This window comes from Lissotriton helveticus, chromosome 10 (genome assembly GCF_964261635.1).
Source record: "Lissotriton helveticus chromosome 10, aLisHel1.1, whole genome shotgun sequence".
Taxonomy (NCBI): Eukaryota; Metazoa; Chordata; class Amphibia; order Caudata; family Salamandridae; genus Lissotriton; species Lissotriton helveticus.
In genome coordinates this window covers 680,649,812-681,226,527 of record NC_136071.1, presented here as the reverse complement: position 1 = coordinate 681,226,527, position 576,716 = coordinate 680,649,812, and the positions used below count along the sequence as shown (strand labels likewise).

At 45.7% G+C, this 576,716-nt stretch overlaps 1 protein-coding gene across 1 annotated transcript; it reads left to right on the top strand.

Annotated features, from left to right (window-relative positions):
• The first annotated feature begins 278,288 nt into the window (after positions 1–278,288).
• Positions 278,289–570,424, top strand: WDR86 (WD repeat domain 86). Its single transcript, XM_078664348.1, has 7 exons — positions 278,289–278,696; positions 314,751–315,100; positions 315,976–316,117; positions 331,456–331,876; positions 475,860–475,995; positions 505,658–505,761; positions 568,742–570,424. Exons 2-7 carry the CDS (start codon positions 314,845–314,847, stop codon positions 568,901–568,903), a joined length of 1,221 nt encoding a protein of 406 aa, XP_078520474.1. The 5' UTR covers positions 278,289–278,696; positions 314,751–314,844; the 3' UTR covers positions 568,904–570,424.
• The last annotated feature ends 6,292 nt before the right edge of the window (positions 570,425–576,716 follow it).

Genomic DNA, 576,716 nt, shown 5'->3' with positions numbered 1-576,716 from the left:
GTTTCATTGTAATCACCAGCTTTGTTTGAAAGCACAAAGCAGGGAAGCGATAATGTGATAATGTGTCAAGTGGCAGAGCATAAGAACTGAATTATAAAATGTTAGTGATACCCTAGGGTTACCACTTACATGCGTTTTATTCTTGATACAATTTTTAGATTTCGGGTCAATCTCATATAATTTGGTCCAAAAGCAGAATCTCTAAATCTGTATTTTTTTGCATGTGAACATACCCAGATTCTATTGTGTGGGTCTTATATTGGGGAAACAAAGAACGCTGAGCTCCATGTAACTACGAAGGGCACAGTTTTTGGTTCTGCCAAGAGGAGAATTGTCAGCACCATGATGAGGCTCCAGCATGAATATAGATTAAGGGGGGTTTACATCCACAGCGATCCAACAGTGTGACAAGCTCTTTTCTTGAAATGAACACAGTTATACCATGAACAGTTGAACATTCCATTTGTTCCGACTTGGGGAAGTTAGAGGTATCCAGAAGAACTCTTTTTTTCCCAACGTTTCTTGCAGTAGGCTAAATTCTCCCACCATTTTTTTTATATAGCATTTGATAGCTTAAAGTTGCAGATGAGCACTGAGTAGAGATCATTTCTGTAAAAGCAGAAGCATTTCAGGCATGATGGGCTGTTTATAGGACAGTAGGGTGGATAAAAGACGATTCACACAAATCAAATTTTTGGACCAGTGCCACCTCTCGGGATTTGAATTTCAACAATTTAGTCACGAAGTGCATTATCCACAAAGGTACATATACAAATGTATAATCACTCTCATGTATATTTACTGCTACACCTAGATATAGCTCTACAATCTTTTACAATTCACCTTTTCGGAGTGTAGATTTATATGTAGATGTAGACTTACATGTCTCTACCCCTTCCAGTTAGGGAGCGGAGCCTCCTACACTAGGATTTACAAGTGTAAAGTTACTACTAGTTTCTTTGCACAACTACACCACTGTGGTGTAGTTGTCAGATGGAAAAGTATAGAGAAAATTACTAACATTTATTAGTCTTTAAAAAATGCAAAAAATACTTTACTGTATAATATAAATGTAAATTAATGTCAAATATGTATTATTAACCTAGATGTAATAAAATGTAACAGCTGATTAATTTATCAAATTAAATTGGTATTAGATAGTTAATTAATGTGAATATGTTAATAGAGATTATAGATCATATTTTTAAACAATAACTTTTAAAGAAATCAACCCCTTGGTAAAAAAAAAATGTATTTATTGATTATATAGTAACATTTCTCATATGTCTTGAGTTATTAATCTTTTTTTAATATGTTTAAAACTTTCTTTTTTAAGTTAAGATTCTTATCAAATGTTAAAGTAATAAAATACCTAATTTTCAATCTATAAATATATATAATATATACATAATAAAAATCTATAATTAAATGTATTTAATATTATTTCCTATGACATAGTATTATTTTATTTATATGCCTTCCTTATTGTCTATGGGGGTGTGCTGCAGTACCGGTGAGTAGCCATGTGTGGTGCTATACTTGCTCCAAGGCTGGGCAGGAGTACTTTTGAGCCTGGTTTGACACCTTTAGAGCCGTAATAAATCCGTAGTGTAGTTTATCAATTTTAATTGTCTTACTATTTCGTAGGTTTGTGTTTGTATTAGCATATCCCTTCCTAAACTCCTCCTTAAATCTCCCTATACCCTTCCTATTTAGTACTAAGTATTCCACGCACTTTTGTGGTCCCTCCCATATGTACTACAAAAAAAGTATGCCTATATGTGCAGAGGAGGAGATCTCTGTACAGAAAAGAGAAGAGATCTGGACACAGAGGTCTTCGATTGTGGGTTAGTGAATAGCATTTTGCGGTAAATCGGTAATACTACTGGAGCACTAATGTTCATACTACCAAATGCAGTTTGTGAATCAGGTCCAAGGTTTGGATATGAAGACCTTCTTACAAGTAGCTAGGTAATCTCATTGGGGCAGAAACAGTCAAAGTGAGAACACAAGGGAAGCTATGTTAGTTCATCTGGTGTCCCCAGATGCAGCATTAATGCAAGAAATTTTTCTGCAAATTGGTCTAGTAACACCAATTTTGGCATGTTATTTCTCATTCCATTTGGTCTTACGGGAGATCAACTTGGGATCCCACAGTAAAATCTGGACCCAGAATTACTGGCACATGGATATGGATGGCAGGAGTAACCAAAATGTTGTAAAGGAATGCACAAATATATCAAGTATAGGCCACGATTATGTGAGGAATGGACTAATTGCTACAATATGCCACGGCCACAACTTGCCAGGATCACCTTTACCCCCAGCCCCTTTGCAAGATTATTCATTAGAATTGGCCAGTGCCTTTGAGTACTCCAAGATTTTGAGAGGAGACCTAATGGAGCATATGGGGTTATTGTATAGAGGGATGTGAGGTGCTTGATGGCAATGACGCCTCTGACTCTTGTTCTCCAGAATTTGAACATTGTGAAGGTGAGACACTTTCGAGATGTGTACCCTGGGTGTGCATCTCTGGTGTGGTAGTGCTGTTTGCGACCAATTTGAAAGCATGTCAGTGAGCCAGAACTGTTAGGGTGGAGTTGGGTTGTGTGGCTATAATATTCCAAGTGTAGTTCATATGGTCCACGTGTAAAACCTGTGAAGGGTTAGGACAAGGTAAAGAGTGTGTTTAAGACTGCACTTGCTGAGAAAATTGGCTAGGTGTACCGCGGAAAAGCAGAACTGTAACGAGGGTCAAAATTCAATTTATGGGAAGGACTGTGGTATCTAACAGTGGCAAGGTATGGCCGAAGTAACTAAGAGCAGTAGTATGTCTGTCTTAACTTTTGCACTCATCGTGTTTTTTGGATGAGTAGCATCCACTGAACCTGCTCGCAGGCAGGTCGCTCCCCACGCTGCTGCACGGCTCTGCCTACATTGTTTTTGCCTAATCTTGTATTTTTCCCCTGTGCCTAACTTGCTTTCTTGCCCAGACTTGTTTTTATTCCCCTGTGCCTATACTTGCTTTCTTGCCCAGACTTGTTCTTATTCCCCTGTGCCTGTACTTGCTTTCTTGCCCAGACTTGTTTTTATTCCCCTGTGCCTGTACTTGCTTTCTTGCCCAGACTTGTTTTTATTCCCCTGCCCCGCCCACCTGCAATCCCATTCGCCGCCCCGCCTCCCAGCTGCTCCTCCCTCCCACATCCCCTCATATGGAAGCCGCACTCAGCAATCGCGCCGCTGGCGCTCCGCTGGCGCACCTAAGGCTAGCCTGTCTGTGCCGGTCCGTGCCCGGACGGCGCCCAGCGCCAGGACCCCTGGACACCACAAACGCCACGATGCCCGACACCGCTACGATGCCAGAACCCTCCACGCACTCAGCACCGGACGATCGCACACCTGCTTCCTGGCCGCCCCGAAGCGCACCCACGGAGCACTCACCTGCCGGAACTGCAGCTTCACAAGCATCCGCCCCACCTTGCTGCCGACCAGGAAAGAACCCAACCACCTCAGGTGCATCCTTCTCAACACCCGCTCTGCCCGAAAACATGCTGTTGAACTCTGGGACCTACTCGACTCAACCTCCCCAGATGTCGCTTTCCTGACGGAGACCTGGCTGAACCACGGCTCGGAACCAGACATAGCCATAGCCGTCGCGGAAGGCTACAAGATCACCCACAAGGACCGCACCAACAGAGCGGGAGGAGGAATCGCCATCGTCTACAGGAACACTCTCAGAGTCTTGACCAACATCGACGACACCCTCAGCACCGCCAAGCACCTGCACTTCCAGATCCACACCGACCCCAACACCACCGTCAGAGGAAACCTCATCTACAGACCGCCCGGACCCCGACCACAGTTCAGCGACTCCATCGCCGACTTCGTCAGCACACACGCCCTCGCCTCCATGGACTACATCCTCCTGGGGGACCTGAACTTCCACCTCGAGAACAATGATGACACCAACTCCACCACCCTGATCGACAACCTAGCCAACCTCGGACTCAGACAACTCGTCACAACACCCACCCACTCTGCTGGTCACACGCTTGACCCCATCGTCTCCGCAAGCCCCCACGTCTCCTTCAATCATACCACCGAACTCCACTGGACCGACCACCGCTGCATCTACTTCACCTTCAAGAAACCCACCACGCACCACCGCACCCAACAGATGCCTCACCGCTGCTGGAGCAAAGTCACCGAAGACCAGCTAACCACCACCCTTGCCCAGAGCCCACCCGCTGACCATACCGACCCCGACACCGCCACCCTCAAACTCAGACAGTGGATCAACGACTGCACCAACACCCTCGCCCCGATCAAGAAACACTCCAACAATCATACCAACAAGAAAGCCAGCTCGTTCACTGAAGACCTCCGGGCCTCCAAGCAAACCTGCCGAAAGCTGGAGAAGATCTAGCTCCATGTACGAACACCAGACAGCCAAGCCGCACACAAGAATGCCACCCGCAGACACCATCACCTCATCAGATCTGCCAAAAGGGCCTCCTTTAAAGACCGCCTAGACAACAACATGCACAACAGCAAAGAGCTCTTCAACATCGTGAAGGAACTCTCCAACCCCAGCTCCAACACCAACGACGTCCCACCCTCACAAGACCTGTGCGACTCGGTGGCCATCTTCTTCCACCGCAAGATCACAGACATCTACGACAGTTTCAACTCCACGACCTCCCTGACAACCACTGAGACCTCCGCCCCCACCACCACCATCCGCACCAACCGCCTGCTCTACTGGACCAACATCAATGACGATGACACCATCAAGATCATGAACACCATCCACTCTGGATCTCCGTCAGATCCATGCCCACACCACATCTTCAACAAAGCCAGCACATCTATCGCACCCTATCTCCGGAAAGTCATCAACACCTCCTTCGAGACAGCAACCTTCCCTGAGAGCTGGAAGCACGCCGAGATCAACGCCTTACTCAAGAAACCCAAGGCGGACCCCAAGGACCTCAAGAACTTCCGGCCCATCTCCCTGCTCCCGTTCCCGGCAAAGGTCATCGAGAAGACCGTCAACAAACAACTGACCCGCTACCTCGAGGAGAACAACATCCTGGACCCTTCCCAGTCCGGGTTCCGCAGCAACCAAAGCACCGAGACTGCCCTCATCGCCGCCATCGATGATATCAAGTCCCTGCTGGACAACGGAGAAACGGCGGCCCTCATCCTCCTGGACCTGTCAGCCGCCTTCGACACGGTCTGTCACCACACACTACGAACATGCCTCCACAACGCTGGGATCCAACAGAAGGCCCTGGACTGGACCACCTCCTTCCTCTCCGGCAGAACACAGAGCGTCCGCCTTCCCCCCTTCCACTCCGAAGCCACCGAGATCATCTGCGGCGTACCCCAGGGCTCATCCCTCAGCCCAACCCTGTCTAACATCTACATGGCACCGCTCGCCCACGTCGCCGTTCGGCACGACCTCAACATCCTCTCCTACGCCGATGACACCCAGCTGATGCTCTCCCTCACCAAGGACCCCCACACCGCCAAAACCAACCTTCACGAAGGTATGAAGGCTGTTGCTGAATGGATGAGGAACAGCCGACTGAAGCTGAACTCGGACAAGACGGAGGTCCTCATCCTCGGATCCAACCCTTCGGCCTGGGATGACTCCTGGTAGCCGACCGCACTGGGAACCTCTCCTACACCCACTGACCATGCAAGCAACCTAGGGGTCATCCTCGACTCCACCCTCTCCATGACTAAACAGGTCAACGCCGTCTCCTCCTCCTGTTTCAACACCCTCCGCATGCTCCGTAGGATCTACAAGTGGATCCCCACTGAAACGAGAAGAACAGTCACCCAGGACCTTGTCAGCAGCAGGTTGGACTATGGAAACGCCCTCTATGCAGGAACCTCGGGCAAACTCCTGAGACGACTCCAACTAATCCAGAACGCCTCTGCACGCCTGATCCTCAACATCCCTCGCAACAGCCACATCACACCCCACCTGAGAGACCTGCACTGGCTCCCGGTCAACAAGAGGATAACCTTCAAGCTCCTCACCCACGTACACAAGGCACTCCACAACACCGAACCAACGTACCTCGACAGACGACTCAGCTTCTACACCCCCACCCACCAGCTCGCTCCGCCGACCTCGCCCTCGCTACAGTCCCCCGCTTCCGAAGAGCGACCTCAGGCGGCAGATCGTTCTCCCACCTTGCCGCCAAGACCTGGAACACCCTCCCCATCCACCTACGGCAGACCCAAGCCCTGCTGACCTTCAGAAAACTCCTCAAGACCTGGCTTTTCGAGCAGTAGCAGCATTCCCCACCCCAGCGCCTTGAGACCCTCACGGGTGAGTAGTGCGCTTAACAAATGATATGATTGATTGATTGATTGAAAAGTGCATGTATCAAAAGTACCCAAACTGGATGGTGCTGACTGCAAATTGAAATGTGAAGCCTCTGTTGTTGCCATGCCTTGCCTTGCCGAGTGGAGCCGAGCCGGATTGCCGGAGGAGGAGACGTGCACAGTCCAGCTGGTCGAGCGCAGAGGAGCGCCGAGCGCCGAACGCCGAACGCCGTGAACTGTGTGTGCCGTAGAGTAGGATCGGCACGAAAGAGCTGCGGGGGAGCGGACCGAACCCCTATTTACACCCCCGCGCTTTACATCAAGCCAAGCCAGCGCAGAGAAGTAAGCCCCACGGGAGCTCCTGCCCTAAGCCGGGTGACCCGGCTGGGTGTGGCGCAACAGCCTGGCGGACGGAGAGGAGGACGCTAAGGAGCAGGAACCTGAGTGCCCCTGTAGTTGGGGCGGAAGTTGGGGAGGCAAGCCTGTGGAAGCTGAATAGAGCCTAAATCCCCAGCTCCAAACCCAATGACGAAAATGAGTAAATAAGTGGCTAAATCCCAGCCCAACCCAGCTCAGCCCATCAATAAAATAACAGGACACCCCAGCCTAGGAGCAGAAGACGGAAAAGGGAGACAACACCTGAGTGATAACATCAACCAGGGAAATAGAGGAGGAAGGAGTATCCCTTTCAACTTTCGGCAAGGCAGGCCGGCGGATAGTGGCACAACAGAGGTAAGTGAGCAGAAGTGCATGTATAAAAGTTGGAGCATATTAGCAGTATCTTTACACCATATTTTGATTTTACTGGAAACTCCAAGAATAAATAGGGGAGTGTTGCAGAAATAAGCCAGAAACTTCCCCAGCTAATAACAAAGAAAGGATATGGGCCCGAAACGCAAGCAAAAAACACGGAAGGAAGCTCAAGAATATAGCCCGGAGACGAGCGAGTTATTGGCAGGACCAAGGCCATGGGAAGAGAGCCAGGAAAGCCTGGTCTCCCATGAGGATATTACCAAAGGGCGACGTAAGAAAGGGAAATGTAAAAAAGGGACAAAACAGGCCCCGCAAGCAAAAAAGAGGTGTACTTCAATACCTACCAAAAAAAAGATTATTGCATCCTCTAATCCCGTAAAGGACTTTGTAGGCAAACATTACAAAGTCCAAAATGTTTCTGCAATAAACTTGGAATCTGAAGAAGAGCCCCGCCCCGAGAACACAATAAATATAGAAACAGAAGATGTGCCCCGGGTAGAGAAAAGCAGGAGGGGAGCTCCAGAAAAAGATTTGGAGGATGAGATAGAGGACCCCTTGCTAATAAATCTATCCCTCCAGAGCCAAAACTCAAAAAAGATGGCACCGCGGCTCTCTTCATCCCCAAAACCTTTCTCCCTGCAAACGTCGGGGAATGAAGGTCAACTGGGAAGGGAAAGCCTTGAGCCTAGTTTTATTTGGGGGGCACCCTCAAATCAAGTGTTACTTAGCCACGAGGGGAAAAACAATTCAAAACAGCAGGACCCAGGAAGGACCGGAAGCCAAGTAATCCTAGAGAGAAATAGCCCACAGGACTCGGATTTGTCAGCAGCACCTACTTCGTCAATCATGGACCTATTACTAATGTTACAGAAAACTCTTTAGGGAATCTTAGAAGTATCATTGCTGAACAATGGTGTATTAAATGCCCAAAAGTTATTCCTAAAAAAGATAGAAGATGAGTTGACAGGAATCAAAGGACAAATGCCTCCCATGTTAAGACCAGTAGGGTCTCCACAAACTATAGACCAAAGTATAGGAAGTGAACTGGAAGAGCCATTAGATAATGTGTATATATCCAGGCGTCCAATGCTGGTAAAAAGGAGGTGTGATCATGTAAGGGTCCGCACAAAAGGCAAGGGAGGCAAAAAGCAGGTCCCACAGGTAACGACGAAGGAAAATAGGAAGAAAAAGGAAGAGGGGGGTACTCTAAATGTCTCGGCCCGGCCCTTTGTACCTATCGGACCCCCGGTAACGGAGGCCATAAGAAATATGCAAAATACACAAAAGAAGAGGCAGAGTAGTAAGGACCCAAAAGAGAAAACATTAAAAACCAAACCTATAAAGCACAAAATAACGCCATCGTTGAAAAGCCAAATGCAGACCCCCAGGAGTGATTGCAACCCGGAGGTAACATCACAGCCACAGGAGCTAGAAGCAGGGCCCACAGGGAGGGAAGAGTTTAGACAGTTAAACTCAGCTTCCCCAGAGAAAGGATGTGAGTGGGGAAACAATAAATGGGTCTATTTGGAACCAGCAGAAGTAGGCCTAAGGGGTAAGAAATCAAGGAAAATAAAACCCTTAAATAGGACACAAGTTCTGTCAGTCTTCTCCAAATGTATTAGCCTGAGTGGGATTGGTACAAAAGATTTGAGACAGGTGGGCTTTATAGAAAGCACAACAGGAAGGGAAGTAACAAAAGTACTACTATACTCAGACCTGGTAAAAATGGCTATTACGAAAGCAGCCAGTGAGATACTCCAAGGGGGAGTAAGGGTGATCACAGAAAACGATATAAGGGGCGAATTACAACCAGGAAGGAATTTTCTAAAGTGCCATGCAGGTCTGGGGAGGAGACAGGTAAGGCTACAAAAGGTTAACGAAGAAGATGATAGCCGCCTGAAGGTAGTGATAAACAACACTGTAAAAGAGGACTTGTGGGGTAACTGGAGTCGAGGTAGCTATCTAGGAGACCCCTCGGAGAGATACTTGGATGGAATGGGGGAAGCTGGTGGCTTAAGTGAGATAGAATAGGAGAGAGGGGTGCCGCATAGCCTAAGTCTCTTATCATGAAATGTAAATGGGTTAGGCAATGAGACAAAACAAGATCATATAAAGAAACAAGTAAACAAAGTAGCAATTGCCTGCCTAATAGAGACCTGGGCATGCGGCGAAACCCCAAACTTCGAGGGCTATCACCAACTAAATCGTCTGGCCAAGAAGCAAAGATTCGGCCGCCCATCGGGGGGAATTATAGCAGTCATCTCGACAAAAATACTAAGAAATGCAGTACTATTAAAAGTAAAGTGTAAATGGCTATTGGCTTGCAGGTTAAATCTTCTGACCCTGGATAAGACATGCAAAATGATAATTGTCATAAATGTTTATATGCAGTGGGACAATGTGGGTGAATATGCAAATGAGATGAAGAATTTTAAACAGGATATAGATGTTATTTTAGAAATGTATGCTTCAGACGTATTGTTAATTTTGGGGGATTTTAACCACAAGTTGCATCCAATGAAGGCAGATCCCTGGTATACAGAGCTACTGGATACCTATGGAATTAACTATGCCAGATTTCCAGCAGGTGTACCCTCGAAACAGGATTGGGATTTGGTCAACTATTTAGGGGAAAAGGGCCTTTTTTGCTTAAATGGCAGATTTAAAACAGACTGCCCGGCAAAGAAGACCTTTAAAAAAGGATCACAAAACTCCCCAATTGACTATGTCTTCATGCTAGCCTGGAATTTCCCCTTAGTGCGGGAATTTAAGGTACTTCAAAGCGAGAGTAGTGACCATAACCCGCTCCAAATGATGTTAAAAGGGGGAAGGTTGGAACCAAGAGAAACGGCGATCCCACAAGAGGTGGATTACCCAAAACGGGCGACAACAAGATTAACAGACGAGTACCAGGAAAAGCTAAAATCATTTCAACTAAAGGTAGAATTAGTAAACCACGAGAGGGAAAACTTGGAATGGTATGAGGAGAAAATAGCCCAAGTAGTCCAGTGCCTTAGAATAGAATTAAAAAAGGATAAAAGAAAAGGCACAATAAACCGGGTCAGTAGTCTGAAATGGTTCTCAATGGACTGCCAAAGTAAAAAAAGGGAGATAAGGGCAGAAGCTAGAAAGCAAAGCAAAGAGTTCAACCAAGAGAGAAAAGACCATATTATTAATTTGAAAGCTGAGTTTAAAAAGATGGTCTCCGAAGCAAAAAGGGCCCATAAAGAGAAATGCTGGGGTGAGCTGCTAGAATCAATCGAGGCTAAGAACCTGAGACAATTCTGGAAATTGGTAAAATCAGCATCATCCCCCCGAGCTGGAGAAATGTTATGCGTCGTAAGTGAGTCAGCCTGGGATAAATACCTAAGGGAACTGTATGGAGCCCGAATATCTTCAGGAGATACAGTACCCCAAGGTTGGCAGGAAATCTCAGAAGAATTCAAATCAAATTTTACTGAAGAGTGTGTGGAAGAAACAATTAAAAAGTTGAACCTAACCCAGGCCGCCCAGCGATAATATTAACATCTCAAACAAAGTGGTGGGCAAGATTCTTTTCCCAGCTATTCCATGTAATTTTAACAGAATGTAAAATGCCATTAAATTGGAAGGGCGAAATAATTAGACCTATCCACAAAAAGGGCAGTATGGGGGAACCTCAAAACTATAGACTGATAAATCTCTTAGATATAGGGGAAAAAGTATTCTCAAAATTAGTCTTAAATAGACTGAATGACTGGGTTGAGGAGTATTCAATAGTACCCATTGAACAGGGAGGTTTCAGCTAGGGACATTCTACAATAGACCACTGCTTCTCTCTATGGGCAATGGCAAGGAAATCAACGCAGCAGAACGGAAAGCTCTGTTGCTGCTTCGTGGACTTCAGAGCCGCATTCGACTCAGTGGATAGGGACTGTCTCTGGGAAACACTAATTAATAAAAACATCTCAAGAGACTTGTTGACTATACTAAAAGAATTGCACAGTGGCAACTGGGCCCAAGTGATTAGGGACACCGAGGGGTCATTGACGCCAAAAATACCTATCGAAAACGGTCTGAGACAAGGCTGTGTCCTGGCCCCCCAGCTATTTTCCATATTTTTATCAGAACTACCGGATTGGCTAGAAGTGAAGGGTAGTGCCAGCCCAAGAATGAATGGCAAAAAGGTGCTGAGCCTATTATATGCGGACGACCTCGTAATAGTGGATCAAACAGAAATAGGCCTTCAAAGGAAGCTGAACTCTTTTAATGAATATTGTACAAAGAAATTTTTAACGGTAAACCTAGACAAGACAAAAATCCTATGCTTTGGTAAAAAAGCGACTAAGTTTAATTGGTTTTTAGGGGATCTTAAACTAGAATCTGTTAATGAATACCGCTACCTAGGTGTGTGGTTCGACAAAAGATTAAATTGGCAAACACACCTAGAAGCCCAAAAAGCGAAGGCCCAAACATCAATCGCTGGTTTAAAAATGTTTAACCGTAACTATGGGGTTACGTCACACCGACCATTATTAAAAGCTTTCAGTGCAATGATTCCACCGCAAGTACTCTATGGAGCAGAAATCCTTTATTTGAGCGGAAAGGGAGCCTGGGACCTAGAGGAAGGAAAATGCCTGAAAAATCTTTTATCCCCACCCCCATCAGCAATGGTGCAAGCAATAAGAACAGAACTAGGAACAACAGCTTGGGGGGTACAATCACAAGTAGCAGTGATTAGATTTTGGAAACGCTTCGAAAAAGAAAAAGGACAAAAAGTTGCACAATGGTGTCGAAAAGAGATACAACTAAGTAACTTAAATTGGGCAAAAATGTGCAGGAAGAGAATGGTAAAGGCCTGCGAGACCCTGAAAGTGGACATATGCCGAGACTCCCTAACAGTAGAGTGTACTAAAAATGAGCTAAAGTTCAATGGACAAGTAGCTACTAGAAGTACGGACAGGGAATACCTTGGTAAGAAAATATCGGTAGCATTCATGATGAACGCATGGGCAAAGGAAAACTGGTTCCCCTACCTGGACACCCTACCAAACCCGTGGTTTAGGCAAGAGATCCTAAGGTTGCGCATTGGGATTAACCCATGGCTAATAAATAAAGAAATTAAAACCAAAATGTTGGACCTTAATGGGTGTTGTAAATGTAGACTGGGCACAAAAGGGGACCCCGTGCACATTTTGCTGGACTGTATAAACATCTTAGATCAGCGTAAACTTTGGCTGCGCCCTATAATTGAAAAATATGGTATAAGAACTAGGGTGCAAGCAATTGAGCTGATCACAGAATGACCTAGTATCGACATTGCAATTGCCCTAGGGAAATTTATAAAGGTTGTACAGAGTTTTATAATAAGTCAGAAATAATGTTTTAGAATTTTATAAAGAGGAATTTGAATCCTGTCTAGAGTTAGTCGGTTTTATTAATTTTAATAGGATAGGAATTAAATGAAGGAATCATTTGTATGTGCATCCATCATTAAATGCATGTATCTAGGGGGAGAAGATTTTAACTTTTAACCTGCATGAGAGATTGTTGAGGAATATTTTAAAACAATAATTAATTGCTATGTATTTGTTTAAAGATTTACTGTTGAATAGATGGTGGTGCAAAGACACTAACAATGACACATATAATGCCAGTACCTGTCAGTGCTAGTTCTACATTGATTTTCGAGAGACGTGTCTCTCACACGTCGCTGAGGTAGCCCACCACTTCTTGTATGTGCTTTCACACATGTATGTTATGTATCATAGTTAATTTAACAGATTAGGGGATTACATATGATGCTCACGTTCCTGCAAACATTATGTACACATAAAGTGATGTTTGTGTGCATGGGTAGTGGCTTAAAAAACAGGCAAAGATGTGCCTTTGAGTGGTACTTCCATGTGTAGTTAAAGGAGTTACATATGTGGGTGTCTAAGGTTAAGCTTATAAATGCCATGCGTGTGTGACCAATATATTTTCTACATTTGGTGAAAAATATAGTAATCTATGGTGACTGACCAACCAGGTTGCGATGTTGACAATTCTGATAAATGAACATTCATATGTTATACAGGTATGAAAAGTGGGTCATACATCATTCTCACTACTCTAGGTTGGGCTCCTTATCAGTTTGCAAACTTTCCTTTACTACGATGCCGAATAGCTTTCCTGAAATTGAATCCATCTGCAATGTGTTGCTGATGTATGCTTGTTCTATGCATGCATAGTTATCAGCATGTGTATCTTTTTACATGCATGAAGCAATTCCTTAGGTTATTTACTGCTGATTTCACAAGCCTAATCAATGCATCATTCACTAATACGGGCGAGGTTCCTGGCCTACAGAAATATGCGGTCCTCTCACTACTACTGATTAAACGAATAGGCCATGTATCAACGCATGCAATACATCGCTTGCCAATACAACACGGTCATTACAACGACCAAGTTATTACATAGCATACCATTACAATTCAAGTTGTTACAACAACTTGCTGTAGGGGGGTCCTGGATTTTGGAATAGTATAATTTACTATTCCAACTCCAGTCTGGGCCACAGTAGGAAAGGTGTTGGAATTTAAATCCATACCTTCTGCCCCCTAAAGCAAGTCGTTCTAACGACTTGCGTTATAATGATATGCGATGTAACAACGCGGTCATTGTAATGACTGCGTTGTAATGGCATGTGATATGTTCGAACGCGTTGTAAACAATGTTTCCCACCTTTTGTTTACACTCCGGATCAATACAGAGATCAATGTATCAATATTTCTCTATCAATCCAGCGGAAAAAGTTACTGCTCCTTCAAACTCAACATAGAGTGAGTGAGCTTTAATGAAGGCCCGGATGGATTGGTGCAACATCCAATATTCTGGAGTGCCAAAGAAACTTACATACAGGCTAGCGGGAGTTTAATATGAAGTGGCAGGATTTTGTATTCATCTCAGGAAACAAGACCATGTGAGATGCGCTGAAATCACCCCACTGACTACTGGTTGATCAAGAATTAGATTTAAAATGTTCTGCACCATTCACAAGACCTAGGGCCAGATGTAGGTAGGGAAAATTTACCGATTCTTATTTACTGAATTTTACCGATTCGGTAAATAAGAATCTGTAAATAAGAAGGGGGGAGATGTAGGAACATCCAGATGTTCCTTTTACCGAATCGGTAAAAATCGGTATTTACCGATTCGGTAAATACCGACCGGTAAAGCCCATAGGAATGAATGGGCATTACCGGTCGGTATTTACCGAATCGGTAAATACCGATTTTGACAAGGGTGCAGGGGCTGTCACTTTGACACCCTCTCGCACCCCCAAAAAAGGTTTGGGGGCCATGTGGCAGGCATACCTGCCCTAAGGGCAGGTCTGCCTGTCATATGGCACAGGTGTGCATGCACACCTGAATCGGTATTTTACCATCAAATTGAATTTGATGGTAAAATACCGAATTTGTAGGGCTTGTGGGACTCAGAAGAGTCCCACCTACATCTCAATTTTACCAATTCGGTAAAATTACCAAATTGGCCTGTTTCCTTCCCCCTACATGTCAAAAGCCAAATACCGGTCGGTAACGGCCGAATTCGGCCGTTACCGACCGGTATTTGTCTACCTACATCTGGCCCCTACTGTGGTGTAGTCCCAAACTAGCTCTGAAAATTTTCATTTTCTTAACCCTGGTGAAAGCCCTCTGTCCGGCTTTCTTCAAATTGATCAAGCCAGAATGTTTTAAAAGTTTAAAACATGAAGGAGGGTCCTTGGGCGTACTAGGCGCCAACTTTGGAATTACACACTGCAGAAGCCAATCACCGACGTTACAGGAAACTGCTGAAAGTGGAGCTGGTTAACCTGGCCTTCATCTAAACACATCTGCATAGGTAACAGTGGGAGAGTGCCACATAGGGATTCCCTGCACCTTTCTGGACTTTTATTTTATTTGTTTTACCTTTTTATACAGCGCGCCTATACTAATATCTGGTATCAATACCTTTCGAAAGAAAAACCGAAGAGATCATGGATGTCCTTACATAGAATAATTAAAAATTGGATCAAGAAGAGCAAATCAGAATTCAGCAATAAGATTTTGTGTGGCGAGAGAGAGAGAGAGAGAGAGAGAGAGAGAGAAAGAGAGAGGGGGGAGGGGGGCAAGCGATTTGGAGGAGGCAGGAGCAGCAGCAAATACCCTGTGTTCTAATGACCATGCGGGGTGCATTTAGAAGCGTGGCTTTACGTCACTGCACACGTCACGCCCAGCATCTTTTCCGGCACAACCAAAATGACCACAAAGTGACACTGTAGCGCTTTATTAATATTGAATAAATAAACGCAGGTGCATCATATGTGCGGGCTTTTTGTTTTGTAGCCTTTAAATAGCGCTTCATATATCTGACGGGGTAGCGAGGAGCAGCTGCAATTAACACTACATTCTTAGATGACCTCTCTTACCTCATAAGAAGCGGTCGCTCCCCGCGCTCCCTGCCCGATTGTCATTGCGCCTCGCACTGCTTGAATCGTGATCTTGGTGTCTGGGTATCGTAGCGCTATCGCTTGCCTGCTATTGCTGCATTGTTTGCCTGCTATTGCTGCCGCATTTTAATTTTGCACATTATCTCATCTCCGATCGCATTTACAGCTAGGAACGCTGACCATCTAAGCGCTCAGGTTGTTTTGGGTGTAATTTCAAAATCGTTACCTGTTTGTGCCGGTGCCACTGCCCATAGCGTCTTTCCTCCCTGTGCCCAAATCTCGCCCACTTTCTGTTTTGCTTTCGCCACCATTTTGTTTGTTGTGCCTTGTAACCAGCACCTCCAGCCCGCCCCCGCCTCCCAGCTGCTCCTCCCTCCCACGGACTGATAAGGCTTGCCCCGTCCGCAGCTCAATTGCGACCTCTCTTACCTCGTAAGAAGCGGTCGCTCCCCACGCTCCCTGCCCGATTGTCATTGCGCCTCGCACTGCTTGAATCGTGATCTTGGTGTCTGGGTATCGTAGCGCTATCGCTTGCCTGCTATTGCTGCATTGTTTGCCTGCTTTTGCTGCCGCATTTGAATTTTGCACATTATCTCATCTCCGATCGCATTTACAGCTAGGAACGGTGACCATCTAAGCGCTCAGGTTGTTTTGGGTGTAATTTCAAAATCATTACCTGTTTGTGCCGGTGCCACTGCCCATAGCGTCTTTCCTCCCTGTGCCCAAATCTCGCCCAGTTTCTGTTTTGCTTTCGCCACCATTTTGTTTGTTGTGCCTTGTAACCAGCACCTCCAGCCCGCCCCGCCTCCCAGCTGCTCCTCCCTCCCACGGACTGATAAGGCTTGCCCCGTCCGCAGCTCCATTGTGACCTCTCTTACCTCGTAAGAAGCGGTCGCTCCCCACGCTCCCTGCCCGATTGTCATTGCGCCTCGCACTGCTTGAATCGTGATCTTGGTGTCTGGGTATCGTAGCGCTATCGCTTGCCTGCTATTGCTGCCGCATTTGAATTTTGCACATTATCTCATCTCCGATCGCATTTACAGCTAGGAACGCTGACCATCTAAGTGCTCAGGTTGTTTTGGGTGTAATTTCAAAATCGTTACCTGTTTGTGCCGGTGCCACTGCCCATAGCGTCTTTCCTCCCTGTGCCCAAATCTCGCCCAGTTTCTGTTTTGCTTTCGCCACCATTTTGTTTGTTGTGCCTTGTAACCAGCACCTCCAACCCGCCCCCGCCTCCCAGCTGCTCCTCCCTCCCACGGACTGATAAAGCTTGCCCCGTCCGTAGCTCCATTGTGACCTCTCTTACCTCGTAAGAAGCGGTCGCTCCCCACGCTCCCTGCCCGATTGTCATTGCGCCTCGCACTGCTTGAATCTTGATCTTGGTGTCTGGGTATCGTAGCGCTATCGCGTGCCTGCTATTGCTGCATTGTTTGCCTGCTATTGCTGCCGCATTTGAATTTTGCACATTATCTCATCTCCGATCGCATTTACAGCTAGGAACGCTGACCATCTAAGCGCTCAGGTTGTTTTGGGTGTAATTTCAAAATCGTTACCTGTTTGTGCCGGTACCACTGCCCACAGCGTCTTTCCTCCCTGTGCCCAAATCTCGCCCAGTTTCTGTTTTGCTTTCGCCACCATTTTGTTTGTTGTGCCTTGTAACCAGCACCTCCAGCCCGCCTCCGCCTCCTAGCTGCTCCTCCCTCGCTCCGCCCCCCCCACTGCCCACTTAAGTCTGAACAGCAAACACACAGCGTTCACGCGCTGCGGACGCGCCCCATGCGCGCCGAAGGTGCGCCAAAGGTAAGCCCGTCTGCGCCCGTCCGCGCCTGGACCGCGCCCAGCGCCAGAACCCCTGGTCCCCGCAATATCCCCCCCACCCGCATAACGTACGAAGCCGCCACCCTCTCATCCCTTAACCCCGGCCGACCAACAAACTGTTACCAAGCCGCACCAGGACACACCCATGGACCCTTCACCTGCCAACTATGCAAAATCAACTGCATCAAGACCCACACCAAATCCACAAACTCCAAACAGAGATCCAACTCTAACCATCTGAAGTGCATCTTGCTCAACACCCGCTCAGACCACAGCCATGCCATTGACCTTTGGAACCTACTCGACACAACATCGCCTGACGTCGCCTTCCTTACAGAAACCTGGATGAACGCCTCTTCAGCTCCCGACATCGCCATAGCCATCCCGGATGGCTACAAGATCATCCGAAAGGACCGCACCAACCAAACAGGAGGAGGCATCGCCATCGTCCATAAGAACTCCATCCGCATCACAACCAACTCTGATGACACCCTCACAGCCGCCGAACACCTTCACTTCCAGATCCACATCGACCCCAAGACCACACTCAGAGGCACCCTCATCTACAGGCCACCAAGACCCCGCACACAATTCAGCGAAGACATCACTGACTTCATCAGCCCACACGCCCTCCCCTCCGAGTACTACATTCTACTGGGAGACATCAACTTCCACCTGGAAAAGAACAACGACAACAACACCATCACCCTTCTGGATAACCTGGCCAATCTAGGACTCAAAAAACTTGTTGACACCCCCACCCACCTGGCCGGGCACACACTCGACCCAATCTTCACCTCAAGCAAGCACATCTCCTTCAATCACACCACAACTCTCCACTGGACAGACCACAGCTGCGTTCACTTCAACTACAAAAAAAACACAACCCACAACCACCCACAACCATTACCCCGTAGAAACTGGAACGAAATTACCACCGACCAGCTCCTCACATCGCTTCTCCAAAACCCTCCTGCCAAAGCATCGGACCCAAACCAAGCAGCCACCGATCTCACACAATGGATCACCCACAGCGCCAACGAATTAGCACCCATGAAAACCATTCATATCAAGCAAGACAACAAAAAAGCCCCATGGTTCAACGAAGACCTTAAGAAATCCAAGAAGACCTGTCGCACCCTAGAGAAAGCCTGGCGAAAAAACCCAACCACTGACAACCTGTCCACCTTCAAGAACGCCACCCGCAAACACCACCAACTGATCCGATCCACAAAGAAATCAGCTTTCAAGAATCGACTCGACAACAACGCCCACAACAGCAAGGAACTTTTCAACATCGTCAAAGAGTTTACCAACCCCATTGCCGGCACCAACGACATCACCCCCTCTCAAGACTTCTGCGACTCTCTTGCCTCATTCTTCCACAACAAAATCGCTGACATACACAACAGTTTTGGAAACCAGTCCACACCCCCCCCTTTCGAAATAAAACGCTCTTCCAACAACCTCTCCGCCTGGAACCCAATCACCACTGAAGACACCATCCGCCTCATGAACTCCATCCACTCAGGTTCTCCTACCGACCCATGCCCCCATCACATCTTCAACAAAGCAGACTCCACCATCGCACCCCATCTCAGAGATATCATCAACTGCTCCCTCGACTCCGCTACCTTCCCGGAAAGCTGGAAACTTGCCGAACTCAGCGCCCTTCTGAAGAAACCCACAGCAGACCCCTCTGAACTGAAGAACTACCGCCCCATCTCGCTCCTCCCATTCCCTGCCAAAGTCATTGAGAAAGCAGTCAACACTCAGCTCGCCGCTTTCCTCGAATCCAACAAATCCCTCGACCCTTCACAATCCGGCTTCCGAGCCAAACACAGCACCGAGACCGCCCTCATCGCAGCAACAGACGACATTCGAACTCTACTAGACAATGGAGAAACAGCTGCCCTCATACTACTTGACCTATCTGCAGCCTTCGACACAGTATGTCATAACACCCTTATACAACGCCTCAGCAACATCGGAATACAAGGAAAAGCCTTGGACTGGATCACCTCGTTCCTCACCGGAAGAACCCAGAGAGTCCGCCTCCCCCCTTTTAGATCAGAGTCCACCCCAGTCATCTGCGGCGTACCACAAGGATCATCTCTCAGCCCCACCCTCTTCAACGTATACATGAGTCCCCTCGCATCCATCGCGTGTCAACATAACCTCAACATCATCTCCTACGCAGACGACACCCAACTGATCCTCTCCCTCACCAAAGACCCAAACACCGCCAAAACCAACTTACACGAAGGAATGAAAGAAGTAGCTGAGTGGATGAAGAACAGCCGTCTAAAACTGAATTCAGACAAAACGGAAGTCCTCATCTTAGGTTCATCCCCCTCCGCCTGGGACAACTCATGGTGGCCTCCGGCCTTGGGAACAGCACCCACACCCACGAACTACGCACGGAACCTGGGTTTCATCCTGGACTCCTCCCTCTCGATGACCAGACAAGTCAACGCCGTCACATCATCCTGCTTCAACATCCTACGCATGCTCAAAAAAATCTTCCGCTGGATCCCCACCGATACTAGAAAGACGGTCACCCACGCACTGGTCACTAGCAGATTGGACTATGGAAACACCCTTTACGCAGGAACCACAGCCAAACTACAGAAAAAACTCCAACGCATCCAAAACGCCTCAGCCAGCCTCATACTAGACATCCTCCGCCAAACTCACATTTCCGGTCACCTGAAAGACCTCCACTGGCTCCCCGTCAACAAGAGAATAACGCCAGGGCCGGACTGGCCATGGCGGGCACCGGGCATTTCCCCGGTCGGCCGCTAGGGCGGGGGCCGGTTTTGGGCCCCTGGGGGGCCGTTTTTGTTACCAGGGGTCAGCAATGTCGGCCCCCGGTAACAAAATCGGCCGAAACCGGCCGTTGCAAACTGCTCAGCTGCACTCCCCCTGACCCCAGGGGGGGGCCAGCTGAGCATTTTGCCAGGGCCGGTTTCTGTTCTCAGTCCGGCCCTGCATAAGGACCAGAATGCCTCAACACACGCCTGTCCTTCTACACCCCCCCCCCCCCGCCAACTACGATCGTCCAACCAAGCCCTCGCCACAATCCCACGCATCCATAGATCCACCATGGGAGGAAGATCCTTCTCATATTTAGCGGCCAAAACCTGGAACTCTCTCCCCACCCACCTCCGCCTCACTCAGAACCACCTCTCCTTCAGAAAGCAACTAAAAACCTGGATATTCGATAAGTAAAGTACCCGCCTCCCTCAAGCGCCTTGAGACCCTCTGGGTGAGTAGTGCGCTATACAAATTTTGAACTTGAACTTGAACTTGAACCAGAGTTCAATGAGCTTTTGTCGTAATTTTTTTAATTTACCTAAGTTTTTTGTGAGCCCCCGTTCATGTTGTGGCTATGCATAAACGTACGTTTACACGTTGCATAAAATACCCATTTGATCTTTTCTGTGTCCATGAGGCCCCCGGTACGAGGCTGGTACTCAAGACAGCGCGGCATGGAAATTATTGTTTTTAAGTACACCTCTAATTCAGAAAATATCAGGAGATATTAGTGGGGAAGGGTGACAACTACACACTACTTTCATAAGAGAAAAGTGGCTGCAATTTGGATCTGCTTAAAGTGCTGTGAATATTATTAAAAGGCATAGTTGGTTTGAGAGCGTGTTGGCCATTAGTACAGGGTGACGCAATGCTGAAACATAAACCCCCAGACTAGGGGTCCACGTCATCAAAGAGAGAGTTCAATGATCTCAAATAGACTTGAGAAATCAAAGACACATGCTGCAGCCTGACCTCTGACCTCCGACCCCCAAAAGCCTCTGATGCAAGGTTTGAACATCTCCCTGATTGAATCCTGCTGTAGGTCACGGAGCAGGGACTGCGGGGGAGGGAAATGTTCATCTGGCAAAGTTTTAGTACATTTGTTTATGACACAAATGACAGGGCATGGTAGTACTCACTGGCCCAGATATGCTGTGAGCTAGGCGGAGAACGGGAAAATTAAAACAGTGAAAGTCCGGGTTCCAGCCTCGGTCCAATGTCCATGTCAGACTTGCAATGCGCTAGGCATATCTCACTAAAAGGGAAATCAAGAGCCAGTTGCCCAGTTTATATTATAGTTATAATATTTCGAAAATCAAAATATACAGTCTAAACTTCAAATAGAATGTCCTGTTTGTAATCCTAGTGGAGTTTCCAAATTAGTGAAAACAGGATAGCTGCATGCTTTTAAAGATTTTCTATAATACGTTACTCCCTCTACAGATCACACTTCAGTTAAATCGCAATGTATAAGAAAGCTGTGACGTAGGCACCTTCAAGGACATAATGGACTGGGTAAATAAGCGGCATCCATCGCACTCAAGCCAGAGGACGCTCCGCCTCCAGGGCCAGACTGGCCATAGAGGGCACCGGCCGTTTCCCCAGTGGGCCGCCAGGATGGGGGCCGCTATTGGACACCTGGGGGGGCGGGGGGGGGCTTTTTGTTACCGGGCCCCGGTTTTGCAGCATAGCTGTAATATCAGCCCCCTGTAACAAAACCAGCTGTAGTGTTTTCCATCCACACCTCCTCCCCCCAACCCATCCCACACCGCCAGCCTGACTAAATTGCCAGGGCTGCTTTGCGTTCCCAGTCCGGGCCTGTCCGGCCCCCACCTCGCTGCCAAGGCCTGGAACAACCTCCCCATCCACCTCCGAACCTCTACCGCCCTTGCCAAATTCTGGACGGCCTCAAGACATGGCTGTTCGAGTAGCCCCATGCCAAACAGCGCCTGGATAACCCTCAGGGTGATTACTGCAATCTCCGAATATTGATTTATTGATTGATAAGCACCCAGGTAGATGGTTACTTGGTAGGCACTTCAGAGGCAGGAAAGTGCTAATGGAACATAAGGAATCTGAGGTGAGATGAGCCAACTCCTATCTGAGACCATGAGGTGAGGCATGGGTTACCTGAGGGGTAAATATGTCTCGAAACCCAATTTCCAGCATACTACTGCTGACTGGGGGTTGTCACAGAAAGATGCACAGAGGTACATTCACTAACTTTTTGCGCTGGGTTTCCATCACTAAAATGACACAAATCGGACCAAGAGGTTTATTTGAAATTTACTTTGCTCTGGAAATACGCCTGAAAATATTGCAAAGCATTGCTTTGCATTACCTTGCGTCAAGGGGGTGTCCTATGGGTGATACATGGGCTTTCCTGTGTAACCACCAATGGTTTTTGACACAAAACCCAATCCAATAAAACATTTTAGATAGGGTTTTGCATACAAAATAATGTTGTTTTGACATTGCCATTATTGAGGAGAAATGCTTCTATTTCTCAAACCGTTTCCGGCTTTGCATGTGTGCTGCACTGTAAAGAACACACACAAAGTAGGAAAACTTTAAAACCTAGGGCCTCATTTAATGGATTTTGGTGCCTTTGCTGTGCTGTCCTACGCCAAAGTGAAAGGGCAGGAATGCACCGTATTTATGCAATACGGTGCATTGCAGTCTTTTCTCCCTGCGCTGGTGCTGTTTCAGCAGCCTAGTGTAAAGGTAGACACCCTTGCACCATGCCGTGGTTGCCTGCAGGATTGTTTTTGTGCAGGTAAAGACACTTTCCTGCACAAAAACAATCCTAAGGGATGTTTTCATCTTTCTATGTGTGGTGCATTCTTCAGCACACATAGAAAGAGTTAAAATACGGAAAAATAAGTATATTTTTCCTTGTTACGCCTCACCTTGGGAGGTGTACGGATTTGGCATTTCCACAGGTTTTCATGATTTTGTAAATCTGGGGAAGCGTTAAAATCCATATTTGTTGCATGGGAAAAACCACTGCAACGCCCATGGAACACCTCCTTGATGCAGAGTTAGGCGACACAGTGTTTTGTGCTGCGTTGTTCTCACTCAAGGGTTATGAGGCCACTCAAAGCTATGCAGGGTGGCTTTGTGTGGCTTCATAAACTGGATTGAGAGCCCTGTGTCACATATGTATCACTTTACGTGATGCAAAAGTGATGCAGGGCTCTCATAATAAGCCCCTTAGTCTAGACATAAGGCTAATGACATAATAGTTTGTAATAGAAGGGTACCTTTCCAGTACAAAACTGGGTGCAATGATATGTGCGACAGCTACTTATTCAAGGGCATTTACTACACCACACAATGTGAGCTGTGGGTTCTTACATCTCCTTTGTGTACTTTTATGCCCAGCTGATCTCTGTTCTCAACTTTTGTGAAGCTTCTTGCACCTTTGGGGCCAGAATCAAATCTTGCCCCTTACAAGTTTAAAAGCTGGGATTCCAAGTGATTCACAGAACCATCCTTCTTTATGCCTCACTTCTTATGTTAGGAAGCTAGCAAGGACTCTTCTTAGAGCCACCGTGTTACCAATTCCTCATTTCCTTTGTTTTTCAACATGACACAGAGACTTTTTTCCACATAACTCTACATTGAAGCTACTTCCTGGAAGGGTACATGCCAAGCTAGCAAAGATTTGGGGAAATTTTCTTTCAGTCAGGCCTGACCAGTTCTGCCAAAAGAGTACTATCCGTTCTCTCAAGAACTTCCAGCAATTTCTGGCAGACGCCTTTGGAGACTTCCGCCAGGGACAATACACCTTATTTGAAAACTACAAACACCTAAAATCGGTACATGTCCAAATTCCAAGGGCCTAATTATGAGTTTTGGCAGTGTGGGAGCGGGTGGCATGCCACTGCGATGCTCCCGCACCACCAATGCTCGCCGTCACACACCAGAAGACAAACATTTTTGTGGTCTGGTGGGTGGGAGGCATGGCAGTCCTGCGGCTGTTCTGTGTAAAGGCTCATTGAGAGCCTTAAACTTCAACTCTGCTGGACCGCCAGTACACGTCCCTGCACGGGACGGAATGCACCATGTCGTTCATACCTTCCCGTCCAGGAACTGGGAGAGAAAAACTACAGGGGGGCCACAACATGTCCCCCCTACATGCACTCCCGTGCACAGGGGCAGGATAGGGCCCCCATTCTTTCCTCACCGCCAACAGTTACATAGAGAAGGAACAACCATGACACCGCTCGTGGTGAGGAAAGTCGTAATATACTTGGTTGTGCCTCAAGGCACAACCAAGCATATTTCGGCCTCAGACTGCCACGCCCCACCACCAGGGATCTCAGATCCCTGGCTGTTGCAGCGGTGCAATTGGTGTAATAGGGTAGACGGACAACCGGTGCCCTGGTGGCTGGATGGCCATGCCACGCCACACCACTGGGAGTCTGGCGGTACGTGGACTGCCAGATTCATAATCAGGACCTAATGTCGTGCTTGGATCAGCAAGGATTACAAGGCTGATGAGTGCATTTGCAAAACTATGGGGCATATTATCAAGGATGGGCGATACATTATCGCCGCATTTATCGGCAGGAAACTGCAGATAAAGCGGCGATAATGGGCTTGATAATATGCTATATGAATTCCTATCAAGGCCCATGTTAGATATGAAGACATCTAACATGGGCTTCGATAGGAATTCCATAGAGCATATTATCAAGCCCATTATCGCCGCTTTATCGGCAGTTTCCTGCCGATAAAAGCGGCGATAATGTATCGTCCGTCCTTGATAATATGCCCCTATATCCTTTGTAGCGCATAATGTATTGACTTTTCCGATACCAGAGATGACGTAGGTTCTGGTAAGTTATAATAACTAGGAATCAGGCAGCGAGGTTAACCGGAATTTAATTAAATCTCTCTCTAATATTCCATTACCATGAAAAGTCCGTCACATTCCAACTCACTTCCTTTGTAAGTGTCCTTGATATCTGGCTCTTATAAATCTGATGGTTAGTAGGTACTTGATAGGCCTTGATACTGGTGATCTATTATTAAGACAGCATGTAAACCAAAGGCGTTTCAAGTTGGGGCTGGGTTGCAATTTTATTCTCAACTATCAGGCCAGCAAGCCATATTTGAGGAAACAGGGGAATAGTAATACAAAATAAAGACCTAACTAAAATGCACATGCTTACTAACTTATCTTCCTTTAAAACAGACAAGCGCGTTGTACTAAAGGCCAGTGCTCCACAAAACGAAGCTCTGCTTCACAACTGCAACTTTATTATAGTATTCATACAAAACAAAACAACGAATAGACTACACTGCTGCAGACAAGTTGTTAACAAGCATTTGCAATGCAATAGGTCTCGGGTTAATTAAGTTTGAGCTATTAGCATTGCTAAATATTGCAACACCAACTGTAATATTCCATGCAGCACAAGAGCAGTGATGAATGTGTGAACAGGTGGCCGTGTTTGCCCGTGCATGTGTGTGTGTGACACATTGTGCACGGATCCATGTCTGCGCGTTTGGATGTGTGTGTTGGCTTGAGACCGTGTATGCCTCGTGTGTGCATGGATCCACGTGGCATATCTAAACAAACTTTTACGTGTTTCTGTGTGGCATTGAGTGTGCGTTTTTATGTAGCCGAATGGAACCATGTGCAATTGTGTCGCCTGCGTGAGTGCTTATATATGTGTGTATGCATCTGTGGGCTTATATTTGTGTTTGCTCGTGTACTTGCATGGCAATATAGAAATGTGTTATTGTGTAGGTGCTTGCATGTGCGTGCGGTCTTATATGTGCCCTGGTGTATTTGCATGTCTGTGCTTTTATGTGCGTGTGTTTCGATGTGCGTGCTTATATGTGCCCTGGTGTATTTGTGTGCATGTATGTGCTTGTGCTTCGATGTGTGCGTGCTTATATGTGCCCTGGTGTATTTGCGTGTCTGTGCTTTTATGTGCTTGTGTTTCGATGTGTGCATGTGTCTTCATGCTTATATGTGCCCTGGTGTATTTGCGTCTCTGTGCTTTTATGTGCTTGTGTTTCGATGTGTGCATGTGTGTTAATGCTTATATGTGCCCTGGTGTCTTTGCGTGTCTGTGCTTTTATGTGCTTGTGTTTCGATGTGTGCATGTGTGTTAATGCTTATATGTGCCCTGGTGTATTTGCGTGTCTGTGTCTCTACTGGACAGCCAAAGTGAGAACTCAGAGCACACATGCTTCCTGGGAACTCATTGCTCAACGCACACGGACCCGACCGTCAACCTTCACCGAGACAGTCATGGCCTAGCAGAGCTGCCGGTGCTCTACCCCCACCCACATCTGGGCTTGCATGCAGTTTCATTTTATAATGCTGCTTTGTTTACCTCTCCATCCATGTGTCATCGTTATGTTGCCGTATTTGTAGGTGGCGCGCTGGCCATTCCATCTAAGGGCGGCCCGAGATTTCTCTCATTCCCCCCTGCCAGGGTGAATGAATAGATGGATCATTGGCAGACTTTAGCCCGCAACACATAGTAAGACTTTCTACTTTATGATTTAAACCCCCAACCAGCGTCATCAAAACTCCTGTTGGTGCCTTAACGATGTTAAATACTTCACAGGCAGAATCCTCTTACTAGCACACATCTCCTTTACCGACAAAGTTTAAATATGACAAAAATATCCAGGACGATGGAATGAGTTTAATATATACATATTCGAGCTGGTCTCCCTCCGAGGAAGGTGTCCTGTCTGGAGCCTGCGGAGCGGTGTTTGGCAGGCGCGGCTCGCCGTCCTCCTGCACCTCGGGCTGAAGGCGAGCAGTGAAAGGAGGCCTTACAGAAGCGACCCAGGACCCGCAGACCATGATCCGGCCCGGGGCCAGCCCGGTTTACACTCGGGATGCGAGGTTGGTTAGCAGCAGAGCTTCGCACACAGCACCGCAACCAGGTCACTGCGGTCCCGCCGTATATACACACTTTGTAAACGTGCATCTCCTGTTGAGGTAGGTTTATTTACACCGAGGCGGGATATGAAGTTTTTAAATTTAAAAGTGCTCGCATTTACATTGCGCGAACCGGACCTGATGGCATTAAAGCGTCTTTCAAGCACACTACTTTAAAATGCAGCATATTTTTGTTATTGTACGTACAATACCAGTAACGTGCTCAAACAAGTGATTGCAGCTCAGTGCCTGCCTGTTTATCAGCGCCGCACGCCTCTCTGCAGACTCCCCCTGCATTCCAGAGAGGCGCGCGACGCGATCCGGTCAGCCCTGGAATGCTGTGGAGACAGACCTGGCGGCGCGCACAACTTTATCCTATGGGGAAACGCTGCGCGCGGCCAGGTCTTGTCTCACTTCGGTGTTCTCAGACTGCTGAGACGCCGACAATAGTTCTCTGGCGAGAACGCGCTTTCAGCGCGTTACTAGCCGAGACCTAAAAACAACAAATGGGCCTGTCATTTCCTTACTGTACTCTTGATTGTCCCATAATAATTCGCTCGTCATTTGCATCAAAAACACTATTTTTTTCTCAAAATTATGCAGCATAATTAGCTTTTTTTGCCACATATTTCAGTCAGCCCTGGTGCATAATTTGGTCCTCCCCTCCTGAAACCAGTGGCTCTATCTATTTGGCAGTATAGAGAAGGAATAATCATCAGTAACAAGATTGACACAGGTATATTCCACATCTTCATGGGTGTGTTAAACACTGGTGACCTTCACCTCAATTTGACATTGTATCTTCGCACTACAGTGGAGTGATAAAACACACCATAAACTGATTCCTGGACATTTTTACCGGCCTGTCAGTTTGTGAATGGCCATGCTCTCCATTTATTTAATCCAAATCAGAGCTGAGGGAAAGGAGGCATAGTTTGCCTTGAAGCAATGATTCATTCATAGAGCAGGGAAGCAGTTTGGATGACTTGTGTACACAAACGTACATGCAACAAACATGGGGTAAAAGTTATAAAGCTAAATACACAATGTCCTCACAGATGTTTTCATAATTTGATTGCAAATCCATCGAATCTGTTTTGGAAAGATCAGAGGTTTACAAAGTAATTTCCTCTGTTATTCAGCAAAAATGACTAAACTACTGTATGCCAAGCATTTTTAGATGTAATTCACAATAGGTTTTTGAAACAATCAATCAAGTCTCCTCTGTAATTAACAGATATGTTGACTTGCTTATAGTCAACCTACACAACCAATTAACTACAATGAAACCGCACAATCTACTGCATTTTTAGATTGAGTGTTTTTTTGGCACTTCCATTTAGGGGTATGATGATTGTGCACAACAGTGGCGGCTCCTCGAGGGAGTTCTGCGGTGCGGTGGGCCGGGGGAGGTGCAGGGTGGGGAGTAGTAAACTCCGGCATACGGCCGAAGGGAGTTAAGTAAATAAATAAATACATTTGGCTCTGCAGTGCGCGCAATGTAATTCATTTTTATTTATGCACAATATGGCAAGTTTATTATAATTATCTTTGTTCCATTTCTTAAAATTGACATCCCTGTAGCTCACTTTGTGGGGTTCAAATTCACACCTTCACTAATAATTACCCAATCTGCTTGAAATGAGAGGTTTACGGTCGATCTGGTTGCTTAGTAGCTTGTGCAATCTGTTTGACCTTTCCCACTTAAGGCAAAGTAACTAATCATGTAGAAGATGTTCAGGTTTTAAAAAACAAAAGAGTTAAAATGTCTGTGATGTGTGTAAATTGAGGATTTTTAAAGTGCAACTGTAAAAGAACTTTCATGAGAAGTACTTTGAAGCAAGTTAATGTTGTAAACCAATGATGACCCAATTTGTTGTGGCATAACGTCGCCGTACATGAAGTATTTAGTATTTTATTTCTAGTAATTCAATCTACCACTGTGTCCTCCATATATACAAGAATGAAATAAAGGGGCATATTTACTAAGATTTTGCGTTGCGGTTGCATCATTTTTGTACCACAGCCCTGACTCAAAATCATCTTTTTTTATTTACTAACCCATGCAAAGACACCTTGCCTGGCTTTGTCTGGTTTAGCACTGCCTTGCATTACCTATTGAATTGGGAAGGCATTTAACCTTTTGGATGCTATGAGCGATGGCGCTCCGGTGCTCATGACGAGCTGAGCTCGTCATGACCGCGCCCGTTCCGTGGAACGCTCGCACGCTGGGCTGATTCCCCTGCTGTGCTGAACGTTCCATTGGAACGGGCGCGGTCATGACGAGCTCAGCTCGTCATGAGCACCGGAGCGCCGTGGCTCATGACGAGCTGACCTCGTCATGAGCATGGGTTGCTGTACGCGCCCCCCACCCCCCAGCACAGCGGGGTAATCCCGCCAGATGCGAAGGGGTTAAAGGGTGGAGAATGCATTCCAAGGGCTGAGCATGAGGGTTCTCATGCATCCACCCTTGCAGTTTGGCGGTTCCCCAAATTTACAAAGACGTGTAAACCTGGGAAGGCATCAAAATGCTATGCCTTCCACAGTGAGGTGTAACTAGGAGAAATATCTTAGGTGTGTTTCCTCCCAGCACAGGCACTAGACAGCACACAGTACGCCCGTGCTACGAGGCAGCAGGAATGCACCATATCTTAATTGATGTGGAGTATTTTTGCGGTTTTCCTTTCATGCAACGCAGCACAGCAACTTTGGTTGCTGCCCTGGGTTGCATGACAAATGAGCAAATCTGCCCTACAGCATATTACCAAAGACTGTATCAGAGTAGCATGTCTGTTAAGGCACAGGTTTTAAGTGCCTCTGACTCACCTGATCACCCTAGCTTGTTACCAAAGTATCATGGCTCAGATTTGCTATGATTTAGCATCGGAGTTGTGTCACTTTTGTGGCGCAGCTCAAAGGCAAATCATTTTAGACATTTATTAGACCAAAAAAAAAGCAGCTTTGCTTGGTTTAGTAAATATAAAGTATAGCAAAGGCAACACATAGCGCTGCCTTGTCTGACTTTGCTTTGGGTAGGCGTTACATGGGTGATGCATGGATGTTCCCATGCATCCACCCGTGTATTTTGATGCAAGCCCACATTTACCAAGCCTTGCAAACCTGAGTTTGTGCCCAAATTGTGTGCCTACCTGACAGAGGAGAAATATTTGTATTCATCCTTGTTACTTCCTCTTTCATTGTGTGCTGTATTCTGCTGCACACATAGAAAGATGACATTTTGCCTCTAAGGACTGTTTTTGGGCAGGAAGGTGCAGTCTTGCACAAAAACAATCCTGCCCGTAATTTAGACACCTTGCACTATGGGACAAGGGTGCGTCTGTTGGCACAAGGCAGCACACAGTGAGCCAAAGCAGTGAGAGAGCAGAAATGTTCCATATCTTTGTAAATAGGGAGCAATAATGCTCTTTTTTTTTCAAGCAACGCTGCACAGAAAATTCCCATGCTGCGCTGCATTGGGTGAAATATTAATAAATATGCCCCCGTGTTTCATGTCATGCTGCATGGAGCCCCTATGATCAAAAGGGGTCGAGGGCTTTTTGGGACTGTCCATTCCAAAACAACAGAATCAACCAATACAGAGACCTTTGGCTCAGACATCTAAATCCATTGGCCTGTTAAGCCGTCATTCACACATTGCTTTCAAACACCACAGCATACTGCAAACCCACTTCTGCCACCGGCTCTCTTGCACTGGGAGCAATGGTATTTTCCCTGGTCATGTGCACATGCATCTTAAAAGAAGTGTAGTACCATGTCAAGGCTTATGGGGCAATACATTTATTTGACAGTGTTATTTTCTTTTCATTCTTCACACATCTTTTTCATCATCCTGTGTGTTTAACCAATTTTAATGTTAACCAATGTTGTCAGGCTTTTGTAATTCAAAGCCCCTAGTACCTTTTCTTTGCATCTATAAGAATCATATTTGCCTCTGATTTGCATTACAGCAAAAAAGATCTCTATAGCTGTTCTTAATACCCCTGCCTGTGCTATTAAAATGATAGGTGATGGTCTATTTTTTAATGTGCATATTTTATAGCACACATATTGCCATCATAGCCTTTTTTGGTCCCATCTACAGAAAGTTGTAGCTGTCTGTTGTTGAAGCCCTATCGTTGAAAGCACCAATACTTACAATTTGTTTTGCGTCAGCCCATCACTTACTATTGGTTGACTTTCTTGTCAATCTCATTTGCTTGCATCTTATTCAATGACTTTCCTTCGTCTTGTTGGTTTTGTCCTCCCATGGGGCAAATCTCCTGCCCCCTCTACTTCAGTTGCTCATTAGTATTCACTTTTTCCTCCTCAGCCATTCCACCATTGCTTCCCCACCTCTGCATCATGTTTTTTACAAAATATTTTCAGTTTTTTATATTTTGGTTGGCCTGGCAGCTGAACTATACTTGCAGGCTGCTCCTTTTGAACCAATGCTCTTTGGCACACTTTATTTTAAGTTACCACCCCAAGAAGGGAGGTAAATTAAAACAAAAACAAAATAGTTTATGCATTATCATGCATATGCACACATGCATGTCGACCCATGCACATGTACAGGTCATGAAGCTGGTGCTGTTGTTGATTCATAATGCATGTGCTATGATTCAAGTGCCCCATTCATTGTTGCACTCTTTTTCCTTTTTGTTTGGTCAATGCCATTCAACAACAGGAAATAAGCATTTTTTTTCATTTTGCAAAAGCGGAATAGCACCAGCAAAATTCAGTAGCACAGCAAAACGTACAGGTAATGCAATTGAAAGGCAAGATATATAAGCTTAGCCCTTACTGGGATTTTTGGTGATATATGCTTCTGAAAAATTGGTAAGTGAACAACACAAGCTAGTGGGGCAACCAGAGATTAAGTTACTGTTTAAGAGTCTTAATTTAGGAGATACATGGTAATCCTGAGAGATGCCTTTATATAGATAACCCATGTGGTAACTTGCATTTTAAGAATTCCCAAAGCATCTTTCAGGCTTCTCCTGAAGGAGGTCCCTTAAATCTAAGATCTGTGTCGGTTAACTAACCTACCTTCCTCAGTAGGCATGGCTGCTAATGAGAAGTTTACCCTGGGCTAAATATGTTTTCAGATGAACTACCAGGACTTCACCACTGAGTATCATTGAACTATTGGATTAAATCCCATTTTCCATTCAATAATGTCACAGGATTGCTAAGGTTTGACTGGAAATTTCATTTTGGGTGAGTATGGAGAGGATAAGCGCACTTGATATTTTAGTTCTATAATGCCCCTCACCCAGTTTATCACTACTATAACCAGGATTCACACCCTCCCAAATTGGAATTTACCACATCAGATTGCCCATATTCTGGACTGTATTTCCTTTTCCACTACAATCCTGACTTCAACCCTAAACCATGGCAGGCGCGGAAGGCCCCTGCTTTATCACACCACATTTCTCCTGCACTCAGAGAACTTAAGTAGCTCCCAGTCGAAATGCGGATTAGCTTCGGAACAGCCTGCCTCACTCATAAAGCCCTACATACCGGCAAACCCGAATATTTGGCAGCCAAACTCAAAAATGCCAGTCAGGCCAGGAACCTCAGAAGCTCAAACTCCCTCCTACTCATCCCGCCAAAAACTCGAAAACAAAAAACTGCCGCACGATCCTTCGCTGGAAGCGCGCCTAAAATCTGGAACTCTATTCCCCCTCACATCAGAACCATTCCCTCTTTTGTAAAATTCAAACGCCAAGTCAAAATTCTGTTACTCAACCGCTCCCTAGGGAGTTGATAGGATCAATCGGAGCGGGGAAGCAGACACCTCGCACTGCTCCAACTCCATCTCCTCAAGACTACGAAGCAGATCTCCCAACCAGCGTCCTGAAATTTTAATGTGTCTTTCTTATGTTTTGTTTGTTGTGAATCTCTTCATTGTATCTGCGGTAAAGTGCTTGGGTCAGGCCAGCGCTATATAAAACTTCTTAAATAAAATAAATCACACCCTAATCTGCACAGCAGAACCAGTTCTCCCCCTCTATCCCCACCCATTTCGGACCACAGTAGACAAAGCCAAGTATTTTGCTCCAGGTACGAGTGAATTTATGTTCTCACTGATAAAAGTTAAAGACCTCTCCCATGTCTTTGATAGCCCCGGACAATATATAGATTAATATCCGCTGTTCGGTGTGGAGGTGTGGAATGACCCAGATTCATATTATGTCACATTTCAAATTCATTTCTAGAAAGGCGATGCCTCAATAGATTAGGTAATCTCTAGCAGACCAAACATTTCTATCACCAGGAGAGTGGCCCAATATTCAATGTGATGACTGTTGAGCATCGAGTTCTGCCCTGTCCGTCAATAGCATCCCGAAACATCCTGTCACTTAATGGCTATACCAGACAACTAGCCCAGTCATCCACAAGAGCAAGTGAATATAAGTGTAGGAGCATTAAGGTTGTTGGAGACAGATCTTTGCTGCCACTACTAGAAGGAACGCTCTGATTTGCTCTCCCACCTAGACATATGGTGAATATTAGGGAGAGAGCAAGTGGGAAAAGAGATGGCACTGGGGAAATATCTGTGTTAATCGGAAACTGCAGATGATGTAGAGTGAAGTACACAAAAGAGTCAGACCTAGGATCCTAGAAGGTATCAGACCTAGGACCTCAGTGAAGAGAACCCATGCTTGCTTGGATGGCACACACTACAAAGGCGGCACACAGAGACTTACAAGAAAAGGTGATTGAGTCTGAAAAAGGAAGCCTGAACTGGTTTTGGGTCCCATAGCCCAGCATAAGAAACGGTTGCTGGGGTGAGATGGGGAAGTAAGCCTCAATGGGGTGGCCAAAACCACACAAATGTACACTGTTTAGGATCCAAAGAGAGGAATGAAGGGTTCCACCAGTGAAGGGAATTCAAAGCAGATCCACAAGCCTTGCAGATGAAACCTAGGCAAGCTCCTCTATCAATGGTGACCCTTGGGCTGGCAGATTTGACCTTGTTGCCCCATCAGATTCCCTAAATTGAATTTTCAGTCATATAGAGTTTTTTATGTGTAGCACAACATTGTTTTGTGTCTTGTCTGCATCCAGATCTGATAAGGAGATAGGTATAACAAGAGCTAGAAGAGCTAGATAGGGAAATCGCCCTGGCTCACATTTATCACAGTAGCACCAGGGACTCAGAAAAGTGGCTTAATGGAATGTCAACGGACTAAGGGATAAAATTAGGCAGGGTATAGTCCGACAAAGAAACAAACCTGACTTGGAGTTAATGATAATATGCTTCATTATATGGTGTGGTTGTGCAATTTCACATTGTAATATCAGGTCCATATCAGGTCCAGTTAGGTTCATTTATAAAACCTTAGCTGAGTCCTGAGTAGCGTTGCCACAGAGCAGTCAGGATTTATCTAAGGAACAAGTGCAAAGCATTAAGAAGTACCAAAACAGCAAATAAGAAAAAAACACAACGCAATAAAAAACTGGCACCAATCTATACAAATAGAGTGTATTTTTATCTTTACATAGACACCTGAGCAACAAATATCCACTGGTGGGATCTAGAGATATGATTTTTAAAAGAAAAACGAAATCATTGCTTTTTGCATACAACGCAATAACTCATTGTAAATTACCACAATAGGGGTTTAGGGTTAGCCACAAAAACAAGTTGAAAATGGCTATCTAGGCACACTTGGGTGGGCCAACTCCGATAGGGACCAGTTATAGGGACCAAACAGTTCTAGGGGGACAGTTACCTGCCATTTCTGATTCCTTAAGCAAGACCACTTTTGAAGTCAGTGGAAGTGGTCCTGATGCAAGGGATAGTGGATGCTAAATATTCTGGGGATGATGGGCTGTTGCTGTGGGCCTTCCTATGGCCACCCCTGGCTCACATGGGAAACTTTTCTATGAGTGGGGCACCGCAGGCAAAGTCCTCTCTTTGCCAGCCCTCAGGTGCAGTACGTGTAGTCCAGTCATTGCTGCAAACTCTTTTTGCTTTGTCCAGGAAGCTGCCGGGTAGTCCTTCTCCAGTACCAGGGATGCTTTTTTTATATCTGCTAAGAACTGAGGGGGTGGTGGTGACAAACTTGCCAATGGGCTATTAGGTTACCTCCCGCCTGATGACTACTTCCTGTGAAGTGTGGCATTTAGCTATCCCAAAGTGTACTATTCTCCCTGTTCCCAACATGGTGAGAACCATCTATTGACATGTAGAGCTCAGTAGTTCAACCCATAGGTGTGGCTACCTAGGGGATACACTCCCCTTGAAAAACTAATTTGAGTACAGGTTTCCTCACTCTGCCCGAGATGCAAGTCTATCTGCCTAACAAAAAAAGCAGCCCTTTCTAGTGTGATTACCATTTGCCCTTCAAAGACGGCGTCTCCTTTGAAGCTCTCCATTTGGGCTCACAACCACACTGGCTATCCTGCTAGGAGAAAGTCAAACCTCTTCCCTCGGCAGGTCCTTTGTTCCTCTTTCTGAGAGTTGTACTCACGTGTAGGAAAGTAGGTTCTGGTTACCCCCACTTTTTGCTTGATGTTACACTGTTTTTGACTAGTCTCACTGGGATCCTAAGGACCCCAGTCTATCCGCTTTCTCCTTAAAATGTTATGCATGAACTTAGGTGCACTCCAGATTGGATACTGGGGTACCCTTTTCAGTCCCTAGTATATGGTACACATGTACCCTGGGAATAGGTACCCCAGAGGCCTCCCATGGGCTGAAGCATGTATTATGCCACTCATGAGAGGTCATGCAAAATGGAACTACAGGCCTGCCATTGCAGCCTGTGTAAGCTTGTGCGTGCACCACCTACTTTAGATATAGGTTTACTATATCTATAAGTCACTACACTTAAAACCTATCAGTCACCCCTCTAGCAGGCCTTGACAATCCTGAAGGCAGGGTCCTGGGTTTTATGTTAGAGGGTGCCCCTGCATGAGCAGAGCCCCTCTGCAGCTTCAGAGACCATTCTCCCGGGTTGTCGGTGATGCAGCCAGACATATAGGTAGAGGTGCATTATATACCCGTGTAAAATGCTATCTCGAAAACGGCTGCAACAAAACATGTCGTGTTTGATATCAAACACCTTGGAATCATACCTCCACACCACCTACTTTAGATATAGGTTTACTATATCTATAAGTCACTACACTTAAAACCTATCAGTCACCCTCTAGCAGGCCTTGACAATCCTGAAGGCAGGGTCCTGGGTTTTACGTTATAGGGTGCCCCTGCATGAGCAGAGCCCCTCTGCAGCCTTCAGAGACCATTCTCCCGGGTTGTCGGTGATGTAGCCAGACATATAGGTAGAGGTGCATTATAGACCCGCGTAAAATGCTATCTCGAAAAAATCTGCAACAAAACATGTTGTGTTTGATATCAAACACCTTGGAATCATACCTCCACACCGGTAACCAAGCTTTGTGGGATCACTGACTTTCCGGTACCAGCCTTCTCGACCCGGGCAGCACAAAATGGTTGCCGTCGACCAGAGACACATTTCTGCCCTCCTGCTGCTGAGCCAAGCTCGAGCAGGGGAAGGCAGAAAAATAGGCATCCTGTCACAGGGAGGTGTGACCACCTCCCAGACAGCATTTATTGCATTGGGGCTGGGTGGGTGCACTTCCAAAGTGCCGGCAAGTCTGCATCTGGGGCACACTTGGTGTCCTTGTGCATAGTCCACTTCAAACCGGTCCTGGGAGCCGTTGGATCCTGCTCTGGCGCAAAACTGGACAAAGGACATGGGCGTATTCTCCCCTCTGTCCTGACCCACCCCTGGGAGGGTCCCCTGAATCTGTCCAACCCTCTCCCATGGGTATAAAAGGGCTCACCCAGCTGTAGGACCCTAGATTCGATGTGGAGAAGATTCTGATCAAGAAACCACTGAACTTCGAACGTCTGGACACTCTGGACTTTGACTGGCCCGACTGAGTCTCCCGCTCCGTCCAAAGCATTGTCTTTGCCCATTTATTTATTTTATTTATTTATTTATTTAAGCTTTTACCGCGCACAGCTACCCACAGTGGGTTTCCCGGCGCCAGGGACAGACTGTAGGAGAAAGGACAAAGCAACACCTGACTTGAGGCCACGACCAACTATTAACTGCGCTTGATGAACAGAAGAGTCTTCAAAGCCCTACGGAAGCGGAGTAGGTTGGTCTCTGACTTTAGTGCTAGTGGGAGGGAGTTCCAATACTTCGGGCCCAAAACAGAAAAGGAGCGACCTCCCATTCTTGCCAACTTAAATCTTGGCACTATGAAATTGCCAGTGTCCGATGACCTTAGTGAGCGCGAGGGTATGTAAGGTGTTACCAACCCTTGGATATAAGTTGGAGCGCTACCCTGCATGGCCTTGAACATATAACAAAGTGCCTTGAATTTAACACGTTCGGGAACGCTCAGCCAATGGAGGTCACACAACGCGGCAGCAGCTGAAGTGCGTCTAGGGACGTTCTTTAACAGGCGCGCAGCCGCATTTTGTACAACCTGAAGCACATGTATGGTGGCTTTATCTGCGCCCAGGTAGAGAATGTTGCCATAGTCCAGGCGAGATGTTACAAGTGCCTGGACTACGGTTCTGCGAGAGGAGAGGGGAAGCATCCACAAAATCTTGTGAAGCCACCGCAGCGTTGAGAAGCAGATGGCTGCAACCTTAGTAGCCTGTTGCTTCATAGTTAGCCTGTCATCAATGATGACGCCCAGGTTACGAACTGCAGTGGATGGCGTAGGCGCATTGCCCAGTTCAATGGGCCAATGATGGGGGCCCCAAAGATGTTTGTTCCGACCCAGAATGACCACCTCGGTCTTCTCCCCATTCAGCTTGAGACAATTTCTCCGCATCCAGTCGGCCACAAGAATGAGGCCAGACTTGAGTGCGGAGGTGTTGTTCTCGTCTCTCCCTGATAGGGAGAAGACAATCTGGGTGTCATCTGCATAGGAGAACAGGGTTAGCCCAGCCTGTTCAACTATGGACGCCAAGGGTTTAACATAAATATTAAATAATAAAGGGCTAAGGATTGAACCTTGGGGAACGCCTCGGGTAGATGGACAAATGGTGGAAGCTGCTTTCGGGGAAAACACTTGAAAGGTTCGGTCGCTAAGAAACAACACTACCCAGGCCAGAGCCTGGCCTGCCACACCTAGGGATTTCAGAGAGTCAATAAGGATGGAATGTGACACGGTGTCGAAGGCTGCGCTCAAATCCAACAGGATGAGCGCCATGGTGTTACCCTGATCGACACCGTGCCTAAGACTCTCTGTCACCCCCAGGAGGGCTGTCTCAGTTGAGTGTCGTGGCCAAAAGCCCGACTGCGAAGGATGGAGAAAGGCAGTGTTTTCGACCAGTTTGGAAAGCTGGGAATTAATATGTCTCTCCAATATCTTCGAGAAGATAGGCAACAATGATATAGGGCGGAAATTAGCAGAGTTGGAGGAATCTGCACCCAATTTTTTCAATAAAGGTACAACCATGGCGTGTTTCCAAGGTTGGGGGACATGGGCCTCGCTCAAAGAAGCGTTTAGTAGTCTAATGATAATGGGGTGTGTGAGGGGATCTAATTGTTTTAGTATTTTGGCTGGAAGAGCATCCCGTGGGGAGCCCGATCGCACACTATTTAAACAGGAGACAAAGGAGATGGCATCTAAAGGCTGCCAGGTAGTAATTACTGCATCAATGGCGGTATCTACCGGTTCTCGGACCATATTAGGGGCAATAGAGGTAGTCTCTGGGAGTGAGGTGAAATGGTCATAGATGAGATCAACTTTCTTTGTAAAATAATCTGCCAAGGATTGACACTGAGCGGCATCCAGTGCCGGAGGGGATGGAGTGGAGTTGGCACCGGTCAGTTTTTTAACAACGGAGAAAAGCACCTTAGGGCAATTTCGTGCATCAGTCACAGTTTTTTTAGCATAGTCTGCTTTAGCAGTTTTGCAGCTATTGTGGTACTTTTTCAAGGCTTCTTTATAGATGATTTTACGTGAAGGGGAATAACCTTGTCTCCATTTACGCTCCAATGTCTTACATTGTGAGCGGAGACATTTAAGTTGTTCAGAGTACCACGGAGCCGGGGGATGATGTAAGGAAGCGGACTTCGATGTCATCGGTAGCGCCGAATTAACAGCGTTAGTTAGCCAAAGTTCAGTGGCGCAATTGAGTGCAGCGACTGGTAGTTCAGTGCACGGAAGTGTTTTGATCAGCAGGTTATTGAGTTCTAACATGTCGATCTTACCCCAATTCCGAGCTAGTCTAGCAGTTCCCACCTCAGGTGTTTTTGCTGTTTCAGCCATATCTAAGGAGAAAGGGACGGCTAAATGGTCAGACCAGGCAATTTGTAGGGCTTCTCGAGAACAGTCTAAGGGAAGATTAGACAGAATCGGGTCTAATAGATGGCCGGCGCAATGTGTGGGGCCTGTGTTTAAAAGATGAAGATTAAAAGCTTCCAGGATGGAGAAAAACTGATTTCTATAAGGACACTCGTGGTCTTCCAAATGTATATTTAGGTCCCCTAAGATCGTGAAATTCGATGCTTTGAGTAGTACTGGAGCTAAGAAATCTGGTAATGATGTTATCCATGAGCTCGCTGTCCCAGGGGGACGATATACCAATAGTCCTGACAGCGTAAATTGGGGGGTGATGGTCAATTTAAATAAGGCCGATTCACAATCTTTTTGAGTGGCATCTACCAGTTTACAAGTGTAAGCATTCCTATAGACATTTGCAATTCCACCACCCCTGCCAGAGACCCTATCCTGACGAAGAATGGCATAATTGAAAGGAATTGCATCTGCAATATCCGGACCTGAGCAATCCCGAAGCCACGTCTCAGTCAGAAATATAGCATCAGGTTGGTTTTCTACGAGAAAATCATGGATGTTATATCTGTGTTGTGGCAAGGATCTGCAATTGATACTCCAGAATCTTAAAGGGGGGCGAGTGGCAGCTGTCCTAGAGTATACTAGCCTCTTTCGTCTACCTTGGTGTTGAAGGGTTCTGCATTTAGTGGGAGTTCGTAAGGAGAAACCGCACCGAGTGCAGCTGAACTTATGAGGAAGAAAAGGGTAGATAGAGCAATTATTATTAGGAGCGCCACGTAGCGCATACAACTCTTCATATGAGTAAGTAAAAATCATGCTGAATACATAGATTTACTCACAGAGAAGGAGAGTGTCCAGAGCCCGAAGCCCGTCCTAGCGCGGACGAGCGCAGACGGGCAGGACTCTGGCTGGACTCAGGCGCTGTGAAGGCGCTCCGCTGCGCGTCACCGCTGCGCGTCCAAGGGAAGGCTGAAATAGACTCTGCAGGCCAAAATCTCGCGAGAATGCGCGAGAGTGCCCCGGCCCAATCCAAAATGGCGGTCCGAGTAGTCCCCGGTGCCCCGTGATCCCGGACCCGCCTAAGGCGGTGGTGATGGTCCCAGGGGGGGTTTTATGGTGCAAGAATGAGGCCAAGGAGGGCGCAGCAATTTAAAACCAAGGTAAAAATGAACAGAAGCAAAATTAAATACAAAACAGGAATTTTAAAATCTGCTCCAGTGGACAGGCAGAGAAGCGCGACTAGCGCTAGCGAGGTCGATGTGGTCACCTTGTCCAGGCACCATACAGGCTCCGTGCAGGACCTGTGGAGCATCAAGGACATCTGAAGTATCTCCCTTGGGGTGAAGGAGTCACTCCCCTCCATTCGCAGGCACAGTAACGCAAATGACCCGTCTGCTGCGCCTTAGCTTCTGTGGACTCCGAAGGCTCCAGCAACACAGGAGGTGGGTTCCTATGTTCCTTGAGGTCGAGCTGCCCTTTCACCGAGTTTGAGGCCAGTATCCCTCGTGGGGACCGCATAACCCGAACCCCTGTGCACCGTGTATTTCTGCAAGTGTATGCTTGTTGGCATTCTCCAACTAAGTGCATTGGGTTCTCAATAGCCCCAACCTCTGCGCATAGTTCGTACAAAGGACTTTGGCCTCCTCGCACTCTGTGCCCTGCAAGCTGTTACTTTGTGAAACAGCTAGAGGTCCCCTTGTGACTCCGGCCTGTGGGTCCATTTGAGGGACAACACTGATTTTCTTGGGCTCCCCTGGTTGCTCCAAGCCTGCCATGACTCCCCTTGCTGTGGTGAGTCTCTTGGTCCTAGGGCCTCGTTCTCCACACCTGAATCACCCAACATCAGTGGGCATTCATCTACCGAACCCCTGGTCACTCCTGAGTGACCCAGACTCGGTCCTCTCTGCTTTCAGGTTCCTTCCTTCAAAAATACACCTGTGGATTCCACCTGACATATTTTTTTCTTTCCAGCAGTGCCATTTCTTTGAAGGCTCCAATTGAGAACGACAGCGGCTTCCGACGGACTTCGACCCTATGTATCCGGCTTCCCTGGGATAGGTAACTCTGGTACTTCAGTATCCATGGGTGGGGTTGTTCTCCAACCTTCTATGTCCCTATGGGTATCTTCGTAATAATTCACTGGGAAGGGTCCTAAAACCTAAGGGGTCAATTACGACGTCGGGCGGTGGCACCTCCACGGTGTTGGTGGGGCGAAAAAACAGCTTTTTCCACCCACGAGCAGCGGTACTCACGTCCGCCACATTAGGATAACAAAATATAGGTCAATTCCCATCTGCCGCAGAGCAACGCGCATCGACATCAAAGTGCGCCCGCCACCGCGGCAGCGGGAGCCAATCGAGACTCTTCGCCACGCCGAATGACGTCTGCTCCGCTCGACAAATTAGGATGGCCCAAACAAGCTGACGCACCGCAGCGGAGACACCGCCCAGCCTGAGCAGGCGGAAAGTCGACAGTGGAGCGCGAACGCCGAGACCCGGTCATGAACGCCATAGACCCAGCCCTCCATATGCATCCGGTGATGTACCTGTTACAACACTACCGCCAGATGGGCCGCCGCGGACGGCGCCGCAGGTGCGCAACTACACATATGCAACACACAACACACATGCCGACACTGGGCCCAAGCACCACACAGACACCCTGCTGGGGGACACAACACATCCACACGGGCACCCACACATCACCCACCTGACAACAAGGCACCCCTCTGCATCTGGAACACACATCGTCCGCCAACCAGCAGCAACGTCCCGGTCCCGGTCACGTCACCGCCGCGGTCAACACATGCGCACTATGCAGAAGGCAGGGCCACTCCAAGGCATGGGCAGGGCATAAACACCATAGGGACACACCACCCCTAACCACACATCAACACACCACAACAAGTCACAGGCCAGGTGCCCATCCCGCGCACCACCTAGGCACACCAACAAGCACTGAAACAACAAGCACAATGCACACCCTCTGCACCACACAACACACAACCAGGGACACAGTCACTGCAGGAGTGGCTGACAAAGAACACACAACACCAGTGCCACACACACTGACGGCTCACAATCACTCCCATTACATACACAAACAAACACACACCCTGGGTGTAGCCACAAACACAACACACACACTGGGATGCCTCAACAGATGCCTGCACAAGAACAACATACAAACACTACAGGAACACATACTGAACTCCAACAGAAACAGACATACCCTGTCAGCCAAACTGGGGAAAAGCAATGGGAGCACAGACACAACAGGAGTACACAACAACATCACTCAGGAACAAAACATACACACCATAACACTAATCACACAAGAAGTGCATCTGGACAAACACACACTGTCACATCAAACCAACCACAGATGCACATGAAACCCCAATCAACAAACACCACAAGACATCAGGGGATGCACATCAGGCAATGCCAAGGCCACATACACACAGCACTGCATGCACCACAAGCAGTGTGTGCATAACAAGCACAACAGCCACACACACACATGATTGACACAACCTCATCACACACACCACAAATCAGCACTGCACAAATACAACAGCAAACACAGGAACTGAAGCAATACCACAGCCAACACCCACACATCCAACACAACAACTACACATGCACCACTCTGGGATACAAGAGCCAAGCCATCTCCACCACAGCACTGGGCAGCACACACAGCTGAAGTGCACATGACCACTACAGAATGACTAATAGTACAAGGACAGCACACATAAACCATTGTGGCAATGTCCAGAGTGGAACAACACTAATGGCCCATGAACTGCACCACAAAGCACAAGCTAACAAATGAAATGATGGGGAGGCACAAACACATGGAAACCAAGGGGACATCTGACATCAAAGTGAAATAGCCTGCATGTCAGTATCAGACATGAAAGGGGTGTACCACACACAAATAGAGGGAGGGAAGACCCACAATGTCAAGGCACAAGTGGCACACATAGAGGATGGTGTAACACCACACATACCATGCCATACCGGAGGAAAAAAACCACCATGTGCCTGCAATGCATGACAAACACAAACACAATGCCAGTGTGGAGCAGCACGGCCACACAGTCTACACAAACACATCCAAGACACATTGATGATTAATCAAACACAACACTGATGTGCAACTCACACACTTTGCACACTTCAAACTTACCAACACAACAAGGAGGAGTCACACACAAAACCATGGATACACCAACACACAGCACTGAGCACTACAAACAGCTCACACAAGTGCATACAATCCTCTACACAGGTCAAGACAAAACAAACAACAGGAATACAACAGGAATACAACTCCATGGTGACACATGTGTCCCCCCCACAAAACAGGGGCACGCATACATCCACTACAAACTGACACCCTTCACATTGCACACCTCTGCTACACCCAAGACCACGCATCTCATGTAGGCCATGGTACCAGGACCAAGGGCCAACACAAGATGACCATACACATACAAGGCTGGGCACACAGAAAGGAAATCACACACATACTTCATGACATATCCCAGCCAGCTCCTAAACATTTGCACAGCATCACACCCTGTGCTGGCAGTGTCCCCCAACCAGACATGTGAACAGTGTAGGCAACAGTAGCAAATCACTAACAAGATGGCTGCATGGCAGCTAAAATAGCCATCACACATGACAACATTTGCAGGGTCAGAATGGACTGGAGACCCTGTCAAACCTGTCCGAAAATATGATGCCTGCTAAGAGCCTTGCAAAGTTATACATGGAGCATGGTGCACAGGCAATCAAAAGCGAACAGAAACAGAACTTTAATCAGCAAGGACACTGACAAAACACACAACAGAAGTAACTGTATTTATTCACAGATCGCACAGATGTAGCGGTACAACAATTGTAGAAAACAGCAAGGCTCAAAATGATGTACACATGCTAGATACCATGCACAGCTGAAACACAAACAGAAAGGCCAGTGTCCCAAGCACAGGGGAGAGGCCAACATAGCAGAGCAACAGGGCCAGTGTCCATGGCAGGGGAGAGTACAGCACAGCAGAGCAACAAGGCCAGTGTCCATGGCAGGTGAGAGGCCAACACAGCAGAGCAACAGGGCCAGTGTCCATGGCAGGTGAGAGGCCAACACAGCAGAGCAACAGGGTCAGTGTCCATGGCAGGGGAGAGTACAGCTCAGCAGAGCAACAGGGCCAGTGTCAGTGTCATGGGGGGGGGGCAACACAGCAGAGCAACAGGGCCAGTGTCCATGGCAGGTGAGAGGCCAACACAGCAGAGGAACAGGGCCAGTGTCCATGGCAGGGGAGAGTACAGCACAGCAGAGCAACAGGGCCAGTGTCCATGGCAGGTGAGAGGCCAACACAGCAGAGCAACAGGGCCAGTGTCCATGGCAGGGGAGAGTACAGCACAGCAGAGCAACAGGGCCAGGAGAGGCCAACACAGCAGAGCAACAGGACTCGTGTCCATGGCAGGGGAGAGTACAGCACAGCAGAGCAACAGGGCCAGTGTCCATGGCAGGTGAGAGGCCAACACAGCAGAGCAACAGGGCCAGTGTCCATGGCAGCTGAGAGGCCAACACAGCGGAGCAACAGGGCCAGTGTCCATGGCAGGTGAGAGTACAGCACAGCAGAGCAACAGGGCCAGTGTCCATGGCAGGTGAGAGTACAGCACAGCAGAGCAACAGGGCCAGTGTCCATGGCAGGGGAGAGTACAGCACAGCAGAGCAACAGGGCCAGTGTCCATGGCAGGGGAGAGGCCAACACAGCAGAACAACAGGGCCAGTGTCCATGGCAGGTGAGAGTACAGCACAGCAGAGCAACAGGGCCAGTGTCCATGGCAGGGGAGAGTACAGCACAGCAGAGCAACAGGGCCAGTGTCCATGGCAGGGGAGAGGCCAACACAGCAGAGCAACAGGACCAGTGTCCATGGCAGGTGAGAGTACAGCACAGCAGAGCAACAGGGCCAGTGTCCATGGCAGGGGAGAGTACAGCACAGCAGAGCAATAGGGCCAGTGTCCATGGCAGGGGAGAGTACAGCACAGCAGAGCAACAGGGCCAGTGTCCATGGCAGGTGAGAGGCCAACACAGCAGAGCAACAGGGCCAGCAACACACCCATGTTCCAAACAATGTACAGGACTAGCACACCTGTATGATGCACAGGCGTATGAGGGTGATGTCAACTCACTCCTGGCTGTCATGCAGACTTGTACTTGGCTGTGTGTTGGGGCCAGCAGTCCCACTTGACTGTGATGACAGAGCCCCAGGTGCTGTGGGGCTAACAGTGGCTTGGCAAGCTGGAGGGCTGTGTGGACCAGGTGGCAGAGTGGCACGTGGAGGTGGAGTCATGCAGACCTCTGACACAGTGTGGGTGGGTGAGGTTGGCGGGGTGCCCTTCCACTTTTTGGGAATATGAAATGGCTTCCCTGTCTTGGGGTTGATGGGAAGTGGTGATGATACAACAGGCACATCCCCCAACTGTCCCACATCAGGTGCAGACACTGGCACTACATCTGGAGATGTGCTGGAACCCACAGAACACTTGGTCTGGCTATGTCTCTGGCCCACCTTCCCCTCTTTGCCAGGTGTACCCCCTACAGTGCCCTCCTTTGCCTTCTTGCCAGCGGTGGTCTCTACACTGCCCTCCTTTGCTCTCTTGCCAGGGGTGGTCTCTACACTGTCCTCCTTTGCCTTCTTGCCAGGGGTGGTCTCTACACTGCCCTCCTTTGCCTTCTTGCCAGGCGCACCCCCTACAGTGCCCTCCTTTGCCTTCTTGCCAGGGGTGGTCTCTACACTGCCCTCCTCCAGCTGCATCAATGGACGTGGAATTGGGGTAGATGTTTTTGGTGGATGTGTCCCTGTGCTCTTCCTAGGTGTACCCCTGATATGCAAGACCTCCTCAGTGGCCACAGACACTGCATGTGTAGGTTTGTGTGATGTACTACGGACAGGAGAGTCTTGTGCTGGTGATGCCTCTGCAGCATGTGAGGCTGATGTCTGCCTCATTGCTCTTCTGGCCTTGCCCTTCCCTGACTGGCTCTTGTCTGTGCATTCTGGGGTGGCCATGCTCTTCAGTGGGGATGGTGTCTGTGGGCGGGAGTGTTTGGCTTGTGGCTGTTGTGTGCTCCTGGTGCTGTACCTTTTCGTTGACGCAGGCGAAGCGTGCACACTGTCATCTGATGTGGCCACTGACTGGGACAACAGGAATACAACTCCATGGTGACACATGTGTCCCCCCCACAAAACAGGGGCACGCATACATCCACTACAAACTGACACCCTTCACATTGCACACCTCTGCTACACCCAAGACCACGCATCTCATGTAGGCCATGGTACCAGGACCAAGGGCCAACACAAGATGACCATACACATACAAGGCTGGGCACACAGAAAGGAAATCACACACATACTTCATGACATATCCCAGCCAGCTCCTAAACATTTGCACAGCATCACACCCTGTGCTGGCAGTGTCCCCCAACCAGACATGTGAACAGTGTAGGCAACAGTAGCAAATCACTAACAAGATGGCTGCATGGCAGCTAAAATAGCCATCACACATGACAACATTTGCAGGGTCAGAATGGACTGGAGACCCTGTCAACCCTGTTCGAAAATATGATGCCTGCTAAGAGCCTTGCAAAGTTATACATGGAGCATGGTGCACAGGCAATCAAAAGCGAACAGAAACAGAACTTGTGGACACTGGCCCTGTTGCTCTGCTGTGCTGTACACTCCCCTGCCATGGACACTGGCCCTGTTGCTCTGCTGTGCTGTACTCTCACCTGCCATGGACACTGGTCCTGTTGCTCTGCTGTGTTGGCCTCTCCCCTGCCATGGACACTGGCCCTGTTGCTCTGCTGTGCTGTACTCTCCCCTGCCATGGACACTGGCCCTGTTGCTCTGCTGTGCTGTACTCTCACCTGCCATGGACACTGGCCCTGTTGTTCTGCTGTGTTGGCCTCTCCCCTGCCATGGACACTGGCCCTGTTGCTCTGCTGTGCTGTACTCTCCCCTGCCATGGACACTGGCACATCCCCCAACTGTCCCACATCAGGTGCAGACACTGGCACTACATCTGGAGATGTGCTGGAACCCACAGAACACTTGGTCTGGCTATGTCTCTGGCCCACCTTCCCCTCTTTGCCAGGTGTACCCCCTACAGTGCCCTCCTTTGCCTTCTTGCCAGCGGTGGTCTCTACACTGCCCTCCTTTGCTCTCTTGCCAGGGGTGGTCTCTACACTGTCCTCCTTTGCCTTCTTGCCAGGGGTGGTCTCTACACTGCCCTCCTTTGCCTTCTTGCCAGGCGCACCCCCTACAGTGCCCTCCTTTGCCTTCTTGCCAGGGGTGGTCTCTACACTGCCCTCCTCCAGCTGCATCAATGGACGTGGAATTGGGGTAGATGTTTTTGGTGGATGTGTCCCTGTGCTCTTCCTAGGTGTACCCCTGATATGCAAGACCTCCTCAGTGGCCACAGACACTGCATGTGTAGGTTTGTGTGATGTACTACGGACAGGAGAGTCTTGTGCTGGTGATGCCTCTGCAGCATGTGAGGCTGATGTCTGCCTCATTGCTCTTCTGGCCTTGCCCTTCCCTGACTGGCTCTTGTCTGTGCATTCTGGGGTGGCCATGCTCTTCAGTGGGGATGGTGTCTGTGGGCGGGAGTGTTTGGCTTGTGGCTGTTGTGTGCTCCTGGTGCTGTACCTTTTCGTTGACGCAGGCGAAGCGTGCACACTGTCATCTGATGTGGCCACTGACTGGGGGGTGGACAAAGGCACCTGAGCTGCAATGGGAGAATGTGCCTGTTGAAGGGCTGATGTGACTGTGGATGACAACGCCTGGACTGTACGGTGCAGCCCACCCACGTCTGAGTGTATGCCCTTCATGTATGCAACCACCTGGCCTAATTTCTTTTCATGGTCACTAAAGGCATTGAGCAGGGCGGTCTGGCCCACACAAAGCTGTCGCAGGAGCTCAACACACTCTGCACTGAGGGCAGCAGGGGGAACAGGTGCAGGGGCAGCGGTGCCAGGTGTGAATGTGACTCGTCCCCTCTTAGTGACACGGATACGAGCAGCACCAGAGGAAGTGGATGGAAGGCTGGGCACTGGCCGCTGGGTGGTAGATGATGATGCAGACTCCGAATCCCCTGTGCCGGCCAACATGGATGCATCCCCGCTGGCATCTGATGATGTGGTACTCTGTGTCTCTGGCACAGATTCCTCCTGCATACTTCTGTCCCCCTCAGATGCACTGGTGGGCTCTGTGTCACTGGCCTCCAGTGCAGCTGTAGTGCTACTCTCTCCACCACTGGTTTCTGGCTCATGCTCCTCCGTGGTCTCCTGCGAATCTGCATGAGAGAGAGATACAGGGTTGTGTAAGTGTCATCATCTGGTCACACATATTACAAGCAATGCAGTATAGGAGATGCCCAAATCTACATGGTAACCGCCACACCCTGCAATCACTGTGCAGCAACACACTACATAGACCACAACAGTGCCTGTAACGCACAAATAATGCCATGAATTAGCCATGTTGATGTAAATGTAAATGTAAATGTATTTCGATTTATATAGCGCACAAATCACCCAGGGGTCTCAAGGCGCTTGCTTAGGGAACCCGTCCTGGTATTCCCCTGTGAGATACCCCGACAGGGTATTCACAAGGTGAAAGCCAGGCATCCCGCCGCGAGGGGCCGTAGTGGAGATTAAGCAAGCTATTGCCCAGAGTCGCAGAGTGTGACCCCGTGAGTCGAGTAGGCACCGGAGCGAGAATTGTCGAGTCCGTGGAATTTTTTGAGCCTGAGACCCGCCGAGGCGGGGAATCGAACCCTGGTCCACGGCAGATCTCAGCTGATGCAACACAGCACTACTCCCTACCCGTAGATGGAGTGCCCCACCCCCAACTCTCCCTGCCCTAGGGACATGATGTGGATACAACACTTATTACCAATGTCAGACCTTCAGGGAACAGGAGGGGACAACACACACATCTATTAGGTCATTACAGTCCACAATGCCAAGTAGGCCATAGCAAGCACCATGTGGTAAACTGGGGCACATTGTTGTCTGATGTGTGGGCCTCAACGATCATGCATGCAAAGTAGGCATACATGAAGTCACACTCAGAAAGTTGACACTGCACTTCACCCCAATATGGATTCCCCACACTATCCCAATGAAGAATGACCATGTGGAGCCTAACCCATCTGGCAATGCGAAACTACATCAGGGATTATCAGCTCAGTAAGGCCAGGGTGGGCCAATGCCTGATAGAACGAAACATCACAGCAGCCACTCACATTACACAGAACATCACAGCACCACACGCACATCACATGGGTCTCCGGTGCCACAGGCCCTGTACACATGCATCCACTCCCAGCAAATGTCACCCTCTCCAGATACTCACCACCCCTGCCTTGCTGCCGATGCTCCCTCAGAAGTGCATCCAGGTCTGGATGAGTCACTGCCAAGATTTGGCCCATCAGTGGAGTCATGCTGCGCCGTGCCAAACGCCCTGTGTGTGGTAGCAACCCCAAGGTCATCTCTGCCACTTGATTTGCCAGCCGGCTGATGTCTTCCCACCTCTTGTGACAGTAGGTGCGTCATCTGTTGGAAACCCCCAGGGCTCGCACCTTTTCTGCAATGGCCCTCCACAAGGCCTTACGCTGGTGTACCTTGAGCTGCAAGTATGAGAGAAAAGAAGGGTAAATGTCCAGTTACACAATGTCATATACCAACATCTATCAGAACAGTAGAAAGACACAGACTCATGACTAATTGTAACCTCCCTCCCTCCAAAACTGGGGGACCCCTCACAAGGGCACTATGCATGGCCCAGACATTTGTGATTGCATGCACACATTGGGGCGTATATGCTCCATGATATTCCCACAAATGCATGATGCCTCAACACAATATGCATCGACAGAAGTGTGTAGGTCTGCAGTAAATCAGGGCATAGATGGGGCATATCTACTATTCAGTGTGAAGGAGCTGGAGCAAGGAGCATGTAAGTTTGGTGATGTATAATCGTTTTGGTGGGCAGGCACTGAATCTACTCTCTGGGTCACACTGACTCAGACTACAGGTGCACACAGTAATATTCACACATGCAAATACTGTCCTGGCACCTACATGGCTATCAACCGTTGGCTCTGTATGTCTGACAACGTAACACACACCACACACACATACATGTCCAGGCATATAAAAGAGTGACATTGTGACACACACACTCCCTTGCCCTGGAGACAGCTTGTCTATCAGTGTTTCACACAACACCACACCACCAGGCATATACTGCAGCTGCGCAACTACACGTCTGACACCCCCCTGCCCTGCAGCTACCCTCATGGTGACTTACCACTATATTGGGACCACCAAACAGCCTTGGGTACTGTGCCAGCACCTTGTCCACAAGGACCTCTAGCTCCTCACTTGTAAATGGACTGGCACGGACCTTCTCTGTCCTTGCCATCCCTGTGGACATGTAACACCTGTGGTGGCAGTGAGTGGTGAGGGGTCCCAGGCAGCAGGCTCTTCAGGCAGCAGCAGGAGAGGGTCCCGGGCAGCAGGCTCTTCAGGCAGCAGCAGGAGAGGGTCCCAGGCAGCAGCAGGAGAGTGCCCCAGGCAGCAGGCTCTTCAGGCAGCAGCAGGAGAGTGTCCCAGGCAGCAGGCTCTTCAGGCAGCCACAGGAGAGGGTCCCAGGCAGTAGCAGGAGAGTGTCCCTGGCAGCAGGCTCTTCAGGCAGCAGCAGGAGAGTGTCCCAGGCAGCAGGCTCTTTAGGCAGCAGCAGGAGAGGGTCCCAGGCAGCAGGCTCTGTGAGCAGTGTAAATGTGAGGCTCACCCCCACAGATTTATAGCCCCCTGGGGTCGTTTGGAAGCTGTAAAGCAGCAACAATTGGTTGTCCCGGTCTGCCTCTTTCAAAAGTATCCAATGACCGCCTCCGCGGTGGCAGAGCACACCTTCCGCGACTTTCAAATCTGCATCATGCCACCGCGATCATTGCTCCCATTGGCTGTAGGCAATGCTCCATGGCGGTGATGCACCGCGGGTGCCCGGGGTGCGCTACCGCGATGGTGCATCATTCAAAAGTATCCAATGCCCGCCTCCGTGGTGGCGGAGCACACCTTCCGCGACTTTCAAATGTGCATCATGCCACCGCGATCATCGCTCCCATTGGCTGTAGGCAATGCTCCATGGCGGTGATGCAGCGCGGGTGCCCGGGGTGCGCTACCGCGATGGTATATCATTCAAAAGTATCCAATGCCCGCCTCTGCGGTGGCGGAGCACACCTTCCGCGACTTTCAAATCTGCATCATGCCACCGCGATCATCGCTCCCATTGGCTGTAGGCAATGCTTCATGGCGGTGATGCACCGCGGGTGCCCGGGGTGCGCTACCGCGAAGGTGCATCATTCAAAAGTATCCAATGACTGCCTCCGCGGTAGCGGAGCATGCCGACCGCCATGTACACATGTCCATATGCCAATGGCTACAGCACTTGTGAAGGGGGTGGTGCTGGTGTCACACCGCCGGGGACAGGCGGTAGGTACCGCGATGCATGCAGCGGAGCATGCCCACCGCCATGTACACATGTCCATATGCCAATGGCTACCGCACTTGTGAAGGGGGTGGTGCTGGCGTCACACCGCCGGGGACAGGCGGTAGGTACCGCTATTTTCATAACCATTAATGGCTATGTCAATCCTGAACAGTGTATCAGTACACAGCAGCAACATGGTGAAGGGCACATCATTGTACACACGATGCCATACTTCCATGTCATACACAGGTGGACGCATGTTCAGTGTGACACACTTTGGTCTGTGGTCCCTGCCTTGTTAGTTATGCATTTGATGGCTGAGGATGCTTGACACTCTTGAGCTGGTGTTAATGATGTAGTACAAATCAATTTGTTGTGGGTCAGTGATGACCTTGACAAGGCTTGTGTCAATGCATTGTATCGTATCAGACTGGTGCATTCACAACAGCTCATGCACACAACTGAAAGGTTTCCTGATACTGTGATCATTGTGTGGATGGATGTGTGCAGAGTTTACATGATGCATTGAGGTGTGACAGGTACAGCAGATGGGTATGATACAGACATGGTAATTTCAAAAACATTGGCGGATGTTGCAGCACCTTGCCTGCACATGTAAATTGTGTTCTCCAGAATGTGCGCATTCACATTCCAGATGTGTTTGTGGCACTTGTGTATTGTCAATGGAGAGGTGTGCCCTGTGTGTGCATCAAAAGGCCACTCATGTAACCTGGTGTGCCATGCAACTCTCAGGCAGTCTTTTTTTTTCCGTGACCTCATTAATGGTATGTGATGTGGCCATCTCATGATAGTTGTCACTGACATTTTCAATTTTACATCTCAACTAGGAGGAGGCCAAATCTCCGACGTCACCTGACAGTGCTGGAGGACATGGAGAATGAGGCAATAATACGAATATTCCACCTGGATAGACCAACACTGAAGATCCTGTGTGATCTATTGGAGCCCCACCTGCAGCCTCGCCATCACTATCCAACGGCATTCACAACCACATACAAAGTGATGGCAGCACTCCACTTTTTTGCAACAGGTTCCTTCCAGGAGACCGTGGCTAGCGCTGGAGGGATGTCGCAGCCCATGTTCAGCATGGTGCTGAGGGATGTTCTTGCAACCATGAACTGTATCGGAATCGCTACATCCATTTCCCAAGGGGAGGAGAATTGGCTGCTGTGAAGGGGGACTTCTATCCCCTTGGGCGCATCCCACATGTTGTTCGTGCCATCGATTGCACCCATGTAGGTCTGGTGTCACCACAGGCGACGGAGCACATTTATAGGAACCGCAAACATTATCATTCCATCAATGTGCAGGTGGTGTGCCTTGCGGACATGACCATGTCTCATGTGTGTGCGAAGTATGCAGGCTCGGCGCATGATTCGTACATCATGAGGAACAGCATGGTGCCACGGATAATGGAGAATCTGCATCCCGAGGGTGCTTGGATTGTGGGTGAGTATGCCTACTGATATGGCGTGCTGTGTGTTACCTGATGCACTCTGGCTGTGCAACATTGCAATGGGTGTTTGTCATTCACAGGTGACTCAGCATATCCCAGTAGGCCATGGCTTTTGAGCCCCTTCAGGAATCCCAGGACCCCGGCTGACATCCGCTACAATGAGGCCCATGGCAGGACCCGACGGGTAATCGAACAGACTTTTGGCCTGCTGAAGTCAAGATTCCGCTGCCTTGACAGGACCGGAGGTGCAGTGGCATACTCGCCTGGAAAGGTGTGCGAGATCGTTGTGACATGCTGTATGCTGCACAACCTGGCCATCCACAAGGGGGTCCCCCTGCTCCTGGACGATGGTGAGGAACCAAGGCCACCACCTGCTCAAGGACCTGAGTCCAGTTATGAGGACAGTGGAGAGGAGGAAGGAGTAGACCTGCACCAGCAGCTCATCGACCGCTACTTCACTTGAAGGTGGGTGACGAGGTACAACGTGTACATTGTCTGGTGTGGTTGCTGTTGTTGTGAAGGGCTATGCGCGGATGTAACCGACAGGCACACGTTCAGTCACATGTGTGTGGTAAATATGACATTGACGCTCCATATGGGGACGTATGCTGGACCCTATTTGTTCACACCTGCAGCCCATTGTCTAGTAACCCTGTTGTGTCTTGTGTATGTTTTGTGTAGTGTTCTGCCTGTGATGCCACAATGAGACCAGTGACTGTTGTTCTGTTGTGTCTCCCTAGGTGCTACAGAAGAATACTGCCCTACATACTGTAACTCATTTGGACACGTCATGGACATTGTCAACGCCATAAATATTTCACTAAAAACGATAATGCACAAAATCAGATGCGTCAGGTATTTTATTTTGAAAGTGGACATGTGAATTGTGCGGGAATATTTACATGAAGGTGGGGAATGAGCAGTGAGTTGACAGTCCTGTTCGATGAGATGCAAGAGTAGACACCACATGGATGTGGTGACCCAGTTCAACAGACAGGTGCCATTGCCAAGGAAATGTGGGGAAAGACAGTCCAAACAGTGAATGCAGTGGGGAAGAGGGTTGTTATCACGGCTGGCTCCGTTACTGGCGTGTGGCAGGTGCTTTGCCTATGGAGACTCCCAGGCTCTTCTTCGGACGCCCCCTAGATCTTTTTGGCGGTGGGGGACCTGCTGAATGGCCAGTGGCGTCAGAGGACTCGCCCCTCTCTGTTGGCGCAGGGGAGGATGGTGCACTGTCATCCTGCGGCACAACAGGAGGGGACGGAGATGGTGGTTGGGACACAGGCCTGTCCCTCTGCAATACCACTTGCTGGCCCATGAGGTCCACCATCTGTCCAAGGCAGTTGTCGATGGACGTCATCAGCAGGATGAGCTCCCTTAATAGTTCATCAGTCCGGCCACTTTGTCCCTGGACTACTTGGTATACCTCCACAACTCTGGTGAAGTGGTCATGGGATGGTGTCCACTCTTTCCGAGGTTTGGTGGTGACCCTGGCCCTCCCACCTGCTCTGCTGCCACGGACCTCTTGCCTCACCACTGTGGGTCCACCACTCTCTCCCTGCCCTCCACAGTTGTTGCTGTGGGCTGGTCATCCCCTGGGACAGGGAGGGTGCTGCAGGTTGTACTGGTGGTACTAGTGGTAGTGGCGGTGGCTGCGGTGGAGGCAGAGGCCATGACAGCAGGGGTCTGCTGCGCTGTTGTTGCAGCAGACGTGGTGGTGGGGAGGATGGTGTCTGGGAGCTCTGGGTCTGTGACACACCAGATGGGCCGGGCCGGAGCTCATCGTCCAAACTGGCCTGGGAGTCCACATCTGAGGGTCCATGTGCAGGGGGGGAAGAATGGCTCTGCTGGTCATTGGGGTGGTCCTCAGCAGTGAGTTCTTCATCACCTGTGGAGTAGATGGGGAATGGTCAGTGTTGGGCACTGTGCAAGTATTGTATCATCTGCGTATCATCGACTGTCTGTACACTACATAATTATGAAGTCACCAGTAGTACAATTCATGGCAACACTGTGTGTAATATCATAGTGCAGAGGAACATCATTTACTCATACATGTTGAATGTCAATGCAAAGCATGCAATTGTTGTTGCGTTTAGGGATGCAGGTCTACCACACACACACACACATCAGGAAGAGTTAAGATAGCTACCTACCTGTTAGGTGAGGGTAAAGAGTGCAATGGCTGACACATGCTCCTGGGTGGGGGTGGCCTGTATCCTTCTCAGCTGTGGTCCAGGGGGCATGGTGGGAGTGGAAGTGCAGGGCTCCCTCCAACAGACAGACATCACAAGCAAGATAGCTACCTACCTGTTAGGTGAGGGTGAAGAGTGCAATGGCTGACACATGCTCCTGGGTGGGGGAGGCCTCCATGCTGCTGGAGTGTGGGCCAGGGGGCATGCTGGGAGTAGTGATACAGGCCTCCCAAACCCAAACAGTGCTCCAATACAAGATGGCTACCTACCTGTAAGTCTGTTTGTTGAACTGTGCAATGGCTGACACATGCTCCTAGGTGGGGGAGGCCTCCATGCAGCTGGAGTGTGGGCCAGGGGGCATGGTGGGAGTAGTGATACAGGCCTCCCAACCCCAAACAGTGCTCCAATACAAGATGGCTACCTACCTGTAAGACTGTTTGTTGAACTGTGCAATGGCTGACACTTGCTCCTGGGTGGGGAGGCCTGTATCCTGCTCAGCTGTAGGCCAGGGGGCATGGTGGGCGTAGTGATACAGGCCTCCCAACCCCAAACAGTGCTCCAATACAAGATGGCTACATACCTGTAAGTCTGTTTGTTGAACTGTGCAATGGCTGACACATGCTCCTGGGTGGGGGGAGTCCTCCATGCTGCTGGAGTGTGGGCCAGGGGGCATGGTGGGAGTAGTGCTACAGGTCTCCCAACCCCAAACAGTGCTCCAATACAAGATGGCTACCTACCTGTAAGTCTGTTTGTTGAACTGTGCAATGGCTGACACTTGCTCCTGGGTGGGGAAGGCCTCCATGCTGCTAGAGTGTGGGCCAGGGGGCATGCTGGGAGTAGTGATACAGGCCTCCCAACCCCAAACAGTGCTCCAATACAAGATGGCTACCTACCTGTAAGTCTGTTTGTTGAACTGTGCAATGGCTGACACTTGTTCCTGGGTGGGGAAGGCCTGTATTCTGCTCAGCTGTGGGCCAGGGGGCATGGTGGGAATGGTAGTGCAGGCCTCCCTCCCCCGTACAGGCCTCCTAGGCAAGATGGCTAGCTACCTGTTGGGTGAGGGTGGACAGTGTAATGGTGTTTAGGTATTGCAAGGAAGTACTTCTCAGTGTGTTGTTTGGCATTTGTTTGTACTTACCAGCCTCCGTTCCCCCGGCTACTCCTGTGAGACTCTCAGGAAGCAGTATGGCAAGCACCTTCTCCTCCCATGGTGTGAATGTTTTCCGTGGGATGGGAGGGCCACTGCCAGTCACGTTCGCCAGCGTCCAGTTCTTGCTCCTCCTCTCCTTGACAACCCTCTTGAGATCATGCCACCGCTTCATGATCTCCTTCTTTGATCTTGGGGTGATCCCTACTGCATTCACCCTTTGGACTATCCTTTCCCACATTTGTGTCCTCGTGGCTAATGGTTCTGTTGGACCAGGCTACCAAACAGTTGTGGCTCTACTCTCACAATCTCATTGACCATGACTGTCAACTCACTCTCGGTGAATTTGGGCATTTTTTGTGCTATCATGGTGTGTGGTGGTTGAGGTGTTTGTGGGTGCAGGGGTGTGGGTGCAGGGGTGTGGTGTTGAGGTGTGAGGTGTGTTGTGTGCTGGGGGATTGTTTGTGCTGGTGTAATGGTGGTGGTGCTGGTAGTGGTGGATGTGTGTGTGTGCTGTGCTCTTTTGCCTCTCCTGTTACATGTGGTCTATGGCCTTCCCTTCTGGAGTGTTGTAAAGGATTGTGGTTAGTGAAGGGGGTGGCTTTATACTCAGCTGTGTGGGTGTGTCCAAGTGGAATTTGGGTGTCAGGTGTGTTTTGGGAGTTGTCCTGTGCTGTTTTATTTTTATTTGCATTTATTTGTTTTATTTGTATGTGTGTTATGTATTTGGGGGGCATGGCTACTTTTATTTGTGCAATGTTTGGCATCACTGCGGAGTTTTGGCATCGTCCGCCATGTTTTTCATGTCCCGTCCGCTGTGGTGGCTATGCTGCAGCTCTTACGCTATTTCTCCCATTCACTCCTGTGTACTTCCGCGGCGGTCGGTAACAGCGGTTCCGACCGCGATACCCTCGGGGATATCCTAATTTCCGGTGCGGTGTGTCCGCTGTCCTTGCGGCGGGTTGTTGCTATTCCGCAGCTTTTCCGTCGGTCTTGAGTGGCGGTTGATCCTAATGTGGCCGCAGGTGTATCCGCGCTGCAGGCGGGCGGTTGGTTTCCGCCTCCATGGCGGTTGGGGTGGTTTTCCGCCCGCTATCCTAATGACCCCCTAAGACTGCAGCCGCAACTCTCCCATTGAATTGTACATAGCACGCAGTCGTGTTCTCACACAGCACTCGTCCTGCGTGGGGTCCCTAATTACTCACCTTGGGTGGTTCCTTGGGGTCCCACTGATTCTATAACTGCTAGACATTGTCTTGACTCAAGTCGTGGTTCTTATACCACTATTTTAGAATATGGTTTGGTCTCCCCCTGGAGCCCACTGTGTATCAGTGCTACTTACGTTTGTTTCTGTGTTACAGTATTATGTGCTTTGTGTTTATCTGCGTGTAGCAGATACTGTGAGGTATTTAAGGTGTGTTATAAGAATAAACACATATTTTTATAACTACTGTGTGGTTCTCTTTTCATTTAACCAATACATTAACGTTGCATTCTGGTAAAACAAGCTGCTTAACATTCCTTCAAGACTAAGCCTGAAGGCTGCTCTCCACAGCTACCACTTGGATAGCTTTCTAAGGTTATATTTGACCTCTTAAATCACCATAAGGGTTGTTTGAACTGGTGCAAGGTGCCCACTTTAATTAGTGGACATCATATACCAGGCCAACTTCTCACATCACCACTCCCCAATACGGCAGCAGGCACCCGCGAGGACAGCAGCTGTTTGCAACAAAAACTGGTTAATGGAAAACTTGGACAACAAAATAGCAGCTTTGTGAAGTTGCCACTTGTAAAATAGTTACATTTAATTTGACTTGTGCAAAAGTCGAGTGTAATTTACTGATTGTGTTGATACCTTGAAGTATCAGATTTAGTAGTCTCAATTGCAATTTAGCACTGCTGTATTGTCAACTTGAAACTCCACATTGGTCAATGAGACTACTGGCCCTTTTACAGTAAAAACAACAATGCTGGGTTTTAACTGTCAGGACACGGGAAGCCATCAAAACACATGTGCTTCTTTTTAATACAGTGCACTATGCCTTTAGGGGCATGTTAGGCTTACATTCGGGGTGACGTCTAAATATTATAAAGGAAGGTTTAGGTTTTGGAAATGGTGAAATGACAAAGTTAAGTTAGCAGTTTAAAAAACACCAGTTTGCATTGGCATGCTGGGAGTCATGCTTTGCTTTGTCACCCTTGTAGTGGCACAATCAATGCTTCAATCCATGAGGTACACTAAACTTACAGGTCCTTGGTACACCCGATAACACACACTAGGGACTTATAAGTAAGTTAATGTATGCCAATTGTGAATAAACCAATTAAATATGTACTGTTTAAGATTCAGAACGCTGGGACTGGGTCCTGGGTCCTGGCTGGCAGGTCCCACTGCACTTTCAGAGTTGAAAAACCAGCAGCATCAGTCTGAAAGTTTAAGGGGGATCATGCAAAAAGAGGCATTTCCTTACGAAGTTGATCCATGTCGGGTTTCATAGAGTGCCAGTTTGTGGTATGTTATCACAGCATGCCAGGTAGGGTGATAGCGCAAATATATGGTCAAGGCACACGGCGTTACTCTTGGGGCTCAATGCAAATCACTATTTATATACAGCACTTGCTGAAATGTAGATGTTACAGTAGTGTTTACACCTGAGGCTTCAAAACAGGGTCCTAACAGAAATTGATACACTGCTTTTAGAGAATGAGGTGGCAAACCTGACCTGATAATGGAAGGCAACTTTTACGATGTCACAGATCCTATCAGAGATAATAAGGGGAACACGTACACCAGATAGATGCACCCATATCAATCCAATGTTACTTTTGATACCCTGGGATTGAGGTAACTACAGACCAAGAAGTTTTTTTTACAACCATAACTTCAATAAATGAGGGTGGCTTATTCAAGATGATATTCCTACCAAAATTCCTGCATGTGATTCAGATCACCATATTTTGGACTCCTGAATCATTCATTCAACAGGCAGACAATATTTTGCTAAAGACTTTGGGGCATATTTACAAGGGGATTGCACCACCAGAATTTTTACCAATGTTCCAGTGGAGCAATGCTCTGCATCATACTTACAAAAAGTGGCTTAACACCGCTTTTCAAATATAGTACCCTTTCACACAGGTATCTGCATGAAAGGGGCATACAATGAGTATGTGGGCATTCAAGGGCAACACCCATTGCTTTTTGACGCTACTCCAGATTTACACGGATGCGTATATCTGAGGTAGCGCCAAAAACTAATGCCATGCAGTAGCAGGTGTTAGAATGACGCAACAAGGAGAAATTCTTTTACTTCTCTTTGGTTTTGCTTTTTCTATGTGTGCTGCATTCTGCAGCACACATAGAAAGAGCAAAACATCATAAATGATGGTTTATGTGCAAGAAGGTGTCCCTTCCTACACATAAACAATAATTAAATAATAGCAATTATTTAATTCAATGTGTTCTATGTGTGCTGCAGAATGCAGCACACACAGAAGTAGCAAATCACCATTATTGATTGTTTATGTGCAGGAAGGGACACCTTACTGCACAAATATTCATTCCTTGCAACGGAGACACCCTTGCATTATGGCACAATGGGGTCTGTATTGGCGCTAGACAGCTATTTTTAGCGCCAGCGTTAGGGAAAACACAGGGGTGCACTGTATTGCTGTAAATATGGCGCATCCCTGCATTTTGGAAATGGCGGAGCACAGCGCTGTACAATTTGCCACAGCTTCACTCTCCTCCATTTCATTGTACATATGCCCCGTCCTTTTAGGCCACAGTACATGTTAAATAGCTTTGCCTAAGTTATGACTTATCATATTTGAGGGGAAAAAGTAGTTACCACACCTAAGAGGCTATTACTGGGCATTCCACCTAGTTGCCACGAACGACTGGAGCTACATTTCAACTGGGGAACCCTCACTCTGAGTGGGCAGAATGGAGAGGAGCCCAAACCTCAAGTGCAGTTTACATAACAAAACCAAGGGCACTCCCTGAGGAATGTAACATGATCACCCCAGACTGGAAACTTGAACTAAAAGCAATATAATAGGCAGGGATAATTAATAAAGGAATATTTTAATATTGTGGTTCATCCCCAAAGATGATAGCAATTGCTAAAACCTCAAACCTTGCGACCTTATAGGGATTGCTAAGTTAGGAGACATATGTGATACTATCAGCCTGAAAAACATTTCGGACCTGCGGACAGAATTTGAATTAGCTGCAGCAGAATCCCTCCATAACTCACAGGTGAAATGTACCCTACAAATCAAGGCCTTTGCCCTCTGCTAAGTCACGTTACTGGATCACCAGAGGCAAAGATATTAAAGGATGATCTCTGGAAAGTGGCAGTTTTGGGATACACAAAGTGATCATTCACAATTTGTTGGATACATTTAGAGGACTGGAGACAGGTGAGCAACTGATCTGGTTTGAAGATGAGTACTGGGATGAGGCTGTAAAGTAACCCAGGTCAGTGTTGATTCAGATTCAGATTTTACATAGAAATAACTTAAAAGAGAACATGGCTACAGCAAATGGGTCTAGCGACTGATCCAACATATCTTAGATGCCAAAGCGAGTCAACCAGTTTTTTTCATACACTGCGCAAATGCCCAAAATGCACACTCAATTAGTAAGCGTTGAGGACTTCCAATTTGACTTAAAACTCAAGCTGCCAATAAAGGGTATGGTGGTATATCTGGTACTTAATAGATGCAAAATGTGTCTGTACAGCATAGGCTTCATGACTACTCACATTGACATAGCCAGGCAGTGGGGTAGTGATGCTATTTCTGCAATACTTAAATGGAGAATGGACTGGCATATGGCAATTAAATTCAAACTCTGCTGGTCAGGGCTGTCAAAACAAATTGAATAAAATTTAGTAAGCATGGTAAGAAAGCTAAAACAAAGGGCTGTAGGGTGAGGAAGAAGAACCCGGAGACCTGAACACAAGGAAAAAATTACATAAAGGTGAACCCACAGGATGCTGACATTTATGAAGCATAGTATTCTTTGTACTTGTTGATCATGTGCAGGAAATTCACCTCTATCGAAATAATCATACATTAGTCATTGACTGTTAAATGAGATGGCTGTGACATTTGTATTTACTGTGCATGATAAACGATAAAAACTGAAAAAATATATCATCACTTTCAAAGAACTTCTTTTCACCTGTCTTTATGCTCCGTGGCAATCTTTCATAAAACAAGTTGAGCCAAACTCAAGGGCTAGGTCCAGAAGATAAAACTGGAACTGGTGGTGCTATTCTGAAGAATTTCACTCCCATCTAGCATCCGATACAAGGTTTGGTATCTTGGAGACCAAATTGATTGGGCTCCAGAAGAAATATGAAAAGGCAGTGGTGGCTCCTCTGCTAAGGCGGAGGAGCGTCGCCCCACTGCTCTGCAGCAGTAAAAGAAAGGAAAAAATAAAATTATAATAACATAATGTTATTGTCTATCTATTTTGTCCTCCTGCTGCGGCAGATTTGCGTGAGGGGGCGGGCTGCAGAACAGGGGAGGAGTGGTAGAACCCTCCTAAGTGCACATTGACTGCTTGGCCGGCCCTCTTGGGCCGCCAAAAACAGTCATGCACACTTTCCTTGTTCTCCATGCAGGCTACATTACAGCCTGCATGGAGAGCATGCCTCCCCTTCCAGTCCCGGCTGAGAGCTGTGTCACAGTGCTCAGACCAATCACAACGCTGCATTGAAGTATTGTAATTGGCCAGGGGACCCTTGCCGGTGATTCCTGTTCCTGGAGTCGGATGCAGGAGAGCAGGAGCAAAGACGCGGGACCTGGCGGTAAGATAAGTGTTTATTTTTTTTACTTTGCAACCCGCTCTGCCCCACGCTTGCCCCCAGGGCCCATCCCGCACATGGCTTGCCACCCGCACGCCGTGAAGGACGCCACTGTGAAAAGGACCAAATGGCAGAAACAAATCTAGTTTCTTGCCAATAAACAAAAGAATCCAGTTACATGAACTTGTATCCAGCTCCAGTATTTTTTTGAAAAATGGCATAGATTATCTGGAAGTAGTAGCATAGCTAGGTTGCCATAAGCCTTACTGCTTGTATAGTAACTAGGGCCCCTTACTAGGGTGACATATCAGTCTGTCTGCTGCTCCAGACCCTCCTCGACCTCCTTTGTCTTCCATATCAAAACTCACTACCATTGTCTAACACGGGAGAAAGACATTACAACGCAACTTTTACAACATAATGCCATTACAAAGCAACTTTTACATCGTAAGCTCCATTATAACGCATGCCATTACAACGCAAATTAGGTTAAAAAAAAAAGTACTCGCTTTAAAAGATAATACTTAGTAATTAATTTTAGAACAAGAATACATTAAAATAAACACCTTGCACCATATTAAAATAAATTGTCAAATTACCCCTGGCACGGGATGCAGGGAAAATAGGGGTTTTGGGTGGGGAAGTGTATTAAAATATAGGCAGAAACTATAAACACTGATCAATAAAAATAGTCGATTTAATCAATTAATACTCGGGTATCAAATTTAATACTCGTATAATAAAAGAGAGAACAAATGTAAAGGGTATGAATTTTTCCAAATATATATTTGCGGACAGAAATTGTTGACAATAACGATAACCAAAAAAAGAACTCGCTTTAAAAATGAATACTCAGATATTATTATAGTACTCGAATATATTAAAAAGTACACAATGCACCTTATTTAAATAAATTGGAAAATAACCCCTGGCACGTGATGCAGGGAAAATAGGGGTTTTGGGTGGGGAAGTGTATTAAAATGTAGGCAGAAACTAAACAAAATGATCAATATAAAAACTCGATTTAAAAAAGTAATACTCGGGAATCAATTTAAATAATCGTATAATAAAAGACAGAATGAATTAAAAGTAAATGATTTTTGCGAAAAGGTATGAGATATAAAACTATAGTAAAACTGATTTACAATTTTCACGTTTACATATACACGTGACTAAGTTAAACAGTGGAAATGAGCGCACATGTCAACTGAAAAACGTGACCAAAAAATGGGAGAAGCAGTAAATTGTTTCCATAGTGACTTCACTAACAAAAAAGTATATAAACCACCCCCGTAGGATGATTAGTTTCATTTCAGAGAATCAATTACGGGTGACAAAACTACGAGCAAGGTGATGTTTACTAGCGACGGAATCATCTTCTGTTTATCTTTCATTTCCCCAGAGGGAATATAATGTTAATGTATATATTGTAAAATATAAAACATTATGTTCCTTCCAGAGGAGTTGGATGTATGTCGACGGAAGCTGGAAACAATTTTAAAGAGAGCTAAATTAATGCTTTAAGTTTATGAATAATATATTTTTTAAATGCTAGTAGATTTAAAAGATTTGAAAAGGTAGTATGTTTAAGTATAAATGTACTTTACTAACGACATGACGAAAGATCAGTTAAACAACTATCGTCGCGAAAAGAAAATACTACGAAGACACGGAGAACAGAGGGTTTGAAATATGTACAAATTATTTTACCACTAATACTCTTTTTCTTCTAGAGTGAAAATGGGTTTAAAAGTAATTATATTGTGTAGTGCTTTTACCAATTTTCACTCATGATGAACTGGAGGTTTATCCTCACAAACAGTAAACATGAAAAAAAAATATTATTGTCAATTTAATAGTTTGAAAATAATGCTTTTCATAAGTCATACTGTTTGCAAAATGTTTAATTGAAATGAAACGTTAAAAAAAAAAGATGATGTAGTGAGGGAGTGTTTCTTGTAGCACTTCTATTCTACTTTATCTTAAAGTAAAACCAGACCTATTATATTGAAAAGAAGATGGGTCAACACTTATAAAATGTTTACATTAGAAAATAGTGTTTGCGGTAAAAAAAATGGAGTGTGTGCCAACGCGTAAGACAATTGTTTTGAATACCGATTTTGTATGTCACCCATCTGATGTTTTTTAAAGACTTAATAAAAATATTTTCAAAGCATGTCTATTTTTTCTGCAGCGTAACTAGACTTATACATATAATGCGAGTAAGTAGTACTCCGCGCTAAAGAAGAAAAGTCAGCACAATTATTATAGTTTATAAATAATAATAATATTTTTTTTACCTTCACAGTCCACCAACTCATGAGCACTGTAGAAAGTTTTAGTGTAAAATACCTTCCCTCAACTTTTTTTTTAACGCATTGTAATTTAAAGTGCATCACAAAATAGCTACGTGGATGGTGAGGGAATGGTTAACGTCACATAAAGATAAAAAAAATCAAAGCCAATCAACAGTATGCGAAGGAAGCTCCAGTTCGGAACACAAAAGCCAATAAAATGTATTTGCAACTCCGCGCAGGGGAAGGGAATGGTTGGTAATAGGCCTTCTTAAAATGGTTCACAACCAATTAAAAATAAGCTCAGAAAGATTCTGATTTCTAAATACGAGCCAATCAGATGTCCTTGGAACTCCGTGCAGGGGGAGGGAATGGCTGCTAACAACAAAGACAAAAAAAAGAGATTATTAAACCACGTCTAGGGACAAAACACATGCGTGTTTGTAAAAACGAAGATTGCGAGGTGCAGCAATTCGCACAACGTCATATTAATATGGGTAAGCGTAAGATTCTTGACTCATATGCGAAGGGTTCATGGTTTGGTGCAACTTGATATGTGATTGAATTATAGTGTAACGCATGGTACGTAAATAGAAATAATATTTAATGTTTTAGGAGAATTAACACCTTCCATGCTGATGACGAACCCCAGCCGTCACGCTCCACGGTGCTCGTGTGCTGATGACGGCTGGGGTTCGTCACGGCCCCGCCCTGTTCTTTTGTTTACCGCACAGCGGCGGAATCGGCCCAGCATGGAAGGGGTTAAAATAAATAACAACTTTGTAAAGTTGTGACCTACATCGTAGAAAATGAATTGCTCTTTGCCTCTACGGGCCGGTAAAGGACCACAGAGCAACATTCAAATGTCTTACAAAGGACTCACGAAGCACGAGGGGATATAAATCAAATCGAGCATGGAGAGGATTTTGTTTTATTTGTTAGAACTTTCTGTCCTTTAGCTGTAGATTGTTATAATAGTCATATAGCCCTTCGTAGCTGGGCTAAACCGGCTAATAAAGTCAAGCTAACTTATTAAAGTCCCTTGTCTTCGTATCGGGACTTTAATGCACCCTTCTAACACCTACACTATCCAGCACTTACCCTACTGTTACACCACCCTGAAGTTAGAATACTAATTTTATTCGCTACACTATCCAGCAGTCACCCTACTGTTGCACCACCCTGGAGTAAGAATAGTAATTTTATACCCTACACTATCCAGTACTCACCCTACTGTTGCACCGCCCTGGAGTTAGAATGGTAATTTTATCCCCTACACTATCCACAACTCACGCTACTGTTGGACTAACCAAGGGTTAGAATAGTAATTGTTACTCCTGCTCTATCCAGCACTTACTCTACTGTTGCACCACCCTGGTGTTAGAAAACTAATTTTATTCCCTACACTATCCAGCAGTCACCCTACTGTTGCACCACCCTGGAGTAAGAATATTAATTTAAAACCCTACACTATCCAGTACTCAACCTAGTGTTGCACCGCCCTGGAGTTAGAATAGTAATTGTATCCCCTACACTATCCAGTACTCACCCTACTGTTGCACCACCCCGGAGTTAGAATAGTAATTGTTACTCCTACTCTATCCAGCACTTACCGTACTGTTGCACCACACTGGAGTTAGAATACTCATTTTATTCCCCACTCTATCCAGCAGTCACCCTACTGCTACACCACCCTGGAGTAAGAATATTACTTTTAAACCCTACACTATCCAGTAGTCACTCTAATGTTGCGAATCCCTGGAGTTAGAATAGTAATTTTATCCCCTACACCTGTGGTTCCCAAACTTTTTTGGCCTGCGGCTCCCTTGACCTATTGGCCATTGGCCCCGGCGCCCCATTATGTCACTTATTTTCGGGTTGGGGATGTAAGTTGTTGAGTATGCAACGAGCAGGTTGGGCATCGTAGATGGTGGCTGTTTTGGTGCAAAGAGCTGGTCATCGCTGGTCCTATGCATAGGAGGTGCAGGTTTCTGTGGAGCTTCCCGTCTGCAGTTATTCTAGATGGTCATTGTTCAGAGTAAAGAATCTATATTGCGGGTGCGAGGAGCCCAAACATCTGTATTTTTCACTTGGAGTTAATCAGGAAAACACTCTGATGCCAGGCAAGGGTCCAGCACTTGAGGGGCTAGTGGAGATTAGGACTCACTGCAGCAGAGGTCCAGTTGAGGCTGGTCATCTGGGCAGTTGCAAGGAAGCCTCTGGAATCTTGAAGTGTCCATTTAGCTCAAACAGGAGGACAGCCAATAGACCGTTGGAGTCATATCTGAGGAACCTGGGTTCAAGTCAAGCAGGTCCAATCGTTCTTCTTCAGACAACAGGGCCATCCTTTTCCTGAATCGTCCACTGGTCAAGGTGTGCTCTGATGAGTGGTTCTGTCAGTGCCACTCTTAACCCTAGTGCCAAGCTGTGGGTGGGGGCTGCCCCTATGTCTAACCTTACCCCTTTCCTGGGTTTGGCTTCATACATTCTAGGCTAATAAAGGGAAGGCAGACCTAGATGTGAGTTGCATTTGTCTGTGGCAGGGGAGGGAGCTCTTTGAAGTCAGGAAGGGGGTGCAATACCTGAGTCTACCCTTTGATGCTCCGGAAAGGCAGAGTACAACTCCCAGGACATCCTGCTATGGGAAGAAACACCCTGCACCCCACCCAAAGACCTTTTGTCCCCATGTCTCAAAGGAATACGCAAAACACCACAGGACAGCCATTCACAGTCATGTAACCCTGAACACTGGCAGAAAGGCACAGTTCCTCTAGGCAGAATAAAGCCAACTTTCTAAAAGTGTCATTTTCAGAACAGTACAACTTAAGTACACGTCCTAATTTTTAAATACTGTGCACCCTGCCCTAAAAGCCTGTAGGGCCAAAGGAAGGTTTAGGCCTGGCAAAGGGTTTATTGTGCCAGGTTGAAATGGCAGTTTAAATCTACACTACAGGCTTTAGTGACAGGCCTGTGACATGTTTTACAAGGCGTGGCACAATGAGTGCTCCATCACACTGGTAGCATTTAATTTACAGGCCCTAAGTACAGATAGTACCATTTACAAAGAAATTATAAGTAAATTAAATGTGCCAATTAGCTGGGTCAATTTTACCATGATTTAGGAAGGGAGTACTGTACCATTGATGGGCAGGGAAAATGTGCACAAAGTTCTAAAAGCCAAAATAATCTGGTTTAGCAAAGAAGGCAAAAATCTGGGGTGACCCTGCCGAGATGGTCAGGTTCAACAGTCATCAATGATAAATGTCAAGTATGCTAACAAGATATACATATGTCTATGAAGACGTCTTGGCCTCCAACTGATGTACCTTATGCACAATTCCTGGTCTATGCCTCTAACAGTGTATTCTACGTATATATCTCCATTTATGGAATGCACGCTAAACATATAACATGCACTTAAACTTTTGTACGAAACTCATTCACCATGAAATAGTAGTGTGTTTGTACTGCTGAGTACACACAATAAAATCTGGGCTCTTAAGGAGGGATAACAAGTTGGTTCATGAAAAGTGACCTGCAACAGACACAACCCAGCTAATTTGTTGTGCTTTTATTAATCTAGAATAGAAGCACTAATGATGAAGAGAACACTTGTACCACTGGGACACCTTTTCAGTGGTAAAACGATTTATCAGCCCGTTTTCAAATATATTGCTCCTTGTGTAAACAAAAGATCCTTAGTCCTTCAAGCTTGGGACTAAATCGTAAAATGAAGTCAACATAAACATCGTCATACTACTACATTCGATAAATGTCTATGTTTTTGTTTGGTTACTGCTCAAATACATCATACTTTTTTTGCTACTGTGACTCTATTTGCTGTGAGATTTAAGCTACCATTTCATTGGCTTGATCAGTGCTGTTAATGCGTAGACTCACTGTAGCGAATTGTCAGTAACTCGGCGATCCAGGCATCTGGGGCCCTGGGCAAGCCATTTCAAACAGCAGCTGCTGAGGGGTGCAGGGGAGGGGCTGGTGCCGGTGGGATGTTGTCGGGTGATGTAAGGGACCAGACTCTTCTTTACTGAGACGATTTAAGATCTGTATCTCATTGCCAAGGGCCACCCTGCAGATCCATGCCCCTGAGACCCGAAGGAAATTGTGTTTTTCAAGAAACCCTCCAAAATAGTTTACTTCTCCGGGGCAGAAAGTATCGAGGCATTCAGGAGCACTGTGGCTCACACAGGGAATCTGCGAGGCGGGTCCTGAGGGGCACTAGTCGGAGCTCCTCATGGTAAAGTACTTCAATAGTGAATGTGGGCCCATCCGGGCCCGAGCTCTTGTCCAAGGGCAGCTATGTTATATTATCAGAGGACTGAGGAGGGTGGGTGGTGCAGTGTAAGCCTGCTGGGAGGCAGCCTCTGTAGAGCTGCAGTGATTGTGTGTGAATGGGACAAGGTGCTGTGCTTTTCACACTCATTCATGGCTCATTAGTGCCTGCTGGGAGGCGGACGCACCGGAGCTGTGAGTGAGTGAGATGCTGACAGGGGGGCTTTCTTAACTCCCCCACGACAGTCCCAAATGGGTTATTCGGCGCCACTAAGACAATCTACAAACTTTAACCTGCTTCCTTTTCCACTTTCCCAAGCTGTGCGTGGCGCCCCTGGCTACTTCTAACGGCGCACCAGGGTGCCGCGGCGCACAGTTTGGGAACCACTGCCCTACATTATCCACAACTCACCCTACTGTTGCACCACCCTGGAGTTAGAATAGTAATTTTATCCCTTACAGAATCCTGCACTTACCCTACTGTTCCACCACCCTGGAGTAAGAATAGTCATTTTATTCCCTAAACTATCCACAACACACCCTACTGTTGCATCACCCTGGAGTTAGAATAGTAATGTTATCCCCTACAGAATCCAGCACTTACCCTACTGTTGCACCACCCTGGAGTAAGAATAGTAATTGTAGCCACTACACTATCCACAACTCACCCTACTGTTGCACCACCCTGGAGTTAGAATAGTAATTTTATTCCCTACAGAATTCAGCACTTCCCCCACTGTTGCACCACCCTGGAGTAAGAATAGTAATTTTATCCACTACAATATCCATAACTCACCCTACTGTTGCACCACCCTGGAGTTAGAATAGTAATTTTATCCTTACACTATTCAGCACTTACTTTACTGTTGCAGCACCCTGGAGTAAGAATAGTAATTTTATTCCCTACACTATTCAGCACTCACACTACTGTAGCCCCACCCTGGAGTTTGAATAGTAATGTTATGCCCTACTCTATCCAGCACTCACACAACTGTTGCACTTCCCTAGAGAAAGAATAGAAATGTTATCACCTGCACTATCCAGTACTCACCCTACTGTTGCAACACCCTGGAGTTAGAATAGTAATTCTATCCCCTACAGTATCCACAACTTACCCTACTGTTGTACCACCCTAGAGTTCGAAAAGTTATTTTACACCACAAATCTATACAGCACTCACACTACTGTTGCACCCCCTTGGAGTTAGAATAGTAATTGTATTAATAAAAAATATTACCCTACACTATCCACAAATCACCCTACTGTTGCACCCCACCTTGGAGTTAGAATAGTAATTGTTACTCCTACTCTATCCAGCACTTACCCTACAGTTGCACCACCCTGGAGTAAGAATAGTAATTGTTACTCCTACACTATCCAGCACTTACCCAAAAGGTGCACACCCCTGGAGGTACAATAGTAATTGTTAATCCTACACAAACCAGCACTTACCTTACCGATGCACCCCACTTGAGTTAAAAATAGTAATTGTTACTCCTACACTATTCAGCACATAATTTAAAGATGCACCCCACTGGAGTTAGAATAGTAATTGTTACTCCTACACTATCCAGCACTTACCCTACAGATCCACCACCCTGGAGTTAGAATAGTAATTGTTTCTCCTACACTATACAGCACTTACCCTACAGAAGCACCATTCTGGAGTTAGAATAGTAATTGTTACTCCTACACTATCCAGCACTTACCCTAAAGATGCATCCCCCTGGAGTTAGAATAGTAATTGTTACTCCTACACAATCCAGCACATACCCTACAGATGCCCCACCCTGGAGTCAGAATAGTAATTGTTACTCCTATACTATCCAGCACTTACCCTACAGATGTACGACCCTGAAGTTAGAATAGTAATATTACTCCTACACTATCCAGCACTTACCCTAAAGATGCACCCCCCCTGGAGTTACAATAATAATTGTTATTAATACACAATCCAGCAATTACCCTAAAGATGCAAACCTGGAGTTAGACTAGTAATTGTTAATTCTACACAATCCAGCACTTACCCTTCATATGCACCCCCTGGAGTTAGAATAATATTTGTTACTCCTACATTTTCCAGCACTTACAATAAAGATGCACCCCCCTTGGGTTAGAATAATAATGGTTACTTCTGCACAATCCAGCATTTACCCTACATATGCACCCCCTGGATTTACAATAATAAGTGTTAGTCCTACACTTTCCAGCATTTAGCCTACAGATGCACCCCACTGGAGTCAGAATATGCGACACTGTTTTTTGTATAAAAATAATTTAATAATGATTTTATATCCAAATATATTATAAAAATAATTATCATGTTTGTATACTGAAAAAATATTTTATTTCAAATAAATATAGTTTATTATTTAAAGTAAGTTAAACATAATGTTAAAAAAATTGTCCTATTACTATTTTTGTTGTTCAATATGACGTTTACGCGTAGACGTCACACATGAAGGCAGCCATTTTGAGGAGCGTCGCCGGGTAGAGCAGAAGCAAGGAAGACCTGCGCAAAGGTTATAAACTTTTGAAAAGTTAATTTATATCGTGCATGAGTGCCTTTTATTGCAAGGAGGGAAGAGGGAGGTTTATAGAAGTAAATAATGTGTTTACGATGTTAAATCGTAACGTGTCACAAACCATTTTGTCGGGTCACATGTTTAGAATGTATGACGATACAAAGCATGCTATTGCAACTCATATTTTTATGGATTTGAAAGTTACAGACTTGAAATATAAAAACATCAAAGGAAAGGTGACCCGGCTTATAACTTTAATATACTGTTTTAAAAAAATGCCAATTTAATAGAGTTGAACAATTTAGGGCAAAACAGCAAAGTAAAAGTGTATTGAGTATCAGTAATGTATAATGTGAGCAACATTATCCAGGTAGTCTGAAGCCACACACAACGAAAATTGTTGTAAAGTTGCCAATAGTCTTTCAGACATCTCTTTAGTTTTTTTGCTAATTCGTGGGTTCAGACTACCTCTTAAGACTTGACTCATTCTCATTTCTTGAAAACTTTGCTCCTTCCTCAAAGTTTCCCAAAAATAATAAAAGTTAGGGTGAGCTTTTCCAATTGTGTGGTTGAAGGAGTTGTGCCATCCCTCTATGGCATTGTTTGTCTTTGCTTCTCCTTCTAAACAGCTCATGTAGCAATTCCACCACTACACATGGAAACGTGGCTTCCTCCTGCGACCCGACCTGCTTAGATGCCCAATCCATGTGTCTTCAAAATAATTTAGTAAGGGTGCCAATTTTTCTTCGTTTGCACGAACAAATCAAAGTGCAGTTCGTTTTTTTAGTTCGAAATGCAGTTTGCTATCCGATACGTAATCCAAAACTAAGGATGTTTTTTGCATCTTACGCCAAAATGCCTGGGAAAAGTGGAAAAAACATCCTTGAATTTGGGTATCCACGTACATTTTAATCATTGCAAATTCAAAATCAATAATAATTTTCCGAGGACATTTGTTGGATGTTTTTGATTTTAACACTGTTAAAAGTTCAGTGTAAGTTGAAGATTGCTTATCAGGTAGCAAACTGAATACCAAGGGGACTACATTATTATTAATTTTGGCATTAATAGTTTATAATTAGGTGAAAGGATGGGGCGTGCTTTTAAACGTCCCATCCATCATCACTTAACTGGATTACATGGTGTACTAAAGATGAGAATTTGTTTCTGAGGGTTTTGGTTGTCATGTAGTAAGAAAGGTTAATTAGAAATAGATAAAGAGAGCTCAGGAGGAATAAGAATGTCAGAAAAGGTTTGTGGTGTAACTCTTTCTGGGTTACTTGCCTGTTTTTTACGTTGTATAATTCGTCTCAGATTGGGTATAATGGGCATACTGCTGGCAACATGACTTGGGACATGTTGTGCAACCTCCCTTAAAATAGAACCACAGGAGTCATTGGAGGTGCATGCAATTCCTTCATTTCATTTATAGTTTCTTTCACCTCAATCTCCATTGCAGAGGCAGAGTGGTTATGATATGTAGTTTTTAAAACAGACTTAGCCAGAGTAGCCGCTCTGCCTGTGCAATGGGTTGAGTAGTATTGTACACACCTCCAATGACACCTTGGTTCTGTTAGTCTCGCCTTGCAATAAATGTACCCTGCATGCTTTAGGAGGCGGTTTCCCATGCTCAAAGTTATGTATTGTGCTGTCTTGTCCGTTGACATTATCTGAAATACTAAGAAAAACTAGGATATTTTGTAAGTTTACATCGATTTTTATTCATTAGTTCATTTATTTTGTATTTCTTTATTATTTAATAACTTTTCGAAATGCTTTGATTGAAGTTGGGAAATTAACTGCTTTCCTAGTTTTGTACATTATTTGAAATTCCTCTATTTTATTGAAAATTATACATTTGACAATTTGTTTCAGTTTATTTTACCTTTTGCTTTGGTTGGTTTTGCTTCAAGTTGGTCTTTGTTGATCTTCAATTTGGTCTTTGTAGTGTAGATTATTTTAACCTGGAAGAGGAAAGGATATATGTTTCATTTATTAATATTTAAATATATTTGTATGCTGGTAGTTTAGGAGAAAAAGTAGTCATTTTAATTTTTAAATATACATTTTTATCTAGAACCTACCTTTCCTAATTCTTTAAGAGGTTTTGAAGATGCTCGTAATTTTCTTTGAACGGTGTGGCAAAGCAATTGTTTTATGGATTTCGACTGAGCTCTTTTCTTATGGTTGATGTCTGTGGAAAGTTATGAAACATACCTTTTATTAGATTTGGAATTCAGATTATCTTTTATGTAAAACAAATGCATCATTAAAGTGGAACAAGAAAAAAATGGTTAACAATATTTAAATAATTTTGCAAACAATAATGATCAATATTTACTAAAGTACATTCAAATTGTGATTTTATAAAAATCTTGTAGTAATGTTAATGATTATAATTATTAAAAGTTTCATTATTCTCCTTCTTTGATAAATTGACAACTTTTCTAAAAGAGAGACATGTAAACATTTTTGCATAACATCAGAAATATATAATTTTTTACCTTGCACATGATATTGAAAAAAATGTTTTAAAAAGTGCATATTATTTTGATTTCTGTTTCTAATATGTGGTACGAGTACGATCTTTTTTTAATTGAAAAAATAGCAACCCATTACTTTAAGGAAACATCTTACTCTTGAAAAAAGACATATTATATTCATTAAAAATATTTTGTTAATGTTACTTTTTTTTAACGATGTCTCTTCCTTCTTGTTCGTAGGATGTGTTTCTTTTTTTTAAGATCTGTAGGAGTAATTGAAAAAAAAAATAGAACATTTTCTACGTTTATACTGTGATTTTAATTTGAAGATAATGTATTTTTAAAAATTACAACTCACCTAAAAAAGTTATGTGCTATCTGGTTGATGGATTTTGGCAACTTGTATTCCTTGTGGATTTTTCTTTTCTTTATAGAATTTTTTATATGAATACACTGTAGGAATTAGTATGAATACAAAATGTTAAATTTGGAGAAAAAGGGGGAGGAGCTTCGCGCGCAACCAAGATGGTCGCGTGAGCACAGGGCTCCCGGACCTTCGCCACCTCCGCCGTTTATCCTGTACCCTATCCTGATTTAGAGGACGGGTAATTCATGGCACAGCCCTGCTGATCATTTATTTGTTTTCGTATCTCGATTTGGACTCCGGGTGCCGAAGTTACGAGTCTCTGAACTTTGTTGGCCTGCTCCCTGGTGCCACCCCGGGCTCTGTTTCCCTGCCAGCCGGACAGCAATCGAACAACAACGGATTGCCCGAGTCTTCCCGGCTCGGTTGTCTACTTTCGGTTTCGTTTCTCGCCCTGAGACCTCTCAGACTCTGTCTGGATCGGCCCGTCTGGGTTGCCTCCCACCCAACCATGACTCAACATTTGCCGACCTGGCCTACTGCGGCTCCACTGAATGGTGTGAAGTATTACTCTCCTTTTTTAAATTGTTGCGGGCACATAGAGTGTAGCCATTTTCACCAGGTCTCAGGCTACCCTCCGGGGCACGATTTCTAAGATGGCCACCAAGCCCGAGGGCGAAAAGCGCAAGACCAAGCCGGCTCTCCGTGGGGGTCCTGTACAGTCGAATGTCATGGACAGATACACTCTCGCCAAAGGCTCTCCGGGGGGACCGACCAAATCCCCGACGGGTGAGGACTTGTCGCTAAAAGACGTCATGGGCACCATTGATGGCATGAAGGTCACACTGGGTCAACAATATGAAGCCCTGGCCCATAAGCTGGACACTGTTGCTATCGATGTTACCCTGATCAGGCAGATCTTGCGAAAACAAACGAGAAGGTCAAATCCCTCGATCTAAAGACATCCAGCCTCGTTACTGACGTCTCCGATTTACAGGTGGATGTCGGCAACCTGCGATCCTCCCATGACTATTTCTCTCGCGTTTGGAAGACTTTGAGAGCCGTGCACGACGGAACAACGTCCGTCTGGTTGGTGTCCCGGAGAAATCGAGAGCCTCTTCGGTGGACCTGCTGGTGGAGGATCTTGTTCTAAATCACCTTGCACCCAAGGGCCTCAGCAAGTTCTTTGCCGTAGAACGAGCACATAGGATACCGGGAGGCCCGCCTAAGCAGGGAGCCACCCCACGTCCCATCATTGCCCGAATTTTCCATTTTCGGGACAGAGATGCGATTCTGCAAGCATCGCGTCAGACGGGCCCTATTGCTTTCGAAAACTCTACAGTCAGCTTCTACCCAGACTTCACCCAGCAGGTGCAGAAGCAACGACTCGGATTCCAAGGGGTGAAAAGGAGGCTGAGAGACAGAGATTTGAAATATGCTATGCTTTTCCCGGCCCGGCTGCGTGTGGTGTACAATGATCGAACATTTTTCTTCGAACATCCCGGGGCTGCCAGTGACTGGCTCAACACGCTGCCCTCGGGACAGGAACACTCTGACCACTTTGGACATTCCGGAGGGGCGGAGAGCGGCCCGGTGGAGCAGGAATAGGGAGCGGCACCGGCTCCCGGTTCACCGTATTGACTTTCAGCTGTGGTTTGATGCTACGCAACTATTGCCAGCAACTGTTTTGTCTTTTCGGGGTGTGGGCGGGGGGTGGGTGAGTCTTCCTCCTCTAGGGTTCTTCTCGTAGATTAGTTGTATGTTGGGGCGACAGGCACACTGCAAGTTGGGGTGGCTTTTGAGTCTCACGCAGGGGTGCAGGGTGGGGGGTGTGATGTTTAGGGTCTTTTAGGGGGTCGGGGGGTTGCAGTTTTTGTTTCTTTGTTTTCTTCGAGGCATAGTATTGATGATCTCCTGCTATATGGTGTTACGTCTGGTTTGGGGTGGATATGGGGTCGGATTCTGGGATGGGGGTAGGGGACTTAAATTGTTGTGTTGGAACGTCAACGGGTTGGGGGACAGGATAAAACGGGGGGTGGTGTTGCAAATGCTGCGACGTTTCTCCCCTGATGTAGTGTTGCTCCAGGAGACACACTTGATTGGCAATACGTGCCACGCAATGAATAGGCGTGGATATCGTCTCCTGGCACACTCCGGTTTCACTTCTGGCTCCAGGGGGGTGGGTGTTATGCTCCGGAACTCCCTCCCTCTTGCTGTTGACGACGTCATCCTTGATGATAGGGGGCGTTACGCCGCCATTGTGGGGGGCTTGGAGGGGAGGGTTATCACCCTACTCTCCGTCTACGTTCCGCCTGGGTTGCAGACTACTACCTTTGCCGATCTGGGAAGAGTAATCCTTGGATTCCCTGAGGGTCAGCTTGTGGTGGGCGGGGATTTTAAGTCTGTAGTGTCGGGATGTGCGATCGATACCCTCCCCGGGAGACTGCAAGGTCTCAATCTTGGTTGGGGGACTTCTTAGATACTCTGGGGCTCACTGATTGTTGGCGACTGCTCCATCCTGGGCAGTTGCAATACACCTTTCACTCTGGGGCCCACGGCAGTCTCTCGAGACTGGATTATGTGTTGATGCCCCCCTCGCAGGCCTCCTCTATAAGGGAGATAAAACACCTTGCCAGGGGTGTATCGGATCACTCCCCTTTATGGTTGGTCGTAGACACGAAGCTGGGGACTAGGGGACGAGTGGCTCCGATTAACCCCTGGTATCTCCGTGATCCCAGGGTGAGGACAGAACTGATTAAAGCGCTTGATCATTACTTCGCTGAGAATGTGAACTCCGTATCCTCCTCTGTCACATTGTGGGAAGCGTACAAAACTGTGATTCGGGGCCAAGCACTTTCCTTGATTAGCAATGTTAAGAGGGTTAAACAGGAGGAGGTTTTTCGAATTGAGAACGAAATCACTGCCCTTGAGGGAGAATTGGAATCCGAGGTCACCCCGGATAGACTACACCTCCTGGGTCTTAAACAACTTGATTACAGAGCGCTGGTTACTGATGCGGCGAAAGAAATGGGCAGGGAACAACAGGGACGTCTGTATGATGTGGGTGACAAAGCTGGGAAGTTGCTTGCTTGGCTAGATAAGAGGGTGCGCGCGAGTCGTGTGGTCCCTGTGATTGTGAATGCGAATGAAGTGAGCCTCACAGACCCCGCTGACATCGTGGAGTGTTTTGCGGACTATTTCCGGGATGTGTACTCCCCTGTGTCCGACAGACCCGAGCATGACTCCCTGTTGCTTCTGCGAGACATCTCACTGCCTTGTTTGTCGGACCCCGAAAGGGAGCTCCTTGAGGCGACCCCCACATTGGAGGAAGTGGCGGCTGCCATCCGCTCGGTTCGCTCGGGAAAGGCCACGGGCCACAATGGGCTCCCTATTGAGCTCTACAAGCTCCGTCCGGATACGATTGCTCCATATCTGCGGTCGATGTTCTTGGAATCGTTAGTGACGGGTTCCCTTCCTCCTGACCAAAGATTGGCCTCCATAGTTGTAATTCATAAGGATGGTAAGCCTCGCGACCGCTGCACTTCCTTTAGGCCCATATCTCTGATCAATGCTGAACCGAAGATCCTGGCTAAGTTGCTGGCTAACCGCTTGGTAACTGTCATAGGCGACCTGGTTCACCCGGACCAATCCGGGTTTATACCACACCGCAACACGGCACTGAACCTCCGGCGACTGCATTGTGCCCTTGCGCGGCAGGGACACTGCGAGAACCGGCCATCTTGGCGTCTTTGGACGCCACTATGGCGTTTGACACGCTGGAGTGGCCATACCTTTGGGCGGTCCTCTCTAAATTTGGCTTCGGCCCGACCTTCATTAAATGGGTGAAACTGCTCTACACCGATCCCTTAGCACAAGTAGTCGTAAACGGCCATGTCTCCGCACCATTTGCCCTTGGCAGGGGGACGCGCCAGGGCTGCCCTTTGTCTCCTCTTTTATTTGCCCTTGCTTTGGAGCCTCTGGCGGCCTGGTTGAGGTGGGAGCCATCTTTGAAAGGCATTAGATGGACCTCGGAATTTGAGGACCGGGTATCCTTATATGCGGACGACATCCTGTTGTACCTCACGTCGCCTCGGAAGTCGTTGATCGTCCTCTTTGACGTATTGACCTCTTGTCACAAAAACTCTGGCCTCGTCATCAACTGGTCTAAGTAATGTGTCTAAGTTCTCTCGAACGAGGCTCCTCTCTTGCCCCGTGGCTGTCCTATTTCGATTGTGCGGGAAGGTTTTAAGTATCTGGGGATTTTTATTTCTTTGGACCCCATACTTCGTTATGAGCGTAATCTGCTGCCCCCGCTCCAGCGCCTTCGAGCTGATGTTATCGCGTGGGGTAGGCTCCCTCTTTCCCCCTTGGGGCGAGCGGCGCTGTTCAGGATGATGTCGCTGCCCCGATTCCTTTATGCACTGCAAAACACTCTCGACACGGTGCCTGCTAGCTACTTTCGGGAGATTGAAAGTCTACAGAGACAACTGATATGGGGGGGCTGTTCCCGCATTGCTTTTGCGAAGCTGACGCTCCCATGGTACGATGGTGGCATCGCGCTTCCCGATATTCGCCGTTACTATTGGGCCTCTCAGCTGGGGGCGATTAACCATGGTACTTACGGGCCTTCGCCTAACCCGGCGTTTGAAATGGACAAGTGGCTACTACCCGGCGGTGATTATAACAGGGCTCTGTACACGAGATCTGTCTGCAAGACTCACGGGCCCTACCATGACGACCGTACAGGTGTGGTATCGTGCAACGGCGGCTTTGGGCTGGGCTGACAAGCCGACTTGCGCAACTCCGCTTTACGCTTCTGATAAGCTTGGGTCCCTTTGGAAGTCGAAGGGTTTTGATAAGTGGGATGTCATCGGTATCTGCAGGGTTAATGATATGTGGACCAAGGGTAGGGTCAAGACGTTTGAGGAGCTGAAAGCTGAGTATGACTTGAATGATAGGGAGTTTTTTCGCTATGCACAAATCCGGCATGCAGTGTTATCTGTCTTCCCCTTGGGCACGGATATTCCGGAGGCGTATCCGCTGGAGGATCGGATCCTGGACGGATACGTCCCGGACAGCACGATTTTGCTCATATATAAAAAGCTGATCAACAACAGGGTTGACCTCCTCTGTCACCTCCGTGAGGTTTGGACCAGTGATGGTTTGGAGCTTGACGATGAGGATTGGCAGGCTGCCATCTCTTCCCCGAAGGAAGTGGCGATCCCGGCACGCCTTCGATTTGTACAGCTTAAAATTCTTCATAGGGTATATGTGACTGGTCCCCGTCTGGTGCGCATGGGATTCTCTTTGGATGGTTTATGTAGGCGTGGCTGTGGTCTTGTGGGTACGTTTTTCCATATCATTTCGGAATGTCCAGCGGTGACGCGCTACTGGACTCGGGTGCACGAAGTAATGAGTGAGGTCACGGGTGTGCAGTCAATGCCTGAAGCGAGGAGATGCTTGCTGAATGTCTGGGAGCCGAATGACTATGACGTGGCGCAGCTTCGCTGGGTGACCCTGGGCAATATGATTGCCAAGAGAGACATAGCCCAATTATGGGGTGCTCAGAGGCCACCAACGGTTCTGCTGTGGCAACAAAACATGGATTGGTGCATGTTTCGAGAGAAGACAGTATATGTTGCCCGTGGCACACCCCGTAAGTGGGGTAAGATTTGGAATCAATGGAACACGTACCGTGGCGATATATGTACCCCCCCTCCCACAGACTTGGAGAACGACCTGTCTTCCCCCCACCCTGATGTCTCCTCCACGATTAATTAGACATTTTGCTTGCTCCTGATCTCTCCTCCCCCCCATTCCATGTATGATTATGCCGATTGGATTACATGTGTACTCCCTCCTCAGACACCGAAGTGACACATCTGTAATGTTATGCCTTGTGTTTTGTTTTCTTCTTTCTGTTTTTGTAAGTTTTGAATTTAATAAAAAGATTTAAAAAAAAAAAATTGGAGAAAAAAATGGGTTGTTAAAGTAATTAATTTTAAAACATCGTATAGCTTCATTTTGAATTTGAAATCAAACTCTTAGGTAGACCATATAGGTTTATAAATAAAAATATGAACTGCACATTGCATGTTTTTTGAGAATATTGTACAAGGATGAACGATTATACCTTTTTAGATAATTTAATTATCTCATTCAGTATGTATCTTTTCAATGGAGGCAGACTCATTCAAGTATTTGGCATAACTTATTTTAAAAAAATCAAAATTGTTATATGTTTTTTAATCGATTTAAATTATATATTTAATATTTTCACTTACTTTAGAGTTTAGTAACCCAAAAAACATATGTTTTTCTCGAATCTTTAAATTCAGTGAACAGGTTTGGATTAAACTGCAAATGAATGAACATATTTTAAATTAATATATTGTTTTTTCAAAATAGTTAGCTAGATATTTCTTAGCAAATTATTATACTTACTTGTTTGAGAGTGGGCTTAAAATGCGTCTGCTCTCGCTGGTAGTCAGTTGACCATTGCTTTCAAAATGGTGGACGTCTTCTATTTATACCTTTTATTATATACCACCATTATTTTACCGAAAATATCTATTGTGTTTCTTAATTTTTCCTTGTTAATATCATGTGTAAACTTATATTTTGATTTTCGTTTTAGAAATTGCCCGTTTTAATGGTTTGTGTTTGTTTTGTCCACCATTTTGTGTACTAGATGACGTATTTCATGTCATGGAAACTGTAGGAGGACTTGTTTTTTACCCTAGTTTAAAAAACTGGTGCTCTGCTTGTTTTCGATTCTGAAGGGTACCTTTCGAAATATGTTATTTTACGATAGTTTTAAAAATTAAGAATATAATTGTTTGTATTAAAATTGCACAATCGTGAAAATTGTATCGATATTTTAATACTCTGTCAATACTCGAGTATTAAAATGAATACCCAGGTATTAGTTTTCCAATGGAGTACCGTTTTAATAATTTGTGTGTTCAATTTCTTAACACATTTTAATACACTTACCCACCCAAAACCCCCATTTTCCCTGAATCCTGTGCCAGGAGTTATTGTACAAAATGTTTATTTTTTGCGTTGTAATGGTATGCGTAGTATTGTACTGCGTAGTAATGGCACTTATAATGCTTTTTATATAAATTGCATTGTAATGGTTATCGTTGTAAAATATTGCGTAGTAACAACATATTGTTGTAAAAAATGCGTTGTAAAAGTATGTGTTGTAATACTATGTGTTGTATCGTCATACATCCGTCTAACACACGCTATTGTACTATTGTACTTTTACTCCCTGCACTGCAATTCTGCAAGTCAAAGCCATAACCCTTGAAAGCATTACCTATGCCAGTAGGTTTGGCCCTTGTAAAGTGCATGCACACAAAGACATAATATGTAGGTATCCCACACTCACCTTACTGCCTACACATTGCACATCCCCATGCTGCACTCACACAGGCACAACTTTCAACCTGTAAACCACTTACCCTGCACTCATAAAGACAATGTTTATCCAGCATTCATACAGGCACGCCAATCACACTGCACTCAACATTGTCATACTGCAATCACACAAGCACACCGCTCGCACAAATGTACACCACTAACTAGGAAGGAGCAGATTTGGGATATATGGTGGTGTAGGATGCACATGTTTAGTATCCGGTGCATTGGCCAATTAGTGCAATTCAAAGCTGTTCAGCTACCTACAGTGACAACTTAATGTCCACTGAAGGTATCTAATCTCCTATTAGCTACACTTGGCCCAGCACTGCAGGCTAAGTGAGTCTGATCTTTGTAGACTTTTGCGGGGAAGAGTCTTAGCATCAACAATAGTTTCACTTGCCTTCTAAAAAATGAGGTGGTGGTTTTCTTTGTAGTGGTAGCATATGCTAAAATAAAGAAAGAAAGAAAGAAAGAAAACCAAAAGAAAAAAAATATGCCAACTAGGGGGTCGATTAGGATGGCAGACGGACAAAGTCCGTCCGCCATCCTGTCTGGGGCAGGTACCGTCCGTCACAAGGGCGGAGGAACCGTGCCCCCAATTAGGATGCACCCGCCACAGTGGCGGGTGCATCCCGCATTTTTAACATTGTGGCGGACGGTGCATAAAGCACCGGCCGCCGCAATGTGAAAAATGCATGTTGTGAGTTTCACAGCACAACATGACAGGCACCGTGCGGTGCCTGCCATGTTGTGCTGTGAAACGCAGGGGGGGTACCTACACCCCCCACCCCCCTTCACCCTGGGTGCCCGCAACGGGCCCCCAAAGCAGGAACCGTATGCCTTTTCGTGGCGGCATTGCTGCCACGGAAAGGCATTCCCCTCAGGCCATCCTAATATGGCTGGCGGTGTCTGATAGACACCGCCACCATATTAGAGCTTTTCCGCCACGTTCGCAAGCCGACCGCGGCGGAAAAGCGGCGGACGGTCTTCCCGTCCGCCACGGTCCCCCCCGCCATTGTAATATGGCGGAGGAAAAAGGTGGCGGACGGGCAAGGATGGCGGACGGATCGCCACCGCCTGCATGGCGGTGGCGATCCGTCCGCCATCCTAATGGACCCCTAAATGTGAAAGGCATGTACTTCGGTAAAAAATGAAGATTGAAGATTTGAAGATTGCAGCAGAGATGCCTGGTGTTCTACATAAGAAAGCTGCAGTTCAGTATCAATGGGAGTGGAGCTGCTGGTACTCTAATTACTAAATGAACATTAGTTTGCAGTTGCAGGTGAGGTGCTGGAGTATGAACTAAAGGAAATATCGTCTGAGATTGGACTCCTCTGGATGTAGAGTAACTTAGAGTAAGCAGACAACATACTGTTACTCAGACTTCTTGTCTCTTTAAAGACCAGCAAATGTCTAGTAGGCAGAGCCAGATATTTGGCAAAAAAACAGTGATGGAAGATTGCTAATACTCTGCCCAATTGTATGTAAGCTGTTTTAAAGGGCTGAAGCAATGCATGAATGACACTCAAATTAATAACTGAAGAGATGATACCCAAAGTCCATTTTCTTTAAACAAGATTATGCATTATTTTTGAGAAATCATTAGGCTGGTGAGAAAGCTAAAACAATCTTATGATCAGACCTAAAACAAACAGAAATAAATACTGCACAGGGAGAAGGAGTGCAGGGGGTCCTTGGCTCACACGCAATAGACATACAGCACTGGCCAAGAGCATCGCTCTTTTCCCTGAAAGTCATGGAAGAAGTGTAGTACTGCAGAACCAGAGCAAGTTTCCTTCAAATACATGGAACAAGTGTGCAACTACTGTGCAACACTTGTTCTGTGTCTTTGAATGAAGCTGCACACTTCCTTTCAGTGCAAGCTTTTTTCAAAGACATGGAACAAGTGTGCTCCTGCTGGGCCAGTCAGTGCAAGCCTCCTTCAATCAATCAATCAATCAATCAGGGGTCTGTAGAGTGCGCTACTCACCTGTGAGGCTCTCAAGGCGCTGAGGGGATGGGGGACGCAGTTCCGGATCAGTCAAAGAGCCAAGTCTTGAGCGTCCGATATTAACAGGGAGCTCGTTCTAGGTCTTGGCTGCGATGTAGGAGAAGGCTCTCCCGCCGGTTCTGTTTCTGCGGATGCAGGGGACCTCTGCAAGGGCCAGGTTGGCGGAACGCAGGTTCCTCTTGGGTACGTGGAAGGATACTCTGCCGTTGAGGTATTTGGGTCCGATGTTGTTGAGGGATTTGTAAGTGTGGGTGAGGAGTTTGAAGATGATCCTCTTCTCGACGGGGAGCCAATGGAGGTCTCGTAGGTGTTGGATCATGTGCTCGTGACGCAGTGTACCGAGGACGAGTCTGGCTGCGGCGTTCTGGATGGTTTGGAGTTTGTGTAGAAGGGTTCTGTTGAGTCTGGCATAGAGGGCATTGCCGTAGTCAAGTCTGCTGGTTATGAGTGTGTGGATGATAGTCTTTTTGCAGTCGGGGGGGGGATCCATTTAAACATCTTACAGAGGATGCGGAGGCCGTTAAAGCTGGTGGACACAACAGCGTTGATCTGGCAGTTCATGGAGAGGGAGGAGTCAAAGACATTGAAGAAATGTGACACTGCAGGGCCAATGCAAGCTTCATTCAAAGTCCTGGAACAAGTGTGGCACTGGGCAGCTCCATTTAACGCCGCTCTTATGTACAATGAGTGAGCTGCAATTCATATTTGGGTCAAGTGTAAGGAACAGCACTGGTATGTATGAGTGCAAGTTTGACCCACAAGCATAGCAAGATTTCCACACACAAAACCGGTAGAGCACAGTGCAGGAGTACACGCTTCCCTCACACTCATAGAACACATATGGATCAGGCCAGAAACAATGCAAGCTTCCCTAACATGTACAGCAGCAGTCCAAGTCTGTGTAAGCACACACATATGACGTGCACTATTTGGTACTAGTGTAAGCTCTCCTCGCTCACACCACAGGTACAAGATGGTCAGCAGCAGTGCAAGCTAAGATATCCTCACAAAGAAAATAGGTAGCACACTAGCAGAAGCATCTCTGCTTATTACAGGCACAAAATACCAAGAGTAATGTATAGAGGTGGGTGAGCCGCTGAAAGCTCAACCCAGATGACAGGCTCTGATTCAACTTGAAGTCCCATTGAGCCCTTGAGCCAAAATAAAATGCTGAGCTTTCATGTGGCTGTTACCTACTACCCACACTCTAACCTCATGCACCAATAATGCAAGACAAAGCATTACACTTTGAAATTAAACAGGAGTGAAAAAGGCATACCAATCTAGTGGCTGGCATACATAATGTGAAACCAGAAAACCTGGAATTATTCTTGGCTTGGCCACTTGACCAAGCTGTCTGATCCTGGGCAATTATATTATTTTATCCTGATTCCTATTTTTTCATTATTGCATATGAGAAAAGCGTGAGGATGTGTCCTGTACAAAAACCTCTCTTACGTTTGACTTAATGGACTATAATGTTGCCCCATGCACAAATAAGAATATAGCCCACATATAGACTGACTTGCCTCTGTGTTCACTAATAGTAGTGTCATCAGGGTGGAGGTTGGGCATGAATGTTCATGCTTAAAAACTACGGGGCTTATTTACAAGCCCCTTACGCTGCCAATACAAAGTTTTTTCCCATGTTAAAAGTGACACACCAGTGGAGCAAAAGGTTTGTAAATAAGCCCCCTATCTCTTTTAATGAATGCTTCTCAATACAGTGATGTAATCAGATGTACTAAGGTGAAACACGTGTTAAAGAAATATCCTTTTTTGAATTTTGAAGGCACTTTATCATTACTAATATTTATTGTATGATTTCCACTTCAAATGTTCCCATGGTTCAACGTGTGACTGGCCTCTTTGAACCAAGATTGGCTCTTGGAGACAGACGAGACCCTTGGCTCAGCTCCACCTGTTAATTTGTTAACTTGCTCGGCTCACCTCTACTACAAAACTGTGCATAACAGTTACTTGAGTTCCCCTCTCTCTCGGTATCTCGATCTGGAGAGCAGCATCTTGTTTTCTGAGATTCTGGCCGGTTTCCACAGGTCTCAGAAGTACAACTATTTCTACTTCAGGTTTTAATAAAGAAGAATTGCACATTAGCAGCCCCAAGAAGTTGTCTTAAAGTTACCTGTGCATTTTTGTTTTGCATAAAATGAAAGCATGCTCAAATAATTCTTTTTCCCACTTCCTGCACTCTGTCCTAATAAGTCTATGATATTTCATTAACCACTATCCTCTGCCCTCCACCCATCAGTCAGAAATCCGTGATTACTCAGAAGCCACATAGCAGAATGTGTATAATTTCTTCTTTGACCTCTGTTGGCGACAGGACCGAATGGCACATTCTACATTTACAAATGTGAGCATGCATACTGCTTGGCCATTCGGTGTGTGTATAAAGAGGTGTTTGCAGTGCCCTTGCTGCTGCTTTATTGCATTCTGCCGGTAGAAATCTGACTCCTGCTGCTGAGGGAATCGGACAGAACTAACAGCAAGTTCCCAATGCAGTAAGAGCTCTTGTGGCCCTAGTAGGCAGTGCAGATTGAAGATTTTTCAGAGTGGAGTTGCTACCATCAATGCTACATCACTGAAGTCATAAAAATTCTGGAAAGTTCAAGCATCATATAAAGAACAGGTGTTGAAAATGAGCCACGTCCATTCAGCAGGAGAGTGATAAGGGAGTGAGATGTAGCTAGCATTGTATTTAGGAACACACTATCAGAAATACATTTGGTAGCACCCTGTCATTTGCAGACACCATACTTTCAATTGAAATGACAGCTAAATTTGCACATACTTAGGGGCTCATTAGGATAGCAGGCGGAAAATCACCTCGACCGCCATGGAGGCGGAAAACAACCGCCCGCCTGGACCGCTGATAAACCGGCGGTCAAATTAGGATCAACCGCCCAAAAAGACCGACCGGGGCAGTAGCGGGCTAACAAAAAACGTCCGCCGCGTGCGGTGACGTCTAAAAACCGTCCGCTGCGGTCAGAAAAGCAGCGGAAAAGCAACACCCCGCCGCAAGCATAGCGGAGACACCGCACGGGATATTAGGATTTCCCCGATGGTCCGGTGGTACGAACCGCTGTTTCCGACCGCCGCGGTCGCACACTGCAGCGAATGGGAGAGACAGCGGAAGAGATGCAGCATTGCCACCGCCACGGATGGTACATGAAAAACATGATGGACGAAGCAAAAACACCGCAACGATGCCCAACTGAGCACAAATCATAGCCATGCCACACAAATAAACAAAACACATACCAATGTAAAATAAATGTAAAAAAAATAACAAACTCCCAGGACAACACCCACAATACACCTCACAGCAAAGGCCCAATTGGACACACCCACCCAGCTGAGTATAAATACAGGTCCTTCACTGACCACAATTCTTTGCAACACTCCAGAAGAGAAGGGCATTCACCACATCTGAGAGGAGAGGCAAAATAACACCACATCACCACCACCACCACCACCACCATCACACCAGCACAAAAAACTCCCCAGCATACAACACATCTCACACCTCAACACCACACCCATCATACACACCCCTGCACCCACAAACACTGCAAACACCAACCACCATGGCAGCACAGAAAATGCCAAAATTCACAGAGGGTAAGTTGACAATCATGGTCAATGAGATAGTGAGAGTGGAACCACAACTGTTTGGTAGCCTGGTCCAACAGACACCATTAACCACAAGGACACAAATGTGGGAAAGGATAGTCCAAAGGGTCAATGCAGTAGGGACCACCCCAAGAACCAAGAAGGAGATTATGAAGCGGTGGCATGATCTGAAGAGGGTTGTCAATGAGAAGAGAAGCAAGAATTGGGAGCTGGCGAACGTGACTGGCAGTGGCCCTCCCATCACACAGAAAACATTCACACCATGGGAGGAGAAGGTGCTTGCCATACTGCATCCTGAGAGTCTCACTGGAGTAGCCGGGGGAATGGAGGCTGGTAAGTACAAACAAAAGCCAAACAACACACTGATAAGTACTTCCTTCCACAACCCAAACCCCATTGCACTGTTCAGCCTCACCTAACAGGTAGCCAGCCATCTTCACTGTGAGGCCTGTTTGGGGGAGTGAGGCCTGCACTACCACTCCCAGCATGCCCCCTGTCCCACACTCCAGCAGCACGGAGGCCCCCCAACCCAGGAGCATGTGTCACCCATTGCACTGTTCACCATCACCTACCAGGTAGGTAGCCATATTGTAATGGAGGACTGTTTGGGGGTGGGAGGCCTGTATTACTACTCCCATCATGCCCTCTGTCACACACCCCAGCAGCATGGAGGCCCCCCAACCCAGGAGCATGTGTCAGCCATTGCACTGTTTATCAAACAGACTCACAGGTAGGTAGCCATCTTGTAATGGAGGACTGTTTGGGGGTGGTAGGCCTCTATTACTACTCCCAGCTTGGCCACTATCACACACCCCAGCAGCATGGAGGCCCCCCAACCCAGGAGCATGTGTCAGCCATTGCACTGTTTATCAAACAGACTCACAGGTAGGTAGCCATCTTGTAATGGAGGACTGTTTGGGGGTGGGAGGCCTGTATTACTACTCCCAGCATGCCCCCTGCCACACACCCCAGCAGCATGGAGGCCTCCCCCACCCAGGAGCATGTGTCAGCCATTGCACTGTTTATCAAACAGACTCACAGGTAGGTAGCCATCTTGTATTGGAGGAATGTTTGGGGGTGGGTGGCCTGTATTACTACTCCCAGCATGCCCCCTGTCACACACCCCAGCAGCAATGAGGCCTCCCCCACCCAGGAACATGTGTCAGCCATTGCACTGTTTATCAAACAGACTCACAGGTAGGTAGCCATCTTGTAATGGAGGACTGTTTGGGGTGGTAGGCCTCTATTACTACTCCCAGCGTGCCCTCTGTCACACACCCCAGTAGCATGGAGGTCCCCCAACCCAGGAGCATGTGTCAGCCATTGCGCTGTTTATCAAACAGACTCACAGGTTGTAGTGTAGTTCCTATTATCCCAATAGGCTCTGCGCATTGGAATAATACCTTCAATAGTATAGGCCTAGACCAGACGTTAACTAGGTCTTCTATTGTCGATATTAGACTTAAAGTTTTGGGTTTGCCAGCTAGCTCAGAGTTCACTAGAAACTTTCTCGAATAGGCAAGGAGGAGTTGAACCTCCCTGGATAGACAAGAAGGGATTTAGTTTCTGACAACCATAGAACATGACAACTTTGCTCTTCCCTAATCAAGAGTGTATCTCTAGAGTCGTGTGAAAACAAAAGACGACTTATTTTACTCAGTCAGTACGTGCATTCTTAGTCTCACCAGATTGTAGAGAAAAGGAAGAGACGGGCGTGTTCAATAAAAGATGTTATTTATTGATCAGTCTCTTTTCTCATACATGAGAAATGGATCGATATTATCGCAATACTTATGGTTAAGTAAAGTGCATACATTAAAAGCAGAAGTATAAAATAATACTGTAAAAACATTGATATGGTTTCTAAGCCATATGAAGGTTTAAAATGGATAAAATAGATACATACACATTTACATTTGACTAATCGTACTCAACTGGTGTTTCTAACTACGCCTACCCCAAATGTACCTGACCTAAGCCTAATACGTGGGCGGGAATAGAAAGTAGCAGTTTAAGTTAAGTTTGTTTTGCCAAGTGACTGACTAAAGAATTCTCTGCAAGGGGTTATTCAGTTCTGTACCTGGAATCTAGGATGAATGAGGGATGGTATCTCTCGTCTCTGGTCTCGATATTCCAGGCTGCCTGCGAGGGCTACCCGGAAGCGCCGGAGCTGGATTTCTCGGCAGGAGAAAGGCAGCGTCTCGTTCTCAGCGCGTCAGGAAGGCGGGGCTGCGCCAGCGGGGTCTGCTCTGCTCTGGGCTTCGGCAAGTCTGGCTGCTCCGATCTCGTCACCACCGCGTGTGTTTGCATAGGGCAATATCGGTAATATTTATACCTTTAAGGTGCCGAGATTGACGTAAGGATGGACATAGATACGTCAATAAGGATGTCATACGACCTGGTCGTTAGGACATTCTTTTGCTGAAGTTCTCGGTCAAATCAAAACAATGGCCGCAGGGTTTTTCCCAGGTTGTCATAGGTTTGATTTGTTTTGAGAACTCCGTATGCCTTATCAGGGGCTGGAGGAATATCGCTTGTCTAATTAGATGGCAAGCGTTATGACCTAATCAGATAACACGTTCCTGTGCCGTAGTGTGGCTTAATCAGATAACGGTTCCTGCATCATGGGGGTTTTCTGCATCACGGGATGGCTGCTAGTTAACTTGTTAACCAGAATAGGGTCAGGAATAGGGGGATCGATACAGAACCTATAGGAATACATCACACCCACTCCACGCTAACTATGGACATATTTACGAATCTATGCATAGTAAAACATACTGTAGAGTATCGTGTATACCTTACCACCCCAAAATACATAAATGCATTTTGAAATTATCAAATATACGGAAAAAACAGTCACATGTAAGATATGCACTCAAGCTGTAGAATAATGCTAAAGTAATCACGCATATCTATACATTATCACTAATTTGTATATGAGAATTTACACATGAAATGGCTCTTAATACAGAAAAAATGTTCGAGACCATTCCATCACAGAATAAAATAATTATGAACATACCAGCGGGCAGCTAATGTCTATAAACTATCTAAAATTAGAAATTTTAGTTCTCTAAGAATAGTTCTTACTTTAAGCAGAAGATAGTGTCCCGAAAAATATGCAAAAATATTTTGGGGCTGCTGAAAAAATTGCTGTCCGTGAACTGGAGGGAAAATTGTTCATGGTATTTTGCTTTTCTAGTTGAAGGCCAAATTCAGGGAACGCCGTGTGCGAGCTTGCTCAAAAGTCTCTATTTCTGCTCTGGTGAGAACATCATATCATTTAGACTGTCGAAAAAGCTGTCAACAGCTTCCTGGGAGAGTTCCACTAACTCGGAAAAAGGTGTAACCATGCATTCGTGCGCATGATTGTCTCCATTGACATTTTGATTAGTATTGCTGACAGAAGGTCGTACCTGATCAATGCTGCTTTCATCTTGAACTTCACTACCCCTTAATCGTAGTGGTGAAGCTTCCACGAATGCCGTCATCAGGATTGGTAGCCGTTGAGGGCAGCACAAAGCATGAGCCTTTATTGGACTCAACAATGTTTCTGCATCCATTGGCGCATCTGATTGTAGCGTCAGACAGGTGTCTAACACGCATTCTTCTCCGCATAGCAAGCACCTTAATACAGGTAAAACACATCGTTGCCACATTGGTCGAAATGAAAGAAACCAAGTCATGTTCAGGTCTCTAAGCCGGGATAGTCCCAGGATTTTTGATATCCGGTCCCGGGATCCAATGGCTAGGATTGTTTCTTCCCTTGTCGCAGGTGTTTTGTCTGTGACATGGTTTGCCATAACGAAATAAAAGGACTAGGAATAGGATTCCTGCAATTAGTCCCAAAATGAGGGGAAGTCCGCCAAAAATCGAATGGACGAAATCTGGAAAAATACCCAGTATGGCTTTGAATGGTGTTAATGCCATCGAAAATACTGTCTTAAATACTTTTGAGACTCCACTGGTATCAGAAATATTTAAGATTTCATTCAGGATTTCTGCGAAATGTATGGGGGAATTAGTTGATAACAATGAGTGAATCTCTGCAGTCGTCCTTGCGACTAGGAGATCATACGTTTCTTTTGATGACGTGAGCCTTGTCGGCGTCTGAAGAAGCACTGTTTTCATTCTGCTTAAAGTATCTATTCGAATAGAAGTAATTTTCAAGTTGGGCCATGCCCTTGCCTCCCTGTCTGGAAGGGAGCTGGGGAACAATAAGCGTCCACAGCACTTGACCTTCGCAGTCGTAGTTACGAGATAAGGAGTCCCGGGCATAAGACTACAACATCTGCGGTCCACAATTAGAACGTAACTCCCATTATAGAGTCTTTGAAAGAATGGTTCTATCTCTGTTGCAGGTGCGCCTAGCTGGTGACATGAAAGGTTATTTGAGTTCCCTTCACAGGCTCCATGCAAACTAATTCCATTACACAGAAGTGTACCGCTCAGTGACATCGCACAATTATTGCCACTAAGAAACACTTTCTGTCCTTTATTACTGACACATGCATGTGAATAGGGCAAGTTCCATGTTGTTTTAATGTACCCTTTTCCCAATTTTTCGTACATGCCAGCCTGTATATATTTTTGGCAGTATTGAAACCTGAAGGTCGATATGGGAATATTAATTATCCCATGTATTATCCATTCACTGACAGGTCGTTCTGACATTGTCACTGGTAATCTCTCGAGTTTCTCAATGCTCAGGATTGTATAATCAGCACCCTTTTGTGCCATACTGATTTGTTTATCAGTGAGGTTAAAGATATTGAATAGTGACGTTGTGTTGATTAAACGCCAAGGCACATAGCCTGAACGCAGATTTTGTAACGTCCAGCCAAGCTGTACAATAGAACGCAATTGGGACTGACCGTGTTGTAACAACAGTAAGTCTTGCGATAATATGTCGATTGCTGAAGACACAATGCTGTCCAGAGAAAAAATTCTGGAGGACAGAGTCATTAACCCATTGTCCACTACAGAAAGTGATTTTTCCAAATTAATACGGTCAATTTCCCGTATACTTTCTGCTGTCTCAATTTGAGTCACCTTCCAGGCCTCGTTGTATGCTGCATATACAGAGGCTGCTATGAAACGTTTCTGACGCTGTTTGCGCGGTCCCATAATGAAATCACGCAAGTCAGCACCATCAGTAAGTAAAGTTAGGTGTTGCTTAATTTCTGCCAGTGTGGAAGTTTGTAGCCACTGAAGGCATAATTTGCCCACACTGTAGGTGGTTATTATCCCTGGGTGTTGTCTTTGGGAATATCTAGGGTCTGGCCTGTTCATTTTGAACCCCTGTGTTTTGTTCAGGAATCTGTCTTGACAGTTATTAGTATCTGTGGGCCAGATCAACCACTTTTTCCAATCAGGATGTGTTCTGTTTTGGTTTAATACATAATTTACGTCTATCTCTTCATCTGTAGAGCTATTGCTGTTCATTGTTGGTTTTGGAATAGACGGTTTATTTAAGTCTTTGATTTTGGCTAGGCCAAGACAGGTAGTTTGTTGAACAGTGTCATTTAAAAATATAATTTGTTCTGGGATCATGCAGGCTCTAAACAAAGATTCTATACCCTGTACTTGCCATTCTTTTGTACCCCAAACACTCTTTACTTCAACATTTTTGTCCCAATAATCAAAACCAAAAGTATTCATTTGTTCAAAGAATGAGTCTGAATATATCAATTTCGTGTTTGTTATCATGGTCTTTGTCCCTGTCTTATTTGATAATTTGAAATAAAATGTTTCAGCATTACTTGAGTTGAAACCTGAAAAGTATGAATATTTGTCATAAACGGTTCTTGAGCTTCCTTTTGGAGGGGTTGCACAATGTTCCCATTGATTATAATTTAAAACATTTCTAGGTTGTGCAGATCTATGTAGAAAATGGTTACCATAGTGGTTATAACAGTACATACTATCATAATTTGTCGAACCCTGCAAATAATCATGTTTGGTAAATTTAGCAGACATCACTAAGTCAGACATCATATTATTTATACTTTCAAAGTCCCAATCATCAGCAAATGAGCTTGGTTTTACAAAGTCACTCAACGAGATCTTAATTTGGTGTGGATATTTCAGGATTTCAACCGGACCATACATTTCGTAGTCAGTGTTGTCCCATGCTACCCCACCCGGTATAGGATTGGCTGTGAAGTTGACTGAAGAAAGTTCTCTTTTCTCGACGTGTGAAAATGTGTGTGGTTTGAGGATCAAGTTGATTTTCTGACTTGCTGTGTCCATTTTAGCATATTTTCCCTCAATGAAGCGTCCCAAAGTTAGTACCATGATGAGCCAAAGTATGAGGATAAATGCACCAAAACCCACCCAAAATTCAATCCATGGAGAAATCAGATATGTTTCTTTCAGTTGTTTCAAAAGTACTTTAACTTTATCTTTAAAGGTTTTTGTTGATGGCTGTGTTTTTGATTCAGTGAAGCCTTCTGAGGAATCATCGAAGTTTATGAAGTAGCCGGATGCAGTTCTGTCAATTGTTCCAATTGCTTCAGGATTACTGTTTCTTGCATAGTCGTTTGTTACTTCATTATTGATTGGTGTGTCTCTGCTAAATGTTTTTATTTGGGTTTTCAGAGGTCTAAGTTCCATTGCATTGTTGCATAGTCCTTGTTGTAGTTCTGTAGGCGTTTCGAATGTGATTAGCCTCTTAGATTGAACCTCTGTGTTTGTAGCAAATCTTGGTGTTCTACTACTTATCGGGAGTCCACTTGGCCTACTATTTGTTATCGGCCACATGATTGTGGTTTTACCAGGTCGAAGGATACAACTCGGTTCTCCTTTTTACCAGCAAGCGGCGGTAGTACAACTGATCTTGTCCCGTTGACAGACAAGACAGGAACTGCTTTTCTGTAAGAAGGCCCAAATTCCTTCTTTACCGCGATCTTTTCTCTGACTAGATCCCCGACTTTTGGAATCCAGACAGGTCTTGCTGGGACAGGTGGTGGTTCTTCAGTGGTTGTTGGCTGCTGTTTCAACTTTATGTTGCTCAGGTCTTATCTTGTTTCGTTTAAGTCCTGCAAAATAGCCAAACGATCTTTGATATCAAAGCTTTTTTCCTTCACCACTGAAGTCTGACTGTCGAGGTCTAAGACTAACATCCTAGTTCCAAATAATAATTCGTACGGACTGAATCCCTTCAGAGAATTTCTTGGCAAGTTATTTAGACTACGTTGGACACTTATTAGATGTTTGACCCACCCAGCTCCCGAACCTAATATCCTTTCCGTTATAGATTGCTTTCTGCCTTGGTTTTTTCTTTACACCATCCCGTATCCCTCAGGAAGGAAGTGAGAAGAATCCCGCTATGCTATGCTCATTTGGCCATGTTTCCCCTTAGGCTTAAATGCTAAAGTGAAAACATCGGTCAAACGTAGCATGCTCCTAGCGTATATGCCATTTAGACTCGCAAATCTCTGTATAACAGTCCAGACGTCAGCCGAGTGCTGGTGATCTACATTATAAGTGGAAACTAGCCTGTATATGTTAATCGGACGCTTTGCTTTTTACCGTTGATCTTTTCTGGAGTGACCGTTTCTCTCACCACTGCGATTTCTGTTACAGTTTGGGCAGTTCTTTACAAACATGGTATGATGCAGGCTCATGCCTGGCCACCAGTACCTTGATTGTAATTCTTCCAGAGAATCTTTTAGTTTGAGGTGTCTGAGACCCTCGCCCATATGTGCGTCTGCAATTAACAAGGTTCTCCTGTCCATGTTTGGAATCACTCTATCCCCCACTCCAGGGATTCGAGCAAAAGGGACGGAGTTTGCATCGATTGTGTATGTATAATTGAGTGGATAATTGATCGGTAGCGCTGAGCAGTCGCCTTTTGATGACGTTTTCACCGCCAGCACTGTTTCACCGTCAATGTATTTTAATGTACGCTTTTTTCTAGCGACGGAAGCCGATTTAGTTGCTACCGCTGTGGCTGTCTCAGCCAATGAATTCCCTGCAACGTGAACGCCATCACGCTGATGACTCAGTGCGTGTGTCATGTGAGTCTTTGGTAGTTCTTTCTGTAAAAGAGCTATTTGTTCCCAAAGCAGTTTATGCTTTATTGTTGCACCTGTGTCATCTTTGTAACCGTTTTGAATCCATGTCTGCAAATCGTTGTTATATGATTTGACGCAGTAATATGAATCGGACACTATAAGTGTCGGGAATTCGCGATCCGCATTATCTAGCGCCATTTTCAATGCTATTATTTCAGTCTGTTGTTCTGAATTAGTTTCTACTGAGTGTGTTTTTGTTAATAGAGGTCTTAGATTACCTCCGCGCCACACTTCTTTTGTAATCTCACATGTGGGGTTGTATGCTTGTTCTCCCCAAACGGAGGGTTGAGCATGTCCGTCTGTATAGATTACACAAGCGTATTGTCGTAAGGGCAGAATGTCGATTGGCAGAGGGAATGTTCTTTCATATTCTAGATTTTTCAATTCCTTTAGTTCTGGATCAAAGTAGTAGTATACTTTGTCCGTTGTAATTGAATTCACCCATTGTATCCATTCCGGATTCAATGTTGTTGATGGTAAATTACACGGTGTTGTTAATGCCTCAAAGGCTGATTCTGCTGTTCTGACTGTGATGTGTCTACCGTCCGCTTGATCTTTTTCTCTAGCTATTGCGGTTTGAACTGCATGAACAATGTTTTCTTTAATGCTGAATTTCTTTTCAGCTTCTGTGTGCAAGTGTGATTTGAATGCAATTGGTACCTTTTCTCCCTCATTAGAGGTCAGGTATGTGAATCCGCATCTTCCTGGGATGACTCGAATCACAAGGTTGCGTGTGTTATTACGTGTTTCTAATTTTGTTTTAATTAACATGTCTGTTTGTAAGGATCTCAGAATTTCTGTGTGTATTTGAGTCCAATTGGTTCTTTTAAAATCTGGTTTTATTAGATCATAAAGGGGTTTGACCCTTTCTGCTTAATTTGCAATGTATGTTCTTCTGAAATTTAGGAAGCCTAGAATTGACTGTAGGTTTTTTAGTGTTCTAGGTGCTTGGAGTACGGCACATTTCTCTAGGAAATTGTCAGCCAGGCTTTTGCCTTCACTTGATAATTCATATCCTAAGAACAGGACTGTTAGATGGGCAATTCTGGATTTTTTAAAGTTGAATTTGTAACCCTCTGCTGCGAACCCAAGTATTATGGTGTTCACTCTCTTCAAGTGAGTATCCAAGTCATCATCTGTTAAATATATGTCGTCGACATAAGATAATGCTTCGTCATCATATGTTTGTAGTAATTCTGTTACTCTCGCTGAGAATTCCCCTGGGCTATTCTTGTACCCCTGGGCTAACCGACAGAATTGTTTTTGAGTGCCATTTATTGAGAACGCAGACAAATATCTGCTCTCTGGTGCTATGTTTTGACAAAAGAATCCATTAGAGATGTCTAATGTTGTTTTGTATTTTTTGCGCACTATGTTATTCATTAGTGCAGCACTATGCGAGTTTTGCACTGCAAAAGTTTTGCAACATGAGTTAAGGTGTCGGTAATCCAAAACTAGACGATATGAATTGTCTGGTTTGGAGACCGGAAACAAAGGGTTGTTCATTTGTGAGGTGCAAGTTTCAATCACCCCCTGGTATTCTAATTGATCTAGGATTTCTTTTACCTGTTTTTTAGCTTCTTGCTTAATTGGGTACTGTCTTTGTGCAGTAGGTTGTGATTTTAACTGGATTTTGTGAGGAGGAGAGTCCTCATCCCATCCTACATGATTTTTATATAAAGCAGGAGCTAGAGCTACTGCCCACTTTCTAGCAAGTGTATATTTTTTATGAATTGGGATATGGTTTGAGAAGGCAGGCATAATTATTTCTTCGCCATGAGGGCAGTCCCTGACAAACTCTGGTGGCCAGTCTTTTTCAGCTAGAAGGATGTCATAGCCCTTGGAGAGATTATCCCAAAATAGTCCCCTTATTTTTCTAGTCTTATCCCCTTCTATACGTAAAGTTATTTCATATATTTTGTGAGGTTTGCTAACTCTGGTGTCTGCAGTTTCCACTTGAAGATATTCATTCGTGTCCACTGTCTCCAGATGATTCATAAGGACTTTGCGAGCTATGCTCACTTCTGCTGCGCTGTCTAGCATTGTCTGAGCCCATTCTCCGTTTTTCAGTTGTGTCCTCAGTATTCTCGGCATTGTTAACTACCTTGAAACTGGCTACCTTCTTTTTTGGAAATTGTAGTTTCTTTTTTAGATGAGCAGATTCCTTGTCTTTGGACTTGGCGTGCTCTTCTCTTTGTTCTGATCGTCCTCTTCTTTCCGATTTCTGCGAGGAAGTCTGAAAAGATTGAGAGGGACGTGTATCAATGTCTTGATATCTATCAGGCTTCTTTATATTATCCCTATTTCTAAGGTTATATCTTTTCCCAGAGGGGTCACTTTGGGGTGACCTGTGTCTTTGGTTCGGAGATTTTTCTCTCCGCCGAGGAGACCTTCCTTTGGACTGGAATTTCTTTTCTTTAGGATTGGATTGTTTGTTTCCATCCCAGCTCTTTTTTTGTGATGTTGAATTATTATTAAAAAATATTTTTTCAGGACTTTCAATCAGTTGTGGTTTTACTGGTATTCCACCTAAACTATCTCTACCTAGTTCCTCATAGGATTTTTCTATAATTCTGGCAATTTCAGCTGGTTGGTCTGCTATATCTGTCTCCTTTAACCTCTGGCGGATAGCCACGTTTGCTGCTTCTCCCTTTATGTTGGCTAATAATATAGCCGAGACCTGCTTGAAGTCTTTTAGTAATTTCATACCAAGAGTTAAAGCGGGTTCTGGACCGTATTCGTCTTGAATTTGTTTTAGCACATCTGGTATTACCGAAATGGATGGAACACCGTGCGTTTTTTGTGTAGATGGAGGCAAAGACTGTACCCCAAGTGTCACAGTCCTCCACGTGTGGTGCGATTCCCATTGGAAGACAGATAGTCAGAATCCTGTGTTTTTCTAAAGGGGTGGTGTCTGGAAACACCGCCTCTATTTGGGTGATTTTTTGTGCTAACCAGAATGGTATTTGTTCCCGTTTAGCTGGTACTTTACCTAGGCAGGATTGTATGTTCTGTGGTGTAATTTTATTTGTGTTCCCCTGATGAGGGGTCAGCTGTGGAATTTTAATTGCTGGTTGAATTGTTGAAGTCCGCATCACATATTGGACTAATTGTCTATGTAATTTTATTAATTGTTTTAGCTGTGTTAAAAGCTCTGCTGCAGACATCCCATCGATGTCTGGATGTGGTGTGTATCCGGCTAGAACCGGCCACGTTGCTCCTGGTCTACATAATGGACCGAGCCTGGTGATGTGATTATTATGTTTTAGGGCGCCATTAAATAAGAGCAGATGCTCTTGAAATTTAAGTGGTACTTCCACCTCCTCGAAAGGAGTGTACTCATTAGGAGGTTCCTCTGTTTTGTAATAGTGGAAGACCTTTGTCACAGCATTTGCTGCTGGAAAGTGTATCCATGAATAGAATACCTCTGTCTGCCGATATTCGTGTGCCTCAATTACGAATATGACTGTGCCACCTCTAGGTGTCAGTCCATTTTCTATAAGTTTTAAAGTTATAGATTTTCTTATGTTGACCGCGATGAGTATTATATCCGGGTCAGCGTCTTGCAGTGCATTATCAGCTGCTGCGAGTTCAGTTACTATTCTAACTGCCTCTCTTTCTCCTTCAGTGTCTGACATTGTACTGTCCAGAAGGTTATTTAGTTTGTTTGCAGATCAGGTTCTTATGGAAACAAAGATTAGATGCACAATATTTTGGAACAGTGTATCCTTCAACGTTGACTAAACCAAGAACCATACATAGGAGTTTCCTCCTGCGAGGTCTGGCGGATATTACCTTTCACCCACTCCAGACGTCTTTGGAGTATTATGGGAAAAAGGGGTCTGAGTGAAAAAGCACGACTGAGTTACTCTAAATGTCTTACGTTAGTTTTATCGCCTATCCAAACGCGTTGGGCGCCATGTAGTGTAGTTCCTATTATCCCAATAGGCTCTGCGCATTGGAATAATACCTTCAATAGTATAGGCCTAGACCAGACGTTAACTAGGTCTTCTATTGTCGATATTAGACTTAAAGTTTTGGGTTTGCCAGCTAGCTCAGAGTTCACTAGAAACTTTCTCGAATAGGCAAGGAGGAGTTGAACCTCCCTGGATAGACAAGAAGGGATTTAGTTTCTGACAACCATAGAATATGACAACTTTGCTCTCCCCTAATCAAGAGTGTATCTCTAGAGTCGTGTGAAAACAAAAGACGACTTATTTTACTCAGTCAGTACGTGCATTCTTAGTCTCACCAGATTGTAGAGAAAAGGAAGAGACGGGCGTGTTCAATAAAAGATGTTATTTATTGATCAGTCTCTTTTCTCATACATGAGAAATGGATCGATATTATCGCAATACTTATGGTTAAGTAAAGTGCATACATTAAAAGCAGAAGTATAAAATAATACTGTAAAAACATTGATATGGTTTCTAAGCCATATGAAGGTTTAAAATGGATAAAATAGATACATACACATTTACATTTGACTAATCGTACTCAACTGGTGTTTCTAACTACGCCTACCCCAAATGTACCTGACCTAAGCCTAATACGTGGGCGGGAATAGAAAGTAGCAGTTTAAGTTAAGTTTGTTTTGCCAAGTGACTGACTAAAGAATTCTCTGCAAGGGGTTATTCAGTTCTGTACCTGGAATCTAGGATGAATGAGGGATGGTATCTCTCGTCTCTGGTCTCGATATTCCAGGCTGCCTGCGAGGGCTACCCGGAAGCGCCGGAGCTGGATTTCTCGGCAGGAGAAAGGCAGCGTCTCGTTCTCAGCGCGTCAGGAAGGCGGGGCTGCGCCAGCGGGGTCTGCTCTGCTCTGGGCTTCGGCAAGTCTGGCTGCTCCGATCTCGTCACCACCGCGTGTGTTTGCATAGGGCAATATCGGTAATATTTATACCTTTAAGGTGCCGAGATTGACGTAAGGATGGACATAGATACGTCAATAAGGATGTCATACGACCTGGTCGTTAGCACATTCTTTTGCTGAAGTTCTCGGTCAAATCAAAACAATGGCCGCAGGGTTTTTCCCAGGTTGTCATAGGTTTGATTTGTTTTGAGAACTCCGTATGCCTTATCAGGGGCTGGAGGAATATCGCTTGTCTAATTAGATGGCAAGCGTTATGACCTAATCAGATAACACGTTCCTGTGCCGTAGTGTGGCTTAATCAGATAACGGTTCCTGCATCATGGGGGTTTTCTGCGTCACGGGATGGCTGCTAGTTAACTTGTTAACCAGAATAGGGTCAGGAATAGGGGGATCGATACAGAACCTATAGGAATACATCACAAGGTAGGTAGCCATCTTGTAATGGAGGACTGTTTGGGGGTGGGATGCCTGTATTACTACTCCCAGCATGCCCCCTGTCACACACCCCAGCAGCATGGAGGCCTCCCCCACCCAGGAACATGTGTCAGCCATTGCACTGTTTATCAAACAGACTCACAGGTAGGTAGCCATCTTGTAATGGAGGACTGTTTGGGGGTGGTAGGCCTCTATTACTACTCCCAGCTTGCCCTCTGTCACACACCCCAGCAGCATGGAGGCCCCCCAACCCAGGAGCATGTGTCAGCCATTGCACTGTTTATCAAACAGACTCACAGGTAGGTAGCCATCTTGTATTGGAGGACTGTTTGGGGGTGGGTGGCCTGTATTACTACTCCCAGCATGACCCCTGTCACACACCCCAGCAGCAATGAGGCCTCCCCCACCCAGGAACATGTGTCAGCCATTGCACTGTTTATCAAACAGACTCGCAGGTAGGTAGCCATCTTGTAATGGAGGACTGTTTGGGGGTGGTAGGCCTCTATTACTACTCCCAGCGTGCCCTCTGTCACACACCCCAGCAGCATGGAGGGCCCCCCAACCCAGGAGCATGTGTCAGCCATTGCACTGTTTATCAAACAGAATCACAGGTAGGTAGCCATCTTGTAATGGAGGACTGTTTGGGGGTGGGAGGCCTGTATTACTACTCCCAGCATGCCCCCTGCCACACACCCCAGCAGCATGGAGGCCTCCCCCACCCAGGAGCATGTGTCAGCCATTGCACTGTTTATCAAACAGACTCACAGGTAGGTAGCCATCTTGTATTGGAGGACTGTTTGGTGGTGGGTGGCCTGTATTACTACTCCCAGCATGCCCCCTGTCACACACCCCAGCAGCATGGAGGCCTCCACCCACCCAGGAGCATGTGTCAGCCATTGCACTGTTTATCAAACAGACTCACAGGTAGGTAGCCATCTTGTAATGGAGGACTGTTTTGGGGGTGGGAGGCCTCTATTACTACTCCCAGCATGCCCCCTGTCACACACCCCAGCAGCATGGAGGCCCCCCAACCCAGGAGCATGTGTCAGCCATTGTACTGTTTATCAAACAGACTCACAGATAGGTAGCCATCTTGTAATGGAGGACTGTTTGGGGGTGGGAGGCCTGTATTACTACTCCCAGCATGCCCCCTGCCACACACCCCAGCAGCATGGAGGCCTCCCCCACCTAGGAGCATGTGTCGGCCATTGCACTGTTTATCAAACAGACTCACAGGTAGGTAGCCATCTTGTATTGGAGGACTGTTTGGGGGTGGGTGGCCTGTATTACTACTCCCAGCATACCCTCTGTCCCACACTCCAGCAGCATGGAGGCCCCCCAACCCAGGAGCATGTGTCAGCCATTGCACTGTTTATCAAACAGACTCACAGGTGGGTATCCATCTTGTAATGGAGGACTGTTTGGGGGTGGGAGGCTTGTATTACGACTCTCAGCATACCCCCTATCGCACAGCCCAGCAGCATGGAGGCTTCCCCCACCCAGGAGCATGTGTCAGCCATTGCACTATTTATCAAACAGACTCACAGGTAGGTAGCCATTTTGTATTGGAGGACTGTTTGGGGGTGGGAGGCCTGTATTACTACTCCCAGCATACCCCCTCCCCACACTCCAGCAGCATGGAGGCCCCCCCAACCCAGGAGCATGTGTCAGCCATTGCACTGTTTATCAAACAGACTCCCAGGTAGGTAGCCATCTTCTAATGGAGGACTGTTTGGGAGTGGGAGGCCTGTATTACTACTCCCAGCATGCCCCCTGTCCCACACCCCAGCAGCATGGAGGCCCCCCAACCCAGGAGCATGTGTCAGCCATTGCACTGTCAACCCTCACCTAACAGGTAGGTAGCCATCCTCACAGCTGTAGCTGTTTATGTCTGGGAGACCTGCAACACTACACCGGGCATCAATTGCATGCATTGCATTGACACAGGACATGTATTAGATCATGATGTTGGCATGCACCATGTAAAAACAGCCAGTATTGCCTGTAACAAGAATACAAAAGTTTTCTCAATTGTGTAGTGTACAGACAGCAGATGACATGCAGCTAACACAATCCCTGCACATCGCCCAACACTGACCATTTTCCATATAATCCACAGGTGATGAAGATCTTGCTGCTGCGGACAACATCAACCAGCAGAGCCAGTCTCCACCCCTGGTACATGGACTCTTGGATGTAGACTCCCAGGACAGTTTGGATGATGAGCTCTAGGCCGGCCCATCTGGTGTGCCAAGGCCCAACCGGGCCCAGGACCCCATCCTCCCCACCACCACGTCTGCTGGAACAACATCTGCACAGCAGACCCCTGCAGTCACGGCCTGTGCCTCCACCGCTGCCACCTCGGACACCACCCCCACCAGCACCCTCCCTGTCCCAGGGGACGACCAGGACACACCACCAACTGTGGAGGGCAGGGAGAGTGTGCGAGGACCCACCGTGGTGAGGCAACAGGTCCGTGGCAGCAGGGCAGGTGGGAGGGCCAGGGTCCCCCCCAGACATCAGGAGGTTGGCACACCATCCCTGGACCACTTCACCCGAGTCATCGGTGCATATGAACAGGTCCAGGGACAAAGTGGCTGGTCGGACGAACTATTAAGTGAGCTCATCCTGCTGATGAGGTCCATCGACCGACGTATGGGTCAAATGGTGGACCTCATGGCCCAGCAAGTGGCGTTGCAGAGGGACAGGCCTGTGTCCCAACCAACACCTTTGCCCCCTGCTGTTGTGCCGCAGGATGACAGTGCACCATCCTCCCCTGCGCCAACAGAGAGGGGCAAGTCCCCTGACGCCGCTGGCCAGTCAGCAGACCCCCCCACCGCCAAAAAGATCAAGGGGGCGTCCAAAGAAGAGCCTGGGAGTCTCTGTAGGCAAAGCACCTGCCACACGCCAGTCACGGAGCCAGCCCTGACGGCAACCCTCTTCCCCACTGCATTGACTGTTTGGACTGTCTTTCCCCACATTTCCTTGGCAATGGCACTCATTGCTCATTCCCCACCTTCATGTAAATATTCACGCACAAATCACATGTCCACTTTCCAAATAAAATACCTGATGCACCAGATATTGTGCAGTATTGTCTTTAGTGCAATATTTACAGTGTTGACAATGTCCCTGATGTGTCCAAAATATGTACAGTATGTAGGGCTGGATTATTTTGAAGCACCTAGGGAGACACAACAGAACAACAGTCACTGGTGTCACTGTGGCAGAACAGACAGAACACTACACAAAACATACACAAGAGACTACTGGCATACAAGACAATGGGCTTCAGGTGTGAGCAAATAGAGTCCAGCATATGTCCCCATATGGAACCTCAATGTCACATGTACCAACACAGGTGACTGAACGTGTGCCTGTCTCTACCTTCCGCAGATGGCCCTGCACAACAACTACCAACACAACAGATAATGTACAAGTTGAACATCTGTACACACCTTCAAGTGAAGTAGCGGTTGATGAGCTGTTGACGAATGTCAACTCCTTCCTCCTCTCCACTGTCCTCATCACTGGACTCAGGTCCTTGGGCAGGTGCGGGCCTTGGTTCCTCTCCATCATCCAGGAGCAGGGGAATCCTGTTTTGAATGGCCAAATTGTGCAGCATACAGCATGCCACAATGATCTTGCAGGCTTCCTAGGCGAATATGCCAGTGCTGCTCCAGTCCGGTCAAGGCATAGGAATCTTGACTTGAGTAGCCCAAAAGTCCGCTCAATGACACGTCGGGTCCTGCCATGTGCCTCATTGTACCGGACGTCAGCCGGGGTCCTGGGATTTCGCACTGGACTCAGCAGCCAGGGTCGACTGGGATATTCTGAGTCACCTAGGAAATAAAGAACACACATTGCAATGTTGCACAGGCTGAGTGCAGCAGGTCACAAACACACCTCACGCCATATCACAGGTCATACTTACCCACAATTCAAGCACGATTGGGATGCAGGTTAGCCATCATATGGGGCACCATGCTGTTCCTCATGACGTAGGAATCATGGGCAGAGCCGGGGAATTTGGCATACACCTGTGAAATTGTCATGTCCGCAAGGCACACCACCTGCACATTTATAGAATTATAATATTTCCGATTCCTAAAAAATATGTTCATTGGCCTGTGGCGCCAACAGACCTACATGGGTGCAATCGATGGCACCTACTACATGTGGTATGTGCCCAAGGGCATAGAAGTCACCCTTCACTCCTGGCAATTCAGCTCCTCTGGGGAAATGTATGTATTGATTTTTAAATAACATCATGGCTGCAAGAACATCCCTCAGCACCATGCTGAACATGGGCTGCGACATCCCTGCAGCGGCAGCCACGGTCTCCTGGAAGGAACCAGTAGCAAAAAAGTGGAGGGCTGCCATCACCTTGTATGTGGGTGTGAAGGCAGTTGGATAGTGGCGACGAGGCTGCAGGTGGGGCTCCAACTGGTCACAAAGGGTCTTGAGGCTCGCGCGGTCGAGGCGGAACTTCCGGATTATCGCAACATCCTCCATGTCCCCCAGCACTGTCAGGTGGCGTATGAGATTTGGCCTCCTCCTAGGTGTGATGTACATGGATACATGTCAATGACAACCATCAAGAAGTTGACCCAGAACATACCGTGGATCATGTTACGCAAAACATTATATAAATTCCATGTGAGATGCATGACACACAAGGTTACATGCGTATAAATTGTTGACACACCAATCCATTTACCTAAAACATGTCCCACAGACATAACAGAATATCAATGTAAAAAGCACAGTTCGTGTACTGGACATTCAACATGTGCATGACTCACCCAGTAACATCCACAAAAGTGTGTGAGATGACCATGAATGCCTCACACACATCTGCTTTACCTGTCACACCTCAATGCATCATGTGAAGCTGGCGCACATCAAGAGCACAATGATGACAGTCGATATTAAAATTGTGTTCATGGGCTTATATGGCAGCACAAGTATGGAAGGACAACATACAGTGAGACATGTCTTGATAAGGTCAGCACAGACACACAGCACAGTGCTTGGTTACACATAATTGAGACAAGCTTAACACTGTCAGCCATCAACAACCATCAAATGCATCAGTGAGAAGGCAGGAACACAGAGCAATGCGCGTCACACATACCATGCAACCACCTGTGCCAGATACCAAGTGATGCAATTGTGTGTACAATGATGTGCCATTGAACCTGTAGCTGCTGGGTAATGATGCTGAGTTCACGGTTTAAATTCACATTGCATGTGACCTAATTTGCGGAAACTACCGCCTATCCACGGCTGTGTGAGGCGAGCACCACCCCCGTCCACAAGTGCGGTAGCTATTGGCATGGCTTGCTGGCGGTGGGCAGGCTGCGCCACACATATGGTGGTTGCTACCGCCTGTCCACGGCGGTGTGAGGCCAGCACCAGCCCGTCCACAAGTGCGGTAGCTAATTGCATGGCTTGCTGGCGGTGGGCAGGCTATGCCACACATATGGCGGTAGCATGATGTAGGTTTGAAAATAGCGGAAGGCGTCCTCCGCCACCACAGAGCCGGGCATTGGATGGGTTTGAAAGATGCACCATCGCGGTAGCGCACCCAGGGCCCCTGCGTTGCATCACCGCCATGGGGCATAGCCTACAGCCAATGGGAGCGGCAATTGCGGTGGTATGATGCAGGTTTGAAAATTGCGGAAGGCGTGCTCCGCCACCGCGGGGCTGGTCATTGGATGTGTTTGAATGAGGCAGACCTGGACAATCAATAATTGTAGCTTTGCACCTCACAAACGAGCCCATGGGGCTATACATCTGTGGGAGTGAGCCCAACATGTTCACTGCTCACAGAGCCTGCTGCCTGGGACCCTCTCCTGCTGCTGCCTGAAGTGCCTGCTGCCTGGGACCCTCTCCTGCTGCTGCCTGGGACCCTCTCCTGCCTGAATTGCCTGCTGCCTGGGACTCTCTCCTGCTGCTGCCTGGGACCCTCTCCTGCTGCTGCCTGGGACCCTCTCCTGCTGCTGCCTGGGACCCTCTCCTGCTGCTGCCTGGGACCCTCTCCTGCTGCTGCCTGAAGTGCCTGCCGCCTGGGACTCATCAAGACTCACTTCAAACACAGGTCTCACTTTTCCACAGGGATGGCAAGAACAGAGAAGATCCGTGCCAGCCCATTCACAAGCGAGGAGCTGGAGGTGCTAGTGGACGAGGTGCTGGCACAGTACCCGAGGCTGTGTGGTGGCCCCAATGTCGTGGTAAGAATCATTGAGTGTGCTGTTGGGCAGGGGGGGTCATACATGCATGGTCCTGGTGATGTGTGCGACACACAGAGGGCTTTCATTGCAGTCATCCTGCATGTGTTTGTGTTTGGCATGTAGCCTGTACGCCCTCATGTCTGCATGTTGTGATGACTATTTGGCCCATGCAGAGTGCCCTTGTGTGGTGTCCCCCAGTTTGGGTATTTGTGGGATTCCAATAGGTCCAGACTCTGCATAATGCTACTCTAGTAATAGATGAGTGAACATGACACAGTGCAATGGGTAACTTATCCCTACTTTTCCCCCATACCTGCAGCTCAAGGTACACCAGCGTAAGGCCATGTGGCGGGCCTTTGCTGCCAAGGTACGGGCCCTGGGGGTATCGAACCGACGTCGCACCCACTGCCACAAGAGGTGGGACGACATCACCCGCTGGCAAAAAACGTGGCCGAAATGACCTTGGGGCTGCTACCACGCACTGGGCGTCTGGCACGGCGAAACTTAACACCGCTGATTTACCGCATATTGGCAGTGACTAATCCGGATTTGGATGGACGTCTGAAGGAGCATAGGCAGCAAGGCATGGGTGAGTTTTGGGTGAGGGTGACTTTGCCTGGGAGCCAATGCATGTGTACAGAGCTAGTTGCAGCGGTGAGCCATTTAATGTTGGCGGTCCGGTGCAGTGATGTGTCATGTGAGTGGCTGCAGGGATGTGTGCTAGTGTCAGGCATTGTGCCTAAAAGCTCCTGAAAAGGTTGATCATCCATGCTGTGCTTAATCATAGCCAGGTGTGTTGGGATACACATGGTCATTCTGCATTGTGATGGTGTTGGAAATGTATTAGGGGGTGAACAGAAGGGTCCAGTATCTGAGTGTGAACTAATGTATTCCTACTTTACATGCACCATGATTGATGAGGGTCACACGTCTGACTACAAGGTGCCCCTGAGTAGCACATGTTGATTAGTATGGCCTACTTGGTATTGTGGACTGTCATGTCCTAATAGGTGTGTGTCTCCTCCCATCCTGTTCCATGGAGGCATCTCAATGTCACGGAGTTTTGGTGCATGATACCTGTGGTCATGTGAAGTTGTGTGTGGTACACTTCATCCACCAGCAAGGTGTTGTGTTGTGTGGCCTGAACATGGCTCAGTCATGGCAGGTAGTCAGTGTTGCAGGCACTATTGTAGTGTATGTAGTGTGTTGCTGAAATGTTTATGCAGGGTGTGGTGGTCAGCATGTTGATTTGTGCATCCCTTGTATGCATGGTTTATTTAGCTTGGTCCTGATGATGTCATTTATACAACCCTGCATCTATCTCACATGCAGATTTGCCAGTGTGCACGGAGGAACCAGAGCCGGAAACCAGTGGAGGGGAGAGTAGCACTACTGCTGCACCGGAGGCCAGTGACACAGAGCTCACCAGCGCATCTGAAGGGGACAGGAGTATGCAGGAGGAATCCGTGGCAGAGACACAGAGTACTACATCATCTGATGCGAGTGGTGATGCATCCATGTTGTCAGGCACAGGGGATGGGGGGTCTGCTACATCATCTGCCACTCAACGGCCAGTGCCCAGCCTCCCATCCACTTCCTCTGGTGTTGCCCGTGTCCGTAAGAGGGGACGTTTCACATTCACACCTGGCACCGCTGAGTCTGCACCTGTCCCCCCTGCTGCCCTCAATGCTGAGTGTGTAGAGCTCCTGCGCCAGCTTTGTGTGGGCCAGACCGCCCTGCTCAATGCCTTCAGTGACCATGACAAAAATTGTCAGGTGGTTGCCTACACAGAGGGCATACACTCTGACGTGGGTGGGCTCCACCGTACAGTCCAGAGTTTGTCAGCCACAGTGACGTCTGCCCTTCAACAGGCACATCCTTACATTCCTGTTCAGGTGCCTTTGTCCACCCCCAGTCAGTGGCCACATCAGAGGACAGTGACCACGGTTCACATACATCACAGAGGCGATACAGCACAAGGAGCACAAAGCAGACGCAAGCCAAGCGGTCCCGCCCACAGACACCATCGCCCCAGAAGAGCAGAGCCAGCCCAGAATGCATAGTCAAGAGCCCTTCAGGGAAGAGCAAGGCAGAAAAAGCAATGAGGCAGACAACAGCCTCACAAACCTCAAAGGCATCTCCAGCAAAGGACTCTCCTGTCCATAAAACTTCACGTAGAGCTAGGCATGCAGTGTCTGTGTCCACTGAGGAGGTGTTGCATAGCAAGGGTACACCTAGGAAGGGCACAGGCCCAGTTACCCCCACCACATCAACTCCAATTCAAAGCCCAGTGAAGCAGGTGGAGGAGGGCACTGTAATAGCCAGCCCAGGCAAAGTGGCAAAGGGGGGCACTGTAGGTGCCACACCAGGCAAAGCAGCAAAGGAGGGCACTGTAAGTGGGACACCAGGCAGACAAGCAAAGGAGGGCACTGTAAGTGGGACAACAGGCAGACAAGCAAAGGAGGGCACTGTAAGTGGGACACCAGGCAGACAAGCAAAGGAGGGTACTGTAAGTGGGACACCTGGCAAGCAGGGTAAGGTGGTCCAGAGGCGTAGCCAGACAAAGGGTCCTGCCGGATCCAGCACATCACCAGAGGGAGTGCCAGTGTCTGAACCAGATGCGGGCCAATCAGTGTGTGTACCTGTTGTGTCATCACCTGTTCCCATTAACCCCAAGACAGGGAAGCCATTCCGTATTCCCAAAAAGTGGAAGGTGCCTCCAACCTCTTCCACCCACACTGTGTCCCAGGTCTGCATGACTCCACCTCCACGTGCTACTATACCACCTGGTCCAAACAGCCCTCCAGCTTGCCAGACGACTTTTAGCCCTACATCACATGTTTCTCTGTCTCCCCAGTCAGGTGTTCCTGCTGAGCGCGAAACACAGCCCACTCCAAGTCAACCTGACAGCCAGATGTGAGTGTTAGTCCCCCTCATACACCTGTCTTTCATTGAGGTGTGCTAGTCCTGACCATTGTTTGCCACATGGTTGTGTTGCTGGCCATGAAAGGGTACAGTCATACGCACTCACTGTGCAGCTTCTCATGTCCTGACTCTGCACTTGTCCCTGGCCACTGACCCTGTTGCTCTGCTGTGTTGTACTCTCACCTGTGCCATGGACACTGACCCTGATGCTCTGCTGTGTTGGAGTCTCACCTGTGCCATGGACACTGACCCTGTTGCTCTGCTGTGTTGGAGTCTCACCTGTGCCATGCCCACTGACCCTGTTGCTCTGCTGTGTTGTACTCTCACCTCTGCCATGGACACTGACCCTGTTGCTCTGCTGTGTTGGAGTCTCACCTGTGCCATGGACACTGACTCTGTTGCTCTGCTGTGTTGGAGTCTCACCTGTGCCATGCCCACTGACCCTGTTGCTCTGCTGTGTTGTACTCTCACCTGTGCCATGGACACTGACCCTGTTGCCCTGCTGTGTTGGAGTCTCACCTGTGCCATGGACACTGACCCTGTTGCTCTGCTGTGTTGGAGTCTCACCTGTGCCATGGACGCTGACCCTGTTGCTCTGCTGTGTTGGAGTCTCACCTGTGCCATGGACACTGACCCTGTTGCTCTGCTGTGTTGGAGTCTCATCTGTGCCATGGACACTGACCCTGTTGCTCTGCTGTGTTGGAGTCTCACCTGTAATTTTATCAAGAACAACGGTCCTAAGCTTAACAAATGAATATGTAAATGGCAATCATAGACTTAAATAAGAGCTATGGCTTAGTTTTCTCCAATGTCCAGCCGGACAAGGAAGTATTTATTTTCAAAGTTTTACAAGGATTTGCGAATATGTGAAACACGACATGAATCAAAAAAACTGGGCACAAGCCTGTACCAAGTCAGGGAGAAAAAACAATAAGGGGAAAGAATAAGAAAAGTTTAAGCAGGCAAAAGAGTTGGAGCAAATGGTGGCTTACAATACAATGCAATCTTGTGCAAGCACAAACCAACAGTAACTGCAATAGATATATACAGTTGAGACATGCAGTTCTGTTAAAACAGTCACCGTGACGTTTCGATCACTAGCTCCTATTATTTAACTGGGATCATCTTCAGGACTAATGTTTATGCTATTGCCTGAAATGTTAAAAGCCTAATCGCCGTCAACGAGGAAAGTCCATAAGGGCGTCTTGATAAGAAGCCTTTCCGGTGATATGAGTTATCTTAGCGTGTCCATGCAGAGCCTGGAAGGGCTTCTATGAGTTAGTGGGTGGGACGACCGTAGTTGGGTTCGGTGATCCTCGTCCTGGAACGGATAGCCTGTAAATTATGTCTGGGGCCCAGAGAATTGTTTGAGCCTCGAGGATATGGGAAGGGGGCTGCAGGATTAGGCAGTCCGCTTCGTACTGATCCTTGATAGGATTGCGTGTTGGGCTTGGTCCCGTCCGTCTTGCTCAGTGGCAGTTCCCCTCTAAAATTACTAATTACCCGAGGTCCTCTGCTACCTAAAACGGGTTCCCTTGTTCACTATACTGCTGGAGTCTCACCTGTGCCATGCCCACTGGCCTTCCTGTTTGTACTTTGCCTGTGCAGGATATCTTGCTCTTGCTCTGCTTTTTGTACCTTGATGTTGTGTACAGTTGTTATACTTTCACATCTGTGCAATATGTGAATAAAGACAGTTACTCCTGTAGTGTCTTTTGTTGGTGTCCTTGCTGAATAAAGTTATTTTTGTGTGTGCAATTAGTTGCCTGGGCCACATGTTCTATGTATCACTTCGACATTGCTAAGCTCTTTGTCCGCATCACATTTATAGACAGGGGTGACAGGGGCTTCAGTCCATTCTGACACTGATACTTGTGTTACCTGTGTTGGCTCGTTTAGCTGTCATGCTGTTATGTTTTGAGTGGTTTTCTGTTGTTGGCTACGTGGTTGCCATGTCAGTTTGGGGTATACTGCCAGCACAGGGTGTGATGCTGTGCCCAGGTTAGCATGCTGGCTGCGCACTGTCATGATGTGTATGTGTTATTCCTGTATATATGCCCAGCTGTGTATGTGTATGGACATCCTGTGTTGGCCCGTAGTCCTGGTCCCATGGCATACATGTGATGTGTGCTCTTGGGTGGTGAGGAGGTGTGCAGTGTGAAGGGTGTGATTTTGTATTTGTTGTGTATGTGTGTGTGCCTCTGGATTGTGATAGACACACATGTGTCATCCGGGAGTTGTGTGCCTGTGTTTTTGATTGTCCTGCCCTGTGTAAATGATTTGATGCTTTTGTGTGAGTTAGCTGTTGTGCACTGTGCAGTGTGTTGGTGTGTCCATGCAGTTCTGTGTGACTCCTCCTTGTTGTATTTGTCACTTATGTGTGTGCAAAGGGTGTTACTTGCACATCAGTGTTGTGGTTGTTTGCTCATCAATGTGTGCTGTGTATGTCTGTGTGGACTGTGTGACCCTGCTGGTCATCACTGGCATTGTCTGTGACTGTATCTAGCACTGCAGGCACATGGTGCCTTTTCTCTTCCTGTAAGGTATGGTGTGTGGTGTGATGCCATCCCCTATGTGTGCCACTTGTGCATCGACATTGTGGGTCTGCATTCACTCTATTTGTGTATTGGACACACCTCACATGTCTGATACTGACTTGCAAATCAGTTGATTTTGATGTCATCTGCCCCCTTTCTTTCCATGTCTATGTGCCTCCCCATCTCTTCATTTGTGAGACTGTGCCTTGTGGTGGATTTTTTGGGCCAAGTGTGCTGTTCCACTCTGGACATGGCTCCACTGTTTTATGTGTGATGTTCTTGTGGTATTTATCAGTGTTGCTTGCCCTTGTGCATTTGGGCTGTGTGTGCTGCCCAGTGCTCTGGTATTGCTGGGTGTGCTGTTGTATCCCAGAGTGGTGCATCCTGTTGTTGTTGTGTTGGGTGTCTGTGTGTTGGCTGTGGTGTAGCTTCACTTCCTGGGTGTGCTGTTGTTTTTTTGCTGTGCTGCTTTGTGGTGTGTGTTGTGGTTGTGCCAGTCATGTCTGTGTGTATCTGTTGTGCTTGTTGTGCACACACTGTCTGATGTGCATACAGTGTTGTGTGTCTGTGTGCTTGGCATTGGCTGATGTGCATCCCCTGATGTCCTGTGGTGTTTGTGTATAGTTTTGTGCAGGCATCTGTTCAGGGTACCCTATGTGTGTGTGTTCTGTTTGTGGTTACAACCAGGTTGTGTGTGTGTGCTGGGAAGTATTGTCAGCCTTGAGTGTGTGTGGCACTGGTGTAGTGTGTTCCTTGTCAGCTACTCCTGCAGTGGCAGTCTCCCTGGTTGTCTGTTGTGTGGTGCATGGTGTGTATGTGTGTATTGTGCTTGCTTGTACCTGTGCTTGTTGCTATGCATGGGGGTGCACAGGATGTGCACCTGGCCTGTGACTTGATGGTGTGTGTGGTTAGGGTGGTGTGTCCCTGTGGTTTTAGTGCCCTGCCCATGCCTTGGACTGGCCCTGCCTTCTGCATTGTGCGCATGTGTCGACCGCGTCGGTGACTTGACCGGGAGCGGGACGTTGCTGCTAGTTCGCGGTGAATGTGTGTCCCGGATGCAGAGGTGTGATTTGTTGGCAGGTGCGTAATATAGGGGTGCCCTTGTAGATGTTTTGTGACCCCCAGCAGGGTGTCTGTGGTGGACTTGGACCCGGTTGCGGGCCGTTTGTTAGGTGTTGTATTGGTGTATTTGCGTACCTGCGTCGTCGTCCGCAGCGGCCCTGTTGATGGTAGTGCAGTAGTAGGTACATGACCGGATGCATGTGGAGGGCTGGGTCCATGGCGTTCATGGCCGGGTCTCGTCTATAGTGCTCCGCTATCGACTTTCTGCCGGCTCTGGTTATGCGGTGTCTCCGCTGCGGTGCGTCTGCCTGTTTGGACCATCCTAATTTGTGGAGCGGTGTGGACGTCATTCCGCATGGCGGTGAGTCTCGATTGGCTCACACCGCAGCGGTGGCGGGCGCACTTTGTTGGCGGTGCGCGTCGCTCCGCGGTGGATGGGAAAAGACCTATGTTTGCTATACTAATGTGGCGGACGTGAGTTCCACAGCTCGCCGGCGAAAAAAGGCGTTTTTCCGCCCCGCCAGCACCGCAGTGGTGCCACCGCCTGACATCCTAATGGACCCCATACTGTTTCACTAATAACACTACTGTTAGACATGGCATCCATGGTGTGACTTTCCCCCTTACTTTTTACCTTTAACCTCCTGTTTTGCTGACTTTGGTTTTGCTGGCTTTAGGACTCCGTGCACCATACCACTGCTAACCAGTGCTAAAGTGCTTGAACTGACCCCTTAAAACCATCAGGATTGCCACATATTTCACTTTACAGTCCTCACACTTTGCAGTAAGAGAAAGAAAAGTAAACCTGAGTCTCCGTGTTAAAAGAAAGAGCAGCAATTTGTTAGAAGACATAGCCTAACATTTGACCTCTGTCTTTGGACACACAACATATGTGACAAGATAAAAATAAATTTTTAAGTCATCTTTAATACTCATTCACAATCAGAACTCCAGTATGCTTATTTCAGGGATGCCTCAGAACAACCTCCCTCCCCCTGCACACCTACCTCTAGTGCCTACATCCCCTCACAGGTCTCAAGGGCCTGTTGTAGTTGCCCCCCCCTCCCACCTCTGGACACCCTGACCAATAATTATTTTTTGTGTCATAATCCTTTCACCCATTATGAAGAGCCTGCATCAATTAAGAGATGCTGTGTTTTGTATCAAAGGTGTCTTTTATTGGTATAGTGTTCCACTGCCTTACTGTAAATAGTGATGTCATTGATGACATGGATCTAAACACAAACCCCTTGGAAATACCCGAGGGAGGGAACTAGAGGCTACGGGGTTTTCAGGTTGAGCTGGCCTCCAAACCTATCAAATGCACACACACTAGAAGCTACCCTGAAATAAATGATCACTTACATAATATAACCATATCGTTACAAAGAACTAAATGGGTTGAGTGCTGGGCATCTCAAAAAATGTTAAGGACTGTCCTCACCCACCACCAGGTGTAATGCTCCATCATAGGCAGTCCTCGCTCTCTAAAAACCCGGTTTGATAGAGAGCGGACCTACACCTGGAGACAGGGAGGCACTTCTAATGATATAAGGAGGGGCCTTCGCAATAATGTTTTAAAAGCCAATGTATTACCCCAAATTACATTTAATCGTAGGGTATTACTTGTTGTTAAAAATTAGTATGTGGGAATTAGGGGAACTATTACCCCATCACCACTCTTGTCATCAACGTGTTTCTGCTATTGGCTCAGGTGAGTCCACAGCATTCATCAGGACAGGATTCGGGCTGCTATCTTACCAAATTGGTTCCAGATATTGCCACTATGTTTGGCTGAGCTGTGTCATCCTCTAACTAAAACTGGTGTTCTTGTATACCCCAATATAGGGTCCTAATTGCCCCATGGGAGGAAGGTAAAGGCACTCCTGTAGTCACACTTGACTCAAGGTGCGTCCCTCGCTGTCCACTCCTCTTCCCCTGCACCATCAACAGCAGATATGACAACATTTTAAACATAATTAAAATATAATCTACACTCTAAAAATGTTACGAAACAATAAATGACAAAACACCACAACACATGAATCTCACCAGGTAGGCAACTTCTTTCTTGTTGAATCCTAAACAGGAACATGTTCTACCTTACTGCTAGAGGTGCCACCGGGCAGGAGTACAACCCATTCATGGGTACAAGAAATGATTTGATTTAAAATGTTTATATTTAAGATTTTAGAAAGCGCTTGAATGCCTAGGGGTGTCTTGCCACTGCTTTTGGCACAGAGAGGTTGTAAATATGTAATGACTAGCTGTTAAAAAGCCACGTTTTTAATTGCTTCCTGAAGGAGAGGAGATTAGAACTGGCTCTGAGTTCCATGCCAAGAGTGTTCCAAAGTCTTGCTGTTCCTGCAATGAAACTTTTTATCCTGGGAACTGTAAGAAATGTAGCATTAGATGATCATAAGTGTCTTGATGAAACATAACAAATAAATCGTTTTTTCGAAAAATCCGGTCCAATGTTATGCAATGCTATAAAAAATATGCATAGAATTTAAACTGGATCCTTTTGTGAGTTGGAAGCCAGTGTAATTTAATCAATTCTTGGGAGACCGATTCGTTTTTGGAACGCCTCAGAGCATTCTTTCGGCCTCATTCTGGCGCATCTGTAGTTTAATTAATAGGTTTTTATGTTAAGGAAAAGAGCAGTTGCATAGTCCAGTCTGGACAAAGCCAATGCTGTAATGACTTTCTTCTGAAGTTCTAGGGGAATGAAAGGACTTATCTTCTTGATCATTTTTAAGATAAGGAATACAGATGATGTTAAGGCATTAATGTGGTTCTTGATTGTCAAAGTTATTGTCAAAAGTGACCTCTAACTGCTAGCCCCCCCCACCCCCCCCCTCCCCCCGGTGCTAATTCTTTTTTGGGCTATTTGGGGTAGTTCGCGCCTAGGCCCCTGTAACTTTTAGACCACATAAGGTATCCGGCCCAAATTTCTGTCCTTTTCTTCCAACATCATGGGGATTCTAAAGGTACTCAGGGTTTGTGGGGTGCCCTGGAAGGGAACAAGAAATTAGCCAAAATACAGCTACATTTGTTTTTTTGGGGGAAAAATTAGAAAAAAGTGCTGCAAGTCAAAGCGTCTGTTTTTTCCCTGCAAACAGTATCAACAAAGGGTTTGTAGGGCTGAAATCATCATTTTCCCAGCTTTCAGGGACTGACAGACTTTTGTCAGAAAACTAACATTTTTTACACAGTTTTGGCATTTTTCTGAGATATAGCCTATTTTTGATATTTTTCGTGCTTTCACCCTTCTTCCAGTTAATGGTAGAAAGGGGTATGAAAGCAATAATGTATCCTGGAAAACTATACATTGTAAAAAAGTAGGCAAAATTCTGAATTCCGCAAGGGATCATTTGTGTAGATCTTTCAAGGTTTCTTTATAAAAACTAACAGTTGAATATAGGAACAATTGAAACTTTGTTGAAAAAAACAGCCATTTGTGCTAACGTTTTCACCTGTAACAACTTCTAATTATGACAGCTGTTTAAAAGCAATATAACGTTATATCCGCTGGACTTTTTTGTTTGTGGGGATATATAAGACTTGTAGGTTCACCAAGAACCCGACGAACGCAGAGCCAATAATTGAGTAGAGTCTTGCAATGGTTTTTTATTATTTACCGGGTATATAGCAATTGATTTGGGAAAATATATACATGGAAAAATCGGTATGAAAGACATCTATGTATTTCTAAAATTGGAACAAAATATAGAATTTAGAAACAGTAGATATTTGCATATTTCCAACATTGGGAGTACCCATACTAGCATGAGAATGTTAGGACATTTTTCAAAGTGACTTCTTTTTCACACATTGTCTTTTATTTGAAAGGCAGAAATGCATCAAAAGTCAATAGGTAATAATAGTTACTCTACAATTTTGTATTACCCTAAGTCTCCTGATAAAAATGGTACCTCACTTGTGTGGGTAGGCCTAATGCCTGCGACAGGAGACGGCTCAAAACGCAACATGGACACTCTTTATTTATACAGTGAAAACTGACCCTTTTTTGCAAAGTGCCTAGCTGTAGATTTTGAACCCAAGCTCTGCTGGCACCTAGGGAAACCTAGCAAACCTATACATTTTTTAAAACTAGACACCCAGGGGAATCCAAGTTGGGGGTAACTTGCCTAGCCTTCACCACGTTCTGTTACCCAGAATCCCTTGCAAACCTCAAAATATATAAAAAAACAAATTTTCCTCACATTTCTGTGGTGGAAAGTTCTGGAATCTGCGTGGATCCACAAAATTCCACCCAACCCGCATACCCCAAAGTCTTCTGAGAAAAGTGGTACCTCACTTGTGTGGGTAGGCCTAGTACCCGCAACAGAAAACAGCCCAAAACACAACATGGACATACCACATTTTCACAGTGAAAACTGACCCTTTTTTTGCAAAGTGCCTAGCTGTAGATTTTGAACCCTAGTTCTGCCGGCACCTAGGGAAACCTAGCAAACCTATACATTTTTAAACTAGACACCCAGGGGAATCTAGGATGGGGTGACTTGACTGGCTCCCACCAAGTTCTATTACCCAGAATCCCTTGCAAACCTCAAAATATGTAGAAAAAAAACACAATTTACTCACATTTCTGTTCCACCCACCCCGCATCCCCCAAGTCTTCCGAGAAAAATGGTACTTCACTTGTGTGGGTTGGCCTAGTGCCCGCGACAGGAAATGGCCCAAAATGCAACGTGGACACGCCACATTTTCACAGTGAAAACTGATACTTTTTTTGCAAAGTGTCTAGCTGTAGATTTTGAACCCTAGCTCTGCCGGCATCTAGGGAAACCTAGCAAACCTATACATTTTTAAACTAGACACCCAGGGGAATCTAGGATGGGGTGACTTGACTGGCTCCCACCAAGTTCTATTACCCAGAATCCCTTGCAAACCTCAAAATTTGTCAAAAACTTTTTCCTCACATTTCTGTGGTGGAAAGTTCTGGCATCTGCGTGGATCCACAAAATTCCACCCACCCCACATTCCACAAAGTCTTCCGAGAACAATTGGACTCGCCAGGGTGTCTAGTTTTCAGGAATGTGTGGGTTCGGTAGGTTTACCTAGATGGCCGCCGAGCCCGGTACCATAAATTCACATGACCCCTGTTTGCAAAACCAGGCTGTTTTCTGATTCATAGGGAGCATCTGAGTTTTTGGTTGCAGGGTCGGCAGCCATAGAGGGAAGCCTACCAAACCCACACATTTCTGAAAACTAGACACCCGGGGGGAGTCCAGAAAGGTATAGTTTGCGCGGATACCCCAACGTTTCCCTACCCAGAATCGTCTGCAAACATCAGATTTTTGCTGAAAAAACAAATGTTTCTCAAATTTCTGTGTGGGAATGTTGTATGATCACCGGCTGACATGAATCTCCTACCACCCAGCGCTCCTCCCAGTCTCATGGTACCTCACTTGTGTGGGTAGGCATAGTGGTTGCAACAGGAAATGGCCCAAATCATACTGTGGAGACTTCAAAATTACCTATCACAAGTTATCTGTTTTGCAAAGGGATCCCATGGGACCCAACTTGCAAAACCAGGTTGTTTTGTAATAGGTAATTTTGATGTTGCCTCAATAGGTTTTGGGCCCTTGCCTGTCATGGGTACTTGACCCACCAACAAGAGTGAGGTACCATTTGTATCAGGAGACCTGGGGGAACACTGGGTGGTATGAAATTTGTGGATCCACACAGATACCGGAACTTTCCCACACAGAAATTTGCGAAATAAAGTGATTTCTCAGTTAAATTTGAGGTTTGCAAGGGATTCTGGGTAGGAAAATGTTGGGGGACCCACACAAGCCATACCTCGCTGGATTACCCCGGGTGTTTAATGTTCAGAAATGTGTGGGTTTGGTAGGTTTCCCAAGATGGCCGCCGAGCCCGGGGCCAAAAAGCTAGGTGACCCCCCCTTCAAAACCAGGTTGTTTTGTGATAGACCGTTATGATGTCTCCTCAATACGTTTTGTGGCCTTGCCTGTTGCGGGTACTTGACCCACCCACAATAGCGAGGTACCATTTTTATCAGGAGATCTGGGGGAATGCTGTGTGGAAGGAAATTTGTGGATCCACACAGATTCCAGAACTTTCCCACACAGAAACTTGAGAAAATGAGTTTTTTTCAGCTAAATCTGAGGTTTGTTGGGGATTCTGGGTAGTAAATTATTGGGAGCCCTACGCAAGCCATACCATTCTGGACTCCCCGGGTGTCTAGTTTTCAGAAATGTGTGGGTTTGGTAGGTTTCCCAAGAAGGCTGGCGAGCCCAGGGCCAAAAACCCAGGTGACTCGCCTTGCAAAACAGGTCGTTTTGTGATAGATCATTTTGATTTCTCCTCAATACGTTTTGGACCTTTGCCTATCGCGGGTTCTTGGACCACCCACATGTGTGAGGTACCATTTTTATTGGGAGACCAGGGGGAATGCTGTGTGGAAGGAATGTGTGGATCCATGCAGATTCCAGAACTTCCCCACACAGAAATCTGAGAAAAAAATGATTTTTTCAGCTAAACTTGAGGTTTGAAGGGGATTCTGGGTAGTGACATGTTGAGGGACCCATGCAAGCCATACCTTGCTGGATTCCCCTAGGTGTCTAGTTTTCATAAATGTGTGGGTTTGGTAGGTTTCCCAAGATGGATGCTGATCCCAGGGCCAAAAGCTCAAGTGACTCCCCCCTTGCAAGACCAGTTCTTTTCAAAATTGGTCATTTTGATGTCTCTGCAATACACTTTGGGCTCATCCCTGCCGCGGGTAAAAGGCCCACCCACACAAGTGAGGTACTATTTCTATCAGGAGACTTAGGAAAATGCTGTGTGGTAGGAAATTAGTTTCTTTCTGAAGTGTGAAAAGTTTAGCACAGTAATGCAAGGAAAATGTGACAGCCACATTTTGAGGTTTGCAGGACATTGTGGGTAAGATAAATTGTTGGGATTCACAAGAGAGACATCAACTTGTACTCCCATGGGTGTTTAGTTTACGACAATATCTACAGTTGGTACGTTTTTCTTAGATGGAATGTACACCTTGGCAGGGAGACAAAAAAGACAAATATCACTGCACATCCATCTATTCCTTAAGCACACACACATACTGGTTGGATTTGGCACGAGGGTGAGTGATTGTTCAGTATATACAATTGTATTAACAAGAGATTTCACAAAAATGAAATGCACTGTTAATAACTGAAAGGACGAGAAACTGAACCATTGACTCACAGCTTTTGAGCTGTAAAGCCACAACAAGGCACCAACCTCTTTACAGGCCATTCATACACCTTTCATACGTGTGACACATACAAAACCATTCACACCGCCGGCCACTGGCCCATCACATCACAACCCTCACTTCAGCAGACAGTGCCATTCAAGTGGCCATCACTTTCACACGCCCACATGCCTGACACACCAACCACATCAGCTGAAGGATTGTGTGGACTGGCGTTTGGCTAACAGTGTGTGTAGTGACTAGCAGCAAGTCACTACTCACACACAGCCAGCCAAGCACCAGTTCACGCACACAGCCAGCCAAGCGCCAGTCCATTCACACCACCAGCCAAGCGCCATTCCATGCACAAAGCCAGCCAAGCATCAGCCTACGTACACTGCCAGCCAAGCGCCAGTCTATTCACACCACCAGCCAAGTGCCAGCCCACGCATACCACCAGTCAAGCGCAAGTCCACACACACTGCCAGCCAAGCACCAGTCCACACACACCGCCAGCCAAGCGCCAGTCCATTCACACCAACAGCCAAGCGCCAGCCCACACACACCGCCAGCCAAGCCTCAGCCTCCGCACACTGCCAGCCAAGCACCAGTCCATTCACACCACCAGCCAGGTGCCAGCTCCCGCACACCACCAGTCAAGCGCCAGTCCACGCACACCGCCAGCCAAGCGCCAGTCCACGCACACCACCAGCCAAGCACCAGCCTACACACACAGCCATCACATTTAGGTTTTTTTTATACAAAAAAGAAAACACAAACAAATTGAGAATAGATACAAATACAACACTACTAACACAAAATCTGAAACTAAATACATTGCACAAATGCCAACCTTGAAACTGAAAAAAAATATATAAAACAATACAGGCCAGGCAGTTCACTTTACCACTCATGGATGCTCCCAAATATTATTTTGCGTGTGGTACATTCTAAAACAAGCAGGAACACACACCACAGGTTTAGAAGGACACTCGGGGCAATACATACGAGTCTCCTTCCACGTACTTCTTGGCCAACAGACTCTATATCTCCTACTGGCAAAGTCTTTTGAGGGTGTGCGAGGAATGTGATCAGGAAAGTGGGGATCTTTCAATCTAGCCACATCCTCCACCACTCCAACTGTAGCAACAATTGCCTGTTCCACTACAACAAGGCTGCCTACTACAGACTCCTGAAATGTAGCAAAAGTCATCTTTGTCTCAGTACAACAATCCTTAAATACAACAAAAGCATTAAAGGTTGCCAAGTGCAAAAGATGGATAGCCAACTTCTTATACCAAATGTAAGCCTTATGAAGAGCAGTGTAAGGTTCGAACCTCTGATCTACTCTATCAACACCACCCATGTGCCTATTATAGTCTAAAATGCACACAGGTTTGTGCGCTTTAGCAACCTGACCCCAAACAGTCACATGTGAGGTGGTTTCATCTTGGATGGTAGTCAGCATGCTGACAGCTCTCCTGTCTTAAAACTTCATAGCTAGAAGTTCCTCGCTAAGCAACACACTGCACTGTCCCCGCACAAGCTTGTGACAAAAATGTTCTTTTGGGAAACCTTTACGGTTAGAGTGGATTGTGTCACCAGCAACAGTGTCCACTTTGGCCCATTCCCTGAACAACTGCACACCAGTGTAGAAGTTATCTACATATAAATGGTGACCTTTGTTAAACAGCCTTCTACCAAGTTCCCAAACAATTTTTTCAGTCACTCCAAAAGTGGACGGACAACCAGGGGGGTCAATCCTGGAATCCTTACTGGTGTACACCCTGAAATTAGAGACATGTCCACTCCTACTGTCACACAGCATATACATCTTAATTCCATAGCATGCCCTCTTGCTAGGAATGTATTGCCTAAAAACCAAGCAGCCTTTGAACAAGACCAAAGACTCATCCACTGCTATTTCTTTCCCTGGAGCATAGATCTCAGAAAATTGATCTACAAAATTAGCAACGACTGGCTGAATCTTAAAAAGACAGTCACAATCAAGGTGATCTAATGGCAATCCTAAACCATTATCGACAAAATGCAGCATCTGAAGCAGAAGCAAATACCAATCACGACTCATGACTGTCGGAAATGTAGCTGTTGCCATCAAGGGACTAGTAGACCAATATGAAGACATTCATGGCTTCCTTAGCAAGCCCATCAAAAAAGTTAAACCCAAGAACTTCTTCATCTCTTCCAGATTTGTGGGAGTCCACCGGGTAGCTCTAGAGTGGGGCCTAAAGCTGCCACTGCTGTCCCTCAAAAACTGCTCGGCTTACAAATTAGCCTGCTCAACAATCTCTTCCAAAAATACATCGTCCATTAACAACTGACAAAAAATGTATTGGCAAAAGGTTTTCAGTATTCACTCTACACCCTGGAACACCAGTAAAGTCTGGCAATGCTGGCTGCACCATGCCTGGGGCAACCCAGAGGTAAGCACATCCAACAGGAAGCTTTGCAGCCCCAGGCTGCAGCCCAGATGCCTCTTGCTGCACATCAATGTCCTCCTCTTAAACAAACTACTAATACTGCCCAACACTGCAGTAAACACTGTGCACTATCCATAAATTGCCCAATTGGACCCACCTAGACAATTCAAATATTTAACCAATAATAATATAGGCTCAAACAATTGTACGATACATAATGTATTCTTTTATGTATGCCAAATCTTGTATTAGCACAGGATGTGCAATGTTAAATTAGTGAAACATGTGACATAAATAGCACAAAAACAAAAACATGTCTTTATTGCATCATGAACAACATGCATAGGTATATAACAAAACAATCAATGTGATCTAAATGAATTGAATTGACAATAGATTTCAGACAAAAGTTTTAAAGTGGCCAGATGCATTTCGGGACAATGGTGTCCCTTCGTCAGGGGCAACCTGTAGAGGAAAAAATTAAAATCACAAATGCACAAATGTATAATCGCTTAAATAGCACTTTTAGCAGGCAACAACGGGTAGATACCATAACACAAGAGGTAAAAGTGAGATATTACATGAATGTATATGACAATAGTTAGCACTGTCAATGTTCTTTGCGCCCGTGGGGCAGTGAAAGATCATCACCCATGTGTAGAAAAAGGAATTGTGAGTCGCGGGACAAATCATAGTGCATCATCTGGATATGTGTGACGCTAAAATCAGCAGAAACAAGCGGGAGAGAACCCAAAGGTGTGTACTAGAACCACTACAACGGGGAATCCGAACTAGAGTACCTGGCTGAAAGCGTGTCATTGACTACTGTGTTGACATCGCTAACTACAGGAGGAGTTCATTTACTGTGTCTCCTTGCTGGTGAGTGACACGTTTAGCTGTTATTCTTGCTTCCATACTATTGGTTATATTGTGGCCAATCTTTTAAATACCCTGTGTATTTTCCCCTGCAGCTTGCGACCGGAACTGCTTCCTCCGTGTTTTGATTCAGCATCCCCATTTTTTAAGGTAGGTTCACGTCAAGGGCACATATATGAATGTGACTCCAAGGTCTTTTTCCTGTTTATAATTTCAGTTTTTATATGCCTTACAGAGTCGATGACACGCTTTCCGCCAGGTACTCTAGTTCGGATTCCCCATTGTAGTGGTTCTAGTACACACCTTTGGGTTCTCTCCCGCTTGTTTCTGCTGGTTTTAGCGTCACACATATCCTGATGATGCACTATGATTTGTCCCGCATCTCACAATTCCTTTTTCTACACATGGGTGATGATCTTTCACTGCCCCACGGGCGCAAAGAACATTGACAGAGCTAATTATTGTCATATACATTCATGTAATATCTCACTTTTAGCTCTTGTGTTATTGTATCTACCCGTTGTTGTCTGCTAAAAGTGCTATTTAAGCGATTATGCATTTGTGCATTTGTGCTTTTTATTTTTTCCTCTACAGGTTGCCCCTGACGAAGGGACACCATTGTCCCAAAATGCATCGGGCCACTTTGAAACTTTTGTCTGAAATCCATTGTCAATTCATTTAGATCGCATTGATTGTTTTGTTATATACCTATGCATGTTGTTCATGATGCAATGAAGACATGTTTTTGTTTTTGTGCTATTTATGTCACATGTTTCACTAATGTAACATTGCACATTCTGTGCTAATACAAGATTTGGCATACATAAAAGAATACATTATGTATCGTACAATTGTTTGAGCCTATATTATTATTGGTTAAATATTTGAATTGTCTAGGAGGGTACAATTGGACCATTTTTGGATAGTGCACAGTGTTTACTGCCGTGTTGGGCAGTATTAATAGTTTCTTTGACGCCACACTTGACAGACAGCAAGTGTCACACTGTTGCACCATTGTATTAACATTGTATAAAGTAGGGTTAAGACAACGATCCACGTCAGATAGGTGTGCGCTCCCACCCCCATATATTTCTCCTCTAAAACAGGCACTTCATCCGAACTAGGAGTAGCTTCATCCGCACTGAGAGTAGCTTCATTATCCAATGATTCCTTGTGGACAGAAAACGTACTGCCTGAATCTTCCACTCCCTCCTCTGACTCTGATGCAGAGTAAGTCTCTGAACCAGGGTCAGAGGAAGACTCAAAAAGCATGCCAACAACCTGCTGAGCAGTAATCCTGCGGCTAGCCATTATCCTTACTAAGAAAGGAGACTGCACAAACAAGTCAACAACAACCAACACTGTGCAAAATAAGTAAGTAAAAAAATGTGTGCCTTTATCGCAAAGATCTATATACTCAAAAACTGTACGATTCACTTGCAAGAGACAGCTACACTCACCAGCACCTACTCTGCTCAGACACTGCAAAAACCAATGATATCCCACTAGAAAGAAAAAAACAAAAAATGTTCTCACAAGACACCAAAATACACATTAAGCACAAATGCAAAACGTTTTCCACACGCAATAAAACAAAAGCTAAACATTCAGCTATCATTACACCATTTACAAACTCATTTAGAGTTAATAGTACAAAAACATTTTCTTACCAAACACATGCAACTACACGCACTGCAGAACCACCAATGACTAAACCGCAGCCTGGAACATCAGTCAAAAGCCTCGAACTAGAATAAAAAGGAGAAGTAAAACATTAGAATCGCAATTCACAAGAAATAAAACAATTACCAATCCAACACGCTATGTCACTACTCAAATGGCCAATCTACCACCAAGGGGGACAGAAAAAATGCCAAAAGTAAATAATAACCAATGCCCAATCCCACTGGGGCAACTGTTACCCGATTGGCCATGCCAAAACATAAATATATATACATCCCTGGTAGAGGTGGGTTTTCTACTCCCCCCTCTCCCCAGGCAGATGGGTCTTCAAATTGGGCTGACACGCCTCCGTTCAGGGTGGGGGGGGCAGTAACTGGCCACAAGTATAACAAAAAAATTAGGGGGCAATCCTTCCCTAAGGGATCGCCTCCATGCACTATAAAAACAAATCCCTGGCTTTAGTGGGGTCCTTCCCCCCTGGGGACAGAAAGGCCAAAACACCGGGCTGATCTGTCCCTGGTTTAGAAAATACATAAACAAATTTTAGTCCCTTTGGAAGCGACCCTTGCTCTATGGGTCACTTCCATTCGAAAAAAACCAAAATAAACAATCACTAGATTCAGGGATTGTGGATGTTTTCTGCCCCCCGGGGGCAGAATTGGCCTAAAAAACAGGCCAAACTGTTCCCAGGTGGAGCAGAAAACAGCCACAAGTGCCTCAAAAAAATGGGGGAGCGATCCTTGCCCAAGGGATCGCCCCCATGCCCAAAATAAACCAATCCCTGGCTTTTGTGGGGTTTTCTGCCCCTCCCTGGGGCAGAAAGGCCAAAAATCGGGCTGAGCTGTCCCCAGGGGGGTAGAAAATACATTGGCAAATTGTACCCCCCCTTGAAAGCGACCTTGCCCAAGGGGTCGCTTCCATTACACAAAACAAAAACACAATCAGTGCATTCAGTGATTGTTGCTGTTTCTGCCCCCCTGGGGCCAGATTGGCCTAAAAATGGGCCAAACTGCCCCCAGGGGAAGCAGAAAACAGCCACTACTGCCCCAAAAAAATGGGGAGCAAACCTTGCCCATGGGATCGCCCCAATCCTAATTTAAATAATCCCTGGTTTTAGTGGGTTTTTCTGCCGCCCCCTGGGCAGAAAGGCCAAAAACCCAGCTGATCTGTCCCCAGGGGAGCAGAAAATAGATTGGCAAATGTTACTCCCCCTTAGAAACGACCCTTGCCCAAGGGGTTGCTTCCAATATTCAAAAAAAAAAAAGCAATCACTACATTTCAGGATTTTGCTGTTTTCTGCCTCCCCCGGTGGGCAGATTGACCTAAAAATTGGGCCAAACTGCGCCCAGGGGAAGCAGGAAACAGCCACTACTGCCCCCCCAAAAATGGGGTGCGATCCTTGCCCAAGGGACCGCACCTAATGCTAATAATCCCTGGCTCTATTGGGTATTTCTGCCCACCCAGGGGGCAGAAAGCCCAAAAACCCAGCCGATCTGTCCCCAGGGGGGCATAAAGTCTGAAGAATATTGTGCTCCTTTAGGAAGCGACCCTTGCCCCCAAGGGGTCGCTTCCATTACTTCAAAAAGAAATCCCTGGTGCCTAGTGGGGGCATTCCTGCTGCAAGATCGCAACACCATGAGCGATTGTGCAGCAGGAATGCCCTGCAATGAGACATCAGGGGAGAGGAAAAACTCTTTCCTCTCCCCCGATGTCTCAATGCAACCCCATTTCCGCCCTCCTGCCCCACTGGAGCAAGGAAACTCACCTGTTTCCCGCTGGACGCCTGGAAGCAAATGGTTTCCAGTGCATCCGGCTGCTCCTGATGATGTCGGCCTGTGCTGTACGCGCTGATGTCATGGGATTGCCTAAGGGGGGTCGGAGGTGGCAGCGGAAACCCTTACGCTGGCATCCCCTTTTGTGGGGGCTAGATTGGCTGCCCATAGGGGGAGCGCCAGTGCTACCCCCATGGGTGGGTGCCGTGAAGGAGCGGTTCCGTCATAAGCACACGCTCAACGTGGCTCATGATGGAACCGCTCCGTCATGAGCATAGAAGGGGATTACTTTCTTCACAGGTATGGGGAGAGAGCCCATATTGTTTGCCCACCAGTTAAGGGTCCAGAATGAAAAATCAATCCCCAGGAGAAGAACCTCTGTCTTCTCAGAGTTCAACCTGAGGCAATTCACTCTCATCCATTTATTGACTTGAACCATGCAGTTATTGAAGCATTCTGCTGTTTCGCTTGGATTGATAGAAATTGAAACAATTAACTGGGTGTCATCAGGATAAGATATGACCGAGAAACCACAAGATTTTATTAACGTAGCCAGTGGTATTCCATATCAATTGAAAAGGGTGGGGCTTAGGGACGATCCCTGCGGTACTCCACATGGCAACCTATAAGGGTCCAAGGAGAATGATCCTAATATTACTTGTTGGACTATATCTGCCAGAAAGGATTTAAGAGTTTTTAAGGGCCATATGCATCAACACATTTTCCCATAGACACAGAATGGGCAAAACCCTTTGATGCATCTGGCCCTTTAATACTACCCCTTTTATGCCAGCATCTGAGAGACAGTTGATTAAAGATGTCATGATGAACTGTATCGAAGGTTACCGATAAGTCCAATAAAATCAAGGCAGTCTTCCCTCCCTCATCCAATCAACATTACCATGTTTGGAAAGGATGTTAACACCCAAAAACTTTCCTAAAGCATTCAACCCAGCATTGTCCCTAAGAAAGTTGATGTATGAGACATGTCAATTAGCACAGCTTGCAATACTTGGTCCAAATTCCGGCAGAAAGTGGACAGAGAAATATGTGATGCCATTAAGATGGTCCCCTTAAAGGAGCCAGTTGCACTAAAATATATATAGCACTGCCAGAAACTTAACCAGGGATGGAATTAAAGTCCTTATACTGTTACATGTCTTCAGAATACACCTGTGTGTGGTCAGATATGCCAAAGATGCTTCCATGTTAAGCCAATAACTCTCTAGGTCTTGTTCTGGGATCATATCAAATGAAGGCAGGCATTTACCATAAATGCATTCCTTACTTTTTTTAGGCAACCTTTGTGTTCCTAAACAGAAATGCTGCTCCAAAATGTGCCATTTTTCCATCACTAAATAAAGGGCACGATGTATGTACCCTGTCATTCAATTAATAAACATTTTGTGTTAGAAACATGTTATATGACATTTTGTAAATAGGTTTCCTAATGTTTTATATGACTGCAAATATATACATGTGGCAAAAATTTGAAACAATAGACGTGCCCATTAAAAATAAACAATTTGCAATGTAAAATAGCAGAAGCAGTAAAAAGAATAGAAACATGCAAAAACAGAAATTTCGCAAATGAACACAACACGACCTAAATTGCATACAAAGAAATGGCAATAACCAATTGCGATAAAACAAAATCTAAGGGGCATATTTACAATACCACTGCAACACTTTTACAACGCCGGAACGTCACTTTTGTGACGCTCCGGAGGCACAGTGTGCTGAGCTGGCCCATATTTACAAGGCCATGTAAAACCACCCTGTGTGGCTTTTCATGGCCCTGTAATTATGCCCCCCTTTCACGCATTAATATTTATGAAAGTGGTGTTCCACAGGTGTTGCTGTGTGTGTTCTCACGCAACACCCATGGAATCTGACACATTTCCAGATTTACAAGGTTTTGTAAACCTGGGAATGCGTCAAATTCTAACGCCTCCTCAGAGGAGATGTTAAAGTGGCTCAACGAAGAGAAATCCCTTTGTTTCTCCTTTGTTAGGTCTCGCCTGTCGATGCGCATGCGCATCGAGCAAGGCGAGAGTATTGCGACTTATCTACTCTTTATCCACACTGCAAGGAATCGTGGCGATTCCTTGCAGTGCCCGTGACTTTTAAGCTCAATGCGCATGCGCATTGAGCTTAAAAGCGCGTGCACGTCCGTCTTTGTTTACCCGCTCCGCCCCCTCCCCTTCCCGCCGTGTCGCATTTCTCCTCCCCCCTCCCCTCTCTTCCCTCCGGCTTGTTTGTTTATTTGACCCGCTCCGCCCCCTCCCCTTCCCGCCGTGTCGCATTTCTCCTCCCCCCTCCCCTCTCTTCCCTCCGTTTTGTTAAAGTCCGTCGCTATGCTACTTGCCCTATCCAAATGGCTCTGAAGTGCCAGACAGCGGAACAACTTGAATTAGTCACTGACAAAGTCGATAGGTCGCTACCATGTTCCTTCAAAGAAGTTTTTGCGTGCTTTGCATGTACGTGTGATTCACAAGAGAAATAGGGGCTCGACGGTGCCTAGTTTGCACAAGTCTGCCTCCCGCTGTGGGTCGGCCCGATGAGAAGAGCTGCGCTGATTGGCAAAGTGTCCCCTCTACATTGTTAGTTGAGCCGGAGCTGTTGCGACTCAAGGTAGGAATCTGTGTGCAGCGAACTCTTATGTTTTACTACTTCGGACTGCTGATGCTTATTCTTGGGAATGTCGCACGGTGCATGCAATCTCCATTGGTGCTTTGAAAACTGGTGCCGAATTCCACTTTCATTCTCAGTTGCACTAAAATAGCCTTGCAGATGATGGTCACTTTTCATCTCAAACGTTTTAATGTCCTTCTATGGTTATACATATGTCTGAAAGCTCTGTTGAACTGCCAGTGCCCTTTTGCTTTTATTCTATAATTGCAATGCTTTTTAATTAACACGCCAATAAAGATGTGACACATGAAATTGTTTATGAAAAACAGCCACAGAGCACACGCTAAAAGCTGAGGCAGGCTAGGTTCAAAGTGTTTCCCCAGCAGGGCTTTAAGTGAGATGAAAACACAGGGGTGGTGGTCTCACAGAGGGCCATGGCCAAAGTAATTAAGTGCGTTGCTTAAACACACCTAGGCTAAAAATCTGTGCTTAGCATAGTGTTCCGCCCGACATGTATTTTGCAGCAATTATGGCTTGTTTTTTTTACTTGCCATTGTTTTTTAATGCGGTATTAGATCTCTCAGATTTGGGTTAGGTTGCTTCTTTTACGAGGCATGCGTCCTGCATCCAGTGGTGGTGGCTTCTCTGTTGCACTTCTTGGATGACATCACTGTCTGGCGCCGCTCACTTATTTCCTGGAAATAGAAACGTACTTTCTGCGGAGAGGCAGGACGTGCCCCTGTAAACGGCGATCCAGCATTTCTATCAGATGTGCAACGTAAAACCTGACCAAGGCGAATGGAGGCTCTTTTGGGGGAAATTAGGGCAGAAAGATTTCATTTTTCCAGACTTTTATTTTTCAAGTTCGCCTGACTTCACATTCCTGGATTGCAGTCGCCGAAACAAAGCGGCCAGCTCTTCTTCCCTGAAGCGAATCCTTCTGGCGCTCAACACTGCCGCTGACGTGCTTTCAAAGGGGCGTTTAAGAATGACCCGACAGGGAGCTTGCTCGGATCGTTCCTTTGTTCCCCAATACGGAAGATGGGATGCAGCGACCCTCAACCCCTCACTCACCCTCAACCCCTCACCCTCAACCCCTCATCCTCAACCCCTCATCCTCAACCCCTCACCCTCACTCACCCTCACCCTCACTCACCCTCAACCCCTCACCCTCACTCACCCTCACCCTCACTCACCCTCAACACCTCACCCTCACTCACCCTCAACCCCTCACCCTCAACCCCTCACTCACCCTCAACCCCTCACCCTCACTCACCCTCAACCCCTCACCCTCACTCACCCTCAACCCCTCACCCTCACTCACCCTCAACCCCTCACCCTCAACCCCTCACCCTCACTCACCCTCGACCCCTCCCCCTCGACCCCTCCCCCTCAACCCCTCACCCTCCCTCACTCACCCTCACTCACCCTCACCCCCTCACCCTCACTCACCCTCACTCACCCTCACCCTCACTCACCCTCACCCTCACTCACCCTCACCCTCACTCACCCTCAACCCCTCACCCTCACTCACCCTCACTCACCCTCAACCCCTCACCCTCACTCACCCTCACCCACCCTCAACCCCTCACCCTCACTCACCCTCAACCCCTCACCCTCACTCACCCTCACCCTCACTCACCCTCACTCACCCTCAACCCCTCACCCTCACTCACCCTCACTCACCCTCACTCACCCTCAACCCCTCACCCTCACTCACCCTCAACCCCTCACCCTCACTCACCCTCACCCTCACTCACCCTCACTCACCCTCAACCCCTCACCCTCACTCACCCTCACCCACCCTCAACCCCTCACCCTCACTCACCCTCAACCCCTCACCCTCACTCACCCTCACCCTCACTCACCCTCACTCACCCTCAACCCCTCACCCTCACTCACCCTCACTCACCCTCACTCACCCTCAACCCCTCACCCACCCTCACCCTCACTCACCCTCACCCACCCTCACCCTCACTCACCCTCAACCCCTCACCCTCACTCACCCTCAACCCCTCACCCTCACTCACCCTCAACCCCTCACCCTCACTCACCCTCGACCCCTCCCCCTCGACCCCTCCCCCTCAACCCCTCACCCTCCCTCACTCACCCTCACTCACCCTCACTCACCCTCACCCCCTCACCCTCACTCACCCTCACTCACCCTCACCCTCACTCACCCTCACCCTCACTCACCCTCACCCTCACTCACCCTCAACCCCTCACCCTCACTCACCCTCACTCACCCTCAACCCCTCACCCTCACTCACCCTCACCCACCCTCAACCCCTCACCCTCACTCACCCTCAACCCCTCACCCTCACTCACCCTCACCCTCACTCACCCTCACCCTCACTCACCCTCAACCCCTCACCCTCACTAACACTGAAACCCTCAATCACCCTCACTCTTACTCTCACTCACACTCTACACCTCAGCCTCACCCTCACTCACTCACCCTCAACACCTCACCCTCACCCCCTCAACCCCTCACCCCCTCACCCTCACTCGCCCTCACCCTCAACCCCTCACCCTCAACCCCTCACCCCCTCACCCTCAACTCCTCACCCTCAACACCTCACCCTCACTCACTCTCAACCCCTCAACCTCACTCACTCACCCTCAACACCTCACCCTCACTCACTCACACTCACTCACCCTCAACCCCTCACCCTCAACACCTCACCCTCAACACCTCACCCTCAACACCTCACGCTCAACACCTCACCCTCAACCCCTCACCCTCAACACCTCACCCTCACTCACTCTCACTCACCCTCACTCACCCTCACTCACCCTCACTCACACTCACTCACCCTCACTCACCCTCACTCACCCTCACTCACCCTCACTCACCCTCAACCCCTCACTCACCCTCACTCATCATCACTCACCCTCAACCCCTCACCCTCACCCTCACCCACCCTCAACACCTCACCCTAACTCACAATCACCCTCACTCACCCTCACCCTCACTCACTCTCACTCTCACTCACCCTCAACCCCTCACTCACCCTCAACCCCTCACTCACCCTCACCCTCACTCACCCTCAACACCTCACCCTCACACAGTGCAATAGGTCTCAGAGGATTTTTAGTTAAAGCTTTTACAATTGTTTATGGCTTTTTTGATTTGTAATTCTTTAGCATTGGCTACAAGAAATAAAAATGCTAAAGATTTACAACAAAAAACCCATAAACAATTCTAAAAGCACTAACTCTAATGCTGCGAGACCTATTGCATTTCCAATGCTTGTTTTTGCTTTCTATGTGTGCTGCATTCTGTAGCACACTAGGAGGAAAGCACTATCAATTATTGTTTTTGTACAGGAAGGATTCCCTTCCTGCACAAAAACAATAATGCCTGCAACGCACATGGTGCAAGGGTGCCTGGTTTGGCGCTAGGCAGCCAATTGTGCGCCAGCACAGAGGAAAGCACAGGGATGCGTCATATTTCTGTAAATACAACGCTTCCTTGCACTATCCTAATGATAGCTCAGCGCAGCAAGATGGCTTGCAACACAGCGCTTCAACATTTTCTAGTAAATAGGTCCCTAAGTCTAGCCTCTGTGTTAACCTGCTCTCGAAGAATCTCCATTTTACGCCCCCGCTGTCTTGCAAGACATACATCCTTCCTTCCAGTCCTACTGCAATGCCCTCATTAATAGCCAAAGATATACTGTTGTAAAATAAATTGATTTACTTTATAAGGCAAATAAAAGATGAAAGCGTCTCTTGATCTTAATGATTTTTATGTTTATGTTCAGATACTGAGGAGAAGCACATGTTTCCTCATACAGCAAGGAACGCACTTCCTGACTTACACACTCCCACGCCTTTACCATATATCGTGGGCGCCACACATCACAAACTCTGCACGAAGGATGAAGGAGGTTCCGACTTTGTGCACACACTGCAGTGCTTATCTTCCCTTCTTCAAATACCATTGGCTGCACAGATTTGCGGGATTGTGGAGCTACGGTTAACATATTTATTTTTTTGTTCTAACTGAGCATGAAAGCACACTTCTGATAAAACAGGCATGGTAAGGGACCTATTTAGAAGTCTCTTGCGCCTCCAGAACATCACTTTTTCTGTGATAAAAAGTGACACACGGCGTAAGCCCCTAAGAGTGGTTAGACCCTACCAAGTGGTTGTTCTGTATTTCTGACTTCTTGAACCTGTGCAACTGTACTGAGGCCCTATTCCCTAGAAAATTGCGACTGAGAATACCTGCCCTAGGGCCAGATGTACGACCCGCCAATTAGCGAGTTGCAAATTGCATCGCATTTGCGACTCGCAATTTGCGACTTGCTAATTGGGATGCACAACAGTGTCTGAGACACTGTTTGTGATTCCCAATGGGGTCTCAAATTGCATGCCTCATGCATATTAATGAGGCTGTCGCATTTTTTGACCCCATAGAGGGTGGTTGGCACTCCCAGGGATGGTGGCCAGCTGGAGTCAGCAGACCTCCATGTCCGCGACTGCTTTTAAATAAAATCTTTTTTTTTTATGCAGCCCATTTTTCTTCAAGGAAAACGAGATGCGTTTATAAAAAGAAAATTAAACTTTTCAGTTTCATTTTTTAAGGGCAGCACTTTCAAAATATTTGCGCATTTATTTATTTATTACATAGCGCTTGAATCGACCCCCGAAGGGGTATCTCTGCGCTTAGGATCGGCCGTGAGGGTGTTACAGCTACAGCAAAATCAAGTGCAGAGAAGAGTAGTCTTGAGCAGCTTCCTAAATTATAGGTGATCAATGTATTGTCTCAAAATCATGGGAAGCTCATTCCAGTATCGAGGGCCAAGATGGGAAAGAGCTCTTCCTCCTAATCGAGCCTTTCTCACTCGAGGCACTACAAGAAGATGTTTGGCACTCGAGCGGAGAGATCTAGAAAGTACATATGGCGTGAATTTCTCCGAGAGGTAAGAGGGACCCAGAATAATCAGTGACTTATGAATAGTGCAGCAGATTTTAAATCTGACCCGTTGTGGGATAGGGAGCCAGTGCAGCTTCATAAGAAGAGTACGAGGAGGGGTCCTGGAGGGAACATTGAGGACCAATCGCGCCGCCGTATTCTGGACTACCTGCAGTCTGCTCAGTGAGGCAGCATTGGCGGAGATCAGCAGTTCATTACAGTAGTCCAGAGGGCTTAGTACAAGCGCCTGGACTAAAGTTTTCTGGGTAGAGTCAGGGAGCAAAGGGAAGACTCTACGGAGCAGGCCTATTATATGGGTTGTATGACGTTACAACACATACTTTTACATCGCATACCTTTACAACGCATTTTTTACAATGCAACATCCATTACAACGCATTCCATTATAACGCATGCCATTACAACGCATACTACCTTTACAACGCATACCATTACAACGCATAACATTACATTGCATTTATGGTAAGTATTGGATAGTGTAGGGGTAAAAATTACTATTCTAACTCCAGGGAGGTGCAACAGTAGGGTAAGTGTTGGATAGTGTAGGGGTAAAAATAACTATTCTAACTCCAGGGGGGTGCAACAGTAGGGTAAGTGTTGGATAGTGTAGGGGTAAAATTACTATTCTAACTCCAGGGGGTGCAACAGTAGGGTAAGTGTTGGATAGTGTAAGGGTACTATGCATTGTAATGTTATGCGTTGTAATGTTATGTGTTGTAATGACATGCGTTGTATTGGTATGCGTTGTAATGACATGCGTTGTAGTGGTATGCGTTGTAGTGTCATGCATTGTAATGGTTGCGTTGTAATGGCATGCGATGTAATGGATGTTGCGTTGTATAGTGCGTTGTAAAAGTTGCGTTGTAAAGGTTGTTTCCCATTATATGGAAACAGGAACCTGCTGTCTGGTCAGCATACTCCTTCAGGATGAGGGCTTGATCCAGATGGATACCCAGGTTTTTAACTGTAAGCTTGGGAGCAGGATGGGGGCCTAGATCGATCGGCCACCATTCTGGTGTCCATAGGAAAGGGGCCTCTCCGAAGAGCATAATCTCTGTTTTTCCCACATTACACTGGAGGTAATTACTATTCATCCAGTGGAATATAGCTCTGAAGGCCAACTGCACAGAAGAGGTACATTTGTCGAATGGAAAGAGCAACTGAATGTCGTCGGCATAGGATATAGGAATAAACCCATGCCTCCTCAGAAGATTGGCCAAGGGAGAAATATAGATGCTAAACAATGTAGGGCTCAAACATGAGCCCTGAGGAACTCCCTTGGACAATTCTGTACGAGCCGAATGATACGGGCATAGGTTGGCAATCTGGGAGTGATCTGATAGAAAGCTCGCCATCCACTGTAAGGCTTATTTCCTTAGTCCGATCTCTTTTAGTCTTTTGAGCAAAATGCTGAGTAAGACTGTGTTGAGCGCCGCAGATCGGTCCAACAGCACCAAAATCATAGAGTTGCCCTTGTCTAGGGTCATCCTGATGTTATCTGTGACCACTAGTAGTGCTTATTCACTGCTGTATTTGGGCCTAAAGCCAGACTGGGAGGGATCTAAACAGCCCGTAAGTTCGACATGGCTGGAGAGATGAGTGTTGACATGTTTCTCCATTAATATGCTCAGAAACGGAAGGAGCGAGATAGGGCGAAGGTTGGAAAGATCAGTCCACGGGACTTTAGTGTTCTTGCGGATCGGTCTAACCTGTGCAACTTTCCATTCTAGTGGTACATGGCCTTCTTTTAGGGAGAGATTAATAAGGGATTGCATAGATGGAGACAGATGTTTAGCCAGGGGAGGGATAACTTTAGCTGGAATAAGGCCAGAAGGGTATCCTGATTTTATCTTGTGAATCAATAGTTCGATCTCTGCTAATGCAAGTGTGGGAAAGTGCTCTAACAGCAGGGGATTTATCGGAAACAATTTGGTCAAAAGCCATTGGGATCTGCAGCTGGTTTCCTGCCAAGGTGATTTTTTCATTGATAAGCTCTATTTTTTGCGAAAAATAAAGACCAATATCATTACACAACAATTGGGAAGGGGCCTCCAAACTTTCACATGCCTTGGGGCAGATGAAGGACTGAAGAATTTGATACAGAGCTTGCCTGCCTGGGCTAATTGAGATGCTATATGGGTTTTTCGTGCTAATTTTATGTTCCTTTTATAGCTGGACAGAGTGGTATAAAACCGATCTCTGCCCTTCTCATCATGGGAAGCACGCCAGATTCTCTCATATTTCCTGCAAAGTTGTTTTAGGACTCTCAACTGAGTTGCGAGCCAAACAGCCTGAGGGCGTTTAGGATAACTCGAGAGGGATTTTAAAGGCGCAATGTGATCAATGGCCATTGAGACAGGAGAGTTATATTTATCCAATGCTTCCTCTATATTGTCCAATACAGAATCTTGAGGCCTTAAAAAGGAGGTTTGAAAACTCTCCAAGGAGACTTTCTGTCACTGCCTGCAAGTTTGAAATGTAACTGATTTAGTTTTTTTTGGGTCCTGAATAAAGAATTCGATAACCGAATGATCGGACCAGGTACGTTGTTGGGGGGCATTCACAAAGGGGAAGGGGTACCCTGGGGACCCCTTCCCGTTTGCGGGTGCTACACTACCCTTCTGAGAAGTGTGGTAAACTGCAAGTGTTTTGCGACCGCAATTGTGGTCGCAAAACATTCTTACATAGCTTAAGGATTTGCTATTAGGAAGGATTGCTCTTGGAACGCCCCTTCCTAACAGTGAATCGCTAATCCTATTTTGCGAGGCGCAAATTGATTTGCAACACGCAAATTAGGATTAGTACATGGGCCACTGGTTCTTTGCTGGCGCAAATGGGTCTAAAATCCATTTGCACCCACAAAAAACCTTTGCACATCTGGCCCCAAATGTATTAGGAGTAAACCTGTAGAAATCTCTGCATTTAGAAATAGATCCTCCAAAGTGGTTCCTCTTCATCAGGTTTTGGCAGTGCTCAGCATTGGCATGATCCCCCGCGGCAGAACCACTACGCTTAATATTTGCACACAATCCTTCTGTTCCCTCTTGACAGAAGGATTGAGTGCAAAGGTGGAAATAGATGTAAAAAGCACTTCTTTCCATATGTAATTCTTTATTATCCCTTTACAAACTGGGCATCAGGGGCATTTACCACACTCAGCAAATAGTTTGCTCTGGGAAATAGGTTCATATTTATCAAACTTTCACGAATCTCGATGCAGAAAGACACCTTGCTGTGCTGCATGAAAAAAGGAGAGCAGGAATGCGCCATAGCTATCAAAATATGGCGCATTGCTGTCTTCTGCCTCAAATGGCGCACAATTAGCAGCCTAGCACCAATGCAGGCACCCTTGCGTCATGGTGCAAAGGTGCCTGCGCTGTAGATAAGAATGTTTTTGTGCAGGAAGGGTCACCTTCCTGCACAAAAACAATCCTCAGAGGCATTTTCCTCTTTCTATGTGTGCTGCAGAATGCCGCACAGTTAGAAAGAGGAAAGAATGAGGAGAAATAAAGATATTTCTCCTCGTTACGCCTCACCTGAGGAGGCGTAACATTTTGATGCATTCCCAGGTCTACCACTAATGGTAAATCTATGAATGCAATGTTGGGCAGGTTTCTTGAGTCAATACACAGCAGTCCTCGCAGTATGACGCTTTTAGGAAAAATCTTCAATGAAAGTATATTTCTTTTATCGCTTTTAGGAAAAATATTAAATGAATGTGTATTTCTTTTATCGCGCTATACGTTAGTTTCTCTAAATCGTGTAGTCTAGAACTGACTCGAACCGTGTGACACCTACGTGTTTACATTCTTGCAGCCCACCAGTGATTTTTGGAAGCTATACAAAGTGTGCAAACTGATCCAACTTCTAAAGGCTCTGCTGCATGGTCATTGTGGCTAACGGTCGTTGGTCTATGCAATGGTCGACCTTTCCAGTCGGTGTGTTGCTTAGGGACGATGGTATGTACTAACAATGTTTTCTTGTTGTACGAGAACCCCTCCAAACTTCCCTTATGACAGTCAGGCTCACTCGCGGCACAACACTCACCCCAACTTTTACGACACACTACTTTCAAAAGTCACCAGCCGCCACTGGCGGGGAAGACGTGTTTTGTTCGGCGTTCTATGCACCTTTCTCATTTTATTTTCTGGACAAAAGTGAAAGCCTACTGTGCTTGTTTACAGTAGCCTTGCTCCTCAAATGCTGTTGCTGTCTTGCCATCTCTCTAGGGACACTCAGCTTGAAAACACCCGACTTGCTAGCTGCAATGCTACATCCGCTATGCTTTGCCTCTAGACACGTTGATCCCTCGCAGACTGTGCTGACTCTGCCCCTCCTGCTTCTGAAACTGCCCAATTGGAAAGAATAGCGTGTGCACACCTTCCCTTTAATTGCTTTTTCCGTTTCATCCTTTTAAACTTTTAGATAGTTGCGTGCAAAACAGAACTGTGTTTGTCCCAACACAGTAGTCTGAATATAGAAAAGGAGGGGGTTCGCGTTTTGCGTCCCCGTCTGCTGCACTGCTTCTTAGATAAGGAACCATTCCTCGTGCATGAAGTTTTATTCCTGCTGTAGTCCAACCATATATTCAATAGTATTCCAAAATTTTACCATCGTTCTCATGTTTCAAGTATACTTCAAAAGTGGATCACTCCGGAGACAGCCAGGTGGTACTTAAAATGTTTTATTTAGCATTTTCAAATGTCTGATGTTGCCAAGGCTTTTACACAGACATGTGCTTCCAACATTGTTACGAACAAACCAGTATTATCACCCAATGCATTTCGAACTTTTAGTTCTTCCTCAGGGGTACTGAAAAAAATAAATAAAGGGCCACATCAACCAGTGTCTAAAAATAACAAATTCAATTCATAAAATTAATACAGATAAATTCATCAGCGTTCAAGAAACCTCTCTTGACCCACAGTAACCTTTACCGAGTATGCAGTTTAATCGCACAATGTTCGCAACGGCCCCTTCGATTTAACCTCACCCTCATGTTTACCCATACCTGAATTCAAAGACTTAATCGGAATAATGTACTCTCCCCACACCCCTAGTTAGTCTTAAAGTCAAGCCTCTAAATATGGATGTAAAAAATACCTGGTAATATACAAAAAGCCAGCGGCTTATAGCGAGTCTTTTTCCTTCATATGCCATGAGCTTAGCCACAGTCCCATCAACCTAAAGTTCCCCTCCTGACTTGTTCTTAAAACCTCAACCCGCGTGTTTACCCGCCTCTTCCTTAATTGCCATCACATGATCTGGATCGGTCACCGTGTGTGTTTTTAACTAGAAAAACTACCTGCCCCATCATGCACCAGCGTTTCTTAAACAAAATCCAAAAATAATAAATACATTTTGGAATACTATTGATTATATGGTTGGACTACAGCAGGAATAAAACTTCATGCACGAGGAATGGTTCCTTATCTAAGAAGCAGTGCAGCAGACGGGGACGCAAAACGCGAACCCCCTCCTTTTCTATATTCTGAAACTGACCAACGCAGTCACCATGCTTTCTCTTCTCTCTGTCTTATGATGTCTGCCCTGCCACCATTTACTTCGGACCCTCACCCTCACACCTCCTCACCCTCACACACCCTCACACCCTCTCACCCTTAAACACCCTCACACCCTCTCACCCTTAAACACCCTCACACACCCTCACTCACCCTCACACCCTCACATACCCTCACACACCCTCACTCACCCTCACACCCTCACCCCCCTCACCCTCACTCACCCTCACCCCCTCACACCCCCACACATCTTCACCCTCACACCCCCTCACCCTCACCCTCACCCTCACACCCCCTCACCCTCACCCCCTCATCCTCACACACCTCCTCACCCACACACCCCCTCTCACCCTCACACCCCCTCACCCTCACATCCCCTCACCCTCCCTCACACCCTCACCATCACACACCCTCTCACCCTCACCCTCACACACCCTCTCACCCACCCTCACACCCCCTCACCCTCACACACCCTCACACACCACCTCACCCTCGCACCCCCTCACCCTCACCCTCAACCCCACACCCCCTCACACACACCCTCACACCCCCACTCTCACCCCCCCTCACCCGCACACCCCCTCACTCTCACACCCCCTCACACACCCTCACCCTCACACACCCTCACCCTCACACCCCCTCTCACCCTCACACACCCTCACACAACCTCACTCACCCTCACACCCTCACCCTCACAACCCTCTCACCCTCACTCACCCTTACCCCTCACAACCCCACACCTCCTTACCCTCACACCACCTCATCCTCAAACCCCCTCACCCTCACCCCCTCACCCTCACACACCTCCTCACCCTCACACCCCTTCACTCTCACACCCCATCACTGTCACACCCCATCACCCTCATACCCCCTCATCCTCACCCTCACACCCCCTCACCCTCACACACCCTCACTCACCCTCTCACCCTCACACACCCTCTCACCCTCACACACCCTCTCACCCCCTCTTACCCTCACACACCCTCTCACCCTCACACACCCTCTCACCCTCACACAACCTCTCACCCCCTCACCCTCACACCCCCTCACCCTCATCCTCACACCCCACACCCTCACCCTCACACCCTCTCACCATCACACCCTCTCACCCTCACACACCCTCTCACCCTCACACCCCCTCACCCTCACACCCCCTCACCCTCACATTCTCACCCTCACACTCTCCCTCAAACACCCCCTCACCCTCACACACCCTCACCCTCACACACCCTCACCCTCACACACCCTCACACCCCCTCACCCTCACACCCCCTCACCCTTACACACCCTCACCCTCACCCCCATCACACTCACCCCCGTCACCCTCACCCTCCCTCAACCTTCCTCACCCTCTCACCCTCCCACCCTCACCCTCACACCCTCACACCCCCTCACCCTCACAACCCCACACCCTCCCCCTCACACACCCCCTCCCCCTCATACCCCCTCCCCCTCACACCCCCTCACACACCCTCACACCCCTCACTCCCCCTCACCCTCACACCCCCTCACCTCACACCACCTCACCCTCACACCCTCACAGACCCTCACACCCCCTCACCCTCACACCCCTCACCCTCACACACCCTCACCATCACACACCCTCACACCCCCTCACCCTCACACACCCTCACCCTCACACACCCTCACCCTCACACACCCTCACACACCCTCACTCACCCTCACACACCCTCACTCACCCTCACACACCCTCACTCACCCTCACATCCCCTCACCCTCTCACCCTCACACACCCTCACTCACCCTCACACACTCTCACACCCCCTCACACCCCCTCACCCCCTCACCCTCACACACCCTCACCCCCTCACCCTCACACACCCTCACTCACCCTCATACCCTCACACCCCCTCACACCCCCTCACCCTCACACCCCCTCACCCTCACACCCCCTCACCCTCTCCCCTCTCACCCCCTCACCCTCACACTCACACGGCCTCACTCACACACCCTCACCCTCACACCCCCTCACCCTCACACCCCCTCACCCTCACTCACCCTCACACACACTCACACACTCTCACCAGCATAGCATAACAAAACAAAGCATAGGATAGTAAAACAAAACATAGCATAACAAAACAAAACAAAACATAGCATAGCAAAACACATCAAAGCATAGCATAGCATAACAAAACACAACAAAACATAGCATAGCATAATAAAACAGCATAACAAAACAAAGCATAGCATAACATAACAAAGCATAGCAAAACAAAACATACCATAGTAGAACAAAACATAGCATAGCATAACAAAACACAACAAAACATAGCAGAACAAAACATAGCATAACATAGGAAAACATAGCATAACATAACATAAAACAAAGCATAGCATAACAAAACATAGCAAAACACAACAAAACATTGCATAGCTTAACAAAACACAACAAAACATAGCATACATAACAAAACATAGCATTGCAAAGCATAGCAAAACATAGCATAGCATAACAAAACATAGCATAGCATAGCATAATAAAACACAACATAGCATAGCATAACAAAACAAATCTTAGCATAGCATAACAAAACATAGCATAACAAAGCATAGCATAGCATAACATAGCATAACAAAACATAGCATAGCAAAACAAAGCATAGCATAATAAACACAACAAAACAAGGCATAGCATAACAAAACATAGCATAGCATAACAAAGCATAGCATAGCAAAACACAACAAAACATAGCATAGCATAACAAAACAAAGCATAGGATATGAAAACTAAACATAGCATAGCATAACAACGCATAGGATAGCAAAACACAAAATAGCAAAACACAACAAAACATTGCATAGCTTAACAAAACACAACAAAACATAGCATAGTAAAACAAAACATATAATAGCATAGCAAAACATAGCATACCAAACACAACAAAACATAGCATAGCATAGCATAACAAAACATAGCATAGCAAAACAAATCCCAGCATAATAAAACACAACAAAACATGGCATAGCACAACAAAACATAGCATATCATAACAAAGCATATCATAGCAAAACATAGCATAGCATTACAAAACATAGCATAGCATAACAAAACACAGCATAGCATAACATAACAAATCAAAGCATAGGATAACAAAACATAGCATAGCATAACAAAACATAGGATAGCAAAACAAAACATAGCATAGCGTACAGCATCACTCCGCACCACCACAGCATCACTCAGGGGCACCACAACATCACTATGTGCTACCACAGCATCACTGAACACCACAGCATCACTCGTTCGCCATCACAACATCACTCAGCGCTACCACAGCATCAATCTGTGCAACCATTCAACAACACCTGGTTCAAATATGTTCTCTCAATGTTTCAAGCTTTATTACAAATGTAACAAAAATTTGTTAATATTTCACTTCTGTTCTTGGATTTTCGTCACAATAAAATACACTGAACATAATCTTCACAAAAGTTATTCACAAAACTTTAAGCTATTGCCATTATAAATTACAATAACTTTTATTTAAGTATTAATTATTGAAAAAAAATTAAAAGTCATTGTTATTTGTAACATCAATACAAGTAACTCACATAAATACAACACATATTGCATTACAAATGCTATAGGTGTCACATTTGCGAAAGTTATAACTATTGGCATTGTAAATGACAAAGCTATTAATTTAGCTATTTTCAAAAACAGCACATAAATAAAAAATGTGTCATTTACAATACCAATAGATCAAACTTTCCTAATGCGAGATTGCATTGCAAATGCTTGTTACACCTTGGTGGGGATTAGTAACCTAAATTATTCATTAGGTGCAGGTGCGACTAAAAAACAAGAGATACAACTCTAATTCAAAGAGTGGGTCATCCTGGTGACATGCCTGGTCTCACATTTAATCTACTTTAAATATATTCACTATTCATTTGACTCACTCATCCTGTGGATTGACTGCCCTTTTAGGTTGCTTTTCTTCACTCAGGAGCAACCCACGTATTGTAATCATTTGGGTACCCTCTCATCTTCTTGTGATGACATTGTAAACATACTACTGTATCTACTTTAGCCTAAAATAGTGAGTCTTAACTTCTAAAACCTCTTGAGTCTTAACTTCGAGAACCCACTTGCCACCCCTCATGCTCCTAAACAGAAGATGGGAGCTCTCAAGTATAAAGTTCTCTACATAAATTTCCCCTCCTCTGGCATTCTCATTCAATTCTTACATAGTTTGCTCCCCCTTAGCACAAAAGGAGATCAGATAGATTCAAATTAAATATTCAGCCTCCTGATTAAGGGTGAAGTCTTGTGGGGGTTGTGTGACCTATTCTCCCTTTTTCATTTCCTAGGGAGCGATCATGTGAGGTCCAATCCTATTTTCACTTATTGACCCGTGGCTCTCACATTGTGGGGTTCTCATGAATTGCCTTAACATTATCTCCAATGTATGACATTCTCAACAATCATTCTCTGAGGTGAGCTAGGGAAAGGGTCCTTGGATGATGGTTTATCTTTTAACAGCTCCTTCTTGTTCCTTTTGACATGTTGGACCAAATTTACCACTTTTCATGCAAAAGAGTGCTGCCTGAAAATTAGCAGCGCTGCATTTCACAAATGATAGATAACTACATGGTGCCAGATTTACAGGGGGCCATCTACAGGTGATGCCATCTGCGACCCTAACACAAAAAAGGCTGTTTTGCTCAACTCACAGCCTTGAACCATGGCAAACAACGTGTGACTGAAACAGAATGGCATTTCCATAATATATTAATCTCTGCTTCATAAAAAAACTGCTTTTACCTCCAAATGTCCACGACATATAAGGGCAGATTTATCAAAGTGTATATCTCATTGCGTTGCGTGGAAATGCTTTGACGATGTGCCCACGTGTGTTTAAAAAAATCTGCGCTGTGCCATATTTACAACCCGGAGCGTCACCAAGAGATGCATCTGAAAAACAAATTAGGCGTCACAGAGCAAAATGTCATAGCAACACACAAGGCATGAAAAAGCACACGAAATGGTGCAAAACAAAGCAAGCGATTTTTGAAAGGTGAAATAAGCCAAATGTAAGAGAATCATACCCCAGAGGAGATGTGTGGCGCACAGCAGTTACCTCAGGATCTAGTTTCTTGGATCCCGCTATAAGTCTTGTGGCTGCATTAAGACATGCTTTCAAAGGGGTTGTTGAGATCTTGGGGAGCCCAGCCAGCCAAGGTAGTGCACCCATATTCGATCCTTGAGCTGATCAGTGCCTGAACTGCTGTTTTAAGATCTGTTTTATTTAGGAATGGTTTTAGTTTTCGCAAGTAGCTTAAATGGAACCGGGCGTTTTTTGCCATTGTAGTGATAGTGCTAACATTTTCAGGTTTTTGTTCAGAGTAATTCCCAGTGATTTAGTGGAGTCGACAATCTTTGGAGTACAATTTAGAGCAGTGATAAGGTTGGACCATTCTGCTATCCTTAGTTTGCTTTTCTGGGGTATAATCAGTAGAAACTCGGTTTTCTGAGGGTTTAGTTTCAGGTGATTCTTGGTTAGCCATTGGAGGGTTCTCGATAGTGCTTGGTTCATGGCCTTTATCTCTTCTGTTGATGCGACCTTGATGTACAGCTGAGTGTCATCCCCGTACATGTGGAAAACTATGTTTGCTTTTTGTAATATTTCCGTGAGTGGTTCAACGTATAAATTGAATAGAGCTGGAGCTAGTGGAACTCCGATTGTATTACTGGTTGGGCCTGAAAGGGTTTGGTTGACAATGAATTTTTGCGATCTGTTCTCAAGAAAGGAGCTGAAACAATTAAGGACTGTACCCTCTAGTCCCATTCTGTTTTTCAACCGATCTAGTATTTTGGCATGGTTCACCGTGTCGAAAGCTGACGACAGGTCCAGCAGGATTAAGAGGCAAGTTTCATTGTGGTCAAGAGCCAGTAATGCCTCATCTACTATGTCCAGAATTGCAGTTTCTGTACTATGGTTTGGTCGGAAGCCAGATTGGCTATCATTTAATAGGTCTGTCAATGCAGTGTCGTTCACAATGGTTGCTGATGTTCATATGTGCCATTTGAATTTACTGGCGCAGGGTACATTTAGTAAGATACAATAGAGTAGCATAGCACAATGTGTCAATCAGTTATATAGAAATGTGTTTAAAGGTTTAAAGAGGGAGCACAAGCACATTACTACTGTTACGCATGGATAAAGCCCAGAGAGGCAAATAGGTGTATGAAAAAGCAAATGTCAAAATTTGTTTGACAATACCACCAAAACTTTTTTGTCCACCCCCAATATTTGGGTCCAGTATACATCTATTTTCAAATGTCCAGCTGGGTACTTCCATGCCAAGTGTTGCTGTACTTTTGTTGTCTCCTTATGCTAATGTACCATGGCCTGATAACAAGATGAAACAAATTAACTATGTACTATCTATTCTAAGGTCATAGACAGCAGGACAACTTCCTTTCGGTCTTTCACGATGATTAGAAGGTGTTGTTAGACATATCTGTTAAGCCATATATATGTCCCTTGCTAGTGCTTAAATCTATGATGTCTCCTAAACAAAGGGAGACAATATCTAAAATACTTCAAATCGTTCCCTTTACCTGATGTTCCAGTCTAAACTACTTCAACAAATAACACAGTTGCATTAACATCTAAGTTATAAAATGTCATAAACTGGTTCACCTCTTGCTCAGATTGTGTGCTCACACAGATGTGTTAGTAGGGCAATGAGCATCACCAACTTAGTGGTCACATCAAAGCATTTATGGATTCAATAAGCAAAAGATTATTTTTTGTCACTGCCTATCATAGTGAACAAATGAAGTGCTTTGTGTAGGCATCAAGTAAAATTTGCATGATTAGATTACTATTGTAGCAATACAAAGTAATTGTGTACACAAAAATTGATCATATTGTCATGGGGTGAAAAGCACCACCACATATGCTGCACTTAACCTCTGTGTTGTGAGCATGTTTCACAACTCTGTGGGGAACATTCTCAATGTGTGTGACACATTAGCGCCCACATAATCATATATAAGTTCTACTCTGTAATATGTGTTGATCTCAACATTGAATGTCATAATTTATTGTATGTATAATTGTTATGATAACATGAACTAAAATCTATATATGATACAATTGAATTTTTGATATTTTTCATATGCTTTTGTGCAGGTCATGTGATTCCTGAAAATATCCTATCGAATGATGATCAAGATTTAGCAAATGTTGATATCTCTTTACTATCAATTGATGAGGACACATTATACGTACTGTCTAATTATTTAGAAGAGGAAACCAATATATCCCAAAGTCACATAGATGTTCACACACAGAACACAGCAGAAAGAAGCCAAATTACTACTGGTATTTCAACCACATACAGGCAGACATCAACATTACATATACCAGTACAAGAATTTGAAAGGCGCATTCAAAAGATCCAGTAAAAGACTTGTGATGCAATGAAAGAGGGCCTTGCAACACTTCATGGGTTATATGATGGAGTCTACAGATTATTTAAAGCCTACAATGGCTGTTCCAGAACAAATAGAAGGATTTTACTCCTTTTTAAATGGAATAGATGCATCACTGATGGACATACATGAGGACTTACTAAAGCTTGTGAAATCCAAACAGCATGATAATATTATTGTATTCTTTCTTTAACAAATTACAGTGCCACAGAAGCTGCACAATGTGACACTGTCGAAATAGCAAACACACTAAACCAAATGTTGAGTTCAATAACAGGTCTCAGAGAGGACTTTAAGTATTTGCAACCACAAAATACATTAATTTTGTCATCTCAAAGGAAAATAGCTTCAACACTTGAGAGCATTGCTGGTACACATGAGGCGCGACATGCTAATCTCAACATACACCAAGGATATTGCAGTATGAATATTACACTATCCAAAACATTGAATAATTCAAAAGAGCAATCTAAGAATGTGTCTGAAGAAGAAGATACCCCATGTTGATATGTGAGACACTAAAATGTCTTAATTAAAACAACAAAACATTTCAGTAATCTTTAGTTAACGAAATGACTTGTAGCACAAGTAAACCTATGTAAAGGTGTATAAAAGTGAGTATACAATATATAATTTTGTACATTATCTTTAAAATCAGTACTCAGCTAAGTGCTTTTAAATTTACTCCACATATTTAATATCAATGTATACAGCAAAAGCTTGTGCCAATATATGATAATTAAACATGTATGTGTGAATAAACAAAATGAGAGTGTGATTTGGTGAATTAAGATTGTGGCTGTAATGGGGAATACCTACTGAATATCTCCATCACCCAAGACGTAATGACTTCTAAGGCGGGGGAGCTTCGCCCCACTGCTCGCAGAGCAGAAAACAAAATAATGATAATAACCCTGTTATTATCATTTATTTTTCTTTGCTACAGGGATGGATTAGGGCGGGCAGGGCTGGGCTGGGGTCACAGGGGAATAAGTGGTTTGCACACTCCATGTGTGCATGACTGCTTGGCCGGCCGTCTTGGGCCAGCCAAACAGTTATGCACACTTTGCATCTTCCCCACCAGGCTGTAATCCACAGCCTGGTGCAAAACATGCACATGCTCCCTGTCCCCGCATGAGCGCCGAACCACGGCACTCAGACCAATTACAACACTGCATTGCAGCGTTGTGCTTGGCTATGGAGAACCTGGGTGCTTCCTGGTTCAGACCTGCCAAGAAGAGCGGCAATGCGACGGAGAGACGCTGGACGTTTAAAAGGTGTTATTTTATTATTATTTTTTTTTCAACCCCCCTGCCCTACCACCCCTGTTCCCTGCCAGCCACCACTGAGTATTGGGTGTGAAATAATATTTAGAAGACAAAATAACAATTATGATACGACATCATATTAAATATCTATCATCATTCATACTTTGTGTATGAGCCTCGTGCTAACTATTGTAATAAAACAATTTCAGACACCCCATCCAAACATGGTTGTACATGCACTTTACAGCGCACTGCATGTCCTGGCCAGGAAAGTTGACCCAGAGTAAAAAAAGGTGGGCAAAGCCTAGCTGTATATTATTGATTTTTAGAGCGCTGCTTGTTACCCATGAGGAAACCCAGGCACTGAGTAGGTGAGTGCATGCGTTTGGCGAGGCTGGGCCTGAGAATAGGCATTCTCAGTTATTAAGTGTCATGGAAGCTTTTTTTGAGTAGTATGGGGCATTCCATTGCAACCATCCTTATTTTTTAATTTTGTAAAGGCTACTGTAAGAAATGTTGCTGTTGGGTGACAGGGATGTGGGCCTTGGTCAAGCAGCAATCACAGTCCTTGTCAAGGTGAGGCACAAGCCAATCTTAAATTATCCTGTGCTCAACCATTTGGCAGCTTGACATAGAGCAGTCAGCCTTCACATAGAGGCAATGTGCAAAGTATTTGTGCAACACTTCAAACATTAATAAAGTGACCTCACCACACAAAAATAATCCCACACAATGTTAGGAAAATTCGCCTTCCTTAAATAAATAAAACAAGACCAAAACCACAAACATCCAATCAGTAGAACCAGACATATGCAAATGTAAAGATTTTAGTCAAAATAGCACCAAAAAGCACAAAGTGCCAACTGTGGATATCTGGTTGTGCCAGACACGGACAAAGTCTCAAATTCAGGCCACCGCGACAGAGCATAAGCTGGCTACAATGAGCCAGTTAGGCCCACTAAACAGAGTATCTTAAATCTTAAATTTGCCGAGCATTGCGAGTATTTGCGCCGAAGATATGTTGTGCAGCCAAAGGGATGTATTGGTTCTAAGAAGTGGTGTGGCTGCCTGTGTTCTGATTGACGCAGCAACAGTTATGATGGGGCTGCGCAGCCAATGCGGGTCTTTGCGATGGATCCCATCCCTGCAGCAGCCGCGACGCGGCAGTTCTACTGGGGTTTGCGCTGCGCAGCAGAGAAAATACATCAGTTTTTCTTTATCCACAGAGACTGGCAGAGCACCCTAAGCGCACTTTCATGAGTCCAGGACTAGGAGGTCACCACTTGACAAGGTAACATTACGGATGGCAAAGTCCAGGCACAAGGTTGTTGGAAGCCTGTTGTGTCCCTTCAGCTCAGGAGGCCAGTAAACAAAACCTTGGAGTCCCTTTGGGTTCTGGGCTCCGGAGATGCAGGTTGAGTCCTTTTCACCCTGGCAAGAGGGCAGCAGGTCAGCACAGCAGGGCAGTAGTACAGCAGTGTGGCAGACCTTTCAACAGTATTAAAAATCAGAGAGACCCCTCACACCAAGGGTTACAAAGACCAAAACATATCGAATTCCCTTGGGTTCACTCCACATGCATACCAAACCTCTACGTGCATACCAAACCTGAACTAACACTTTTATATACCCTTTGAAGGTCAAGAAAAATATATATGGCTTTAACTTTTTCATATAAATACAATAAAATATTTTGCACATTTAAAATTTCATGTACATAATTGACGAAGTGTTGAAGACACGATCTGCAATGCACTGGGGATCTGTATATGTTGTTTAATAAATTCATGGAGACATGGTGACATAAAAAGTAGATGTGTTTATTTCTGAAGACTAATTACATTGTCTGAGATGATTTCACCTATGTAATTTCTATACATGTATGTGCTGGGGGCTGTGTCTGATATGAGTCTGATATGTGCATAACATCACCTGTTTGCAAACATACATGCACCGTGGGGCTGAGTGTGTGCCAGCAGCATGTATATATTACATTATTATTATGAAATCATCACACAGCTGGGATGGATCATGTGTGTGTGTGCCATGAGCTATGTTCTTCCTTCCTGGGCTGTGCGGTTTCGTACACTGAGAGGGGGGTCACAATGGTATGAATATGTTGGTGTCCTCATGCACACACACACACAAGTGTGAGGTGTGAAAGCTTAAATATTTACACAATTTGGAAGTACATTTGCAACATATTCTTATCGATCAACAGCTGTGAGGATGCAGACACCAGTGTAGACCTGCTCATTTTACAGAAGTTAATATGGGTGTGTATGGTTCACAAAACATAATGCAGAGATTGTACGAATGATACACAGCCAATGAGAGCCAGTTACTTGTATAAACATCTGGGGTTTAACACTCATTTGTCTAATCATTATTCAGAATTATAGCCATGACTTTATATGGGCTTTAATGTATGAAATCAGAGAGAGAAGCATAGTAACTGCATCTCACGAACACTTGCAACATTATCACTTCTGCAGTCGTAGTAACAGTACACAGTTTTAGTTCACTTACAGTCCAACAGGCCTGTGCACCTTCGTAAGGCTTGCTCCTAATGAGTGTCACAAAATGGAACCTGAATATAAATGGATTCGCCAGAGGTAGAAGCTTGCAGAAATACGGAACATTAAATACTTCTGTCTCTAGGTTGTGCTATAAGTGTAGAGCATAAAGGGACGCTCACTGGATTTTCCCCAAGTGTATTTCTTAATGAGTTGCACTACGTCAGAGTGAGAAAGTACTGTGAGGCCAACACGTTCTCTTTTGGGAAGGTCAGTGTCTAGTCATTTATAAGGTTATTTATGGGGCTGGAGACACACAAACAGGAGATTCTGAAGTTCCTGAGAAAGTATGGATAGCAACAGTGGAAGAGTAGTAGACCTTCCCCTGTACACATCTGAGTGAAAATACTTTGTGCTGATCATGGAGAGCATAGCACAGTGCTCATGGTCGATGTTGACATTGCTAAGGAGTTGATTTAATGGGAACACTGTCCAATCAGCATTTTATATATATGAAAATTCAAAGGATTTTGCTTCACAGAACAGGAAGTTATATGGTCCATGTACATAACACATCAGTTGTTACTTGCATATTGTTGATGACTTAAATGTCACTAGACTTGGTATATTGATGTTATATACGTGTGTGTATTTGTCTTACCTTAGGGTGACGAGGATCTTGCTGAAAAGTGGAAGAGATCCAAACGAAAACAAAGGTATCTCCACATGGAGGAAGTGAGCAAACATTTGTGATTAATCGGAGAACGTGTGGATGAAAGACAAGATGTTAAAAGAAAATTACAAGAGAGTGGTTCTCACTATAGAATCTCAACCAAAGATGTACTGAAAGTCAGTAGGAGCCAGACAGGGGATCAAGAGGGCAAATGCAAACCAGCAACATCAGGTGTGGAAATGCTTTCATCAAGAAACAAACAGACAATACTTTTAAAGAAAATGTTGAAGGAAAACAGATCACTACAAAGAGCCGTACAACATCTACCTCTAAGAAAATTTTAGGGATATTGCATATATGTTGATTTTATGATTAATACTCAGTATGTTTGGAGTAGTAGTTTTATGGTGCTAATGTTAATATGTTTCTGTTGAAATGCTCTATAATGGTTGTGTAAAAAATGTAGCTAGTATATCCTTGCGATAAACATAGATAAATGTGAGTTGGGATATTTTAATCATCTACCTTACATTAAAGAGTTTAGAAGTAATTGGTATTGATGTGTTTCTGAATTTTTTTATTTTAACATATAATATATGTAACAAGTACAAATGCATATACACACATTAACAGCTGTTTGTTAGTACAAATTTGGCCAAATACAACTTTCAAATTAATCTATGACATTATGAATTGATTAACTGTAACATGAATGTCTCCACGTTATAGAGTGTACATTGATTTGAGTCCTCATGGAGTGTGTGCAGTAACTTATATATGGTGCATCACATAATTCTGAGTTACAGTACACTTGCATCCTATAGCTAATCTTCATTCTATATTTACCACATTAGGAATTAAAGTTCGGAATACCTTCATATCAACATTTAACGAGTGGATGCTTATGTTAACTGACACTTTTTAATGGGCATTAAAACAATTATAAACAGCACAGGCATATTGCATGTTAGATTTATGACTTACATAGAATTCTGAAAATCTTTTGCTTTTTGACAACATATCTGCGAAAAGGTATGTACATTTATTTATTATGAGTCACTATGGTAAATACAGAAAATAAATTGAGATATTTTTTATTGATGACTCGTATTACAAGACAATGACGCTGCCAGTTACACAAACAGCTGGTGTTTCTAGCTGAATTAAGAAAAATAATTTGACCTGAAAAGGAATTGCTAAAAATTCCATCTTGTACATTTAGTTAGTCACATAACTCTATGAGTAATAAGTTCTTAAGATAATATGGTTATATTGTAAAAAAAAATATTTACTAAAATCTGCCTACGCCTAACAGCTTCTTCAGATTCCAATTTTCTATTATCATGTGTATTTATGGAATCTTCTTCAGATACATATCTGTATCAAGATCTTCTTCAATATCAATGGATCATTTCAACCTCAATTTTATGTAATGTACAGCAAACCACAATTGTCCTACACAAAATGTGTGTCTTGTACAAAAGTCTACCTCCAGATAAATCCAAACATCGGAACCCTTCATTTAAGTATGCCAAATGTTCGTTCAATTATGGCACGAGACCTATGATGTGCTGCATTATATACGTCTTCAGATAGTGTTTTTGTTTTGCTGAAGGGTGTTAACAACCAGGGTCTGAGAACGTATGCATGTCACCTAAAATGTAAACACACTTATGATCAGAACTTGCCTTTTTTTACATCATTTTGAATTACACCAGCACAGATTTTCAGTGTGTCACCGAACACTGCACATCATTTAAAGCTCCTGTGCTGCAATGTGTGACACAGGAAGAGTAGGAAAGCTCCTTATGTACAGAGATATAGCACAATGATGCTCTATCCTTTGCACTGGCACACAATCAGCCAGCAGAGTGACACGCACACATACACCTTTGCACCATGATGCATGGGTGTCTGAGTTGTATTTGCATAAGCTTTGTACTGAAATTGTATACTTCCATCAACAAATGTCATGCTTAGACTAAATTCCACATTTGTTCGACATTGTATGTGTGCTGTACAGTGCAGCACATAGATAAAGTAGGAAACGTGTTATAGCTTGTCTAGGCATTGTATTTTGGTCTGGAAGGGTACCCTCCCAGTACAAAGACGATGCTAGACTCATGCAAGCACCATTGCACCAAGGTGCTAAAGTGTGTGTGTGACATTCAGCAGCCTGATTGTGCACTTGTACTTAGCAGAGGCAAGGAGAGTGCCATATATCTGTAGATGTGACACTTTACTGCTTTCTCCCTGTCAACCGACACAGTGCATCAACTTTGGGTGGTGCGCTGCAGTGTGTGAGAGTTAGTAGTGTTTTATTTAAATAAAAAGTTCATTTGGGGTTGTAATGCAAACACCCATGCTGCACCCATGAAATGCTCCCTTGACAAAGAGTAACGCTAAGCTCCACTATGCGGTGCTTTGCATGACTTAGAGGGACTTGAGAAGTGAGCAAAAAGTTTAGTGGTGTATATTAATTATTACAAATGTATTTGTATACTTAGCATACCTTCATGTTCGTAACACTAACCAAGGAAACATGTTTGGCGTTCAACACCAATTGCTATGCTTTGAAGAGAAATATTCTTCTATATTTTTAAAGACTTATTTCATATTGATAATATGATTGCAACACTTAACAACCAATAGGCCCTCTCTATACATTCCACTTTCAAAATGCTGATTAATGGTGCAATGACGGAAAATGTAAGAATCATGAGCACTACCCAGATCATTTGCAACAACATTTGTGAAGCAGTACTTGTTATCACAGATGGGTTGTACATTTATGGCGTAGGTATGTTTTCTTTTTCTATACAAATGAGCTGTTTCTGGAGATGGAAGCAAGTTCACATGTGTACAATCTATTGCACCTAGGACATGTGGGAATTGAGCAATCTGATAGAACCCTTGATTTACTTGTCTGTGATCCTGGGCAGAATTTGGAAATCGCAGGTATTGTGGCATTATTTTCATTGTAGTTTCCATGTAGACATGTAGCAGAAATGAAGACAGTGCACTTGGAGACACACCAGCCACTGTAGCACAAGTAGTTTGGAAAGAACCAGAAACAAGAAGGTGTAGTATTGCCATTACCGTCTCATGAGCTGGTATGGCATGTGAGCTCCCAGTTATGGCCTAAGGGATGGTCCAATTTGGGGAAACAGGGAGATGATCATTTCCCTGGTGAGCCTGAATTTCTTTACAATTTCTTCTTCAATCAAGTCAAACAAAGAAATTGTCTGGTTGTAGATTTTTTCTTTCATCTGTTGTTGTCCTTTTGACAGGGTGAGAAGACGTTCATGTCAGCTTGCTATGTTAATCTCCAACGTTTGTTTGCATACAATGAAGTGCTATGGTGCGCTACTACATGTTCCAGAGAACAGTCTTTTATGCTCCTACTTTTCAAATGTGCTATTTTGTTCACTAATTTTTCGTTCATGCTGCTTCGAGTCAATCTGCGTGACTTTTGTAAATACATGTAGCACCTTTTTTGTGTTGGTTCCTGTTGGACCTGTCTCATTCTGGGTAGTCCCTCCTATTTGTTTATTTATTTTTGTCCCCTTTTTGCCCCTCATGTCCCTTGATTTTTATGTCCACTGAATTTTTGCGCTGTTGGCTAGGGGTTAGATGCTCTTTGACCCTCGTAGTCCTTTTCCCTGAGGCCTAGGTGCCTCTTCTGACTAGATTTGTAAGACCCACAAAATGGTCGCCATAAACTGCCATAACTGTCACCTCTAGATAAGAGACCATAGGGTTACACTAAGAAGGTCCTAGAACCTTCTGGAGGGTTCTGATGGCCAGGGCTAGCCTATATAAGGCCAGAACCAGAGCGGCCATTTTAGAGTGCTGGGCAGAGAAAGTGTGAAGTGGGACTGGTCAGGAGTAAGGCGACTTAGTGAGGAGGAGCACGCACTGAAAGGGGAGAGATCGACCTTCGGGCAGGCTGCCCTCCTATGCTGACGTGCCCCCTTGTCTGTCTACTGAACCCGCCCCCCATGGTGAACTCACTGGTCCCCAGCTTATAACCCTGCCTGCTCCGGAATACCCAACGAGGAGTGAGGAGAGGGGTGAAGCTGACCCTGGCGTGTCACCGCCTCAGTGTATTAACTGGACCTCTCTGCTATTTGGGGAAAAACTTCCTGACTGGGCCACGAGTTCGGCCCCCACCCCTGCTGAGGCGCTGTGTGAGGTCGCGACTGCGGGTGCTGTGAGAAAAAGCTTACCCCACAGCTGATCTGCTCAGCGGTCCAATCGTCCCTCGGAAAGGCTCCGGTGACGAGCGAGGAGGCATGGAAGCGCCGGAAGAGGTCAGCTGCGGGAAGACCCAGTGACGCGTAAGGAGGTGTGGAAGCGCCGGAAGAGGACGACTGCAGGCGGAGCCCTGAGGGAGGAGTCGGTGAGGAGGAGTGCACGGAAGTCCCCCCTACGCTGCAGCGGGAGCGGGTTGCGCTCTGTGGAACGCCTGCTGGTCTGCCAGGAAGCGCCGAGTGCTGCCGAGTGACACGCACGAAAGGGCGCCTGCGAGCCTGACAGGGGAGTGAGAGCAGGGAAACCCTTTCCATCGAGAAAGAAGAGCTCGAAGAGAAAGGGGGCGGTCGTTGACTGGAACACATGAGCTACACGGCCAAGTAAGCTGGGAAGGTGGGGGGAGCAGCAGGACAAGCCCGACGTCTGTCAAGAAAGGAGAACTGGGCAGCACTGCATCTAGCCTATTCAGTAGCAACTACTCAGTACAGCACTGGCTGGTTCCAGGGTTATCTAGGAAAAAGGGGTCTGCTGGGGAAAAGAAACATAACAAGCCAGCTGATTCACCTTAGTTGCTAGTGGGGACTCCTCAGGGCAAGGCTGCACATGTGTAAGATTTAGACTCTTCTTTTGTTGAGGGGTTTGATCTGATATAAGCCAAAGTGATTTAACTTGCCTGTTCTCTTCCAGCTGCAGTTGTGTGTGACCTTCTTCAACCATAACAGGAGAAAGGGTTCTCTGACCGGTGGGGTTATCTAGTAAATTGTTAACCTTGAGTCATCTGGGTAACAGTTCATGCCAGCCTGCTTTTCTTGAAATAAAATACCTGGTGGGATGGTTTAACTGTATGGTAAAAGTCAGGCTTCAGGTGGAGGTGTAAAAGTGATTACTGGAGAACTTTAATGTTGTACATAACATGTTGAAAGATGTAAATGTTTACCTGGTCAATGTAGAAAAGAAATGGGATTGTGAAAACTCAATTACATTAAATTGCGGTATAGTTGGAAAACGAAGGAACTAAGAGAACTTTTATAAAACAGCTCGTATTTTTCCAAAATTTGTGTATTGTCCTTATTTTTGAGTGGATGGATGTTATGTTATTGAAGGGTGTGACGCAAACTTAGCACATGTTCCTTGGAGTTAGGCCTGCCCACTTAGTGCCAAGCTACCTTATGTGACTTGGGGTTCCCTAGGTCCAACATAATTGGTGTCCAGTGGTGGGATACGAACTGTGTTTTCGTCTACTCTGAAGTAACAAAGCATCCCCCACAGGCCTACACCTTGGGTTTCTTTCTCCTGGCGAACTTCCCAATTACTACTTTTGCTTTTTCTAAATTTAGTCCTGGTGGTGGGTGGAGGTAGCTTCAAATTGCCCCTTTTGAATCTATTCTTTTTGTGTGCTTGTCCCTACATTGCTCTTCAGCAAAATGGAATTTGCTCTGGAAGAACTGGAAACTTATTCTGTAGCCCAGCTTAGAGACTTTTGCCAAAAGATGGGAGTGTTTTTTAAGCGTGGTGCCAAGAAAGGGGAACTCCAGACCAGTTTGAGGGCTTGGGTGGCAGCACATGGGGAAGAGAAGGAGGAGGAAGAGGGGACGGACCGGGACACAGTCATAGGGGTAGAGGGATTGTTCCATCCTGAGATGGGAAACCTACTTCCAGGACCGATGACCTACTCAAGGAAGGGTAGTAGTGTCTCCGGAGGAAGCTTGACCAAAGCTGAACTAATGGACAGGAGGGAGAAAAGAAAATTAAAGTTGGAATTAGCCAAATTGGAACAGGGGAGGGAGGAACAGAGGATGGCTCATGAGATAAAACTGAGAGAGCTAGAACTCAAGGCCCTACAGTTAGAACCCTCCAATTCTCCGAATGGTGGCAGCGAAACCAAAGAATTAACTAGGGAATCCAGACCCTACCTACCTAAAGACATAGTTGCCAGCTACAGCCAAGGGGATGACATAGCCAAGTGGCTGGCTGCCTATGAGGTCTCCTTAAGAGCCCAGGGGATCCAGGAGAAACACTGGGGGGGGTGGTTTATACAAGTACATGCCTCCTACTGGACGGGAAACACTATTGGCCCTAGAGCAGGATGAGCAGACCCACTACCCCACCATGAAACTGGCGTTAATTAAAAAGTTTGGGCTAACCCCAGAGAAGTATCGCCAAAAGTTCAGGGGGAGTCACAAATTAAGCACCCAAAACTGGGTGGATTTCCTGGACTATGCAAGGAAGGCATTGGAGGGCTGGATACGGGGCAGCGAGGTGAAGGACTATGAGGGGTTATATGACCTGTTTCTCAAAGAGCATCTACTCGAGAAATGTTTTCCCGAGCTGCGTCAACACCTGGTGGACAGCAAGCTGACCAACCCCCGGAAGCTTGCAGAGGAGGCAGACATCTGGGCAAGTACCCGGGTGTCCTGAAAGGGGACTGGAGGGGATTCCCAAAGGGCCGGACAGGGCGCCCCCCAGAAGAAGGAGGGGTGAGATAAAAAGCGGGAGTTCTCAAAAGGTCCCCAAAACAATTTCCAGGGAAAGGGAACAAGATTTACCCCTAAGGCTAACCCGCCCAGAAACCCTCATCCTGGCCAAAGCCAGCAGCCAAGGGTTGTCCACTGCTTTGAGTGTGGTGGTGTTGGACATTATAAGGGAGATGTCAAGTGCCCAAAGAGACCACCCCCTCCCACCGGAGGAAAAGCCCTGGGAGTAGCTAGTGTAGCGCTCGGGAGGAGTTGCCCTTAGATAAGGGGGGTGAGTGGGCGGGTGTCACCTTAGTGTCCCTGGGAGATCGGGAGATGGTTCCTAAGATCCAGGTGCCCCCAAATACTACCAAGTATGGGCAGTGGATCACCATCAATGGCCAGAGAGGGGAGGCTCTGAGAGATACAGGAGCCAGTATGACTATGGTAAGGAGTCAACTGGTGTCTCCAGAGCAGGTGATTCCCAATGTACTCCACCCTGCCGCGATGGCTGACGGCAGAATGGGCCACTACCCTGTGGCCGAGGTTCCCTTTGAGTGGGAAGGGGTTGCAGGTTCACTTCGAGTTGCCGTAAGCCCTGCCGTGCCAGTCGATTGTCTGCTGGGAAATGACATGGAGCACAATGTCTGGAAGGAGGTGGAATACCGGACTCATTCGCTGGGTACACCTGACTGGGCCTGTGTAAGCACAAGGTCTTCGACTGCCCAGAGAGGGAGTTCGCCTGGGTTGGAGCCTGGAACAATGGCCCAGCCCGCTGCCAAAAAGGGACAGACCCGAAGACAGGAGAAGCCTGCTTCGGTTTCCACCGCCCATGAGACAGATCGGCCACCTGCGGTGGTGAGCCAGGAGTCCGTGGAGGGGGAAGTAGTCTCCCTGGAGGACCTACCCATCCCTGCTGAGTGGCATGTGGAGGGAGGGCCTACTAGGGAGGAGTTTTGTAAGGGCCAGAAGGAGTGCCCTACCCTTGAGGGACTGAGGCGACAGGCCGAAGCCCAGGCAGCAGGGAAAGTTGCAGGGCACTACCACATTTACTGGGAGGATGGACTCCTCTACAGTGAACCCAAGGTACCTTTACCCGGTTTGTCCAGGGCCTTGGTAGTCCCTCAACGATACTGAGCCTTTCTGTTAGAATTGGCTCATGAAATGCCCTTGGCAGGACACTTAGGTCAGGACAAGACCTTTGCCCGGCTTGTCCCCCACTTTTACTGGCCTCAGATGAAAGTGGCGTCTGACACCTACTGTCGGACATGTGTATCCTGTCAAGCCAGTGGGAAGACAGGGGTCAAGCTGAAAGCTCCCCTGGAACCACTACCTGTCGTTAGCACCCCCTTTGAAAGGGTGGGCATCGACATTGTGGGGCCATTGGATCCACCAACTACAGCTGGTCACAGGTTTATCCTGGTTCTGGTGGATCACGCCACACGGTACCCAGAGGCAATTCCTTTGAGGACTGTTACTGCACCTGTTGTGGCTAAGGCCCTGATGGGGATCTTTACCCGAGTGGGTTTCCCCAAGGAAGTTGTGTCCGACAGGGGGACCAACTTCATGTCAGCATACATGCGGGCAATGTGGAAGGAGTGTGGAGTGACCTGCCGGTTCACCACTCCCTACCACCCCCAGTCAAATGGACTGGTAGAAAAGTTCAACAAGACCTTGAAAGGCATGATCAGAAGTCTGCCTGAGAGCCTGCGGAGGAAATGGGACGTCCTCCTACCCTGCTATTTTCTTGCAGGGAAGTGCCGCAGAAGGGAGTGGGCTTCAGCCCCTTTGAGCTTCTGTGTGGGCACCCTGTACGTGGACCTCTCAGCCTGGTGAAGGATAGATGGGAAAAGTCTCCCAGAAAACCTGCCCAGGATGTGGTGAGCTACATGCTGGCCTTCCGGAGCCAAATGGCAAAGGAGGGGAAGCAAGCTTCTGACAACTTGGAAGCCAGCCAAGCAGTAATGAAGGAGTGGTATGACCACAATGCTCACCCGGTGGAGTTGGAGCCTGGCCAGAAAGTGTGGGTGATGGAACCTGGAGAGATAAGTGCCCTTCAAGATCGTTGGGCAGGCCCCTTTGAGGTGTTGGAAAAGAAGGGTAAGGCCACCTACCTGGTGGATCTTAAGACCCCTCGGCAGCCCCTACGGGTGCTGCATGCCAATCGCCTCAAACCCCACCATGAGAGGCCCGAGGTCATCTTGATGATGGTGACTGATGGTGCTGAGGAAGCAGAAAGCGATCCTCTCCCTGATCTCTTCTCGTCTCAAGAAAAGGATGGGTCGGTGGAGGGAGTGATTCTCTCCCCATCCCTAACTCCTGAGCAGCGAGAGGACTGCCGCCAGGTATTGGAGCAGTACTCCTCGTTGTTCTCCCTTGTCCCGGGAAGAACCCACCTGTGTACCCATGATGTGGACACAGGAGACAGCCCACCAGTGAAGTCAAAGACCTACCGGCTGTCAGACAAGGTGAAGGCCAGCATCCACGGTGAGGTTACCAAGATGCTGGAGCTAGGAGTTATTGAACCTTCCAGCAGCCCCTGGTCCAGTCCGGTGGTTCTAGTGCCAAAAGCTGCTCCACCGGGGACCACTCCAGAACTGAGATTCTGTGTGGATTACCAGGGACTGAACTCAGTCACCAAGACTGATGCTCATCCGATCCCTAGGGCGGATGAATTGATTGACCGGCTGGGAGCTGCCCAATATCTGAGTACCTTTGACCTCACTTCAGGATACTGGCAGATCTCCCTTACAGATGGAGCAAAAGAAAGGTCAGGTTTCTCCACGCCTGAGGGACACTTCCAGTTCTGCGTGATGCCCTTTGGGCTCAAGAACGCCCCTGCCACTTTTCAGCGGCTGGTGAACCAGGTCCTCTCCGGAATGGAGGCTTTCTCCGCTGCTTACCTGGATGACATTGCTGTCTTCAGCAGCAGTTGGGAGGACCATTTGCATCACTTGCAAGCTGTTCTCCAAGCCCTGAAACAGGCTGGCTTGACAATCAAGGGCAGCAAATGTCAGGTTGGGCAGGGGTCGGTTGTGTACCTAGGCCACTTGGTGGGTAGGGGAACGGTGCAAACCCTTCAGGCAAAGATTGAGGAAATCATGGCCTGGGAACCCCCCAAGACCCAGACTGAGGTCCGAGCTTTCCTGGGCCTCACAGGTTACTACCGTCGCTTTGTGAAGGGGTATGGCATTATTGTAGCGCCCCTCACAGAGCTCACATCCAAGAAACAACCTCGCCGGGTAGTCTGGACAGAGGCTTGTCAGCGGGCCTTTGAGAAATTGAAACAGGCAATGTGTGCAGCATCGGTCCTGAGGGCCCCAGACTTCTCCAAGGAGTTTATTGTCCAGACAGACGCATCAGAACATGGCATTGGGGCAGTGTTATCGCAACTCAATGAAGAGGGTCTGGATCAGCCTGTAGTTTTCCTATCCAGGAGACTACTTCCCCGGGAACAGAAGTGGAGTGCAATTGAGCGGGAAGCTTTTGCGGTGGTGTGGGCTCTGAAGAAGCTGCGGCCATACCTGTTTGGCTCGCACTTCCTGGTTCTGACTGACCACCGACCCCTTCGTTGGCTGATGCAAATGAAGGGAGAAAATCCCAAGTTGTTGAGATGGTCCATCTCCCTACAGGGAATGGACTTCCGGGTGGAACATCGGCCTGGAGTGGACCACGCCAATGCAGACGGTCTCTCTAGGTATTTCCGCCTTAGTGATGAGGACTCCCAAGGGGTTGGGTAGCTCTCCCCACTTTCAGCTGGGGGGGACGCATGTTGGACCTGTCTGCCTCTGGGTAGTCCCTCCTATTTGTTTATTTATTTTTGTCCGCTTTTTGCCCCTCATGTCCCTTTATTTTTATGTCCACTGAATTTTTGCGGTGTTGGCTAGGGGTTAGATGCTCTTTGACCCTCGTAGTCCTTTTCCCTGAGGCCTAGGTGCCTCTTCTGACTAGATTTGTAAGACCTACAAAATGGTCGCCATAAACTGCCATAACTGTCACCTCTAGATAAGAGACCATAGGGTTACACTAAGAAGGTCCTAGAACCTTCTGGAGGTTTCTGATGGCCAGGGCTAGCCTATATAAGGCCAGAACCAGAGCGGCCATTTTAGAGTGCTGGGCAGAGAGAGAAAGTGTGAAGTGGGACTGGTCAGGAGTAAGGCGACTTAGTGAGGAGGAGCACGCACTGAGAGGGGAGATATCGACCTTCGGGCAGGCTGCCCTTCTATGCTGACGTGCCCCCTTGTCTGTCTACCGAACCCGGCCCCCATGGTGAACTCACTGGTCCCCAGCTTATAACCCTGCCTGCTCCGGAATACCCAACGAGGAGTGAGGAGAGGGGTGAAGCTGACCCTGGCGTGTCACCGCCTCAGTGTATTAACTGGACCTCTCTGCTATTTGGGGAAAAACTTCCTGACTGGACCACGAGTTCGACCCCCACCCCTGCTGAGGCGCTGTGTGAGGTCGCGACTGGGGGTGCTGTGAGAAAAAGCTTACCGCACAGCTGATCTGCTCAGCGGTCCAATCGTCCCTCGGAAAGGCTCCGGTGACGAGCGAGGAGGCGTGGAAGCGCCGGAAGAGGTCGGCTGCGGGAAGACCCAGTGACGTGTGAGGAGGTGTGGAAGCGCCGGAAGAGGACGACTGCAGGCGGAGCCCTGAGGGAGGAGTCGGTGAGGAGAAGTGCACGGAAGTCCGCCCTACATTGCAGCGGGAGCGGGTTGCGCTCTGTGGAACGCCTGCTGGTCTGCCAGGAAGCGCCGAGTGCTGCCGAGTGACACGCACGAAAGGGCGCCTGCTCGCCTGACAGGGGAGTGAGAGCAGGGAAACCCTTTCCATCGAGAAAGAAGAGCTCGAAGAGAAAGGGGGCGGTCGTTGACTGGAACACATGAGCTACACGGCCAAGGAAGCTGGGAAGCTGGGGGGAGCAGCAGGACAAGCCCGAAGTCTGTCAAGAAAGGAGAACTGGGCAGCACTGCATCTAGCCTATTCAGTAGCAACTACTCAGTACAGCACTGGCTGGTTCCAGGGTTATCTAGGAAAAAGGGGTCTGCTGGGGAAAAGAAACATAACAAGCCAGCTGATTCACCTTAGTTGCTAGTGGGGACTCCTCAGGGCAAGGCTGCACATGTGTAAGACTTAGACTCTTCTTTTGTTGAGGGGTTTGATCTGATCTAAGCCAAAGTGATTTAACTTGCCTGTTCTCTTCCAGCTACAGTTGTGTGTGACCTTCTTCAACCATAACAGGAGAAAGGGTTCTCTGACCGGTGGGGTTATCTAGTAAATTGTTAACCTTGAGTCATCTGGGGAACAGTTCATGCCAGCCTGCTTTTCTTGAAATAAAATATGTGGTGGGATGGTTTAACTGTATGGTAAAAGTCGGGCTTCAGGTGGAGGTATAAAAGCGATTACTGGAGAACATTAATGTTGTACATAACCTGTTGAAAGCTGTAAATGTTTACCTGGTCAATGTAGAAAAGAAATGGGATTGTGAAAACTCAATTACATTAAATTACGGTATAGTTGGAAAATGAAGGAACTAAGAGAACTTTTATAAAACAGCTCGTATTTTTCCCAAATTTGTGTAGTGTCCTTATTTTTGAGTGGATGGATGTTATGTTATTGAAGGGTGTTACGCAAACTTAGCACATGTTCCTTGGAGTTAGGCCTGCCCACTTAGTGCCAAGCTACCTTATGTGACTTGGGGTTCCCTAGGTCCAACAGTTCCACACTACCACACCCATATTGCATGCATGATTTTTATTTTTGGGCTGGCCAACGCAAAATCATTTTAGGGTCACAAAATCATTCAAATTCCACGCAAATACTGATATGCACCTAAAATTGAAAATGTACGAGGGTTTGCGTTTGATTGCGTCACATGAGCGCCAGCACTATACTTTGGTAAATCTGCCCCACAGAGATAAAAGGATAAGAACTAGGATAGAGGCACATAAAACTTCTAGCTCTCATGAAAAAGGTTCAACACTATTTACCTGTTATTGTCTAGGGCTTAAATATGATGGGTTATTTATACGGGAGACTAATGCGATAAACAGATTTTATGTTTAAGGGATGTCTAAGATGAGGCATCTCCTGTGATAAATAGGAAGTACTGAGAAGGAAAATGATTGTAATATTTTCTTGGATTTTACAGCTGTAAAAAGCCTCCCTAAATTGAATGGTGAGATTGCCTTACCCTACCACTAAATTTATTTGCAAGATTGTACATGAGATAGATGAATTCACAATTGGGTTTGGCACAGTGAGAACACAAACACTGAAGCCATCCTTATGAAGTAGAGTCCCTAGGATCATCCAGTTAACCCAAATAATACTATATAAAGGGGGTCAAGAGGAATATTTACCGACCTAGTATCCCGATCCCCTACTTGACATCACAAACCACAAAATGGGGATACCCGGTCAAAAGGTGTGTGTTGTTGTACAGAAAACTATGGAAAGAAGAGACAACATACTATACATAACGAGTCATATCTGGCTGAGAAATTCCCATCAGACCACCCTTATTGGCGGAGTATCGTCATATGGGAGTTGGTACTCAATCCAAATACCGCCCAAACCATCAGGCGACGGTGCGGAAATGGATCTTTAAAGAAACTCTAGCCAAGATAATGCTCAAAGAGTGGAAAAGATGAAGTGCAGTGCTCTAGTGAAGGTGAAAATAAAATTGACTACTTAAACAAAAAATATGTTTAATGGAAATTGTCTAAGTGTCAAAATTAAAACCACGCCCTGTAGTGGAAATTAATAACTACAAAGTGGCGCTGTGCAGGACGGTCGACATGTTTCAGCCAATTGGAATAATTATCCGGCTTTCTTCAGGACCCAAAGGTGGAACAGCTACTGCAATTGTACATAGTGTAGTGAAAAAAAGAGAAAAAAAAGAATTGATTGATACTTTACAATACAGGAGTCTCACTGGACCTTGGAGCCCCAATGTATCCTGGAAACCGGGAGAACCTAGTGCATAAAGCCTCAAGCGACCTTCATGTCCCACGTTGTCTACACACTATCCGCGTGTGCTGGAGGTTGCTTTGCATAGAGCCGTCTCTGTACTCTTAAGCAACTTCTATTGTAGCCTTTGAGGCTCTCTCAAATACAAGAAATATATTAATGGGATAAAGGAAATGCAAAACATTGAATATTTCCAAACGATATAGTCTCTCTTATGCAATTTCTAGGGTGTACAGTAAAAACGGATTGTAGAGTAATTCTAAAGACTGCGATATGTGGCCCACATGGCGTCAATCACAAACAAGGAGATCACCGCACCGCCCTCCCCCTGCCTCCGAGATCCCGGAGCATGGCTTGCAGGATCGGGCACACGGACCCCCCGCCCCCGGGCACTCGGACAACGGCACAGGAGGAGGGAGCCGCGGGCACAGGTGGCGGCAGCATGGTTGACAACGCCTCCGTGGCCACCAAGTCTCCCCTGGGCTCCTTCTCGTCCCGCGGCCCGGCCGGCGGAACGCTGCTGGTGTCGCCGCCCCCGGCGGGGGCTCGTCGGCCCCCGGCCCCGGCGTGGGGTGAACGTGTCGGGACGCGGCCTGAAGCTGGAGGCGGTGATGGAGACGTTGCAGTGGCAGCAGGCGGTGCGGCTGGAGCGGGAGCGGCGGGAGCTGCGCGGCCTACTTGCGGCCCGGCTCCAGCAGCAGCAGGCCCTGGTGCTGCGCCACTACCAGGCCACGGGGCCTCCCCGCAGGCCTGGCCTCATCGTGCAGCCACTGCCACCGCCCGCCAGGCAGGCCTCCCCGGCCCAGGAGCAAGAGGAGGACTACGACAACGAGGAGGACGAGGAAGAGGAGCCCGGGGCCGAGAAGCCCACGCTGCCCCGGTACCTGCCGCCCCCCATGGCCCAGCCTCCGGAATCTCCCCAAGGGGCCCCGCGCACCCCCGGCACACCCATGCCCGGACACTTGTACTCCCCTCGGGGGTGCAGGGGCACCACGAGTGGACCTACGAGGAGCAGTTCAAGCAGGTAGGACCAACATTACATGTCTGATGTACTGTGTGTTTTCGTGCCTCTGTTCCCTGCTCGTGCCTCTGTTCCCTGCTTGTGCCTCTGTTCCCTGCTTGTGCCTCTGTTCCCTGCTTGTGCCTCTGTTCTCTGTGCCTCTGTTCCCTGCTCGTGCCTCTGTTCCTCTGTTCCCTGCTTGTGCCTCTGTTCCCTGCTTGTGCCTCTGTTCTCTGTGCCTCTGTTCCCGGTTTTCGTGCCTCTGTTCCCTGCTTCTGCTTCTTGTGCCTCTGTTCCCTGCTTGTGCCTCTGTTCCCTGCTTGTGCCTCTGTTCTTTGTGCTGTTCCCTGCTCGTGCCTCTGTTTCTCTGTTCCCTGCTCGTGCCTCTGTTCTTCTGTGCCTCTGTTCCCGGTTTTCGTGCCTCTGTTCCCGGTTTTTGTGCCTCTGTTCCCTGCTTGTGCCTCTGTTCCCTGCTTGTGCCTCTGTTCTCTGTGCCTCTGTTCCCTGCTCGTTCCTCTGTTCCTCTGTTCCCTGCTTGTGCCTCAGTTCCCTGCTTGTGGCTCTGTTCCCTGCTTGTGCCTCTTTTCCCTGCTTGTGCCTCTGTTCTCTGTGCCTCTGTTCCCTGCTCGTGCCTCTGTTCCTCTGTTCCCTGCTTGTGCCTCTGTTCCCTGCTTGTGCCTCTGTTCTCTGTGCCTCTGTTCCCGGTTTTCGTGCCTCTGTTCCCTGCTTGGGCCTCTGTTCCCTGCTTGTGCCTCTGTTCCCTGCTTGTGCCTCTTTTCCCTGCTTGTGCCTCTGTTCTCTGTGCCTCTGTTCCCTGCTCGTGCCTCTGTTCCTCTGTTCCCTGCTTGTGCCTCTGTTACCTGCTTGTGCCTCTGTTCTCTGTGCCTCTGTTCCCGGTTTTCGTGCCTCTGTTCCCTGCTTGGGCCTCTGTTCCCTGCTTGTGCCTCTGTTCCCTGCTTGTGCCTCTGTTCCCTGCTTGTGCCTCTGTTCTTTGTGCTGTTCCCTGCTCGTGCCTCTGTTCCTCTGTTCCCTGCTAGTGCCTCTGTTCCTCTGTGCCTCTGTTCCCGGTTTTCGTGCCTCTGTTCCCGGTTTGTGTGCCTCTGTTCCCTCCTTGTGCCTCTGTTCCCTGCTTGTGCCTCTGTTCCCTGCTTGTGCCTCTGCTCCCGGTTTTCGTGCCTCTGTTCCCTGCTTGTGCCTCTGTTCCCTGCTTATGCCTCTGTTCCCTGCTTGTGCCTCTGTTTCCTGCTTGTGCCTCTGTTCCCTGCTTGTGCCTCTGTTCTCTGTGCCTCTGTTCCCTGCTCGTTCCTCTGTTCCTCTGTTCCCTGCTTGTGCCTCTGTTCCCTGCTTGTGCCTCTGTTCCCTGCTTGTGCCTCTGTTCCCTGCTTGTGCCTCTGTTCCCTGCTTGTGCCTCTGTTCTCTGTGCCTCTGTTCCCTGCTCGTGCCTCTGTTCCCTGCTTGTGCCTCTGTTCCCTGCTTGTGCCTCTGTTCTCTGTGCCTCTGTTCCCGGTTTTCGTGCCTCTGTTCCCTGCTTGTGCCTCTGTTCCCTGCTTGTGCCTCTGTTCCCTGCTTGTGCCTCTGTTCCCTGCTTGTGCCTCTGTTCTTTGTGCTGTTCCCTGCTCGTGCCTCTGTTCCTCTGTTCCCTGCTCGTGCCTCTGTTCCTCTGTGCCTCTGTTCCCGGTTTTCGTGCCTCTGTTCCCGGTTTTTGTGCCTCTGTTCCCTGCTTGTGCCTCTGTTCCCTGCTTGTGCCTCTGTTCCCTGCTTGTGCCTCTGCTCCCGGTTTTCGTGCCTCTGTTCCTGCTTGTGCCTCTGTTCCCTGCTTGTGCCTCTGTTTCCTGCTTGTGGCTCTGTTCCCTGCTTGTGCCTCTGTTCTCTGTGCCTCTGTTCCCTGCTCGTTCCTCTGTTCCTCTGTTCCCTGCTTGTGCCTCTGTTCCCTGCTCGTGCCTCTGTTCTCTGTGCCTCTGTTCCCGGTTTTCGTACCTCTGTTCCCTGCTTGCGTCTCTGTTCCCTGCTTGTGCCTCTGTTCTCTGTGCCTCTGTTCCCTGCTCGTGCCTCTGTTCCTCTGTTCCCTGCTCGTGCCTCTGTTCCTCTGTTCCCTGCTCATGCCTCTGTTCCTCTGTGCCTCTGTTCCAGGTTTTCGTGCATATGTTCCCAGTTTTTGTGCCTATGTTCCCTGCTTGTGCCTCTGTTCCCTGCTTGTACCTCTGTCCTGTTTTCGTGCCTCTGTTCCCTGCTTGTGCCTCTGTTCCCTGCTTGTGCCTCTGTTCCCTGCTTGTGCCTCTGTTCCCTGCTCGTGCCTCTGTTCCTCTGTTCCCTGCTCGTGCCTCTGTTCCTCTGTGTCTCTGTTCCCGGTTTTCGTGCCTCTGTTCCTGGTTTTTGTGTTTCTGTTTCCGGTTTTTGTGCCTCTGTTCCCGGTTTTTGTGCCTCTGTTCCCTGCTTGTGCCTCTGTTCCCTGCTTGTGCCTCTGTTCTCTGTGCCTCTGTTCCCGGTTTTCGTGCCACTGTTCCCTTCTTGTGCCTCGGTTTTCGTGCCTCTGTTCCCGGTTTTCGTGCCTCTGTTCCCTGCTTGTGCCTCTGTTCCCTGCTTATGCCTCTGTTCCCGGTTTTCGTGCCTCTGTTCCCGGTTTTCGTGCCTCTGTGCCCTGCTTGTGCCTCTGTTCACGGTTTTCGTGCCTCTGTTTACTGCTCGTGCCTCTGTTTCCCGCTCGTGCCTCTGTTTCCTGCTCGTGCCTCTGTTTCCTGCTTGTGCCTCTGTTCACTGTTCGTGCCTCTGTTCTCTGTGCCTCTGTTCCCGGTTTTTGTGCCTCTGTTCCCTGCTTGTGCCTCTGTTCCCTGCTTGTGCCTCTGTTCCCTGCTTGTGCCTCTGTTCCCTGCTTGTACCTCTGTTCCCTGTTTGTGCCTCTGTTCCCTGCTCGTGCCTTTGTTCCCTGCTCGTGCCTCTTTTCTCTGTGCCTCTGTTCCCGGTTTTCGTGCCTCTGTTCCCTGCTTGTGCCTCTGTTCCCTGCTTGTGCCTCTGTTTCTCTGTTCCCTACTCGTGCCTCTGTTCCTCTGTTCCCGGTTTTCGTGCCTCTGTTCCCGGTTTTCGTGCCTCTGTTCTCTGTGCCTCTGTTCCCTGCTTGTGCCTCTGTTCCCTGCTCGTGCCTCTGTTCCCTGCTCGTGCCTCTGTTCTCTGTGCCTCTGTTCCCGGTTTTCGTGCCTCTGTTCCCTGCTTGTGCCTCTGTTTCCTGCTTGTGCCTCTGTTCCCTACTTGTGCCTCTGTTCTCTGTGCCTCTGTTCCCTGCTCGTACCTCTGTTCCTCTGTTCCCTACTCGTGCCTCTGTTCCTCTGTTCCCGGTTTCCATGCCTCTGTTCCCGGTTTTCGTGCCTCTGTTCCCGGTTTTCGTGCCTCTGTTCCCTGCTTGTGCCTCTGTTCCCTGCTTGTGCCTCTGTTCCCTGCTTGTGCCTCTGTTCCCTGCTTGTGCCTCTGTTCCCTGCTCGTGCCTCTGTTCCCGGTTTTCGTGCCTCTGTTCCCTGCTTGTGCCTCTGTTCCCTGCTTGTGCCTCTGTTTCCTGCTTGTGCCTCTGTTCCCTGCTTGTGCCTCTGTTCTCTGTGCCTCTGTTCCCTGCTCGTTCCTCTGTTCCTCTGTTCCCTGCTTGTGCCTCTGTTCCCTGCTTGTGCCTCTGTTCCCTGCTTGTGCCTCTGTTCCCTGCTTGTGCCTCTGTTCTCTGTGCCTCTGTTCCCTGCTCGTGCCTCTGTTCCCTGCTTGTGCCTCTGTTCCCTGCTTGTGCCTCTGTTCTCTGTGCCTCTGTTCCCGGTTTTCATGCCTCTGTTCCCTGCTTGTGCCTCTGTTCCCTGCTTGTGCCTCTGTTCCCTGCTTGTGCCTCTGTTCCCTGCTTGTGCCTCTGTTCTTTGTGCTGTTCCCTGCTCGTGCCTCTGTTCCTCTGTTCCCTGCTCGTGCCTCTGTTCCTCTGTGCCTCTGTTCCCGGTTTTCGTGCCTCTGTTCCCGGTTTTTGTGCCTCTGTTCCCTGCTTGTGCCTCTGTTCCCTGCTTGTGCCTCTGTTCCCTGCTTGTGCCTCTGCTCCCGGTTTTCGTGCCTCTGTTCCTGCTTGTGCCTCTGTTCCCTGCTTGTGCCTCTGTTTCCTGCTTGTGGCTCTGTTCCCTGCTTGTGCCTCTGTTCTCTGTGCCTCTGTTCCCTGCTCGTTCCTCTGTTCCTCTGTTCCCTGCTTGTGCCTCTGTTCCCTGCTCGTGCCTCTGTTCTCTGTGCCTCTGTTCCCGGTTTTCGTACCTCTGTTCCCTGCTTGCGTCTCTGTTCCCTGCTTGTGCCTCTGTTCCCTGCTTGTGCCTCTGTTCTCTGTGCCTCTGTTCCCTGCTCGTGCCTCTGTTCCTCTGTTCCCTGCTCGTGCCTCTGTTCCTCTGTTCCCTGCTCGTGCCTCTGTTCCTCTGTGCCTCTGTTCCAGGTTTTCGTGCATATGTTCCCAGTTTTTGTGCCTCTGTTCCCTGCTTGTGCGTCTGTTCCCTGCTTGTGCCTCTGTCCTGTTTTCGTGCCTCTGTTCCCTGCTTGTGCCTCTGTTCCCTGCTTGTGCCTCTGTTCCCTGCTCGTGCCTCTGTTCCCTGCTCGTGCCTCTGTTCCTCTGTGTCTCTGTTCCCGGTTTTCGTGCCTCTGTTCCTGGTTTTTGTGTTTCTGTTCCCGGTTTTTGTGCCTCTGTTCCCGGTTTTTGTGCCTCTGTTCCCTGCTTGTGCCTCTGTTCCCTGCTTGTGCCTCTGTTCTCTGTGCCTCTGTTCCCGGTTTTCGTGCCACTGTTCCCTTCTTGTGCCTCGGTTTTCGTGCCTCTGTTCCCGGTTTTCGTGCCTCTGTTCCCTGCTTGTGCCTCTGTTCCCTGCTTATGCCTCTGTTCCCGGTTTTCGTGCCTCTGTTCCCGGTTTTCGTGCCTCTGTTCCCTGCTTGTGCCTCTGTTCCCGGTTTTCGTGCCTCTGTTTACTGCTCGTGCCTCTGTTTCCCGCTCGTGCCTCTGTTTCCTGCTCGTGCCTCTGTTTCCTGCTTGTGCCTCTGTTCACTGTCCGTGCCTCTGTTCTCTGTGCCTCTGTTCCCGGTTTTCGTGCCTCTGTTCCCTGCTTGTGCCTCTGTTCCCTGCTTGTGCCTCTGTTCCCTGCTTGTGCCTCTGTTCCCTGCTTGTACCTCTGTTCCCTGCTTGTGCCTCTGTTCCCTGCTTGTGCCTCTGTTTCTCTGTTCCCTACTCGTGCCTCTGTTCCTCTGTTCCCGGTTTTCGTGCCTCTGTTCCCGGTTTTCGTGCCTCTGTTCTCTGTGCCTCTGTTCCCTGCTTGTGCCTCTGTTCCCTGTTCGTGCCTCTGTTCCCTGCTCGTGCCTCTGTTCTCTGTGCCTCTGTTCCCGGTTTTCGTGCCTCTGTTCCCTGCTTGTGCCTCTGTTTCCTGCTTGTGCCTCTGTTCCCTACTTGTGCCTCTGTTCTCTGTGCCTCTGTTCCCTGCTCGTACCTCTGTTCCTCTGTTCCTTACTCGTGCCTCTGTTCCTCTGTTCCCGGTTTCCATGCCTCTGTTCCCGGTTTTCGTGCCTCTGTTCCCGGTTTTCGTGCCTCTGTTCCCTGCTTGTGCCTCTGTTCCCTGCTTGTGCCTCTGTTCCCTGCTTGTGCCTCTGTTCCCTGCTCGTGCCTCTGTTCCCGGTTTTCGTGCCTCTGTTCCCTGCTTGTGCCTCTGTTCCCTGCTTGTGCCTCTGTTCTCTGTGCCTCTGTTCCCTGCTTGTGCCTCTGTTCTCTGTGCCTCTGTTCCCTGCTCGTGCCTCTGTTCCCTACTCGTGCCTCTGTTCCCTGCTCGTGCCTCTGTTCTCTGTGCCTCTGTTCCCGGTTTTCGTGCCTCTGTTCCCTGCTTGTGCCTCTGTTCCCTGATTGTGCTTCTGTTCCCTGCTTGTGCCTCTGTTCTCTGTGCCTCTGATCCCTGCTCGTGCCTCTGTTTCTCTGTTCCCTGCTTGTGCCTCTGTTCCTGGTTTTCGTGCCTCTGTTCCTGGTTTTCGTGCCTCTGTTCCCGGTTTTTGTTCCTCTGTTCCCTGCTTGTGCCTCTGTTCCCTGCTCGTGCCTCTGTTGCCTGCTTGTGCCTCTGTTCCCTGCTCGTGCCTCTGTTACCTGCTCGTGCCTCTGTTCCTCTGTTCCCTGCTCGTGCATCTGTTGCCTGCTTGTGATCTGGTTTTTCGTGCCTCTGTTCCCTGCTTGTGATCTGGTTTTTCATGCCTCTGTTCCCTGGGGCGTTACTAGGCAGAGAGCTGTGTGTGTGTGTGGCTCTGTCTGTCTGTGTGTGTGTGTGTGGCTCTGTTCTGTGTGTGTGTGTGTGGATCTGTCTGTGTGTGTGTGTGTGTGGCTCTGTCTGTGTGTGTGTGTGGCTCTGTCTGTGTGTGTGTGTGGCTCTGTCTGTGTGTGACTCTGTCTGTGTGTGTGTGTGTGACTGTGTGTGTGTGTGTGTGACTCTGTGTTTGTGTGTGACTCTGTGTGTGTGTGTATGTGTGATTCTGTGTGTGTGTGACAACAAGGAAATCACTGCACCACCCTCCCCCCTGCCTCTGAGATCCCGGAGCCTGGCTTGCAGGATCGGGCACACGGATCGCCCGCCCCCGGGCCCTCGGACAGCAGCACAGGAGGAGGGAGCCGCGGGCACAGGCAGCGGCAGCATGGTTGACAACGCCTCCGTGGCCACCAAGTCTCCCCTGGGCTCCTTCTCGTCCCGTGGCCCGGCCGGCGGACCGCTGCTGGTGTCGGCCGCCCCGGTCGGGGGCTTGTCGGCCCCCGGCCGCGGCGTGGGGGTGAACGTGTAGTGGAGTGGTGTGGCTCACTGGTTAGAGGCGGCAGACCCGTAAGCAGAAGACGGCCCGGGACCAGGGTTCGATTCCCGACGCGGCAGGGTCGTGGACCAGGGTCAGCGGGCTCGATAATTCTCGCCTCGGTGCCTACTACAGTCAGGGACCACACTCGGCAACTCTGGGCATTAGCTTGCCTCTTCTTCAAAACGGCCCCCCAGACCGCCGGTGATGCTTGGTCGCACCTTAGAGATACCCATTAGGACCATCTCTCAGGGTGAGCCAGGACGGGTTCCCCAGCGGTCGAAGCGCGGAGATACTCCTCCAGGAGTTGATTCTAGCGCTATATAAACCCACAATTAAATTAAATTAAATTAAACGTGCTGGGACGCGGCCTGAAGATGGAGGCGGTGATGGAGACATTGCAGCGGCAGCAGGCGGCGCGGCTGGAGCGGGAGCGGCGGGAGCTGCGTGGCCTACTAGAGGCCCGGCTCCAGCAGCAGCAGGCCCTGGCGCTGCGCCACTAACAGGCCAATGGTGTCCAATGCCATTGTGCACGTTGTCCAAACAAATCACTGGAACGGCTGGATCATGGTACTCTCCGATCCCACCGCCGATTCTAATTCGAAGGCTCAACTTCCCCGAACCCCTAGCTCATTGGCGCTGAGGAACTGCAAGCAATGTAGGTACCGGCCCGCGGTTTGAACATTGTTCCTTTCAGTTTCCCACTTTCCCAGGACCTTGAATGCAAATTATTACTCAGCCCTTTCCAGAGTCCTCGTCGTTGCTTATTAGCTATCCTTAAGGCTTACAGTTATATGTTGTCCTGATGATGATCCTGGTTATCTTGTGACTGGGATCGAAACGTCGGCGACCATAAATAACAGCGTACACAAATAATTTTATTAATGTGTCACAGCTGTTGTTACTTATCAAGCTTGCAGCAACCTGCATACTTTTGAGCAAGCTTTTTCCTCTGTTTCGCCTGCTTGTTAATTTCGTCGTTGTTTTTGTTTTTAATCAATGTGTTAAATTGCCACCCTTTTCACCTTGTCATACTTTTTATTGTTAGTGTGGATACAGGATTGTATCCAACTGGATATTTGAACTGTCCCTATACAGCAAACTTATTCATCTAGGATAAATTGTCTACCCGGCTGGGTAGCTCATATAGAGTCAATTGTGTTCTATATTTAATTTATATTGTATTTTCTTTTCAACAAGGACCACTGTCCATTATAATAATAATTGTTACCCTAGGTCCTTGGTTACTTATAGGGTTCCCTTGTCTTCTAACATACAAATATTTTATATAGGCATGTGGGGTGAGATATGTCCGGTGTACATAATGAAATTGCCAGAGCTTGAGCCTTGAGTTCAGAGAGACCCGTGGAAATGATTAAGGATGTTGTTCCAGGCAGCATCAGTAAGGTTGATCACAGATCCTAACTCCAACAATCTTATATGTTGGTGAGTGATGGTCCCACGGCTTGACTGACACCAACATTTGCACTGCTGGGCAAATGTTGGTGATCCTGTGTCATGTCAGGCTGTAGGTTAGCAGGTCATGTAGTACAGGATCTGTGTCTGGTTCTTTATTCAGGTCTACCCATGACTCCCCTAAGGCTCCTTTGAGTGGTGCATTTGTCATGAATTGATATTGTGTAGCTCATGGAGTTCTTCAAATGAGAAAGTTGTCCCATCCTTGAACAGCTGCCCCAGAATGACGATAGATGTGCGCTGCCACTGCGGCTGTTTCGCCCTTGCCCTGGCATTGGTGAAAGCTGGAAGACGCGACAAGGGCAAATCTGGCGAGTAGTCTGTACCCAAAAGTCAACAGCGCCAGTCTTCAAGGACACTTTTAACTTACAAAAGAAAATGTCATATATTCCCAACCACAAATGCAATACACTTAAATATTTGCTACATGCAACACATATATTCCATATACATTGCAAAACTTATATATTTGCACCAATAAACGAATTACCTACGCAGGCTACAGACATGTTGGCACGAGCATTTAATGAGCACGGGGGCTGCTGAAAGGGGCGCACAATTGGTTACCGCCACCCGACCCCCGGGTTGTCGGCTTATAGGCTGTGTAGACGAATCGCCCGAGCCGATAATTAGTACTGTTCCTGGTAATGTGAAGTGCTCATAAATGTATGCTATCTGTAAGTTTTGGTTCTGCAATAAAAACGATGTTAAAACAAAAATAAACAAATTACCTACAAAGGGCCTCATTACGATGTTGGTCAGAAAGCTTCTAACCGATGTGCGGAGGCTTTCCAACCGACATGGTAGGTTTAAAGTCCAACCACCTTATTACGATGACGGTGGTGGGAGTTTAAACCGGCCGGAGAATCCAACGCAGTTGAGCCTGTTGGTCGGTCGGAAATGCCTCATAATCCCTTATGGACGGTGTTTCTGCTGTCGGGTTTAAGATGTCAGTTTCTGACAGCCATTCCATGTTGGCCTTTTTGACAAGGAAAGGCTGTCGGAAAGGACATTGGGGGACCCTAGAGGCCTCCGCATGTGGGCCGGAAAGGCACCTAGGGTCCCCCCTTCAACATCCCTGCACCTTGTGGCAGGCACCACAGGGTGCCTGCCACAGAGTGCAAGGATGTTTACAAACTTCCATTTTTCAATGAGAGCTTGTACTGTGGGCAGTTTCCATCTGCAAGCCAAGCTCCTATTGAAAAATAGATGTCTCTGACCGCATCATGTGTGGTCGCATCCAAATAAGGCAGTGAGAACCGCTGACCTGAGGTCGGTCGGTTACCAATCAATAACGGTGTCCGTCGTAGGCAACTCCGACCGGCATCGTAATGAGGTTCAACGTATGCATCCTCATTAGGCTACACTTAAAGTACTCCTAAAATTCTAACAAACATTAACTCACACACCAATTCACAAGCAAACCCATTTACAGTTCTTTAAACTACACCCACCCAACCTGTCCATACTAATATTATAAAGAGAGAGCCCAAACCTTTGACCAGTAACCACAGCACCAATCACAACACCCAATACAGCGTTGGAAAGGGCAGTTGCAGCAGAAGGACATAGGCTATGCAGACGGCAACCATATACATATATATATATTTTTAATTGTTTTTATTAGCTTTTTAAGAAACAGTGGTGTTCATCACAATCATACAGTGCAAGACATACAATTGTACCGTAGGACACCATATACATTTAAAAGGTAAAAGAACCGTGCCAGCAAAGTAGTCCCTTGTGGGCGTGTCTGCGCTGTGCTGTGGGCGTGGGCTGGGGGCGTGACTAACACTGGGGGCGTGTGGTACGGCCATCACATCGTGGGCTGTGGGCGTGTGCTGGGGGCGTGACAAACACTGGGGGCGTGTGTCCACCCTTCATGCCATGTGAGTCGTACATACAAGCGTCAATTACGTTGCTACGCAGCATCAAGGTGCACGCTGGGGGCGTGAGAAACGCTGGGGGCGTGTGTCTGGCCTTCATGCCATGTGTAATTACAAAAAGGGGGTGGTGATGGACAGAGTATCTGAGTTAATCAGAACACTCCTACCCAGTCAACAGATCAGGGCTTGATCCATCACCGTTTTTTAGCTCACTGCACCATCCCAGTTCAGAACCTGGCTATATGCAAATTAGTCTGTCCCTGGCCCAGTGCATCATGGGAACAGGGCAGACCAAACTACCAAGCCAATTCTTCACTGGAAAGGAAACAAGCTTCCGGGGACCGGTTTCTGGCATTACAGCCGTCTTCGGCCCGGCTTGCTTGAATCCTGATGGTGCAATGAGCAAGGGACTCATGTCTGAGCATACCCTTCCACACTCATGGTGGCCAAAATAATTACAAAAAGGGGGTGGTGATGGACAGAGTATCTGAGTTAATCAGAACACTCCTACCCAGTCAACAGATCAGGGCTTGATCCATCACCGTTTTTTAGCTCACTGCACCATCCCAGTTCAGAACCTGGCTATATGCAAATTAGTCTGTCCCTGGCCCAGTGCATCATGGGAACAGGGCAGACCAAACTACCAAGCCAATTCTTCACTGGAAAGGAAACAAGCTTCCGGGGACCGGTTTCTGGCATTACAGCCGTCTTCGGCCCGGCTTGCTTGAATCCTGATGGTGCAATGAGCAAGGGACTCATGTCTGAGCATACCCTTCCACACTCATGGTGGCCAAAATAATTACAAAAAGGGGGTGGTGATGGACAGAGTATCTGAGTTAATCAGAACACTCCCACCCAGTCAACAGATCAGGGCTTGATCCATCACCGTTTTTTAGCTCACTGCACCATCCCAGTTCAGAACCTGGCTATATGCAAATTAGTCTGTCCCTGGCCCAGTGCATCATGGGAACAGGGCAGACCAAACTACCAAGCCAATTCTTCACTGGAAAGGAAACAAGCTTCCGGGGACCGGTTTCTGGCATTACAGCCGTCTTCGGCCCGGCTTGCTTGAATCCTGATGGTGCAATGAGCAAGGGACTCATGTCTGAGCATACCCTTCCACACTGATGGTGGCCAAAATAATTACAAAAAGGGGGTGGTGATGGACAGAGTATCTGAGTTAATCAGAACACTCCTACCCAGTCAACAGATCAGGGCTTGATCCATCACCGTTTTTTAGCTCACTGCACCATCCCAGTTCAGAACCTGGCTATATGCAAATTAGTCTGTCCCTGGCCCAGTGCATCATGGGAACAGGGCAGACCAAACTACCAAGCCAATTCTTCACTGGAAAGGAAACAAGCTTCCGGGGACCGGTTTCTGGCATTACAGCCGTCTTCGGCCCGGCTTGCTTGAATCCTGATGGTGCAATGAGCAAGGGACTCATGTCTGAGCATACCCTTCCACACTCATGGTGGCCAAAATAATTACAAAAAGGTGGTGGTGATGGACAGAGTATCTGAGTTAATCAGAACACTCCTACCCAGTCAACAGATCAGGGCTTGATCCATCACCGTTTTTTAGCTCACTGCACCATCCCAGTTCAGAACCTGGCTATATGCAAATTAGTCTGTCCCTGGCCCAGTGCATCATGGGAACAGGGCAGACCAAACTACCAAGCCAATTCTTCACTGGAAAGGAAACAAGCTTCCGGGGACCGGTTTCTGGCATTACAGCCGTCTTCGGCCGGCTTGCTTGAATCCTGATGGTGCAATGAGCAAGGGACTCATGTCTGAGCATACCCTTCCACACTCATGGTGGCCAAAATAATTACAAAAAGGGGGTGGTGATGGACAGAGTATCTGAGTTAATCAGAACACTCCTACCCAGTCAACAGATCAGGGCTTGATCCATCACCGTTTTTTAGCTCACTGCACCATCCCAGTTCAGAACCTGGCTATATGCAAATTAGTCTGTCCCTGGCCCAGTGCATCATGGGAACAGGGCAGACCAAACTACCAAGCCAATTCTTCACTGGAAAGGAAACAAGCTTCCGGGGACCGGTTTCTGGCATTACAGCCGTCTTCTGCCCGGCTTGCTTGAATCCTGATGGTGCAATGAGCAAGGGACTCATGTCTGAGCATACCCTTCCACACTCATGGTGGCCAAAATAATTACAAAAAGGGGGTGGTGATGGACAGAGTATCTGAGTTAATCAGAACACTCCTACCCAGTCAACAGATCAGGGCTTGATCCATCACCGTTTTTTAGCTCACTGCACCATCCCAGTTCAGAACCTGGCTATATGCAAATTAGTCTGTCCCTGGCCCAGTGCATCATGGGAACAGGGCAGACCAAACTACCAAGCCAATTCTTCACTGGAAAGGAAACAAGCTTCCGGGGACCGGTTTCTGGCATTACAGCCGTCTTCGGCCCGGCTTGCTTGAATCCTGATGGTGCAATGAGCAAGGGACTCATGTCTGAGCATACCCTTCCACACTCATGGTGGCCAAAATAATTACAAAAAGGGGGTGGTGATGGACAGAGTATCTGAGTTAATCAGAACACTCCTACCCAGTCAACAGATCAGGGCTTGATCCATCACCGTTTTTTAGCTCACTGCACCATCCCAGTTCAGAACCTGGCTATATGCAAATTAGTCTGTCCCTGGCCCAGTGCATCATGGGAACAGGGCAGACCAAACTACCAAGCCAATTCTTCACTGGAAAGGAAACAAGCTTCCGGGGACCGGTTTCTGGCATTACAGCCGTCTTCGGCCCGGCTTGCTTGAATCCTGATGGTGCAATGAGCAAGGGACTCATGTCTGAGCATACCCTTCCACACTCATGGTGGCCAAAATAATTACAAAAAGGGGGTGGTGATGGACAGAGTATCTGAGTTAATCAGAACACTCCTCCCCAGTCAACAGATCAGGGCTTGATCCATCACCGTTTTTTAGCTCACTGCACCATCCCAGTTCAGAACCTGGCTATATGCAAATTAGTCTGTCCCTGGCCCAGTGCATCATGGGAACAGGGCAGACCAAACTACCAAGCCAATTCTTCACTGGAAAGGAAACAAGCTTCCGGGGACCGGTTTCTGGCATTACAGCCGTCTTCGGCCCGGCTTGCTTGAATCCTGATGGTGCAATGAGCAAGGGACTCATGTCTGAGCATACCCTTCCACACTCATGGTGGCCAAAATAATTACAAAAAGGGGGTGGTGATGGACAGAGTATCTGAGTTAATCAGAACACTCCTACCCAGTCAACAGATCAGGGCTTGATCCATCACCGTTTTTTAGCTCACTGCACCATCCCAGTTCAGAACCTGGCTATATGCAAATTAGTCTGTCCCTGGCCCTGTGCATCATGGGAACAGGGCAGACCAAACTACCAAGCCAATTCTTCACTGGAAAGGAAACAAGCTTCCGGGGACCGGTTTCTGGCATTACAGCCGTCTTCGGCCCGGCTTGCTTGAATCCTGATGGTGCAATGAGCAAGGAACTCATGTCTGAGCAAACGGTGTTGGATCGAGCCCTGATCTCTTGACTGGGTGAGAGTACTCTGCTTAATTCAGAGACTCTGTCCATCACCACCCCTTGTTGTAAATTACTTCATGCCATGTGAGCGCAATTGCACCGCATCAAGGGGCATGCTGGGGGCGTGAGAAACGCTGGGGGCGTGTGCTACGTTCCACGCCATGTGGGTCGTACATTAATCAAAAGATCGTCTGCTGTGTCCGTGTGCTGGGGGCATGACAAACACGTTCAGCTGGGGGCCTGGTAAGTAACATTACTGCAGCCCCTCCTGCGCGCTGTTACTGAACTCTCTCATTCAACTAAATTAGACGCGCCTGCTACCATCAACCAGGGCTCAAGCCGGGCTCAGGCGGCGGATCAGTACACTAATTACATGCGCCTGATAACATCAACCAGGGCTGCAGCTGGGCCTCAATCGGGGGAACACGCACCTGCTAACATCAAACAGGCCTGCATCTGGGCCTCAAGCGGGGGAACACGCAAATGAGCGTGTCTGCGGGGACAATTACTGCAGCCTCTCCTACTCGCTGTCACTGAACTCTCTCATTAAACGGATTTACCTGCGGCTGATAACTCTCTCATTCAACGACATTACACGCGCCTGCTAACATCAACCAGGGCTGTAGCCGGGCTCAGGCGGCGGATCACTACACCAATTGTATGCGCCTTCTAATATCAGCCTGGGCTGCAGCTGGCCCTTCTCCGTCCCTATTCTAATGAAACAAAAAATGTTGTCTACCGCGAGATTTTAAAATAAATTGCCCTTGCCAAATACACACATTACACACATTCTACTTCATACCCGGACAACATCGGGACGGGCTGCTAGTTATTATTATAAAGGTAAAACTTAATTTTCCATATCTGGGCAAAAGAACCAGGAATCGCATCTGCCATCTTCACATCCACTGGAAAACAATGTGGAAAAAAAGACTTTACGAGCGACTGAACACAAAAACAAAATGGTGGTGAATTTGAATCAAAAAGAATTCTGTGCAACTAAAGGCTTGATCTAGAGTGTGGTGGATGGTGTACATACAGACCATCAAGGTCAAAGAGGACAGATCATTTACACATTGGCGGAATAAAGTCTGCCAAATTTATAGAGAACTCACGGCCCAGTGGAGATCTTTTTTCTTTGATAGGAGCAGCTGTCATGACAGATCCTGTCAAGGTACAAAACTTTTGGTGGACGGCCGCTGTTGGTATTAATATCCATTCACCAAATTTTACCAAAGTTTTTATTTTTTTAAAACAAACACCCACAGTGAAAGTTTGTTATTGGAAAACAAATAACTAATGATTCCACACATAGCCAGATTTTTCATTATTTGTTTCGTTTGGTCCCTCATTGCCTAAATCCTGGCAGGGATGGGCAGTAAAAAAGGACATACACTGTCCACCCTGCAATGCTCTTACTCCAATGGCCCCACTCCACCCAGCCATCAGAGGAAGCTTACCGTCAACTGAGCCAACTGGTGCTTCGTTGCTAGAAAGCTGGTTGTCTTCCTGGACCTAAAAAGGGTCTGCTTAGACTGTCGGTTTGGTGGACAGGTTTGTGATGGAGTATCAGTTATACCACAGAATATCGAGGAAAACAATATCAAACTCAAGAAATATTATTGATTTTTTTTAAATATACACATTATTATATGAATATTTGTGTTATTATAGTACTCTAAAATTAAATAAAATTAACAAATGTACCATTAAAATTAAATAATACCATTATGAAATATAAAAACAAAAACATTTAAAAAGCTAAATATGTAAAATGAATATATTCATAATTTTGATATAAAACACTGCTAGAACTTGCCATAACAAACACTAAGGGGCTGATTACGATGTGTTGGGAAACAGCTCCGACCATCGGTCAGAGCCGTTTCCTAATGCATCGAAATCAGTCGGTCGGATTCCTTTCCGACTGACCCATTTAGATGGTGTTGGTTGGAAAGGAATATGACTGGTCATTCCGACTGACTTCAGACAGCTCGGAGAGCTCGTTCGCCAGTCAGAATGACTTCAGTAATCCTGAGGGCGGCTCTTACTCCCCGAGGGATTACAATGTCGGATTCCAACAGCCTTTCTGTGCCAGCCTTTCCGACACAGAAAGGCTGTCGGACGTCGACTTTTGGGGCCCCCAACAGGGCCCCCATGGGTGCACGGTCTCTGATAGGTGCCTCCCCCCCCCCCCCGTTGATCCCTGCACCTCAAGGTGCCTGCCACGGGGTGCAGAGATTAACTCAAACTCTTTGTTTTACAATGGGAGCATGCATTGTGGTCGAAATTAATGTTTCCATTGTAAAGAATAGGAGTGCAACGGAACACTGTACGGTCGCATCCTAATTGGTTGGTCAGGACTGCCGACAGGAGGTTGGGCGGTCCCACAACCGAAACGAACGTCGGGCAGACTTTTTTTAATCGTAATTAGGCCCGAATTTATGATCACCGTATGAAACAGCAAAGAAATCATCCGATCAATAACATTAAACTTTAAAATAGTTAACCAATTACATGACTATATAATTAAACAAAAGTATTAAAAAAGCCACACAAACATTGAAGAAATTGTTTCACACAAACCCTTCACTTCATGAAGCTGAAAAGCTGTCAGCTTACTGAGAAACACGACAAGAAAAAAAAAACTCCAAAGAAAACAAACAACTTATTTGGAAGTACATAAAATAAATTACACCTATATTAAATTAAATAATGAAAAATTAAAAAGTCTTAATTACACTAAAACACTTTGTTTTTCATGTTCCCTAATACAAATAAATACAACTGATCCAATCCGAAAATAACAGAACTGGAAATAAAGTTGGATACATATTTAAACATTAAACTCCACCAGGACAAATAAAGTCTAAAAATAATTTAATAATCTATTTACAAATAATTAACTAACAACGTTTCTTTTAAAACTAAAATAATCAAGACGGAAAAATGAAAAATAAAGAATTGTTTGTTATGCCAACTAACACTACCATTTTTTAAACAGTTCAAAAGAAACACATGTAGCAAAAGCATCTAAATTAACAATAAAAGTAACTTTTTTACTATTCACCAATAACATTGAATTCATAAGTATAAATGTTTGAAAAGTTTTACTAACGCATACATATTTCCTATTATAAAATACAGTTATTAATTTATGATTCATTTAATATTGCACAATAAAAAGTCTTGCAGAACCACATACACATGATCCCGGTGAGGAAAATTATTATTAACCCCTTCGGGGCTGATGACGAGCTCAGCTCGTCATGGGCGTAACCTGGGCTACTCTGATGACAAGCTGAGCTCGTCACGTAACGCGGGTTTTTTAAAATCGCAGCGCGCAGCGGGAAAACCGCTAGCGCGCATGCGGTTAAGCAACATGGGATACATGTACAACACAGGAAGTAGGAGCAATGAAAGAACTCGCTGCAAATGCACAAATATTTTTCTAATGCATGTTATGGGAGGGCAAATAAAAAATTTAACTCTTGAAAATGCCAACATAATCATGCTTCTAGTATTGCAGAAAGTTAAGTAAGAAATATACAGCAAGAGCTAAAAGAAGCTAGTATGAGCTCACTACAGCCTACTGTTGCAGTTCTAAAGAAATATAATGGCCAGTGTTCTTAACTATACTACCAGCCACCTCCCTGCAATTGCCAACTTTAAAGGATTCATAGCTAGAACTAGACAAGTAACCAAAGAAATACCTGCATGTCCAAAGATTTTTGAGGATATACATTTCACACCAAACTTAACCGTAAGACACACAATTGGCATTTTACTTTTTCATTGCCCTTGGATACATTCCTGTAATTAAAGCAACAATACCTTACAACATATTAACTGAATCACCTTTACTATCAATAATATGACCAAAAATGGACTTCTCTAAAGCTCCCCCTTTACCGATACTTGGATAGGCAGACTGCATCATTCTGGTCACAGATGATAACTTAACCATCATAAACCGTGGTGCAACATTTCCAACTGTATCAAAGCACAAGAAGCAAAAACAAGCAACGCAGTGGAAGGATGGCACAGTTTCTTCCAAGGAATGCTAGGACAAAGTCACCCTACACTATACAGTTTTTAGAAGTGTAAAAACATGAAAAAAACATAAAAAACTAGGATTTGAAACATGACAACCACAACTAAAACCTAAAGTCTCAAAACAAATAAACAAATTTCACAATATGTTACAGAGCAAAGCCCAACTCCTTGCCAACAACCAATGTCTACCATACCTAGACTCAATAGCAATACCCAATTCAAAAAGAAAACCACAAAAACCCTAAACAAACCTATAACCATCAACGTAATAGGCCCATAAGTGGTGTAGATTTACTATTCCTACTCCAAGCCACATCGGGGAAGGTTTTGGACTTTGAGGGGGCAGATTTACTATTGCACAAGAAGCCCATTTGTTATATACCTAGACATGAATATAGCTTCAACATTTCCCATCAAATGCAAAAAAGTATTGTTAAAAATATTAGAATTAAAAGATTATCTATACTATACTATAACCAAAACAATAAAAAACACTTTTAATAATAAAATATATATATTTAATTGTAAAACATGTAAAAGACAAATTAATTCTATAAACCAAAACATTAAGGGCCTTATGATGACTTTGGCGGTGTGACAGCGGGCCGCCACACCAGTTGCCATACTGCCAAAGCCATAATGCGGCCTCCCGCCGGATTCCAACTAGCATCCAGGTCGGGCCGTCCTGAGGCGGTTGGGCAACTGCGGTGCAGTACTAAAGGCTCATACCCTGCAGGAACTGGAGGTGCATGCAGACAGGGGGGCACACCCTGTTCCACCTTGCATGCATCCCCTGGCACAGAGGCACCAGGGGGCCCTGTAGGGCCCCCTTCGTTTCCTCACCACCACACTTTTCATGTCAGGTCCAAAGCCATGAAAACTGTGGCGGTGAGAAAACTCCTAATATGCATGGTGGTGCTGCAGCCGCACCACCAGCATATTAGGGGCCTCAGACTGCTGCAAGACTGCCAGGGATTGCTGATCCCTGGCGGCAGAAGCAGTCCGATGGTGGTCCGACTGTCCAACTTGCTATAGGGAGGTCAGATCAGCGGTGCTGCGGTAGCTGCACCGCCACTGTGGGTTTGGCAGTCCATCCGACCGCCAACTCAAAATAAGGCCCTAAATGGAATTACGTCAAAGAATGAATAAGATTTAAAAAAAAATATCAACTTAAAAATGCATTAAAAACATATGAATACATTAAACTTTATACTTCAAAATGTGTAGAAATATATCAATAAAAAGTGCAATAGAGTTTTTTTACACATATATTAAAAAAAAATTAAAACCACGTTTTAATAAATTGAATTTAAAAAAATAGCAATTTTATGAAAATGGAACTTAAAAAAGAATATTATTTCTTTAAAAACCAAAGGTTAATGAGACACTATAGTTAGGTAAAAATGTTATTTAAAACGTATTATTTTAAACTAAAAAAAACATTGAAATGCACCAGTTATAATTATTTCAATAACTACAACTTGTGTCCTAAAGTAAATAAAACTTGTGCCCTCTCCATTCACAGTGTTGTCATCAATGATGTTTTTTCAGATGGTGCAGATATATTATCAATAATATCATAAAATATGTCATGAGGGATGTAATATAGAGGGTAATTAGCAGTGCATAGCAAGGGTGAGAGTTATACTTACATTAGGGCATCAGTTATAGTTACCTGAGATAAATATAACTGGTGAATTTTAATGGTTTAAAGCAGTATGTTTTGTTTGACATTTTTACCTAACTATGATGACCCTTTAACCTTTTTTTGGTTAATTTCTAAGATTTTTTTTAATACCTAACTACAACCATCACTTTAACTTTAGTGCATTTCCCAGAATAATTTAAATGTAAATTATGTTCAATATATAAGGGCAAACTTGTTGGTTTTTATAGTCAAAATAACATTAAACATGTCAGTCTTTTGTTTTTGACACAATTCCGGCCACTTATTGCAGCCAAACTATTAAACCACCCACAAGGAGTGCCAGCATTCCCAAGCTGAAGAGCTTAAGATCCAGGTCTGGGAAAGCTTAAAAACAGCAATTACTTTGCCTAGGATCATATTCTATAGACCCCACAAAACATGTGGTTATTCTGTAAGTATTTGTGGGGGCTGATGCAAAACCTGCAACCCACAACAACACTGAAACCATGTTATACACGCTGGTAGTACCAGTGCCCATATAGTGTGTTCCACTAACAGCAAAATATATGTAAATTAGTCCATAGAGTAGATTACGGGGCACTCCTTGCCAGGAGCAGTGAAAAATAAATTAGCGACTCTGGGCACACATTTATTAACCTTACCTTTGCTTTTTTAGTATATTTGTTTATTGTGGGTGTCCCTATCTTACCCAGGACACCCACAGTTTTTTTGTGCTGGGGGTAGAGTGGGGGGAGCCTGCCAGCTCCCTGCAAGGGACCCCATTCCATGGAGCTGTACATGAGCAGGCAGACCTCTTTTACTTTTTTCACCTCTGTGGTGCTCCAGTGCGCAACAGGGTACCCCAAATCATTTTTAGCGTTAGAGGCTTTGGGGGAGACCCTTGGCCCCCTCAGCCCGACTGTTTCCCCATCTAGCACCCATCCCAGAAGTGCTGGGAGCCAGCATTGCTTCTATGCTATTCTATTCTGCAGTTTCTGTATTTGGCATGCCTACCAGGAGGCCTGCCAGTGCTGCAACATATACCGTAGAACATCAGAGACTAAGAAGTTATTCCCTGAACAGCCAGGTCTTCAAGACCTTGCTCCTGAAGGCGTAATTCGAAAGTGAGGAAATTCCAGAGTTGAGACGCCAAAAAAGATGTGGAGTGTCCACCCCGGTGCGAACTACGAATCCTGGGGAACTACAGTAAATGAGCAGATGCTGATCTATGAGGTCTCCTAGACTAGTAAGGGGAGGCTAATGATCGCAGCAAGTGGGGGCTCTATTGCTGATCGCCCTATTCATGATGCAGAGAGATTTTAACTGAATCCGGGAACCAGTGGAGGTCTCTGAGAGCCCTAGAGACTGATTGATGGTTGTGTGTGTATGCAAGAAGTTGAGCAGCCGTGTCCTGCATCGTTTGCATCCTTTTGACCACATAACAGGGAGAGCTGAGGTATAGGGTGTTCCCATAACCCAGGGGTGCAACACCAACGCCTGTATAATCACTCTTCTGTCTGTAAGAGGAAGAGAACCTTCCACAGTAGTCTCAGAATGGTATAGCAACTAGCAGAGATTTTTTGGGGCTTTGTGGTCCATCGTAAGATTAGGATCTAGCCACATTCCCAGGTTCTTTATCGAGCTTTTGGGGGTTGGCAGATTGCTCAAACATTCTGGGTAGGAGCTAGGCAAATTACTATAGAAGTTGTTGCCCAGCAAAATAACTTCTGTTTTGTCCTCATTAAGTTTTAGATTACAGCCGGCCATACAGCTGGCTACTTCCTAGTGGCAAGGAGTCAAAGATAAGTGATTGGAGGTACAGTTAGGGGAGATTAACATAACCAACTGGGTGTCGTTGGCGTACGAGACCAATGACAACCTGAATGATTGCACAATATTGACAAGGAGGAGCATGTCCAGATTAAAAAGGGTAGGGATCAGGGAGGAGCCCGGGGAACCCCACAACTAAGGGGGAGACTGGTTAAATAATAGTCCTGATTCAGATCCTGAAATGTTCGATTCTCCAAAATCTAAAAAGCCATTCTAGTGCTCTGCCTACGACAATAGCCTTAGAAATTCCCTGAATGAGAGTTAGATGATCCTCAGTGTCGAAGGCAGCCCTCAGATCAAGAATGATAACCGCTACAGATCCTCCCTGGTCCAGGAGTCTCCTAAGTTCCTCGATCACTGCTAACAGTGCTGATTCAGTACTGTGTTGTGGTCGGAAACCCATGTGAGCAGGATGAATTACTCCCTTAGATTCCAGGAAGGGAGAAAGATTCTTATTAGAGTGTTTTTCTAGAGTTTTTGCAACTCCAGGTAACAGAGAGATAGGCCTATAATTGCTTAAAGAAAGGGGGTCAAGGTTAGGCTTTCTTAAAAGTGACCTAATTATTTCATGCTTCCATTGGTGCAGAACCTGCCCACCAGAGAGGGAGATGTTTAACAACGCTGTCAGCACAGAAGCAATGCAATCAGACTCTTGGCAAAGAACATGGCGAGGAGCCAGATCCAGTTGTGAGCCCACTTTTAAGAGATCTTTAGCAAGACTCTCAGTAAGATTGGGAAAGGATGATGGATGGGCGTTTTTTAGCTCAGACAAAGATTGGCTATGAGGAGAGCCAACAAAGTCAGTGGTATAAGCGAAGGAGGAGAAAATATCTAAAATGTTCATCTGGAAGAAATGTGCCAAATCATTGCTGTGCTCCACATAGGCATCCACAGTGGGGCTAACCGTTGGGGGCACAGTGATATCTTCAAGTGATTTTAGGGATGCTGCAAAACCTGCAACCCTCAACAACACTTAAAAACATGTTAAACATGCTGGCAGTACCACTGATCAGATAGGGTGTGCCACCAGCATAAAAATATATTTAAATTAGTCCATAGACATTATTGGGCACTCCTTGCCAGGAGGAGTGAAAAATGAATTAGGGGCTCCGGCCACTCATTTATTTTCCTTGCCTTTTTTTTGTTTATTTTTTTTCTGGGTGTTCCTGTCTTACCCAGAACATACCAAGCTTTATTGTTTGTTGGGGGTTGGGGGAGGGGGAGCCCCAGGTTCACCACAGCCTGCCAGCTCCCTGCAAGGGGCCACATTTCATGGGGCTGTGCAGAAGCAGGCAAACCCTTTTCACTTTTTTCACCTCTGTGGTGCGCCAGTGCGTACCGGGGCACCCTAAAACATTTTTATCAGTGGGGGCTGTGGGGGAGACCCTGGGTCCCAGCAGCCCCATTGGCTACCCTGCTAGCACCCATACCAGAAAATCTGGGACCTGCCATTGCTTTCACCGGGCAGGAACAGCTTTTCATTCTACTCCAACTAGTAGGGAGCAATTCTATGTTTGCCTACCTAAGAGAGAATGGGCAGGGAGAAACTTTTTTGCTCACACTTGGAGGAGCGTTTATGCTCTATTATAAAGGTTGACTAGAGTCAACAATATAAAAATACACATTCTTCACAAAACTTTAAATATAATTAGCGTTATCATATCATATTATGTTAATAATGAACCAATTAAATGATGTAACTTCAAATAAAAACAAATAACTTAAAACAATACATCCAATACTTGAACGATAATTTAATGATAAAAACAAATTAACCAAAATGCTTAAATATTAAAAATGTAAAAATACCCCACCTGATTCCTTTACAACCTCTACATCCCACTCCAAAATCATGCTATTAATTTAAAAGACCACATAAAAATAACATTATAGACACAATTAAAACTTAGATTCCATTTTGAAAAAATTCAAACAGCACAGGATAGGTCTCCCTTTGAAGATTTGGTGGGAAAGTCCCTGGCAGTGATTTCAACTGGGGGGGGGGAGCTGAGGCCCCAGAGCAGATGTGACTAGTGACTGCTGGGTGCTTTCATTGTTGAAATGTCCTAGCACGCTGTACATGATGTTTGGGACAGGGTGGAGAGGTAATGTGGCACTTGAGGATTGGCCAGAGGTGACTCACTTCTGGAACCTTTCGCCCCCACCTAAAAGGTCTAGCGCAAGGGGGAGAGCCCTCTCTTGGTTTTGTTCTTCTGCTGGGACTGGGACTAGTCATGGCAGCCATGGACAACTAGAAAGAGGAACCTCCTAATATCCATCTGGACCAAGGACTCTGCAGTTACTCCCAGGACCAGTGGAGCTCTCCTCATGGAAGCTGATCCCCTTATACTCCTTGAGTACTAGCGGGGGGAAAGAAGTGGACTTCTACAGCAAAGAGGAGAGAAACTCTGAAGAGTTAAAAGAAGAAGGACTGGTGCAGGGAGCCAGCGGCACCAGCTCCCTGCCAAGTTTGCTACCTTAAAGGTCAGGAGGCCTAAGGAAAGTCCTCCAGGTGGCTAGAGCTCTCTACCCAGAGCAAAATTAGCCCAAAAGTGTGCTTAATCGCCCAAAGGGCCAGATCCATCAGCAGGAGAAGGATTTGACTTTTGACCCCCCCCCACCCCAGCGTGATGCTGACAACATAGAGCTCCGCTGCCCGGCTGTTCTGAATCCCCCGGGGTGGGCCAGGACCCGGTGATCGCCACAAGGGAATCAACAATTTTTATATGCTGGAGGGGGCATGAATGGGGCCCCCCTCCCTAGCGTCCTAAAGGCCTGGGGATCCCCGCCCCCAGAACGGTTATATTTGTTGGTTGGCCCGGGACCCCCAACTCTGAACCCTCTCACGGCCACAAAGGAGCAGGGGCGCTGTTGCGTCTCTTTAGAGTCAAGGGAGGGGCCCGGTATTCCCAACTCTGGGCCCCCAGCAAAGACACATAGGACAGAGGAGTGCTTCTGCACCCCCCTTATAGCAGTGATCATGCCCCACTCCCTGTGCTCATATCAGCATTTTAAGCATTTTGCAGTGTGGAGCATGTGCTCTTCAGCTGGAAGTGCTGCACCCTCTTGGGACCAACCCTATATCTGAGTAATTTTGGCCCTAAGGTGTTTAAAGAAATTGTATTGTTTATGGTTTTGTGTTTTGTGATCAAAATGAGATGCTGTTTTAATTATTGCATTTCCACTGGTTGAAAGAATGCAGAAAACACACAGTCTCATGGGAAGTTATTTAAATAATAATGTTGACAGCCACTATTGATCGCAGTGCATATGCTTTATTAACATTCATAAATACGTTCACAAATAGTTATATTTGATTATTGCATTTGCGTTAATGATCTTGACCCCTTTAGTAGGTCAGAATTGATTATGCAATGTCATCAAAGGTATTTCCACCAGCCTTATGTATATTTGTAAATTACTGCATAGTATTGAGTAGAGTATGTGTAACAAATGTACTTTTTCTTTTTCAAAAGATAAGCACAGACTGGACAACTATTTATTGAGTGTTTACTAGCCCACACCACCTTCCTTGAGTAGGACTTGGACAGCTCTGCACCTCTATCCTGAGAGAATCAAGCGCTACAATGGGGATTGTGGTTCCCAGTGGAGGTTGAATGTGGACCATTACTTGTTCTGGTTACACAGCTAATGGCCTGTTTCATTACATTTTTCATATTTTATTTAAATAACTTCAGATGTGCATGAATAAAATCTTAATGATCCAATATATTTTAAATGAAACATCCTAATAATAAGACACTACTCATCCAATACCCCAATGCAACCCAAAATCTGTTATGAAACATAATTTTACAATATTTTAAAAAAGTTATAAAACCTTGCTGGCCATATTCGGAAGATATTCCGGATTCGCAATAAATTGGTCGAAATCGGTGCTCTTTGTCCTCACGGGTGAGCCCCCGGTAATTCCGCAGTCATGCCCTATACAGATCGAGCCAGAAGGGTTTAAATACCTAGGTATTTACGTAACACTTGACTCGAAGTTGCGATATACCAATAACCTGGGTCCCCCATTGAACCGGTTTAAAAGGGACGTGGAGCACTGGAAGGCTCTTCCACTCTCCCTGTTGGGTAGGGCGGTGCTGTTTAAGATGATGGCTCTTCTCCAATTTTTGTATGTGCTCCAGAATACAATGGGCCCGGTACCGGCATCCTATTTTAGTATTAAATCTTTTTATTCCGGCATCCTATTTTAAAGAAATAGAGGCCCTCCAGAGGAAGCTTCTCTGGGACAGAAGACCCCGTATAGCATTCTCTAAACTTACTCTCCCTTGGTACGGTAGGGGGATTGGACTGCCAGATCTGCAGAAATATTATTGGGCTTCACAACTTGCAGCGGTGAATCACGTTGTCTACGGACCCCCAGGTGGGGATTTCATCAGGGCGCTTTATGCCAGGCCTAAGCGGTTTGCACTGACGGGTCCAACGGCACATGCAGTTCATGCGTGGCATGCAGCCAATAGATATCTTGCATGGGAGGGGAAGCTAACCATGGCCACCCCCTTATGGAATTCAAAGAAACTTGGGAGCTTGTGGAAATCTAAGGGATTTGACAAGTGGGATCTCATCGGGATCACTCAGATCAAAGACGTGTCAGGAGGGGACACAATCCAAACATTCGACCCTCTCAAAAAGCAATACAGCCTACATGATAGTGAGTATTATCGTTACCTCCAGGTTAGACATGCCCTCCTCACACACATACCTAGGGACACCACGCTCCCAGAGGCCTCTCCTCTCGAGGATCAAGTGTTGGATGGGCAACTCCCCGAGAAGACTATCTCTTTAATGTACAAAAACTTTATTAATATTATGGAGGACCCGCTGGGACTTATCAGAACACAGTGGAGTGCAGACGGGATAGAGCTAGATGACGAAGACTGGACAGAGGCGATTTCCTCCTGGTTGCGATCCAGATGAGACTTAGACTAGTGCAACTAAAGATCTTGCATAGGTCATACATTACAGGGCCTCGCCTGGTGCTAAATGGACAAATGGAGAGTGGAGAGTGCCGAAGGGGGTGTGGAGAGTTTGGCACCTTTATGCATATTCTGTGGCACTGCGTGGAAGTACAGGAATATTGGACGAAGGTTCATGACAAGATACGAGACGCCTTGGGAGAGGAGATACGACCGGAGGCCTGGAGGTGTATACTGAATGTGTGGGAACCCACAGACCTTAATGTGTATGGGAAACAGTGGGTGACACTGGCGTGTATGGTTGCGAAACAAAATATTGCTCAGCCGTGGGGAGCCAGCCAGCCACCCCAGGTTTCCAAATGGGCGGAGGGCATGGATTGGTGTATGTTCAGGGAGAAGTCAGTATATGTGGCCTGGGGTTGTCTCGAGAAGTGGGGGAAGGTCCGGGGGGCCTGGAATAGTCACCGCAGAGAGATTTGTGCACCCCCGGCGCGACGAGTAGAGGCGGAAGCGCAAGAATCCCCGTGATCCATAACTCATATACTGTCTTTATAATTCTGTATAAGCGACACTTTATTTTTGACCAATGAGGAAACTGTTGACTCACCTGATGGTTTTCTTTTCTTTGTCAATTTGTTAATAAAAAGATTTTTTTTTAAAGTTATAAAACCTCCAATATCAAAATTTCATTTTTTCAAAAATGTGTTTCAAATATTTTTAATACAATTTTAAATTAATTATGTAATGTAATTAATATTAATTTATTATTAATTACAATAACATTAAAACTAAACACAATCCTCCAAAAAGCCACTCTGCATACTAAAAATTAAATACTCAATGCAAAATAGGTTAAAATAAATTTACATAAAAATCCCAAAAGTAATACATAAAAAAGTATTTGCTCAGCAGCAATTCTTTAACCACAAAATGTGTTCATTTTTTTTCAATCAACTAACACATTACCTACCAAAACCCCTCAATACACATAATCCCGAAAATAAAATAAAACCAAAAAGTTCAAATAATTATTAAAGTTAAAAAAATATTTATATGTTAATATAGGGCAAATATTTACGTAACAATATAACTTAAAAATACATTGCGTCTATATTTTAATATACAGTGGTTTTTACAGTAATATTATTTACAACAAGAAAAAAGCCATACATTTACCTTTTATATTAAGCTCCACAAAGTTTTGGCAGTCATGATATTTTGAGCAAAATATTATGGTCACTCGATATTAGAGTCGATATTCAGGACCCATACTGCAGAAGGAAAGCACATCACTTGATACACCTGCCTTGGAAAATATGGGAAGTTGAAGGGTTTATTGAGCACTCCTGGCAGTTTAGGTTCCTTGTAAGCACTCCTAGGCTCATTAGTATGGCAGGCGGACATAGCCCCGGAAAATGGGACCACCCGCAATGCATGCGGCGGTCCCGCAAATACAATGCGCCACACTGGCGGGTGTATCCTGCATTTTTAACATTGCGGCAGGTGGTGCTGAAAGCACCGCCCGCCGCAATGCCAAAAATTGAGGTTGTGCATTTGAATGCACAATGTGACAGGCACCGCTTGGTGTGCCCCCAACCCTCAAAATACCTGGAGGGCCGCTATGGGCCCCCCATTGTTAAAGACCGCATGCCTTTCCGTGGGCGGGTGTCTAACAGACACCGCCACCATAATAAAAGCTTTTCCGCCCGGTCGACTCATCGACCGGGTGGAAAACGGGTGGACGTTCTTTCCGTCCGCCGGGGTCCCCCCGCCATAGTAATATGGCTGGGGGAATTTGCATGTAGGCGGGAGAGAATGTCAGGCGGATCACCACCGCCATGCGGGCGGTGGCGATCCGCCCCACATTCTCATGGGCCGCTCCGAGTTTATGTAGATATGGCATTTGAGACACTGGTCACACACTCTGGCTGATTGTATGGGAACTGGACTCCCTCTGTTGAAAGACCGTGCAGAACAACTGAAGCACACTCTTCCATTCACTCAGTACCGTCCCCTGTTAATTGTCCCTCAAACTGGCCAGTGCTCTCTAAGTGGATATTGATACGTTGTCCAAAACACCATGAATACATAAATAAATAAATTAATGCATAAATACTTATGGTTTATCATTTTAGGGCACAGTCATATTGATCGGATATTGTCTTACATAAGAAAAATAAATGATGTGCAATTTATATTTCCTGGTACAATATTTAAAGATTATGTAATTTCCTATTGTCTTACAATACAATTATCTGTTATACTTTCTAATAGGGGAGCAGCACTTTATTTCTGTAACTGCTTTAGGAAAGTTGTAAATATATGCTCTTGTCTTTTGTATACGCAGTGGCGTCACTAGGGGGGTGAGTGGGTGCGGACCGCACCGGGTGACACCTTCACATGGGGTGACACCATCTGGTTACGCTTTGTATGTAACATAGCTCTACAGCCTCGCCTCTGCTCTGTGTCTATTTAAACTTATCCTCAGCAGCGCGCGCATGAATTCAAAGCACATTTCATGTGTTTATTTCAGTCACTTTGAGAAAAGCCGAGAACTGTGAGGGTGAAACCATGGGGGGGGTGGAGAAGGTGACGAGCAAAGGGTTAAAAGAGCAGCAGGTGGGGGAGGGGGTGCAGGTGGAGGGGGAGGGATGGTGCAGGCAGAGAGGGGGATGGTGCAGGCAGAGGGTGAGATGGTGCAGGCGGAGGGGAGATGGTGCAGGCAGAGGGAGAGAAGGTGCAGGCAGAGGGGGAGATGGTGTAGGCAGAGGGTGAGATGGTGCAGGCAGAGAGGGAGATGGTGCAGGCAGAGGAAGAGATGGTGCAGGCAGAGAGGAAGATGGTGCAGGCAGAGGGTGAGATGTTGCAGGCTGAGGGGGAGATGGTGCAGGCGGAGGGGAGACGGTGCAGGAAGAGGGAGAGATGGTGCAGGCAGAGAGAGGGATGGTGCAGGCAGAAGGGAGATGGTGTGGACAAAGGGAGAGATGGTGCAGGCGGAGGGGAGATGGTGCAGACGGATGGAGAGATGGTGCAGGCAGAGGGGAGATGGTGCAGACAGAGGGAGAGATGGTGCAGGCAGAGGGAGAGATGGTGCAGGCAGAGGGAGAGATGGTGCAGGCAGAGGGGAGATAGTGTGGACAAAGGGAGAGATTGTGCAGGCAGAAGGGAGATGGTGCAGGCAGAGGGGAGATGGTGCAGGTAGAGGGAGAGATGGTGCAGGCAGGGGGTGAGATGGTGCAGGGGAGGGGAGATGGTGCAGACAGAGGGAGAGATGTTGCAGGCGGAGGGGAGATGGTGCAGGCAGAGGGAGAGATGGTGCAGGCAGAGGGAGAGATGGTGCAGGCAGAGGGAGAGATGGTGCAGGCAGAGGGGAGATGGTGTGGACACAGGGAGAGGTGGTGCAACCAGAGGGGAGATGGTGCAGGCAGAGGAGAGATGGTGCAGGCAGAGGGTGAGATGGTGTAGGCTGAGGGAAAGATGGTGCAGGCAGGGGGTGAAATGGTGCAGACGGAGGGGAGATGGTGCAGACAGTGGGAGAGATGGTGCAGGCAGAGGGGACATGGTGCAGGCAGAGGGTGAGTTGGTCCATCCGGTAAGTTGTGAGGGGGTGACACCATGAGTTACCCGCACCGGGTGACACTAACCCTAGTGACGCCACTGTGTATACGGAGATTCTTTGGGTGCACATTTTTCTTTCTGACATCAACATGATTCATTACTACAGAGAAAAAAGTACTCCTGTGCACTGTGACAGACCATCATTGAATTTTCGAGCGTTTAATGAGTTCCCTTCAGAACTTTGCCTGTGAAGCCTATAATTTGCCAATATATTTTAAAAACTGTACTTTAGATATCCCAACTGTCACTATTTTTTTTTAAGTGGGGCCGACCCCTGGAAACCCCTCATGGGGAAGATTGAACTTGATCAGGTAGTTCAATACAATGCTGGGTATTTGTAGCCTCCCTGTTTAAAAAGCCACTAGCCACGACTGTCAGTGCGGAAGGTGTGAGGCAGAAGGATAGAATGATGCACAAGAAAGGTCCATTAGTTACTGGGGAGCATATTAATTTAGGTTTTGCGTCACTCTTAGGAGTGCAAGGACGATGCACAGCCGAAGTGGAATTTACCAAGTCACGCAAGGCCACCTTGCGTGGCCCTGAGTGACAATAAATCCACGGTAACGCAGCGCAAATTGCAGCATTGAGTTACTCTGCACCAGGAACGCATTCCATGGGTGTTCCCACGCATCCACAAATGGATTTTGGTGCATTCTCTGATTTACGATTACTAGTAGACCTGGGAATGTGTCAAAAGGCTATGCCTCTCCAGGTCAGGCGTAACAAGGAGAACTATCTTCATTTCTCCTTGTTACTTCCTCTTTTTACATGTTCTGCATTCTGCAGCAAACGTAGACAGAGGAAAATGCCTCACAGGATTGTTTTTGAGCAGGAACGTGTCCCTTCCTGCACAAAAACAATCCTGCTTGCAACGCATGCACCCTTGCACCATGGTGCAAGGAGCCTGCATTGGCGCTAGGCAGAACACTGTGCATCAGTGCTAGGGAATGACAGAAATGCATTGTGTATTGCTAAGTACGGTGCATTCCTTCTCTTTACCTAGCACCAATAGCAGCACAGCAAGTGTTAGAAATGGGATCCCTGGCTGGCCAGGGCTTGCGCCAAAGTCAGTCAGAGACCACCACTTCCACGTCAGGGCAAGGGAGTTACCCGCCAAGATAACCGCTGCTCACCCCCTTGGTAACGTAGCACGAGCAGTAAGGCTAAACTCGGAGGCGATGTGAGTTAAGTGTTTGCGCACTCACCCCCAGCAACGACACCCAAGGTCCACCACAAAGGAAACTCCACACAAGGTTATATATGAAAATAGCCTTTGTATTACACCAAAACACATTAGAGGAAAACACACACTTTACAATGTGCCAACAGGCACGGGCAGAATTTATAGGGGATATGTACAAGACAGGGCCACCTGGACCACTGTCAGGAATCAGCACTTTTAGAACTTAGCACTTTTAGAACATAGCACATAGGATGGAGAATATAAATCTGTAGCACAAATTAGCACACAACCAGTCACTACTGGTAAACAGGACCTCACTAGCACCACCTGCACTAGGAGAACAACCACCTAAGTATCACAATACCTGTAGGGGTGTAAGCACATAACACATGATGCATAACATACATTCAGAGGTGTAAGGAAGGAAAAACACATGATGCATCAAAACACATTCAGAGGTGCAAGCACAAGCAATTGCGCAAAAATCACATTAGCCACAACCTGTGGCAGTCCCTAGGCCAACTGGCCTCTCTAGGGCTGGGACGCCCTGTATCCCAGTGTCAGGGGCCTAAACGTAGCAGCTGCCCATGAAGTGCTGGGCAGCTGTAGAACAATGATGGGGCCAACGCTGGAGCCTTGCGGGCTCTGCCCAAATGACTGCCCTCAGGAGCCTCTCTGGGCTCTTAAACAAAGCAATGCCCCTGAGCCTCCGGGGCTCTACACAAGGTGGGCTGTCCAAGCGTTGTAGTCCCCCATCTGGGGACTCAGGAGAAATGTGCCTGGATCGGTGGAATCCCTCTCGGGGGACTCGAGTTTGCCAAGATGCCCCTGAGCCCTCTCTGGGCTTTAAAACTAAGCAATGCCCCCTCGAGCCTCTCGGGGCTCGTCAACACATGGGGCCGCTTGAGCCTCTCAGGGCTCATTCAAAAACATGCCCCTGGATGCTGGAGTCCCACTCGGGGGACTCAGAGGCAGGAAATTCCCTGGGAGCCTCGGGGCTCCTAAATTACAAAATGCCCCACTAGTCGGAGTCCCTCTGGACTCTAGGCACAATGAACTTTTAGCGTGGGAGCGGCCCGCTGCCAACCGGGGCCGCTCTGCGCTAACCACAACTGCCCCCGCTCCTTGGAATCACTCGCCGAGTCTGGTTACGGAGGGAGAACTCTCGCCAGCCCGTGTCACTCACCGGCGGTATTCCGGGGCTCCTCCTCACTTCCTTGGAGCCTGGGGAAGGGGAGGAAGGCGCCGGGTTCTTCTCCTCTGTGTCGGGTGGAGGCGGGGTGAGTTCCCGTCCTCCCGGGTCCTCAGGGCACCTCTCTTCACCTTCCTGCTGCCACCGGAGCACTTCCGGGTGTCCCTCGGTCCCGCCGCAGCCTGCCTGACTTCCGGGTGGCGGCTGCGGCCAATCGCAGCGCGGCCCTGGGGTAGGGATGTGGGACAGCGCCTCCCAATCGCTCTCCGGGCCGGCGGCAGGGATCTGGAGGGAAAGGCTCCCTCGGGAATTACTAATAAAGCGAGGTGGCCTCTCGCTAGCACAAAGGAAGCACTACACAGGCAAAATCTGCGGCGTGGGCAGCCGCTGGGCCAAATAAAGCGCTCTGAGCGCTAGCAGCAGGGATAAGCGCTCCCAAGCGCTATATGCAAAACAAAGCGCTTCCAGGCGCTAGGGGCAAGGTAAAGCTCCAGCAAAAGCTCCTCAGCAGAGCAAGGTAAAGGGGGGGCAAGGCTGGGCCAGGGGCCAGCTCACTGGGCCCTCCAGGCAGGAAGGCAATCCCAAGTGGCGGTTCCTCCTGGTGCCAGCAGCAGCAGCCCCCCTCAAGTAGGATCCAGCAAGAGAAAAACATTCATGGGGACACAGCCCCTTCTTGTACTCTAAAATCCTTTGTCTGTAGGTGCAGGGTGGGGGGAAACCAGTCACAGCTGGTTTTGGAGCACCCTTGATGGCTCAACCACCCCTTTCATTCACTAGGGAGGCTAGGGTCGTTAGACGCACCACAGGGGTTGGAGCCAGCATTGTGTGGGGAAAGCCCAGCCCCATTCAGGAACCAGGTGCAGCCCCTCCCTCACATCACTCGTGCTGATCTCTCCACTCACTCCTGGGCAGACCCATCCAGACTTCCTGGAGCCAGGCTTGCCAGCCAGCTCCAGTCAATCACGCTCCAGCACCCTTACTGCACACACACATCAATGTCTAGAAGTGGCACTTCCATACTAGACACACACACGCCGCATACCTCATTTCGCAGCATTCAATCACACGAGTCCGCACATACCAGACTCGAGCCTGTACACCCCACGCATCAGGAACTACCAGGGACACATACATTCCCCATGCATTCCTATGGGAGGGCAGGCCTATCTCACCATATGCACTCAAAGTGCGCACGCACTTTCCACTGGGACACAGTGAAAGTGCGCAGAACCCAAAAATCACCATCCCCAGGTCACCATTACAAGCAAAAAGTTTAGGGGTGAACCTGCCAGAAGGGCCAAGTCCAACACAACCCCCTTCCAGCCAAAACGCAGGGTAGACCGATCACCACCGTGATGGACTTCCCTGCTTGGGGCTATAGAACACGGACGCAGGCCCGCAACTGCAGGGACACCCTCCTGTTCTACGCCACGGTGATCCCATGGGATTCCTTCTCAAACCACTGTCTGGACCAACTGGGCTACCTCACTGGTACTCCCGAGCTGTCCGCGGCCAGGACCAGGTCCTGGGCCATCCAGGTGCCAGCGGTCCTTGCCTATTCGCAGAGCGGGGGTAGTAACCCCTGGCACATAGTAGCCATTTTCCACTCTTCCTGTCTGCAAGACAGGATTAGACTGCCACTGGTTCTCCAGCCTAGGGTCTACAACCTCAGGCGGACCAGGAGTCTCAGGGAAGGCTCTCCTCCCCTTACCTCTTCTTCTAGGATTCCTCCACCTCCGACGGGGGGTACACCTAGAACGCCATTCACCCAACCTATGGTTTAACCCGTCAGGTTGCACCGGGGTCAGAGGTGGGCTCTCCCGCCCTCTGCACCCCTTTCCAGAGGTCTGCCCTCTCCCAACTGGAGAAGTTCCTCTGAAAGAAGAACCGGTCAGGACACTGGTTACAGTCGTCCTACCCTCAGGTCAGGCTGAACCTGAACCTGGCCTCCCAACCTCTGGTCTAAAACCTTTGGTGGAACAATTGCCTGGCACTCCAGGACTTCTGGGGATTCACACACCATCCCCCTGAGGCTAACAAATGACACATATGTTGTGTGACTGTCTGTCTGGCGCAGATCTCCCGTCCCATGTCCACCCGACAGTGCGCGAAGATCCCCCAGACTAGAAGTGGCGCCACCCGGGTCCCCCCAAGAAGATCTAGCCCAACTGGCTAGTCCCTGGTCCACTGGTGCATCCACTGGGAAACTCGTCCCCCAATCACTCCTCACTTCGGACTTCTGTGCACTCCCTCCTGGAGTAGCACTGCCGGACACTGGAACCCCTGGAGCTCTAGTTACAGATGCTCAAGGTTCCCTAGACAGTAGGAGATCATCCTCAAATGGACTAACAGGACAGCCTAGGTCCCCAACCTGATGTTCCCTCAAGAAACCATCCAAGTCCTGAGGCAGGGCTTCGTGCATCTGGGGACCCTCGGTCACCCACTCCTGCTCCACTGAGCCAGGCAGTAAGCGCCTACACCCTCCTCGCTATCCTGGGACCTAGCTGGGCTACACTGAGCCTCTTCCACCACGCTGGGCTGGAAGATACCTGAACCACTACTTTTGGAGTCACTCACCAATGACTCTAGAGAACCTCTAGCCCTTTCCCAGCGGTCTGCTTCATCTGCAAGCTCACATGCCTCAGACAATCCACACCCCAACAGGTGTTGGCGCACCCCTGGTGAACAACAACTGAGCAGGTTATCCTTGACAATCAGATCAAACAAGACGTCAAAATCATCTTTCGTGTGAACCTTTACCCAATCAAACAGTGTCCCACAACATTCATCCTCAAAATCTTCCCAAGACTGGTGAGACAGTTTCCTACTGTCCCTGAAATTCAACCTTTACTCCTCCTCTTGGGAAACAGGTACCAAACTGTGGGGAGTGGGACTGCTCGCACTGGGCTCTATATAGCTGCCACCACTGGACTCAACCCACCCTGGGAAGTCCAGAAAACTAAAACTGCGCGCAGGGGATAGTCTACCCTCCAGAGCTACTTTGCCTCTGGTGGAGGCCCTCTCAGCCTCCTGTATCCTCTCTTGTGCTAAGACCCTCTCAGTCTCTAGCTGTTGCTTTCTAACGCCCAGCTGTGCCATAGCCTGGGCATGCTCTAACCTGAGCTTTTCTAAAGCCAGCTGGTGCTCCCTTTCTCTCCTCCTATCTTCCCACTCCTCTGGGGACAGGGAAAGGGATGAGGCGCTGCCTCCTACGCTGGACCCAGCAAGGGACTCCCTATCTATGGGGTCTTCACTCTCTACTAGCATCCAGGTACTGACATCTTCTCCCTCCTCTTCTGAATCTTCAGGGCTCCTCACAGACCCACCACCCTCCTGGTATGAAGCCCGGGCCCTTTCCTCACTGTGCTCAAGATCCCTTTGATCCTTAAAACATTGGACCAGGTGGTTCCTAAGTATGTACTTAGTATCTGACCCATCCACCCCTATGTCTCTCTCTCTACAGAACCTTTCCAACTCCTGCATACTGTACCAAACTAGATCACTGAGATCAAAAGCAGGTTCCATCTTGGCAGGACGTTCTAGAGACACGATCACACAGAGAACCTAGGGGTCTGAGCTTAACACAGGGCACAATTCACAAAGGATTCAGCAAGCTCTCTATCCCAGAGAACTCACACTCACTTGTCTAGTGCCACACACCATTCATCCACACACAACCCTCCCCTCGGACTGGTAAGGCAGTTTCTACCACCCCTGATTCCTCAACCTGACCACACGTGACACAAGTACCGACTCTGGGCGCAGGGCGGGGGACAAATGTACTGGACACAATTACACAATGATACCTTCAGGAGAAGAAATATGGAACTTAAAAAAACAATAATCCCCAAAATGTGGTCATCTAAAATGCAGAGTTTTGTAGTGCGGCCAGTTGCCACTGTGGTACAACACAAACACAAATCCGGATCCCTCACGCTGCCAGCCAATGTTAGAAATGGGGCGCCAAAGTCAGTCAGAGACCACCACTTCCACGTGAGAGCAAGGGAGTTACCCGCCAAGATAACCGCTGCTCACCCCCTTGGTAACGTAGCACGAGCAGTAAGGCTAAACTCGGAGGCGATGTGAGTTAAGTGTTTGCGCACGCACCCCCAGCAACGACACCCAAGGCCCACCACAAAGGAAACTCCACACAAGGTTATATATAAAAATAGCCTGAGCGCTATCAGCAGGGATAAGCGCTCCCAAGCGCTATATGCAAAACAAAGCTCTTCCAGGCGCTAGGGGCAAGGTAAAGCTCCAGCAAAGGCTCCTCAGCAGAGCAAGGTAAAGGGGGGGGCAAGGATGGGCCAGGGGCCAGCTCACTGGGCCCTCCAGGCAGGAAGGCAATCCCAAGTGGCGGTTCCTCCTGGCGCCAGCAGCAGCAGCCCCCCTCAAGTAGGATCCAGCAAGAGAACAACATTCATGGGGACACAGCCCCTTCTTATACTCTAAAATCCTTTGTCTGTAGGTGCAGGGTGGGGGGAAACCAGTCACAGCTGGTTTTGGAGCACCCTTGATGGCTCAACCACCCCTTTCATTCACTAGGGAGGCTAGGGTCGTTAGACGCACCACAGGGGGCAGAGCCAGCATTGTGTGGGGAAAGCCCAGCCTCATTCAGGAACCAGGTGCAGCCCCTCCCTCACATCACTCGTGCTGATCCCTCCACTCACTCCTGAGCAGACCCATCCAGACTTCCTGGAGCCAGGCTTGCCAGCCAGCTCCAGCCAATCACGCTCCAGCACCCTTACTGCACACACACATCAATGTCTAGAAGTGGCACTTCCATACTAGACACACACACGCCGCATACCTCATTTCGCAGCATTCAATCACACGAGTCCGCACATACCAGACTCGAGCCTGTACACCCCACGCATCAGGAACTACCAGAGACACATACATTCTCCATGCATTCCTATGGGAGGGCAGGCCTATCTCACCATATGCACTCAAAGTGCGCACGCACTTTCCACTGGGACACAGTGAAAGTGCGCAGAACCCAAAAATCACCATCCCCTGGTCACCATTACAAGCAAAAAGTTTAGGGGTGAACCTGCCAGAAGGGCCAGGTCCAACAGCAAGGTGACTGTTGGATGCACTGCGCTCGATGATATCTTAATAAATATGCCCAGAGTCTTTTGTCATCTAATGAGTAATACTTCTGCCTCTCGGGCTAGAGGAGACTTCCTCCACTGCATGCTCAACCTGAGACTATCAGGATATAGGTCCTCAAAGAGTGTGTCCGACACAAAATGTATCTCAAATTGACCCTAGCCCCCATCTCCCTCCCCCTCCCCCCTCCACCTCCACATCCCACATTGTGGCGAGAGGAATCAACAGGCAACCAGGAAGGAGCCCAAACTCAGACACGGTCCCTGGTGAAGCATAGCAAAGTGCACCTGTGACTTGAAGGGAGACAGGAGAACCAGAACATAACTGGTTATTCTTGCAGATTTATGGCAGCTCCATTGAATAGAGAAGGAGTCTCCAACCTTATTTGTTGTAAGAGCTACTTTTGTTCAACAAATATCATCCTAAACTACCAATATTATTAGAGTTGTAATACTGACCACATCAGACAAGAAACATTAGTAGCCGACATATTATGTTTGCATCAGGCATGGTTGGTTCTCAGTAGTAACTTAAAAAATGCTTTGTTGGTGCGGAATGTCTCTACATAACAGCTATTGCAGCAATGCCCATGGTACTAAGTTAATATTAGGAGTAGGTTTCCCTACACATCAGCTCAGGAGTTATGAATATACAAACACATTTTGGTCTCAAATACATATTTTTCAATTTTGGTATGCATATATTAATTCAACCAAGAAAATTTTACTAATTTTGTTGGCTGGGCTGCACACAAAAGAGCTAGTCACAGGTACCTGGCTAGCTACCAGTAGCTCATGAGCTACTCCAATGAGAAGCCTGGTCTGCCATTTGTGGGCCCTAATTTTCGAAAATGGCCCAACTCTGCACTAGCATATAGTTACAGATGTATAACTTTAGGGCATTCAAAAATCTCCAGAAGAATTCTTGGAAAGCTATTTCTGGTTTTAAGGTGTATATCAGGAACAGTTTAGCACATTTCTATTTCCATTTTAGCTTATGCATTTCTCCAATACACAATTAAGTTTTGGGAATGACTGAAATGCCATCACGTTTGTGCAATGGAATATTTATTTTCTATTATTTCCACAAGGAAATTCCCACATGGAAAACACTTTACTTACTTTCCAACAAATTAGGGGGTGTACCCTGGTCATTCCTACTTTGGATACTCTTGTCCACAGCTAAAGTAAATAGTTTGCCCTTTCAGGTTTGGCAAAGGGTTGGAGATGTGTTTGAGAAAATGTATGTATTTCATTTGTGATGCACTAACATGTCTCCAGAGCTAATTTGAGCTTGAGTCTGTATGCAGGGGCGTAGCTTCTATTGGTGCAGCAAGTGCAGCAGCTGCAGTTTCTCCACAAGGGTGGGGGAGCATCGCCCCCCCCCGCACTGCTGAGAGCTACCCGTGAAAAAATAAAATGGCAATGAAAACATTTATTTCATTGCCATTTTTTCCCCAATGTGCGCACCACACACAGTGCCCTGAGTCAAAAAAGGGGCATGTGAGCATGGACAATTAGCAACATCGAGGACTGGAGCGCGGGCCAGATGCTCCAAAGTGTGCATGTCAGTTTGGCCGGCTGTCTTGCGACGGCCAGCCTGACATGGGCACTTTGCAGCTCTCCACTCAGCTGTCTTAGACAGCTGGGTGAAGAGCAAGCATAGGCTTCCAGGGGCTGAAGGAGAGTCTGACCAACCCGTTCAATCCAGCCCTGATGCTTCTCTCATGCAGCATGAGAGCAGCACCAGGATTGGTTAGGGGAGCTCCACAGCAGACTGCAGTTTCACCGAGGCGGACCGGACGACATGTGGCTGTCAGTAAGTACTGTTTATTTAACTTTTATTTATTTAAAATGTTAGTGTTATTTTGGGTGGAGGGATGGGTTGCTTTATATAGGTTTTTGGAGGGAGGGAGGGAAGGAGGGAGTGTATTATTATGGGCTTTTGGAGGGCTTTATTTCGCTTTTTTGGGGAAGTGGTGGGGCACTTTGCTCACTCACCGCTTTCAAAGGTTGCCAGCTGCCACTGAAGTGCAGTGGTGCTGGGGCCCAGAGGCCTGAGGGTCCTACTGAAACTTGATGTACTTCACAGTTCAAATGGCGGCCCGGGAGGGGTGAGGGTGGGAGAACTTTTGGGGACATTTCTTTCCACTTGGGCCCATGACACAAGACCTATGCCACTGTCTGTACATGAATACAAAGAAGTATGCAGTTCTTGACTGGTAAGGGGGGGCAAGAGGGCTAGGTGGTCATAGTTTCTCCCTGGTTACACAGTAAACGGGGAATTCCTCCTGTTAGAATTAGAGCCCTCACACACCCGGCTGGGTGTCATGCTTCATCATAGGGCGTGCTCCTCGTCAGGCTGCCGCTGCAATACCTGACAGGCTCCCTATGAGGGGTCTTTGATGGAGATCTTTTATTCCAATTAGCCATTTGGTATGTGGGGGTGATGATGCCGAAGGTGAAGATAAATGAACCAAGGGAAGTTAAAACAAATTGGAAGTCCCAGAGAAAACGATTTTAATCAATTGGGCTTCTCCATCTACATATCTAGGCCCCTCATCCCAATGGCACCAAACGGCTAATAGCAATAAAAGAGCCCGTTATAGGGAGCCCGTCAGCAGTGACCTGACGAGGAGCATGCCCTATGATGAAGCATGACACCCAGCCAGGTGTGTGAGCGCCCTAATTCCAACAGGAAGAAATCCCCATTCCCCCTGTAACCAGTGAGGACCTATGACCACCTAGCCCTCTTGCCCCCCCCCCCACCCTTACCAGTCGGGAATGGCATACCTCTTTGTATTTACATTGTTGACGCATGTATGCTGGACCTCTGTAAAAGCCCCCAGACCATCTTTTTGAGTTACTGTCTGTACGTGTTCAAAACTTTCTGGGAAAAACAAGCCCTGGAACATTCACTTTTTAAATGCAGGGCTGACATATAGTAGGGGTGAGCTGGGGATGAGGTCTAGGGGCTTAATTCAGAGAAGCGCAGGTATCATGCTACAGTCAACCTCCAGGGTGGACAAATAAATCCGTGTTTAGACACTTTGGGGCTGATCCACAAAGGTAAACTTAAACTTTTGTGTAAGTTTACTATTTCTTTAGGTATTCCCAAACTAAAAGTTAATTTTGCTATCAGTAATTTTAGAACTGCGGAGGCTCTGCCCATAAAAAGATAGGAGAGGCCTATCCTCTTACTTATGGAGTGTCCCTAGTCATAAAATTACAGTAAGTAAAATTAACCACACAGTTCGTGAATACCCAAAAAATAATAGACTTACATAAAAGTGTACGTTTACCTTTGTGAATCAGGTCCTCCTCTTTCTGTATGCTTCCAGCTCCGTATTCATCCTGCAGCTCTGCACTAAATGCTCTGGAGTTGAGGAACCTGCATGGCACTCTCGGGCATAGTTACAGGAACATAGCGCCACCCGGATCGTCACTTTTACCAACACTCTGGTGGTGCTATGCCATGCTCCATATTTGCAAAGCAGCTCTAAGCCACTTTGAGTGGCTTAACGGCGCCTTGTAAATATGGCCCACTTTTCACACATCACTTTGCGTGAAAGGGGCTTGCAATAGGTGTTACTGGGGGGGTTTCCATGCAATACCAATACATTATGACACTGCCCTGGATTTAAAGGAATCTGTAAATCTGAGGCTGCGCCAAAAACTAATGGCAGTTAAAAGCAGGCATTAGAGTGGGGCAACGAGGAGAAATACTTTAATTTCTCCTCGTTGTTTGCTCTATGTGTGCTGCATTCTGCAAAAAGCCATCAATAGTTGCTTTTGTGCAGGAAGGTGTCTCTTCCTGTAAAAAAACAATAAATAATTGATGGTGATTTTCTACTTCTATGTGTGCTGCAGAATACATAGAAGTAGCAAATCGCCATTATTGAATGTTTATTTGTAAGAAGGCAAAACCAAAGGTGGTGATGGACGGAGCATTGACAATACAAGCACTCACCCCAGTCAACTGATCTGGGTTTAATCCACTACCGTTTTTTAGCCCACTATGCCACCCCAGTTCAGACATGGCCATATGCAAATCAGTCTGACCCTGTGCCTCATGGGAACAGTCCAGCCCGAACTGCCATGCCTTCCCTGAACCGGAAACAAGCTTCCGAGGACTGGTTTCTGGCATTGCAGCCGTCTTCAGCCCGGCTTGCTTGAATCCAGTGGCAAAGTGAGCAATGGACTCACGTCTGAGCATACCCTGCCAACTTACAGCGAACAAAGCAAAACCAAAGGTGGTGATGGATGGAGCGTTGACAATACAAGCACTCACCCCCAGTCAACTGATCTGGGTTTAATCCATCACCGTTCTTTAGCCCACTCTGCCACCCCAGTTCAGACATGGCCATATGCAAATCAGTCTGACCCTGTGCCTCATGGGAACAGTCCAGCCCGAACTGCCAAGCCATGCCTTCCCTGGACTGGAAACAAGCTTCCGAGGACCGGTTTCTGGCATTACAGCCGTCTTCAGCCCGGCTTGCTTGAATCCAGTGGCAAAGAGAGCAAGGGATTCACGTCTGAGCATACCCTGCCAACTTATGGTGAACAAAGCAAAACCAAAGGTGGTGATGGACGGAGCGTTGACAATACAAGCACTCACCCCCAGTCAACTGATCTGGGTGTAATCCATCACCGTTCTTTAGCCCACTCTGCCACCCCAGTTCAGACATGGCCATATGCAAATCAGTCTGACCCTGTGCCTCATGGGAACAGTCCAGCCCGAACTGCCAAGCCATGCCTTCCCTGGACCGGAAACAAGCTTCCGAGGACCGGTTTCTGGCATTACAGCCGTCTTCAGCCCGGCTTGCTTGAAACCAGTGGCAAAGTGAGCAAGGGATTCACGTCTGAGCATACCCTGCCAACTTATGGCGAACAAAGCAAAACTAAAGGTGGTGATGGACGGAGCGTTGACAATACAAGCACTCACCCCCAGTCAACTGATCTGGGTTTAATCCATCACCGTTCTTTAGCCCACTCTGCCACCCCAGTTCAGACATGGCCATATGCAAATCAGTCTGACCCTGTGCCTCATGGGAACAGTCCAGCCCGAACTGCCAAGCCATGCCTTCCCTGGACCGGAAACAAGCTTCCGAGGACCGGTTTCTGGCATTACAGCCGTCTTCAGCCAATGCCAGAAATCGGTCCTGGGAAGCTTGATTCCGGTCCAGGGAAGGCATGGCAGTTCGGGCTGGACTGTTCCCATGAGGCACACGGTCCGACTGATTTGCATATGGCCATGTCTGAACTGGGGTGGCAGAGTGAGCTAAAGAACGGTGATGGATTAAACCCAGATCAGTTGACTGGGGGTGAGTGTTTGTATTGTCAACGCTCCGTCCATCACCACCTTTGTTTTTTCTTTGTTCGCCCTAAGTTGGCAGGGTATGCTCAGACGTGAGTCCCTTGCTCACTTTGCCACTGGAGTCAAGCAAGCCCCGGCTGAAGACGGCTGTAATGCCAGAAACCGGTCCTGGGAAGCTTGATTCCGGTCCAGGGAAGACATGGCTTGGCAGTTCGGGCTGGACTGTTCCCATGAGGCACAGGGTCAGACTGATTTGCATATGGCCATGTCTGAACTGGGGTGGCGGAGTGAGCTAAAGAACGGTGATGGATTAAACCCAGATCAGTTGACTGGGGGTGAGTGTTTGTATTGTCAACGCTCCGTCCATCACCACCTTTGGTTTTTCTTTGTTCGCCCTAAGTTGGCAGGGTATGCTCAGACGTGAGTCCCTTGCTCACTTTGCCACTGGAGTCAAGCAAGCCCGGCTGAAGACGGCTGTAATGCCAGAAACCGGTCCTGGGAAGCTTTATTCCGGTCCAGGGAAGACATGGCTTGGCAGTTCGGGCTGGACTGTTCCCATGAGGCACAGGGTCAGACTGATTTGCATATGGCCATGTCTGAACTGGGGTGGCGGACTGAGCTAAAGAACGGTGATGGATTAAACCCAGATCAGTTGACTGGGGGTGAGTGTTTGTATTGTCAACGCTCTGTCCATCACCACCTATGTTTTTTATTTGTAAGAAGGGACACCTGTCAGCACATAAACAATAATCCCTGCAACATAGGCACCTTGCAAAATGGTGCAAGGGTGCCTGCGCAGGCGCTAGGCAGCTATTTATAGCACCAGTGCAAGAGAAAACACAGGGGCGTGCCACATTCTTGGCAATAGGGCGCATCCCTGCGTTTTTTAAATGGTGTGGCGCTGCAAAATTGCTTGCAGCACCGCGCCATTTCCTAGGAAATATAACCTTCTCATCTTAAAGAGGTAGAGAGTGGGAGAAATATTTTTTAATGTAAGGCGGATGGAGGGGCGCCAAACTTGGGGCTTATTTAGTTTGCGCCGCCGGTGCATCACTTTTAACAAGGGAAAAAGTGACTTACTGGCGACACAAGCAGCTTGTAAATAAGCCCCCTAGGTTGTGCACGTAGGGATAGCGAGCAAAGGCTCACCATGTTTAAATTAGTTAGACCAATGCCCAATATTATGCAATTGGGGGTGGGGGGGGGTACTATTGTTTGTCAATTTCTAGCTGCAATGTCGAAAAACGTGTATTTGCCACTCCAACTATATAGTCGAACTTAAACGCACAAATGGTTTTGTGAATCGTGCAGAGGGGAGCAGCTATTATCGTTGGTGCAGCATGTGCAGTGCCACCGTGGCCCAGACCCCTGAGGGGCCGTTTGAACCCTGAAAACTGCTGTAGTTTACTCCCCCAACAGTAGACAAAGAGGCCATTTTCCTTGCTTGCATGTGGCCCACGCCATCCATACTACACGCCGGGCATGTCCCGTGTGTCTTTACTAAAGTGATGACTCATCATCCTCGCATTCTGCACGACACATCAATATTGTGGCGCGAACCTCAAGAGTGACCTCGAGCAATTTATCACCTGTCTGTAAACTGAATCAGCGTCACCGAGCCCGAGGAAATCAAAAGCGAGGCAAACATAACACCCACTTTAAAACAGAAGTAAGCAGCCCGTCACAATGTGTCAAAGTGAACGTGAAAAGCGTACTCAATTATGGAACAAAAGTCTATCAAATATTTTTGCAAATAGCTGCATACTCTTGGAGGCCGAAAGGCTGATGTTTCCGTGTTTGGGCTCCAGGCCAGAAATCATGCAAACCACTGCTATGCAGAGAGGTACACGAGGAATGCAAAGCATGCTGAGTCATTCCGGACATAGGGTGAGATAGGAACTCAGCCTCGAAGACTGCGTGCTGCTTTAGCGCAGTAAGAAGCACGTTTCCCAGCCTCCCATTGCTACTCACAGGTTAATAATAATAATTTCCCTCTGGAAACATAACTGGCACTGTTTTATCAAGCCATGCGGCCCTTCATTCCAAGGCGAGGATGTTTGACAAATGTGTTTTGATGAAAATAGGCGCGTTATAATTAAACCTTAAGTGGGCCGAGTGCCTGGTGAAGAGATTTGTGTGTCTCACGTTTACAGTCTATTATGTCTTGTTTTAAACTTCCATCCTTCCATTGCCAATTAAATAAGTTAAACCTTGCTTTAAATGATCTATAATGCGAGCGTGCGCAAGACTCAAGTCATATTGAACTCAATGCCTGTGCAAAAGTATATGCACATTATTGGGCAAAATAATAGCAAATATGTATCTAATATTTAGAGAAAAGCACAATACCACTCATAAGAAAGCATCTGTTCAAATCCATGCACATCTTACAAACTTTCAACAATGTTACAGATTGCTACCACTTTGCCCCCATGTTAGCGTTGCTTCTGTAATGCAAATCCGGTACAAAATGTTATACTGTGATTTACTATCCAGCACAAATCTGAGTTACCGTTGGATATATTGCCAAAGTAACACAAAGTTGTTGTAGGAGAGTGGGGTCTGCAATCCTATGGTCACCCCAGATTTTTTTGCTTTTTGCTTCACTGGTTTACGATTTTCCCTGGCTGTGGGCCTGCTAATCAGACCCACAGCCTGCTGTTCTCTCTCTAAATTGACAACCATGTACCTTAGGTGCATTTACCAATTGGTACTGGACCACCTTATCAGTCCCTGTACCCAGGGCATAGGTGTACCCAGGGCATACCAGGGGCTGAAGCATGTATTATGCCACCCCTGGCTGGCCATCTAAACAGACACAACTGGCTGCACGGCAGCTGGGGCAAGGTGGTGTAATCACCCTTTGCTGTAGATATAGTATACCTATATCTAACCTTAAAATGGACACATATACTCCTATCAGTCACTCCTATGGCAGGCCTTATCGATCCTGAAGGCAGAGTGCTTGGAATTATGTGAGATGGTGCTCTGGCATGAGCTGAGCCCGTTTGCAGCTTGCGGAACCAAGTCCTAATAGCTGTTCCATGATAACGCTATACCATATACTCTTAAGTGCATTATAATCCTCGCGGTTAAATGCTAACTTTGGTATAACATTATCAAAACATGTCGAGTAAGGTGTCATACGAATTGGAATACTATCCCCTCGCCAATTCTGGCGACGGGGGTAGCATTCCACCCTTCTAGAGGGACACAACATGTATGTAACTGAGAACCCCGGTTAAAGTTAACTCGAGCCTTGGCATCACAAAATGGATGCCACCACCACAGACACAGTCTGACCTCCAGCTGCTGGGAGTCCTTCCAGCGAGGGAGGCTTGGACAAAGGGTTTCCTGCCTTGGGAGGTGCTAGCACCACCCCAGACAGGATTTTGTGTATTGGGTAGGACAGGCCTGAAAGGAATGAGACATGCCCAGGGCACGCAAGGTGTCCTGTGCATTCACTGGTTCAACCCAGTTCCTGGGGCATCCCTGCCCCAGCTCTGGCGCGAAACCGGACAAAGGATAGGGGGTGTAGCCACCCCTTCCTGCTCTCACCCAGGGGAGGGACCTAGTCAGTAGTGCAGCCCCCTTTAGGAGAATAAAGGTAGGAGCTAGTCCTATTCCAAATTAGATTAATCCTGAACTGAAACTCTACAAGAAGAAACTCTGGACTTCGACTTTCTACACAGAAGACTGAAGAAATCTCCCTTGTGGGCAAGGAGTGTCCACCCTGCACAAGCAGGCACCATCAAGCGTCCAGCAGCTTCCCTTTGTCGTCTTCCCTCGAGGATCCAGACTTCAGAGCCCAACGAGACCCGGACTCCCAGACCTCTCCGACCTCTACCTACATCTGCAGCACAGCTGAGATCCGTGGGTGCGACGAGACACGTGGGACCGGCCATCTTTAACGAACCCGCTCTTCGCTTTAAGCACCACTCCCCAGGTAAACTCGACCAAGTGCTTTGGGGACTGAGAAGCCCCAGCCCCGAGCAGCTCCTGCACCAAATACCAGCCCTCCAGCATCCACGAGATCTGCGTGGGGCCCTTCTGCTTGTTTGCTGCTTGACGCATTGTCTGGTCACTTGCCGGCTGGCTAGTGGCCTCCTAGACGATGAACTTTGAAACTTCCACTGCTGGTCTGGTTGCTACAGACTGGCCCTTGCTCCCTTCCAAAAGAGGAGCACCCTGGACCCTCCTGGTCCACTCCAGACGCCGTTTCCACTCACCGCGTGGGTTGCCTTTGCCAAGGCCTGTTTACGCCGATTCTGGATCCAACACCGCCGACAGCGAGAGCCTGCGTGGGACAGCTCGTTCCTCCATTCTGGTTGTCGAAGACACCTCCTGGTCCACGTGGCTGCAGAGACAAGCGTCCACTCTTCACCTGATCGCGATGTGATAAATAAAATATTACCCTGGCATAATTTCAAGGCATTAACAATTAGCATGTATCAAATGAGAGGCAGAGAGTCCGTGGTGTCCAAGTTAAAAGGGCTTTATTCCAATAACTCGAGTTAAGGGAGAATCTGTTCCATCACCACTGAGGCTCAGGAAGGGTCTTCTAACATTATTTACAGAGAACAACACATATATACATTTTTCCTTGTACATAGGGAGGAGCGCTCCAGGCAGAGCATGAAAGAAAGAGATAAGAGCATGTGGGCGTGCATGAGGGTGTACACTTGATGAGTCACAGGTGGGTGATAGGTGGGTGGCTACATAGAGGAGGAGTTACATGGCAGGCTGGAACTTTGCCCTACTTGTGCACGCAATTTGAGCATGACGTGCAATTGACGTGTAACTGGGAGGAGAGCTGACTTTCAGTCTAGTAGAGAGATCTTTAGTGTCAAGGCGACCAGCACGTCTGGTACTAACTGATATCTTAAGTCAGGGGATGTATTATCTGAAGCAAAGGTTGCTCATCGCTAAGATTCAGAAAAAGCATATATTTCTTCGTGCATTGCATGGGGCTGTGAGCTTTCTATGGATGCAAGCACTGTGATTTACTTCAATGGAGACAGAGAGGCTAGGCCCTATCTTCCGCGGACGGGTTCTGTTTACCTTCCTCACTGGGCAGGAATGTGACTCTGTACAGCAGGCAGATAACAGTTATTCATAATACTATCTTGGCAACCCTTGCTGGGTTTCTTTCGGCTGAGCTAGAAGTATGCGAGGTCAGAGATACGTAACTGCAGCTTGCAGTGTGTCAGGAGTCATGAAAACCCTAATTCAGAAAGTGGCTCAGACTGAACCACAAAAAGGGTTTATTACGATATTTATTTAAAAGTGCACAATGCAAATACATGGGCCTTCATGTTAACTTAACGTTTGGGAAACTTGATGACAGGCACCTTAATGTAGGACGTGATTGCAGAGGCCTTGTGATTCAGGCCACTGAGAGAAATATGCATGGGTGACATGCACATACATGTAATATAGGGTACACGTAGGGGGCATCTTGGTCAGGCAAAATTTCATTTTCCTCAGCGATGACGACATCTGGTTCCTTCCTGGTTCCACTTCAGTCACTGGCTAGTGACTTTGAACATTGTCCCCTCTGCTTTCAGGTCCTCTTCTTCACCGATCCACCCTTGGATCGCACCAGATATCTTCCTCCTGGTCGCCTGCAGCATCTTTTCCTCCAGGCTCCATAGACTTCAACGCGAGAACCCGACACACTTTGACACCTATGCACCCGCAGCCCGTGGGTGAGGTAACGAGAGCATTTCGGTGCTCAAGGGTAGTTTAACTGTCCTAGTGTCCAGTTCCACAGTCGTTTTAGTCCTACCTGGTCAGGATTGTCCGTACTCACCTTTAACTTGAACTGTACTGTCCATAGACGTTGTTACGCATCTCGCGTGTGAGTTCACACTCTGCACACGCGTCCCGTGGGCCTCCTATTACTTACGTAAGGTGAAGATAGCGTAGTCCTAGCGACCCTCCAGCCTCTGGACAGCTCCATTCTTTCTATCGACTCTCACATTCCACTTACTTAGTATATGGTTTGTCGTGCCCCTAGGGCACCATTGTAATTTTGTGCAACTTATCGTATTTTTCCTAAGAGATTGTCATGTGCTTAGCCCTCTGACCTCATAAAGAGTTCAGAGGTGTTTGTTATTAATAAATATGTCGTTTATTTTCATAACAACCTGTGTGGTGTCCTTTCATCTGGTATTCAAGGGGTTATATTGTGGTAAAACAGTTGGCTTCACATGCCAAAAGAGTTTAGCCTAAGACTGCTTTGTCCGTGCTACCATTAGGATAGCTGGTCTATAAGGTTGACTTAAAACCAATCACTATAAGGGTTGTTTGGACTGATACAAGGTGATCACTAGAACTATTGAGCATCATATATCAGGCCAACTTCTCACATTGGTATGCAGCGGTTGGGATTTGAGCTTGCTGTTGTTTTTACCAAATATAATCTTGAACTATCAGTTGAAAGATCACATAAGGTACTATAGGTACATATAACAAGCTTAGAAATACTCTGAGTTCTACTGAACCAGCTGTTGTAGTAGAAAGGGCCTAGCACACCCTGACTACAACTCTTAGCAAGGGATCAGTAGGACAACCCATAGTGTAGGTAGGTGCATCACTTACACCTCACTAAAAGCATGTCTACCCATGGAGAGTCTTCAAAGACTCCTCTAGTGGTTAGTGACCCTCCACTGGTCCTTTCCAGATATGCAGCTCTCGGTTTCCAGCAGATGAGACAATTGTGTACCACCAGGAAATTGAAACAGGGTTCTAACCCTACCACTCCTTTTCTGTTAGGTCTCTTAGAGACATATGATGCAAGAAGGGCTGCTGACACAGACCCCTCTAATCCAGATAGGAGCATGCCCCCCTTAGAAGGTACTCATGGTGATCCAGACCTCCCTGAGACAGAGAATGTATCTGAGGAGGAGGAGGAGGAGGAATCATCTGGGGATGAGGCAGACAAAGGTCCTGTAGTAGTCAGCAGACTCACCAGGACCAACTTAGACTTACTTATGGATAGTACTAGGGGACCCCAGTGCTGTCCAAAAGTAGGCCTAACCTTGGGGTCAGAAGAGATAGATCTCATTCTAGGGGCTCCAATAGATCTGTGCACTCTCATGCATCTGCTCAGAGGAGAATGACTTCCCCTCAGAGGAGAGAGCATGAAGCCAAGATGAGAGAAGCTAATCTGAGGATCCAGAGGGACGAACTTGCCCTTGCCAAAGAAAAGCTTGCCTTTGCTAGAGAGCAACAGTTCAGTGGGGTAGTCCCCACTGGTGGCAGCAATATCCCTAGGGATAGAGAAAGGTGTTTTGATACTAGAAACCTGAGCAAGATAGTGCCCTCCTATAAGACAGGAGATGATATCCACAAGTGGATAACTGCTCTGGAGAGGGCCTGCAAAGTACAGCAGGTACCCCAGAGTCAGTGGGCAGCTATATTGTGGCTCTCCTTTGAAGGTAAAGGAAGAGACAAGCTCCTCACTGTTAGAGATGAGGATGCTAAAGATGACCAAGTCTTGAAAACTGCACTGATTGATGAGTTTGGCTTAACAACTGAACAGTACAGGCTAATGTTCAGAGACACCCAGAAAACTTAGGCTCAAGAATGGACTGACTTTGTTGATTGTGCCACTAAGGCTCTGGAGGGCTGGTTACTGGGAAGTAAAGTTACTGATTACACAGGATTGTATAATCTAATTATGAGAGAGCAGATCTTAAATAATTGTCAGAACCAGTTGTTGCATCAGCACTTGATTGACTCAGATCTGACCTCTTCCCAAGAATTGGTAAAGAAGGCAGACAGATGGGTCAGGACAAAGGTCAAGCAGCAGAACCAGAACCAGGGTGGTGGCCAGAAGAAAGCAGACCAGAAGGGTAATGAGAATAAGCAAAATGACCAGAAGTCTTCAACAGGGCCCCAACAACCTAAGGAGGGTGGGTCCCAAACTTACCAAAAGAAGAAGAATGATGGTCCTAAGAAACCATGGTGCCAATACTGTAAAAGTAAGACTCACTGGTTTAGTGAATGCACCAAGAAAGGCCAAACTCCTACCACAACTTCCCTAAGACACCTGCATGCCCAGTACAGTTAGTAGTGGTAGTGTACCTCCCAAGGCTATAGTTGGGTTAACCCTGGGAACTGAGGTGGGTTCTGACTTAGTTAGAATACCTACTCAGGCAGTTCTTGTCTGTACTGGGGACATGGATATGACCCCTACTGTAAGTCCTAGTACTCTGGGCAAATACAGGCAAACGCCTTTAATCAATGAAAAGATGGCTCAGGCCTACAGGGACACATGTGCCAGTGTCACTATGGTGACACCAACATTTGTGGACCCTGACCAGATCATGCTAGGTTCAGACTACCTAGTGACCAATGCTAGCAATGTCACTACCAATCACAGCATGGCAGTTGTTAATTTCTCCTGGGGAGGGGTAACTGGCCTCAAAAGGGTTGTAGTTAGTTCAGACCTCCCAGTAGATTGTCTTTTGGGCAATGATTTGGAATCCTCACTGTGGTCAGATGTGGAGTTCAGGACTCATGTAGAAATGCTAGGTCTCTCCTCACATGTCCTTGCTGTGACCAGGTCACAGGCCAAGAAATGCCCAGCTGAACAAGTGCTGGATCCTGGAAGAATGGGCCAGACACTACCCAAGAGGAAGAGCAGTAGGGGTAAGGCTGAGCCTTCCCCCCTGCCTCAGGTTGAGGATCAGCCCTCTCAGGAGGCTGACCCCAAGACCCCAGATGGAACTGTCCTAGAAGAGCTTGAACCTGAACAGGTTGAGTTTCTTGGGACAGGGGGACCGTCCAGGGCAGACTTGAGGCAGGCCCAGTTAGACTGTTCCTCCCTTGAACCCTTCAGACAGCAGGCTGCTGCTGAGGCTGCAGGGAATGCTATAGGTGCCCATAAGGTATATTGGGATGAAGGACTCCTATACTCTGAGGCAAGAGACCCCAAGCCTGGTACTACCAGGAGGCTGGTCATCCCCTTGTCTCTTAGGGGTTTCCTTCTCATCTTAGCCCATGAAATTCCCCTTGCAGGTCACTTAGGCCAGAACAAGACTTGGGACAGGCTTGCCCCACACTTTCACTGGCCTCATATGTCTGAGGACACTAAAGAGTTTTGTCGCTCATGTGTCACCTGCCAAGCCAGTGGCAAATCAGGTGGCACCCCCCTTATACCACTACCTGTGGTGGGGGTGCCCTTTGAGAGAGTGGGGATAGACATTGTTGGACCAATGGACCCCCAACAGCATCTGGGCACAGATTTATACTGGTGATAGTGGATCATGCCACCAGGTACCCAGAAGCTATTCCCCTTAGGACCACTACAGCTCCTGTTGTGGCCAGGGCCCTACTTGCAGTTTTCACTAGAGTGGGGTTTCCTAAGGAGGTTGTCTCTGACAGAGGTGCAAACTTCATGTCAGGATACTTGACTGCAATGTGGAAGGAGTGTGGTGTAAATTACAAATTTACCACACCCTATCACCCACAGTGCAATGGGCTTGTGGAGAGATTCAACAAGACCCTCAAAGGGATGATAAAAGGGTTACCAGACAAGCTTAGGCGAAGATGGGACATCCTTTTACCCTGCCTTCTGTTTGCTTACAGAGAGGTCCCACAGAAGGGGGTTGGTTACAGCCCTTTTGAGCTTCTGTTTGGGCATCCTGTAAGAGGACCCCTATGTCTTGTGAAGGAAGGATGGGAGTTACCTCTCAAAAAGCCTAAACTTGACATAGTGGACTATGTACTTGATCTCCGCTCCAGGATGGCAGAGTACATGGAGAAGGCATCCAAAAACCTTGAGGCCAGCCAAGAGCTCCAAAAGGCTGTCCTAACTGTTTATCATGCAGGACAGAAGGTGTGGGTGTTGGAGCCAGTGGCCCCAGCAGCTCTCCAAGACAAATGGTCTGGACCCCATACCATCATTGAGCAAAAGGGAGAGGTCACCTACCTGGTGGACCTTGGAACTCCCAGGAGCCCTCACAGAGTACTTCGTGTGAACAGGCTCAAAGCATGTGTTGACAGGGAGGACACGAGCTTGCTCATGGCCACGGATGAGGGGCAGGAGGAAGAGAGTGACCCTCTCCCAGACCTGCTCACTCAGAACCCTGATGATGGGTCAGTAGATGGTGTAGTCTTTTCTGACAGCCTCTCTGAGCATCAACAAGAGGATTGTGAGCAGGTTCTTCAATCCTTTAGACAAATGTTTTCTCTGACCCCCAGTCAGACAAACTGGTGCACCCATGAGGTGGACACTGGTGACAGTCTGCCTATAAAGAGTAAAATCTACAGGCAACCTGACCGCGTCAGGGACTGCATAAAGAAGGAAGTACAAAAGATGTTGGAATTGGGAGTCATTGAACCCTCAGAGAGCCCTTGGGCTAGTCCTGTAGTTCTAGTACCAAAGCCTCACACCCAGGATGGTAAGAGAGAGATGAGGTTTTGTGTAGACTACAGGGGTCTCAATGCTGTCACTAAGACAGATGCCCATCCAATAGCTAGGGCAGATGAACTGATAGACAAGTTGGCTTCTGCAACTTTCTTAAGTACATTTGACCTGACAGCTGGTTATTGGCAGATCAGGTTAGCTGAGGATGCCAAGGCCAAGACAGTATTTTCTACCCCAGGAGGTCATTACCAGTTTGTGGTGATGCCCTTTGGTTTGAACAATGCACCTGCCACTTTTCAAAGGTTGGTGAACCAATTTCTCACTGGGTTGGATGACTTCTGTGCAGCATATCTAGATGATATTGCTGTCTTTAGCTCCACCTGGGAGGATCACCTGATCCACCTGAGGAAAGTTTTAGAGGCCCTGCAAAAGGCAGAACACACTATCAAGGCTACTAAGTGCCAGATAGGGCAGAGTCAGGTTGTGTACCTGGGCCACCTTGTGGGTGGAGGCCAGGTTCAACTATTGGAGAGCAAGATACAGGCCATAAAGGACTGGGCTCCTCCAACCACCCAGACACAGGTCAGAGCTTTCTTGGGCCTGTCTGGTTACTATAGGAAGTTTGTCAAACATTATGGGTCCATTGTGACACCACTTAATGACCTGACAAGCAAGAAAATGCCAAAGAAAGTTCAGTGGACAGTTAGCTGTCAAAAGGCATTTGATGACCTAAAGCAGGCCATGTGTACTGCACCTATTCTCAAGAATCCTGACTACTCCAAAACCTTCGTTGTCCAAACAGATGCATCTGAGTTGGGCGTGGGAGCTGTTCTATCTCAACTGAATATTGATGGTCATGACCAGCCCATTGCTTTTATAAGCAGAAGGCTGACCCCTAGAGAGAAACGTTGGTCAGCTATAGAGAGGAAGGCCTTTGCTGTGGTTTGGGCCCTGAAGAAGTTGAGGCCCTACTTGTTTGGAACTCACTTCAAGATTCAGACCGACCATAAGCCCCTCTTATGGCTAAATCAGATGAAGGGTGAAAACCCCAAACTTCTTAGGTGGTCCATTTCCCTACAGGGGATGGACTTTACAGTAGAGGACAGACATGGGACTGACCATGGCAATGCAGATTGTCTCTCCAGGTATTTCCACTTAGAACAGCAAGACTCACCTTGTCAAGGTTAGTTTAATGTCCCTAGGTTTGGGGTGGGGGGTTATGTAGGAGAGTGGGGTCTGCAATCCTATGGTCACCCCAGATTGTTTTGCTTTTTGCTTCACTGGTTTACGTCTTTCCCTGGCTGTGGGCCTGCTAATCAGACCCACAACCTAGCTGTTCTCTCTCTAAATTGACAACCATGTACCTTAGGTGCATTTACCAATTGGTACTGGGCCACCTTATCAGTCCCTGTATCCAGGGCATAGGTGTACCCAGGGCCTACCAGGGGCTGAAGCATGTATTATGCCACCACTGGCTGGCCATCTAAACAGACACAACTGGCTGCAAGGTGGTGTAATCACCCTTTGCTGTAGATATAGTATACCTATATCTAACCTTAAAATGGACACATATACTCCTATCAGTCACTCCTATGGCAGGCCTTATCGATCCTGAAGGCAGAGTGCTTGGCATTATGTGAGAATTATGTGAGATGGTGCTCTGGCATGAGCTGAGCCCATTAGCAGCTTGCGGAACCAAGTCCTAATAGCTGTTCCATGATAACGCTATACCATATACTCTTAAGTGCATTATAATCCTCGCGGTTAAATGCTAACTTTGGTATAACATTATCAAAACATGTCGAGTAAGGTGTCATACGAATTGGAATACTATACCCTCACCAATTCTGGCGACGGGGGTAGCATTCCACCCTTCTAGAGGGACACAACATGTATGTAACTGAGAACCCCGGTTAAAGTTAACTCGAGCCTTGGCATCACAAAATGGATGCCAAAACCACAGACACAAGTCTGACCTCCTGCTGCTGGGAGTCCTTCCAGCGAGGGAGGCTTGGACAAAGAGTTTCCTGCCTTGGGAGGTGCTAGCAACACCCCAGGCAGGATTTTGTGTATTGGGTAGGACAGGCCTGAAAGGAATGAGACATGCCCGGGCACACAAGGTGTCCTGTGCATACACCGGTTCAAACCAGTTGCTGGGGCATCCCTGCCCCAGCTCTGGCGCGAAACCGGACAAAGGATAGGGGGTGTAGCCACCCCCTTCCTGGTCCCACCCAGGGGAGGGACCTAGTCAGTAGTGCAGCCCCCTTTAGGAGAATAAAGGTAGGATCTGGTCCCATTCCAAACTAGATTAATCCTGAACTGAAACTCTACAAGAAGAAACTCTGGACTTCGACTTTCTACACAGAAGACTGAAGAAATCTCCCTTGTGGGCAAGGAGTGTCCACCCTGCACAAGCAGGCACCATCAAGCGTCCAGCGGCTTCCCTTTGTCGTCTTCCCTCGAGGATCCAGACTTCAGAGCCTGACGAGACCCGGACTCCCAGACCTCTCCAACCTCTACCTACATCTGCAGCACAGCTGAGATCCGTGGGTGCGACGAGACACGTGGGACCGGCCATCTTGAACGAACCTGCACTTCGCTTTCAGCACAACTCCCGAGGTAAACTCGACCAAGTGCTTTGGGGACTGAGAAGCCCCAGCCCGAGAGGCTCCTGCACCAAAGACCAGCCCTCCAGCATCCACGAGATCTGCGTGGGGCCCTTCTGCTTGTTTGCTGCTTGACGCGTTGTCTGGTCACTTGCCATCTGGCTAGTGGCCTCCTAGAAGATGAACTTTGAAACTTCCACTGCTGGTCTGGTTGCTCCAGACTGGTCCTTGCTCCCTTCCAAAAGAGGAGCACCCTGGACCCTCCTAGCCCACTCCAGACGCCGTTTCCACTCACCGCGTGGGTTGCCTTTGCCAAGGCCTGTTGACGCCGATTCCGGATCCAACACCGCCGACAGCAAGAGCCTGCATGGGACAGCTCGTGCCTCCATCCAGGTCATCGAAGACACCTCCTGGTCCACGTGGCTGCAGAGACAAGTGTCCACTCTTCACCTGATCGCGACGACGACATCTGGTTCCTTCCTGGTTCCACTCCAGTCACTGGCTAGTGACTTTGAACATTGTCCCCTCTGCTTTCAGGTCCTCTTCTTCACCGATCCACCCTTGGATCGCACCGGACATCTTCCTCCTGGTCGCCTGCAGCATCTTTTCCTCCAGGCTCCATAGACTTCAACGCGAGAACCCGACACACTTTGACACCTATGCACCCGCAGCCCGTGGGTGAGGTAACGAAAGCATTTCGGTGCTCAAGGGTAGTTTAACTGTCCTAGTGTCCAGTTCCACAGTCGTTTTAGTCCTACCTAGTCAGGATTGTCCGTACTCACCTTTAACTCGAACTGTTCTGTCCATAGACGTTGTTACGCATCTCGCGTGTGAGTTCACACTCTGCACACGCGTCCCGTGGGCCTCCTATTACTTACCTAAGGTGAAGATAGCGTAGTGCTAGCGAACCTCCAGCCTCTGGACAGCTCCATTCTTTCTATCGACTCTCACCTTCCACTTACTTAGTATATGGTTTGTCACCATTGTAATTTTGTGCAACTTATCGTATTTTTCCTAAGAGATTGTCATGTGCTTAGCCCTCTGACCTCATAAAGAGTTCAGAGGTGTTTGTTATTAATAAAGATATCGTTTCATAACAACCTGTGTGGTGTCCTTTCATCTGGTATTCAAGGGGTTATATTGTGGTAAAACAGCTGGCTTCACATGCCAAAAGAGTTTAGCCTAAGACTGCTTTGTCCATGCTACCATTAGGATAGCTGGTCTATAAGGTTGACTTACAACCAATCACCATAAGGGTTGTTTGGACTGATACAAGGTGATCACTAGAACTAGTGAGCATCATATATCAGGCCAACTTCTCACAGTTGTGCTATGCAGCGCTTGGCATTACTTCCATTAAGGGGGCATTACACAGGTTGTATATGGGCATTCTCGTGCAACACCCATGGGTTTTGATACAAATTCCTATCTACAAACATTCGTAGGCAAGATTTGCGCCACAATCTTACACAACCCGAAAGTCAGGCGTAACCAGAAGTAATATTTTCATTTCTCCTAGTGTTTCGTAATTTGCATGTGTGCTTCATTGTACGGCACAAATGCAAAGCATGAACATTGTTAAAAGATAGCTTTTGCACTGGAAGGGTGCTCTTCCAATACAAAAACTATTCCTTATGGAACATACACTCCCTTGGTCTATGGGTCCTCGTGTAAGCTAGCAGAGGTAGAGAGAAAATAGTGCTATATCTTGGTAGATATGGCGAGGTTCTTCTCCCTCCCTTTCATGCAACACAGTGCAGCAATTTTTATTTCTGCGTTGCATTGTATTAATTTTTATATAAATCTGGGCCCGGATACGTTACCAAATCGAGACATACAATGAAATTTACTGCTAAGTGAATAAATGTTCATACTGCACACACTCACACAGAATCAAACAATTAGCTGTTTCATAAAAATTCCATATGTATACTGTTAGAAATGAGGGTCTCTAGTTGGCAAGGGCATGCACCTTCGTCCAAATAGGGTCCCTTCTTCCTAGTCAGGATAAGGGAGTTACACTCCTAAAATACCCCCTGCTTGGTAGCTTGGCACGAGCAGTCAGGCTTATCCTAGAGGCAGTGTGTACAGCATTTGCACATAACCAACAGTAAAACAGTGTAAGCACTACAACAGGACACCACGGCAGTTTAGAAAAATAGCCAATATTTTATATATACTTAAGACAAGCAAAAAACACTATAAAAATCCACAATACAGTACTTAGAAATCTTCAGTTATCATAATAACCATGAAAAACTGTTCCTTGAAGTCAATAGCTCCGTCTGGGGCTATCACGGTGTTGTGAACAACAAATCCAAATAGTTCTGGCTGACCGCAGTGTCGTGGGCCAGCTACGGTTTCGGGAAGACCCGCAAAATAGTACCTTTAGAAATGCTAATATCTCAAGTATGCGGTAGACTACAAAAATTAAGGAACAAGAGCAACTTCTGATGGTGAGGGCGGAACCTGAGGTATAACATAGATTGATGTTTAAACTGCACGAATATACACATCTAGTCAACAAAACTTCCCTGGCAGCACATAAAGCAACCATTTATCCACTGTATGATGTTGAGAACAAGGTGGGTAAACTACTGGCCTGGCTGAACAACAGGGAACAATCCTGGAACTGGGTATTGGAGATAAAGCCTAAGATGGGGTCATTGATCAGAGGGGGATGCACATATCCAAAATCTTTGTAGCCTATTATACCCAGGTGGGAAACAGCTTTTACAACTGTGTTTCTACAATGCATGGCTTCACAACGCGGTCGTTACAACGACCGCGCTGTTACCACGAGTGCCATTACATCCCAAGTCATATCAATGACTTGCTGTAGGGGATGTGCAACACCAGGGAATGTGTTGGATTTTAAATTCAACACCTTCCCTGCTGTTGCACAAACTGGAGTAGGAATAGTAATTAATACTATTCCTAAATCCAGCGTGCCCCCTACAGCAAGTCATTAATACGACTTGCGATGTAATGGCACGTGTGGTAACAACGCGATCGTTGTAACGACCGTGTTGTAAAGGCATGTGTTGTGAACACATCTGTTGCAAAGTCATACATTCCACCCAGGTATACTCCCAGGTGATAACTAAGAGAGTCAAGGAATCAACTGACCTCTTCAAGGGCATTCACCTTTCAAGACTAACACAAAAAGACACTGAGTATCTAGACGCTGAGATAGGGGTGGAAGAGATCGAGGCGGCAATAAGAGAGATGCAGTCAGTTAAGAACTCGGGTCACAACGGGCCCTTGGTTGAGCTATGTAAAGAAATGGCAATGAAAATCACTATGCACTTACTATCCATGTACAAGGAGAGCAGGAGTTGAGGTACTCATCCACAAGACCAACGTCTCGCCACTTTCTGGTAGTACAAAAGAGAAGAAAGCCCCAGAAGACTGCTCCTCCTGTAGCTCATTTTAATTGTTGAACACTGAGGTAAAAATCTTGCCCAAAATACTAGCAAAGTGCCTAAGGAATTTGATTCACTTTTTGATCCATCCAGATCAATCAGGCTCTATGCCTAATCGTAACACTAGGCTAAATCTCAGGTGACTCTATGGAGTGCTGGGGCAGAGAGACTACTAAGTGAGTCAATGTTAGTGATGTCTCTGGATGAAAAAATGAAGTTCGCAGCATGGACATTGAATTATATGTGCGCATTTCTAGAAAGGCTCGGATTAGGCTCACCATATATACAATGGGGCCATCTGCTTTACAACAGCCCATTGGCAAGGATCAAGGTGAATGGGGCATACTCCTCAATATTCAGATTTCATCGAGACACAAGGCATGTTTTCCCCCCATCGCCAATGATTTCTGCTTTGGCGGCACTGGCAGCCTGCATGCATCTAGACCTCTTGATCAGGGGGCCTTGACTGGGGTGGGGCCTGGAAGGACAAAAAACTTTATATTTGGATGATATACTACTCTATTAATATTTACCCTTTAATATTCAGGGTATGTCATAAAATGGCATAAATTACTATTATACCCACTTAGTGGTGTCATATTGAGGCTACCTCCTGATTGTGAGGCAACGGTTACATCAAATGGATTCCACTATTTGGGAATGTATATAATACCCAATTTGGAACTCTTCCGTGAGCAGAATCTAGTGGGAAACAACCTCTAGATTGCATGCTTTATATCGCATGCCATTACTACGCAATCGTTACATCGACCGCGTTGTTACAACGTGAACCATTACATCGCAAGTCGTTACAATGACTTGCTGTAGGGGGCAGAAGGTGTAGGATTTTCAATCCAACACCTTCCCTGCTGTTTCACAAACTTGAGTAGGAATAGTAAATTATAATATTCCTAAATCCTGCGCACCCCCTACAACAATTCTTTGAAATGAATTGGGCTGTAATGGTTTGCGTTGTAACAATGTGGTCCTTGTAATGACCGCGTTGTAATGGAATGCAATGTAAAGCATGTGTAGTAAACGTATATATTCAAATCTAGCCCCACTGCTCAATAGATTTAGAGGTGACGTGAGATATTGGATTGTTGTGCCACTCTCCCTCCTGGGCTGGGCTGCCTTATTTCAAACGATGTCATTGCCACATTTCTAATACGCATTACAAAACACTCCCTATGAGGTACTAAAGGATTATTTTAACACAATTGAGGCAGAAGCCCATCACTGTCCAAGATGAGGAGAGGTTGGTGCAATGGAGGAATTGCACTCCCTGATATTCTAAAGTACTACTGGCCGTTACAGTTAAGGTAAGGTAAGGTAAGGTTGACAGAGGCAGTGTCTCCCGACCCCGCTTTGGTGCCAGGTAAATACACGCAGAGCAGATTACTCTGCTGGCTTTGTGGATGTGATCTGAAAAACCTATGCCCCAATTTTAAATTGATTTTAAATTGATGACGAATTTTAAATCATTTTGCTGTGTTATTAATTGACTACTAATTTTAATACACTTACCCTCTGTGCATCACGCTCATTCACGGAACAGCCAGGGGCTTTAGGACTCACTTTGGAACTCTGTGCTCAGTGTTGTAGCCTGCCCGCCCCGGTCCGACTTGGTATCCAATACCGTTGAGCGGAGGGCGGGACAGGTACGAGCCAGAGAGACACGCCCACACACTTCCTGATTGTCGAGTCGAGCGGTTAGCGCTCTAGCCTTTAAGCACAAAGGGCTATTTAGCCACTCATCGGCACTAGCGCGCAGCGGTTGCATGCAGGGGGGCGCCTTCTTACGCGCCGAAGACGAGCCAAAGACCAGCCCGTCTGCGCACGTCCGCGACAGGACGGGGCAAGGGGCCAGGGTCTATGGCTCTCTCAGCCGATGCACAGTCTCCTGCCCCTATCATACCGAGGTCATACACAACCCAGGCATTGCTAGGTATACGCAACTGCCTTCCAAGAGGTTGTAGCAAGATGGCAGACACTATTTTAGATGGTCCGTTTTCCTATTTTCACTGTAAAACCCAGTTCAATACAGTACCGAGAGATCAAATCTCCAGGGGTAGCCAGCCTCAGGCACTAGAGAGGGAGCTGGCACACTGTAACACCGCTCATAGCTGCAGGGCAGATATGGATATCTCTTTAGGGAGTAAAAATTTACTTTGTAATATCAGATCCCTCGCCAAACATTCTACGGAGGTTTGGGACCTTATCAACTCTGAAAAACCGGACATATGTTTCCTGACAGAAACATGGTTAAAGCCCCACTCTGTCCCAGCCATAACCCTCGGAATTCCAGCAGGGTACAAAATAGTTAGATTAGACCGGCCTATCAAGACAGGTGGGGGAATTGCTATTGTCCATAAAGAAGAAATAGGCATCCTGGTGATTGAAGAAATATGTACCTCTGAATTAGAACTTTTGATTTTTAAAATAAAAACTACGCCTAAAGGGAGCAGGAAAGGAGCATTGGTATACCGCCCCCGTGGTGCATGTATCAACTTCTCCACTTTACTTTTAGAAGCTCTGGCTCCTTACGTACAAGAACATGAAGACTTCCTGCTTGTAGGGGATTTCAATGTTCATAGCGAACTAGTAGAAAACAAAGAGGCACAATCCTTATTAACAGATCTGTCTTTACTGGGACTGAAACAAGTCAATGACGGTCCAACACATAAGGCAGGTCACACACTAGACCTGATCCTGACCAACTCTCGGCGGATCAAATGTTTACCTCCTTCCCAGGTAGAGTGGACTGATCATTTTATTATTGAATTTTATATTCCTAGAGTAAAACTCCTGCCATCTAGTCACGTCTCCTTACCTAGTGAAAGAAGACAATGGCACAAAATGACTCTAGAGTCCTTCACAAATAGTTATGTCGAACCTACCCTGACTCCTAGTGAAAACATTGAGGCTGCTCTGGCCAATTTTGAAGAAGCAATCACCACAGCAGTAAACGACATTGCTCCATTAAAACATTTTAAAACTCGTCCTGTGCAGAAACAAGAAGTCTGGTACTCAGAGCACCTAAGATCATTAAAACGTACAGCTAGAAAATTGGAAAAGAAATTGAGAAAATCCAAGCTGGCTGAGGATAAACAAAGCTACTGGCAGTCTCTTACCACTTATCATAAAGCCATTTGTGTTTCACAGAAGAATCACATTGCAACCCAGCTTATGATCGAGGGTAACTCTCCCACAGTGCTTTTTCAAATTTTACAATCCTTCGTGACACCTATGGCTTGTGAAAGTTCTGAGATGGCATCGCAGCAACTCTGCAATGACATCTCGCAATTTTTCACCCAAAAAATTGAGGGAATCTATGACAAGATTATCAGTCGTATGCTTCCCTCGGGTGGAGGAAATCCGTCTCCCAGTCCAGCTGTAGGGTTAGTTGCAGAAACCCCTCTTACTCTTAACCTTGACAGGTTCCCCCCTATCTCTCTAGAGGAGGTAACATCCTTAATCTCTCAGATTAAGAGTGGCTGCCCAGCTGACATCATCCCGACAAGACTAATACCCATGCTCGCAAAGGAGCTTGGCCCCGGGTTTCAAAAACTGGTTAATATCTCCCTTAACAACGGAGTGGTCCCTAAGGAATGGAAAAGAGCCCTGGTCTGACCTATTAGGAAAAACACTGCGCTCCCCTGGACAGAACTCAACAATTTTAGGCCAATATCCCTTCTTCCCTTCTTGGGCAAACTTATTGAGAAATATGTCAACCGCCACCTATCCAGCTACATTGAATTAGCTGGAGGACTGGACTATTCTCAGTCAGGATTCAGGCCCAAGCACAGTACAGAGACCACCCTGGTGTCAGTCGCAGACGATCTACATATGTATCAGGACAAGGGTTTTTCCGTGGTCCTGGTACTATTGGATCTGTCTGTGGCGTTTGACACCGTGTCTCATAACATCCTGACAACTCGGCTGGCCAGTATTGGCGTGGAAGACAAGGCCTTAGATTAGCTTAAGAGTTTCTTGTCCAATCGGACTCAATGTGTGTCCATGGGGGCAAACTGTTCAGAGGAGGTTGAGATCTCAAAAGGGATGCCACAGGGCTCTTGTCTGAGCCCTACTCTCTTTAATATCTACGTGGCACCCCTGGCTAACATCATGAGAACTCATGGGTTCATTCCGGTGTCTTACGCCGACGACACCCAGCTCCTCTTCCCTTTCAAACATCTTACCACCGAGACTAAGAACTCTTTTTCCCAAGGCATGAAGGCGGTGGAAAACTGGATGTCTTCCAACTACCTTCAATGTAATGTTGGGAAGACTGAGATCATGCTGTTTGGAGAAGTAAAGCTCCTATGGACCCCGGACTGTTGGCCACAAGACCTTGGCCCAGTCCCAGAACCAAAACAGGTTGTAAAAAATCTCGGAGTCCGACTAGATCAGGAGCTTTCTCTAAAGCAGCATAGCAATTACGTGGTGGGCTCATGTTTCCACGTAATTGGGCTTCTGCGGAAAGTCTTTTCTCTGCTCCCTGACGCAGTCAGAAAAACACTGGTACAGGCTCTTGTTTTAAGCCGCATGGACTACTGCAAAGGCCTGTTTTTAAACGCCAATGAAGTAGTGGTAGCAAAACTCCAAGTAGTCCAGAACACGGCAGCCCGGTTAGTCCTAAACGCCCCTACCAGAACCCCCTCCAAACCTCTGCTGGCAAGACTTCACTGGTTGCCTATCAAACAGAGAGTTAAATTTAAGACTTGTTGCCTGATTTACAAATGCCTTAATGCCTTAATGACTACGGACCTGAATATCTAAAAAACAAATGTATCCCTTATATTCCTACACGTTCCCTCAGATCCAGTGATCAAGGTTTATTGTGTGTCCCCCAGATTAAGAAGGCCAGACACGGTGGCAAGGTACAGTCTGTGGCTGAACCATAACTAGGAAGGTTGCTATGAAATCGAGATTTTAATTGATACAGCTGCGTATACTACACTGCACCTACTACTGCCAAATGGTCCTGCTAAAAATGGGAAGGGCTGCTTCCAATCTATGTTTGAAGGGTGGCAAACAGATTGACTCCTTCTCCCACATCTTTTGAGACTGACCAGTAATACATATCTTCTGGACGAAACTCATGGATTGCATGCGACGGGTGGGGAGAGAGAGAACGACAAGCTCAGCAAAGAGATGTGTGCTTAATATATGGGGGGAGGCAGAGGAAAGCAGATTTCAGAAAACGTGGATCATGATAGGCCTAGTGGTAGCAAAAAGGAACACTGCAAAATCCTGGGGAGTTGTCACTTCCGTAGAAGCGCAACATGGACGGGTGTAAACTTGACGAAAAAGTGCTCTATGAATGCAGGGGTTGCTCTAGAGAATGGGAAACGATCTGAAGAAATTGGAACTCTTATTGAGGGTTGATCAGACTGATTATGCAATGCAAATACCAACCAATCATGGTGGCACTTCCGATACAGTGGAGGATGGGAAAGAGGTGGTAGGGCAAACTGGGGAGAATACGCCTGGGGGGGTCTGAAGCAATCCATTACAACATATATTGTACATGCAACCGTGAACATTGTGAATGTTATTGTCTTATATTTGAAATCTTCAATAAAAAGATGCTTAACAAAAGTCTGTGGCAGGCTGCCAAACGAGACAGAAATCTTTGCTCTGGTGCAATCTTGATTCTGTTTACTCAATTACTGGGCAGAAAGCCCAGGGAATCGCCTTTGCAGCACGGATCACTCCTGTCTTGCTCTCTGTGGTCACAGGCTTCAACATGCAGGGCGTAACACAGGCCCCCGCAGCCCATGCGGTGCGAGGGGCCCTGAAGCTCCAAGGGGCCCCCTCGGCACTGCACTCTGTCCGGAGAGTTCCTAATTGAGCCCGGAGGGGGCCCGTCTACATACCATGCAGGGAGGCCCCCCTCAATTTTTGTTATGCCAGTGAACATGCTAGGCCTCTCCAATGGGACAGTCTCTCCCCCTGCAAGGTCAGGCACACTCCTTTCCTGTCCTAGCAAAGGGGCAGGCTTGTAGGCTGTTTAGTCAGATTCCAGCGGAAATCGCATACTTCAGGCGATGTTCCCTCTCCTGTGAGGGAATGGCTCTATGAGTAGTCTGCAGAGCACTTTATCCCTTAGTCAAGAATAACCGTGGACTGAACAATGTGGGGTGGCATGGATCCCCCTTTTGAACAGATTTTCCAGACAGAGGGTCGGGGGATACCACTCTGGGCAACCATAGGTTTTCTGGTAAATTTGCAGTAGTAATTATTATTTCTTCAAACTCCTGACCCGATCATTCTGGCTCCATTGATACTGAACCCAGAGACCTCTTATGAGCTGCAGGGGCTGTTAGCTACTGTTGTGCCTCATTCTGTCTGTTCTGACACTTCAGCTGGGGGAAGCAGAAAAAAGCTCCTCTGTTCTGAAGGGAATGGATCTCCGCCATCCCACTATCTGCCGATCCCAGGTCACCACCTGGGTCATGAAAATGGCCTCTGCAACTTGTATCACCTGCTCCAAGCAGGTGGTAAGCTTTTGCAGATTTGGGCACGTGATTTTCACCTGAATTGGGAAAAGCATGAGAAATGTAATGCAGTATTACCAGGCCTGCATGTTAGTCCCCATTCTAGGGGGGGACTAGTAATTCCCTTTGTCTCACGGGGAGATCCTGGCCGTTATTATTAAATCTAGCCCCAGTATCTCCCTGTGAAGTAATTCGGATCTCATAATGAGGTTCTATGGGCACATACTTGATGTGATCCTTCAAGTGACAGACAAGTTCTGGACCTCGCACTATCAATCACCTGAACACCCACTAGATTACCGTGATGCCAGGTCCAAAATAAAAGTAAGGATTCTCATGCGGTCCGGCACTCAGGGCAGAGATACAAACCTGTTTACCATCAAGGCACATTCCTATCAACACTCACCAAATTAATATATATTCAGAAGGGCCACATACACACTCTCAAAATGGATCAAACAATAAGCTTCTCCACATACTTAGAATAAGCACAATCTTACACACAATCTACACAACCACACATTAATCAAAACAATCCAACCCTCAGATCCTCCACCCTCCACTAATTAAACACAAGCTGTCAGAACCCAATTTCAGAGGGTCAAAAGGCAAGCAGGAGTTACTGGGCTTAACCTTGTGGGCTAAGGCCTTTTATTCCTGATGTTCTGGGGCGCGACCTACTATCAGCCCTCAGAAACTGGGAAAAGTACCCCTTCAGCACTGTGGGTCAAGCAGTTTAAGGTTTCTTCGGGACGAGTTAGATACAGGGGGTTGAACAAAGGCTCTCAACTAAAAAATGTGCAGTATTGGCAATGAATGATTTCCTAGTCAAATACTTGCTTTTATGAATAAAGGGATATTTATATATGAACACAAAGTAAAATATGACAAGTCACAAACAACTCAGACACCCCCTTGAGTCAGGGCTCTACTGTTTCTTAGGCAGTTCCATTAGTCTCACTCTATCCAAGTTCTAGCAGTAGCGGTTATCCTCATTCACTATAGGCATTATTCAGGTGATGCCCAACTATTAGTCTGAGACTCAGGTGTCTCATTCCAACTCTATATTACGGTCAATGGAGTTCCAGCACCAAAGCGCTATCTTGCAAGCAAGTTCCCCCATGCCAGTTGGTCCAGAATCAGTTCTATTTGCACCAGCATAATCCCAACGACTGGAGTCCCTGAGAGTGACTCCTCTATGGGTGCTAGACCTGCAATGGTTGTCTCCCTTAAGTTCTTGGTATGGAGCCCAGGTGGACTGCACTGCAGTCCTCGAATGCCTCACATGCGGTCATGTAGCGACCGGAGGTTCATTTTTCTCCCCCAAGCTGGATAAGTTCTTTGTTGGTGGGGGGAATACCAAAGTCCTGACGCTGGTCCTCAGTCATGGTACAGGCCCACTAGGGTCTCCAATGTGACCTCTCTCCTCGGATGACATCCGAACCAGGTCATACTTCTTGCTTGGTACCAGTGGCCCCCTCTGGCATACTTGGTCACCGTCAATCCTCTGCACTTGGGCTCTGACCCAATCGGCACAGCTGGTTTCTTCACTGCAGCATCCCCTAGCATACGGGGTTGCCAGCTTAACATCGCACATAGGTTACTGCCCACTCAGCATGGCAGTCTCTTCAGGGTGGCCCTTCCTGGCATTTGAGGTCTCCGGCTTACTATTGCAAACTAGCTATGTCCCTCTTCGCACAGCAATCTCTTCATGGCAGCCCCTAATGGCATATGCGGTTGTTGGCTTCACACTGCACATAGGTGATAAACCATTCGGTGAATCAACGATCATGACTTACTTCATGGTGGCATGCCTCTGACATACAAGGGTCACTGACTTCCCCTGCACACAGGACATGACCCGATTGGTGCAGCAGCCATCTCCTCAGACCTCGCTAAGAGAATCTACTTACCATGATTCTCCACTGGATCTTGCTCCATCCAACATCCTCCTCTTCCACACAGGACACCTTGGTCTTTGAAAGCAGGCAGGTGCTGGTGTTTCAGGAAAGATAGTCCTAGACTGCCTGGGTGATGTCCCCTCACCCAGCTGGGTGACTAGCAGACCTTGACCCTCACTCCTGGTCACAGGTAGACGTCTTGCTGAGTTTCCCCTTCTCACACAGCTCATCTGGCTGGCTGACTTTTGAAAATTGTGGGGGTCTCAAGCTACATTCCGAATAGTCGATTTCCAGACCCCAGATGTGATTTAGCAGCTACTTCTGTAAAGTTTATGTTAGGGGTCTGCTCCCTTTTGAAGTGCCCGCTCCTCTGTCCTCTGTTCCTCCTGAAAACAGTCTTGTCACAGCAGGAGCTACTGCAAATCTGATAGCCTCACAACACAGGCCATGGGAGTGACTAGAAGTTCACACCAGGATGTCAGCAAAGTGGTATGTGTATCAAAAATGTATCCCGGGACCTTAAACCTACTGCTTATGATTTTCTAATCACCCTCATCTTCTTCCTGAGATGTACCCAGGCACCTTACCTGTGACCTCTCTCTAAATCACGGGTACTCATAGTACAGCCCGCAGCACACAAATATCGAGTTGAAAATATTGTGATTCAGAAATATCAACAGCAAGAATATCGTGGTCAAGTATTTTGAATTTAGGGTAAGAAATATAGTTTTAAAATATATAGAAGTCATTAATATTGTTGCCAAAATATACATGTTGAAAATATCGATTTTTCTTAATTAGTGTTATGTATTTTAGTTTACATTTTGTGGGTTTGGGTTGTGGGTTTATAGGGTGGGAAGTAAATTATTTAAAATAAATTAATGATTATTTTTTTAATTTAATTTAGATTTTATACCGTTAAATGTGGGAAGTAATTTATTTGTAATTAATTATTAATTGGTTGTTAATTAATATTAATCAATTGATTGATAATTAATTATGGTAAATATTTCATTTTTTTAGGTGTAGGCTGTGGGGTTTATAGGGCTAAAGGGTGGGATGCAATTTATTTTTGATTAATTAATAATCAGTTGGTAATTGATATTATTTATTTTATTGGAAATTAATTGTGGAAATTGTGTTATTAATTTTAGGTGCGGGTTGTGGAGTTTATAGGGGTAAAGGGAAGTCATTTATGTTTAATTAATTAAATAATTAGTTGTTAATATATATTAACTAATTAATTGATTATTAATTATGGTAATTGTGTGATTTTTTAAAGTGTGGATTTTGGGGGTTTTGAGGTAAAGGATGGGAAGCAATTTATGTTTAACTAATGTATAATTAGGTGTTAATATGTATTAATGAATTGAAAATTAAATATGGAATATGTGTCATTAATCTTAGGTGTGGGTTGTGGGGGTGTTTATAGGGTAAAGGGTGGGAAGTAATTTAAATTAGTTGATCCTTAATTTTAATTGATTAATTTATATCAGATTAGTGTATTTGTTTATATATTTTTGTGTGGTATTATTACTGTAGGGGTGCAGTGTGGGGAGTATATTAATTTTAATTACTTTATAATTAGTTGTTAAATACTATTAGTTTTTTATTTGAAAATTGTGTAATTCATTTTTTACAGTTTAATTTTAGCTGTGGTTTGTTTTGATTATAGGGGGAAAGTCTAAGAAGTAAAATAATTTTACTGAGTTTTCATTTGCTTTTTAACTAATAATATTTCTTTTATTGGTAAATAATTATATTAGTTGAGGAAGTACATTTTTGTATGTAATAATTAATGTTTTTGTTTCTAAATTATTTTTAATTAAAAATATTTATTTGTTTGGAAATTATTTTTTATTTAATTTAACATAATATTTGTAAGTATTTGTTATATGAATTTAACATTATAATATGTTTTTAAAACATTTCAATATTAAATATATTTGTATTAGAATTTTTAGCATATGTCTATATTTTCTTATTTATTTTGTTTTTTAAATATTGTTATTGTTGTTAAAATTGTTTTTTTTAATATATTTTTTTATTATTTTCTGGCAGAGGTAGTACATACAAGGATAAAACAAAAATGAGGAGACCATCACAGTGCTATACGGAGAAAAAGAAGAGAAAAAGAAAAGAAAAGGAGGAAAGCAAAAAAACAGCCATCATACAATTTAAATCCAGTTATCAATTGGCGACCATAATTTACGACCGAAGGTCTTCTTTTTAACACCTTTCAGTTTATACACTGCTTTATCCAATCTATAAACATTTAGCAACTTTCCCAACCATAGCTCGAAAGTTGGTGGTTCTACATCCAACCATCTGGAAGTAATACAGGCTCGATAAATCGACATTCCCACAAACATAAAATTTTCTTGATCTGTAGTTAGATTCCGAGGGGGGAAATAAACACCAAAAATAATAATAGTGGGATGGAGCGTGATCCCCACATGTAACAGATTAGTCAAGAACTTTTCAATCTTCGCTATATATGCAGCCAATTTGGAGCATTTAAAAAACATATGAATTGAATCTGCAGCTAAGGTACCGCATCGGCTGCAATTAATACCTTTTTGAGCTTTCCATTTTAACAGTTTTGCAGGTGTATAATAGAGATCTAGAGTGGACATAAAATGTTGGCTCTTGAGAGAACTATTAATTAGTATCTTATTGCTCATCTCAAACACTTTAACCAGATCAATCCCTACAATGCCAAGCTTTCGCTGCCATTTCACGGTATGATGATCAAGATCATTCTGACGCCTATTGTTCATTAATTGGTAAATAATACCAATACGGCTATTTTTCCTTGAGCTTTCTAAGATATCAACAGATTCCATCATATCCGTGAATAAGACATTTTTTTTTTCCAGAAAACTACGAATCTGTAGGTATTTAAAAAAATCGTTCCTGGATAAACCAAATGTCTCTTGCAGTTTCGAAAAAGACATAAGGGACCCATTTTGATATAATTGTCCAAGTGAATAGATCTGTTTCGTATGCCACCGATAGATTACCATATCTTGAAAAATTACAGGTAATGACTTGTTATCGGACAAAGGTGTATAATAATTCAATTTTGAGATAATACGTAAAGTTTTATTCATTTGTCTCCAAATTAATAGTGCAGCAATGACCACCTTAAATTTTGTTTTTTTATAGTAGCTGGGTTCGATAACTTTAAGCAGACATTGCCGGGCATGAGTACCTAGAAGCATTTCAAAGATAGAGGGTGCGGTTGCTGGTTCCGATACATAATCATGAAAAAACAGAACTCGAAAAGTTTTCAAAGCAATGGCCCAATAATACATTCTAAAATTCGGAAGGCCTAAACCAGCACAGTCTAAAGGAAGAGTACACCATTTTATGGATCTTCTAGCGCGATGGTACCCCCACAGAAATCTAGAAACCATTCTATCTATTCTATTAAAAAGAGACAATGAAAAAAATAAGGGAATAGTACGAAAAAAATACAAAAATTTTGGAAAAATCATCATCTTAATAACATTAGTTCGTCCATATAATGACAGGTGTAAATTATTAAATCTTTCTAGCGTTCTGTTGGTGGATATAAGTAAAGGGTCTAAGTTTAGTGCAACGATATCCTCAACCTTAGAAGATAAAGTGACACCAAGATAAGAACCGGTGGTATTTAATGGGATATCAGAAGGTCTACCCGTTTCCGAGTGTATAATCTGAGTTTTTGCAATGTTTAACTTATACCCAGAAATTTTCCCAAACTCACTGGCCAGATCAATTATTGTGGGTAACGCTGAAGAAACATTAGACGTGACAATAGCCACGTCATCTGCGTACGCTAAAACTTTGTGGTCAACTTCGAAGAGACGAATTGAAGGAATATTAGGTTCCAGAATAAGTCTGCACAGATATGGCTCTATATATAACGCAAATAAAAGCGGAGAACAGGGGCAGCCTTGTCTAGTCCCTCTAGTGATTGGAAAGGGTCTCGAATAATCGGCACCTAATCTAATTATACCCTTAGGGGTAGAGTAAAGCGATCGCACCGCTTGAATAAATTGTGACGGAAACCCCTTCCCTTCTAACACAGTCCAAAGAAATCCCCAGTCGACTCTATCAAACGCTTTTTCAGCATCAAGTAAAATAACCCCGACTGCGGATTCCTTTGCCTGTGCCCAATCTAAAAGTGTGATAACTCGTTTGACGTGATCAGTAGTGTCTCTGCATCTAATAAAACCATGTTGAATATTAGAAACTAAACTAGACATTACCTGATTGAGTCTATTTGCAAGGATTTTGGAGTAGATCTTGCTATCTGCCGTTATAAGAGATATGGGACGATATGAGCCTAGTTCTTTTGAGTCCTTATTTTTTTTTAAAAATACCACTATTATAGCGGTGGACCAGGAATCAGGTGGACTCCCTTGAAATGCTAGATTAAAAATCTTGAGAAGTTCTGGTTTCAGCATATGTCTAAATGTTCGGTAGAACTCCAGAGGTATCTGATCAAATCCCATGGCTTTACCAGCAGCAAGACTCAGAATAGCTTGCTCGATCTCTTCCCAACTTATTGGGCGGCTAAACAGATCAGTCTCCCCTGACCCTAATACTAGTTGGTTAATACTATGAAGATAATTCATTGGATTCAATGTCTTGTCTACTTCATTATTGCGGTCATTATACAATGTTTTATAGAACTCCAGAAATGCTTCTAGAATTCCTTCCCTACGTTCGTGATAGTCGCCATTCATGTCATTGACCCCCTGAATTTCATTAATGGAAGATTTCTGCCGAAGACGTTGTGCTAAGATTCTGCCGGTGCGCTCGCTATACTCATAGCGTTCGGTTTTATATTGCTTAAAGTCTGAAGCTACTTTATCGGCAATATGGGTCCGCAGACCAGAACGTTCAATTACTAGGCGCAATTGCACGTCTTCAATACCAATGTTGCCTTTACATGCGGTCGCAAAATCCAGCTCGAGTGACCTGATCTTATTTAATCTCTCCCTAAATTCTATTTGAATTTTTTTCCTCTTATAATTTGCAAAGCTGATTGTCTCCCCACGAATGATTGATTTAAAAGCGTCCCAGACCACAGGTGGGGAGGCCGTGCCATTATTTGTTAAAAAATAATTGTTAATAGTAGTCACCATAAATTGCAAATAGTCTTCATCTAATAATAGACTTCTCTGAAATGACCAAGATCTATTTGAATTCAGACGTTCCATAGGAACCTGAATCTCAGCGATCATAGGATTATGGTCTGAAATGACTTGGGGTAAAATTTCGATACTAATTGTCTCCAAGAGTTGTAACGACATGAAAAAGTAATCTAATCGGGCAAATTTCCGATGTGGGCTGGAATAAAAAGTATAGCCGGGATCTCTAGCGTACAGTTTGTGCCACACATCCGTTAATCCATTATTCAAAACCAGCTCCCTAAGGGCGCTGTATGTTCTTGGTTTATAACCCATATATCTCCTTCCTAGTTTGATGTTCCAGTCAGCCGGTAGATGAATATTTAAATCCCCACAGAATATGATGGGTTGCGTCCACAAAGCTAATTCTGTGTTGACCGTGTTAAAAACTTCAGCATCATCTACATTTGGCCCATACATACAACAAATAGTGAATCTGAGCCTACCGATGATTAACTCAGCAAGACCCCATCTACCCCATTTATCAGCTAAAGTTTTTAAACATTTCCCAGCACCCTTTCGCATACAGATCGCAATGCCTCTTTTTATACCCATCTGCTTGGAAACAAGTAGCACCTCTAGTCCCAGCCTATCCAAAAGTGCGCGCTTATCCCATGCAATATGAGTTTCTTGTATACATAATAAGTCAATGGCTAAGGTCTGCAGCATTAAACGAAACATTCCAATCTTTTTAAAATCATTGAGACCATTGATATTAATAGTGCAAATTTTCAGCTTCTTCTCCATATTGAAATGACGCAAAATAAAAGATTAGTGAAAATCAACAATATATAATCCTCACCACTGCGACTTGAATACCAATTAAACTTCCTTGCACTGAATACCTCTGCCTTACACCCCCACCACCAACCCTTGCCCCTTCCCACCCCCACCCGTAACCCCAAAACCCCTCCCCCCACCCTCCCCAACATATGAGGCATAGGAACTACCAGTTCCTAGAACGTATGGGTGCCGTGTCCCTGGACCAGAGCATCCTGACGAGAAGAAAAGGAAAGAAAGACCAGTAAAAAAAAAATAAAAAAATATATAAATAAGAAAAGAGGGGGAAGAGAAAGTTTAGAAGGAAAAAGGACGGAAATAAAAGAAGCTAAACAATCCTACTGAAAAGAGAAAAGAACAGAGGAAACGGAATTGAAGCTTCCAAAAAGATTAATTAAACTAGTAGCCCTTCTAATCCTAGTGATTCTGCAATATACAATATAATAATGTAATAACCTTACATCCTAGAGAGCCTTAATTACTAATTGTAACTCAAATGGAATCCAAATACTCTTTGGCTTTGACCTCTGAGATAAAATATTTTACAGAGCCCTTGAATATAGTCTTTAACTTTGCTGGGCCTTGAAGGAAGACGGCGACCTCTTTCTTTTGGAAATTGGGAATCAGTTGTCTAAGTCGCCACCGTTGGGCCACTGTAGCTTGGCAATAGTCCGGTCGTACAAAGAACTGACAGCCAAGACCATCCGCTTTCTTATCTGGTCTCGCAGACATATAGATAGCTTCACGAGCAAGGAAGTTGTTAAATGAGACCAGAATAGCCCTGGGATAGTTTTCTTGGCCTTGTCGTGGGTTCCGTACAGTAAAGGGGAACCTATGCGCACGTTGAACTTCTCGTGACCAGTCCCAGTCTACCATTTCAGGGAAAGCATCCTTTAGTAGATTAATGATAAACCTCCGTGGGTCAGACCCTTCTTTATTTTCGGGAATTCCCAAAAAACGTAGATTACTCCTACGAGCCTGATTCTCCAAATTAGCAATCTTGTCCGACAAGTCTTCCTTTAGAGCTATGAAGTCACCAACTTCCTGCCTCTGTGCCATGCTTTCTTCTTCCAGGACTGCAATCCTGGCCTCTGCTTCGACGACTCTATCGGTAGTCTCCGAGCACATCTTAATCACTCGGCGAACTGAATTTTTAACCTTAGCACAGGTCATCTGTGTGCGTAGATTTTCAGCTTTACTCTCCGCCCTGTGACTCATCATAGTATCATAAATCATTTTCAAAGTGATCTCCTCAGTGCCTTCACTACTTTCCTGGGCAATAACCGGATCGGAGACGGAATTAGAGTTGGCTCCCACAATGTCAGTAGCACCATTAGTAGGATCGAGTACAGGAATAGAGGGTAAGACATTAACCTCAGTAGGTGAATTAGAGGCGACTTCTTTACCCCCCAAACGCAATGACCTCTTCTTCCAGAGTTTTTTCTTTATAGTAGTGGCTGTGTTGGTATCAGGACTCGCACTGGATTCATCATCCACAGATAAACTCTCGCAGCTAAGCTCAGCCCAATCTTTATGTGCACCTGTTGCCTCATCCGAGGAAAGTTCAGACAACGAAAAGAACTTCTCCGAGGCTTCCGGATTTATATACTGTGTGGAGATCTCCGTTGCCTTCTGTGGGTCATTCGCCGCTGATGCGGATACTACTAGCGTGGGGAGGGAACAGGAGCGACTGATACCAACTCCACCAAAAACTACATCTCCCATCATGCCCTTCTTCGAAGGATTGGTCAGGTTTGGGGGATTATTTGGCAAGTTGTTATCATTTTCAGCTGTAATAACAGATTGTTCAAGCTGTATTTCGACTGTCTCTATAGTTTGCAGGTTACTTTCAGTTATTTTTTTTCTAGCCACTTGTTTCTCAAAGAGGACAGGCAGCGTCTGTGACGTGACATTTTTAGCACTAGAAGGTTCATTGTTTTTGACAGGGGGTTTATTAGTGTTCTTACCCTGTTTTATCACGGTTTTAGCAGGAGTCGGGCGTGCTACCTCCGGAGCCTCAGCCTCAGCCATTGCAAATCCCTCCACCGCGTCGTCTCTCCTGTTGCTGCGGGTACTGACAGACGAGGGCAGCGGTGTCTTCTTTTTTCCTTTTCGCGAGCCGCCTCCGCCTCCGCCTCTGCCAGGGAAGACACTGCTCTGCGCCCAGAGCAAACAAAGTGTGGCGCGCCACAGCGGAGACCGCCGACTAAGCACCGAAAAGTTTAGCAACATTCGTATACTTCAGAAGGATAGTTTGTATCACATTCACGTTCACGTTCAATTCGCCGGTATACTGGCTGCAGAGCGCTTTCCCCGAGATACTTTCCACCACTCGCAGAGAGAACCTGATTATGCTCCGCATACACGGGTGACCAGGCGGAAGCGGTCAACGCCTCAAACGGCTCCGTCCTGCGTCCAGCGTCCAGCGTCTTGCAGCTCCAGGGGGAACGCCAATATGCACTAAAACGCGACCGTAGGCAATGGTACAAAGCCGAATCAATCGGAATAAGGCTCGGGGACGCTATCACGGCAGGTCATCTCAAACAGTAAGTCTATCTTTCTCCTTTCCTCCCAGATGCCTGGAACCAGGGAACGAGCTGCTCACACAGCCTTCCTCACGGCAGCCATCTTGCCTCCTGAAGGATATCAAAAACAGTTGTTAAAATTGTGTTTGTTATTAATTTTGAACTGACTGGAGTGAAACTATTAATTGGTACTCCTCTGCAATCCAATGCTTTCCCTAATGTTGCACTCACTGGAGTAGGAATTGTAATTTTTACCCCGCCACTATCCAACACTTTGTTTACCGTTACACTCAATGGAGTGGGAATAGTAATGTTTGCCCCTCTGCTATCCAACACGTCCCCTACTGTTGCACTCACTGGAGTTGGAATAGTAGTTTTTACCGCTCCCCCTATCCAACACTTTCCCTACTGTTGCACTCACTGGAGTGGGGATAGTAATGTTTACTCCTCCGCTATCCAACACTTTACCTACTTTTACACTCACTGGAGTAGGAATATTAATTTTTAAACCTCTGCTTTCCAACACTTTCCTTACTTTTGCCCTCACTAGAGTTGGAATAGTAATTTTTACCCCTCCGCTGTCCAATACTTTCCTTACTGTTGCACTCACTGGAGTGGGAATAGTAATTTTTACCCCTCTGCAGTCCAACACTTTCCCTACTGTTGCACTCATTGGAGTGGGACATTTAAGTTTGAAGATTTTTAAATAGGTTAATATTTTAATTTATAATAGAATATTTATTTTAATTTGATTTTATGTTATTGGGGTGCACACAGACACATATATATATATATATGTGTGTGTGTGTGTGTGTACATTTTTATATCATTTTAAAATGATAAAATAAATTAAAATTAATAGCTTATTCGTTGTTTTAAAGTAAATATATATGAATTATTATGTTGTGTATTTAATTTTTTAGGTTTAAAGCATTTTATTAAGACATAAAAACACGGGGGAAGGGAATTAGGAGGTCAAGTTTGCATACAGTACAGAAAGAGACATGTTGCAGCAATTCTGGCGGAAAGCGGGGAGGTCGGCAGTCCCGGAGGGGGAAAAAAGGCAAATGCCGTAGGGCAAGAAAGCCGTGCGAATAACCCCCAATAGTCCCCAACCTCCCAATCAAAGCTAAGCGTGAGTAGCAACCCGCAACACAGCATAAACAACATAGTCCCTCCAAGCCCCCCACCCCCAGAATAAGGAAAAAGAAGAAAACAATACCCCAACATCCCCGTCCAATAGCCCATTATAGAAACATTGTCCCTAGCCTCCCACCCCCAGCCCCCAGTCCCCCCGATCCCATCTCTCTCAATCCGCTGGAGCCGCCGGCGGCGTCAGCCTAAGAAGGCGCAGGTACCTCGGACATGTGATCTCCCGAAATTCCGTGGACAACAGTGCCAAGAAAGGGTGCCAGAGCTCCTCGAACTGGTCAACATTACCAGCCACCGTGAGCGACATCTTCTCCATACCCAATACCTGCCAGAGTCTGTGTAACCAGCCAGTGATAGAGGGGGCAGTGGGGGTGCGCCAGTACACAAGGATATTTTGAACCGCTGAGCCTAGTGCAATAGCAATCTGCCTACCCCTGCGGGACTTCAGCGGGTACATCAAGTCGTTGGGGAGGCCTAGCAGGACATACGCCGGGAGGCGCGGGAGTTCAACCTCGAAGTGCCTGTCCACCTCATCTAAGACCTCCTTCCAATAAGCAGATAGTATCGGGCACCCCCAGAGAATGTGCGATAGAGTACCCTCTTGTCCGCAGCCCCGCCAGCAACCCTTGTCGGTAAGTTTGTGCATCTCGTAGAGCCTCTCCGGGGTGTAATACCAGTAGGTGGACACCTTGGTAAAAGTCTCCGTCAGCCCAGTGTGGTATGCAGAGTGCCTCGCCCGATATGCGATCCCGTCCCACTCCTGGTGGCTCAGGGTTCTGCCCAATTCTCTGTGCCAGCGCTCCCTCCCCGGGTTGTGGTAATGAAACGGCGGGGGTTGGAGAAATTTGTACAGATCAGTGATAAGCTTGGCATCCGAGGTCCGAGTCACCAGCCACCGCTCGTAAGGTGTGATTTGGCGGGCTGCGACGTCACGCACTTGGGGTTGGAGAGCCCAGTGACGGACCTGCATATAACGCAGTCTGTCCACCTCCGTCAGACCAAAGTCCTGTCGGAGTTGTTGGAAAGGGAGCACGCCCTCCGGCCCGTAAATCTGAAAGAGCGCCCTGCAGCCCGCCCGCACCCAGTGAGAAAAAGCTCCTGGGGCCATGCCCGGAGTAAAGTCTGGGTTACCAACTATGGGCGTGAACGGTGATGGGAAAGTAGTGAGCTCGCGGAGTTCACAAACCGCATCCCACACCCGTAGCGGAACCCGAGTGACAAAGGAGGCGTAGAGATTAGCCGGGCGGTGTGCGCGCCGCAGGAATGGAACCTCTTGAAGGGTGCGACCTGCAACCGCCTGATCTTGAAAAAGCCAGTGCTTGTCCGATTCCCATCTGCTCCATTCCACCAAATACCGGAGTTGCGCCGCTTGAAAATACTTCCGGAGGTCCGGAACACCGAGACCCCCCGCCTCCGGTGCAAGCGTGGAAAGAACCCTCTTCATCCGAGGCCTGCGGCCCTGCCACACGAAACGGGAGATGTCAGCTTGCGCTTCCTGTATCCAACCCACAGGGGGCTGGAGAGGTAAGGCGCGAAAAAGATACAAAATCTGGGGCAACACCGTCATCTTCACCGCCGCGATACGGCCCAGCCACGAGAGCAGGCCCTTGCCCCATCGGCCGAGTTCCTCTTTAATCTTCTTGCTAAGGGAAGAATAGTTGGCCTTGACCATCTCGGGCAGCGAAGGTGCAAGCAGGATCCCCAGGTACGGCACCGTGGAAGAGGACCACTGCATAGGGAAAAGACGCTGGAGGTCTCGCCTGGTGTCCGCGGAGAGCGACACATCCAGAGCGGCCGATTTAGACATGTTCATTTTAAAGCCGGCCACGCGTGCAAAGGCGTCCAGTTCGCGAACGCAGGCAGGGAGTGACCGCCTGGGGTCATCCAGGGTCAGCAGGACATCATCCGCATATAGGCTAACAGTATGGGTATACCGACCCATTTCAACCCCAATGGCGTCCGAATTGTCGCGAATCCTCTGGGCGAACGGCTCCATATAGAGGGCGAACAAAAGCGGCGAGAGGGGGCATCCCTGTCTCGTACCACGCTCAATGACAAAACTACTAGAGCTGTGTCCGTTCACCCGCACCGATGCTGACGGTCTCCTATAACAATTGAAGACCATGGAGCGGAACTTCTCGCCGATCCCCAGTTTCCTGAGAACCAGCTCAAGATACGGCCAATGAACCCTATCAAAGGCCTTCTCCGCATCGACCGACAGCAACATCCGTTCCCCCGGGATGCGTGAGGCCTTTTCTAACACGTGCGTCACCCTTTTGGTGTTGTCGACTGTCTGCCTACCGGGCACAAAACCAGCCTGGTCCACCTCCACCAGGCCCGGTAGGTGCAGGCCAAGTCTGGCCGCCAGGATCCCCGTGTAGAGCTTAAGGTCCACATTCAAAAGCGAAATAGGCCGATATGAACCGCACAGGGTCCGGTCTTTCCCGGGTTTCGGAATAACCGACACCGTCGCGGAAAGAAGGTCCGGCGGAATGGCCCCCGGCACAGAGAAGGAGTTGAACAAGCGAGCCAGTATAGGCGCCAGAGTGGAGCAGAAGGTCTTGTAGAACAAGGCCGTGTAGCCATCCGGGCCCGGGGCCTTACCGTGCTTCAATCGCGCGATAGCGGAGATGACTTCCACTACATGGATGTCCCTCTCCAGATGGTCCGCCTGGGCGGGCTCCAGAGACGGGAGGGTCACAGACTCCAGATAGGCCTCAGCTTCTCCCGGCGGGGAGGGCTCCGCGGCGTATAGCGCCTCGTAGAAGCTACGGAAACAATCCGCCACATCCGCGTCACCGGAAACCGGGACCCCATCCGCGCCCACTAACTCCTTCACCACATTGCGTCGCTGCGCAGCCCTGAGCCGATGGGCCAGGAGCTTACCGCATCTGTCTCCGCCCGTATAAAAGGCATGCTTCAGACGCAACGCTGCGTATTCCGCCCGATCTAAATCTAGCGCAGAGAGGAGTTTCCTCGCCGCTTTCAGCTGCCTCCAGACCCGAGGAGCTCCCGTGCGGCGGTGAACCTGCTCAAGTTCCCTGACTTGCGCCGTCAGTTCGTCCCTCTTACATTGCCGCTCTCTGTTCTCCGCCGAGGAAATGGAAATAAATTCCCCCCTGAGGACCGCCTTCAAGGCTGCCCATTGCGTCGCGAGGGACGTGTCGGAGTTGCTATTGTGGACCAGGTACTCCTGAATGACCTCCTCCACTCGCGTCACCACCGACTTCCTATGTAGAAGCGTATCCCGAAGCCGCCACATCCCTCTAGAGGGGGGGGCTGCCGGCCAAGCAAAGACTCCCGAAACCGGCGCATGATCGGACAGGGACAGGACCCCGATGTCTGCCGCCGTGGCGGCCGAGCGAAGCGGTCCGCTCACCAAGAGGTAGTCCAACCGCGAGTAAGTACGGTGCGCATGGGAGAAGTATGAATAGTCCCTATCGGTGGGGTGCATAGTGCGCCAGAGGTCATGCAGATCCATCTCAGCAATCTGGTCTCGCACCGCTCGAGAAAGCTCCCCCGTCTGCGGGAAGCGTTGGGCAGACCTATCCAAAGCTGAGTCGAAGACCATATTTAGATCTCCCCCCAGGACAACATGGCGATCGGGCGAGGCAGTGACGTCCACCAACACTGATGCCAGGAAACGATCCTGGTGGTCATTCGGGCTATAAACGGAGCCAACCGTGAAGGTGATACCCCCAAGCCGCATGCGATACACTAGGAGCCTCCCCTTCTGCTCGGCATATTTATACAACACCTCGCCCCTGAAGGAGCTGGCTAAAAGAATGGCAACACCCGCAGTCTTGGTCGCCGCCGAAGAGAAGAATTGGGTGGGGAACTTGGCAGAGCGCAACCTATGACAATCATTGGAAAGTAAATGGGTTTCCTGCAAAAGGCAAATGTCCGCCTTCGTCCCCTCCAGCAGGGAAAGGATCGCCCTACGCTTCACAGGGTTGTTTAGACCCTTAACATTAAGGGTCACCACCTTCAAGGGCGGCATCGCTCCCAGGGGCTCGAAGCGCTATGCAGCAAGCGAAGGAACAGCGGAGGGGGCGCGCGGGGCAGGGGTGCAGGGAAGGCCAGAACCGGCCTCGCGCGTTCATGGGCAGCATCGGACGGGACCCCACCAACAACAAACCAACCCCTAAACCCTCCCTGAATCAACCCACGGCAACTAGCCAAAAACAGAAACAAAGAAAAACATCCCATTGTCTCAGTCCGGCCCGAACGGGCAAGTCTGCAGAAATCAATCAAGTGGACGTTCAGCCACTCACCTCCGACCAACCCCCCCCCCAACCCCCCAGTCCCAACCCAGCATCGTAGAGGCTAAGAATCTCTCCCCCCGGAGTGAAATTAGGCCGTCATGGCCACACCGCCGGACTCAGGCGAGGTCCCGGCCGCCGCCCTCAGGGCCTCCGCCATCTCAGCTCTGACGGTAGGGGAATCAGGGCGACTCGCAGTCGCTGGCGATTGTCGTCTCCTCGATCCTCGCCGGCCCCGTCTCTCGGGACGCCTCCATGCGGGCGTTGCTCCGTTCTCCTCCGTGGCTGTGAGTCCCAACACCCCGCAGATGTCTTGGAGGGAGCGCAGCTGGTGTAACACTCCATTCCATCGGAAGATTAGACGGAAGGGGTGACCCCAAGAGTAGGGCGTCTCATGTTCCCGCAGAAAGTCTGTAGCGATCCGGAAGGACCTACGCTTCTGCAGCGTAATGGCGGACAGGTCCTGGTAGAGCGCCACGGGCCGCTCTCTGAAGGTTAAAGGCTGCTTCCTGCGGGCTTCCGTCATAATGCGCTCCTTCAAAGGGAAGTTCGGCAGGAACGCCAGAATATCAGGGGGGGGTGCCGATGACTGGCGCTGGCTGCCCACCCTGTGCGCTCTGTCTATGCGAATCGGAAAGTCCGTGTCCTCTCCAAGAATCTCCCGGAACAGGTCCTGCAGATAGGCCACCAGGTCCGGTCCCGCATCAGTGGGTGAAACACCCCGCACCCGGATATTGTTCCGCCTGGACCTGTTCTCAAGGTCCTCAGAGTGGGCCTGAAGCTCGACACATTGCTCCCGTAGGCGGAGAACATCCTGCTGGAGATGGACTATCTCCTCATCGCGGCGCTGGGCTGCCGTTTCCACCGTGTCAACACGCTCGCCAAGGCCCTCGACCTCTCTGCGCACCTCTCGGACCTCGCTGGCTACCTCGCTCTTGAGCGTCTGGAAGTCATCCCTGAGGGAGTTGAATAGGCCCTCCATGAAGGACCTCGTGACCGGTGGCTCGCCTCCAGTGGCGTCTGCCGAGGCCCGAGAGGGCCCCGGGGATGGTTGCGTCCTGTCCCGCTGCTGCTGGGCCCTGCTGAGCATGTCCGGCAGGGTGCGGTCCCCTTTTTTTGCGCCCCCTCTCCCAGACATCCCGGCCTCCTCAATGGGCGAAGCTCAGGGCTGGCCGCTGCAGATGTGTCTGGCCGCTTGTGGACACCAAATGTGAAGGCCCCGCCAGGGACAAGGGTGATGCGTCACAGATGACAAAATGGCGGCACAGTCCAGGGCGAGACGATCACCGCACCGACCAGAGCGGTAAGTAGGGCCAAAAGCAGGGTCCCGTAGTAGGTCACTCTCAGGGAAGTTGGAGCGGGAGCCAGGGCGAAAGGAGGCACTCGGTCAGCAAGGGCGCCGGGTGGGCCGCCAGTTCCAGCTCCTCGGCGACAGGATGGCGGGAGAGCGGAACCCGGGAGGGCGGCCCAGGCCGACAAGACCGCCGTAGGCCGCCGGGCTGCAATGGGCCAGGAAAGTACAGAGCAGGTGCCCCCCAGATCGGTCGCCGCTGTAACGCCTCCGTCCCCCGCCTCCAGGGCCGGGATCAACGTCGCCTCGCTCACCGGCACCAGCAGCGCAGAATCAGAGCACCAGCGAGGGTCCAGGGTCTGCCGCCCATCGGCGATGTCAGTCGTGTAGGCTCCGGCCGGAGGGTCCCGCACTCAGCAAAGCACTTCGGGTCCGGACCCTCGGGAGCTCCAGCACTCCGCACTCGGCCCAGCCGAGGCGCCCGGACAGCGCCGCAATACGCTCCGCCCCCAGGCTCCTCTTCGCGGCCCAAGTCCTTCTCCGTGGAGCGAACTGCGAGGCAAACTTTAGGGCACTTCCTCCGGGGCGACAGGAGTCAGAGTGGCTTCAAAATGTGCCCCAGGAACTCCGGCACGGTCCCCTCGCCCGCAAAGCAGCCGCGGGGGGAGAGAAGCGCAGGAACCGGGGCTCGAGCCGAGCCGGGACGGGGGAGCGACGGGAGGAAGCGTCCGCTCACACCGCCATCTTGGCCACGCCCCTATTTAATTTTTTTATTAAGTTTATTTATTATATTTTTAAAAATGATATTAAATCCACTTTCTTTTTTATATTAATTTTATTATTGAACTATTTTTATGTTTATTATTTTATTTTATATACATATATAAAATTCGATATTTTGTACAACTATCTTTTTTTACATTGATATTTTTGTACTTACCTGTTTACGTATAGAGTGTCGAAACTTGTGCATTCTATATATCTGCATAGATATTTTTTACTTCTATATTTTTAACATCGATATTTTCTCAGTGAACCATCAACATTTATTTTGGATTTTGTGAAAAAAATGAAGCTGAAATGTATATATTTCCACATTTATTTAACCTATAAATATCCACTCAAGTTTGAATGCCTGCTAGGTTTCGAAGCTGTGAACACTCGCGGAAGATAAATCAATGCACTTATATGAAAATATGCACATTTCAGTATCCATCTACTGTATATGTATCTACTGCTGTTAAACCCTTTTTAGTTAAAATCTCTTTCTTTTTTTCCCCCTTACCTACCAATCCACACAGCTATTGGCTTGGTAGTCATGGAAGACAGTATTTAGAATGACTCAAAAAGCAACCCAATTTCCGTTTTTATCCACACTTAAAAATTAATGCAGACCCGAAAATAAATCTTTTCTGGCTATATTTATCTATAAAAATCAGTAAAAATGGAAAACAGGGTGCCTTAATTATAATTTCACTCGCAAAATTGGCGGCATTTGCTAACTCAGCGTAACACGAAATTCCTGCCAAATTCTGTCACTCTGCATGTGCCAGAATTTTTCTGCCATTCAAGCCTTGCGTTATTCACGGGAACAATGCGAGGCTCCATCAACATGCACTTGTGTTTGAGAATTGCCAGTCCCTGGCATCATTTCCAGCTGCCTCAGAACCTTCCGGCTCCATCTTGTAATACCAGCAATTGGAGAGGCTTCCTGAGTGGATTTTCTACTCGAGAAGCAGCTAAATCTTCTCAAAAATATCTTTTTGAGTGTTTCCACTCAAACAGATTGTTAAGGTAATTTTTGTTGTTTTATTTTACTTTAGTTTTTTTTAGCAGGAAGGAAGTGTTACACAGACTCCAACTTCCTCTTCATGTCCAGAAGGCTCCTCCTAATTCTTTGTCCATCTCCTGGTCATGTTTCAATTACATTTTGAGGTGAAAGGATCACTCTCTTTGTCTGTAATTCCTGCTGCATATACCATTTGATTTTAAGGACTTGTGGGCTCAGTACGATGGCGGACAGACATGAGTCCGCCCGCCATTGTTGCGTTGTTTAGAACAGACATGCGGCGGTCCCACCACTGCAATTAGGATGCACCCGCCGTACTGGCGGGCGCATCCAGGGCATTTAACACTGCGGGCGGTGCTGCTGGCTGCTGCAACGTCCACAATGTTAAAATGTGCTCCTGTGCACTGGGGTACCCCAGTGCAGCAACACCTCCCCTGAAACAAACCCAATCCCCGCCAGCCTTTCCATGGCTGCATCGCCGCCATTTGAAGGGCTGTTTCATCACAACATCCTAATGGTGGACGGTGCCTGCTAGGCACTGCTACCATGTTAGGCACCCTGCACCATCCGCCAGGCAATCAGTACGATTGCCTTTGGCGGTGAAGTGGTGGACAGACTTTGCATCCTCCGCGGTACCCACCACCATCCTAATTGGACGGTGGGCAATTTGCTGTGTGATGGCGGAAGGACCGCCACCACCGGGCCAGCAGTGGCGGGCCTCCTGACATCCTAATCAGCCCCTTTGTTTTTGTGACATGACAAAAAGTAGGCTCAAAAACTTTTGGATAAGGGCGTTGTTTGATAGAGGGCATGCACCAGTATATATTTTTAAGTTTTATTACATTTTTCAATTTGATTGTGGCTGTGGAGAGTGGATGGAGTGGCAGTCAGTAGGGCCCTGTTTTTTTGCATTCCATTTTTTAGTTTTTATAATGGAAAAAGGTTGCACAGTCTTCATGTTTGTGAAATTTGCTCTATACATTTATTTAACATGTGGCCTGGTCTCCCCATGGTCATCTGGTCAGTACTAGGCATTGGGCATATGAAACAACTGTTTTCGTGGTATATATTAAAACGTCAACGATTTAGGGATGGACACTGGATTAAAAGCAAAATATGATTTTTATTGTATTTTATGTTTTTTTCTACAAAAAGTGTTTTTGGGTGGGGTAATATTTTGAAGCCCTGAGAGAATGTGTGCTGTTTGAAAAATGTTACAGCTAACTAAATTTTCATTGTTAGCATTTCTGAATTAATGGCAGTGTTTTGTTCTTTGTTTCCCATGCCTCTTTTGTTTGCTGGTCAAGTGGGCATTTTTGTCTGGCCAGTGTGTGCGTATGTGTGTTTGCCATAGGCCACCATTTTGTCTTTGCTCCCCATGCCATGTTGCCAGCGGCCATTTTATTGTCAGTATCTATAGTTCTCTGCATGTGTGCTTTGTTGTCAATGCCTTCTTGCTTGTTGTCGTTTGAACATGTGGCTGACGGCCCTTTTGTGCAGCCAGCTAGTTTGCTTTTGCCATAGGCCTGTATGTGTTCTTTGTTGAAAATGCCTTCTTGTTGTTGTTTAAACATGTGGTTGGTGGCCATTTTGTTTAGTCAGCTAGTGTGCTTTTGCCATAGGTTTGCATATGTTCGTTGTTGCCGATACCTTTATGCCTGTTGTTTTAATATGTGGCCTGCTGCCATTTTGTAAAGCCAGGCAGTGTGCTTTTGCCATAAACCTGCATGTGTTCTTTGTTTCCCATGCCTTCCTGCTTGTTGTTGTTTGAACATTTGGCTGGTAGCCAATTTGTATAGCCACCTAGGCGTCGATTCCGATCCGGTAAAATCACCGTCCGTACGATTTGTATCCGGAGCCGTTTCCGTACGACTCGTACACACACCATACGACTCGGCGAGTACGATCCAGACCAGGTGATCAGGACGCGATTCGTACGGGCCACGTCAGGTAAGGGCGATTCGTACGGAAAAGCGCACATTCACATACACACCGTACGGCTCGTACACCCCATGATCATAGGGGTACGGCTCGTACACCCCATGATCGTAGGGGTATGGCTCGTACACCTACGATCATGGGGTGTATGAGCCATACCCCATGATTGTAGGTGTACGAGCCATACCCCTACGATCATTGGGTGTACGAGCCATACCCCTACGATCATGGAGAGTACGCAATGTACCAGGGGGGGGGGGCGTTCCGTACCTGTTTCGGGGCGAACTCTGCTTCTACAGGAGTTTCAGCTCCCGTAGAAAAAGGGTCATACGGAGCATACCCAACAAGAATCGTACTTGCCGGGTTGGAAAAAGCAGCCGCGAACCGTACAGACGTCGCGTACAGCGGGTTCCGAGGGCGAATCGTACAGGGATACGATTCGTACGGTCACTGTACGATTCGTACGGAGTACGGCTCCTGGTACGAATCGTACTTCGTCGTACATACAGGACGTTTACAGGTACGATTCATACGGGGAAAAAGTGCTCCGTGCGATGATTCGGAGCGCTTTTTACCCGATCGGAATCGACCCCCTAGTGTGTTAAATACTTTTTTCAGTTTTCAAAGCCATTTTTTAGGGACATTGATACAAGATGGCTATGCTTTTTTGTTCATTTTTTTTTACTTTTTTCCCTGACATTGATTTACTGTGCTTGAGGATGCTTGTAGTATGTATGTACAGTGTTTATATAATATTATATGCCTTTTTTTCCATTTTCCCCTGCACCTCCTTACCTCCAAAAGGATTTCTCATAGACCTTAGTGAGACACCAGCAATTACCTTTTTTTTACAATATTTGATTTTCCCTGCCATAGGTCTCTTTGGCCATAGACACATACAAGCATTACTTTATTAAGCATTATTGAATTTATCCTTTTACACCCATGTGTCATTTGTTTCTTATGTGATAGGTGCACAGCAACATTAATATTTAAAAGATTATTTCATTTTCCCCTGCACCCCCTGCCTGCTGGTGCATACTAACGTTTGTTTCTTTAAGGATTATTCAATTTTTGTCTGCATCCCCTGCCTGCAATAGGCACACACCAGCATTCATTTTTAAGGATTATTCAATTTTCCCTTGTCTGCCATAGGTCTCCTAGGCCATAGGTGCCCACCAGCATTATTGTTTTAAAGACTTTTCAATTTTTCACTGCATTCCTTTCCTGCTATATGTCTTGTAGGTCATAGGCGCACACCATAATTAATTCTTTACGAGTTGTATCATTTTCCCTGCACCACTTGCCTACCATAGGCGCACACAGGCATTCATTTTTTAAGGATTATTCAATTTTCCCCTGTATCTACTGCCTGCCATAGGTGTCTTAGACCATAGGTGCACACCAACATTAATGTTTTAACGATTTTTCTCTGCAGCACCTTCCTGCTGTAAGTCTCTTAGGCAATAGGCGTGCACCATATTTAATTATTGAAGGGTTGTTTCATTTTCTCCTGCTCCCACTGCCTGCCATAGGTGCACGCCTGCATTCATTTTCCAAGAATATCCCATCATCCCCTGCACCCTCTGCCTGCCATAGGCGCACACTAGCATTAATTTTTTTAAGGATTATTCCATTTTCTCCTGCACCCTCTGCCTGCCACATGTGTCTCATAGGCCTTAGAGGCACATAAAGTAAACTTTAAAATCTGTATGTTGTTATTGAAATATTATGTTATGGTTTGGATTGGAATGAATACACTATTGTTAATTATTTGGGATAACCTCACTAAATTATGTTGTCTGTATGAATAATTCAAACTGCAAATATGTCACATTTTAATGAAGTTGTTGTTTGTTTATTTGTTTTTAGAAGTACAAGAGACATCACCCATGGTACTGCCAGACAGAAGGCCAGCATAAAGTGACATTGGAGCTCCTGAGTCTTCCTCTGCTTCAGCTTGTGCAGCTAAGTGCCAAATGATAGAGCCTGAAGATTCCCCCAAAGACAGATGTTCCTGCCAAGAAATGGATCAGTGAGGAGGAAATGAAGAAGTAGATTGCCACTACTGGTGTGCTGCCCTCCACCTTTTTAGGGAAACATGGTGTGCCTGCTACACCATCCTCCGTAAAGAAAGCTGGGAGTAGCACTCCTGTTTCAGTGGCACCGCCCCAACCTAAACCGAAGCCAGTGTCTCTCAGTAAAGCAGCCACTGTAGCCATGGCGATGAACAGTGAATCTCAACTGGATTTGTCTCAGCGCAGAGAAGCAGCCTCCCCATTTGCCCGAGACCCGCCACGAGAGACAAGGGACATGGAAAGTTCATGAAAGCCTTAGATTATGGAAAGTGGCAGTGATGAGAACGAGCCAGACTGTGACATCCCAAGCTACCTCTTTTGATGTACAGTATTGTTTCTGAAATTGCCAATAAAATGTGTTATAAAAAAAAGGACAAGTCAGTGATTGTCAGTATGGAAGGTGGCTCAAAGGATACAAAGGTGACCCCTCCTATTCAACCAGCTCAGAGGGATGTTGCACTCATTCCACCACACCACCCCCGTCAGCTTCCATATTTGTAAGGTCCCCACTGAGACCTGCATCCTCCACTACCTCAGTCGAAGTACGCACTGCAGAGAGGCAAATGACACCCAACTACCTCCAGTTCTTCAGATATAGGCACAATAAAAAGGTTCTCCCCATTGTGTCTTCTTTACGATTAGCAGTCAGGAGGCTTGTTCGCCAGATAAGCCAGGTTCATACTATGCTCCCATATGAAAAAACATCACGCAAACCAGTGGGAGGTGCACCTTAAAAAGCTAGCTGATGAGAAAGGGGAAGCAGCTCTGAACACGGTAATAGGAGGAGGTAAAGGTTAAGAAGAGGATGACAGTTTTACACAAAGCAGTCCTATCCCCTGCAGTGTGCCAGCATCACCCGCATCGGCAACCTTCATATAGCACAAGACACAGGCGCAAAAACCATTCCTATGCAGTGTTTCTCCCAAGGCACACATTGAGTCAACTACCTCCTGGTTCTCTCCAGAAGTCGTCTGTGTCTGTTGCACCACAAAAGAAAAAAATTCAAGAAACTACAGCAGGCATGTTTAAGCAGGAGGGCCCTTACGAACGAAACCACCAAACGACTCGTTTGAACAGTGGGAAGCGGGATAAAATGTTAGCGCTGGACCTCCTCCTTTTTCTTTGGTGGTAGGAGTGGGATTTTTAGAATTTTTGGCAGCCATTTGCCCAAAATAGAAGCTTCTCAGCTGGAACTGTTTAGCCTGAGGTGCTGTTCCAGCGATCTATCATGATGTACTGAAGTTGGTTAGCCAAGCTATGCAGCAGAGTGCTGTTTACACTATCCACCTGACAACAGACATGGGGACCATTTGTGAAGCAACTGATTACATGTGTATCACTGCACACTTGATCTCTTTTGTGGGGTTTAGGCAAAATCTATCTGCATGTCTTAGCACTGAAGAAAGATTTAAGGTCTTTCAGCACCATTGCAATAGTAGCGATTTTTGCCACGGATAAATCCGATACAGCTGCAAACATCTTGGAGGACTTTAGCAACAAGGTTTTTGAATAGCTTCCACCAAGACGGCTCAGAATTGTATCTGTTGCCACAGACAATGGCAGCAATATAGTCAAGGCCATGGCAGATGGTGGACATTTCAGAGTCCTATGTATGGCGCATTGCATCAACCTGAGTGTGCAAGACTTTCTAAAAAAAGAAGAAATAGTCAGTAACATACTGGCCACTTGCAGAAGAATCTACACTCATTGTAGTAATTCTTTTAGAGCCCGGAAGAAGCTGAGTATCTTTCAGCGTGCTAATAGAGTACTGGTTAAAGCCTTCAAACAGGAGGTGCTAACACAGTGGAACTCGATCTACTACATGTTGCAACTTCTGTTTGAGCAGTACAGACCGATCACCGACTATGTCTTTCAAAGAGGAGGGAATGCAACTGGAAAAAGCATACCCATGGACATGGACAAATTTGTGTGGAGTAGTCCAATGTAGACTCGACCCTTACATGTTACAGAAATACTCTTATATCCCTACATGTGACACAATATTTACTATGTGCCTTTAATAATATTAACGTGTGTGAACATTTAACCGCATTAATGAAATTTATTTACTGTAGAAACTAGAGTTTTTATAAACGTGTGCACTAATGTTTAGTTTAACATGAACACATGTAGTCTGTATTCACGTTTGTATTTACACTTTAAGTGCTATTTGTATTCTGAAAGTCATATTTCAAGTGTAATCTTGTATGCTTTTACTCATGTTTGCATTTGTTCTTGAGTTACATGGGCACAAGTATAACCATGCATTTAAAGTGCACGTTTACATGTTTAGTAAAAAATTAGCCTGACTAAAGGCTTTGATTTTAAAATGTATTTTGCTTGGTTAGCGTGTTCTTTCTTTTGCAGGTGTGTTCTCAGGATTTCATTAGCTAAATAAAGGATTACTGTTGCCTGTACTCGTTTCTTTATAGTAAGGCCTGAGAGGAGAAATCTTGGCAAGAGATGTGACGATCTGATGAGCAGATGAAGCCTCCTATTCATCTCAAATCAAGAAGGGAAAATATCCACGATTGCAGCAACTGTCCAAGTTCTGTGGGTTTGGAAAGTCTAGTAATGTTGCAAATGCACAACACAAGAAGTGAAATGCTATGTTCCTGGTGGTGTGGGGAGAGATAGGATTGTTCTTGGACTTTTATTGGAGGAGTAAAGACCTCTCTGCTTCCTTTCTTCTAGCAAGTGTGAAGCTTGATGCGAAACACTGATTCCAATTCTGGAAGACTTCTACTAGAGTCTTTACTATGCTGACACCTTCTTGCACTTCCAAATTCCCTTCAGATCCTATTCTATGTTCCATCCTTATTCTAAACCTAGTCTTAATTAAGTGACTTTGGAACTAATTCACGTTTAGGAGAGATAATCAGAGTTTCTTTAATGAACATCTGTTCCTAATTCTTAGTTTTTTTATTGCTGTGTCCGTGATTATTTCATATCTTATTCTACTGAGTCTGAACCTATTGTGATATGTCACTTTGCCAGCTGTAGTTCTGTATTTTTATAATATTCTCTTGATATGCATATATATATATATATATATACTGGTCTGATTATTAATTGCCAATAAAACTACTTAACTTCTTTACTGATTAGTGGTCCATATTGTGGGGCCAAATGGGATTCACAAAAGTTACGTTGTTTTTTTTATTGCTAACTCCCTTTACGTCTCAGTCAACTTAAAAAGATCAATCAGATGAGAGGTAGTAAATCACGCACCTGCACGCTCTCAGGGGCTAGTCAAATGCCTGACTCAAATACTACTTCCTTTTGAGATTTACACATGGGAGTCAGTAAGGAGAACAGAATGATGAGCCAAGCAATCCCGTTGTTGTACCCGCTACAGGACCAGTTACAAAAGGTGTTTCAAAGGTTCGTCAGTGTGAACGAAGAACCATTTGAGTTGGTTCAGAGCTTATTCCTTTGCTTGGCTATTAATACAAAGTTTCAAAGAGAGATCGTGCCTTTAAAATAGTACATCTGTGCCACAATACTTGATCCAACGTAAAATAAAATACCAGTCACTTTCATTCCTTTTTCAGAAGGGGATATGTGCACAATACAAGACTTGGATTGTTGACCAAGCAAGAGATCTGGAAGAAGAACAGATGGAAGCTAGGGTCTTGGGCAGACATTCTAGAGTGCAGCCTTCAACCTTAAGGAAGGGCAGTGCTGTTATCTCACAGCAGCCAAACATCATAAACACCAGCAACAACACCAGCAACAGAAGAATCAGACCCAACTCTGCAATTGCTTGGTTTCAAATGGCAAGGCTTACATTAAGTGCAGAAGTATAGGCAACAAAGTTCAAGCAAAAGGCAGCATAAATGACCATTCATTCTATCTGGATCAAAACACATTGGTCGACTGGTATGGGAATATGTGCCAATGGCCAGAGCTCAGCAGTCTGGCAATGAAGTATCTGGCTTGTCCGGAAGCTAAGGTGTCTTCTGAGTGTATGTTCAGTGCAGCTGGCAAAGTAGTCATAGTCAGAAGAACCAGCCTCTCACATTAAATTGTGGAGAGACTGACCATGATTAAAATGTAAACACACTTCATACCACAGAATTACACTGTCCCTGAATCATCACAAGAGGAGGAGGGCATTTAGTCTGTTAGCGGACGAACTTCTGGGTGAGCTCCCTAAGTCTGAGGGCGAACTATACTTCCCTGACCGAGTAGGCCACAATCAAAATGAATATAGGAGAACATTTAAATATTTGGTGCCTGACTTAGGCACCTCTGCATTTATTCATATGTATGGACTGAAGTTGAGTTGGACCAGTGCGCAGAGAAGCAGCCTCCCCATTTGCTTACAGGACATGAAAACAATGTCTCCCATTCTCCTTTTCTTCGTTGCCTACCTGGGTTGCCAGTAAAGATCATTGATTTATAAGACTGCCATTGTTTGCTGCTTCCCTGGGGAAAGAGGGGATACAATAGACAAATGTGCACTACCATGCTTGTTGGAACAGGTAACTTAACTATTGCACATCAGTAAGTTATATATTGAGTGAGTGATGATGATTTGTGTGGTGACTGTGAGGGTGTTGGTCAACGAATTTGTAAACTTGATTTGCAATGTTTGTTGCCCGATTGGTCATTCTGACTGAATAAATACACCTTTCACACTTCGATAGAATTACATTCATGGCCCATTCCTTGTTGTACTTCATTTTGTGGGGGTTCTTCAGAGACCAGACCAGTCACTTTAGTTAAAACTACACAAGAAAATTCTATATGTCTTTTGACTTTCTTGTTCCTCAACAGCATTACAGCTCTATCTCTCTCAATCTAATTTGGTACTCGGAGTCAGTCATGGATTACTCAAACAGACAAATGGTAGTCATGAACAATTCTGGTCCACTTCAGTGTGAAACAGCATGACTATATGAGGCCTACTCTGCCCTATAGACTGGGGAGATGTACGTTGACTTGGGAGTAGTGTGCAGACTCAAATGTCAAACTCCTCTGATAATTAAGTGGTTGTGGTCTGGGGAGGACTGTATCTGTAGATATGTCACATGATTAACACACTCGGCTGTTATGACAGTTGACAGTTATGAGATTGTTCAGTTAGGTACATGCGGCTACTTCTCTGGGATTGATTGTAAAATTGTTCTCACTTCTCGGTTAATCTTTCATGACTGCACCAGTCTATTCTCTTGCTCTGCCCTCTTGGACTTCATCAACCATGCAGCTTACCTTTTCCTTGACTCTACAATATCAACAACATTTACTTTTTTGCAATCCGCAGGTCTTCTCTTTTTCTGCATGAAAGCACCATAATGCTCCTGCTTTATTACTAGACCAGTTCAGTCCTGCATCCAAGATGGACATTCCAAGAAGAATGCAGATGCACCGTTCATTTTGGCATTTATACATATTAACATTTTTCTTTTCTTAACAATCATAATTTTTAGAACATTGTAGGTCCTCCCTAATTAGTATCTTTAAACAATAGGTGAAAGAATAATTAGATAACTTGGGACTCCGGGGCTGAAGGACTATTCACATTGTATTTGTCAACCAAAATGTTCCTTTCCTTCATTAAATCCCAGAACGGATTTGATGATGATGATGAGCTGGTCATCGACCTAATGACTGCTGTTTGTCTTGGGCACACCTTTACACTAATCCCCACTGTCATCCATTCATCAAAACCCCTAACCCTCTCCCCCAGGCTGTATTATGTATTGAGATGTAACTTATGAATGTACACCTAAATGGATCACACACTTGGTGGGGTGGATGTGACGAAAGCGACACCAACTCATACGGGATCTTCTTACCAGAACAATAGCCCGCGCCAGCCCCACTTCCCCACCCAGGCATGGCTGTGTAGCCTTACTGTGGAATACACTTGCAAAAACAGTATGGGGTCCAATCTGGCTCATTTGCACAACCTTAGGCTCAACCCTGGGTAGAAATGGCTTTGAGCAGCAAGGCTTAAACAAAGGAACTAGAGTATAGCATTTAACTGCACTAAACAACTAAATAAGAAAGTCACACAACATGAAAGAAATACCAATTTATAAAAAAAGATTATATTTTTATGAATGTTTAGAGTCCAAGATGAGCAGAATCCACCAGACAGGTATAGAGATTATGATTTTTAAAAGAAACATAATTTTTAATCCAACCCCAAGCAGGTTCTGGTAACCGTATCAAAACTTTTGAAAAGTTTGTGAAAGTTAATTTGGTTACTCCAGCCCGGCTCGGGTAACCAAATCTGATAGGGAGACAGTATGGGGGCCAAAGGGGTAGATTTGGACAGCTACCTGGCCACCAGAGCTTTTTCCAGTCCAGTTCCAAACTTTACGGAATGACCGCAGTACACTTCAATGGAGTGATCCTGATGCTGAAGATGCAGGAAATAGACTCCAGATGATCCAAAAGGCAGCAGCTAGACTGATCTTCAACCTGCCTAAGAAGACCCACATACCCCAGCACCTGAGAGACCTCTACTGGCTTTGCATCCAGAAGAGATGCCATTTCAAGCTCCTGACCCAAGCCTACAAAGCCTGAACCAAGCTTATGAAGCCCTACACGAACAAGGGCCAGAATATATGAACCGCCACCTGAACTTCCACCATCCACACAGAAACCTCCACTCTGCTCTCCTCACCCTCAGACAGACACTGTGCATTAGCCACTGCCGCATCAGAGGACAATCATTCTCCTACCTCACTTCCAAAACCTGGAATGCCCTTCCCTTCCACCTTAGAACAGCTCCCTCTTTGGCAGACTTCAGGAAGGAACCTAAGGGACCAGGCATTTTGACTGAGACCCACAGCCCAGCACCTAGATCCCCTCACATGTGATAAGCTGTACTATATAAATATAGGCGGCTTCATCTTTGAAGCTCGGCTTTTGAGTTAATACTCTGAGTAAATTACCGTGAAGGGGAGGTAACACCGCACCCTGAAGCAGACTGTTGCTAAGCCTGAGAGTCGTTCACACTGCTGCCCAGGAGGGTAGAAAGCTGTCTGATGGATAGTGACTGTGCGAGGTCACTGGACAAACTGGGTTACAGTTTGGCAACTTTCTAAAAGTTGCATTTCTTAAATAGTGACATTACAGGCATAGGCTGATAAAGTCTGGCAGATGGTACATACTTGACTGACAAAGGATATCCTATCCACCGTATTAGTGATGACAGTGTATAGAATATAAATGATGCACTGAAGTACAACGTTCAGGATATATTTTATTTGTCACAGAATATCCCATCGGTCAAAATCTAAATCACGCCCTTAATCACACATTACACCCTGGCCTCCAACAAATACCTTCACTTGGCAGTGGGGAAAATCAGCCCACAGGGAGGTAAGTTATAGAGATTAGGCTAGGTAGAGGTTTGGTAAGGTGTCACTGATCATGTACTACTATTTTGCTTTGTCACATTGATTGATAGAAGGAAAGAAATTGGAAGCGTCAATCCGCAATGGAAGCCATGAAATATAATTTCACTTGGGCATAGAAATGTGACACAGACATCATATGTCGAGACAGAATTTACTTTTTCGGTAGGCTGGAACAGAAAAACAGAAGGATGAAGAGAAGTAATAGCAGGTGACCGAGTAGGCACTGGGAAACAACACACCTTGTCTTCGGTTTGTGCTCTGTAGACTTTCATTGCGCTGCTGTGCAGGGAAGCAGACACGCATGATTTCAATGCCTGCACTGCAGCATCAAATCAAACTGTGTTGCAATTTTAGGTGGTGCAAAATGTTGAGGGAAAGGACTGGACTTTGGAGGTGATAAGTGGGATATCTACCACTATCACTTATCCCTGCTACCTCTGGGACCTCTCCCCCTCCCTCGACTGTCTGGGCCTTCTCCGGCATCCCTGGCTGGCTTGTGCTTGGGATGGCAATGCTGCCAGTCTGTGCACCTGGAGGAAAAATATAATGTACCATTTCAGGTACCAGATTAGCCATGTAAATATTTATTTTGCACAAGGTACAAAAGCAATACCTCACCACAGTTAGGTTAGCTATCTACCATTTTTTTCTTCTATTGAAAGTAATCATTTTAGGAGGTTTGTGTTACTATGTTTGCTTAAAAACATTTTTAAAACTAGGTAGTCATTGAGTCAATCATTTATTTATTTATTTGACGAGTTTTATATAGCTCTGGTTAGACCTGGAGGTATCAGACCCCTTTATATAAGGATCATTGCGTTACGAGTTACAAATTACAGCCGTTACAAGAGAATAGTAAAGCACAGGAAAAACCACAATATTACGGTAAATCGTAGGAGGGAGGGGGAGGAAAGGGGACACAGCGGGGAGATGAGAAGAACTGTGCCAATGTCTGGCTGGATAGGTGATGGTCGAGGGGGTGAGCACGGGCCAATCTCCTCTATAGCTGTCTAGCAGTTCCACCGGGCATCATCCATATAGCTCAGGAATCAAAAGCTTGGTTCTCCTAAAAGAGGGATAATAAGGGAAGGACATAACACTATGAAAAGATAAGGATAGAATGTGATAATGGCCCAGATTTACTACGATCGTGCGTCAGGGTTGCATCACTTTTGTGGCGCAGTCTTTCAAACTGTTTGTCTGCCAAAAGAATTAACGGTCAGAAATATGATATTGATGAACCAAGAGGAACCGCCTAGAAGAAAAAAGAATCTAGACACAACAGGAAATTAGAATTGCCTAAAAAGTAAGAACTATTGTCTTGGATATATTGGTTTGACAGTTAAGATGTCAGAGAGGAGTCCTCTGTGTGAGGTAGATTTGGAGCTGAAAAGAGCACAGTTCAGTGTGATGAAAATATAATAATTTGATTTGAACGAATTGTACCGGATCGTTTGGGAGGAACTACTGCACTTGGGCGGCTATTTTCATTTTGCTTAGAATCAAGTTTTGTGAAGGTCAAATGGCTAAAGTATTGATGCAGATGGCCCATAACCTTAGTCTAATATACAAGAAGATGGTTAGATTTTTTTCTTGGATTGTAAAGGGGCATACTTCACCAGTGAAGAGGCACAAATTCTGGTAGGCAGTAGTAACAGTGAAACCAGAGGTGATCTCTTTGCAAGAGACATATCCACAGAAGCAGTATATTAGATTGTTTTGCCGTTCCTGGTACTTGCTTACCTTTTCGCAGGTGGAGATGCGACTACGGGTGGGGTGATGTTCAGCTTTTGCAGAAATATACCTGTTCAGGCCACTTTTGGTGCAGAGAGAAAGTAATTTAGAATGGTTTCTGTCTCATTAGCTACTTTAATGCGAGAATTAGTCACTGTTATTACCCCTGCCATGGGTCAGGACAGATTTCTGACTTCCATAACGGATGGATTAGAGGAGGTAGCAGAAGGGGAACTCCTGCAGCTGAGGATTTTAATCTGATGCTGAAGGGAGTAAGAGTCTGGAAAATCACAATAGATTCCTCAATGGGGCTATGTCAAAAACTTTACATAGCAGACTTGATAGGATTGCATTGTGTGAAAAGCAAACAACGTGACATCCCTTGGAGAAATATTTCCTCCATGAAAAGACTAGCAGTGCTGAAACAAAGAGGGCCCCATGTGCCCCCTCAGCCTGGGGATGCATGCAGGAAGGCACAATATGTGCCCCCCTATGCATGCACACAGGTTCCTGCACAGCATGGACTTTCGAATCCATGTCATGCAGGAACCACAAGTGGTGTTCCTATTGCGGGTCCTCTTTCAAAGGCACAGCTGCCTTTGAAAGACGCACTGCAGCGGGAGCACCACACCGCCCAACCACCAGACCACAAAAGTGGTCATAAACTGGTGGGCAAGCGACTTCTGCAGTTGGCACCGCCACGCCACCGCTCCGCCAACAGTCGTAATTCGGTCCTAAGAACTTAAGTATATCCATCCTATGGGAGATCTTCAAGTGTTGTGTGATAAATGTATTGCTCTGAAGACAGAGTGTAGTTATATGCCTTTTTGCATGATCAATCCCATTTTAGGGACTGATGCTGCTGTTTTTTTACTCAGTGCACTGGAACTCTGCTAAACAGGACCCAGTGCAGGTGCTCTGGCCCCTAAAACATGTAAAAACTGTCTGTACTCTTAACTTGCGTATTTAAATTACCTATAAGTCCCTAGTATATGGTACAAAGTGTACCCAGGGCCTGTAAATCAAATGTCACTAGTGGACTGCAGCACATATTGTGCTCCCACTAAAGTGACAATGCAAAACATCACTCCAAGCTTGCCACGAGTAACCTGGCTGGGCAGGTTTAAACTGCAAATTGAACCTGTCAAAATAACCCCTCGTGACCGGCCTAAAGCCTCCTTTTAAATATTAAAATGTCATCCCTAAGTAGGCCTTATTGGCCAATAAAGCAGAGTGCATGGCATTTAAAAGTAGGACATGCAAAACCTTTCCTTACAGAAACAACTCCCCAAAAGCTATTTTTACTTTAGCAAGGTAATCAGTTCCATAGGAAGACATTAAGAGTTAAAATTAAACTCAACTAATGTTGTTCCCACCTAGGAACGAGATAAAAAGGTAATTCTTAAAGATTTTAAAATATTTATTACAAATCCACTTCATTGGTAAAGTTGGATGTGTTATGAAGATTATATGAAAGGTACTTTTAAAATGTCATCTTTTGCCTGCCTAAAGCCTCTAGAAGTCCATCAGCATGAGATTACAGCTGTCAACCAGGAGCTGAATAGCACCTTGTTGAGGTGTGAACTTGCTCTCAGAGCTGAGACAAAGGCCTTGGGTGTGAAGAGTTGTCCGTTTCCCTTAACAGGATGACCTTCTGGGCAGTGCCAAGGAACTTAATTCCGTCACAGGAAGCCGTAGCTAACATCTGGACCTGCCCCTTCTTTTGTCCTATTAGCCAACCAGGCACCAATCACAGTGAAAGATAAGCTGCCCTCAAAACTGGTTTTCAGAGACCACAGAGGAGCAGTTGCTCATTTCCCTGGCCACACTGCTAGGGTGGCCCCAGGAGCTCTTCAGAAGGAAAGGAAGGTTCTGCCATCCGGGGTTTAAGTTAAGAGGGACACTCTGAGTTAGTTTCCAGAAGGGAGCACCGGAGCCACAGATTACCTCTGGGAACTTAACCCTATTTGTTACGGAGGGGCCAGGAGCCTCCACAGGCTGGTACAATCATGTGGGGTGGACTATCCACATGCTAGGGCAATCCTAAATGTACCACCCCAGTGCATCCACTTCTGGACCTGTGGAAGACAGAAGACGGACTGCACCTGCTGTTGAGACCTATGAGGAGAACCCTAAGGGCTGACCTGCTCCCACTTGTACTCAAGACAAGGAAGTGGACTCCAAGATCAGTTTAGTTGATCTCCATTAAATCTACAGAGATGCAAAAGCTGCAAAAAGTCCACTTTCCCAAAAGCCCAGCTAATGAGTTTCAAATCGACATAGCCTGGACCAGCTGGTGGCAATCTGTGGAGTGAGTTCTAACCCCCAAGTGCTGTCCCCGAAGTCCTGAAACCATTGGCTGGTGTTGGAGTGTATTCCTCCTGCCTAAACCAAAATACTGGGACTTAGAAATGTTTTGCTAAGTTTTTGCCGGGAGAACCGTTGTGGTACTGGGACCAACCCGACAGTCACTGCAGCTCCTGCTATATTGTTTTCTGCAGCAGCAAAATCAAGTCAGCTGGCCCATTGCAGACCGGCATCTGATGACATCGAACCGTCTGTGACTTTATCCTCCAGGCTTGCCCAGCGAAGGAAATCTGACTTACAGTTGGCGGCAGCATTATGATTGACATTAACAGCTTCCTTGGTTCAAACTCCAGACTTTCCTGACTTCACCGTAACCTCGTCCTTCATCAACCTGCCATCAACGAGCCTTTCTTCTGATCCAGCCCGCAGCCTTGCCCGCTCAGGACTCTAGCTCCTTGAAAATGTTCTATGTCCAAAGGTAACTCTTTGACCGGGACCAACCTGGTCCTCGTATTCAACCCACACTCCATCACAGTCCACCTCAAAGTTTTGCGCTATTTTTATTTAAAACTTTAAAATGTTATATCTCCTGTTCCCCTTATATGATTTTTGTTGTTTTAGAGTTATTTTGCTCATTAAAATAGTCTCTATTTTTATAAATTTGAGTGGAATTTTTAAGTTAACCTCTCCACAAGTTAAAATGTGAACACCCGAGATGACAGTTGCTGGCTATATTTACAATTCACACGTCTTTAGGGGCTGAGAGGGAGTTCCAAATCCATGGCAGTGTCACTTCAAAAGTAGCTCTGACAGACAAAGGAGGGTATCACTCAAGGACTTTAAACAATTACAGTGGGAGCGTGTCTGTGGTTCTCAGCAAGATGCAGTTTGCATGGCGTGTGCATGGAAGTTTCGTAGTGGCCAATACTCGCCTAAAACAGGCAGCAGATTAATAGAAGTTTGTCTACAGTGTGACAAGGGCCATTGAGATAATGAGTTAATCTTCTGCATATCTGGTTTCAGATACGGTCGGATTGGTGGTAAGGAGGGCACTCCGGCAATGGCTGAGAGGCTGGTATCCAAGTTCCAGCTGTGGGCAGATTTTTGTCGATTTGAGCGGTGTCTGTGCTGTTCGGCTGCTGCCAGCTGCCCAGTGGGTGCATGAGTGCCTTTCTGGAGGCAGATGGGCATTCATTACCTCCCTTTTATCAGCGGGCAGGGGTGTCACTCCCTTTCTCTCACTGGGCCAGCCCATTAATGTATGCAGATTGCCCGGGGTCAGAGGGTCCTGAGCAGAAGTAGCCTCACTTGTGTTCAAGGCACAAGTCGGGGGTACACTTAGGGGTCGATTCCGATCCGGTAAAATCCCCGTCCGTACGAATCGTATCCGGAGCCGTTTCCGTACGACTCGTACGGACGCCGTACGACCGGACGATTCCGATCCCGATCGGCCGACCCAGACGCGATTCGTACGGTACACGTCGATTCGTACGGAAAAGCACACGATCACCTACACACCGTACGGCGCGTACCCCCCATGATCGCAGGGGTACGCACCGTACCCCTGTGGTCATGCGGGGTACGTGCCGTACACCCAGCGTACATGGGGTACGTGCCGTACACCCACTGTACATGGGGTACGGTGCGTACCCCATGTACGCTGGGTGTACGGCACGTACCCCGCATGACCACAGGGGTACGGCGCGTACCCCTGCGATCATGGGGGGTACGTGGCATACCCGGGGGGGCCTTCCATACCTGTTTCGGCCCGAACTCTGCGTTTACGACTGTTTTCGGTTCCCGTAGGAAAAGGGTCGTACGGCACGTACCCGACACGAATCGTACTTGCTGGGTCGTAAAAACTTGCCGCGATGTCGCGTACAGCGGGTTCCAAATGAGATACGTACGGAGATTTGAGTCGTACGGAGTCCTGTACGACTCGTACGGAGTTCGGCACCTAGTACGGATCGTACTTTATCGTACGTACGGGACGTCTACGGATACGATTCGTACGGGGGAAAAACTCTCCATACGACCATTCGGAGCGCATTTTACCGGATCGGAATCGACACCTTAGGTGGACGGCGTCCACCCACTATTTTCACAGGGTGGAAGCCGTCCACCATGCCAAGAACTTGGGCCCCACTAAAAAATATGCTGAATTCGTCCTGGTGTAATTTGCAAACACCGGGACACATTCAGCAGCGCCTGCACCTTGTTGTCTGCTTTCGATCTACAACAACGTGCAGGCAGGGAGGGACTTTCTTAGTTCAGACTCCTGCTGGGGCCCATAACAAATGCCGAATCTGGGGGGTCATCAGGCCTCCATTTTTTTAGGCTCCTGTATGGCAGCACTCAGGAGCCTCAAACCTAGACGCAAATGCAGCAGAGGGGAAACAAAGGTTCGCACATTCTTAGCACTTCACACATACTTAAGAGAGGCAGCTTTTCACTTTGTTCAGGCTCTGTTTAGGAGAAATGCATGCACTGTAAGAATGTCAGATGTGTAGGTCTTTCCAGTAACAAATTTAGAAGGCAATGGCAGTGGTAAAAAGAAAAGTCAGCACATCCATAACATTCTTCCCACGGTCTTTTAGCAATATACACTTACTCAGTGTGCTCTACGTAGAACACTGTGCCATTTATCAGTGTCCGTCGTATATGAAAAAAAGGAACTTTTCCATATACAATATATTAATATACAAATCACAGAGCACAACCACTTATATGTCTTTTATCTGACTTTGTATTCAGTATGATTTTATTAAACCCAAATTGACACAATATATATAAAAAGTTATTTGTAAACAAGTAGTAGTAGCAGTTTAACACAAGCTACCAAGTCCTAGGGAGTCTTGATGTAGTTGGCTCGAAGTAACAATTGAAGAAGCAGACAGCCGATACGTGTTTCGTTGTTTGATACGACTCACCCCCCCATATGCTCGCTCGCCAATGTCCCTCCCACCCTTCCTTTGATCTCCGCCGCGAGTTCTCACAGGCTCCTCTCCGCCCCCTTCCTTTAATGGCCCTCCCCCTCCCCCAGCATAGAGCGCGTATCGCTTGTTTCACCTCTCTTTACCTCCTCGCGTTCATCCCCGCTCCCCTATTTTCTGTTCCTTTTCTTCCTTCTCGGGTCTCTCCCTTCCTCAGTCCAGCTCCCTGTTTTTCCCCACTTGTTCCATTTGTCCGCGTCAGGTGGTGCTTTTCTTTTTACACCCATCCTCCTTCCCTCGTGCCCCCCCTCTTGTTCTCCGTTACTTTCCTCCTATTGGTCCTCCATTCTCCCACAGACTCTTAATCTATGATGTTATTATTTCTGTAACTGGTTAACCGTACTTGTGATTATGTGCTAATTCGCTAATTGTTTGTAATTTATTCCAAGCTTAAATCTCATACAATTACAATGTGATAATTTGTCACCAGCTCGGGTATTTCTAAGCGTCCTTTTATGCCATCCGCTATGTTTCTAATTGCCTCTAACGCTATGGTGTCTCCCCTGGGCACCACATGGTGCACCCTTTACTCCTGAGCTAGTCTTGCCCGTACCACATGACCCCGCTCTTGCTTCCTTTTCACGGCAGCTCCTAAGCCCGGCCAGCCAAGATGCACAACACTCGTGGGCCCTGGTACGGGACACTTCACTCACCCTTTCGCTCTCCCTTTGGCCGGGATTATCCATGGATTCACAAGGACCACAAACAAGACTGGCGGCCTTGCACAGTTTTCAACAGGTACACTGCTGTTATGCCCCTCAATCCCTCTCCCCTTCCACCCTCAGCTTAGTCCCAGCATTCTAAACTCAGTTTTTTTCCCGTACAGTCAAGGTCTGTTGTGACATCTGGACCCTACATCTTGGCCCCAGATGATTTAGTTGATAAGGATCCTTAACACCTCCTGCAATTTCGTAGCATTCAATCCAATCCAATATCACCCTCACTCTATCTATCTATCTATCTATCTATCTATCTATCTATCTATCTATCTATCTATCTATCTATCTATCTATCTATCTATCTATCTATCGCCCTCACTCTATCTATCTATCTATCTATCTATCTATCTATCTCACTCTATCTATCTATCTATCTATCGCCCTCACTCTATCTATTGCCCTCACTCTATCTATCTATCGCCCTCACTCTATATATCGCCCTCACTCTATCTATCTATCTATCTATCTATCTATCTATCTATCTATCTATCTATCTATATATCTATCTATCGCCATCACTCTATCTATCGCCCTTACTCTATATATCTATCGCCCTCACTATATTTATAGCCCTCACTCTATCTATCGCCCTCACTCTATCTATTGCCCTCACTCTATCTCCCTCACTCTATCTATCTCCCTCACTCTATCTATCTATCTATCGCCCTCACTCTATCTATCTATCGCCCTCACTCTATCTATCTATTGCCCTCACTCTATCTATCGCCCTCACTCTATCTATCTATCTATCTATCTATCTATCTATCTATCTATCTATCTATCTATCGCCCTCACTCTATCTATCGCCCTCACTCTATCTATCTATCTATCTATCGCCCTCACTCTATCTATCTATCGCCCTCACTCTATCTATCTATTGCCCTCACTCTATCTATCTATCGCCCTCACTCTATCGCCCTCACTCTATCTATCTATCTATCTATCTATCGTCCTCACTCTATCTATTGCCCTTACTCTATCTATCTATCGCCCTCACTCTATCTATCTGTCGCCCTCACTCTATCCATCGCCCTCACTCTATCCATCGCCCTCACTCTATCTATCGCCCTCACTCTATCTATCTATCGCCCCCACTCTATCTATCTATCGCCCTCACTCTATCTATCTATCTATCTATCTATCTATCTATCTATCTATCTATCTATCTATCTATCTATCTATCTATCTATCTATCTATCTATCTATCTATCATTCGCTATCTATCTATCTATCTATCTATCGCCCTCACTCTATCTATCTATCTATCTATCTATCTATCTATCTATCTATCTATCTATCTATCTATCTATCTATCTATCTATCTATCTATCTATCTATCTATCTATCTATCTGTCTATCGCCCTCACTCTATCGCCCTCACTCTATCTATCTGTCTATCTATCTATCACCCTCACTCTATCTGTCTATCTATCACACTCACTCTATCTATCGCCATCACTCTATCTATCTATCTATCTATCTATTGATCGCCCTCACTCTATCTCTCTGTCTATCGCCCTCTATCTATCTATCTATCTATCTATCTATCTATCTATCTATCTATCTATCTATCTATCTATCTATCTACCTATCTATCTATCTATCTATCTATCTATCTATCTATCGCCATCACTCTATCTATCTATCGCCCTCACTCTATCTATCTATAGCCCTCACTCTATCTATCGTCCTCACTCTATTTATAGCCCTCACTCTATCTATCGCCCTCACTCTATCTATCGCCCTCACTCTATCTCCCTCACTCTATCTCCCTCACTCTATCTATCTATCGCTCTCACTCTATCTATCTATCGCTCTCTCTCTGTCTAGCGCCCTCACTCTATCTATCTATCTATCTATCTATCTATCTATCTATCTATCTATCTATCTATCTATCTATCTATCTATCTATCTATCGCCATCACTCTATCTATCTATCGCCCTCACTCTATCTATCTATAGCCCTCACTCTATCTATCGTCCTCACTCTATTTATAGCCCTCACTCTATCTATCGCCCTCACTCTATCTATCGCCCTCACTCTATCTCCCTCACTCTATCTCCCTCACTCTATCTATCTATCGCTCTCACTCTATCTATCTATCGCTCTCTCTCTGTCTATCGCCCTCACTCTATCTATCTATCTATCTATCTATCTATCTATCTATCTATCTATCTATCTATCTATCTATCTATCTATCTATCTATCGCCATCACTCTATCTATCTATCGCCCTCACTCTATCTATCTATAGCCCTCACTCTATCTATCGTCCTCACTCTATTTATAGCCCTCACTCTATCTATCGCCCTCACTCTATCTATCGCCCTCACTCTATCTCCCTCACTCTATCTCCCTCACTCTATCTATCTATCGCCCTCACTCTATCTATCTATCTATCTATCTATCTATCTATCTATCTATCTATCTATCTATCTATCTATCTATCTATCTATCTATCTATCTATCGCCCTCACTCTATCTATCTATCTATCGCCCTCACTCTATCTATCTCCCTCACTCCATCTATCTATCTATCTACCTATCGCCCTCACTCTATCTATCTATCTATCGCCCTCTCTCTATCTATCTATAGCCCTCACTCTATCTATCGTCCTCACTCTATTTATAGTCCTCACTCTATCTATCGCACTCACTCTATCTATCGCCCTCACTCTATCTATCGCCCTCAGTCTATAGCCCTCATTCTATCTCCCTCACTCTATCTATCTCCCTCACTCTATCTATCTATCGCCCTCAATCTATCTATCTATCACTCTCCCTCCATCTATCTATCGCCCTCTATCTATCTATCTATCTATCTATCTATCTATCTATTGTCCTCACTCTATCTATCTATCAATCTATCTATCTATCTATCTATCTATCTATCTATCTATCTATCTATCTATCGATCTCCCTCTATCTATCGCCCTCCCTCTATCCATCTATCGCCCTCATTCTATCTATCTATTGCACTCACTCTATCTATGGCATCACCACAGCATCACTCAGCACCACCACAGCATCACTCAGGGGTACCACAACATCACTATGCGCTACCACTGCATCACTGAATGCCATAGCATCACTTGTCGCCACCACATCACTCAGCGCCACCACAGCATCAATATGTGCAACCATTCAACAACAACTGGTTCAAATATGTTCTCTTTGTTACAAATGTCACAAAAAGATGTTAATATTTCACTTCTGTCTCTAATAAAAGAGAGAGGGACCCCGGGACCAAAGGGATAGGGTTCCACAGTAGACACAAGTCAAAATATATAATTCCCTTTGGGCGAATTATCATGGAAAAACAAATTCTTACCAGTAAGCATATATACACTCAACAATTAATAATATCAAGTCATAACAAGGAAGCAATGCAAAAATTATTCAAAAGGTTTAAAGAAAAAGCACCATAATAAAAGTAGATCTGCACAGTTTATTACCATACACTATAGTTTGTTAAAAATGGGAAACATACACAGAACAGAACATTATATACAAAATATATCCAACATTTCAGTAAAAAAGGAGGTACAGGTAAGGGATTAAATTCCGACAAAAATACAGAATTTTCCTTAATTTATTTTCCTAGTATTACTCCTTAAGCATCGACGCGTTTCGGTGGTGTAGTTAGTGTTTAGCCACCTTCATCAGGACAAAATCAATGTTTCCCAATGTTTCTCAAAGGCTATATATCGTACAATCTAGGTCAAGGGTACTCTGCCTCCTTTCCAGTCTCACAAGATGTTCGTCCAGAGAACTATCTCTTCAAAGTTAAAATGGTAAAATGGTATTGTCCTCCAAATATCTCTGGATAATCATAGGCGGACAGCCGCATTAATATTCTACGTAGTTCCTCGGCTTCTTAGCTCACCACATATGCCGCTTATCAGTGCGTATAACTATAGATATGTAGTGAAAGTGCCTCACACGCGGTATGGGTATGGTCATTAAGACTCATACGATTGAAGTATAGATATTCCTTGTTAATAGGTTTCATAGAATGCGGGGATCATTAGTCGCGCTGGAAAACTTGCAGCGTACACTCCCTCTGGCGCTAAGGCAAAAACGTCCCGCGTGTGAACAAACGTGGCTGGAATCGGCAAAAAATGTTTTTTAACAAACTATAGTGTATGGTAATAAACTGTGCAGATCTACTTTTATTATGGTGCTTTTTCTTTAAACCTTTTGAATAATTTTTGCATTGCTTCCTTGTTATGACTTGATATTATTAATTGTTGAGTGTATATATGCTTACTGGTAAGAATTTGTCTTTCCATGATAATTCACCCAAAGGGAATTAAATATTTCACTTCTGTTCTTGGATTGTCACAATAAAATACACTGAACATAATCTTCACAAAAGTTATTTACCAAAAGTTTAAGATATTGCCATTATAAATTACAATAACTTTTATTTAAGTATTAATGATTAAAAAAAATTAAAAGCCATTGTTATTTGTAATATCAATATATCCAAGTCACGTAAATACAACACATTGCATTACAAATGCTATAGGTGTCACATTTGCGAAAGTTAAAACTATTGGCAGTGTAAATGACAAAGCTATTAATTTCGCTATTTTCAAAACCAACACATAAAAAAAAAATGTGTCATTTACAATACCAATAGCTCAAACGTTCCTAATGCGAGACCTATTGCATTGCAAATGCTTGTTTTTAGCGCGCCCGGGCCGATTTTTATTCCCAGTCCAACCCTGGTTTCAGAAATGAGGGCAGACAAAATATCTCCTAGGACGAACTCGCCCCAGGACCACTGATGTCACGGGACTTGAGAAAACGTAGTCGTTATTCTTGGAAGAAATAACAGAGCTGACGTGAAAGGAAGCGGGGTACTTGTCCGCTTGCTACGTCATCAGAGGCTAAAAAATATATTAAAAGTGATGCAACACAGGAATGTGCAAGCCTAGCAACTCGTGTAAATGTTAGGAGGAACGGTAATAAGGCATTTTTACTGTTTTATTAGAAGAAATCCAAAAGTTATTGGGGAGGAGGAGGGATGTTAGGGAACCTTTAGTTTCTACTGTCCGCGACTTTAAAAGAGCTGCTGGCCAGAGGTCGCCATAGCAACGAGCGATCTAAAGGCGAGTGTAATGTTCAGGTGTGAGAATGCGCGAGGACAAGAGCCCGTCCTTCACACCACGCAGCTGTCCTGGTGTGAAATGGGCGGGGATGTGGCGCAGTCACTTGTTATCCCCCTCAAACACATATACCATGACTGACAGTATGTACATTGACGGGGGGAATTGGCAGGCATGCCAATCAGGGGTTACTGCGTCATTCTAACTATCAGGTAAGACATTTATTTCAGCGGTTTATTCGTCAATTAAGGACCATGCGTTTCTGCTGTCCTGGTTGTCCTATGTTCTTGACCAGAATTAGGACAGTTTTTTTTCCGAACAGAAAGAAGTGATATCTTTTTAATAAGTAGGGAAAGTACTCTTTATTGAGACTTAATATCAATAATAGGCAAAACAAGCGCTTCTTAGCAGGAGAGTAATGCTTTTAATTAATCAATGCTTCCAATTCTCAGCAGACCTGCTTTCATGTTAATGGAGGGCACTAACATAGTGACTAGGATGAGCCGGGCTGTTTTACTTTTAATGGGACAGCGCCACCACTTCATGCCACAGCTATTCTTTTATATGTGTCAGCAAAGGCTGGTTCACTTTTAATGGGACTGTGGCAGAACTTGTCACCGGGGCTGCATCATTTTAATGATGCAGGGCAGCCCTTTCGAAGCGGGCAGGGATACTTTTAAAGTGCCCGAACAATCACTTCTCAGCAAGGCTGGTTCACTTGAATGTGAGAGTGGCAGAACGTCTCGCTTTGAGTATTATATTTTGCTGAGACATTCACAAGAGATTGCAGCAGGGATTCTGTACTTTAAATAACAGAGTACAGCACTTTCCAAGCGAGTGGGTGTGCATTTAAAGCACTTTCCAAGCGAGTGGGTGTGCATTTAATGTGCCACCACAGTCATTTCCCATCAAGGCATAAGGGAGGGTGGTAGAACTTCTAAGAAGGGCTTTATACTCTTTACTCGAGCATTCCCAGAAGCTGGCAGCAACCCTTCTACACTTCAATAGGACATTAGCTTCACTTACGTGGTACTGAGCATTTCAAACACAGTTTTGAGTGTGGCAGAAGTGGTACTTTGAGGAGGTGCAGCTAAAACTGCTACGGATTGGAACATTCTATTATCAGAACGTGTGCTCAAGGCCACTAGCACTAAAAGGCCTGTACTTAAGTTGAATGGAATTGGACCAGAGGTGGCTGAGCCACTGAAGGCTCTGTCTCAACTCGAGGTCCTCTTTGACCCGAGCCCAAAACGAGCCGAGTTTGTATGTGGCTTATACCTGCCACCTACTCCTTAACCAATCAGGCACCAATTATTAAAGACAGGCATTAACCTTTGATGTTACTCAGGTGAGGGAAAGAGATTCCCATGTAGGGGCTGCATTGAACAATGTGAAACCAGAAGGCCTGTGATCAATCCCAGCTCCCCTGCTTGACCTTGCTGTTTGATCCAAGGCAAATGTTTTATTTCACTGTGCCTCCATTATCTTCTTTTCTGCATATGAGAGCATCTTGAAATACCCGAATTTAGACTGTGCGCTGCACAAACGCATCTCCTGTGTGCAATAGAACAGACTACTTAGGGTGCACATTTACAGGTGACTTGCATATTGGTTCACTAATTACATTTTCGTCGGATATATATGTTTCAATTTAATAGTTAGAAAACATCACTTTTGATAAATGCCTCTGATTGCAGTTATATAATCTGATTTATTTAGATGACGCGCCTCCACTTGTTAAAGAAATACTCATTATTTAGTTGTTGAATAGACTTTATGGTATTTTCACATGATGTTTATTGCACGATTTACATGCAAAACATAACATTCTCAGGGCTCCGCTAGTGCTCGGCCCCTTGGAGTTAGGTCAGACCTAACAGGCTCGGTTCTAAATCGATTAATTTGTTGGCTCGCCCACCTCTGGACTGAACTACTGGTTGCTTCTATGCAACACTACGGTACACCAATGTCTCGGTGGGGCGTCTGAAACATCTCCACCCCACCCCCTGCTCCCAGCACCGAACGATTCGACTTATTTTAGGACCCAGTGGAGGTCCGGGGGGTGTGGTCGGTCCCCAGCACAGATGACTGACAGGCCGGCCAGGCTCTGCAGCACAGCCATTTAATGAGAACCAGGGAACATCCTCAGGGAAGTTTCAACAGGGGAGAGAAAGTATGTGCAGCGCGAGCAGAGTGAACCGGGGCTGCTGACTTCCCGACCCCCGCCGGAGCCCTCAGCTGAAAGCCGCGCTCGGACCAAACAAAGGCCGTCCCCGGGAGGGGTGCAGCCGCGTGGGCCGCTTTTATTCTTTAATATTGACCGTGAAGTGAAGTGGATTTTTTAACGATGCCGATAAGCCTCGGGATGCCCTACCCCCCAGAGTACCCCCTGCAGCGCCCCTGCGGATCCTTGGTTTCGGTGTACCACGGGTGAGCAGTAGACTGTGTCCTGAAAACCCGCTCCACCCACACCTTTAAATCTCCAGGCCACATGCTCTATGAACCGGACAGGGACGCAGGTAAGGGAAACGTGTTTTGATAGCATCACTATCGTTTAAATGTATAGTATGCTGTTGCTGTGCATTGTCACGCCATGTTAAGCTGTGTTAATGTGAAGAGAAAAAAATATGAATGTGTCCGTCTGTAATGTAACGGGTGCTCATGTACAGCGCTCTGATACCTTCGGGTCGAGTTCGCGCTATATAAAACACATTTTATTTTTTACTAGCCTTTTATATAGCACATTGACGGCAATTTTAGGGCTCGAAGCGCCTTGTTATACATTTATGGCATCAGAATCCATCTAGTCTGATGAGTAACAGATATATCAGAATTATTAGACCCCACAGGGCTGACACAGTCTTTCATCCTATCAGTGCATAGTACATTCATATCTTTGCGTTTGATAATAGTTGGGTAAAGGCGAGCCGCTTATAGCAGCAGCACTTGGCGATCAACGCTTGTCAGTACAATATAAAAATATTGCCGTTTTTTGGAGCTTATATGCCAGTTAAGGTCACACCGAAGTGCCGGGAGTCAGTGAAATCTTTGAATCGGGAGAGAGACGGACTCTGTGATGCAGTTGTGCCAAAATGGCACGAGGCAACTTCGGGTCACTGCAAGGAGTAGAGTTCGGAGTAGCAGGGCTGATGTATTTATTAATAGCGACTATTAAAACGCAAATTTTGGGCGACTTTGGATCTGGGGAACCAGGTTCGAGTCCCGGCGTCGACTCAACATTCTGTGATTCTAGGCAAATCCCTTAATCTCCCTGTGCCTACTAAAACATGAATATATTTTTGTGTAATGTAACTGGTGCTCATGTAAAGCGCTCCAATACCTTCGATTCGAGTTCGAGCAAAGGGGGGGCGCAAACTCTGCTATCACTTAAATGGACACTAGAGGCGGGCGAGCCAAAACATTTACAGGGTGAGCCGAGCCAGATCCGAGCAAGAGTGTGGCTTGGCACTAAGGGCCAGTGCATGAGGTGGCATGTATATTATGCAACAAACATCGTATACAAATATGATAAAGTAAATCCAAAACTCAAACAGCTATATTTCATCAACATGCGGAAGCGTTTCACCTTAGTACATCGGATGATATCAATACATTGACAGGCACTTAATAGAAGTGATTCCCAGGGCCCTTCAACAAGTTTTATGTCGGGCCAGTCACTAGTTAAATCATCAGAACTCGTCTGTCTATCATATTCATGTGTAATATTTTCCCTACCCCAGAGTACTGTCAGTGAAATAAGTATAGCTCTCAGTCTTTTGAGTCTTCAAGGAGTGTGAGATAGAGTGATTTTGAATGATGACCCCATTGATATAATCAGAGAATACACCATTTAAGGATGGTGAGGAACGTCTCCAGGGTGGGTGATCCCATTCAAGTCAATATGTATCATTTGGGTTATTTTGAGGGTGAAGATGAGTCCTCGGAAGGTGACACATACTAAATGTACAACATCCATTTTAGGACATCTTCAGTCCTCCTCTCTACGTGTCATCCCAATTTCTTATCCATCATCCCAATATCTCTTCCCTTATCCATCATCCCTACTTCTAATCCATCATACCTACTTCTCATCCCTATTTCCTATCCATCACCCCTACTTCTCATTCATCATCCCTACTTCTCACCCATTATCCCTTCTTCTCATCCATAATCCATACTTCTCATCCCTACTCTTCTTTCACCATCCCTACGTCTCATCCCTACTTCTCATCCATTGTCTCTACTTCTTAGCCCCGCTTCTCATTCCCACTTCTCAAATATCTGTGCTTCTCATCCCTACTTCTAATCCACCATCTTTACTTCTTATCCCTACTTCTCATCCCCCACCCCTACTTCTCAACCCCACCCCTAATTCTCATCCCTACTTCTCATCCATCATCCCCACTTTTCAACCACAATCCATACTCCTCATTCATCATCCCTGCTTCTTATCTATATTCCTTACTTTTCACGCATCATTCATTATCCTTACTTCTCACTCAACATTTATCATCCCTACTTCTCAGACATCATCCCTACTTCTCATTTATCTTCCTTACTTCTCATCCATCATCTATACTTCTCGTCCCTACTTCTCACCCATCATTCATCATCCCTATTTCTTATCTCTACTTCTCATGAATCATCCATCATGCCTACTTCTCAGCCATCATCCCTAAATCTCATCCCTACATCTAATACCTCATCTGTCATCCCTACCTCTCTTTCCTCATCCCTCAATCATACGAACACACTTTCAATGTTGTGAAATGCAACTTCATACTGATTGATTGGTAACAGCCAATCTGAGTTAACAGAGAGGGCTGCATTGTATTGGTCTAGCCACTGAAAAAAACTGCTTTCTCATTGCACACTGAGCGGTTTGCTTACAGTGAATCAAAGGCTGTACAGAATTTCATTTTATCTAAGTGCTTTGCTATTTTCATAGGTCTCTGCAGAAAGCTGATGGTCTGGGGGAGACAAAGGGCTTTAAACCACCCTTGGAGACAGGGGTATACAGGCCATCAGAAATCATGTCTGGGTTCAGTTTAATATTATAACAAATAAAATGTTTAAAATCAACTCTTGGAGACAAGGTAACACCGTTCATCAGAAACCTTTTCTGGTTGCAGTTTTATTTTGCAACAAAGAAAATGTATTAGTCTGAGTCTGCCTTTAGGTCCGAGACCTGCAAGATTTTCTTTCTCTGCGGTTTCTAGATTTCCGGGGCTGGGCTTCAGTTGTGTAGCAAACCAGGAAGAGCAATGACTGGACAGAGTTGTTACATATGAAATTGAAACCAGAAAAGGTTTCCCAATGAACTGTATAGCCCTCTTTCCAAGTGTTGATTTATGGCCCAGGCTGGAGGCCCTGTGTCTTTTTCAACTCCTCAGAGAGCTTTCCACTGAGGCCTGGGCAAACAGAAAAGCACTTACTTAAATAAAATGAAATGCTGTACAGTGTGTATTCACTGGAAGCAAACACCAGTTGTATTTCTTCTCCTCTTACCTGAAACAGCAAGTGTATAGAGAAGGCTATTTTTTCAGTGGCTAGACCAATAGAATGCAGCCCTCTCTGTTAACGCTGATTGGTTGTTAACAACCAATCAGTGTGAAGGGATGTTTCACAACATTAAAAGTGTCTTGGTATGACTGAGGATTGAGGAATGAGAAGTAGGGGTGATGGATGAGGAGTAGGAATGATGGATGAGAAGTAAAGATGGTGATGAGAAGAAGGGATGAGAGGTAGGGGTGATGGTTGAGAAGTAAGGATGAAGAGTAGGGATGATGGATGAGAAGTAAGGATGATGGATGAGAAATAGTGATGATGTATGAGAAGGATGTATGAGAGGTAAATATGATAGGTGAGAAGTAGAGATTATGGATGAGAAGCAGGGATGAGGGATAGGGATGATGAATGAGAAGTAGGGATGATGGATAAGAAGTAGGGATGATGTGTGAGAAGTAGGGATGGTGGATGAGAAGTAGGAATGAGAACCGGAATGAGCATTAGGGATGCTGAATACAAAATAAAGATGAGAAGTAGGGAAGATAGATGAGAAGCAGGGATGATGGAGGAGAAGCAGAGATGAGAAGTAAAGATGATGGGTGAGAAGTAGGGATTAAGAATGAGAAATAGGGATGATGGATGAGAAGTAGGAATGAGAAGCAGGAATGAGAAATCGAGATTATGGATGAGAATTAGGAAAGATGAATGAGAAGTAGGGATGATGGATAAGACGCAGGGATGATGGGTGAGAAGTAGGAATGATGGGTGAGAAGTAGGGATGATGGATGAGAAGTAGGAATGAGAACCAGGAATGAGAATTAGGGATGCTGAATAAGAATTAAATATGAGAAGTAGGGAAGATGGATGAGAAGTAGGGATGATTGAGGAGAAGCAGGGATGAGAAGTAAAGATGATGGGTGAGAAGTAGGGATTATGGATGAGAAGTTGGAATGAGAAGCAGGAATGAGAAACAGAGATAATGGATGAGAATTAGGAATGATGGATGAGAAGTAGGGATGATGGATAAGACGCAGGGATGAGGGGTGAGAAGTATTGATGATGGGTGAGAAGTAGGGATGATGTATGAGAAGTAGGGTTGATGGATGAGAAGGAGAGATGAGGAATGAGAAGTAGGGATGAGCAGTAAGGGTGATGGAAGAGAAGCAGGGATGATGGAGGAGAAGTAGATATAATGATCGAAAAGTAAGGATGATTAATGAGAAGTAGGGATGAGAAACAGGGAAGATGGATGAGAAGTAAGGATGATTGATGACATATAGGAATGAGATTTGTGATCAATGTAAGGAGAAGGAAATTCTTTGATCCATCCAGTTTCCTTGGGTTAACATCAATTATCAAGAAGGGGGGTGGATCACTTGTCCTGCTGAACCCGGATTGCTCGGTATTCGTTGCGTCCCTTGGTAAAAGAACCCTCATGCACTCGAGTTGTTCAACGTGAGGTAGCGGTATATCTTGGTTCTCCGCTAAGGCACTCGGGTATCTGCATAATCATCGTTTTTTTATATGCAGCCTCCACCAGGAGGTTTTGATCCAAGGTTGTGCAGTAGTGTCCAGTGATAGTGGAAGTGGTGATGATTAAAATAACACAGAATCCAGAGGACGTATTTATTAGACTGGATTCAGGGTTAATGGAGTTGAAAAACTTCTTGGTATGCGCAATGAGGTCCGTCATACGCTACTTGTGCTGACTCTACCGGGACTCATTCGGCAGAGTCAGCACAAGTAGCGTATGACGGACCTAAAGAGAGAGGCCGTCAAAGTGACTCTATGGGCACCCGAGGAAACATGTATTGAAACGTGAGGAGGCATCAAAAGTGTGACTCCGATAAGAAGGGATAAAGTTATCTCCTTCCCACACGTACACCCTGGTCCTGAAGAAAGCCCATTGATCATTTGACGAAAGGGCTGAAACATGTCGACCTTTTTATAATCACGAAGACAGGTAGCGTAGAGAATCCTAACATTCTCATTGCGCATACCAAGAAGTTTTTCAACTCCATTAACCCTGAATCCAGTCTAATAAATACGTCCTCTGGATTCTGTGTTATTTTAATCATCACCACTTCCACTATCACTGGACACTACTGCACAACCTTGGATCAAAACCTCCTGGTGGAGGCTGCATATAAAATAACCCGATGATTATGCAGATACCCGAGTGCCTTAGCGGAGAACCAAGATATACCGCTACCTCACGTTGAACAACTCGAGTGCATGAGGGTTCTTTTACCAAGGGACGCAACGAATACCGAGCAATCCGGGTTCAGCAGGACAAGTGATCCACCCCCCTTCTTGATAATTGATATAGGAATGAGAAGCAAGAATGAGAAGTATGGATGATGGATGAGAAGTAGGGATGATGATTGAGAAGTAGAGATGAAGACTGAAAAGTAGGGATGATGGATGAGAAGTAGGGATGATGGATGAGAATTAGGGATGAGCAGTAGGAATAAGGAGTGAGAAATGATGATGTCCTAAAATGCATATTGTACTAATGGGTGTGAATTGGGAGGCATAACAATGTGGACATTTCAAACTGGTCACCTATGATCAGGGCCACTTTAATTATGCAGAAGGGAGGACCAGATTATGTAGCAGGGTTGACTAATTTACGTGTCACAAAAAGGCAAATATTGCAGCGAAATGCAGCACATTTTGTGATAGTATTATTTCAGTATTTTACCGTTTTTACACACTGTTTGGGCAAATGTTCCACCTCTTTAGTACCAGTTCGACACCCAATAAAGCAATAAGCAGCAGGAAAGTGATCAATCAACCTTTGCGAAGGACTTTCCACTGCGAGTCAACATGTCACTTTGTTTTCAGTAACCTTTTTTGATCAATTTGAGCTAGAAACAACATTTGTTTCGTTAAAATTAACAGATCATGCCTCAGAAGATGGAGTAGGTGGTAAATGCTACAAATTTATAATTGTGCAGCAAACACTCTTTCTCTGACCTTAATGCCACCCAATTTTGTCTTACTGGTTGTGTCATGTTGCTCTTCAGAATGTTGTGATGTTCACTACCGAGCCGCATCTATATGAGAAGTGGCGAATACATGATTCCATAGGGTAGTTCAGGGGAGTGAGCTTCCAGTGCACCTATGTTTGCAACATGCAGGTCAAATTCAAAATCTTTATGTTTCATTCTTGTGAAGTTGATAGCAGGTATTGGCGGTATTGGAATTTGCTTTTGTGTAAGAGTTAAAGGTGTACCTGCGTGTTTGGTAATATTAACATCTATTATTTAAGCACCTAGAGGCAACTCAGATTGTTGTGTATGGTACATGAATTGTCCCTAACTGTGAAATATTAATGTTAGACCCAGGGCAGGCTCTAAGGCGGTGCGATCGGTGCCATTGCACTGGGCGCTGACTTGGGGGGTGGGGGGGGGGCGTCATTTTTACAAGTAATATTATCATTTTAAAAGCACCAACCTGCGGGCGGGTTCCTGGCCTCCAGCAATTTTTGCAGGCATCAATTAAAACGTCAAGATAACTGCAGTGATTTTTGAAGAGGCTTTATCATATTTTTACATGTTTGTTTTTTTGTCTAAAAATGAATGTGCTCCCAAAGTTAAGTTGTGCTGGACACCTTATTTGCTTTTACTTCAGTTTGCATGTTAATAAATGCGTCAACATTAGAGGTGTGGCGCCGCGGCCAGGGCGACTGACGCTGGAATCTGGGGACCACGGTTCGATCCCCGGCTCCGGCGGCAGGTTAGCCCAGCACCATGTGACTCTGGGCAATAGCTCGCTTAATCTCCCCGACGGCCCCCCAGCGCCTAGAGACCCTTACGGGTGATTGTGCGCTTTACAAATGTGGACTTTACTTTTACTTTACCATTTATTTTTCTTTCTGCATATGTGTGCTCTCTCAAGTAAACAGCAGCTCAGCGCTGGTGACCACCAGGGGGCCACACGTGAAGGTCAGGAGGGCCGCAAGCCACCCTCACGCGCACTTTGAGTATTACTGATATACACGCAGGACCAGTTGCTGCCACAAAAAAATGTGTACAACTTTTTTTCTGCACAAAATACATTTAGTAAACTAATTTTGCTATGCAAACATTCAAGTAGGCCTCCTGCAAAGGGGAAACTTGTTTAAACAAGTTTCAGCAAAACTATTAGGCCTGGGTTAAATGTGCCTTCGCATGCCATGCCTCGTTAGAGCATCACTGGAATGCTTTGGGTGAATTAGAGCAAAACGCATGAGAGGGAGATAGCAGGTGCAGCAGAGATGGCTATGTCCATAAATGAATCCTCCATACATGTGAATTCAAGCATTGAAGAGTAGGTAGAAGGATACACTCAAACAGCCAATAACGTTCGATGAGAAATGAATTGTCCACTAGGCTCAACCTAGACAGGACTGACAAAGTCTTAAGCTTATAGTTAAAGAGGTTGGTCGAAGAAAGTCAATGGTTGACAGGGACTGACCCAAAGCCGCTCTCTTTGTTTGTTGTCAGCAATAATAACTATTTTTGACAGCTGCACTGCCAAAGCCCAGACCTAAAAAATAACCTTTTAGGTTTAAAGTATTTTTATTGATTCAACACATGGAAACAAACATACAAAGCGTACGGGGTATTAGGTCACTGCTGCTAGAGTCACTTTCTCGGTGCAATCTCTTCAAGAGGGTATTACGATCGTATAACAGTCTGCAGCGAAACCCAAGAGCCTTTAACGTTGCCATAATAGAACAACCTTTCCCCCCCCCAAACCCCTTCCCCTTCCCCCAACTCCCGATTTCCCCTTCCCCCCTTCCCTCCCCCCCTCGTCCAGTGCACGGGACCGCCCTATGTCTTCCAATCAGAGCACCCATAGCCCTAGAGACCAATCTTGCGCCCTATCAGATGGTTGATGCAGCAGGGGCAGTGAGCCTCAGGAGACGGAGATATTTGGGGCAAGTGAGTTCCTTGAATTCAGTGACTAGCAGGGATTGGAACGGTTGCCAGAGATCGTCAAATTGCTCTATATCCCCCGCAACTGTGAGTGACAGCTTCTCCATGCCCAGGATATGCCACAGTCTATGGAGCCAGCCCGTGATAGAGGGAAGCGTGGTAGTGCGCCAGTGTTGTAAAATGTTTTGAACCGCTGAGCCTAATGCTATAGCTATCTGTCTGCCCCTGCGGGATTTAAGTGGATATGTCACACTGTTCGGGAGTCCTAGCAGGATGTAGGCTGGGAAGCGCGGTAGTTCAGTATCAAAATGGGAGTCTACCTCATCTAACACTTCCTTCCAGTAAGTTTCCAGTAGTGGACAATCCCATAGAATGTGTGTCAGTGTGCCGGTCTGTTTGCATCCCCTCCAGCAATCGCCGTCCCTACTCCGGTCCATGTCACACATCCGTTCTGGTGTATAGTACCAGTAGGTAGAGACCTTTGTTAGTGTTTCAGTGAGGCCCATGTGATATGCAGAGTGTCGTGCCCTGTAATATATCTGCTCCCATTCTCTATGGCTCAGTGTTCTGCCCAGCTCCCGCTCCCACCTCTCCCTCCCAGGATTGTAAAAGTGAGAAGAGGGTGGTTGCAATAGTTTATAGAGGTCTGTAATCAGTTTCGCATCTGTCTTACGCGTCATGAGCCACTTCTCATACGGAAGGAGCCACCTGTCAGCCGCTTCCCGTACCTGCGGGTGTAAGGCCCAGTGGCGGACCTGCATGTAGTGGAGTCTCTCTGACTCCGGGAGTGCATATTCCTGTCGGGAGTTGCGGGAAAGGAATGACTCCCTCCGGGCCATACAAGTGGCACAGGGCCCGGCACCCGGCCTCTCGCCAGCGGGTAAAGGCCCCTTTCTCCATTCCCGGGGTAAAGTCCGTGTTTTCCACCTGAGGCGTAAGCAGGGACGGAAACGTGGTAAGGTCATGAACTGTGTTGGTGGCGTCCCAAACTCGGAGGGGTACCCTAGTGACGAAAGAGGCATATAAGTTCGCAGGGCGATGAGATCGGCGCAGAAACGGCACCTCCTGTAAGGGGCGGCCCGCTACTGCCTGGTCCTGGAAAAGCCAGTGCTTATCTGATTCCCACCGGCTCCACTCTACAAGATATCGTAACTGCGCTGCTTGGAAGTATTTGCGGAGGTCCGGGATCCCGAGCCACCCCCGCCTCAGGGGCCAACAGAGAGAGCGCCCTGCGCCTTCTGGGCTTCTTGCCCTGCCAAATAAAACGCGACAGGTCCGCCTGTGTCTGTTGAATCCACCCAGTGGGCGGTTGAAGCGGTAAAGCCCTGAATAGGTACAAGACTTGGGGCAGGATCGCCATTTTTACCGCCGCTATTCTGCCTAACCAGGAAAGGGTGCCCCGATTCCACCTCCCCAACTCATCTCGGATCTTCTTGCCCAGTGCGGCGTAGTTAGCCATCACCATACCTGGCAAATTGGGGGCCAACTGGTTCCCAAGGTAGGGTACCAGATCCGATGACCAGAGCATTGGGAACATGCCCTGCAGGTAAGATCTGGTGGCCGGTGCCAGGGAGACATCCAATCCCGATTTCCCCACGTTCATCCTAAAGCCTGAAACCGCCGCGAAAGAGTCTAGCTCATCAATGCACGCTGGGAGGGCAGATCGGGGTTCGTCTAACGACAATATAACGTCGTCCGCATAGAGGCTTATGGTGTGAATAAAGCCCCCGAACCTCACCCCAGTTGCCGCCTGGTTGGTACGTATCCTCTGAGCGAAAGGCTCCATATAGAGGGCGAAGAGTAGGGGCGAGAGTGGGCACCCCTGCCTAGTACCCCTCTCAGTGTCGAAGCTCCGTGAATTGTAACCATTCACCCGCACTACCGCGGTCGGGAACTTATAACAGTTGAGGATCATGGTCCGGAATTTCTCTCCTATTCCCACTTTCGTCAGAACCTGTGCAAGATAAGGCCAATGAACTCGGTCAAACGCTTTTTCGGCGTCAACTGATAACAGCATCCTCTCGCCAGGGATTCGGGAGGCTTTCTCTATGAGGTGGACGATCCTCTTGGTGTTATCCACCGTCTGCCGCCCTGGGACAAACCCGGCCTGGTCGAGGGTCAATAAGTCTCGGCAGGTGGGGGGGCCAGTCGAGCCGCGAGGATCCCGGTATATAGCTTGAGGTCCACGTGTAAAAGAGATATCGGTCTGTAGGAGCCGCATTGCGAACGGTCTTTTCCCGGCTTGGGAATGACCGTGAGGGAGGCCCTCAAAAGGTCAGGTGGTATGGCTCCCGGAGTAGCAAACGAGTTAAAGAGACGGACAAGCCGCGGGGCCAGAGATGTGCAAAACGTTTTATAGAAGAGAGAAGTATATCCGTCCGGCCCCGGGGCCTTGCCATGTTTAAGTTTGGCGATGGCTGAGATCACTTCCTCAATACGAATGTCTCTTTCCATATGCTCTGCCTGTTAAGGGGTAAGAGATGGGAGTGTCACCGAGTCCAGATATGACGCCGCTGCGGACTCACCCGGCGGATTCCCGGTGTAGAGGCCCGCATAGAACCTGCGGAAGGTCTCGGCAATCTGAGCGTCATCCGTAACTGTCGACCCCACGGGGTCGCAGATTTCTTTCACCATCTGAAGTTGGTGCGACACTCGGAGCTTGTTGGCTAGTAGACGGCCGCAGCGGTCCCCCCCCTGTGTAATAGGCATGGCGCAAGCGAAGCGCAGCATACTCCGCCCGGTCCATGTCCAGGGCCGCTAGGAGCTTCCGCGCCTCCTTAAGCTGCCTCCAGATCCGGAGAGCCCCCGTCCGCCGGTGCATCAACTCGAGCTCGCGGACCCGCTGAGTGAGTTCGTCCCTCTTCTCCTGTCGCTCTTTATTTTCAGCTGAGGAGATGGCCAAAAATTCACCCCTCAGAACTTCCTTCAGGGCCGCCCACCGTGTCGTCAGGGAGGTATCAGGGTTGTCATTGTGTAATAGATACTCCTGAATCACGTCCGTTATACGTTTAACCACCACCTTCTTATGCAGAAGGGTATCCCTGAGGCTCCAAACTCTAGGAGGGCAGGACGCCGGCGGCAGACATAGCTCGGCGATGACCGGGGCGTGGTCCGATAGGGATATCACTCCCATGTCGGACGATGAGACCATGGCACGTACCGGAGTCGTGACCAGAAGATGGTCTAACCTCGCGTACGTTTTGTGTGCGTGGGAATAATACGAATACTCCCGATCAGTGGGGTGTATAATACGCCAGAGGTCGTGTTGGTCCACTTCCGATAACAGTGCCTTACTTCCTGGTGAGAACTCCCCCACCTGCGGGGAGCGCTGAGGGGATCTATCCAAGGCTGAATCGAAGACCATGTTGAAGTCCCCCCCCCCAATGATGATATGCCTGTCTTGTGATGCTGTAACGTCTATCACGGCTGATCGTAAGAAACGATCTTGTTGGTCGTTGGGGCTGTACAAGGACCCGATCGTATAGGCAACCCCCCCAATCCTGAACCTGTAAGCTAACAGCCTGCCTTTGTGTTCTGCGTGTTTGTGGAGGACTTCTCCCTTAAAATGCCGGGCCACTAGGATTGCTACTCCCGCTGTCTTAGTAGCGCTGGGGGAAAAAAATTGTGTCGGGAATTTGTGGGATCGCAGCCTATGGGAGTCGCGAGCCAGTAAGTGGGTCTCTTGAAGAAGACAGATGTCTGCATGGGTACTCGTTTGGAGAGACAACACCGCTCGTCGTTTGACCGGGTTGTTAAGTCCCCTGACATTGAGAGTCACCACCTTAAGAGTCGTAGTAGGCATGGGGCATAGTGAAAGCAAAAGCGCAGAGTCTCCACATGAGTGGAGCGAGATTCGTGAACGCCGCTAGAGTGAGTAAAGTCTCCACGGTGCACTGGGCGGCTCTCCCTCTCCTCCCAAATCTTGTGTCCTGCTTAGCACACTGGATGACCCACCGTTCCCTCCCGAATCCCCTCCCCCCAACCGAAACTCCCTCAACCCCCCCTTGACCACCCCCCCAAACCCAACTCGAACCTCCCCCAACTGTCCCCCTTCCCTCCACCTCTACCCTCCAACTGACCCAAAAACTCCATTGTCCCAGTCTGGCCCTCAGCGGACAAGTCTGTAGTAAGGTATTCAAGTGGACGTCCAGCCACTTCGCCCCCACCCTCCGCCCCCCTCCCCCCAGAACCCTCGAACCTGCATTGTCATAGAAGCTGTCTAGATCTCCCCCCGGAGTTCATTCAGGCCGTCAATGCCGTATCACTAGATGCCGTGTCTCTGGCCACCTCCTGCACCGCGTTGTCCATAGCCGCTCGGATCGTAGGTGAGTCCGGTCGTGCGAGAGATGCAGGAGACCGCCGGTCAGGTACCGCCTGCCAGCCGTCTCTGGTAGTGCGTCTGCGGCGCGGGGTGGGCGCATCTTCATCCGTCGCAGTGATTCCTAACACTCCGCAGGTATCCTGGAGGGAGCGAAGCTGATGCAAAGTGCCGTTCCATCGGAAGATGAGACGGAAGGGATGGCCCCAGGAGTACTGTGTATCGTGTTCCCTCAGGAAGTCTGTTGCTATCTTAAATGCCTTACGTTTCAGGAGCGTGATTGCTGATAGATCTTGATAGAGAGCAACCTGGTGCCCTCGGAAGCGCAGAGTCTGCTGCTTTCGCGCCTCCCGGAGAATCCGTTCCTTCAATGGGAAGTCCGGCAGGAAGGCCAGGATATCGGGGGGCGGTGCCGAGGTTCGGCGTGTCAGACCCACTCTGTGTGCTCTGTCAATTCTGATAGGGAAATCCTCCGGTTCACCCAGCACCTCCCTGAACAGGTCTCTCAGGTACCCGGCAACGTCCTCGCCTTCCTCTTTAGATGGAATTCCCCGGACCCAGATGTTGTTGCGCTGGGACCGGTTCTCGAGGTCTTCGTTGTGCGCTTGTAGGTCCACTTGTTGATCCCTTAATCGTAACACCTCCTGTTGCAGCTGTGCGATCTCCTCATCCCGGGTGTGTCCCGCTTCCTCCACCGGGGCCACCCTTTCGCCAAGGTTGTCAACGTCTCTCCGTACCTCTCGAACCTCTCCGGCCACTTCCTGCTTCAGCGCTTGGAAGTCTTCCCTGAGTGTACTAAAAAGAGACTCCAGGAAGGACCTGGTGACCGGAGGTTCCCCCCCTTCTGCCCCCCGGGTGCTGCTGGAAGGGCCCGGCGAGTGCTGTCCCTTGTCCTGTTTCGGGGGGCCTTTATTCAGCATCTCCAGCAATGTCCGCTCCCCTTTCTTACTCCCTCTGTTATTCGCCATCCTAGATGTAGGGGTTGTTTGCTAATTGGTATATCTCCCCGTCGGGAACCGTGTGACTGTCACAGATCTGGAGGTACTGTCTATCCAGTGAGCCGACCCCCACGGGGCCCGGGTCCAGCGCAACACCGCCAAGGGTCCCAGCGGTTCGCCCACACTTGCCTCCGGACCCGCTGTTCGCCTCCGGCCCGTGGAGTAGAGAAGTGGCTGGCACCAACCCCGGGACGGTGCAACCAGAGTGCAAGTAGCCTGGTGCGGTGGGGGCCTAGCTCGCCTCCGCGGTCTCTGCTGTGTCGAGCGGCCGTCTCTAGTCCAACCGTCCGGGGGCCGGGTCGCTGAGCACAAAGGGTCCGGGTCCGCTATATCTGCCCGATGGCGTACCTGAGTTGTGCCCGAGGCCCTTTCGCCCTCCGTAGGCCTTTTCGTCCCGCCGTGCTGCTCCACTCGCTCCCCCGTCGGGGTCCGCCGCTTTCCTGCTTCACTCTGGGGTCGGCGTCATGCCGCCGGCAGGCCCCAGTCTCGGCCCCGCAGGTAGAGTCCTAGCCAGGGCCTGTGGTTGGCTCAATCAATCCCCGTCCTCAGTCGTCCGCTCTTGGCCGAGTCCACCGGGGCCCACGACAAGGGCACCTTCTGGGCGGGTGATCTGCTCCGCTGTAGGCCTTGTAGTCTCGGCTTTCCCTCTATCCCGCCGCTACTCTCGGCTGACCCTCGGGGCCCCGGGGTCGCTGGTCAGGGTTCTCCCGGTGTGCTGGAGAGTTGTCTGAGGTACCTGCTCCTCCGACGTTAGGCCGGGGGAGGACCGCGCAGCCGGAGGCCCACCAATAGGCCGCGTCTCCGGTCTTGCGTAGCGGCTCTACCCCAAGGCCTTCATGCCGGTGTTCCGGTTCCCAGATGCCGGGTGTGCTCCCTTGCCGGGTCTCGTCGGGGGTCGGGCGGGGACTGACCGTCCCCGCAGGCGGTCGGTGCTGTGCCAAGTCGAGTCCGGCACGACTCAGCTGCTCCCCAAGACCGGCGGGCTCAGCCCCGGAACGAGTCTCCGTGCTGTCATTGCCTCCGGTCGCTCTCCCGGGGGCTCTGTCCCGTGTCCGCCGGACTGTTCGGGGCTTCGAGCAGTGCCGCCGGTCGTTCCTCAGTGTCCAGTGCCGATCTCCAGCTGCTTGGGGGGAGATCTGTGGAGATTAGCGGTTCAAGGGCCCAGGATTACGGGAGCTCGCGGAGAGTGCGACCGCTCACCCCGCCATCTTGGCCACGCCCCCAAAAATAACCTTTTAAAGCTTATATACTCATTTATGACAGTATTAGCTTACTATGAGAAAAAGCACCAGCATAAATCGCAACTTAATCAAACTTTCATTTTACAACCTGATGTATTCTGGGAGATGTAGTCCATTTTTAACCTAAAGAACCCTACATTTTCAATGAGCAACCCTTTCATTTTATTAGTGCCAATTTAACACTGAATACAGCTTTCATCCACTGAAAGGTTACCAGTGACACTGAACAAGCATTTTGTCACTGTGTCACCATGGTTGGAACTTTTATTTTAGTACATTTCTATCCATTTAAACTAGAACCCCTGGAATTGTGCAAATTATGCAGCAGATGACGGAGTAGTGGAAAGTGCATTAAATCCTTAATTCTGCAGAAACACAGCAGCCTCAGATTTGCATATTTCCAGTTCCGCTACTGTGGGTGAGGGAGATAAAAAAGTGGATTTTAATTTTATTTATTTATTTAATGCAATTTTATATAGCGCGAAGATTACCCGAAGGTGTCAGAGCGCTTTACAAAAGAACCAGTTGCGTTACATAAGGAGGGAACACCAGGCGGATTGGGACAGAGAGCGGACATGTACTCTGGTTTGCTGGAGTGTAGAGGAGGTGGAAGAATACGAATTGGGTGAGGAGGCCCTAAGTGTGTGAGGGGGCACATAGTGTCTGGGCAAAGAGCAACCGAGGCGCACAGTGTGCAAGGGAATGCTGTGGGCCCCACTTGAGCACCAGTTATAATCTGGAGTGGGAGACTGTTCCAAGAAGAGGGAAATGAGAGTGGGTAGAGGGACATGTTAGTTACTGTGTGGCACTGAATGGGTGAGGTTCACAGAGTTCGTGAGGTGAGGATGAAGGCACAGAATGAGTGAGGGGGCACGTGGGGTATGGTGGCAAAGACTGAGTGAAGGGTTTAAAGGGAGTGAGGAGTATAGAACTGGTCAGGTCGCACAAGTGTATAAAGGGACACATAGCAAATGTGGGCAAGAGGCACAGAGCAGGGGGTCACAGGGTGAGCTGAACACAGAAAAGGTGGGGATAGAATAGAGCAGGGGTACAGAGTGAGCATCTTTGAAGTCACAGGCAGAGATTGGAGTTCAGAAGTACTGGAGCCAGCAGGAGCGAGGCCGAATGGGTAAACGGGCAGCGATGCACCCTTGACGAATGTGTGACCACAGGGACACACCCCCTCCTGCTTCTGTGTCGCTCAATGACCCTTGACATAGGGGAGCACGAGGTTTTCCTTGAGCAGCAGGATAGGATACCTGTTTGTTTCGCATGATTTATATTAAATGTTAAAAGTTTTTTGTCTGTCTTCCCGCCACAAAAGTTGATGTAGTTAGGGGTATGGAAGTTCCGGGCCACATTTCTCGTCCTGATGTAAGCTTTAGAACCCTTAGAGCTGCTATCCATTGGCTAAACCATATCGACGAATGAATATGGTAAGAGGGCCATTTTCCCCATTGTTACCCATCATATAGCTTTTTAATCATACATGAGAAACCACCAATAAATGGGGTACCTGGGTTCCTTAAGGTATTTTTAGTCTTCACAGACCCTGGCTGCTCTTCTCCAAAGTGCTCCCTGGTTGAGCCCAGCCTGGTTCACAGGGACCAGGATGAGACCCGATGTTAAAGCTTGCCACTACTAGAGTTAGTGAGGGTTTTAAAAAAGAAATACTCCTATTTCTGAGCAGACGGTGACTGGTCCGATAGGCCTAACGCAAGTAGCATGCGAGGATATCCTTCTGTATAGATATTTGACATTGTTTGGTGAACATATCCTTTTCCCCAGTAGAATTCTCTCACCTCTCCTGTGAGACACCCACGTTTTGGTCTCCCTGTGTTTGTTCTAGGTACTGGAGAGAGGGCCGAGAGCTCAAGAGGGAAGAATATCGGGTAACAATAGCAATGTTCTGACACATTAGAAAGTGAACAATAGGGACATTTGTGCCAGTTGAGACCAGCTTATCATTTTCTACTGGAGTGTATTTGGCACTATCATTTTATATGAGGGGCAATAATAATAGTGCGTTCAAAGTTTCTGCTCTCAAATTAGGCTTCATTGAAGCTAGGATTTTGAGTGGAGAGTTTGGAGAACAACTACAGTAAAGGAGAGAGAGAGAGAAATAAGAAAAAAGAAGAGAGCGACTGAGAGCGAGAAGTAGAGAGAGGGGAAATAAAGAAGCAAGAAAGAGACAGAAATAAATGCTAACCAGATTGGATAAAATATTGTAAATGGAGTGGCTGTTAAGATTGTTGATTGCAAAGAAAAGCGTCATAGACCTAACTAAGGGGTCGATTAAGATGGCAGTGAATCCGCATCCTTCGGGCCGGTGGAAGCCACCACCCGCCCGGAGGATGCGGATTCACCGCTGCGGTCCCTTTAAACACCACCGCCAGATCAGGATGGCGGTAGGATCAGCGGCGGATGGCAGGTCCGTCCGCCGCTGATCCGAGGGATGTAGCCTCCTATTTGGTGGCGGTGTCTGCAGGACACCGCCAGCCAAATTAGGAAGCATGTGTAAACATGCTTTTCCGCGGCGGTTTTTCCGCCGTGGAAAAGCATGTGGACCTTTGGTTCTGGGCCCCCAGGGTGAAGGGGGGAGGGGTGGGGTTGCACATGGGTGGTACCTATGGTACCCCCCTGCATTTGCATGCACAAAGCGGCAGGCACTGCGCGGTGCCTGCCGCTTTGTGCATGCAAATGCAATGCATGCATTTTTAACATTGCGGCGGGTGCTGCTTGAAGTGTAGATAAGGGGTCGGAAATTTGTCTAACCCAAACAATTCTGTGTACGGTAAGAGTATTCACTTCATCTGAAGCTGTCTTTTGGATACTGTTGAATTTAGTTGTAGCAAAAGGATCTATGTGAAAATGAAAATATTTTATAATGAAGAAATGCATCTATGAAGAATACAGAATTTATAAATTATAGTGACAGTTTTTCCACTTTGCATAAGGTCAACCACAATAGCGAATCTATGACAAATAATGACATAACTCTACCCCTTGCTCTCATCCTAACCCTTATACTAAGAATATTATTACAACTCCCATGGTTATTTGACTGAGGCGCAAAGAAGAGTTTGTGCCTGAAGTAGATCATGAATTTAGCGAAATTACCATTCTCCAGCGTTGTTTTGAACAGGAACCATTTTGTCAAAAACAAGCCTGGTGAAATTTGCATGTGGAAAAGAAGTAAGGAAAAGGAAAAAAAAGTCATAATTAGGTGCACAAACTCTGATACCGCATGTTACGACCTTTTACCAAATTCATAACTTTTAATGCAGCAGTGATACCGCAGGCAAAAAATTCCTTACGATGCGTCAGTTTGCACAAGAGTTATAATAAGCTAATTACACACATTTTTTGGTTAAAATTCTTTTGTACAACTCTAAACCAGAGTTACACTGAATCTTACTTTATCTTAACATCACCTCTAAACCTAATCCTAACCCTATTTATGAACTTTTCCCAAACCCTAATTTCACCCATTACCCCCTTTTTTTAAATTTAATGTCACATTGCTAGTTATGAACCTCTATGAGAGAATACTTGGGTATCCAGATTTATAGAGTACACACGGACATGTTGGAGGGTAACCTTGATAGAGCAATACGGTCTTTGCGATCCAGTGTTGTTTTTTTGGACCTCATTGCCTCTGTCAGTTATGGGGAGAGCTGCAATAGCCAAAATGGTGGTCCTGCAACGCCTGTTATATTATTTCTCTAACCTGCCATTAATAGTGCCCTTATCCACCTTCAAAACACTGAATACCCTACTAATAGATCTTATCTGGGGTGCGGGACGAAGACGCATCAGCTTGAAAAGGCTTCAGGTGGGCACCCATGCCGGGGGACTGGGAGTCCCAGATTTTCACACGTATTATTACGTCTGCCAGTTGCAATGGTTATCATACTGGGCGGCAGGTCGTAATCTCCAGGAAATAGGATACACTGATGCAGACATTAGCAATGGCACCCTACACGCCCTAATGCTGCCAGGACAAAAAACCCCGAGTGATCTGACCCGTTGTTGAGTACCGCGATCGCATGCTGGAAGGCGGCGCTACGTTACACAGGTGCAACCACCACATATGCTGGCAACATACCATTGCTGGGTATCCCACTGACTGTTGGCACACTCACAAAACGCACACTAATGCCCTGGACCGAGGTCGGTGTCAGCACGGTAGCCGACCTTTTCGGTCATGAGACATTATTGGACCATGACACCTTTATTAACGAGACGGGTGCCCCGGCACACCTATATATAACGCATGCTGCAGTGATACACTATATAAAAAAACATTGGGCACCACAAAGGCGAGAACCCGTACAAAACGAATTGGTCAAGATGGTACACTATATGGGGAGGGGAAGACACTTGGTCCGCTGGATATATACTGGGATCAGTACACACACCCGTGTTACCCTAGACACGTTGAAAGCTATTTGGATCGAAGAGATAGGCAGAGACCTCACGGATAAGGAATGGGCAATAATATTGGAGCATCCTAGGAAAGTGTCAAGGAACTCGAAATTTAAGTTCATCCACACTATGATACTGCACCGGGCCTATTTGACTCCAGGTAGGTAGGCTGGACAAAATGTTCCCGCAAACACAACACTCATGCCCTATATGCAAGGTGGAGGGGGCGGGTCTATTACATATGCTGTGGTCGTGCCCAATGATAATAGCATTTTGGACCATGGTTCGAGAGGTTACCGGGGAGGCAGCACACCACATGGTTCTAGACACAGTGGAAGAATGTTTGCTAGGTCTACATAAAAATAGGTCTAAACACAAGGTAAAATATAGATTCATAGAACTGGCCATAATACTGGCTATCAGGAATATTACTATGCGATGGAAATCACGTAAACCCCCTAGGGTGTCCAGCTGGCATGCGGAAATGTTGAGATGGGGCAGCGCAGAGGGTGTAGCACTACGCAGAGAGGAGGCGAGAGGCCTGCGCAAGACACCGATAGCAATGGAGTGGGAAGCTATGATGAAGGGGCTGAAATCAACGGAATTTAATCTAGATGTTTAAATATGTCTAATGTTTGATAGTGATATATGCTACCTATGCCTTCTCATCCAATGAACTGTAAAGATACAGTGTACTACGACGCAAATACTTTGAATGGAGTCAAGGTGCACGTAGTTCGATATTATTGATATGCGAGGAAAGGTGACCAAGTGAGACAGGAAGGGGGGACTTAGTTAAGGGGAGTTGTTTGGTTCACTGTTCTTTAACATGAATAATGTGCTTCTCCATATACATATAATACTTGTACCAGACGACTATTTATATGGCATGACGATGACTCTGCTGGTACCTTTGGACTCATTTTCAGAATGTCAGATACGAACCAACTAGTATGTGTACATGTTGGCCTATGCTCATACATGCATGTTGTGTTAATGGAACCATAATACGTAAATGACACTGTGCGAATGTATATAGAACTTTGAAATTTGAAAATCAATAAAAATATGTTTAAAAAAACAACAAAATTAACCTCTATGAGAGATTTAAATTATTTTAATATTAATATTTTTTGCATTATAGCACAAAAAGATATGTATTTTCCGGGTTTTGCATTTTAATCTTGTTGTTATATTATTTCAATTTTATTCCTCCTTATTTTCAGGTAATGGCACTTTCATGAAACATGTTGTCAGAAATCCATAGCCTTTTACCCTGATATGATGGAAGGTGGAAGATTACATCCCCCTGATGGTGTATTTTAGTAGTAATAGAATGGCTTCTCGTAATGATTTTTGTTGGAGTAGAAGGACTCTATTTCCCTGATATGTTTTGTGTGAAGATTGGTGGGAGGATTGGCTTTCCATAATGGTGTATGTCTGATGTACAATAATATGGTTTCATGGATGGAGTGTGCTCGAGGAAGAAATAGTCACTTGTACATTGTTGTACATTGAGGCGGAATTTTAGCTTTCTCTCACTGTGTATATTTGAGGTAACAGAATGAACTTGAACTATTGGTGTTTGTTGAAGGTGGGATGGATTCTTACTCCACCAGCTACATGCTATTGTATTAGTTCATATTTCTCTTTTTGCTTTGGTAGAGTCATTTGAAGAGTAATCAGGGTTCACCTAGCGTGGTTCCATGATTCGCCATAATGAAAGTGGGGTTCTAGGACCACTACTTATGAAAATGCAGTTTGTGTTAGAGTGATGGAAGTTGTAAGGCAAGGTGGCTCATCTGATTATCAATGTTGTTGTGTTTAATTGCATATAGGTCTGCAGTACTGCTTCCTTTTATATGCTTTATGAGGCTGAGAGTTTATTTGATGGTGTTGATGGTGGAAATGAAGAAAAGGATTCCTCAAGGTAGTGGTGGTTGAAAGAGAGGTTAATCACATAGGTAGAGTGTAGGGTACTCCCCAGCCCGGGTACTCGCCAATGACTATGTCACACATGGAGCTTAGTGTAATACATCTTTATTCGTCTGCGTGTAACTGCGTACTCAACATTCTAAACCTGCATTCACCTAACTATGCTCTAATGCTTACGTCACAGTTCTGCAGAGTCCATCAGGAGCCACTAGGGTTCCGTCATTACAAACTCACACAACACTACATCTCCCCCTCTGTTAAATAAAAAATTAACATTTTTTACAAATACATACACAATCATAGCTCTTCAATGAGTCTTTGTGGTGCACTGATCACACGTCCCAACAATGTCTTTGGACACTGGGGACTGGCAATAGAAGTATCCATGACCGACATTGGGGTTCTTCACTGTCATTTCAGACCCACCCAGTCTCTACATTGACATCAGTGCCTGACAAGCGATGAGCCACATGTTGGAAATGCGAGACGTGTAGTGTACTGGACTTCCCAGGAGGTTGAGCAGCCTTCTGCTCTTGGACTGCCCCATACCCAAACCTGTGGTGAAGAATTTAGGAATAATGATGGATAACGATCTCACCTTTGAGGCCCACGCCAAATCAGTTGCAGGGAAATGTTTTGCACTGTTGCGTGGCCTAAAGCCAATACTAGGTCTCTTTGATTCTCAAACTCAGACGCTGATCATCCAATCGTCCATCCTAGCCAGATAGGACTTTTGCAACGTGCTATCTATGGGTGCCAACAAATCTGTGATCAGAAGGTTGCAGAGTGTTCAGAACGCTGCTGCCCGCGCTAGCTTCGCTCTTCCTAAACACTGTCATGTCTCCAATACCCTCTGCCGCCTACATTGGCTACCTCTGGAACAGAGAGTGCGCTTCAAAACGACGCTGTGTATCACTCATAAGATTCTCTTGGGCTTCGGCCCAAGAATCTTGAGTGATTTATGTTCTTACTATGCACTAACTCGAGCGCTGCGCTCAGCAGATCTGCACCTGGCCATAGTCCCTCGGATATGGAGGGCCAGAGCGGGTGGTCGATCCTTCAAGCTGTTGGTTCCCCCCCTTTGGAACTCCCTCCCTCTCCGCACCCGTAGCAACCCTGATCACCTGACCTTCAGAAGGCTGGTTAAAATCTGGCTTTTCTCCCACAGTTACTTTTTTTCTCTTTGTCTCCTCACTCTGTTTTCAACTTTAGGGCTGGGATGCCCCGATGCTGGGGTAGCCAGGCACTGTACAAATACTTTAACATAACATAACATATGTTCTTTGCTTTGGTTCAGCATCGAAAGGAGCATCAGCCTTTCATATTCTATGCTGGCAAACAAGCGCTCGTTCTCCTCTAGTGAACATAACGTCTTTGGCAAGTGGTTGCTTGTCTACAGAGGTCTTCATTTACCTCATGCGTCCCAAGTCATTCAGGTGGGTTTCTTCCCAAATATCTTCTGTTGGCCCATTGATGTAAATTGGTCATCGTGCCTCTCCCAAACATCAAGGTGCAGGGGCTTTACCTGTTGTTGAGTGAGGAGTCAAACTGTAAGCTCGGAGAGTGGAATTTAAGACAGCTTTATGGTCACGCTTTTCTAGTGCAGCACGCTAGACAGTTTTCTTTAGAGTACTCATGAAATGTTCAACAAAGTGATTGGCATGTGGCCAAGAAGCGTGATCTTTTGATGCTTCACATTAAGATCGCTGAGAAAGTCTCTGAATTCTCGACTGTTGAAAGGTGGGAAGTTGTCATATTTTAAGATTGCAGGAACACCCTAGGTCGTGAAGATGCTGTCTAATCTCTCAATGATAAGTTCTTGAGTGATAGATGAGAGATCTTCTATCAATGGAAAACAAGAGTATTCAGCAATGATCACCGTTAGGTGATGTCCATTGTCAAGAGAACTGAAGAAGTCAATGGCAATTCTTTCTCATGGATGCATTGGCAAATCTGACATGTTTAATAATAATAATAATAATACTGAGCTTATATAGCGCCTGGTTACACTAGCCAGTGTGTCCCCGCGCTTCCAGTGGCCCAAGTACTCCCTAACCAAACTACTGACCCCAGAACAAACTAAACCCTAGGAAACAGCAAGGTTTTAAGCTCCCTCCGGAAGGCTGACTCCATAGGCTCCATACGGAGCCTGAGGACAAAGGTATTCCATCTACGCGCCGCCAGGTAGCAGAATGATCTGCCTCCCATTCTCGCCCTTCTGATCTTGGGGACCTGTAGCAAAGCGGCACCCTGCGACCTCGGTAGCCTAGTAGGCTCATACGGTGTTAGCAAGCTGTGCAGGAAGCTGGGTCCGTTCCCCTGAACAATTTTGTGACTGATACACAGGACCTTAAACTGGATCCACTCTTTAATAGGCAGCCAGTGCAGTGCCCCCAGCGCCTGTTTGGCAGAGCTTCTCCTAGGGATCATCAATATCAGGCGTGCGGCAGCATTCTGTATATACTGCAGTCTCTGGAGACACCTCGCACTTGCTCCCAGACAGAGGGCATTCCCATAGTCCAGCCTGGAGGTAACCAAGGCATGGACCAGGGACCTCCTTGCTGACACTGGGAGCATGTCAAGTGTTTTCCTCAGACTGCGAAGAATGCCAAAGCAGGTGCCTGCCACACGCCTAGCATGGTAGTCGAACGAGATTTTAGAGTCGATCCACATGCCAAGGTTTTTAACTTGATCCCTAGGAGCCGCAGGGGCCCTAGGTCCTGCGGCCACCACGCAGAGGTCAGACTGATGGGGATTTGCCCACTATGAGCACCTCCGTTTTATCCCCATTAAGTCTGAGGCAATTCTTGGCCATCCAGCTAGCCAAATCCTGCAGGCAAGCCACAAACCTACCCGCCGCATGTTCAGCCGGCTGCGTCAAAGCCACAACCAGCTGAGTATCGTCGGCGTAGGTTACAACCTCCACCCTATACTGTTCCGTGATAGATGCTACCGGGGTCACGTACAGGTTGAAAAGGGTGGGGCTGAAACTTGAGCCCTGTGGGACCACTTGGTTCAGGTCAAAAGCCTCTGACCTGTGGGGCCCCTGCTCAACACAGAAGCTACGCTCATGGAGGAAGGATTCCAGTCATTTCCATGCCATCCCTGCCACTCCCCCCTGCCTCAGAAACTGTAGCAGGGTGTGATGCGCCACAGTGTCAAATGCGACACTGAGATCCAGAAGAATCAGTGCCGCTGACTGACCCTCATCCACGTGTTTGCGCAAGGCTTCCGTGGAAAATAGGAGCGTAGACTCTGTAGAGTGGCAGGCCCGAAATCCTGCCTGTGTGGGATGTAAAAGCCTGCAAGCCTCAATATGTGCCGAGAGTTGCTGATTGACCAGCTTTTCAGCTATCTTAGCAAAATACGGGAGAAGAGAGATCGGCCGTAAGTTGCTCAGCTGGGACATAGTGATATGGGATTTTTTCTTAAGAGGAAGCATCACAGCTTGTTTCCAAGTTATCGGCACCCTGCCAGATTCAAATGATATCGTTAAAAGGTGTCTGATATACGGGACTAACACCTCAATATTTCCTCTTAGAATTTTAGCTGGAGCCGGGTCACGCGGGGAGCCAGATTTTACCCCTCTGGCCACTTTGATTAACAGCTCCTCCCCAGGAACCGAAAAAGCGCTCAGACTGTGTTCTTCTAGGAAAACCTCCCAGGATGGCTCCGAGCCTAAAGAGCCCGTCCTAGCCTCAGCGGGAAAGGTAGAGGAGATATCATGCACCTTTTTATAGAAATATTCAGCTATCTGATTGCAGGATTGCACTGAAACCACAGCCTGTTCTCCTGTAGATGCCAAAGATGATATTTCTTTGTAGACTAGGAAGAGCTCCTTAGCAGAACAGTCTGCCTTGCCAATCCGCTCAGTATGATAAGCCGCACAAATTTTCCTTATCAGGACATGATACCCTCTCATTTTATAGGGTGTTGGCTGGTTTTCGATGACATGCAGTTGCATAGATGATTAATTCTCTTTCAACTCCCTTGTTCAGATGTGGATACCAGACTCGGTCTTGGAGAGCTTGTTTAGTGGCAACAAGTCCATGATGTCCTTCATCGGCCATTGCAATTATCTGTTGTCGCAGACTCTCCGGAATGACAGTTCTCGAACCTCTTAGAATAATACTTTCCTGACTAACAGACAGTTCATCTTTGCCATTTTTAAACTTCTGATATTCACTGTCTCTGATAAGATGTCTAGGGTGCTGACTGATGTGTAATAATTTCTTTCAGTTTCTGCGTGTCACTATCTTGACTTGTGGTACTGACAATTTGTTTCAACAAAATGGCAGCTGGGGTTCTTGATTTCTCTATGAAATGTATGTAATCTTCAGCCATCTTAGATGCCAGGGGATTGTAAAGGCTCTCGCGAGAATCAGCCAGCAGGGTTCTGATCTTTCCCTGGACAATGCACAATGGTGTAGTTGTATTCTTGCAATCTCAGACCCCAACGTTAAAGGCGAGGAGGAATTTTTGTCTTTGGATTGCCAAAGATAGTCAACAATGCTTGATGATCTTTTGCAAGCATGAAGGGCCTCCCATACAAGAATACATGGAAATGTTTACAACCCACACCACAGTTAAACTTTTTTTCAGGATGTGACAAACTTCAGCGTGAATATGCAACAATATGTCTTCGAGCATTTGGGTGTTTACTGTACAAGGATGGTGACTAACCCGACAGGGCTAGCATCAACAACAACCTCAGTATGAAGCTTTGGATCAAAGTATGCCATTTCACCAGTGATCTCAATAGCTTGTTTGATTTTCTGGAAGCATTGCTCACATTCATGTGACCAAAGAAATAACAAATTCTTTTTGGTCAAGTCTCCTAATGGGGCACTGACATTGGCAAAGTCCTGTACGCATCCAGATCAATAGGGGGCCATGCCAAGGAATGAACGTAACATGGAAACATCTTGTGGGGCATTGGCAGTTGACAGCCTTGCACTTTAGGTGGACCGGGTTTCATACTTCTATCAGAAAAGATGTGGCCAAAGGATTTTAACTTTATCTTATGGAGCCTGCATTTCTAGTCACTCAAAGTTAAACCGCGTCAGCAAGCATCTGACACATTTGCTTGAGAGCTTTGTTATGCTCCTTCTGTATAACTCTGGAAACCAATATGTTATCACTATAATTGAAAGCATTCATTACAGGCTGTATGATACATTGAATGACATCTTGGAATAGCTCCACAGTTGATGACACACCAAAACTTAGGGCCTTATTATGAGTCTGGCGATCCATGGTCCGCCAGACACGCGGTGGCGATGTTCCATCCACCAGATTATGACTCTCTGAGTCGTTCCGGCAGTGGACCGCCAGCTATGCCAGGAAACCGCCGTTCCCTGGCGGCGGTGTGGCAGAGGGGAAATGCAATATGTTGAGCGGGACTGGGGCAACCCCACAGAGCGTATTACGAGTACCTCTCACCACCAGCCTTTTCATGGCAGTGAGCCCGCAACGAAACGGCTGGCGGTGGTTGAACAAAAGGGGCCCTACAGGGCCACCATGCTCCCTGCTGTAGGGGTGCATTCGGGGATCACAACATGTGTCCCCCTGTCTTCTTGCAACCCCAGATCCAGCATGACATGGACTTCACAGTCCATGCCGTGATGTAAACTTTTTGCTGTACGCCATTGCAGTGCCCTTTTTCAGGGCACTGCCGTGGCAAAGTCCGCCTGCACGAGTTCAACTCCTAATCAGTCGGGCGGGCCTTGCGCGGGTTTGGCACAGCCGTCCCAGAAGAGAGCCGGCATAACTGCGCCAAAGTCATAATCAGCCCCTTAGTCTTTTGTATCGAAACTGAGCAACAGCGTAGAAAATAGTTGTATTGTACCAGCAATTCGCCTCAAATTCCAACTGATGATATCCTTTATTCAGATCCAGGCAATAGAATACCTTTGCACCATTCAATTGTGTTATCATGTTGGCAATGTGCGGACCTGGTGGTTCTTTTTCAATTGCCCTGTTCGCTTGACGCACATCCACCCAGATGCGTACAGCTGTTTCGCTGTCCTTTTGGGCTACCTCTATGAGAGAAATCCATGGAGTTCGACCAGTGGACCACTCAATGACATTGTGTTTGAGTAAGGATTCAAGTTCTTTTTCAACAGTTTCCAGTAAGTGATAGAAAATTCGTCTGTGTGTTTGAGCAATGGTACAAACGTCCTCATTAATGTGTAAGACTTTCATAGTCTTGAGTTATCCCAACCCATGAAACAATGAAGGGTAATCAGTTACTATTTCGTGATGAGCATTCATGTTATAGTTCACGGATATCAGACCCATATCAGCAGCTGTGATGAAGCTGAGTAAACAGGTGCTTGATGCCATATCTTGAGGTACATGAATGGGTGCTTGCACTTTTGTTTTCTTATGCTTCATCATTGCTACAAATGAACATGGCTTTTCAGTGGCGTCGATGCAGCCACATATATACTTTAGTTTTCAATTGCGTAAGTCTGGGCAATGGAGACACTTCATTATATTTCTCCACAGACATAATATTTTATTGATGCATCACTATCAATAATGAAAGGTATTGAACAACCACTAACTTTTATTGTGATTTTCGGACAATGTTTGAATGAATGACTTTGGTGCTTTGTCATGTCAACTTCTCTTGGACCAGTATTTTTCCTCATATGCAGCCAGTCCAGCATGCTTACGTTTCTCTGAGGTTAACATCGACATGGCACAATCATCTTCTTCCCTTTTACTCCACATTGACACGGAAGAACTGTTTTTTGAAGATTTAAATTGCCTCAGCTGATGGGGTCGCTTGGCCATATAGGCATGCGTTGAGCATCGCTTCTGGAACGTTTGGTCGGCCATTTTGTCTTCACGCCATGATGTACATGTACATACTTTTTCCTGAGCCTTCCAAACTGTTACAAGATGGTTCTCCTTTATACAGCCTTTGCAGATGCCCAATGGCGGGACATTTACATGTGAAAACGAAAATTCACACCAGAAGCACAACTTCTTTTTCTGTGGAGAATACAGTCTGTGTCCCTCGGCCTTGTGCTTTGGCTTACTTTCACATTCATAACTGACTCAGTTTGGGCACCTCCGGCTTCCATGTTAGCAACTTGTCGATCAGCATGCTCTTCAGCTCTGTTAGTCATGAGAACTCGCTCCAGACTAAGGGCCTAATTACGATGGCGGTTGGTCGGAAGACCGACCACCATTGCAGCGGGAATGAGACCGGCCAACAAGTTTTTGGCAGTCCCACTCGCCATATTGCTATAAGACCGCCGTGTATGTCTTCGGAAACTGCCTTTTTGTACTGTGGCTTGTGCTGCAGCTCAGAAAATGGTCTGCAGCACAAGCCACAATAGAAAAAGGCACTTTGTGTACATCCATGCACCATGTGCCAGGCACCACATGGTGCTGGCACATGGTGTAGGGATGTGTGGGTGGCACTAGAAGTGCCTCCCAGATCACTTAGCAGTGGCCCACCGAAGACGGGTGCCCTGCTTTGGGCCCCAAAGTACTCTTTCCAACAGCCTTTTCATGGTGGTTGGACTGCCATGAAAGGGCTATCGAAAATGGACTTCGTAATCCTGACGGCAGTACCTGCGCAGGCACTTCCTCATTCAGGATGACGATTCCGAACGCTGCTCCATTGGGATCAGTATATCCTGTCGGAGGCAGTGGTCTGTCCCCCGACAGTCAAGGGTCCGACCCCCTGCATTGTAATATGGCAGTCGCGCAGAAGGGCTGTCTGTTGGTGCGACTGCCACTGATGGCTTGTCGGTGGCGGTCCCACCGGCATCGTAATGATGCCCTAAGAGCTCCTCTCAGGAGACAGCTGGATTTTCTCAAAGCGGAATTCTTATACACGGGCGGCAGGACACTTCCAAATCTATGGCCCCTACCTAGTGAAAAAGTCAGACTGGGAAAGTAGCTCCTTCGGGCGCTCATGCAACTAAGTTGCAGTTACACGTAGTATTAGCTCAGTATAAAATAACTGTAGAAACACAAGGTGGATCGACAGAAAACCTCTTTCTGCAACAGTCTCCATCCAATAAACAATTTGTCCTGGACACAAGACAATTTTTTATCCACAAGAAGCACTAAAAGTTGTCCCTAAGAACTCAGGGTACACCATGCATGTAGTCCTGATGAAAATCCCTGATTGAACACTGGGATTGGAAACGCGTCACACCACAAAAGATATACAGAGACACTCCTGAGCTCTGGTGAGGGTTTTTTACGCGGAAATTTCTGAACTTCAGAGGCCTTTGAAGTTGTTCTGAGCCCCACTAGGTAGCTTTGATAGGGTACTGCTTTGGGTATGGATGGCTCTGCAAGCAGGTGCTCCCTCTGGGGTCACCCCCTCCAGTGCCTTGGCATGATAACCCTCTTTAATCCCTTCACCGTGGGGGTAATTTCCACGCAGTGCGCGGGAGGGGAGCCGCGTACGGTGCCGCGGCACTCATGACAAGCCCAGCTCGTCATGAGGCACAGTGCAGCTGTGCTTATGACGAGCTGGGCTCGTCATGACTCTGCCCACTCCCGTAAAACATCCGCACAGGCATGGAATTCGCCACACAGAGGAGTGGCGCGGCCGTTATGACGAGCCCAGCTTGTTAATCAGTACTGGTAAGCATATGACTGTTTCTTGTATCACTTTGCCTTTAGGTGTCTCTTTGTGCTGGTTGATATCTGGTTGTTCTGTTTGTAGTGTTAATTTGCACTTTGCTGCTCTTTTAAGACCTGGTTGCATCTGCCTATAGCAGTGGTCTTCAAACTTTGTTCTGTTAAGCCCCCCTGAGCAAAATGTTTGGGGGTCACGCCCCCCTCAAACATACGAAAGGGTAGCTCAAGACAAGAGTAAGAAGGCTAACTAAATCAGCAGTATATTGGGAATTCCACTGGGCAAAAACCCCATCCAAGTCCCCTTACCAAAGCCCCATTCAGATTTTCTCTGCAAAGCACCAGTCTAATCTGTACTTACAACGTCCTATTCTGAAATCCCACCAAATTTACACCCAGACCATAGTTGTCAAGTTTTTAGACTGCTTATGAGTCACATTGTCATGGTTTCAGTGTGCTTAGGAGTGACATTCAATTACCAAATGTACAACACTTGAAGTAAGACTTGCCCATGACCAAAAACAAGCAATGAAGGGCATCGAAGGCGGTAGATATCAGAAATTGCACACTTTTAAGCAATGAGAAGCATTAAACAGTTCTAGAAACTGTTAAAAAACATTTGCAATGGAAGGTCAACAACCTAATACCCCCTAATGACCCGGCCAAAGCAAAAATTAGGAGAACTGCCAGACACCAGTACTTCTTCCCCTTATGTGCACATACTTTAAACAGTAATTATAAGAAGAATGCACTTTGAAATGCGTTCTGGAGCTCTCTTAATAATACCTGACTGATAATAAAAGTTAAAACAGGCTAAAAAGCAATGGTAAAAATGTATACAGATGAGTATATGTAAAGTTCTATTTAGGTATCGTGTTCAGGCCTTTGCAGAATTTCGAAACCTGAAAATATCACCATTATTTCTCCCTGGGAAAGGTGGGAACCCAATTGTCTGCTTAAAAGAACAACACAGCAGATAGTAACGAAGCCCACTGAAGGACCCACAAGTGGCCACCTTTAAAAGACAGATGCTTGCCTGGGAAACAAGTCTGTATGCTGCCCTCCAAAACATGGTAGAGGTGAAAATGATTATTTCTAACCCGGCTGCGGCCTCCGCCAGAGAGGAGTAAATCTTCCTGGGGCCTGAAAAGACTCTCCAAAACATGGTCCTCGGTGTCATTTACAGCAACATCCTCCGATGGTGGCAAATGGTCGAACAAAAAAAAAATTCACCTACCACATGCTGGCTAATGAAACTGAAATACTAAACACGCATGCATTACTAATATTCAACAGAACCCCTTGCTGGAATTGTAAAACATCCACAGGCAATGTGCCACCTTCAAATCAAAGTGAGGGACAGGTGCTCTGTGACCCTGGGCAGCTCTTTGCTACCTTATGAATTTCCAAGGCTGTTCCTTACACGAGTCCAAGCTATTCTCAGAAAAAGCCCACCTGCCTTTAAAAGTAAGGCCGAAAGTGCACAATGACAGAAACATGTTACAAACTGCACCAATTAAAACCACTAGTGAGTGCGTTCTGGGGCTTCTGCTTGCCACTGGGGTGATGTGGACTGGCGCCCCCCTTGAGATGACTCTGCGCCCCCCCCAGGGGGGCGTGACCCACAGTTTGAAGACCACTGGCCTATAGCGTTATCTCTTCGTATGATGTACAGTTTTAGCTTGTGTAGTAGCGCTGTACCTCTCTTTGCAGCCTCCCAAGCAGGTTTTCGGCCAAAGATGAATACACGTCTTAGTGAAGCTTTCAGTTTCTTCAAATGCTTTACACGGACTGGGGCTGCACTTTGATTCCACATTCAACAAACATTGTTTCCACACTTTGACGGAGGCACACATGGCATGCACAACCAGTTTGGGGGACCACAGCAACCACTCTAGGAGAGCACTGTTGATCTTCGGGTTACTTAGACTCTATCTTGTTACCAGTTGTAGCGTCCTCCCCAGCCCGGGTACTCTCCAATGACTACACCACACACGGAACTTAGTATAACACATCTTTATTCTTCTGCGTGTAACCACGAACTCAACATTCTAAACCTGCATTCACTTAACTACATACTAATGCTTACATCACAGTTCTACGGAGTCCATCAGGAGTCACAAAGATTCCGTCATTCAAACTCACACAACACTACACGTCTTAGATACTAACCTGCATTAGAGGGACTGATCTCCAGGTGGTCTGTGGGTTTACAAAACATCCCTTCATTTTCATGAAGGGTTGCTCCACCTATGAGAGACCCAGAGATTCTGTAGATGTCAGTTACAAGGGGAAGAGGGAGATTTTCCTCTATCAGTTTATGTTCCCAGATTTGTTTTGTACACAAATGGATTTAGGAAACCCGCAGCTCTACCAGTATCCCAGAAAGCTCCATATACTTTACCTCTGAACTTGGGCACGTCACACTCATAGGGAAGTTTGCCCCGCACTTAATGTTCACTTCTGTTGAGTATAGGCATAACTAAGTGGAGTCCAGAAGTTGACCCATGCACTAAAGAGAGAGTGCCAGTGGTCATATACTGCTCTTGTTTCCATTTAGGGAGGATGGCACAGGGTCCTGTGGAAAGGTCCCTTGGCTGATAGCAAGACAATATTGGGTCTTGGTTTCAAACAGGATGAAATCCAAAATAGAAAGAAAGAAAGAAGGTAGGTCAGTCAGTTCTGATTTGTGTTTGATGTTAGGTGATCTCCCCTGATGTCACTGGATCACCCAGAAAATTCCATGCAAGAAGCTTATTTAGTTTAACACTAATATCAATGGACAAGCTATGGTGCCTTGAACTGAAAATGGGGCCTTGACAGGGCTGAAAAAGGTGCATCTCCTCTGAAGGACTGAATGCCTTCCTTGCCTGCGCCAAGAGTGCATAAGTCTGTCCAGAGGAGTGAAAGTGGCTGGGACGGTACCAAGATGATGGCCACTGTTAAAACTGGGGTTCTCTAGTTGGCAGAGGTAGGTACCTTTGACCAAATAGGGACCCTTGCTTCTAGTCAAGGTAAGGGGGGTACACTTCTAAAATAACCCCTGCTCACCCCCTTGGTAGCTTGTCACGAGCAGACAGGCTTATCTCAGAGGCAGTGTGTAAAGCATTTGTGAACACATACAGTAATAGAGTGAAAACACTACAAATGGACACCAGACCAGTTTAGAAAAATAATTAATCTTTACTAGACTTAACACAAGACCGCAAACAACAAAAATCCACAATACTGTACTCAAAATAGCCTTAAAGATGGTAGAAGTAACTTAGTTCAAGTTGATGATAAATGCAACACGTTTCTCACAACAGTACCTTGGATGTGTAACGCAAAACAAACAAAAGGTCCTCAGGGAGGGTGATGCATCGGTTCTTGGCTTCGGGGGGAGGAGATGCGTCACGCCTCAATGCTTGCGCAGAGTAGGGGATGCGTCTGTTCCTTACCAGAGAGGAGGTGATGTTTTGATTCTTGAACTGCATTCCGGTTGCGATGTGGCAAGATGGCGCCTCGATGCGACAATCTGATGCAATAAGATGGCGCCCTTAATGTGATGCGATGACGTGAAGGTGATGCGTGCAAGCCCGATGGCTGTGCGGCGAACTCTGTAACTTTGGAGCCACAACAGGCCCTGCGACACGCTTCTCCGGTGATGCGACGGCAACCCTTGTGGTGGTGACACGCTTCTCCGGTGATGCGACAGCAAACAGCTGCATCGAAGACACGCTTCTCTAGTGATGCGGCGGCGGCCTTTGTGGCGGCGACACGCTTCTCCGGCGATGCGACGGCAACAGCTGCGATGGCGACACGCTTCTTCTTGTTGAGTCGTGCTTCCAGCTCCCAGTGACATGCAGGCTTCTGCAGACAGAATTCCCAGCAAGGAAATTCAGAGGGGAGCTGGTGGTGAAGTCTTGTAGCCCTGAGACTTCAGCAGGAGGCAGCACAAGTTCAAGCCCTTGGAGAAATATTCTGCAAGATGATGAAAGTTCCTTAAAAGTTCTTCCCCCTTTCCTTGGCAATGAAGACTCCATTGCAGGCCAACCCAGCAAACAGCACACTGGCAGATGGGCAGTCCAAACTCCTGCAGCTTACTTGGTTCTTCTCCTTGGCAAATATTTGGCCTGTTGTTCCAGAAGTGATCTAAAGTCTTGGGGTCTAGGCCCCCATACTTATACTACTATTCTCTTTGTTCTTTGAAGGCAGAGGGTCCTGTACCTAGTCCAAACCAGTTCTGGGTGCATTCTGCCAGTGCACACCTTCCTTTGTCAGTGTGGGCCAGGGTCATCAGACGCACCACAGGTGGTGGAGCCAGCATTGTGGAAGGCAGGCACAGCCCTATTCAAGCCCAGGTGCTACTCCCCCACCACTCTACATGCAGATAGGTCTATTCAGCCCTGTGCTGACTCATACTGTCTCCTGGATCCCCCCAGCCCCTGTCACTCACAAACCCAGACATACAATACACAAGCTAGCAGAGGCAGGCTGGATGGTTAGGCAAGAAAATACCTACTTTCTAAAAGTGGTATTTTCAAACACAGAATGTTAAAACCAACTTAACTAAAAGATGTATTTTATCATTCTGAGTTCAGGCATGCTAAACTCAAATTTCTACCATGGTCCCTGGGTCAGTTAGGATTATAAGATGTTATAATCAAACTGCCCATTCTGGCCTATGGGGACAGGTAGCCTTGCAATAGTGAAAAACGAAATAGGCTGTAATCCACTATCAGGTCATGCCACACACATCAGGGCATGACCTATCTTTTACATACACTGCACCCTGCCCTACGACCTACCTTAGGAGTGTGTGATATGTAGAAAAGTGAAGGATTAGGGACTGGCAAGTGGGTGCACTTGCCAAGTCGACATGTCAGTCAAAGACTGCACACAGGCTCTGCAATGGCAGGCCTGAGACACACTTTACAAGCTGCTCCTTTGGGTGGCACAACCATTGCTGCAACCCCACCAGCAGCATTTGATTTACAGGCCCTGGGCACACATGGTGCACTGTACTAGGGTCTGACAAGTAAATCAAATAAGCCAATCATGGAGTCACTAATCAATACATGGATTTCCGATAGGGAGCACTTGCATTGTGGCACTGAATAGCAGTGGCACAGTGCCCAAATCATCTAAACCAGCAAAACATATAAAAAACAGAGGAGCAATCAGTGACAAATGGAAGGGAGACTCACGCCAACGGTACCAGGTCTAACAGCCACTGATCCTGCATTTGTCAAATTATCCAAAACCCACCAGGTTCCCCCATACATCATGCACTGCTGTGTATACTGCCTTGCACACCCTACCTGCAGCCTGAGCACATCACTAGAAACTAAGGGCCTAATTACGAGTTTGGCGGGTTCTGACCATGGTCCCTGGTGGTGGCGCGATGGTCCTGAGGCTGCAATATGCTTTGTGGTGCCGCTGCGGCACCACCGAGCATTTTACAAGTTTCCTCCCAGTCTCACTTTTTATGGCGGTAAGCACACAGTGAGAAGAGAGGTCCCCCTGGGGATACATTCGGGGGCACATGTTGTGCCCCCCTGTGTGCATGCACCTCCTGTTCCTGCTTGGCATGGACTTAACAGTCCATGCCGTGCAGGAGCGGCCTTTGACTTTCCCATTGTGGTGTCTTTTTGAAAGGCACTGCTGTAGGAACGCCAAAGGATCGCCCACTAGACCTCCAGACTACAAAAATATTTGTAACCTGGCGGGCGGGCGGCGGTGACCTTTGGCAGTGCGGGCATCATACCCAGGCCCTAAGCTTTATGATTTCCTTTTCCTCACCAGCAGTTCCTAATGGCTGGCTTGTGTGTTCAGACTGATCAATCCATCATTATTCCAATGGTTACTAGCTGACTACTCTTAACAGGGCGGGATTCACTCTAAGTCACAGTCTGCAACACTGCTGTACAGTCGTTCTCATCTGCCTCTTGCCACTGCAGGGGTCTCAAGTTCTACATAAAAGCCCAGTAAATCTCCTCCCTAACGAATGGGCAAAAATGTGCATCAACAAGCCTTGCCTATTAGTGTAGGACTGAGTACATTGAAAACATAGTTATTGTGTGATTGGCTGCTACAACAATTTTACCCTTAGGTATATGGTTTGAAAATGTGTGTTTTTAACCCCTGGTTCATAGTATTTCTATGCTGCAAAGTTTATAAAGTGCTGAATATTTTAATGGACTATTATGTTATCTGTATTTCTCCTAAATCCCTGCTGCAGATGCCTACCTCAAGTCCTTATTCTATACCATTAAACCATGAGGATCACAGGCCAAAGGTGCAGCACACTCCAGGGTGGGGAATCCTCTTTAAACTTTCCTAACGCATTACCGTCATCCCTCTAATAAATAGCCACCTCTTCTATTGCTCAGCTCACCCTCAGCATAGCAGGATCCATCAAGCCCATGAGACTAGTGAGAGACTAGGCCTATTCAATTACTTCCTTTCCTCCCAGTGCCCAAAACCCTGCTACTGGTCTAAATCATGGTTTGGTTCATCAATGAATATTGTTGATGAGGTAGATAGAGGTTATTTCCACAGTGTTCTGTGGTGCTGCTGATGGTTGCCAAAGCTGATTTTCTTCACCATTTCTTGTATGTTGCAGACACAGCAGATGTGATGTCCCAGTGCAAATGGTAAGAAGAAGTGATTGTGGTCCAAATCCTCAGTGCTCCTGTGGGTAGCTCTGCTCTCGTCTCATGCATCCACCTCCATCCTCAGCCCATTTTTCTCCTTCTCCTGCCGCTGCTCATGCCGGGCCCCGGAGGATGGGGAGCGGCGGCTCCACCTGTCACTCTACCCGCTCCCCCCTTCTCAAAGTGTGCTCCGACCACCGTGGAGGCATCAACTGGCTGAGCCTGAGCCCGGACGGGCACCACCTGTTGACTGCCAGCGAGGACTGCACAGCGAGACTGTGGAGGACATCAGACAGTCAGAGCTGTAGGCTCCTGCAAGGTATGGCACCACCTACTGTCACACTTCTTCCTTATTGAACTGAAAGCTACTAGTAATATCAATATTTTTAATCCTACTCACGAAGGTTCTCTTTTTATGCATGCATTCTTCCTTTGGCACTGTTATTCTATGTTTTCCTGCCTCTTTCTCCCATTTCTGCCTTTTTTCTCTATTGCTCTGGGCCAAAGTCTGACGATGAGAAATAAATCCTGGTCTCCATAAAACAGTGCAGGTGTTGGCCACCCGTAACCACTCACTGAAATTGAGCACTAATCATGCATAATTGTGTAAAAAGTCCTCCTAGCAAGGACTGCCTCCTGTGTCCTGTGACAGGACTAGGTAGGTTATGGCATGCCGGATGAGATGGGAAAAGGAATCTTTCATTTTCAGCTCTATAAAGGGTAACATGTTTTTGGACAAATATTGAGTGGATTATTTATGGTGGAGAAGACCGGATTGAAGGTCTACCACTAAATGGCGCTGTTGAAATATCAAACAACAAAGATATCACATCCTCTCTATCGCCCTAACCACTAGATCGCAAGAGGAATCTAAATAAGAGGGCTATATATTTAGCTTTATGATGTAGAGGTAGCTGATAAAATGGCCACAGTATTTTTGAAGGCTGGCAGTTAAATGGCGTTATACTGACATACGACTTTTGGGCAGCTGGCATGCTTCATATAATCCAAAATGTCAGCTACTGTTTATCCTATACCTCATATAATAATTAGAAACAATTATATAACAATCCAATAAAATAAAACGTAACATATTAACCAAGGTACTAATTAAGCCTGAATTACAAATGTGATGCGTTGCTGTCCAATCCTTTATAACAAATTGTTTCTTTGTCTGGACTCGTTTGTTCCCAGGCCATGGAAGCTACATCACCTTCTGTCACTTGGAGAACGAGGTGGCTTTCACATGCAGTGCCGATCACACTGTCAGGAAGTGGGACGTGACGACAGGCCAGTGCTTAGAAGTTTACAGGGGGCACACATCAATAGTGAACAGGTGGGTAGCACTAGAGCGTCTTTCACAGCTGCATGCATGTTTAGAAACATAATTAACGCACTTACCCCGCCGTGTTGTATGTCAGCATAAAGAGGACAAAAAGACAAATCTGCCACAATATTGTGGCCAAAATATCGAACATCACTATACTTAAACAATATAGCAATATATATATATACTACAATACAGAAAAAGGAATAGGTCTGTAAAGTTACGTGAAGATTCGTAAACCGGATGCAAAGCTGTTAATGGTAAAAAATCTGAAGAATTCCTACCTATATATTTAGTTTGTTGTGTACGTATTTAGATGTACATGCTCCAAAATATATGTAGGAAGCATGGTCTTGAAAGTTCACATGAGGATCCTCCATCATGTCAGGGCTATAAAAAATATAAAAAACAAAGACCACTGTCATCCTGTGGGAAGATATTTTGAATAGGTGCACAACGATAATGATACCGATCTCATTTACTTTGTGATTAACTCCGTGCCCAGCAATATCAGGGATGGCAACAGAGAACAGGGACTAAGGAGGCTTGAATCACGATATATACTCTACGTGAATAGAAATATACCTATAGGGTTGAACACTGAAGAAGAGCTTGATGGTCATCTTTAAAATTGATGTTCTCTACTCTTTCTATTGTCTAGTTATAATAATATCAGGGCGCCATGTGAAATTACGTTGTTTTAATTTGTTTTAATTCATGTTTAGTGGTGAAGAAGCACTAGTGGAAAGATTAGCTGTCTCTACTAGCTGCCGTTTGTTTGGAACAATTATATCGCAATTTGAAGATGACTTGATACTGTCATGCCAATTGATTACGCAATTTGAGGTCCAGTTAATAACAATCAATCCCCAAATGTGCAAGGGATACATTGCTTCAGTTTTGAAAATGGCATTTACATATGGCCATGTCTGAACTGGGGTGGCAGAGTGGGCTAAAGAACGGTGATGGATTAAACCCAGATCTGTTGACTGGGTGTGAGTGCTTGATTGGTTCAGATGCTCCGTCCATCACCACCCCCTTTTGTACCGCTTTGTTCGCCATAAGTTGGCTGGGTATGCTCAGACATGGGTCCCTTGCTCACTTTGCCACTGGATTCAAGCAAGCCTGGCTGAAGACGGTTGAAATGCCAGAAACCTGTCCTAGGAAGCTTGTTTCCGGTCCAGGGAAGGCATGGCTTGACAGTTCGGGCTGGACTGTTCCCATGAGGCACAGGGTCAGACTGATTTACATATGGCTATGTCTGAACTGGGGTGGCAGAATGGGCTAAAGATCGGTGATGGATTAAACCCAGATCTGTTGACTGGGTGTGAGTGTTTGATTGGTTCAGATGCTCCGTCCATCACCACCCCCTTTTGTACTGTGGTGTCCAAAATAGGCAGCAAGTCATTGACAGCCCTTGCAGAGATTTACCCCAAGAAATGTGCTCCGACCCTCACTTAGGTGCTGGTTTGTGGGGGTATAAAGTTATTAAAGGCCTTCAAGCCGAGTAGAAGAGGATTTGTAGATGATTACTTGGCATGTCACCTGGGTCACCTAGCTATGCTATCCATGAAGAACTAGGTCTGCAGTTTGTGGTGATTTCATTTAACTGGACCCCCTGATGCTATGATGCTCCATCTGATGCAATCAGGAGGCCTCGCTGAATAGGGACATCATTTCAGAATGTCTTGGCTGTAATATGGACCTTCGTATTCCACGACTCGGGTATGTCAAGGATCAGCAGCGGCTCTTCCACATTGGCGGTGGAGCGTCGCCCTCACCTCCCAGCAGCCGAAAAAATTAAAAATAAAATGATTATAAACTCTTGTTTATTATCGTTTTATTTTTCTCTAGAAGCCGATGCTTGGGGTCGGGGCCAGTATTGTGACAGACTGGAGGGGGAGTGTTGGGCACTGTCTTCACTGCGCATGTGGGTTTGCCCAGCTGTCTCAGGCCAGCCAAACCCACATGCACAGTGAAGCTCTCTCCAACACCAGCTGCATTGCTGGGTTGGAAAGAGCTGGCAGAGGCTCCCAGCCTGCGTAGGAGCGAAAACTATCGGTGCTTAGGTTAATCCTGATGCTTCTTTCAGCAGAATGAAAGCAGCATCAGGATTGGCAGCATTGCACTCTGGAAGCCTGTGTCTGGAGAAGCGAAGAGCACGATGCGGCGAGCAGGTAATTGTTTTTTTTACTTGTCTCCCCCAGTCCCCATTCCCCACCACCACTCTGTCCACTCGCCAGCCGCCACTTTCAAGGATACGTGCGACAGGTTGGGTAGACTAGATATATTTACCTCGCCTGGTCAACTTATGGCAAAGGACAAAAAATGGCTCAAAGAGGCTTATATGGGAACACCTTTCCAAGGAAAGGGAGGCCCTTGAATTGCAGAAACCTGCAAACAGAGAGTATGTATTGGTACAAACCACCCTCGGCATGTAATCTTATTTGGCCAGGGTGGAAGGGACAGGGCCCTCCTCACCAGGTTCAGGTTAGGACTGATCAGGTGCCAACTTTTTTTTCCTCTGGGCTAGTTCAACCCATGGGAAATCCTAATCTGTCCCTGTGATGAGCGTTCTTTGCACACTCTTACCCACTTCAGCTTCTTTTGCAGGTTCTATAACAGTTATGCTAGATGTTTCTGTCCCCCCATTGAGAGGTACCTCAATTTCTGTATTTACAGTCGCTACCGAACCCCAAGGTTTGCCTTTAGGTTGTCACCTTCTTCACCCGTGTTTTACAGCTCAGGCAATCTTTAATGTTTTAAATGACTTATGCGTTTTACTGTATGTCCCCGGCCTTCTGTTCTGTTTTTATCTTATTTATGGTAATGTGTTTCTAATTTCCAGTATGCACTTTATATTCATGGCTGCTTCATTTTTGTGTGTTTTGCTGTATTATTGGGGCGATATAGTGCCAGCATCTGGCCTGAATGTCGTTGCGTTTTTATTTGATGCTATTTCATGAAATCTCTTCTCATTTTTAGGTCTCGCTGGCGTTGCAGCGCGAAGCGCTGCCGCCAACGAGACTTATAGCCGCCTTGCTATGTCCCAAGGGAGTCAGAGCTGTGCACGAGCCGCTCCAGACCTGGGCACGAGCCGACTCAGGTCTGTGAACGCGCGGGAACGCCAACGTGCACGTTCACGGCGTCACGCTCCGGTCCTCCCGCGTCTCTTCCGAGGCGCGCTCCAGGCCGACTTGCGGTGTGCGTGCTCCAGCGTTTCTGTGGCCGGAGGTAGGTAAGTGAGGGCCGGGGGGATTTGTTTGCTTGTTTTTCTCTGTGCCCTCACCTCTCCAGCCCCTCCCTGCTCGCCGTGCTCCTTGCTTCCAGCATAAACGAATCAAAACCTCTAAAGTAAGAATGCAGTTTCAACTTTTTAACTTATTTGCCCATTGTACAGTACTGCTTAGCGTTTCATGATCAGGTGACTTTAAAAACATTCATGAGCCGTAAACCAAATAAAATGTACAGCCCTTCTGATCGCCTGCTCTTTTTTATGGTTAAATACTAAGGGTGTAAATGGCAGCAGTTTTGTAGTTGGTAATAGTTACCCCTCGTCAACAGAGTTAGACTCAGTGGAAGTTTTGGTGAACTGCACCAAAGCCTGAGCGCTGCTCACACTGTTCTACACACAGGAGTCTGCAACTCACTGAAATGTACGGGCTGATGTTTAGTATTTCTACCTTTCTGGCTGTGTCCAGCCGGCTACCTCCCCAGCGTCACTCAAGGGATAACGTCCAGACTTTCCGAGTCAGATTCCTTGCTTGCTTCTGTTCACGGATCTTCAAAAGAAGAGCTGTCTCAACTGGAGCTTTAAAAGTATGGACACGCTGATCATGTGGAAAACATCAGAAGCATGTATTTAAAAAGGCAAACTCCTCGTGCAGCAGAAAATATGACTTACTTGCTGACTTCTTACTGAGCTGTGATGGACTCCTGCCTCTAGAAGACATTCTGGAATGCTGCTCCAGCCCTGTGCTTTTACTAAGAAGCGACCTATTTACCTTGTCTTGGCTGATGAAAAACAAACCTTTTCAGACTCTGTTGCTGGAACACGTTGCCCCTGGTTTAGATAGCAGTCCTCACCTGGAGTTTGTTATTGGCTCAACTGAACTGCTGGATGAATTAGAAGGCAGGGCTGTTCGCGTGGAAAGAGATCTCATGTGGGAATTGTGTCCTGCTGTATTTTTGGGGATGAATTGTATCCGTGTGCGTACTTTAAATGCACGTGGTCATTCGTCATAGTGATGGATTGGGTTGCACATGCCTATCTGATGTGATTTTACCTGAAGAGCGATCACATCTTGTCTGGCGGGTTATGTGAACTCAAACTCTATAGTACCTTTGCTTTCTGTATGTTTGGTTGCATTGTGTAAGCAAGCTGTGAAGAGACCTCCATCAATTAAAGACGTTATTTATACATTATCATGACAACTTTTGGAATGCTGAGCCCTAGCGCCACGTGAGAGTGCTTATTTTTGCTGATGTTGTTGTGGTGGCGAAACTCCAGAGCAGTTTCAATACGTGTGTTTTGATTTCGCTTTGCTGCCCTTTGAGTGTTAGATGTACTGTCAGGGGCATTTAGGAGAAGGCGTTGCGTACCACCTTTCGTTTGGTCTCAGGTAAACTACCCAAGGCCCTTGTTTTTATGTGCCCGTGCACAAGCTTGCCATTTGCTCAGGCATTTCTCCTCCCCCTAATTAGTCACCCCTGCTGTTGCCAGGGCCGGACTGGGAACCGAAATCGGCCCTGGCAAAGTGCTCAGCCGGCCCCCCCTCTACCCTGGGGGTGCGACCGCACTCTTTGCCAGGGCCGGTTTTCGGCCGCATTTGTTACAGGGCTGTTTTTGCAGCTATGCTGCAAAAAACGGCCCTGTAACAAATACGGCCCCCTGGGGCCCAAAACCGGCCCCCACCCATGCGGCCGACCGGGGGATTGCCCGGTGCCTGCAACGGCCAGTCCGGGCCTGGCTGTTGCTGCCCACGGCCGGCTGTACTTTGTCTCGCATTTCTCTCCCCCCCTCCCCACAGAAATGCCAAGAGCTTGTTAACGATTCTTTCTCTGCTGTAGCTGTATACCAAGTTAGAAGTGGGCCGTTTCAGAATGTAGACACTTCAGTGGCTGGTTCTTGTTATCTTTGCCGAGGTCTGTCTGTATGGGAGTAACCCAATTTTCAATGACAGCCCCGTGATTACGGGAAGGAATCACACCAACCCCCGCTTGTTAAAGAAGCGTGAGCGGTTATTCTGCACAAGAGAGGGTCTATTTCGAACATAAGACGAACTCGTCCTGCATTAAGGTACTGAACTAGGCGGGCATCTAGCTGGAGTCGTTTAAAAAAGCATGCGTCTGGCGTGGGGTCTGTGAGGTGAAAGGTCCGAGTGCTGAATTATGTTGACGTCGGAACCCACAGGGTTCCTGAGGGTTCAAGAACTACCATTGTCACCTTCAGACACAGCAAGGCCCCTCCCGTTAGGCAAGGCCGAAAGCAGGCTCACAGGCAGCATCTGAATGAAGAGAGGCTTAATCCCAGAAGAAAACCAGCACAAGTACGCGCCTCACCCTCACACTCACACCCACTCACCCTCACACACTCTCACCCTTAGACCCCCTCACCCCCCTCACCCCCACAACCCCTCACAACAACCCTCACCCTGACACCCCCTTATCCTCACACCCCCTCCCCCTCACACCCCCTCACACACACCCTCATACCCCCACACCACCTCACCCCCACACCCCCTCACCCCCTCACCCTCACACACACTCACCCTCACACACATCCTCACCCCCCTCACCCCCTCACCCCACACCCCTCACCCCCACACACCCCCTCACCCCCTCACACCCCCTACATCCACACACCCTCACCCTCACACCCCCTCACCCCCTTACACCCCCTCACCCCCACACACCCTCACCCTCACCCCTGCTCACTCTCACATCCCCTCACCCTCACACACCACACACACCCTCACACCCCCACACCCCCTCACCCACCCTCACCCTCACACACCCTCACCCTCGCACACCCTCACATCCCCTCACCCTCCCTCACACACCATCACACACACACCCCCTCACACCCCCTCACCCCCCCTCACCCTCACATCCCTTCGCCCTCACCCCCCCTCACACACCCTCACCCTCACACACCCTCACATCCCCTCACCCTCCCTCACACACCCTCACACACCCACCCTCACCAGCATAGCATAACAAAACATAGCATAGCATAACAAAACACAGCATAGCATAGCATAACAAAAACAAGCATAGGATAGCAAAACATAGCATAGCATAACAAAACATAGCATAACAAAACAAAGCATAATAAAACATAGCATAACAAAACATAGCATAACAAAACATAGCAAAACACAACAATACATAGCAAAACACAACAAAGCATAGCATAACAAAACATAGCATAACATAACAAAACATTGCATAACAAAACAAAGCACAAAGTATAATAAAGCATAGCACAACAAAACATAGCATAGCAAAACAAAACATATAATAGCATAGCAAAACATAGCATAGCATACAAAACAAAACATAGCAAAGCATAACAAAACATAGCATATCATAGCAAAACATAGCATATCATAATAAAACATAGCAAAGCATAACATAGCATAACATAGCAAAATATAGCAAAGCATAGCATAGCATAGCAAAACATAGCATAGCATAACAAAACACAGCATAGCATAACAAATCAAAGCATAGGATAGCAAAACAAAGCATAGCATAACAAAACGAAATATAGGATAGCAAAACAAAACATAGCATAGCATACAGCATCACTCAGCACCACCACAGCATCACTCAGGGGCACCACAACATCACTATGCGCTACCACAGCATCACTGAACGCCACTGCATCACTTGTTCGCCTTCACAACATCACTCAGCGCCATCACAGCATCAATCTGTGCACCCATTCAACAACAACTGGTTCAAATATGTTCTCTCACTGTTTCAAGCGTTATTACAAATATAACAAAAAGATGTTAATATTTCACTTCTTTTCTTGGATTTTCGTCACAATAAAATACACTTAACATAATCTTCACAAAAATTATTTACTAAAGTTTAAGCTATTGCCATTATAAATTACTATGACTTTTATTTAAGCATTAATTATTTAAAAAAATTAAAAGCCATTGTTATTTGTAATATCAATACATGCAAGTCACGTACATACAACACATATTGCATTACAAATGCTATAGGTGTCACATTTGCGAAAGTTAAAACTATTGGCTTTGTAAATGACAAAGCTATAATTTCGCTATTTTCAAAAACAAAACATAAATAAAAAATGTGTCATTTACAATACCAATAGCTCAAACTTTCCTAATGCGAGACCTATAGCATTGCACATGCTTGTTCCCATTTGTATTCGTAAATAGGCCCCTGATGTTTAAATGTTTAACAGGCCCAAGTATGGGCTCATGGGAAGAATTAACAATATGCGTGGGGGAAGGTCTAATGGCAGTAGAAATGGAACAGGAATAGCGTCAGAGTGACACTAGAATACATGTAGATGGCCTAACGGCAAAGTAGCTCAGCCTCCATGACTGAGAGCTGAAAAGCCAGTGTTTAAAGCTCATGTGTGTTACCTTGAATGAAGGTCAAGATGGATCCTACTGAAAACATCTGTAACAGATTGTGTATTATTGGTGCGAGAACTGACAAGGTGGGTATATTGAGTGGGAGTTGTCTAAGAAGGATCAGATCATATTCGGATCAGACAGCTACAGTCATAACAAGAGCCATTTTTCCCTGAAAAACAGCCTTTTCTTGGCATTAAATCGAATTTGCATACATCTACCTCAGCGCTCCCTTGCAGCATCGTAAAAGTCTGAGCTCTTGGCTCACGGCCTACTTTTGTTCCGCAGCCATGATGTGGCGATTTTACATGTTGAAAGCAAAACCTCGCCTCTCAGCAAGGGTCTGTATTTAGCCACATTCAACAGTCACATTGTTTTGAATGGGTTCCGTGCTCTACTGTGAATGTTTGTTTTCTCTTGAAGCTGCGGCGGCCCGCAGGCGACGCTGCTGAACTGCTGACTCAGCAGCCCGTCCTGCCAGCAGTAACCAGGAAACAAGCATTGTAAATGCAATAGGTCTCGCATTTGTTGGAGTTGGAGCAATTGGCATTGTAAATGGTAATGTTTATTACTATTACAATAGGTCTTGTATGTGTTGGAGTTATTGGCATTGTAAATGGCATTGCTTTTACTTATGTGTTATGGAGTGTATGTGGTGGGGTGTGGAATTATGTTAGTTGGATTTCACTAGTTGTGTAATTGTGTGGCGTGGAATTGTGTGGTGCTAGATGGATGGATGGCTGGCTGGGTGGATGGATGAATGAATGAGTGGATGGATGGATGGGTGAATGGATGACTGGATGGATGGATGGATGGATGGATGGATGGATGGATGGATGGATGGCTGTCTGGCTGGCTGGATGAATGGATGGATGGATGGATGGATGGATGTGTGGATGGAAGGAAGAATGGATGCATGGACCAGTAATTAGGATAGGCGGCTGGGCTGATAGATGCTTAGGATAAGTGCAGGGACAGATGTATGTATGCGTGGATGGATGAGAGTGCTCTGGATAGGTGGGTGGACAGATAGGTGCTTAAGATTGGTGCCAGGGTGGGTGGATGGCCGGCGGAAGATACAGCTACACTTGATAATTATTAATTATTTTTTCACAAAGGGAGCGTTTAACCCCTTGGCCGCAGCGGTAATTCCGTCGCGGCGCTAGGGGGCAGGGGGCCGCGCGGTGCCACCATGCTCGTGACGGAACCACTCAGTCACAAGCCGCGGTGGTGCTGTGCTTGTGACGGAATGGGTCAGTCACGGCCCCGCCCACTCAATGCAACGCTCAGCGCAGACGCGGAATCAGCGCCGCGCAGGCGCGGCCGCCGGGCTGTGACGGTACCATTCCGTCACCAGCACAGCCCCACCGTGGCTCGTGATGGAATGGTTCCGTCACAAGCACGCAAGGGGTTAAGTTGAGGCAATGGTTTAATGTCCATTCGTGGTTTCTGACATATAAAAGGCATATACGTATGACTGTCAGACAATGCCAGTGCCGTTCGAATAGTCCCTGTCGACAGTTTATTGAAATCATCTAATGGTGCACTTCACCCTAACCTACCTTTAAAACATTGTAACTATGATCAAGTGACCTCAGAACTCAGCTCAATAGAGAAGCTCTTGCTTGGTAGTAAAAAATGCTACGGATGTCTAAGCGCTCCATGGCTCAAGGGCGCAGGGCTCTCATCAGAGGAGGTGTTGTGCAGATCCCAGGTGAGCTAACAAAGGAGGGCCGCCTCTTTCCTTACAGGACGGTCCCTCCACAAATGTCGGAAGAGCCCGCTGAAGCAGTGACCACCTCGGTTTTCACCGTGAAGAAATGCAAATCCCTCCACTACCCTGACACTGTGACCTGGAATTTAAACACATGCACTGCCCCCACGCACACCCGCGCCTTCAAGCCTGACATTCGCGAATTGGGCCGACACAGTAGTATGGTCGGGGGTCCCATGCTGCATCAACCCCCTAGTGCAGGTTTAAAATGAGTATTTCTCTGCAAAGTCGAAACGCTACCTTCTGCCACATTCAAATTATCATAATTGTCTGCTTCTTTTTTTTTAAAGCACCCACCACCACCCAGAAATATCTTGGTGCTGTGAGTACATGGCGCAGGTGAACTTAGATAGAGTAGACTGGAATGGCAGCCTTATTTACCATGTACAATATTATATATTAAAAATCACAAAGCCATCACTTGCGCTTTTGCTCTACGATGAATATATTTAAAATACATAAACACTTACATTTTGTTTCTGTGTGCTCTGTCCGTGTGCAATGGATGTTATGCTTTGCAACAGGGCACACAGTGCGCTCAAGTGTAACAGGGTTTATTTTGGCATTTATCTTGTCACAGGTACTCAGCAAGTGCTGCGCTCTTTCATCACCATCTACACAAGTAAGATGGCAGCTATAGCGCCTTGACACACACTGGATGGAATGTGTGCTCTCTAAAAACAACTATTAAATGAGTAATTATTGAAAAAGCATTGCTTGATTTCGCAAAAGCTCGACCATGTTCTCACAGTTATCTGGTCCGTTCACAGGATAGGGTTAACCACTTGAAGACATCACCGGAATCCCCTCTCGCAGAGTAAATGCCGCATTGTGCTATAATTGCTGCCTTTCTGGAACCCATTACTGCCGCTCATTAGATCTTGTTTCGCTCAAACCAAGCTCCATATACAAAGCCTCCGCATGTTTTCATTTAGAGCTCGGCAAACGCCGCAATACCGCTAGTCGGTAAGTTACCACGTGTAAAGCTTCCAAGTCATATGACCGTGCCTGCACCCCAGAGTTCACACACAGCTTGCTTTCGAAGGCTGCATGAAATGATGGGCCGGGTGTGGTGTGGGGATCTAGGGAAGAAGAACCATATAAGAATAAATTGGGGGCAAATATCAGGGATCCCTTGAGTGCGGTCATCCCTGTAATGCAGGCCAGCTGTCCAGCGCACAGAAGCATCTGCCTTTCCAGTAGCACACGATTCTGGACACAGCATCTAGTTTTACATATTGCCTTGCTGCTCACCCCTAGTAGCCGAGGTTCCCTTTACCACACTTAACAATACTCGATTTTCCGACCTCGAGAGGATAAAAGGCTGAGCCAGCATTCCCAGATTCAGACACCCGACATATAAATCATAGCATAAGTCAGAGGCGAGCGTTTAACGCACTGCCCCTTAACGAGGGATTGGGCACAGGCCTAATTTGTCAGCTCTGATTCTAACAGATAATGAAAGAACCATCACCTCAACAAGCCTCAGAAGTCTAATAAACACAAATCCAACTAAACAAAAGCGCTCGCCATTGCGGGAAGGCAGACGGCCATCTCTTTTCAGTCAGCCGTGTTTATATTTGCATTGCGCGTTCACTTTCACTTTAAGTGAAAGCGCAATGCAAAAATAAGCAGGCGGCTGAGTGAAAAGAGATGGCCCGACAAAGATAAGAAAATGCTTCGTGACAGCCGCAAAGCAGATGAGACAGTCTGGATGGGCCGGACGAAAAGGCGAAAGGGCGCCAACAAAAATACCCCATTTCCAATGGGAGGCCGCCGCTTAGCATCAACGGTGATGCAAGCCAATGGTAATGAGGGGCAGGGGTTAGAGTCCCCTTCTAAAAACACCTCATCCACAATACCTCTTGCTGAGCGGGCAGCGCTTTGCGCTACGACGCTAGGCGAGACCTAAAAAGACCCCAGACAAGATTCCTCGACTCGCCGACTGTATGGAGAGAGACACTCCTTAGACATTTTGAAATTCCTTACTTACGTCATGGGGAATATGCGATTTCTCGACATTACTGCCTTTAATTGTTCATTAGGGCTAGAAACAGATAGAGACGTGTCTTACTCATTTATCGAGCAGTAGTCTTACCAGTAAAGAAAAATAAATTGACTTCACAATCCATTCGCCTTCATGAATTGCCCTAATTTGTTGGAGAAAAAATTATATAGAACAAAAAATGCACAACAGGAGTTGTAAAACTAACTAATACAGAGGCAGGGAACAGAGATAGCAGATGTGGTGGAAGTTACTGGCAAAACTGAAATCCCCCTTAAGTCCAGGACAAGGAACGACTTCCAGATAAAGTGTGTTGCTTGACTAGAGGTTAAAATATCCATCCCTTGTGCTTAAAAGGTTACATGACCCAAATCTATTTAGTCTCTCTCAACAAAAGTCATCACTGTTGTTGTCATTTTTTTATTGTATGTTGTACATGTATGTAAATGTCGATGTTAGAAAGGTTTATATTAAAAACTTGGTAAATGCGTCACAGAAGCAAGAAAGTGCCCTTTACAACTGAAGAAATGAAGAAATATTAACATCATCTCTTTGAGGAAAGTGGTTTGGTTTATTATATGGTATGGTTGTGCAACCTCACTGTGTAATAATGACGCAATTCTGTACTAGGTCCAGTTAAGTTTGTTTGTAAAACCTTAGGTTAGTCCTGAGTAGCTGTGGCTCAGAGCACTCAAGCTTTATAAAGGCAAAAAAGTGCAATGCACTAAGAATTAGCAAAATAGTTGCATAAGAACAAAATACAATAAAAAACCAGCATCAATTTCTAAAAATAGTTTGTATTTTATTTTTAAATAGGCACCTCAGCAACAAAAATCTACTGTCGGGTTCCGGAGATATGAATGTGTAATGAAAAAATAAATCAAACTTTTCTCTTAGCGCAATAAATCATTGTAACTACTGTGACTCGCAGTTTAGGTTTAGCCACAGCAGGTAAATTGAAAATGGCTACAAGGTCACTCTTGTGGCAATCAACTCCAGCAGGGAGCCAGTTATGGAGACCAATAAGACTCAGTTGAATAGTTGCCTTGCAGTTAAAGCAGTCTCTAGTCTAGTTCCAGGTTGTAGGAAAGTGGAATAGTATCTGGTATGGCTGGGTAGCCTTACCACGTAATATTATCACAATACCCAAACAATGGTTCTTGGATTCACACTTATAAATCCTTAGCGCAGTCCTGGTAATATGGCAAAGAACAGTCAAGCTTTACTGGAGGAACATGTGTTAACTATTTCAAAGTATCAACTTGGATGATAAGTAATTCACATAGCTCAAGAGAAATCAGATACCAATTTATAGAAATAGAGTGTATGGTTATCTTAATATAGATACCAATACAAACAACATTGTGCACATACAACCAGAGTTATAGATTTTCAAAACAATAGAAAATAAATGCAGTAAATACAGCAGACGTTTAACATTGCAGTCAATGGAAACAACTACTAGTGACAATCGGTCACTTAGGGGTCGAGTTGCCTTGTACCCTTCAGGGTAAAGGTGGTGCAAGTACCAGGACCAGGCCCCAACAGTCAGTTCAATTTTACCTGGCCCTTGGAGTCCGGGTGCAGAGTTGTCCTGGCTGTCCTTGGTGCTGAATGTGACCTGCGGTAAAGCTGCTTTTTACCATGGGCACAGTGCTGCTGAAAAGAAAATGCAAACTCACAAGAGTAGGGTCTTCAATCGCAGGTGTTGTGGAATGCCTTCTTAATATAGCATCGAGTCAAGGGGTCGGTTACCGGGCTGGTGACCAACAAGCCTTAGTAGCGGTAAGCACAGCGAAAAGCTTCTGTTACTTCCCTGCGTCCGGGGGAATGACGTAGTGGCCTGAAACATCGGAGCAAGTGAGACTACAACTCCCGCGATATCCTGGAACAACTGAATTTGGGAGATCACTCGGAGTGCCGATGTCCAGCGAATCTTTGGGTCCGATGAGGGTTTTATACCTGCAGTTTGCTGGGGACTAGTCCCACTAGTGAAAGGGAGACTGAAGATGCCTCTGGCGTCTACAGGGGCCCCTCTGCCAGGGAGGGCTGAGCATTATCCAATGACAAGGGTCATTCACTCAGTTCCAAATCTGTTGCCTCTGGGACAAAGTATCCCTCTTTTGCATTGTGTTGGTGGGAAAAGTCACAACACAGGTCTCCTCTTGGTCCTTCTTAGAAGTACGTTGTTCAGATCTGAGGTTCTGGTGGCATGGGGGGGTCTCTTAAATCCTAGATTTGGGGTAGTTAGGGGTGTGGGAGCTAGAGGCAATGGGCAGCTAGTCCCTGCCGGTAGTTCGCCCCGGAGGTAACCACATCTGGTTGTGTAGGTCACCTTTTCTACCCAAAACCCCCTATTTCTGCCCTCCTAAAGATGGCAGGATTCTCTTTTAGGTGTACAGATCAGGCTGCTCATTCTGGAGGTGTGGCCAGCCTTTCAGTATGTGTACACCACCTGCATACCTAATTTCCTGCCTTGCCCGGGTGTAAGCATGCCGGGTGTAAGCATGACTGTTAGAGTTACTTTCTCTGCCTGGGCCTCGGGGACGACTTTTCCTAAAACGGGGCATTGTCCTCTCCTGGTTAACCCAAGGTGCAGCAGGTGCAGTCCAGTCTTTGGTTAATCCTCTTTTGCTTCATCCAGGGAACAGGAGGGCAGTAATTTGGTGATATGATTTGAGGTATGGGTGCCAGGGGTGCCACTTTTATACCCCTTATGAGCCCAGGGGGATTGAACGGCTAACTTGAACTAACTATTGGACAGGCACACATATGACTTATTTCTGCAATTTCAGAAATTGCCAAAACATTGGTGTTTTAATGTTTCTTATTTGCTTTTTGTCTGTATGAAAAGTTACAGTATGCCACCTGCAGAAGGGCCTGGATTGACCTTCATATGCAAGCAACTAATTAGGTTCAAGGGTGCTAAGTTAATAGCAAGAATTATCAGACACTACCAGAATCCTAATTTTCCTTCCTGCTGTTCTCATCGCTTCCTCTTGTGCTCCTTGCTTATCTCATAGGATCATGCACCACTTTCTTCCTTGCACTCGTACTCACTCTTTGTCCATCAAACAGGAGCTAGACATATAGGAATCATATCTGGGTCTGACAGCAGCAAAGGGTAAGGCAGCGAAGGGTTGGCTGAGAGTGAGAGAGGTGGTTTCGACTGTCAGCAGATTCATGTGTTCATCGTGTTATTGGATTTGGATGTGGTCAGTACCACTACTTACTGTACCTTGGCCACCGTCACCTTTGACTTGGACCTATCATTTAGCGTGTGTCCAATGACTGGCATTTAGTAAAGCAACAGTAAGATCATATGCCTTATTTGGTGTTGCCTTCCTAACTATATTCCTCCTATTTTAACTTGATATCTGTTAAACGCCTACACTCTTATTCTAACAGCAGCCTTAAAGCCACTTCACCTGGAGAACCCATGGGGTTTGATTGTGCTACAGAAGTGTTATTAGTCGGTCAAAATAGTATAGTGTAACAAACATGCCTTAATCTTCTGTCATAAATCACAAAATATGCAATCATAGACCAATCAAAAAATATGGGAAAGAATAATTTTTCCAAATGGTTTTTCATATATAGCAATAAGCAAAATCCCAAAGCCGATCGAGAAATTAAAAAGGTGACGAAAACAGTACCACTTGTGTTAATGCGAACCAACTGAATTCATTCTTTTTTTAAAATTCTTTTTATTGATTACAGGTGAAATTCAAACACCATGCGATTACATATCACTACTTTCTTGCACATTACACACTTCTTGGCACAATAAACCCATCAACGAAAATTCATACACAGAATTCATTCTTACCAAAAGTGTTACAACATATACCTTTGTTATCTCTCTTTTATGTTGATGTATATGGACCAGTGAACCAACAAAGGATATCAGACTGCACCATTTAAAACCATATTTTTTTGTCAACAGGATCCTGGTTGTCAAAGACTATTTGCTTAGTGGATCCTATGACAGGACTGCACGCTGTTGGAGTGTGGACACCGGCAAGCAAATCCAAGCATTCTGCGGTCATCGGAATAGTGTCTTGACCCTGGCTAACTTTTGTTTAAACGAGGTACTGGAAGAATCAGAACTGGAGGGTAAACAAAGCAAAGAATTTCTAGTAACGGGCAGCACGGACTGCACAATCAAAATATGGGAAATTATCAGCGGGTGTTGTTATCAGACTTTGCGAGGACACTTGGGGGCAGTCCTGTGTGTGGCTCTTGATAAATCGAGTAAAGAGCTGTTCTCCGGCAGCACAGACTACACTATTCGGAGGTGGAACATGCTGACCGGTGACCAACTAAAAGTATTCAGTGATCATCAGGGATCTGTCATCTGCCTGGAGGTAAGAGCATGGAAATTTAAATGCAAGCTCAAGTGGGTAATATGTTTTGATCCTTTGTTTGGGTGGATAAAATAAATCAACAACGAAGGAGTATTACAAAATAAAGCAGGCACAGGAGGTTGGCCCTTGTGTTAAAGCGACTGAGTGCTTGCTGTGTTATCAATGTGTTTAGGTCTAAGGTCCATATCTTGCACTCACATGTGATCATTCGTCTCTCTACTGTAATGTGCCGCTTGGCTTAAAATGGGTCTGGTATAAATGAAGCCTTAAATTGATCATTTAATTTCAATGGTATCGCACCCGATAGACATGGCTGCAAACTACATTTCCTATAACGTCACATTAGGATCTTAATAAAGGTATGTCAAAGTTACAATTCAAAAAGCTGCAGGTAAGGTTGGATAAAAATGCTCCTAGAAGAGAGTGAACACTTCCCATCTTGATGCAGATTTGTACTATAGGTTAAAAAATATGAAGTTTATTTGTTAAACCCAAATTGGCACCTAATGTGTCCTCTTGTATAAAATTGTGCTCAATTTGAAATTGCTTGCAGAGGCTAACATTGTGTTTCCTGCAGCTCAGTGATCAAGAGCCACCCCCAGCATGCTTATGTTATTCTGATTTTCTCTTCCTTAAATGAGACCTTGAAATCATGCAGGTGCATTCCTGCTGCCTGTTCATGTGGGTACAATTTCACAAAGCCGTGGCCCTCTGCCAGCATAGAAATGGGGTATTTCCATGCACTACAGTTTTAGCTGTGTCCAAGCGGATAACTGGGTACATTTGTCACTGGAGGGAGTTCAGGGTGCCTTCTCGATTTCAGATTCATAGCCATTTTGGATTAGCATTTAGAGCTTTTTTATCGGCAATTGAGCAACTTTGTAAGTTCATTTACTTAGTAGTTGTGTGTGCAAAATGGACATTGTTGACTCACAACGATTGTTTATGATTTGAGGCGATTACTTTGATTTGTTTTGAGCGGAGAATGTCTCTCATAGGAAAACTGTCCGTGGTCAATGAATCGGGTGAGTCCTGAGTCGGAGGATCATCTGATTTGTCACCCTACAGGATGATGGCTACTTATTAGTGTGGAGAATGTTACCCGGACACGTTTGAATCATCGATCAAATAGCAGCCACCAAAACTCAATCACTTTGATGCTTATTTTGACAACTCCTTAAAATGGATGTAGGAAGTCTCCTTGAAAAACATTGCAAGCACCCAAAAATGTTGCTCTATTATATACATGGATGCAGAGGCAAAAAGACAGGAAGTGCAATGACTGCGTGCCGCAAAGAGGTGGCACACAGTCAGTGTAACCCCAGATGGCAACTCCTGCAAGGGGGAAAAGGATCCCATTGTTCATCGAGACATCCCCTGCAGGTGGATTTAGGGTGCAGTCACTCATCTCACCGGCCTGCGGGGGGCACTCTGTCCATCGTATGTAGTATAGGGGGGGAGGGGGTACCACTTGCGCTGAGAAAGATGGACTGGCTGTCTCACACAGTGATCCACCTTTCACTAATGCGCTGCTCTCAGGGAAGTGTATGTTCGCGGCTGGCCTCAGGGTAGTAAATGTGTTTTTAGTAATAGAGCACACTATGCCTGTTTGGGCCTCCCGGATCTGTTTAAAGATGCACTGTGGCACACACATGGGCAGTACACCCGTTCAATAATTGGAGCCCTGGTGTGATGGTTATTTTTTGGTCAATTTTTACGGCAAACTGATGCTTAAAAAAAAAGGAAAACAAAAACATGCTGCTGCCTAAACGTGGATGCTAAATGCATTCAATAAACGTGTTTAAAAAAAAGATGTTTATTCTATAGAACAGTACTTGTGCTCCATAGCAGGCATGCACACTTAGAACAGTTTTCGTTTTAAAACACAATATAGGAAAATATGATTCTTGTTCAAATACAATTTTATAAGCATTTCAGTCTGCATGTAAAATGCACTACACAAAAAGGACTAAAGTGGACTATGTCTCTCCCCACTTCATAGGACTCTTAAAGCAAACATTTCTGGAGTAGAAGACAGTCACCATATCGCATCAGTGCACCTGGAAGAGGAAGTTAGTGGCAGCTGGCCTGTTGGAGGGTGGTGGAGTGGGGAGGGGGTGGGGGTCGGGGGAAGTAAAGTATTTTAAAAAATGAAAAATAACTACACTTACCATGCTGTGAGGACGTCCTCTTCGCTCCATTCTTCTCCAGGCAGACAGGCTCTGATGCAGGACTCAGAAAACTGCACTAACCAATTCTGGCAATGCTCTCATGCATCGTGAAAGCAGCGCCATGATTGGAGGGAACAGCCTCCTTTGGCATGCCTGAGGACACTGGAGCCCTATGCTTTCTTTAACCCAGCTGTCTACGGTAGCTGGGTTAGAGAGGTTTAAAATGCACATGTCCGGCAGGCCGTCGCAAGATGGCCGGCCAAAGAGACATGCACACTTTAAACTTAAGGTGCCCTGCCCCTCACTGCTTTCTGCTGCTGCCTGACTGGCAGCAGCAGAAAGCCCCACCCTCTATCTTGACGCTTGGCTCGGGGTTTTCAAAAATAACCTGGTAATACATTTACTTTATTACCATTAATTTTCATCTCTGGGGTCAGTTTGATTGGGGCGACGCACCTCCATCTCAAATGAAGAGCTCCCCTGAAGGAAGTACACAGAGGGCATAGATGATTCATCTCCGCAGTACTCCCTTCAGGGCCCCCAGATTTTGACAGATTGTTTTAGGAAATCCTCTACCTTCATACTCAAACCTTTTTACCAGACAACAATGCATATTAGCTCACCAGTGCATCAGGGTCAGAATCTGGACGCCACCACACCTCCGGCTAATCAGGAGCCCTAGGCTATAAGAGAAGTCTGTCTGTCAGTGGTAGTTGTGTTCCCAGTGAATTCTTCAGGCATTCAAGAATGTCTTCCAAGTATTTCATCACTTTGGGACACACCCATTTGGTTTGAAAAGGCTTCCCACCTGTGCACACCCTCACAGACTAGCAATAAATTCTGTTTTCTCCATCTTCTATAGTCTGGTCCCGGTGTAAGAGATACAGTGTAGTACTTTTAATTGGTCAAGCCTAATGCATGCTTGAATGACACCCTCTTTTGGGTATTGTAGAGCGTCTTCCTAGTCCCTGTCATTTAGGTCCCACACGTTTGCCTCCCACATTTCCTTCAGTTAACATAGCTTCCTTGGAGTGTTGTTGATAAGTGTTTTATAAATAAGGAAGACTGTTTTCGGACTACCTATTCATAAAAAAGTCTGTGTTACAGCTGGCCCCTTCTGTCATCTGGGTGTACACTGTAGCATGAGCCCTCAAGGCGTGGCATAGCCTCAGATATCTGAGCTACTCAATAAGTTCGAGGCTTAGAGGTTCTAGCTCTGCAAAGGGCTTCAGTCCGTTGGACCCACAGGTATTCCAAAACATAGAGTTTCCTATTACATTATTAGAGATGCCTGTCTTATACCAGCCACGCAACCCATTCAGCTAATTTACTTCCTTCAATCTGTTTCCCTTCCATAGACGTGAATAACTAGTCAGTGTATTTTACCATCCCAGCCTTCTAGTATCCACCCTTCTTGCAGCCACCCTTCTTGCCCCAGTCACCGCAGCAGTCCCTGGGCTTCCTCGCCCACAGCGTGCCTCCTGGTATCCAGCTTCCTCGATGGCATGTCTGTCTATTCTGACTAGAGGTTCCTGTGTCCATTCATTATTACCACTAAGGGCTCAAGGACCACCAGACTCATGGTGGTGAGGAGGTGGCTGTCCAGCAACCGCCACACTGGTTGGCCAACCACCCCATTATGACTTGTGGGGGTTAGACCGCCATGGGGCCGCCACCACCAGGGAACTGCATTCCCTGGAGGCGACGTGACAGTCCAGAGACTGCCATATGCTTGGTGGCACCGCCGTGGTCACACCAAGCATATTACGAGTTTCCTCACCAACACGGTTTTCATGGAAGTTCCACAGCCATGAAAACCGGGGTGGAGGGGAAAAAAAGGGGGCTCTACTGGGTCTCCTGGTGCTTCGCGTCATGTGGATGTACACAGAGGGGCACAACATGTGCCCCTCTGTGTGCCTGCACACCAGTTTTTGCACGGTATGGATGTTACAGTCCATGTCGTCCAGGAACCTTGTGTGGCGTTCCCACTGCGATGCCTTTTTCAAAGGTACCGCCGCCTTTGATAGAGGCACTGCAGTGAGAACCGCCACACAGCCTGCCTTCCAGGCCACTTTTAAGTTATAATCTGGTGGGTGGGCGGCAGCGACTCTTGGCGATGTGGGGGCATGGCGATGGCAGGCCACCCGCACCGCCAAAAGTCATAATTGGGCCCTAAATTAGTGATCCTGTAGTATTTTTTTAGGTCAGAAATCAGTGCTTGATTTGTAAAATAACAATTGCTGGTGCTGCACCCGGCACTGACAAATGTCGGGATTGATGAATACCAAGTCTGCGTTGTCTGGATTCCACCTCTCGCCTCTTTCTTCCCCCACTATGCACTCCCTGCTCCTTAATTTCACTGTTGTAGGTTCTTTTTTTGCTGCTTTCTCCAGTTGTAACTGTTCTTCCATCTTTCTCTTCTTCCTTCTTCTGTGTTTTTCTATCTCTTGCTCTGGGTTATAGTCTGATGAGTAAAGGTAAGTGCTGGTCCACACCAATGAGTGGCGGTTGGCCCACCTGCAATGACCGGCTGAAATTAAGCACTGTCTGGGAATGATATTTCCCTTTGGTATTCACCTCTAGTCTGGTTTTAAATGCAATGCATGGGCGCTTCTCGTCCATAACAATGTACAAAGTGAAAGTCCGACTTGTGAAAGAAAGTTTTGGGTCCCCATTATGGCATACTGTGCAGCACATATAGGAATTTCGGGAGCACTGCCATTTTATACAAAGCAAGAAACCCCAATAGCGAGAGGGGCAATGACTTCCAATTTGGGCATCTCTCTAGGAATTGGATAGAATCTCATAAAAGTTATTTTTATGGAAGTCAGCCACTCTCCTTGTGACATATATTTCCAGATGTCTGAACCTGTCGATTTCCACTCGAAAGGGGCAAATATATAAATATATCCCGCCATTTATCCTATGCCGATAAAGCATATAACACAGACTTGAATAATAATTCATAACATTGTAGCTAGAGCTTTTCCCGAAAAGCTTGAAGACTGAATCTTCCCTATCTAATGTTGTCACCAGGTCCGCGACATATATCAGGATATCAATCATGTTTATTGATATTCATTCATCCAAATCAGCACTCCATCAGAGTCAATCTCAATTGTACTAAATAAAGCACACACAAAAGGGTTCGTGGCTGGAGCCAGGCCTGAAAGGATCTTCTAAAGGAAGTCATCTCCATCTTAGCGCTAAGACGAAGAACAATGTAAGCCCAAGTAGAGAGAGTTGGTGTAAACCGGCGTAAAATCTAATAAGCACTGCTACTCCATTTTTAAGGGCATCCGAATTAGAAAAAAAAAGACACTAGCTTTCTGAGCTGCCTAAGCAGAATAATATGCAATAAAATGGCATCTGTGGTCTGTGATTTCAGTGTTAAACTGCTACCAGTAACTACTCACAGACTTTTTGCCGTATCTAAGGCGATGGGCAAGACACCCATTGCTTAGTCCAATGTATGCCTTTCCAGAGGTCTAGTCGGTTGTTAATGACTACCACCTCAGTTTTCTACGCGCTCAGTTTCAGGAAATAGCAGCCCATCCAGTTCTAAATGTAACGCATCACATTTTAAAATGCAATTTGAGATGAAGGAGAACCATTGAAATGCAGCAAGATCTCCAAATCATCTGCATTCTTGTACAGTTTGCAGCCTTTAGAGGCAAGATCTTTAACCAAGGGTCAAACTTAGATATTGAAGAGATATGGAGATAACCAAAAATGATGACAATTGTGCTGCTCGTGTGCGGCCTGTTAAGAAAAGACTTAAGTCACAGCAGCTCAGATCCCTTGAAGCTGGTCAACCCGAAATGGTGTAATCTATAACAAGAGCTATTTCTGATCAATGAAAATAGTCCCACGCTACTAATGCCTTTGATCATTGTTGCAGTAGTGGCCACTTCAAATACAATCACAATATTGACCACAACTTGCAGGATTCTTAGTAGTGACTACCAGGATTTTAGACAAAATATTGAGTTTGAAATATCACACCTCATAAATTTCTGAAAAAAAGTATTATGATGCAAACATATCATGGCTTAGAATATCGTTGTCAAGAATATCATGTTTTTAGTAAGTAATATCGTTTTCGGAATATCTTTGTATTTTAATATTGTTTTCAGTAATATAGTTGCTAAATATATTGTTTTAGAAGTATTTTAATGAGTTTTAGGAGCTCATTACGATGGCGTAACGATTGCCACCGCCGGCCATGGCGATTGTTCCGCCATCGTCATGAGATTTACCCCCGCCACATTATGAAGGCGGTGGGTATTGCGGCGGTCCGTCCACCACTTTTTCACCGGTGGCAATCATCACGATTGCCTGCCGGGCGGAGCAGGGGCACTAATATGGTGGCGGTGCCTAGCAGGCACCGTCCGCAATATTAGGATGTCAAGTTTGAAAGGCCTTTCCATGGGGCAACGCCGCCATGGAAAGGCTGGCGGGGATCGGGTCCAGGGGCCCGTTGCGGGCCCCCGTTTTGTCTGGGGGAGGTTTGGTGCATTTGGGGGGTACTTATGGTACACCCCTACATTTTACGGCACCAAGTGGCAGGCACTGTGTGGTGTCTGGCATGTGGTGCAGTGAAATGCCTGGCATGCCATTTTAACATTGGGGCGGGTGCTGCTGTCAGCAGCACCTGCCGCAATGTTAAATTGCAGAATCTGACCACCATGGTGTCGGTCGCTTCCGAATTCGCGGTGCGGGCCTGTCGCATGTCTGGCGGCCGGTCCCAAAACCGCAGGGATTGCGGGTGGACTCGGGTGTGCCCACCATCCTAATGAGCCCCTATGTTATTATATTAATTTTAGTTTTTAGCATTGCTGGTATAAATGTTAATGTTTAAAATTGTAGTTTATAATTTTAAGTGTTTTTTTTTTCATTTAATGGTATTCGTGATATATGGTGTACTAGTGGGTTTTTGGGTTAGGAAGGTGACAGGGTGGGAAGTCATTCCAGTTATAAAATCTTTTAATTTACTGTTGATTTAATTTTCTTTGGTAATGACATTTTTAATTGATAATTCATTTTGCAATGTTTTAGTGTTATATGATATTTTTAATTTAAAATTAATTATTTTAGTTTTAATATAGTTACAGTAAGTTATATTTTTTGATTGCAGATTGTTGGGCATGTAAGTATATAGGGTGGTAAGTTAAGTTACAACAAAATAAATTGTATTCTATATTAGTTGTTAATTGTAAAATCATTATATAATGCATTGTTAATTATGTAAGTAGTTAATTACCTATTTACATACGTTTCACATTAATGGTGGTTTGTTCGTTTTGTAGGGGTACAGGCTGTGAATTGTAATAATTTTAAAAAAATGAAATTATTATTAGTTTTAAATTGTTAATGAATTATTTAATGAATTGTTAATTATGTAAATAGTTTACTACTGATTTATATAAGTTATATTTTAGCTCTGGGTTGTTGAGTTTGTAGGAGAATGTGGGGATTAGTAGAAATAATTTCAATGTTCTTTAATGTAATATTACTTTTTTTTATAAAAAAACATTTTAATTTGATTATTTATGTATATTGCCTAATTTATTAAATATTTGTTAACTTTTGTAATGTTTTATTTTTCAAATATGTTTTTCTTTTATATTTATTAAACATGTATTTTTTAATACTGCGTTATTGTTCTAGGTGAGTAGGTTGGTAAGAAAACATCTTTTATATTAAGGTATATATTTATGAAATGTATTAATTGGAAATTAACTATGTATAATGTTTATGAATATATAAATATATATTTAGATATATATATATATATATATTTTTTGTTTTAAACATTGTTTAATTTAATGGTAAGTGTTTTAAAATGAATTTCTTTCTTTCTTTATTTATTGTTTTTTAAATAGATGATTTATTAGTGAATTTTTTTAGTCATTGAAGTTGATAATATTATATCTAATGCAGTTTTGTAAAGCTATTTGTTAATTTTTATTACACATAGATATATTTATTAAACCCATCCGAAGTCCAACACTTTCCCTGGTTTTGCACTGACTGCAGTAGGAATAATATATCTTACCCTTCAAAGTCCAACCCTTTCTCTATTATTGCTTGGACTGGAGTGGGAATAGTCAATTTAACCCCTCCAAAGTCAACACTTTCCCTACTATTGTGCTGACTGGAGTAGGACTAATAAATTTAACCCCTTCAAATTCCAATGCATAGACTGGAACACTTTGCCGACTGTGCTGCAGACTGGAGTAGGAATAGTAAATCTACCCACCGTAGTCCAACGCTTCTCCTACTGTTGTTTAGTCTGGAGTGGAAATAGTAAATTTCACTCTTCTGAAGTCCAACACTTTACCTACTGTTTCTTAGACTGCAGTGGGAATAGTAAATCTAATCCCTCCAAAGTTCAACACTTTCCCTAATGCTCCTTAGACAGTAGCGAAAATTATAAATGTAACACCTCTGAAGTCCAACACTTGCCCAACTGCTGCACTTACTGGAGTAGAAATAGTACATCTAACTCCTCCGAAGTCCATCACTTTCCCTACTATTACCTAACCTGGAGTGGAAATAGTATATTTAATAATTGTCCACCTGTTGTTTACTGAGCCAAAATGCGGGATAAACTGTGATTAGCGGGCCTTTTGTCCCAAAATTTGAAACATAATCAATATTGTACCATTTTATTTTGCAAATATTCACCTGTATATCGGGCAAAGAGAAGATTAAAAACAATAGCATACTGTGAGCTCACAATTCTCCTCATACATATTGCCAATTAAAAAACATTTTTTTTCGCTGTTTATCCAGCCTGACATGAGAGGAAGCTGGTCGATACAAAACTACAGAAAGCCAGATATTCTGCCTGCTCTAGCCAGTCCAGGGGCATCCAATGTGTAGCTAGTGAGACTGGTACTATGAATATGAAATGTGCATCTTGCAAATTAATTTACTACTTGCTAAGCCAGCAAGGCTGAGTAGGTGGGAAACCGGTCTAAAGCAAACGTGCAACCCAAATGTCGCATATTCACCTTCTATGGTTGTCAACACTGACATCAACCACTGCCCACGACCCAAACAGTGGCTGCTCAAAGAAGTTGCTCCTTGTAGCTATTTTGTCCGGGGGGACATTTATCATTTTAAATCTATTGTGAACATGCTCCATTACACCCAAACTGCACCTCATTTTTCTCTCCCTTTTTGTTAGAATCTCTCTAAATACACCTCAACTTTACTTACTCATGGATAGAAAAGGAGAATTTGGGGGGCTGCCGACCACAGGGAGGTCTGCCGTGAGGTATTTTGGGGGAGTGGAGCAGTCGGACAACTGCTCTAGGTTTGGGCATTTTTTGGGCTACTTATGTTGTTAGAACTGCTTTAAATAATATGTAAGAAATAGGTTAAAGGTTTAAGGACACAGGTGATGTGACGTTTTGTAACAAACACGTAACTGCTAAGTAACTTTTATTTAACCTTTTGTAGTAAGCATCGTTCATGTTGCTATATAAGTGGCTGCCTGTAGAGCAGCAAATTGAGACCAGTTGTCTACCTGTATTGAAATAGCTACTCTCCCTGTCGCTACAGTAAAAACTGTGTTTGAGGAATCGTGTCTTTTTCTTTATCTCAGTTTCCCTGCAACAAATGTCACGGAGTCTGATATCAGGAATAATTTTGTCAAACTCTCCGCCACCTTAGGTCCAATGGACCACTAAGATCATAAACACCTCTCTACTCATGGGGTATCCTCTGGACCATCAAATATGCAATCATAACTCCACTCCTAAAATATAAAAAAAAAGCCTTTTACGGATCCTGAAAATCTTAAGGCTAATCTTGGACCGACCTTGTGTTGCAAAGGCACTAGAAACCTTTGTTACCTGCTAGTTGTCCCCATAAGTGAAGTGTTCATGACTTCTGATCTGGCTTTTTTCCTCCTCATGGTACAGAAGCAACACTTTACAATGTCTCAGACTAGGGTAACATGTGTATTGTGGTTCTATCATACCTCACAGGAATATTTAATGCCATCAAGTACTCCTTGATAGACTGTCAATATCACCAGGCATGGCTGAAATGATGATTAGTGTTGTATGTGCAACAGTTAGAAGCCTTTCAATCAATGTCTTGTGAGAAAGACGTCTGCCTGTTACTTGCCATTGCATTGGGTTTATGGAAGCCGTGCCTATGCAAATTTTACATCTGGGATGTTACAGAGCTTCAGTATGTTACTGTGACTTTGAAGTTATTGGCTTACTTAAGAGTGAAAAGTGCAGTATGCTACCTTTTAGAGCTGTACTGACCACCTTCTGAATCAAGTTACACATATTTGTTTTGGTAAAGTGATCTGCTTTAGCATATGACTTGGACTCCTGATTTCATTGTGATAAATAAACTGGAATTTCACACTGCAACAGTGTTTGAAACATTGGCTTTTCACATTTACACTTTGTTAGATTCTTTCCAGAGAGTGTTATTCCCCATCCATCCCATGGCCCATGGTCTTTCTGCTATGGTGTTTAATTTTAGGTCGCGATTAAATAGTTATAATAAGGCGAATAAATGTTTTCTGATTTTTGTATATGTATTATCCTTTTCACACTTTCGGTCACAGATAAACAATTTTAGACTATTCAGTAGGCTTTTCAGCAACCAAATCATTCGCTGAATTTGTAAATGGAGCTTGGTTGAAACGGAAGGGGAAGTGCCTGGGGGTCACTTGTGTGTGATGTTTACAGCACCTCATACATCCTGCTCCTGACTCTCCCAATACCATCTGGGCTTTCTGTCTTTCCAGTTGGACTCTTTAGTGGCCTGCTTTATATCTACCTGTCACTCTACAGTGTCTCTAACACTCACCATAAAATTAATCTAAAAATTTCAAAAGATAGAAAATTACCTTAAGGCGGCAACACCACACTAACACATGACCCAAACAACATAGAAGGGGGTAAAAGCGATCAGTCCAGCACTACACACTTTCAATGCCCTCTAAGAAAAAGATTTTCTCAACATTATCATCACAAGAAAACCATCAGGATCACCTTCAGATCCAGTATATCCAAAAAAGTTTAAAGATATCCTTTCCACAACATGTGTAGGGGAGGGAGCTAGATGCTTACTCAACTATTCCCTGGAAGTAGGTTCTTTCACACCTGAGCTTAAAGCCTCCTGCCGTAGACCATTTTTCAAAAAGAAAAAACTTCAATCCATCTTATCTATCAAACTAAAGGCTGATATCAAATGGACCACACTTGGGAAAAATATTTGAAAGAGTAGTGTTTACCGAACTTTCACATTTTATGGAAGATAATGACAATGTCAGACCAATAGTCTGGCTTCAGCTGCTGGGTAGCAGAAGCACAGAGTCAGCCACTAAATCCACTTGGGATGATCTAAAACTCAACAGTGGTCAAGAACAGAGCGGCCGCCCTATTGCTTCTGGGTTTATCCGCTGCATTTGACACTGTCCACCACCACATTCTACTACAAAGATCCTATCATCTAAGAGTTTTTGAGATGCTCTAAAATGGATTGCTTCTTATCCTGGACATGAGCAGGGTATAGTTTACCTATCACCTTTGACATCAGATCCTAGCAACCAACACTGTGGCATCAATTAAGGATGCATCATATCCCACGTTTATTCAACATTTACCTAATCCCCTTCTGAAACCTAATTAAATCATTCAACCTCACCTGTTACAACTATACAGAAGACATCCAATTCATTCTAAAAATAAATGGCCCAGAAAACCTCTACAACTCAAAAGATGGTGACTGCCTTTGCGTTATAAATATTTGGATGCTCAATAACAATCTAAAGCGCGACACTGCAAAGACCGAGATCATGACTTGTGGACAATGGCAAACATACTAACCAACTGCAACATGGCTCAAGGTACTCCAAACACTGCCAACAACATCAAGAGAAGTCAGAAACCTAGGAGTAACCATGGATTCACACCCATCCTTGATTCAAATAGTATCGCAAAGAGTGACATCTACACAATGAAATCAATGTATCATATCTTCCCATACCTTGGATACTAACAGAAACTGCAATCCATTGTCAGCAAGCTAACCCATACATTATGTTTCCTCATAAGCGCATGGGCTTCGGATTGGGAGCAAGTTATTCCCTGTCAGACTTGGGTGCTCCCTTCTGGACCAGTCTCTCTTTTATCCAGCACTAGTATGTGTGTTTGTGTGTGTGTATGTATATATATATGTGTATGTGTGTGTGCGTATATATATATTTGGTGTACTAACAGGAAAAAGAACTTGATGTTCGAAATGTGTAGGAGGAGGAGAAGAATGGTCTAAATAAAGAATCCTGATTAAGCCAAGGAGAGTGCTGTGTACTTGTTCTCTTGTTGGATAATATTTTGCGAGAACTGGCCTTTTCTCGCCACGAGCACCAGCTGGACTGTGCTCCCCCCCCCGTTAAGGACCGTGTTGTTGATATATATATATATATATATATATATATATATATATATATATACATACACACACATATATATGTACACAGACACACACACACACATGTCGTAGTAATGAATGCAAAATCCATTTTTTTAATCTAATGTAATATAAATAATGTTATTGATTATGTTACACTATCCCCCTTTCTCTCTCTCCCTCTGTGTGTGTGTGTGTGTATATATATATATATATATATACACATACATGCACACACATATTTATATAATTACAAGCATATACTTATTTAAACACACATATATATGTGTTTGTGTACTTCTAAAAGTATACATTTACATATAGTATTAAATAATAGTGGAATGTAATCAATTTACATTATATTACATGTATATATTAAAATAGTTACGATTTACTACTTTAAAATTTATATTACAAAATCGATATTTGTGTATGTTTTTGGATGATATTAGTGTCCACAATATTTTTTTCTGATAGTTTGGTTCTTACCTTTATAAGTATAGGAACACAATATTATGGTAGACAATATATTGTGACACAATAATTTTGTCAACGATATTATTTACCACAATGTTGTGTCATTGTTCCGACACCTCAGATGTATGTCACAATATTGAGTGGCAAAATGCTGTCATGCCAAAATATCCTATCCAGAATATAGACTAATAAAATATCATGAAAGTGTATGTGTGTATATATATATATATATATATATATATATATATATATGTATATATATATATTCACTGAAAAAACCATAGGTTATAGACCATATATAGTTAGGAATTAGCATTTAAAAAACCTTATTTTACTCACACAAAACCATTGAAATTCCATATATAGTTAGTTGCACTAACTATATATTGCGCACCCGCAATCCACTGCTGATGATGTCACATATTACATCATTCATGACATGGTCAGTGACATCACTGATGACATCACTGATGACATCTCAAATGACATCACTGATGACATCACTGATGACAACATCCAGTGACTATGTTTCTGTAAAGTTAAAATATGTCTTACATATTGAAGAATGAGTGGATGTATAAGTGTCTGGACGAAGGATTTAGTAGGTGCATGACTGAATGTATGAGTGAGTGATTAAATGTGTCTCACTGAGTGCATGGGTTAGTGACTAAACTGTCTTAATTTGTGCATCATTATGTCTGTTGTTCTGTAAACTGCTGCATGTGTTGATCAGTAGCTATATGAGTAACTATATGGGTTATTGATTGATTGCCCAAGTATTTGCATGGGAGACTGAGTGTGTGTGTGGCTGGATGGGAGGTGTGTGACTCTGTACAGATCAATGTGTACTTGTATCAATGATTGTATAAGAGAGTAAGTATGTGTTAGTATATGGTTGAAAACGTAAGGTGCTCTATGTTTAACTGTATAGAGTAGAAAATGGAAGTGTGATTGATTCTTTACAGGACTGACTAGGTGTGTGAGTAACTCCATGGATGAGTGGCAGAGTGTGAGTGTCTGTATAGGTGTATGAGTGCATATGATTGTGTTGTAAACATGAGTGATTGTATGTATGAATGATTGTATGGGTGAATGAGTGAATGTGTGTGTAGACGTAGGAATCAGTGAGTACGTATGTAGTAACTAGTATTGGTGTGTCAATGGTTTCAAAAATTATACTCTGTTTTTAACACTGGGTGAAACAGAGGTTATATTAAAATGTGAGGAGATGCATTGTATTGTCACATGAATGATATCATCAGTGATGTGATCATTGATGTCAAGTGAGATGTCATCAGTGATGTCATTTGAGATGTCATCAGTGATGTCATCAGTGATGTCACTGACCATGTCATGAATGATGTAATATGTGACATCATCAGCAGTGGATTGCGGGTGCGCAATATATAGTTAGTGCAACTAACTATATATGGAATTTCAATGGTTTTGTGTGAGTAAAATAAGGTTTTTTAAATGCTAATTCCTAACTATATATGGTCTATAACCTATGGTTTTTTCAGTGAATTTTCAAGGTTTTGTAAATGCTAATTCCTAACTATATATGGTCTATAACCTATGGTTTTTTCAGTGAATTTCAATGGTTTTTTAATAGCAAATATCATAAGCTGTCGAATGTCAAGTACGTGGTAAGAATTTTTTTTTTCGTGTTTATGCACACTGATCTGCTTTGATTGCTGCCCCCCACCCCTCATTTCTATTAGGAGTACTCTCTCTTTGCAGATAGTGAAGGGTAGTTAATGCAGCCCTTTCCCCCTTTGTAATCCGTCGTGCCTGCTTCTCTCTCCATTTGATTGATTGTTCTCTTTGGTTCATTCTCTATTTACAAACAAGCACAGAGTCGCAATACTCTGTTTAGTCTTTGCAGATAGCGAAAAATCGTGTAAAAAAACAAAAGGAATCGAGCAAAATCAGTAGGCCACTAATGGGATCTCTTTTGACCTCGCTAAAATAGAAACATTAGGAACAACCTGTTGAAAATAGCAATGCGTATGTATATAAGCGGCGTTCATTTGTGTTCACAGTACCCCTTGTTGATTGTTTCAATCGAGCATTGAATTGTTCGAAGTTAATTCTCTTAACGATCTTCTCTACCTGCAAACGAGGAAGAATAGGAATATTCTATCTCCCTTTGCAGATAGTGAAGGGTAGGTAACGCAAGCCTTTAACACGTCGTACCTATTTCATTCCTCATTGATTGATTGATTGTCCGAACATTGACTGTTTGGGAATTAGTTCTTTTTGGAGGTATTCCCTGTTTGCAAATAAACGTAGGAAAATCTTTGCAAGTAGTGAAAGGGTACGTAATGCGGACCGTTCTCCCCCGTTGTAATCTGTCATGCCTATCTACTCCCCACTGATTGATGCACCTTTTTCACCCGGACCATTTACTAGAGATACGTCATCTGGCCCGACCAGAGAGCACCCCTAGTGAAAAGGACATATGCAATAATAACGAAGTGATCACTGTATCCTGTTAACAGAAACTTTACCATGAAACAACCTGGAAAGAAAAAAATAGGAAAACGAAAATCAGTAGGCCACTGATGAACATGAACTTTTATTAAACAACGAACAAAGAAACGATAACATAACGTAATGATAAAACCTATTAATGTCCTAGAAACAAGAAAACGTTAAAATATGCCAGTGGTGAGAGACCAGAAAAACAGTAAGAGAAACCAAATCACCCCTCGCTGTCCCACCGCCTGCCACGCCAAAAAAATCGATAGACTAGGGAAAATGCAAGTCAGTAGAACATCCACCCCCACTCTGGAAACTTCCAAGGTGGGGCAGGGTTCCGGCTACGCCCAGCCGGGAGCAGCCCATATAAGGCAGGTTCTGCTGCCACGCCTCGGCCAGGAGATCCTAACGTAGGGTGTAGCCGGAGGAGAGGCCGAGACCAGCGGGACCCGGCCAGGGGATTGCCTTTACAACGCTGAACAGTTGCAGGGGGGGGGAATGTCTCCTCGACCCTCCCCTCTCTCTCCCAGTCCGGCCGCGGTGGCCCTTGAGAGTTGCAGGTAGTCCCGCCACATGCTCTTCCGGTCCGACCACCAACGGTCGGGGGGCCGAGGCCGACGGGATCCGGCTGCAGCCGATAAACCAAGAAACCCGTTCATGGGGCCAGAGCCAGGGGCGTCCGGCCGACATCCACCGGAAGCCCGGCCCGAAGACGGACGGGACACTTCTTTCTTTTATAATGGCTGCGACAACACTGGAGGGGGATGTCTTGCACATGCCTCCGATCCCCCCTCGTCCTCATCGCCTGGTCCGGCCATAACAAATCTCAAGCGAGACGCCGTGGGGTGCACTGGGAGGGAGAGACGGTGCGAACAGGCCTCTCCCGCCTCCCCAGGTGGAGGCTTCCCAGCTGCACCCTCAGCGCTCCAGGCGGTGGCATCCTAACAACTCCAGTGCTGCACAGTTTCGGAACGACCTAGATAACGGTTCTTCCACTGTGGCCATGCTGCAACGTCTCGCCCGGCAGGGTGGAGCCCGTCCGCTCATGTGACCCCGCGATCGCCGGTAGCTGCCGAACTCTCAAAATGGCGGTCGACCTGGCAAGAGCGGGCCCAACATAAAGAAATGGCCCGGTCACTGGTTGACTCCACCACCGTAGTCCTCCACGACCTTGAAGATTCTAGAGGAGCCGCGGGAGTCTCCGACCCCCGATAGGGAATGACTGCCATGATCGCCCGTGGAGTGACGAAACTGTATCCGCGGGACGTCGGCGCTCCCATGCTGGCGCCAGCCTCACTTTGAATTACTACAATCCTGCAGACCTCACTTCCGGTGAAAGCACAGTGTGACCCGGTAGGAAAAATTATTGCACCCCCTCCCCTTTTTGACTGATAGTTCAAACCACCGATCCTTTCCTTTGCCCTTTTAACGGAACTTTGGACTGCCTCCCCCTCTTTTACATTTTCTAGAGAAAACAAAACATTAACCACTACATTAGCATAGCAGTTGACACCAGAACTGTTTTCAAATTGAAAACCAACAACATCTTCAACAGAATCCTTTTTGTTTCTGCTGTGACCCTGCTACAGCACAGGCATTGTCCCCAGCAGTAATTCTGCAATGCCGGTAAGAATAGCTGTGGTGCCTACTGGACTCACTCACCCCCGCGGCGCCCCACGCCGTTATTTGCTGGGCGGCAACTTGCTAGACATCACTTTCGTGCCATCTAGATTTCAGCGCGTTCTGCTGCCTTGGAACTATTCGCACAACAGACCGCTACTGACAAGAATATTTCATTATTGGTGCTGTCAATTTCAATAAATCTATTGGATAATTAAAAAGAAATTGCCACGGTCTCTTCGTTGTTTAAATGTTTTTACTGTTTTTGTTTTGTTGTATATATTTATATGTTATTAAAGTTTTATATTCCTACTACTTTGTTGGAGTGCTATATATTTTTAATGTGACACATAATTGTAAAAACTTTGATGTACAAAGAGTCATTCCTGGAATCTTCCGCTTCAGGCTCGGTCCTCTCCCCAATCACAATACAGGATGGTTTTCAGATAGTAGGAACGCGTGTGCTGTGACGGATCACATCGGGTGTGGGCCTTGATCTACTATAACTCCTTTGAAGAGGGGTGATTCTTTACAGCTGGGGCCATAAACTACATCTGCAGGGCTAGCTGATAGCCTAGGACCGGCCTGGACATTCGGACACAGAGGAAGAGGAGTGTCAGAGGGTGCGGTAGTGAATAGGGCGAAAGGGAGGTGTCGGGCGGGCACAGAGTGTGATTCTCAGGGAAGAGCAGCGCAGATGGGGGAAGGTTTATTGCCCATGCATAAGACAGAGAGCGGTGGTGACCAGTGCCTGGGGGAGATGCTTACGAGGGTGAGGAGCCATGCTACGAATCGACAGCGTGCAGAGAGTGGGTCTGGTCAAGACATCTAAAATGGCTGCCGTGCACGACAAAAGTGTGGCATTTCAAAAAAGGCAAGATGGCGCAGACAATGTTTTTCAACACTTCCTCATTTCCTTCGAATCGAACGTTAACAGACGTTGGGGCATATTACCAAAGTTAAGCGATATTTATCGCTAACGATGCTTACCAACCAATTTTTTACCACTAAGCATCGTCAGAAATTATCGAAGATAAACCTTACTATTATCAAGGTTTATCGCAAATGCGATAATAAACGGCCGCAATGCATGAATATCGCTAAAAACTCAGCGATATTCATGCATTACCGAGCTAATACTCTTAGCCATGTTATCCACCTCCCATTGGATAACATGGCTAAGAACTGCTCAGGGCAGGTGTTACTTTTTGGAGATATTCGCGCTTAGCGCGAATATCTCCAAAAGTTGGTAATAGGAGATAGATATCTTGCATGTTGTAATGCAAGTTATTGTGGTATATGGAACTCATACCATAATCTCTCAGGAAAGCAGAAACTGATCCTTTTGGGACCGCCTAAAAAGGCCTAGGGGGTGAGGAGTACTCTACTTTGCCCCCTTTTCACGTTCCGAACTATTTTATTTTACTCTCTTCTGTAATTACACAAAATACCAGCGATAAGATGCATCAGAGACACACAGTGAGAGAAAGGAGGCCGGAGATGAAGAAGACATGTCAAATACACATTGGAGATAATATAGTGGCAGAAGGGAAGTAAATATGAGTAAACTTACCATGTAACATAAAAATGTTGCACTCTATACTATAAGTCTCATTTTATACTACAATCACTTCGCTACAACCTCATAAATTAAAAATAAAAATAAATAATGTCTCAAACAATTTTTGATTTCTAAATATAAATTTATTCTTCAGAATTTTCTAAATTTGAAACAACTACTAACATGTCCTCATCAGTAATTTCCTCTTCAATCATCTCATCTGGAATCTCCTCATTAAAAGTCTGCAATGATGATTCTTGTAACTCTATGGTCTCCAAACACTCGATAAATTCGCCATCAAGAGATTGATCAAAAAAATCATTCAAGTCATCTCCTCCTTCTGACAATATTTCATTATTGGTGCTGTCAATTTCAATCAATGTAGTGGAATCATTCAAGTCATCTCCTCGTGACAATATTTCATTATTGGTGCTCTCAATTTCAATCAATGTAGTGGAATCATTCAAGTCATCTCCTCCTTGTGACAATATTTCATTATTGGTGCTGTCCATTTCAATCAATCTAATGGAATCATACAAGCCATCTCCTCCTTGTGACAATATTTCATTATTGGTGCTCTCAATTTCAATCAATGTAGTGGAATCATTCAAGTCATCTCCTTGTGACAATATTTCATTCTTGGTGCTGTCCATTTCAATCAATCTAATGGAATCATACAAGTCATGTCCTCCTTGTGACAATATTTCATTATTGGTGCTCTCAATTTCAATCAATGTAGTGGACAATTCAAAAGAAATTGCCACGGTCTCTTCATTGTGAGCCATTTTATTTTGAAATTGCTTGCTGTAAATTGCAGAAAAAAATAATCACTTTCATTTATCGTTTTTAGTAATACATAATATAAAACTAACTTCATCAAGTATTTAGTATAACAGAAGGACAGCAAATAAATAACAGAAAACATTTTTCAAATTATCTTCAAGTGTACAACATAGTTCCCCTTACAAATTAACAACTCACCTTTTTAAAAGTAGCAGAAGTGTTAGTACTGTGTAAATCAAACACCAGAAATTCACCACCAAAAATTCCTCACAAATGTACCTCAGACAGTAGTATCACAAAATGGCTGTGGTTTCCTCTCATTTGACATATATACATAACCAATTAACTTTCATCACACACAAATACAAAACCAAAGTAACATTTTAATTGGTTCTAAATTTCAACACTTTCAAATGTGTTTTCCCCATGCAATTTTCCATAGGACATTTACATACGTCTACAGCCTGAATGGCTGAACGGAATTACACCAAACTTGGCAAAATGGTACATCAAACCTAAGAGGTCAGGAAGGATCTACTATGCCCCCTTATGGTCATTTCCCCCTTCGCTTTGGCCTCCTCTTGTCTCTCAATCCTACCGAGGGACAAGATGGCGGCCGCTACGGACTGTTTGGAATGTTGACAGACGCCGGAGAACCAATCAGCTTCGCAAAGCTCCGTAACGCGAAAAGTACGCGAAGCGGAGCGCTGTTACAGATATATATCTTTTTTTCAACGTTAATTTCTCAAAATCCACTGGAGCACATATATTGAGACCTAGCAAAGGCACATCGGGCTACCAGTCCCTAATATTTTGCCAAGTTTCGTGCAAATCCATTCAGCCGTTCGATTATTATTATTTTGGTTTTTTTTTGCCCCGCGGGGCCCTTTTAAAACCTCCACATCAAACCCAGGGGGTCAGCGAGGATCTACTATGCCCCCTTATAGTTATTTCCCCCTTTGTTTTGACCTCCTCTTGTCTCTCGATCCTACCGAGAGACAAGATGGCGGCCGCTACGGACTGTTTGGAATGTTGACAGACGCCGGAGAACCAATCAGCTTCGCTTCACAAAGCTCCGTTGCGCGAAAAGTCCGCGAACCAGAGCGCTAACCGGTCCGCTGTTACAGATATATATCTTTTTTAAAACGTTAATTTCTCAAAATCCACTGGAGCACATATATTGAGACCTACAAAAGGCACATCGGGCTACCAGTCCCTACAATTTTGCCAAGTTTCGTGCAAATCCATTCAGCCGTTTGGGCTAAAAGTGAGGCCAACCGCCCTATGGAAAACTCAATGTTAAAAACACGTTTTGGGACCCCCCTTTTTTCTCGGCCCCCACTGGACGAACCCCCCCCAAATTTTCAAGGGCTGCTCAGAAACAAAATGTGCCATTTTCCTGAAAATTTCAGCCGATTCCGTCCACAAACGCCAAAGTTATTAGACATAGAATTTTCAAAAAACCCATAGAGAAAAAATCCTAACTATATATACCTACTGGCGACCGCCAGTAGGTAATATATATGTATATATATATATATATATGTATATATATATATATATATATATATATATATATATATATATATATATATATATATATATATATATATATTCACTGAAAAAAACATAGGTTTCACACCAGTTATAGTTAGGAATTAGCATTTAAAAAACCTATTAAATTCACTGAAAAAAGCATAGGTTTGACACCAGTTATAGTTAGCTGGAAATTTTACTGACATAAAACCATTGAAATTCCCACGTTATAGTTAGTTGGACTCACTATAACTTGTGCGCCTGCAATGCACTGCTGATGACGTCACATATTACATCACTCATGACATGGTCAGTGACATCACTGATGACATCATCCAGTGAATGTGTGTCTTTCTGAAAAATAAATATGTTTTATATATGTATATGTAAAGGTCAATGGAAGAATAAATGTTTAAATAAGTGTCTAAATGGATTTAAAAAAAAAAAAAAAATTGATTGGTTAACTGGCTTATTAAGTGTATCTTAGTGAATACATATATTAGCGAGTAATGTTTAAATATTTAAATATATGTATCAGTGTTTCACTTTGTGTATAAGTCGCTGCATGGGTTGGTGAGTAGCTACATGTGTGTGTATATGGGTTATTAGATGTTTTTTTTAGTATCAGTATGAGTGTCTGTATGGTTTGGTGGGGGTATTACTTAGCACATAGATGCATCAATGACTGACTCACTGTTTGTATGTGTTTTGAAGACAGCATATGTGCAGGACTGTATGGGTGGATGAGTGTGTGTATGTGTGCGTTAGTGAGTGAATGACTGTCTCACTAGTGTCTTTATCAGTAACTACATATGTTTTAATCTAGTATATGTGAGTATTGATGTATATAAGTGAGTATACGTGAGAGTGAGAGATTATAAGAATTTCTGTTTAAATAAGTATGTTTCTATAAGTGATTGTTTAAGAGAGTAAGTATGTGTAAGTTTCCTTAGAAGTAAGGTGGTAGTGTGTGTATAGCTGTATATGCAAATAAATGTATGTTCAATAGTTTATTTGCATGTGTGAGTATGTGTGTGAGTAACTTTTGGATGACTCTCGGTGTGTAACAGGATGTATAGGTGTATCACTACATATGATGAGTGAGTATATGTATGAGTGACTATATAGAACTGTTGGTGAATAAGTGGATGTGTATATAGATGGTGGAATTACTGAATTGGTTGTTGTAACTGGTATGGGTATCTCCATTTTTTTGAAAATTTTAGTTTCTATTTTTGAATATGTGTTTCAAGGGTTACATTACACTGAAAGGAGGTCTGTCACTCTGTCACAAGGATGGTGTCATCAGTGATGTCATGAGTGATGTCACTGACCATGTCATGAGTGATGTAATATGTGACGTCATCAGCAGTGCATTGCAGGCGCGCAAGTTATAGTGAGTCCAACTAACTATAACGTGGGAATTTCAATGGTTTTATGTCAGTAAAATTTCCAGCTAACTATAACTGGTGTCAAACCTATGGTTTTTTCAGTGAATTTCATAGGTTTTGTAAATGCTAATTCCTAACTATATATAGGGCCTCAAACCTATGTTTTTTTCAGTGAATTTCAAAGGTTTTTTAATAGCAAATTTCTATAGCTATGAAATATAATATATTTATAATGAATCCTATATTGTATATTTATGTAATACTATTTTTTTTATGTTTATTGCTCATGTTTTTATTTTTTTCCCCCTGGAGCGCTCCCGGTGCGCGTACCGGTGAGCGCACCGGTAGGCGCAGTCTTGCGGCGCGCCCCGATGCGCGTACCGGTGAGCGTCCCATTAGCGCTATTGCCGCGAACGAAAACATCATCGTGACGTATCGCGTAGCCGCGTGATGCGTCTTATGACGCACGGCGTAAGCGCACCCGGAAGCGCCCGAGCGCATACGATCGCACTACGTACGCGCCCCCGGGCACGCCCCGGGGCACGTAGCTTAAGCGCTTCGGGACGCGCCCCCGGGCGCGCCCCGGGGCGCGTAGCGTAAGCGCGTCGGGTCATGTGACCTGAAAATAACACTTTTCATTGGTTCAGAACAGTTTTTTTTTCCAAATGATGAAAGCCCCCACCTTTTTTCCTCATTCTCACTTTGTACTTTGACTGAGGAAGACCTGTTTGTTTGTAGTAAGTGAGAAATGGCTACAGTAGCAGCAACAGCAGGAGCATCTCAACCCCCTCCACCACCACAAGGACCACCACAACACCACAGTGGTGGTGAAGAAGAAGAGGAGGAGGAGGAGGAGGAGAGGCAGTTCCTGCCTGAAGATAATACCCCCTATAAACCGAAGGAGCACTTTGTGTGGGAGTTTTTTAAAATCCCAAGGGGACTAAAGAAAGTAAATGCTCCAAAAGTGATATGTCTCATCTGCGGCACTGTACTTTCCAGGGGGAACCCTGCAAAAAAATGTTCATTTGGCAACCACACAATGCTTCGCCATATGCAACGCAAGCACCCAAACAACTATGCTGTGGCAGAGGTCAGAGAACTGACAAGAAACCCTCCCCAATCTTCTCCCAGCACCTCCCAAAGAAAACAACCCACTCCATCGGGTCCAGAGACAAGGGAGATGGTCCCAAATATCCATCCCCAGTTTGGAGATTATAAAATAGTTTGTAAATTTTGTGGGACTACAATTTGCTATGGAGAGCAAAGTATTAAACTGATCAACCGTGCTGGAGACAACCACAAATGCAAAAAGAATCCTTAATTTTTTCCTGATTTTTTTTGCTCCAGTTGAGCCATTTACAATTCCCTGTTTTTTATTTGTCCCCATAAAAATTACAAAAAAATATTAAAAAATTGTTAATAAAAGCCAAAAAAAGTAAAAAAAATTCAAAAAAACAAGAAAAACAATAAAACAAAAAGAATAAAAAAACAGTTCTTTTTAGAACTACCTCCAATTTATAAAAAAATGCTACATTTTTTAAAAACTCTGTCATTCTTTTTTTCTCCAGGGTACGCTCCCCGGTACGCGTACCGGGTGCTCCCCCCGCGAAAATCGAAAAAAAATGATTTTATAATACACTAAGTATGACTTACTATGAAGTGGTGTTTGTATAAGTGTGTAGCTAAGTAAGTATGTAAGTATGATCCATTGTTTGCTAAGTGAGTAGGATAACTTCATATGTGAATAGGTTGTGTGCTGGTGTGTAATGTCGATATAGGTGTATAAGTATTTTTGATAGTGTTCTATTGTTCATTGACAGCATGTACGAGTGAATCTACAGGTAAGTGATTAGATGTGTGTATACATCTAGGAATCACTGAGTGGGTTTTTAGATACTTGTATTGCTGTGTCAATGGATTCAAATATGATACTCTGTATTTTACAAAGAGTGATGAAAGATTTTACTAGAGAAGGAAAAGTTGTATATGATTGTCACATGGATGATGTCATCAGTAATGTCATCAGTGATGTCATTTGAGATGTCATCAGTGATGTCACTGACCATGTCATGAATGATGTAATATGTGACATCATCAGCAGTGGATTGCGGGTGCGCGAAATATAGTTAGTACAACTAACTATATAGGAGCAATTTCAATGGTTTTGTATGAGTGAAATGTCCAGCTAACTATAACACCCCTAAAACTTAGTTTTTTGAGTGAATTTCAAAGGTTTTTTAAAAGCTAATTCCTAACTATATAAGGCCTGAAACCTATGTTTTTTTAGTGAATATATATATATATATATATATATATATATATATATATATATTGGATATATATATATATATATATCCACAACGCTTCACACCACCAAACCATCCAAGGACGAGAAAGCAGACCCAAATTCTAGTGAACAAGGATACTTTGTTATTCGAAACGCGTCTGACTGTGGCTATAATAAATTAAGACCTGCTGTAACCACAATGCTTTTTGGTGTCCGTTTCCCGTTTCTCGGCATGTCTGGCTGGAGTGCAGGAGAGTGACTGGGACAATACGAGTTTATATATAATATATATATATATATAGCGGCTCCAATCGTTCCTCTCTTCAAAAAACGATAACGCACTCGCGGGGGGTTATGTTACAGCAGTTCTTTATTCGAATAAAGAACTGCTGTAACAAACCCCCCCGCGAGTGCGTTATCGTTTTTTGAAGAGAGGAACGATTGGAGCCGCTATATTTAACGCGTTGGTACCGACGCGCAACGACACCCGCCCGTGAGTGCCTCGGGAGTTTTGGCACACTTAGGAGCTGGAGATATATATATATATATATACACACTACTTCCAGTAGTTAAAATTGTTACATTTTTATATAAATACGGATTTTATATCACGTGTATGCCCATTTTTTGATTAATAAGACTCACACTTGTAACAACAGATTTAAAAGTTGGTTGACAGAAAGAAGCCGCACTAGATGGCTGGATTGGTGTTAAAAAGATGAGCAAATGAGATAAAGGGCTGTAACCCGTAAAAGGTATTGACAGAAATTATAGGCCCACTGGAGGGCACCAGTTTAATGTCAACCTTAATAATGATAAACCAAGGGAATAAGGACACACAAAAAAAAAGAATGTCTAAATTTGACCAATTGAACAATGTATGGCAATATGTGAGTCGCTGAAACAAAATGTTCACTTTTATTATCACTTTATGATTTATTCACTGTTTAAAATTTTTTTTTATAATCAGGCATAGACTACAAGTGCCAGAATGCCAAGGGTGTCAGGATGTGATGTAACTCCATGTATGAATTTAAATACAAGTGGTGACACCGGCGCTGGTTACCCATGAGCAAGGTCTGAGTACAGACAGAAACGCGTAGGGTATTTGCTTGCCGGAAAAGATTGCTGCGTAATAATAAGAAGGCATAAGAAACGTTTCCTTCTTGAGTGCGTGTAGAACTTTGTCCGAAAGGATTCTTATGGTGGATTAATTACGGCTGGGGCTCCGCCGTGTCTACAGTGCACCGTCTGAGAGCGCCGAACTCCGCAAAACAGAGCCGCTGTGTGGGAAGGAGAAAGTCCTGTCCGCCCCTTCCTCCGGCGGAACCACAAGCACAGACCTTGATACTCCACGAGGAAATTACAGACTCCCACACAGAATAAGTGGGTGAAGCAGTGTCGGCTTATTTAATTAATCAAAACCACAAAATCCACAGGAACAGTGTCTGCTATAATGCGTTTCGCTCCTCGCTGGGAGCTTGATCACATATATATATATATATATATATATAACACGTGAGCAAGGGCGTAGTGCTCGAAACGCGTTGTGTTGGGTCGTAATAAAACTAAAGATCTTGCCTGAAGTTCCGAGGGGTCTGTGCCTCCTTCTTCGCCGCAACCGCCGCAGTGTGGAAATCGAGGGAGTCAGCGCCGTAATCCAAGACTCTAAAATTCACGGAGCCCATCCAGGGTATGAATCTGTGGACATTTGTTGATGGCGCCTATATAGGTATTATCAGCGCCGCACTGCATATACCACAATGCTGTGGGAGACTGCCGTAACTGCTCAGCGAGTAGGAGCCTATCAGGAGGCAGCATATTGAGTAAAGGTGTGGCGCCTATGCCATTTTAACACATGGAAACGGCCTCTGAAGAAGATTTATTGAAACGCATCAGGCTGCATTCCGTGGGTGACAGTCAGGCATCTTCGAGTCCCTGAGTGCTTCCCTGCCAGCTGGGCAACTTTGGAGCTTTTATATATATATATATATATATATATATATATATATATATATATATATATATATATATATATATAATCACTCCAATACCCGCCTTCACTTCTTCTGTATAAAAACAGATAAGCGTGGACCCGATTTTAAAGTGCAGTATCTTTATTTCGCCAGTGCCACCATTGCGCGTTTCGGGAGATCCCTCCCTTGATCACATGACAACTCAATGGCATTTTCTCACGCTATTGAAAGTGCTAGTGCAGTGCAACCGTTACATAGACATAGAAGACATCCTCCAAGCATGAGTGCTTACTGTAGGTCAAATATCAAAACTTAATGTATAAAGTATGACCTCACAATTTCTACATTCCTCCAAATATTACATGAGGCATCCTATTGTGAAATTCAGTGTATCACATTGAAATATCAGCATAAATGCAAAATATACTCATGTTCACAACTATGTCCAAACCCTAAAATTAATCCTAATGTCTAAATCAAAAAAATCAGTGCAATTTGTTACTAATACAGTAAATTATTCAAAATTTAAACAACACTCAACATTTTTAGCAGTCAGCAAGGTGACTATCATTATTGTGCAAAATTCGCTGTGAAATTCTAACGTGCAAAGTCGCTCAGGGATAATAATAAATTCATTCATGTTGTAGGTTGATCCTTCAATAAAAATCATCACTTTAAATAACCAGAAGTATATTATACTTTCTCATTAATGATTTCTAAAATCAATCCTTAATACTATAAATATATAAATAACATTATCCTAAAAGTTCATTTACATGAATTAAAACATCACATCAGGTGGACTGAATGAACTTCTGTATTGCAACATAAATGATTCTATAATTCATCTCTAATACCTCATACGGAATCAATAAACATTGCTCACATCCCCACATGGCTAAGTAATCTACAATCCTATAAAAAAGTATATAAGTCTTCCGTGGTATTCAACCCGTTCGGGTGTTTCGAGTCAAATTGCAGGATATAAGTGGTCTCTAATCTCCTTAATTTAGACTCCCTGTCCCCTCCTCTTTTTTGTGGTGGTATAGCCTCAATCACGTAGTATTTCAGATGTTTTGGATCGCTATTATGGCACAGTTTAAAATGCCTAGCAACTGGGTAATTTTCGTCATTGTTGTATGTATATATATATATATATATATCCATCCATCCATCCATCAAACAGGTAAGCCCCAATGGAGTGAAGCCGCAGAAAGATGAGTGGCTCAATTCGTTCTATTAAGAACTTGCAAGCAGGCACCCCTCAAGGCACAGGCATCAAAGTTCTTACACCAGACGCGTTTCAGGAGTTTTTGGATCCCTTCATCAGTGCCGTCAGTTCCAGCACCATCGTGGAGCGGTCGGCTCCACGATGGTGCTGGAACTGACGGGAGAAAGGCTGGTTGGCGCCATTGCAGGGTGGTGCTAGCTGGATGCTCGTATTGGCAACTGTAAAGCAGGGCAGGCTTCCACCAGGACTAAGCATCTACCCACTGGGGCAAAAGACTGTTTTACTTTTTAAGGAATGAAGCCGACCCACTGAGGAACATTTTCTATCACACTACAATGCCCAGAAGGCCATTGGACGGCCATGCCCACTGGGGCAGGCATTGGAAATTTAAACATGTGCGCAAGAACTCGTGCTTTCATTCCTTTTTACAACGCCACTGATGAAGGGATCCAAAAACTCCAGAAACGCATCTGGTGTAAGATCTTTGATGCCTGTGCCTTGAAGGGTGCCTGCTTGCAAGTGTATATATATATATATCAAACACATCCAACCGGCGTATTCCCTCCTTGGTTCGCGGAAAGGAACAACACAGGAGCCGTGGCCTCTATTATTAGTGCAGGTTTATTTCAGACACAACGTCCTACGCGTTTCGGAGTGATTCTACTCCTTCATCACGGGCAAACTTTGTGCGTTTCAATGTGAATAATAAAGTAAACTCATATGTCACGTGATAAAAAACATAAACAAAATACTTTGTCCTCAAAACATCTTACATTATTTTCTTTCTTAACAAGATTTACTACAACTTATAATTTGCGTTTTAAGTATTGGTATTGTGATAGCGATAACAGCATATCAGTTACGTTTTCATTGGACTGTTTGCGGCCCGTAACAATAATACAGTTGATAATGAAATTGTGCTCGTAATTGTGTGCATTACCCAGTTATACCAATTGGACATTGTAGCCCAGTAATTAATAACAAGTTTCCAAAATATTTTGCTGTATTAAGATAAAATACAAAACAAAGTCTTAAAGCCAGATCGGCAACTCTGAGACTCGAACTTCCGGTCTCAAAAGACGATACTCAAGTAAAGCCTCTTATATGCTTAAGCTATACAGGTTTGACGTGTGCAATTGCTAAAATTATGAATATCATCTCCAAACTTGGTCATGGTATGCCAGTATTGCTAAACAAAGGTACTGCCCAAGTGGGCCATGTCAATTCAAATGAGCACCATATAACTCAAATGTAAAGTCCATCTAATCTTAAAATTAAAGTTGGGTCCGCCATAATCTTGCCCAAGTGGGCTACTGTTCTCTTGGTCATCAATACAGTCCTTCATCAATCAATCTTGTATGTACATCTGTAACACCTAAGATGAAAGAGGCAAAGTCATATTAAAATCTTCATAGCAAAAAAATGTGCTTAATGAAGAAGAACACACAAAATTCTAAAAACAGCAATAGGAAGGATGTTAGCAGCAAGTTATTTACGAAGTACAGTTTAAATTCAAATATACATTTAATGTAAATGCACTGACAATTCCTCATCCATATTCAACCCATGGGGCACCATGGTGTTGAATCTGATAATGAATTTGGACTCCAGTTTCCTAAGTTCTAGCAGTCTGTTCCCTCCTCTTCTATTGGGGGGGACACAATCAATGACTGCAAATTTGACCAGATTGGCATTGTTTTTATGACGCTCGTGAAAGTGACGGGCTACAGGATAGGTTTTATCGTTTTTAGTAATAGCTCTCAGGTGTTCTAATACCCGTTTTTTACCTTTGTGAATGGTACTCCCAATATAGTACTTTGAACATGGGCATTTAAATGTATAGATAGCGTATTCAGTATTGCAATTTAGATGTTTTTGTATGACCCAGGGAACTTCATTGCTGTCAAATGTTAAAGTTTTGATGCTACTACTAAATTTACAGGCCTTGCATTGATTGCAAGTGAAGAAGCCTTTAACCGCATTGTCATTTCTGGGGTTTGGAATCATGTTACTGCATAACTGGTCACGTAGCGACCTTGGTTTTCGAAAGGTTAAGGATCTTTACCTGGGCTGGTGGGAGGAGCAGGTTGTCCACCAGATCGGGCTGTTCAAAGACCACGCCGTCCTCTGGCTGCGCTACATAGACGATATCTTTTGTGTGTGGAGTGGCACTGTTTCACAAGCCACTGAATTTGTGGAAACATTAAATAACAATCAGATGAATCTCCAATTCACACATCAGATAAGTAATGACACCATGGAATTTCTAGACCTCAAACTAGAGGTAAAAAACAATACCATTGAGAGCTCTCTGTACAGAAAGGCCACCGCTGGCAATAGCCTACTTCATGCAGGTAGCTGCCATCCATACAATCTAATACACAGTATACCTTTTGGGTAACTGCTACGAGCACGCAGAAACTGCAGTACAACTGACAAATTTGAGAAAGAGATCATGAGGGAAAGATTCTTAACACGAGGGTACAGCCCCAAAAGTGTAAGAGAGGCCGTCACTAGAGTAGAGGCTCTCAACCGACAGAAGCTTTTATTCCCAAAGTCAGACGAATCCCAAAACAAACCCAAAGAAACAATAAGGTTCATCACTACCTATAATACACATGCATGGGAAGTGAAAAAAAGCCTCAACAAATTCTGGGCGGTCTTAAAGACCGATAATGATCTGAGGGATTGTATAGGAGACCACCCATCCTTAACCTTTCGACAACCAAGGTCGCTACGTGACCAGTTATGCAGTAACATGATTCCAAACCCCAGAAATGACAATGCGGTTAAAGGCTTCTTCACTTGCAATCAATGCAAGGCCTGTAAATTTAGTAGTAGCATCATAACTTTAAATTTGACAGCAATGAAGTTCCCTGGGTCATACAAAAACATCTAAATTGCAATACTGAATACGCTATCTATACACTTAAATGCCCATGTTCAAAGTACTATATTGGGAGTACCATTCACAAAGGTAAAAAACGGGTATTAGAACACCTGAGAGCTATTACTAAAAATGATAAAACCTATCCTGTAGCCCGTCACTTTCACGAGCATCATAAAAACAATGCCAATCTGTTCAAATTTGCAGTCATTGATTGTGTCCCCCCCAATAGAAGAGGAGGGAACAGACTGCTAGAACTTAGGAAACTGGAGTCCAAATTCATTATCAGATTCAACACCATGGTGCCCCATGGGTTGAATATGGACGAGGAATTGTCAGTGCATTTACATTAAATGTATATTTGAATTTAAACTGTACTTCGTAAATAACTTGCTGCTAACATCCTTCCTATTGCTGTTTTTAGAATTTTGTGTGTTCTTCTTCATTAAGCACATTTTTTTGCTATGAAGATTTTAATATGACTTTGCCTCTTTCATCTTAGGTGTTACAGATGTACATACAAGATTGATTGATGAAGGACTGTATTGATGACCAAGAGAACAGTAGCCCACTTGGGCAAGATTATGGCGGACCCAACTGTTATTTTAAGATTAGATGGACTTTACATTTGAGTTATGTGGTGCTCATTTGAATTGACATGGCCCCCTTGGGCAGTACCTTTGTTTAGCAATACTGGCATACCATGACCAAGTTTGGAGATGATATTCATAATTTTAGCAATTGCACACGTCAAACCTGTATAGCTTAAGCATATAAGAGGCTTTACTTGAGTATCGTCTTTTGAGACCGGAAGTTCGAGTCTCAGAGTTGCCGATCTGGCTTTAAGACTTTGTTTTGTATTTTATCTTAATACAGCAAAATATTTTGGAAACTTGTTATTAATTACTGGGCTACAATGTCCAATTGGTATAACTGGGTAATGCACACAATTACGAGCACAATTTCATTATCAACTGTATTATTGTTACGGGCCGCAAACAGTCCAATGAAAACGTAACTGATATGCTGTTATCGCTATCACAATACCAATACTTAAAACGCAAATTATAAGTTGTAGTAAATCTTGTTAAGAAAGAAAATAATGTAAGATGTTTTGAGGACAAAGTATTTTGTTTATGTTTTTATCACGTGACATATGAGTTTACTTTATTATTCACATTGAAACGCACAAAGTTTGCCCGTGATGAAGGAGTAGAATCACTCCGAAATGCGTAGGACGTTGTGTCTGAAATAAACCTGCACTAATAATAGAGGCCACGGCTCCTGGGTTGTTCCTTTCCGCGAACCAAGGAGGGAATACGCCGGTTGGATGTGTTTGATTTAAAGGGGTGGCTACCCCTGCCGTGAGCCCGCCGACACTGAGGCTTGGGAGCAGCCATTTCTTCGTGTTTATATATATATATATATATATACATATATATATATATATATATATATATATATATATATATATATGCATAACTCATCTACAACCCTACTATCAACATCTGTTAAAGTAACCATTCAAAAAATGCAGATGCCTAACACCAAGCTACAATTAAATCTGGAACTTCCATCATCTGTTAAGGATACCAGTCACTAACTAACTCCTACCCTGGGATGCGCCGTAACCACCAGATTTTGTCAGATGTATTATACTGTTTTGATTATTTTAAAGGATAAAAAATAAACTGACAAAAGGGAAGAACAAATAAATAAGCTACTCATGTTATATTGTCACGAAGACAATATAACATGAGTAGCTCTGGATTGACATACAGACTCTGCTTACCATAGAATCAGACGAGGCCCTCCTCTACAAAATGAGGAGGCAAGTTGTGCAATGTAGAGATGTGCTCACCTCTACGGGAACATCATATATGATGTATTTCACTACGGGGAGAGGGGTACATAACTGTTTGGGATATATGTTATACCTAACTTTACTAAATCATATTGTAATAGTCATGACTATGTGGCCCACATAAGGCGACTGTATGGTAACTTGAAACTTGAAAGAGTATGTACCTTGATTCTTTTCTCTAATTATCAATAAAAATAAAATTTTAAAGGGATACCAGTCACTTCCTTCAGATTATTGAAAAATTAAACCAAAATTACACATTTGATGATGACATTCTGGCTACATTTGATGTTACATCATTATATCATTACATCATTATATACCAACTCTGTTATGTTACAGCAAATTGGCAGCATGCTCCTAAGGAGCCAGATGTGTTCTGCCCCTTCTGTACCCAGGTGACTGAAACCATTGAACAGCTTTCCACCCGACATCAATGGTTTGCCCTCAGACTGCCGTATTACAATACAGGCAGTCAGAGGGAAACCCGCCGGGGGGTTCCGCTGCTCTTCTGACAGTCTCAATGAGCCAGTCAGAGCATCGGAAGGACTGATAATCCCCAAATGGTAATGGTCCCTGCTGAGACACTGCTGTTGGGATTATGATGTCCGTTTCCCACAGCCTTTCCATATCGGCCTTTGCGACATGGAAAGGCTGTCAGAAAGTGACTTTGGGGGCCCATAGCTGAGCCTCCGTCCCCTCGAGGCCTCTGCTATGAGGCCTGCGGGGGGCACCACTAAACATCCCTGCACTGTGTGACAGGCACTGCCTGATGCCTGCACACAGTGCAGAGATGTTTTAAAAGTGTACATTTTCTATTGAGGCTGATGCACAAAATGCCATAGAAAATATACACTTTGCGACCACCGTGAAAGCGGTCGCTTCCTTATTGTGGAAGCAGAACCACCAAATTCTTGTGGGCGGTCCATTTCCACTACGATATCGGTCTGAAGCATGTCCAACTGGCATTGTAATTAGGCCCTCTGTATTTTTCTGTCCAGTTTACCTTGGGTACAGAAGGAGGTGGATTCTCCCTTTATGTCATGACTTTGGAAAAAGGGACTACAGAGTTGTAATAAGGATCCTGAGGAGTGACATCAAACGTCCTACTGTGTTTGCTGTTTCTTGTTTTTTGCATTGTATGTGGAGGCTCACTCAAAATGGGATTGTATGTTAAAGGGTCATCCTTGTGGTTTGCTTTTATTTGTGTAAGATTGTACTGTTTTTAGACCGGATTTACTACAGGCACTGACGGACGGTTTTGGTGAGATTTTATCTTAACCTTTTTATTCAGTCACTTGCTTTACTGGATTACTGTTATATTCGGGCTAGTGGGGTACTATCCTTGCCTATGGATTACTGTTTGGGGTTTGCTGTACTGTAATCTAATGTTTCTCATTGTTTTTTATCTTATTTTATTGCACATACATCAAATGATTTTATGTACCTTTTATGTTGTGTTCGTTTTATGTGCTTTTATGGCTGTATAGCCGAATAAAGATTTATGATGGTTGAGCCACATTCTCAAAATCGCTCCTTCGGTGGCATCCTCAGAGAGCTATATAAACTACTAAGGGCCTCAGAGACCAGCTGCCATTCTCTGCTGCTGTCGCAGTGCTAAACCTGTTTCTCTGTTCGATATTATATATGGAATTAAATATAACTACACACAGTGACATTGTTGGAAACAGCATAACCCCTTTGAAAGAAGTCTGTTTGGTGAACACCAGAAATCCAGACAGAAATAATTAAACATAATCTCTTGGTTGCGAGTTGGGTGATAGGATCTACCACGAAATATGGAGTCTTCAACAGAGCAATGTATTTGTTGTTGGCTGATGTGACACGATGGTAGTGAGGGATGTTACACTCAATACAATCACTTACCACCTCTGAATTAAGCCTATGAGAGTGAGAGAGAGACCACGATACAGGCGAAAGGTAGGTAATGTTCATAAAGTTCGAGAATGACACAGAATAGGATAGGTTTTTAAAAACAGTTGAAAGTTAATTCCTTTTGTGACCCACACATATGACTCTCTGGCACACGCAAGATGGCTGAGTGCAGAAGAAGGACCCTAAAGTCAGTGGCATTGAACGTTCAGGAGTACTGAGCAAAAACACAAAGGTTTTTCCAGCCAAACTCAATAGTAAACATGAGAACAAATAAAAACAAATTCTGGGAATCAAATAGGGTTTTGGGTATGTGTCACATCTCTAGAGATAATCCATCAAAAATTAACCAGTGAGAGGCAATAGAAATCGTATCTTTCTATAATGTTTCCTAACTATGTAGAAGAAGCTAATGGTACAGTATAACTGAGATCTTTTTGCTTAAGCAGCAGACAGAAATCAATAGTCAATGGTAATGCCTAAGGAAACTTAAGTTACACAGTATAAAGGCCTCAAATGTCGAAATCAAGTGTGGAAAAAAAGGCACGGCAGTAAGTAGAAGTCATCTCTTAGCATCTGTGATTCCTGCCATGTCATGGTAGGTGTACTTCACTCATCATACGATGCAGTTATCTAAATGTCCAATAAACGTTCTCTTTGAGCATAGGTGCCACTTACATAGGTCAATTATGAGGACAAATAGATTGCAAGCCCTTCAGCTCCCGGACATTTATTCTATTTGCTGATTCTCAGCTGCCCATAGATTGCTCCCACCATCTTAACAAGCTTTAAGATTTTTCCCTCGATTTTAGAAAGCCTCTTGAGTTATGATGTAATACTTTAACAAATAACTTTGTTTTTCTAACATATAAACATTGACACTGCTTAATAGATTGAGGAAAACCGAGGTCTTTTTACACAGTGTTAATTCTATAACTTGAAAGCATGGGCCCAGAGTGCGAGTGCCCTCCCTGTATTCTTCCTGAATCAGTAGAAGAAATGTTGGCAATCCTGTGTTTTTTAGATTGCGTCTTCAAAAGTGTCCCTTGAATTTTGAAGACATTTTGAAAGATGGATGGTATTGACTTTGTTAGCTTGCCAACTCAAAATATTAATGAGTGATTTTCCAAATAGCTATGAGTGATCTATCTTTCTTCCCAATTAGATAAAAAGGCAACTTCAGATAGTGAAGTTGTTAATGGTCTGCCAGCTAAAAGAAAATCTGGGCAATCTGTAATATTCCTTAGTGTTGGCCTTGAGGCCGTATCATAGAAAGTGTCGGGGTTTAATGGGCATATGCGCCTTATTTTATTTACCCCTGGGGCATGTTGTCATTACAAAATGGGCCGTAGATGCTTGCGCTGCCACTTCTGTAATATAGATTGCGGCGGTGTGTTTGCCTCTGCACTGGAAGCAACACATTTGCTATGATATGATACACGTTTAGGCTCTGCACCTGCTATACACACTTAAGGGTGCACCACTGCACAAAGAGGGAACAGTATGCTGTGTCCAAAATACGATCCCATACGTTGCATGACATGATCAAACATGGATGGTGGGAATGAGCAATGTTGCCTGGCAGTGGCCAGCGTGCAGCAGTCTTCCATCAAGGGAGCTGGAATAGAGCTTACACTAACAGAAGCCCTATGTTTCCTCTGTCCTACTGTCCTCACTTTCCACCTGTGAGTGTTGCAGAAGGCTGACAGACCAATGGCAGAGCCTCCACTACCTTTAACATCAGGCTAACTGGATGCCACTGAGGTTCATATACCATTCTCTACATATTGTGTTAGTAATTCCACCTTGCGGCACAGACATTGTGTAATTCCTGCCACAGGCTCTGTCTTCCATGGCGGCAGGAGCTACATCAGGGAAAAAGTCCTTCTGACTCACTCAGTGGCCACCTCTAAATATCCTCTATTTTCCCCGCCACCGTCCCGTAAGTGTTACTGCTTCACACCATGGGATGACACTAACATCGCAGAAATCTTTAGATTAGACCCCAATCTTTGACGTTTGGTTACGTGCTTCAATGATTTCCCCCTAACCACAGCTGGAATGAGGTTTCTGGAAACAGTTCCTCTTGCAGGGTGGGGGGGGGTGCTACCTCTGGGCCCTGTGCCCCTATTTAATCCCCCCCCCCCAGCTGCTTGCCGCCTTGCCTTCTGATTGGGAGGCGGGGGGTGGGGGGGGGGCGTCGGCTACCTTGGGGCGACCAATCCTGGTCACCACCTTTTTCACGGGCTTCATCTTCGTAGGGGGGGGGGCTTCCCGCCTCCGTGCGGCGTTTGCCCCGGGCAGGGTCCGGCTGCGCCTTCCCAGGCCCGGGTTTCTTCTTCCTCCCTTCAATCCCTGTTCCTCTTCTCGCTTCAATGTTCCTTGCACCCTGCATCTCCTCCCACTTCCCAATTACTCATCTCACAAGAGAAGGTGAGCTAATATTTAATAACAATGACCCTGGTTAGGGCATTTCCTGTCTGCTGTGACTGCCTCTACTCATCGTGTCGTATCATGCCCGTAAATGGCTTCCCGGCGAGCCTATCACACACTTTTGTTTGGGCTAGGTTAGCATTCCTTGTCTGCTCAGGCGTGTAATGTCTCGGAATACTTTGCAGCATACATTTTTTTTGCCGTCGTGCTAATATTGTGTTTGAAATTTTATAATTATATATTAACTTAAAAAAATTGCAGGAACTGATTGGTCACATTTTAGCGATATGTTAAAAAATAAAGCCACTTTTGTCTTTACAGTGTTTTCTGCAGTAGGGTTTTGCCTTCACCTTTCATCAGTTTGAAAGAGCTGGTTTTGCAGCTAAGATGTTGCAACTGAAAAGTTGAGCAGAGCTGCATGAAAAAATTGAGCTGTGCCATGTTTTCAAAGAATCTCACAGTCAATGAAGTCGTTGGTTGCGCTCAGCTAAAAAATGCTGTTTTAGTACAGCTCCAGCCAGCATGGCGGGTGAGCAAATTGGGCCTTGCGTGGCATTTGCACTCGAGGTACACCCTCTAGTAAAAATTTCTACGTGATAAAATCTATCAATGATAAACTGCATAAAATATTGATATGAAGATATATAGATATGCTTCTTAGGAAGATAATGATTTAACGTGTCTGAATGTTTTTAACTGTTTAGTCATCTTTATGCCTGTACTTTTATGGCTACTTGTGTTGCTGAATAAAGATTTTGAATCTGAATCTAGTGGTTTGGCCATATGCAAAGCAAAGCCATTTGGCAATGTGCTCCACAAAGCTTTTCAGTGATAATATATTTTGCGTTGGAAAATTGATCGGCCCTGTTGGTTGCGCTGCATGGTATTGCATAATGTCCCATTACTTACCGGTTTTCTTCATTACCCCGATTAAGGTCCTCCTCATCCCAGTCATTACCTCCTCATGGGTTCTCCTCATTCCAGTCATTACAATATGAGGACGTAACAAGCCCGAAACAAAACAGAAGATTGACACAGACCCAGCAGGAAAACCCACTGCAAGAACAAGCTCATGAAAAGGCTGCAGACCCAAAACCCACAGCAAAAGAGGCTTTCAAAGCATGCAACACCTCTAGAAGAAAACACAGAACAAAACAGCGAGGCGACAACCAAGAGGCCGCACCATACAGTACCGTAGGAAAAACTCCAGCAGCACAGGCAAGGAAGGGGAAACAGAACAGAGAGAGCACCACCGAACCTGGACAGGAGTAGCCAGACGCAACTAGCCCGAAGACTGACAAAAAGCCAGTAACACTCCCGCACGGAGAGAAGAAGGGGCTACCAGGACCCACAAATTATAACAGGAAAAAAGTGAAAATCCCAAAACTTCATTTTTCGCTTTTCTACTTTTTAGGTCTCGCGTGGCGTCGGGTGCGCACATGCGCACTCGAGCTCGTGAGATTTAATGACTCTGAGTAGAGAGGGTTAACCCCGCCCCTCTTCTCCATTGGCTGGCCTCCTAAACGGCGGCCAGCCATTGGAGAAGAGGTCTCAGTGACGTCATTCTCTCGCTCTAAGCCCTGTCTTTTTCGGATTGGGGGCGTGTTTTTTAGTTTTGTTCTACCCTCTTCTCCATTGGCTGGAACAGTCAAAAACACACCCCAGTCTGAAAAGGACGGAGATCACAGACAGTGTGAGCCGTCCTCCCTGCCGTCCCTGCCCTTCCACTGGCTGAGCCCAGCCCTGGGGAGGGGGCGGGGGAACGTTCCCTCTTATCCCTGTTCTGGCTTTTGCATCTTCAAGGACCAGGAAGAGGGTTACGTCGAGGTTTACTCGTGGTCCTATGAAAGAACACGCAGAAAGTCCATAATATTAAACAAACTGAGCTCTTGCCATGCATTTATTTAAAGCACAGCCTCAGAATTCTAAAAGATGTGTCAAAAATAAGAGCATTTTAAATAGCCAGTATACACAAAGGCTGTAAGATGCGGACTGGTGCCTTTCCATCTTTCCCGAATCGTTGCCGAGATGAAGCCATCCCAAGAACTTGCCTGGTTATCTGTTTCTGCGGCATGCTGGCGGGCCGTGCCTCCCTCTACAGGCATGACCCTCAGAGATCCGCAGGAGCAGGCCGCAGCCAGGGGCTCCTTGGCGACACTGAGTGCACCTAGCAAAAGGGCTTCTTAGACCTGCACTTTTAGGAAACATCTTTATCCAATTGTGTAGCATGAACCTACCCAAAACGGTGAGTAATCGCTAACAAGTAACAAAAGTGCTTCGTACAATGACAAAGATAGGATGGATGCGTGCGAGCCGCAGGACGCGGCAAAACAGGTTGCTCGCAAAGCATGGGGTCCTTTTAAATTCTTGATCGGGCAGCCTGTGGATTCCTACTTCTACATGAATATTGCCCTCACAACGATAATAAGGAAGGAGATATTCCCGTGCTTTAAATTAGAAATATGCAACTCAGGCAAAGCTCGATGCGGGCTCTTGCCACGCTCGACCACTGTCCCATGGAGAATAGCGAGCCAAAACAGAGCAGAGTTTCTGAACCTTGAACATGGTGTGCAATAGCTGCCAGCCACAACAGTCACCAAGAGACTTAGCATGCAGGTTGAGGCACGCTTGTCACCCCAAAAACCTGCTAAAATGCCATAGGTTAAGAAGGGGCACTTATGAAATATTTCAAAACTTTCATTCATGGTGCGTTAAACAAACCTCTGAGACCCTCCCCTCGAGAGCCCGGGGTTATCACCCTCCTCAAGACAACACTGAAATACTCTGGTATAACAGGGACTTTTCAGCACCCTTTCTGTTAACAATTGGCTTAAAAGCCACAGGTATTGGAGACAGTTAAAAAAAAAAATGGTCATGCAGATTCACGTTTCATTATGTCGCAAAATGTACAAATCATGTTTAGGTTTCGCTTACCCGACAGCCATTGGCTTGCCCAAATTGTGGCTATCCCACCCCTTAAGTTTGCCCCTCCTCTCACACCCCCTCACCCCCCTCACCCTCACACCCCTCACACACCCTCATCCTCACACCCCCTCATCCACCCTCACACACCCTCACCCTCACACACCCTCTCACCCTCACACACCCTCACACATCCTCAATCACCCTCACTCACCCTCACTCCCCCACCCTCACCCCTGCATGCCCTCACCCTCGCACCCCCTCACCCTCACACACCCTCACTCTCACAACCCTCACGCCCCCTCACAACCCTCTCATCCTCACACACCCTCACTCACACCCTCACCCTCACACACCCCCTCACCCTCACACACCCTCACTCACCCTCACACACCCTTACTCACCCTCACACACCCTCACTCACCCTCTCACACCCTCACTCACCCTCTCACCCCCTCACTCACCCTCTCACCCCCTCACTCACCCTTCCCCCCCTCACCCTCACATCCCCTCGCCCTCACAGCCGGCGCTCTGTGTGTGTGTCACTGTTTGTGTGTGTGTGTGGCGCTGTGTGTGTGTGGCGCTGTGTGTGTGTGTGTGTGTATGTGTGGCGCTGTGTGTGTGGCGCTCTGTGTGTGTGTGGTGCTCTGTGTGTGTGTGGCGCTGTGTGTGGCTCTGTGTGTGTGTGTGGTTCTGTGTGTGTGTGTGTGGCTCTGTGTGTGTGTGTGGCTCTGTGTGTGTGTGTGGCTCTGTGTGTGAGTGGCTCTTTGTGTGTTTGTGTGTGGCTCTGTGTGTGTGTGTGTGTGTGGCATTGTGTGTGTGTGGGGGGGGCATTGTGTGTGTGTGTGGCTCTGTGTGTGTGTGGCTCTGTGTGTGTGGCTCTGTGTGTGGCTGTGTGTATGGCTCTGTGTGTGTGTGGCTCTGTGTGTGTGTGTGGCTCTGTGTGGGTGTGCAAATGCAATAGGTCTCGCATTTGCGAGAGATTAAGCTATTGGCATTGTAAATGACAATGCCATTTATTTATCTGTTTTCAAAACCAACACATAAATAACAATTTTGTCATTTACAATGCCAATAGCTATAATTTTTGCAAAGGCAAGACCGTTGCATTGTAAATGCTTGTTTTCTTTGTGGGCCCCGGTGGCTCCTTCTTCTGTCTGTCACAACCAAAGAGAAGAGGACCAAACCAGCACCCCTAGCAGGAAAAACAGGAAGAAGCTCCTGTTGGAAAGGACTGGCAAACAACTGGAAGAACAAAGGGCGGACCCAACAGCAGAGCCTGGTTGCTAGAAGGCAAAAGCCCCAAACTGGCTAACATAGAGCCAGCGAGCAGACACATTCAACCAGGCCAACATAAGAGAAAATGGAAAAGAAAATGGACATCCTGAACAAAAGGAGGCAAGTCCCAGGGCTAAACAACAACTGAAGAAATAAGCAAGGAAGGCTAGTCCCCTGAACAAACGCCCAAGTAAAGAGGCAAATAGCCAGAGGAGCACCAGAGCCCGGATAAGCAGAACAAGCATTTACAATGCAACGGTCTCACCTTTGCAAAAGTTAGAGCTATTGGCATTGTAAATGACAAAAGTTTTACTTATGTGTTGGTTTTGAAAACAGATAAATAAATGGCATTGTCATTTACAATGCCAATAGCTTAATCTCTCGCAAATGCCACACACAAACACAAGACCCACACACAAACACACAGACCCACACACACACACACACACATAGAGCCCCCCACACACACAGAGCCCCCCACACACACACAGAGCCCCACACACACACAGAGCCACACACACACACACAGCCACACACACAGAGCCACACACACACACACACACACACACATACACACACACACACACACACACACACACACACAGAGCAACAAGGATGTGAAATGAAATTCATGGACTGATATTACTCCAAACTTTCTACGAGAGGGAACACTCATGATGTCAAAGTAAAAAGTGACCACACCTAGTAAACAGCCCAAAGCTTTAAAATGTAACCCCCAAATCACTAACAGCTATTAAGAGTCCACCCTTACACAAAGTGAGGCAAGTGCATAATTAGCATATTGTAACAGGTTTACAAACCCTACCATAATGGATCATACACACAGCCACATTCACAAGCCACTTTTGAACTACGTATTTTACGTTTTTCCGAAGAAATGGGCTACCCAGTACCACAAGATGAAAAGCATGGTTCAGAATGGCAGTGCTCAATCTAATGCTGCACATCAGCTGTTTCGTGTAAATAAATTGGGGGGGGGGGCTTGTTTGAAATTTATAATTATTTTTGATGGGTATTTAAGGCAGGCTTGGGTTGTATTTAATGTGCCTCATGCTGTAACATATTGCTGGTGGTTTTTGGTGGTACACTAGGCTGTGACCTTAAGGCTTTTACAGCTCATAGAAACCATTTTCCAGGGTGTATGTGTTTTTGTAAGGGGAACAAAGCATTCGAATATACCAAGCAATTTTACAAATAAAGCCAATGCTTGCCTGTACTCACCCGAGAGTCTGGGGTTGAGGGTCGTGTCGCTGAAATAGTAGTAGTGGTTCCAGTTGTCCTAGGCATGGAGATTGAGCCCCTAGAGTCCGCAACAGCCGTGCGGTGCTCTGGGCTGTGCTTCGTGTGCTGGGGCTCACTGCCCCCAGTCAGGCCGATTCCTCCGCAGAGCCTGCTGCAGCTATGCTGGGCCCTGGGACCTGTGTGCTGCCTGGTTCTCCCGCTTGGGAATTCGGTCCCTGTTTCACAAGCCATGCCCCCAGAGACCGCTCCACCAGTGCGGCGCTCTGGGGGCTGGGGTCGGCGCGGTCCTATATGTGGCCCTGTTGTCCCAGACATGCTAATCCAGCCCCTCCAGAGCCAGATTAACCATGCGGTGCTCGGAGGTCTGTGCTCCAGTGCTGGCTGGTCCTCGAGGGGCCTCTCCGGCCCCAGAGACGCTTCATCTCTGCGGAGCTTGGGGGCTGTTGTTGTCTGGGCGCGTTGGACGCCTGCCGCGACCTGAACGCAGAGGAAGCACGACCAACCGCCCTTGTCTGGATTACAAATAGGCATCTTATTTATAAATATTATTTTTTGCAATAGTGACTGTCAGTAAACAAAAGGGCAGGACGAAAGGATATGATGTTTGCCCCCAGGTCCTGATATCTTTTCTCCACAGGAGCCCAGAAGCACTCGCCCGCCTGCTGCCACTCGGATGTTTTGGTGGTCCGCACCGAGACTGGATTAAGAGAAAGCTGCAGATTCGGATCAGAGTTTTCCACCCCGAAACCCCACCCCCTGTCCCCGAACTCGCTAGCGCTGCCCGCTGGACTGGGTGGGCACAAGTGGGGCAGCATGCCACAACTCTAGAGCAGCGGGGCAGGGGGCAAAGGGGACTCTGAGCTGTGCGCTACCGATGAGATGATCCCCTTCAAGGACGAGGGGGACCCGCAGGAGGAGCCCAGCTACACCGAGGTCAGCCACCCCGGCAAGGAGGAGGAGGGCGACCTGGCCGACATCAAGTCCTCCCTTGTGATCGAATCCAAGGTCATCGGCCATGGTCACGAGGTGAGGGCGCGTGATGGGCACAGCCCTGCCAGTTTCAATATAGTGCTTACATCCTGCGGCATTCAGTAGCGCGCTTTAGTATTCTTCTAATTGAATGGTGCGTATTATTCGCACATAGAGAGGATGATAGGCCGAGGCAGCCACGCTGGGATTCACACACGCGACCCCCAGCATACGAATCTCTTGGCAGCGTGCGCTATAGACCCCTGGGCGAAATAACACCTCCCCACCACCACCCCCCTTGCATTGTCACTTTAAAATGCTATCTTCTAAAACACATTTAGAAATGCGTGAAAACTCGTTGAAATATATTTGTATCCATTTAAAGCTTCATCCATCGGGTGCTAGTCTCGCGACTCGAGGACAATCTGTCTGGGTGACAGTCTGACACCCCAGAGGACAGGTTGACTCAGAGATCGAGAGTCTGAAACTTTGGAGCGCAGTAAACTTTGGAAACGCGGGGAGGGGGAAACAGAGTTCTCACGAGGAGGGAGCATTGGGCCCGACTTAATGCTGCGGTAAAAGCTTTCTTATCTTCTTTATGGAGCGAAACAGATGCCCCCATAAAGAAGATAAGAAAGCTTTTACCACAATCGTAAGTCAAGGAGCCCAGTCTGAAAGGACGGGCTTAGCGAGAAAGGAGAACGTCACTAGCACCTCTTCTCCAATGGCTGGCCACCGTTTAGGAGGCCAGCCAATGGAGAAGAGGGGTGCGGCTTAACCTCGCTACTGAAACTCTCCCTACATCATTAAATCTCGCCAGCTCGACTATGCATGTGCGCAGTCTTTCGCAGGCCTAGACCTGAAAAGGCAGCCCACAGAGGAGCCAAAAGGGAAAGGCTGAAGCAACAAGCACAGCCCCCAAAAACGCAAGAGGCACAACCAGGTTCCTACAACCAGATTCACCGTAGCGACCACACACCATTGCACACAAGGAGCCCTGTTGCAGCAGAACATGCAATAGTAGCATCCCAAAGGAACCACTGAACACCTGGCGCCAACAGAGAAGAGCCCCCAAGACAGCAATGAGACATGCTCGAGAGTCAAGCCGCCAAATGCAATGAACTGAAAGGGGGAGGGGGGGAACAGCACATAAAAAAAGTGGGTATGAGACTCCGGGAATCCGACATGGACAACAAGAGCATCAGAGGAAACAAAAACAAAAAGGTCACAAAGGACAGAGACACCAGAATCACCCCAACTAACACCACAGGACAAGGGGAAAGGAAGCAAACTGAGACCGAGGATAAATCCCCTCTGAAAAGGAACCCCAGAAACAGGGCTAAGAGTGGAGAGGCAAAATGACCCAGCCACAGAACCCCCAATCAGGAGATAGAAAGACCGAAGAAGGCCAAGTCAGAAACGCCAAGATATAGCAGGGCAGACAGCGGTGCAAACAGCCAGCATGAGGAAACAAGGGAACCTGAATGGTAACGGCCCCCACACCAGATGAGACAGCACCCCAAAAAAAAACGGGTTCGCATAGGAGGATGAGGGGCACACCACGACTCCGTGAACATCCAAAGAGCAATGAGCTCTGCCCGAGAACCAGAACAACAGACACATTGCACAGCAGCCTGAACCGCCAAGACTGACCCAAAGAACCATGCATCTCCCATGAAAGAGAGGAAGAACCCCAATCTCTTTTAACCTAACATAGCGTGTATTTGCAAAGCGTACATTCACCCAAGGGTATCTTGGCACTGAGTAACAGATGTATATTATTACCCAACTAAATGGTACTCATTCCATCAACCTCGGAAGGATGAAAGGTTGAGTGGACCCATCGGGATCTGAACATGAGGTCAAACACAGTTAACCCCGCCACACCAAGGCTGGACAGAAAAGCCAACAAACCGAAGCCTGAATCAGAGCAGGAGAAGGGCATTGGGTAGACAAAACCCCAAGGACGGGATCCCAATGGGACAATAGAAAAAGGAAGATGAGGGCAGATGAAAAACAGCCCAAGGAGCCACCACAGAAGCGGACACCATAAATCACTGTGAACCCACAACCAACCCAGAGGATCAGCCTTCGACGTGGACGAGAAAGACCCTGCAGGGAAGGCAGAAACACCCCACCCACCCAAACAGTGAACAACCCGACTAGAAACTGAAACCGCATCAAGAAATTTGGAGCAGTCTGAAACCCAACTGCCCAAGCAAAACGCACCCCCAGTGCCAGCAGAGACTGGCAGGGAGAGCGGAAGCACCAGCCAAAAAATCAGCCAAGATCAGCTACCCAGAGAACACCTGGAGCCTTCAAACAGCCACAACCCAAACCTCAAAATAGGGAGCTGAGCAGGCGACATTCTGAAAAGCGACCTCTTGAAGCAGAAAACAGTAGAGAGAGAGAGAGAGACATGTAGAATGACAGGCCGGCCACAGGGAAAAGAAAAACAACCAACAAGCCACAGGCAGCCAAATTTGCCCCCAGGATCAGAGGAAAGATGGATTTCAAAAATGGATAACTGAAGATGCACCACGTACAGCAATCCGGAAAGAACCCTGAAGCACGTAAGGGTCCAGAAGGAATGCAGAAAGAGAAGAGAATGGAGAAGCATCCTAGAAAGGGCTGGACTGGCCATAGGGGGCACTGGGCGTATTTCCGGTGGGCCAGAAGGGTGTGGGCCGGTTTTTGAACAATGGGGGCTGTTTTTTGGTACAGGGGCCAGTTTTGCAGCAGTGCTGCAATATTGGGCCCCTGTACCAAAAGCAGCAGCAGTGTTTCTCATCAGCAAGACCCTTCTCCCCACCAACAACCGGTCAGGCTTGATTGCCAGGGCTGGATCGCATTCCCAGTCCAGCCCTGGTGGACACCCAATGGTCTGGAGATGCCGAAACCGACTCAGAGGCAGGATGGAGGGAGCCAACAAGACAACCCCTTCTGAGGAGCAACACCACAGGACAGAATCAACAGGACCACTGACCCCTGAAATATGGAGTCAGGCAGACATCGAGACAAGCCCAGCTGGCAGCCTCACAGGTACCTCAGAAGCCGGAGCCAGAAAGCAATGGTGGGTGCGGAGCCCTGGCAAGGGGTCCAGCCGTGAAAAGGGAAGTGACTAGGACAACATGTCCAGGAACCCAGAAACAGATGAGACAGAAAAAGAAGAAGAGCCATGTATCCATAACCCACAGCAAAAAAAGCCCAAAAAATGAAGGAGCCCAAAAGCAACCAGTGGGCAAATGGAAACAACACCACAACCAGACACTATGAGGAAAGCCCACTGGCTGCCGAACCACGCTCCATGAGGCCCAGCCAAGAAGAAACCCACCAGGCACCAAATAACTGGAGAAGACCAGAGGCAACACCACCAAACGAGACAGGCTCAGTTGGAACAGCCCCAGACGGAAATAACAGGCAACAGGTGGCCAAAGTCCAAAAGGAAGCCCTGTAAGGCAGAGAACTAACACGGACTGACCCAGATCAAAAGTAGGGGCATCGGACACCTGCCAAATATCAGCCCCAACCAGTGGCTCAACAGGGGCTGACAGGGGATATCACCCCTCAGGAGAAAGGCATAAAACACATGAGGTGTAAAGCGTTTGTTTAACCAAGGGCATATAGGCTCTGAATAACAGATGTGAATAGTTATCCAACTCAACAATACACAATTTTTCGACCACAGAAGGACGAAGGCCAGAGCAGCCCTGCCAAGATTCGAACCCATGACCATGAGGTCAGACACAGGCCCCCACAATGGAAGCAGTAGCCCAACAAGTCACCACACCCAGATTTGGGAAAGAGCAACAGTGGCAGCCCAAACAAAAAAACAGGAAACGCAATGGGAAATCAGCCGGGCGCAATTCTAGCAAGTCCACTCAGCCTTACATCTTTACGAGGTTGATAAAATAAGTATCATGAGCTTGGAAAATAGCAACGGCTGTTGAAACAGAACATGTGTGATCTATTGCTAATCTATCACACCAACACTATTGTTATGTCCAACTGCAAAGCTATGTGAAAGTAGCAGTGAGTGTTTTGCTTTAGAGTTTGGTGTAAATAGGAGAGCCCTTTTCACTACCCCGGCAGAGACTGGAGTTTCCTGCAGAGGTTACATGACCAGATAATCTACCATTTAAAGGTAAATTGCAGAGTGCCTCTAAAGGTACTTTACAGACCTTCACACATCTGCACCTCTGCACCATAACCCAGAGGAGAATGTTAATATTTAACACTGAGGAGTGGCAGTCTGCGTCTGATGTCACACACTTCTAACTCATCACCCCTTAATTTAGCCCCAAGTTGGTTGACACCAATGGCCCAAGAAAAGAGACTCATGACACTCCAGATATTAAAAGCCATGGGAAAGCTTGGTAAGCACACACAAGACTTCAGAAATCAGTAGCAGGAATTAAGGGAAGTGGGTATCATGAATGCACTATCACTCTGCCAGTTGGTAAGCCAAAAATATTTTGGGACATTATTCTATTCAGAAGACTCCTACTGTTTCTGTACTTGGTGAGTCTACAGATTTAGGTAGTAGGCTGCAGGTTTTGGGGATTTCTATCACACACAGACAAGGCCAACGACCGGCCAATAAATGGATTTGGGCATTCAGTCGCGAGAGGCAACACATGCTATTAGATTCTCTCAATTGTAAACACAAACAAGCTTGCTCAGCTGGGATGTATAATGTGATTTGTTTCTAACTATCCTCGAGCCAAAGGTTGTGATGTCATTCACAGTGACACCATCAGTATGCTAATGAACGTTTTTGTGTGCGTGTGTGTGTGTGTATGCAAAAAAGAAGCAGAGAACTCTGGGTAGTTCCCAAGTTTAGGTGGGAGGCAGCTCCTGTATAGAGCGCCCTCAACACCAGCGATGCTTTAAATTTGCTCACCTCAAATGTCTCCTTCTCTATCAAAGTTTTTAAGCATAGGATTAGCACAGCGCTATCCACACCGAGATAGAAAGGGATAAAGTATTTTACCATTTCTACAGCAAAGTCTTTAAGTATAGGTTTGCACAGAGCTATCTATGCCAAGCTGTAAAATGACAAAATCCATTTACCACTCCAGGCACAGTATTACAGCTTTGGATTGGTACTGTGCTTATCGTCAAGTTGGCGAGTACGAGTGAGGAAAACCAACTCCGGCGAGATTTTTCCTTGTTCGCAATCGTCAACATCAAATGGCGAGCGTGAACATAAAAATCAACCTCCCGGCGAGATTTCTGAACGCAGGCGGTCAGATTTCTCATTGTGAGTGGTTGCGTATGGTTGCGACTGCTTGCATTGACAAATGGTCCGTTCACGTTGAGAAAGCTGCCGCTTGAGTAAAAATCTATTCGAGCAGCAGAAAGGATGCCGCGCCTGCTTGCGCTGTGCATGGTGCTGTTCGCGATGATTGCACAGTGCAGACAAGCACCTGGCACTGAAATTCACTGCAAACAGAATTTATCCAACACACTCCGCCGCTTGCGGAGCTCCGGGTAGCGCAGTGGAGTTTTTTTATACGTAGCAGAACTCCGCCCAGGCTTAATTTCTGGTGCTCGGCACCGGAACTTAATCATGGCAACAGCGCTTAATTGCCTGAAGCTGCACTTCTGACAGCTGCAACATGGTGGTGTTATTTGTGTAATTTAAAGATTAGCAGAAAAAGTTGTTTGTTATTTCAATATACATTAAAAACAACTAATATCTGCCACCCAAGCCATTATTAAAGCTTTGGCGCCTCAAACAGTCTCAATTGTCAGTACAAGTGTAAGTACAGTGGCAATTTGTGGTGCAAACTGCGGTGTCCTCCTCACCAGGACCCTGGCACTTATGTTTTTGACAAATTAAGCACTATCCCTGACGAGGCGTCGAAGCGCGATCTTCACTAACACACATCTATTATAGTAAACCGTTTTTTGTTAACACTGCCTGGCGAAGTCGTAGTTCTTTTTTTGCTCAATTAAGAATACCATACCGGCATGCTCCCAAAAGGAAAAACGCCTATTGATCTGGTTGCCTCACATTTTTTTGTTTAATCCTCAATCGATTTAAACATTTATATTTCCGCGATATATAGCATGCGGTATTCTACTTCATAGTCTGCCTATCGTCGAGAGAACCCAATCTGTTTGGGATACTGGAATTGTGCTGTTATATTTTTTTCCCATTCTTTTTTTGAGTATTGTGTGCACAGGGATTTCTTTTTAAAATAAAAGCATTTAAAAAATGTAGGAAGTGAAGTTTGCGATGTGCACGGTATATATTTTGTGTATTATTTTCAGCGTGACTTGTGCAGAAGTCCTGCTTACATTGCTACGTGACATTAGGGAGGTGAGATGCTTGTGCCATAGCAGCAGGGGGCAAGCTGCGACTTGTGACTGAAAGCGCTGCGAGTGGCCCGTGACAGCGCAGCACGTGAACGGTAAAGGTTCAAGCCTCACATGGTTAAGGAAATATTACAAATTCAATGGAGCGAAGAAGGATTCCCCGAAAAGTGGAGCGAATGGCCATTTGTTACATGCTCGTGCAAAAATAATTTACGCTACGTTGTTTTGTGATGGAGCTGGAATGTGGAGCCACGCGGAGCTGCTTGGCTGCAGGATAATCATCATTCACCTCAACCTGTTTACGAGTTCCCGCGGGGGCACTATCTTCAATTCCGGACATTATCCATAATCTAGGGGGTACGAGTCTATTTCCCTACACTGGAGAATAACACGCGGACCTGGAAATATACCAATTCCAATTCTGCATGTGTTTCTGTCTTCTGGGGGGGAATAACAGAACCCAATCCGCATCTATTTCCAATTCCTTGGACCAGCTGGGGAAAGGGTTCAAGATGTATTTTCCGGGCCACGGCGTCGTGGCGGAAACTGGGGGTGCAAGGAGGGGAAAGAGTAGATGAGGTGAGAATCAGGGTGCATTTGCTGCACCCACGCCGGCTCTAGGGAGATGCAATCCGTGCCACCGCACGGGGCGCTGACTTGGGGCGCCCTGTTTACAAGTATATTTTCCTTTTAAAATCACCTGCTGCTGCTTTCATTGCTTCCAGCAATTTTCACGCATCATTAAAAACGTCAAGATCACTCCAGTGATTAATGCTCCTGCTGAAGAGAGATGGTAGGTTTGTCTAGTGGAAGTTTTAACTCGTCCTAAGGTAGTGCAGTTGGTGAATGTACCTATTGCAAAGAATGTGTACCATGCCGATCACAAAGTACATATAATGTAAACAGGTCAGTGGGTTATGCTTGTGTCCCAGTGATCCTGTGTTTCTTGCAGTTTATAAGTTAAAATCCTAATAAAGCATAGTGAGCTATTAACTGTCACCAGAGAGCAGCATGCGAACTACAAGATATGTATTCGCGCTATATGTCTTTTTGCCCCGTCTTTAATTATCCTAAACTTGCAAAAAGCGTTCATTTGGATAGAAGAAATCCATTTTTATTGTTAAAGAAAACCCCTAACAATGATCTAATGTTCTAAATTCTGAATCTTTACTTTTCTAGACCAAGGACTCTTAAACTATACAGCCTACCAGTATAGATGACATGTGATCCTACACCTTGTAGTCCTGTGTCTTATGTAACATGACCTATGCACTGATTTACACATTTGTGATTGTCTCTGTGTCAATGTGTGTGTGATTTAAAGTGCTCCAGCACCTTACACTGGTATGAGTGGCACTATAAAACTAAATCGGGTTCAGCGCTTGCACAGCTTTGTATATCCAAGATATCAGATGGCGCCCCGGACCCATCTGTAGTATTGTGTGCATCACCAGATGTGTGGGGGCTCAGTGTCTATTGTGTGCCACATATGACGGCAGTTTTCCATCAGTTGCCTATGAAGAAGAAATTGCCCCCTGGGGAGATCCATGTCGGCTGCAAGTTCTGCAAATGTCTGTTATTGCCCATTGGCATAAAGGGAGCCTACCGCCACGACTGAGTGTTCCATCCACTCTCGTAGCCCCCGCTCTGTATAATGAGTGTGACCCCTAGGGAATCCCACCAGCGGCAGGACAGGGAAATACATGGGGGTGACACGGTTCACGTTTCAGGCAGGTATGCGCCACCGTCACCTGGAGTGGACACTCTCGTATTGGTTCTGCACTTCTGCCCCGAGTAACAACATGCGGAGTTTGGCAGGGGTTGGAATTAACCCGGTATCTGTGGCTGTTTCCTCTAGCGCACAGCCCGCTGGCCATCTTGACACCCATTGCAGCTGAGCCGTGAGAAAGTATGTAGTTAATCAAAAGGAGACTAGCTTGAAAATAGACAAAGTTAACAAAAATTGATTTAATTTTTAGTTCAAGGACTCAAGTATGTTTTGTCACGGGTTAGTGGCACCTGGTAGGTGTGCTCATGAAGCCCTCACCCACCAACCTAGTTGGTGGCATGCTTCATCATCGGGCCCACCCAGTGACACCTAGCGTGTCCCGGGTGTGCTTCAACGCCTGATTACAGCGGAGCAGGAATGTCGCTGAGTGTGCGGTGAAGAGTGTTATGGAAAGTGGGTTAAAACGGCTTGGCGGGGATCCCAGTGCCCGGAGGCAAATTAGACTTTAATAGCTGGGTCACCGTCAGCGGTTAAAATAAGGCTGTTGGATGCTAGAGGCGAGTTACGACCTCTCACATCCTGGAAAGTGTCAACATGTTTCAGCCAGTGCCTTATGACTATGCTGGCTTTCTTCAGGACGGGTTAAAATACGTGTATGTGATTAAAACTAGTGGGTGTGTATTACAGACTATGTGTATACACGCCCTAAAGTGTTTTTCTATGTGTGAGAGGGGGATTCCCTTTTCAAAACACGCTAGTTTTGGAAATGTGCTACTTCATGGTTGAGAAGTGGCAAGGGTTGACCAGAATTGCTGGCCAGAGCCTGCTTTGGACCTGTAGTGCCTCCTTCGCAGAACACGAACCGTGAGAAAGTATGCCTCAAAGGAAGGAGCACCCAGCCCCCCCCCCCGATCCATGGGCAGCTGCAGTTTGGTGAGGGCAATTTGTCTGCGCCTTGATCCCCAGATAAGGGTTCCGAGAAGGGTGTCCAACTCCCGGAAGAAGGAGCTCGGGGGGACCACCGGGAGGTTAGCAAAAAAGTATAGTAATCTCGGGACTAATATCATCTTGGCATCTGCAATTTTACTAGGAAACTCACAGTTGTATCCCCAATCCTAAAGAAACCACAAGCGGAACTGTCTGATGCCTGTATAATTATCGTCCCATAGCACTACTTCTGTTCCAGGTCAATACTTTGAAAAAAATATGTAAACAGAATTCTTTACTATGTACTTAGTTACATGATAACCTGAATCCAGTGCAATCGAGCTCTAGGTCATTTTAGAGTGCTGCATCTACCCTGGATAAAGAGACATTTCAGGAGATAAAGGCCTGAGATCCTCAAAAGGCCACGTTTGCCAAAATTATAATAGATAAGACAGTTAGCTAAACTAACCATTATGGAGAGGAAGGTGCTGTCTGCTCTGCAGAGAAAAGGACCAGCTAACTTTCTACATCTTAGCGCTGGAATATTAGGTCCTGCTGACAGACTGATAGCTTAGAGAGCAATCTATAGCCTTTTGATACTGGAGTAACAGTGTAGTACATGACAAAAAATAGAAGAAAATAAAGTTATTGTTTTGCAAAATGGAAGTGGAGAAAAATATACTAGAGTACAGTGTGACAGCAAGTGCCTCATTTCTACAAATATGTGCAAGGTTGGGTGCTGGCCCTCATTTCTGTGAAGTGAGGAGCACATTTTTCATCATCTGACTTTGACCCAGAACAAGAGAGAAATGCAGAAAAGGGAGAAAGGCAGAGAAACATAGGACAATAGCAATGAAGGGCGAAAGCAGCGGTGAAAAAGTCCTGGCTGTTAGCAAACAAGCAAGTTGGAGATGAACTCTGACCTTCCTTCCACCCCATTCGCTTGCCTGAGATGCACAAAGCTTATGGAGAAACAAGGGAAAAAGAGAAATACAAATACTGAACTGGTGTCCTATTGTGGTGTCTGAAACACTCTACACAGTCCAAGGTAAAAAATGTCAATGACAACAGGACCCACTTTCGGAGGGACTGAACAGGCTGTAATCACAGCAGTATGGATAACAGGTACCCACATGCTACTGAAATTACTACGATTGACGGAATTAACAGAATTGACAGAAGTCTGTGCCGGGTTTTTGTGCTGACCGCCGGTATGCTGCGAGGAAGGACGCCGAAATTGCTGCCTCGCGGTACTGTGGTTTCCAGCTCCTGGCTCCCTGGCTCTCGGCTCTCGGCTTCCCAGTCCCAGCTTGGGGTGCTTGTGCTGTTTTGGAAATCAATCACTATTGAGCCCCAGGTGTGGGTGAGTGGTTGAGTCTCCGCAGCGCCCCAGTGCCTCTGTGCTCTTGTTACTGTTGGTGTGAGCGGGGAGAGCAGGGAGAGAGGAGCTCGTGGTTTCTAGCTCCTGGCTCCCAGTCCCAGCATGTGGCACCCTTGCTTCTCTTAAGAATCTAACATTATCGAGCCCCAGGTGCGGGTGAGTGGTTGAGCCTGACCGTGTATTGCTGAGTTTTGGCCTCCCACCCGCTGCGCCCCTGTGCTCCTATCACCGCTGGTAGGTGTGAGCAGGGAGCGTGAAGCAGGTGGCAGGAGAACGGTGAATGGAAACCAGCGGGCAGAAAACAGCTGCAGCCACCCCCGTCCCCCGCGAAAGCAGCTCGGGTGGACCGGATGTGGCTTGTGGGTACAGTTAGTGGGGCCAGGGCCAGCTGTGGCTATCTAAGTGGTGTAACTGCAGACAGGGGAGCTCACCGGAAATCAGGAATCCTTTCAAGGTCCCTAACAGGTACTTTTGTGCGTTTTATTGATGACTAGAGGTTGCACCATGAGATCTGGGCATGTGACGGGCCAAGCGCAACCGTCCTTTCAAGAACAGCTACAAAAAAGGCGAAGAGTTGCTAGGAAAAAGCTAACTCACTCTAAAAAGAATACCCAAGAGGTGAATGAGATAGGCAACAAGAGTGTACCGAAAACAACTGGGTCAAGCTCAAACTCAAGCCTGGGGGCTCCTTTGAAGGGTATGGGGCAAATTAGCAACCCATTCTCTATAGGAGGAGGGACCAACTCTTCCCAGCTTAGTATTAAGGATTTCTTTATACAGAAGGGTGTCGTCAAAAATGAGTGTAACGGTGATGTCAATACACCCCTCGTATCTGAAATTGTGAATAAAGACCTAGCAGAATTTGAGGACTCTACACTTCCAGAGGAGTTGAGAGATAGTGGAATTCAAGTACTCAGCCCTATACAATCAACACAACTAGTTCAATAAACTCAAGATGTATCTGTTGCAAAAAAATCACCTTATAAAATGGTAGTCAATGCCCAGGTTCATGTTGCCCCAACTAATGAGCACATAAAGGTGGTGTCTCAAATGAAGACGCAGCTTGGTGCAAAGGTTGATCAGTCAGTGGTTATTTATTTGGACTTGTCAAGCTGCACTATGCATTTGAACGTTAGTGATGCATCTGTTATCTGTATGGGGGATGTGCAGGTTAACAAAGTGTCCCAAGGCCTTTTGATACCTGGGATGCCCGTGTTTGGGGCTGACAAAAAAAGTGGGAATCTAGGAATGCCGATTTTAGAGATAACAAATGATAAGAATATGTTAAGTATATTTGGTCCAGGGAAATGTGGTGATGATCAGGTACTGGATCAGTTACTGGATGATCGGGCAATCTTAATTCCGGTAAAAATGGATAATATAAATAATCTTCAGGGTGCTCAGATTCTAGGACAAGTTGATATTTCATCGAATGCTGCTGATCCTATTTTAGGTCAGCCTGATAACTCATTGAGCCCTGCTGATCTTTAATTCTTGGACAAAAAAGACGTTTTACCCAATGTTGATGGTCACATTACAAAAAATGAAAATACAGATGGTATCGGTGTATGGAAAATTTTGCTAAATACTATGAATGTTATAACAGGTGCACTTGACTTCCATTCAAATAAACTTGAAATTCAGGTGGATCTGTTAAATTCTTTAGCAGTCTATGTGGCTGGTATTGACTCAAAATTACAAAACCTGACAGGATTGGTGGTTAAGGTCCAGGCTGAGGTTAATGACCAATTGATAAGATGTACATGTTCTCATATGCTGGATAAAATGTCTGAGCTCCCAGAAATGTTAGGATCTCTTATGAAAGAAGTTAAAAAACAGCAGGGAAACCTGTTTTGGATAGAAACTTGGTCTGTACAAAGGAAGGGGGTGATAGTGTATATTGTGAAAATAAGAAGCTGCAAGAAGTTGCGGCAAAAGTGGGTTGTGATAACTCTGGTTTGCTAAAGGAGGTAGACGGGGAGGCCGAGGTCAGTCTGTGTCTAGATGTACATGTAGAGGATGGTCATGTCTCCAATGGACTCAAGAAAGACAAGTCACTAACTACTGCAAAACCCATGTGCATATGCTCAGGTGAATGTTTAAGTGATTGTCCCCCGTTATCTAAACGTTCAAGGAAAAGGCTGCGGAAAGAGCAGAATAAGGCCAGAAGTGCAGTTGCCTTAGCAGCTATAGCAGCAAAGCTTAAGAATTATTTTCCTTAAATATTAGAGATTATTTTTAAACCAGCTGTTGAGAAATGCCTACTTCAGGTTGACATTGTAGCAGGCGGGGATTCCTCTATAGTATTGCTGTTACCAATGAGGGATAATGATCAGGGACCTGTAAATGGTAGCAATATTGATACTCGCAAACCTAATGGCATAATAAAATCAGATCTGGTAGCTATCAGTAAGGAATGTGTGATTAAATTGGATAATGAACCCCAGAGGCCAGGACTTTTGCCCAAAGAACAAATTGTTGATACACATAAACGGTTAAGTACGCTAGAAATGCTAGAACCTACTATTGCACCCATTGTCTATCACCATTAAAAATATTCCCTAAATCTACTTTACCTAAAGAAAGTAATTCAATTTTTTAAGCCCCATGTGTGGCAGGCAGGATCATAGTTGTAAAAATGGGGACACCAAACTAGTAATGCACCCCTTGTATGAATCCCAGGGATCTCATGATAGCCTCAACCGGGGTTTACTATTGAAAATCATTTCAAGTATCCCTGACTTAGCGTTTAATAAATCCACTGATTTGGTGTCAGTACAATTTAGATAGGTACAGCCGAACACTCCTCGAGAGTCCACTATTACAACTTGGGCCTCGAGTGATATTGTTACTAAGATTTTGATTTTTATGGACTGTGGAATTAAGGTTGAGATCTGGGCCAGTATACAATATACCCCAATCTTAAAGGTACTGACCCTTGAGGTAGATAAAGGTTGCAAAATTGTTGAAAGTAACAAGTCAAATCCAGTACTTAGAGGAGCAGTGGGTCCATCAAATAACCAATCTTGCAGTTCTGGTTTGTTGATTACCAATCCCCAGCCAGGGGGTCGGTTTTGCGAGTGGTTACCCAAAAACAATGTGCGAATGGAGGACTGGTCTTGGCTGCCACCATCATTGGCAAAGGTGCTCCGTAGAGATAGTAATTGAATAACCGGAGCTATTGAAGATAACGTAAATGAAATAAGTCTATGCTCCTGGAATGTCCACGGCCTGAATCATTTATTGTTTGATTCAGATACAATATTATTTTTAAATTCATTTGCATTTTTATTATTGCAAGAAACATGGTGCGAACAAATGACTCCTTGGTCTGGATTTAATGAATATAGTATTCCGGCAGTAAAAACCAATAAATTTGGCCGTGCAAAATGTGGACTGGCGTGTTATATTACGGCCGATTTAAACCTTAGTTGTGGAAGTGGTAGACTTTAATTTGGGTTGACTACAATGCCTTGTGGTAAACACCTCTGATTTAAGGGTGGTTATTCTTAATGTGTACCTGAGTGCTAATAAAAATAAGTCTGCACAGTTGTATATCCTTCGGGATGTACTGAGTGCGTTAATAATATCCAGATGCTGGCTTAATAGTATCAGGGGATTTTAATTTACAACTATTTCGGTTTTCAGAATCTAACTAAAAATCGGGAGGTCTGGCAAAGGACTGCTGTGACATCATGTCTGAGGCTGGAGCCAGCCAGTTAAAAGAAAAATCTAGATTTACTCCCACTTTTAAGAATTCTAAGCAAGGTTCAATCATCGATTATACATTTATTTACAACAATTTGAGATCAAGTTTGTCTGAATATAAGGTAATCGGCCGGCCAGAAAGTGATCACAACTTCCAGGTTGTAAAATTTAATTTTTCGGTAGAATGTCATTTTAAATCCAATGATCTTCCCAACACGGCATATTCTGCATATAACCTGAAGAGGCTGGTATGGCATTTAGCCAAAAAGGAGGACATTATGCAAACAGCTGAGGCATTGATTAAGGAATGTGATCAGGGTGTTCAGGGTGACACGAATATGATTAATAAATGGAATATTATTACAAAGTCCATCGGGGAAATTTTCAACTGGAAAGACTAGGAAAACTAATACCATTCTGAATATTTCCCCTAAACTATTAAAGTTAAAGAAAGTACTTAACAGAGCTGTCTATTAAGCATACGCCTGTAGATTTTGTCAGACCTATTTAGTGTATAAAGAAAATCTGAAGGAACTTAAGAAGACCTACAAACAAGAAATATGGAAAGCCAAACTTAAATATCAAACTGGGCTATGGAATAGTTTACTATCCGCCTCTAAGCAAAAACATGCAAAACAAATTTGGGCAGTTATTATTAAGCTCGAAAGGGGAGGCTCTAGGGCTTTTTCTGTAAATATACCAAAACCCAGTTGGGTAACGTTTATAGCCAATTTGTATGGTTTATCGGTTCAGATGAGAAATCACCCAGACAGGTTGGCTGTATGTGAGGTAAATAATATATCAATAACCAATGTGGGGAATGGAGAGTGTCTCAATTTGAACTCCATAGATCACGTTATTGATTCTAGTCTAGATCCAAATCTTGACTTAGAAATTCCAAGTTGTAATCAAGTATTGACCCTGTTACGTGGGATTCAAGCAAATGGAGCCCCTGGACCTAATGGGCTACCTAATACCCTGTTTCGTGCTAATAGTGACCTGTGGGCCGGCATTCTGCATAATTTATTTAGGGAAGTTTTGACACTGGAGGTTGTACCAGAATCATGACAAGTTAGCATAGTGCAACCTATTTATAAAAGCAGCCCGGCGTCAAACCCTGCTAATTATCAACTAATCTCCTTGACTGATGTTGATGCAAAGGTGTTTTCTTCTTCTCTCCTGATGGAATTGGAAGATTGGACTATGCAGCAGGGTATTATTCCATTTAATCAGACTGGTTTCCAGAAAGGACAATCCATTACTACAAATTTGTTGGCTCTAACATTGCTTTTGGCAAAATTGTTGAAAGCTATCATACTTCTGTATACCGGCACTTGGGTTCAAGTTAAGCTTGGGGAGGGCAATTCCCTATCAAGGAAGATTAGAACATATAATGGTCTAAAGCAGGGTTGTGCCCTTGCCCCCTGCTTATTTAATTTATTTTTATCAGATCTTTCTCAGCATTTGGATGTTGTTAATGGGCATGCTCCTAGGATGGGGGGGGGGGTGCAAATTAGTTACCTCCAGTATGCCGATGATACGATTCTTGTGAGTCATACTCCTATTGGCCTACGAAGACTTATTACTGCCTTTGACCATACACAACAGAATGACCTTGAACTGAATGTTAAAAAAAACAAAGTGATGAAAATTGGTGTAGTTAAAAAGATGTTTAATCCCTGGAAGGCCAGAGCAGGTACAATTGATATTGTTAAGACGTACAGATACTTAGGGGTGATGTTTGACAGTCGCATGTCTTTTAAATGTCATTTTAAGGACTTAAGAGCCAAGGCTGTAACATTGATCCATGCTTTTGAATGTTTAAAAAAATCAGTGAACTGTCCTCCATATGAGTTTATTCTTAAAGTAATCAAAGCCAAGTTACAACCAACCCTCATTTATGGTTCCCCCATTACTAGAGGTAAAGATGTGAAGGTGCTTGACCTACTGACTGTCAAGGTCTTGAAAGCAACTTTTGGGATTGCCAGGTCAGTGTGTCAAGCAGCAATAAGATTGGAATTCTTATATTTTAACTTCCCTACGAGATATCGGCCTGCAAAGTGAACTGCCAGATTTGAAAGTTAATTTTAAAAGGGCATATTAAAGCTGAATCGTTTAAAATTGGATAAAAATGCATTAGCTGAGAAAAATTATGCATGGTATGTGATTAATTCATACCAATTCTCGCGTGTTCAGCCGTATCTGAATGTTTTCTTTTCTGCAAAGTTTAAAAAAATGTTTTTAAGGTTACGTATGGGAATAAACCCAACAAAGGAGGGCACTCGATCTTGGATCAAACAGTGGCCTGATTCTAAATGTAGATTTTGCGGATGGCCACAGGAAACTCTTGTACATATAGTATGTGTATGCCCCAAGCTGATTAATCTTAGACGTTTAGTTTTGAGACCTTACTTTTTGATGAGTGGCGTGAGATCTGCCCGACAATCATTAATTATGTCATTGTTTGGTGAATCGGTTCCATTACTATGTCAACTGGTAACATTGTTAATGGCAGTTGAAAAATGTCTAATATAATAGGGCAGATCCCCTTTATTTTAATGGCTTTGGTACTAACAGTTCTAATGGCTCATAAATTCTACCACTTAATCATTTTTGTTGTGAGGGTATTAATATGAAATGTAACAATAGCTGGGTTATCATCGCAGCAAATTGATGCACTTTTTTTCTTTTGATTTGATGGTCGTTGCAATTATTGCACATTAGCACTTTGAAAGGTAAGGGGGTCAAGAAATGTATAAAAGAAACTTCTTTGCATTAGTCATTTCTGCACTTTACCATTAGCACTTTGAAATATAACATGTGTAGTGTTTCATAGTGGAAATGAATGGGTATTTGTCAGAATAATTTTCTGTGATATACATGGAAATAGTAGGTAATGCACACCGTCACTTTAAAATGTATAATGTGCAATAATATTCTGTAATTAAGGAGGTAAGGTGGCTAGATTTGGGTTTATCGATAAGTTTTGAAACTGTATTTATGAGACAGGTTTTTATTATTACGTGATGAGAAGATGTTTTGTTTGTAATGTAAATGTGTTTTTCTTGGAGTTGTAAGGTGTTGTGATTGCAATGATTTTAATTAATCAAGCAATAAAGATCATATATACTGTACTACAATAGGACTCTACCTTTGCCGACTGTAATCAATGCAGGCTCGACAACAATGGTGTCTTGCCTCCTCCTGTAGATCCTGCTCCAAATACTCAACTTGCTTGAAATTCGATCCAGCAAAGTTGTACTTGTGTAGCATTGGTACTATGATGACCACCCAGTGAGTTCTTTGTCCTCTATCTGTACTGAAAATTCTTCAGTCAAGCACGACAAACCCAATATGTGACCTGCAGATTGATTTATAACACCTGCAAACCTTAACGTCACAGCCCCAGTGCAAACTTGGATCAGTCCCCTGATGTTTCACCAATTGTCTCGTCCACATTCCCTTGTAGCAGAGTTGCCAAAATAACTTCTTTACTTCTAATTTTAGAGAAATGGGCTTCCTGGTGTTACGAGGACTTCTTTATTTAAGCACAGGGAAGCATTCCAGCATTCACATCTAATTTAATAAAGCACTATTTGTTAGTGGTAAGTTTCAGTCTTGTTTTTGCAATTTTCTGCATCATGTCAGTAAAGATAAAGATGTTGTGTCCATAAAAGAGTAAGCACCTGTTGTGTTTGACTGCAGTTACAGCTCGATTTCTTTCTCCATGAACTCAGAATTGTGCAGATCAACATTGACCATCCCACTCCGATTTCTTGGCAGCCACTGAAGCGCTTTTCTCATATAGTATTTCTTCTCCCAAATTAAAATACAAAGTCTCAAATATTCAGCTAGAGATGATACACCTTAGACCATCCCCTCAGTTTCAGCTGGAAGGCCCAAGATTCTGAGGTGGCATTTTTGACTCGGTTCTGTAGGTATCCTATTTTGATGATCAAGCTTTGTTTTTATTTAATTAGGGCATTCTTTTACAATGACATCTTCTGATTTCACGTGAACTTTGTTTTTGTCACCCACTACTGAAAGACTACATCCTCTTCTGGAGCACCTTTTTTCCGAAGGCCTCAACTACAGGGTCTTTCGCAGATGTTGACTATGCTGAAATATCCTACACAATCTGTCCGTTTTGGGAGCCCATGGAAAAAAGTAGATTTCTTTGCTGTCCTTGATCTTCTTTCTTTCACCTTTTTACCTCCTTTGCTATCACTGCAGAGAATCCATACAAGTCCACCAGCTCTTTTATGTCTTCTCTCTCTTCTCTCCTTGGAACTGCAGAAGCACATGATTTAAAAATCAGCCACTACCAGTCATGCGGGTGCCCGGGCTTCCTCCTTCTTCTTGTCTACTTCTTGGCAGCACACTTTCAGAGGAGGGACAGAGGTTTCTCACTGAAGATTGTTGACTCTCTGATTGTTTCTTCGCTTTAGACCATGTGCAGATGTTCCTGTTCTTCATGGTAGGTTTGCGCTCTAGAAATACTGCATACAAATATTGATCTGGTTGTGTGCTACTCATGTTGCCCCTAACTTGCTAGCTAGAATGCCGATGGAGTCTTGGTATGTGTTTATTTGCCTTGATATGACTACTGGAGGGTTGATGTGATTTTAGAGGGGGTAGATTTGCTATGAGTTGTGGGCCTATATGATCATTTGCAGCTGGAAAATGCCATGAAATATTGGTATGAAAGTTTATGCAGATGTGAGCAGCTCCACAGTACCTTAACAATATGAGTAGAAGGTTAGTTTGGTTGTGAACAGCTTAGAAAGGGCCCTGAAATGCTGGTTGATGTTAACCTAATATGCTGGGTGGAGTGTTAGCGTGGTTTTGGGTTGGATGGAACTGGCAGTGTAGTGAGGTGAGTAGTGAGTAGAGTAGTGAGGTGAGTAGTGAGTAGAGTAGTGAGTAGTGAGTAGAGTAGTGAGTAGAGTAGTGAGTAGAGTAGTGAGTAGAGTAGTGAGTAGTGAGTGCAGAGTAGTGAGTAGTGAGTAGAGTAGTGAGTAGTGAGTAGTGAGTAGAGTAGTGAGTAGAGTAGTGAGTAGAGTAGTGAGTAGAGTAGTGAGTAGAGTAGTGAGTGCAGAGTAGTGAGTAGAGTAGTGAGTAGTGAGTAGAGTAGTGAGTAGTGAGTAGTGAGTAGAGTAGTGAGTAGAGTAGTGAGTAGAGTAGTGAGTAGAGTAGTGAGTAGAGTAGTGAGTAGAGTAGTGAGTAGAGTAGTGTGCAGAGTAGTGAGTAGTGAGTGCAGAGTAGTGAGTAGTGAGTGCAGAGTAGTGAGTAGTGAGTAGAGTAGTGAGTAGTGAGTAGAGTAGTGAGTAGTGAGTAGAGTAGTGAGTAGTGAGTAGAGTAGTGAGTAGAGTAGTGAGTAGAGTAGTGAGTAGAGTAGTGAGTAGAGTAGTGAGTAGAGTAGTGTGCAGAGTAGTGAGTAGTGAGTGCAGAGTAGTGAGTAGTGAGTGCAGAGTAGTGAGTAGTGAGTAGAGTAGTGAGTAGTGAGTAGAGTAGTGAGTAGAGTAGTGAGTAGAGTAGTGAGTAGAGTAGTGAGTGCAGAGTAGTGAGTAGAGTAGTGAGTAGTGAGTAGTGAGTAGAGTAGTGAGTAGTGAGTGCAGAGTAGTGAGTGCAGAGTAGTGAGTGCAGAGTAGTGAGTGCAGAGTAGTGAGTAGAATAGTGAGTAGAGTAGTGAGTAGTGAGTAGAGTAGTGAGTAGAGTAGTGAGTAGTGAGTAGAGTAGTGAGTAGAGTAGTGAGTATGGAGTGCAGAGTAGTGAGTAGTGAGTAGAGTAGTGAGTAGTGAGTAGAGTAGTGAGTAGAATAGTGAGTAGTGAGTGCAGAGTAGTGAGTAGAGTAGTGAGTAGAGTAGTGAGTAGAGTAGTGAGTAGAGTAGTGAGTAGAGTAGTGAGTAGTGAGGTGAGTAGTGAGTAGAGTAGTGAGTATAGTGAGTAGAGTAGTGAGTAGTGAGCATAGTGAGTTGAGTAGTGAGTTGAGTAGTGAGTTGAGTAGTGAGTAGAGTAGTGTGCAGAGTAGTGAGTAGTGAGTGCAGATTAGTGAGTAGTGAGTAGAGTAGTGAGTAGAGTAGTGAGTGCAGAGTAGCGAGTAGTGAGTGCAGAGTAGTGAGTAGAGTAGTGAGAGAAGTAGTGAGTAGAGTAGTGAGGTGAGTAGTGAGTAGTGAGTGCAGAGTAGTGAGTAGAGTAGTCATTAGAGTAGTGAGGTGAGTAGAGTAGTGAGTAAAGTAGTGAGTGCAGAGTAGTGAGTAGTGAGCAGAGTAGTGAGTAGTGAGTGCAGAGTAGTGAGTAGTGAGTGCAGAGTAGTGAGTAGTGAGTGCAGAGTAGTGAGTAGTGAGTGCAAAGTAGTGAGTAGAGTAGTGAGTAGAGTAGTGAGTAGAGTAGTGAGTAGAGTAGTGAGTAGAGTAGTGAGTAGAGTAGTGAGTAGAGTAGTGAGGTGAGTAGTGAGTAGAGTAGTGAGTAGTGAGCAGAGTAGTGAGTAGTGAGTAGAAAGTAGTGAGTAGAGTAGTGAGTAGAGTAGTGAGTAGTGAGTAGAGTAGTGAGTAGAGTAGTGAGTAGTGAGTAGAGTAGTGAGTAGAGTAGTGAGTAGTGAGTAGAGTAGTGAGTAGAGTAGTGAGTAGAGTAGTGAGTAGAGTAGTGAGTAGAGTAGTGAGTAGAGTAGTGAGTAGTGAGTGCAGAGTAGTGAGTAGAGTAGTGAGTAGAGCAGTGAGTAGAGTAGTGAGGTGAGTAGAGTAGAGTAGTGAGTAAAGTAGTGAGTGCAGAGAAGTGAGTAGTGAGTAGAGAAGTGAATAGTGAGTAGAGTAGTGAGTAGTGAGTAGAAAGTAGTGAGTAGAGTAGTGAGTAGTGAGTAGAGTAGTGAGTGGAGAGTAGTGAGTAGTGAGCAGAGTAGTGAGTAGTGAGCAGAGTAGTGAGTAGTGAGCAGAGTAGTGAGTAATGAGTGCAGAGTAGTGAGTAGTGAGTGCAGAGTAGTGAGTAGAGTAGTGAGTAGAGTAGTGAGTAGAGTAGTGAGTAGAGTAGTGAGTAGAGTAGTGAGTAGAGTAGTGAGTAGAGTAGTGAGGTGAGTAGTGAGGTGAGTAGTGAGTAGAGTAGTGAGTAGTGAGTAGAGTAGTGAGTAGTGAGTAGAGTAGTGAGTAGTGAGTAGAAAGTAGTGAGTAGAGTAGTGAGTAGAGTAGTGAGTAGAGGGTAGAGTAGTGAGTAGAGTAGTGAGTAGAGTAGTGAGTAGAGTAGTGAGTAGAGTAGTGAGGTGAGTAGTGAGTAGAGTAGTGAGTAGTGAGCAGAGTAGTGAGTAGTGAGTAGAGTAGTGAGTAGAAAGTAGTGAGTAGAGTAGTGAGTAGAGTAGTGAGTAGTGGGTAGAGTAGTGGGTAGAGTAGTGAGGTGAGTAGTGAGTAGAGTAGTGAGTAGAGTAGTGAGTAGTGAGTAGAGTAGTGAGTAGTGAGTAGAAAGTAGTGAGTAGAGTAGTGAGTAGAGTAGTGAGTAGTGGGTAGAGTAGTGAGTAGAGTAGTGAGTAGAGTAGTGAGTAGAGTAGTGAGGTGAGTAGTGAGCAGAGTAGTGAGTAGTGAGCAGAGTAGTGAGTAGTGAGTAGAGTAGTGAGTAGTGAGTAGAAAGTAGTGAGTAGAGTAGTGAGTAGAGTAGTGAGTAGTGGGTAGAGTAGTGGGTAGAGTAGTGAGTAGAGTAGTGAGTAGAGTAGTGAGTAGAGTAGTGAGTAGAGTAGTGAGGTGAGTAGTGAGTAGAGTAGTGAGTAGAGTAGTGAGTAGTGAGCAGAGTAGTGAGTAGTGAGTAGAAAGTAGTGAGTAGAGTAGTGAGTAGAGTAGTGAGTAGAGTAGTGAGTAGAGTAGTGAGTAGAGTAGTGAGTAGAGTAGTGAGTAGTGAGTGCAGAGTAGTGAGTAGAGTAGTGAGTAGAGTAGTGAGTAGAGTAGTGAGTAGAGTAGTGAGTAGTGAGTGCAGAGTAGTGAGTAGAGTAGTGAGTAGAGTAGTGAGTAGAGTAGTGAGGTGAGTAGAGTAGAGTAGTGAGTAAAGTAGTGAGTGCAGAGAAGTGAGTAGTGAGTAGAGAAGTGAGTAGTGAGTAGAGTAGTGAGTAGAGTAGTGAGTAGAGTAGTGAGTAGTGAGTAGAGTAGTGAGTTGAGTAGTGAGTAGAGAGTAAAGTAGTGAGTGCAGAGTAGTGAGTAGAGAAGTGAGTAGTGAGTAGAGTAGTGAGTAGTGAGTGGAGAGTAGTGAGTGGAGAGTAGTGAGTGGAGAGTAGTGAGTGGAGAGTAGTGAGTAGAGTAGTGAGTAGAGTAGTGAGTAGAGTAGTGAGTAGAGTAGTGAGTAGTGAGTAGAGTAGTGAGTAGAGTAGTGAGTAGTGAGTGCAGAGTAGTGAGTAGTGAGTGCAGAGTAGTGAGTAGTGAGTAGAGTAGAGTAGTGAGTGCAGAGTAGTGAGTAGAGTAGTGAGTAGAGTAGTGAGTAGAGTAGTGAGTAGAGTAGTGAGTAGTGAGTGCAGAGTAGTGAGTAGTGAGTAGTGAGTGCAGAGTAGTGAGTAGTGAGTGCAGAGTAGTGAGTGCAGAGTAGTGAGTAGAGTAGTGAGTAGAGTAGTGAGTAGAGTAGTGAGTAGAGTAGTGAGTAGAGTAGTGAGTAGTGAGTGCAGAGTAGTGAGTAGTGAGTAGTGAGTGCAGAGTAGTGAGTAGTGAGTGCAGAGTAGTGAGTGTAGAGTAGTGAGTAGAGTAGTGAGTGTAGAGTAGTGAGTAGAGTAGTGAGTAGAGTAGTGAGTAGAGTAGTGAGTAGAGTAGTGAGTAGTGAGTGCAGAGTAGTGAGTAGTGAGTAGAGTAGAGTAGTGAGTAGGACATCACAGGCAGCAGCTGTGCAAGCTTCTTACACTCACAAGGAGACCACAGGCAGCTGAGTTGCAAGCTTCTCCCACTCACAAGAAGGACATCACAAACAGCAGCGGTGCAAGCTTCTCACACTCACAAGAAGGACATCACAAACAGCAGCGGTGCAAGCTTCTCACACTCACAAGGAGACGACAGGCAGCAGAGGTGCAAGCTTCTCACACTCGCAAGAACGACATCACAAGTAGCAGTGGTGCAAGCTTCCCTTACACACTCACAGCAGGTACTGTGCCAAGGCAGCAGCAGCAACAGAGCAAGAGTCCCTTACAAAGAACAGGCACAGCACAGAGATGCACAATGCAATCTTCTCATACTCACAGGCAGCAGCGGTGCAAGCTTCTCACACTCACACGAAGGACATCACAGGCAGCAGCTGTGCAAGCTTGTTACACTCACAAGGAGACCACAGGCAGGTGAGGTGCAAGCTTCTCCCACTCACAAAAAGGACATCACAAGCAGCAGCGGTGCAAGCTTCTCACACTCACAAGAACGACATCACAGGCAGCAGCAGTGCAAGCTACTTACACTCACAAGGAGACGACAGGCAGCTGAGGTGCAAGCTTCTCCCACTCACAAGAAGGACATCACAAGCAGCAACGGTGCAAGCTTCCCTCACACACTCACAGCAGGTACTGTGCCAAGGCAGCAGCAGCAACAGAGCAAGAGTCCCTTATAAAGAACAGGCACAGCACAGAGATGCACAATGCAATCTTCTCATACTCACAGGCAGCAGCTGTGCAAGGTTCTCACACTCACAAGAACGACATCACAGGCAGCAGCTGTGCAAGCTTCTCACACTCACAAGAACGACATCACAGGCAGCAGCAGTGCAAGCTTCTTACACTCACAAGAAGGACATCACAGGCAGCAGCAGTGCAAGCTTCTTACACTCACAAGGAGATCACAGGCAGCAGAGGTGCAAGCTTCTCACACTCACAAGAAGGACAACACAGGCAGTAACGGTGCAATATTCTCACACTCACAAGGAGATCACTGGCAGTACACACCACATGAACACACTCCATAACACATAGCAACAATACATTGGCATTTACAATGCCATTAGCTCAAACTCAAATAAATCCGAGCCCGATTGCATTTCTAATGCTTGTTTCTATTGAAGATTAACGGGCTGATTAGGAGCCCCCCGAAATGAGCATCGGCATTTTCTGTTACTTGTTTAATCCAAGGCCGCAGAGTTCAGAATTTACCTCCTGCAGAATTTGGCACTTAATACAAGTTTGTAAAATGGGAAAATAAATATAGATTTTGCCTGCACCAAATTCTGCATAAAATAGATATTTACCGAGCATTTTTCCCAGATATTTCGGCAGGAATGACTTTGGAGAAATACCTAGGTGAAAAAAGTCTAGGGGGTTGTGATAATTACCTCCAAATTTGCAATTCCGATCATTGTACAAAAGCTCAAACAGGAAAGAAAAATATAGGGACGCTCTTAATGGGAACCTTAGTACCAAAGTATCCAACAGGGTACTTCTGCTACCAGAGAGTACTCCCCCTTTCAGAACATTTAGATTTTATGTTACAATATTTTTACAGTGCTTTTCGGAGGCTTGTTGAGTAAGGTGATTTTTTTTTTATGGCGACCACTACTCACTTCGTAGCGTGTCTGCAGTGCAGATTGAGGGCCTCATTTACCAGGGCCTAGAGGCACTTTTGCGCTGCCGGAGCACCACTCTTTGGACGCTCTGGTGGCGCAATGTGCCACAGCATATTTACAAGGCCACACAAAGCCACTTTATGGCGCTTTTCATGACCTTATAAATATGTGGCACTTTCATGCAGAACACTGCGTGAAAGGGGCGTTTCATGGGTGTTTCTGTGGGTGTTGTCATGCAACACCCATGTAATCTGAAGCATTCCCAGATTTCAGAGGAATGCATCAGATTCTAAGGCCACCCCAGGAAGGCTCAATGGGGAGAAATATACTTATATCTACTAATTTTTTCCTCCTACTCAGTGTGCTGCATTCTGCTGTACCGGTGCAGGGGTCAGTATAGGAATGCACCATATTCTTGTAAATACTGTGCCTTCCTGCACTTTTAGAATGAAGCAGCACAGTGCTGTAAGATTGTTTGCAGCACAGTCCTGTGCCATTCTATTGTAAATGAGGCCCTGAGTGTTTTCTCCTGAGCCAGGAGTCAGTTTTCGATAGAGCTGCCTTTCTATTGTGAAGAAAAAATTGAGGCCAATCACTAGCCTAACAACATAATGGAACTAGCAGCCCATCCCGACGTTGTCCGGGTATGAAGAGTTGAGTGGGTGACAGGTCGTGCTAGAGACGCTGCGCGTGTGGGAAAGTGCAGTCAGATTCAAGGTTAGCGTGCCAGCAGGGCCGCTTAGTTGCGTCAGCCGCTGCTTGAGGCCGGCTCCAGCCCTGGTTGATGTTGTGCGCCGTGTGTAAATTCATTTATGCAGAGAGTTGAGTGACAGCACGCAGGAGACGCTGCAGTTATTGTCCCCGCAGGCACGCTCAGTGGCGTGTCCCCCCGCTTGAGGCCCGGCTCCAGCTGCGACCGTATTACAATGCGAATTATGTGACCCTTGAAAGTTATTTCCCGGTATTATTATTTTTTTAGGACCCACATTGCGTGAAGGCAGGAACGTAACGGCAATTTAGTAAAGCACCTACTGCATTCAGCCCCAGTCTGTTTGACACGCACCCAGCACAAGGCACACACTGCATTCGGCCCCAGTATGTGTGACACGCCCCCAGCACTACGTGCAGGCCCACAAGTGAGTAGAGCGAACGGTTACTTACCACGCCTCCAGCTGAACGCAGATGCCCATTGAAAGCATACGCCCAGGTGCGCGATTGGCATCATAATTTAGGAATGTGGCGCGATTGTTTTCGGCCGATTGCCGCGCCCATTGGCCACGGCCCTTGCTCCCGTGCAATTCGCAATTGCCGCGCCCATTGTCGTTTGTCACGATCCTTGCTCCCGCGCAATTCCGCAATTGGCGCGCCTACAGCTGAACTCAGACACCCATTGAACGCTCATGCTCCCGTGCATTTCCGCGCACATTGGCCATACCCCTTTCTCCCGTGCAATTCTGCAATTGCCGCTCCCATTGTCGTTTGTCTTGCCCCTTGCTCCCCGCGCAATTGCGCAATTGCCACGCCCATTGTCATTTGCCACGCCCCCAGCACACGCCCCCAGCCTTTGTCACGCCCCCAGCACAACGCACACGTTTAAGGAACGCTATTTTTTGTCGTCATGCCGCGCCCCGCCCACGCACACGCCCACAAGGGACTACTTTGCTGGCAAGGTTCTTTTACCTTTCAAATGTATATGGTGGCCATCTGTATAGCCTATGTCCTTCTGCTGCAACTGCCCTTTCCAATGCTGTATTGGGTGTTGTGATTGGTGCTGTGGTTACTGAAATTACCCGCCTCAAAGGTTAGGGCTCTCTCTTTATAATAATAGTATAGATAGCAGAAGAAATGATGAAAAGAAGTGCTGAAGAAGAAACAATACAAAAGGGGGTGGTGATGGACGGAGCATCTGAACCAATCAAACACTCACACCCAGTCAAAAGATCTGGGTTTAATCCATCACCGTTCTTTAGCCCACTCTGCCACCCCAGTTCAGACATGGCTATATGCAAATCAGTCTGACCCTGTGCCTCATGGGAACAGTCCAGTCCGAACTGCCAAGCCATGCCTTCCCTGGACCGGAAACAAGCTTCCGAGGACCGGTTTCTGGCATTACAGCTGTCTTCTGTGTGAGTGTTTGATTGCTTCAGATGCTCCGTCCATCACCACCCCCTTTTGTACTGAAGAAGAAAGAAAGCAGGCCCGTGCTCTGCTTATAATCAGGCACTACTTGGTGTGAGTAGGTCTATTTTATGATTATGTTTATGGTGGCTTTGATGATGCAGTGTTTTAGTTCTAGTTAGAAACTATTAAAACATCTCAGCTGTCTTGGATGGTCATGCATTTTGCTTTACAGTGTGATAGCAGGAGGGGAGGATGGTGTTTGCACGTGAATGTGTAGAGCAAATTCGAAACTTCGCTATACCTACTTGAATGAGTCTTTGTCTCAAACTGAGGGTTTAATCATCAATTTCAGTAAAACATCAATGACAGTGACGCATAATTTGCCCCACAATGACAGCAGAGAGGAGTAGAGTTGCAAACCATGAAGCGTTTATGAATACATTACTAAAGTTAGAAACTCAAATCCATCAGTTTAGTTGCAAGTCAATAATCACCTGGTTACAGCAGAAGTGAATATAGTAGTCCAGGCAATTTAAACAAAGAACTCCCTAATGCTAAAGGAAAGCTGCCGGCAAAGTTGGGAAAATTCATAAGCAGCAGGTGTCAGCAAATACAGTATCTCAAATATAACTAAGGGAAGGTTCCAACGAGGAAGAAAGAAAATGTGCTCGCTCTGTAAATTAATTCTATGAGGAATAAAAGGAACATTGAGTCTCAAGAAGGGAAAGGGATTACCACCTGCAAAGGTGGACAGAAGCAAGTCTGTCTAATATCAAAGTGCACAATTAAATCATGACATTTAGTGGAAAGGTACAACTCCCACGATTCCCACAAAGGAAAGAACCAATCAGAATTAATGTTTGCAATGTGATAGATGCCTGCCCACTTCTCACAAATGTTACAATGCAGAATTTTCCATCAACCTGGCCTTCATAGATATCACACAAGGAAGTTTTCTTCTTTTCGGTCTCCCTTCTCTTGCAGGTGCAGAGATTAATCTTGTGAGTTAAAATGCAACAGCAATGGCCTTCACTCATGCCTCTAACAATAACAATACAGTTAGCAAGATCACAGACCTCATTGGTGCCTGCAACAATGGAAGGATTATGTACAGTGTGCAAAAAATACTTTATTTAATTTAAAGTGGAGTGGAGTCTGTCATCTGAGGCCTACAATGACTGCTGTTAAGTTAACATGAACACACTCTAACTATGGTTAACTGTAAATGTAAAAATCACTCATTATAATTGGTCTAAATATAAAATCATACGCGCATACTAGTAAGCAATGATTATACCGGCTATTTAGTACTGTCGCTAAATTCAAATGAAAAATAGTGAAACTGTGTCTCTAAGAGAAGGCACACACATAACAGCAGACACATTCATATATATTTGCCTTCTCAACTCCTCCACCAACAGCCAAGATGATCCCACATTAGGAAAAAGAGCACTTGTGTGTCCACACATTTCGTAAATGGTGAAGTCACAGTTCCTGCACCTGATCACAATATATACAAGCATCTGCAATGCAATAGGTCTCACATTTACACAAGTTTGAACGATTTGCATTGTAAATGACAATGCCTTTTATTTATGTTTTTGTTTTTAAAACATAACTAAAAGGCATTGTCATTTACAATGCCAATAGCTCAAACTCGCATAAATGTGAGACCTATTGCATTGCAGATGCTTGAAGGCATCGCTGAGTTGCCCCTTTCTGTCTCCCATGGCCCCTGAAGAGCTCCCCATTAGCTACGAGTTCAATAAACAAGCCGGTGGTCACAAATGCTCATGAGAGACCCTCCTGCAGTAAGAGAAACTCATTAAAGAAAATAATGCTTACAGACTAAAGAGGACACACGGTGTAACATTGAAATAAAAGGGCCAGTCCTCACGGGAGGTTCCAAATGAAGGCAAGGTGGTACCAAGGAGGGACTAACAAGCCTAATAATGATTCAGAAGCCAGCATTTACGAAGGACAATGACACAAGCCAATGATGAATATGGGCGGAGAGTGGGCGGGGCTTCAAGTACATACTCCAATACGGCATGGCTCGCAGAGCAGCGCATGTGCTGCCCAGGCTTGACCTAACAAGCATTGTCAATGCTAATAGGTATGACATATAGCTGAAAGTGCCTTTTGAGTCACTGGTGAGATTAGGCACTAAATATCTCATCATGCATGCATTCTGTTACTTATCTTTGCAGCCATGGATCAATTCATCCACCAATTGAATTATTTTCACATTCAACCTTTCACTCAATTACAATAAAAGATGAACATAAACAACAAGCATATGCAAGTATTAAACACTAAAACAATAAAAGAAAAAAAAGCAATGGGTGGCATTGTTGTACCGATCTAAGATGACAAACAGGTTGCTTCTAAACATGGGGGCCATCTTGTGCTGGTTAAAACAATGATACACTATGGGCAATACCATTCATAGATGGGTGCCTGATTTAGAGAGTAGCCACGAGGGATTCGGTGTACTGCAGATAAAATGAGCACCAAGCAAGCGGTGTAATGCAGATGAAAAAAGTGACAAACAAGCGGTTGTCTGGGGAGGACTATTGAATTTAACATATGGGTTTTACAATAAATATGTCAGGCCTACTACCTTTGTCATAACATTACATAGTAAACGGGTTGGACTGATGGCACATAACGTTTTTATCAAAAGACTAGCTGTAATATGCACTCTATCATTGGTTTGTTACTCTAACCAAATCGGACCTATTGTATTTAGCATAAACTATCCCACAAGGCAGCCCTGAGACATAAGGCATGATGTAATAAAATTACAGTTATGTACAAAATTGCTTTTGATAAAGTGATGTGCAACAGGGTGACCAAACCAAAACCCTTACTTACTACAGCAATCTGTGAGATTGTATGTAGCAAAATATCTCTCTAGAGGCTTTAGTACAGTGTAATAGTAATTCACCCTTAAAGGCCTATTGGCTTTTTTTTTTGATAATCAACTTTATTAGGCATTTAAAACAGCAAAGGAAATTCATTGGTTGCAGCTCATTCAACACATACACTAGTTTACAATCATTAACATATAATTTCACAATAAATAAGTCAGCCGTACTCTCTTTTTTATAGCTTTTCATAATAAACATATCTATGATATCTGATATAATGTTGCATAGTGGGCCAATCTGGCCTATAGACTTTACCATTGTTTGCCTCCAGGGTTTGTTATAAAGGGTAACCAGTATTCTAGCCTTACAATTGGGGGTGGGGTCGCACACTACTCACACACCAGCGGTATCGCCCCTAAGGACTATGGTAAATGTAGTTACGTGTTCCGCGATGCATCTTCTTTCGATTCTCTGCTATCTTCGCTGTCTTCGCCATCCCTGGACACGTGTTTCGGGGTATCACCCCTCGTCAGCAGGGATAGGCCGTGTTCTGGGGTTGCCGGTGGCTGCCAAATATCTGCCAGGTTTAGTACCACTCAGGCGCGTAGGTGTGGGGTCCCAGGCTTGTCAGCCAACTGCTCGAGGTAGCTTTAACATTACAATTGGGGGTGGGGTCGCACACTACTCACACACCAGTGGTATCGCCCCTAAGGACTATGGTAAATGTAGTTACGTGTTCCGCGATGCATCTTCTTTCGATTCTCTGCTATCTTCGCTGTCTTCGCCATCCCTGGACACGTGTTTCGGGGTATCACCCCTCGTCAGCAGGGATAGGCCGTGTTCTGGGGTTGCCGGTGGCTGCCAAATATCTGCCAGGTTTAGTACCACTCAAGCGCGTAGGTGCGGGGTCCCAGGCTCGTCCGCCAACTGCTCGAGGGAGCTTTAACATTACAATTGGGGGTGGGGTCGCACTCTACTCACACACCAGCGGTATCGCCCCTAAGGACTATGGTAAATGTAGTTACGTGCTCCGCGATGCATCTTCTTTCGATTCTCGGCTGTCTTCGCCATCCCTGGACACGTGTTTCGGGGTATCACCGCTCGTCAGCAGGGATAGGCCGTGTTCTGGGGTTGCCGGTGGCTGCCAAATATCTGCCAGGTTTAGTACCACTCAGGCGCGTAGGTGCGGGGTCCCAGGCTCGTCAGCCAGCTGCTCGAGGGAGCTTTAACATTACAATTGGGGGTGGGGTCGCACACTACTCACACACCAGCGGTATCGCCCCGAAGGACTATGGTAAATGTAGTTACGTGTTCCGCGATGCATCTTCTTTCTATTCTCTGCTATCTTCACTGTCTTCGCCATCCCTGGACACGTGTTTCGGGGTATCACCCCTTGTCAGCAGGGATAGGCCGTGTTCTGGGGTTGCCGGTGGCTGCCAAATATCTGCCAGGTTTAGTACCACTCAGGCGCGTAGGTGCGGGGTCCCAGGCTCGTCATCCAACTGCTTGAGGGAGCTTTAACATTACAATTGGGGGGTGGGGTCGCACACTACTCACACACCAGCGATATCGCCCCTAAGGACTATGGTAAATGTAGTTACGCGTTCCACGATGCATCTTCTTTCGATTCTCTGCTATCTTTGCCATCCCTGGACATTTGTTTCGGGGTATCACCCCTCGTCAGCAGGGATAGGCCGTGTTCTGGGGTTGCCGGTGGCTGCCAAATATCTGCCAGGTTTAGTACCACTCAGGCGCGTAGGTGCGGGGTCCCAGGCCCGTCAGCCAACTGCTCGAGGGAGCTTTAACATTACAATTGGGGGTGGGGTCGCACACTACTCACACACCAGCGGTATCGCCCCTAAGGACTATGGTAAATGTAGTTACGTGTTCCGCGATGCATCTTCTTTCGATTCTCTGCTATCTTCGCTGTCTTCGCCATTCCTGCGAAGATAGCAGAGAATCGAAAGAAGATGCATCGCCGAACACGAACTACACTTATCACAGTCCTTAGGGGCGATCCCGCTGGTGTGTGAGTAGTGTGCGACACCACCCCCATTTGTAATGTTAAAGCTCCCTCGAGCAGTTGGCTGACGAGCCTGGGACCCCGCACCTGCGCGCTGAGTGGTACTAAACCTGGCAATATTTGGCAGCCACCGGCAACCCCAGAACACGGCCTAATCCCTGCTGATGAGGGGTAAATACCCCGAAACATGTGTCCAGGGATGGCGAAGATAGCGAAGATAGCAGAGAATCGAAAGAAGATGCATCGCGGAACACGAACTACACTTACCACAGTCCTTAGGGGCGATCCCGCTGGTGTGTGAGTAGTGTGCGACCCCACCCCCATTTATAATGTTAAAGCTCCCTCGAGCAGTTGGCTGACGAGCCTGGGACCCCGCACCTGCACGCCTGAGTGGTACTAAACCTGGCAATATTTGACAGCCACCGGCAACCCCAGAACACGGCCTAATCCCTGCTGATGAGGGGTAAATACCCCGAAACACGTGTCCAGGGATGGCGAAGAAAGCGAAGATAGCAGAGAATCGAAAGAAGATGCATCGCGGAACACGAACTACACTTACCACAGTCCTTAGGGGCGATCCCGCTGGTGTGTGAGTAGTGTGCCACCCCACCCCCATTTGCAGTATTCTAGCCTACTGCAGTAACCTGTGAGATTCTTTGTAACAAAAAAACGGTGTCCAGGCTTAATCACATGAAAAAACAATCCACCCATAAAGGCCTTTTGGTTGTAACATATGCCTTTCACGATAAAGTCAGACCTATTGTCTTTGTCATAACTTTTCATAATAGCATGATAGACAGATCTGACATGTTACATCTGATATAATCTTTCACAAGAAACAACAAGGGCCATCATCTTTATTGTTGTTGACTTGTCACCGTAACAAACACAAGCCTTCAATACTGAGCATAAGCTTCTCCCACAAGGCAACCATTCGACATATAGTTATGCAATTAACAATAATACAAAACAATAGTTGAAAAGACAATATACAATCCCTACCAAGTGGGCTAACCAGGATTATCACAGGGCATATCTACTAACCCCCAGGTTTGTCAGAGGTGTAATCGGAACCAAAATCCTTCCAGAATATGATAATCTGTGAGATTCCATTTGATAAAATAACTGTGTACACCTTTATCGCGGTGTAATAATAATCCAACCTTAAAAGCGTATTGAGTTTAAAATATGTTCCTACATAGAGGGTGCTGCGTAGTCCAGTCATCTGGTGAAGAGGGCCTGTGTCATGGTACATCTCGATTGTAGGGGTAGCCATTTGAAGATCTTGTGCATCACGCGCAGAGTGAGGAAGCAGGTGGCGGAGGTGACATTGATCTGTGATTTCATGGTGAGATTGTTGCCAATGATGATTCAGAGGTTTCTGGTAGATTATTTGAAGATCTTGTGTATCACGGGCAGAGTGAGGAAGCAGGTGGAGGAGATGGCGTTGATCTGTGATTTTGTGGTGAGCTTGTTGCCAATGATGATTCAGAGGTTTCTGGTGTGGTCAGAGGAGTGGGTGTGGATTCTGCAGTCGGCCATGCTTGTAATGCATCTGTAGGAGTTGGTTCTGGAGGTGGTGGGGTCGTCAGTGAGTGAGAGGATGAATTGTGTCTCATCTGTGTAGGAAATTATGTTGAGACCGGGGTATCTGACAATGTTGGCCAGCAGGGTCATATATGCGTAGAAGATAGTGGGCCTGAAGGATGAGCCGCGGGAGGCTCTGCCTGTGAACTCCTAGGTTTCGGAGGTGAAAGGTGGGCGGTGGATCCTTTGGGTTCTTATGGTGAGGAAGGCGGTGATCCATCTGAGCGCCTCTCCTTGGATGCGGATGTGGTGGTGTCTGTTGATCAGCGTGTAGTGAGTTACGGTGTTGAAGGCTGCTGAAAGGTCAAAGAGGATCAGAGCTGCTGTTTCTCCTCGGTCGAGGAGGGTTCAGAATTCGTCGGTGGCTGCGATCAGGGCACTTTCTGTGCTGTGATTGCTGCAGAAGCCTGATTGGGAGGTATTGACATCTGAAATCATTGACTTGTCACCATTAAAGTTTCAAGACTACTGTACTGAGCAGAAGCTTCCCAACAAGGTATTTTATCGGAAGCATACATTTTTTGCCCAGTCCAATGATCTAGTTAAGTCTCTATCCTCTTCTTGTAAAGGGCTTGGTTCCCAGGACTCTAATGGGAACTTTTCTCCCTATCCTCTTCCTTATATTTGAACCTATCAATTCCCACCAAATTTCACTCATGCCTCCATCCTTCCATCCCACAAGGCCTGGAGTGGAAATAAAACTGGCAGTGGCAAAGCCAGTTGGTCTCAGGCGGAGGGTGGATGGGGAAGGTAAAAAAACAGACTACAAACTAAAACAGCAAAATCTGTAAAATCCCTGACATACACGTCACAACAACTGGCTTCAACATCTTACGTTTCACATAATGGTGAAATGTTACTGGATATGAATAAATCACTTTGCACCATGACGGGGCGCCATACACAATGTACTGCACACACAGCTGCTTTTTCTGCTGCTGTGCGCATTTGAAAACTCACACAGGTTGATTTAGAGGAGTCTGCTGCCCTTTCTGATGTGCAGCATTATAAAAAAGTGATGTCACACACTGTACACATTCCGACAGTAATCCACAAAGGCTCTGTGCCCTTAACTGGCAGTGTTCTGTGATCTCAGAGTGGGGCTGGGTAATGGAGGGGAGCGAGTAGGAGTAGGTAATGGGACCAGGGCCGGACTGGGACCCGAAATCGGCCCTGGCAAAGTGCTCAGCCGCCCCCCCCCCCCCCTACCCCCAGAGTGCGACTGCACTCTTTGCCAGGGCCGGTTTTCGGCCGATTTTGTTACAGGGCCGTTTTTGCAGCTATGCTGCAAAAAACGGCCCTGTAACAAAAACGGTCCCCTGGGGCCCAAAACCGGCCCCCACCCATGCGGCCGACCGGGGGATTGCCCGGTGCCTGCAACGGCCAGTCCGGGCCTGAATGGGACAGAAAAAAAAGCACTATGAAGCGGTCAGAGCAGTAGGAAGGGAAGAAGCAACACAGAGATGGTAGAAGGAAGAAGAAACAGGATGGGGGGATGGTGGAAGATAAAAAAAGCTCTATGATGCAGCCAGTGTTGACCGCATCATTTCGCTTATAAAAAAAAAGAAATAGCACGTAAAACACAGCATGAGCAGCAGATGGCTGGTGAAGGGACACAAATTAAACCTAATTAATATGCGCTTGGTCCATGCTCCACTGAAAGAAAAGGAAGGGACGCATGGCAAGCGCTACCCAATTTGAAGGCAGCAAAGAAGAGTGACAAAGCTGCAAATGAATGGTAAGTAATGGGTGGGCTCCAAGCCCATTATAGAACACAAGACTCTTGCAAGCTAGAGCTCATGTGCTAGTGCATGCTCATGCAGACAAGACCTGAACTAGACACATCTGCAGAAGAGGAGAATGGACTGGGCCATGGGGTCGTTCATTGTTAGTTAATGCTGCCCATTCTGCTCGTGAAAAGAGCCCCCATGCCTGCAGCCCATTGATAAAATGCCATAGTGGAGAATGTCCAGCATGGCTCCTGCCTCATCATGCTCCTGCTCTCCAATTAACAAAATCCACTTTTGTCATAGTGTATGACCTGTTATCTCTCAAATAATTAACATTCCCCTTTTTAAATCTCTTAATTTGTCATGTTTTTCATGCCATGTGATATTTATTCTTCACCGCCCTTCTGACGGCCAATTGGTTGGGGATGCTTCTGGTAGGGAGTTCCAAAAGCCTGGCACAATCGCCAGGAATGAAAGCCCTTCGGCTCTGCGAACCTGGGGGACCCGAGCCAGATGGAGATCAGCAGAGCGCAGAGCGTACGTGGGGGCAAAGGGAAGACACATCCGAGAGCTGATATCTCTCAGGAGCTTTAATATGTTTTCTATCGCTCAACCCATAATTCTCCTATTTTTTTCTTTTTTATGGGACCCAATCGGGGGTTTGGAATTATTGGGATTTCTGGCGTTAATGCTTTTTCACTTTGAGTGCCCCTCATTATCAGTCTTTTAAGATTTTAACTGTGAAGCTTACTTAAGCAGTTTAGTTCCAAGAGTATCCTTACCATTGAAACATAAACTGGAGAAATACTCTTTGGTACTTCTGCTTCCTTAGATCAGGTGGAGTTGCACAAAGTCCTACTATCAACACTCCAAGCCATCCATTTAGTTACTGGATGAGTACAAACTTCTTGCAGATGTCTAAAACTGCTGCATAACTTCTTACACTACCAAGAACGACCTCAGCAGTGGTGTCTAATTCCCAATTAATTTCATGCCAGGATGAATTGCTGTGGAGGCACAGTGTATTTCCTGGATGTTTCTTAGAACTTCTGGTAACCCCCCTATTGAGGGGATACCATGCGTGGTAGTTTATAAGGTAGCAAATATACTTCTCTTAGTTTGGCATTATTGAGCGCTGGACCTTATTCCCACAGGGAAAACATGGTCATTATTCTATATGTGTTCTGTGGTGTGCCATGAGGGTACACCACTTAAGGCTGGTATTTTGATGGACACCCCGTTAACACATACGTAGTGGCATGGTTGAAAGTAGGGGCTTGTGGTACTGTGGGAGGTGGGAGGTGGGAGGTGGGCCAACAACATCTGTTCCCCTCTTTGGTAAAAATATCTAAACTGGTGATAGATCCCTATCACTTCTCTTAGCATATTCCTAGTAAGATCTACATTCGTCCTAGCAGGGTGTGGAGTGTAAGTTGCTAACACTGGCATGTCTCTCCCGCTAATGTCAATGGGCCTAAAATTGTAGCCCTTATGGAAAGTAGAAGTTTACCTTGGAAAAATGTTGACTTCTTTGTATGTTAAAGGTACCTCAGTATACCTATAAAGCATCATGCAATACTGGAGGGTCCATTGGGACACATTTAGTAAAGAATCTTATCTGTGGCATCCATGACCATGAATAGAAATCATGATTCACATGTATTGCATGTGCCCCAATAATAAATGTAACTTCCCGCCTGCTAGTGGTAACCTCCTTCCTGCTAAGTGCTATAAGGGCCAGGTGTGCATTGGCGAAACGCAACTTCACTAGCTATCACAACTTCCAACATGGAGAGATGAAAGCATCAGTGTCTTAACTGATCGCCTGCTGAGTGTAATCCATTGCAGGGGACAGTCAGTCTATGCAGTAGATACAGAGGAAGTAGTGTAAGGTTAAGGTTGCAGCTTGTTCTTCATCCTTGGCTGTAATTAGCTGCATTTTTGGACCTGGGTGCATTGCTCACGGCCCCACTGTAGCCAAAGGCATCCCCTCTGAACATTTTACTGGAATTTGATGGCACTTTTTGTTTTATTGTTTGTGTTTTTTTAAGTTCTCTTCCTGGAACCTTGAACTCCTTTGACTTGTAAACTAAGGAACATTCTCTTGCCCGCTTAAGTATCCCCTAACCATCCCAGTCCTGATGATGACCTTTATGTCTTAGACTAGGTCGAAATATCATTGTGATTCTGTGCCTTTTTTCTCCTTCTGCCCCCGTGATTATGTGCCTTCTTTCTCCTTCTGCCCCAATGATTCTGTGACTTTTTTCTCCTTCTGCCCCCGTGAGTCTGTGCTTTTTTTCTCCTTCTGCCCCAGTGATTCTCTGCCTTTTTTCCTCTTCGATGCCCCCGTGATTCTGTGCCTTTTTTTCTCCTTTTGCCCCCGCCGTGATTCTGTGCCTTTTTTCTCCTTCTGCCCCCGTGATTCTGTGCCTTCTTTCTCCTTCTGCCCCCGTGAGACCCGTGATTCTGTGCCTTCTTTCTCCTTCTGCCCCCGTGATTCTGTGCCTTTTTTCCTCTTCGCTGCCCCTGTGATTCTGTGCCTTTTTTTCTCCTTTTGCCCCGCTGTGATTCTGTGCCTTTTTTCTCCTTCTGCCTCCGTGATTCTGTGCCTTTTTCTCCTTCTGTCCCCTTCGTTGCCCCTGTGATTCTGTGCCTTTTCTCCTTTTGTCCCCTTCACTGCCCCCGTGATTGTGTGCCTTTTTTTCTCCTTCTGCCCCCGTGATTCTGTGCCTTTTTTCTCCTTCTATCCCCTTCACTGCCTCTGTGATTCTGTGCCTTTTTCTCCTTCTGTCCCCTTCGCTGCCCCGTGACTCTGTGCCTTCTTTCTTGTTCTGCCCCAGTGATCCTGTGCCTTCTTTCTCCTTCTGCCCCCTTGATTCTGTGCCTTTTTTCTCCTTCTGCCACCGTGATTCTGTGCCTTTTTTTCCCCTTCTGCTCCCGTGATTCTGTGCCTTTTTTCTCCTTCTGCCCTGTGATTCTGTGCCTTTTTTGCCCTTCGCTGCCCCCGTGATTCTGTGCCTTTTTTCTCCTTCTGCCACCGTGATTCTGTGCCTTTTTTTCCCCTTCTGCTCCTGTGATTCTGTGCCTTTTTTCTCCTTCTGCCCTGTGATTCTGTGCCTTTTTTGCCCTTCGCTGCCCCCGTGATTCTGTGCCTTTTTTCTCCTTCTGCCCTGTGATTCTGTGCCTTTTTTGCCCTTCGCTGCCCCCGTGATTATGTGCCTTTTTTCTCCTTTTGCCCCGTGATTCTGTGACTTTTTCTACTGCTGCCCCTGTGATTCTGTGCCTTCTTTCTCCTTCTACCCCGTGATTCTGTATCTTTTTTCTCCTTCTGCCCCTGTGATTCAGTGCCTTTTTTCCCCTTCGCTGCCCCCGTGATTCTGTGCCTTTTTTTTCTCCTTTTGCCCCCGTGATTCTGTCCTTTTTTCTCCTTCTGCCCCTGTGATTCTGTGCCTTTTTCTCCTTCTGTCCCCTTCGCTGCCCCAGTGATTCTGTGCCTTTTTAGGTTTCGCCTGGAGCACGGAGCTTTAGCTCCGCCTCCAGGAGAAATCTGTAGTCTTCAGTAAGGGACACTTGAATCCGCCCTCTGTTCCATTGGCTAGCTCCATAAATGGAGGCTACCCATTGGAACAGAGATCTGTCCGTCATTCACGGACCAGATTCGGGGGCGTTCCCGAGATTTTTTTCCATGGGCGTTCCCTCTGTGTAGTCATGCGGCGGTGGGCGTGGTTATTTTTTTGGTTTCCTCAAGTCATGTTTTTGTCATTGCGCCGAAGATGGCGCCGGGGCCCGTCGACTTCTCGTTGCTCCAAGAAGTCCAGGTGAGTGCTCTGCCTTTTGATTACCCTTTCCCGCCCCCCTCCCGCTGTCCGTGCGCCGTTCCCGCCCCCCCTCCCGCTGTAAACACGCCCCCGAATCTGAAAAATTCAGGAGTTGCTGGCCGCCATTTTTTTTGGGTCCCACGACGGAAGATTAGTCACCCGGCTCACGGCAGACAATGGAGTTGCTCGGCCTGCCCTGCTCCCTCCACGCCGCCTCCCTCTCCTCACACTGGCTCTCCTAACCCGGGCTGCTGCAGGCACAGAATTGTCAGAGCCATTCAGTTGAGACAGCCGATCCTAAGCAGTTTCTTTAGGGCTGGGGGAATTAATAGGCCCCGCTTTGCAGGATCGCACACGGAGCCCGGGCAGCAGCGGCCCTCCCCGCTGAGGAAAGTGCCACCTCCCGAGCCAGCGGCCCTCCCCGAACACATGTTCAACGTCCCGGAGTTATTTACAGTAAGCTTTTTTTCTTCAAGATACGCCACTCACCGACGCACAGTGCTCTCCACTGGATAGGGGCCCGCAACGTTCTTCTTTCCCCTCAAGAGCACTGTGCGCGGCGATTACCTCTCCAGAATCTCTAAAGTACTGTAAGCCCCGCCGTGACCCGAACCGCCCTGCCAGCGAGGCTCGCATCGCCCTTGCCCAGCTGCAGCCCCCCCATGAGCCCCGCAGCGTGTGAGCACAGCCGCGGTACGAGCCGCTCTTCCAGCGAGGCTCGCACCGCTCTTTGTCCCCTGGGCGCCCCTGGTACTCTCCGTAGCCTGCGCTCCCTCCTGACGTCCACACCGGACCCAGAGACCAGACTCCGTGAAGCTTTGGGAGCCCCGGACGCCGCCTCGCCCTTTATGAAAGAGCCGCTGTGCACCCGCCTTCGCAAAGATTAACCCCAAGGTACGTCTCGGTTTTTCCAAGGTATACGGGCACATGCACCCTCACCCCTGGGTGCTTTAAGGGCAAAATGGGACACAGACGTAGGCAGGGTCCTTACGGACAAAGACTGGGCTTCACTTTTCGCCTACCCGAAGAAACTCTGCCGCAATTCACGATTCAAGTTTATTCAACACATGATAACCCAAAGAGCACACCTCACACTTTGACTGCATACGATGTTTCCTGCGGCAGCAGCAAACTGCCCGAGATGTACTGAGCAAGATGCTGATCTCTTCTACATGTTGTAGTCTTGCCCGCTCTTTCCACCTACTGGACACATACAGCGCTCTCCGTTTCTTCTCTTCTATGCGCTTTTCTCCCTACGAGCCTGCATACATTTTCTACGCGACTACGGATCACAGATTCTATTGGGTTGCTCTCGGGAAACACTAGTGCCTGGTGATGGCATGTGGGTAGCTGTTCACAGTGGTGCAGACGGTGCCTCATGGGCACACAAGTCCCTGTTTTACACAGCCACGTAGTAACACATCTTACAGAAGCTCGTTTATTCGAGTGGGGCTGACAGCCACAAAAGTCTGTTCTTTCTCAATTTGAACATTCTAGGGTGTATGTACAATGGACGTCGCGGACCAATGGAGTTCCGCGATTTTGTGTAGAAAAGTGGGCACAGTCACCCCGATGTGCGCTTCTCAGTGGTGCATTGTGGTCCAAGCAGCTTGGTGATGAATTCTGCCCGAGTCCTGCCTTCCACATGGAAAATATTTACATGCCTGGTGCGGTCGAGGGTGGCTCACCTGAGCGTATGAGGATGGGAGGAGGCGGCTTCCAGAGCTTGGGGCGAGGGTCACTTGTCTAGAAAGAGGGAGGGGGTGTGGTGAATTGACTGCCCATTTCCCCATCGCAGTATGTGTGTGCACGGCCTGGGAATACTTGTTGAAGGCAGAGGAGAGTGTATTTATCCCCCAAGGCCTGTGCTCGCTTCCCCAAGAGGGTTCAGTGGGAAAGGAGAGCCCGGCCCTGATAAGATTATGGCCGAGCAGCGAAGACAATGAGCTTCACAGAGTCCTATCCCGGCCTTAACGAGGGGCTGCGAGGTTCCCTGCGATATGGCTGCCCCATCAATCAAAATAGCACCCAGCTCTGCTGGCCGCAGCAAGGGGGTTTGTCTGACCCTTGGCAGTTAACCGTATTGTCTGAAAATGTATACGCTATACCATCGGCCGGAAATGTAATATGTTATATATTAAAGAACTTCCAGCTCTCCGATTAAGTGCGGGGTTCTTCTTGTATTTGTGTGCCTTAGCATGTGTTTTTCTCCCTGCCCTCCTCTCTCAACAGTTGCTGTCATTCTACAGTTTAGGAGCCACAGAGAAGTACCGGTAAAATGTGGGTGGGCCTGCGTTTCTTTTGAGCAGTTTCTAAACGCCATGATGAGACACAGTTCCGTTGATGCATTTGCAAAGTTTAATAAAAGAAGCGTTGGTGTAGTTTGTTAAAAGAAAATCTCCGCTGCTGGTGTACTTTACCACACAAAACCCCGGACATCTGAGTCTCTACGAGTGCAGTTATGCTCTCAGCCCCCCGGGAGAGAATCACTCACTCGATTGCAGGGGCGGCTGGTGACATTTGAAAGTGGAGGGCGTAAACTAATTTGCATATTGCACCGCAGCGATCGAGCGCAGCCCGAACCACCTTGCATCCATCCATACATCATTCATGCATCCACCCATCTATCCACCCACCCACCCTGCATCCATACATCATTCATTCATGCATCCACCCATCCATCCATCATGCATCCCTTCATCATGCATGGATCCATACATCATTCATACATCCACCCACCCATCCTGCATCCTGCATCCATACATCATTCATTCACCCACCCACCCATCCATCATGCATCCACCCATCATGCATGCATCCACGCATGCATCCATCCATACATCATTCATGCATCCATCCATCCACCCATCCATCATGCATCCACCCATCCATCATACATCCACCCATCATGCATGCATCCATGCATCCATCCATACATCCATACATCAATCATGCATCCACCCATCCATCCATCCACCCACCCTGCATCCATACATCATTCATTCATGCATCCACCCATCCATCCATCATGCATCCACCCATCATGCATGCATGCATCCATGCATCCATCCATACATCCATACATCATTCATGCATCCACCCATCCATCCACCCACCCACCCTGCATCCATACATCATTCATTCATGCATCCACCCATCCATCCATCATGCATCCACCCATCATGCATGCATGCATCCATACATACATCATTCATGCATCCACCCACCCATCCTGCATCCATACATCATTAACACACTGAACTATCTCAAGTCATGTGTGCAAGCTAGTTTACTGGAACACCGAAAAACACACACTCTTACCTTGCTGCCGGTCCCGCACACGTCACAGGCTCACAGCGCCCCTGGCCAATCCTGGCGCCAGGGGCACAGGTACCCTCTCGCCCGCAGCACGCCCATTAGGGCTCCTGATGGGCATGCGCAACGCCGCCAAAACACAATTGCGCATGCGTGGGCACGGGTAAAAATTCACCCTCCGTCCCCACGCATGCGTACTTGTGTTGCCGTCCGTAAAAACATGTCAATGAATCAACATGACGCCCGCCCGGCGGTCTGACGTCATGTTGATTCATTGACATGATTGTCATGAGGGAGCTGCGGGCGGCGTCGGGCAGGGGGCTACGCCCCCACGCCCCAATGGACGAACCGCGCCTGCTCGATTGGTGTGAATCGATTCCGGCATGAAGCCCACTCCTTGGAAGGGACCCCCAGTCATCGCACAGAGTCCTGGGAAGTCCCACTTAGACAGTCTGAGTCTTTCCCTGTTTTGTCCTTTCCTTCGCCTCAGCCTTCACCCCTCTCTGGCCTCACCTGCCCCTTCACCTGCGCCTCACTCCTCCGGCAGCATCCTTTATTTAACATTTCACGTTCACCTGCCTGTCCCAACTCATTCTCTTGTCTATTGCTGTTTGTTCTTGCTAGCACCCTCTTTAAGCCACTGTCTCTGCTTCTCATAGCCAGGCATTCTCTATTCCAGCACCCTGCCTCTCTTATGCACACCCAACTTTCACTTTCGAATCTCCACCACCTTTAGGCCCAACTCCAGCATGTCTCACCTGCTCATGTGCTGCCCCGAATGTTCCATGCCACCTCCCTGCTGACATACACCCTTTGTGCCCTGTAAGTCCCAGCTTGCTTGGCGACTGCTTAGTTGAGACCAGCATTGTCAGCTTATGTGGGGGGGGGGATCAATTGTGCCAGTGAAATGGTGACATCGAGCATATTAGAATGTATATGCAGAGGACCCTCAAGTGGATGGTTTCCTGACTATAAGCGGGAGAGGGAACGTGCTAATGCTATGCTAAGGATGCTTTCCTCCCTCCTCATCCTCTGGCTGGGCTCTGATCGGCTGTAACGCTCCTGCGCCCCGGCCCACTCCGCCCGCAGACACTGCTGTTCCTTTGGCTCTTCTGGCTTGCGGCAGGTATATGCGCAGCTGGGCAGCCCTTGTGTTACGGGAGCACCTCAGTGGAAAGCAGGGGCAGCCGAAGCAGCCTCCCGAGGCTGGGCACTTGGGGGGGACAATGCTGCCTCCAAGACGTGGGAAGGTTGACTCCGCTCACTGGTCCTTATGCTAGCGGCAAGAAGCACACACTGCTTGGGTTGACCGGCGCCACAACAAAGTGCGCATAAATGAGGTAAGGGACATCTTTAGCTGTCATTTCCCGCATGTAATTCCCCCTGTTCCCTCGTTGTGCTTGCTGCCCCCTGTTCTGTTGTGCTTGCTTTCCTGCCCCCCCCCGTTGTGCTTGCATTCCTGCCCCCTGTTCCATTGTGCTTGCATTCCTGCCCCCTGTTCCGGTGTGCTTGCATTCCTGCCCCCTGCTTTGTGGTGGGGTGCCAGTAGAGACTACCTCTTCCCCCTGTTTGTGCTTGCTTTTTCTTGCCTCTGCCCCCTGTTTGTGCCTGTTCCCTCGATGTGCTTGCTTTCCTGCCCCCTCGTTGTGCTTGCTGCCCCCTGTTCCATTGTGCTGGCTTTCCTGCCCCCTGTTCCGTTGTGCTTGATGCCCCCTGTTCCGTTATGCCAGCTGTAATGAGGCTGTTTTGATGTCATAACCCATTTTTAAACCAGCCTAAAATAGAAATTTCCAGCATTGATGTAATCTGTCAGTTTTAAGGGGACAGATTTTTCTGTAGCCTTGCTTAGCCAAGAGAGGCTGCATAAAGGGCATTAGATTGTTGACAACTTCGGGTTGAGGTTAGATTTTTTTTTTAGGATAGGAGCGATTTGGGTGTGCGTTAGGAAGTCTGGAGATGTTCTCTGGCTTAGGGATGGGTTGACGATTTTGCATTATATTAGCAAAGTAGGAACAATTTGAATTGATGATCTTGGTTGGTATAACGTCACTGAAGAAGGCAGCTGTTTTTTTTTTTGGTAGCAATGATGAGGTCTGCCTGGTAGACTAGTTTGAAGAGATACCATGCATTTGTCGTCTTGGGCGTCACCTATATAAGACTATTCTTGGGAGTAGTGGACACATGAATGGAAAGGATTTTGCTGATGAAGTAGTCCAGCAATATTTTGCATTTATTGGGTGAGAGATTTTAGATTGCTTTGGGAGCAGGGAAGGTGCTGGCATGAATGGACTGGAATAGTGATCTGGCTGGGTTAGCAGACTGCTGAAATAGGGACAGTAGAACTATATTTTGCAGCTGAGATGTTCGGCTTGAAAATATTTTTCATACCCTGGAGTTTCATGCAGAGTATGGGATTTGTAGAGTCTCTGTTCACTTTTTTGAGACATTATTGTCCTCTCATGTTTAAGATTAGGGAAGAATAGTAGTTTGGAGGGTATTGGACAATGTGGTTTCAATTTCAGGGATGCAACTGTGACCACAGCATAGAAGTTGGCTTTACTGTACATGTCAAGCATGGTCTCATAATTGTATTTTGGAAGAGACCCTGCCCCCTGTTTGTGCCTGTTCCTTAGATGTGCTTGCTTTCCTGCCCCTTGTTCCCTCGTTGTGCTTGCTGCCCCCTGTTCCCTTGTGCTTGCTTTCCTGCCCCCTGTTCCGTTGTGCTTGATGCCCCCTGTTCCGTTGAGCCAGCTGCAGGCCGTGGGCGCATGGAGGGACCTGACGACCAGCTGCGGGCTGCCACCATGCTGCTCTACACCGTGGAGGAAGGGGCCTTTGTGCTGGCGGAAATAGTCCAGGAGAACACCGACAACCACCGTGAGTACCACTTCCGTCCCCTTTTAGAGTCACACAGCACGACTGAGGGCACAAGCACACTCCTGCCCAGCAAAACTTAAACTGCACATTTTCTTACGAACTGAAAACTAGCAGCTTTGTCTTTTTTTTGCAAAATCTATATTGTGTAGGTAGCAATAGCGTTTATTGGTCCCACAAATGAAGCAAAAAGTTTCTTTTGAAGGTCTAAAGAACGTTATCCAACCTCTGTCAAGTAGAATTCGTCCCTAAAGCACTACAGCTGAATGAGTTGATTAAGTGAAAACCTCAACACATTCTTTGACTCACTTATGCAGTGATCAGCGAGCACATACACACTGCATTTATGTTGTCATCAGGCCCTGCTGGGACAGCACACAACACTTAGGCTGTCTGACTAGCACATGGAAAGTCATGCCATGATCACTAGATCTCTTGAAGTTTGACCAACAGAGTCCACCTGCTCAGTTGATTGCCTGGACAAAAACATTTCATGTGCTCGTGATTTGCGCAACCATCCCAATGTATGTCCAAAAAGGTTGTGCTGTAATCATGATTTCTACAGGTGATGTTTTGGGGGAAATGCATAAGAAGGTGGTCTACCTGGCCACACTGCCTTAAAGTGCTGGAGACTTGTGCCACCAATTAAATCTTTTGTTTTTGAATGGTGCTATCATTACCACTGCACTAAACGGAGGTTTCAAATGTGTACACAAAGTCTATATTGTTGAACTGGTGCTCCCTAATTTATTTTGCCTTCAATAATTTAGCAAGTAGAGGGCAATTTAATTCTTGTGATGTCACCTAGTGTTACCCCTTCTTAGTTCTCATTTCTAAGGCATTCTTTCTCATCTGACTATTCATTTCTGTCCCTCCTTCCTGATTTTTTCCCTTCTGATAATCATCACTTCTAAAATGTCTTGCCTTTCTTCTCTCTGTCCATTCAAACCGTGGCCACTCATTCCTTTCTCTGATTATTTATTTAATTTTTAAATTGCAGGAAGAGTACTTCGGAGGACAGTGTATTCTTTTAACAGCTCTCCCACCATTGTATGTGTTTCAGGAACTTGGCCACTGTATGGCTCTGTGTGTGTGTGTGGCTCTGTGTGTGTGTGGCTCTGTGTGTGTGTGGCTCTGTGTGTGTGGCTCTGTGTGTGTGTGTGTGGCTCTGTGTGTGTGTGTGTGTGTGGCTCTGTGTGTGTGTGTGTGTGTGGCTCTGTGTGTGTGTGTGTGTGTGTGTGTGTGGCTCTGTGTGTGTGTGTGGCTCTGTGTGTGGCTCTGTGTGTGTGTGGCTCTGTGTGTGTGTGGCTCTATGTGTGTGTGGCTCTGTGTGTGTGTGTGGCTCTATGTGTGTGTGGCTCTGTGTGTGTGTGGCTCTGTGTGTGTGGCCCTGTGTGTGTGTGTGTGTGGCTCTGTGTGTGTGTGTGTGGCTCTGTGTGTGTGTGTGTGTGGCTCTGTATGTGTGTGTGGCTCTGTGTGTGGCTCTGTGTGTGTGTGTGGCTCTGTGTGTGTGTGTGTGGCTCTGTGTGTGTGTGTGTAGCTCTGTGTGTGTGTGTGTGGCTCTGTGTGTGTGTGTGTGTGGCTCTGTGTGTGTGTGTGGCTCTGTGTGTGTGTGTGGCTCTGTGTGTGTGGCTCTGTGTGTGTGTGTGTGTGGCTCTGTGTGTGTGTGGCTCTGTGTGTGTGTGGCTCTGTGTGTGTGTGTGGCTCTGTGTGTGTGTGTGGCTCTGTGTATGGCTCTGTGTGTGTGTGTGTGGCTCTGTGTGTGTGTGGCTCTGTGTGGCTCTGTGTGTGTGTGTGGCTCTGTGTGTGTGTGTGTGTGTGGCTCTGTGTGTGTGTGTGGCTCTGTGTGTGGCTCTGTGTGTGTGTGTGGCTCTGTGTGTGTGTGTGTGGCTCTGTGTGTGTGTGTGTGTGGCTCTGTGTGTGTGTGTGGCTCTGTGTGTGTGTGTGTGGCTCTGTGTGTGTGTGTGTGGCTCTGTGTGTGTGTGTGGCTCTGTGTGTGTGTGTGGCTCTGTTTGTGTGGCTCTGTGTGTGTGTGTGTGTGGCTCTGTGTGTGTGTGGCTCTGTGTGTGTGTGGCTCTGTGTGTGTGTGTGGCTCTGTGTGTGTGTGTGGCTCTGTGTATGGCTCTGTGTGTGTGTGTGTGGCTCTGTGTGTGTGTGGCTCTGTGTGGCTCTGTGTGTGTGTGTGGCTCTGTGTGTGTGGGGGGCTCTGTGTGTATGTGGGGCTATGTGTGTGGGGCTCTGTGTGTGGGGCTCTGTGTGTGTGTGGGGCTATGTGTGTGGGGGGCTGTGTGTGTGGTGCTCTGTGTGTGTGTCGGGCTGTGTGTGTGTCGGGCTGTGTGTGTGTGGCTCTCTGTGTGTGTGTGGGGCTCTGTGTGTGTGGGGGGCTCTGTGTGTGTGTGTGGGGCTCTGTGTGTGTGTCGGGCTATGTGTGTGGTGCTCTGTGTGTGGTGCTCTGTGTGTGTGGTGCTCTGTGTGTGTGGTGTTCTGTGTGTGTGGTGCTCTGTGTGTGTGGTGCTCTGTGTGTGTGGTGCTCTGTGTGTGTGATGCTCTGTGTGTGTGTGGCTGTGTGTGTGTCGGGCTGTGTGTGTGGCTCTGTCTTCCTCCCTGGCTGTCCCTTCTTTGTCTTTCTCCCTGGCTGTCCCTTTTTTGTCTTCCTCCCTGGCTGTCCCTTCTTTGTCTTCTTACGCGGCTGTCCCTTCTGTGTCTTCCTACCTGGCTGTCCCTTCTGTGTCTTCCTACCTGGCTGTCCCTTCTTTGTCTTCCTACACGTCTGTCTCTTCTTCGCCTTCCTACCCGACTGTCCCTTCTGTGTCTTCTTACCTGGCTGTCCCTTCTTTGTCTTCCTACCCGGCTGTCCCTTCTGTGTCTTCTTACCTGGCTGTCCCTTCTTTGTCTTCCTACCCGGCTGTCCCTTCTTTGAGTTCCTACCCGGCTGTCCCTTCTTTGTGTTCCTACCCGGCTGTCCCTTCTGTGTCTTCCTACCTGGCTGTCCCTTCTTTGTCTTCCTACCCGCCTGTCCCTTATTTGTCTTCATACCCACCTGTCCCTTCTTTGTCTTCCTACCTGGCTGACCCTTCTTTGTCTTCTTACCCGGCTGTCCCTTCTGTGTCTTCCTACCTGACTGTCTCTTCTTTGTCTTCCTTCCCGGCTGGCCCTTCTTTGTCTTCCTACCCGGCTGTCCGAGTATATATGCAACCATTATAAGTGCACAGAAAGTGCCTGCTGCTTTTCAGGCCGGGGTCGCATCACGCTTCAACAAGGAACTTATCCACATGCAGTGCCTACTGCCTTCCGTGTTCTGGGTGGAAACACTGTCTCTCATTCACATCTAAAGCCTGCACCTTATGCTTACATTCAGAATCTTTTTATTTCCGTAGTTATCCCCCCTCCCAGGGCCTGGCTGCCTTGTCGGATGCCATGTGCCATCCTCGGGGATTCTTTTTTCTTTCCTTCATTTGATTACATTTTTACATGCTTTCCGGCTTGTATTGTACGTGTATTAATTATAGTTTCACTAATAATTTTAATCAAGTTGTTAATTGGAGAACACGCGATAGCCTTGATGTGTCGACGGGTAATTATTCGAAGGGGGAGCCTATTAATTAAGAGGTGGGCTCCATTTTGCAAACTAATACAGCATTTGCAGAGTCGAGGGTTCACCTGACTTCTCAGGGTCACACCGCAGAAGCGGGTTCTTTCTGGCAAGGTTAGGTTCGGTGTACGTGAATGACCGAGGCTAAGTCAACCTTCCTCGTTACTTTGTTAAATATTTCGACTACTTTTGTACATTCTCCGGCGCACAAAACATGAGTTATAGTCGCAGTTCCAGGCTGGCTCAAAGTATGTTGGCGTGCTTGGGTGGGTAAGTGGAAGAGTGTGTGCGCGTGAGAATGCGTAGATGATGAACACGAGTGTGTGTAAGGCAGAGATTGCCTGGGTTCATGATCACTCTGTTGTGACAGGCAGCTCTCTTCCAAGCGCTTCGATAGATGTATGGAGCGGTAATGCCCCATGGTCTATTCTTGGTTTGTGACTGGATGCAGAAACAAACCGCAATAAACTGTCTAGATAACGAGGTCTGCAGTGAAAGGGATGTTAATCAATATCCTATGATGCTGCAGCTATTTTATTTAAAAAAAAAAAAAGTCAGTTCCCGTAACTCGAAAGCACACTGCCAGGAGCTACAACACTAAGGAAAATCCGCTCGATGTGAATAATAAATCCTGTTTGTATAGCAGACAGATAACAAGCATTCTAGAAGACTCCACTTATTAAAACAACAGAAGGACTCAATCCAAACAAATATTAAAGGACGATCATGTTTACCCATTTAATATTCACGCAGATTAGTGGCGTTCGGAAGCTGTGCCAACCTGACAGGCAGGAAAAGCATCAGAGAAAGCTTCCACGCACAGACCAACAATTTGCGATCTCGTTATACTGCAAGCCACAATTTATTCACACATCTTTGATAGTCTTGGGCATATCCATTTCTTTAATAACTCCAAGCCCTCCCTTTTCAGTAGTACAATGTGTTTTCGTCACTCTGTGTACTGGCGCTGAGGGGTGAGAGGGGGCGGCTCCCAGGCTAAAGCTGCCGGACACCCTGCTGCTCTAAGCGCAATGCGATTTCAACTTTCACTTTTAGAAATCTAACCTCTCAACTCTCAACACAGGTTGGTAAATGGCAGTACAGAACTCTAGATTCATGGCAGCCTCAGTACTTCTGCCATTGGACGGGTGTGCCTGCACCTGTAGTGTCAGCCGTTGGCAATGTAAATAACAATGCCATTTATTTATAAGTAAAAAAAAAAAATGGCATGAGCAATGCCAATAGCTCGAACTTTTCCAAAGGCGAAACCATTGCATTGTAAATGCTTGTTTCTCCTTCTGTCCCCTTTGCTGCCCCTGTGATTCTGTGCTTTTTTCTCCTTCTGTCCCCTTCACTGCCCCGTGACTCTGTGCCTTTTTCTCCCTCGGTCCCATTCGCTGCCCCCGTGATTCTGTGCCTTTGTCTTCTTCTGTCCCCTCCATTGCCCCCGGGATTCTGTGCCCTTGCTTCTGTCCCGCCGCTGCATCCCCCACGGCCCCACCCCCCTGACTGTCCATTTGCTGCCCCCAACTCCCGCCTCCCAGCTGCTCCTCCCTCCCACCTACCCATATATGGTGGCTGCTGCGCGTCCGTGACGGTGGCGCGCCGAAGACGTGCCTAAGGCAAGCCCGTCTGCGCCCGTCCGTGCCTGGACCGCGCCCAGCGCCAGAATGCCTGGCCCCCGTGCCCGCCACGACGACCGCTGCCGCTACGATGCCAGCACAGTGCACGCCCTCAACCCCGGACGGACCAACACCTGCTTCAAGGCCGCACCGATACGCACACATGGTCCCTTCTCCTGCTGGAACTGCAGCTACACAAGCCTCAGAGCCGCCGAACCACCCGCCAAGAAAAACCTCAACCACCTCCGATGCATCCTACTGAACACCCGCTCCGCACGCAAGCACGCCGTTGAGCTCTGGGACCTGCTCGACATATCATCCCCGGACGTCGCCTTCCTGACAGAGACCTGGATGAACGACTCGTCTGCACCCGACATTGCCATAGCCATCCCAGATGGCTACAAGATCACCCGCAGAGACCGCACCAACGGAGTCGGAGGAGGAATCGCCATTGTCCACAAGAACAGCGTCAGGGTCTCGACCAACAAAGACGACACTCTCAGCACCGTCGAACACATGCACTTCCAGATCCACACAGACCCCAACACCACCCTCAGAGGTACCCTCATCTACAGACCGCCCGCACCCCGACCCCAATTCAGCGACTCCATCGCCGACTTCATCAGCATGCACACCCTGACCTCCACCGACTACATCCTCCTCAGAGACCTGAACTTTCACCTTGATAACAACAATAGCAACTCCACCAACCTGATCAACAACCTCGCCAACCTCGGACTAAGGTAGCTCGTCACAAAGCCTACCCATTCCGCTGGCCACACACTCGACCCCGTCTTCTCCTCAAGCTCCCACGTCTCCTTCAGCCACACCACCAAACTCCTCTGGACCGACCACCGCTGCATCCACTTCACCTTCCAGAAACCCACCACACACCACCACACCCAACAGATCCCTCACCGCTGCTGGAGCAAAGTCACCGAAGACCAACTACACGCAAACCTCGCTCTCAGCCCACCCATCGACTCCTCCAACATCGACGACGCCGCCTGCAACCTCAGACGCTGGATCAACAACTGTGCCAACACCCTCGCCCCGCTGAAGAAACCCACCCACTGAGACACCAGCAAGAGAGCTAGCTGGTTCACCCCTGAACTCCTAGCCTCCAAGCGAACCTGCCGGAAACTAGAGAAGTAACGGCACAATGAAAAAACACAGGATAGCCTCGCAGCCCACAAAGACGCCATCCGCAAACACCATCACCTCATCAGGTCTGCCAAGAAGACCTCCTTCAAAGACCGCCTCGACAACAACGCACACAACAGCAAGGAGCTCTTCAACATCGTAAAGGAACTCTCCAACTCCAGCTCCAACACCAACGACATCCCGCCGTCGCAAGCCGTGTGCGACTCCCTCGCCACCTTCCTCCACCACAAGATCGCTGACATCCACGACAGCTTCAACGCCCAGACAGCCCCAAAAGACAGCAACACAACAGACCCTCCACACACCATCGATCACGACCCCCTGCCAGCCTGGGCCAACGTGAACATAGATGACACCATCAAGACCATGAGCACAATCCACTCCGGCTCCCCGTCAGTCCCACTCCCGCACCACATCTTCAACAAAGCCTGCAGCTCCATCGCACACCACCTGCGCAACATCATCAATCTCTCCTTCGATACTGCGACCTTTCCAGAGAACTGGAAACACGCAGAGATCAACGCCCTACTCAAAAAACCCGAGGCGGACCCGAGAGACCTCAAGAACTTATGGCACATCTCCCTGCTTCCGTTCCCAGCCAAGAGAAGATCGTCAACAGACAGCTAACCCGATACTTCGAAGAAAACAGCATCCTGGACCCATCCCAGTCAGGGTTCCGCAGCAACCACAGCACCGAGACTGCCCTCATCGCTGCCACCGACGACATCAGGACCCTGCTAGACAACGGTGAGACCGTGGCCCTCATCCTCCTGGACCTCTCCCCCGCCTTCGACACCGTCTGCCACCGCACACACGCCTCCACGATGCAGGGATCCGAGACAAGGGACCTGGAATGGACCACCTCCTTCCTCTTTGGCAGAACCCAGAGCATCTGCCTCCCCCCATTCCGATCCGAAGCCTCCAAGATCATCTGCGGCATACCCCAGGGATCATCCCTCAGCCCGACACTGTTCAACATCTACATGGCCCCGCTCGCACAAGTCTCCCGACAGCACCACCTCAACATAATCTCCTACGCCGACGACACTCAACTGATCCTCTCCCTCACTAAGGACCCCCTCACCGCCAAATCCAACCTCCACGAAGGAAAGAAGGCCGTCACCAACTGGATGAAGATCAGCCAACTGAAGCTGAACTTGGACAAGACGGAGGTCCTCATCCTCGGCTTCAACCCTTCAGCCTGGGATGACTCCTGATGGCCTACGGCACTGGGAGCAGCCCCCACACCCACCGACCACGCACGCATCCTGGGAGTCATCCTCGACTCAACACTCTCCATGACCAAGCAAGTTAACACAGTCTCCTCCTCCTGCTTCAACACCCTCCGCATGCTCCGCAAGATCTACAAGTGATTCCCGACAGATACAAGAAGAACAGTCACCCAGGCCCTCGTCAGTAGCAGACTCGACTATGGAAACGCCCTCTACGCGGGAGCCCCGGCCAAGCTCATCAAACGACTGCAACGCATTCAAAACGCCTCTGCACGCCTGATCCTTGACATACCACGCCACAGCCACATCACCCCCCACCTGAGAAACCTGCACTGGCTCCCCGTCAACAAGAGGATTTCCTTCAAGCTCCTCATCCATGCACACAAGGCACTCCACAAGACCGGTTTATGACAAAAAATAACCTAGGCAACTATACTAAAACAATGTAATAGACATCTGGACAAATGGCTACAAAATATTAAGAAAATATATGTTTTATTATAAGTTCCATAAGGACACAACATGTAACATAATTAAAAAGAAAACAATGAACATGTATACAATTATATATCACATAAAATTAATTAAAGAATTCATACATTTGTAACAATTATTATAAACATATATTGAACAAATTAAAAGACTAAAAGTGGCAAATAAGGGTCTCTACGCGCGTTTCGGCGAACCAGCGCCTTCTTCTGGAGTAGCCACACAAATTCTAAAAAAGAGATACATGTAAAAAAGTGCATTAATTATACATCCTTAAAGATACAGAAAATCATATAACATCCTATATCTTAACATCGTAGCCAATTTGTCACTTCATTAGTTCAGGATTATCTACATATCTTTTTCTTTTCATTTCCTTGCACTTATCTAGAAAATCATTGTAAGGGTGAATAGTTGGATAAGATATCATACTTCATGTGAGCCTATTGCTTAATTTTGAACATTTTTTGAAGGAACAGAATGATAATTGCCCAAGAGTAAGATTCCCTAAAATTGACATTATAGTTGGTAAAGGCTTCTTTGCGAAATTTATTATTTTGATACTGAAGGACACATATTTTGATTATATGCATCTTTTCTAGCTTTAGGATTTCTAGATTTGGAATAGATATCATATAGGTATACGGTACTCACAAGTAAGGTAAGACGTTTGCAAAACAACTCGTCAGACGTGTAATTGATGTCCAAAATAATAGGTTCAAGGTAAACAGAGTATTCTGAATTCTTAAAAAGAAAGAAAGAAAGGCTTTCAGAAAAAATGGTAGTCCTCTTAATTAACCTATTCATTTTCAACTGTCTAAAGCATATTGATGCCGGTGGGTAACTCTTTTTTCGGATTACCTTATTTGATATATCTTGTCGTGGTATATCCCGCCAACCGGATGTAAATCTTGAGTAAATCTAATTCAGTTTTAAGTTTCTCCGAATTCTGTTTATGCAAAACATGAAGAGAGACGTCATACTCCTATTCCTTTATTTTATTTATTCCAACCAATTAATTACGTCGTGTGCCCACTTTATTCTGTAAATATCTAAAGGTAGGCATTTTATCATCAGTTTAAAGTTTATTTATCAGATTGTTTGACATAAGTTGTTTATTTGCAGAAAAAAGAGGTTAGTTCCTGTCTCCCATTCTTTGTCTATTTTTAAGTTGCTATCCATTCTAGATAATACGCTTACCTCAGTGGTTTCATGAATCGTTGATATACGATGAATAATTTAAAAGATCTCCCTGCCTATTAGATATAATGGGGAAAAACGAGACCATTATGAGGATCATATGATGGGTTTAAATTCTCCAGTAATTTTAAGGTATCAAAGGAGATATAATATCTTACCCGAAATATTCGGCAGAGCTCTATGTAGAGGGATTAAAAGATACTCCCTGTCAAAAACAAAACGGTGACCAGTATAAGTACATTCGTTGTGTTTAACCCTAAAGATCTAGTTAATATATATGGGGAGTTTTTCTCGTTTTTTCTATACATTAGTGAAGGGCTTACCTTAGGATTTTTTTGAGGAGATGTCCCAGGTATTGGTGATTTGTTTAAAAGATCTCCCTGCCTATTTAAGAAAAACGAAGATAATGAGGGGGAGTATAAACTTGGTCAGTTTTCTATTATCTTCAAAACTAGAGGAAAGCGGGATTTCTTACCCGAATAGTTCGGCAGAGCTCTTTGCATAAAAAATCAGTAGTAGCCCAGTCTGTAAGACATAAACATGATTGCTACATGTAAGTGCAGCATACTAAGGGAATCAAGGGTCATACTTAGCAAACGCTAGCTTTTCCATTTCTGCGCTAGCCGGGGCATTTCTCACCTGAACTTCCACAGCTGGGCTCTAAAGAATCCGGTGGCGGGAGGAAGGACGAAGGATGGCGGCCCGACAGCGACGAGTGGTGTGTTAAAGTGCGGGTTTGCTTGGTGAAACTGATTGGTTTCCGCTTAGGTTATATAGCGGAATTTGATAGGGTAAAATCACTTTCACCCGTGAGAGTGAACTGGGTTCAGAGATAGAGATAGGACTATATCTCGAATGGATATAGAAGACAGATTTTGTGCTGAAATGTGAGCAAGTTTTTTTATTTTTTGCACAATACATGAAAAGGCCAGAAAGATAATCCAAATCCCAATTTGTCGGTTTAAGGCTTGTTCGTTTCCGCTTATCTTATATAGCGGGATTCGGAAAGAAAAAATATATATAAGACCGGCCCAACCTACCTCCACAGACAACTCTTCTTCTACATCCCCAACTGCCAGCTCCGTTCTGCCGACCTCGCCCTCGCCACCGTCCCTCACATCCGAAGAACAACCACCGGCGGCAGATCCTTCTCCCACCTCACCGCCAAGACCTGGAACACCCTCCCACTGAGCCTACGACAGACCCAACACCTGCTGACCTTCAGGAGGCTACTCAAGACCTGGCTGTTCGACCAGTAGCGCCCCCCCACCCCCCCATTTTTTCCCCCAGCGCCTTGAGACCCTCACGGGTAAGTAGTGCGCTCTACAAATTCTTGATTGATTGATTAGCCACACAACAAACATACAAAGTACCTTCTGTATTAACTGATAAAATGCTGTGGCGGCAGACCTATTGTGATACCTAGCATCTTGTTGTTTATGTTGTTTGTTTTTTCTTCTATTCACATTAGTAATTTTCGTTCTTTTGGTTTGTGTGAACTCTGGGGACCCTAAGCACATATCTGTTATTTTATATGTATAACGTTACAAACAACTGTGTTAATGCAACCATTAAGATTTATTAAAATCATTAGATTATCAAGTGAGTAATTCCGTTTCTTGTAGTCATATTTTGACCTCACACAGTGCAACTTGAAATGCCAGAAAACGGCTAATGCATATTTAAACAAGTCCCTGGTGAACCGTTGTCCTGTAGACTACTGTATATACTCAAGTCCCTGTTGGGTAGCTATTGTATTGCATATTATGGTAAAAAATCCTTGCATTATCCCTGAAACTATTGAATTACAGAGTGAAGTGGCTTAGACCAAGACAATTAAAAGTTTCAAATTACTCCCGTTACTAGCACCACCACAATTTCTGTTCATTTCCAGCCATGTCAGGAGCCTTTGTGACTTGCCGTATCTTTCCGACTCGACTTGGGGTGGGAAACTACACAGACCAAGGAGGCTTCCCAGAACCAGCCAAAGAAAATAAAGCTCAGGCCCTTTCAATTATCCCGCAGGCCCTTGCAGATTAGAATTCGTAATTCTATCCCTCTATTGGTTTTAAACAGAACGATTAGCTGGCAGGTCCTAGACATGCCGAGGAAAGATGTTAAAGAAAGTTTTCTTTTTCAGGTCAGTGCAAAGTAAATGCATAGTCAGCCAAACACGGCTGCCTATAAACTTATTGTGTGTTGTGTCTTGATTAGTAAATTGGCACAAAGCTGATTCTGCACGGGTATCCTGGCATATGGACAAGTACTATGTTTGACCTCCCCACAAACACGTGATATATATATCCCAGGTTTTTGATGGTCTTAATAAAGTGATTTTATTGCCATCTGTATTGTTTCCAAATCCCAAATAATATAAATTAGCCAAGTGTAATGTTATATCCAGGGGAAAGCCATTACGTTTGACAGAACACTACAAGTAGGAATCCATTTTGAAGTGACTACAGCTGATGGTTTTCCTGTCAGTTTCACTGCTTCTGGATAACACAAGCCAAAGGCCATCCATAGTTTACATTAACAGTCATATATGTTATTTTGGACATAGCAAATATACATTAGCTAGTATATCATTCAAGTTTTAATTCTCATTAGTGCGTGCATCAGGGTAAGGAATGAAAATCCTCTTGATATATTTTATACAGGAAAACGTAATTTTTTGTACTCGGCACAAGGCCAGAAAGGCCACTTACTCATTGTGCATTTCCCTGGGGCTTGGAGGCACTGGCAACTGTTTTTAGGTTTCGTCTACAGCATGCATGCGCTGTCAGCGAAAGCTATTGTTCATAAAAAAAAAACAACTTAATAGGGGAATAGAGCCCAGCCATCACTTTTATTTACGATTGGTTGGCTCCCACATCACTTTTGTTTCTTGCTTCCTATTGGTCGGCGCCTCCTCCTCACCTGGTTTTTAGCTTTCCTCTCTGTTGTGGAACACAGACGTCGTACAGCTGCCTGTTTTACTTTTAGAGCACTATCCCCTTTTGGTTTTCTTTAACCAACTCACCACTCAGTCTTTGTTTACCACTCTCCTCCCTTTTGTTTCACACTAATACTGCACAGATAGAACTACGGCATGTTTATCAACACATGTGGTGGGACTATTCACTGTCCCATCTCTTTTCTATTGATTTATATGAACTATTGATGTACACATGTATGAATTTAGAAATGAACACACCGGTTGGTCAATTAACTTGATATAGGCATGGGACCTAGGAATGCATTTAGTGTTTTTCTGGAATGCATATATACATGGTAGATGTGTGAGACACTGGAATTTGTGCTTTAAGCATATTTCTATTATATGTATTCTTAGTGTGAAATGTATTTTTGTAGCCCTGATGAAGTCAGTGGTTTATAAACTGAATGACGAAACACGTGTTAGCTACGTGGTTATTTGAAGACATCTGAACATATGTGAAGAAGGAAGAATAAAAGGCAAAGAAAGAACAACTTATTTTGTATTGACTTTTTAAAACATTGAGTTGCTCAGGGAATTTATCACAGTTAGAAATACTGTTGTGTTCATCCGTTGTTGCCTCCTGTTATTTCAGGTAGACCTTAGTTCACATAAATGCTCTTTTGCAATGCAGTTTATAAATTGGCAGCTTTGAATGGGTAAGGCAAAATAAGAGACTCACAGAGTTTTTACTGATAGTATGTTTTGTTAATAGCTTGTTCCTAAAGCACAATATTTGCCTCTACTGAGCGAGGTCTGATATGGGTGACAGTTTAGGATTGAAGGGTTATATGATGAAATATCACCAGCAACAATATCAGCAATAAAAACAGCACCACAAAAATATTAAGGACACCAACATCAACTTTCCATACTTTGGGCCATATGTATCAAGGGATTGCATTGCCGATGCGTAATGCAGGGTGTAGCAAGGGCAGCGTAATCCCTAAGTCATATTTACTAAGCAATGCAAGGCCACCTTTCGTGGCCCTGCATTGCTTGGTAAGTCTGGAGTAACACAAGGCAGTGCAAGTCACTGCCTTGCATTTCTCTGCCATGTGAAGGTGTTCCATGGGTGGAGCATGGATGTTCCGACTCACCCACCCATAGATTTTGGTGCATTCCTAGATTTTGTTAAAAAAAAGAAACTCTTGATATGTATCGCACATCAGTGCATGTGGTTTCCATTTCATCATGCACGACGAAAGACTGATGGTTCTTTAGCCAATAATGTGAGTAGAGTTAAGAAATATATTATTAATTTAACTGGCTGCCCATACTGGGCATCATGAAATGGAAACCACTAAGAAAAATGTGAATAAAACCTATGGTTTAACCCTTTGATTGTTGGATAATGGCGTTGGGAATTTATTTTTAATTTTGATGATTTTCTTGGATTTTTTTGACAATTCACATACGTCTATATCCTCACACATATATCATGACACAGGACTGTGTACATATGTACTTGTATCCTGTATGATTAATTGCACTTGAATTGCCATGATTGGTTTCCCCCTGCATTTACAATATGAACCTAAGTCTAACGACTATCGTAAATTGAGGTGATGACACAGTCATCGAGACCAGTCATCCAGTATAGTCAGCTCCAGGACACAGCGTCCCATCCAGGGCTTCATTATAGGGTGAATACTTGTTGTTCATTGCTCCACAATTGTGAGCAGAGCTACAAAACATATTATGAATTATATGGGCAGCCGATACAGAGCGTGATTATGTGGGAACCACTAGGCAACAAGTGAATATGATCGATGTTTTCTAACTCTAAAGTGGAATCATGCTACTGTTGGGCATTTGTTTATTAAAGACGATTTTGAATGTAGTACACACTCCAGGATCACGGTGACAGCCCGGGGTATTGAACGTATTATTTGTTCGGAGACTAGTCCTTTGCTTATGATAATGAATTGCATTGACCAATGAATTGGATTGTATCTAATGACCCAATGCGACTGCGATCACTGACATTGACAAAGGCGTTTGCTGAAATGCACCTGTTTGCACAATAACTTCATTAAAAGAGAAGAGAATCCTCCCCCATGAGTGCTGACCTTTTGTGTTTTGTGGAGCAGCAAATATATATATGTATATAGAGGTGAATCTCCACCAAAGAGTGGTACTTCCTCTTCAGTATATAATTTTAAGGAAAGAGGGACCACGCAGCACCCCTACCTGGGCCAATTACGGACCCGGGACACCATCCCTGGGAGCCTTGGAGCCCACCCAGGGCACAAAGTGTGCAACGTTGGGTACCGCGGGGGAAGCCTCAATGCTCTCACAGTCCCTGCTGGCTCCCTGCCTCTAGCAGGAGCCTGCATCGCTCCCATACACAGGGAGTGTCCACAAACGCTTCTCACTGTGTGAGAACAATTTTTTAATCTGTTTTCCTGCCCGCTTGAAAGGAATATATATATATATATATTTCTTGCTGCTTCCCATTATGGGTTTTGAATAACCTGAATGCAATGTAACTAATAGCAGCTTAAGGATAAACTGTGTTAGACCTGTGCACCCTTTAGGAGTATAGTTGAGAGTTTTGGATATCCTTTCTGGCCATTCGGGACATATTGCCCATACATGTGAAACCTTTTCTTTTTCTTTGCGCCCTTATACTTGAACGTCTTCTTTATATGTTTGAGATTATATTTATTATTTTTTGCACTGTTTTTCTGTAAATAAGACATTGCACCTTTGATCATAGGACATTAGCCGATCCACGGCTTTATTTTCACCTAGAGTATTAATGGATGAATTGTAACAGACCCACTACATGGATGAACACCCTTCCAATATGGCGCCCATAGAGGCACAAAGGGTTTTAGTCCTATGTCTGTGTCAATGTCTACAGATTTTTGTATTTCTATGGGATGTTTGCAATTAACGAGTGACACACTGACGAAGGCTAACGCCGAAACGCGTCTGTGCTTTTTCTGTTCCCTACGAATAAAATAACTGGACACCTCTTGGGCTGTGAGTGCTGCCTCTTTCGAACTATATGAAAAGAGTTTTGAGCGTCATATATATATATATATATATATATATATATATATATGAGTGTACATATATATTTTCTCCACTTCTCACTTGTAAAGAAGTTGGACAGCACTCCGTTCCAATTATAGATGCTCTATTTTCCAAAATACAATGTGTTTCAACCCACATTGGTTTGGTCGGGTATCATATATACTGCATGTTTACAAAATGGCAGTTTATTTGTATGCAATAAAGACAAACAATACACTAATTTAAGAAATAGCTAAATATTTTGAAGAAGACACACCTGAGGTTAGACTGATTAATGTAAAAAAAATATAAATTATGTAATTTTGATATATTCAAATTTATCACACTTACATCTTGCATTTCACATGTCGGACATTAGAATTGAACCTTCCTTTACTAACACCAATGTGTTGGCGTGAATCTTTTGTGCTATATTAGCATACATTAACAGATCATATTCTGGTAAGGCTTTAAGCCTGAAAACCCAGGCTAAAGTCATCTTATCTCTATTTTCTATCATGAAACGTCACTACACAAAAATACGTAAATCTTCAGTGAGCATACCTATTCAAGATTCTTTCTTTTCTGTCATCAAAATAAATACATTCTTGGCAGTTATAACCAAAATTAAATCCCAATTGGGCATAATAAAACTGGCCATGTCAGAATGATTTACTCAAAGCTTACAAAAAAGAAAAACTATTAGAATCATAAGTAAGCACAAAGTAAAGCCCAAGTCGGCATTTGACTATAACCAGAGTTACAATCTGTCATTTTTACGTGATAGCTTTCATAATCAAAATACCGAATTAAATTGCCATAACTTGTATCATTAGGACTAGTAAATATATGTCACACTGATTGTCTTCTATATTATTTCCACTACTTGAAACGGTCCAAACCTCTTCCAAACCAAATTTTGGGTAGAAAAAAGTTAACATTTATATTTACAATTATTATTTACAGTAAGGTAACAGACCTACATGTACTTCTGTTTCAGACATCATGTTTCAGACATCATTCCTTTGGATGTATTTGATGAGGAAATGCTGACTTCTAAAATAAATATATAAATTTGATTTAATTCGAACACATCCATATATATATATATATATATATATATATATATATATATATATATATATTCACTGAAAAAACCATAGGTTTTACACACGTTATAGTTAGGAAGTAGCATTTACAAAACCTATGAAATTCACTGAAAAAACCATAGGTTTGACACCAGTTGTAGTTAGGTGGAAATTTTACGGATATAAAACCAATGAAATTCCACGTTATAGTTAGTTGGACTCACTATAACTTGCGCGTGTAATGCACTGCTGATGACGTCACATATTACATCACTCATGACATCACTGATGACACCATCCAGTGAATGTGTGTCTTTCTGAAAAATAAATATGTGTTACATATGTATATATTATTGAATATCTTAGTGAATACATATATTACTGAGTAATGCTTAAATATTTAAATATATGTATTAGTGTTTCACTTTGTGTATAAGTGGCTGCATGGATTGATGAGTAGGTACATGTGTATGTATATAGGTTATTAGATGGTTTTCTTAGTATCAGTATGAGTGTTTGCATGGTTTGGTGGAGGTATTACTTAGTACATAGATGCAAGAATGACTGAGTCTCTGTTTGTATGTGTTTTCAAGACAGCATATGTGAAGGACTGTATGGGTGGATTAGTGTGTATATGTCTGTGTTAGTGAGTGAATAACTGTCTTATTAGTGTCTTTATCAGTAACTACATATGTTTTAATGTAGTATATGTGAATATTGATGTATAAAAGTGACTATATGTGAGAGTGAGGGATTGTAAGAGTTCCTGTTTAAATTAGTATGTGTTTCTATATGTGATTTTTTATGAGAGTAAGTATGTGTAAGTTTCCTTAGAAGTAAAGTGGTAGTGTGTGTATAGCTGTTTATGCAAATAAATGGATGTTCAATAGTTTATTTGCATGTGTGAGTATGTGTGTGAATAACTTTTGGATGATTGTCAGTGTGTAACAGGATGTGTAGGTGTATCACTACATATGATTAGTGAATATATGTATGAGTGACTATATAGAACTGTTGGTGAATTAGTGCATGTTTATATAGATGGTGGAATTATTGAATTGGTTGTTGTAACTGGTATGGGTATCTCCATTTTTTTGAAAATGTTAGTTTCTATTTTTGAATATGTGTTTCAAGGGTTAGATTACAGTGAAAGGAGGTCTGTCACTGTGTCACAAGGATGGTGTCATCAGTGATGTCATGAGTGATGTAATATGTGACGTCATCAGCAGTGCATTACACGCGCAAGTTATAGTGAGTCCAACTAACTATAACGAGGAATTTCATTGGTTTTATATCAGTAAAATTTCCACCTAACTACAACTGGTGTCAAACCTATGGTTTTTTCAGTGAATTTCATAGGTTTTGTAAATGCTACTTCCTAACTATAACGTGTGTAAAACCTATGGTTTTTTCAGTGAATTTCATAGGTTTTTTAAATGCTACTTCCTAACTATAACGTGTGTAAAACCTATGGTTTTTCAGTGAATTTTGAAGGTTTTGTAAATGATAATTTTTAAATGTATTATTTGTTATATTTTTTTTACTGATTTACTACTAATGGCTAAACATTCTTTTCTCGGGGGGGGGCAACAGTTAATCGGGGTCATCAGTCATACTTCGTGTTATGGAGCTGGGGCCAATCGGGAGAAAACGGGGACGTTTTGGACATCCGTACTTGGGTGCAGAGGGGTGGGGTAATCTGGGCATTGTTTCTAACGAGCTGAGAACAGAAAGCCACTGACATATAGTCCTCCTGTAAGAAGGCCAGATTAGGGGACTTCAGTCGTCTAACCTGTCCTTTCCTTCATAGCCAATTCAAGTTCCATCATTTTACAGAAAGGAGAGGTAGTAATATGGCAAATTACACTTGTTTTGGTTTCTGTCAATTTGCCGAACACCTTTGTGTTCGAAAACCAATTAGGCTCGTGCCGGCGGGGCACGACGTTACCACACAAAGGAAGGGGGAACAGGGGGACTCTCAGAGAGAAAGAGAGTCGTCCGCATTTTAAATGAACTATTCGATACACGTACAACATGAAGAGAGAGAAAAAGAGAGAGAGTGAGAGAGAAACGTGTACAATAATAGGCCATTTAATGCGCACACAACACGAAACAGTAGGGTCACGTTATATAGAAACATAGACTGAGGGACAACGTAAATCCATATACTACGTACACATGAATTCAGGCGGGGGGTACATGTATTATATACAGAACTCAAGACAACACATAGAACAGTACTTGGCCAAAGATATTTCCTCCTGCATGCTGCGCATCCTTAGTATCCTATTTAATTTGTTTGGCTGTCTTTTGCTGTTGGCCTCTGTTGCCAATACTTACACTTTCGTCGATTGTTCGGGAACTAACCTGGTCGGGCTAGTACTTACGGTGGAATCTTTGAATCGTTATTAGTGAATGGGTATCCAGGCTGAGGCAACGGGGGTGTCAGTCGGGGGAACAATGGGCAGTTTCGAGTTTCACGTCTATGAGGGTGTAAGTGGGAGGTGGTAAATCTTAGACATTTGATGATTTTCTTAGTCTTCCAGGAGGAGGGTACTTTGGTAAACCTTACCCATGAATAGTCCTGAACCTTCCCCTATTTAGTTACCGTATGAACCTACTCGTAGGTGCACGTCATTCTTGGTTGCATTGTTCGTCGTGTATAGGTGCCATGCTCAGACCCCCTTTTTCCCCATTCCATCGGTCGTTCGTTCATCACTCAAGTCGTACGAAAACATCTCTCTAATCGAGTCAACGCGTGCAACGTATGTCCAGTCGGGTTACACACATCCGGTCATACACGCGTGCATTCATATCACCCATATTCATCATATCCTCGGGGCAGTCCCCATGGTTAATGTATCATTTTTCCCCCCGGAACCCTGGCGTGTTGCTTAGGTCTTCTCCATACTTTAGTCGATGTTCCGATGTGACCTGCAGAAAGAAGGGGAAGAAGAAGGGATGGGGGCAGCGTTTTAAAACACATCCGCGTGCATAAACCCAAAAGGCTTTTACTTACCACGTATTCAACCTATCTCCGCGGGGTGCAGTCCCTTCCATCTCGGCGTTTTAAGCCCAGAGGGACTGGAAGTGCGGGAGGCATAATCATTGATGGACTGCACATTGCATAGATTGCCCACGTGTGGTATTGCGGATCTTGTGTAGGGGGGGTGTCGAAACAAAAGGGCAGTCAGTGTAAAGTGGGGTGAACTCGTGTTCTCCTTCGAGGAGGCGGGGTGGTCTACAGTGGTACCGGGTCTGGTTTAGGGGCATCTGAAACTATTTCCCTGAGATATGTGGCATACAAAGTAAACCAGAACACCGGGGCCTTTATCGATTGCCTTATGTTGCACAAAAGTAAAAAAAATACACGCAACAAACTTGGACCATTCACATTTTCAATATTTCTAGGTACTTTGCTTTTTAACCTTTCAGTAATCGACTTGCTTTATTTCGCCTGTATTTTACGTAGGTCGGAAACAATGGCTATGTATTCGAACTTACCAATCCAAGAGCTACGACTATATTTATTTTTCACAAAATCTTTATTTAAAAAAATGTTGACGTACAAATGCAGGCCTGCAACCACGTGGGCCAGCCACGGAGCAGACTGGAACTGTACATGAGGACATATTTATCTGAGGAAAACATAACTGAGTCGGTGGTCGTTTTATTTCATCAAGGTACGATAAGTGCAAATAAAATCATATCGAGAATTCATTGTGGGCAAGTATCATCAGTGTCAAAAATTCGAACTTTCAATAATACTGTAATCAATGATGCGTCAGAACTTAATATCAATTCATTGTCCGAATGTTCAAGCAATACTCATCCCCTCCCGCCATGTGCTTCGAAAACTGCATACATATCTCATGATATCAAGTCTGAGCATCCGGAACACAACGGGGAATTGCGAGTTTCATTTGTACCGGCGCCATTTTGGGTGGGGTCAGGCGGGTCCAAGTATAGTCAAAATGTCTCCCCCAACTCGGGGTTGGACCAGAATCTCTTTCAGCAGTCCAGAAGTTCCGCTAAGGGGCAACAGAAGGGACCGGTGACATGAACCATTAATCAAAGAAAAGGGAGGGGGCAACAATCTTTCCTACCGGGTCATACTGGTGTTCCACCGGAACTGATCAAATCAGTAGTCTGCAGGATTCTTCGTCATTCAAACTGAGGCTGGCGCCAGCATGAGGGCGCCGACGTCTTGTGGCTACGTCTTGGTCGTTCTGCGGGCGATCATGACAGTCATTTCCCATCGGGGGCGGTTGGGGGCCCGCGGAGGTCGAGGGCCCTCCGCAACTCTCGTAGAATCTTCAAAGCTGAGGAGAACGCCTCTGGACAGGGGCCCATTTTCTGGTTGACAGGCGACCAGGCCAATCTTTTCACACCAGGCCCATTCCTGCAAAGTCGACCGCCATTTTTAGGAGTTCTGCAGCTACCGGCAGTCACTGGGTCAAATGAGCAGACGGACTCCAGCCTGCTGGGTGAGGCGTCGTAGCACCGCCACAGTGGACGAGACCCTGCTGGGTGAGTGGAGCGTCTCTATACTGCAAGAGTGGACGAACCCTTTGCCGGGTGTGTGGACCGTCCCTATACTGCAAGAGTGGACGAACCCTTTGCCGGGTGTGTGGACCGTCCCTATACTGCAAGAGTGGACGAACCCTTTGCCAGGTGTGTGGAGCGTTGGGGGTGCAGCTGAGGGGCCTCCACCTGGGGAGGCGGGAGAGGCTCGTCCGCGCCGTCTCTCCCTCCCAGTGCACCCCACGGCGTCTCGCTGACATTTGTTATGGCCGGACCAGCCGATGAAGAAGAGGGGGGGGTCGGAGGCATATGCAAGACATCCCCCCCTCCGTGGCCTGCGAGGCGCCGGGAGAAGAAGGGAATGGGAGGACCAGTACATTCCGGGTCGGGCCCATGCCTTCTCCGGCCGATGGTGGCCGGCCGCTCTTTGCCACGGCCCCAGGAACGGGTCCCTTGGTTCATCCTGGGGACAGGCCTTGGCGCGTGGTGTCGCCTCCGGACTATTCGCGTAATGGTTCTCCACCCCAGGCCGCCGCCAACGGCTTTTGTAGACTTTCTGACGCCCAAAAACCTACTAGAAAGTAGCCCAAAGCAGCCCAACATTGCTACTTTGGGGAAGGAGGGACAGGAACGGCGTCAAGCAGACGGCGAAATGCATTGTGGGTTTGTTGTTGCAGCCCTTTGCCATGTAAATAGTTGTTTAATATATTTTTGTTCAAATAAAAACGTTTTAACCTGTTACTTTGCTATAGTGTTGTATATTTCTAATATTTGCTTAGGGTTTGTCGTTAATTTGGCGGGGTGATCGGTGGAGCCGAGCTGTCTCGCAGCCATCATGGCGTTGAGTTCGGCTTTCCTCACTAGTTTCATATTTCCTGAGGGGTTGTTCCTAATGCTTCCATTTCAGTGAGGTTGAAAAGAGATCTCATCAGTGGCCTACTGATTTTACTCGATTCCTTTTGTTTTTCCTAACGATTTTTATATTCTTTTATTTGCTAGCACGATACAGCGGCTAATCCGCATTTTCTTTATATATGTCCTTTTTATTAGGGGTGTCCTCCGGTGGAGATATTCGTTTGACGGAAGTCTCAATTATGCTGCTATCACTGCAACCAAAATTCAATGGCACAGATATCCAGTCAATACAGACTCATATATGTCTCTTCAGCCAATCATATTTCCTCCCGCAAAATTTTGTATTCAAATTTACATTTCAGTTGGTTGTCCCTCACAATATTTTCAATGTCACATAAAAGTCACCCATCACCCACTGCCATCTCTGGCTGATTCCATGGTAACACCTCATTCTGCACCTGGCTGAAGGCACAGGTCAAAAGTTCATATCTCAACGTTCTACAGCATGTAGTACTCCTCCTGCTACAGCATACAGAATGCATTCTATTACCTATAAAAAAGTAAAACACCCACGCTACAATCATATAGAATACTTCCTCTAAAGAAGCCTGTGAATAACTTTAAAACATCAGCTTAACCTTTTTTTACTCTCTCATCATTGTCAAAAATTTAACACACTACTTGTCATTTTTACATAGAATAATTTTTAGTGCATTGGCAAATTTAGTATTCACAAATAGTAGGAAAGAAATGGAATGCTTCTACATTTTACCTGTGCTGTTTTATATGTGAATCTGATCTAATTTTATGAGCTTATTTGACTATTTTATTAAAGACACTACACATAACCTGTTTTTGAAGTTGTGTTTAATTTTAAATGAAACGGTTTACATTTTTACTTTTTATTTCCAGTAAATTTAAAAAATAAATGTTTATAGTTCCATAGGCTCAAGCAGGTCAGCTTCCCACCCTATGTCATACAATTCTGACAAATCGGCATCCTCATCATGTTCTTCATCATCCTCAGGATTTAAATCATCTAAGGGATCTACTTCCACTGACGTTTCAATGACAAGTTCAATGATAAGATCGAGATCAACGGATTGCTCATTATCACTCATGGTTGATGTTGTCGTTATCTTTAAAGAAAGAGAACAACAATAAGATGTTACAGAGTAAGAGACAAATCTCAGAGACTATAATAGTAAAATTGTTTAACAAGAGTAACATTTTGCAGCTATTATTTAGCCATGTCCAGCGATGCTGAGGAGGTGAGGCCTATGTCCAAGTTTTCAGTGAACAGCACTCATCTCTTTTTAACCTTGGATAAGCCTCACCAACTCTGTGTCCCCTGCTCATACTTAAATGTAAAGGGGCAGATTTATGTTAACTGGCGCATCCCCAGAGATGCACCAGTTAATGTGCACCGCTGCTCTGCCACCCATGGTGTGCCGCATTTACAATGTGGAGCACCATTGAGCAAAAACAGCACAGATGCGTCATGCATCTGTGCCGCAAAAGCAGCACATTGCAGGAATCACGTCGTAAGTGCGACATGTCTACTGCAATGCACAGGAGCAAGCCACACATTGCATGGTGCATCACTCCTTATGTCTGTTTCAAACAGGCGTAAGGATTTGATTCAGCAATGCTATAAAGCTGACTCAGTGAAATCTTCTAAATTTCACTGTGTTAGTTTTACAGGGCTTTCATGCAAATGAATGCCCACCCTGCAACAAAACGCCTATATGAAACCTGACGCAGGTTTCATGTGGCACAGGACTTTACAGCATGACACATCTGCCTAGATGCATCAAGTTGTAAATAAGTCGCAACATAGCGCATCTTTTGCGCCGCCGCTACGTCATAAAAGTGACGCACAGAGGCGCAAAAGAGGCACACGGCTATCATAAATCTGTCCCTAACATTTTAAATGATTGATTCAGGATGACGATAAGGTGTGGCCTATCCAGAGGTTTGTTTGAGGTGAGGCCTACTCAGGGTTGCAGGTGAAATTTAGGCTTGTTGAAGAATACAGAGGAGATAATACATGTGCAGACCTACCAATGAAGTGAGTCATGTCCACTGCACTCTTGAACAAAGGTCAGACCTCTTCTGTGTCCGTGAACAGGCCTAAACCTCATCTGCACAATGTGATTCGTAAAGTTATGAAACACAGGTGATGTAATTGAAAAATGTGGAATTTCTTTTCCTCATTTCACAATCACATCACCTGTGTTTCCTTTGCTTAGGTATCTCATTGTGCAGATGCAGTCTAGCATATCAAAGAGTACACAGAAGTTCAGCACTGTATACAACAATTTTGACATTTACAGAAGATTCAGCTTCTCCATGCCCCCTACACATTCCTAAATGTTTACAGTTTAAACAGACGGTATGTTGTTGGAGATGAAGTGAGGCCTGTCTTGCAACATGGTGCATCTTTTGCATCACTGCTGCATTGGTTTCATGTCGCACAGGACTTTACAGCATGACACATCTGCCTAGATGCATCAAGTTGTAAATATGTCACAACATAGCAAATCTTTTGCACCGCCGCTGCGTCACAAAAGTGACGCACAGCGGCGCAAAAGAAGCACACACCTATCATAAATCTGTCCCTAACATTTTAAATGATTGATTCAGGATGACGATAAGGTGTGCCCTATCCAGAGGTTTGTTTGAGGTGAGGCCTCCATATTAATATATATCCTTAATATAATAATCCTCTAAGGATGCATACATATTTGCGTAGCGGCCCATGGCAGGAATTTGGCGTGCTCTGGATCTGTTCCACTTCCAAACACCTTGATCCACCCCCCCCCTATTCAGTGGGCTGCACGCTCCGCCCCACCCCGCCCAAACCCCCTGTTACAGAGCCCACTACCTACGCTCCCTGCCCAGGGCTGCCATGACCCTATACCCGCCCCTGGAAAATGTATAAGACACAGCAACAGTAAGAATCAAAGAATAGGCAACATGCAGAAAAACTGCACAGTAGATAAAGAAACATATGTTTAAGATAACCCCATTGAAAAACATGTAGTAATTTTTTTAATCTGCCATGCATCTGGCCCTCCAGGACCGCTTTGGAAACTCCTGCTTTAAACCTTTACATTTCATTTTCACCACACACACGTTTTGTAAAAACCCATGTAACGGACAACAACTGCATACACAGAAAATGCAGAGCTGGCCTTACGCATATGCAAGCTGTACACCTGCACTGAATCACCAAACCCCAGGGGCCACCATGCCAATATATATCCTTAATATAATAATACTCTGACAATAGATACATGTTTCTGTGATGGCCCATGCCAAGAATTACGCGTCCTCTGGCTCTGTTCCACTTCCAAACACCCTGACCCCCCCCCCTCTTCACTGGGCTCCGCACTCCGCCCCACCCGGACCCCCTGTTACAGGGCCCCCTACCTACGCTCCCTGCCCACGGCCACCATGACCCTAGATCCGCCCCTTGAAAATGTATAAGACACAGCAATAGTAAAACTCAAACAATAAGCAACATGCTGAAAAACTACACAGTAGATAATGAAACATATTTTTTAGATAACTCAATTGAAAAACTTGTAGTAATTTTTTTAATCTACCATACATCTGGCCCTCCACGACCGCTTTAGAAACTCCTGCTTTAAACCTTTACATTTCATTTTTAAACCATACACACGTTTTTTTTCAAAGCTGCATATTAAACGCCTAAACATGTATTTAGTCGTCCACATGCAGGCACTTTCAATTACATGACTTATTTAAGTGGAATCCCTGTATTGTTGCATATCTTTCCAAAAATACACCAGTGCCTATTATTATAACGATTTTTCTTCATTCTTCATCAGTGATATTATTTTTTACATATAATGAAAATCACTATGACTTTTTAAACGACAAAGCTTACGCGGTAAAAATCACTCTGCATTTGCTTCCCTTTAAGAATGTAGTTTATCTACCCCACGCATGTGAACCTTGATGTTTTCATCTGGCAGCGAATTCCGGCCTTGAATCACAAGACATGAACAACAGCCTTATTGTCACAAAAAGAAGTTAGCGTAGCATCTGTTCGCGAACATATCTTTCACTTAGCTAATATTCACAGACAACACCATTCCTTATAAAAGAGTGGCCTTCCTTTACAATGTACTGAGATGACTCCCTTAATTTTAAACGCATCCTCCACTTCAAGACAGGCTATTTTTTTTATAACTACTAAGCAATGGTTTAGTGACCGGACTGCCAAAAATTATATCAAGTCATTCAGCTACTCTTCACTCCATGCTCTGTGACCTATTTCTGTGAACTTCCTGTTGAACTGCCAGTGCTGCGACGTTTGTGTTCCCATCTCGTTTATTTCAAAATGGATGTCCCTCCTGTCTTCGCAAACAAGCCGGAACACTTAGAACTATTTCGCCAGAAGATGCTTGACTACTACGGCATCTTAGCACTCTCGACTCTGAATACTTCATATCGATTATCATTTCGATATTCCTATTTCACCTGTGTGCAGCCTGTATTTCATTGCCTGAGCTGTGATTTCATGTGGGCCCTGGACTTATGTCTCTGCAACTTGGTACCTCCTGAAGTGAATTACAATCATCTCATGAATCCGTTAATTGATCATGAACAGCTTTGTTGCAACGGAGGGATTATGGCCTTTGCAGCGATACAAAGAGTTCTGGGTCATTGGGATATATTCGCAGCGGCGCAAGATTTCCTGACAGACAGCTACATTGAAAACCCACCGAGCTGTCCTCTGATGGTACTAGAGGCTCCGATAATAACAGATCATGAATGCTGCTTTCCTCTTTTCAATTGGATGGCTTACATGTTTTCGGATCATAACAGTGACTTCCTGTTACAAGCAGTTGCTGCCTACTTCGCCTATACAATACTTGGATGACTGTTATACAAGCCATTGACGTCCACATTTCGTTTTGCCTCCCTATCTTTTTCACGTTTTCTTGGATGAACAGACCTATTGGCTTTACTAACAGTGGACATTATGATTTCCTGCTGGTTAAATTTTGATCTTTTCTGTGGACTAAATTTTTTTTCTTCAGCTACTCGATTTTGAACTTTATTTTTTATTAAAGTCTAATCTCAACAATTCTATTGTATATCTTATCTTATGTTCTTTCAAACGTACTCGAAGCAAAACTCAGTAATATATGCTACATGTGCCCTAATTAATGTGTAAATATAGAATGAGTTTTTCATAACGATAAACGCCATTTCGCATTTGAACTGCTTATTTCCGCCTCACACACCTCTGCTCGTTTAATTTTCCATAAACTAAAATATTTTTTAATACATAAGAGAAAAATATGTTCTTTCAATAATATTTCCATTGTTTTTCGTACTGTACTTCAAATGCAATACTGCAACCTTCAAAAGATATCTCAATACAGTAGTTCTTCTCAACACTGATTTGCGAACGATCCAACACATTACATACATGCACCTCTCGCCATTTTGTCGGTTTTGGCGCGTTTTTTTTCCCTTACACAATAGCATAACAGAAACGTGATAGTGCTTCGCATGCAGAGAGCTCATTGATAAAGACATATTGTCTAACCACTAGCATTTTCATGTATCGTTCCTAAACTGAATGGCCAGAGACCTTCTTCCATTTATTAACATATAATGAGCCTTATTTATGAAGGCCTTGCGCCGCCGGTGTGTCACTTTTTCCCATGTTAAAAGTGACGCACCTGCGGCGCAAGGCCTTCATAAATCTGCCCCAATATACTTCCTCATAAGAGTGTATAATTAATTTTGCTAAACCATATTCATTTTTCATCAACTATACCGTTTGTATTTTATGTACTAGTGGCTATACCGATTACTTTGTTTTTTGCAATGTCTGTACTCGTAGTAGATAAGAAACTTGCCTTGAAAACAGTGCATTTCTGAATAAACATTTCAAATATACACGTTCTCTCTTTTAATCCATAATCTCAACTAAAATGATTGTATATTGAAACAGTATTCATGTGTTCCACGTAACTTCAGCTGTACTAACTTAATATTTTCTTTTGTCAACCTGATTTACTCATACTAGAACCCACAGGCCTATAACAGCCCGTGAACCCTTTCTTAGTAGGTCACGCACCATGCAGACAGTTGTACCTCTGTAAAAAAATAATGTATTACTCTTACCAAGCACTACCGCAGTTCCGCTTCACTCAGTGTTAATCACTGCTCCCACGCTTCTACAGACCAGGCGCTATGTCGTATTTCACTCCTTATCACGCTTTAATCTCCACAATAACAAACACTTCTCCGCCAGCCACCAGAGAACAGAGTGCAGATGCAGAGGCACTAAGTAGTGAAATACAACATACCCTCTGCTCTATGGAAGCAACCGAGCGGTAATTCTGAAAGAAAACATTCACTAGCGCTTCAAAAAAGCATTTAAATTATATAAATAGTTTTTTGAAAACGTTCCAACTACTTTGATGCGACTATCTGTGTGTGCCTCCACAGCAAAGTTCCTCAACCCGGACTGAAGGCAGACACAGACAGACACACACACAATAAGATAGCACAGGGCAACGGAGACGGAAAACAGAAGGGAGATGAAGATGCAGTCAAACAGCAGGAGTGAGAGAGATATTTTTATACTCCGTTTGGTACCTCAATTTACGAACACATTTACTGCACAAATCTGTGTACAACCTCATGGTCAGAACTTTTCATTTTATTTTACTCGACCACCTCCCCCTCTCACCCCACCAGTACAAGCCGCGGCCACAAACTACAATGTAATTTTGTCGTCTGTCAGAAAGTTTAAGAATTCATTAAGCATTACCACTTTTTCAAGACGGTATCACATGTAATATACCAACTTTTCATTTTATTTCACTCAACCACCTGCCCCTCTCACCCTACACCCACCAATGCAGGCCGCGTCCAGAAACCGCTCTCTAATTTTGTCGTGTGACAGAAAGTTTACGAATTCATTAACCATTAACATTTTTTCACGACGGTATCGCATGTAATTTACCATTTCTCTCTCTATCTGCATTATCTGTCTCTCTGCTAATATCATTTTTTCACTTCATAAACAACTTCTCTCATTATATATAAAGGCTTCAAAATCACACAAATATTTACTCTTTATATTAAACATATTTTAAACTTCATATTTCACATTTAAATTAAAAATAGTTTTAGAAATACAACACATTATGACAGCCAAAAATGAGTTTAGTTTCAAACTATGAGGAAAATCAATCATTGTTTGTGAGTAAACCATATTTTACGGTACATGACAAAACAAACAGTTACAGACTTACCTTTACCAATGCTTTGTACGATGTACAACAGTGACAGTCACAAAATAGATATTCGTTTGACGGAAGTCTCAATTATGCTGCTATCACTGCAACCAAAATTCAATGGCACAGATATCCAGTCAATACAGACTCATATATGTCTCTTCAGCCAATCATATTTCCTCCCGCAAAAATTTTTATTCAAATTTACATTTCAGTTGATTGTCCCTCACAATATTTTCAATGTCACATAAAAGTCACCCATCACCCACTGCCATCTCTGGCTGTTTCCATGGTAACACCTCATTCTGCACCTGGCTGAAGGCACAGGTCAAAAGTTCTTATCTCAACGTTCTACAGCAAACTAACAACACTGTTTTCCCTCCAGAAACACCTGCCTATCCACAGCTCTGTTACATGTCATTTTTTTCACACCCAATACTACTTTTTCTTTTACATAACATTAACATGCAACGTAGTCTTCAATCTTCACGTATTAGAATCAACCAATCATTTTTCCTTTTTCAACCACACCAAGCTTCATCCATTTTTTTATCCTGACTTTAAGCTTCTAACTGCCATTCCACTTCCAGAACCCATCGGAGTACGAGTGCATCTGCCTTGAAAATGAAGGTTTGGCTTTTAGGACACAGCTATATTCACTGGAGTGGAAAATATGCAGCAAGCAGACGAATTTTCAACCTTGATTTACCAAATGTGCAGATAACGTGGATTGGGCAAAGAGGATTAAGATGTCACCAATTAATACCATTGGTGAAAACTTTTATGCATCTCCCAGAACCAGACCTTATAATTGTGCACTGTGGTGGGAACGATCTAGGCACATTGACTGGGGTAGGTCTGGAAATGCTTCTAAAAGACACCTTTCGACAATTGATGACACTTTTTCCTCGAACTGCCTTGGTATATTCCAATATATGCCAAAGACAGAAATGGAATTGGTCCAATCAACATTGTGCACAAATTGAGAAAGCAAGGAGACATGTTAATAAATCTGTTTCTGCTTTCCTCAGAGATTATAGCATGGGTTCTATTTACCACAACAACTTGCGTTACCACATGCAAGACATCTATAGAACAGATGGTGTTCATTTCACGGATGAGGGAAACAGAATCTTCCTCTGCAACATCAGACTCTGCATCGGTACTTACTTATAAATGCAGAAAAAACTCAATTGACACAAGGGCTCTTTTCAGAGCCACCTTATATCAAAGCACTCAAACTTCTGATTTATCTCCATTTTCACACTCTTGTAAATAGGTGTGCGCGCCCGAGTGCGCGCACCCCGCAACTTTTTTTAAAAAAAAGGGCCTTACTGCACACCCTGAGAGAACCTACGCAGCAAAGCAATCTCTACCTTCTCCCCTTTCCATGTTCCAACGCTTTGAAATGACAATATATTTACTCGCAGTGACAAAATGGCGGTCAACACTTCCTGATTTCCTTCGAATCGAACGTTAACAGACGTCACGCAGCAAAAAAAAATCCGCTCGCGCGCAGCCAAATTTCTTATAAATCCATTCACCCGTTCGACCTGTAGCCGTGTCTAAACGTCCTATGGAAAATAACATGGAGAAAACAAGTTTTGGGACCCCCTTTTATCTCAGCCCCCACTTCACCATTCCCCCCCAAACTTTCAGGGAAGGAGCGCAGCGGACCGAGCCATCTTCTTTGAGAAATTCGCAAAGATTCATCCACCAGGGCCAAAGTTAATCCAAATAGAATGTTGAGGATTTCCTATGGAAACTAGGTCCTAACTATAACTACCTACTGGCAACCGCCAGTAGGTAATATATATATATATATATATATATATATATTCACTGATGTCACTGACCATGTCATGAATGATGTAATATGTGACATCATCAGCAGTGGATTGCGGGTGCGCGATATATAGTTAGTGCAACTAACTATATATGGAATTTCAATGGTTTTGTGTGAGTAAAATAAGGTTTTGTAAATGCTAATTCCTAACTATATATGGTCTATAACCTATGGTTTTTTCAGTGAATTTCATTGGTTTTTTAACAGCTAATATCTGTAGCTGTAAAATGTATTCTTCTTTAAATCCAAAAATATATTTTATATGTTTATGAATATTTTTTTTTTTAAATATTTTTTTTTTCTTCGTTCCCGCTTCGCGAATCGGGAAGCTTCCCGTTAGCTGACCTTGATGCCGTGAAATAGACCGCGAGCCGGTAAACGTTTCTTTACCGCAACTGCCGCGTTAGAAAACAACATCGTGACGCCTCCCGTCCGCATGACGTTTCACGTTGTCGCGTGATACGTCATATGACGTGCTACGTTAGCGAACTGGTACGCGAAGCGAGTCGCAAAGCGCAGGTTTCTGGAAGCAAACCGGGAGGCCCTGCAAAGCGCTTAACGTAAACACAGCAGGTCATGTGACTTGGTAATAACACTTTTCATTGGTTCATTTCACTTTTGGTTTCCTAATGATGTAAGACTAGGTCATATAATCTAAAATGAACACTTTTCATTGGTTGAGAACTCTTGTTTTTCCCAAATGATGAAAATCCCTCCTTCTTTCCTCACTCTGACTTTCATCATTGTGAGAGAAAGACCCTTTGTTACCAGTGAGCAATGGCTTCTTTAGTAGCTTCAGCTGGTGCTTCCCCACCACCTCCACCACATCCAAGGAAGAGTGGACCACCTGCTCAAGTTATAATTCAACAAGAAGAGGAAGAAGAGGAACAGGACGACGAGCACGAAGAGAGGCAGTTTTTGCCTGAGGAGCCCAGGACGTCTCACCGGAAAGAAAACTTCATTTGGCAATTTTTTAAAATTCCCAAAGGTCAGAAAAAAGTAAATGCAAGATACGTAACTTGCCTTATATGTCAAGATAGACTGTCCAGAGGGACCGAGAAAAAATACAGTTTCGGAAACTACACAATGCATCGCCATATGACTAGGTGGCATCCTAACAACTACAGTGCTGCACAGTTTCGGAACGACCTAGATAATCTCCCTATTATGGCCAGAAGATCTGTTGTACCGGAAGTAACGGGACCAGAGGGCAGGGAGATAGTGCCAAATATACAAATGAGATTTGGTGAAGTAAAACACGTCTGCGTACATTGCGATGGATTCATTTGCTACGGAGAAAGAAGCATCACTCTGATCAACAGAGCTATTGACTATCATATGCAAGTTTGTACGAAACGCCCAAAATAATAAATACTTTTTTTTTGTTTTGTTGCTCCTGTTGAGCCCTTTACAATGAATCGTTTTCATTGCCCCCTCCAAGAAAAACCCAAAAAAATATAAAACTGTTCAGAAAAATTCAAAAAAAGTAAAAAAATGTTCAGAAAAATAATAAAAAAAATATAAAACAACAAAAACAATAAAAAAAAAAGTTCTTTTCAGAACTACCTCCCCGTTATTAAAAAATTGGTACAATATTTGGAACTGTGCCAACCTCTATTTCTCGTAGTTCGCTTCCCAGTTCGCTCGCCGGTACGCGAACCGGAAGTGAACCAAAAAATTTTTTTTTAAAAAAGAACAGTAAGTATAAGGGAAGGAAACAGACACTTATGTTAAAAGAAAGACAGCTATAAGGGAGTAAACTAGAGATACTATTACCCGTAATCCACTGCTGATGATGTCACATATTACATCATTCATGACATGCTCAGTGACATCATCAGCAGAGGATTGCGGGTTTTTTGGCAACGTGCCTTATCCACGGTTTAATAACGCTGCCTTTTGCTTTATATAAGTTTTCAAATTGTATGAAATATATACCAATAGGTCGTTATGAACCTTTAGGTAGTGCTTTTCTTCATGAGGTCTGGTCGCTTCCATACACATACAGATGTTTCAAAGATGATCAAGAAGTTTATCTGAATGGAGAGGAATGCACTGAGACGCCACATCATTCACTAATGTGTAGGCACATACAGTTACACGGTTCATGCAACAAACACCGACCAAATATGGCTTGCGTGTTGCAAGGCACGCCAGTTCCTGCTATCATCCCCACGTTCAAGTTGTTGGAAAATGGTAGTTATTTGATGCTCAATAATGAAGATTGTTCTGGGTTAATTAAAAGTATTCCTTTTATCGTAACAGTAAGTGAACGGGTTATTTGCTGCAGAAATGTTCTATTTCCCCCCACACATGAACATAGGGAGTTTTCAATCTCGCCACAAATACCAACCTTGGGAGCAGATTTCAACGGCATGGCAAGAATAAGAGCTCTTTTGTCTCAGAGAGAGGTGGCCTTGAGTTCGGCCCGTGAAACTTTCGTGCTTCACATAGCGAACACCCGTACAGAGGTGCAGACCCTTTTCAATACAGATTTGCCTTTCCATTTCAGCAAGATGGTTCGGACTATCTTTAACGCGTCCTCCACAAAGGCCCTGGCGCACTTTTTTAAAGTTGTTACCAGTGGTCTCGTGACTTCATTTGAGAAAATCTTTGGAGTCATCCCTGCTTTCTTTCATTCTATTTTTTCCACTCTGCTTCGTGGATTCCCATTTTTACTTGCATTACCAGCGGACGCTCTTGTGCTTTTTTACATTTTTAAATATGGATGTCCCTCCTGTGCAAGCTCCCGCCCTGCAGCTGCTGACACTGTTCCGCAATCGCATGCTAGAATATTATGGCACAATGCCGTTGGCGATATTAAGCACGGCATATGGATTATCTTTTCGATTCTCCTACTTCACCTGTGTCCAGCCTGTATTTCACTGCCTGACCTGTGATTTCGATTGGGCCATTGATTTGTGTCTCTGCGGACCGGTTTCTCCTGACGTCGACTTTAATCAGCTGATGACTCCTATCATTACTCACGAGTTGGTTTGTCCTGGCGAAAGGATTATGGCTGTGGCATTGATGCATGGACTAATTGGTCCCTGGAATTTACTGGCGGCAACACAGTCTTTCTTGGAACAGAGCTTTCTTGAAAACCCACCGAGCTGTCCTCTGATGGTGATAGAGGATCCGGTGCTGGGAGAGCACGTATGTTCTTTTCCGCTTTTAAATTGGATGGCTGAACTCTTTTCGGATGAAGATGGTGACTTCCTATTGGAGGCTGTTGCAGCTTATTTTGCATACACAGTTATGTCATAGACCTTTTTCATGTTTGATATGCTGAGTACTAGCATTCCATTGACAATTCATTGACTTACTTGTCAAGTTTTTATTATTTAGCTTGCCTATTGGCTTAAGACTCGATAAAGTACTTGGCTGTATTATTTTTCTTTAGCATTAAATTTTCCTAGTTTTTAATGCTTTACCTTGCGGACCGTCCACATATAACCTTGCAATCTGCTCTCATGAGATGGCACTTCTATTATCTTATTCAGTTTGTTTCCGGATCATGGGGAGGTGTCATCTAGGTCCTGGATATCTTTACACCGTGTTAAGTTAGCATGGGCTCATTACCGGTTTAAACGCCATTTTTCCTTTTTTGCAACTTCTGCACACGACACTTAGTTGTTGCTTTAGCTTTCAACCTAGTAGTTCATCGTGGTTTACATGAGAATAATATGTTATTGCTCTACTATCTGCTTTGCTTGTTAAACTATATCTGTACAGCGAGTGCTGAAGTTTCAAGAACAACACGATACAGAATTGTTATGAGGTCTGATCTCCACGACTTCATACTCATAACATAAGTGCAACTTCTGCCAATTCTGGGCATGAGGCGGGTTTTATATTGCTTTGCCGAACACACATACACAACAGTTGATGCGGTTCACATGAAGAGAGAGCTGGTGTATGCTGATGTGATTCCTTCAAATCTAAGACACTAAAGTATGGGCACGCCCTAAACCAACACAAACAGACCTTCTTAGCAAATAATATAATATGTGTATTAGGGAGGGTGAGATATAAGCAGCCGCGGGCCGTGGAGGGAGTTACGGTGGGGCAGGGAGGTGGGGAGCTTCCCAAACCTCCGTTACGCGAAGCGGAGCGCTGTTACAGATATATATCTTTTTTTGAACGTTAATTTCTCAAAATCCACTGGAGCACATATATTGAGACCTAGCAAAGGCACATCGGGCTACCAGTCCCTAATATTTTGCCAAGTTTCGTGCAAATCCATTCAGCCGTTCGATTATTATTATTATTATTTTTTTTTGCCCCGCGGGGCCCTTTTAAAACCTCCACATCAAACGTAGGGGGTCAGCGAGGATCTACTATGCCCCCTTATGGTCATTTGCCCCTTCGCTTTGGCCTCCTCTTGTCTCTCGATCCTACCGAGAGACAAGATGGCGGCCGCTACGGACTGTTTGGAATGTTTACAGACGCCGGAGAACCAATCAGCTTCGCTTCACAAAGCTCCGTTGCGCGAAAAGTACGCGTACTGGAGCGCTGCCCGGTCCGCTGTTACAGATATATATCTTTTTTTAAACGTTAATTTCTCAAAATCCACTGGAGCACATATATTGAGACCTACAAAAGGCACATCGGGCTACCAGTCCCTACAATTTTGCCAAGTTTCGTGCAAATCCATTAAGCCGTTCGGGCTAAAAGTGAGGCCAACCGCCCTATGGAAAACTCAATGTTAAAAACACGTTTTGGGACCCCCCTTTTTTCTCGGCCCCCCCTTGACAAACCCCCCCCAAATTTTCAAGGGCTGCTCAGAAACGAAATGTGCCATTTTCCTGAAAATTTCAGCCAATTCCGTCCACAAACGCCAAAGTTATTAGACATAGAATTTTCAAAAATCCCATAGAGAAAAAATCCTAACTATATATACCTACTGGCGACCGCCAGTAGGTAATATATATATATATATATATATTAGCTTACCCGTCGCGCGTTGCTGCGATCGCCGAAGAAATGAAATTCAAGGAAACTCGTTATGATAACATTCAATTTATATTGTGTCATTTTTATTGAAACATATTCATTTTAATATGGAAAACATTTCAAAGTGTTTTAATTCTATTTATTTATTCGAGTGCTTGTGGATACACGATTTTTTGTTTTTCTATCTGGTGCGTACATCAGTATTCGAAAGATTATGAGGGCCCTGGGGGGCTGATATTTAAAAAAATCTTATGCCAGAAACCTTTGCGGGAGTGTACTCAACAACTTCCCAAAGTTTCCTGGCGATCGGATGAATGCTGTTTTAATTCTATTGATTTATTTGAGTGCTTGTGAATACACAATTTTTTGTTTTTCCGTCTTGTGTGCACATCAGTATTCGAAAGATTATGAGGGCCCTTGGGGGTCGATATTTAAAAAAATGTTATGCCATAAACCTTTGCGGGAGTGTACTCAACAACTTCCCAAGTTTCATGGCGATCGGATGAATGGGGTTTTAATTCTATTTATTTATTCGAGTGCTTGTGGATACACGATTTGTTGTTTTTCCGTCTGGTGCGTACATCAGTATTCGAAAGATTATGAGGGCCTTGGGGGCCAATATTTTATAACATTTTATGCCAGAAACTTTTGCGGGAGTGTACTCAACAACTTCCCAAACTTTCATGGCGATCGGATGAATGGTGTTTTAATTCTATTTATTTATTTGAGTGGTTGTGGATACACGATTTGTTGTTTTTCCATCTGGTGCGTAAATCAGTATTTGAAAGATTATGAGGGCCCTGGGGGGCCGATATTTAAAACATTTTATGCCAGAAACCTTCGCGGGAGTGTACTCAACAACTTCCCAAAGTTTCATGGCGATCGGATGAATGGTGTACTAATGCATAAAGGACAACCAGACAGACAACCAGACAGACAAACATGCATTTGTTTTTATATATATATATAGATATATAGATAGATGGATTATTTGTATGGACAAATCTTTACTTACGCCAAGAAGTATGACCATGTGAAGGTGCGGGCTAGAAAAATACGCACTGCTCCACCTGGTGATGCTTCTAACACTCCGTCCTCTTCCGATATATATATACATATATAGATATATATGTGATCAAGACCATGGGTATGGTCTAAACGCGTATTTTCCTGTCTGATAAACACCTTACCATCGATCAGCGGCCTCGAGAATCATCTTTTTCAGTGATTTATCATATGAAATAAATATATGTGTGTACACATAAACATATCCACACACATACACGGACATATTTATATATATTGAATTTGTCATTGTTATATTATTTGAAAATATAATGATGAATTAATTTTAATATACAAATGATAAAATATTTTAACATTTTTGTTAAACGAAGTATTTAAAAATAATTGTATACATAACTTTTAATAAATGTTAATACACATCAAATATGTTTTATTGGATGTGGGATTGTTTAAATTAATAATTTGAGATATCATTTGTATTAAACATGTGACATCATTATTAAATCACATTCAAGCTAATGTGCTGATACATTTTATTTTTGCTAATGCTAGATTTAAAACAAATATGTAAAATTATTTTGCTTTAATGTTTTATTGAACAATATTCATATGATTTTTTTAAATGTAATAAACATCAAGGCATTTACCATAGGGAGAACTCCTCACTGATGATGCAAACGTCTGTCTGAGTGTGAAAAGCTACTAGTAGTAACTTTACACTCAGAAATCTTGTTCTGCACCTGGGATTACCTTTTCACTCGGAAATGGTGAATAGCAAAAAAGTCTAAAGTTACTCTTAAGTGCAGGGGAAGATTTACACATGAGTAAATATCCACATATATATTTACCTTTGGGAATAGGACTCATCATTGGAAATGATGGGTTGGAATCTTGAGACAGGACTGAAACTAATGGTCCTCAGAGTGGTGGGTGATATGGAGCAAACAAGGTACAGAAATGCAATTATTTTATTGCAATGGCGACAACCAAAAAAGACATCGGAAGATGAAATAGCCCCCAACTCGGGCATTGGGGCTTTGATTTATTGCGAGAAGACCACAGAAAAAGTCACATTGACAGGTCCTTTGATCAAAAGCATGGGAAGATGGAATACATGTTTTAACATCCGGATGGTAAGGCGACAAGTTTAACACTAGCCATAGGAAGATTTAATATCAGGGGGCCAGATTTACCAATATTTTGCGCAGCCGCAACACAAAATCTATTCTTTGATTTATGAAAGCACGCAAAGTCTGATTTGCATGGCTTTAAAAAAAAAAAAAGGAAAGGCAATGCTGCACATTATTACCTTGACATTATACATTACACATTATATGTGTGAATGGGTATTCTTGTGCATCCACTCATTAATTTTGACGGAAGCCCACAACATCTTGTAAACATAGGTATGCATCAAAATGTTATGTCTACACGAGGCTGGTGCAACGAGAAGAAATATATATTTTTTCCTAGTTACTTCCTCTGCTTGAATGCTGCATTCTGCAGCACACATACAGAGAGGAATAAGCCTCAAAGGATAGTTTATGTGCAGTAAAGGGTACCTTCCTGCACAAACTCTATACTGACCTTAAAACAAGCGCCCTGGCGCAAGGGTGCCTGTGTTGGCACTAGGCAGCTCAAGTTGCACAAGTGCAAGGAGACAGCAGAAGTGCACCATATCTTTGTATATATGGTACAGTTCTGCTGTCTCCCTTTCACGCAACACAGTGCACCATGTTCCATTTCTGCTCTGCGTTACGTAAAATCGTGGTAATTCCGACCCGGTGTTCGTAACTTGCCATGTAAAAGTCATACAGACTATCAGAGATATAAGGTAATGTAGTGAATATAAGGAAATGCTTTTAGAGCCCGGGCAGTAAGAAGGTGTCAAGATAAAGGAGGAAAGGGGGATGTTATAGGGAATGGGGCAGTGGCAGAAAGGAAGGGGGTTACATAGAATTGATGTCCTTTTGTGAGGATAAGAGGATCAAGTATAGTGGCAGATACTTAAATTTATACCTTAAAGGGAGATCAGATGCATTAGGTGTCAATGTCCACATCATCATACTTCACCTAGAGGTGGCCCCAAGTGAAAAGAGGATTGTGTCAATTCCCTTGCATGGTCCAAAAGCAGCTTCTGTAAGATCTAATTATAAAAATACCTTGTCTTTGTATAGCACTTATCACCGCAGCTTGCCATTTCTAAGCACTTTAACTAACAGTTGTTACTATTATCCAAATTGCTCAATTTATTGACTTGTGTTGGCATGTACATAGTGCGTTTTACAACTTAGCCGGCCCAAAGTGCTTTCTGGGTGGACGAGTTAGTATCTATGGTTATGGTGTTGCCTTGCAAAAACATATCTTGGCATCATGGATGATTATTGGTAGTGTGCTCAAGTTTTGTTGTCGCAAGCATGTTGCAGCCCAGATTGAAAGATAAATGAAGTAGTGTGAAAGATAGGATCAGAGCTTGCCTATACAGACCAGTCAGGGTTAGACTGGGACAGAAAATACACTCGGGCATCAAAATAAAAGTGGCCCCCATTAGTGAATTAGACAGCTGAAAAAGCGGTCAATGCTTTCAATTGTGGCAGTTTTAAACTTACGATAGTTAGGTGTCTTGCAAGACATGTAAGACCAGCTTGAATTGAGCATGCTACATCCAATGTTTGTTTTAATATCCATGAAATCAACTGCAAAAAGCAGCTCACCAGAGTATAAAAAAACAGGCCCACAAACAGCCATAAAAACGTCCCACACGTTGACCTATCAGACCAGTCCATTGGCCACTGCCTGAGTGCCTTGTAGGCCAATCCGACCCTGGCACCAGTAGTTATTGTGAGTTGTCTTTACTGGCATGTTTCAGAAAACCGCCAGGACTTTATAGCCCTTCTAAATTCGAGGTGTTTATGTTTATGTTTATGGGATTTTTACAGCGCAACAACTACTCGGAGTGTTCTGGCGCTATAGGAGGCACAAATCCTTGAAGTCGTGAAGCTAAAACGCAGAACTGAAAAGTTTTAAGCAATCTTTTGAAGACAGAAATGTCCCTCACAGCCCGCAACTGCCGTGGAGTGCCCTCTCCTCTTTGGTGGCAAGTTGAGAATAAGAGCTACCACCCCAGCGTTTCCTTCTGAACTTGGGATCACCACCAGCAGATATTTCGAGGAGGGAAGGGAGGGAAGGGATCTGGGAGGTAGATAGGGGGGAGTGGTCCTTTTAGCTAGGTATTGGGGGCTGGAATGATAGACAGCTTTATGAGTAACACAGAGAACTTTGAACCTCACCCACATTTTGATAGTGAGCAAATGCAGTTCCCTCAGGTGCGGTTGGATGTGTATCCTTATGGGCAGCTTTAAAAGAAGACGTGCAGCACCATTCTGCATCAACTGCAATCTTCTCACGTGATAGGCCGGTGACCCAGATAAAGTGAGTTAGTGTAATCTAGCCTAGAAGGGATCAGTGCCTGGATCACTGTTTTCTGCTGCAGATTGGGGAGGAGATGGAGAAACTTGTTTAGGCTCTTTAAAAGCCTGAAACAGATGTGAACAACACACGCTATCTGGGGGGCAAAGGTGGCTCAACTGTCAAACTTCACTCCCAGATCACATGCTACCGAGGCAGGGGCCAATGGAGGCGGAACCTCATTGGGCAGTTGGGGGTCCCAAATAACAATATTTCAGTCTTGCTGACGTTGCGCTGCAAGTTGCTATTGTGCATCCAGTGAAATACTGCTGCTATGCAGGCTTTATAATTACTCAATTTATTGGGGTCTTTTTTATCAAGTGTGAGGAGCAGGTGAGTGGTGTCTGTGTAAGAAACTTTTGCACACCGAACGATTAAACAAGGGGGGACAAAGGAGCCATAAAGACATTAAAAGGTGTAGGGCTCAATGCTAACCCTTGAGGTACCCCAAAGCCCAACTGCTTTGTTTTTTTTGGTTCAGAGATGAATGAAGCCATCCACACAGATTGAAGCCTACTTTAGAGAAAGGAGCACAGCCAGGTCAGCGCTGGGCCAATCACACCTATTTTCCTGGGACGATGGGACCGTGATTTGAAAGGGTGTGATACTGTTTCAAATGCTGTGGATAAATCCAGGAGAATACCTGATTCCCCTGATCCACCGCCAGCTTGACAGTTTCCGCAACCTTCTGCAGTGTGGTTTTGGTGCTGAATTGAGTACACAGAACCAGACAGTGGATCAACTTCACGCCAGGCACCCAAACGCAGAAAAATATCTACCAAAACGTGTCTCAGGAATCAATATGATAAATTCTTGTGTGCAAACCTTTAACAGTGCTCACTGCCCAAGAGCACCACCCTATCCGAGGGTAAATTAGCATAAAAAAACTTGTATTAAAGTTTCACCACCTCAATATGTAATTGCAAAAATGTGCATAGAAATAAAAAGTTCATCCAATTAATGCAATTCCTTCTTTCAGGGTGTGTGTTCTTCTCTTTATTTAAACAGTCGCAGCCAACGCGTTTCGTTCTGAAACCAGAACTTCTTCAGGGCTTACATAAACCTGTAGTTTGTTCCAAAATTTAAATCGAGGTAAGAGTCCTCCTGCTTGGTTTCCAAAAGAATCTGTCTCACCAATCACTCCCGTGCCCCACAGTACCGTGGCTCTTGCAGCGTTTCTCTTGTCTACCCTGGGCGCTTATCCCATTCGGATTGACCGCCAAATTCGCAGTCCAATGGTACTGAATCCAGGACGGAAACCAGACTGCAAGGGATGTAACGGCTTGTTCCTTTCTAAGAAATCCAATAGTTGCCGATTTATAGGTTTTTCAAATATCTTGGCAAAAGCAGGCAGCAAAGATATTGGTCAGAAATTGGACAGGTTTGATTTGTCCGTAGTAGGTTTCTTTAATAGTGGAATTACATTGACCTTCTTCCAGCAGCTGGGAACCAAGGCCAGCTGTCTGGATAGTTTTAGTAGCTAATTTAGAGTGTGATTGCCACGCAGTTTGCAGCAAAGCTATGGGGAGGACGGGGATCATCGCAGGAAGCAGGCTTACAAGATATCAGGGCCTGTGCCGATTCTTCCTTGGAGATAGGAACAAACTCGAGCAGAGAGGGGCTCTTGTGAGAAGACGAAGTCACTCATGAGCCATACAATCGCTCTTGCCTGAGGAATAAGAAGGAGACAGCAGAAGAGTGTCAACTATCCATTTTATCTTAGATTCGAAGAACTCAAAGAGATAATTTCACAGCTTGAACTGGTCGCCAGAATGTGTTAATTTGTTAACAGTTTAAATCATTTACCAGCTTCATTTTGAGCCATGTCAATTTGAGTTATAAGAAAATCTGCCTGAGTTTTCTTAATTGCCTGATGGTACTATGCATGTAGGGCAGTCTTATAGATTATCTTGTCCTCATGAAGGTACTGACATCTCCACCCTCTTTTAAATCTCTTACAGGTTTTAAGTGGGGCTTTTAGCTCCTTATTGAACTAGGGTGCAGATTGCCGTTTAGCCATTGAGTTCGTGTCAGGGGATTTTAGAGGGCCAACAATGTCAGCTGCCTGGGAGATCCATGTGTTAACCTGCTGAGCGTCAACTTCAATGCCCCGGTCGTACATGGAGGAGATGTGTTTAGAGCATTAATGAACTCCGTTTGAGAAGCTGTTGTCCATCTTCTATGAGGGATGTTGGTGCAAAGTCTGCAACCACGTGGGCAATACGGGGCATATTACCAAGCCTGACGAAATGACATTATCACCGCTTTAGCAGCCGTTTTCGGCCGCTAAGCGGCGATAATATCATCGCCCTATTAGCAAGCTGTCGCTTACTGATGTTAGCGACAGCTTTTAGGCGATAGCGAGTGGTTTGGGGCCCGCTTTGCATGTCAGCGATGTTTATCGCTAATGACATGCAAAGTGGGCGTACCCAACCTGTTAGTGATTGAAAGCAATCGCTAACGTCGCTATCGCCTATTAGCAAGGCAGGCGTAGCGATGGAAATCTTCTCGCTATCGCCAAAAACTAACGCCTGCTCAGACCAGTTCTTAGCCATGTTATCCAATGGGAGGTGGATAACATGTCTAAGAGCATTTCGTCGCTAATGCGTGAATATCGCTTTATTCTCAGCGATATTCACACATTTCGCCTGATTTTTATCGCTTTTGAGATGAACCTTGCTAATAGCAAGTTATCTCAGCGATAAAAACCGGAGATGCGCGGCGATAAAAATATTGCCGCTAACCCTACTTAGCGATAAATATCGCTATTTGTTGGTAATATGCCCCTACATCTCTTTCCATGAAAAACCGATAAGACCATGATACGACCAAAGTGTAGGAACTATGGCAGACACTGAGACAAATCCATTAGAAGGATTGTGTCCAGTACATGGCCTGCTACATGAGTGGGCTGGGGCACAAATGGCTGCCTGTTCCATGAGGACATGTTATTGAGAAGAAACTTCCTGAGAGGGTTTGAAGGGGCATTCATATGGAGATTCAGATATCCTAAAATGGCAAAAGTAGCGTATTTCAGTATGAATGGTGAAAGAAATTAATCTACAAAAGCTAAAAAATCACTTCTAGGACCAGGCGGACAGCATACCACCACACCTGCCAGGACTGTACTGGCAGAGAGTGTAAAGGAAAAACCCATTGACTCTGCTCCCAGGAGGTCTTTCTAGTCAAAAGCGGTACAGTTTAAGGTGCGTCTATAAACAGCTGCAATGCTGCCCCCTCTTTTGCCTTCTCTGTTACAGTGTGATATTTCAATCCCTTCCAGGATAGCCTTGGCGTCATCCGGTGCAGAGCTATCCGCCAACCAAGTTTCAGTAAGGAAGAATAGGTCAAAATTGTCTTCACTTAGAATGTCGTATATATGCTGTGCGTTTTTATGAAGAGAACTTCTGTTACATAAAAGTGTGCATAACCCCAGTGCTTTCAAGGATTTTGTGGGATGATGGGGGAGGGGGCTCAGGCGTAGCTATTGGGGGGTGACACTTTCAGGTAGAGTAAAAGTGCAATGGGGACAGGTATAGACAGAGGCTAGGACAGGGGACAGGGGACATGGGCCTACCTCGACAAAGGTGCTCCTGTTGTAACGAATGTAGCTCAGCCGAAGTGCAGATGTGCTGCGGACCGGTCAGCAGTATGACTGACATGAGCACAGATGGGCGCAGACGGGCTTGCCTTAGGCACACATTTGGTGCAGCAAGCCACATTGCTGTGCTACTTTTCATGAAAGGGAAAGGTCGGAATGCGCCAACTTTAACATAATAAAATGCATTCCTGTCCTTTCCTTGCACCGACACACTTTTGGCTGTATGGTGCCAATTCCGGCCCCCCCTACGCCAAGCTGCAAGGGTGCCTGTGTTGCATACAGGAATGTTTTTGTGCAGGAAGGAGAGCCTTCCTGCACACAAACAATCCTCTGAGGAAGCACACATGGAAAGAGGAATAAACAAAGAGAAATAAAGATATTTCTCATCGTTATGCCTCCCCTGGGGAGGCACGGCATTTTGACGCATTCCCAGGTTTACCAGTGGGAAATCCCATGCTCCACCCATGGAATGCCTCCCATGGGCAGAGTAGCACAACGCAGCAACTTGCATTGCATTGTGTTACTTTGGTTTTATCAAGCTATGCAGGGCGACACAAGGTGGCATTGCGTGGCTTGATAAATCAGACTTAGGTTTTGTGCTGCCCTTGCAACCCCTTGCGTGGGTCAAGGGTGATGCAAAAGCTTCATAAATATGCTCCTCAGTGTTTTACATCAATATTTTTTCACAATTGAACTTGTTCTCTATGCTTGTGCCTTTGGACCTCTAATTGGGTTATATGCGGTTTTTTGTGAATTTCTTTTGTTTATTGTTAGGTGATTATTTTTGTATTTGTGCTATAACTATCTTAGTGAGGACCCCAAGGTGCCAAAGTAAAGGTGTGCACATAAATATATATTTGATATATAAATAATCTGTTGCTCTGTGACTACCTGAGGTCACACTCTTTACGAGTCGGAGACCAAGAGAGCGCAGCAAATATTGCTGACGTGGGGCAGTGGTCAGTGTATGATCACTAACTTTTACATATTCCTCAGGCTAAAACACTGCAAAAATCTCACCAACCTTAGGAAGAGCTGGGAGGAAGACATGATGGGTGTAGAACTCACAGAACATATGACTGCCCTCAAACGAGTCAACAAAGTTTCCAGAAACACCAGACTGTAATTCATTCAATGTAATTACTTGCACTGAACTTACCTCGACGCTTCCAAATGATACTAAACTAAACTTACTAAACTTGTATGCAACGAGGGGCAGGAAGCAGAGCTGCTGCACTCTGTTGCATGAAAGGTAAGAGAGGAGCAATGCTAATTTTTTACAAAGATATAGAGCATTTCTGTTCTCTCCTTGTGCTGGCGCACTCTGTGCAGCCTAGCACACAAGCAGGCACCCTTGCACCATAATGCAAGAGTGCCTGCATTACAGACAGCATTGTTTTTGTGCAGTTGGAGACACTTTCCTGCACAAAAGCAATCCTTAGAGGCATTTTCCGCTTTGTAGGTGTGCCGCAGAATGCAGCACACATGGAAAGAAGAAATAAGAGGAAAAATAACAATATGTCTCATCGTTACAGCTCACTTGGGAAGTCTTTATAAATCTGGGAATGGACCAAAATCAATGGATGTGCAGCACACAAGGAAACACCAAAACACCATTGATTGTATATGTGCAGGAAGGTCTCCCTTCCGACACATAAACAATCATTTAAAAGAAATTACACTTTGTAACTTCGATGTGTGCTGTATTAAGCAGCACACATAAAAGTGACAAAACACCATTTAAATATAGTTTATGTGCAGGAAGGGAGACCATTCTGCACATAAAAAATCTTTCCCTCAATGCAGACACGCTGACTGCGTTGGCACTAGGCTGCTAAATGTAGCGCCAGTGCAGGGGGAAACGCAGGGCTGCGCCATATTCTGGTAAATATGGTGCAGCCTTGAGTTTCCAAAGTGGCAGAGCGTGTCATTAGCCTTCTTGGCTTAACGACACGGTTCGCCACTTTGTTGTAAATATGCCCCTAGAAGTCACACACTACCAAAATCACTCTCACAACATTCACACACTAACAGCTACTTACTACTTATCACAGTTCTCCAGACAAGAAGTTGCACTCGAATAAGACTGCATGAATGAAAGCATCTAGGGTCTTTCCATTCTAGGCCTTCAGGGGTTGCCAGTGCTAATTTAATTATTGTGCCCACGGTGCCTTCAGCACAAAAAGGCGATTTATTCTGTAGTTTTCACTTTAAAAGAAGGATTTTTGCTAACCCACTCATTCACACATTCACACAAACACGAATGCACTCACTCAACAGGTTAAAGCGGTGTTAGAAAAAGCTGTTGTGCCACTACAACTTGTGCAATAAAGAATCTCCGTGGGCACAAACAGGCTTGCTTCTTGGCGCTGCTCGAAACCACGGATGTGACTTGTAGAGCTATTTTCCATGCACTTGACAGATATTCAAGCTACTGCGTAAGAAGATCTTGATTTAAAATTTACGTCAATACATTAAAAATGTGAGGCCTTATTGTACAGATGAGAGGGAGCCAAGCCACTTGAAGAAATGCATAAATGAGGCTCTTGATCTTGTAACACTTTATTGCATAAATTGAAGGCTGATAGTCCTGATGTCTGCATAGGCTCCCAGAAAATTGATGCTATCTTGTTGAAGCTGTTGAGGTTCTGGAAGCCTGTCCATGATCCACTCTGCCACCCGCTGCTAAAGCCTGCAGCTTAGGAAGAGCATCTGCATCGGTGCACGTGTGTATTCAAGACACTCCCCGAGGTACAGTCAGCCAAGCATTAGCAATTGGCAGTGAACCAGAGGCAGAGCAATGACTTCAGATATCCATACTCGTTAATCATTACTCATCTGGTTTCAATATTTACCAGCCTGGTTCAGTTAAGTTAACAATGAAATTGAATTAGTTGTGCCTAGATGCTCGGTCGCAGCAGGAGACGAAAATACTCCTTGCTCGTAGGTAAGGCACTAGAATTATGCTGCAGTAGACGATCAAATTATGCAGTATGGTGGATCAATTTCTATTATGCAGCACAATGCAACACAGTTTGCTATTTTACCGTTTTAAAACATCTTGATGCTGTGTGGGCAAACGATTCGCCTTATTAGTAGCAGTTTAATTCCTGAATACATCAGTCAGCCCCTGAAAGCTGTCCAGTTACCCTCTGCAAAGTGTCTGCGATTGCGCAACAGCAGGTGTGTTTTTAAAAACTTGTCCCACTCTTCAGTCATATTTGGGGTTTCACTGTGTGGCTCTTTTTCTCCTCAGACCTTTGTTCTAATTTCTCCCCTTCTTGTGCTTCCTATTTAGTTTTGCTTTGGTTCCCTTTTCCTGTTATACTTTAGTGATTTCGGATTTTTCGTCCTTTTGCTCTTCCTCATCTTTAACCCCTTGCCAGTCTTTATCAAGCTTCACCCTCCTAACACTCAACTGCTTTTATTCTGCAGGACATGCTACTCAAGCTATTTCTAGGCACCATTCATCTTCACTAGTGGGCCAGTGGCTAATTTGTATAAAAATAAGTGCTGGGGATCTCATCAAGAGGCAGCTTGCACCAGCCCATTTCTGCTGCTAGTGCCGCCAAAAGCAGACCCAACCGCTAACCCTCAAAGCGGGGACAGAATGTGACGTAATGGCCAGAGCTGCTGACTTTGGAGCAGGGTAACCAGGTTCAAGTCTCAGCGTTGGCTCAACATCCTGTGCTTCTGGGCACATCACATAATCTCCTGGTAACTGAATGTGTCCTTAACTGAGGCTCATGAAAAGCGCCGGTGTTGGTGATTAAGTGCCAGAGCTAAGCACTGGAAACCACTGGCTCAAAGTAAGCACAACTAGTGGCACTTGATTTCTGGAAGGAGTTGTCTTCCACTACCCCTATCTAGGGGTGCATGTCCTACTCTCTCATTAAATCACAGCTTATAAAGCAGTCAATCTGTTGTTGATCCCTTGATGCAGAAAGGTACTCTTGAGAAGGGTGAACTTTTCTGTTTTTGCTTCTCAACTCTGGAACTCCCTACCAAATGGCCGACATGCTATAGTTAGTCAAATTGTTTGTTGGAAGTCTCTGAGAACTTACCTCTACAATTAGGTTCTGCTAGAGATATCTCAGTATTCCAGTCCTAGCACTAAGGTGCCTTAGCGTGCATGTGCGCTGATAAATATTCTCATTAGTTTATTTGTTCATTATCTGAAAAATAGTTGAGTACAGGTGCTTTCAGTCGGGTATTGTGAGATGTCAGTTCGATTTCACCAAGGATTTGTATATACAGAGAGAAAACCGCACACACACTCTTCCATCTTTGTTTTGAAAGTTCTCAGAATATTGGCTATTTTACAAAATATTGTGTTTTCTCTCTTAGTACCAGCCCTCCATTTCCACTGCATTTTAGACCCCTCTCGTGCTCCTTGCTTGTCCTATAATATATTTAAACATTATAGGCCAGCCTGATTATTGCAAATTCTGAAGCTCAAACCCCCCCCACCCCCACCCCAATCTTATTGACCAGACCAAGCTACGTCCCTGCTGGCCAAAGTGGGAATCAGAATTTTTGCCTTGGTGCAATTTCTCTATTGCCGTTTGGCAGGTACTAGATTCACTTGCAACAACAAATGTTCAAGTTTAGGGATCTCCCTCACCGAGATCCAGGCACAGGAGAAGAGAGAACTGTTGTCATACATTAGCTGAAGTCGGGTTTGACCTTTGCACTCCGCTTTAAATTTCAATTCTTGGATAAGGTCCTTCAATTTATACTTGACAGCAGAGATTTTTGTATGCCACTGCAGGAAAGGTTCTTAAACAGAGGAAGTCTGAGAAATCATAGTCCGTTTCTAAGCTTGTTTTTTGATCTGCCCAGTGGTTAATTTGCAAGAGACGAGTGCAGGGCCCAGATGTTTTCTTAAGAGCCTTCTACAGGTTCTGATAATGCTGTGATTGCTTCCATCTTTCTACACTACATGTCACTTTAGCACACTCTGCCAGTTTCTTTTTTATCCCTTCTTTCTGCCTGTGTTACTGTTTTCTTATCATTCTTATCCTCCTTCTTTTCCCCTTTTATTTTCTTTGCTCCCTGTTCACAGTCTGATGATTTAAAACAGGTCCCTGTGCCTTAAAATGAGTGTGGGTGCCCACCACACAAATTAAGCACTGCACAGTGCTGTAGGGAAACATTAAGGGGGTTAATAATGTTAAGTCTTACTGGTAGGGGGTAATCGTTCAGCCACACAAGTGGTGAAGTTTCATTGGCGGTGGTCTGTGTGTCATACTAAAGATACATAGCATAACATAGTCAAAAATGGATCCAAAATCAAGATATATGAAAATATAGGCATTAATCATTCATTCTATGATGATTAAGTAATACATTGAACTGCAAAACATCCTTGTAATTGTACTCACATCCTTCACCTACCCTATTTGTGCAAACACAGAGTAATCCGATTTCTACCACTATAGTTTCTAAACCTGCAATAATCTACATCCTGCTCAGAATGCCCAATTGTGGCAGAGCTACGTCTAAAAAATACGGTTTTGTGAGAATCTGAACTACAATTTACATGCCCAAACTTAGTCTGGCACAAAATATACAAATATGTGGGCACAGATCGTTCCGCCAACCTAACGCAAACTTTATTTTTCTTCTACAATAGAATATTTTATTCTCCAATACACTTATTTAAACTCAAGCTCCTTAAACAAGATACTTATTGGCATCGTAACTCTCATTGGGGTACATATATAAATATATATTTTTGCTATGCCCAGCTGGGTTTGATTTGTAGGCTCAGAATATTTCTATTCCTTTTTCGCTGGATGAGCTGTTTTTGGGCAGACTACATTGTATATAGTCACACAGTAGAATGCTTGGTTAGTTAGTAGCTCTTCTAAAAGCAATTGCTTAGCGGGTTGTTACTTTCAACTGGGAGTCTACAGACAATATTACCATCCAACATTGGTGGAATTTACCACCCATAACCACGGATCGAACAGACATAATTTACACTGTCTTCAATGAAATGTTTAAAGTGATCAATTGTGGTTACTATTACCAATTACTTGTCCCATAATGCTGTTAATAACGCTTTCTTGATTTACATGCATTAGTTGCATATGTCAAGAATAGCAGTTCTTATAATGTCCTATTCTTGTTTATTCTCTCCATTGTTTATAGCATATTTTGTTATATTGTATATTATAATATATGTTTGGCTCTTTATTTGTTACCCTCGTCCTTTATATCCTTTTTCTTTCCCTTTACTTTTCTCCGTTCACTTTCTTTCTTATTTCTCTTTTCTGTTTACGTACTTCTTATCAAGATTCATCTCTGCAATTTACTCATTCTTTGCTTTACTAAATTGAGAATTGTTATCTGTTATCATATGTTCATAATTACACAAACCTATTTCACGGATTGGCAGTTTGTATCTCGAAATGTATTATTCAATAAACATATTAAAAGTATAGGAATAGTGCCTTAACCTGTATTCTCCTGGAGGTAATTGTCAGGGACACATTTTCCATGCTTCTTTGCAACAAACATCAGCCATTATATCCCCGTAAAATATAATTATTCAAATCACAATGAGACTGACAAAATATCCACATTTTCTTTATTTCTTTAAACAATAACGAGGACTGATTGGTTTTACACTTCAGCACAGAGTCTCTTCGAAAGAAAAATGATACACCTTGTTGGAAGAAATCATTTTTTTCTAGATTATATGTTGTGGCAGACACATTCCAGAAGGGAGGAAATTCTGGGTCTCATTTAATTTTGGTTCATTCAGTAGTTCACGCCAAGTGGTTTCTGAAATATCTGATCCTATAATGCTGAATATAAAAAGTCTACTCTTTGGTTCTTTCCTGGTGAAATAACAAGTAATTTGCAAGGGGCAATTTGACAATGTACAAATCTATATGTAGAATGCACCAATCTATTTCTCCGAGAGAGAGAGAGCGAGAGAGAGAGAGAGAGAGAGAGCGAGAGAGCGAGAGAGAGAGAGAGAGCGCGAGCACGTGCATGTGTGTGTGTGTATGGACCTTTAGAGTTCTGGGTTGTAAACACTCCGGACAATGGGAAATTGTAACGATTTCTTTGTTCAATGTAAATATATCCAGAAAACATTCACTGTTTAGTAGTAAACATTATAAACTTAGTCCTGATGAAGACCTGCTTGTGACGCATAATAAGCTGCGCTTTCGCCCAGGGTCGAAACGTCGACGTTGCAGTCCAACTAGTCCATGCAGCTTCCCTGATCCTAATACAAAGTCGCACTTGGGTCGTGTATATTTATTGAGAAATGGACAGTACAACAGAACTTTTGGTCTGATGTGTTACCTATTTGTATAGTATATGTACAGCACTTTTTTCACTTATCACCACGAGTCACATTTCCTGCACTTCAATTACTTTATCGCTTTGGATTGTATTGTTTTATTGACAGCCATATTCATTAATTTGTGTGTATAATAGTCATACAATACAATTGTCATTCTTTGATAAAAAATTTTTTTCCTTGTGGTGTGTTCCGCATATCCCAATTGGGATCTTTAAATGTGATATTGAACCTTTTCCCTTCAATAAGTTTATAATGTTTACTACTAAACAGTGAATGTTTTCTGGATATATTTACATTGAACAAAGAAATTGTTACATTCCCGACAGAACCACTTCCTTATATATCATACATACCCAGGTTCTGAGGGACACAGGGTTACCACATTACTGCTAATGGCCAATGGGGAATCGTGGCATAATGGGTCATTTTTCAGACAGTTTACATATAAATTGACTAAAAAGGTTTACGCATCAGTGTCATTCAAAAATTTAGGCAATTCAACGTGGCCTGGCAATTTGGAAAATATATGTAGCACCATGGCTGCTCCTCCATAGGGGCGTGGGGGCGTCACCCCACTGCTTTCTCGTAGTGCGAGAAGCAGAAACATAAAATTATAAAACTACCATTTTATGTTTTTGCTTCTCACACTGCGAGAAAGCAGAAGTGCCTGGAGTGCCTGGATGTGGGAGGGCGGGTGGGCGGTCCCGCTCGATGGCAGGGGGAGTGGCTTGCCCAGTGTTGTGGGCCCTGACTGCTTTGCTCGGCCTGGGGCCGACTAAAGCAGTCATGCGCACTTTCCTTTTTCTCTATGTAAGCTGCATGCAGCCTACATAGAGAAAAGGGCCTCCAATTAGGCTCCCGGCTGGGGCGCTGTGCGCCTGCACTGCACCAATCACAACACTGCCATTGCAGCGTTGTGATTGGGGGAGGGAGGCTGGTTGTGACTGCTTCCTGTTGGAAAAACACGGCGGGACCCAGCCAGGAGTGTTGAGGCGTTGAGGCGGCGCAGAGCGGGACCCGGTAAGGTAAGGTTGTTTTTAATTTGTTTTAATTATAACAACCCCCCTGCCGCAAACCCCCCCGCAAGACCCTTACCCGTGACCTCGTCCTCTCAGCCCCAGCTGATGCCATGTGCTGTAGTCATCTAGTGAAACTTTTTTAACCTTGTCTTCTTTTTTGTACTTTTTATGATTATACAATTGATAATCGAATAAAAGTTATTGAACTGAACTGAACTGAAACTGGAGCCATGTCAGTTAAAATGGTCATTCGACTTCAAATTGTTTGTGCTTCTTAGTGTTCAACAATCTTCTGCTCTGTCATTGGCCGGTGTATTCTAGGTATAAGTACCCATCTTTCGGTGGAGTCTGTGGATGTCAAGGTGTGCTGGGAAAGATAACCTACCCGTACCTTGCACTCACTGATAGAATCGGTGTGTTTGTTTTCATATTTTTGTAAATCACAAAAAGACTATTGTAACACACTCTACGCTCTGCACCTTGCAGAATCTTTTGCGACAATCTGGATTACTGTGTGGTGCTGGCGAAGGAGGTGGGTGTAAGAAACTTCTGTACACTTGATCAACAAAGTCTCACAGTTGAAGCCTTGATAAGCTAGTTAATCATCCCACTAATAATTCACTCTTAAGTAATAAACACAGAAGATTTATCAAAGCCAAAAATATGGGAGCAATTTGAGTTACTTCTTGTTGGATGAAGGCCGAGGACCTAACAAGTGATATGGACCTGATACTAGAATTACAAGACACGACCTCTAAGTCGGGAGAAACCAGAGAGGTCCCCTAAAATGGAGTTGTGGGCAATAGGCTTATAACTTTGCTTTTATACCACTGGACAAACTACTCCATCCACTCTCTAGGTGCTGTGGGCCTCTGTGCTCCATTCACCTTTCTGCCCTAAACTAGGGGGACACAAACATCCACCCAGGGGGTTACATTCTCCCACAGAGGGAAACACCAGCGTCACTTTACTCACAAATGTACAACACTGGAGTGCCCTGCAGCGACCTCTTACAGTGGGTGCACCGCTAGAGCTCCTTGCTCTAGTGAGTACGGCGTTAGGGCTCCGGTGCTGGCTGGTGTGTACAGCGAGCATGCTTTTAACACTCTTGAGTACGTGGTTAGCAGTGTGCCCATCAGCCAGTGAAATCCCTAGCTAGATTAATAAAGTTAAGTTACCTCACACAGGCGCTTTCTCAAATTTGCTTGAAAATGCACCATTTGTCCACTCTTTTTGAAAAAAATTCTCAGGGGGGAAAACCCCCCAAACCCCCCATAGGTTCTTCGGGTCACTCGCTGTGTTCACTCGCTGCAGGGCAGTACAACAATTATTTTACGACTCACAATTTTCAAACGTCTCCAGACGCCACTGATGTAGCAGCTTTCTTGACTTGTACTTTCAACATCTTTTAATTTTCCATCCTTCCTTTTGCAAGAAGCTTTTCATGCCCATGCTATCACTAAGTATCTACTTGGACGGGCAAGGTGGGAACATTAAAAGTGTCACTCATCATACAATCTCTGGATGGGGACAGTGGAGGTTGACTTATTTTTAAATCTTTTTCAGTAGCGCTAACACTCAGTTTACAGAGACCTCCGTTTCAGATGGCACGCAGTTTACATACATATGTCACATTTTAGGCTCGGACAGCATTAGCGAAAGTGGATTTAACAATATATATATATGTATGATCCAATTATAACTGCCGAAGCAACACATGTCTTCGTCCACCAGAACCAACAACAGTGATAAATCTACTTAATTTAGATTTAATTATTAATCTGACATGTTTTAGAAATGCATTATTTTGTCAATTTCTAAAAAGAAAAAAAGTTTTTCTATTAACAGAACAATGTGTGCTAATTGCGTGAAAAAAACTAGTTGTGTCACAAAAATACCAGCTTTGCATTTGTTGTTCATACGTGTTTATATGGCGTGAGTTTGTCATTTAAGCACTCCCATATACTACTACCACACATTTACATTTTTAGTCTTACATGTCTATGTTTAAATACTACTTGTCAGGTATTTCGAGCATTATGCAAGAGATGGCCACAGGTATGTCAGGAATGTCCTCAATAGTCTGCGTTAAAATGTTCCCTAGTAGTGGTGCTACTTCATAGGAGAACTAACCCAAATATTTTCCAATCAAATGCTTGTAAAGAAAAATCTTTATTTATGGGCGGAACCACATTCCCTGTCCTAATGCAGCGTCTTAGGGTTCTTTACAAATATATTCAAAATTACATTCGGCCAAACAAAGGATACAACTCATCCTAAGAAGGCCATGCATTGTCAAGCCAGACATTAAAATAGCAATGGAGAAGGGAGATAGATACACACTTTCCCATACAGCTACTCATGGCTGAATGAAGAAACACAGAAATGCCGAAAATTAAGAAAATGTGAATAGCTCTTACAAGAACACAGTGGTCATAGGAGGCTGACTCATTACCCGAAAGTGAATGATATAGTTCTTCGTTATGGAGGGGCGCATGGTGTTCATTGTTATCTTTCTGCACTTTGCAGCTCTTCTGATTTTTTGGTTGTGACAATTTGCAAGCCCAATGACTTTTTAACAGGATCCTGTGGCATGTGGGTGGGCCATTACGTTTTTAATTGGTGATCCTAAAATGACATGACGGCCTTACCAAGCCGAGCACACTGCTTCCCAGAGGACAAATGTGGTCTGGTACCTAGGTAGACGATTGTGAACCATGAGACATGAATCCTAGTTTGCTTGTGATCCTGGGAAAGTCATCTACCCATTTTGTGCCTCAAGTTTGTTAGCTGTCAAATAGGGATCCATTTAGAGTAGTCAAAAATGACATCACTCAGAGCACTGTAAAAATACATACTAAACATCTGCAGCCATTGTTTGCTAGAAGTAACTGATCGCCAGGGCTTAGTTTGTAAAATAATAAGTGCCAGGGCCATGACCCAGAGGTCACTGCAGATTGCACCACCCAGCGCCCTTGTCATCGCTGCCAAAGCAACTGCTAACCATCTCTCTTGCTTTCAAGTGCGGAGGTTAAGATTATTCCAGGTCCCCAAAGCTAAAGGAATTGCTGTGGGAGGCAGGTATTAGCAATTTTTAATGTGTATTATATTCATAAACAACCGTTGTTCTACTCCTCTCTGAATTAGGTCAGCAGCGGCACCACGTGGCAGACTGTCCTAAGTGCAGTGTTGACAATTAAGTGCCGGTACCGAGCACCGGAAACCAATTATGTGCTGGTGCTAAGCACCGGAAACCACTGGCTCAAATTAAGCACTTCTGATTGCGTTTTCTCTTTTTATTGCAGTTAGTCAACCGGCACCTGTACTCAGGGAGTGTGGACAGGACAGTGAAGTGCTGGTCTGTGGATACTGGGGAATGTGTCCGAACATATGCATCTCACAAGCACAGCGTCAGCACTTTGAAGTACCACGCCGGGATCTGTAAGTTACATGTGCAACAGCTGCTTTTTCAATTTCATTAAGTAACTCACAGTGATCTTTTCATAAAATTGTAATTGTTGTTATAACGTGTTTTATTGTCACTTCTGAGTGCTGCAGAGGAGTGTGGCTCATAAGTAGGCTAGTTATGGGTCAGTCACTGCAACCTCTCCTTTTGTTTAACAGCAGTAAAACACAGAATGCTGTTTTAACTGAGAAATAGCCTTTACACCGCAGCTCAAACCACATTGTGCCTTAACAGCGCTATCCGAACCACAGATTCGTCTTTGCAAAGCATTCCTTTACCACGTAATTTGTTATAATGACGTGCCTTAAGGAAAGGGTTGTTGGATTGATGTTGGACTTTAAGTCCAACACTTTACCTACTTTTGCACAGAGTGGAGTTGGAATAGTAAATTATACTATTCCAACTCCAGTACTTTCCCTAACACAAGTCATTGTAACAACACATTTGTTGTTCGGACCGCATTATTAAGGCAGGCGTGATGATCGCATGCGTGGTTCCGACATACAACCGGTACTCTGTATGTAGGGTATTTAAGTGATTTTTCTGCCTGGTGGTAAATACTAAGGTGCAACCAGATGTTACTTTCTGAATTTCACTTAGCTTACCTAACCCAGACAATAGTACAGCAAACACAGCTACTGCAATATCCTACTTGCTGAGCTATTGTGATACCAGACCTGCCATTCAGCCAGCCAACCCATTTGCTGAACTCTCTTGTTGTTTCTATACCCCAAAACAGCCGTATACTACACTTTTCTTAGTGGACGCTTTGTCTGGATGCTTGAACGGTGCACCTTAGTAAGGGAAAGGACCAGCAGTTGGAAGGCAGGGTCAGACTGGGAACCCAAAGAAGCCCTGGAAAATGTGTCTGATAGCCCCCGTATAGTACATTAATCACCTGAGTGATCTCATCATTTTTACTGTTGCCTGAAAACTTCTTGATATACAAGGAACCCTGCAGCAGGTGCTTTCAAAACTGCTGTAATGCTACAAAAACAGGCCCCAGTAAAAAAAACTGGCTTCCACGCTTCCAGCCTCCCGGGGAAACGCCCGATGCCCTGTCCTGCCAGTCCTACCATGTTGGGAGGGAATCATTTCTTTCCGACACTGTTGAGGGGGATATCAACTTCATTCTCACAGGAACTCACTGTGAAGTGAGTTTCCTGTTTTTTAGGTATTTGAAGAAGTGGGGGTCGGTGTCTGGCTGTGCCAAAATAGTGTGCAAACATCATTCTTCATCATGCACAGAACTGTGCTCAGTGCGGCCACAACTGGGCTTCTTCCTTTGTTGTTGTCTGAAACGTGTTCGCCCAGTTCTTCTGTAAATCCCTGTTTTGATTACAGTAAAAGGAACTGAGAGAAATGGTTCTAGTCCACAAATTAAGGTACAAATTATGCAAAAAGGTCAGGGAAGGCCCAGGATGGCAGTGTGATTAGGTGAGGCGATTAAATCAAACCTTAATTTTTCCTGATGGTTAAATATTGTCATCGCTATGCAAGTGGCACTTTCCACATTGGGGCCAGAAACCAATGGTGTACTTCTACAGTGTGAATGACTACACCATTTTCCTACAGGTATCTGGAACTTTGACCACAGGAAATGGGAAACTGATCTTCTTACCCAGCTTTTGTTTCCACCGTTCCTTTTCGCAGAATTCAGTATGTAAGACTGTTTCAATGGCGTCCTACAACGTGGTAGGATGAGGGCTATGCACAAGTTCATCCTTGATTTCCTCTTTTACTCCTCGCCAAAACAAACTAAGAAAGGTTAGTTCAGCCCACTGTGTCTCATTTGTCAATCATCTACAAAAGTTAACATAGACCATCACTTCTTGGGAGCCATGCTGTAAAAAAGCCGGCGTGTATCCGGAGTTTGATCACAGTTGGAAGTCGTTCCAACTTTGATCGAACTCCGGATACACGCCGGATTTTTTACGATACCAACGCATTACACCTTGTACGGAGACCTCGTAGGTCACAGGACCCTCAAGTCCCCTGATGAAGGGCACATGCCCGAAATGCATTGGGCACAATCCTAATGAAATGTTTTATGGATGAATAAAACACGCATCAAAAGAAATAAATACAATTTGAACTTTTGATCACAACAATTAAATGAACTTTATTGAACAAATTGAACATTCGCAAATGAGTGCTTTGAAGGGACGTCACTCCTGAGGGAAGTGCCGCTTCTTGAGACCTTAATTTAATTGGACATTTTGACCACACATGCCAATAACGGTTATCTACTCTTCCTGGTTTGATAAATCGGTATCGAAAGACACCACCATACACGGGTTGCTTCATGTCTTGGTCACATATGTTAAGTGTAAGTAAGTAATAACTTTATAAAATGTTCTTTCAAATCATAAAAAAGTACATAAAAAATACATTGGGCGTTTTAAAGGATCAGAATCCCAAATCTGCCACCACTTAATACAATATGTACATAAAATAAGACAAAAAGCTAAAAACGTATGAAATAAAGATAAACCGTCTCATCAATTAATAAAGACAGCTCTCTTGTTAAAACCAGTAATCTTATAATACGTTGCCAGCGCCCATTAACAACTCCTAATAAAAACGGGCCAAATAATAACAAATAGTGGGTGTTTTTAACATCTGGAGAAAATAAAAAGCCGACTGAACCCGATAAAAATTCTGGTTCAACGGAAGAGGCCGGACTAGATTATGACGCAAACGGTTGAATCTGGGGTATAACAGAACAGTATGGAGAGTGGTTTCCCTTTTAACTACTAGGTCTCCCGTTTTGTGGACAGCTCTCCTGTTTCTGCCATCTCTTATGTTGTGTTTTGTGCATATTTGGCTGAATATGTTATGTATATTTTAACACAACAATATTGAAATAACTATACATCTCAAAAACGAAGATATTGACCCTAGTTTTACTTTTTATCATTATTGTTCTGCTCACCCACTACGTTGTGAATGCCAGGTAGTTTTTAAACAGTACTCTGGTTAACTTGATGTCCTGCTTTCTGAAAGGACATCACCTCTGCTGCATCCCTACCTTTGGTTTGTCACAGTGGACAACGTCCTTGCTTTGTGTCCATTGTTATAAATGTGGGAATCCTGCACTCTGGCTCGCGCTTACCACTCAAATCTCAGTCGTGTCAGAAACCTGCTTTTTGTCCTTTTCTTATTGGACCAAAGAAGTAAAATCTTTCCTTGTTGCATGCCTGGACTATGCTAAAAGTTTTATCTTGGTCTTTCAGGTTACAGTGAGTGCAGTCTGCTGATGAAAGATTGTTTTCTTAAGTCTTTTTCTGTTGTTCTGTTGTTCTGTTGTTCATAAAGTATGTTATTATTCCGAGCCCATTTCTTGTAAAAACAAATGTAATAAAAAGTTTCCTCCCAGAAAGCAATGATCTGCAGCAGTGTTTTTTTTCTGGAAAATTAATCTTGCTACAGTGGTTTTGCTTTAGTGTTCAAGCAGCTCGGTTATGGTAAACATTACCTTTTCAACTCAATAACAGGCCTGGTAATCTTCAAAACCTTAAGGCCCTCAAGACTTGGCTATTCATGGAATAGTATTCTGTCACCTGACTATTTTGCTGCCAATACTATTGCATTGCTACTGCAAGGTAAAGGGCCATAGAACAGGATGTTAGAGAAAGCATATTATTTCACTGCTCCGACTAACAGCTCTCCCACTGCCTTGCAAGGCCAACAGAGATGACATTGCTTTATGCTTGTAGTGGTGGCTTTTCTATGCAAATATATGTCATCTTGGAGCAGGAGATACTTATTCCTGAAACCATTAGCAGTTCACTGTGTCTTCCGAAAGCCTACATTTTCCAAAACCCTTGACCTCCAGCAAATTACCATTTTCCTCATCACCCCCTCACTTTTCAATCTCGCCCTCCTTCTTCTTCTACCTATCACCCCCTTCCTCACCCCCTTCAACCTACAGGTCACCCTATCAACCCCTCTTCCTCTCTCATGCCCTCTAGCATCGCTCTCTCACCCAGTGGCGGCCGCCACTAACAAAGGGTGGAGGGGTGGGTGGAGCGCGGTTGGGGGACGGGGACCTGTTAGGAATAATATTTTTTTTTTTAAACCTACCTGATGCCGGCCCCCTCCCGCATTTCTCCTGCTGGCCTCTTCCTGGTCCCAGCATCCCCTGGGACAGACTCCCATCCAAATCCTGTGCTGCAGAGCTGGCAAGAAAGACGCTCCGCAAGGTCATGGAGTCTGTGGAGTTTCTCCAGGCCTGCTGCTGAATACAGCCAGCTGTAGAAACCTATATGTGCATGTGTGTTTTGGTCCGCCTGAGACGGCTGGCCAAACACATATGCGTACTTAGGAAGTGCACAAGCACTCCTCCTCCCCCTCTTATGCCTCACCCCTCCATGCACAAGCTGGCTCAGAGCCAGCAAACGAAAAATAAAATGATGCTCTATCATGATTGCTAGACCATCGTTTTGTTTTTCGTTTGCTGGCTCTATGCCGGCAGTGCGGGCAACACTCCTCCACCATTGCGGAGGAGCCGCCACTGCTCTCACCAAGGATGACCATCTACCTTCCCGTCCTACCCTCTCTGGCCACTCTCAAAGTCAACCCCTTTACACACACACATACACAGACATTGGAATCTCCAAGCACTCAATAAGTCAAGAAATTGTTATATATATATATAGTGTCCACCGTCCTTTATTCGAACATCCAGCTTTTCACATTGCCATTAATCAAAAAGGCTCCTTGCCATCAATAGAGCTCCTTGCTATCAATACATCTCCTTGCCAACACGTGTTTCGTCTGTTTTAAATGTAAACAAGACTTCATCATGGCATCACAGTAATCTCCATTTTCCTTTGCGCTGTAACGGGTTTTGTTTCCTATAAGTCACCAAATTATCAGAATTTTCAAGCGTCTGGATGCAAAGGAATTATAATATGTTGTCAGTGCATCTTTGTATCGTGGGAAAAGTTAGTTCCCGCTGTGTAACCGGTCTGCGGTGTTCAGCACAGAGGAAAATAGAGATTACTGTGATGCCCTGATGAAGTCTTGTTGAAATGTTAAAAATATGAAACACGTGTTAGCAAGGAGCTGTATTGATGGCAAGGAGCCTTACTGATTAATGGCAATGGGAAAAGCCTGGATGTTTGAATAAAGGACCGTAGACACTATAAATATAACAATTCTTGTCTTATTGAGTGCTCGGAGATTCCAATGAAACATTGAGGAGAAGTTTCCTTTTCCAATTGAGGAAGATGTGGTGGCTCTCCCTCCTTCTGAACACCGACCAAAGTATATGGACATTGAGATATTTGCAACATTACTTTGTATCAGTATTGTGTGCGCACCAATTCTCCCAGCCACCACCCTATTTTGTACATACACAGACTATCTTCAATGGAGCGTGAGGCATGTGGCCAAGCTCACATGCTGACAGAGGAGGTGGCACACTTACTGCAGGTAGAGAACCAGCTGGGTCTGTCTACAGGGAAGACCAGCCCTAAGGCCAAGCATGTGCTGCATGGAGCAGTTCTTTCTGCACCTGTCTGACACGGTGCATTCGATCATGGCTCCGCTGCAGCGCACATGAAGTGAGCAACACAGCCATCCACCTGACTGCACCTGACCTTGATGTTAGAAATCTTTATGTATAGCAGTGCTGTATTAGTAGTTCCCTGAGACACAAGTCCCTTGAGTACCATGCTGGAGACTGCAAAAGCTCGGCTAATCTATACCTGCATTACCTGGCTGATCTAAGCAAGTCATTGTACTCAAAGTCATCCTTTCTCCAGTACCTCTTTTCTAGAGGGTCACCATCTGTTTTATCTTTTCACTCCCTCCATCCACAGTTCAAGCCAACCTCTCCTTCTTTTCAGGACTCCATCTCTCCCAAAAATTATCCTCTTTTCCCCCGTCAGGTCACCCTCGCCCTTACGCCGCTCACCTGCAAGTTATACTCTCTTGTCTCCCATCGGGCACCCAGTCCCGCAGCCCTGGCATCATTCAAGTGAGTTCCTTGACCCCTCCCTCTGCGAGTCCTTCTCTCCCTCATCATCTTACATCCAGACCTCACCGTCTTCCTCTTCCTCTAAACCATGCAGGTGACCCTCTCCGTCACCCAGAGGTCACCCTCACACCTTCTTCCTGTGTAGGTCATACATTCACTTACCTATTGCCCTTCAAGTCTTCCTTTCCATGACTACCTTCACCAAATGTGCGAAGCCAACTTTTCATAATAGAACTTTTCATGTTGCCATGTACAGGTTTTGTCAATGAAGTTTGAGTCACTACTGTCTGTGCTAATCCCATCATTTGCCTGTTATTTGTGTTTTAGGCACTTGTGCTCTGCTGCTGTGTGTGCTGCAGCTGTGTCTGAGGGGATTTTGCAGTCTGTGATTCATGCAATATCTTTGAGTTAAGAAAGTGAAAATCTGCTTTTTCAGTTGTAAAATAGGTACTAGATTTTGTATTGACCTGTCTTTCTAAAGATAGGGATGGAACTAACCTAAATTAAATGTTTGATATTTTAGCAAGCAGTATAGGCCTCGAACTTATGTTAATTTGTGCTTATGCTAGGTGTCTATGTGCTTGTGCATGAAATTATGTTGTGTATACTATTAGGTAGCACAGATTTGCTCGGTGTGAAAACCATGCCTCAGAATTACCATGAGGGTTTTCTTACCTTACTTTATGAAAGCTGACAGGGTGTCTGTTTGTGCAAAATTGCTAAATGTATTCTGTTTCACATCGGTTCTGCAGGAAGGGGAATTTTTGCTTATCTTACTAAATATTTGAGGTGGCTGCGGTGCAGCAAGTCTTGAAACTCACTGTTTACAGTTCAGTGCTAACAGAGCTTGAAAGTTACGAAGAAGCAATGCTTCTGTGCTTCCCAGTGCTTCGATTGAAGACATTTTTAGGTCTTGCCTACAGACAGCTTTTATTGTCGCCAATCCCAGTTCTTACAGCGAGATTAGTTTAGTGTCATCCCATTCCTTACTACTTGTTGGCTTTCTTGTCAATCTGATTTTCTTGCTTCTTATTTAATGGCTTTCTTCTCTTCTGGTGTTTGCACCCTCCCGCTCTCCTTCGGAGCATGGAATCTATACCCTCCTTGCTCTCTCCCTTGTGTTCTGCCTCCCCACTCAAACCCCCATGCTCTCAATGTTGCATCCCATATACCCATCTCATCCTTTTCTGTCCCGTGATCCTACCCGCCTTGCAAAATTTTGTCCCTTTTTATTTTTTTTAATTTACACCCCAATGCACCTGCTCAATTTCCCCCCCTCCCCGCTGTTTCCGCCATTCATCGGCACCTCCAACATGCCCACCCTTGGGCCATTCTACTGTTATTTCCACTTCCTCTTTGATCAATTTCTTCTCTGAACATGGTGCTATAGGCATATTGCTTGTAGGACAGTAGAAAACTCATGGTTAAGATGCTCCCTACTTTGTGAGTTGGACTAAAATATTGTGCTACAGCACCCATGCCATGACCGGATGGGATTGGGTTGCTGAGGTGTGTGGCAATGAATGTCATGATGGAGTTACACAGTGAGTCAGACATAGCTATTGCTAGTGATCTAACAAGATTACTTTTTTTCCTGCAACTCCACGGTGTTGGCCAAAGCACCCCCCCAGTCACTTGTCTATGACTCAAGATGTGTCTGCAAGAAAATAAGGAGTGTACTAGTGTTGCAGACATTTCCTTCCACATCAGAGTTGCAAATATTCATGTGAACTCCAATGGACACACCTGTGTGCACTCAGGTCACATGTATTGCTGCAGTGATTCATATGCATGGACTGCTGTGGGGACTGTACCTGGATATTCCTTCGGTCACGGCACAAGGGAAAATGCCTAGCGCCTAATCCTTGGCACCAGTGCTGTACTCGGTGCAGGGGTGAAGACACCCATTGCTAAGCCATGGCGTTCATTCTTCTCCAATTTGTTTTATGTCTGTGCCATTAAAGTAGGATTAATTGAGTGGCCTCAAGTAGAGGGACTGTTTTTAGGACTCTCCCACATTTCCCCCATTGTCCTCTTTCCTCTGAGTCCCTAGTATTCACACAATATGTTTTTAGATCATGCACTCACAGAATCAGTATGTGTCAGATCCAGTGATTCCTCCAGTGGGTTTCTTTCACCTGTATGGAAGCCGTCATTTCTTGCCCTGCAATAATTTCTTAAAGGAATTTATGGTGATGCCCTAGAGGCCATTCTCTGAGATCATCTTAGTGCTACTGGCTTTTTCCCAGAACTTTAGACGTGTCCCTGTGCAAATGTGTGGTGTAGGTGTATAAATACCTGCAAATGGCATCCCTCCTGGCTCCCTACAAGGCTCTATGATTTTGGTCTGATGCTCCGCCTAGATCACCATGTCATGTGCATGCATGTGTGTTATCTTTGATACATTGTGGCTTCTTGTCAGCTGACACCTATCTTGCAGCGTCTATAAGATCTACATGGCAGACAATGGTTGGCTTTCACTGTTTCTGAAGGTGCAGCGAGGCAGCTCCCGGATGTAGACCGCTTGGATGGCTGGGGCAGATACTGCCTTTTGGAACACTGTTGGTGCAGGAGAGCTACAGATCATAGGAAGTTTGCATTTTTTTGTGTGCTTTTGTGACCATTTTAGTCCTCTGACGTGCTATCTTCTTATGGGCGACACTGCAGGTATTTAGCGTTGGGTTGTCTCGCTGGGAGGCAGGTGTTTTTGCTAGTTGCTGTGGATGGCGCACTGTTGTTGAAATCTATCCTGGATTGGGAGTGGAAGGACTGCAGCTATATGCCCTATTTTGCCTTTGTGTCTACCTTTTGAATGCTATGTCTCGCACAGCTGGGTAAATAATGTAGGGTGAAGCTAAAGGTGATGCTGGTCCCTACCCTTTTTGGGGTGTTGTTCATCCCGTGGGCAATGTAACTTGCTTTTGCAACAGTAAGTGCCTTCTCATGCAGACTAATTCATCTTGGCCATGATGCGAGGGCCTGCAATCGTTAAAGTACAATTTTGACCTTGCATGCTGGCATGTTGCAGCAATGCAGTCCAGGGCTGTATAATGTTGGGTAGCTAGGTGACCAATGGAATCTATGCTGCCTGTAGAACCGATTGCGTGGGTATTGTTGTATGATGATTTGTCTGGATGGTGGTGATTTATTTGACACTGGGAGGGTAAACATCCTTTACCATGAATGTGTTACAACGCATGCCATTAACCCCCATTTGTTTTACAACACAGAGCTTTACAACGCAAACCATTACAATGCATTCCCCAAAGCAACGCCCAGGTGGAGTTAGAATAGTAAATTGCGATGTAATGGGTAATGCGTTCTAATGGATTGCGTTGTAAAGCCCTGCGTTGTAAAAGATTACACAGAGTAAAAAATGCAGGGTAATGGCACGTGTTGTAAATGCCTGTGGACTAAAGGGTCCTATTCCCCTGGTTGCTATTTCATGCTTGACCTCCCATCGGTCAGAGCATATGGTGGTAAGGGCCACTATTCTGTCCAATCTTCTGTGCCTAGGTGGCTAGAGCGTGTGTGTTGAGAGGGGGATTTCTACCTTGTATTTAAAAAAGGTAAGTGCTTTGACCTTTTTTTGCGGTTTTCATGTGTACTTCTCAGGGACTTTATCACCCAAACTCTTTGGTCGACTCCTACATGCAGATTTTGTACTTGGATTTCTTTTCGGCAGTATCGTGTTTGCAATTTCCAGATTGACTTGAATGCATTGTCTTGCTTTCTCAATCGTTCCCCTCATTACGTCATATTTGAAGCTTACAGTCCATCTAAAAATGAGATGACACAAGCCCGAGCATGGATCTACTGAATCTAGAAAGTAGATTGACACTCACCCACAGGTCCTCATTGCAGTCACCCTGTCTCTGTCAGATTCTTATTATTTAGTTATTTATTTTAGGGTTTTGTGAAGAGCAAATCAGGTCGCTACAGAAGTGGTGGCACTATACACCGTAAAACATAGAAAAAGAAGCAAAAAAGGAGTACATTGCAAATAATAACAAGCATTTATAATGCAACGGTTTCGCCTTTGAAAAATTTAGAGCTATTGGCAAGTAAATGACAATGCCATTTATTTATCCATTTTCAAAACCAACACATAAATGCAAAGTTTGTCATTTACAATGCCAATAGCGCAAACTTTTCCAAAGGCGAAACCGTTGCATTGTAAATGCTTGTTTGTTTTACTTGCGGCTAGCATCACATGTACGTTCTGAGAAAAGGAATGAAGTTAGTGTGAAAATGCAAAAAGAAACAAAAAAAATAGTGTCACAATCCTTTTATGCACTCTTAAAAAGCTGGATCTAGGCCCAGAGGCATTGGAGCGCTTTATGTGAGTACCAGAAAACATTACATAGGGTCATATATACATATTCTTTTTAGTTTCATGTAGATTAAGTGATTGCTCATTCTGCCGTGCCGAGAGCTCAGCGCAATGCCGGGGGTAGCGCAGTTCCTCCGCCGTCAGACACAGAGACTTAAGTAGACACACAAAAGACTCAGGTATGATTAAAAGCCATTTTGAACTCGTAACCTCCCATGGCTTTCTTAATTGACACTGTCAGCAGACTGCCTTGATTCGAATGATTGCACAAATGCACACGATAGTGTGAATGTGATTGAAAGCACAGGGCCTCAATGGACCCTGCTCTATCAAACACAGGATGGTGAGCATACGGACATTATGCAAATGAGCCTTGCTGAATAGTTCAGCTGGGGCTCAGATCAGGGTAACAGAAGCGGTCCCTTGGGTGCCAGAGACAGCTTCCACTCCTGCTCACCAGCACTCCAAGCCAATGAGCCTACCCTTTCATGAGTACCCGTACTCTCCTTGGCAGCAGAGGCGTACTGGTACTCAGAGTGATAAAGCTAAGAAGTGCTGGTACTTAATACTGGTGAGTACCGGCCAATTTAAAGCACTGCCCCACACAGTGATCTGCCAGACTAGTCCATCGGGCACTGCCCGATTGCCCTATTGACCAGTCCGACCCTGACTGACCTATAACATATGGTTTACTGCCACACCAATCACTTAGACCAACTTATCTACCCAGCAAAACATTCCACTTAACACAGTGCTTGGATCCATCACACAACTATCCTCCACCACACCACGGTTAGACACTATAGCACTCACATGCACCACAACAATCTCCACCTTCATATATTTTATCTACTCTACACCACTCCACTGAATCACACAACTGAACGCTTCAACACGTCTGGTGTTCTGTTATTTATACTTCATATATAGCTCAAATCACCAATAGGTATCTTGGCGCTACTGGATAGTAACAGACATCTACCAACAGAGGTCACCATTAGAAGAGGGAGGCTTTCACTCATTTCCTGTATTGGCTGTAGTTCAGACAGACAGGAAGGTGCATAGGAAGCCCATTCCAATAGACAGGGGCCAGGTAAGCCTTACCTGCATCGCACTGCTAAGCTTCACCATTCACCTGAACAAAATGCTTAAGTTCACTTCACCACTCACGTGCAACACACGGCTAAAATGCCCCACAGCACTCACCTGCGTCACACTGCTCATCTCTACCACACCACTCAGCTGAATCACAAAGCTAAGCTCTCACCCATGCATCACCTGCATCACTCTGCTCAACTCCACCACATCACTCCGCTTCACACAGCTCAACTGACCACCATACCTCACACCGCTCAAATCAATCTGCATGACAGTGCTCAAAAGCGCCACACCACTCAACTGCACCAAGCAGCTCTACACCACCAGACAATTACCCTGCAGCACACACCTCATCCCCACCACTCACCTGCATCACAGTGCTCAACACTACCACACAACTACCCTGCAGCACACACCTTAACCCCACCACATCAGTCACCTGCATCACGCTACTCAACACCACCACACCACTACCCTTCAGCACACAGTTCAACCCCACAACACCACTCACATGCATCACAGTGCTCAAATATACAGACCAGTCACCTGCATCACACTGTTCTACGTCATCACCCTACTCACCTACATACCACTGCTCAACTCACCCTCGTACCTCGCCTGCATCACACTGCTCAACACCACAACAGCACTCTCCTGCGTCACACATCTCAACGCTCCACTACACCTGACCTGCACCACTCTACTCGGCTCTACTGCGCCAAACTCCGCACCACACACTTTCTTACGCCACACAAATATTGCTCACCTTTATTTAGTACACCGTTCACCCCCACAGTTCTAACCGAGACATCCCTCAACTCTACATCTCTTATTTCTACCACGCGACACCTCTGCGCCAAAGAGGTGACCTTCACAGCACTGCGCCTTAACTCTTGCATCTACAACTTTCCTTTTCCATATAACATCCCCAGAAAAGTCGCACGCATCACAACGCTTCCCTGCTACACAACACTCACCTGGGCTTAGTGCTCTACGGAGCGGCGCTCACCTGGACCCACTGTCGGTCCTGTCGCAGAGAGAGAAAGAGAATGGAGGGGGCGGCATAGAGAGTATCGCAGAAGGAGTGTGGGGGGGGGTGAACTGCCGCTGGAGGGTAAGGGGGCAACTGCTGGCAGTGCTCTGCAAGAAAAGAGAGGAATGACAGCCCCTACAAGTGAGTGAGCGAGGGGTGACAGCCACACCAAGGGGAGAGAGACTGACAGCTGCTGCAGAGGGAGAGGTGAGGGAAGCACCTGCAGTGGGAGAGGGGGAGTAAAAGTCCCAGTGGCGAGAGAGGCCGGTTGAAAGCCACTGTAGGAGCAGAGGGGTGGCAGCCCTCACAGTAAGAGGCAGGGTGCCGGGAGCTCTTGATGGCGGAGGGTAACTGGTGTCAGCCAGCTCTTGCCGCAGAGGAGGGGGCAGCATCAGCCCCTGCAGGAGAAGGAGGTGGTGGGGAACTACAGCGGTCTCCAGGCTGAAACTTCCTGTACCCGGAAAGGAAAGACACCCCTAAAAGTAAAACGCGTGTCCCTGGGATCATGCGCTCTTCAGACGGCTCTCTCCACAAATTCTTCCCCCCCCCCCGGTTGCCGCGCTTCCGCTCCCCTCCTCGCTGTGATCGTTGTCCTGCAATTACTCCCGGCTCAGTCAATGGATTCTCTCCCCCGTCTGGCACTCTCTTACCCTCCACCTCCAAGCCTTTGTTTTTCGGTCTCTATCCCCGTCTCTTGAAACCTCTATACTGGATGACGGCCTCAACTGTCTCCATGTCGGTGCCAGTCTCGGAGCTACATTTGCGCATCTCCACGCGGCCGGAACGCGCCTCCTGGAAGTGGCCAGACAGCAGCGGGCTGAAGTAGTCCGTGGCTGCGGCAAGTACGGACCGGTGCGCCCGAAACTCGCGACTCTCTTTTCCAAAGGCCAGCGTCACGTCGCAGAAGAGCCCCTGACGCCGCTGCTCATTCTGCCGTGCCGAGAGCTCAGCGCAATGCCGGGGGTAGAGCAGTTCCTCCGCCTCGGCCTCCGCCCCGCCTGGGGCTTCTGCCTCCTCGTCCATGGAGGCCGTAACTTGGCCTTCGACGGCCCCCGGTCCGGGACTCTGTGGCTTCGGGGAGCCTGAGGCTGCCACCGTCGCCATCTTTGCTATCCTGTCAAAGCTCTGCACCGCCCAGCAACGGCGGGTGCCAAGGAAGTGATGTCAGGACGTTACGTGCAGTGACGGGCTGAAGGCCAAACACAAGTTGAAGTGTCATAGGGTGACCAGGTACAACAAGTCAGGTCCCGGGCTGGCAGCCAATCACAGCGCGGCCCGGGAAATGACGTCACGGGAGTGTCCCGGGCCGGCAGCCAATCACAGCGCGGCCTGGGAATTACGTCACGGGGGTGTCCCGGGCCGCCAGCCAATCGCAGCGCGGCCCGGGACAAAGGGGCGGGGCTTAAAAAAAGCACCAGAAACGCCCCCGAATCGCGTTTTCAAGAGAAAGCGCGATTGACAGCCTCTGTCTCCCAATGGCTAGCCTCCATTTATGGAGCTAGCCAATGATAGACAGAGGCGGGTCATCACCAGACATAGAACTCAAGAGGTTTTGCTAGCGTATGCGTACTTCGTACGCATTGCTAGGCAAAACCTAAAAAAGTAAATGGCACTTAAAAATGAAGGCCCGACTGGAGCACACGAGTGAACCGCTACATTTCTATAATGGAAAGATGCCTATTCTAAAGGGTGAAGTGCAAGAGGAACAGCGATGTACTCATATCTTATACCACTTTGAAAAGTTCCCTAATATGAAGTGCTGGCCTAAGCATACTTTTCCCTCAGAAAAGAGTTTAACGGGAACTGTAGAATCTCCGAATCAGTGACGCGTTGCTCTTTGCTTCATGGTTCCTCAGCACCTTAGTGGCGAGCATTAGGTTGCTTGCTATGACGCTGTTCCTGCATTTTCAGCTTAGTGCACTGGCAGGGATGACCGATGCTTCGGGGGCTCGCTTTTAACCAGGAGCATCGAATAAATAATTAAAATGCAATAGTGCACTGTTAAAACTATAGCACACATTTAATTGCAATTAAATATAAGCTTCAATTTACTCATAAAGTGCACTGTATTTTAGGCACTTCCATTCCATAAGCTAGTAACGAAACAGGGAGATTAACGGCCTGATCGAACAGTGTCCAGTCGTGTCCAGGGCCGGACTGGGAACAGCAACTAGCCCTGGCAGATTGCTGCTCGACCTGCCCTGAGAACTGGGGGGAGGGGTGCCAGTAAAAAGCACCACTCCCACTTTTGTTACTGGGGGCTGATATTGGAGCACTGCTGCAAAACCGGCCCCCAGTGACAAAACCAGCACCCACGGCCAGAAAACCGGCCCCACCCATCCAGCCCACCGAGGAAACACCCAGTGCCCGCTAAAGCCAGTCCGGCCCTGGTCGTGTCAGAGGAAAAGTCTCAGGGCCTGATTTAGAGTTTGGCAAACAGGTTACTCCATCGCAACAGTGACCTATATAGCTCTCGCCTTATTTACAAGTACACTTGGAGTATGTTGTATGGGATATCTTGGACTAAAATCGTCAAGCAATACACAACACTTTATATGGGTATGAGTATACCGAAATGATGACATCTGGTACCAAGCGTCTGGCAACTGTGTACAAATTATAATGGACAAAACTCTAAGTAGTCACAAACACCAAAACGTTGCAACAACACAATCGAAATTGATGCTGTATGGTAACCCATAGAAGAAGAAACAGCACACACATGCAACAAACACACACTGGCCCATGCACACAGCCACTTGCGTTCAGCTTGTACATATGCCCGCAAGTGCAAGAAAACTGGACAGCAGCTGTTCAACACACCCAAGGGAAGATTTATGAAAAAGTCACGCAGTACAGCGAAGCAAGTCACCTGCATGACAGGGAAACTGAACGCACCGTGTTTAAGACAATACAGCACATTCCTGCCTTTTCCCCGGCATTGGTGCCTTTTTGGTTGGTACAAGGGTACCTGTGTTGCATGCACGATTGATTTTTTGCAAGCAGGGACACTTTTATGCACAAAAACAATCCTGAGGGGCAAAATTCCTCTTTCTATGTGTTCTACAGAATGCATCACACATAGAAAAAGGAAGTAACGAGGAGAAATAAAGATATTTCTGCAACAAAAGCCATGGGAGTTGTGTAGGGACACTCACGCAACGCCCATGGAATGCCTCCCTACTGCAGAGTAAGGCAACCCAGCGATTTGCACTGTGTTGATTTACTCCAGAATTATGGAGCCACCCAGGGCCACTCAAAGTGGCCTTGCGTGGTTACATAAATCTCATTTAGGATTTGTGTCGCTCTTGCACCACCTTGAGTGGTGCAAGAGCGATGCAACTCCGGTCGTAAATATGCCCCCTCAATATTTAGGAACGACAGTGAAGACTAAATTATATTGTGTCAGTGCAATATACACATTATATCCACAAGCACAGAAAACCATGAGAAATTGCTTGGGGATACACCTCCAATGGATAAAAGCACATGAAGCAATAAGCCAGATAAAGAGCCCACACACACCGGCTAAAATGAACCCTTTGTAAATGAAACATTTTAAGGGAAAAGGGCCAGTCTCAGGTAATAGATTCTTTAGATGTCTGCAGATGAATAGCAATTGGATGTCTAATAATTGCCTAAATCTTAATTACGGGAAAACCAAATTATTACTGTTGGGAAACAATACTTCCTTCTGGTCCCCCGCTTGGTGGCCACAAGATTCAGGCTTTCTGCCCATCCCAGTGTCCAAAGTGAAGAACCTTGGCGTTGATAATAAACTGACTTTCAAGAAAAACATCAATGCTTTGACCCCGCTTCCTTTTTCATTCTAAAGATGCTGAGGAAGAGCATCGCCAAAATCTTCAAGAACTGGTGGTTACTGCTCTTGTGTTCTCGAAGCTCGACTATTGTATTGCACTTTATGTCAACTTACAGCAGAAACTTCTAAATAGACTGCAAGTCTTGCAAAATGCTGCAGCTCATTTGGTACCAAGAATCCCTAAATACAATTCTGGCTCACTCGCCCTAGCACAGCTTCACTGGTTGCCGATACATAAGCAGATCATTTTTAAATCTCTTTGTATCACCTTCAAAGCTCTTAATGGTATTGGCCCTGACTACCTTCAACAAAAATGCATTAGGTATCATCCTTCTAAAACCTTGCGTTCCTCTTCTGCATGCAATGTCATGGTCCCCAAAATCAAAAAAGTGAATTGGGGTGGCGGACGTTTTATCTACTCAACAGCAAAACGATGGAACTCCATGCCCTTCTCACTTAATGCCTGTATAAGTCTTTATGCTTTCAGAGAAAGCCTGAAAACTTGGCTTTTCAATCAATGATCTCTTTTTGGAAGTGGTTTCTCTGCTTGGGACTGTGGTCTTTTCATATGTCTCCTCTACAGCAGGCGGTACAAAAGGGGGTGGTGATGGACGGAGCATCTGAATCAATCAAACACTCACACCCAGTCAAAAGATCTGGGTTGAATCCATCACCGTTCTTTAGCCCACTCTGCCACCCCAGGTCAGACATGGCTATATGCAAATCAGTCTGACCCTGTGCCTCATGGGAACAGTCCAGCCCGAACTGGGGTGGCAGAGTGGGCTAAAGAACGGTGATGGATTAAACCCAGATCTTTTTGACTGGGTGTGAGTGTTTGATTGATTCAGATGCTCCGTCCATCACCACCCCCTTTTGTTCCTCTACTGCAGGCAGCGCCCATACGCCCTCAAGCAGTAGTTGTGCTTTATAAACATTTAATTTCACAGCCCATCCTATAGATTGAGACACAATATGTGCACGTCATGACAGTCACATTCCTGCTGGTCCCAACATTCCCTCAATACAGACAGTCTGGTGCCCACACCTGCAACACACTACCATTGCCACTCATGTCAGTGATGGCATGGAAACTGGATTGCCAGAGGAACCAATAAACTTCTCCAAAACTCCCAACACAAATGTATTCTAACACGCAACTTGCACACCCATTACTGCTGTCTGCATCACCACAGAATGCAGCCCAACCAGAAACCATCCACGCGTCACTCAAAAAATAACCAGCACACAATGATCGTCTTGCACACAGACCACACGTCCCTGGCAAGCTGAATAGCAAATAATGATTAAATGCATAATATCAATGAGAGACACCTGCAGGAAATAAAACCACCCTAACAAATAGACCCCACTGCAGCATGTACCTGAGCTAACTTGTCACATATCTACAAGTTAGCACTTAATTTACTCAAGCCTTCAACACGGTCTCCCATCACATCTTGATCAACAGACTCCACCACATCGGAATCCAGGGAGAGGCCCTCAAATGGATTGCCTCAACATGTACCTGACCCCGCCGGCCAACACCGTCAGATCACACGGGCTTAACATCATCTCCTATGCTGACAACACTCACCTCCTCCTCTCAAGGTCAGAAGACCCCTTCACCATGAGAGTCAACTTCCACAGATGTATGATAAATGTCGCCGACTGGATAAAGGACAACTGGCTCAAGCTCAAAACGAACAAGACAGAATTTCTCATCTTTGGGAACAACACCTCATCAAGGAACAATGCATTGTAGCCTTCTGAACTTGCCCTATCCTCCACACCGACAGACCACTCCTGCAACCTCATCATCTTGGACAGCAAGCTTTCTATGAAGAAAAAGGTAAACACAGTCTCATCCGCCTGCTTCCACACCCTATGCATGCTCCGCAAGTTCATCCGGTGTCTCCCAGTCAACAACTGAAGGATAGTCATGCAGACCCTCATCAACAGCAGGCTGGACAACTCTACATAGGTATCACCGCACCCCTCCTGAAGTGACTACAGACTATACAAAACTCAGTGGCAAGACTCATCCTCGATCTCCCCAGACAGACCCACATCACACTACCTCAAGAAGCTACACTGGCTCTCAATACAGAAGAGAATCAAAGCTCGGCAAAACGAAGGACCTGCAAACATCCACAGATGACCTTCCATCAACCAACCAGACACTTACAATCCTTCTAACTCTTCCTCGCAGACCCCCCCCCCCCCTGGATCCACTGAAGGAACAGCAGAGGAAGCTTCCTCTCACACCTGGCGGGCAAAACTTGGAATGACCTTCCCCTGCACCTCAGGACCGTCTCATTGCTCGGGGAATTAAGGAGAGGACTCAAGACCTGGCTGTTCGAATGAACAGATCACCATGAAACAGCGAGCAACTTCAGCACCCAGAGCCCCTTACGGGGTGATTTCCTGCGCTTTATAAATCCTTTACTTCAGTTTTTTACTGTACGCCCATTACTAAACACCCTGCCTTTGATCCTTTCTTCACCAAGAGATGCCGCCATTCTGCCCATGGAACCAAACTTCTCAAACAGATTGTCACCACTCAGATCATAACTGTGCCACGCATTATTCCCTTCTCAATTTATTTCAATCTGGAGTCTATCCATGCCATGAATCCAGGCGTGCTGTACTAGGTGCATGGGGCAATGCTTTAAAGCAGCAGAATAAGGCACAATTACCTGTATGTGCCCTGTAGAACTCAGTGCCACCTTCAACTTAGGACTATGAGGTCCTCAATTATTGGATTCACTCAGTGGCCCAATATTATTTCATCCTATGTTCAACATTTATCTTTGCGATCTTGTCTTCCCCATCAGTGAGTCTGTGGTCACTTTACAGCCTGAGAGTAATGGCGTGTATCTTTATTTATGCATCCATTATTTTCTTCCCAAATGACACTTCTGCAAATGTTCATAATACCATTAAAGAAAGGGTGGCTGGTAGTTGCATTCACCTGTACCAGGACAAGACATGGTGTTCTTGTTTAAGTCCCCTCAGCTTGTTCAGACTCTTTTTGGCTTTCTGCATCTTCTGCCAATTCTGTTTTCTGTGACCTTGGCACGCAGGCATGGCTAGATATATTTTCCCACTTACAAAACATAACTGCCGCTTGTCCTTCCGCACACTCGGAGAGTTATGGATACATGTTTTGTTGCAATCACGTGACCTCACCCGGCACGTGATTGCCATGCCCCTGGCCGGCCCACAGTAGCTGTGCTCTAATGAAAGCTCATTGGTCGCAGCAATGAGCCACTGGTTTCGGCGCGAGTGACACTCTTGACCTGCCATACTTAGCACCCTTGAGAAACTCTGCCAGAGCAGCAGGCAGCCCACTGCATGCTCATCAGAAGTGTTTGCCCAGAGCAGCAATTTCGGTCCTGCTTGCCTCATCCTCTGCACCGTGACACACAGTGGTGTCAAGGAGGCGCTACAAATGCGTGACCTGGCATTTAAGTGCGGCGATGCGGAACGGCGCGCACAAATGCATTAGTATCACGCCTGATGCGTGATACTTGGCAGGGCGGCTCATGTTATCTTTTCCAAGTAAGCTCGAGTACAGTCGCCTCAAGAACAAGCATTTACAATGCAACGGTTTCGCCTTTGGAAAAGTTAGAGCTATTGGCATTGTAAATGACAACATTTTTATTTATGTGTTGGCTTTGAAAACATAAATAAATGGCATTGTCATTTACAAAGCCAATAGCCTAATCTCTCGCAAATGCGACACCTATTGCATTTGCACCCACACACACAAAACCGGGTCACAAGCAGGCAACAGAGGCACACACAAAAACGGGTCGCAAGCGTGTGATCTTATATCGGATTATGCACTTGGTGGCATTTATTAAAAAGTAACGTTTTTAATATTTGAAACATTCCTGCACCCTCCCCACCATCAGTGAATTAAGAGGCAAGTCGGTTGTCCTCTCTACACTATGTCTTCTTTATTCCTTATTATAGATGGAACAACGCAATAAAAACAACGACATTAAACACGAAATAATAAACAGCGCACATCGCCAACTCGTGTATTTCAGGGCGCTCTGATAAGCAACAAGGAGGCACCGTGAAATAAGATATCCAACCGTGATCACATGATTTGCCCAAGCAAGGAAGACGGACCCATCCCAGGTTTTCCAGTTTCTTATTGCGCAATTCAGTCACCAGGTGATATGGTATCTCTCTTTCCCATGCTTACATCAAAGGCTAATGGTTGTCTTGAATTCCTGGCGCATGGGGTTAGCATGTGGGCGGCAGGCAGAGACCACGTGGAGGCTCGGCTCGCTTTGGGTTCTAATGTTCAATAGGACCTCGAGCTGAGCGCAAGCCAGGCATCTGGATCAAGCCTCTGGTTCGACCCCATCTAGAGCGCGTTTCTCTCGCTGAGCGAATAAAGATCTTGAGGCACACAGACCGTGTGGGGAAATTGTTTTATGCACTTAAGAATGTGGCCAAACCCGCACTCTGCCCCAAGCACTAACGCCTATCCCCCTCCCCGAGGCTGTCCCGCTCACAGGAAAAGTACGCCGAACGCGTGCCATATGTTTTTGTATCACTGAAATACAAAAGTGATGCCAAAATATAGGGATTATGAATATCCCCCCTCGGCGGCATATTCGACCCGCCCACTGCGCACGTTCATACTTTGACAAACTCGTTGAGAACAGAATTTGGTACTCACTTTCGCACCACGTTCACCAGGACGCTACAGTCCGCCTGCAGCCACGCAGCAGATGCTGACACCGAAGAGCCGGGGGCGCCGCCGCTGGTCTGGCACCGGAGACCGATGGAAAACAGCACGGGAGCCACGAGACTGCCGCAGCACTTACAGAAACGAAAGCGGAGTGCGTCTCATTCCGAGCGACGCCGGATCCCGCGCACGATGCCCTTTAAAGATTGATTGCTCACGGGTCTTTCCAGTGACCGAGAAGTGCCGAGGGGGTGCCCCGCAGCCCCTTACTGTCGCTGGCCCTGAAGGGTGATGCCCGGCAGTCGAAACGTTCCCTGGAATGGAACGACGCCTCTCGCACGCCCCCTTACAAATACACGTACTCAAGGGGCGGAGGAGGGGACTCTGGGACTGTGACCGCTAGTAAAGTAAAAGCACGGAGCTGGGGCAGGCTATGGAGAATGATCGCTCTTTCTTGGGGGAGATCATTCATTTGTTTTTTGAGGCATGGGGACATGAGGTCATTTGCCTAGAATCACAGGATGTTGGCCGACGGTGAGACTAACCGGACTCCCCAGATCCCAAGTCGTCAGCTCTAGATGTAGACGGAGGCTGAGTGGGTTGATAGGATACGTAGGGGCCAGGGGAGATAATTAGCTTGGGAAACTGGATAGTGGTTCAGAAGGAAGCAGGAGTTTAAGTTAGGATGACCGAGGAAAGGATTAACAAGCATGAAGCACGGCGGACAGGGGGGGGGGGCGGGGCGGGAACGGTGCACGGACAGCGGGAGGGGGGGGGCGGGAACGGGCACAGGACAGCGGGCGGGAGGAGGGGGGGGCGGCGGGAACGGCCAGCACTCACCTGGACCTGGACTCCCTCCGGCGGCCGTGGTCGGCATGAAATGACGAATACAAACAAATAAAAAAAAAACGAAACTCCGCCCACCGACATAGAAAGACTTGACTTGACACAGAGACACGCAAAGACTTACCCTACTCGGCGCTAGACAGTAACAACACGGGGCAAGTCGAGAAGACATAAGACGGGGGAACAGACACAACACCACGGAGAAAGACAACAGCACCAAGACACGCAAAGACTTGAATTGGCACAGAGACACGCAAAGACTTACCCTACTCGGCGCTAGACAGTAACAACACGGGGAAGTCGAGAAGACATTAAACGGGGGAACGGAGACAACGCCACGGAGACAGACAACAGCACGGAGACCTAGCATTAGCACAAAAAAACGTTAACATGCCGAAATATGCCAAATAATTTAAACATGCCGACAAAAGCATGATGCTTACCTGGGAACCTAAAATTAGCAGTCCACTCCAACAGAAGACACTCGTAAAAAGAGAAAAATATGACCGAAGAGAAAAAAAAAAAACAACACGCCTACACACGCCCACAGCCGCACAAGGATCGCAAGGGGGCGGGATGGGGGCGGGATGAGTAAAAATAGCGGGAACGCCCACGAATCTGCTCCGGCAATGACGGACAGATCGCTCTTCCAATGGCTAGCCTCCATTTACGGAGCTAGCCAATGGAAGAGTAGGCGGGACCAAAGCCAGTATTTTCTAACATGAGATTTCGCCTGCGCGAACGCTGCTGCGCAGCTGACGCCAGGCGAAACCTAAAAAGGGCCAATCCCAGGACACAACATACCCTGATGCATAGATTCTTACATGGTTGCTGCCAGCCTTTCTCTGCTCGCCCAAAAGAGGGACAGTGTACCGCAGATCCTGACTTTGTGGGCTGCGGGGCCATGGCATTGGCAGCATGCATGCGTGGACATTGTCAGATGTTGTAGCAGGATGTGCTAAGGTACCATAAAGGTTGTTTGGAAATGCAATGTTATTACTTTTTGTGTGTTTTTCATTTTTTAATCGGTGATTCTGTACAATACCATCCTCATAAAACTATGCCTGATAACAAGTTTCCTCTCTCTGCTAAGTAGGTCATAAATGAGGAATTGCCTCATTCTAAGCCAAGTGCCATGAATGCATATGATTTATAAAATGCTACAAACCCTAATAGGACTATGTCTTAACGTTCCACTCCAGTATGTTGTTATGTTCATTGGATTAGTTGTCTACAGTGTATCTTATTATCCTGAGTGGGGTTCTATCCCATATTTTGTGGCCTTCCCACAACAAAGCCAGTCTGTTTTTTATTGGACAACCTGGTTGTAGAATTTCTGTTACTGTTTTGTGTGTAAGTCTACTTTGGGAAAGAAGCCTTCATGTGGCCACCTTCCACATCATTCAAGCCCGTTGTCAAAGTACCCAGGTGAAAAAAAGTTGCTTCTTCAACTCGAGAGCATTTGTTGTGGTTTTGGTGTTTTTGCTTGATCTCACTTGGTCTGAGGGTTTCTCTCCTAATTGTCTGTGTGTCAGCAACACAATACATGGGCAATTATTAATTTACAACAAGTTTGTTTTGGCATTAGAGGGCCTCGCTCTTGCCTGAATAGGTGTAGATTTGGCCCTTACACTGGTTGCCCTTGACCAATCAAGAGGGGGAATCAGCTTTTGGTAAATATTATGAAGGACGACTGAGCCACACCTGTCCAGGGACGGACAGCGTGGGGAGGTCCGACTACGGAGACTCCAGGAGACTCAAGGCACCTACTATTGAGGCGCCTGCATTACCTGTCTGCCCCTGTTGAGGTCCCTCTCACCAAGAAGAGAGGTAATTTTTAAACAACTACATGACTTCCCTGACTTGTAGTAACTACTGATTGGTAGCATATCATTAGAAGCACCATTCAGTGTAGATATTACACAACACCTTCACTGTTTTTACACCCTTTTCAGTCCTGAAGAATTGCCACGGTATATTTTTAACCAACAGGGCAAGAAACATGTTGACCCAGAGAGTAGAGCAGTATAGCAACTGATCACCCTTGCCACAGGGAACTGCCACTCTATAATTCTAGTTTTTTTAGCAAGGTGGATTACCAGCCAGAATAAATATATGTACTTGGAATATCCAACCTTTTTTAACCATCCACGCACTCACTGCACCACCTAGTATATACACACACACGGACCACACCCCCCACTTCATCATACGGCAAAGGAACAAAAGATCTCCGATAAAGAGCCCCTTCGCGGGTGCCCGTTGGACATTGCAGTGCCGGTCCAATGAGGAGCAGGTCCAGATGATGAAGCATGACACCTAGCTTGCTGGGTGTGTGAGGACCCTAGTTCCGCAAAAGCGGGATACCCCCATCCCACTTCCGCTTTTCCTTTCCTACCCCCCACCACCACCCTCAATACTGATCGGTGGTCGGTTACCTTTTCAGAGTAACAGCTCCCCTTCGCTTTGTTGACTATGACCTACAGAAAAGGCACATTAAACATTATTTCTGCAAGCTCTCCCTTAGGTGTTTTGCATGCTTGAGGGTGTGTGCATGTATCTCACTGTTACATGTTGGCTGAATTGTAGTAAGATGTAATCACCCCTGTGGTTGTAGGTGTATATCTGTGGAGGGAAGGTATCACCCAGTTCCTGTAGCTGTATTTCTGCATATGTCTGGAGACTGCACAAGTGTCTAGGATTTCAGTGAAATGCCACAACACATATTTTTGGAGTGTGCCATGAAATATATACTGGAATCACATATCAGCTGGATGATGAGGCAGGTGTATCTCTTGCAGTTGTACTATATGAATAGGCATCTGTGATGGTTCATAATGGTGAGATATGTGTAATCGGTGGCCCTTACAACAAAGGAAAATCCTTTTATGGCACAAACATCCCTTGGTGCTGGGTGATCTTCTGTCAAGTGTGGCAGAAGGTGATGAAACATGATAAGGGGTTTGAATCTAAAAGATGCCACATTGTTCTAAAGACAGATATTGTCAAATAGAAGTTGTGTCTCCTTTGACTCTCTGGAGGGAACAGGGTGGGACATTTTCGTTATGGACTTTTTGTGGTGTTTTGTGAGCTCGGCATGTGGAGGATGTCCTTGCTGAGGATGAATATCTCTAGAAATGATTGGGTTGTGATTAAAAAGTGCCTCCTTTAGTGTAATCTCCTTCTGTGGGTATCCTCCTCCTTAGATTCCTAGCACCTGGCATGTATATGTCGGAGATTCAGCGCTTCTTCAGGTTCTCAGTATCACCATAATCTATAGCAAGCAGCTTCCTCTCTCTTTGGGTTTGGACGGTTGACTGAAAACCTTTGAGGAAGTATGTGCAGCGTGGGGATCAGGGCAAGTATGTTCTGCCATACTGTGACGGTGGTGTTTCAGGTGCTTACATTTGAATGCCATGTTCTTGCTAGTGGACAATGATGAATTATTTGAAAGTGTTTTTCTTCTCTTGTTTTTCTGTTTTGTTTCACTCATTAAACACTTTTCTTTGACTAAGTATAGGTGTTAGGTTGTTCGTCTTCCTAGTAAATCACTTTTGTCCGTCCTCTTCTCTTCTCCCGGGCAGCAGGAAGCACACCGCATCCCAGACTCACCTGACCAATCACAACGCTGCCTTACAGTAACGTTGTGATTGGTCTGAGTGCCGTTGTTCGGCGCTCAGACAGGAGCTGGGAGGCGGTGCATGTTCTCCACCCAGGCTGTAATGCTGCCTGGATGGAGATCATGCAAAGTGAGCATGACTGTTTAGCCACCCCGAGACAGCCGTCCAAAATGCCCTGCGCACTTAGGAAGTGCTCACCACTCCTCCACCAGCTCTAAACATTCCAACCCCACCTCACCCCACAAACAACTGAGCCAGTACGGTTAAATAAAATGATAGTAACTTTGAGTTATTATCATTTTATTTTTCTATTTTGAATTGCTCAGTGAGCAGTGGGGCGACGCTCCTCCGCCTTGGTAGAGGAGACGCTACTGGTTTTCCCACAGCAACAGAAATGAATAACCAGGGGCAGCCACAGAAAAGTTTGTCTAAAGACAATGTTAGTGCATCAGTACATTACTGGATGGTCGGGCTGCTCCCCTCCTCACCCCACTGTTCACCCAATCTCCAGGACCAGGAAGTTTGTAGTCAATCTTAATGGCACACCTACCTGTCTTCTGCCAGAGGGTAAGACATTGTGCTTAGTCAGAAGGATTGTTAGAAGTCAGTCGCAGATGTGTATTCAGTTTCTAGAGCAGGACTTTGAGGCAAACCAGATCTAAACCAGTTCACTCTTAAACAGAACAACATACACTTCTCTAGGATACCTTTTCATTGAGGTTATCAAAATTCTAGCTAGACCAGTTAATTCGATTTTTTACAGCTTCAGTCTATGAGACTGTTGTAAACTTTCTGCACCAATCTATACATTCACTCTGCTGGGAATGTATTTATGCCTCACCTAGTCATTCAGCCATCTATTAATTCGTACACTTACTTTTTCAACCATTCATGTATACACTCACCCATTAATGTATCGTTCAATACACTCACACACTCAATGATTATCAGTGTACTCAGGCATTTGCTAATTCATCTATCCTCGCATTTGCTAATCATCCAGTTGTTTTCTCATTCTCACATTCATTCGCTTATCAATTTCCACAAAAGAACACACTTATTCACTAATCTGCAGATTAGTGAATAAGCACTTTTCGCACATGAAATATCCAGCCCTATTAGTTTTGCCAGTGCTTATTAAAGCAAGTGAACTTCATGCATATGAAGGATATCTATTTTTCAAAGGGACCACGCTTAGTAGATAAGCAAGAGCACAAACAGCCAGTTACATCTCTGAGAACTGCCTCCTGCTCACAAATTACTTTGAAGCCGAATATATTTACACAGAACTGCGTAGACATCAGGACCGGACTGGCCATGGTGGGCACTGGGCATTTACCCGGGAGGCTGGAAGTGTGGGGGCCAGTTTTGTACCGATGCTGCATTATCCCCCCCAATAACAAAAGCAGCAGTGCTGGGGGGTGGTTGTGTTAAGCAGCAGTGCTTCACGCTTGCCCCGCCCCCACCCGGGGTGGGAGCAAGCCCAACAAAATTGCCAGGGCTTCTTTGTGTTCCCAGTCCGGCCCTGTTGGACAGAGACATAACCTGATAAATTGTGCATTGATTTTTTGTACACTGTGAACAGAATACAGTAATGTACATGGACACTTGTACTCACATGTATGTGCGATCAGTGTCGCCGCACCAAGCACTAACTTCAGGGGGCGTTGTGTTGTCACATGAAATAGTGGATTTGAAAGGACCGGCTGCAGCATTCCATATCTCCTGCAATTTTCAAGCACCAATAAAAATTTCTAGAAAACTCTGGTGATTCATGGTCCTGCTGGGAATCGATAAAGTGGTCCTGCTGGGAATCGATAAAGTGGTCCTGCTGGGAATCGATAAAGTGGTCCTGCTGGGAATCGATAAAGTTCTGGATAGTGTAAGCTTTGAATCATAAAGTAGGACAGAGGGTTAATATGCCTGCTGCAAAGCATGTGTACCATGCAGATCACAGAAGTGCATATAATGTGAATAGTTCAGTGGGTTACTGATTTTGTCGGAGAGATCCTTTTATTACTTGCAATTTATAAATTAAAATCCTAATAAAGAACAGTGAGCTATTAACTGTCAGAAAAGAGCTGCGTGCAAACTGAAAGTTATGGGTGAAAGCGTTGGTTACTCCCCTAGACTTTCATTATCCTAATGTTGCAAAAATAATTAATTTGGGTAGAAATGAAGTCTTATTAGTGAAACAATGGTGGTATGTTTTAATTTCTGAGTTTATGCTTCTCCAGACCATCCACTCCAAAATGATACTGCCTACCAGTATGGATGTCCTATGTAACATTTTGTATACAGTGATTTACACACGTGTGAGTCTTTGTCTCTGTGTAAGTGTGTGTGAGATGTAAAGTGCTCTGAAACCCTACACTGGCATGAGTAGTGCTATAAGACAAACGAAACACATGTGAGAAAGACAGTGGTTATGAAGACTTGAGGGGCACTGTTAAAGGGTGGTAAGTGAGAGAATTTATGGAGAAGGAGGTCATTAGGGGGTGCCAACAAACATACTCACACTGGGCGCCACCTGCGCTAAAGCCCGCCCTGTATGGATTTTTATTATTTATTAATTTATTTGTATTGGAGTTTCTGATGTAGCATGAGCTATGACTCATGTGAGGGACATCAGAAACTTTTACAAAACGTAGGAAAAATGCAGTGGTACAAACAAATACAAATAAAAACAAAAAAACATACCTCTCACTTGTTTTTCTGCACTTCATGCCCAAGGCTCAGTGACAAAAGCATGGTAAAAGCACAACTCTTGTCCTTACATGCAACATGAAAACACTAGTGGCATAACGCACCCTTCCACCAATCCACTCCCTCTGAAAAGAGTGCTTGCCGTGCCATCCGTCAACAACTAATACGCCTTAACAATGCAACTCCACTATATTGCAATACATTAAGGAGATCTGTTCCAAGATTATATTTTAAAAGATTGAAAGGTGAAGCAGTCTTGAAGTGAGCTCGATGAGCGATCCGAATTCTAGGAGTATTGCCATGGACGTCAATTCACCAAAATGCCAGTGGCAGCAAAAGTGACACTGCACACCATTTGACCTTTACTTTGACTCACACAAACATGCTTACACATACTAACACATTCTCACACTCTCACGCACATAAACACACACTCACCCATAAGCATGCCCACAACATACATTTAACAGAATTTTTTATTTACTATAGCTTGCAGATAGGGTCATATTCCAGCTATTGCGCTCCATTTTGTATTACACTAATAGAGAATAATATTCTTCACTATTTGTGCAATCAAAAAATTGACAGAAGCCAGGCAAGTGGAGCTCCAACCAGCATCCATTAGTAAGAGCTGCCTCTTGTTTCAGCACTGATTTTGCCACCTCTGAGGCCAGGAGCTGCAAGGGGCAAGCCAGGGGTCGCAGCTGCAACCCCTAAATGACGTCCATGAGCATTGCCCAAGAAAGAGGAGCTCAAAACGCACTACGTATTGACATAGCTGTCTTAACAGCATTATAGTCCCCCAGACAAAGCAGTGCATTTGGCCCTGCCTACACAACCACACACAGGAATAAAAATGTTTAATATAAAATAAGTGTTAAATTCTGATCTGCATGGGCCTCTATGCTCGTGGGGTCTCCGGGCAACTGCCCAGCATGCCCATGTGTTAAGACATCACTGAGTATTGAGGCATATTATGTGTATATGTGTGTGTGGGGGTGGTTCTAGACCAATTAAATTAATCTAAAGACAAAATGTTTACATGAATCTGGATGTCCTCATCTATGCATGCTCCCTAATTCAACTCTTGCTCTACTGTGCTCTACAAATAATTGTCTTTGTTCATTACTTCTGTTACCCTGCACGGTGACCTTTACTCTTGCACAGAGATGCCTAATTTGTGAGGAATGGAGTTTTCCGAGTGTCTGGCTTTTGTTTGTAGTCCTTCTGCAGCGCTGTTCTGATTATGTCACTCTCCCTTGTGTCTGTGCTGGTCACCTCTGTCCTGTGTGTAAAGCTTTAGCTATGCAGGGTGTACTAATTACAACTCATGTTTAGAATTTACTGATGTAAGCATTCTAATGGTCATCACATTACAAGGAAATATGTGTAAATGCTGTCATAACAAATCAAAAAACAATTTACTTGTATTAGAAATTGCTTACTTGGCCGGTATTTAAACTCATTATTTGTTGTTGTCCCTCTAGTATTTACAGGAAGTGGTGATGCCTGTGCCAGAGCATTTAATACAAAATCGGGAGTCCTCCAAAGCGTTTTCCAAGGGCATTCATTCATTATAAATTGCATTCAGGTAAGGCACACAAGTTAGCTTTCAAAAAGAAGTATGTTGACACCAGTGAGTGGGTACAGCAGATGTGATTTGTTTAGGCATGACCTCCCAAGATGTTAGCACACATAGGGGCATATTATCAAGGAATTTATCTCCGCTTTTTTGGCTTTAAGCCAAGAAAGCAGAGATAAAATTATCTCCCTATCAGCAACAGGGTGCTAACACGCAAATTTGCATGTTAGCACCCTTTTTCTCTATGCTTCCCCTTGCATCTCTAATGAGCTGCAAAGGGGGCGTTCCAGAGAAAAATAATAGGAGAAATGTTGTTAAGCGACATTTCTCCTATTATCAAGGATTTCGCTAACCCTGTTAGTGATAAAAAAAGAAGCGCTAACCGCGGTTAGCGCTGCTTTTTTTACACCTGGTTTTTTCCTTTCTTAGCCATGATATCCTATGGAAGGTGGATATCATGGCTAAGTTTGTAAGCCCATAGCATCAAGCTAACGCCAAACTTCGAGAGATTATCATTGGTTTTCCAGCGATAATCTCTCATTTGGCAGTTAGCGCGAGGATTTTTATCACTTCTGAGATAAACCTTGCTAATAGCAAGTTATCTCTGCGATAATTTCCGGCGATGCTTAGCGATACAAAATTCGTTGCTAAGCATCGTTAGTGATAAATATCGCTAATCATTGGTAATATGCCCCATAGAGCCCTATTCTAAGAGGTGGATCAGACAAAGCATGGTTATGGGCAAAATACCTCCATTTATGCCTCCCAGAAATTCACAAAAGGATTCCTATGAGGCGTAGATGAGGAGAAATCTGCAGTCGTAAATCCCACATAGGTGGTGGTCCAAGGCATGGTTTACCATGCAAGTTTTAGAAAAAGCATGTACTTTTGTGAGACTTCTGAAATTCCAATTCCACCCTTTCCCACCCTGGAAATGGTCATAAAGTTTTTTCATGCAAGAGCTGTAGTACCTCTCATTGCAGGATGGAAGGCGAATATGTCACCCCATATTTAGCATGGTCTGCTGAAGAGGGCAGTGCGGGATCAGTATGGAGAAATGTTTACCCACAGGTGAAAAAGGGGAAAAGTGTGCATTTACTCATGGGGTCCTATTGCTCCTGTACATGTTTCTGAGCTGTGTAGAATTCCACACAGCGTAGAATCTCACAGTATATGTCACATGACATTCACATCTAAAAACCCTACACCTGGTGCAGTTTTCCAGGCATCCTTCTGGGAACCTTAGTGCACAGAAAAGAATTGTTCTCAGGAGACTTGTAAATCTCAGCCCATACTTATACTTTTTACTTCCTGAAGAGAGAACATACATTTTGATTATTTTTCAACATTCGGGGCCTGCTTTAAAAAGATGGTTTTGTGAGTAAGTTTGACCTACTCATGACTCTTATCTCTTTTCCTCAATATCCCTATTAGCCCCACTTAAAACAAGCATTTGCAATGCAATCGGTCTTGCCTTTGGGACCTTATATGTATTTAGCTATGTAGCACTTTAGCCTGTGCGCTGAAACATCCACTGTTCTACAACATAGAGTGAAAGTAAGCACCAAACTGCGTGACCCGCCAGGTATGGGAACACATGGAGAGAAATATTGCCTTTCAGCGGGAAATGGTATTGTCCAAAGCTCTGTTTTTAATATCAAAATCAGGGCCTTCGGTGGTCATTATCACTAAAAATACAAGATTTGAAAAAAATATTATTGTCTACGGGTGAGCGTGGAAGACAATTTCTATGCACTGGAATCTAGAGAATGCTGAAGTGATTCTGGGATTTAACTGACCTCTGCTGGTCGTTATCTATCAGGAAAGTTAAATAGAGGCAGTTGCCAGAAACATTAAAAAAGAAAGTCCCTCAGCAGAAAGCAATACTGGTATTTTACTGACCTCTACTGGTCGTTTTCTATCAAGACAGTTAAATAGAGGCAGTTGAAGAAGCAGGAAGCAATTCTGGTATTTTACTGACCTCTACTGGTCGTTTTCCATCAAGACAGTTAAATAGAGGCAGTTGAACAGAAAAAAAAGTCCTTAACCGGAAGCAGAAATGTCCTAGGGCTGATCTCCGGAGCCCACAAAGTACATACACAGATAAGTATATACTAAAGTATATAGAAGAGGTCTCGAATGCTCGACCTAAAAAAAAAAAAAAAAAAAATTAAAAAAAAATAAATAAATATATATATATATATATATATTACCTACTGGCGGTCGCCAGTAGGTATATATAGTTAGGATTTTTTCTCTATGGGATTTTTGAAAATTCTATGTCTAATAACTTTGGTGTTTGTGGACGGAATTGGCTGAAATTTTCAGGAAAATGGCACATTTTGTTTCTGAGCAGCCCTTGAAAATTTGGGGGGGGTTCGTCAAGGGGGGGCCGAGAAAAAAGGGGGGTCCCAAAACGTGTTTTTAACATTGAGTTTTCCATAGGGCGGTTGGCCTCACTTTTAGCCCGAACGGCTGAATGGATTTGCACGAAACTTGGCAAAATTGTAGGGACTGGTAGCCCGATGTGCCTTTTGTAGGTCTCAATATATGTGCTCCAGTGGATTTTGAGAAATTAACGTTTAAAAAAAGATATATATCTGTAACAGCGGACCTGGCAGTGTCCCAGGACGCGTACTTTACGCGCAACGGAGCTTTGTGAAGCGAAGCTGATTGGTTCTCTGGCGTCTGTCAACATTCCAAAAAGTCCGTAGCGGCCGCCATCTTGTCTCTCGGTAGGATCGAGAGACAAGAGGAGGTCAAAACAAAGGGGGAAATAACTATAAGGGGGCATAGTAGATCCTCGCTGACCCCCTAGGTTTGATGTGGAGGTTTTAAAAGGGCCCCGCGGGGCAAAAAATAATAATAATAATAATAATCGAACGGCTGAATGGATTTGCACGAAACTTGGCAAAATATTAGGGACTGGTAGCCCGATGTGCCTTTGCTAGGTCTCAATATATGTGCTCCAGTGGATTTTGAGAAATTAACGTTCAAAAAAAGATATATATCTGTAACAGCGCTCCGCTTCGCGTAACGGAGGTTTGCGAAGCTGATTGGTCATTCTGTCACTGGGCTATAGTTGGGCTACATCTGGCTGATATTTGGGCTACATTTGTTTTTTTGTGTGTCTGGCGGCCATCTTTGGGCTACATTGGGCTACATTGGGCTTCATTGGGCTTCATTGGGCTACATTGGGCTACATTTGGGCTCCAACATATATATAGGCCAATGTAGCCCAATATATATTTTTCAAAGTTAATTTTCGTAAAAACCACTGGAGCATATATCTTGAGACATAGCAAAGGCACATCGGGCTACCAGTCCCTACAATTTTGCCAAGTTTCGTGGAAATCCATTCAGCCGTTCGAGCTAAAAGTGAGTCCAACCGCCCTATGGAAATGAAGGAAATGAATGGGTAATTTGTAATTAGCAAATAGCTCATCGCAAACTAGGAATGGTAAAGAATCGCTATTTATTCCTTAAAGTTCGCTATTTAGGAAATGCAAAAAACTTTGATGATACATATGGCGGTTCATCTCTAACAAGATAAGAAGCATAGGGATACATTTATGATGACTGGCGCATCACCAGGGATGTGTTAGTCATTCTGTGCCGCTGTTCCGTCACCTATGGTGTGCTGCATTTACAATGCGGCGCATCATGGGGCAAAAACAGCACAGATGCGTGATGTATCTGTGCCGTTAAGGTGGCGCATTGCTGGAGTTGTATCGCAAGTGTAATGAAGCTCCAGCAAGGGTCGGGGGTGCCCCTGTCGCAGGGTTTCTGTTCTCACACAGAACTGTGGACAGAGGATTGGAACCTCGGCGAATTAGGGTGTCCCAAAACTCACGTTAGTAATCAAAAACTCCTTAGCAAGCTAGGTACAGTGTCACATTGGATATAACAAACTCTCAATGTTTAGACAATCCAGAATATGAACTTATAGTACCTCAGGATACGTGGAACTCATGAACAGTCGGTCGTTATATATTTCTTAGAAACCAGAACATGGAGTTAAGAAGAACACATGTGTATTTGAAATGTTTATTTACTAATGCCGTCTTCTCAGGCGTAGTATCTTAGATAATAGAAGTACACATATTATCAGTAGCAAAATTACCAGCATAGTTACTAGTACATAAAAAGCGAATGGTGATAGTATGTTAACATGCTGTAAATGAATAAGAGTTAGCAACACTTATAAGCAGCCGCGGGCCGTGGAGGGAGTTACGGTGAGGCAGGGAGGCGGGGAGGGGGAGAAGCAGGGTGGAGAATACAAGTACACATATTATCAGTAGCAAAATTACCAGCATAGTTACTAGTACATAAAAAGCGAATGGTGACAGTATGTTAACATGCTGTAAATGAATAAGAGTTAGCAACACTTATAAGCAGCCGCGGGCCGTGGAGGGAGTTACGGTGGGGCAGGGAGGCGGGGAGGGGGAGGGGCAAGGTAGAGAGGGCTCCACCCTGCTTCTCCCCCTCCCCGCCTCCCTGCCTCACCGTAACTCCCTCCACGGCCCGCGGCTGCTTATATCTCACCCTCCCTAATACACATATTATATTATTTGCTAAGAAGGTCTCTTTGTGTTGGTTTAGGGCGTGCCCATACTTTAGTGTCTTAGATTTGAAGGAATCACATCAGCATACACCAGCTCTCTCTTCATGTGAACCGCATCAACTGTTGTGTATGTGTGTTCGGCAAAGCAATATAAAACCCGCCTCATGCCCAGAATTGGCAGAAGTTGCACTTATGTTATGAGTATGAAGTCGTGGAGATCAGACCTCATAACAATTCTGTATCGTGTTGTTCTTGAAACTTTAGCACTCGCTGTACAGATATAGTTTAACAAGCAAAGCAGATAGTAGAGCAATAACATATTATTCTCATGTAAACCACGATGAACTACTAGGTGGAAAGCTAAAGCAACAACTAAGTGTCGTGTGCAGAAGTTGCAAAAAAGGAAAAATGGCGTTTAAACCGGTAATGAGCCCATGCTAACTTAACACAGTGTAAAGATATCCAGGACCTAGATGACACCTCCCCATGATCCGGAAACGAACTGAATAAGATAATAGAAGTGCCATCTCATGAGAGCAGATTGCAAGTTTATATGTGGACGGTCCGCAAGGTAAAGCATTAAAAACTAGGAAAATTTAATGCTAAAGAAAAATAAAACAGCCAAGTACTTTATCGAGTCTTAAGCCAATAGGCAAGGTAAATAATAAAAACTTGACAAATAAGTCAATGAATTGTCAATGAAATGCTAGTACTCAGCATATCAAACATGAAAAAGGTCTATGACATAACTGTGTATGCAAAATAAGCTGCAACAGCCTCCAATAGGAAGTCACCGTCTTCATCCGAAAACAGTTCAGCCATCCAATTTAAAAGCGGAAAAGAACATACGTGCTCTCCCAGCACCGGATCCTCTATCACCATCAGAGGACAGCTCGGTGGGTTTTCAAGAAAGCTCTGTTCCAAGAAAGACTGTGCTGCCGCCAGTAAATTCCAGGGACCAAGTAGTCCATGCATCAATGCCACAGCCATAATCCTTTCGCCAGGACAAACCAACTCGTGAGTAATGATAGGAGTCATCAGCTGATTAAAGTCGACGTCAGGAGAAACCGGTCCGCAGAGACACAAATCAATGGCCCAATCGAAATCACAGGTCAGGCAGTGAAATACAGGCTGGACACAGGTGAAGTAGGAGAATCGAAAAGATAATCCATATGCCGTGCTTAATATCGCCAACGGCATTGTGCCATAATATTCTAGCATGCGATTGCGGAACAGTGTCAGCAGCTGCAGGGTGGGAGGTTGCATAGGAGGGACATCCATATTTAAAAATGTAAAAAAGCACAAGAGCGTCCGCTGGTAATGCAAGTAAAAATGCCAATCCACGAACCAGAGTGGAGAAAATAGAATGAAAGGAAGCAGGGATGACTCCAAAGATTTTCTCAAATGAAGTCACGAGACCACTGGTAACAACTTTAAAAAAGTGCGCCAGGGTCTTTGTGGAGGATGCGTTAAAGATAGTCGGAACCATCTTGCTGAAATTGAAAGGCAAATCTGAATTAAAAGTATTCCTTTTATCGTAACAGTAAGTGAACGGGTTATTTGCTGCAGAAATTTTCTATTTCCTCCCACACATGAACATAGGGAGTTTTCAATCTGGCCACAAATACCAACCTTGGGACAGATTTCAACGGCATGGCAAGAATAAGAGCTCTTTTGTCTCAGAGAGAGGTGGCCTTGAGTTCGGCCCGTGAAACTTTCGTGCTTCACATAGCGAACACCCGTACAGAGGTGCAGACCCTTTTCAATTAACTCAGAACAATCTTCATTATTGAGCATCAAATAACTACCATTTTCCAACAACTTGAACGTGGGGATGATAGCAGGAACTGGCGTGCTTTGCAACACGCAAGCCATATTTGGTTGGTGTTTGTTGCATGAACCGTGTAACTGTATGTGCCTACACATTAGTGAATGATCTGGCGTCTCAGTGCATTCCTCTCCATTCAGATAAACTTCTTGATCATCTTTGAAACATCTGTATGTGTATGGAAGCGACCAGACCTCATGAAGAAAAGCACTACCTAAAGGTTCATAACGACCTATTGGTATATATTTCATACAATTTGAAAACTTATATAAAGCAAAAGGCAGCGTTATTAAACCGTGGATAAGGCACGTTGCCAAAAAACCCGCAATCCTCTGCTGATGATGTCACTGAGCATGTCATGAATGATGTAATATGTGACATCATCAGCAGTGGATTACGGGTAATAGTATCTCTAGTTTACTCCCCTATAGCTGTCTTTCTTTTAACATAAGTGTCTGTTTCCTTCCCTTATACTTACTGTTTTTGGTTCGCTTCTAGTTCGCGTACCGGCGAGCGAACTGGGAAGCGAACTAAGAGAAATAGAGGTTGGCACAGTTCCAAATATTGTACCAATTTTTTAATAACGGGGAGGTAGTTCTGAAAAGAACTTTTTTTTATTGTTTTTGTTGTTTTATATTTTTTTTATTATTTTTCGGAACATTTTTTTACTTTTTTTGAATTTTTCTGAAGTTTTATATTTTTTGGGGTTTTTCTTGGAGGGGGCAATGAAAACGATTCATTGTAAGGGGCTCAACAGGAGCAACAAAACAAAAAAAGAAGTATTTATTATTTTGGGCGTTTCGTACAAACTTGCATATGATAGTCAATAGCTCTGTTGATCAGAGTGATGCTTTTTTCTCTGTTTTACTTCACCAAATTTCATTTGTATATTTGGCACCATCTCCCTGCCCTCTGGTCCCGTTACTTCCGGTACAACAGATCTTCTGGCCATAATAGGGAGATTATCTAGGTCGTTCCGAAACTGTGCAGCACTGTAGTTGTTAGGATGCCACCTAGTCATATGGCGATGCATTGTGTAGTTTCCGAAACTGTATTTTTTCTCGGTTCCTCTGGACAGTCTATCTTGACATATAAGGCAAGTTACGTATCTTGCATTTACTTTTTTCTGACCTTTGGGAATTTTAAAAAATTGCCAAATGAAGTTTTCTTTCCGGTGAGACGTCCTGGGCTGCTCAGGCAAAAACTGCCTCTCTTCGTGCTCGTCGTCCTGTTCCTCTTCTTCTTCTTCTTCTTGAATTATAACTTGAGCAGGTGGTCCACTCTTCCTTGGATGTGGTGGAGGTGGTGGGGAAGCACCAGCTGAAGCTACTAAAGAAGCCATTGCTCAGTGATCACAAAGGGTCTTTCTCTCACAATGATGAAAGTCAGAGTGAGGAAAGAAGGAGGGATTTTCATCATTTGGGAAAAACAAGAGTTCTCAACCAATCAAAAGTGTTCATTTTAGATTATATGACCTAGTCTTACATCATTAGGAAACCAAAAGTGAAATGAACCAATGAAAAGTGTTATTACCAAGTCACATGACTTGCTGTGTTTACGTTAAGCGCTTTGCAGGGCCTCCCGGTTTGCTTCCAGAAACCTGCGCTTTGCGACTCGCTTCGCGTACCAGTTCGCTAACGTAGCACGTCATATGACGTATCACGCGACAACGTGAAACGTCATGCGGACGGGAGGCGTCACGATGTTGTTTTCTAACGCGGCACTTGCGGTAAAGAAACGTTTACCGGCTCGCGGTCTATTTCGCGGCATCAAGGTCAGCTAACGGGAAGCTTCCCGATTCGCGAAGCGGGAACGAAGAAAAAAAAATATTTAAAAAAAAAATTATTCATAAACATATAAAATATATTTTTGGATTTAAAGAAGAATACATTTTACAGCTACAGATATTAGCTGTTAAAAAACCAATGAAATTCACAGAAAAAACCATAGGTTATAGACCATATATAGTTAGGAATTAGCATTTACAAAACCTTGAAAATTCACTGAAAAAACCATAGGTTATAGACCATATATAGTTAGGAATTAGCATTTAGAAAACCTTATTTTACTCACACAAAACCATTGAAATTCCATATATAGTTAGTTGCACTAACTATATATCGCGCACCCGCAATCCACTGCTGATGATGTCACATATTACATCATTCATGACATGGTCAGTGACATCACTGATGACATCACTGATGACATCTCAAATGACATCACTGATGACATCACTGATGACATCTCATTTGACATCAATGACCACATCACTGATGATATCATTCATGTGACAATACAATGCATCTCCTCACATTTTAATATAACCTCTGTTTCACCCAGTGTTAAAAAGAGAGTATAATTTTTGAAACCATTGACACACCAATACTAGTTACTACATACGCACTCACTGATTGCTACGTCTACACACACCTTCACTCATTCACCCATACAATCATTCATACATACAATCACTCATCTTTACAACACTATCATATGCACTCATACACCTATACAGACACTCACAGTCTGCCACTCATCCATGGAGTTACTCACACACCTAGTCAGTCCTGTAAAGAATCAATGACACTTCCATTTTCTTGTCTATACAGTTAAACATAGAGCACCTTACATTTTCAAACATATACTAACACATACTTACCTTCTTATACAATCATTGATACAAGTACAGATTGATCTGCACAGAGTCACACACCTCCCAGCTAGCCACACACACACTCAGTCTCCCATACAAATACTTGGGCAATCAATCAATAACCCATATAGTTACTCATATAGCTACTGATCAACACATGCAGCAGTTTACAGAACAACAGACATAATGATGCACAAATTAAGACAGTTTAGTCACTAACCCATGCAGTCAGTGAGACACATTTAATCACTCACTCATACAGTCAGTCATGCACCTACTAAATCCTTCGTCCAGACACTTACACATCCACTCATTCTTCAATATGTAAGACATATTTAAACTTTATAGAAACAAAAAATCACTGGATGTTGTTATCAGTGATGTCACTGACCATGTCATGAATGATGTAATATGTGACATCATCAGCAGTGGATTGCGGGTGCGCGATATATAGTTAGTGCAACTAACTATATATGGAATTTCAATGGTTTTGTGTGAGTAAAATAAGGTTTTCTAAATGCTAATTCCTAACTATATATGGTCTATAACCTATGGTTTTTTCAGTGAATATATATATATATATCCACATCCACTCCTTCAATGAAAGAGGAAAGGCCACAATAGGGGAATCCTTCAGAAAGCGCTTTAATGTGCTGCACAAGCCAGAGTGTCTCTTATTGTCCATGGCGCACCCTCTATGGCGGATGCATTTCGGCGTGTTCTGCCTCTTCAGCGCCAGGTGCAAGTGCTCATGTAAGGGGGCGTGAGTTGAGGGTTATAAGACCTACCCTCTCCTCGTTTGCAGACCGTTGCTCCTCCCACGCCTATATTGTCCCAGCGTGTATGCCTCCTGTAGCCTGTCCTGTCGACAACGCCTACAAGTCCCAGCATGCAGTGGCAAAAGTCTGGTAGGTATATGCGGGAATGAGGTGGGAAAGGATTGCATTATTCCATAGTCTGCAAACTGTCCTTCAATCCAGAGTACTATAGTGCAGCTGCGCTTCCTCGGGTCCCCAAACGCTGCATCCCCCTCTGCAAACGAATCGTTTCTGACGTGGGCAGGTTTGGAAATCCTACCTGCTCCGTGGTGTCATAGACCTCCACACCATCGTACTTCTTCATCCGCTGGGTGGGAGGACCCTGTGAAATCCGGTATCCCGGAGGAACAGCAAACCGCAAAGCGGAATCCAGTAAACACAGGTCACTTGAAGCAGCGTGAGCCTGCTTTGCCCGACACTGGACAGCACGCTCGATTAAATCCACATCCACTCCTTCAATGAAAGAGAAAAGGCCACAATAGGGGAATCCTTCAGAAAGCGCTTTAATGTGCTGCACAAGCCAGAGTGTCTCTTATTGTCCATGGCGCACCCTCTATGGCGGATGCATTTCGGCGTGTTCTGCCTCTTCAGCGCCAGGTGCAAGTGCTCATGTAAGGGGGCGTGAGTTGAGGGTTATAATACCTACCCTCTCCTCGTTTGCAGACCGTTGCTCCTCCCACGCCTATATTGTCCCAGCGTGTATGCCTCCTGTAGCCTGTCCTGTCGACAACGCCTACAAGTCCCAGCATGCAGTGGCAAAAGTCTGGTAGGTATATGCGGGAATGAGGTGGGAAAGGATTGCATTATTCCATAGTCTGCAAACTGTCCTTCACTCCAGAGTACTATAGTGCAGCTGTGCTTCCTCGGGTCCCCAAACGCTGCATCCCCCTCTGCAAACGAATCGTTTCTGACGTGGGCAGGTTTGGAAATCCTACCTGCTCCGTGGTGTCATAGACCTCCACACCATCGTACTTCTTCATCCGCTGGGTGGGAGGACCCTGTGAAATCCGGTATCCCGGAGGAACAGCAAACCGCAAAGCGGAATCCAGTAAACACAGGTCACTTGAAGCAGCGTGAGCCTTCTTTGCGCGACACTGGACAGCGCGCTCGATTAAATCCACATCCACTCCTTCAATGAAAGAGAAAAGGCCACAATAGGGGAATCCTTCAGAAAGCGTTTTAATGTGCTGCACAAGCCAGAGTGTCTCTTATTGTCCATGGCGCACCCTCTATGGTGGATGCATTTCGACGTGTTCTGCCTCTTCAGCGCCATTCTATATAGAAGAACAGAGGTAACCAGACAAACATGTATTGGTAAACAACCAAGAATAAGATGGTTAACCCATCCTCTTTTCTTTGAGTGGGATGTCTGCCTCACACTTCAACCTGTATTTCTACAGAGCAAAAGCTGCACATTACTACATGGTCTACCTGTCTTGCTGCAAAGAGGCCACTGCATCAGTCCCTTTCACTACATCAATGTTCAACATCATGGGGTAGACCAGGGAAAAGTTTAGATCCTGTGAAAGTTACAAGATTTGCCTTAAATTGGCTCAAAGACTTCTAGGGTCTTATCCTTTAATACGCCTCCGGCATCCGAATAAACTGCTGTGCATGGCTGTCATTGACAATGAAACACATTGCTAGTCCTGGAGCGGCGACATCGGGAATCTCTTCAGTGAGTAATTTGTTCATAGACTTTTCTGTAAAAACTATTGATCAACTAACAGGACTTAACAATAGCATATCACGGCTTGGGATATTCCTTTTCTAGAGAATGTGTAGCACATTCAAACCAAAAATCTCAGAGAACCCAAAAGTACCTGATCAGCATAAGGCGCTCACGTTAATGTTTAGTAGAAGCAAACCCCAACATTTGATCTTGCATCTATACAGTGAAATGATCTCTCCAAGTGTCACAGTCTACAGTAGAGTTCGGGCAGCATGGGCAACAGACTGGAACACCAAACATCTGACAAACAGTGGCCATATGTCTGCACTTAGATAAGAAACCTATTCCAGGACAGTTGTTACAGACTAATTCACTTCAAATGTATTCAAAGCTGTTATCTCAAACCTAATAAGCTGGTGCCTCCAGCCTTGTCACTCCAGACACATGTAGCAGATGTCACTCACAAGGGAGGAAGACATTTGGCATGGGAAGGCCAGGGAATGCTGGAATATTGAAGTAAAAGAATTACCAAAATTAAAAATGAAGCGAAACTATGTGGCTTGTTCTCCACTTCTAGCATTGCTGTGATACGTCAAGGAACCCCTACCATGTTAGAAGGCTTACCACACTGGCACTCCTTATGGCCAAGCACAGAGTGGTGATGAGGTGGGGTAATGTCCCACTCAATAAGTTATAGACTGAGTACAAGAAATGATATTTTGTAATGAAGCCTCCGATACCGACTCATCACTTCTCCTCTCAGAATCCAAACTCAGAAATATCTAGTCCATACTTCAACAATGTCTAGCATCTCGAATACAAAATGAGCATGAAGAAATTTGTCGAACCTGTGTAGGTATGTGATTCTAAATCATATGTAGTAATTAATACATTAGAAAAATGATTGCAGGACACACGTGAGTAATAATACACTTTATTGTACAGTTAATAAAAACCATTACAAAAATATGCAATACCTGAATTTTTTTTTGGATTAAAAAGGAAGAAACGAAAGAGAAAGGGAAAAAAAATAATAATCTGAAAATGAACAATAAACCACAATATGCTGGTGATAAGTCTTAAGATTTGTAAAAAGTTATTCTTTTTAAAGAATGCCATGACTGAAATATGGAATACTTCGTGCTATGTATACGAGTTCGTGTTTTCGATTAAGACTTTATCATAATTCTTCTCTTTTTCTCAAAATTGATTATGAATTGGACTGCACCGCAAATAAGTTGAGGATCCACAGAACACAGTGTTTGTATGATTGCAGACCGACAGGTGCGTGCTCCAATTTCATTAAACTTCGCCTTTAGTCTACTCCGGCGTTCCGTGTTCATGGCGGGACAGATACAGATCAGATGAATTAGGTCTTGTTTTCTTGCTCCACATAATTCACAACCTTTATTTTCTTGCATCCTCCATTTCGGTTGATCAAAATTTGTCGGGAGGTTACCCAGCCTTAATTTTAGGTATCTATGTTTGATATACGCTGAGAAGGCAAGTTGTAGATATGCTGCCGGAGCCGGGTTTTTATATGATTGTATTGTCATCCAGGCGTGTTCGCGATGACTCAGGGATGACTTATCGTTGAGTAGCGAATGCATGCCGGCCGCTTTTTTTACTGTTTGTTTGAACAACGGTACTGGAAGCCTGGTTTCCCAGAGTGGGGCCAATTCTGTTGTTTCTAGAGAGAGTTTAAAAAATTTAGCGTACTGGGAATTCGAGTTGTTGTTGATTGCCTCCCACATAGCGCAATACATTTCTACTTTCTGGTTCATCCAGACGTCGTACCAAAATTAGACAAACTCGTATTGTTTTAGCAGAACTTGGGATTGCAGGCCAAATTCTAATCGTACTTGCGCAGGTGATGCCTCAATTGGCAAACCAAATACACGTTTATAGATTCTTGTTTGTATTTTCTCTATTAGCTGCGCACTCCTCCCGTGATGTAGTACGCTCCCGTAAGATATTGTTGGCAGTAATTTGGCTTTCATTACGTTTAGGAGCGGGTTGAACATGGGACCTCTAAGTTTGATTGCTAAGTTGTTGAAGGCGTGTAAAAAGGTAGTCCCTTTCTTTTCAATGGCTTTGAAATGTGTTGCAAAGTTAAGGCGTTTGTCTACTTGTATTCCCAGATACTTATAACTGTCGACCACTTCCAATTTGCTGTTCTCTATTGCAAATGCTGATGACACTTTATGGCGACGAGTTATGACCATGATCTTGGTCTTCTTACTGTTTATTTCGAGTAAGTTTAATTTTGTGTATCTGGTCAGTGCTTGTAGTAGGCGTTGCAGGCCGATTTTCATCTGGCTCAGTAAAACCACGTCATCTGCGTAGGATAGGTGTGTAACACGCAGGTGACCAAGCCGTGGTGGATGAGCGTTGGTCTGGTCTAAATTTGATGTTAAGTTGGCCATGAATAAATTGAAAAGATGAGGTGCCAACACGCAGCCTTGTTTTAGACCGTCAAAGGTGCAGATCCTTCGGGTTAGCCGCTGTCCGTTGTCAATCTTTACCTGCATCCAGGTGTCGGTGTGTAGATCGATGATTGGAGTTAAGATTGAATCTGGCAGGCCCTGCTGTTTCAGTTTGGTCCAAAGTAAATGCCTGCTAACACAATCAAAGGCCGCCTTGAAGTCCACGAAACTGGCATATAATGTTTGGTGATGTTGTAAGCTTTTTTCCGCGATTAGACTTAAGGCCATTATATTTGCCATCGTGCCTGTTCCGCGGCGAAACCCTGTCTGATTTACTGGTATTTTATTGTTGGTATCAGACCATTTTGCGAGATCCGCTAGTACCAGGGATGCATAATATTTAGCTTCCGTGTCAATGAGGGCAATCAGGCGATAATTGGCCGGATTTTTGCGGTCACCTCCTTTGTAAATTGGATTGATGATTGCTCCTTTCCAACTTTCTGGGAGCTGACGTGTGTTATTTATGGATCTAAACAGATGGTTAAATTTACTGGCCCAGTATTGAGGGTCCTCCTTGTATATTGCTTGCGGGATGCCATTTGGTCCAGGCGCACTGTCTTGCCTACTTTTACTAATTATTTGTGTTATTTGAAGTTCATCGCTAATCTGCAACGATTGATCTATACTTGCCTGTTGGGTTCTGGACATGTTTTGCCAATCATGAGGCTTATCTTTCGAGGCCGCAGTACTTGACGTTATTGCTGACGGCTGAAAAGCGGGTCTTATTGAGAAGGTGTCGGCTATGTGTTGGGACCATGCGCTTTCAGTTATACAGGTCATACTTATGACTTGTGACGGTCTGCTCAGGGAATTTACTAGCTGCCAAAAGGCCCAGCTATTGGATTTTTTTATGTTATACAACATTTTAGTCCAGAACTCGTTGGCTTGTTTTTTTTTCCCCGTCCAGATTAGCTTCTTGTAGAGTTTTCTTATTATTCGAACTTCTTGCCAAGCACTTGAATAGGCAGTATGGCCTTGGGCTCGTCTTGTGAGTTTCCGCAAGCGTTTTCTCAGGGTGAGTGCTGCCTTAGAAAAAGCAGTACTACTTGATGAATTGGTGTTCTTTTTGATATTGGTACTTTTCCTGGATAACCTGTTTAGATAGTTAGTCCAGGTCTCGGAGCACAGACTTTTATCTTGGATCAAGGATTGAAGTTTGTTCTTGGCATCCAGCGCTATTTGTGGCAGGGTGGTGCTTGTCCACCTCAATCGCTTCAAATTGATTGTAGATACTTCGCCTACCATTGTTCGTGCTTGCTTGTACTTTGATAAAGTCAGGTTCATTTCGATGTGCTGCATTGAATGATCACTATCTGATGAACTGATTATTTGAAAGTTGTTTATCAGTCTTAACAAGGGTAATGTTACTATCGTGTAGTCTAAGATTTACTTGTGCCTTGACCTGTGTAGGTTGTAGATGGTGGTTTATCTTGCTTGCATCTACCATTTATCACCCTTAGCCCAAGATGACCGAGATCACAAATCAATTGCCTGCCAGCTGAATCGGTCTTCTTTACGGGTGGGATTTCCTGGGGGTCAACGCCCCACTGCTCGCTTGCTATAATGATGTTATCCTCTTCTTCCGGCCAATGCAGGAGATTGGCATTGAAATCGCCTGTCAGTATGATGTCCCATCTTGGTTGTTCGAGCCGAAAGTCAGAAATGACATTATTAATGCGTTTGAAGAATTATTTTTTGGCTGCATATTTCGGGTGGGCATAAACGTTAATCAGGATAGTTGTTCGAGTTTCTCCCTGGGTCTTCACATCCAATTTGATAATTTGCATATCCGCCGAGGATATGGGCAATTGAGAGGCCTTGATCTTAAGTGCGGTGGATACATATACCGAGAGTCCCCCTTTCGCACGCCCGTAACTTTGAGTTCGCGTCGCGTTGGCATGGAAACATAGTCTACCAGGTACATCGATTGGCTCCGTTAACCATGTTTCCTGGAGGGCTATAATGTCATACGTGCTCCAAATGTCTGTTTTTCTAGTGTAATTTAAAATATCTTTTGCTCCGGCGATGTTCCAGGAGAGAACTTTAATTGTGTCTCCCTCTAGTCTGCCTGTTACATGACTGGTTCAATCCTTGTTGGAGCGCTGTGTCAATCTTGGGCTGTCATAGTTGTCATTATCTGCTCCCCTAGCGCCATGTAGTACGGTGTACGTGGTTTGACTTGTCCGTGTATGATCTCCTCTTTTGGTCTGCTTCCTTAAAAGGGGAGTTGGATATCCCGGTTTTGCCTCTTCTTTCAGACTGATTCCCCACTCCTCAAATTTAGTAGTTTCGGCAAGAATGCTCTTATCGATTCCCTCATTCCTCCATGTAGCCAGTGTGCCTTCCTTTGCTGCATTATCTCCGAGGGAGATAAATTCTATTGACAGTAGGTCGACTGTTGTTATTCGGCTCAGGCTTGTAATTGTAGATATTAGATGAAGAATGTTTCCTCGATTTAAGTAGTTTTGCTTAACGTGTACTTTATAATTGGGGATGAAGAGTAGCCTTCCAACTGTTGGGGTATTCAAATTTGGTGATAAGACTCTGGTGGAACGTACGTTGTCCTTTGGTCCTGTCCATCTTGTTTGGTTACTTCCGTGAACCCATGTATCAACACACGGGTGGTTTATTATTTGCTTGTTAGCGACCATTTGAGACTGTTCCATTGACATTCTGTCTTTCGAAGTTCCATCCCTGCAATCTCGTTTTAGGCCGCCTTTTTGTATATGCCGTCCATTTTCCCTAGCAACTGACGTGGGACTCAATCTATGTTTTACTACATTTTGTAAATCGATGTTTTGTAGTAGTTCTGTATTGCCTGAGTTTATTATTACTTGCTTTTCATCGTAGCGACCCTTATCAACCTTGGCTGTAAATGATCTAATGGTTTTGTTATCACTTTTGCCTGGTCTGGAATCGGCGTTTGGAACAGTGATCTGGATGGATGATACCTTCTTGTTGTTTACCGGACCTTTAATGGCTGTCCTTTGGCATCCCTGATTGATGTCTTCACGCTTATTTTGAGCAGGCTCATTAAGGTTGTGGTTTTTGCTCTTCGGTGGTGTGCATGCTTTTTTGTTGCGAATTATCGCCTTGTGTTGCGGGTCACTTTGCGGACTCGCTGCAGATTCTTCCAGTTGTGCTGCGTCGCTGTCCACTTGTTCCATGCTCCAATCCACCTCACCTAGGGCAGATGATAGGGTCGTAGTGTCAATATTGGTTCTGCTACCAACACCTAAAATGTGTGGTTGTGTAATCCCCTCAGAGTGCATTGGTGTTTTAGAAGACACCCTGTGCATCTGGTCAGTTGCTTTTTTGGACATGGATTTGGTTCTCTCTTTTTGGGGTATGAGCTTCAAATCTTTATGTTCTTCCATTATCCTTGTGGGTGATGGTTGCACCCTTAGATTAAAGTCAACTTCTGATTTTTTTTTAGTGTTTACACGGTTAAAAATGGGGTAGCTAATCAGCACCTGCTTCTCGGCCAGCTGATTTCTGTTCTTTCTTGCTTGCTTTTTTTGCCGCTTTGTTAGACCTTTTTGATTTATTTGTTTTTCTTTCCCATCCGACTCAGGTTTATCTTTCTCAGTTGGTGTATGATAACCCATTTTAGATGTATTGTTATCAGTAGATTTATAATTGGAGTGTCCCACAGGGAAATTGGTTCTTGATGTTTTGGTATCCTCTGATGGAGCGTCATTAAGCTTTATTAATTCGTCCTGCTTGTTTTTATGTTCCAGTATTTGTTGTGCTGACACTTCTGTTTTGTTTTCATGGCTCTTTTTGGGGGTGACTGTGTCTTTGATTGGAGTGTTTATACACTGCACAAAAGAGTTAAGGTCGCTTCCATTTGGCGTGGTAATGTTTCTCTGGTTAACTAGCTTGCATTCATGCAAAATATCTTTTAGTATGATTGGCAGATCTTTCAATTTTTCCAATATAGGGTTACAACTACATATATTGGTTGGTCGCCACAGTCGGGTTTGCTCCTGGAGCGTATCTAATGTGCTGACCATGGTGTCTAGTTTTTTGTTTATGCCGGATATGTATCCGGCCATGGTGCTCATTAGTTGTATTTGTATGTCTAGTTTGTCAGACTGCATATTTAAGGTTTTAATTGAGGTTTCCAGTATGCTCCCCAGTGCACTATGTAATGCAATTATTGATTCCATATTTGTATTTAGTTCTTGCCTTTGGTCTTGCTGATGTTGGTTTAGTTTATTGTAAGTTGCGTCAATTTTCCGGTATGCATGCTTTTTGGGGGTCTTAACTATATGCAGCTCCTTATCTTTTTCATGTGATTTGCCCGGACTTTTTATTGTTGATAGGCCAATCCCCACTGACACACTTGAAATTTCAATTACTGATGTTTCTTTGAGACCCTTTTCACTGTGGCCTACAGGCGGGTGTGAGGTTACGTCCGTGTCCCCAATGTCTGCACAATGATTCAAAAAACAAGGATATGGAGGGTCAAGGGGAATATTTAATGACCTGTCTGCTCGCTCCCCTTTAGTTAGAACATGAAACACAAAAGAGCAGAATAGGTCAAGGAGTGGTGTGTAACTAAACCAGTCACTAAGGGCCAGTAGGGTATGAACGCAAAATAGTGTCGTTGAAAGTTATTGGAAAACAGAAACGCTAGAATGATTCCCATCAGACCACCCATTCGGTGGAGTTCACATCACATGGGAATTGCTGATCAATCCAGGACACATCCAGCCATGTAGTGCCGGTGTGAAACTAGACGTCAGAAAACTAGCCATGATGTTTTCCATAAAGTGGACTAACATTAATGTGCAGTGCGAAAATAATGGTGAAGGATAAAATTAGCTACACAGATTCTAAAAGGACGTATATATAGAGAACTGTGTGTCAAAGATTAAAACCACGCCTGGTAGGAAGACTACCTTTTGGCGCTGTGCAAATTGGTCAACATGTTTCAGCTCTCGGGGCAATGCCCCAGCTTTCTTCAGGACCTACAAAATAGACCAGCTACTGCAACTATAACTACAATTAGTATATTAGATGAAAGAATTGACAAAGGTTTACTGTTAGACTGATACATATCTACCAGCAACTTCAAAGTTTGAACGTCCACTGGAAAGGAAGCATGTCTTCTTCCTGTCAACAAACAAAAATTATTGTACAAACAACACCAATATTACATACACAGCCACCTGAATACAGAGAGACCGTCTAGTCAAGAACACCTGCATGAATAAATGACATTCTGCATATATGAAAAAAAGCATAATAGCTTAATCACTGAGAGGCATTTCCTCACAGTGATACTCACCCAGCTTTGTGTGGGTGAAGGCCTCACCTCACCCGGCGACCGCTCGGGATTATGAGGCCCCGCTCTGCGGTGTAGAAAAAAGGGATACAGTGAGCACACAACTCTACTAGTCCCAAGCCAATTGCTCTACACACATAACCCAACGAACCTGTGATAAGTTACCCGTCCTCCAGAGCATCACCACATGGACCATCCCTTGCGACACCCTAAGAACTCGCATGTGCTGCGCTATCAACATGCTGCTAAATAATCTTATGAGATATCCTCATGTGAACACTCTAAAGTGCTCTTAAATATTCTCGTACGGTGTAGAATCTCATCACTAGGTCACAATTATTAACTGCTATAGAACCCAGTCAGAGGACAATGGTGAACTGGATTGATATATATCAAAAACTCTTGAAAAGAACAGTTATAGTACCATCAAGGCTAGATCTTATCTAACATTGCCTGTAAGTACTAACTGGAAATGTTTCCCCTGCATGAAAATACTCAGATAAGGAAGATGCCTTCAACCTCACCTGTCCGTCGGTACCCCTATCCATATGCCAAGCGGTCGTGGAGGTAACTGCCAGGACGCCCCTCGCCCTTAAATAAACACTGATGGAATGAAAACGGGGCATAGTGGGCGTGCACACAATCTCGGAGCATGCGCGGAGATAAACACTACTCCTTCGCGCATGCGCGTACCATTCCAAATGCCGAGAGTGACTTGTTAATTTGGCAAACGTGGTCGATTTTAAAAGCGGTGAGTATGTTAAACCACCCATGTAAACTGCAGCATTCTAGGCTCTCTGCGCGAACGCTGCATAAAAATGAAAGAAACGGAATGAGCCCACACATCTACACGCATGCCCAGAGCAGAAAACGCTGTTCACTCGGGCATGCGCCTGACGGCCAAACAAGGTGTTTGATATCGGTGTGGGCTACGATATCCTACATACGTTTCAAATCCTGATGTACTGAGAAGTTACACAGTACAGTACTTATTTCAGGATATAAGCATGTTACGCATTATAATGGTTAGAAACCGAACCAATTCATAACAATGAGGCTGCTTTCATTCTGGATAAAATGGTTATCCGATTGGAAAGCACCCATAAAGGCGAAGGTAAGGGTGTGCCTATATGTATATTCCCAAGTGAAGGCCGACAACAACAGAGGAGTGTAGGCACTTCCAGAGTACATTCTGTAGTAGAACGTCATTCACCCAAGTGGCGGATTGTGACAGAGTTATTAGCGCATAATTGTATTGCGCAAGTGCAGAATAGAAGTGGTGAATTGTCACAGAGTTATTAGCGCATAATTGTATCGCGCAAGTGCAGAATAGAAATGGTGATGCTTCCATCAAGTATCACAGAGGGAGGGACAGCGGTGGTAGCTAGGAGGACAGGGGCAACGCACACACTTAGGTTGGGTGAGCTAGAGAAATGCAAACCAACATTGTTCGCATTTATATGAATAGACCCGCAACTAAGAAGTTGCTCTAGATACTAAAAAACAAGGATATGGAGGGTCAAGGGGAATATTTAATGACCTGTCTGCTCGCTCCCCTTTAGTTAGAACATGAAACACAAAAGAGCAGAATAGGTCAAGGAGTGGTGTGTAACTAAACCAGTCACTAAGGGCCAGTAGGGTATGAACGCAAAATAGTGTCGTTGAAAGTTATTGGAAAACAGAAACGCTAGAATGATTCCCATCAGACCACCCATTCGGTGGAGTTCACATCACATGGGAATTGCTGATCAATCCAGGACACATCCAGCCATGTAGTGCCGGTGTGAAACTAGACGTCAGAAAACTAGCCATGATGTTTTCCATAAAGTGGACTAACATTAATGTGCAGTGCGAAAATAATGGTGAAGGATAAAATTAGCTACACAGATTCTAAAAGGACGTATATATAGAGAACTGTGTGTCAAAGATTAAAACCACGCCTGGTAGGAAGACTACCTTTTGGCGCTGTGCAAATTGGTCAACATGTTTCAGCTCTCGGGGCAATGCCCCAGCTTTCTTCAGGACCTACAAAATAGACCAGCTACTGCAACTATAACTACAATTAGTATATTAGATGAAAGAATTGACAAAGGTTTACTGTTAGACTGATACATATCTACCAGCAACTTCAAAGTTTGAACGTCCACTGGAAAGGAAGCATGTCTTCTTCCTGTCAACAAACAAAAATTATTGTACAAACAACACCAATATTACATACACAGCCACCTGAATACAGAGAGACCGTCTAGTCAAGAACACCTGCATGAATAAATGACATTCTGCATATATGAAAAAAAGCATAATAGCTTAATCACTGAGAGGCATTTCCTCACAGTGATACTCACCCAGCTTTGTGTGGGTGAAGGCCTCACCTCACCCGGCGACCGCTCGGGATTATGAGGCCCCGCTCTGCGGTGTAGAAAAAAGGGATACAGTGAGCACACAACTCTACTAGTCCCAAGCCAATTGCTCTACACACATAACCCAACGAACCTGTGATAAGTTACCCGTCCTCCAGAGCATCACCACATGGACCATCCCTTGCGACACCCTAAGAACTCGCATGTGCTGCGCTATCAACATGCTGCTAAATAATCTTATGAGATATCCTCATGTGAACACTCTAAAGTGCTCTTAAATATTCTCGTACGGTGTAGAATCTCATCACTAGGTCACAATTATTAACTGCTATAGAACCCAGTCAGAGGACAATGGTGAACTGGATTGATATATATCAAAAACTCTTGAAAAGAACAGTTATAGTACCATCAAGGCTAGATCTTATCTAACATTGCCTGTAAGTACTAACTGGAAATGTTTCCCCTGCATGAAAATACTCAGATAAGGAAGATGCCTTCAACCTCACCTGTCCGTCGGTACCCCTATCCATATGCCAAGCGGTCGTGGAGGTAACTGCCAGGACGCCCCTCGCCCTTAAATAAACACTGATGGAATGAAAACGGGGCATAGTGGGCGTGCACACAATCTCGGAGCATGCGCGGAGATAAACACTACTCCTTCGCGCATGCGCGTACCATTCCAAATGCCGAGAGTGACTTGTTAATTTGGCAAACGTGGTCGATTTTAAAAGCGGTGAGTATGTTAAACCACCCATGTAAACTGCAGCATTCTAGGCTCTCTGCGCGAACGCTGCATAAAAATGAAAGAAACGGAATGAGCCCACACATCTACACGCATGCCCAGAGCAGAAAACGCTGTTCACTCGGGCATGCGCCTGACGGCCAAACAAGGTGTTTGATATCGGTGTGGGCTACGATATCCTACATACGTTTCAAATCCTGATGTACTGAGAAGTTACACAGTACAGTACTTATTTCAGGATATAAGCATGTTACGCATTATAATGGTTAGAAACCGAACCAATTCATAACAATGAGGCTGCTTTCATTCTGGATAAAATGGTTATCCGATTGGAAAGCACCCATAAAGGCGAAGGTAAGGGTGTGCCTATATGTATATTCCCAAGTGAAGGCCGACAACAACAGAGGAGTGTAGGCACTTCCAGAGTACATTCTGTAGTAGAACGTCATTCACCCAAGTGGCGGATTGTGACAGAGTTATTAGCGCATAATTGTATTGCGCAAGTGCAGAATAGAAGTGGTGAATTGTCACAGAGTTATTAGCGCATAATTGTATCGCGCAAGTGCAGAATAGAAATGGTGATGCTTCCATCAAGTATCACAGAGGGAGGGACAGCGGTGGTAGCTAGGAGGACAGGGGCAACGCACACACTTAGGTTGGGTGAGCTAGAGAAATGCAAACCAACATTGTTCGCATTTATATGAATAGACCCGCAACTAAGAAGTTGCTCTAGATACTAAAAAACAAGGATATGGAGGGTCAAGGGGAATATTTAATGACCTGTCTGCTCGCTCCCCTTTAGTTAGAACATGAAACACAAAAGAGCAGAATAGGTCAAGGAGTGGTGTGTAACTAAACCAGTCACTAAGGGCCAGTAGGGTATGAACACAAAATAGTGTCGTTGAAAGTTATTGGAAAACAGAAACGCTAGAATGATTCCCATCAGACCACCCATTCGGTGGAGTTCACATCACATGGGAATTGCTGATCAATCCAGGACACATCCAGCCATGTAGTGCCGGTGTGAAACTAGACGTCAGAAAACTAGCCATGATGTTTTCCATAAAGTGGACTAACATTAATGTGCAGTGCGAAAATAATGGTGAAGGATAAAATTAGCTACACAGATTCTAAAAGGACGTATATATAGAGAACTGTGTGTCAAAGATTAAAACCACGCCTGGTAGGAAGACTACCTTTTGGCGCTGTGCAAATTGGTCAACATGTTTCAGCTCTCGGGGCAATGCCCCAGCTTTCTTCAGGACCTACAAAATAGACCAGCTACTGCAACTATAACTACAATTAGTATATTAGATGAAAGAATTGACAAAGGTTTACTGTTAGACTGATACATATCTACCTGCATATATGAAAAAAAGCATAATAGCTTAATCACTGAGAGGCATTTCCTCACAGTGAACAGTGCCCGAGTGAACAGCGTTTTCTGCTCTGGGCATGCGTGTAGATGTGTGGGCTCATTCCGTTTCTTTCATTTTTATGCAGCGTTCGCGCAGAGAGCCTAGAATGCTGCAGTTTACATGGGTGGTTTAACATACTCACCGCTTTTAAAATCGACCACGTTTGCCAAATTAACAAGTCACTCTCGGCATTTGGAATGGTACGCGCATGCGCGAAGGAGTAGTGTTTATCTCCGCGCATGCTCCGAGATTGTGTGCACGCCCACTATGCCCCGTTTTCATTCCATCAGTGTTTATTTAAGGGCGAGGGGCGTCCTGGCAGTTACCTCCACGACCGCTTGGCATATGGATAGGGGTACCGACGGACAGGTGAGGTTGAAGGCATCTTCCTTATCTGAGTATTTTCATGCAGGGGAAACATTTCCAGTTAGTACTTACAGGCAATGTTAGATAAGATCTAGCCTTGATGGTACTATAACTGTTCTTTTCAAGAGTTTTTGATATATATCAATCCAGTTCACCATTGTCCTCTGACTGGGTTCTATAGCAGTTAATAATAGTGACCTAGTGATGAGATTCTACACCGTACGAGAATATTTAAGAGCACTTTAGAGTGTTCACATGAGGATATCTCATAAGATTATTTAGCAGCATGTTGATAGCGCAGCACATGCGAGTTCTTAGGGTGTCGCAAGGGATGGTCCATGTGGTGATGCTCTGGAGGACGGGTAACTTATCACAGGTTCGTTGGGTTATGTGTGTAGAGCAATTGGCTTGGGACTAGTAGAGTTGTGTGCTCACTGTATCCCTTTTTTCTACACCGCAGAGCGGGGCCTCATAATCCCGAGCGGTCGCCGGGTGAGGTGAGGCCTTCACCCACACAAAGCTGGGTGAGTATCACTGTGAGGAAATGCCTCTCAGTGATTAAGCTATTATGCTTTTTTTCATATATGCAGAATGTCATTTATTCATGCAGGTGTTCTTGACTAGACGGTCTCTCTGTATTCAGGTGGCTGTGTATGTAATATTGGTGTTGTTTGTACAATAATTTTTGTTTGTTGACAGGAAGAAGACATGCTTCCTTTCCAGTGGACGTTCAAACTTTGAAGTTGCTGGTAGATATGTATCAGTCTAACAGTAAACCTTTGTCAATTCTTTCATCTAATATACTAATTGTAGTTATAGTTGCAGTAGCTGGTCTATTTTGTAGGTCCTGAAGAAAGCTGGGGCATTGCCCCGAGAGCTGAAACATGTTGACCAATTTGCACAGCGCCAAAAGGTAGTCTTCCTACCAGGCGTGGTTTTAATCTTTGACACACAGTTCTCTATATATACGTCCTTTTAGAATCTGTGTAGCTAATTTTATCCTTCACCATTATTTTCGCACTGCACATTAATGTTAGTCCACTTTATGGAAAACATCATGGCTAGTTTTCTGACGTCTAGTTTCACACCGGCACTACATGGCTGGATGTGTCCTGGATTGATCAGCAATTCCCATGTGATGTGAACTCCACCGAATGGGTGGTCTGATGGGAATCATTCTAGCGTTTCTGTTTTCCAATAACTTTCAACGACACTATTTTGCGTTCATACCCTACTGGCCCTTAGTGACTGGTTTAGTTACACACCACTCCTTGACCTATTCTGCTCTTTTGTGTTTCATGCACAATGATTCAGCCTGCTGGATATCTCGATTATGTTTGAGTTTACGGTATCCATGGTTATTGTGTTGTTTATATTTTTCAAAATTACTTCTTGGGGCTCGACGTTCGTCCCTTGTGATTTGTTATGGGGTTTTGTTTGCTCCGGGTTAGATGCTTTTGTTTTGTCGTTTGGTTTCACCATGTGTGTTGGTGTACTGCCTTTGTTGTCCGTTTGGGTTTGGAGTGGGGGCCCTCCCCAGGGTTGTTTATTGACCTTTGTCTCTTTGTTGTGGTTTGTCGCTGCTTGGTTAAGCCACGATTCGTGCCTTGGAGTGGAGTGACTGTTTGGATGTTCGTTATGTGCTTCGTTGTAGGCGCTGATGTTGCACTGCCCTTCGATACTGCAAAAGGCCTCTTGAGTTTCGGCCATTAAGTCATCCAAATTTATATCAAATGTCAGGGAGACAGAAAATGTGGTTTTCCTTTCAATTTTGTTTTGTTTTTTACTTATTTCCATTATTGGTGAGGTCCCTTCACATATATTATCCATTCTCCTATTGATTGCTTCTGGTAATATTTGGTGTTTTACTTGTCCCGGGTCTCCATCCTGATTTTAGTTTTCCGTGTGCACTTGGGCTTAAGTTTGTATCGTGTGTTTGCTATTTTCCCAAAGCCTATGCACAACCTCGGGTCAGGTTAGAGCTAGATTGTGATAATGCCCTTATGTCTGTTGTCTTTGTTGTTTATGTTGGTTTGCTTGGTGACATTGGCTTTTGAAGGCCGTTCGGTGTTGCTGGAATAGTGTACATTACGGATACTGGGTCTATTAAGAAAGTACATTTGCCAGTGGAGTTCATTGTACCGAAGATGGGGTAGATCGGGGGTATTAATGTGGTAACCGTACTTTCCTCAGTGGAGGGGGTAGAGGTTTTGTTCTTGGCTTTCTTTTTAAGTACTTGCGTTTTTTTTTTTCGTGTCCTCCCTAACCTCATCTCTCTACCGTCGCTTCCCCTTTTTTGTTGTAATTAGGATTCTGTTTTGGTTGGTACTTTGGTGTTACCTTCCTCCTTACGTGAATTCGAGCTGCTGCCCCTTCTTTTTCCCCTTCTTTGTACTTCCTTGGCAAAACTGCGGCGGGAGGGTTGCTTGAGAGAGTCCGGCCCGCAAGCGGAGCACGCGGGGGAACCGCAGGCAAATCAGACCTAGTCAGACTGCCTTCCCGGTCATCCCCTGGCTCTTACTTTGCGGCTGCCTCAACCGGCAGCCACGCTCGCGTCACGTCTCGTCTCCCGCACCCTACACGACCTCAGTTCACTTCCTTGATTGGTTGTTGAAAGTGGTATGCTTGGTCGGTGCGCCCTCTTCACCACCTCCTTCACCTGGTCTAGAGTGCTAGGGCTGGGGATGAAGCACTGGAAACGTGCTGGAAGCTATTTCTTCTCCACTCACTCCTCCCACAGTGCTGGAAGCGGACTCACTGCTCTTGCCACACTAGGAAGAACTGGGAGGCAAGTTGTAGCTCCCGTCGCGCTGTGGGGCTCTCCGCCGTGTTTTTAGATCGGCTCGCGGTTCTCCGCTACACTGAGGCGAGTCCGAAATTCTGTGGGGGAATTTGCAGCACTCCACCCCCACACATGGGAAGGGCGTTAGCTTCTGGCTTTTTCAGTTTACAGTTTTTTGTCAGAGTGGCGGATTTAGGTGAGTACTGTGGAGGTGAGGATGAGTGTCCTGACCGCTGGAGGCAGCTGGAAGCAGCGCTCGCGGCCCAGGTTACCTTCTCGTAGCCCCCCCCTCACCTTTCACCACTAATGCAGCTATTTCCTCCTCGCAGCTCCTCACAGGTAGCGGCTGACTACTACTAGGAGTGGATGCCCTTGCCCCTGCCCCCCGATTCGCAATACCTCGGTAGCAGCTCCTCTCACTGCTCCTCTCACCACTCCTTTCACTACGCTCCTCACTTCGAGTATGGTTCCAATTGTCTCGTCTCGACAGTGCCACCTCTCGAAAATCTTGTTTTTCGTGCAATGTCACAGTCCCTATCCGTTTTCAGGCTTCAAAACTGCCGGCCTGACTTAGCCTGCACACCGCGCTGACCGCACTGCCCGTGGCCCCCACTCTGCCTACCAGCTCCGTTCCGCTTAGCTCCAATGGCCCACATGCAGCACCGGGCCCCTCCCGGGCCGCTGGTGCGATCCCGATGCTGTCCCGATGCTGTCCCGATATCGAGCAGAGCTGGACCTCCTGGCCTTGCTGCAGGTACGACGGCCTCAGCTGCGGGACGCTTTTGCCGCTTTTGCCGCTTTTGCCGCGTTGGAAGCTTTTCAAAAGGGTTTCAAAAACCCACAGGGAGCTGCGGCAACCCACAGGAGCCCACAGGAGCCACAGCAACCTGGCGTCCAGACAGAATGGCGTTTGGGCGTTCACATGCGGCGTCTCTCTTTCTAGCTCTCTGGTGCCATCCAGTGGTCCAACTTCCGCATAGTGCAGGACACACGTGATAATTGACTATTAACTGGCTGGCTCAATTGTTTACAAAGTCTATGGTGTATGTCAAGCTACAAGTGACGGATATGGTTGTCATCTTTGTAAGTTCAGTAACCTTTTTTAAGAAGTATGGCTAGTTAATTAAAAAAAGAGTAAAAAAGCAAGTGTGTCTGTCCCCTTTCAGAATACCAGTCATTCAGGTTAGCAAGAAGCAAACACTACTGTCATCTAGCACTTCCTTACATCTATTGGTATGGCAGAAATAGGAATCATTGACAAGGCTCTAGCTCTTTACCATCCGAATGGTCCCACTATTAAGTATGGGTTGCACCAACACATAAACCTGTCAAAATATCAACTTACATTCCACCTCCAAAATTGAGGGCACACAAAGAAAAGATATAGCTGTGCCCTGCTTTTGCCATGACAACTTACAGAGGAATGAAGGCCGTTGTCCTCATCCTCGGATCCAACCCTTCGGCCTGGGACGAATCCTGGTGGCCAACCGCACTGGGAAACGCTCCAACACGCACCGAACACGCACGCAATCTAGGGGTCATCCTTGACTCCACCCTCTCCATGACTAAACAGGTCAACGCCGTCTCCTTCTCCTGCTTCAACACCCTCCGCATGCTCCGTAGGATCTACAAGTGGATCCCCACTGAAACAAGAAGAACAGTCACCCAGCCCCTTGTCAGCAGCAGGTTGGACTATGGAAATGCCCTCTATGCAGGAGCCTCGGCCAAAGTCCTGAGACGGCTCCAACGCATCCAGAACGCCTCTGCACTCCTGATCCTTGACATCCCTCGCCGCAGCCACATCACACCCTACCTGAGAGACCTGCACTGGCTCCCGGTCAAAAAGAGGATAACCTTCAAGCTCCTCACCCACGCACACAAGGCACTCCACAACACAGGATCAACGTACCTCAACAGACGACTCAGCTTCTACACCCCCACCCGCCAGCTCCGCTCCGCCGACCTCACCCTCGCTACAGTCCCCCGCTTCCGAAGAGCGGCCTCAGGCGGCAGATCGTTCTCCCACCTCGCCGCCAAGACCTGGAACACCCTCCCCATCCACCCACGGCAGACCCAAGACCTGCTGACCTTCAGAAAACTCCTCAAGACCTGGTTTTTCGAGCAGTAGCAGCATTTCCCATCCCAGCTCCTTGAGACCCTCACGGGTGAGTAGTGCGCTTTACAAATGATATGATTGATTGATTGATTGAGCTGACCAAGTTACTCTCAGGTTAGTAATCCTGAACACTAATCTTGATACCAAGTTCCTCTGAAGTCATATACAGCACGCTTAATTTGTGTGAGAAACAGCAGCTTAACCAAAGGGCTTTAGTTATCTAGATTCTGGCATTCTCAAGAAAGTCTTACAATGTTAACCATGCCTTTCTTCTTGTTGGTGGAGAAGGCCACCCACTACTGGGGCTACATGGCTCATACCAAACACTCCCGACCTCTGCACCTCCAGTGGTCGCGTAAAGGCCAATCCTCACACACTACTTGGTGCACATTTAATGAATATGTCATACATAGTAAACACAACAGGATGATGGATGGAGTGCTGAAACTTTTCAACCACTCACCCCCAGTCAAGAGATCTGGGTTTACTGCATTGTTCTTTTGCTCACTATGCCACCCTAGTTTGGACCCAGCCATATGCAAATAACTCTTGACCCTGCTCCTTATGGGGACAGTCCAGCCCAAACTGCCAGGCCAGGTTCTTCGTGGACCAGAAATAAGCATCCTGGGATGACATAGTGAGCAAAGGAACTAAAGTAACCCAATCCAAAACACAGTTTGATTTTAACAGGATTTTAATGACTATATTCAGCGGTGAATGAGCTGCTGAGCCTATGTAACACAGCCTGAGGCAATTACTTCTCATGCAGGGAACTCAGACTCCATTTCCCAGCATCGCAGCGCGCTGGTGTTACCTAGCGCATGCGTAACGGAAGTCCACATGCGCAGGAAGTGCATCACTGGCGTGCATGCTTCACAATAATTGCTCCAATACCTGCTTAAAAGCAGGAGTTCCTTCAATAGTCAGCAGCATGGGGGGCTCAGAGGTTACAGCATGGCATGGACTCTTAACCAAGTATGTCTTCAGGACATATCTCATGTGGGGAGCTTTTATTATATTACTGAACCGGTGAGAATCCAAAACCTCTATTGATTGCATTACAGTGTGTGACTACAGAGCCTGCCCTCCACTCTAGACCTTATTGAGCCTTGAATCTTAGCTGGGCAGTGTAGGTCTAGATACTCCTTAACACCTAACAATGCATTACGTGTGAAGTGTTTCTGTCCAATATATTGATTTTCACTCATTAGCAATGTGTTGTGGAATGTAGAGAAGTCAAGAGTGTGCATGAATACCATAATCATATTGTATGATTTAAGATATGTAACCCTGTACATAGTAATAGAGTAATGCTAAATGTGTCCTGTATTTTATTCCTCCAAAATACAGCCAAGCATAGGGAAATTACCATTTAAGATTTGTACAAGCATGTTTCTATGAGTGTGACAATTTCACACCAGTTTACTGTAATGTAATGAATCACCTTTGTGAATTAAGGGATTATAGATAATAGTGATCTTAAAGAAAGCCCAGTGACCCGGATGGGCAGTGGATAGGGCTGAAACATGTCGACCTATCACATTTGGGTCATAATACACCCTAACAACGCCACCTTTTAAAAGTGTTTTTAATGGTGCCAAAGGTATTCCTAAGAAAGAAACAAGCATTTACAATGCAACGGTTTCGCCTTTGGAAAAGTTAGAGCTATTGGCATTGTAAATGACAAAATTTGTATTTATGTGTTGGTTTTGAAAACATAAATAAATGGCACTCTCATTTACAATGCCAATAGCTCAAACTTGCGTAAATGCAAGACCAATTGCTTTGCAGATGCTTGTTTAATGTCACGCTTCATACTGAAGACTACCTAGCTTTCAGATGAATCGAGTGTCAATATGTGACTCTGTAATCCATCATCTGATATTTAGAAAAAGTAACATGTGCCCCTAAAGAGTTCTAGTGGTGTTATACAAGCCACCATGCTGGCTAAACAAAAGTTTGGGTGATGGCCTATTGAGAATCAATCATCTTGAACACTAAAGACAGTTACTCCCCATTGCTAATCCTTAAACTTTAAAAGACCTGAAGGAACCTTCTAGGACCATAAAACCTTGTGATACTCAAAGAAGCCCAGAGTGTGGCAAACGTATGTCACTGTGGCATAGTCAGACCATACACTGAACTCACTTCTCAATGCTACTGTTGAGGCTGTCACGTACTCCCTAAAGGCCCTCATAGCCAAAAAACTCCTCACTATACTTATAAATTGACCAACAACAGTACTTCACGGACAAAATAAGCACCAACAAGTCTCAACGTCAGCAGCACATAAAACTCACACTGATCAACAATAACACAGTCTTACCTCACAGCACTATCTCAATAATATCACTTCTAGAAAGTAAATCTAAATTATTTCTTCAAACATTGACTATTAATATTAATAGCACCTAAAATATGATTTGTGAGTGAATCTGCTCTTTTTTGCAGTTTTATATAGTGCACCCTCGACTCAAAGGTATTGAAACGCTTTACAAGAGCATCAGTTACATTACACAAGGACACATTTATTATGTTAGGCACAGTGAGATGAAGTGATTTGCCCAGAACCACAGGATGGTGAGCCGATGCCCAGACCAGAACTTGGTTCCCCAGTTTCCAAAATAGGCAGCGCTGGCTGTTTCGCCACATCCTCTCCCCTAATCTGGGGGAGAAAGCCTGGAGAGTGGATATTCAATTGCTAGAGTGCCTTGCAAACTATGTGAAGACCCACAAACTTGCAAGTTTGCAGGCATTCATAGACGTACATTTAAACGTTGATTTATTGTTATTGAGGGACAAGTAAATTGCTTTCACAAGGACGCAGTGCAGTGGGAATAATCTCAAAATTCGTGAGGTGTAGGAGTAGGGGATTGTCTACGGGAAAATCAGCATTACCCTGAAAGAAAGAAAAAGTTATGTGTTAACCGCATTTTCTTATACGTTAACAAATGTGTAACTGTGCACAATGCACATTGACAAATGTGTGTGTTTTCCTGGAAAGCTACTGTAATAATAATAAGTACTTTAAATGGGCTGGTACTTTCAGGGACCGAGTACCTGCACTTTTTTAATTTTCAAGTGAGAGTACCTGCACTTCTCTGCAGCAAGAAGGTACTTTGGAATAGTAAATATCCACACTTTTCCATTTCATGCATCTGTCATCCTGTCCCTGCAACACCATAAACAACCGGCCAGGCCCAATCTATGCAGGTCAAGTCACATCCTAAAAAAGCTGCAGGAAAGGGTGGGTAGCGACCTTCCTGCATTATGAATTCTCCTTGGCAACTGACACATCAAGATTACCGGGAAAAGGCCAGGTGGCGCCTTCAAATACAACTTCATAAAATTAAAGTACCACTCGGGATAGGGGTACAAGGAGATTTGCCTAGGTCCAATACATTACCGAGAGATGGCATTGCATTTAACCCAGCAGATTAATTCATATGTAGGCCTTAGCATGCCACAAAACATCTAACCATAACAAAACGCCAGCTTTAACAAACGTCGCTCCTAAGGTGCAAACATAGGACATTTGCCAGATTCTGGGGTGGCTGAAAGGGGATAATGTTTTAATGGTCTATGCTTGAAATGAGCTGGTTGCACCCTCGTTGTGTCAAGCCCCCAGGACTCCACAGGGATTAGTTTTCCATTGCGGCGCATCTTCAAGGACTACAACCCACCAACCAACCAAATTCTCCAATATCTACCTAGTTACCCTTGTCTACAGAGAGCACTATCAGCAGAGCCAGCTCATGCTTTCACGCCCACATCCGTTTTGCGGTAGAAAGGTTCAGACGCCTGCCTGCGCTGCATCCCATATCCCCAAATACAAAAACAAAGGGACGCTTGCATCTAATAAACAGTCATGCATCATTCCTGTTTTTCCGATTACAAAAAAACAGAAATGAGGTATGGCGCACCATATAAACGATGCTCAAAGGCTCAAGAAATGTATCCGCATAACAAGTGACACAATCTTTAAGTTTAATGGGGCACACTCAAAAGCGTCACCCGCCAAATTTAATCTCGTACCCGAAAAATTCACAATAGCAGTGTCCAACGTAGGGCAGCCATGCAACATTTTCAGGATTAAATGCAAGCTATGAATTAGTTCAGACAGGAATAGAAGAGAAAACTGCCGTGATTAGGTTAACATTTTTTTAATAGACTGAGAAGAAATGTGTGCATTTGTTAGCATTGGAAACTTTATGCACATTTTAGCGCAAATCTGATAATTCGAAAAAGAAGTAGATAGCAAAGAAGTGCACAAAAAGGAGCCATAACTAGAAAAGAATAAACAATTAGGCCTACCAGGCCCTGCCTCAACAGGTGCTGTTCAAGCTTTTGTAATTACTGCCTACTCCTCAAGGCTCGCATCAACGCCAACGTCGTCCAGGTCGCGCTCTTAGACTGAGTTTGAATGGCGGCGGCCTTTGAACCTCGATGACTCGGTGCCGGTGGTGAGGGCGGCGTGAGGGTATGCTGCCTGGGGCTTGGCAAAGCAGCAAATGCGCGCGCAATCGGAAAAAATTTGCGCACACTGCCTGCTGCTGAGCTCAGCCCCAACCCCCACAGAAGACTAAAATCCAGCCCTGCCCAACTCAGTGTCCCGCCCACAGGGCAGGCAACACCGAGACACTGCATCAACATTTAGATTGAAATTGAGAGGCGTGAAAAACAGAACTCGAAGAATCAGAGTCAGAAAACGTTCAACATCAACACAACAGTACGTAACACTCGGAAACAGTAACATCAGCACTTGCGGTAGAGCAGCACTCACTCTGTGCCACTAATTACTATTAAATCAATTAAGTGCACAAACTGCGTGTAGACCCGGCCCTGGTAATTAAGTGCCGGTGCTAAGCACCGGCACAAATTAAGCACTGACGCCCCGTTCCTTCTGCCCAGTGATGATCACCAAGATGTAACCCCGGAAAGAGCCAAAATAAATAGCTCAGTGGGTTCCGCGGGGGCATGGTGACATTGCTAACCGCTTCCTGTGTCATTCTGCATGCGACCGACAAAGTAGCAGCCGGCGTACACGAAAACCAATTAATAATGAAAAGGGTATTTTTTAATTCAGAGCTTACATACCAATGTGACGTCCTTCACGTTTATTTTGAATCTCACGCAGCCAACTCAGTTGGACACTTCTAACAACAAGCATGTAGCCACTCTGGGAAGCTTAATTGAACTCTCCCTTAAAGTAGCCCAATTCACACCTTCAACTATTGGGGTTGCACTCGGACCAGAACAAGCTGCAAAGACTGACATTCAAAAAGCCGTAAGTAAACAGAAACGGAGCTACATTTCCACTTACTGGCATTTTAGTATGAAATGGCCTTGGGTTCTGGGAAAAAGGAGCGGGCAAATGGAGAGATGGCACGAATAATGAAATACAAGCCTGAAACAAGCACCTACGAGGACACGGACAGCAGGAGGGGGGGGCGGGAAAGCACACGGACAGCGGGAGGGTGGGGGGGCGGCACGGACAGCGGGAGGGGGGGCGGCAAAGACACGGACAGCGGGAGGGGGGGGGAGAGGAACGCACTCACCTGGACTTCTTCCGGCAGCCGTGGTCGGCATTAAATGTGGAAAACACAAAAAAAAAAACGAGACTCCGCCCACCACCCAATGACGATGCAAAAAGGGTGGAGAGGGGAAAAAATGCAGGAACGCCCACGAATCTGGTCCGGCCTTGACGGACAGATCTCTGTTCCAATGGCTAGCCTCCATTTATGGAGCTAGCCAATGGAACAGAGGGCGTATTCCAAGAGTCCCTTACTGAAGACTAGAGATTTCTCTGGGGGCGGAGCTTACGCTCCGTGCCCCAGGCGAAACCTAAAAAGAGTTGGGGAACCTGCAGGCAATTTGAATTAATAGATCAAACAAACAGATTGCTCTGCTACCATCTTTTCACAGTTGATTTCTTTAGAAAGAGGCGCAGCAGCAGTCATCGAGGAACATGATACAACATTAACTGATCTCAGAAGCCCCGTGGTTTCTCGTCGAGGTGTCTCTCCAGCCTTCGGAACAAGTTACCTTCTGGAGATGCACGTGACAAGCTGAGGCAATGGCAGATAATTCCACTGGTTAGCCTCCAAACAGCTGCGCACCTACATTTCTTTTAATTTGTCTCCCCCTCCCTCTGCCTCATCCCTTGGCTGCGAATTTAGTTGATTAAATAATCAAGTGCTCACCAAGCTGATGACATGAAAACAATTACTGAGCAGCCCCCTGTGTATCTCGACTGCCTTTTTAGGTCTTGCGTCAGCGAAAGACCTATTGTTGCCGGCTTGCCGGGAATGTTGGACAGGGGATGGGCACACGCAGGGCCGTCAGCGATTTAATCGCGTGTGCGCGCACGTATAGCCCTGCGCCGTGCACATCTCCTATCCCACATTCCCAGTAAGTGAATAACACATACACACACACACACACAGCAACACTCACGCATGCGCACACACACACACGCGCGCAACAGCCACACTCATGTATGCACACACAAACACGCAGGCACACACACACACGCGCAGGGTGGAGTCTGAGTCTAGGGAGTCCACTCCTGCACGGGCCCCAGCGGGGCCTCCCTCTCACCTGCTTCCGATAGCCACTGTTCACCATCATATCTGGAGCACCGGGTCCTCGGTTCCCGATGGGTGGGTGGGCGGGCGGGGGCGACGCGGCCAGGGACAGGCTAACAACTTCCAGCCTGCTAACTTTCTACTACGGGAGCGGCGGCTGTGGTGCACGGGCGGGGCAGGACGGCGGCTGCGCAGGATTCGTAGCCCCTGCCCATCGGCCGCCTCCGGGGCTCCGCCCTGCTAGCGCGCCATTGGCTGAGCGCCCCTCAGCGCTGGCTCGTCCCCAGAGCTCCCATCACCTCATTAGGCTCCCGGGGCCCTCACAGGGTCACCGCCACTGCAGAGCATCCACAGGCGTAGTGGCTCCGCGTCTCCCAGGCCCAAGTGTTCTTTGATTCGTCTCCGCCCAGATACCAAGGCTCAGACCAGGCCCCGGCCCGCTCCTTCAACGGGCAATCCGCCGCCCTTCAACGGGCGATCCGCCAACCCCGTGTAGGGGTCACTGCAGGTCATATCTGCACTATACAAAAACACACACAAAAATATGATAAAACATTGGTTCCATTCACTTGAACCTTTCCGTAGCATCGGCAATTGTACATATATTCAACTTCCAGAGAAGGGCACACAAAAGATAAAGTGCATAGTTAAATATGTTTACAAGAACTCATGGATGATTTACATCAGGCCTGCTGACGAGATGGTTCCAGAATGCCTTTAAGTACCTTTTTGCATCAGTGTATGCTGCGGACCCTCCTTTGTAATAGTAAGCTGCAAACCAAAAATCGAAGCCCGGACACAAGCAAGCCTGTTTCTAGTCTGCTATATCATTAATTAAATAGGCTTTGTGTTTTCTTTGATGCAGTTAAAAAGCTTTTCTACTGAAAGGATGTGCATGTTTCAATCTGTGTGAAACATCTGAAGGGATCGAACAGGTCAGAAGAAGTACTGTGGCATTCCAGGAGCCAAGCAGCATGGTCATGGACTTAGCTTCATTGAGGCAGTTGAAGCGGATCCATTGAACATGGGTGAATCATTCTATTACACTCAAGTAATTTACCATATCCTGCGGTGTCCCAAGATTGACATCTGTATCCTCCGTATAGACATGTTAACCTATGCTGTGGTTGGCTGTGAATAAATCTATGTAGATGAGGAAGAGAGCAAAGACAATTTAAACCCTACGGCTCTGGTGACTTTACCAAGATTCTGGATGGGGCAGTTTCACGTGCTTCAAGTCAGTCCTCATTCCAGTCACCTCAGAATAGTACCCACCATGTTGGACGCTGTATAAGACACCCTCTCGCCCTCACACACCCACACCCTCACACCCCTCACCCTCACACCCCCTCACTCTCACACCCCATCACTCTTGCAACCCCTCATTCTATCACCCTTGCACCCCCTCACCCTCATACCCCCTCACCGTCGCACCCCCTCACCCTCACACACCCCCACACCCTCACACATCCCCTCACCCTCACACACTCTCACCCTCACTCCCCTTCACCCTCACTCCCCTTCACCCCTTCACCCTCACACACCCTCACACCCCCTCACCCTCACAGCCTCACACCCCCTCACCTTCACACCCCTTCACCCTCAACACCCCCTCACCCCCTCACACCCCCTCACCCCCTCACACCCCCTCACCCTCACACCCCCTCACCCTCACACCCCCTCATCCTCACACACACCCCTCACCGTCACACCCTCTAACTCACCCTCACTCACCCTCACACACACTCACACACACTCACACACCCTCACCAGCATAGCATAAGAAAACATAGCATAGCATAACAAAACACAGCATAGCATAGCATAACAAAACACAGCATAGCATAGCATAACAAAAAAAATCATAGGATAGCAAAACAAAATATAGCATAACAAAACATAGCATAGCAAAACATAGCATAGAAAAACACAACAAAACAGCATAGCATAACAAAACATAGCATGGCATAACAAAGCATAGCACAGCAAAACACAACACAACATAGCATAGCATAACAAAACAAAGCATATTATAGCAAAACTAAACAATAAATAGCATAACAAAGCATAGGATAGCAAAACATAGCATAGCATAACAAAACATAGCATAACAAAACACAACACATAGCATAACAAAACATAGCAAAACACAACAAAACATAGCATAGCTTAACATAACACAACAAAACATAGCATAGCAAAACAAAACATATAATAGCATAGCAAAACATAGCATACCAAACACAACAAAACATAGCATAGCACAACAGAATATAGCATAGCAAAACAAAGCATAGAATAATAAAACACAACAAAACATAGCATAGCATAACGAAGCATAGCATAGCAAAACAGCAAAGCATAACAAAACATCGCATAACATAACAAAACAACATAGCATAGCATAACAAATCAAAGCATAGGATAGCAAAACATAGCATAGCATACAGCATCACTCCGCACCACCACAGCATCACTCAGGGGCACCACAACATCACCGTGCACTACCACAGCATCACTGAACGCCACAGCGTCACTCACTCGCCATCACATCAATCAGCGCTACCACAGCATCAATCTGTGCAACCATTCAACAGCACCTGGTTCAAATATGTTCTCTCAATGTTTCAAGCTTTATTACAAGTGTAACAAAAAGATGTTAATATTTCACTTCTGTTCTTGGATTTTCGTCACAATAAAATACACTGAACATAATCTTCACAAAAGTTATTTACAAAAGTTTAAGCTATTGCCATTATAAATTACATAACTTTTATTTAAGTATTAATTATTGAAAAAAATTAAAAGCCATTGTAATTTGTAATATCAATACATGTAAGTCACGTAAATACAACACATATTGCATTACAAATGCTATAGGTGTCACATTTGCGAAAGATATAACTATTGGCATTGTAAATGACAAAGCTATTAATTTCGCTATTTTCAAAAACAAAACATAAATAAAAAAATTGTCATTTACAATACCAATAGCTCAGACTTTCCTAATGCGAGACCTATTGCATTGCAAATGCTTGTTAAGTAAGCTGTTAATAGCAATACATGACTCGCAAGCAAGAACATGATCTCAAAAAACAGGCAGCCAGATTCACGCCTAGTTTTGCCTGCTCGTCTCCGGGGCATGTCCCGCTCAAGCTCAGCGAGACTTGGGGGGGCATAAAGGCCTTTTCCAACCTGGCAGTTCCCTCTCGGATCCCCGTGCGCGCGGCTACAGTGCGAGGATCGTCCGCTGTGTCACGCGCCTTCTCTGGAGAGGCGCAGGTGCCTGCACTTTACTGCCCGTTATGTCTGTTGTCTGTGGAAGGCTTTGCTCCCTACTTGCGCAGTGTTAGATTCCCATTTCATGGGTTTGCCAGACACGTTTGTTCGCAGTGTGACCCTGAAAGCCTGCATTCACCCAAGAGCTGTGAAAACACCTGGAGGCTCGTGCGAGTTAGGCAAGTGGAGCCGTGGCATAGGAAGGGTGCAAAAAAGGGAAATAGGACCCCCGACCACGGATTCAGTAGTAAAATACAGCAACAATTCAGGTTTAGCGGGCCCCTTCTGTGTCTGGGCCCTGGTGCTACGGCACCTGTTGCACTATTGGGAGCTACGCCCCTGAAAGAGAGCAGATCATTACAGACATAGAACAAGCATTTGCAATACAATAGGTCTCGCATTTTCGCGAATTTAAGCTATTGGCATTGTAAATGACAATGCCTTCTTTCGCGTGAAAGCGAGACCTATTGCATTGCAAATACTTGTTCTTGTGTGCAAATAAGATGTATGATGGGTACTTTAGTAACAAATTGGGCCTTTACATATTTCAGGAACGATGCTCGGTGGCACAGGCTTGTCATTATCTTGGAGTTAACTCATTTAAGAGTTCAATGTTCATCGCTATTAATACTGAGTAGCTCCAACAATGTTGAAATATTTTAAATATTTTACATGTCCTTTCATGTCTGGTATCTGGCTGCAAATGAAAGTGCATTGTTTATTTCTATTATTTTTAATATTTTAAATAGAGCACCAACATGGCGCACTTTAGATTAAGAAAGGCAGTGACACCGCCGAAACGCGTCTCTTATGTGTTCCATTGTCTGAGATGATTTGAATGAATAAACAGGTGTAATTTCCCTGACTTCAAGTGCCGGCTCCCTTACTCATATTGGGGAGGTGTTTTCATGTACTAGTACTTGCAGGAGTGCTGTTCCCCGAGCACCACCAGCGATTTGGCAGCACGCCAGCATAATCAAAACTCGTGGGGCGCTCCGGTCAGCTGCTATCTTGAAAGTTTCAGGGTGATTCAGGGTGATTCGGTAATCAGGGGCCGAGAAAAAAGGGGGGTCAAAAAACGTGTTTTCTCTATGTTGATTTCCATAGGAAACTTTAGACACGGCTACAGCCCCAACTGCTGAATCAAATTACACCAGATTTGGCAAAAATGTAGCCCTTGGTACAGAAAGAGACCTTTTTGTTAAATGGTGTAAATCCATTCAGTAGTTCCTGAGAAATTAAAAAAATAGAGGTCGGAAAATCAATTTCCCATAGGAAACTTTAGACATGGTTACAGCTTGAACTGCTGAACGGAATTACACCAAATTTGGCAAAAAGGTAGCCCTTGGTTCAGAAATAGACCATTTTTTTTAAATGGTGTAAATCCGTTCCATAGTTGCTGAGAAAACCAAAAAATTTAAGTTTCGATATATAGAGGCGCAGCGGATCCACGCACCCTCCTGACCACAAGCTTTATTCTAATTGGCTGTCAACACTCCAAACCAGGAAGTGTTGGCAGCCATCTTGTGACTCTGTAGAACCGAGTCACAAGAAACGAGAAAAAGAAACACAAAAAACATGAAAAGGGGGCAGAGTAGAAACACCCTGACCCCCTAGACCTGCTCAGGGGGTCCCACAAGGACACTGAAAAAATGTGTGGGGGCTCTAATCCCCCCCACACTGCCCTGAGGACCACCACCTCCCCGGGGCTTGATTAAAGAGTTGCTGGGGGCCACACAGCCACCCCCAGGGCTTTTTTTTTAGAAAAAATAAATAAACCTGTGTGGGGGGCTCGAGCACCCCCACATGCCCCGGGGACCACCACTTCCCCGGGGCTGTGCATTGGATGGGAGGAGCCCCCTCCTGGAGCCTGTGATGGCCCTGGGGACCGCCACCCCCAGGGCCGGCTCCTGCAGTGTGCCGGGGTGCCCACCACGGGACACTGCTGTTTGCTATGGCAGGGCAGAAGCCTCATGGCTCCCACCCTGCCATAGCAAACTGTGGTTTGTGTAGTGTCGTGCAGGCAATGATGACAGACACTTACTAATTATTTATGGAGCTTTATTGAAGCACTCCTTACTCGTCCCTGTCCCTACTCTAACTGCCCCTTTCCTGCCCATGCTCCTCCTCTTCCTCCAACCCCTTAGCTCCACCCACACCCAACTACTAGACTGCTCACATTATTACATCTCCCCCTTTGTTAACAAATGAAATAACTGACTTGATTAGAGTTCTTCAATTAGCCTCTTGGGCTTTTGCATGTTCCGCCGAGGTCGGAGACTCACGCCTGCATCTTCAGACGCAGCTTCTCTCTGAGTTTCGGGTCTTTGTACTGCAACCACTTGATTAGGCCCCTCTGCATCTCGTTGATCTACTTTTCGGTCAAGAGCTTCTTTCATGGCAGGGGTACACTTTTGAAAATGTGAAACATTTCGGGTTATCCGTCTATTCTCTGACTCCGCAGTAATCATTGTGCCTTTCTGCTGAGTGATTACCAAAGGTTCATCCTTGAATTTACAGTCCGTTTTCTTTAGTTGGTCTTGTTTAACCACTACACAGTCTCCTTCGTGAAAGGATGGAGATTTTGCTCTTCTCCGAGTGTCTGCATATGATTTCATTTTGCTCTTGCCGGCTCGATCAGCCAGTACCAGCTCTTGATGGACCCGTGCCGGAGACACTGATCGCAACGCTCCTTCCCATGTCGGGATCCGCGTTCTAATGGGTCGCCCCAACATGATCGTGGCCTGACACTTTCCTGTGGTGGCATGCGGTATCGTTCGATACGCTCTCAGGACCTCATTGAGAGCTACTTGCAAGTCTCTTTTGTCCAAGGTAGCTTGTTGAAAAGTCTTTTTTAACATTGCCATGAACCTTTCAATAGTGCCATTGGCCTGTGGCCACAGAGGCGTGATCTTACGATGCCTGAAGTTGAGGTGCTTCGCGAACTCACTAAATTCATGTCCATTAAAAGGAGGACCATTGTCCGTTTTGAGTTCCCTGGGGACGCCCCAGGCAGCGAACACTTCATCTAGCACAGCAATCGTGCTGGAAGCATTGGTGGAGGATACAAACTGTGCTATTGGAAACCTCGAGTATTCGTCCATAATTGCCAGGACATATTTGCCTGACTGGAGGGGGCCATAAAAGTCCATGGCAAGCTCTTGCCATACCCCACTGGGTATCTTGGTCATTTGGAGAGGAGCTGGAGGATCTCCGTGACTGACCAATTGACACTGGGGACAGTCCTTTAAGGTGAGCTCCACCATTTGATCAAGCAGTGGAAACCATACTCGTTCTCGGAGAGCTCTTTTTGTCGCGACCACTCCACGGTGGCCCTCGTGTGCTAGGTTAATCCCGCCTTGGCGTAACTGCCTCGGGATGACAATCCGATGATCTCTCAGTAGGAGCCCCTCTGAGGTGGCAGATAACTCATCACTGATATGCCTGAAAGCTTGCATCTCTTGGCGGACTTGAGGATCATTCCTTTCTTCCTCGCTGTCGTGTTTCCAGCGGTGTGTCCGCAGTCGGCGTACCACCTTCTGAAGGATGTTATCCTGTGCAGTGGCTTCCTGTATCACTTCCAGAGGAACCGTCAGTGGCCGGGCTAGGCCCACTACAAAGTGTATGTATTCTTCAGCTATTGAGGGAGGGGAGACCTGGGATGCTTGAGGGTGTCGGGACATATAATCCGCAGGATTCGCAGCCTTTCCCGGTTTGTGTATTATTGTGTAGGTGTATTCCTGTAGGCGCAAACCCCCACGTTCAATTCGAGGTGGCATCTTGGCTCTCGGGTTTCCAAAGAGGGTGACTAGCGCCTGGTGGTCAGTCACCATGGTGAAATGCTTGCCATAGATGAATACATGAAAATGTTCGCAGGCCCATACGACCGCAAGGCTCTCTTTCTCAGGTTGGGAGTAGGCTTTCTCAGTGTCTGATAGGCTGCGGCTGGCGTATGCCACAATGTGTCGTTGATCAGTGTCATTGTCATATTGAGCCAAGATTGCACCCAGTCCCACTGGGCTAGCATCCACCGTTATCTCCGTCTTCCTCTTGGGGCTAAAATATGCCAAATTGTCCGCTGATTCAACAGCTTGTTTAATTTCTTGAAATGCCCGCTCACACTGGGGAGTCCAAACAAACGGTTGCCCTTGCTTGGTGAGGGCTCGTAGCGGGTGACTGATGGTGGCGTAATCTTTTATGTATCTGGCACAGTAGCTCGCCATGCCCAGAAAAGATCGGATGTCACTCACATCTAGTGAACTCTTGGTGGCATTGAGTGCTGTCACTTTCTCAGGGTCAGGCTTCATCCCGGCCCCTGAGAACACATGTCCGAAGAATTTAAGAGTGGATTGATGGAACTCACACTTGTCCTTATTGAGGTTAAGGTTAGCTTCCAGGAGAGCATGGCATACCCGATCTAAAGCTTTGTCATGTTCCTGGGTGTTTGACCCATACACCAAGATGTCGTCACTGTAGTTCAGCGTATTTGGTATGTTTCGGATGGTCTGGCGAATGACTTCTTGAAATATTTCTGCCGCAGAGGAGATACTGAAACTCACCCGTTTGTATCGAAACAAACCCAGATGAGTGGCAAATGTTATGTACCACGACTTCTCATGTAGTTCCAGCTGGTGGTATCCCTTATTTAAATCAACTTTGGAGAAGACTCTTGCTCCATTCAATGCTGATATCATGTCACTCAAGTGAGGTCCTGGGTGACGCTCTTTTTCTATGGCCGTTTTGGGAAGTCTCATGTCCACACATAGACGCACCTTTTCAGGAGTGCCTTTCTTTGGGACGATGACGACCAGTGACACCCAGGGTGTGGGACCGTCAGTTCTTTCAATAATGTCTGCTTTTAACAACTCCTGAATTTCATCTTCCACCGCTTGCTGGAGATGAAAAGGTACTCGCCTGGGGTGTTGGGCCACCGGATGCACTTGTTTGTTAATGTGTAGTCGAATCAGACATTTGTTCATTTTTCCAAGCCCAGTGAATAACTTGGGGAACTTACGAATGATGTCCGGATCATCACTGACTCGGTATAAGATCTCAACCAGCCGGAGGCGCTCCGCAGTAGGCAGACTGAGGAGACAATCAGCCTCCGGACCCTCAATGACATGAATATAGGCCGGCACAGAGGTGGATTCGTGTTGGAGTGTCGTTGCAAATTTGCCCAGGCATGGAAGAGGTTTTTTCGCCATCCAGGGTAACACTCTGACATGTGCCGGACTCAGGAGGGGTGGTGGCTTCATTTTGTTGTATTCAGTGACGGGCATGTAATTCAGTGACGCCCCACTGTCTAAAACGAACTTGGTCGCATGTGTCCCCACTCTTATATCTAATGGGGGGTATTTCTTTAGTTGATCCGGGTCTGCTACCATGCAGATATATTCATCCGTATATTCTGATTCCAGGGATGTCGATCTAGATTCTCTCGACTGCGACCTTTTCGGTGACCTTCTCATCTATTGGGACTTGCGAGGCTCCCTGCTGGAGTGGGAAGAGCCAGAGGATGACATTGCTCGATCCTGTACTGCTTTCGCATGATGTCACCGGGCGAGACGACCTTGTGGCTTCACTTCTTCTTTCTTTGCTATATACTCCACACATCACCTCAAAGTGATTTTTTCGTCCACACTTTCGGCATTGTTGTCCCATTGCTGGACATGCATCTATGTGTGGGAAGTCGTACCCACATCGATAACATTTTCTTGAACGATCTGGTTTGTTACCTCTCCGGCCAGATTCATGGCGTCTGCGTCCTGTGTATTGATGACGGGATGACGGTCGGGACCTTCTCTGTCGGTCTTTTGATGATCTTCTACGAGTGCTGTTGGCTTGCATCCGATATGCTTGTTCTTTCCTCTCACTACGCCCTGTCTCCATTCTTTTGGCATGTTCCTCCGCTTGAACATGCACTCTGGTCATCTCCTCTATTTCATCGAGATCATGGCTTTTCCTTAGCAGCCGCCTCCGAAGTGTCTCTGAGTGACAACCCTCAATGACTTGCAGTCGAATGGTATCCTCCGTTGAGAAAGCGTCGAAGTTGCAATACTGAGACTGTCGGCGTAGCCTAGATATGAATGTGCTCATCATTTCCTCCTTGTCTTGATGGGCTTGGTGGAATACGTATCTCTCATAATCCACGTTTCTTTTGTGTACAAACTTTTTGTTTAAAGTATCTCGCACTTTTTCATATGTTCCTATATCATCTGTCGGCAACTCTTTAATCAATTTGCAGACTTCTTTTCCCACCAGATTGCGCAGTGCTATTAGTTTATCTCTGTGTCCCGTGACTTTTGATCCTTCAATATAATCCTCAAAGTCCTCGAGCCACTCCTGCCATCTGGGGCCCATGCTTCCACCAGCTACCAGAGTCAATGGTTCCGGGAGGCGCAGATGTGAAACTCCAGTCGCAACTGGGGTGGTTGCTGCTGCACCGCCACCATTACGGTTTGGTGAATTTGACATTTCTGTACTGGTGTATCAGTGATGGATTTCCACTTACTTGTGCTTGTTGCTCTTTGCCAGTGCTTGTTTGACTCTTGACAATGCTTGTTTTGCATCAACAAATGCTTGTTTGCTTGCCTCTTGTCTTCGCTAATGCTCGTGTTGCATTTACCACTGCTTGTTTGCTTGCTTCTTGTCTCGACAATGCTTGTTTTGCATTTACCAATGCTTGTTTGCTTGCTTCTTGTCTTTGCCAATGCTTGTTTAGCATTTACCACTGCTTGTTTGCTTGTTTATTGTCTTCGCCAATGCTTGTTTGGTCGTTGCCAGTGCTTGTTTGCTTGCTTCCTGCTTTGCCAATGCTTGTTTTGCATTCACCAATGCTTGTTCTGCATTTACCAGTGTTTATTTCGTGATGTCTTGTACTGCCTGACCTCAAAATGGCTGCTTGCAATCTGCACAGAGGGGATGTCCTAATGGCTGCCTGATTCCAAAATGGCTGCCGCTGAGGAAATCTCGTTTCCCACGAGACTTCAGCTTCATTCATTCCTTTCAGGCTGATTCAGTCACCGGGACTCACCGATCGCCGGTCCTGCAGGCAGCAGCACGGTGTCAACGCTCCACACACCCTCAAATTGCTGGACCATCCAGGTAGGATCGGGGTGGGCTCCCGACTCTACTTCTTCAGTCTCGGGCCGTTCCCGCAACCGGGCCAAGTCGCAAGCATCTGGGAGGATGCTCCCAATTTTGGCGCAAAGCAGGCTCGGCTCCAGTTCTTCCCAGCGCTCGATCACGCTGGTAAGGCAGGGCTCCACACGATCGACGAATCGCGGAGCTGAGGCGCTTACCGCTGGCCTTTGGCTTCAGGCAGCGGTTTCTCTGGGGCACATGTGTCACAACGGCGACCACGTTTCTCGTGCTGCCCAGGACAGGACGTTTCTCTGTATGCAGTCAGGGATGGCAACTTCTAGCATCCCACCCTCGTCGCCAGCTGTAGTGTCGTGCAGGCAATGATGACAGACACTTACTAATTATTTATGGAGCTTTATTGAAGCACTCCTTACTCGTCCCTGTCCCTACTCTAACTGCCCCTTTCCTGCCCGTGCTCCTCCTCTTCCTCCAACCCCTTAGCTCCACCCACACCCAACTACTAGACTGCTCACATTATTACAGTTTGGATTTTGCAAGAGAGAGCAGGAAACCTTGCATGTCAGCAGCTCCCTGTGTGAAAAAGCAATGCCGGAACCCGCAGGAGGCGGGGAGCTGGCTGGGACCGTGGGGGCATTGGGGCTCTCCCCATGGTCCCCAACGAGAGGCCAGGCCCCGGGGGATGGAATGGCCCAGAAAGGGGGCGATGCGGTCCTTGGGGATATAAATGGCCTGAGGAGGGGGCCACGCAGCCTCCCTCCAAATATATATTTTTTAAAATGAACACTGGCCATGTCCCGGAGGATGGGGTCCCTGTGCCGAATATGGCCCCCTTCCATTTTTAAAAAAAATAGGGGTCTGGCCCTGGTGGATGGGGTCCCCAGGGTCCATAAAATAGGAAAGGAAGGGGGACCACACAGCCCCCTTCATAAAAAAAAAAGACCACCATCGCCGAGGCCCCTGTCCCTCCCAGCAACACTCTGCAAACGCACCCTGCGGCACATCTTAAGTTGGGAAATATAATCCCCTTCAATACTTGGGGTCCCTGCAGGCCAACTAGCCCTCCAGGTACCTCCAGGAAGCCCCACAGGGCTGCGTTGCAGAGAGGTGGTCCAGGTCATGCTCCTTTTTACACCTCTCTGCAACGCAGCTCTGTGGCGCTTACTGGAGGTAGCTGGTGGGCTAGTTGGACGCCAGGGACCCTCAGGATTCAAGGGGACTTAATTCCCCAACGTACAACACGCCAGGGGGCGCGTTTGCAGAGTAGTGGAGAAAGGGGACATGGCCTTTGTCTACCTCTCACCAAGCCCACTGGAGGTAAAAGGTAGGCTAGTTGGCCCCTAAAGGACCCCTAGCAGTGAAGGGGACTTCAATCCCCATCCAAGAGCACGCCGGGGAGCGCTTTTGTAGAGTGGTGGGCAAAGTGGGCGCAGCCTGGTACGATTACTTACCAGTGCTGCTGTGTGGGACTGACTGGAGGTAATAGTTTGGGAAGTTGGCCCCCAAGGATGTTCTTGGGGCCAACTACCCCTCTTGTTACCTCCAGTAAGTCCCACACAGTAGAATTGCTAAGACGTCTTCGGAGCCCATGGCCCCTTTCTCTATCACTCTGCAAACGTGCCTCCTGGCAGACTACGGGATGGGGGATAAAGTCCACTTTAGTCCTGAGGGAGTTTGGGGGCCAAGAATCCCTCCTGGTACCTCCTGTAAGTCCAACGCAGCAGAATTTCTGTGCGTTGGTTGGAGGCCCAGCACCATTTCTCCACCACTCTGCAAACGCAACTACTAGTTAAAGTAGCATATTTCTGCATCTCTCACTTGGAGGTAGTTTTAATCCCCCTGCCTTATTATGTACTAGGGCCTTACAGAGGAGGCCATGCTAATCACAGGGGTACCCCAACGCTTAGTGTTCCCTAGTGTATGTAGGTGTTTTCACTGTATTATAAGTGTCTTTTAGCATAGCACTGGCTCTAGGCCTGGTTAGTCAGAGTCAGTTACCACCAGTACCCGTCTGAAAAAGTTGTTGGCACAGGATGATTTTGCAAAAAGGCCTCTTTCTGCTCCTCTGTTGGTTCTTTCTGCACGTCTTACTTATGCCTGCACTTTTCTTCGTCTTTGTGGACTTCTGTTGCTTCTTTCTGTGCGTTTTTTCTTCTTTCTTCACATGTCCTATCTCTGTAGTCATATTTAGAAACTAGCATTTAAAAAACCTTTGAAATTCACTTAAAAAAAACATAGGTTTCAGGCACGTTATAGTTAGAAATTAGCATTTAAAAAACCTTTGAAATTCACTGAAAAAAACCATAGGTTTCAGGCACGTTATAATTAGAAACTAGCATTTAAAAAAAACTTAAAAATTCACTGAAAAAAACATAGGTTTTAAGGAAAGTTATAGTTAGTTGGACTTTTCACTCTTACAAAACCAGAGAAATTCCCCGTTATAGTTAGTTCAGCTAACTATAACTCGCGCCCCCGCAATGCACTGCTGATGATGTCACATATTACATCACTCATGACATGGTCAGTGACATCACTGATGACATCACTGATGGCATAATCTATGTGATTATTTAATGCATCTTCTCACATCCTAATATAACCTTTGATACACCCACTTTAAATTACAGGCTGCCATTCTCAAAACCATAGACACTCCAACACCAATAACTATATACCCACTCACTGATTCTTAGGTTTACACACACATCCACTCACTCATCCGTACAGTCACTCATACTTATGGTCACTCAGTACAGGACTATCATATGCACTCATGCACCTATATAAACACTCACACACCACCACTCATCCATAGAGGTACTCACACACCTAGTCAGTCATGCAAATAATTATTCACAGTGCCATTTTCTCACCTATACAGTTATAAACACACCAGCTCACTTACTCATACAAATACTAGCACATTCTTATGCTCTTATACAATTACTGATACAAGCACACACTCATCCATACAGCCACTCTCAAAATCATACACTCTCACTTATAGCCATTTACATACTCCAACACACATATATACTGCCTTTCACATATGCAGTTACTCACACATGTACCACTGAGCTATACATTCACTCACTAACACACCCATACACACACTCACCCAACCATACAGTCCATCACAGATGCACTCTTGAAACCATGCACCCAGTGAATCACCCACTCACACATCTATGCACAGAGTCACACACACCCCACCCCCACAAACACTCAGGCACCCATACAGATACTCAGCCAGTAATGGCTACATGAGTGTATATATGGTTTATTGATTGGTTGGCCTCCTGCGAGCGTGGCGAGGAGTTGCCCCCATGTGGAGCACTTGTACACGCAGGGACAGGGCCTGCGCGTGCTTACCGCCCTCCGGTTTGGTCTGCTACCACATACCACGGCGAGTGCCCATGGGGGCGCTCTGAATGACGATAAGCCCGCGCCCGACCGTGCCTCAGCCGTTCTCCCCCCGCTGGTGCTTTCCTCATTGGCGCCACCCATCCCAACAGAACCAAATATCGGACTCTTTTCACCTCACCAACTGAAGCCACCACAGCAACACCTGTCCTGTCATCCCAGAAGGAACCAATTGACCATGCCGACCCTGGCAGCAGCAAAAATGCCAGTGAGCTGATCACTGATACCCTGCATTTCGGAATTTGCTACCAGCACTCAGGCCAGATATGGCGAGACAGATAGCCTGCTACAGGGCCGTCATGCACAGTAAACACGGCATAGTAGCAGCCACAGCCTGTTAAGGCACCGAGTTCAGCCAGCTTACACTGTCTAATACTCTTACTCCAAGGCCCTTTGTCCTGCTTCAGCAGCGCAACTGCGGCATGGGCCGCAAAGACACAAAACAACGTCTACTCCCATTCGAAAAGGTTATGGAGACCGCTCAAGAAGACCCCGGTAACATGGCGGAGGGAGGGCAAAAGGCGGTCACACCTGAAGACACTGCCAACCAGATGGGCTCTCTCCAAGGCGCTAGATGTACAATTTGACTCTTTAGACAAACACATAGCGGACATGGGAGTCAAGATCCAGGCACACGACAGGCGCCTCGACATAGTGGAATCCCGCACCTCAGACCTTGAAGATGGTACAGCGCAAATGCTTAAGAGACTTGACCGTGTCAAACATATCCTCAGAGATGTCGCAATAAAGAACGAGGACTTGGAGGCGTGCAGTTGTCGAAACAACGTTCGCATTTTAGGTGTTCCAGAGACCGCAGCCACTGGCCGTATGGACACCTTTGTAGAGTCAATATTATTTGATCTATTTGGTAGGGACTCCTTCACATTGGGCTTTGTGGTAGAACACACTCACTGGTCATTGGGGCCCAGGCCCAGGCCCAATCCAGGATGCCCCCCTTGGCCAATCATAGGCCGTATCATGAACTTTAAGGCCACCCTGAGGAATCTCGGACTGAAGTATGGCATGCTATACCCCACCCGGTTAAGAGTTGGGCCAATGGGTAGGCCCATGTCTTCGATAGTCCCACAGCGGTACAGAAGTTCTGTCGCAAGTACAAGGCCAACAACATCCGCCCTAGCGACGAATATAGACTCTCCCCACCGCAGTTCAGCTCGGACGCGAGCATGGAACTTTTCTCCGGATCAGGGCATGGTTGAACTCTCATTCAGATCTAGCTTTAAGTGGCTCATTAAAGATTATGGAATATAAATAATCTATTCCACGCTGCATTTTAATTGCCTACTGGTGGCATGGGCGGTGCCACCACCCCTTTGGTGATCACCGTGTAAATGTTTTGCGAAATTTTAATGTACCGTGTGAGTTTTTTTTTCATGGTTTTGGAGCACCAATTGGTGCATTGTTTTTCTTCGATACAATGGGTATTGCCTCTCAGGAAGGGTAGGGAGGCTGGGTGGGGGGCGGCAGGGGGTTTGGTTATTGTTTGGATTGTCGTGACAGTTACATAGCTTAATGTAGTCAGGAGATGTAGTTATGCTCGTTTGCTTCAATTTTGGCCTTTCCCTTTAATACTAACATGGCCCAGGTAGGGCACAACTCCGGTCCCTCGGATTTCTCTTTGGCGACATGGAATATTCGAGGCCTAAATAACATTCAAAAGAAAAGACAGATGATACATTATTTACTCCGACACAGAGTGGACATAGCCTTCCTGCAAGAGACCCACCTACCCAAAAGTGATCAAGCACGCTTTGCTGCAAGCTGGGGAACACATAGATATTTTGCTAACTTTAGCAACTACGCTAGAGGCACGGCCATCCACATACATAGAAGAATCTCTTTTTGCATTCATTCTGAGACCCGCAACAGCAAGGGCAGATACAAAATTGTGCTGGGTACGTTAATGGAGCGATACCAAAGGGGATGATGGACTTAATCCATCATCATTCTTTAGCTCAATCCACCACCCCAGTTCAGACATGGCCACGTCTGGGCATACCCTTCCAACTTAGGGCGAACAAAGCGATACAAAAGGGGATGATGGATGAGGGCACAGAGTGGTATTGGTTTGCATATATGGTCCTAATACCGACTGCCCTGACATATGCAAATCAGTCTGTTCCTGGGCCTCATGGGAACAGTTAAGCCCGAACTGCCAAGCCATGTCTTCCCTGGACCGGAAACAAGCATCCTGGGACTGGTTTCTGGCTAATCAGACGTCATCAGCCAGGCTAGCTTGAATCCAGTGGCAAAGTGAGCAAGGGACCCACGTCTGGGCATACATTGTCAACTTAGGGCGAACAAAGCGATACCAAAGGGGATGATGGACTGAGCGCTTGAGCAAATCAAACACTCTCCCCCAGTCAACTGATCTGGGTTTAATCCATCATCATTCTTTAGCTCACTCCACCACCCTAGTTCAGACATGGCCACGTCTGGGCATACCCTTCCAACTTAGGGCGAACACAGCGATACAAAAGGGGGTGATGGACAGGGGCACAGAGTGGCATTGTTCTGTATATATGGTCCTAATACCGACTGCCCTGACTTTTATTATTCCTTGCTTTCCCTGCTAATGCAACTTGGCTCGGTATCCCTTCTACTGGGGGGACTTCAATATCGCTCCGGATGAAACCTTAGACAGCACTTCGAGCACGCCGGACCCCAAGTCACGCACGCGCAGGGCTCAGAACTCACTGAAAGAACAGTTCTCCTTAATAGATGTAAGTCGCGCTCGCAATCCACGACACACAGACTACACACACTATACCAGTTGCCATAATACATGGACAAGGATCGATTATTGGTTGGCATCCCCGGATGTGCTCAGTTGGTGCCATACAATCTAGATGTTCCCACGAACATATCCGGATCACTCCTCTGTACTATTAACGTTGAAAGTCCCATGCCCTGAGGGCTTCGAGAGACAGTGGCGGTTTCCAAGTCAGGCGTTGGATGATGAGGATTTTCAACATGAAATACGGGAGGCGATAGAAGACTACTTTGCCATAAACACCGGCTCCGTTGACTCTGCAGCAATGCTGTTGGAGGGCTTTAAGGCCTATATGAGAGGCATATGCATATCCAAGCATGCCGGAGTGCTACGAGATTTATGTAGAACCTTGGCCCGGTTAGAACAAGACCTTAAGACGCTGGACTCCAGGTAGCTCCAGACGACAGACCCCGAAATAGACAAACAACCAATAACACTGCTCGCTGATTACAGAGACACTGCCGAGCAAGAGATCCTGTTTATGGGGAAATACCAGACTGCCATATAATATGGTGAGGGCGAACACCCGGGAAGGGTCTTGGGTCAGATGATCAGACCCCCCTATCATGGTGCATATATATATATATAAGTTGCAAACGGAGTCGGGGCAACAAATCACAGACACACTAGACATACAAGGGTGTTTCGGGCACACTTAAAAAAATTATACACCACTAGAGTGGGACAGGACCAGACAGAGCAGGAAAGATATTTATTGGATGTGGCTCTTGTCTACCTTGAGAGGTATATGCAGGACTTCCTCGCGGAACCCATCTCGGAGACGGACATTGACTAAGCCATCTCTGCCCTTAGATCCTCCTCAGCCCCTGGCCTGGATGGCTTCACTGGTGCCTTTTATAATGCCTTCAAGGATTTGCTGATTCTGCAACTCCTGGAGGTCTATGTCGAAGCCTTGGAGAGACAGATCTTGCCTTCTACTTTGCATGAGGTGGTTTTATTCTCCTCCCCAAGCCTGGGAAGGACTCCCTCCTTTGTGGCTCATATCGTCCGCTTTCACTCTTGAACCTAGATTACGAAATACTGGCCTAGGTTCTCTCCTGTCTACTCTCCCTCCTAATGGAATCCATAATATCACCGGCACAATCAGCTTTCATTCCTCACCACTCTACTGCTTTTAATCTGCGTACCTTATTTAACACCCTTCATAGAATAAGCCCTGAGGTCCCAGCAAGCTGCGATCCTATTAGATACCCAAAAGGCTTTTGATTCCCTTGAGTGGCCATTCATTATATCCATTATGCAACGCATGGGGATGCTGGTCGGTTTCATTGCCTCTACGGCACTGCTATACAACCAACCCACCGCCAGACTCAGACTGAACATTACACTATCGGCTCCCTTCACCCTTTCGTGAGGTACAAGGCAGGGCTGCCCATTGTCACCCCTGTTATTTATTCTGGCTATGGACCTGCTGATGCGGCATTTCTACGAGAACCACCTGCATAGAGGATTGCAATTTAACACAGGTCTGTTGTTAGTGTCGCTATATGCGGACAACACAATACTTTATGTTCGCAACTCACAGGTAAATTTAGAACCTCTCATTAGAGAAATTCTGCGATTTGGTGCATATTCAGGACTGGGCTTAAACTGGCACAAATCTGTGATTTTTCCCCTTACGGCAGGCACAGTCCGCTGGGACCTGGAGTTCCCACTGGAGTGGTGCACAGATTCGGTTAAATATTTGGGAATTCATATACATTTAGACACTGACCAAATCATTCATCGCAACTAGGGGCAAGCGATTTACGCACTAGAGGCACAAATAGACAAGTGGCTCAAGCTTCACTGTCCTTGGCTGATAGGGTGGCCCTTATCAAGATGGTCGCACTCCCTAAGTTTTTGTATTTATTTCATAATATCCCGATTCCCCTGCCAAATAGATTCTTTTTGACACTACGTTTGCATCTAATACGTTTGGTGTGAGGCGACAAACGGGCCAGGGTTCGATGGCGAATCATGACATTACCTTGTGACAGAGGGGGATATGGCGTCCCGGATTTGCGGCTATATTATTTAGTTGCCCAGTGCAGCTTCGCGCAGACATGGTACCACCCCGATGCCAGAATTCCCTATTTACGTCTGGAGTCTGATCTAGTTCTTCCAGACCCGTTGGCACCTGTCTTACCCAAGGGTTTGCCCAGAGACCCCATAGGAATCCAAACAGTATCAACAACCAGTTGGGCCTGGGAGAAATTAAGGCGACTCACTAACACTTCAATCCTTTACTCTTCTGCATTACCGCTCCCAAATTCCAAATGGCTTCCAATCACTGGCGACAAACTTGTACAGTGAACATGCGTTAAATTCAACATTGCCAAAATGGTTGATTTGTTTCCAGACGGCCATATTTTCGATCCTGACAATATGTGCCAATTCCCCGAGGCAACATTCATGGATAAGTTTGTTCTTATGAGAATACGCTCCACACGGTGCGCTATATCCCCGGACTTTCCACTAGAGCCCCCATCCTTCACTCCGCTAACTATGGTAATAGAGAACGAGCTAGGTGTACACCTTATATCGAAACTATAAGGCATGTGCTGCTATCATTCCAGTTAACGGTGACATGGACCGTAGTGCATGGGAGAGAGACTTAGGCAACCCAATTACAGATGAGCAATGGGCTTCCTGCTGCTCAGTGATGAAAAATGTTTCCCTTAATAGCCCATATGCAGACATCGCCCCCCTGGCGTGGACCTGCCCGCATATCCACACATATTGGGTGACAGTGGATAGGACTATTAGCAGTATGTGAATGTACCAATGGTCCCCCTACCAGAAATTGCCCTCCTAGGATACTTTGTTCAGTTTCCCCCTAAGATTCGCAAATTTGTTGCCATTGGTCTGTTGCTAGCTAAGAGAGAAGTCACCATTCATTGGGGTGGAAAAACCTTGCCTTCAGCAAAGGGATGGTTAAACAGTCTAGCTTCCTGTTCCATGTACAGCGAACTGTACACAACCACGACCTTTCCCTCCTCCAGTCCTCCAGACCCCGGGATATATGGGGCCATTTCAGAACTTATTTGAACATGCAGCAACAGGACCCCCCCCCCCGCACACAGCAAGAGCAGGGTATAGTGCCAACAGGCGTTGGGTAAACAATGCCAGCACATATGTTGATTATTCTTATTGAATACACCGGTATGATCATTGCGTTGCAGGTTGTACTTATACAGGAGAATGCCACAAAGTTGGGTACTGTATGTTTGGAAGGGAGTAACAACCTTACGCTAGAGACAAATACTGATAATGGGCAAGAACGTTTTTTGATATGATGTCCTGACCTACTACATCGTTATGCATACCTACCTAGATTGTCTTATGCACATTATTATGTTACGAAATGACTACATTTGCTCAATTGTATTGATTTACGTTCTGTGAAACTGCTAAATATAGTTTAAAAAAAACCTGTAACTTTCCCTAAAACCTATGGTTTTTTTCAGTTAATATATATATACATATATATATACATATGAACAACACCTTCCTCCAGAGAGCAAGCAGAGGCCAGAGGGGGAATCCTTTGGTGAAACTTTTAATGCTCAGGTGCACAAAATAACAGTGGCGGCAAATGCATTTCGGCGATTTTCGTGCCTTCATCAGCGCCCATCACTGTGTGGGGCCAGTCGAAATAGTCCAATAGTCCTGCCCCTCTGTTTTAAATATTGTTGAGGCCAACACACTCCTCCCCTTGATGAATGCAGCTCACCTGTTGGTAGTTTAGGGTAAATGCCGAACTCCAACTCCCAGCATGCAACATGGTATGCACCAGGGTTGGCGATGTGGATGGAGATTTTCAAAATGTTGATTCAAGTGTTGGCTTGGTGCAGGAATGGCGATAGGACCCCCACGCTAGCATCAGAGCCTCCAAAGATCACCTCGGGTCCCTCGTACCGCCGCTGCCATCTTACAAGGTAAGTCAATAAACGGGGGCAGCTGAGTAGCCACACAACGCCCAGTTTGAGGAAAAATACCTCGCTCCGTTTGGAACAGTTCCTTGAGTGATGGCGGACACCGGGCTATTCGATCCCTCGAGAACAGTCAAGCACTGCAAGCAGTGCGGTTGCCAGCTGAGTCCGGGTCACTTGTTGCGGCAGGGCCATCTGTACAGCGCCGCAGGCTGGCGCTGAAAATATGAACAACACCTTCCTCCAGAGAGCAAGCAGAGGCCAGAGGGGGAATCCTTTGGTGAAACTTTTAATGCTCAGGTGCACAAAATAACAGTGGCGGCAAATGCATTTCGGCGATTTTCGTGCCTTCATCAGCGCCCATCACTGTGTGGGGCCAGTCGAAATAGTCCAATAGTCCTGCCCCTCTGTTTTAAATATTGTTGAGGCCAACACACTCCTCCCCTTGATGAATGCAGCTCACCTGTTGGTAGTTTAGGGTAAATGCCGAACTCCAACTCCCAGCATGCAACATGGTATGCACCTGGGTTGGCGATGTGGATGGAGATTTTCAAAATGTTGATTCAAGTGTTGGCTTGGTGCAGGAATGGCGATAGGACCCCCACGCTAGCATCAGAGCCTCCAAAGATCACCTCGGGTCCCTCGTACCGCCGCTGCCATCTTACAAGGTAAGTCAATAAACGGGGGCAGCTGAGTAGCCACACAACGCCCAGTTTGAGGAAAAATACCTCGCTCCGTTTGGAACAGTTCCTTGAGTGATGGCGGACACCGGGCTATTCGATCCCTCGAGAACAGTCAAGCACTGCAAGCAGTGCGGTTGCCAGCTGAGTCCGGGTCACTTGTTGCGGCAGGGCCATCTGTACAGCGCCGCAGGCTGGCGCTGAAAATATGAACAACACCATCCTCCAGAGAGCAAGCAGAGGCCAGAGGGGGAATCCTTTGGTGAAACTTTTAATGCTCAGGTGCACAAAATAACAGTGGCGGCAAATGCATTTCGGCGATTTTCGTGCCTTCATCAGCGCCCATCACTGTGTGGGGCCAGTCGAAATAGTCCAATAGTCCTGCCCCTCTGTTTTAAATATTGTTGAGGCCAACACACTCCTCCCCTTGATGAATGCAGCTCACCTGTTGGTAGTTTAGGGTAAATGCCGAACTCCAACTCCCAGCATGCAACATGGTATGCACCTGGGTTGGCGATGTGGATGGAGATTTTCAAAATGTTGATTCAAGTGTTGGCTTGGTGCAGGAATGGCGATAGGACCCCCACGCTAGCATCAGAGCCTCCAAAGATCACCTCGGGTCCCTCGTACCGCCGCTGCCATCTTACAAGGTAAGTCAATAAACGGGGGCAGCTGAGTAGCCACACAACGCCCAGTTTGAGGAAAAATACCTCGCTCCGTTTGGAACAGTTCCTTGAGTGATGGCGGACACCGGGCTATTCGATCCCTCGAGAACAGTCAAGCACTGCAAGCAGTGCGGTTGCCAGCTGAGTCCGGGTCACTTGTTGCGGCAGGGCCATCTGTACAGCGCCGCAGGCTGGCGCTGAAAATATGAACAACACCTTCCTCCAGAGAGCAAGCAGAGGCCAGAGGGGGAATCCTTTGGTGAAACTTTTAATGCTCAGGTGCACAAAATAACAGTGGCGGCAAATGCATTTCGGCGATTTTCGTGCCTTCATCAGCGCCCATCACTGTGTGGGGCCAGTCGAAATAGTCCAATAGTCCTGCCCCTCTGTTTTAAATATTGTTGAGGCCAACACACTCCTCCCCTTGATGAATGCAGCTCACCTGTTGGTAGTTTAGGGTAAATGCCGAACTCCAACTCCCAGCATGCAACATGGTATGCACCTGGGTTGGCGATGTGGATGGAGATTTTCAAAATGTTGATTCAAGTGTTGGCTTGGTGCAGGAATGGCGATAGGACCCCCACGCTAGCATCAGAGCCTCCAAAGATCACCTCGGGTCCCTCGTACCGCCGCTGCCATCTTACAAGGTAAGTCAATAAACGGGGGCAGCTGAGTAGCCACACAACGCCCAGTTTGAGGAAAAATACCTCGCTCCGTTTGGAACAGTTCCTTGAGTGATGGCGGACACCGGGCTATTCGATCCCTCGAGAACAGTCAAGCACTGCAAGCAGTGCGGTTGCCAGCTGAGTCCGGGTCACTTGTTGCGGCAGGGCCATCTGTACAGCGCCGCAGGCTGGCGCTGAAAATATGAACAACACCTTCCTCCAGAGAGCAAGCAGAGGCCAGAGGGGGAATCCTTTGGTGAAACTTTTAATGCTCAGGTGCACAAAATAACAGTGGCGGCAAATGCATTTCGGCGATTTTCGTGCCTTCATCAGCGCCCATCACTGTGTGGGGCCAGTCGAAATAGTCCAATAGTCCTGCCCCTCTGTTTTAAATATTGTTGAGGCCAACACACTCCTCCCCTTGATGAATGCAGCTCACCTGTTGGTAGTTTAGGGTAAATGCCGAACTCCAACTCCCAGCATGCAACATGGTATGCACCTGGGTTGGCGATGTGGATGGAGATTTTCAAAATGTTGATTCAAGTGTTGGCTTGGTGCAGGAATGGCGATAGGACCCCCACGCTAGCATCAGAGCCTCCAAAGATCACCTCGGGTCCCTCGTACCGCCGCTGCCATCTTACAAGGTAAGTCAATAAACGGGGGCAGCTGAGTAGCCACACAACGCCCAGTTTGAGGAAAAATACCTCGCTCCGTTTGGAACAGTTCCTTGAGTGATGGCGGACACCGGGCTATTCGATCCCTCGAGAACAGTCAAGCACTGCAAGCAGTGCGGTTGCCAGCTGAGTCCGGGTCACTTGTTGCGGCAGGGCCATCTGTACAGCGCCGCAGGCTGGCGCTGAAAATATGAACAACACCTTCCTCCAGAGAGCAAGCAGAGGCCAGAGGGGGAATCCTTTGGTGAAACTTTTAATGCTCAGGTGCACAAAATAACAGTGGCGGCAAATGCATTTCGGCGATTTTCGTGCCTTCATCAGCGCCCATCACTGTGTGGGGCCAGTCGAAATAGTCCAATAGTCCTGCCCCTCTGTTTTAAATATTGTTGAGGCCAACACACTCCTCCCCTTGATGAATGCAGCTCACCTGTTGGTAGTTTAGGGTAAATGCCGAACTCCAACTCCCAGCATGCAACATGGTATGCACCTGGGTTGGCGATGTGGATGGAGATTTTCAAAATGTTGATTCAAGTGTTGGCTTGGTGCAGGAATGGCGATAGGACCCCCACGCTAGCATCAGAGCCTCCAAAGATCACCTCGGGTCCCTCGTACCGCCGCTGCCATCTTACAAGGTAAGTCAATAAACGGGGGCAGCTGAGTAGCCACACAACGCCCAGTTTGAGGAAAAATACCTCGCTCCGTTTGGAACAGTTCCTTGAGTGATGGCGGACACCGGGCTATTCGATCCCTCGAGAACAGTCAAGCACTGCAAGCAGTGCGGTTGCCAGCTGAGTCCGGGTCACTTGTTGCGGCAGGGCCATCTGTACAGCGCCGCAGGCTGGCGCTGAAAATATGAACAACACCTTCCTCCAGAGAGCAAGCAGAGGCCAGAGGGGGAATCCTTTGGTGAAACTTTTAATGCTCAGGTGCACAAAATAACAGTGGCGGCAAATGCATTTCGGCGATTTTCGTGCCTTCATCAGCGCCCATCACTGTGTGGGGCCAGTCGAAATAGTCCAATAGTCCTGCCCCTCTGTTTTAAATATTGTTGAGGCCAACACACTCCTCCCCTTGATGAATGCAGCTCACCTGTTGGTAGTTTAGGGTAAATGCCGAACTCCAACTCCCAGCATGCAACATGGTATGCCCCTGGGTTGGCGATGTGGATGGAGATTTTCAAAATGTTGATTCAAGTGTTGGCTTGGTGCAGGAATGGCGATAGGACCCCCACGCTAGCATCAGAGCCTCCAAAGATCACCTCGGGTCCCTCGTACCGCCGCTGCCATCTTACAAGGTAAGTCAATAAACGGGGGCAGCTGAGTAGCCACACAACGCCCAGTTTGAGGAAAAATACCTCGCTCCGTTTGGAACAGTTCCTTGAGTGATGGCGGACACCGGGCTATTCGATCCCTCGAGAACAGTCAAGCACTGCAAGCAGTGCGGTTGCCAGCTGAGTCCGGGTCACTTGTTGCGGCAGGGCCATCTGTACAGCGCCGCAGGCTGGCGCTGAAAATATGAACAACACCTTCCTCCAGAGAGCAAGCAGAGGCCAGAGGGGGAATCCTTTGGTGAAACTTTTAATGCTCAGGTGCACAAAATAACAGTGGCGGCAAATGCATTTCGGCGATTTTCGTGCCTTCATCAGCGCCCATCACTGTGTGGGGCCAGTCGAAATAGTCCAATAGTCCTGCCCCTCTGTTTTAAATATTGTTGAGGCCAACACACTCCTCCCCTTGATGAATGCAGCTCACCTGTTGGTAGTTTAGGGTAAATGCCGAACTCCAACTCCCAGCATGCAACATGGTATGCACCTGGGTTGGCGATGTGGATGGAGATTTTCAAAATGTTGATTCAAGTGTTGGCTTGGTGCAGGAATGGCGATAGGACCCCCACGCTAGCATCAGAGCCTCCAAAGATCACCTCGGGTCCCTCGTACCGCCGCTGCCATCTTACAAGGTAAGTCAATAAACGGGGGCAGCTGAGTAGCCACACAACGCCCAGTTTGAGGAAAAATACCTCGCTCCGTTTGGAACAGTTCCTTGAGTGATGGCGGACACCGGGCTATTCGATCCCTCGAGAACAGTCAAGCACTGCAAGCAGTGCGGTTGCCAGCTGAGTCCGGGTCACTTGTTGCGGCAGGGCCATCTGTACAGCGCCGCAGGCTGGCGCTGAAAATATGAACAACACCTTCCTCCAGAGAGCAAGCAGAGGCCAGAGGGGGAATCCTTTGGTGAAACTTTTAATGCTCAGGTGCACAAAATAACAGTGGCGGCAAATGCATTTCGGCGATTTTCGTGCCTTCATCAGCGCCCATCACTGTGTGGGGCCAGTCGAAATAGTCCAATAGTCCTGCCCCTCTGTTTTAAATATTGTTGAGGCCAACACACTCCTCCCCTTGATGAATGCAGCTCACCTGTTGGTAGTTTAGGGTAAATGCCGAACTCCAACTCCCAGCATGCAACATGGTATGCACCTGGGTTGGCGATGTGGATGGAGATTTTCAAAATGTTGATTCAAGTGTTGGCTTGGTGCAGGAATGGCGATAGGACCCCCACGCTAGCATCAGAGCCTCCAAAGATCACCTCGGGTCCCTCGTACCGCCGCTGCCATCTTACAAGGTAAGTCAATAAACGGGGGCAGCTGAGTAGCCACACAACGCCCAGTTTGAGGAAAAATACCTCGCTCCGTTTGGAACAGTTCCTTGAGTGATGGCGGACACCGGGCTATTCGATCCCTCGAGAACAGTCAAGCACTGCAAGCAGTGCGGTTGCCAGCTGAGTCCGGGTCACTTGTTGCGGCAGGGCCATCTGTACAGCGCTGTACATATATATATATTTCCAAGGGTGTATCCGAGAGGCTAAGGACGAACTCAACTGAATTCTTTGATGGAAGGAAAACCGGCAATGTGTTCCTGATTTGCTTTCTGCCTGACTGGTTTTGGAGTCTCCATGCTCCTTCATCAAAGGCTTCACAGGATTTATAGGAACATATTGCTAAATCGATTGACAATGCCAATAAGTACAGAAGCTGAGACCCATTGGCTTTGTCAACACGTGTACTTCTGTGCCACCTGATTACCACTACATTTATTCAGTTTTTTCTAAGCCTTGGGTCAGCTTGCTTCCCCCTCGTAGAGAACAGGAATGCGCTATAACAATTAAGAGCCTCATTAGCGAGGCCCCTTGCAGCACTTTTGCCCCGCCGGAGCATCACTTTTTTGACATCCTAGAGGCGTAATGTCCCACAGTATATTTACAAGGCCACACAAAGGCACTTTACATGGCTCTTCATGGATTTGTGAATATGTGTCACTTTCACGCAGAACACTGTGTGAAAGGGGCTTTCCATGGGTATTGCTGTGGGTATTCCCACGTAACACCCATGGAATCTGAAGCATTCCCCGTTTTACAAGGAATTCTAACCGTGGGACTGCGTCAGATTCTAACTCCACCCCAGGGGTGGCATTATGGCGGTACACCGAGGAGAAATGTTGGCTTAAAAAAATCAGGAGTACCACACCTGAATCGGGTTTGTTGCCATCTAAGACACTTTAATAATATTACAATGTCATGTGTCTGCTCCTGGAAGTTAAAGCTCAGACAGCTGGATAAATACACAAATGATCACAGCTGTGAGAAGGGCAAGCTCTTTTTTATTTTTCTGCCCTATCAAAACATGTACTCCCGGCACCCAACATGTGGTTGGAGCAAGAACCCCTCTCCTGGTGATTTTCTCATAATTGTCTTGCGACAGCTGCACTGTCATGCCAGACTATTAAATTGTGTTGCTTACAGTGTAGGAAATGGTGGATTTGGGGTCAGCATCTTTCAGGGGCATTGAAAACTCTAGCTATTGTTGATTTTCCAAAAAGGTTTTTCAGGTTAAAAAAAGACTCTTTTTCCAAGGCCATCTACTAGATTGTGGTAGACTAGCCTGATGCTGCAAAACCATTGTTACAGGTAAGTAGATTTTTCCTTTCTGGGCTTCCTGAATTACAGACTGTCGTACGCTTTTGGAAGGAAACAAATGTGTCTTGTCAACATGATAAAAGAGAAAGTTTTTAATGAAGCACACACCTGTTCTTACAGATCCACAACAATTCACTGTACACCGCTTCCCACGATGGCACCCTCAGGATCTGGGATATACATGACCTCTGCAAGCAAAACAAGCGGCACAAAAAGAAAGAGAAACCGACGCAGAGCAAGACATCCCAGAAGGGAAGCCTGCCACACCTCTTCCATAATTAAGTGGGCTGCTCGGTGGAGGTGGACAGGGAGTGTGAAACTATAGAGATCACATAAATGAAAGGACCGACTTCCGGATTTCAAACTACTTGACTCGCCAAACAAGCGACGGCACCAGCGTCTGCCAATGGGATCAAACCTTGACATGGTTTGTCATCGTAGATATAGGACGGATATTGATTGTATCATTGTGGATTACAGGCCACAAAGATTAATGTGACAACTTCCTATGACAATAGTGGCTGATTTATAGCTCATTATATAATGTGACAGTGTAATCTTTTCTGGCACTCACACTTAATACAAGACAAAGTAAAGAAATGCCTGTCTGGTGTGGTGCAGCATGAAAATGTTACATTCTTGATGTAGAAAATGTGAAAATGAACATTCCACTACAATTCCTTTCACTTTTGCATAAAACCAGATGGGGCTCCTTTTCAGGATGATTATAGTCTCAGTATAACAGGTGAAAACCCTTCAAGATGGATGGAATTTAGGGAATGCATGGATATCTTACATTTTGTTAATGGGGTATTCCCCAGTTTGCATGGTTGCTCTGCAATACAGCAGACCCAAGTAAGTGAGAAGGCCAGGATGGCAACATTTGCAGGCCCCAAAAAATATTTTTATGGTTCCAAAAGTGTGCACACTTGTTTTATGCCACTTTTGCTTGTACTTGGTAGGTAATTAAGCAAACAGGTCTTGCCAATGTGGCATTGGTATATAAAAAATATAACCCCCAACTGACTATTGTTATTGTCATAAAGAGGTCTATTTCATATAAGCAGCACGCCACAAACACAGAAGACAGAACGGACTTATAGTATGCTTACAATCTACTTGATGGGTATACATTACTCCATAAAATACCTAAATTGTAATTTTGAATTTTGACTAAGCATTTTTAAGTTTGGAAAAAAGGTAGAAATGTTTAGAAAGGTCTGAGCCCAATTTCTAAAAAAACGTGAAAATCCGCCCCTCCAGGTTGATGACCTAGCAGTGGTGCAGATTCAACCATTTAATTATGTTTGGAAACTAGCAGCATTCCCATCTTTTCAGACATAATCCAGAAATGATTTGTGGATTCCTTCTTTTTTTCTTTTGTTATCCTAGGGAAAATATTTTTCCCTCTGAGAAAACCCTTCCCTTATACCCCCACCAATGTTGGGTGAGCTTGCTATCCACACTGCAAAAGGCCTACCTGTCTATTGGTTGGTTCCAAAAAAGCCATGATTAACTCATGCAATCACCTATCAACATAGGACTTCGTTGCAGTACGATGTAAGATGAAACAGGATAGATAATCACTCAACCATGCACTTTTGTGTTCTAGTTGTGAAAAACTTCCAATGTTGAGAATTTGTGACCACTACTAAACCTTTCAATTGTACTTGTATTTACATGTATTTATTGTGTACTTCATCAACCTTGGTAACTTAGTCTAACAGTCGCAACTTACATACATTGAAATCTGTAAATGAAACATCAGATCAATAAAGTAACTCGGTTACTGATGAAATATGATACTTGGTGCAGAATGTTTCTTTCAAATTTTATATTCTTTTAATAAAAATATAGCCAAAATGACACGTGATTTGCCATCTTTTAGGGAGTGATTGACAACCAATTTCATGGTTCATGAAAAATCATCCTAAAGGTCCTCGCTGTTATGGTCTCTCTTAAAAGGAGGAGGATTGGCTGATTATTACAATCCTTTTAACCACAAAGTTACCCAAAGGTGTTTTGGCACGAGATAGTACTGCTGAAACAGAAGCTACTGAACATGGAACTAGGCAGGTTTTATGTTGTTTCTGGAAAGAGAGATGATCATAACTGAAGAGCATGGAGGGAAGCAAAAAGTTCCACAGTGGCAGCTTTTTTTGTGAGATGGGTCTCCTGCCAAGCGGACATGTAAAAGCTTGGGATGGTCAAGGTGGCCTTAGAGGGAGCTTTTCTGGTACAATTAAGGTCTTAAGGCACAAAGATACTATGCAGATACATTGGGCCAGATGTATTAAGAGCATGATGTACCAAGCTGAGAAATTTGAAAACGATTCTCTTTTCAAAAGGCAGACATTTAATGTTGGACAGGTAAGTGGCAACTTGGGTCTAACTGTTGAGTCTAAACAAAATGACTGCCATTATATTCTGCAGCCTGGAAAGAAGACATTTAGAGTGGTCCACAGCCTAGCAATGATGATATTTCTGCCGCAATGCACCAGTCCCCCAAGTTGAAGAATATGACTGTTTTAATAAGGTTTCAAGAAGAAGAAAGCATCTCAAACCCATCTTGTTTATTTAGGAATAAATGGCGATGTCTTCAGAAACACACTTGCATTAGAAACATTGGCGGCAGAAGTTGTTGTGCAAGGACTGTAGGCCAGCAGACTGAGGTCCAGATTGTAGGAGGGCCACACAAAACTAGATCTTCAGCCTTGATCAAATTTACCTTCAATGTGTTTCTGTCATTGAGGCTTTCACAGATAAAATTCTTCCCTGGAAGATAGTTGGTTTTGAGTTTAAGGCCAAAGATTTGATAACCATCTTGTGGAGCCTATGAATTAGGTGACCGGGCCTCCATTTAATGTCATCAGAATTTCTTCTGTGGCAGTCATGAAAACAAGGCTGGTGCCACGGGACAGGCGAATGCCAGATTGAGGTGGGTAAAAGATCAAAAAAGATTTAGGAAAATTAGATAGCTGGTGGTTATCAAATGTTTCAACAATGTTAGCCTTTAGAGGGTCCAAGGAGCTGGACAGAACATATTTAATGTCCTTGGTGGTCTTCTCCCAGTTCCTTCAAAATGGGTAACACACATTAAGGCTCTTTGGAACCTGTGCAGTTGTTAAAAAAAAAAACTGAGACTGTGATAGGTCAAAGTGACAATACTTCCTATAACTAAGGGCAAGCCCTAGGCCAGTACCTCAGGTGAGGATTACTGAAAACTCTGGAGGATAGCTTCAAACGTAGGTGTAAAAAGTTCCGGGGACTAAAAGGCGCGAGTGAAATACAACATTTTTCAATGCTCTCTGCTTTTGAGCGGAAGAAGGAGGATAACTGCAAAATTTAATTAAAGGGGATGACAGCATTGCCATAAAGGTTTTGGGGCAGCTATAAGTTCCTGAGCAATCTCAAAGACCGCTTTAGTCACGCATGCATGTGCACTCACACTAATATGACCTATGAGCAATACAAATTGCCGTACTCTAGGCCCAAGGTTTAATCATTGTGCCATTTTATTTTCTGGGTCACAGTGTTTACACCAAAGGCAATCCGCCTGATTGCAAGCTGTCTTCATGATAGATGGATTTAGAAATACCAGGGGTCTGAGTTACATGCTCTTAAAGGTTGTATGTCTCTTAAGTATAAGGTCATCCATAGTTTCAGAGAGCCATTCATAAGTCTTCATAAGACCAGTCGATGAATCGTCCACTAGTGAGATCCTGGTATCAACCGATTGGTAGTAAATACTGAAGTAGGTAGCATTGACCATGGACTGAAAAGTTCCTGTGAAAGATTTAGGAAAGTTAGAGGGGGATGCTATAGTAATAGAGATGTGCATGACGTAATGATTGCTCCCAGAGAGAAGAAAAGTATCATATGTGGTGATGAGGTTAGGTAAGGATGAGAAAATTAGATCCAGGATATGCTCTGTATTTTGTGTAGAGCCAATAGCACACAACTGAAAGTTAAGATTGGAGTAGGGGTGCACATGGGACATGGACTATTCTCTGACTCCTGAGATCACCCGTTTATGAATCCAGAGGATGTCCCCAAAAGCACATCAAAGTAAGGGATTGGATGCAATACTGGGGAACCAGGTTAGGAATGGAACAGAGCTTGGAGTACCTTTTGTGAACCTGAGTGTTTTCCTGCATAAAACAGATACATGAATGACATGTGAGTAGATAGTACCACAAGAGACGTGATTTTGCACTGGAAACTGGCATTTTATCCTCATAATATGATCATGTGCTAATGCTGTAACACAAAACTAACTATATGTATTAAATACTAATAAAATTGTTAAAAAAATAAGACTAGAGTAGGAGTTTCTAGGGGAACATATCTCGCTTCCCATATACTGATGTCTTCCAAAATAAAGATTTTGGAGGGAGACACAAAAGGAGGATAACAGGCTTTCCTTCAGTCCGCCAACAACACAATCATCAAATAGCGTAATGGAGTTAAAAGTTTTCTGGATTTTCTATAAAATGGTCCAGATAATAGGTGTTTTAGACTCCCTGGTACTAAGGAATTTGTCCATCCGCCAACTCAAGGGAGAAAGCCAGTTGGACTGCAATCACCCTGCAACCCACTGAGCAATACTTGAGTGAGATGTGTTTCAAGTAACAATTCTTTCTACGAAATATCACAGGGATGAGTAGTTGAACCCAAGCCATCTTTCATAATAGACAAATACACTAAGAACACAAAGAAACATAGGATATATTTAAAAGATATATTTTACAATTAAAATCCTAGTGCACGGGAGGAGCTTTGCGCGCATCCGAGATGGCCACGTGAGCACAGGGCTCCTGGGACCCTCGCCGCCCTCCGCATATATCCTGTAAGATATCCTGATTATGAAGACGGGTTATTGGAGATGAAACTCAGCTGATATCTTAGTTGCTTTCGGGAACCGTCACAACGACGATTTGAACTATTGAGGCCCACCCTACGGCGACACCTAGGGCTCGAGTCACTGAGACGCCCGGGGAGTAGTTGAACAACAACGGCTCGAGGGGTTCTGCTCACTGCCCTGGAGTTAACTTTCGGTTTCGGTTTGTGTGTCTTGGCCTCATTTGATCACCAGTCTGACCCGACTGCCCGAGCTCTAGCCGAACTCAGCAGGTCCATCGTGTGCCACTGATTGCAAGTGTCTCTGTGCTGAGCTACGCTGCCACTACTGCCACTGGCACCCGTTTCTAGCACACTTTGCAGGTGACCTCGCACGGCCATTTTCACCAGGTCTCAAGGGCCCCTTGGGGGCACAATGTCCAACATGGCGGGCAGACCCGACAACGAGAAGCAGAAAACCAAGACGCCTCTTCGGGGGGAACGGTCCAAACGAATGTCATGGACCGATATACCCATCCCAAGGGGTCCCCCGGAGGTACGAGTAGGACCCCGGAAGAGACTAAGGAAGATTCAGCTGCGCCGATCGACTTGACTCTACAGGATGTCATGGGCGCCATTGCCAATATGAAGACCTCCATTGGCCAGCAATATGAGGCTCTCGCCCTTAAACTCAACACTGTAGCCATTGACGTCACTTTGATTAGAGCAGATTTATCGAAGACAAATGAGAAGGTCAAATCGTTAGATCTGAAGACCTCCAGCCTCACTACCGATGTGTCAGACTTGCAGACGGAGGTTGGCAACTTGCGATCCTCCCATGATCTCATGGCTCGTCGACTGGAGGAGTTTGAAAATAGGGCCCGACGCAATAACGTACGTATTATCGGGGTCCCTGAAAACTCCGAAACTCCAACTGCAGATCTCCTTGTAGAAGACCTCATCCTCTATCACCTCGCCCCTACGGGACTGAGTAAATTCCTTGCTGTGGAGCGTGCGCAACGGGTGCCGGGTGGGAAGCCGAAGCCGGGTGCCCCTCCGAGGCCGATCATCGCCAGAATTTTTAACTTCCGAGATAGAGACGCTATCCTGCAGGCATCGAGGGTGGGCGGCCCCGTGAAGTTCGAAAGCACAACGGTGAGCTTTTACCCGGACTTCACCAGTTCATTCAAAGGCAAAGGATGGGGTTCCAAGGGGTGAAGCGAAGGTTGAGAGACTATTTCCAACTAGGCTTCGTGTCGAATATGATGACCGGACGTTTTTCTTTGATCGTCCCGAAAAAGTGAGTGACTGGCTAGATACATTACCAAAGCGGAGCGACCAAATGGAGCGCTCGGGTGGAGCTGAGGGTGGTGTGTCGGAACAAGAATGACAATGTGTTTCCCGACTTCCGGACAATTAACAATCTGTGCAGCTGGGTTCGATGACTTTCGTATTCATCTGATTTATTGTTGCATACCCGTGGGTGGCGGGGGGAATAGGACTCTTCCTCCTCCGGGTTTCTTTTTGTAGACTAGTTTAATTCCAGGGCGACAGGCACACTGCAAATTGGGGTGGCTTTTGAGTCTAACGCAGGGGTGCAGGGTGGGGGGTATTGTAATGGGTTCAAGTTGGGGGGTGGAGGGGGGTGTTTGGGTGTGTTTTATCTTTTCTCAAGGCAAAGTATTGTTTACTTCTTGGATCTGGTCACTGTGTTCATGTTGGGGTGGATTCCGCATTCATTTCCGGGATGGGGGTTAGTGGGTTGAAACTATTGTGTTGGAATGTCAATGGGTTGGGGGATAGGATAAAGTGGGGAGTAGTCCTACAGTTGTTACGATGCCTTTCCCCTGATGTCGTGTTGTTGCAGGAGACGCACTTGATTGGAAATACTTGTCACGCCATGAATCAGCGAGGACACCGTCTCGCTGTCCACTCTGGGTTTACCTCTGGCTCCTGGGGCGTGGGTATCCTGGTCAAGACCTCTCTCCCCCTTGAAATAGACGAGGTGATTCTTGATGATAGGGGGCGCTATGCCGCGCTCACAGGGAGATGGGAGGGGAGGACAGTGTCGCTGATTTCTGTATATGTCCCACTCGATCTACAGACCTCGACCTTTGCAGATCTCGGGCGTGTGGTGTTGGGGCTTCCAGATGGCATCCTGATAATAGGTGGAGATTTTAACTCGGTTGTCTCCAGTACCCTAGATCGCTACCCTCACAGGGATCTCACTAGATCGCAATCCTGTTTGAGTGGGTTCTTGGATACACTGGGGCTGGTAGATTGCTGATGCACCCGGACCAGATACAATACTCTTTCCACTCCGGGGCCCACGACAGTCTTTCTAGACTTGACTATGTTTTGATGCCGTCGGCGCAGGCCTCTTCTATCCAGGAGATTAGACACCTGGCCCGGGGCATATCTGATCACTCCCCATTGTGGCTCCAGATGAACACCAGTGTGGGTACCGAGGGTCGGGTTGCTCCGATCAATCCCTGGTATCTTCGCAATCCCAAGACCCGCGCAGAGTTGATCATGTCCATGGATCTGTATTTTGCTGAGAATGAGGGGTCCGTGTCCTCTTCTGTATCACTGTGGGAGGCTTTTAAGACGGTCATCCGTGGCCAGGCACTCTCTTTAATCGCTGGCGCCAAGAAAAGTACAAATGAGGAGGTGGTCCGTTTGGAGACTGAAATAGCTGAACTTGAAAGTGAATTGGAATTGGGAGTGACTCGTGGTAAGCTTCATTCCATTAGCCTTAAACAACTGGATTACAAAGCCCTAGTTACGGATAACCATGGGCGAAATCGCGGTCCGCGAAATCGAGCGAAAGCTAATTCGCGATCCGCATAATTCGCGAATTAGTGGGAAATTGCGAATTTTTGTTTTTTTGCGTGTTCGCTGGCATTTTTGCGTGTTCGCGGGGTTTTGCGTGTTCGCGGGCCGCTTGCATGGCAAAGTTACCCATGCGGTTGTGTATGTGGGCACAGCACCCTCTGGTTTACACTGCCACCCTCTGGTTCACCACTGACACCCTCTGGTTCACCACTGCCACCCTCTGGTTCATCACTGAAACCCTCTGGTTCAGCACTCACTACTGCCACCCTCTGGTTCATCACAGCACCCTCTGCTTCATCCCTGCCACCCTCTGGTTCATCACTGCCACCCTCTGGTTCAGCACTGCCACCCTCTGGTTCATCACAGCACCCTGTGGTTCACCAGTGCCACCCTCTGGTTCATCCCTGCCACCCTCTGGTTC

Coding starts and splice junctions, on each gene's coding strand:
- WDR86 (XM_078664348.1), top strand. CDS start 314,845: ATGCATCCACCTCCATCCTCAGCCCATTTTTCTCCTTCTCCTGCCGCT. Junction 331,877..475,859: donor GATCTGTCATCTGCCTGGAG/GTAAGAGCATGG, acceptor TTTTTATTGCAG/TTAGTCAACCGGCACCTGTA. Junction 505,762..568,741: donor TCATTATAAATTGCATTCAG/GTAAGGCACACA, acceptor CTGTTCTTACAG/ATCCACAACAATTCACTGTA.